At 35.9% G+C, this 458,020-nt stretch overlaps 24 protein-coding genes across 30 annotated transcripts in view; 10 read left to right on the forward strand and 14 right to left on the reverse strand.

The window, feature by feature from the left end:
- The window catches only part of LOC127164723 (gastrula zinc finger protein XlCGF8.2DB), a 12,310-nt gene extending 7,626 nt beyond the window's left edge, over window positions 1-4,684 (reverse strand). The window contains exons 1-2 of one of the 2 annotated variants that reach the window (XM_051108759.1): window positions 4,422-4,684; window positions 278-2,637 (exon numbers count right to left, since the gene is read on the reverse strand). In XM_051108759.1, the coding sequence (XP_050964716.1) occupies window positions 1,010-2,637; window positions 4,422-4,521 (1,728 nt within the window). In that variant the 5' untranslated portion in view covers window positions 4,522-4,684 and the 3' untranslated portion in view covers window positions 278-1,009. Of the gene's footprint in view, window positions 1-277; window positions 2,638-4,421 lie in introns of those variants that run through there. The other variant, XM_051108774.1, reaches the window with a different exon arrangement.
- A 274-nt stretch (window positions 4,685-4,958) lies between these two features.
- On the reverse strand, window positions 4,959-9,083 carry LOC127164746 (gastrula zinc finger protein XlCGF7.1-like). Its single transcript, XM_051108793.1, has 2 exons — window positions 8,818-9,083; window positions 4,959-8,352 (listed from the first exon to the last, which is right to left on the reverse strand). Exons 1-2 carry the CDS (start codon window positions 8,966-8,968, stop codon window positions 7,529-7,531), a joined length of 975 nt encoding a protein of 324 aa, XP_050964750.1. The 5' UTR covers window positions 8,969-9,083; the 3' UTR covers window positions 4,959-7,528.
- Window positions 9,084-24,960: 15,877 nt separating this feature from the next.
- wu:fj19g03 (uncharacterized) lies at window positions 24,961-30,356 on the forward strand. Its single transcript, XM_051116287.1, has 7 exons — window positions 24,961-25,051; window positions 25,132-25,236; window positions 27,920-28,092; window positions 28,579-29,067; window positions 29,147-29,216; window positions 29,296-29,334; window positions 29,414-30,356. The coding sequence occupies exons 2-7, from the start codon at window positions 25,208-25,210 to the stop codon at window positions 29,481-29,483; spliced, it is 870 nt and encodes a 289-aa protein (XP_050972244.1). The 5' UTR covers window positions 24,961-25,051; window positions 25,132-25,207; the 3' UTR covers window positions 29,484-30,356.
- Window positions 30,357-53,991: 23,635 nt separating this feature from the next.
- Window positions 53,992-69,819, reverse strand: LOC127167866 (somatostatin receptor type 5). Of its 3 annotated transcripts, none has more exons than XM_051114207.1 (3): window positions 69,506-69,819; window positions 66,531-67,656; window positions 53,992-59,293 (listed from the first exon to the last, which is right to left on the reverse strand). In XM_051114207.1, the coding sequence occupies exons 1-3, from the start codon at window positions 69,649-69,651 to the stop codon at window positions 59,210-59,212; spliced, it is 1,356 nt and encodes a 451-aa protein (XP_050970164.1). In that variant the 5' UTR covers window positions 69,652-69,819; the 3' UTR covers window positions 53,992-59,209. The 3 variants fall into 3 exon arrangements, with proteins under 3 accessions (XP_050970164.1, XP_050970181.1, XP_050970174.1); XM_051114224.1 differs by having other exon boundaries at window positions 69,466-69,646; XM_051114217.1 differs by lacking the exon at window positions 53,992-59,293 and adding an exon at window positions 59,315-59,831.
- Window positions 69,820-82,213: 12,394 nt separating this feature from the next.
- Window positions 82,214-182,451, forward strand: pkd1a (polycystic kidney disease 1a). The gene is made up of 48 exons (XM_051117977.1): window positions 82,214-82,890; window positions 103,408-103,479; window positions 105,345-105,413; window positions 105,954-106,025; window positions 109,901-110,064; window positions 111,857-112,137; window positions 113,833-114,226; window positions 115,937-116,114; window positions 122,145-122,359; window positions 124,750-124,871; window positions 127,236-127,383; window positions 131,465-131,742; window positions 134,577-135,341; window positions 136,347-136,478; window positions 136,569-136,744; window positions 138,936-139,051; window positions 139,144-142,793; window positions 143,983-144,135; window positions 145,262-145,402; window positions 148,447-148,735; window positions 148,811-149,027; window positions 149,111-149,270; window positions 151,905-152,063; window positions 152,196-152,340; window positions 153,447-154,157; window positions 155,916-156,078; window positions 156,442-156,703; window positions 158,298-158,493; window positions 158,868-159,038; window positions 159,135-159,278; window positions 161,159-161,366; window positions 161,458-161,584; window positions 161,667-161,783; window positions 164,373-164,422; window positions 165,867-166,060; window positions 166,192-166,264; window positions 166,802-166,917; window positions 166,999-167,201; window positions 168,584-168,778; window positions 169,176-169,315; window positions 171,664-171,794; window positions 173,517-173,637; window positions 174,073-174,198; window positions 175,629-175,803; window positions 175,907-176,194; window positions 176,592-176,726; window positions 177,748-178,068; window positions 178,744-182,451. Exons 1-48 carry the CDS (start codon window positions 82,622-82,624, stop codon window positions 179,884-179,886), a joined length of 13,875 nt encoding a protein of 4,624 aa, XP_050973934.1. The 5' UTR covers window positions 82,214-82,621; the 3' UTR covers window positions 179,887-182,451.
- A 1,252-nt stretch (window positions 182,452-183,703) lies between these two features.
- On the reverse strand, window positions 183,704-231,996 carry tsc2 (TSC complex subunit 2). The gene is given in 43 exon segments (XM_051117991.1): window positions 183,704-184,487; window positions 184,590-184,688; window positions 186,778-186,869; window positions 186,976-187,054; window positions 187,142-187,281; window positions 187,712-187,898; window positions 187,977-188,063; window positions 188,840-188,918; window positions 194,882-195,435; window positions 196,664-196,806; window positions 197,728-197,796; window positions 199,804-200,004; window positions 203,217-203,471; window positions 204,822-204,934; window positions 205,020-205,178; window positions 206,990-207,151; window positions 216,204-216,332; window positions 219,949-220,043; window positions 220,125-220,227; window positions 220,546-220,639; window positions 220,779-220,968; window positions 222,455-222,589; window positions 222,679-222,801; window positions 222,989-223,142; window positions 224,223-224,329; window positions 224,499-224,621; window positions 224,701-224,811; window positions 225,073-225,228; window positions 225,315-225,396; window positions 225,484-225,587; window positions 226,653-226,790; window positions 226,878-227,021; window positions 227,107-227,202; window positions 227,204-227,234; window positions 227,589-227,662; window positions 227,773-227,898; window positions 227,982-228,030; window positions 229,316-229,433; window positions 229,543-229,690; window positions 229,773-229,883; window positions 229,961-230,047; window positions 230,138-230,280; window positions 231,854-231,996. Coding segments are annotated over 42 exon segments (5,553 nt in total). The 5' UTR covers window positions 230,273-230,280; window positions 231,854-231,996; the 3' UTR covers window positions 183,704-184,316.
- A 283-nt stretch (window positions 231,997-232,279) lies between these two features.
- nthl1 (nth-like DNA glycosylase 1) lies at window positions 232,280-236,676 on the forward strand. Of its 2 annotated transcripts, XM_051108864.1 has the most exons (7): window positions 232,280-232,408; window positions 232,510-232,698; window positions 232,864-233,141; window positions 233,213-233,383; window positions 233,469-233,628; window positions 235,739-235,844; window positions 235,949-236,676. In XM_051108864.1, the coding sequence occupies exons 1-7, from the start codon at window positions 232,390-232,392 to the stop codon at window positions 236,325-236,327; spliced, it is 1,302 nt and encodes a 433-aa protein (XP_050964821.1). In that variant the 5' UTR covers window positions 232,280-232,389; the 3' UTR covers window positions 236,328-236,676. The 2 variants fall into 2 exon arrangements, with proteins under 2 accessions (XP_050964821.1, XP_050964746.1); XM_051108789.1 differs by having other exon boundaries at window positions 232,293-232,698; window positions 235,949-236,675.
- A 1,967-nt stretch (window positions 236,677-238,643) lies between these two features.
- Window positions 238,644-254,996, forward strand: LOC127167883 (Na(+)/H(+) exchange regulatory cofactor NHE-RF2; the record flags this gene model as incomplete). The annotated part of the gene is made up of 7 exons (XM_051114248.1): window positions 238,644-238,895; window positions 240,415-240,645; window positions 243,868-244,104; window positions 247,266-247,460; window positions 250,659-250,812; window positions 251,094-251,326; window positions 252,638-254,996. Coding segments are annotated over 7 exons (1,518 nt in total), but the record flags the coding sequence as incomplete, so codon positions are not given.
- Window positions 254,997-260,572: 5,576 nt separating this feature from the next.
- On the reverse strand, window positions 260,573-272,106 carry LOC127167418 (transportin-2). The gene is made up of 24 exons (XM_051113451.1): window positions 271,888-272,106; window positions 270,629-270,733; window positions 268,983-269,058; window positions 268,737-268,886; window positions 268,473-268,579; window positions 267,012-267,145; window positions 266,846-266,927; window positions 266,607-266,729; window positions 266,404-266,522; window positions 266,192-266,252; window positions 264,580-264,751; window positions 264,345-264,497; window positions 264,047-264,272; window positions 263,793-263,964; window positions 262,904-262,990; window positions 262,695-262,802; window positions 262,449-262,607; window positions 261,762-261,849; window positions 261,577-261,675; window positions 261,338-261,433; window positions 261,176-261,251; window positions 260,937-261,036; window positions 260,772-260,846; window positions 260,573-260,689 (listed from the first exon to the last, which is right to left on the reverse strand). Exons 2-24 carry the CDS (start codon window positions 270,725-270,727, stop codon window positions 260,582-260,584), a joined length of 2,670 nt encoding a protein of 889 aa, XP_050969408.1. The 5' UTR covers window positions 270,728-270,733; window positions 271,888-272,106; the 3' UTR covers window positions 260,573-260,581.
- Window positions 272,107-273,776: 1,670 nt separating this feature from the next.
- rln3b (relaxin 3b) lies at window positions 273,777-276,613 on the reverse strand. The gene is made up of 2 exons (XM_051116163.1): window positions 276,385-276,613; window positions 273,777-274,325 (listed from the first exon to the last, which is right to left on the reverse strand). Exons 1-2 carry the CDS (start codon window positions 276,554-276,556, stop codon window positions 274,027-274,029), a joined length of 471 nt encoding a protein of 156 aa, XP_050972120.1. The 5' UTR covers window positions 276,557-276,613; the 3' UTR covers window positions 273,777-274,026.
- Window positions 276,614-277,979: 1,366 nt separating this feature from the next.
- Window positions 277,980-293,645, forward strand: rfx1b (regulatory factor X, 1b (influences HLA class II expression)). 3 transcript variants are annotated; one of them, XM_051118129.1, is made up of 18 exons: window positions 277,980-278,134; window positions 281,261-281,622; window positions 284,174-284,271; window positions 284,803-284,874; window positions 284,970-285,037; window positions 285,132-285,483; window positions 286,400-286,581; window positions 287,157-287,276; window positions 287,352-287,473; window positions 287,559-287,677; window positions 287,751-287,860; window positions 287,940-288,091; window positions 289,830-289,927; window positions 290,011-290,160; window positions 290,233-290,441; window positions 290,630-290,783; window positions 292,292-292,337; window positions 292,448-293,645. In XM_051118129.1, exons 2-18 carry the CDS (start codon window positions 281,283-281,285, stop codon window positions 292,591-292,593), a joined length of 2,538 nt encoding a protein of 845 aa, XP_050974086.1. In that variant the 5' UTR covers window positions 277,980-278,134; window positions 281,261-281,282; the 3' UTR covers window positions 292,594-293,645. The 3 variants fall into 3 exon arrangements, with proteins under 3 accessions (XP_050974086.1, XP_050974094.1, XP_050974102.1); XM_051118137.1 differs by having other exon boundaries at window positions 284,806-284,874; XM_051118145.1 differs by lacking the exons at window positions 277,980-278,134; window positions 281,261-281,622 and adding an exon at window positions 283,533-283,618.
- A 916-nt stretch (window positions 293,646-294,561) lies between these two features.
- On the reverse strand, window positions 294,562-302,794 carry dcaf15 (DDB1 and CUL4 associated factor 15). The gene is made up of 13 exons (XM_051116137.1): window positions 302,677-302,794; window positions 301,997-302,094; window positions 301,779-301,917; window positions 300,309-300,415; window positions 300,078-300,223; window positions 299,833-299,991; window positions 298,811-299,395; window positions 297,564-297,655; window positions 297,359-297,481; window positions 296,976-297,058; window positions 296,788-296,892; window positions 296,598-296,713; window positions 294,562-295,238 (listed from the first exon to the last, which is right to left on the reverse strand). Exons 1-13 carry the CDS (start codon window positions 302,770-302,772, stop codon window positions 295,183-295,185), a joined length of 1,905 nt encoding a protein of 634 aa, XP_050972094.1. The 5' UTR covers window positions 302,773-302,794; the 3' UTR covers window positions 294,562-295,182.
- A 775-nt stretch (window positions 302,795-303,569) lies between these two features.
- smdt1b (single-pass membrane protein with aspartate-rich tail 1b) lies at window positions 303,570-304,591 on the forward strand. The gene is made up of 3 exons (XM_051116151.1): window positions 303,570-303,751; window positions 304,120-304,263; window positions 304,349-304,591. The coding sequence occupies exons 1-2, from the start codon at window positions 303,590-303,592 to the stop codon at window positions 304,255-304,257; spliced, it is 300 nt and encodes a 99-aa protein (XP_050972108.1). The 5' UTR covers window positions 303,570-303,589; the 3' UTR covers window positions 304,258-304,263; window positions 304,349-304,591.
- On the reverse strand, window positions 304,406-324,537 carry triobpa (TRIO and F-actin binding protein a). The gene is made up of 17 exons (XM_051105833.1): window positions 324,151-324,537; window positions 323,739-323,861; window positions 322,166-322,409; window positions 319,757-321,137; window positions 318,003-318,168; window positions 315,579-315,656; window positions 314,816-314,848; window positions 314,459-314,527; window positions 314,173-314,262; window positions 313,974-314,080; window positions 312,082-312,505; window positions 311,760-311,979; window positions 309,927-310,023; window positions 308,892-309,051; window positions 307,019-307,132; window positions 305,690-305,776; window positions 304,406-305,059 (listed from the first exon to the last, which is right to left on the reverse strand). The coding sequence occupies exons 3-17, from the start codon at window positions 322,302-322,304 to the stop codon at window positions 304,898-304,900; spliced, it is 3,327 nt and encodes a 1,108-aa protein (XP_050961790.1). The 5' UTR covers window positions 322,305-322,409; window positions 323,739-323,861; window positions 324,151-324,537; the 3' UTR covers window positions 304,406-304,897.
- Window positions 324,538-327,654: 3,117 nt separating this feature from the next.
- dla (deltaA) lies at window positions 327,655-333,141 on the reverse strand. Its single transcript, XM_051119747.1, has 11 exons — window positions 332,695-333,141; window positions 332,312-332,611; window positions 332,168-332,228; window positions 331,831-332,088; window positions 331,062-331,122; window positions 330,838-330,968; window positions 330,461-330,630; window positions 330,150-330,366; window positions 329,230-330,064; window positions 328,900-329,134; window positions 327,655-328,799 (listed from the first exon to the last, which is right to left on the reverse strand). Exons 1-11 carry the CDS (start codon window positions 332,746-332,748, stop codon window positions 328,794-328,796), a joined length of 2,328 nt encoding a protein of 775 aa, XP_050975704.1. The 5' UTR covers window positions 332,749-333,141; the 3' UTR covers window positions 327,655-328,793.
- Window positions 333,142-349,880: 16,739 nt separating this feature from the next.
- si:ch211-133l11.10 (rho-related GTP-binding protein RhoU) lies at window positions 349,881-353,173 on the forward strand. Its single transcript, XM_051116094.1, has 3 exons — window positions 349,881-350,237; window positions 350,457-350,515; window positions 352,078-353,173. Exons 1-3 carry the CDS (start codon window positions 350,006-350,008, stop codon window positions 352,552-352,554), a joined length of 768 nt encoding a protein of 255 aa, XP_050972051.1. The 5' UTR covers window positions 349,881-350,005; the 3' UTR covers window positions 352,555-353,173.
- A 5,688-nt stretch (window positions 353,174-358,861) lies between these two features.
- Window positions 358,862-364,251, reverse strand: ccsapa (centriole, cilia and spindle-associated protein a). Its single transcript, XM_051099628.1, has 4 exons — window positions 364,073-364,251; window positions 363,159-363,544; window positions 362,776-363,080; window positions 358,862-360,220 (listed from the first exon to the last, which is right to left on the reverse strand). The coding sequence occupies exons 2-4, from the start codon at window positions 363,520-363,522 to the stop codon at window positions 360,041-360,043; spliced, it is 849 nt and encodes a 282-aa protein (XP_050955585.1). The 5' UTR covers window positions 363,523-363,544; window positions 364,073-364,251; the 3' UTR covers window positions 358,862-360,040.
- Window positions 364,252-365,845: 1,594 nt separating this feature from the next.
- On the reverse strand, window positions 365,846-369,953 carry acta1a (actin alpha 1, skeletal muscle a). The gene is made up of 7 exons (XM_051099511.1): window positions 369,799-369,953; window positions 368,285-368,424; window positions 367,878-368,202; window positions 366,993-367,154; window positions 366,711-366,902; window positions 366,439-366,620; window positions 365,846-366,350 (listed from the first exon to the last, which is right to left on the reverse strand). Exons 2-7 carry the CDS (start codon window positions 368,411-368,413, stop codon window positions 366,207-366,209), a joined length of 1,134 nt encoding a protein of 377 aa, XP_050955468.1. The 5' UTR covers window positions 368,414-368,424; window positions 369,799-369,953; the 3' UTR covers window positions 365,846-366,206.
- Window positions 369,954-373,124: 3,171 nt separating this feature from the next.
- nup133 (nucleoporin 133) lies at window positions 373,125-384,790 on the reverse strand. Its single transcript, XM_051099391.1, has 26 exons — window positions 384,465-384,790; window positions 383,901-384,016; window positions 383,519-383,622; window positions 383,333-383,437; window positions 383,123-383,254; window positions 382,869-383,039; window positions 382,639-382,794; window positions 380,620-380,690; window positions 380,357-380,504; window positions 380,117-380,267; window positions 379,878-380,032; window positions 378,686-378,777; window positions 378,419-378,576; window positions 378,244-378,338; window positions 377,931-378,155; window positions 377,727-377,846; window positions 376,772-376,871; window positions 376,434-376,685; window positions 376,206-376,339; window positions 375,512-375,670; window positions 374,384-374,519; window positions 374,033-374,151; window positions 373,862-373,942; window positions 373,701-373,774; window positions 373,509-373,597; window positions 373,125-373,385 (listed from the first exon to the last, which is right to left on the reverse strand). Exons 1-26 carry the CDS (start codon window positions 384,590-384,592, stop codon window positions 373,249-373,251), a joined length of 3,408 nt encoding a protein of 1,135 aa, XP_050955348.1. The 5' UTR covers window positions 384,593-384,790; the 3' UTR covers window positions 373,125-373,248.
- A 1,534-nt stretch (window positions 384,791-386,324) lies between these two features.
- On the forward strand, window positions 386,325-395,511 carry taf5l (TAF5-like RNA polymerase II, p300/CBP-associated factor (PCAF)-associated factor). The gene is made up of 7 exons (XM_051114681.1): window positions 386,325-386,472; window positions 388,560-388,701; window positions 388,795-388,899; window positions 388,985-389,178; window positions 390,458-390,604; window positions 390,749-391,177; window positions 392,516-395,511. Exons 2-7 carry the CDS (start codon window positions 388,563-388,565, stop codon window positions 393,311-393,313), a joined length of 1,812 nt encoding a protein of 603 aa, XP_050970638.1. The 5' UTR covers window positions 386,325-386,472; window positions 388,560-388,562; the 3' UTR covers window positions 393,314-395,511.
- Window positions 395,512-395,673: 162 nt separating this feature from the next.
- Window positions 395,674-408,609, forward strand: capn9 (calpain 9). Its single transcript, XM_051114668.1, has 20 exons — window positions 395,674-396,010; window positions 397,093-397,162; window positions 399,883-400,001; window positions 400,081-400,214; window positions 400,324-400,492; window positions 400,568-400,651; window positions 400,730-400,815; window positions 400,918-400,995; window positions 401,115-401,275; window positions 402,299-402,456; window positions 402,552-402,760; window positions 403,026-403,062; window positions 404,770-404,850; window positions 405,769-405,826; window positions 405,909-405,973; window positions 406,118-406,186; window positions 406,277-406,355; window positions 406,451-406,567; window positions 406,730-406,788; window positions 408,196-408,609. The coding sequence occupies exons 1-20, from the start codon at window positions 395,804-395,806 to the stop codon at window positions 408,220-408,222; spliced, it is 2,067 nt and encodes a 688-aa protein (XP_050970625.1). The 5' UTR covers window positions 395,674-395,803; the 3' UTR covers window positions 408,223-408,609.
- Window positions 408,610-409,876: 1,267 nt separating this feature from the next.
- On the forward strand, window positions 409,877-418,331 carry ltv1 (LTV1 ribosome biogenesis factor). The gene is made up of 11 exons (XM_051113188.1): window positions 409,877-410,157; window positions 410,530-410,661; window positions 410,762-410,956; window positions 412,358-412,451; window positions 414,083-414,212; window positions 414,363-414,588; window positions 415,044-415,171; window positions 415,252-415,394; window positions 415,725-415,777; window positions 416,389-416,589; window positions 417,857-418,331. The coding sequence occupies exons 1-11, from the start codon at window positions 410,155-410,157 to the stop codon at window positions 417,968-417,970; spliced, it is 1,419 nt and encodes a 472-aa protein (XP_050969145.1). The 5' UTR covers window positions 409,877-410,154; the 3' UTR covers window positions 417,971-418,331.
- Window positions 418,332-419,966: 1,635 nt separating this feature from the next.
- ifngr1 (interferon gamma receptor 1) lies at window positions 419,967-427,149 on the reverse strand. Its single transcript, XM_051105844.1, is given in 12 exon segments — window positions 419,967-421,119; window positions 421,122-421,404; window positions 421,469-421,472; window positions 423,991-423,993; window positions 424,080-424,227; window positions 424,637-424,804; window positions 425,894-426,037; window positions 426,142-426,291; window positions 426,294-426,322; window positions 426,484-426,524; window positions 426,526-426,614; window positions 426,991-427,149. Coding segments are annotated over 12 exon segments (1,176 nt in total). The 5' UTR covers window positions 427,067-427,149; the 3' UTR covers window positions 419,967-421,078.
- A 19,075-nt stretch (window positions 427,150-446,224) lies between these two features.
- Window positions 446,225-448,510, reverse strand: LOC127170402 (lysozyme C, milk isozyme). The gene is made up of 5 exons (XM_051118294.1): window positions 448,294-448,510; window positions 447,834-448,097; window positions 447,279-447,339; window positions 446,738-446,785; window positions 446,225-446,590 (listed from the first exon to the last, which is right to left on the reverse strand). Exons 1-5 carry the CDS (start codon window positions 448,430-448,432, stop codon window positions 446,524-446,526), a joined length of 579 nt encoding a protein of 192 aa, XP_050974251.1. The 5' UTR covers window positions 448,433-448,510; the 3' UTR covers window positions 446,225-446,523.
- Between the last annotated feature and the right edge of the window lie 9,510 nt (window positions 448,511-458,020).

Here is a 458,020-nt window from a genome sequence, read left to right on the forward strand (position 1 = left end):
CATGCTAGTCATTGCTAACCCCCCATGCATCTTTCTGTCGATTGATAATCTGACCAATTCTATCTATCTATCTATCTATCTATCTATCTATCTATCTGACAGACTACATTCAAACTTTCAAACTTCTAAATATTTCAGACTGAAAACCATCCAAACTTAAAACTTCTTAAACTATTTAAACTTTTCAAACTTTTCAAACTTTCAAACTTTTCAAACTTTTCAAACTTTTCAAACTTTTTCAAACTTTTTCAACTTTTTCAAACTTTCTGGTCTTTGACATTCAAAATTATTCAAATGTATTGTCAAGTTAACTCTTCTGTAGCAGGAGAAGAGCATGAGCCAGGAAATAAAGTGATTAGAAATGAGCAATTTATTGAATAACCATAGATATGTGTTGGTCAAAGCTCTGACTGTATGTAAACAGAAACATATACATGTTCTTATAACAAGAATGTTCTGCTTTACAGTGTATGTGGTCATAAAAACACTTCTTATCTTGAGCATGCAGAAATGAATGAAGTTATTCTTTCTATCTGATACAGTTCCGCTATTATTCAAATGTAAAGGGATAGTTCACCCAAAAATTAAAATTTGCCGTTTGCCCAGGCTGTGGATTAAAGGTAATAATGTTGGAAAAAATGTTCATTTTCTTGCACAGACCAATCATTTCACTTCATAAGACCTCAGTGTATCATAAGGAGCCACGGGATTTGATGCTCAAATACTGGCAGCCATAGACATGCAGTATATGAATCGCCAAGGGCAATGGAAAAACAGTCAGCTACATCTTGCATGGCTTGAGGGTGAGTAAATTAACAGCAAAATTTCATTTTTGGGTGAGCTACCCCTTTAAATGTTATTGTTTGTACATTAAATTATACATGATTAGAAAAACATTATTATTGTTAACAAATAAGGTATAAAGATCATACAAAATATGTGGAATAACTGTGCAAATATACAAATAAGGGTATACACCACAGCTCATTATTACGAACAATAGAAACACTTACTCATTAAGAGTAGGAGTGTTAACATGGCATCCTAACCAAATTGTCCCATTGACTACATCAGTCTCCTCCGATAGCTGGTGGGTGTCTTGGTACGCTATGACTGCCATCACTTCATCTGGATTGATGCTGTACACGGGTGACAGCAGAGGAGATTCCCCAACTCTGTCGAAATGCATCTCTCCAGCATGAATTCTCATGTGACGTTTAAGGTGTACGTGTTGCGTGAAGCTCCTTCCGCACTGAGGGCAGGTGAAAGGTTTCTCACCAGTGTGAATTCTCATGTGATTCTCAAGGTTTTGTCTCACTGTGAAACTCTTTCCACACTCGGAACAGGTGAAAGCCGTCGCTTCATTGTGAAGTTTCATGTGACTCTCAAGACTTTGTTTCACAGTGAAACTTTTTCCACATTCACAGCAGATGAAGGGCTTCAGCCCAGTGTGAACTCTCATGTGACTCTCAAGATTTTGCTTTATTCTAAAACTCTTTCCACACACAAAGCAGGTGAAAGGCTTCTCTTCAGTGTGAATTTTCATGTGTCTCTCAAGGTTGGTTTTCATCGTGAAACTGTTCCCACATAGAGGGCAGATGTAAAGCTTCTCTTCAGTGTGAATCTTCATGTGCCTCTCAAGCTTTTGCTTCATTGTGAAACTCTTTCCACACTCGGAGCAGGTGAAAGGTTTTTCTCCAGTGTGAGTGGTCATGTGGCTCTCGAGGCTTTGTTTGACTGTGAATCTCTTTCCACACTGAGGGCAGGAGAAAGGCTTCACTCCAGTGTGAACTCTCATGTGACTCTCAAGGTTCTGTTTTACAGTGCAACTCTTTCCACACTCAGAGCAGGTGTAAGGTCTCTCTCCGGTGTGAATTCTCATGTGACTCTCAAGGCTTTGCCTCACTGTAAAGCTCTTTCCACATTCAGGGCAAATGAAAGGCTTCTCTCCAGTGTGAGTCCACATGTGACGTTTAAGACTTTGTTGTTGTGTGAAGCTCATCCCACAGATAGAGCATGTGAAAGGTTTCTCTCCAATATGAATGCTCATGTGACTTTTAAGACACTGTTTTGCTGTGAAACCCTTTCCACACTGAGGACAGATGAACGGTGTCTCACCAGTGTGAACTCTCATGTGACTCTCAAGGCTTGCTTTGACTTTGTAACTCTTTCCACATTGAGGGCAGGTGAAAGGCTTCTCGCCAGTGTGAGTTTTTATGTGACGTTTAAGGTATCCTTGTTGCGTGAAGCTCACTCCACACTGAGGACAGGTAAAAGGTTTCTCTCCAGTGTGAATTCTCATGTGACTTTTAAGGCTTTGTTTTGACGTGAAACTCTTATCGCATTGAGGGCAGATAAAAGGTTTCTCTCCAGTGTGACTTCTCATGTGAATGTTAAGCTGACCTTGTTGCGTGAAACTCTTTCCACACTGAGGGCAGGTGAAAGGTTTCTCTCCAGTGTGAATTCTTAAATGAGCCTCAAACTTTTGTTTCACTGTAAAACTCTTTCCACATTGAGGGCAAATGAAAAGTTTCTCTTCAGTGTGAATGCTCATGTGCTCCTCAAGACTTGCTTGCTCAAAGAAAAGCATCCCACATTCATGGCAAGTGACAGAATCTTCTTTCAGTTCATTCTGATCTAAAATAAACATTAAAATACCAATGTCAAAATCAGTTCAAGCCTATGTAAGTTGAAAAGCAGAATGCAACAGAGATCTTCATACTAAAGGTTAAATCTGTCATTCTCACGTTCTTGCCAATAGCATTTTCTGCTATAAGATACTGTTAGGTCCTATTTATACCCAGTACCCAAATCCAACTTACTTCTCTTTGTCAAAATAGGTGTAAACAGGATGCAAAATTCAAATCACATTCATGGGTTGTCAGGAATGCAAGTGGTCACATTAGCTACGTTTACACGGTCGGGGCAAAAGCGAGTGTAATGGAAGCATGAGCTGTGTGGGTAAAACCTCACTCCCCTGATCTCAAGAGGTTCCTTAGTGACTGACGCTAGAAGCTGTGGTCTTAAGCACCCACCTCCCATGCTGGAAACGCTGGTTCAAATCCCGCTCAGAGAGAGAGTGAGGGGAGTAGAACCCAAAGAGGCTGAATTGGTGCCATGACCCGGATGGGAGTGAGGTTAAGGGGATGAGTGTAACGGAGGCAAGCTGGCAAGTTCTGTCCTGGAAAACCTCACTCCCCTGATCTCAAGAGGTGCACTAGTGACTGACGCTAGAGGCTGTGGTCTTAAGGGCCCACCACCCACCACACACCACCCACCACACACCACCCACCACACATGCTGGAAACGCTAGTTCAAATCCCCAAAAGGGTTTCATTGGTGTCGTGACCCAGATGGGAGTAAGCTGGTAAGTGCTGTGCGGGTAAACCTCATTCCTCTGATCTCAAGAGGCGCATTAGCGACTAGATGCTAGAGGCACTAGAGGCTGTGGTCTTTAGCATCCTCGTTAGCATGCTGCTTGAACATGTTTAAAGACTGTTTGAAAAACATATATGATTATAATTGAGTATTTTTTTGGCTTCCCATCTCTTTGTTTATATCGAACTTATGTATTCGCACATGTCATAAATTACATACACTCTGGTTAATTTTCATAACTTTTTCTGTCCATGAGCTACCTCTGTTGTTCTGGCTGAAACAGTAAAGTGAGACGAGGTCGCTTAAACATGCTCAGATCGGATAACTGCATGGAAAATTAATATAAAAATATAAATAACAAGAAGACTAACAATATGCAGTACATGTGCTCTATAAACCAGTCTGTTTCATAATTCAGACAATACATTAAAATAATATGGCAAGAGACACCAATTTGCAATATCAAGCAGCAAAATCAGCTGTTTTGTACAGCTAAAAATAGCTGGACGTGGATGAAACTGGAAGCAAGACACATTTGCAGTGGAAAGAGCATGTACATGTATTTTTTTTAAAAAGACTTATTCAAAAGCAGTAAATAAAATGACTACTATATCCATTTTACCATTCAAATGGAATGCTTTTTTAAACAATTATGTTAAGTTACTTTACTTTGTGTTATAGTCATTAAATTAATCACTGATTTATAAGCTGATTGTGCAGTCATGTAAAATATATATAATGAACATTTTCCAGCTTGCAAAATGTTTTGTTCTGGAAGGCTGTCAATGAAGAAATATACTTTTGTTATTTGTTTTTGTAGTGTAGTTATGTCTTTTCATTTTATTAAAAAGAACGAATGGCCATTTATTAAAAAAATAGTTGCTTCTACCAATCTGCAACTGTTGCTGTCATTTGAACATCTGGAATAACCACCTTTCTAAGCTTTTAAATCATTTGACACGTGCCTTTATTGGTCACCATCAGCAATTAACAGATTCATTTAAAATATCTGATTCTATGTAATTGACAAATAACCAACTTACACTCTCTTTCATTCGTCTGCTCTTGTCTAGGTGACGACTGGCAGGTTTTTGTCTTCACATCTGGTGCCTGTGTGGTCTGGTTGCTTTCATGCTGCTCCATCTTTATCGACCAAGTTTATTTCGCAGAATATCCGTTAGTCAGTTTTAATTCATTCTATTTTCTAATAGACGTTCTACAACCGGAACCGGTTTGGTTTCAAATACAAGCAGCATTAATGCAGCGATGGGCGCTTTCAAAACACTGGTTCATGAAGATCCGAAACGTCAATGATTCTTTTGTTTCGAATCAGTGGTTCGGAGCACGTATCAAACTAGCCAGGTCACGTGATATCAGCAACCGAGGCTTCGTTACGTCATAAGTTGAACATTTTAATGTTTCTCCACTAGGAGCCGGTGAGCACAGTGTTATCTGGTGAACTCCGTGTTATTTAATGTAATGTTAAGTCAGGCTTTGTAAGTCATAAAGAGAATAAAATAACCAAGAAATTTGATAGAATTTATATATTTGCAGTTAAATATTTTAAATTGTAGTAGCAATTGTTTATTTCTCGTTGTTCTAAAAGATAAAAGAATGTATTAAAAACAGAAATACATGAAACAAAATACACAACACAGACAACAAAGTTGACATTTTATCACTTCACTTTATGAACAAATCAATTCCAACACAGAATATTTAGCGGAAATACCTTATTTTAAAAAAGGGGGCAAATGACAAAGTTCCCCTGCATCAAAAATGGTAAGTGACAGAACATAAGTTATTTTGATTTATTATTATATTATTTTATGACATGTGAATATATCTAGTTTTAAACTGCTTAAAGTTACTGACAAAACCTTTAGAGAATGATTTCAGTGCTCAATACTTTCTTGAAAGTTGTAAAGAATAAAAAGTTTGATGTTTGCATGGGCGGACTAACCACTTACATTTTAGACGCTTTTTAATTAGTCACAACCAACAATTACCATATTCTAACTTATTTCTTTGTAAGTGACAAACACATCATACACTTTCTTTGTAAAATTAGGTATATATAATATATATTTCTTTTATTCTCCCACACTTCACCAGGTGACGACAGGCAGGTTTGCATCTGCACATCTGGTGTCTCTGTGGTCTGTTTTTATGCTGCTCCATCTTTATCACCAGGAAATGTTCGATCCCATTTCTTTCACAGATCAGTCATTTTGCCCACTCTATCCACTAACAAAGATTATGCAACCAAAAATGATATTTGAAAAAAGCTATTTAAAAACACACAGAAGGTTAACAAATCTTTGCTTTAAATCAGTGGTTCGGAGCGCGAATCAACCTGGCCAAGACAAGTCACGTGACTTCAGCAAACGAGGCTTCGCTACGTCATAGACGGGTTCGAATCTTTTAGAAATTTCGACGATTCACCGCTAGGGGGAGTTGATCTGTTTAATTACATGATCCAGTATCTAATATGGTTGTAACCAATTTTGGTTCAGTTTTAATGTGCAAAATAACAATACATTTGTTGTTTTGTGCAAAATAACAATGTATTTACGGGGGAGTATGTATGTATTTTTCTCTGTGTAGAACTCTAGTCTCATTCAGAGGGAGTTTTCTCTCATTGAAGAACATAAAATGACAGTTGATGCTTCAATTTAATTATGAAAATTAATCTGAAAAAGTTTAATTTTGCCCCTTTATGTTCAAAGTTGTTATATTATTTAGGGACATTAGTAAATGTATTTGTGAAACAGGTTAATTTAGACTTAAACACAGTGCCTTTCTGTTTTGCAGTAGTTTAGTAAAAGGAAAATCTGATGAAAATTTCACTTCTTTCTCATTTCTGGTAGCAGACTCTGGTTATTTTTGTAGCGGTTTTGTAGTTGTCTAGTCACCTCTTATGTCAAGCGGAAAATGCAGGGGCAGAAAAAGAGGCAGGAAATGAGGTGATATGAAATGAACAGTTCAAGAAAGTTTCTAGAATAACCTCAGATATACATCTAAGAGCTCTAAATGTGTTTCATTGCACAACGTAGGAATACACATCATTAGAAAAACACAGCGAAATAAATATTAAGGAACGCTATATACAATGTATAGGGATATATAAAATGTATATATAAGTGAAGAAATATACAAATAATAGGGCAAAAAAAAAAACAACACTGCTATTTAACTGACTGTTTCTGTTAGGGCTATACAAGTTTTTAAATGAAACATCAAGATTATGACTGCAGTTGCTGCAAGTAAACTAACTGTAAAAACTCTCAGTTCCATTTAGTCTTAAAGAGCAGGTCATATGGTATTTTAAAGTGTCCTAATACTGTGCTGGAGTCCCCTACAACATGTTTAAAAGCATCTAAGGTCAGAAAACATTGTAATTTTCTCACAGTAGAGTCATTTCTCAATTATTCTGAGCTCAAGGTCTGTAAACTCCTCCCTTCCATAAGCCCACTCAGCTCTGACTGGTCAGCTGGCCAAGTCTGTTGTGGTTGGTCTTTCCGTATACAATGCGTGTTGGAAATGAAACGTCCATTACCATAATTAATGTTTTGCTCCAGGTTTTTTTAAAAATTATTCACTCGAGCCCGAGTCCGAGGATGATACAGACGCAATCGCTCAACTGGAAACTCAAGCGCAAGCACAACTTGATCAGGACGTTGCTCTGCGATAAGTTTAAACTTTGTATGTGGTACAAATTGTATTGCTGTGGTATTGTGGAAAAAATTAATTTTAACCACTGATTCTTCACATTATCATCTTTCGGCAATGAAAACAAAGCAAACTTACTTTCACAGCGCAGAACACTGTCTTCTTGACATGATGTAAACACACTAACTAGCGGAAGTTTGTGAACAGCTCAGACTGTGCGAATTTTGTTCGAATGATGCGTATCATAACAGGCAGAAGATCTGAAAATATGTTGACTCGTTCTGAGTCAGCTCTTTCTTTTGAGAGTTTGAGAGACAATATCTTTATTTATCATGCACTTTCTGATTAGCAACTTTGCAGAATGTTTACACTGAAGGATAGCTATGTTATAAACTGCAAAGAAGATACTTTTCGAAAACCCATATGACCTGCTCTTTAATGTGTCAAATGGCCTAATCAGTTAAACAGATTGGCTATATCACACTCCCTCAATAGCTGGTGGGTTTTCTGGTCTGTGGAAAGGTCTCCTTCCAGTGTGAATTCTCATGTGTCTCGTAAGGCGCTCTTTCATGGTGAAACTCTTTTCACACTCGGAGCAGGTGTAAGGCTTCTCTCCAGTGTGAATTCTTATGTGTCTCTCAAGGTTTTGTCTCATTCTGCAACTCTTTCCACACTGAGGGCAAATGAACGGCTTTTCTCCAGTGTGAATTGTCATGTGACGCTGAAGGTTTTGTCTCAGTCTGCAGCTCTTTCCACACTCAGGGCAGACATACGGCCTTTCATCAGTGTGAATTTTCATGTGAACGTTAAGATTTTGTTTGTCTCCGAAACTGTTTCCACACTCAGGGCAGACGTAGGGTTTCTCTCCAGTGTGAGTTCTCATGTGTTTCTCAAGGGTTTGTTTAAAAGCAAAACTCCTTCCACACTCAGAGCAGTCGAAAAGTTTCTCTCCAGTGTGAACTTTCATGTGTTGTTGAAGACTCTTGTTCACAGTGAAACTCTTTCCACAATCAGAACAGGTAAAGGGTTTTTCTCCAGTGTGATTTCTCATATGATATTTAAGGTTTTTTTTCACTGCAAAACCTTTTCCACACTCGGAGCAGGTGAAAGGTTTCTCTCCGGTGTGAATTCTCATGTGCTGTGTAAGGATCTTTCTCAGTTTAAAACTCTTTCCACATTCAGAACAGGTGAAAGCTTTCTCTTCAGACTGACTTCTCACGTGCTGCTTATGGTTTGCTTCTGGAATGAAAGGCATCCCATAATGATGGCGAATGACAGAATCTTCTTTCAGTTCATTCTGATCTAAAATAAACATTAAAAGATCTCAATAATGAATTTAAGGGCAATAAAATAGTATTACGGTAATGTTGTTCTTCTTGATGCTAGTTTGATTTTTATTTTATTTTAGTTGATTATTTTTTTAAATAATTAGCAGGACAATGTTAGTTGATCTGGGGCGAATCTTAAATCACCCTAAAGATGATTTAGCAATTTTTGTGTTTTTCTGTTGTTACACACTGCAGAAAAATTAACAAGCTCAGAAACAGACTCTGGAGACACTATTATTATCATTATTATACACTCATGCAATGATATATTCAGAAACATGTGCTCCCGTTATAATCATGTTTATGTTTTGACAAATCATCTGAAGTAACCGCTTCTACATCATTTGACATAAGTGATTTTTCCGTAACGTTAGTCACGACCAACAAATAGCCTAACCGAATTAACAGATACTTTGTAAGCCGCAAATAACCAACTTACCCTGTCTTTTATTCTCCCGCCTTTGTCTAGGTGAGGACTGGCAGGTTTTCGTTTGCACATCTGGCATGGTATGGCTGTTTTCATGCTGTTCTATCTTTATAACCAGGGAATTCTCCATTCCGGTTATTTCGAAGATCGCTCCATCAGCCATGTTTGATTCACTGTTTCCGTATTAGAGACTCAACACCTAAATCTTGATTTAAAACAGGGAAATCTATAATGTAATAGTGGGCAAATTCACATCGCTTCTTCATGAAGCTTCGAAGCTATGAATCTTTTGTTTTGAATCAGGGGTTCGGAGCGTGTAGCAAACCGGCCAATCACGTGGTGTCAGCAAACGAGGCTTCGTTACGTCATACTATGCTTCGAATCTTTTTGGAATTCAAATTGTTCGCCGCAAGAGGGCAATGCATAAATAAACAAGGTTTAAATGATCTGGGTTCAGTTTTAGAACCCAGAGTTTTAGGTTCGTGTGTGTATAATGGACAAATGGAGAATAATAATTGTCCCCAAAACTCACACAAAAAAGCACTACAAAACTAATAAAAGAATAAAAATAAACATGCACTTAACGATGAATGCTATGGGTTTTGTAGACTGCATTTAATAGATCACACTGACATTTGGAATTGATTTGTAGAAGTGTCATTTAACACACGTTTGGTCTTCTTTGCATTTACATGATTTGGCCAGCAGATGTCGCAAGTGTAAGGCGTTTCGAGCGGTTCAAAAGGATTTATTAGAAGAGTCTAAGCTTTGTTTAGCTCCGCACTAATTTAATGGATAACAGCTTTCTCTATTCAAATTTACTGTGACCAGTTACAATCTGCAAAGTAATGGGAGAGTATATTATGGTATCTTAAGTGCTTGAAAGCTAGTTTGTGGAGAACATAGACCTACTATATAGTTGCAAAGAAAATGTGTGCATTGTCACAATGCTAATGAACCCTGGTGAAAAAAACAGCATATGCTGGTAGGTATGTTTTGATGCTGGGATGCTGGTTAGGTATGTTTTGGTGCTGGTTCGAGCTGGTCCTTTGCTGGTTTATGCTGGTCCTTGACCAGCAACATGACCAGCTTAAACCAGCATCAAAACATACCTACCAGCATATGCTGTTTTTTTCACCAGGGAATCAGGCTTATACATGTCAATAGTTTACAACAAAGCGTAACCAAGCATCTTTACGTTTTTATTTTTGTCTATACGTTTCTATGAAAGGATGAGTGTCTATGTAAATAATAAAAAAAGACAGAACAATCTTATAGCAGATGAAATCTGCTACTATATCTGTACAATTAATCCTGAGCTTTAGCTGTAGCACATATGGGGATGAAAACACACACCTATAGCTCTTTGTGCTCTTTTCTTTTTTTTTAATTGCTCTTGAATGAGAATGAAATGAAATGAGATCTGGAGAAGATGAAAGCATGCTGATGCTGAAATTCATCTTATCTTGAAGGACCCTAGTATAGTAAGAAAGAGTGGAGCAGGAGCAAAAGCACAAAGACTATATTGTTTTGGAGTATGTGTGTGGGCTGAGGTTATATCCTCTATTTCTTTGTTTTACAAACACAGACATACACCCATTTCACATTTATTGTTTATATAAATACGATAACAACAGACTATCTCCAACTCTGAAATAAATTCTTGGAATTATTTGAAATGAATTTCGGCATCATTTTTTAGTATTTACTTAAATCACATTGGGGCCATGTCTAGAATGTGGTTTATTCTTAATGATTTTTCTTCTTAGGCCATTTTTGAAAATTTAATTCCCATTGGGATAATAAAACATACTCACACAAACACTGAGTTAATTGTCAGTGTAAGGTATTAGCTAAATGTTGCTCAGCTCATGTTCATTTACTCACTGTGTGACTCAGCACTGTTGTCAAAAATGACAATCACTTGCTGCACAACAAATAACAGCAAGAACTCTAATGTGCCAACCTACATGCAGAGCTGTTAAATATTTTAATTTCCTTTCACAAATACGTGCTTGATCATTAACTTCAGTTAATGCGGCATCTTATGTCAACTAGATTTTTACAGTTTCTGTGAGTGGTAACAGCACAGCTTTTCTCATCACACTGTGCAATTTCTGAGAAGGATATAATTGCAGCCTGGAGATCTCCAAAAGGGGGCGTGGTTTCCTCCCATTGACAGACACGCATACGCAAAATTTCCCCCCAATCCACTTCACAGTTTCTGGTATGTTAGTGTTTTGGGGGTTACCGCTGTGATGAAGTGTAGAGCATGTGGTTGGGTTAAGGACCTGCTAACCCTGCTAACATGAGTTAGAACTGTTTTTTTTAAATAAAATATCTATTGGGCATGCAATGGGTGTAATAAAGCTGTTTTATGGCTAATGCCTAATAAGTTGGTTAAAGCCTAAAGTTAAGCAAATCCAAGGTATCATTTTTTGAGTATGGAAGTATTTCTCCCTAGTTATTTGTTCTCCAGTTAAATGTTTAGTTTGAGTTCAACAAGCATAAAATAATCACTTCATAAATGTATCAAATTCATTTAAACTATATTTGATCAAATTACATTTTATTGCATGATCTTGTTTTTTATGAGCTGGGGTTACACACATTTATTGGATTTATTTGAGTTATTTTATAGCTTTATTTTATCTCGAGATAAAACATCAACATTATGACTTTAAAAGGAGATTGTAGCTGCGACTGACATAAAAGGTCATTATTATAAGATTTTAAAAAATGACTTTTTAGTATGTCATAATTTTGATATTTTATCTAATAATTATGACTAAATATGGCATAATTTTGACCTGAAAGATCTCCTGTTTCCACAGAGATCTGCACTGCTTACACTGGATTTAATCTGCTTAAAGGACTAAGTATGGTGTCCTTGGTAATTAGCGTCAATGCAATCACTGATTATCTCATTAACAAGCTTGTAAAGCAGCAGCAGATTATATAATTACAGCTTAAACACTTTCAAAACCTTTTTCATAGAATCAGCAGGGTTACATGTATATACATCTATGTATATGAGACATGCATGAAACAGCACATTCTGTCTGTGACTATGCTGAGTCTTTCAGCCCAGGAATCACGGGGACTGCATGATCCTGATTGGTCAGTTCAACATGTGTGTATGAATTATTCATTTTTGATGAGCTTGGTTGTAAGTGCAGAATAGAATGTGCAGTGAGAAACGAAGGAGTGTGAGAGAGATAAAAAAGAGGCATGGTGAGTGGGTGGATGGATGAATGGAGCTCTGAAGGTTATGTTGAGCTTAGTACGGATCCCTCTGTTCTCTGTTTGATGCAGTCACAGAAAAGTTTTCTATCTATCTATCTGACTTTTTGAGTGCAGAAATCTCACCTTTCTTACCCGTTTCATTTATGTATGACTGACAAATATACGTTTATTTTAAAACAGTATAATTCAAATGGAAATTTTTAAATGCAATTCAAATGCCTAAATCTTAAATTTGCTTATTATGAAGAAAGTTACACACGTTTGCACACAGACTTTCCTCTTTCTTTAAACACAGTTTTTGGACTTTTCTATGTTCCTTCCCTTAAGAGCCTCCAAGTGGATGTTTATTCTGATTGACAAGATGGTCCGATGCTTCATACAGACTTTCTCATCAAAGTCAATACTGTGACTGCTGGGGTCTCAGTGACACACGAGGCCTCTGTGTGTGTGTGTGTGTGTGTGTGTGTGTGTGTTTTCTAGACTGCTCACTTCACTTCAAAACCTCTCATTCTGGCCTCTTTTCCCCCTCTCGACTTCAAAGCCATCATTCATATTTCTGTCTGGCTTTATTTCTGTTACCGCCAGGTTAGGAAATATCTGCAGTGTATAGAATGTATGCTCTGCACCATATGCAAAATTAATGTATGCATGGAATACCCAGGAAACCCCCTGCTTTTGAAAAATTGTGCATTGACTAATTTAATTTTTATAATAACAGCTGTGATTTTAATGCGGTTTGATTGGCCTTCCAAGAGTTAAACTATTCTTTGGCAAGAAATGCAAAACAACTGGCAGTTTTTTGAATGTCTGCAAGTTATTTTCCTTATCATAAGCATCATTCACAAAATAAAGCCTTATCATAAACCCCTGAGATAAGAAATCAAATTTCACAGGGATGTAGACCGGAAAGATTTAACACAACACTGCCATCTTACACACAAACACACACGTGTGTGTGTTTATTGTCATATCATGGTCACTTTAATATTGAGTATTATATTACATTAATATAGCTCTCAAACAAACAAACCTACTTTTCATTAAAATGTTTTTTATGCTTGTTATATTTTACCCCACTGTTAAAATATGTTATATCATGGTTGGCATTTTCCTTTCCTTTCATTTGTTTATATAGTAAGCTAATAATATTTTATATGAAACCCAATCCTTACGCAAACATGTCTGCATTTTACATGTTCATTCATTCGGTCGTTTTTATTTAGTCTCCCAGCTCAGCTGTGAGGTGTGGCTGGGGGATTTGAGACCACCTGCTGTAAAACAGGTTTGGATCAAAAGGTGTCTGAGGAAAATCACTAAACACAAGGACACATATTCATAAACACTCACTCAGAAGAACAATACAACAGACAGACACACACAGATGACAGACGTATTGACTGAGGGCCACAGAAAGCTTTGGAGGACGATGCAGATTCACACGCATATGTAAGAAGTGTCACAGCCTTCATAAAACACTGCATTTTACTAAACACGAAACATCATGAAATAACATTGATGATAATTATTTGACAGTAACTACATACCAATGATAAACAATTTGGTAGGAAAAACTGTAAATAAGAGAAAAGACAAAATAATGTATTTTGAGGAACACTGTGATCCAAACAACACTGGACCCTACTTCTTTTGTGTTTCAGAGAATAAGGAAATTGTACAGGTTTGGAGCAACATGAGGGTAAGTGTTGGCAGAAGTGTATATGGGTGAATAATCCCTTTTAATGAACTAAATAAAATATATACAAAACAAATAAGATTTCTTCAGCAAGATAAAACATGTGTCTATTTTTCATATAGAAATAAATATATGGTATATAAAACATTTTAAAACACCAATGTGTCTTTCATTGGGACGGCAAACAAACCGAACATTTAGGATGGATTATTAGTTCTGCTTTAATTTATTTTTTGATTGTGTTTGTTCAGTTCAATTTTCCCTCTGTTTATCATAGATGATTGTTTTCCTTGTCTTATTACCTGTTCAAATTTAGTTTTATTTTACAAGGAATTCCACTTCTATGTTTTACAGGATAAGTTAAATATGTGACTACATAAGACTAAGCGAAAAGTTGACTACTTGAACCGCTAGTCGGCGCTATCGGCATTCTTCGACGAGTTGAGAGTGAATTAAACATAAACACAGCTTACAACGGCGATCATAAACAATCATACTCGCTGTAAGTACACTGTTTTTCATGTTTCCCGAGCCTGGACCCTGTTTACGCTGTAGATGACTGCGATTATACCGACCGGAAACAACAGCCGTTGCAGCCATGTTGTCTGTTTTAATTTAAACCAGTTAGGACTGACGTGTGTAAACGTTTCACTAATATTCACACGATCGCTTGAAGCTTATACTCTAATACTGAGGCTTAATTAATGCGAATATAACTCCACAGAACGAGTTTTTGCATTCCAATGAGACCCTTTCCAATGGTCTTTATGTAAACATGCGCTAGAACCGTTGTTTTCGTTCGTTGCGGTACGTTCGCGCGTAGCATTTCTCAACCTAAAAAACCGCGTTTTTTGGTGAATGGCGTTTTTCTTTTGCGATAATGAAATGCAAATATGCCATTCAATAAGTGTTTATGACTATGCGGGGAACCCTAATAGTTGAAGACACTGTGCTAGTCATTAAACCTCAACAGTGTACAAGATCACAATGCGCAATTTTTGGTCAATCCAGGTTCAGAGGTCAGTGATCAGTTTTCTGTTGTATTTTATTCTGTTGTATCGTTATTTAAAAATTTTCTGGAAATATTGACTGAAACATTTCCACATGTGACCCTGGATCACAAATAGGGCTGTAACGATAATCGCACGATGTCGTGAGGCGCGTTTAGTCAATGAAGCCGGTACTTTGATTAGTAGTAAAGCTCCATCACGTGCGTTCAGCTGGAGCGGCAAGTAATACACAGAGCCGTACATCACTGACAAGCTACGCCAAAATCGCGATTCGATTTTGCGCGCGATTTTGGCGTAGCTTGTCAGTGATGTACGGCTCTGTGTATTACCGGCTTCATTGACTAAACGCGCCTCACGACATCGTGCGATTATCGTTACAGCCCTATCACATATGGTTTCACCCCATATGTAAAAGCACTTGACAAAATATCACTGGCCAGCAGTGGCGGCTACTGGTCTGTCAAATAGGGGAAGCTCATTTTCGGCCTACATCATAAAATTGTCTATTTATTTATTCACAAGAATGTGCCTTATTGTCATAAGTAAGTCACAATGCAAACAATCGTAAAAAAAAAAAGCTTTAGTTTTATTATGCAAAATATGATGTATTTTTTCTTTTAGTCAGATGCTACTATATAGTATAAATATTTTGCAATTTAAATAAGGTTATTATGGAGATTTATTTATTTATTTATTTATAAAGTATTTTAATAGAAATATAAGGTTTCATTATGTTATGTTAAAATTTTTCAAGATTACTATATATATATATATATATATATATATATATATATATATATATATATATATATATTTATTTATATTAATTTATAGTCATCCTCCATGTTAATATTTAATGTAGTAATCTATATATATATATTGATTACTACATTAAATATTAACATGAATGAATGATCTAAAAAAAAATATTAAACTCTGTAAAAGTGAAACAAGGAATGTGGTGTATAATTGTGTGAAATGTATGATGAAAATCAAGCAATTTCGCCAAGCAAATATAAAGAAATAGGTTGCAGCAGTTTTTATTTCGACTGAACTTGAGAAATCCGCGATGGGACTGAGCGCGAATAGCTTCAGCGATTCCGTATAGTACAAAATCGCTGTCAGTCAAAAGGAGATGCAATCTTTCGACAGACCCTCCAATCATCACGCAGAAGCTCGGAGTCCAGGCCAGCCCACTCCTCATTTGCTCCTCATTCACCCCCAGAGACGCTGAGCGTCCGTGGGCGGGACATAATCGCAGCGTTTATCCAATGACCGTCTAGTTTCAAAGCACTGAAAAAAAACGTTCAAAGCAGCCGCATTGAAGTCAATGGACGCTGGGCTTCAACGGGGAAATGCACTGTGACGCTACGGGAATGTATGAGAAGAAAATCAAGTCAGCCGACCTGCTATATCTAACTGATTCTGAACGAACTCGTCTTTGAGATGAACGTTTTCTAACGCATTTTTAGTCAATAAAATGTTAATACAATAGTACATAATTTGACCATTAATTTTGTGACATTATAGGGGAAGCTGAGCTTCCCTTGCAGTCTTAAAGAAATCGCCACTGCTGGCCAGAGACCTCCAAAGCTAGCAGAACAAATTCAGCACAGTCCAGTGAGCATGTCATAAACATGCGATCATGAGAACCATTAGCTGTGTGACACATGTGCTTCTGCATGTCATAAATCCATCCTCACTTCTGATAATGCCGTGGACTGATAGTAGTAGTGAATGACTGTGATTTGTATTGTAGACACACAAATAAACAGTTTGCCCTGCTGTTGTAAACAGCATATGAATGTTATCAGTGCCCCTCTGAGAGTCGCTCTGTTTGCCTTGAAACGTGTGAATACATTCTAACTGGTTCACTATTTTGTTTTTCTTCAGTGCTAAAAATAATCGTGACCTGTCATGTACTGTCTCATGACCTCGCCGTGGGTTTCCATGCTCTCGGAGGTGTAATGGATTAACTGGATTCCCCAATGATGGGCTTCATGGCATTTGCCGGAACCAGAGCTACTGAAACATGGGAATGACGCGCGCAACGATAGTATGAGTGTTAAGGGGCATGTAGGAAGAGATTGTGGGAAGACATGAGTGGTTACAGAATAATAAAAATCAGTATAATTCCCAGCAGTCAGAATCTGTGAAAGTACAAGACATGGAAAAGGTGTTTGGATCACATGCTAACAACTAGGCTAAGGCACTGACTTTTTGACTTAAAGAACACCAAATTAAAAGCTAAAAATTTCTAAAGTATATTAGATTGTATGTCTTTTCATTTTGAACAGTGACATTATATCCTGTTCATCGTAGCAAAACACTGTTAACATGTTGGTATTGAAGTCAGAAGAAAATGAAAGTCGTATCATTCCACGACGGGGTAAACACATCCTCCCCTTTGTTGCCATCTCAACGACCATCAAAATCATCTTTTCGCTCTGCTGAAAATTTCATCACTATTTCTCATTCCGTGTCACTCCAGAAGCTCTGTCAGAACTGAAGCGTATCCTCCATCTCTGCCAAGAAAGAGAGAGGCAGAGGGAGATCATACCCTTCTGACCATCTTATCTGAGGTACCTGCTGGCTGACACTCACTCCTCTTTTCCATTATTTTCTTTTCCAATTCTACACCCTTTTTCACGGTAGTTGGTACGCTACAGGCCTCTGGCAGCAGATGTTAATGTTGGGCAGATAGCAGGGTCACTTTTCTATGGGAAATGACAGATGCAGTAAAAGAAAAGCCATCAACATCTTTCTTTAGTGCACCTTTGAGTGATATGTATTAAAATACATAGACAGACATGTCAAGAAAAAAGTGTTTGTACATAAATTGTACCAAATCAGTGCTCTTTCATCAATAAATGTGGAGTGTTTTAGATTGTCAGTGAAGGTCAGTGCCAGTGAATCAGTGTGGATGACAATGCAACATGTCTATAGACATACTGTGATGCATTGTGGATGTGTCCACAAAAAAATCAGGCCTATATATTGACTTCTCAGCTACTCCCAGGCTGAGTTGCGTAAAACACAAAGAATGGCCAGTTTTTAAAAAAAGAACATTTATTTTTCTAGTCTGTTTCACTTCATTTAGTACAAGCGTCCACGCCGCAGTGTTTATGAGGGACTTGGTGAAACCGCAGCTCTGTCGTAATTTTACAAATAGTAGACACATAGTTTAACTCTCAGAAGAGATCTTGATGAAGTCTGTCTGACTGGAATGTACACGAGTGTCATTCTCTATTATAATCAATCTTTACCTTTTTTGGGTCTGCAGAAAGTCTTACGCAGCACAGACGGACCGTAAGTGACACAGCTGCGTTTCTGCTTTCCTGTGTTCCAGAGAACTGGTAATATTTAGTTTTGAATCTAATTGAGCTTTATGTGGTGATGTTGGAAATGTCGGAAAACAGTGCCCTCTCTCACACACATGTGCCTGTTTAACATCCTTATTGGGACTTCCTATTTGTATCTAAATGAGTTTTGGTTATCATAGATGACCCAAATTCTAAAATATGCCTCAAATTAATAATTTACTACTATTTATCATTTAATCAATCTTGAGTCTTTGTTTCCTGTGTGTAATGCCCCCACAAAATGTTTGTCTGGGGATGTTTCAGAACTTGAATCCCCACAAAGATATAAAAAACTGCTCCTCCACATAGATTCACACGAATTAAATAAATGTGCAGTTTTTGTAGCAATCAGAATAAGTGGAGTTTTTTGTGGAACGGAAGCCCATTAAAAACATTTATTATTATTATTATTATTATTTTGCATATCAAAGCAAAGCAGTTGATTTAAGCTACAGTTCAATATTGCATGACAGAATTCTGAATTTTTTTTATAGTTACATGTTGAATCTTGTGGATTTGTTTCTGTTTAGACCTCATTTTTGTAATTAGTAGGAATGTCTAAATTGCATGCTTTTTAAAAGGAAAACATGCACTTGGCCTAAAAATATGCAATCAAAAGAAGAAAGCTAATAAACTGCTTTGAGACATCCATGCAACATTTTAGCCACCGTGTTCATTCAGTTAAAGCACGACTCTAGCTGCTGCATCAAAGTGGTTGTAGGAATACAAACTGTTTGGACAGGAACTTCTGTGACGTACAGCCCTGTAGGAACAAACCCCAGCAGATTTCAACATCATCTTTAAAAAAAGTCATGGAAATAAGTCATAAGTCATCTATGATGTAAAAATTAACTGCCATTCAAAAGTTTGGGATCTGTAAGATTTTTTTAATGTGTTAGAAAGTCATTTACTGTATATGGTAAAAAAAAAAAAAAAAAAAAAAAAAAAAAAAAAATACAGTAAAACCAGAAATGTGTGAAATTGTATTACAAAACTGTGTTCTGTTTGAATATATTTTAAAAAGTAATTTATTCCTGTGATCAAAGCTGAATATTTTACTACAGGCTTCAGTGTCACATGATCCTTCAGAAATCATTCTATTATGCTGAAGAAACGTTTCTGATTATAAGAATTATGAGAATTTTTTGTAACATTATGAATGTCTTTACTTTCACTTTTGATCAATTTAATGGATCTTTGTTAGATAAAAGTTAAGAATAAACTTAGAATTTCTTCTTTCTCTATAATTTTACTGCCATTATTGATAAGTGTGATGACATCTTTGTGTAATATGATTTGTTCAGAGTGCTGAATGTCCATCTGATCCTCTCTTCACAGTGATTCTTCTCATCCTCTTCTCCCCTCTTCAACACACTTTCCTTCATCTTCAAAACCTTTTCATTTCCTCTTTTGTCTTTCATTCCCTCCTACCACAATTTCTGCTCATTTGCGCTTTCTCTCCCTCTTCCTATAAAGCGGTCAATCAGTTTGCGTTTTATCCCAATTTCTCTGTATTCTCGCAGCCTCATTAATATGGAAATGAGTTTGATTGTAGTGCGCTAAACACAAGCTGACTTGTAACCTTATTGATTTACATTTCAATAAGAGAGAAGGAGAGAGAGTTACACAGGTAAGAAATCAGAGATATTCCCTTTTTTAAACAATTGTTCTCGTTGTACCACTGTTCTCGATCATTATGTGCTTGTCATGAAATGTTCTTCTTTTCTTCTTTGTTCTTTTTGAACCTTGACATGCAAATCAAAGTAGGATTAGTTCCACTTCCTCTGGCATAAAACATCCGCAATTAAGCAGCATTTGGTTATTTTGAATGCGAATTTCCGGCAGAAGACTCGCATTAATAGAAAGATCATAAATTGACACACTGGGGATTTTTTGAACGGGGATTTGCTTTCAAATTTGAAAATAATTACAATTTGAAAACTTAATAATTTGGCTAACCATAATAGATAACTTTAAACATTTAAAAATTGTTATAAACGTAAAATAATCTACTGACACAGAGGAACGATATAGTTGGAATGACTTTGTTTTTCCAGCTGATGAACGACAACACAGCAACAGCCAATCAGAATCCACTCGACTGGAAAGAGCGCGAGTATTTAAAGCAGTGCCGTTATCGAACGTTATCGTCCGTTGGTGTGGACGCTAATATTGTTATCTTTATAGTTATTGTTATGCCAGGGCATTGAATTATAGCTTAAATAACGATGTTTTTGTTACTTTACCAACCTTATGATTTTCACCTGCTGAACCATAAAACGGGTAAGAAAGAAAGATTTACAGATTTACATTGAAGGAGTGATCCGAGCCATATCTAGAGACCAGAAGATCGCAGAGACTTGAGAGCAAAGTAAATAACCACCTAGAAACCAATGTAAACACCCAAGAAAAACACTTTAGCACTGAATTGCTAGCTTTTGCGTGAACAAACACTACTCATATGTTCTTTATAATCCCTTTATGTTTCAAAAGAAGAACAAAGTTTTCTAAAAATTCAGGGGGGAAAAACATTAAACATTAAAATGCAGTTCATACACCTCATTTATGCTGAGCATGTTATTCAGTTCTGTTTTAAAATTCATTTTGATGAATAACGTCAAACATGTCATTAAAAGATGAATGTGCGTGTTTGAATCAGAGCCAAACTCTTTCATCACACAGCCACATACTGTAGATTGTGTTAATCATGATTGTGTAACCAAGTGTTTCTCCTGCACTTAAATGACTAAAAAGATGTGCAACAATCTCAGAAACTAGGACATTTTGTTCATTTTGGAGCTTGATACATGATGTACATGTTCATGAACATTTATAAACTTTTTTTTTTACAGGACAAAAATGGCCTGAATCTACATACTATTTTTGGGTGAACCACCCCTTAAACTGTAATGAAGGTGAGAGACAGGCAATAAGGGTCGATTACTCAGTGTTCCTGCTGTGGAGGGACGCAGGAGTTCAAGGTGTTTGAAAGAGGTGCGTCAGCTCCTCAGGGAGTATCGCTGTCATGGCCTTCTCAGCCCACGCCATCAAAATAATCACACATTACATAAGAGCATCTTCATTATTAAAGATTTCAGTCACAGGACATTAAAATCACAGCGCTTTAGCTAACCTTCAAACCACAGGGTCACCCAGACAAGGCCTCCAGAGAATGTCACTTACAAAATGAAAGAACCAGCTGCACCAAAATAAACAAGTGCTGTCAAAGCAAAGTATAAATCATGTACATAACACAGTATATATGAATGTCATTGCATTAGATAACAAATTAAGGCGAGTGTCGTTTATTAAAATATAGAGGCCGAGTGTGTGTATAAACTTCCAGTTCAACTGAAGAAGAGGGATATTTTTAGAGTTGTTCATTTGAGTTTTGGACATGCAGACTAGAAATCAATGCAAACAGCTCATAAAGCACACTGACACAAGACAAACAGAAGCTGTTCTTGAGATTGTTACCAGTGATAAACACAGACAACAGAAGATGATTTGCAGCATGTGTTTGCTTTCCTCTGTGAATGTAATGCAGCCAAGATGATGAGAAGGAAACAAGCAGAGAAACAAAGCAACAAGCCACGAGAAGTTGTATTTTTTTACTATATTCTGACTAATATTATATAATATTTTTTCCAGTGCAGGAATATATATGCTCATACTCAAATTCAAAATAAATTGATATTGTATCAATTAAATATCTTTTACCAACCTCATTATAGACAAAATCGGATCCATGCAAAAATCTCAAGAAGCCAGGGGAAAGTGTTTGAGAGTGTGGCCCTGTGCATTGCTCCTACAGCAAGGCTGTTTATTAACCGTACAAGCATTTAAGAAGAACAGAGAGAAACGAGGGTAAGAAAGAGGAAGAGAGGCCAAGAGATAAAACTGAATAGGTGAGTAATCCTCTTGGTTAAAAATGTCAAGTGTTCTTTTGTGCTTCTCTGTGTGTGGGATTAACATTGCTCCATGTCGACCTGACTGAAATGCAATTACAAAAACCTTTACACACACAGGCTCCACCGAAGAGCCATAAATTATCAAGAAATCAAACCCTGAACTTACAGACACATTTATTGAAAAAAAGCCCACTTAGGAGTAAAGCTGTATTCACTCAAATGCTGTAAACTTGTTTGCTGTTTATTAACACCTCTGACAAGTCTTCATCTTTTAGTCTTAACTGGACTTTCTGTTTTAGTTATATAAATTTTGTAATTTATTTTTTAAAAAAAAGCTTGTAACATTGGTCTGACATTGGTTTTGAAAACATGTTGACCAACCAAAATCTAATGGACAGCTATGGCATTTTGCACTCTGAATATATTTGCATATTGATCTTTGTTATTGTGATTGTCTTGTCTCTCTTGCATTCATCAGGTTCACAGAAAACAAGGCATCGGTGTTGGAAAGCGTCTCTGAAGCTGTACGTTTTAGCTACAAAAAAGTCTGCATACAAGTGCTATCAGTTGTGAATTATACATCTATAATTCAATCAGAACAATATTTACAGCATGGAAACAGTTAAATTAGGGTGATAGCATTAAACTTAAACAGATAAATTTACATTAAATATAATTAATTCAACTATAAAGCACTAATAGATGCATCACGTTTTGTTGCAAAAACAAGCCACAAAATGCCATTCGATCACTTCTTTGCTCTGAAATTGTTAATTTAAATTAACTGTCAAATGAAGCAATTTACTAAAATTAACTGGTCTTCTCAATGTTTCTTTCGAGTGAGAAAATGAGAGAGAGATTGTATTAAACAAGAGTATTTGGCCGTAAAGCAGTGTGTGCAATATAATATGAAAGCATAGTGTTTAGTCACACTACACTGCAACTCATTAAAAATTAACTTCTTATTGGAAAAGCTACACCTTTTTGAAAATAGCTGAGCTGCTGGATTGCTGATGAAAGATATAAAGTGAGTAAAGCTGCAGTTTTAGTCACTCTTACCGCAATATTTTATTTACTCAGAATAAAAAAAAAAACTAAACTGACCTGAAACTTTCTTTTGCTCTCTTGTAAGCACTGATTTTTTCTTTCTGATCTATTTTAGTTCTCTTTGTCCACTGCAAGAATCAACACAGGCTTTCTGTTCTTCACAAGACCACTCTGAACACAAGTTGCAATTGGCTAATGATAAAATCAGTTTTTAATGAAAGATGTGTGCGGACAGCAGCAGCCTTCACTCAGAAAACAGATGTAATCTGTCACCTGAATGGCCCAGCCTGCTCATCTTAAAAACACTCAAAATGCAAGCAACACCTGCCTCCTACAACACTGAACAGGCCAGAGTTTAAAAGCAAAATGTATGTCCAAATTATCTCTCTGGTCAGCTTAGAACACTCCAGCTGAGGTCTCGTTCACTCAAGCATGCATGTGACAGATGAAGGTTGTTAAATTTGACATTTTATTATGAAGTCTGTATGCGTCAAACCTGCGTCTGTGAGCGTCTAACCGTAGTTCATCTTGATAGAAGCTCTCTGTGCTAAAAATAAGTAAAGATGTGTTGCACCACACTCTTAAAAATAATGGCTTTAAAAGGTGGCTTTCACATGTTTCCCAAAAAACCCTTCAGTGAGCAGTTCTTAAAGGGATAGCTCACCTAAAAATTCAAATTCTGTCATCATTTACACACTCTCTCAAGTTGTTCCGAACCAGTGACTTTATTTCAGCTGTTGGACAAAAAAGAAGATATTTTGAAGAGTGTCAGCAATCAAACAGTTGGCGCCATTGATTTACATAGTATTTTTTTTTTCCATGCTATGGAAGTCAATGGCTACCGTCAACTCATTGGTTACCAACTTATATTCTTTTGTCCATAAAACAAATGGACAAAATGGGACACACCTGATCAGTTATTCAGTAATTTCAGTAAATGGTTGGATGTGTGGGATTAACATTGCTCCATGTCGACCTGACTGAAATGCAATTACAAAAACCTTTACACACACAGGCTCCACCGAAGAGCCATGAATTATCAAGAAATCAAACCCTGAACATATAGTCACGTTTATTGAAAAAAGCCCACTTAGGAGTAAAGCTATATTCACTCAAATGCTGTAAACTTGTTTGTTGTTCATTAACACCTCTGACAAGGCTTTTTAAAATAATCAGTCTTCATCTTTTAGTCTTAACTGGACTTTCTTTTTTAGTTGTATAAATTTTGTAATTTATTTTTTTTTTTTTTTAAAAACTTGTAACATTGGTCTGACATTGGTTTTGAAAACATGTTGACCAACCAAAATCTAACGGACAGCTATGGCATTTTGCACTCTGAATATATTTGTATATTGATCTTTGTTATTGTGATTGGTCTTTTCTCTCTTGCATTCATCAGGTTCACAGAAAACAAGGCCTGATGCCCGATGCATTGACTTACATAGTATTTTTTTTTCCATACTATGGAAGTCAATGGCTACCGTCAACTCATTGGTTACAAACTTATATTCTTTTGTCCATAAAACAAATGGACAAAATGGGACACACCTGATCAGTTATTCAGTAATTTCAGTAAATGGTTCAAAAACATTCCAGAGCCAAGAATGTAGATAACATCTTTATAAAAGCCTTTACTGTTGTCATAAGGAGGGATTTTGTAAACGTTAGAGGCAATAAAACCAAAAGTATAACACTTCAGCTTTGCAGTGGTTTGCATGTTGTATCAAAACATTAAAGGAAAACATCCAACCATTACTTATACGTTTAGTTATGCAGTTTGATTCAAACAATGTATGTGTTTTGTGTGATATACTGTACCGGTGTGATTATTGACACTTTGCATTAGAGGTTCTCTGTGTATTTAAATAACCCACCTCGCTGTGTGACTAAAAGCCGCTCTTATCAGATGACAACAGGGGTTTAAAATGTGGAGTATTTAAACACCCTAAAAGTACACTGTACATTGAAGGAAAAAAGGTAAAACAACAGTGAAAGAATGATGCTTTTGTCACAGAAGTTGACCTGCCTGTCCTAAATATTGGTCTTGGTGTGACCAGCGTACAGTGCTGATGTGATTACAGGTCATGGGTTCGTATATAAGAACGACCAGCGAACCTCTGAGAAATCTCCAGCATGCAAGCATCCTTTCAACAGAACCTCTGGTAAGGATAAGCAGCTGCACTTTTCATATTTGAACATTTGATATTTCATAAAAACATTATTTATTCACTCTTGACAGGCACTGAGTGTCCTCAAATAGCACTTTATGACATTTCGTTTGTTTTGAGTAGCGGTGGTTTATATAACATGTACTTTATGTAGCTTTTTCAAAACGGTCTCTGAATCTTAAAAAGATTCGGAGCGCTAATGTGTCAGTTGGAGCTCGTTTTAAGTGTTTTTTTCTCCACAAAGTGACTTAATTTGAGGCTGAAACAGAGGAAAACATCACCCGCGTGTCTCTCTGACAGGGGCTGATAGAGTGAAGCAGTTGTCGAGCTTTTTTCTCTCCTTATAAATGTGTCTCACGTCTGTTATCTGCGCATAAACATCTGCCCACTTACACTACTTAAGCTCAGCGTGGCTTTCCTTTTATCTCCTCTCCAATACACACCCCGGGACAACCGTAGCCATTTCTGGACCTGATTTGGCTGAGAACAAAAAAAAATGAAAAAGAGAGTAAACAGAAAATCGTGATGCATTGGGTTGTCTTTGTTAGAGCCAATTTTTGAGACATCTTTATCCATTTTTTTATGCAATTCAATTATTTTGCAGAATCTGACTTATTACTGAGAAAAAATGTGGGACGTGAATTTATCCATCAGAAATAAGGCTCGTTCATACGAAGAACAATAACGATTCTAACGGTAACTCTATAGGCAGTTTTGTCATCAGCAGCCGCTTTAAATGCTCCACCGCATATAATTAGAACGATTACAGAAACTTTATAGTTGTCGCGATTTAGCTCAAAGGGAAATGTATATAAATAATTACAATTAATTAAGATTAATTACAATTATTTATATCAGCTGCCAGTAGTAACTGTAGCAGAATTAATTTTCCATCAACTAATCTGTTCGCCCAGCGAACATTCAGTATAATTTTTTTATCAACTCTAAGAAATGATGTTTTCTTGGCCACAGAAAATAACTTTCTTAAAGTACCATTGCATTAGAGCATGTAGCTCGAATCGGAATCGTAAAGGGTCATTAATTTGCAAGGCAGAACCAGAATCAACACACATGTAATTTGTGCACGAGAGTTTTATTAACGAAGGACTAACACATAACTAATCTAAACAAACAAACATAAAATCACTCATACATGGGGGAATGGTCAGTGAGAAGCAGTTAGAGAGAGACAAGGAAATGAAGCTATGAAAAGAGTTAGTTAACCACCTGAGTGAAACCATCAGTGCTGTCTACAGCTTATACTAAACCTCTGTTTTGTTTAGTTAAATGTACGATACTTGCATTGCCTTGGTCGTTGAACAAGTGTCCAAGTGCAGTCTCAGGTGAAAGTCTTGATGGTTTGGAGCAGTGGTGGTTTTGGAATTGCAATCACGTTCTTCCGGGTCTGAAGAGTGATGAATTCCAGAGATGTTCTGACTCGATGGTGACTGGGAGTTTCTTCCCATGTGAAAAGTGAAGAAGAACCAAGAGCTGAGAGGGACCCGGCTGAAGTCCTGTGATCTTTGGGGAATGGAAAGACAAGGCCGCAAGGCCTGGCGTGTGCTTAAGGAAGTCCTGAAGAGTTCTAGCTCATCTTCTTAGGTTCTAAAAGAACCACTGACCGACTGAGGCGAGTCATGAAGATAAATTCCAGGGTTGAGTGGAAATGTCTGGCTCTTTGTGGTCGAGAGCCACAGCTCTGAATGTTGGGGCCTGTCGGGCCCGCCGGGCACACCCTGTGCCGGCTCAGGCTCCCCGTGGGTTCCTCCACACGGGCAGCAATCGGAAGATGTTGCAGACAAGTGAAGAGAGAGAGGCGATCAATCGTTTGATGCCTTTAAGCTCTCTGGAGGTCTACGAACCAATGGTAACTTTCACCTTTGGAGGGAAAGTTTACGACTCTTTGTCTGTGAGCCTGGTATTTTGCATATGTAATTCGATTGGGTGTTGATGCAAAACTACTAAGGTTTCTTAAAACACTAACATGTTGCAAAGGTATCAACATATAATATACACCATCATTTAGACGATCAAAATACAAATTCAAAGAGACCAAACATGGCATATGTGGGTTATACGGCTAGTCATCTATCATAACACATGTATAAACAGTAGAAAGACAAATACAAATACAACAGACAAAATTAAAATACAATGCAGTAATACTGTACACAATGACCCGGGGCTATGTGTGATAGGAAGGTCAAAGAAAGGTTTGTCTGTGAATGAATAGGAAAGAGTCTATTTCTATAGGCATTGTGTCTTTTCTATGGGCAAATGTAGCGTGGGCAAATGTGCATTCCTCTGGGCAATTATCAGATCGTCATCCTGGCAACTGAGCCCTTTTGGGGTGTTAGTTGCTTTGGGGGGGGTTGTCTCCAGAGCTCCAGCATATAGCTGGCTTGTTGGGTTTAAAGACTATTTGTTAAATGTAACAATTAATGTATGTCTGATTGTTCCAGATGCTACATAGTATTGTTATAGTTATCTTCCTTGCTGTAAATGGGCCTTTATGTTATAAAATGAGGCCAGTTTGTTAAGATAGTTTTCTACAATAGCTATTTGGTTGTTAGTCAGCTAGCATTATAGCTACAATAGCCTGCACGGACCATCGGGACATTACGTAAACTTTAACATGAATTTCTGTATATTCTGTTTTTATTTGTGTTTGACCCAGCGTTCTCTCAGTGAAGATGTTGCTGGCGTTGGCTCTGGTTTTGTTGGTGTTGAATGCGACAGAGGGACGAATACTGAGTAAATGTGAACTGAAGGAGCAACTGGAGGCGGCTCAGATTCAGGTGATTAGAGCCACAGGAGACAAAACGACCGTGGATAAACTCATCGCTAGACGTGAGTAACTCTTTCTGCTCTAAAAATGACCAAATATCACAACACAATCTCATAGCAATATTTTACAGTCAAATTCGTAGAGTTTTATTTGTACGTTTTCATACAAACTTGCTCACGCTTTACTGACGGTTAAGTTTAGGGGCGGACCTTCGCGCCTTTTTTTTAAAAAAAAATCATATCATATGCTTACTTACAATTCATATCATACAAATTTATACTACATTGCGCCCTCATAAAATAGTTTCATTTTCCTGTAAAATCAGGATGAAAATCGCTTAAAGAAGTCTGTACCTGAAATTTCAAGTCTTGTGTAGTCATATAAAATTTCAGTGTGAGGAAAGGGCCCAAATTTCCAGGCCAGCCAACTAGCTGTTTTGTTTTTTAGCAGGGTTATGTCATTATTCACTGAAAATCCTGTAACTCTCAAATACCCTTCATATTTTTACATCAAGTGTCCTCAAATGATTTGTTTTTCTTTCTTTTTAGTCGTTTGTAATGTGAAAAACACTTCAGGCTTCAACACCAGCCTCGTCACCAGCTTCCAAATCAACCAAGATGACGTTAGACCTCCGTTACAAATTCCTCCCAAACCAGAGGAGGAAAACCCACAAGCTAAGGAAGAAGATGATGAGAAACTGGAAGATGAACACATAATTCCTGTCAAACCGCCAAGTCCTCCCAAGGGAAGGCGTGCAAGATCTGTCCCTGAGGGCAAGACTGTTGAGATACAAGGAGCCAAGCAACTTCTCTGGACGTGGCACCACGGTCTGTTTCCGGAAAAAAACCCCATGGACTCGTACGGAAGCGGTTCGAAGGCAATATCCGAGAAAGAAAGCTCTGGAGACAGCTCGGAGGAAGAGGAGCGTGATGACATCTTCACCTGGAAGCTGTTGGGAATCTTCCAGCTGAGCGACGGCGTGGCTTGCGATCCCGGATCGAGCGGATCGCTCAATCTTTGTGATCTGAAGTGCAGTGGTGAGTGGAGAACAAAACACTCCCTTATATATATTTAAGCTCATTTTCATGTCTTCATGTCTTTATTTTATCTTAAAAGCTCTCATTGATGATGACATCACTGATGACATCGCTTGCTTTAAGATTTTGGCGGGAAACAGCAATAAGTTGTAAGTGCACGCGTGCAAACACAAGTGTTCAAATGCACATGTGATCACTTGCAAATTTATTTCAATATCTTGTTTCCAGCAGTGGCTTTGGTCCCAAGAAGAGGTTCCTCGCTAAGATGTGAGTATGAACACTGTGATTGTTCCCGCAATTGGCCTCCAGCTCTGAGCTCTAGTACATATATATTTATGTGCTTCAGGTTGGGAATGCTGCCAGTGAAGGAGTGTCGCTCTGTCCTACCTTCTAAGTACTTCGCTGAGTGTTCCTAGAACATCCAGGCAGATGAAACTTCTCCATCTGAAGGCGGAAGCATCTTCACCACTTGACAGTGGAGCCGTTTTTCAATCACAAGCTGGAGACTCAAATTGGACCTTTTCTTAATATATGTCAGCTTTGACATCATATATATGCTAATGTACTCCAAAACACTGACAAAATGAACATTTATGCATTTGAAATCTTCATGAAGTAAATATGAAGTCCTGAAGCCATGAAGTTTTGTCCAATAAAATGCTATAAAAATATACCTCCTAAAATATACATAAAAGGAATGCTTATGACAAGAAATAGCTTTTAGCAAAACATGATTCATGACTGTAACATAAACTCAAAACTATTTGCAAAGAAACAAGCCAGTAATTTGGGTCTTTTAAGTTTTTATCTTCTCAAGGTTAGATGAGTTCACTTTGAGTGGTTAAAATATTTTTCTTAAGGCACGATTGCATTCTTGATGCAGTCCTGGCATTATAAGATTTAATCTAGGTACTTTTTAAAACAAAATCATATCTAGCTTTATGATCTAAATCAAATCTGTTTTTGTTCACGTTGCAGATCTCTCCTTGTTCCCAACTTACTAAAAGTTTTGTAAAATGTTGTGGCCTTTTTTAATACTTTTATTAAGCAAGACGCATTAAATTAATCAAAAGTGACAGTGAAGACATTTATAATTTCACAAAAATGCTATTTCAAATAAATGCTGTTCCTTTGAACTTTATATGTTTATTCAAGAATTCTGGAAAAAAAAAAAGCTTTCATGGTTTCCACAAAGAATATGAAGCAGCACAAGTTTTCAACATTGATATTAATAATTAAAGTTGTCTTGAGCAGCAAATCATCATATTAGAATTATTTCTGAAGGATCAAATGACACTGGAGTAATAATCCTGAAAAATCAGCTTTGATCACAGGAATAAATTTCACAGTATTCCTGTTTTGATCATAGAAATGCTGTTTTGGTGTGCAAAAGAGACAAAAAAAAAAAAAAACCTCAAACTTCTGAACAGTACATTATTGTGCTACTGCAAATACCAGGATTTTATCCATCTGACCTGCCATAATACTGCAGATGTGTACGACCGTTGGTCAGCGCCACAATTACATGATCACTTTAAAAATTCAACAGTGTGATCAGTATGATGGTTTCCATGACAACTGTGTTAAACTCATTAAATAGTAATGAGGTCATTATGATGGTGTTGGGACTCCAGATGAAGGACGTGTTCTGCAGTTTAGTTGGCATGTTTTTGACTGTAAACCATCACCATCGCTTTTAGTTAACAGTACGCATCTGTCTTTCATTTACTGTCACTAAAAATAACATCACAACAAACCTCAGAACTCAAGTTGTTTCTGTTTTTTTTTTTTTTTTTTAAATCTTGGATATTACAACATTTTTAACAAAGCCAGATTTTTTGGGTTTGTGCGTGAAGAAATGAAAGCAAAAGGCAGAGTTTGTCGTCTGTGTGCGACAGATCAATAACCCTCGGAAACAGATCTGCCATGACAGAATCCTCCGCTTTGACATGATCTATTGAGATAGACTTCAATCATTTGAGACACAATACCTTCAGTCCATTTCATTCTCCATGAGCACCGAGCGATCTTCAGAGGGCCGTAATGACCCCACAATTTTCTCTGTGGTTTTCAAGTGGCCCGTGGATGGCCTGCAGCTGACCGCTCAATCCTGGGTCACTCCACCAAGGTATTGGGCCGTAATGAAAAGGAGGGCTAGAAATGAAAAACCTTTAAACCATGAGGAATAAATTGAAAAGCAGTCGACTGAGAAATACAAAATGGAAGGTTAATAATTTAGGATTGTTTCTTGGAGCCTATTTTGCTTCTATGCGCCTATGCACAGGTTGCAGGTGAAAGCAGAATCCAATTTATAAATTAATCAATAGTGTATTTCATATATTTTCATATTAGGTTTTTTTCTTCTTTTTTTAAAAGGTATTTCAACCTTAGTTAATATTTCAAACAAGTCATTTGGGAAATAAGCAATGCCTCCAGAAAGAAAAGCGATATCCAAATTTTTAATTTTGTGTGCAAGTGCACCCACTTTTGAGCTCATGTGGTTAAATTTATTATTTTTTTAATGCAAAAATAACTTTGAGTGTTTTAACGTGATACATGCAACTCCTAAACCAATTCCTTAAGAAAAAAAGTCAGGAAACTTGATTTGGCTGGAAGAGTGCCAGGTATTAACAGAGACACAAGCTTAAAAGGTTTGACATTTGAGAAACGGTGGGGGTGAGCTGTCATCATCACACCCCTGCCAGCTAAACAATCCGCACCACAATAAAGACTCAGATAAATTCAGTAAAAAAACATACTAAAAACAGACTTCACAGCAGTCGCTGAAACCGAACAACACTTTGTGAGAAGAAACACAAATGCTTTTATTCTTACCCTGAAGCGTGAACATTACAGAAACAGAGTCCAAACAAAGGTTGGGTAAAATTACATAAATGTTGCTCTGATTTGTTTTTTAATCATTTATTGTGAAAACGTTTCGACTAAACATGCAAGAAATAATACAGCAGATCCAAATTTGACAGGACTGTAATTATCCTGAGGGACTTTTTTCAGTAAAAAATAAAATAAAAAAAATATTGGATTTTTGTCCTATAACAGGGTTGAAATGTTGACATTGCATTTATACTTGGTCATTTAGAAGCACTTATATTTAAAGCAACTTATATCAAGTACTTTATTTTACAAGTTATAACAAGTTTCAATAACAAGAAATAGAGAAACGTATATAGAGAGTGTCTTTGTCTGCTAAATGTCTAAATGTAAATGATGAAATGCGAAGGCATGCAATGTATCAGAAACTGCATGAAGAAAACCAAGGTTAAAAAAGTTAAGATATAAGATATTAACATTTTAACTAGATGAGTAAAGTTTGCAGATGAACTTTGAAGTTGGCTTGAGAAAGCGTTTTCTAAAAGTTTTAAATAACTTTGAAATGCTTTGAATTTAAAGTTTGAATTTAATCATGTAAATTGAAGTTTGGGACAGAATGGGAACACACATTTCTAGCATGAATCAGCATGTTGCTACCATGATTAAGGATGGTTTAGCCATGCTGCTAGCATGATTTAGCATGGTTTAGCCATGTTGCTAGCATTATTTAGCATTAATTAACATGTCGCTAGAACAATTTAACATGAATTAGTATGTCTATAGCATGATTCTAGCATGATTAACAAGCATGTTAATAGCATGACTAGCGTGTTACTAGCATGTTGCCTACATGTTTCTAGTATGTTTAGCATGTTACTAGCATGTTGTTAGCATGTTAACAAGTTACTTGCATGATTCTAGCATGATTAGAATGTTACTGGCATGTTGTTAGCATGATTAGCATGTTATTAACATGTTGTTAGCATGATTAACAAGTTACTAGCACGATTCTAACATGATTAGCAAGGTACTAGCATGTTCTTGACATGTTTCTAGCATGATTAACATGATTATCATGTTACTAGCATGTTGTTAGCATGTTTCTAGCATGATTAACATGTTATTAACATGTTGTTAGCATGATTAGCAAGTTACTAGGATTCTAACATGATTAGCAAGTTACTAACATGATTCTAGCCTGATTACAAGAACCTAGCATGTTGTTAACGTGTTTCTAGCATGATTAACATGTTACTAGAATGTTACTGGCAAGATTTTCAAGTTACTAACATGATTATAGCATGATTAGCATGTTACTAGCACGTTGTTGACATACTTAGCAAGTTACTAGCATGTTGTTAGCATGTTTCTCGCATGATTAACATGTTGTTAGCATGAGTAGCAAGTTACTAGCATGATTCTAACATGATTAACAAGTTGCTGGCATGTTAACAAGTTTCTAGCATGATTAACGTTGTTAGCATGATTAGCAAGTTACTAGCATGATTCTAACATGATTAGCAAGTTACTAGCATGATTCTAGCATGATTACAAGTTACTAGCATGTTGTTACCATGTTTCTAGCATGATTAACATGTTAGCATGAGTAGCAAGTTACTAGCATGATTCTAACATGATTAGCAAGTTAGTAGCATGATTCTAGCATGATTACAAGTTACTAGCATGTTGTTAATGTGTTTCTAGCATGATTAACATGTTACTAGAATGTCATTGGCAAGATTATCAAGTTACTAGCATGATTATAGCATGATTAGCATGTTACTAGCACGTTGTTAACATAATTAGCAAGTTACTAGCATGTTGTTACCATGTTTCTAGCATGATTATAGCATGATTAGCATGTTACTAGCACATTGTTGACATAATTAGCAAGTTACTAGCATGTTGTTACCATGTTTCTAGCATGATTAACATGTTAGCATGAGTAGCAAGTTACTAGCATGATTCTAACATGATTAACAAGTTACTAGCATGTCATTAACATGTTTCTAGCATGATTAGCATGTTACGAGAATGTTGTTAGCAAGATTAGCAAGTTACTACCATGTTGTTAGCGTGTTTATAGCATGATTAACATGTTGACATGATTGGCATGTTGTTAGCAAGCTTCTAGCATGATTAGCATGTTTCTAGCATGATTAGGAAGTTACTAGCATGTTTCTAGCATCTTTGTTTCCAATTTTGCCACCTGGACCTGCTGTCCCTTCAGGCCTCTCACCTTTACATTCAAGCGTACTGAAGATTATTTGTTGCACATTTGTGTGCAACATCCTAATTGGGAACACTTCATCTGCTAAAGAAGAGGGTCTCAATCACATATGTCCCACCCAGAGCGTGTCACACACAATAAAATCATCATCCAATGTGTGATGAGACCGATTATCATCCACCGTATGATTGAAATGAAAAGAGATTGACTTAACTGCATTCGCTCAAAGACATTAACGCCTGACGGGTTTCTTTACCTCATTGAGCAGTGAGTCTTAACACCTTATAATTTAAGGTGAGAAACAATGAAAGTCCCTCTGTGAACCTTCACATCTAATTACAGTTTGATTATAGTTGTGTTTCTTCTCATTTTTGTTGCAGTAATTTAGACTAGGCATGTTGCATTATGTTTAAAGCCTGGTGTATTCACATTATAACATTTAGTTGCATATTTAGTCCTACTGTTGTATCCAAGATGTGTGAAGCATTGGCATTGTATTTTTAATGGAAAACTGGTTGCCAAAGTTGTGAAGTTAAAAAATGTCCAGCGTGTGACTTTTCTCAGTCAGTATCTAATTTTGTGTCTTCATTAAGTCTAATAAAAGAACAAAATAACTACAGGGCTTTCACTCTGCCATCCAATTAGTCCATAGGGAAATCCAAGAATACGAGGACTAAATATGATAAACACGGGACGTGTGAGTAAAAATTGGATAACACAGGTTGTTAAGCTTGTTAAATATGTGCATTTGTGTGTGTCCACACCGTTCAGATGTTTCAGTGAATTATAAAACGAAAATAGAAGCCAGACAGTCATTAGTGGAACACAAACTGTGGCCACATTAAAGCAGTAAATTAGACTCATGGGAAAGGATTGTAGAATGCATGAAAAAAGTGCAAAAGGAAAAACACAAATTTGGGACAGAGCATTTTTGAATGCCAATCTAATTAACCACAAGCGCTGACGAAAACTACACAGGAATGGCTCGACAAAAGGGTGTAATTCAATCAGAGCTCAATCAGACTTGAATCCACTTGAAAATCTGTGGAATGATCAGAAAATTGCTGGCCACCAGTTGTAGCATATTTGCATCTGAAAATGAAGAATGGCAAATAATTTTGATGTACATGGTTCATTCATACATATCAAAGCAGACTCAAGGCTTTAAACACTGCCAGAGAACTATGAGTGGGCGAGTATTTTCGTAAATGAGAAATGTTTTACAGTGGTAAAATGTTCTTGAATAATCAGAATAGTTTGAAATATGATGAAAAACAGTCAAATGTAGGGTTACTTTGTGAGCCTGTCTAAACGTAATGCATTCAGTGCCTGCTACATTAAACTTGACAGCAAACCTCCAACATTTTGCATACGAAAACATTAGCCAATCTTAACTGAACTCATTTACATAGAAAACATGGGGTACAGGGAGAAAACATAAAGAGATTTCAGGTTTGCCAATGACAAGGTCATTTTTTAATACAAAAATACCCACTGAAGTATTACAAATGAATGCTACAAAATAAATTACAATGATTTTCGTTTAAAAAAAAACCTTGACTAGCGTAATATGTAGTCTTTTGGTAGGAAACATCTATATAAGTGTAGAATATAGATACTTTGGGCCTGAATCATACCCTTGGCCGCTGCATTTGACCTGTTATACTGCATCAGTGCTCAAGGGGGCGATCGACTTGCCTTCAAATGTCTGTGCCAGATGTGTTATTATCCACCTTTTTCTTAATGTAAGAGTGGGTGTGGCCATTCGTAAATTTTATGGGTCTGGCTTTCGGTCTCATCCGCGTCCAGCTATTTTTAGCTGGAAAAACAGCTTGTTTTGCTGCTTGGTATTGCAAATTGGTGTGTCTTACCATATTATTTAGTGCAAACAGTTTTCCGTTTACTGTGCGTTGTTATTCTTCTCATTATTTATTATAATGAACCGGAAGTCTCACCTTTACTTCTGTGTTGAGAAAAAAGGTGAATAATACTTTAACTAATTTGATCCATGCAAGTAAGCTCGCACTGGATGAAGATGTTGGCTCCTAAAATTAAGCACTGTAACAGAATACAATGCAAAAACAATTAGGGCATGAATACTTTTGCAACTCACCGTGTCAAAGGCGCTCACAGCATAAACATTCACCCAGCGTACAATATTTACCAGAAAATGTCAATGTGATTAAAGCGGGAACTGCCGGCACAGCCACAGTTATTGTGACTGGAGGGATCCAGTGACACGGGCCGTTTTGGCTTTATCAGATATGCGCAGATAATTAAGGACAGAGGAAGTCATAAGTTGATATTTGGAGTATCCCTTCATCATAATGGACAGATTTTAAAAAGTGGAGAGCATTTGAATAAACATCCTCCTGTCTGTGGTCTGTTAATGCGGGAAGGGCTGAAGAAATAACATCTTAATTAGAGCGAAACCTGAGGACGCTGAGCTCATAATGAAGAGGATGAGAGACAAAACTGTGGCACAGACACACACTCACCAGTGTTAAACAGCACTAATCAAGGTTAAGACTGCAGGTGCAGACAGAGACAGAGGCATATAAGCGTGTTTCTTTATGACTGCATTTGTAAAATATCATTAAACTCTTATTGATTTGAAGTTCATCCACAACACACTGACTTTTCATCATAGGTTTCATGATGTCACATCATGACAGGACATATAGCAACAGCAGTGTCTGCAATCAGTGATGTCAAAACTGGAGCAGCATGTCCAGAGATACAATTCCATTATAAGATCCAACAGTCAGGCTCCAGAATTAAAAATGGCATTCATTTTCTCCATAGGGAAATTGATTTTTAACGATAACTTATAAAGCTTTCGAGACAGACTGTGAGCTCTGAAGTTGTTAATCAGTTGTATATGCTTTTGTTAAAGCCATCAGCTCACATTATTGTAACTTCTTGGCGAAAAACTACATTATCCATGATGTTGTAAAAATAATTCCACCAATCACAGGGAGCAAGGTGCTCCAAATGAGCTCTGTGCTCCTCCCACTTCTACAAAGCACCACAAATCAAGTCGGTCTCCCCACACAAAATCACTTAAATATGAAAATATTATATGTGCATATTTTTCAATAAAATTAATATATATTGTTTCTATACATACAGTCAACAACTTTAAATGGATAGTTTTATATTTATCTATTGTTTTTAATGTAATTATGTCTTTCACATTGCCTCATATAGTTCTTTTCCTCATTGAAGCTGTTAAGTACACAGTCTTGTACCATTTTCAAATATTTTTTTAGGTTCAAATATGAGTTTGTAACATTGTGATTCACCTTGTAGCTGGTTAGAGAAACAAATTTTTAACAATAACTTATAACACTTTAAAGACAGATGTGCCGTGGGCTCCGATGTTGTTAACTGATGGCATATGCTTTTGTCAAAGCCATTACACTGTAAAAAAAATAAAAAAAACACAATTTGTTGAGTCAGCTTAAAATAATTTGTTACCCTGCTGCCTTAAAATTTTAAGTTCAGTCAACTAAAATAAGTTTATTCAACTTGAAATGTTAAGTTGTACTAAGTAACAGATGGGTAAGTAACCCAGCTGCCTTAAAATTTTAAGTTAATCACTGTCAGAAAAAATGTGCAAAATTTGTACCTTCAGGGGTACAATGGCTTGTCACTGGGGCAGTACCCTCAAGGGTACACCTGTTGTACCCTTTCACATGGGTACATATCTGTACCCTTGCAGTATGTACCTTTCAAAGGCAAATATGTACCTCCTGCTGACTAAATTGTACCTTATAGTGCTATGGTACCATAGTGTACCTTTAAAAAAGGTGCAAATGTGTCCTTTTTAGGGTACTGCCCCAGTGACAAGCATTTTGTACCTTGTGATGGCAAATCTGTACTCCATACAACACATTAAAAAGGCCAAAATGCTATTCATGACATTTATTGAACATTCAAAACTATTACATTCTCACATTTTTCACAGGATGAATGTTTTAATCTCTATCACAATGTGGCAAAAGGATGCATAGTGAACAATTTTTTATACTCTTTTTAACCATGTAAAACCTTTTATAAAAATTGTAAACAGCAAAAATATCAAGCTTAACATTATAAACTTTTTTCCAAAATCTGTATTTCCATTTCATTAACTTTTTTTAAAACTGTATTAAAACATGTAACATTAAGAATAGTAATTTCACTTTTTTAAAACAGCACTAGATCTCATGTTAAGTACTGTAAATTTTTCTACTACATTCTAAATTTTCTAAAACGAGTTTTGAACATCATCAAGAATCACAAAGCAATCTTTTGTACACAGTACATATTAATTGTAACTTTATACCTTTATACTTAAAACATTTGATCATAAACACAGTACTACACATTTAATTTGAATGTTTTAAACATTCTTGAGTATCACAAACAATTTATCATCAGCAGAGTACGTATCAAGGGCCTGAAAGTCCATCTCTTGCCCTGGTTTTATTACACTCCATTCAAAGTCAACTTTAACTGTGTACGCATGAAAGTGTGAATCATACGACACTGGTATTAAAAACTTGCCGCACAGAAACCATACAGTGTTGACATTTAAAATGTATTTAATTTGAAAAAATAGAGGAATTTCCTCTGCGTGGACATAGTCAACTATGAATACATCTTTTAAAGCATACTTCATACTGTCAACGGTCACATTTGAAACACGCTCAATGTTGAAAAAAAAAAAAATTGATGTCATTCACTATTTCCTGCTGGACAGTCTGTGGAATGTGATTTTTTTCTCTACATTTTAGAATAAAACTGAAGAGATTTTCTTCAAAATTTGTCAAAAGCTCATTCCTACTAGGTGGATGCATTTCGTCTGCCCTAGGCTGTAGCTCATTAGTATTCTCCAGATCATTGTGACAGTCCATGTTTTCAAAATCATCGTCATTGTCCATGTTTTCAGTAGCATCCATATCATCAGGAGGTAGAACAAGCTTCCTATGCTTTCGATAGACAGATAGATATTGTAAAAGATGACTTGCAGTTATTCAGTCCACAGGTGATGCTGAAATTGGGTTCGTGGTTGTGAACCAGACCAACATGTTGAACTAGTTTCATTAAGGTGAAGGTTTTTCTTCTACACCTTGTGCATCGATATGGTTGTGGCATTTTTAGCACAGTATATTAAGTACTCGGGTGACAGTTATTGGAAGGGGCTTGCCACCCACCTCAGTAATCTTTGCTATGGCATGCTGCAGGAAGGTCATTGTATTCTTCATGTAGGGTGGATAAGCGAAGTTGAAAACATAGTAAGCACTGAAGGCTGCAAGTATCCCTTCTTCAACTCCTATTCCCCTGCACACCCCCACACCATCTGCTTTGACAAGGACTTGAACCCTCTTGGAGAAAGCCATTTTCCAGTCAGTTTCTACCAACTGTATGGTTGGGTATGGATTATCAGCATCAGACTGTGAGAAGAAAAGAAAATGTTAAACATCTATTAGTAAAACAATGCAACATCTGTCACAACTACATAACCAGACCTGTATCAGATTATTACAAAGTGAGAGTTTAACAAATAGTTCCATACCTCTCCCAATGTGTTTAAGCTCTCAGCTTTCTCTTTAAAGATGTGGGGCAGCAGAATCAGTGCTGTACGAAAGTCAGAATCTATTGTAAAAATAAATAAAGTACTTTTCAATAATTTAATATTATAAATGGCCTGTTTTCTTATTCATTTATTTAAATTTTAAAATAATTAGGCTCAGTAAGGTCCATAAACTGCTGATCAGAGTAGGAGTGTGCAATAAACAAAATTTGGACTATTGTCTCCACTGCTATACACTTGCATGTTACAGTGTGGTGTCTAAAATTAAATCTGATCATCATATAAAGCCATCAAGTGTTTTCAGAAAATTTGGACTGAACGGTTTCTTATTGATTAGTTTATGATCGCTTTATGAACTTTTTAAAGCAACAAAGTTGTAGTTGAATGGAAAAGAAACCTCTTTTTAAAATATCTTAACTTGTGTTTCAAAAATGTATAACAGTAATAGGGTTTTGAACAATGTGATCAATTGATGACATTTTTTTTGTGAACTAACGCTTTAAAGCAACTGCAGCCTAATAATCTACAGCAATCACACCTAAAAACGTTTATTACATTTAATTTGTTCCATTTATTTTTAATTTATTTTATTCTATTCTATCTATCCAATTTATTTTTCTGTTGTAATTTTTTTGTCTTATAGCTTGTAATTACATATTTAGTTATTTTATTATTTTCTACTTTAGGTTTGAAAATGTTTTACTCTACATTAGACTAGTATTTTTTATAGACACTTTTTTTAAAGTAGAAGTTCACTTCTAGAACTAAAATTATACAGATGATGTACTCGCCCCCTTGTCATCCAAGATGTTCATGTCTTTCTTCAGTCTTAAAGAAATTAAGTTTTTGAGGACAAGCAAAAATAAATAAGCAAACCTTCTTTCTAGGCTGGAATCATTTAGAGTCCTTTGAAGCTGCATTTAAACTGCATTTTAGAAGTTCAAACGTGCATAAATTTCTTTATGACTGAAGAAGGAAAGACATGAACATCTTGGATGACAAGGGGGTGAGTATGTTATCTGTAAATGTTTGTTCTGGAAGTTAACTTCTTTAATTAAACTTATTTCCTGTGAAAATAACTATATTGTGATGTATTATTATCATAAAATACAATTACTCGTATCGTGATACAAGATGTTGGTCATATCACCCACTGCTAGATGACAGTTTCTCATGGAGATACTGTATGAACACTAAGCACAAATTTTCAACAAATATATTTGCTGAGCACCTATAATTTTAATTTACAAAACTATCAGCTCTAAAAAAAAAAAAAAAAAGCTCAAACACATCATCACAAAATGTTTTGTCAATACCTGGTAGATCTTCAGCAAGAATCTCTTCTCTTGCTTCTTTGTAGATTTTGGCCAATGGAGTATTTCTTTGAAGCTCAAGCACTTTTGGCACAATACTGGTAAAGCCTTCCTTGAAGCGCTGCCTTAAACTGACAGCTGATGAATGCATCCGGTCAACTTCATCACACAACTGAAAATTGACAAAAAGAGAAATATAATTATTCACATTAACTATAGTTCACTAACAAGCTACGCAATAATGCATGCATTATCAGAGGCGATACATCTCTGATAATGCACGCAATATTGCATAGCTTGTTAGTGAACATCAGCTCTGTGTAGTAAATGCCACTTTGTGAATGAGATTTACAACTAATCACAGAACCGGCATTACTTACAAGATGCACATGATAATCGCATCTGAAAGCCCTACCTACATTTAATAGTTCAATTCACATTTATTTGTATAGCGCATTTCACAATACATATTGTTTTAAAGCAGCTTTACAGAGAATGCAGGTCAACATTTCAATTTAGAGTAATCTGTTACGGAGTAAATAGTTGTCAAATAAATTACTAGACAGAACTGTTGAAGGAAAAGTTCACTACCAGAACAAAAATGTACAAATTATTTACTCACCCCTTTGTCATCCAAGATGTTCATGTCTTTCTTTCTTCAATCGTAAAGAAATTATGTTTCTTGAGGAAAACATTTCAGGAATTATATCCATACAGTGGACTTCAATACTGCCCCCAAGTCTGAACTTCCAAAATGCAGTTTTAATGCAGCTCCAAAGGGCTCTAAATGATTCCAGCTGAGGAAGAAGGGTCTTATCTAGCAAAACAATCACTCATTTTCTAAACAAATTGACAATTTATATACTTTTTAACCTCAAATGCTGGTTGTGTCTTGTCTCTGCGATAAGCATGTGTAGTCTGTGTAATCGGGGTCAATACAGTTAGGGTATGTCGAAAAACTTTATGTCTTTGCATGTTCACTTTGTAAACATCGGCTAGGTTCTTCTACAGCGATGTAGGGTGATTTTGGAGTTGGGAGTTTTTTGACATACCCTAGCTGTCTTAAAGTAGACAAGATGAGTGTTTAATGGTTAAAAAGTATATAAATTGACCTATCGTTTTGCTAGATAAGACTTTCCTCGGCTGGAAACATTTAGAGCCATTTGAAGCTGCATTTAAACTGCATTTTGGAGTTCAAACTATAAGACCACTATAAGGAGATCATTCCTGAAATGGTTTCCTCAAGAAACAGAATTTCTTATCGACTGAAGACAGACATGAACATCTTGGATGACAATAGGGTAAGTATATTATGTGTACATTTTTGACCTGGAAGTGAATTTCTCCTTTAAATGAACAAAGCAGATGATAAACAAAAAAAATAATTGTGTTTGCTTTGTTCACTTTAATATTAGAAAGGCAAACACTATATTTTTTCATCAACTACTAGATTTGGGAAAATACTATAATAGGATTAGGGAATCAAGAAGTTAAAATGTATAAGTTACAATGTTTAAAATCTGTTAATTTTACAGATTTTTTACAGGTGTATTTTTTTTTATAATTCAAAAAAAAAAAAAAAAATCACAGTATATTAAATAATATAAAAAAAATCCACATTTTGAATGTTTAGCACAGCATGTTAACTGAGTTTCTTTGCATCTGCTACTTGGAAGCTGCTTTCTAAGATATCGGCATCAGGCATAAAAATAAAAATCTATATCAGTCGACCACTAAACATAGGACAAATATAATACATAATACATAATGTTATACTTACATTTCTGTAGTCAAAGTTTGTTGATAGGATTCTGCTGGCACTGGTTCTAGTGTTATTGTAACCACCTCCTTCAGCTCGTGTATCCAAAAAAAAAAAAAAGAATGATCAGTGTCAGCTTGAGGTTAACAGCAACAATAAAATCAATGTCTTTTTCAATGAACATTTAATCCACAATAAAAGAAAAATACACAATAACTTTGTACGTATACACCAGGGGTCCTCAACTCTGGCCTGCAAGATCCATTTTCCTGCAAAATGTTCAGCTCCAGTCCTAATCAGACACACCTGAACAAGTTACTTAAGGTCTTTAGGATCACTAGAAAGTTCCAGGCAGGTGAGCTTGATCAAGGTTGGAGCTAAACTCTGCAGGAAAATGCATCTCGCCAGCCACAGTTGAGAACCTCTGGCATAAGGTTACACTCTCAGAAAAAGGTACAAAACTGTCACTTGGGTAGTACCCTAAGGTGCAAAAGCTAAAAGGTACCAATATGTACACTTAACGTACTAACAGAGAAATGCATTTTTTTTCTGAGAGTGAATGATTAGAAGCAAAATTATTTAAATTAGCAGCTCAAAGAACTTATTTCACGATTTTACCAGTTTTGATAAATAACGGTAATGTTAAACACATTTCACTTGTTGTCCTTGGAAGGGCTCAATGCCGACGTAACGTTACTCGTCGATGTGACGGGACAAATGACTCTTATGTTTAGAACGTATACCAAATAAAACTGATGTTAATCAACACGGATTATATTCGTAAATTATAGAATTTCAGACTGATTAGGAGAGACGTTAAAATAAAACCGGACAGGCTCGCGTCCGGAGTGAACACGGCTAACGTTAACGTTAGAGTAGTAAGAAAATTCTGGGAAACTGAATATTAGATCTGCCGATTCACAGAAAACAGGATGATTTTGAATTGTTTCTGTGGCCTGTTCAGCGTCTTGAGCATTGTCTCGCGGTAGAGTATAAGTTATGCGAAAATGTACATCTTAGTTTCTGTCTACATAATAAAAACAACTGTAATAATAACAACAAGCTTAAATGTAATAATGCGTTGGTTTTGTCAGGTCAGTATTTTCGAAGAAAGTTTTCCTTCACGCGTCAGGTAACGCTAGGCCTAGCTACAGACGCAATGTCATTGTCAAGTGAACTTGAATCAACGGATTTTCACAGTACTTAAAACAAAACTTACCTCTGAATTTCTTTGCTTCGTCTTCAGTGACGTTTATTCCAGCTTCTTTTAATCTTTGAAGAAGATCCTCCGTCGACAGCATCAGCAGTCAGTCAGCCATTATGTCGAATAACCGTCGTGCACAATCTTAACTTCTTCGCGCGCATAAAATGCACCGCGCGGGGTACAACCCCATTGGACGACAAGAATTTAAAGAAGAGTGGCTGCGAAAATGCGTACTTGAACTTTGAGGCAAAGTAGTTCACCATGCAATGTTAAATAAACGTTAAATACATTGTGACTTTGCTAAGAAAGATTAGTACATGTATTTGTTTAACTCTAAATTAAAAGCAAAGCTTAAAACAGCTCTTATATCAGTTTAAAATTACAATTAAAAATACAGCCTCCTTTAATGCATGTGCTTTGTTTAAAAGTTATTATCTTGATGATCTGCATAATCAAAATGTCATGTGCTTGTGTACTGTTCAGAACTACTCTGTGAAGATGTGGGCTGTTAAATATATTTGGTTATTTTATGCATCTCTTCCAAATTACCAACAACTCATGAAAATGATTATATTCTCTGTTTAATCTATGTGGGGTGACTGTTTCATACACTTTGGCCTACTCCTTTTGTCACACAAGTGATTGTACCTTTGTTTGGGGATTAAATGGTCCAATAATGGACCCTCTGACAGTTGGAAACATATTTGTACCCTTTTCACCCCTAAATGGTACATATGAGTACCCTAAGGTGCGACTATGACCCATTGAGGGTACAACTTCACAATTTGTACCCTAAGTGTCACAAACGGACCCCAACCGTACCCTTTTTTCTGACAGTGTAGATGCATAATTTGCAATAAACTTAAAACACATAGTTTCTATACATACAACCAACAACTTTAAATGGATAGTTTTATAATTATCAATTGTTTTTAATTTGATTATATATTTTGCAGTGGTTCATGGGATTGTAGTTTTCCTTCAATAAAGTCAACATATTCTTGTACCTTTCTTTATTCATCCAGTTGTCAAATGATTTTTTTTGGTTCAAATAAAAGTTTGTAATGTTGTGATCCACTTTGTAACTGGTTCGCTGACGCTTTTTTCAAAATCCCTGTGAAAAATGAATGGAAAAATACTTCCGGAAACCAGCACCACTGATAAAGTGGATGGTCACTAATGCACTCTATTGAATACTACCACAAATAGAAGCAAAAAACCTTCCAAACACCTTTGTTACAGGTTTATTTCTGGCTTTAATGGAACAGTGCTGTTTTTTAATTGAATACAAGCACAAATGATAGCTGTCAACTGTAAGTTTGACATAATTGGCTGTCACACAACTAAATACAGTGTACAGACCTGAGGGTGAGTAAGTGGTGTCAAAATACTTATTTCTAGATGAACAAATTCTTCCATTGTCAGGGTCAGAAAGAGGATGGGAATTGTTGTTAAAAAGCTAAATTACAACTGTTTTCAGTAATAAAAGAAAACTTTACAGAAAAGGCTACAAAAGCATAGTATACGGCTGCTCTAAACCTCTGCTGCTATTACAGTGATTTTCATCATCGTCACCCTGTCATGATATGTTTTTCTCTCATGGGCAAACGTCTATCTAGATGTTCAGGGAATGGAGGCATGTTTTTTCTTTTTTTCCTTCCCCTTTTTCTCTCATAGGAGTGCCCTTATTTTACTCTGCCTCTCTATATGTTATTCTCCTTTCACTATGTCTGCCTTTATTCATGCATCATCTATTCAGCTGCTGTCAGTATGTGTTCCAGTGTCTTACAAACAACAGAATGTGAGAGGTGTAGAAACATGGGGTTTGAGAAACTTGAGTACACCTCACTCAGCTTTGCCCTTAAGTGTGTTCGAGCTATTGTGTTACCTTCATGTGAATTTGTTCAAGCACTAATTGAGTTTTAATGAAGCAGCACACAGACGCACTCACCTTTTTCAAAGACAGAGCAGTCGCGTTAAGGTAAGAACTATTTTTAGTATGTAATATCTACAATACCTACGTCAATCCTGGTTTATTGATGCGAAAGAAAATGAAAAATAACCCCAGGATCATCTTAAGTTTAAGAGGACCATGCTGTGCTAAACATACGCTTTAAAGGAACAGCTCATGCATTCTGATACAATTCTGAATCTGCACTTTCAAGGAATATCCAGGGCACTGCACTCAAAAAAATGAAAGTGCATGTGGACTGGAGCTGTCAAACACCATGAAAGTTTTGTAAATTTAGTCCATATGGTTTTATTTGTGGAATAAATCGAATGATGAAATAAAAGTGATTAATTAAATAGGAAATGCCGTGCAAGAAATACAATACAGGCAAAGATAAAGTACGCAGCTGCGGTAGCTTGCGTGAGTGCATGTTTTGCATTCAAATGTTTGTTTAACCGATGGCATCGCTAATTTCCATCCATTACCCAGAAGTCCAAGCATTTAGGAAGGGCTCCTGCTGTGTCTGCTTCTAATCTACCTCAGTAAATCCAATCCAAATGCTGTAATGTCTTTACCGATGAGAAGAGACAGAAAAATGAGGGAAAACCTGGTGAGAGCCTGAAGGATGAGGAACGGTCCTAACTGCATTTCCTCTGTCAATAGTCTTTCTAGAAAAACAAAACCTTAAACTTTTCGAAAGAAATCAATGTAAATAAACTATAGCTTATATATGAGGCCATTTAACTATGAGGGACTGTAATATGATTCATTATTAGGGTACAAAAGTCAGATCACTTTTATTTCTATAGTCAGAGTTTGTTTCAAAGCAGCTTCACAATGACAGAAAGGAAAATAACAGAATCAGTTATGGAAACTGAATCACGGAAACAATTCATATTTTGTAAAGCAGCTGTAAAATAACAACAGTGTCATTATTTATTTCAAGTCAGTTTAATGTTGATTCAGTTCAGTTCAATAACAAATGGTACTAATTATAACAACATTTTTATGGCCTGCGTGTGGCCTCTGAACATCATCAGGTCATTTTGGACTTTCGTACAATATCTATAGAACAATTAGGTGTTTGCAAACAGTGATGATGTTTTTGTGGGCGGAGCCTATCTGGTAGCAGAAAATGACAGTTTTCAAGTAGCAGTCTATGGAAGCCATGGAATAAAAGAATAAAAAATTGTAATTTTGCATTTATATGTAAAAATTCTGGCTTTATTCTCACATTTCCAAGATTATATCTCACAATTCTGATAAGAAAAATCAACTCGGCTCAGAATCAGAGTTTATTAACCACACTTCTGGTTATTTCCCCTTTAGAATTGACAAACTCACTATTGTGAGTTATAAAGTCCGTACTAGGAGATGTATTTGTGAAAAAAAAGGTCAGAATTGTTAGATAAAATAGGCAAATATTATGTAAAACGCTATAGGTTTAAATAGTATTTCATGCTGTAAGTACACTGTAAAAAAAACAATTTGTTGAGTCAACCTAAAATAATTTGTAACCTGGCTGCCTTAAAATGTTAAGTTCAGTCAACTCAAAAAAAAGTTTATTCAATTTGAAATGTTAAATTATACTAAGTGACAACTTAGATATTTGTTTTGAATCAACTTAAAATTTTAAGGCAGCTGGGTTACTTACCCATCTGTTAAGTTTAGCAAACACAAATATCTAAGTTGTTACTTAGTACAACTTAACATTTCAAGTTGACTAAACTTATTTTAGTTGACTGAACTTAACATTTTAAGGCAGCAGGATAACAAATTATTTTAAGCTGACTTAACAAACTGTGTTTTTACAGTGTAACTGTAGGGCTAATACAATATGTCCCCTATGAACTGCATATGTGAATATTATGTAGACCTATTGTTTAAATCAAATTTCTGCTTTGAAAGAGAGTAATCATAGCAGGTTTCATTCATAGTCTGTCAGTTTAAACGTTGACATGATCATCCGCTTTTGTTGTAAGCTTGGATATTCTTCCTAATATCTCCTTTTGTGTTTTTCTAAAGAAAGAAGGATGTTTTGAACAAGGCATAGATTAAAATTTAAATGAACTATTTCTTTAATGATCTGTAAATGTGACCGAAGAGCTGTGAGCACCATTTATTCCCCCTGATGAACCTGTTAAACTCAAATTAGCATTCTGTTCAAGAACACCAAACATCAAAAGATGAAATGCTCAGAACTGCTCGTTCTGTTTCCTACTTTGGCTCAATGTGATACCAGAGTCGCACTGACCCTGCTTGAGAAAGAATCGTAGGTCATGTGGAGGAGACGAAGGATGTGCACTGAGGAGATGTAAGTCAAAATGACATTGTAAAAAGAACAAAAAGTAGCCTACTTACAGCACAAGGTCGGTCGTATTTGTAGGTAAAGTATCAGTTGTATATTTTCGCGTTTTAGAAAGCTGTTCATGTTAATATTGTACAGATGCATCAGCCTCGCACACAGCCCTGGTGAAAAATCCAGCATATGCTGGTAGGTAGGTTTTGATGCTGGTTTATGCTGGTCCTTTGCTGGTTTTTGCTGGTCATGTTGCTGGTCAAGGACCAGCATGAACCAGCAAAGGACCACTTAAACCAGCATCAAAACCTACCTAACCAGCATATGCTGGATTTTTCACCAGGGAGTGCGGCGGTCGCGGTGCGCAATCTGTGCATGCGTCCAGCCGAGCTTAACGGTCAAAAAGTGTACTTTTAAAAGCTTTCGCGCTCAGCTATGCGCAAAACGGCGCGGAACGTAGACCACGAAATTGATATGTATAAAAACAGCACGGAGAGACTGTCAAATAGCGGACCAACAATTACATTTTCTCTCGCTACATCCCACTCATTCTGTCCGCCTAATATAATTACAATCAATTTAGCATCTGTGGGCGGGTGACTCGGGAGAGATGTGAATTCTACTTTAGCCTGCACCTTTTAAAATATCAGAGAATTATTAAAGATCACGGTGTGAGACAGGTGCAGACACCCACATAAACAAATATATACACTGGTTTCTTTTTGTGTGTTTACATGTCTGGTCTGAAGAGCGTGTAATGAATCTCCCGCGGCTCTAGTCGGCCACTTCCGCCGAGCGTCCCAGAATTCAATCTGACAGGGTCCCCTGAAGCGCTGTCCTAAACGAGAGTCCTGTGTTGTTTCAGATCAGGTGTAATTTTCCTAATGGTGGTTTAGGTCAGCACTTGGTTTTGGATGCTGGTCCTGGATCAGAGGAAAGGAGGCCCGCATTCCTGTGGTGCCCTGAAAAGGTCACACAGTTAGGGCTGAACGGCTGCTTTCGTCATCGTCAGGGTGATTTATTTATATATTTATTATTGATATATATTCTAAAAATTATGTTTATATTTATAACTTAATTGTTATGCTTTCTCTGGTACAGATTGTTTATTCATAGTGCCTATATTTGTCGATGTTTATCACTGAGTTTTGAATGATAGGCAATGAAAAACACGTTTTGTGAGAAAACAGAAGCACCCTAAGTGCGCACCTTTTTCTGGTTCTGTACCTCTCAGAGATCTGCATCATTTACAAAACCCACAATAAGACTGCAATTTATAATGATTTAGTGTTTGGAGACATAGGCCACAGTTAGTACTGTTTTTCCAGCTCTACACTCATCCATGGACAAAACCCCATCCAAAATCAAATGCAGCCTCCCGTGTCTCCATGTTTTCCAAGTTTCTTTTGGCAACGGCGCATATTTGTTGCTGAATGTTAGTTTTAGAAAAACACAGACTCTTCTGGGGCCCAGCGTTACGTGTGAATGTGTGTCTGTTTGGGTTAGCTTTAATTAAACAGTGTCTTGTGTAAATTTGAGTCCCAATTGTTTAAAATAATATTTCCGCTGCTCCTTGTATTACTGCAAATTTAGTTTTTGCTACTGCGAGGGACAAACTGTAGTGTTGATGTCAAAAAACAAAACATAATTTCAAAAGTTAGAGTGAGTGTTTGCACAATTAAGGGCTTGCAGCTATTGAGTATAAATATGACAGTGTTTCCATCCAACAAATCTTCAGTTCAGTAAACATTAAAACCTCAACTCAGTCATCAGTAATCCTCCAGCATCAAACGATGCATTGGCAGAAAGAGTCTGTCGACAGTGTGCAGAATGACTAGCAATCAAATCAGCTTCAGGCTCTAGTAGACAGGAAACTCTGCATTAGAAAGGAGGAGCGGTAGCTTTTTAATGAGGTTTCCAAGGTTGCTCTTGTTGGGTTTCCAGCTTGGCAGCTTCATAAATTCTCAAATTCCCCAACGTCGGTTCCAGTGAGTCTGGATTCCGGTGTCTTGACCTTCAGAATGGCCACAATGTGAAAGGTGTAAAAAAAGATCTTGCAGAAGTACTTCAGGTGCATCAATGGTGATTTGTTCAGTTGGCAGTAGTTCCAGTTTCTCATGCAGGAGGACATTCATCAAAAGCAAAAGACGAGGCATTATCTGTCAGTGCTGTTGGTAGGATGAGGAATCTATCAGAGCAGGGACTCATTAGACCAGGAGCTTCCGTGAGAACGGCCTTCATTTATTCAAAAGATTGCTAGATATCAGTAAGCTTATCTCAAATACTGGGAGTCCTTACTCTTTGTAGCCTCCCCTGAAATTTGTGTGCAAAGCAGTTGTGTAAATTCACTGAGATTTTCAGTCAAGTCTCCAAAAACATCTAGCAGAAAGATCTCATAGTTGTAAATCATGTCAAAACAGAGATTTCTGAATTATGTCCACTGGTACAAAGAACATCCCACCGTCATTAATGCATTACCTCAGTTCTCATCACCTCTAGGTTCTCCGGGGTGTTGCAGTCCTCCTCCTTGTGCCAGAAGTTGAAGTATCTCACCCAACACCACTGAATATTCCTCCTCAGAGCAGCAATGAAATGTTCAGATATTGCTCAAGACCTAAGTGTTTGGAGAATGTCTCAAAGTGCTGCCAGACATCTGTAGAAATCATTTTAAGTCTGTATATCTGTCGTAGCTATCTATCTTGATTCAACATAATTTTTGTACCTTTACATTTCATTCAGATCTGCATATAAATATGAGTTTTTTCTACTTTACAACAGCCTTCTTATATTTGCATAAAATGGCATGTAAAAGACATAAAAGAAATTATACTTTATGATACTGGCAGTTTTTGCTTTTGTCTGCCTGTTTTATTTATACTGTTGACAAGTTCAGCTGTTGCCAGGTTTAGGAGTTATTTTCTACTCAGAGTGTTTGTGCTTAAAAAATAGCCATTAATTGGCATTTTTAGTACCAAGTGTTGAGGTCTGTGAGTGTAGGAGCACATATTGTTCACTTAAATAGGTTAAGCTATTTTAAATGTCACTGCATCACATGGTTTTAATGGGGAGGTGTTCACTTTGTTCAGTAATGTGTTGGAAATTTAAGTAGAGTTTACTTCTGTTTATTCATAACCACCGTAGGCACTTCTTGTCTTGCTTCTTGTATTAGCTATTTAGTCCCTTTGAGATTAGAAAGTGTTTGACATGTCATTATAGATTTTTCAGATCAGTGTGTTGGTATCTGAGTTCTTTAAATCAGATAGTACAGATGGTTTTCTGAAGAGCTACAGAATAAAATGTTCTTTGTGGAAAACTTTCCCATGATACCAGGCTAGAAAACACTTATTTTAAACAGAAATCCACAAGTGCCCTTTTAAAATACTTTTATGATATTGTTTGCTGTTACTGAGATACACTGGAAACGTAATCCTGTTTGTCGTGATGCTATACCATTTGTCTTTTTCTAATTCCATGCCCTGAATCGCATCTGCTTTATTAGTTTTTGGGGGCTTGCTTTCCTGTGTTATTGCCTGTCGGATCTAAACCTAAGATTTGTTGCCGTCAAGCGAGAAAATGGTAAGACTGTCTCGGTGAGAAGGATGCTTTATTACTTTGCATCTTTGTTTTCCTCTACAATATTCATGATTTGAAGTCTGTGGCAATCCTGGAGCATTTGCAGCCTCTGCTATTTGACACAAAATGACTTTTCAGATAAGTGTATACTGTTGCAGAAAGAGTTCATCTGAAGGCACTTGAGATATGGAACAACAGCGAAAGCCTGAGATGACAATGTGAAAGTGGAGTGAAAACGAAGACACAAAGAGTCTTTTTATCCTCCCCAGGCGGCTGAATGCAGAATGAGGGAATGTAAAACGGGGATTGATTTCGGAACAGAAAAAACAGAGACAGGAGGGAGAGAGCGTAATGGAATCACAGGTTGAAAACCAGATTGAGGTGGAACAGAGGAGCAAATGGAGGCAGATTAAGAAAAGATGGGAAACTGAAGTCTGAGGATGAGACTTGATCTGAACCAAAAGCAGTTTAAACACAAGGACTCAACCAATAACACAAATAACACTGGGAGACAGTTTTTATTTAAAACAATGTACTGGTTTAATTACCCCATTATGCTGTGATGTTTCCCTCTGGTAGTATGACTAAATTTGGCTTGATGCAACAAAAAGCAACCGTGATTTACTAGATTCACACATAAACATTAGAACTACATGCTATTATTATTATTTGCATTACAATACATTCATATATATATATATATATATTGTTACTTTTATTTTTCATATAGGACAGTGGAGAGACGTCAGGAAAGTATTAGGTAGAGAGAGGAGCTGGGCCAGCAAAGGACCTCAAGACAGGAATCAAACTCAGGTTGCCATGAGCACAGTTGCATTGTATATGTCACCACACTAACCACAAGGCTATCGGCGCCGACTTCATCCCATCCTTTGCTTCATATTTATATGAAGTGGCTATTTACACGGAGAGCAAAACGTCAGCAACGTTGTAGAGACGTTTTTCAATAATTCCGCCCACTATTGCTCAGCTATTTCACATGTAGTGTAGAAATTAGCATTTTACTTAAATTCACACTGTAATTTTCAACACTATTTGCACTAAGTGGAAACGTTATGCTTGTTGTCTGCTATAAAGCATGTACCACCATTATAAGAAGAGTTTAGATGCAAAAGCCTCGTAAGTACGTCTGACGTTTTTCTTTAAAATTAGCATTTTTTTCTGGCTACTATGCATAGGTTTCTATGTAAGTAGTGGTACTTATGAATGGGTTGAAGCTGGGATTTAGTGCATTTAAAGTGAAGAACATATACTGTGTGGAGAGCATTCACTCAGTATCGTTATCTTACTTTTGACCAAGCCACTTTCAGAGGCTTTTGCAATTGAACTCTTCATATATCTACCTTTTTTAAGTGTGAATGGCATCTAACCTTAAATTTATTAAATAAAATCAAGATGCAAGACAAACGTTTTGTGAAATTCCTATAGAAATGGTGACACTGAACTTTAATGAATACATACCTTGAGACCGTGAGTTGGCTGAGACTGTAAAACACAAAATTACAGTTTTACATTTTAATTTGTTCATCATTGTAAACTGCAAGGATATATAGGCCCTGAATTAATTTTGCACTGACCTTTGAATTGATTCAAATTCTAATCATTTATTGAATATGTTTATGGTCTTACCAGCTAATAATTAAAATCAGTGAGAACCACACTCTTCATCAAGAGTTAAAGACCCAGTAATAATCAACATAAATTCAAAGACTGATCATATGATTCACATTTTGTTTGGTCTTGCAACAGATGTGTGTGCACTATCACACATGAAGGTTTAGGATTGTATATTGTTTTGAACTGTGTATTGACTAGTCACATGACTCTCAGAAGGTTATGTCAACTTGGGCAATATGGAAGATTTTAAATTGTGTGCTTCGAGGTGGTCTTGCGCAAGCCAAACAATTGTCACTGAGATGAATGTAAAATGCTGACAAACTAACTCGATCCAGATATTACAGACCTCCTTCAGTGGAGTGCCATTCAAATCTGGTCTGGTCTGTTTTGATAAAATAGGCTACATGAGTATCAGAAACATTGCCTGACAAAACATAATCTGCAGCGATACCTTCACATGCATGCAGCAGATGAATATACAACTCAAATTTCAGAGGGTTAAAACCACTGACATGAAGAGAATGAAAGAAAACCCAGAGCAGATGACTAATGAATACACTGTTTTATTTAGACAAAAACATAGTATATGTACAACTTAAATATTTGATTCTCACTCAATGAGGTCTGGTGATTGATTTCATAAGTAATAATGGCATCAGCTATGTGTGCTGTTTAAGCACACTCCTAATGTCAGCAATATGCCATCAATATAGATTTCTGATATTGAGTTTTAACATTTAAGTCTTTTCAGAAAAAAAGTTATATATATATAGTTATATAGATATATATTATACAATGTTTCTGCAATTAAAACTTTTTTCTAAACATTTTCTTACACAAATGTCACTGTTTCCTTATATGGACCCCAGAAACAAATGAATAATAAAAAATGAGTAATCGATAAAAAGACATATTAATGCCAACATTGCAGAACATGACATTTGCTCAGCATCTCTTTAGCACAGAGTGATTCGTTAATGCGTCATTCACAGTTTGAAGGCGTCGACACGTGCCTAAAACAAGTCTAGAATCAGACAAGTGTTTGGGTTTAATAAAAGAAGCTGAAGTATTGATCGTAAAGCTTGCTGGCTGACATGAACAGGCCTAAAATATGCCTGCTGAATTATGAGTGTCATCAAAGTTTATATCAGAGGCACATTTAGCATTAACAAAGCAATGCACATTCTTGATAGCTTTTATGAACAGCTGAATACACGTGCCGACACGCAAAACACACAAACATGGCCGCTGTCACAAAAGGAAGATCTTTGTAACTGAGGCGTCAAAGCCGTTTCTAGAAGGAGGGATGTAAAGGCCATCCCAGACCATTTTTATCTTTTTTGTGTTTTCTGCAAATAAGACCATTTGTACATCAAACGTCAATAGAAATGACTTAAGAAATACAATGTTTGTTGACATGGTTTCCATTACACTGGCAGTAACTTTACAATATCATTAAATATTGACATTATGTCAAAAAGTGGTCTTAGATATAAACCATTTGAATACTTATAAACATTTAACAATGACGCAAATAAACGGAAATAACCCCCACCAGTAAACGACACGGAAAAGCAGCTAAACAACAAAGAAAGCAAACAACAGGTTCTGTCTCTAAGGCCTCCACCAAGGCCTCGCATTTTCAAATGTCTGATAGTTTGATCTGGGACAAGAAAAGGCACTTTGCTACATTTGGCAGAGAGCAGAGGACCGTTTAAATACGTCAATACGGATCAGGAAACGCTATCTTGACCCTTATACTCCACAACCATTGAACACCACACCCTAAAGTACTTTAAAATCCCAGTTTACACAGATTCCCAGCCCCTCGGACATGTGAACGCTGAAAAGTTCCATCATCGGCCAGGATCCTGACGTCCAGAAGCAATCTTTCACATCTCATTCTACCTGTCATTGCAAGTCCCCAGATGGGAAAAGGGAAGTTTCTGCCCAGAGATGAGGCGCTCTCAGTGTGTCGAGGGTCAACGGCTGCTTTCCATCTAATCACTCGATAAGTTCAACCATAATGGTGTTGAGCTGCTGACCCACGGAATAAGATATTTTTAAAAAACAACATGTTTGCCTTGCAGATGTTCAGCTGTCAATTAAACTCGACCTACATGCTGCAACCAGATTGTGTAAAAAAAAAAAAAAAAAAAAAAAAAAATGTTCTGCAGTGCTAGGTGTATGATTATCAAGAGTTCAACAGAGAGAATAATTTACCATATCTCTCTGTAGATATTAAACCATAAACATTTAATATTACTGATATACTATTATAGTTTTTTGGTAAAATTTCGAATTGGATTTTAATTTTAGTTTAAAGGAACATGCCACTATTTTTGAAAATAGACTCATTTTTCAACTCCCCTAGAGTTAAACAGTTGAGTTTTACCGTTTTCGAATCCATTCGAATCCATGCACTTTTAGCATAGCTTAGCATAGATCATTGAATCTGATTAGACCGTTAGCATCTCACTCAAAAATGACCAATAAGTTTCGATATGTTTCCTATTTGTAACTTGACTCTTCTGTAGTTACATCGTGTACGAAGACCGATGGAAAATGAAAAGTTGTGATTTTCTACACCAATATGGCTAGGAACTATACTCTCATGCTGGCGTAATAATGAAGGAACACAGGGAGACTATTTTCAGGAGACTATTTTGGAGGGAGATGCTAGGGGTCTAATCAGATTCAATGATCTATGCTAAGCTATGCTAAAAGTGCTACCACCAGACCCGGAGATCGGCTGAATGGATTCGAAAATAGTAAAATTCAACTGTTTAATTCTAGGGGAGTTGGAAAATTAGTCTATTTTTAAAAAATAGTGGCTTGTTCCTTTAAAGTTTTAGTAATTTTGTTTGTTTTTTTTTTTGTCCTTATTTTATGTATAATGGACCTCACTCATGAAACACAAGCAGAGTGTAAATTGTTCATAAAGCCGCTCTGACGTAAATTCATGAAATTATTTGTATTTTTAGTTGGTACAAAAGAAATGTACACCTAATCCCTACCACGTGTAAATGGTGCGTGAAACGCTCTGTGTTCTTTTTGGCAAACTGATGACACTGAATTTTTATGTATTACCATAAAATTTCACAAGTTTTTTTTTTTTTGTAACTGTACAACTTTGGGTAAAACGCAGTGCTCATCACTGTCACTTTTTACCCAGCTGTCCAATCAATAGAGCAGAGGCGGGACAAATACTACATGACTAATCATCCCTCTTGTACAACGACTGAACAACAATGAATAGGTTAATTTTTATATTCAGTAATATTTTTCAAAATGAGATACCAGTAATACATTACTTTCGTGAATCATAGCAACCAAAGCCTCTCAATTAAAAAAAAAAAGCTGTGCAAACAAAACGTTCTCAAGCGCCACCAGCTGGCCGTTTTCAGAAGAGCACCTGGCATTTTTTTCAGCTGGCTAAAAACGTTTTGTTGGACACACGTTAACTGAATATTTATTGTTAGGCATATGGCCTATTAGTCAAACCTTAGAAGTCTAAAAAAAACCCTGCAAAAATCAGCCAACCAGCTTAGGGTGGTTTTGGTCATCCAGCCTGGTCTTAGCTGGTCAGGCTGGGAGACCAGTTTGAACAACCAGCTAAAACCAGCTTGACCAGCCTAGCCATGCTGGGAGACCAGCTAAAACCAGCTACTTCCATCTTAAACCAGCTGGTTTTAGCTTTTTTTTTTTTTTTTTTCAGCAGGGAGTAGATTCCACAGGACATGTAGTTAAAGTAGTTCTAATTTATAGGTGGGGATTATGCTAATTATGAATGAACGTGCATTTGCATCATATTTACGAAAGATTGGAATTCATACACGTTTCTGAATCGAGAGGAGACTTTTGGGGAAGGTCTGTTTTACCAGCAAATGACTCATATATTTACACGTTTCATGAATGAGGCCCAATATGTCTATACAATTAAGTTATTAGGTTTAATTTTATTTCCTTTTAATTAAGTTAATTTAGCACTTCAACAATTTTGCCATGGTAATAACATTTTTTTAAAAGGGAATATTAATGATAACTGGATACCAATTGTAAAGTTAATAATACTAGAATGAGTTTCCAATATAGATGGTTTGCACTTACATTACGGTTTGGTCAGTTACCCGGATGCATGGCCATATTGGAGATACACATGTAAAGAACACAATGGATTGCACAGTTAATGTACTGCTAATTTCTGCTGTCTAAACCATGGAAAAAATGTGTGGAAGCCGCTAAATCATACAGAGAAGGACTTAGTATGCAGGAAAGGGTGCAATATTTTAAATACAAGCAGTATTAATTAGATATTAGCCTAATATTTCTCCTGCCTGACCAGAAATGATAAGAACAAACACCTCTTTTCTTTGATTTGTTATAACTTTTGCCAGTCTATAGTACTCCAAAATGTTTTTTCCTGGTCTGACACAGCCCAAAATCATGACAAATCATGACACTGACCTTTTTTTAGCAGCAATAATCAGCAAAATATGCTAGTTTCAATCGGTTCAGTGACATTGTTTACATTCAGTTCCACCAATATGGCCAACTGATGACGTGTCGTGAAAACCCTCGATTTTATCAAACTTCTTGGAGTTCGATTGCACTTTTCCAAATTTAGACTGTTAAAGTTGAAAAGAACACAGCATATTAGTCTTTGTTTTTGAAGGACACTGGGACACACCAAGTTTTTTCGTAATCAGCTGTAGCAGGTACATATAATACATTTTCTGTGTGTGTGTGTGTTTGTTTTTTGTTCACTTCACATCCATCACTTGATCGTAGAGGAGAAAGAGAAAAGGTTATTTTGTGTTTAATGCAGAAAAATTGACCGAATGTTTCTGTTTTAGATGTGTGTGTGTGTGTGTGTGTGTGTGTGTGTGTGTGTGTGTGTGTGAAAAGCAATATACCAACATTCATCATCTCGAAATCCCCTTCACTTGCATCTGAAGTCCCGTCTCTCTTCTAAATCCCTCTTCTGTTACTTTTTCATCCTTTCTTAAAACTGTTTAAAAGCTGGGCCTGAAAGTCTGAGACCAATTTCAATTCTTGGATGTAATTTAAACCAACAGAAGGTGTTTGGATTTTGAAAATTTTAAAAACAAATAAATGTGAAATGAAATAAAACAGGGAATATTTCAGACTCTGCACTATTCCTTTTTAGGTCATGCTGGAAAAAGTCAGGCTTTGCATTTAATTCATTAAAGCGTCCAAGAGTCCAAAAATACAATTTTCATTATTTCATGATTTTCATTAATGGTCTCAGACTCATGCTTCTAAACAAATTTGCAAATAGTAATTCTTAGCTGATTAAATATTTTAAAGCTTTTAAATTCAAAACAGAATTTTCCAGGCCGTTTTAAAATTCCTGATATTTCCAGGTTTCCATGAGCATGAAGACCCCGGTGTTCCCAGCACACACTGTGCACCCTCCACCCAAAACAAAGTATCCTGGCATTGTTCGGATGGCCTCTCATGACCCGCCGGGGTCACAGGTCACGGCTGGAGCTGGGCGTGGCGACAACGGGCACCGGGTGGAGGCTTAGCTCTGCTGCGCGGGAAGGCGGAGTCACCGGCACATTCAGGGGCGTGGCTTGAGGCTCAGGCCACACCTTCCACAAAAAGCCAGAAGCAGAGACAGGCGAACAGACAGACAGACGGACAAATCGAAGGGATGAACGGAGAGACGATAAGACAAGAGAGCACAGGAAAGGAGACGAAATAAAGATGAAAACGACAGACAGAGAGAGAAACAGCGTTTAGAGTGTGGACTGGCCAATGATCTGGGGTCTTGCAGGCTGAGGCTTCTCAGATGTGCTCATGCAAGACTGTAACTGCAGATCCTGCAGAAACACAGAACAGGACAGACAGTGGCACCGCTGCACTGTTGTGTGTGTGTCCATGATGTTGTTTTGCACTTTAGAAAATCAGGAATTCATGACGCAATAATGAAAATCCGTTAGGTATTTCAAACACAAAACTTCTTTTTAGCATTTGTGTTCTAAGATAATGGAGCATTGTGGTGAGTAACATAATGACAGAATGACACTTTTAAGTGAACTATCCCTTTAAATTGCACGTATAAAAATAGAAGACTAACAAGCACAACATTCTGCCCATCCTTCTCCCCAACATTCTCAGCCATTTTTATGTCTTTTTTCCTTCTTCCTGTTTCACATTCTGTAGAATAACATGTTCTTTCTGGTGCACAATGTGGTTCTAATTCAGCCTCTGAGATTCCCTGCTGGTACTCCTCAAAACTCAGAGAGCGAGAGAGAGAGAGAGAGATAGAGAAAAATAACCCTTTTTCACTGGAATGACACCGGAGATGGTGTTCGGCTGTGGGATCTGTGGACCTCAATTAGAACTGGCCTGGACTTTCTTCAGAGAGAAAATATAAAAAATATAACAAATGGAATTCATTTTCAAACAGGATATATTTAAATTAGAAATTATGTAATATTTTTGTATGTTATACACTGTCATTCAAAACTTTGGGATCGGCAAAATGCTTAAAATGTTTTTAAATAAGTCTTTTCCTCTCATCAAGGCTGCACTTATTTGATTAAAAATACAGAAATAACAGTAATATTATTATTAAATATTATTGCGATTTAAAATAGTGGTTTTCTATTTTAATATACTTTAAAATAGAATTTATTCCTGTGATGCAAAGCTGAATTTTCAGCATCGTTATTCCAGTCTTTAGTGTCAAATGATCATCATTATTATCAATGCTGGAAACAGTTTTGCTGCTTAATATTTTTTTAATATTTTTTCAACATTCTTTGATGAATAAAAAGTTAAAATGAACCGCATTTATTTAAAATAGAATCTTTTGTAACACTATAAACTACCATTTAAAAGTTTGTGCTTAGTACATTTATATTCTTTTCTTTTTTAATATTAAAGAAATTAATACTTTTATTCACCAAGGATGTGTTAAATTGATAAACAGTGATAGCAAAGACTTATATTGTTGCCGTATAATTGAATATTTGTGACCCTGGACCACAAAACCAAGTCATAAGGGTCAATTTTCCACATCTGAAAGCTGAATAAATAAGCTTTCCATTGATGAATGGTTTGTTAGAATAGGACAAACTTCGGCCGAGATACAACTATTTGAATAAATGGAATCGAAGGGTGCAAAAAAATCTAAATATTGAAAAAATCGCCTTTAAAGTTGTCCAAATTAAGTTCTTAACAATGCATGTTACTAATCAAAAATTACATTTTTATATATTTACAGTAGGAAATTTACAAAATATCTTCATGGAACATGGTCTTTACTTAATATCCTAATGATATTGGCATAAAATAAAAATCAATAATTTTGACCCACACAATGTATTTTTGGCTATTGCTACAAATATGCCCCAGTGACTTAAGACTGGTTTTGTGGTCCAGGGTCACATATTGTTAAAAAAAACTGTCTATAAAAAACATTATAAATTGTACTGAACAGAACTTTTGAATGGCACTGTTATTATTTATATTATTTGTATATTAGCATATTTTATTAATTAATGTATTAATTTAATTATAAATTCAATTAAATTTTATTTTAATTAAATGTATAGGTATATTTAACTAAATTAATTTATTTAAATAAAATGGGACCCTGGACCACAAAACCAGTCATAAGGGTAAATTTTTTTAAATTGAGATTTATACATAATCTGAAAGCTGAATAAATAAGCTTTCCATTGATGTATGGTTTGTTAGGATAGGACTGATTTGAAAATCTTGCATCTGAAGGTGCAAAAAAAAATCAAAACACTGAGAAAATCGCCTTCAGAGTTGTCCAAATTAAGTTCTTAGCAATGCATATTACTAATTAAAAATTAAGTTTTGATATATTTACAGTAGGAAATTTACAAAATATCTTCATGGGACATGATTCAATATCCTAATGATTTTTGGCATAAAAGAAAAACCAATAATTTTGACCCATACAATGTATTATTGGCTATTGCTACAGATATACCCATGCTACTTATGACTGGTTTTGTGGTCACAAATATTAAATATAATATATTACATTTATAGATGTGTTTAAATAAAACAATTTTATTCCAAGCAGACATGAAAAACAAAGTGGCTAGTGTAGCTGTGTAGTGTTACAAAAATAGCCAACAATTTGTCCATCGGCTGTAATGCTTCCAGTGCATACAGCTTTGTTTTTCATAATGGGAGCGGTCTACTTTTTGTTTTGTGCCAAAGTGATTTGTTGTTCTGAAAACTTCAAGTGGCAATGATTGGTTCTCAGTTCAAGACCAGCAGGTTTAAAGAGCCATTGGCAGGCCATTTTTTTGCTTTGTAAACATGCAGAATGGGGCCAAATTGGCCTCAGGCTCCAGCAGCGCTACACTGCCGATGAAAAAGGGCTAAAAGAGTGAGAGTGAATGTGTGTCTAGTGTCGCCAGCAATCAGACTGAGTATCAGCCAAAGCAGGGAAAGCCAGTCTGCCACAGAAAGACATTAGAGCTGATATCAGCTCTGTGGATGCAGTAATGACTTAAAGGGACTGGCTTTTTCACATTGATCCTACGTTAGATGCTGTGATGTCCATCAAAGGCAAGGAATTCTTCAGTCATACAGATCTGATTCAGGCTCCAAAGCCGTATAGCTCTGATTTCCCCGCTGAATGAACTATGGGATCGTCTGATCTCACTCCCAGAAGGACACTTTTGTAATACACTCACATTTCTACACACATACACATATTTGTTCTCCCTTATGGTCCACTTGGACAAGATGAACCATAACACAGTGAAATACTAACATTTCATCATCGCTTCTACTGGGGCTGAGCAATATGATAAAATATAGCTGGTAAAAACGGGTGTGTGTACAACTTCAAATGTGTTTCCAATTACAAATTAAAGACATAAATATAATTTTTTAACATATCTAAATAAAAAAAATACTTTGTGTATTGTACATAGACTATTTATTGTCAATTATTCATCATGTCTTATTCTCGGGCTGAGAAATATGATAAAATATAGATGGTGAAAATGTGTGTGTATCATTACCTATTTCAACTGTTTCAACCATTTGAAGTGGGGTTCATCCAATCACAAAGTTTTACGGTTTTGAGTTTTTTCAAATTTATTAACTTAGATGTATATATTTTAAACATTTTTTGAAGAATTATCTATTCGTTCCAAATTTTCAAATTAAATGAATTTTAATATCTAAAAATATAGTTAATGATAAATAACTACACTACCAGTCAAAAGTTTTTTAATGTTTTTTTTTAAAAAAGTCTCTTCTGCTCACCAAGCCTGATTTTCTTTGATAAAAAATCTACTGCAAAAGCAGTAATATTCTGAAATATTTTTACTATTTTAAGTAACTGCTTTCTATTTGAATATATTTTAAAATGTAATTTATTCCTGTGATCAAAGCTAGATTTTTAGCACCATTACTTCAGTGTCACATGATTTTTCAGAAATCATTCTAATATGCTGATTTGCTGTTCAAAAATGTTTATAATTATCTACATTTAAAATAGTTGAGTAAAATTTTTACAGGATTCTTTGATGAATAGACATATTCAAAGATCAGCATTTATCTGAAATAAATAGCTTTTGTAACATTATGCACTATAATTAATACTCTTATTCAGCAAGGATGCTTTAAATTGATCAAAAGTGATAATAAAGACATTTACAATGTTACAAAAGGTTTCTATTTCAGATAAATGCTTTTCTTCTGAAATCAGAATATTAGAATGATTTCTAAAGGATTGTGTAACTGGAGCAATGATGCTAAAAATTCAGCCTTGAAATCACAGGAATAAATTACATTTTAAAATATATTCAAATAGAAAACGGTTATTTTACATAGTAAAAATGTTTCAGAATGTTATTGTTTTTGCTGTACTTCAAATAAATGCAGTTTGGTGAGCAGCAGAGACTTCTTTAAAAACATTAAAAATCGTACTGTTCAAAAACTTTTGACTGGTAGTGTATATGGTAATATTTTTCACATGGTTGTTTAGTAAATAATTTACTTGTTATTTTACAAATTAGAATGGCATCACAATGACTGTATGTAATGACAAAAACTCTTGTATTGTTGTGATTTATAAAATTACTGTGATATAAAATGAATCACTGATGTTGCGTACTGCCGTACTTTCTTTCTTCTTTTACTCACAAACACACACAGATGCTAATATACATGGACATTGGGAATGTTTATTGGGAACATATGAGTAGTGTTGTCCCTAAGGGCACTAAGGGGGTTAGGACTGATGGACAGGAAGACACACACACACACACACACACACACACACACACACAATCTCTCTCTCTCTCTCTCTCTCTCTCTCTCTTTCTCTCTCTCTCTATCCTCTCTCTTGCTCCATTTGCTGCTCACTAAATCAATTTCACTGAGATTGTCTCTTCGGGGAGGGAGGAAGGAGCAACATGTTGGCAGCTGTATCGAATGTAAAATTCTCAGCATGTTTGAAATCTACAGAGAATTCATGATTCACACCAGCAAAGGGCTAAAAACCAACTGCCCCTAACTGTACCCTCTGTTTTTCTTCATCTAGAAAACAGTTTAAAGGAATAGTTAACCAAAGAGTAACAATTCTGTTGTCATTAACCAGCTTCATGTTGATCTAAATCCTTCACGAAACGTCATAATATTTAAAATGTTAAGACTTATGCATGCTATCAAGTAGATCATATGACTTCTATAAGTCTTCTGAATCCTTTTATGGTTGTGCTTTTTGTTCGTATACATTCATTGTTAAAAAAGAGCATGCATAAATGCTTACAGGATTTGGGTTAACTATGCCTAAAACAACTAACTTTTGGTAACACTTTACAATAAGGTCCCATTAGTTAGCATTACTTAATGCATTAACTAACAATGAGCAATACATTTGTTACAGTAATCTTTGTTAACATTAGCTGATAAAAAATACCACTGTTTATTGTTAGTTCGTGTTAGCATAGACATTGTATAGTATTAATGGATACAATTTTTGATTTTAATAATTAATGTTGAAATTAACAATTAACTAATACTAATAAATGCTTTAAAAGTTTTTCATAGCTAGCTCATGTAGGAAATGGAGTCTTATTGTAAAATGTTTTCGAAATTTTACGATCTAAATAGGGTTGCAAAGAGGTGGAAAATTCCAGAAACATTCCAAAAGTTCCAAAAAACCACTGAAAGTTTCCAAAAATTCTAAAAAGTTTCAAGAAATGTTCCGCCCCTTTGCAATCTTAAATCTAAAACATTTAACACATCAGACAATGAAAACAACAGAATGAATGTCTAATGGGTGGTTCAGGCTACACAATTTTTTGTCACTTGCAAGTGTCAGATTGAGCGATTTTGACTCCTAAAATCTCGCTGTGTTGTTAACAAGAAACAGACTACACGTTTTGACTTGGCCATTCATTGCTTCCTATCTTTAATGTCTTTGGCTGTCTTTGGCAGAACTAGACAGAAGGTGCCATGAGTGTTAACAAACAATGGCTACCAAACAGTGTGTTATGCTTTGTCTTGTCTTTAGAAAAGCCCAAAAAAAGGGACAGTAGACATAAATCTGGATTGCATGAAAAAGACAGTATAGACTGTCAAAAAGTACTGTGGTAAAGTAGGGTTTTTTTTGTCCTTTTTTCACTCTGTTGCAGTATGCTCTCGAGTAAACATCATAAATTGCAGTAGAATTGTTGCCATAGCTCTACGCACATTTCCTCCATTGGAAAATTCCTCCTAGCAGGACCGATACCATTGTCTGTCTTTAATTTCGGTGTGTTTGTGAACATGTACAAAGGTACACGAGATGAAACGATTGACTCTTGAATCCTGACGGGCAATGTCACTTACGAATTCCCACAACACCCTACTGTATGTCAAGTAAATCGTGCCAAAATTACGCTACAATCGTGTAGTCTGAACCAGGCTTAAGGGTATGTTTACACGACAACAATGTATTAAAAAAGGAAAAGTTTTTCCTTCAAATTTTTTAAATGTTTCACGTACGACCATCAACTGTGTCAAAATGAACCACAAAACAACTTTTTGTAGTAGTTGACGGTCAATTTGTAAATAAACACTACGCGTCTACACATGTATTCTTCCACAGAGCAGTGAATACAAACTATGTTTTGCTTGTCAAGTACTCATGCATACCTATAGACTGAACATGTAATAAGCATGTGCATGACATCACCATTTTCACAAATTAACATTTTTATAGTTTACACAAAAAAAAAAAATGTGTAGAAACCTGTATTCAAAAGTTTACATTTTCACTGTAAAAAAAACCTGTTGTCGTGTAAATGAACAACCAAAACACATAAAATGTTTTCTATTTAGTTCTATGGCCAGATTTACCAAACAGGGAAAATTAGCATTAGAGCTTAATTTTATAAAGCGCTGATGGAAGGCGAAAATTCTGTGGGTGAATTAATGACGAGCAGTGATTGGTATTACAGACGTCTGTATACTTTTTTAAATCATCAACATTTTAAAGACATCTAATAGACGTCTATTTGACATCTGATAGGAAACACCCTATAGACGTATTGCAGATGAGCAAACACTAAAAAATATGTCTTCCAGATGCTGACGAGGTGTACATTAAAGAACACAGATGCAACATCTCATTTCCATAAGGACCAGTGCAATCTACCAAGAGTAGCGCAAATTACCACCTGCTTTAAGACATGCTTTTTTTGGGCGTTAAATAATTTTACAAGCGCAAACGTTAGTAAATGGCATTGCGTGATTAACTTTAATACTCTCAGGCGCAAAAATAACTGTCCATGCCTTTTCAGTGCAAATTCTTCACTGCGCATCTTTAGTAAATCCTGACATTTTTAACAGCAAGATGGTTTGCGTTGGTGCAAGCTGTTAGTAAATCTGGCTCCTAGTTTGTGTGAGTTGATGATTAATAAATGGTATGTCTAATTTTGCGTTAAATGTGCGATTAATCGCACAAAATGGGTGCGATTAATCACGATGAATCTTTTTAATCAATTGACAGCCCCAAACATTCAACACATGTAAAATATGTTATATGTGCTATTAGAGTGACTGTACCTGGCTGCCCTGTACATGTCCATTAAAGTCGTTGTTCCGAGGCATCAGGACCGAGTCGTGGGTCGTTGTTTTTTCCGTCCGCGGCACACTGGGATCGCCATCTTCCACACCATTTGCCTTGCGCACACACAGCACCTTCCGGAAACTCTGCTTGAAGTTGTCAGACAGGAACCCGTAGAGCAGCGGATTAGCGCAGCTGTTGGCGTACGACAGGATGACGGCGAAAAAATACACCCCTGCCATCACGCTGTTCTCCGGGAGTATGAACACCAGGTTTACGATGTTGATGATGTAGAACGGCAGCCAGCAGAGGACGAACACCACCACGATCACCACCACCATGCGGGTCACCTTCCGCTCGGAGCGTCTGCGCTTTGTAAATCCCGCCCGGGCTCCGGACGACTTCACCTTGACTACGATGAGCAGGTAACACATGCAGATGACCAGCAGAGGGCCGAAGAATCCGAGTGTTGCGGTGTAAAGTATGAACGCCGTTGACCAAACGTCTCGCGGCTCCGGCCAACTCATGTTGCATGAGTTAAACATGTCCTGGACGTCGGAGAATATCACCACGGGAAGGACAACGATGAACGAAAATGCCCACACCGCTGCGCTAACCGCTTTAGCTACTCGTGGTCGGCGCCACCTAGTGGAGCGGATAGGATGCACTACAGCTAAATAGCGATCAATACTCATCACTGTCAAACAGAAGATGCTTGTGAATTGATTTAGTGAGTCTGCCGTCATGACTACACGACACAGGAACGAGCCGAACGGCCAGTAGGAAAGTACATTTTGTGTCGTAAGGAAGGGGAGGCCCAAAATATACAGCTCATCAGCCACAGCCAAATTTAAAATGTAGATGTTTGTGACTGTTTTCATCTTAGCGTAGCGCAAAACCACGTAGATAGCCAGAGTGTTGCCAGTGAGTCCAACAATGAACACGGTGAATGATATGACCGCGGTAACCATCGTGCTGTTCGCTTGAAACGGCATGCTTTGATCTGATACATTGCCAGTGTAATTCCCAACTGGAGTTCCTGAAAATCCCAGTCCATATGATGAGTTATAATCCCCTGGGATTGGCCCTGCCCACCCGGATTGGTTTAATGACTCCATTCTGGATCTGGAATGGACAGAAAGATAGTAAAGGGTTAGAAACGAGCATAGAGGTGGGAAAATGATAAGTGACCGAGAGAGAGTATAAAGCAGCAATGAATGCATAACAGCTCAGAGGAAAGCTACATAGTTTCCCTTTATGTGTGTATATGTTTGTCAGAGGGAGAGAATACGGCTTGTGTTTATTTAATGCGCTTGAGTCTGCTTGTTTTACAGTAAGAGATCAGAGAGACTGAATCAGTGCAGATGATCACACCTCAGCTATAAAGATCAGAGCCAAAACAGCAACCCACACAAGGAGACTGTAATGACACAACGCATACATGCATTTCTTTCGCTCATGTTTTATGTCTCTTCTCAGCATTGCGTAGTGGCAGAGGATGCTAATGCATAATTAAAAGCATGGTTTAGAAAAACATTATACCTGATATCTAACCAAATAAGCATTTTCAAGGAATGGCCTAACAGAGGCAAAACACAGTTAACTATTACAACATGTGAAAATGCCTTAAGGTGTTTTGATTGGATTTTGATTTATTCTCCATTAGTCCAGACACAATTTTCACAGTCTGTTTTCTCTAAATTTGAGCCAAAACCATCTGCCAGCACAGACCATAATCTAAGAGAGCCGATCTGATGTCAGCCAACCTAAAACTAAATTTTATGTGGAGCCGTTTTCCCTTCCATGTATAGTCTAGTTATCACATCTCAGTAGCTGTTTTGAGTCAATAGTCCAGTTACACAAATTGTCTAGCAAAACATCTTGTTCAATACTATTACATCATCTCTGTAAATTTGCATCTACAAACCATATAATTGTCAACACAATAAAAACACCATGACACGCATTTAGACTAGAGGCAACTAAAGTATGTGTTAAGTAAAGTTTTGAACTGTGCTCTCAAAACAAGAGGCAAAGCTGGGGCAACTTGTCACATGTCTTAAATGTATCCATTTATACAGTTTATTGTTTACAATATTTGTTTGCCATAATAATGGGTTGATATTTGTGTACGTTATATACCCTTTAAATTTGGCTGTTGCAATCATTGGTTTGCATTTCATAATTGTTGTACTGCAAAACAATGCTAAAAACGGCTGACAATACCGTGACGACATGCCTCAACTATTGTCAAGCTGTCAAAAACTTGCGTGTATACAGGAACTGACTAGAAAATCAGAAATGTTTTACAAAAATATTGGCCTGTATATAAATTTATATTGAAATATGTAGGACTATTTTAAATTGGTTAGACTTTGCTGCTGGTCTATTCAGCTCACAATATTTACCCGCAGAACAAACGACAAGAAAAAACGCACTAACGCTGAAGATGTGTTGAAGGTCTCGACTGATCTGTATTATTACAATACATTTTCTTTCAAACTATCTGCTCTCATCTTGATGAAATCAGCTTGAAGTCGTCAAAGACAGTGAGAGGAACGCTGTGTGCCGGATCTTCTTGCTTGGTTGCATTCTTTAGAGACATTACTTAGGATTTTTGTTTAGAAATAACACTTAAACTGCGTAAACTGAAGATGCGTAACTGCGTAAAAGCTAAAATTCATATTTTATGTCATTACTCTGTGGTGAGACTAAGAATTAGGCGTTTAAACAAAACAGCAAGGTTTTAAAAGTAATATACTGAGCGGTTCTAAAGGAAAAAAAAGGTTTGAAGTGTCTTATTTTGCAATCAGTGTATTACCGAAAACAGTCCTGCGGTAAGTTAAGAATATCGTTACAATTATTTAATAACTTACATGGTTTGTTAAATAAAATAATTTAAAACCTCAGTCCTGAACAGTAAACTGTGCTTACCTGAGCATGTATCAGTAAAACGCAGGACGGTGTGAAATACCTCTCTGAGGAGACGAGAAGAGTTGATAAATGTAAAAAACACCGGAAAACATCGTGCAGTTTGAATCTATCAGCAGCAGTATCTGTTGAATTGACCACAGGACAGCTTCTCGCATCAGTGTGCAGCCTTGCGACAGGTGATGGCATCTGCTGCCCGATTCACTCTGTGATCGAGCTAAACCTGAAGAGAGAGAGAGAGAGTGAGAGAGAGAGAAGAGAGAACGCGGGCGATCGCAGTTCAGTCGCAATCCTGCAGTCAATCCATGCGCGTTCTCCAGTCACAACTGATCACCTCACATAATTCGTTAACTGGAACATTTTGCATACTGAAAAATATCTGCATGCTGCCAATTATATGGAGCTTGAAGGGAGGCGAGTTTTAATTATTGTTTCTGCATATTCAAATTCCACATGAAATGAGGGCCAATGAAGTTTATGCGCGGTTTCAACTCCTCCCTTTTCACCTTATATGGCTTTGAGCGCTTCACCTTTGACGAACACAAAGTTCGCGGGTAAACGTAGTTTAAACTGGCAAAGCTTAACGGACGATTTTATGCGAGTAAACGTTAAAATGTTGTCCTGTTTCTCGTATAAGCTAATGAGACAACTTGTAGTAGGGAGTATGAAGCGTATGGACCACTTTTATAGTGCTTTTGAAATCCTCTTTGACAACAGTGGTGTATCTGCAACTGCTGTAGTGTTTACTTGAACATCAAAACGATGTTTACATTTTCTGAAGGAAATGTAAGTATAGCTAGTTGCTTTGAAAACGTCTCTCAGCGTTATACTGTTGTTGCCAGACCGTAACGGTAAAATTGGGTAATTTATTTAAACCAAAATCAGCTTTATGAAGTGTGTTAGACTACCGGTTTATAAGCAGTAAATGGTAAAACTGTTTGCACTACGATCCATTGTATTCATAATTTAGATTATAAATTTAAATAATATGGTAAGACACACCGGTTTGCAATATCAAGTACCAAAACGAACTGTTTTGTACAAGTGGATGAGACTGGAAGCCAGGCAGATTAAATTGACAAATGGCCACACCCGCTCTTACTTAAATAAAAAGGTGGAAAGTTTGTTGAAAATCATAATTTGCTGAGACCACCAATTTGGGACTGTAAACACAAAATTACACTTGCGTTCAAACATGGATAAATTGGTCTTACTTTTGTGACAATTTAGTTTTTGGTATTGTGACATAATTTTGACAGCAATTAGTCACATTTTCTTTCCAAATGTTCATTACTGTAATGTGCTGAGACTTTTACTGTGACTTTTCCATTACTTTCAGTGATTCTCATTATGATGAAGAATAATGTCAAAATGTAGGAAATCCTAAAAATAGCTAAACAGAATTTCGTATTTCTCATTTGTGACCTTTCGTTGACAGGTCTTGTGAAATTGACCCCTTTATCCATCTCTCAAGAGTGCCAACAACATAGCACCTCCAGTATGGACTATAGCAGCTTTATCCAATAAAATGAGTGGTGCGTTCCACGTGGAGACCTGAGAAAGTTTTGATTCCTGACATGACCTGGAGGTAGATGTGCCTTTAACAAGCTTAAAGTAACTTTTAAGAAGAAGGTGTGAGACAAAGTTGAGGCCTACGGCTCCCAGGTGTCTCCATTCGCACATGACATCTGTACTGAGGTGGTTCGACGGCGACACTTCATTTCTGAGTTCCTATACTCATATCTCACCTGCAGCTGGTTGATTTGGTCATAATTATGCAGTGAACAGATACAGCAAAAGAGCTTTGAGGTGCGTTGAGGTACACAGAGCACACCATTGTAGGTGTTAATCATGCAGAAACAGATGGTGTCTTTCATCCCTGCATCACTGGGGAAAATTAATTTTTTTAAGTACCTAATATAAAATATTTAGGCTACCTGACAGATGTCAGTGAAATAAGACATTTTGTAAGAAGTGTCTCTTTGCGGCCCCTGCTGTTCTAACCATTTTTAAAACACTTTATGTCTGTCATTCATTTTGCACATTAAAGATTTATAACATTTTTTATAACAGTGTTTTCCAAAGAATTTGCATAGTTTCCTTTTATATAAGCTGAAGTCAGAAGTTTACAAACATAACATGCATTTTGTATGATCCCTTTTATTTTGGTAAAATAATTAACATTTTGCAGATTCTGCAAGGTGTATGTAAACTTTTGACTTCAGCTGTAGTAGGCAGAAAGTCAGTCAGATGAGTAGCGTGTGGTATGCATGATTTTACAGTTTTCAATAAACAGCAATTCAGGAATTTGTGAAGTACACAAACATAGCTGAAAAAGATATTTTCTCTTTTGTCATTAGTACATCAAAGGACGAACAATGCCAAGATGGTGGATGCAGTATGTTTGAGAATATTTTTAAGCCACAAACATACATACATAATAATGGACATATTTTGTGCATAAAACTTGCCTATCTTTAACAAGTGCGTAAAAGCATGGTCTCACAGTTATATTCGAACAAAATATCACAATGAATCTGATTTTAAAGTGACTCATAAACAGTAACATGCTTTCAGGTAGTAGTGCTCCTGTTGGATAGCATAAAAAATTTCACAAAATTCAATTTCTGTCAGCCAACACGCAGTCCATGTTAAGACAGTAGGGGTGTTTGCTGCTGAGAAAATCCCAAAACTCCAGAAAACACACACACACACACACACACACCAGAGATCAATTGAAGTTGAGTTCATTCGTGTGTGAGGCAGCTTTGAACTTGACAAGTACACAGTGGGATAATTACAGATATTGATTAACTGGAATCCACATGTGTTCCTGTAAATCTTCAGCTTCTCTCTGATTCATCAGTGTTTCCTAGACAGCTCTGACAGGCCACATTCTGCTTCAATAATCACCATATCACAGGGTATTTTTAGGCTACAAATCTCTAAAGGAGGTCACACTGAGTAATATAAAACACATAATAATGCACTATAGAAATGTAAATGAATTCATCCTCTCAGTGTTCAGACTAGAGGATGACCAATGAGTTTTGCAATGACTATATATGTATAATATATATATATGTGTGTGTGTGTGTAATTTTTTATATATATATATATACAGACACACACACAGTAATATTGTGAAATATTATTGGAATTTAAAATAATGGTTTTCTATTTTAATTTACTTTAAAATATAATTGATTTCTGTGATGCAAAATGTGAATTTTCAGCATCATTACTCCAGTTTTCAGTGTCACATGATCCTTCAGAAATCATTCTGATATGCTGATTTATTATCAATGTTGAAAACAGTTGTAATGCTTCTCTTTTTTGTAAACCTGAGCTACTTTTTTCTTTCTTTTTTTCTTTTTTTTTTTTGAAAAATAAATAGTTTAAAACGTACAGCATTTTTTTAAAAATAGAAGGTAAATATGAAATCCATATACAATATAAGTAAAAAACTTTTATATATCATACATTATATTTACTAATTATATATTAATTTTATTTATTCATTTAAAAATATATATAAATATAACACAAAATGATAAATACTATTCTATATTTCATTTAAATTATTATTTTATTTATTGTTGCATTTGAGTCATTGTTTAAATATACTATTATAAATATAACGTTAATGTGAAATGTATATACAATATATTACATTAATTGTTAATTATATATTATTTATTTATTAATTTTTTGTCAAACATTTTTAGCGTCTTTTTTTTTCTTCTAAAGTCATTTAGACAATATTGATCAGCATTCAAGTACAACTAGTAGAAAACATCACAAATACCCTTAAGGCTCTTTTCAACTGCTGATAGCCTCCCCTACTGGCCAAAGGCCATACTAAATCTATTATTATTTGGATCAGGTTCTTCTTGTTTCCAAGGCTGTTATGTTCAATACACTAAATTATACATTATTTTACAGCATAAATGTGTAACTGATTAAGTAATTTTCTGAAACACTGATTAAAGTCACGGCAGAAGATGGCAGGTGAAGGGTTAATGTGGACGTCTGTGTGGATCGCAGGTGTTTCTGCTGCTGTAAATCACGTTTAGCAGTGACCTTTAAGAAGAGCATAATACAGACATATATTGGGTTTGTGAGTGTGTTAAGTGTATGTTGAGACAGGTGGTGGTATCTTCCACAAAATTAGTGTTGATCTCTCTCCGCCAGTCTAATTCACTTACATAGCAGTTAGCGTGGAAAATTTCCTCAGCTGTACACATAAAAACAGGCCGAAGTGAGGTTATATCATAGTCACAATTGAATTCATATATATAAAAAAAACAACTTTCAGAAAATTATTTCTGCAACATTACTTTAACATTGAAGTATTACGCTTTGGAAGTCATAACTGTAACTTATAAGATGTCTGTGTGACATTGTATTTTGTGCTTGCTTACTGTCACTGGGGATAATTTATTTACATCATGCTGTTATAGAGGGTTAATATAGTTTACTTGCATTTGCACAGAGAGGAAAGAGATTCAATACAGCTTATTATGATTCCCAGTCTGCATTTTAAAGCCATTTGCTCTTCAACTGGCAACAAAAGGTCCAGCTCTTGTACAACAGATAGAATATAACCAAACTCGTTGCATTGGCACTGTTTCCTACCAATATTGTATGGTTTCACCTCAATTTATGCAGTGAAATTACATTTTATATTGCTGCTTTGAGGTTTGATGTTAAGACATTTGTTCTGTAATGTTCTCGAGCGCAAATATATGCAATTAGAGGACACAGTGGTATGATCAGACAAGAACATAAATGAAAAAGTAAATTGATACAGACAGCTTGGGTCGCTCTAGGTATGATATTTACAAATGAAATATTTCAGAGTCAGAAAATCCAATCTAATCTGTGCTGAAATATGTTTAATATAACTTTGACCCAGCTGCAGATTGAATTCTACTGAATCATTTATTTGTAGATGCCACTTAAAATCTTGGAAAAAATGTAATGTGCAACTGTCCTTTTAGCATAGAAATAGGCAAATTAATCTGACCACTAAGAAAATGCATTAGCAGACAGCAAACAGAGAACATGTCGCACACACAGGTCAGAAAACACTCTGATTTGTTTCAGCCGGTCTAAACTTTTAGCTTTGTGTGTAGTGTATAGCTAAAACAAATTATTATATTATCTTTATTTCTTTGATTTTGGTTATTATATTAATGTGCTTTCTATTAATTAAGACATTTTTTTAATTTATTAATGGCAATGGTAATTTTGTAATCGTACTGTTGCATTATTTTACTTTTTATAAAATTAATTTATTTGTTTATTTATTTATGTCACATGGCAATGGTCATTTTTCACCCTTGTATGCAGTCACTAGGTGAAATGTCACCTGTCACAAATAATTTTATAATACTTTAATATATAACATATACATTATATTATTTTTATTTATATTATTTTGTTATTGCATTATGTTACGTTTTATAAAATTAATAAATTAGTTTCTTTATTTGTCTATCTATCTATCTATCTATCTATCTATCTATCTATCTATCTATTTATTTTTTTTATTTTTTTATGTCACATGGCAATGGTCTTTTTGTCACCCTTGTATTGTATGCAGTCACTAGGTGAAATGGAACCTTTCATTAGTGTTATAATAGTTTAATATATAATATATAAAGTATATTATTTTTATTTATATTATTTTGTTATTGCATTATTTTACTTTTTATGAAATTAATAAATTTATTTATTTATGTCACATGGCAATGATCATTTTGTCACCCTTGTATTGTATGAAGTCCCTAGGTGAAATGGCACCTGTCACAAATAATTTTATAATAATTTAATATAAAATATATAAATGATACTATTTTCATTTATATTATTTTGTTATTGCATTATTTTATTTTTTTTAATAAAATGAATTATTTATTTATTTATTTATGTCACACGGCAATGATCATAGTTGTATTTTACTAATAATTTTATAAATTATTAAATGCAATATATTTATTTATCTAAAAACCATAAAACATTATTTCTTTACTTGAAATTAAATGAACATTACATTTTAAAAAATGTAAAAAGTAAAATTTTATTTCAGCAAGTTGCCAAGGCAACATTTCTCATTTTCCTTTTGTTTGAAGTAGCTGAAGTACTAAAATAACTAAAACTAAAAAATAAAACATATTTTTAAAAATCGAATTCAAAACTATAAAAGTATATAAATGATACTAAAATAGCACCAATACCTTTGATTACATTTTTAAGTGATGTAAAGTTGTTTCGTGGCACTCACTGATCTCAGAGATCATCGTAATGCAACTTACATCAGAAAAAAAAAAAAAAAAAGATTTTATTAATCTATTATGTTGCAGTTTCTGATAATGTTCCAGTCTAATAGCAAGTAACTGCCTTATTCGCTCACCAGTGCAATTTTAATCACATTTGGAGCTTGGCGAGCAGTAATTTAGGTGCCTGAGTGCAAAAATAAAGAAGCGTTACATTCTATTTCGAAGCGTTCTGTCAGATCTAACATGAGCTTTCTGAAAAAACTTTTTTTTTGAAATTTCAAATGAAAGACAGTGCTTTCAAAGAGAACAGCAAGCTGTGCCAATTTGATGTGAATTTTCTCCTGGTGAGAATATGGACCACTGCAGCTCTTACATGCATCTCAGTCCATTTTCCCTCCTACAATGATAACCCACTCCTCTGCAACTCTTATGTCACTTTACTGAGTTCACCTGACCCGAGGTCAGTGACGGGCTCATCCCACTGATCCCAAATGAGTGAACTGTAAAGATGAGCACTAATGCAGACAATCTTCTCACTCAAGGCAGAAATGAATAGGCTGGTGTTTAGGGTTTAAGAGGGTCTGATGACTCCCACCTCACAACAGGCACATAATGACAGATTACATGGAAAAGTAGCATGCGCTTGGACTCATTCGTGATTGCAGTGTATACCTTGGACTTGCATGTAAACGCTGTGGTATATGAATCATACGGCAATCAGAGACTGCAATTTTTTCAATCATAGTCAGGCTAGCATTGGCAGTTACTCAGCACATGCTCAGCAGAGTCTGCCTGATATGTGTGACAATGAGATACTGCATTACTTTTTTTTTACTATGTTTTGATGCCTCTGAATTTACCCTGTTTATTTTATATTTGTAGGTTGCTAGTTAAAAATTGATGAACGATAGATGCATTTGATCATAAAGGTGAAGTCGGGTGCTACTTGATGATAAAATACAACTCTTGTGACTGAGAGATTGAATCTTTAAAATGCATAAAGAACATTATTTCATCAAAAAAAAAAAAAAATCATCAGGTCTTTAATTTAATATACCACTTTCAAAAGGTACAGGGGACAGTACTCTTTGTAGAAGGTCTTTGTATCTTATCAACTAAGATGTAGTACAGTGTTGTATTTGAGAAATGGTGGTTTAATATGTTTTATTTCTCCATAAGAGGGAGTTGTTCAAAGTTCGGGAAGATTTTCTTCTGCTCACCAAAGCTGCATTTATTTAATCAAAAATACAGTACAACAGTAACGTTGTGAAATATTATTACTGTTTTCTATTGTAATATATTTCTGTGATCAAAACTAAATTTTCAGCATCATTACTCCAGTCTTCAGTGTCACATGATCCTTCAGAAATCATTCTAATATGCTGGTTTGCTGCTTAAGAAACATTAATGTCAGATATGTATGTATGTATGTATGTATGTACCAGGAGCACCTTAAAAAACCACAACAAATTCCTCGTGTGTTTGCGCACACTTGGTAAATAAATCTAATTCTGATTTCTGATTATTTTAAATGTTAAAAACAGTTGTGCTGCTTCATATTTTGGTAAAAACAGATATGCTTATTTTGTCAGGATGCTTTGATGAATAGGATGTTCAAAAGAACGGTTTTCTTTGTGCCGCTGATTTGTGTGGCTCCTGCAAACATGGCACAAAAAAAAAACACTTTCTGTTCAACGACACAAACGGGTACAAAACACCAATATCCATATAAACACAAATAACCCACCTCAAGATTCACCTGCCACTGACGTGGAGACTGGCAGAGCACATGGCTCAAAATAGACAGAGCAACGTAATAAAGAAAGGTTAACTTAATAAACAAAGCAGGTGGGTGAAAAGATGAACAGACGAATGGAAACGTCCTGTATCCAATCAAAGAACTCCCCAGGTTGGGCTTGAAATCTCTTTATAATTGTCCCAGGATGATGAGACAAACTAATCTGCAGAGCAGCTCAGGGTGAATGAGGCAGCCTGACACCTCAAATTATTGCCGCATGTGACTTTAATTCAGAAATTAAACGCTTTAATTCAGAAATTAAAATCATGCTGCTTAAAGGTCACCTATTATGCCCCTTTTTACAAGATCTGTTTTACAAGTCTGTTTTCGTGCATGTCTCTTTAAATGAATTTTTTGTGCATGTCTCTTTAAATGCAAATGAGCTGCTGCTATAAGTTTAAATGCTATTTAAACTTATAGTTATTATTTTTCATCGACAGAATGTTCAAATGAGCCAAGGCTATTCAAATTCCAATGGTCAAAACTCCTCGAATCTCTTGAGACTCAGTCAAGCTTCCCTTCGATGTTCTATCAATATGCTAATCATGTTAAAATCACATTAGCAGCATGCTAATAACATGCTGATCATGGTAGAAACATGCTAATCATGCTAAAATGTGTTAACTACACGTTAATCATGCTAACAACATGCTAATCCTGTCAGCAACATGCTATTAACATGCTAATCATGTTAGAAACATGTTAACAACATGCTAGCAACATGCTAATCATGCTAGCAAAACGTTAATAACATGCAAATCATGTTAGTAACTTGCTAATCATGCTAGAAACATGGTAGCAACATGGTAATCATACTAACAACATCTTGATAACATGCTAATAATACTAGAAACATGTTACCAATATGCCAATAACTTGCTAATTATGCTAGACATATGCTAGCAACATGCTAATCGTGGTATAAACATGTTAACAACATGTTAACACACTTATCATTCTAACAACATGTTAACAACATGCTAATCATGCTATCAACGTGTTAGTAACATGCTAATAATGTTAGAAACATGCTAATAACTTGCTAATCATGCTAGAAACATGCCAGCAACATGCTATGTATGCTAGAAACATGCTATCAACATGCTAATTATGATATAAACATGTTAGCAACATGCTAGAAACATGTTAACAACATGCTCATCATGATATAAACATGCTAGCAACATGCTAATCATGGTATAAACATGTTAGCAACATGTTAACACACTTATCCTTCTAACAACATGCTAACAACATGTTAATCATGCTATCAACGTGTTAGCAACATGTAAACATTCTAAACATGTAACAACATGCTAGTCATGCTAAACGTGTTAGTAAACATGAAACATGCTAATAACTTGCTAATCATGCTAGAAACATGCCAGCAACATGCTATGTATGCTAGAAACATGCCAGCAACATGCTAATCATGATATAAACATGTTAGCAACATGCTAGAAACATGTTAACAATGTCTATAATGCTAACAACATGCTCATCATGATATAAACATGAAAACAACATGCTATCTACCTATCTGACACTGTATTGCCTTCAAAACATTCAAGCTTTAAGCTTTAAAACGTCTTTAAACGTCAATCTATTTCAGACTTAAAAAGAATTGTCACTTTTGAACTTTTGAAATCTTTTCACACTTTTTGGAGGTTGTTGGACTGAACAACTTCTGTAGCTGTAATAAGAAGACATTTCTTACTTGCATGCTGTTTTTAAATGCTCTAAACATGGCAGATTGTGTTTGGCTCACTCAGGGCTGTGTGTCTGCTAATACGGAAGTGTCCGTCTACAGTCGTGGGCGGGGCCTGTGAAATGTGATGTCACCTTTTACGAATTCTGCGAACGGCTTGTTCTGCTTATGATTTATGGGAATTAAAAAAGGAGCGGGTGGATTTGTATCATTATAGGGTGGTCGTGTACACACACTGCCAACACATTTATGTTCAAACAACATGTAAAAGTGAATTTTGCATAATAGGCGCCCTTTAACAATTTATAAGGAAAACCTCAAATATAACAGCACAGGTGAGTCTGGATCAGCTAAACCTGTGTGTGTAATCTGTGTCTTCTGTGTGCTTTTCTAAAATGAACAGCACTCTAGTTACAGGTAGCTGCTGTCTCTCGCTGTGTTCTTCTCTTTGGCTCTCTTTTCTCCTATCACTTTTCACGTTTTCTCTTCCTACTTTCATCACACCTCTCTGTTCTAAGCAAAAGAGCCACGATAGCTCTGTCTCTCAGTTTGTCTTGTTCTTTTATCTTGCGGGTGGATCACAGACGTCTGTGGTGTTTTAATGACATCCACTGGGATGACTGACTCGCAGTTGGCGCTAACAGGCACGTTAACTCTTAAAACGCAGTGCATGCTGGGGGACAAAAACTCTGAGAGGACAGACAAGTTGGGCGGTAAAACTTACTTTGGTTGAGATTTTTATCCCTCTCATGTCCTCAGATGACTTTCTTTCTTCAAGTTTGATGTAGAAAAGCACAGATTTGACACCAATCAGGGGTGTAACAACCAGATACGGATGTGACTAATCCTATGTACACACACACAGTTAAACAAAACAAACAAATAAAGAAAAGGTAGTAACAACCACATTTACAAAAATTCTACACAAACTGAACAACTAGTTGTAGTGCTGGGTAGTAACTGATTACATCTAATCTGGATTACAAAATCAGATTCCAAATATTTAGAACGAGATTACATTGTGTTTTAAAATGCACATAATCAAATTAAAGTTACTTTTTATGGATTACATGAATACAAGTTATTCACACAATGGCCGTAAATAATTCATAATTTATTGATTCTCCCTGTTTCTGCATTTTTCTCCTTTTTTTCTTTCTAAGAAATTCTGCCATGTGTCATTTACAGTGAGTATTTACGACAGAGAATGGACAAATAAATGTTTGTGTGATGCAGCGATACCCAAATTCGCCCAACTCAACAATTCTTTGTTCGCTGTAATATTACTTTGGTCAAAAATAGTGGCAAATATCATTGCTATGGTTACACCGGTCGATGTCATTCATTGCGGTTTCGAGTGAGTTCTGTTGCGTACACACTCAAAACATCATTTAGGACATAATTTAGCTCCTGAAACTTTACAGTGTGTAAGTTTTGTGTGGCCATGTGTGTTTTTTATTGACTTGTATATTTAGTCTTATCAAGTCTTGGTTATTAGTTGCATCCTTGGGTTCTGTTCCAGTCCACACAGGACTAATACAGATGATCTGAAGATCTCAGACTTCTTCTACGGCTCCCCCTAGAGTTTAAACACACAACACACCCAGTCAAGACCTGAATAATTCATGGACATTCTGCCAGAGATCAAATTTCTTCTGGATAGTGCAAAACAATGTGCATGAATGATGAATTAGCCATATCTAATAGATTTTTCTTTGGAAGAGATAAGAAAGAACGCCTATAGTTTATTCATGTATGCAGAGTTATTTCAGGATAATTTCTGCACTACCTTCTGAACCTTCTTTAAAAATAAATATGCTTGTGTTGTAATTTTAAAGAGTTTTCCTATAAAAGGGAATATCAGACTCTCAGAAATGCTCTGGTCAAGTTCAACTTTATTAATTATGACTTGATTATTTATACAGCGGCAGGAAAAATAACAATGGAAATATGAAGATAAAATTAGAATTGGTCAAAGAGGACGTCATCTTTGTTTTTGTATTTATTAACAGTCTTTTTGAAATGTTGATATTATCGTACTGATTTCTGTAATTTAATCAGACAGAATGTTTTAGGGTGAGGTTTTGAAACTTTTGATGCTAAATATAAAAGCAGTTGTACATCTTTATGTGTGCAAATCCATTTATACTATAAGGAAAATATTAAATGTGTTAAAATATCTTAAAATATAAACTTAAGACAACTAAATTAAATAGCTGTTTCCAAAATATAACAACTGGCTTTTACATAGTCACTATACACTAAACAAAATCTGTAAAGTTATTATCTGGAAAATATTTTTATTTTTTAATTAAATTGACTTAAATATTTTAAGCACTTAAATATATATTTTTTGTATAAATCTTTAAATCTTAAAAAAGACAAAGAACCAATAATAATAATAATAAAAGATATAAAATAACCGGAATTAATGTCTTGATTTTTAACCGGTCTTTATAAAGCAGAACAAAATGATTAATGTGAGAGTAAAGAAATATGTTAAACATACTTGGTGTACACATTAACACTGGCTGTTCTAAACTTACATTTTGTAAATATAAAATGATAAACTGATGTTTATGCTGTTGATTTCTCACCAAAATGGTTTCACTTCTCGGACAATGATGTCTTTAAGGAATTGCCTTTATTGCAAAGAATAAAATATTACTAATGAACAGTGCTATTAAAGACATCACCAGTTGAAAATAATATTGCTTACAAATGCTTTATTTCAAATATTCCAACACTAGAAAATGGGAAAAGCAGCTGTAACATTTTTAAAACAAATGACCAGGTTTTTATGTTGTTCATGTTGTAAAGTTCAGCACATGGTGAACAGTATTTGGATGATGTTTCTTTTTCATGCCACTTGCCTTCATACCATCCAGTGCATTTATGTAGGGTAAATTGTGTGGTCACGGCATATGACAGGGACAGAAAAATGGGCCTCATAGTAGAAAAGTTGTGCCATGATTAAATAAAGTAAATAAAAACCGTCTAAAACATAAAGCTATGGCAATATATTGGGGTTGTTTTAATCAGTAGCTTGTGTTTTGTAAGACGAAGCCTCATCCAGTGGAGAGCAGCGGCACTGCAGGATGGGAGAACGAGAGGAAGTTCTTCAGGAACTTCTGGCAGAGCAGAATCCAGAGTTTTTTTCCCCTCCTCTGGAGAAGAAGTGAATCTAGTTCCGTTAACGGAGGAATAGAGGGGGGACGTCATCGAACTTGGGGGAAAACGCGATTTCAGACGCTTTCTTGCTTTCTACGCCGTTTCTCTTATGGAAAAACTGGGAAAAGAGTGAACTTTCCTCCCCGCGTCCCGAGGAAAACTTCACCAACAGAAGGGGCGATGAGATGCGAGTGAGCTATGCCTTGTAGAAATGGACAGATTGTGTTTAAGCGAAAACATGGCGTCTGTCTCCCAAAGTTTGGATTATTTTCCAGTCTGCTCTTTGCACTCTGCTGCCTCGAGGCGCACTCGGGCGTCACAGCAGACGGGAGAGTGTGCAGCCCGTGTCCGTGTAACTGCTCGTGCACGGCGGTGGTACCGCAAAATTCGTGCGTGGTTAATTGTTCCAACATCGGACTGGATCAGGCCCCAGCGGCGTCCGACCTTCCGACCGACACGCACACTCTGTAAGTGACCATCCGGCCGCAACTCGCGGAAAAGCCCCGGGCGGGTTTGTGGGTGATGATGCGGGTGTTTGTTGTGATCTGATGGCTGGAAAATGTTGCCTGATGGCTGGTGTAATACTTCAGACTGCCACTGTTTATGTGTCAATCAATCATAACAGAGGATGTCTGGAATGGTGGGGGGAAGAGGAATCTTTTGAAAGTCTGATCTTAGTGCCAAGATCTTAGAAAAGTAGTTTTTGTTTGTTTATCACACACACATTGTTATTTTGTATTTTACAAACTTTCAGCTGCAGTGACTCTAAATGTCAACTGGTGTAATCATCTACTAAAAAATTGCCTGAGCATTATGATATTTTAGTCATGATGAGGGTTGTGTGACATGAAAACCATCTATTTTGTGATTTTGTCACATGACAACAAAATGGCTTCCTGCATATGGGTAATGCTACACTAACTTTGTTTTGGCGACCAAAAGTTTGTCTAATTTTAAATCATTTTATATTTTAAAAAACATTTTTAGTTGTAAAACAGTTTTTGCAGACTATGTAGTCTTTTCATGAGATTTTTCTCCCTCTTTTTTATTTATAGCTACACATGCAAAAAAAAAAAACAATCAATTCTTATTACTATAACTCATTTTCCAACTGAACTTATATCGTGCTGTTTTCATCTCAGTCTGTAAAAAGTGTCAAAAAGTGGTACTTCAGCTTTCTCCAAGTGGAGAAAAACATCTCAACCCAGGAAAAAGTCCAAATAGCTGCATAAGTTTAAGCCTGCACTTGATTTAACACATGCACACATCTTGTGCACCAGTAGATGCATGAAAACATTGTGCAGGTAGACTCGCGATGAGTTCTTGCGTCAAGAACACTGTGTTCTTTACTCTCGCTTCTGTGGCGCTCGATCTCCAGCATGTGTTATCCATTCACATAGGCTGCAGATGTATGTGCAGAAAGATGGGATACTTTGAACTCTCCCCTTTTTTTAGGGCATAAAGTTGTAAGAGCGAAATCTTTCATCAGGCGACTCTTGCAAAATTGGCAATAATTATAATACTATAGGTCACATTTACAGGGCGCTTTATGAGGAGGCTTGTTGTTGCGTGGTTTTCTCCAGGCTGTTTAATCCTGGAAGTCAATTTCTAGAAACAAAGCATACAATCTTGGCTAAAAAAAGTTATTTGTTTTTCCACTGAATGATTAGTTTTTCATTGAACACACACTGAATGAACAGAAGGGCCAAATATGGTGATACTGAAATGATGATATTGAAACAAGCATTTGTGCAACTGACTTGAAATCTTTCTACCCCCTTATTAACTTTAATAACCAGTGCTTTATGATTGCAAGAAGTAATGCTAATGCAGCAATATTTTATTTATAAAATTGTAAGAACATCTTTTATGGCATTGTTGTCTATTATACACTTTTAAAACTGAAATTTAGGCTGTTTCCTCTGCCTATCCACCTTTTTCTTGAGTGGGTGCGGCCATTTGAAAAATTTTATGGGTTTGGCTTCCGGTCTCATCTATTTTTAGCTGTACAAAACAGTTTGTTTTGCTGCTTGTTGCAAAGTGTTGTGTCTTACCATATTATTTTAATGTATTATCTTAATTATGTTTGTAGTGCAAACAGTTTTACCGCTTACTGCACGTTGTTATTCTTCCCTATTGGCCTTATTTAGCCCCGCCCCTTTTTAGCACTGTTTGCTGTCTTCTGCCTTCTGGTTGTATATCCAGTGACTTGACGGATTTATGAATGAACTGCTCCTTTTAAAATCATCCTGGTCTAATGACATTTAAGACACTTGCTTTAAACATTACAATGCTCATGTCAACTTTTGTTAACTCGACAATACATAGCCCTGGTGGAAAAAAACAGCATATGCTGGTAGGCATGTTTTAGTGCTGCGATGCTGGTTATGTATGTTTTGGTGCTGGTTTAAGATGGTCCTTTGCTGGTTTATGCTGGTCTTTGACCAGCAACATGACCAGCAAAAGCCAGCAAAGGACCAGCATAAACCAGCTAAGGACCAGCTTAAACCAGTATCAAAACATACCTACCAGCATATGCTGTTTTTTTTTCACCAGGGAGATCCACTTTACCAGCTAAATTGCTCTTAGACAGTGAATGCTATAGAAATATACAGAGCTACCGCACAAACTGAAGTTCAAAGACAATATGCTAAAGATGGTGGCTGTATCCGAGATCACCCTCTACACCCTCATTCACTATTCCCTACATTAGGTCACTTATTCAGTTCACTTGAAGGAGTGAATGAAAACGAGTGAGTGAATTCGGACACTAAGTGCACCGGAAGGACTGCCGCTTTGCATAGTTTGTGCTTGCTGTTTTATAATAATCATTTTAAACTGGCAAACGGGCAGCTCCAGTAGTAAGATTTAAGGATTTATCTTGTCATGCAAACTCTGTCATGCAAATTATGTATAAACAATAGCTAAACAATTTATTAATCAATTAACAATGAATTTATGCCTGTGTTATATTACGCTGTACGCCGTAGGTGAGCGCTTTTAAAAATTAATGGATGGATGATTCAGCTGCGGGCGCCACCTTCCGGCGAGACGCGGGAATTCATTCGGCGTGCGGCTCTCTAGCCGTTAAGTGTACATCGGTTGTACACTCGTTTTTGCATTGCATTGTGGGATTAAATGAGTGCACTCAAGAACGTCCACGGTTTCGGACGCAACTAAAAATGGCTGTCCACTCAAATAGTGCCGTATTAGAGGGTATGGGGGCGATTTCGGATACAGCCGGTGACTCGCTTATTTCTCTGCGGCTAATGAACCGGAAGTCTCACCCATAAGCTTACTTACGCGTTGCAGAAAAAGGTATTTAAGTGGTTCCTAAATGAAAGGCAATTATGTGAAAAGGTGTTTTTAAAGTGGATATTTTAAGATACGGACAGGAAGATTGAAATGAAATAAAAACGATTTTAAAATTAAAGTTTCATCTAATAACATAAAGCAGCTGAACTTTTACAAACATACTGGAGCTTGTCTGGTGCTTTACTGTCTAGAGATGGTAAAAGAGGTATGAAGTTAGTAAGTCTTGGGATTCTGAGCTGCTGATCAGACTGATCTCTAGAGACAGTCGCCGTAGGTCACGGAGACGACCACAGACGCAGACTTTGTTGTCAAAATGGAAGGGTGTCTGGTTAAAAGTAGTTAAATTTAAAAGCCTATCGTCATGGCAGCCGCACCGCGCTGACGCGTGCGCACACGCAGCGCAGGATATTTAGCTGGAGCGCGATCTGGCAGCGCGCCGCGTCTCTCAAGTTCACAGCTGCTGTGCGCAGGATAGCCGCTTTCCCCCTTCCATCCGCTCCTTCGTTCCACCCTTCCAGAAAAAAAAAACACACATATCCAACTCCCTTTCTCATTCCTAGGAAGTTTCTTCACTCTTTTTCCTTCTCAAGTCGTGTCATTCTCACCAAATTCACTAACACGCACTAAAATCTCGATGAGTGTGATGTGCAAATCGAAGCTGGCTTGCTCTCCAAACTTTCAGAGTAGAATCTTTCATAAGAAGTTGTGTGATTGCGTATTGGAAATCCATTTTAATCTGTACGTGTCTGCCGTTTGACGTACGAGATGCAGTGAGCGGTTTACAGTCAATGTGTTGTTTACAGTAAACTGGCAGACGGGTTGGAGCTGCTACACTTTCTCTTTTGTTTCTGCTCATGCAGTGATTCACTGATTCGCTTGTGTTTAATAGGAACCATGATTGACTCAGCAGTGATGTAATTGTGCTTAAGTAGCTTCATCTGTGGGAAGAGAGGAGCAGTGTGACAACAAAACCAGAGACTTTAAGTCTTCCTGAGCTGCAATGATGTTTCTTGGTCTGTTATAGGTCTGTTGTGATCTTCACTAGCTTTTGCTGGTCTGCTGTGGTCCTTCTTTTTATTTATTAAGAACATTTTATATGTATATCACAATTAAAGTTTTATATATATATATATATATATATATATATATATATATATATATATACTAAAATACTAACTAAAATAAAGTAACTAAACTAACTAAAACTAAAATAAAGAGTGTTTTTTTTTTAGTAGTCTACACTTTTTTTACTTGTCTATTCTGTTTTTTTAATGTGGATTTTTATGTAGTATTTTTATTTTATTTATTTTTTCTATTTCTATTTAGCTTTAGTGTTATTTTATTTTTAGTAATTGTAGTGCTTTAACTTGAACTTGTTTTATTTTAGTTAGTGATTATGTCAGCTTTTAAAATTAAGTTTAAGTGGATTTTTATCTAGTATTTCTAATTTATTATTATTTTTATTATTTAGTTTTTTTATATTTCTATTCAACTTTATTTTTATGTTATAATTAGTAACTGTAGTGCTATTATGATTATTAGGTTTTTATATTTCTGTTTAACTCTGTTTTTTATTCTTTTTATGCATGGTTTAACTGGTCTGTGCTGGTCTACAGAAGTCTGTAGTCTGTAGTCTTTTTATTTGCTTGCTTGCTCATCTGTCTAAACTCGAAAATGGAGATATTACTTTGTGGAAAGGAGACAGTAGGCCGAGAAGAAGGGCTGAATTCCTGCTGTCTGTTTTTCTCTCTCTCTCTTTCTCTCTCTTCCTCAGAATGGTTTAATCACGCCAAGCAGTCGTGAGTTTGTGTCTGTGTACGTGTGTTTCACAGGCTGGGCTGGAACTCGCTGACCGTTTGCTCTGGGAGGTTTATTTTGTTGCCATGACAGTCTCACATCATGACATCACCATACACAGAAGCACAGACAGACACACACAGTAACACAGACGGAGCGGAGAGCAGCGTTTAACGCCAGCAGCATGTCTCTGCTGTTTCACACTGGTTTACATCTTTATTAGATAAAAATAAAGTGCTTGAAAAGTTAAAGACTGGCTTTCAGCCAGCAGTTTGATAATTAGGGGTGGTGGGAGTCTGAGCAACAGTGATGATTGACTTCGAAAAAACACTCAATTGAACCTTTTAGCACAGTTTTTCAGATTACAGTCAGGTGGCATGTTTTTATTTGTTTTATATGTACCTTAAATTTATTTTATTTCAGTTAGTTGCCAAACAGCTTTCCTTATTTCAAAGTTTTTGATGTTTTTAAATCTAATATTTGTAATTAATTTTATTTTGGCTATATTTCGGCAGAGTAAAAAAGATTTTGAATAGTTTTAGATTCAGTGAATGATAACAACACTGGAAGCAATCAATGATTGTAGACTCTGTTGAACTTCTGAACATGGCTTAAATCTTTAATATCTAAAAACGTGCTGAAGTAGTTAAAAATCGACATGCAGCCTGAATTTTGTATACTTAGGGGTTTTGAGAGTATGAGCAATAGCGATGATAACTAAACCTTTTGTTATACATTTTCATATTACAATCATGTGGCATATGTGTTATTTTTATTATTTTTTTTATTAATGTTTTTTATTTATTTCTATTTAGCTTTAATTTATTTAATTTCTGTTGTAATTTTAATTAATTTATTGAATTTATTAGTATTATTTATTTATTGTAATTTATTTTAGTTAGTTGTCGAGGCAACTTTTTAAAATTAAATTTAAGTGGAATTTTATCTAGTATTTCTCATTTATTTTATTTATTTAGTTTTTTTATATTTACAATTAGCTTTATTTTTATTTAATTTTAATTTAATTTAATTTTTTTCTATTTCTATTTAACTTTATTTTTGTTTTATATTTATTAATTGTAGTGCTTTAACCTGAACTAATTTTATTTCAGTTAGTTATTAAGTCAGCTTTTTAAATTAAGTTCGTATGTAATTTTATCTAGTAATTTTAATTTATTATTATAACTATTATTATTATTTCATTTTATAGTTCTATTTAACTTTATTTTTTAATTTATTCTTATATAATATAATATTTTTCTAATTTATTATTGTTATTATTTACTTTTTTATATTTCTATTGAACTTTATTTTTATTTTATATTTAGCAATTGTATTACAGTTAGTTATTAAGTCAACTTTTAAAATTAAGTAGATTTTTATCTAGTTTTTTTAATGTATTATTAGTAGTAGTAGTAGTATTTAGATTTTTTTCTATTTAACTTTATTTTTCTTTTATTTTTAGTAACTGTAGTGCTTCAACTTTAACTTATTTTATAGGCAACATTTCTAATTTGTACTTTTTTCAGTTACCAAAAATTATTTGTAATAATTTTAGATTTAGTTAACGATAGCAACATGGCTAAAGACTCTCATGAAGTGCTCATGAAGTTAAAGATTGATATTCACCCCAAAGTTTTGAGAGTATGAGCAATGATGGTTGACCTTAAAACTCCACTCAGAATCATTAAAAACTTTTATTCAACATTTGTTGCATAACAATCAGGTGGCACTTTCTCTGTTTCACTTGAAAAGCACTGATCTAAACCTGACCTCGAGTTAGTCTTCTGCACAACCAGGGTCATGTGGTTTAGACAGCTTAGTTTTGACGAAAATGCACAGGAATGTTTGTTCCAGACACAGCTGGTTATGTAAGTCATTTGTAGCAGGGCTGTGCTTCATTTAGAGGAACACTGATTCATCATTAACTTGCTAGTGCTAGTGTGTGTGTGCTTACGTTTGGGAATGTTTTTGTTCATCTCAATGTGCTTTGCCTTCCCCTCCTCTTTCACTCCTGTATTTATCTCTCTGTTCATTCCCATGCAAGTAAAAATAACCACTATCATGCTTTCCCCCGTTCTCTCACATCTCTTTCCGCCGGCACTGAGAGCCCGAGGCGGTAAAGCGTCAAACCCTAAAGCGAAAAACAGCAAGACGACTTTGCTTGAGTTACTGCACAACAGCCAAATGGAAGAATAATAACACGCTGTGAAGGCTTCGATAACCCTGAGAGCCTGTGTTTTCTGCACATGTATTTATGTCCTTGATAAATTTGTCCCTGACTCACATGTCTGTGTTTTTCCACTGATTCAGGAGCAGCTGTAAGCATCTTTGCCAAAAGACCCCATGAAATCAAAACTAGAACTTTGTGGCCCTTGGTCCATGTCTGTTAACCCCATTTCAGCTCAACTTATGTTGAGGTCTTTTTGATGAATTTTTTTTTTGTTTTTGTGGACACAAAGTACTAAAATACTGACCATAAATAATGTGGAGTGCTGCGATTATTTGTAAGATTTATTAAAAGAAACAGTAAAACATTAAACATGACATTAATTGCTGTTGATAGAGCTTTAACAGAGACAGAATATAGATCAGCCAGACAAGAAACTGGAAACCAACCAGAAATATATAATTTTTATCACTATTTGAGGGTAAGAAACATTTATGATAACATTTATGTCAGGTTTTGGATCTGTTTTGAAATGTGTTCCTGAAACTTGAGTTTGCAAGGGCATTTTTGAAATGTTGGGAATTTTAGTATCATTTTCAGTACAGAGTGTTTATTAATGGGTAATTTTTTTTTTTCATTTCAGTTTAGTTGAAGTGCGACCAGGGTTGCAAAGTAGTGAAAAATTCCCCCATTCCCAAATTCCCGAAAGTTTCTGAAAATTCCTAAACTTTTCTGGAAACCTTTGACTAGTAGATAATAGTTAATAGTAAGAATTTGTCCTGAATCTGAAGTGCAACTAGGGTTTCAAAATAGCAAAAGACTTCTGGTTAAATTTCCAGAAATTTCCCAAAAGTTTCTGAAAATTCCTATGATTTTCTAGAAATCTTTAGCTTGTAGTTAATAATTAATTGATAGTAAATATTGGTCCTGAAACTGAAGTGTGACTATGGTTTCAAAGTAGTGAAAGATTTCCGGTAAGTTTACAGAAAATTCCCAAAAGTTTCTTAAAAATCCTAAAATTTTCTGGAAACCTTTAACTTGTAGTTAATATATAGTTAATGGTAAGATCTGATCCTGAAACTGAAGTGTGTGTAGCTAGTAATTAATAGTTAGTTAATAGTAAGAATTGGTCCCAAAACTGAAGTGTGACCAGGGTTGAAAGGTGGTGAAAGATTTCCGGTAAATTTCCAGAAAATTCCCAAAAGTCTCTGAAAATTTTCCGGAAACTTTTAGCGCGTAGTTAATAGTTAGTTAATGGTAAGTATTGGTCCCAAAACTGAAGTGTGACTAGGGTTTCAAAGTGGTAAAAGATTTCCAACAAATTTCCAGAAAATTCCCAAAAGTTTCTTAAAATTCCTAACATTTTCTAGAAATTTTTAGCTAGAAGTTAATAATTAGTTGCTTGTAAGAATTGGTCCCGAAAGTGAAGTGCAACCAAAGTTGCAAAGTGGCTCCAAATTTCCAAAACATTTTCTGAAAGTTTCCAAGAAATCGTGGAAAGTTTACAAAATACCATACTGTGAGTGTGAATAATATTTATATTTTCTTTCAGCTTTATTTAAATGACGAAACGAATAAAACACTTGAAAATGAAAGGCTGTGGACTTGGTTGAACTTTAACATACATATGTACGTCATTGCCACAGCAGAACGTTCACTAACAGCTCACAGCAGATGTAAACATCCATATACGAGCGCTTCACATGTATAAACACACTCGTTCTTTGTATTAAGCTGGCTTTCTCAATCTCGCTCTGCCTGTAGCCAATGACTTCCTCTCTGCTCCAGATCCGTGAGCCTCTATTTCCTGCGTCTGGAGCGTTTTCTCTGTCTCTCTCTTCTGATGTTTTCCTCTCTGTTCTCCAGACAGCTGGGCTTCTCCTACTGAGAGTATTTAAAGGGGTCGTATAGGAGCAGATAACACGTTATGCAATAGAACCGTATAAATAAAGTTGGAGCTGAAATATTTGTGCCTACTGCGTCAGGACAGTTGGCTGTGATTACAGTTTGGTCACATCTTACATTGGTTCTTGAGGTTCATGACCGTTTTCCACCCTCCACTAAGCAGGGTGTTTTTTGTATGTAACTGTATCTTTAAGACTACTGTATATTGATGACCTCTGTAATGATTGGCTAACCTGTGTGTCATTGAATAAGTGTTGAGGTAAATGTGGGCGGCCTTATGTTAATGAGCTCAGCTGTGATGTCATGATGACTTCTGAATGAGTTGTTTTTGCTGTTTAGTTTCAGTAAAAGGTCTGGATGGACTTTGTATTTATTCAGTATTTATTTATTTATTTTAATGTTTTTGTATAGAGTAAAGTACTAAAATTACTAATTTTTTTTTTTATTTCAATTAAATGCGCTACAGGCAAGAAATTACGTATAAATATATTACAATTTAAATAATAGATATTTCTCTCATTACACTAATATGATTTAGATTCATTAGAATCATCAAGTAGATTTTTTTTAAGGTAAATGAGAGTTTGAAATAAAATATGCTTAAGTGCACACGTCACAAAATTCATGTGGAATTCATCCGGTAAGGAGGTAGTATTCACTAATATATGGTGTCACTTTTGGAAATAAACAGACTTCTGAGGTGCCTTTGTGGTGGTTCGGCCTCATTGATTCAGAGTCATTTGGCTGTACAAACAGTGAGTCAGCGACTCATACAGCAAATGATTCTCTGGCTCGGTGAGTCAATCTATCAGTCCACAAATGATTCACTGAGTCATTGTGCAGCTGCTCTGCGGTCGACTCCTGCCGTCACTGTACAGAGTGTGTGTGTTGTTTTGATAGGTGTGATATTATGTGTGATATCCATTAGATCTCACACACACTGCTAAGTGCATGCACAAAACACTTGTTACTCTTAAAGGACTAGTTATGTGTTAGCAATTACAATTTTAAGAAGCAGTTGTTGTCAAGCGTGTGTGTGTGTGTGTTCCTGTTTAGTGTGTCAGTCTGTTACAGGCATTTGAAACATCTTGAGATCAGATGACGTTTGATGTTGTTTGACTGTGACTCGGTTTGTTTACATGCGTGTCTTATATCTGTAGGTTTGTGGTTGTGTGCGAGAGCCAGCTGGGATCCAGACAGCTCATGCAGCGGCAGAGTAAAAACGGATACGGACAAAGCAGAGAGCTTTTTACTGTGAAGGACTGGCAGTTATTACAAACAAATGTCTGTATAATCTTCCATCAAAGTGTAAGAACTTAATACAGCTCCTAAAATAGGCCTACAAGACAGAATCGCAGATGTCCTTCATTGAGAATGCAATCTCATTGCGACAAGATCCATTTAAAGGGGTCATCGGATGCAAAGTTCACTTTTACATGTTGTTTGAACATTAATGTGTGTTGGCAGTGTATGTACAAATCTACCCTACAATGATAAAAATCCAATCTGTGGTTTTGATTTAATCTGTAAAAATAATATCCCCTTTTTCAAATCGAGCCATTCTCAGATGCCTGTCGGTGTGACGTCACACCCACAGAGGCCGCTCCCACGATAGTTGATTGAGATGAGCGTCTTACCTCAGACCCCTAAATCAGCTGTAACAGTCTGACCTCAATTATTTCGATGCTGGAGCAGGGATGCAAGTTAGACAAGAATATCTCAGATTGAGAGATTGAGGTGTTGTGTTGCTGGATGTAATAATGAACATAGTGGTCGTCATTTACTCTCGACATCTGAGCCGCTGAAGATGCAGTAGATTACGTTTGTTTGTGAAGGGAATGCGCCTCCCGATCTACATATATCCGTCTGTGTTCGCGCAAATCATTCGTGATCCAGCTTCACTTACAGCAGAAGTGAGTATAAGCGTTTTTTTATGAATCTCTGCAATCACCTTTCCTAATAACGTGCTAGTTAGCAAGTTTTGCGGCTAAAGTAAACAGGCTCGTCACTCCACAGAGAGAAGAGAGGAGCGGGGCGAGCAGAGCTCATTTGCATTTAAAGGAGCAATCCCTCAGAATGGGATGATTTTTGCAGAGCTGATTTTGACAAGATAAAATGGTGTTGTTTTACACTACCATTGAGAATTTTTAACCAAAGTATATTATAGACTTTTCAATAAGACCCTAAAGAATAATATCAAAATGGAAAATGGGCATCCGATGACCCCTTTAAGATGGTGGGATAAGAGAAATGCCACTTATAAATATACTTTTAATTAGAGATGCACCGATACGAAATCTCTCAGCTGATGCTGATAGATGATTATTCAGGATGATATCTGCTAGGGATATAACAATATAAAAATTCCATGATATGAATCCATGATATGATATTTATTGCAATATTTTTAATAATTGGAAAAAAATTAAAGTTTTGTACATTTTAAAGTTAAACTATTCTATCTAATGCACTTTGAGAGTTCAAAATGCAGAGCTCCAACCCTTAACTAAGAAAACTTCTTGTTTTTACAGCATCTCACACCATTAGCATTACATTAAAGGATTAGTTGACTTCCAGAACAAAAATGTACAGATAATGTACTCACCCCCTTGTCATCCAAGATGTTCATGTCTTTCTTTCTTCAGTCGTAAAGAAATTATGTTTTTTGAGGAAAACATTTCAGCATTCTTCTTCATATAATGGGCTTCTATGGTGCCCCCGAGTTTGCACTTCCAAAATGCAGTTTAAATGCAGCTTGAAAGGGCTTTAAGCGATCCCAGCTGAGGAAAGAAGAAGGGCCTTATCTAAAAACGATTGGCTGTTTTCTTAAATTAATATTTCTACACTTTTTAACCACAAATGCTCGTCTTGTTTAGCTCTGCGATGCGCATGTGTAAGTTTAAACTTCTTTGCATGTTCACCTTGTAAACACTGGGCCGGTACTTCTGCAGCAATGTAGGATGATTTTGAAATTGGAGGACAAAAATGAGATGGGAGCTTTTCGACATTCCCTAACTGTCATGAACCGAATGCATGCGCATTGCAGAGCTAGACAAGACAAGCATTTGTGGTTGAAAAGTGTAGAAATATTAATTTTTTATTAAAAAAACGACTGATCGTTTCGATAGATAAGACGCTTCTTCCTCGGCTGGGATCGTTTAGAGCCCTCTGAAGCTGCATTTTGGAAGATCAAACTCACGGGCACCATTGAAGTCCACTATATGGAGGAAAATCCTGGAATGTTTTCCTCAAAAAACATAATTTCTTTACTACCAAAGAAAGAAAGTCATAAACGTCTTCGCTGACAACGGGGTGAGTAAATGATACATTTTTGTTCTGCAAGTGAATTAATCCTTTAAGGCTTTGCATCAAATTTAATAATAGTAAAAACACGTCTCGACTACATTATAATTCGTTCATTGTGAACGCCCCCCAGAAGGCAGCTGCCTATGTAGGTAAGTAGGCAGCATTGCTGTTTGCTAGCATGAGGAACGGAGCGTCTTTCTCCTCCTCCCTTCTTTTCCCGGCAATTGAAAAGTACCCTGTTAATCATCCTCTGGGGACGGACTTCCAGGAGGAGAGAGGGGCCGCTCTGCCACATGTGAGCCCATAACGAGGCGCCCTGCCCGGGTCGGACAGATCCAGAGAGCCCAGCTGAGAAATAAAGCCAGATCCGAGCAGCTCACAGTGGGCGATTGTTCACCGAATGCCCTGGAGGTGCTATGGTACCACTCTGGTACTTATCAGGACCAAATACACACACACGCACACATAAACACACTCACTCAGACTTAATATTTACACAAACACACGTACGTTTTGGCTCTTATTTATACACACACTCACTTAAATAAATGAGATACACGATCACACACACACAGAGACACACACACAAGCGCTGGCCTGAATTGCTGGCCCCCTCCTCCTGAAATTTCGAACATAAACAAAACGGAGCGCGCCATAAAATTCTTTCCTTTTTCTTCCCTCTTTCCCCTCCTCCTCCTCCTACCCTTACGCTTTTTTCCGACTCGGCCACAACAGACAGACTGCTGTTTAGTGGGTTAGTGTGTAACCGTGGTTACAGCCAATTGTGGTTTGGCTGTGTTGCCGTGGCGATTACGCCTCTCCTCTGCCTAATGCTCATAGTGATGGTCAGTGTTGTCAGTCTCATCACCCGACTCCGCAGCTGTAGCCCTTTCATCTCACATTATGGCTGTGTTCACAATCGCATACTACCACTACACTAGTTCAGCATGGCACAGTGAGCAAAATAAGCTACTACATTTGCAAAGCACAATATATAATGCAATGCGCTAAACCTGACCTTCTGTTATCAGTGTGACGCATGAATCAGAATTGTGTTTCTCCTGACATTTTGGTTGTTTCTCTCAGTTGTATTTGCAAAAGTTAAGACATTTTACACAAAATTGGATTAAATATATTGAGCAGTTTTAAAGGGCACCTATTATGCTCCTTTTTACAAGATGTAAAGCTCTTGGGTGTTCCCAGAATGTGTCAGTGAAGTTGAAGCTCAAAATACCTCACAGATCATTTTATTTTAACATCTGGAAAATGTCATTTTTGGGGCGTGTCTAAAAAAGAGCTGTTTTGGTGTGTATCACTTTAAATGCAAATGAGCTGCATATTCTCGCCCCATCTTTAGAAGAGGGCATAGCGTATACCTCTCTGCTTTGCATACCTGCAATAAACAGTCGGTAGAAGCAACATGACTGAGTGCGAGAGTTTCAGTGTTCAGCCATACAAATGGGAAGTCAAACACACACTGAAAGTCGGACTCAACGGGCGTAATTATTTTCATAAACATAATTTGAGGGCACATTACCTTGGAAAATAAAAGTAATCCACTGCGTCCTCAGTGGCTCAGATGTTGGGTTTATTTTAATATTGTAGGCATTTCAATGTTCAGTTTTAAAAAATAAAACATTATTTTGAAAAGTGCATATCTGGAGCGAAAAACAAAGTAAATTCATGTGAAGTGACACCTGCTGTCAGAGAGTGAATTTGCCTTTGCCTTCAGCCAGTCTGCTGCTTTTGTTGCCATCAGTGTTTGATGTAAAATAAGAACATTTTAGATAATAAGGTATCTGGAAGTATATGACTGTTTTTTTCATAGATTAAGTATTTCAAATTGTAATGTTTTTCAATGTCTTCTGAGGGTTTCTTACTTTTAGAGTAGCTGACTAATCAGTTACGAAATTTCCATTTAAATTACAGTGAAATTAGTTGTAGCGCACATCCTAAATTACCATAAGTTCTAACATTTTGGTGTTATGAACAATGACAACTAGATGAAAATTTGTAGAATTTTGCAATATTTTTTTGAAATTATAATTTGATAATGCTCTGATAAAAACAATTCAGTTGGTGAGCAAAATGTAGCATATTACAATTGAAAAGTTTACCATTAACACATTTTTTACAAAAAAATTGCATACTGAGATCGGGCCCCATAGAAAATGCCATCGTCCATTGCCGATGGCTAACAGACATCACAATATTGAGCCAGCATCGTGATTCCACAAATATATATCGCTGGATAATTATATTGTGTATAAACTGTGGACATCAGGGAGCCGCTGTTAATTTGCGGGGCATTGAAATTGCTTTTGTATTCGCATTCGCTTTTTACTTTCACTTTCAAGATTCGCAATCACACATACTCTGTGCTTCGTACGTTTAGATTTTTGTCAGTGGTGCTCAGGAACTGCAAATCATTTGCCATCGTGCTATCAGTAATCTCTCCTTACTCTGTTAATGTGATAAGTAAAATTTAAGGATGTGTTCACACTTGTCATGTTTGGTTTAATTAAAACGAACTCTGGTGCAATTGCTCTGTTAGTGCAGTTCATTTGAGTAAGTGTAAATGCTGCCATCTGAACCCTGGTGTGCACCAAATAAGTGGACCGAGACCACTAAGTGTGTGTACACTTGTATTTTTGGTTTGTTTGGTTCAGTTGGTCTAGACCAAAAATAAAATTTATACATTTGGTCCTGGTCCGCTGAGTGTTCACACTGGCATTTTTGACAGCGAACCTAAAGATACTGAACCTAAAGGCATAGTCATGCATTCACAATGTGATTGGTTGGGTTGAATGATGTATATATTGTGATGGAACTCACCAAACACTCCAAACAATAGGAAAAGGTATGTTCGACTTAAAGCGACTTATGTCAAATACAAATGCCGTCTGCTGGACTATGCACGCTCATTGTTGCGTGTTTTATTTTCACCACCTGCAAACTCACAAGGAGCTCATAAAAGGCACTTTGCCTCCTTGTTGCTCCATGTTTGCCCTCTGCTTATTTTGTTTTGGATACACCGCTGGTTCCCTTTGTGAATCATGTCGCATAGTGTTGCATCTTGTCATTATTTCCTGTTTTTGATTCGTTGGGAAGTATTTGGTCCTTGTTGATCATATTTCATTTGAACCGCACCAAAGTTTGTTTAGAAGCGGACCGAGACCCATCATTTTAGCAGTCTCGGTCTGCTTGTTTGGTGCACACCAGGGTTCGAATGGCAGCGTTCACACTTACTCAAATTAACCGCACTAACAGAGCAATTGCCCCAGAGTTCATTTTAATTGAACCAAACATGACAAGTGTGAACACACCCTAAAAAGATGGGTCTCGCTCTGCTTTCAAACAAACTCTGGTGCGGTTCAAATGAAATATGAAAGCAACAAGGACCAGATACTTCTAAACAAACCAAAAACAGGAAATAATGACAGAATGCGACGTGATTTCACAAAAGTCAAATGCACCTTTTCCTTTTGTTTGGAGTGTTGGGTGAGTTCCATCACTAAAATTAAATAATTCAACCCGACCAGTCAGGTTGTGAACATATCACCTGGCCTTTAGGTTCGATGTCAAAAAAGCCAGTGTGAACGCTAAGCGGAGCAGGACCGAATGTATCATTTTCCTTTTTGGTCCAGACCAAATGAACCAAACGAACCAAACCACAAGTGTGAACACACCCTTAGTGTACTGTAGTAATGTGACAGGCTAACGCTAGCAAGCGGCTTACCATGTCCCTTTAGAATACGCATTCACGCTTTGGGCACAACCCTAAAACCTCCCTTCCAACCCTTCACCCCTCGATATGATCGTCCATTCCGATGTTTTACTGTAGATATAGTCTGATGCCAATTTGGTAGACATCGCTCAACCCTAATACTGAATATACTAGTATTTCATTCTGAATGTAATTAATCTAGCTTAGACTGAGAAATGTAATGCAACAAAACTGGAACATTCTATAGTCAACGGACAATGTCTGTACAGTGTAGACGAAGTTTTACAGAAAGAATGTTAGGGAAACACTGACATGACTTTGACTTCTTCTGTCATATTCCCTTTGTTTTCGTCTTTCTACAAGCTAGAGAGGCTGATATGAATCTCTCCAGCCGCGGAACGAAACACACTCTCTGGGCTGTTTTGCCATCTTTCTTTCTGTCCGTTTCACTCTCTCTCTCCTACTGGAAGTGGCACCAGACGGCCCTTCGGCCCTTATAAGGTGAAATCAGCACGCCTGGTAGAATAAAACAGAACCATATGTCGCTCGCTGACTCCCTCACGCAGCTCCGCCAAGGGGCTCGGGCTCTGGCTCAGAGCTGCGCACGGGAGCCTGACTTCTGCTAATATAAACCGAAGAGGTCACATTTATATGGTCATGTTCAGGCCGCACACTGGTGCTTTATGTTACAGAGAGGGAGGAAACTGTGTTGTGTATTCATACGCTGCAGTGACTTTATTTTGGCTCTAAAATGAATAGCTCATGTTATTGTGAATATGGATTTGTCATAAAATGCTCATGCCAGCTGTGAATCAGGATGTTTTCTGATCTCACGCTTGAGGATCTTCTCTATGATATCATTAGAAAGCTCTTTTTAGAAGCATGATGTCATAGTTGGATCTTCCAGTGACTCATGGGATTGGTCACGCAGAAACGCTTTAACACAGAAAGGAATGTTTGATTTAAAGCATAGTGGTGAAAATACAGTAAATTATTTAGAGTGTTTTGCCTAAAGCAAATCAAGCCTGCTAAGACGTTTTGCCATGTGACATTTATTGTCAGTCTTCCTTATCCTTTTTTTCTTTTGATTTTGTGGTGAAATGTAACTTGAATATGCACTTTGATACATGGCATGGAGTGATTAAAAGAATGGTTCAAACAAAAATGAAAATTTGTTGACAGTTTACCCAACGCTAAAGGCTATCCAAGATGTAGATGAGTTTGTTTGTTCGTGGGTACAGATTTGGAGAATCATAGCATTACAGCGCTTGCTCATCAGTGCATCTTCTGCAGTGAATGGGTGCCGTCAGAATGAGAGTCCAAACATCTGATAAAAACGTCACAATAATCCACACCACTCCAGTCCATCAGTTAATGCCTTGAGAAGCCAAAAGCTTTTTGTTTGTAAGAAACAAATCCATCATTAAGACGATTTTGACCATCACTTCTGTCCAAAATCCATAATAAGGTTTCCTCCAATGGAAAAGTCCACCCCCTGCTGTCCTCTCACATCAAAATCCACCCACATGTTTGTTTATAACTGTTTTGGCTTGTAAGCACTGCTGGATCTGTGCATATTTCTCTCCTGATTTAACTTTTTCATTGGAGAAAGCAATATTTTGGATACATCACTCATGTTTTAGCTGGAAGCAATGACTTGAAGATAAAAACATCTTAACGATGGATTTGTTTCTTACAAACATGCAGCTTTTCTCTTCTCAAGACATTAATTGATGGACTGGAGTGGTGTGGATTACTTATGGATTATTGTGATGTTTTTATCAGCTGTTTGGACTCTCATTCTGACGGCACCCATTCACTGCAAAGTAACCACTGATGAAGAAGTAATGTAATGCTACATGGCTCCAAATATGATTGGGGAAAAAAAAACGAATCTACGTTTTGGATGATCTATTTATGTAACGTATTTATGGACCGTAGTATATATGTAGTTTACGATATACGTCCTAATAAACATACCATGATACTTTTTGGTGGCCTTTGGTTAGTGGTTGCTTGTGAGCTTTGCTTCCAGCTGTAGTTATGAAGTAAGTGTGCAGTCAGACAGTCCAGCGCTCACAGCAGAAAAACAGCAGAACCACAATCCGCTCTTGTCTGTTGAAGTGAATCTGGACGCTGCATCAAGTCTTTTCAAATGCGGCATGGAAAATCTGAGCCACACGTGAGAGCTACTTCATATTCGAGTCGGGCCGTCCTGTCGTTCGTTTTTCCAGCAATCAGGCGCAGAAACACTGAAGCCTGTGTGGAAATCATCAGCTTCAGATCTTCCCTCTGCAATCAATAAACCAAAATAAATATATGAAGAAATGACACACAAATGAAGAGAGAACTCTCCACAGCAAAGATTTCAAGATTAATCCTGGGTGTTCTTGTTTTCCATATTTATGAGTTTAATACGTGACCTTTTTCTTAACTGCCTGTCCATCCAGCATTTTATAGTTTCTGTCAATGTAAGTGCATCAATGTTTAAGGAGGGAAGCATTGTTTAGTTTATGATTGGCTGTCTTTTGCGAAGTAAAGAAGTGCTATAAATTCAAATGTGAAACTTTACTTAACCCAATATTAAAAATGGTCTTAGCTTGAAGTTTAAAGATGTTAATTTATCATTAAGCATAGTGTAAAAACACATAAAAATAAGCTAAATAAACAGCTTGTGCAAAAATGATTTTGCATCTTAGCGGTTGCATTATAATTCATTTTGCATGCAATAAAAAAAAATTCAAAGCAATAATTATATACACAATCTATTTTAATGTATTTATTATAAAAATATATATAATGATTTGATATATTCCATTTTTTATGTGCATTTGACAGACACTTCATTTTAAATTAAATCAATTATTTATTTTAAATCAGAAATTGAACCAAAGATCATGTTCTACAACGGTATTTTATTATTTTTATTATTTATTTGTTTATAGATGTTTATGCCGTCATAAACGGACCTACAACATGCTTTGACAAATTAAGCATCCTGATGAATGATTTTATAAAAAGTAATTATTAATATATTTATTGTAAAGATTTTATTTTGTTGTTTTTGTATACATTTGACAGCCACTTTTATCCAAAGCAACTGGAATCCAAGGTTTTGTTTTTTCTTTTCTTTTCTTTTCTTTTCTTTTCTTTTCTTTTCTTTTCTTTTCTTTTCTTTTCTTTTCTTTTCTTTTCTTTTCTTTTCTTTTCTTTTATTTATGACCTTGGTGTTCTAGTGTTTGGTGTACATAAATGTATTTGTTTATTTATTTATTGTATTTATTTATTTATTTATTTATTTTTGCTGTCAGAAACAGGACTATGACAGCACACATACACAATCCACTTTGCATCCTGATGAAAATAAATCCCTTCATTTAAATGAATTATTTTGTAGTATTATTAATATATTTATTGTAAATAATTTATTTTGTTGTTTTTGTATGCATTTGACAACCACTTTTATCCAAAGCAACTTGAATCCGAGGTTTATTTAATTTAATTTTATTTATTTTTTGCTGTCAGAAACAGGACTATGACAGCACACATACACAATCAACTTTGCATCCTGATGATTAATACGAATAAATCCCTTCATTTAATGAATGATTTTATACAGAGTATTATTAATATATTTATTGTAGATATTTTATTTTGTTGTTTTTGCATGCATGTGACAGCCACTTTTATCGAAAGTAACTTGAATCCAAGCTTTATTTTTATAAATTTTATTTTATGTATGACCTTGGTGTTCTAGTGTTTGGTATTTATTTATTTATTTGTTTATTTTTTCTGGACAGCCACTTTTATCCAAAGTAACTTAAATCCCTTATATCCAAAGCAACTTATTTTATTTTATTTTATTTTATTTTATGACCTTGGTGTTATAGTGTTATGTAGTGTTATGCAATATAATTTATTTATATATTTTTGCTGTTGGGAACAGGACTATGAAAGCACACATACACAATCAACTTTGCAACCTGACCAGGAGAAACAAACTGAAATAACTTTACAGCATAAGCTTTTCTCAGATTTCTCAGCTGTTACCTGTGTGACATCTCATGACTGTGAGCTGAAGATATTCTTTTCCATCCCAATTGCTTGAATAAACTTTCCTAGACCCTTGCACAACACAATATAAATCTGATTGTGCTGAAAATACACTCGGTCCCTCAGTGACTGACACACATGCCAGAAGAGCACAGAGCTCTGCTTTCATTCACTTTGCGCTGATAACATTCAGATTTGTTGCCATAGTTGTGCACACACACAAGCCGTGTTATGTAACGTGATGATGTGTAAGAACGCCTCCTATTAGTGAGGGACTGACACAATAATGACTTTAGCAGAGGCTTTTCAACAGCATCCACGGTCAGTTTGTGTAAAACTCCTCCTCCTCTCTTACACAGTCTGTCTGGAATGGACAGATGTTTCCTTCTGGGAGCAGAGTTCACACACACACACACACACACACACACACATGTGCTGCTGTACGGATTGCATTATTGCTTTAATTGATTGTGTGTTAATGGGAAAGATCCATTGATTCTGTTTGCATATTCACTTTCACTGTATGGAAAAGAGCAGCAGGAGCATTCGGCTAAACATCTCCTTCAGTGCTCCACAGAAGAAAGAAAGTCATAGGGGGTTGAAACGGCTGACTTGATCTCAATCTTCCCTCATGAACAGGTTTCTGCAGCTGTTAGCTGGAGTTTGAGTGTGTGTGAATCTCTAAGCGTCTCTTTCTGGCTTCTGTTGCAGAGATCTGTCCAGAAACCACATTCCCTCAGTGGATTCGAGCCTCTTTGATCACCTCACCGCCCTCAAGAAGCTGTAAGTGCCACGTCTCTCATGCGTGAGCGTGTGTTTGTTTGTACGTGTGCTTGAGACGCAGTCGTTCACGTACGTCTGTGATGGGTGGTCTGCTGCTTTTATAATAGGTGGTCTGGTGTAAACATGAGTGTGTTTCTTTGTGCTAAAGCAAAAGGCATACTCGTTTTCTAATCTGTTACTTCCACCTTTTTTGGTGTAGATTAATTATATTTTCCACAATAAAAATAAAGCCTCCTTTTAGAACCTCCTTTTTATGATTTCTTGAAATTATTTTCAGCCCTTTTTCTCTCCAGATGCAATGCAGTTAAGTAGTACCATCATGTATAATTACAGTTATGATTTGCAATTTAAATCATATATTATGACATCTTTTATTGCAGTAGACTGTTTTAATTATTTAAATGACTGGAAAATATTTAAATGAAGGTTCAGTTAATATTTAAATATGATTATATTAAAATACTCAGTAGATGTGTTATTTTCATGACTTCGGTGAATGAGATGTTCATATTGAATAAGTTAAATGAAATGAAATATTAAATAATATATCATGACATCTTTTATTGCAATATACAATTTTATTGTAATTATTTTAATGTCAGGAAAATATTTAAATTAAGGTTCAGTTAGTATTTAAATTTTATTATATTAAAATAATCTTAATTAAAATGCTAAAAGACAAAATCTACATGTGAAATAAGTTTGTTTATTATTTTATTTTATTATTATTATTATTATTATTATTAATAAAAAATATTTTATTATGAATAACTGAAGAAATAAGTAATATTTAATATATCAGTACATCTTTTATACCAGTAGACATTTTATTTTCATGACTTGAATAAATTAAATAATATGTTATGGCATTTTTGTTTGCCGTAGGCTATTTTATTGTCTTTTTTTTAATGACTGGAAAATATTTAAATTCAATTCAATTAATATTTAAATTTGATTATATTAAAATAATTTTAATTAAAATGCTAAAATGCGACGTCTAGCGTTTTATTATTATTTTTATTTATCATTATTATTAATAATACATATATTTTATTGTGAGTAACTGAATAAATAAATAATATTTAAATTAAGTTCAATTAATATTTAAATGTGATCATATTAAAATAATCTTAATTAAAATGCAAGACAAAATCTAGATGTGAGATAAATCTATGTAATTATTAATTACTATCATTGTTGTTAATAATAAAAACATTTTAGGAGTAACTGAATAAATAAATAATATTTAATATATCATGACATATTTTATATCAGTAGACATTTACTTTAACTTTAATGGTTTAAAGTTTAAATCACCTTAATGGTTGGTAAATATTTAAATTGTTATATTTAAATTAAGTTAAATAAACTTAATAAAAATGCCAAAAAACACAATCAAGTTGTTTTGTATTATTTATTTCTTATTATTTAACTAAATAATTAAATAATATTACATTGTATATTGTGACATCTTTCATTGCAGTAGACATTTTTGTTTTAATGACAGAAAAATATTAAAATTAAAAAATTAAAATGCAAAAAATGGTGTAATCAAATAATTATTAGTATTATTGTTATATTATTATTATTGTTATTATTATTGTTAAACATCTGTTGCAGTAGACATTTAATTTTCATTTATTTTAATGTCTGGATTTTTTTATTAAGTTATATTAATATTTTCTTAATTTAAATGCTACAAAACATATTTTTTTTGTTATGATAAGTATTATTATTATTAATAATATTAATAACATGTTTTTTTGTTTTTTGTTTTTTTTCATTTGTGGGGAACTGAATATGATTCAACCAGACTCACACCAGTCTTTCAGTTCGACCAACTTCCCGTTTGCTCTTTTTCTCAGGTATCTTCAGAGCAATCGTCTGGTCACTCTTCCTCACGGGATCTTCAACTGTGGGCCGTTAGCTGTGCTGTAAGTGTGCGTGTGGGCGGCAGTATGGTCTAGTTCCCAGACGTTTTTGAGCTCATATGGTGAGAATGTGTAGGCGGATCTTTCTGGAGTCTCTCCCGAACCGCAGAGTCAAACGCTGAAGAAACTGAACGTGAATCAGCCGGACACACTCGACTCTTTCAGCTCAAACAAAAGCAAAATAAATAGAAAGTGAATCAGTCAGGATCCAGATGTTTATCTTCACTGTGTGAACAGCAACACACATGCACAGCGTTTCTTATTCACACACAAACACACTGTACGTTCAATCACATGCCCATTACAACCAATTAAACGTCATTGCTTCAGGCTTTGACTGCACCATTTCCTGCTCCATTTCAGCACACACACACACACACACAACGTCTGGTACACCAAAATCACTCCAGAACTTTTCCATATGCTGCTCCAACGACTGAACAAGGGAACGATTATATTGAGAGGAAAAGAAAGAAGGGACTTAGAAAGGAGAAAAAACGACCAAAGCTGAGCAATAATAAACGTTTCACTTTTGTCTTGCAGAGATTTGAGCAACAACCAGATCACCACCATCGATGAACAAATGTGTGATAATTTATTTAATTTAACTACAATGTGAGTATAAGCATGCACACGTTTCAGGTGAATTGTCAAAACGTAAAAAGAAGTTGAATGACCTGAATCTAAACTGAATTAATACTGATGCGCAAGTTTAACTCAAGCATTAAGCTGTGTGACGGTTCTGGCTTATGTAATGGATTTCTCAGCCGAAGAAAGCAGAAGATCTGTTTTGGCATCATTATGTCAGATCCAGTAACAGACACACCCAGAGCTCTGAGTCCAGCATCCGGATGTTTCACTGACAGCTCAATCTGTGTGTGCGTGAGGGATTCATTTCTGTCTTAATTGTGTTTGTTATTAAAAGAGACGTCCTTTATATAGAAGCCTGTTTCCACCACTGAATTAAAAATAAAAACTTTTTATCCCACAACTGACCCTTCGCAAAGACCCGCCTCGCTTAGTTACTGTTGCTATGTCAGACAAACAATGCAGCGCATCACACTACACATCATGTTCTCACGCAGTGAAAAATACATCACGGACCAAAGAGGAAACTTTTCCGACAGACAAGACAGAGCAGATTACTTCTGGTATAAAACAAGGTCTCAGCTTTCAAATTTTGGCATTTTTTAAGAAATGCAAATAATAAGTACCAGTTTTGTGGCTCTTTAATGTGTCGTTACAGATCAGTGTATTGCCTTATTAGATCAACGACACGTGAAGAGATCGTCTTTTTATATTTACTTAAAGCACAAAATAAACATGAATGAACATCAGAACGTATTTTCACTACACATCATTTTGCAAGTTTAAGTTCACTGAAGTTAATCTACTCTCTACTCTCTGTCTGATTTGTTTGTTGGACAGAATAGCAGATTCTGCATTATGATTGGTCAGATCACCTGCCAATCAAACTCTTTGCAAAGGGGTCAATTCTGACTTTTCTCTCAGAATTATACAATTCTGACTTTTTTCTTGGAAATGCGAGTTTACATCTTGAAATTTTGACTTTTGTCTCAGAATGACATGATATAAATTCGCAAATGCGAGTTACGAAGTCAGAATTGTGAAATATAAACTCTTATATAAATGTTTTCTTGCAGTTCTGATGACTTTTCTCAGAGTTGTGAAATATGAACTCACAGTTGTCAACTCTCAGTCCAAATCTGCAAAAAAAACAATTTTCTTACAGTTGAAACTTTATTTCATTGCAATAACTCGCAATTGCCTGTTTATAGCTCAGTCTCAAAAAAGTCATAACTGAAAGTTTGAATTACACAATTCTGGGAAAAAAGTTAGAAATGCAGGATGCAAACATGCAATTTTAAGTTATTAAGCGCATTACTTTATGCTGTTATTTTTCCCCCTCAAAATTGGACTTTATAATTTGCAATTCTGAGCTTATTTCTCACAATTGTGAGAAAAAAATTCAAAATTGCAAGATATAAACTTGCAATTGTGAGAAAAAGAATTGTGAGATACAAACTCACATTTGCAGGGGAAAAAAGGTCAGAATTGTGAGTTTTTATTGTGCAGTTCTGACTTTGTAACACGCAGTTGCGAGTTAAGTCAGAACTGTGAGATATAAATTCTGAGAACATATCAGTCCTTTTTCCCCCTCAAAATTGCACTTTATAAAGTGCAGTTACAAGTTATAAAGTCAGAATTGCGAGATAAAAACTTGCAATCCTAACCTTTTTTCTTATAAATGAGTTTCTATCTCACAATTCTGACATTCTTCTCAGAACTGCGTGATATAAACTTAAAATTTTGAGTTGTAAAATCAGAATTTTGAAAAATAAACTCACAATTGCGAGTTATAAAGTCAGAATGGCAAAAAATTAGAAATTCTAGCTTTTTTCTCACAAATGTGAGTTTATATCTCACAATTCTAAGGAAAAAAAGTCAGAAATGTGGGATGTAAACTTGCAATTGTGAAAGTTTATATCTTGCATTTCTGACTTTATAACACGCAATTGCGAGTTATTAAGTCAGAATCATGAGATATAAATTCTGAGAAGATATCAGTCCTTCTCCCCCTCAAAATTACACTTTATAACTTGCAATTGTGAGTTTATTTCTCACAGTTCCAAGAAAAAGGTCAGAATTGTGAGATAAAAAAAACTTGCAATTGCGAGAAAAAAGAGAGTTTTTATCTTGCCATTTTGACTTTATAACTCGAAACTGTTAGTTTATTTTTCACAATTCTGACTTTACAGCTCGCAATTTAAAGTTTATATCACGCAGTTCTGAGAAGAAAGTCAGAATTGTGAGATACAAACTCATTTGTGAGAAAAAAGGTCAGAACTGCAAGTTTTTATCTCGCAATTTTGATTTTATAACTTGTAATTGCGAGTTTATATTGTGCAATTCTAAGAAAAAAAATCAAAATTGTTAGTTTATATCTTGCAATTCTGAGGCAAAAAAAAAATCAAAATTGTGAAATAAAACGTTTTTTTATTTATTTTTTATTCAGTGGCGGGAACAGGCTTCCATAGAAATCAACCCACACACAAATACAAAATGCTGTTTTTAAAAAACATGCATTTATGTTTTTGCATGTTAAAAGGATAGTTCACCAAAAAATTAAAATTCTGTAATTAATTACTCACTCTCATGTCATTCCAAACCCATAAGACGGCCCTTCTTTAAAATGCTTTTAATGCTTTAAAAGAGATTATATAAATGGGTGAATCTCACAAAGAACGGGGTCACATTAATCAAATTAATTATATTTTCCACAATGCTGGTGATGGAGCCTCTTTTTAGGACCATTAAGATTTCTTGACATTATTTTCAGCATTAATTGTTTCTCCAGACTCTCATTACTATAATAAATTAATGAAAGTATGTCTGGAGTTTTTTTTTTTTTTTATAAAATGTTGCATACATTTACATAATGGATTGAGTATAAATGTACAATGACGATGGTTACTTTTGTACAATTGCATTTTAAAGCATACAGCATCATTTTTTATAGCAGTAGATTTTATTTTATGTTTTATTTATGAGAAATGGAATGAATTAAGTAATATTATTGTATCTTGGCATCCTTTAGAGCAGCAGAGCAACATTTTTTTTTATTATTTATGAGGAAATTAATAAATTAAATAATACATCATGTCATCTTTAACTTGAGTAGAGGTTTTATTTCATTTTATTTTAAATGAAATGCAAATCAACCAAATGTTTGTCAGATGAAAGCAAAACAAATACAGAGGTTAACTGGTTAAGTAGGTTGTTCTCCAATAAAAGATGATATATTATTGATATATTATTTATGGTGCAAAATACAATTATAAGTCTACTTGGTGGTAGTATTTGTATTGAATTTAATTTAAAAGCACTCTGTTCAGACAGTAATGAGAATCTGAAGAGAAAATGCTCTTAATTGTAATGAAAATATTGTTAGGAAATCCTAATGGTCCTAAACAGTCTTTTGCAGTAACTTTTTGCCAAATCATAGTGATTGTAGTTAAAGGAAACATTAGGATTCTTTTCCCTTTGTGATTTAATATATTCACATATCAAGTGGTTAAATGGTCTTATCTGAATTCTATTTGCGTTTAATTTTCTAAAGCTTAATTTTCTAGTATAGCATTCCCTCTGAGACTTTTCAAGTACTGCTTTCATACGCTGATTAAAAATTCCTCAGTGAACGTCTTTCAGTTCCACAATAATTATAGATTAGAGTGTGTGCTGTGTTTCCTGGACTGATAAAATAGTGGGTCTGCGGTGACCGATTGCACTGCCGCTGTTGTACCACCATCATTGTGTACGTCAAATAAAACAAGGCTTAGACTAAACCCCAGGTCTCCGCATCATCTTTAAATTACTATCCTTATCGCACTTTTGCCGTTTGAATGAGAACCATATAATGTTTTCAGCCTGTGCGGGTTTATAAAATATTCCCTCTGTCTTTTTCGCAGAGATCTGAGCTTTAACCCGTTCGTCTGCGACTGTAAGCTCGTGCGGTTGGTGAGCTGGCTGCAGGACCGGGGCGTTCAAGTGAAGCGGCCCAACTCTATGCTATGTGACCGGCCACCCGAGGTGAAAAACCAACCGCTGCTCAACGTCAGCGTGCACACCTGTGGTGAGTGACAGGGACCCGCTGTGTTTAAAGGGGTCATCGGATGCCCATTTTCCACAAGTTAATATGATTCTTTAGGGTGTTAATGAGAAGTCAATAACATGCTTTGGTTAAAATTTCTCAGTTGTAGTGTAAATAACACCCTTTTATACCTTGCTCTGCAAAAATCATGCTGTTCTGGTCGAGGTTGCTTTAAATGTTAATGAGCTCTGCTCGCCCCTCCCCTCTCTTCTCTTTGTGGAGTGACGAGCCCATTTACTTTAGTCGCATTTAGCTGCTAAACATGCTAACTAGCACATTATTAGGAAAGATTCATAAAAAAACCCTTATACTCCCTTCTGCTGTAAGAAAAGCTGGATTGTGAATTATTCGCGCGAACATAGACGGATATATATAACTTAGATCGGGAGGCGCATTCCCTTCACAAACAAACGTAATCCACTGCATCTTTAGCGGCTCAGATTTGGGGAGTAAATGACGACCACTATGTTCATTATTACATCCAGCAACACAACACCTCAATCAGAGATATTCTTGTCTAACTTACATCCCTGCTCCAGCATCAAAACAGTTGAGGTCGGACTGTTACAGCTGATTTAAGGCGGGTCTGAGGTAAGACGCTCATGTCAATCAACTATTGTGGGAGCGGCTTATGCGTGTCTGGGCTCATTTTGGGCACAGCATGCATACTGCATACTACAGAAACAACAACAGTACAAAAATAAAACATAAAAAATAAAAGAATTTTGCACCTTTAAAAATGACACAAACAAGGCTTATGCATGTCTGGGCTGTTTTCACTGAAATAAACTTGCACTGCCATATCTTAAAATGTATTAGAGCCTTTGTTTTGTCTCAAGATGCACACTAGTAATGGGCATTTTTATAAAAGATACTTAAATGTCCTAATTGAACAATGCCCTAATCCTGGCTTAACCTAAGGCCTAGCCTTGATGTACTAAAATAACTAAAACTGGAATTTTTTTTTTCCAGTTTTACATATTTAAAAAAATAAAAACTAATAAAAATGAAAAAAACTTTTAAATGAAAACAGGAAATATAAAAAAATAAAAACTAATGCAAAATATTCATAAAAGCTATGTACCTTACTGATACTAAAATAACGAGTCGTTACAAAAATAACGAGGCGTTACCAAAAATGATACTATTTTGGATGTTTAAAATTGACATTTTAGAAAAAGAAATGCACAATGACTAGTTGCCATTTGCACAGTTAAACATGTACTTAATGAAATCATGTGACAGCATGTATCATACTACAGTTCAGAAATGTTTTTGGCCACTTTCTTAGCTGGTCAGGCTGGGAGACCAACCGGAGCAACCAGCTAAAACCAGCTTGACCAGCCTAGCCAGGCTGGGAGACCAGCTAAAACCAGCTACTTCCAGTTTAAACCAGCCAACCAGCTTAGGTGTTAGGCCTGGTTTTATTTTCCAGCAGGGAACCACATATTTTTCAAAAACAAAACAATTGAATAGAAACATAATTATTTCTTTAAAAAACTCCCTTAAGTGCAATTTAAATGTTTGTATATAAATCAGTTGTTCATTTTAATCTTTAATATATCCAAACGAACTGATATCAAATCAAATTGAATCGGATCGGAAGCTGGTGAGTTATGAAATGTGTGTCAATACTCAGCCCTAATTGTTACTTTACCTAGTTACCTTTATTTGTTTATTAGCTCAAAACAAATATGACATTTCTAGAAACTAGGACATAGATTTTCATTTCGTTCAGAGCTTTTAATCACCTGTTGCTGTCTCTCTCTCTTAGGCCTGACATACGCGGGCTGTCTGCATGATGAGGAGCATGCGGCAGGTGTGGAGCTGGTCATCTTCTCCTCCTCCACTCCCGGCCCGTTCTCGCGTGAGGAGTGCAACTCCAAATGCTTCCATGAGAACCAGCGCTACGGCGGTCTGGGTCAGCAGAGAGAGTGTCTGTGTAGCACCAACTCCGAGCCCAATCACATCAGCGAGTCCCAGTGTTCCGCCGCGTGTTCAGACCCGCTGGTCATGAAGGAGTGCCGTTGGACTGTGGCGCAGGATGTGTTTCAGGTTCAGATTGTTAACTTCCTTTACGGTTGATTAAACTTGTGATCGATGACATTAAAGGAGAAGTCCACTTCCAGAACAAAAATTTACAGATAATTTACTCACTTCCATGTCATCCAAGATGTTCATGTCTTTCTTTCTTCAGTCGTTTTTTTTTCTCCATGTAGTGGACTCCTATGGTGCCCGCGAGTTTGAACTTCCTAAATGCAGTTTAAATGCAGCTTTAAAGGGCTCTGAATGATCCCAGCTGAGGAATAAGGGTCTTATCTAGCAAAATGATTGCTTATTTTTTTTAAAAATTGACAATTTATATGCTTTTTACCCTTAAATGCTCATCTTGTCTAGCTCTGGGTGAACTCTGTGTAATCAGGGTCAATACAGTTAGGGTACGTCAGAAAACTCCCATCTCATTTTCAACGCTGCAGAGGTACCAACCCAATGTTTACAAAGTAAACACGCAAAGAAGGTCAAACACCCTTTACAAAAAAAAGGTAAAACAGCGATGTAGGATGATTTTGAACTTGGAGAAGAAAATGAGATTTGTTAGAAAATAACTGATCGTTTCGCTAGATAAGACCCTTCTTCCTCGGCTGGGATCATTTAGAGCCCTTTGAAGCTGCATCGAAACTGCATTTTGGAAGTTCAAACTTGCGGGCACCATTGAAATCCACTATATGGAGAAAAATCCTGAATTTTTTTTCTCAAAAAAATATAATTTCTTTATGATTGAAGCAAGAAAGACATGAACATCTTGGATGACAAGGAGGTGAGTCAGTTATCTGTAAATTGTTGTTCTGGAAGTTCTCCTTTAAGATGTGAAGTCATACACACTCACATACGGACTAAATCCAAATTCAAGTAGCATTCACTTTATAGTTTTCCTCATTAGAATTAATGCATTTTAATCGAGGTGCACTTTAAATAGTGCACCAAAAACAATGGTGTTCTATTCCTGGTGGATTTGTTTTAAAGTATGTATCCATGAAGGCTTTTTGGGTGTAATAATACCCATAATGCATTGCGCTATAAGGTGTGTTTTCAGAAGCTTTTTTGAAGCTTTTTACTTTATAGCTTACGTCATAGTAAAAAGTATGTACTTTACCATCGCCAGTGCCAGGTTTAGAAATTGGTAACTGGTTCTGATTTAAAACTGGTTTCATTTTCTGAAATACTAGATGATGTTCTCAAGGACTGCATACGCAATGGCAAGACTGCTGTAGTATGATTCTCAAGCTAATGACTCTTGACTGATTAATTAAAATGAACTGACTCATAAAGACAAAATTCAGTCTGTTTGGGGTCAGAAGATTTAATTTAGTATTTTTTTAAAAGGAAAGTAATACTTTTATTCAACAAGGATACATTGAAATGATCAAACATGACAGTGAAGACATTTAAAAATTAAATTTTTTAAATAAATGCTGCTTTGTTAGACTTTCTGTTCATCAGATATGAAAAAGCAACTGTTTTCAATATTGACAATAATCAGAAATGTTTCTTAAAGCAGTGAGTAATGATGCTGAAAATTCAGATTTGCATTATAGAAATAAATTAAATTTTACAGTATATTTACATAGAAAAGAGTTACATTAAATAGTAATAATTGTTCACAATTTTACTGTATTTTTCGTCAAATAAATACAGCCTTGGTAAGCAGAAGAGACTTTAAAAACAATTAATTATGCTCTCTGCCCACAGGTGAATTTCTCCGCCTCTCTGCCTTCCCGCCGTGTGTCCGTTCATTCCGAGGCTGTCCTGTCTGTCGCCTCGTCCGTCTTCCCCGCCTCTTTCTCATGGGACTTCGGTGACCTTTCACCCCGGGTCAACAGCTCTACGCCCAACACCACAGCGAGACATAAGTACGGTGTACCGGGTCGCTACCAGGCTCAAGTTAGTCTCTCAGCGGGTCACCAGGAGATTGTGGCGCAGGGGAACGTAAGCGTGGAACTTCCTCCTCGACTCGAGCTTCACTGCCCTGAGCTCATAGTAGCCAATCAGAGCCTGGAGGAAGCGGTTTCTCTTATCAACTGGGGCGGAGTTGGCGTAACCGTGGACTGGAGGATCAGGAAGGATGGGAGAGAGATAGCAAGAGGTACGAGACAAAAACATACGCTCTGTTCTAAGACAAAATATGCTGAAAATTCAGCTTTGGTCACTGGAATAAATTACATTTTAAAATATATTCAAATAGAAACGTATGTGTATTCTTCCACATAATGATTTGAAACAGACCTTTATGTGCCTTGAAATGCTCACTAGCTTTTGAGCTCCACTGTACTTCCATTCGCATACAAACTGGCACATCTTGAAGACACAATCTCAGAGGTACGGTTATGTCAGGACAGCTCAGATATAACACGCTCTGAAACGGCCATGGGACTCTCTCTTAAAATATCCTGCTTTTCATGATCTATCAAGCCATAAATGCCCCATCTCTTACACAAAGCGTGACTGTCTCTGTCGCACGATGGCATGTGAAGATTCTCTAGTTTGTTTAGCAGCCCTGCAGAGATCTGGTCGTCATTGTTTGCTTTGAGAGAACAGATAAGAGCGCACGCCGCTGATCCCAAGAGGAGGATCGAGAAGAAAATGGGTTGCAGCAGCAGGGCTGAGCAGAGGAAATCTTTACTGATTTACTTATGGCTAGGAAAAAACAATGCAACTTACCATAGACAATAAACAGGCTTATCAGCTTTTGAAAGGTTTTGTTGTTGACATCCGATTACATTCATCTGTAGAAGCTGATGAAATTAGATGTCAGCTTGAAAATGTTGTATGAAATCATCAAAAACCATGAACGAAACTACGTGAGATGAACAAAATATGAATATAGACTAATGACCTAGAAAAATTATTCATATGCATAAAAATTAATCATAAATAAACAGTGTTTTGTACAGTGAATTATTGGCTATTTTTGTTGTTGCACTGAAATCTCAGTGTTATATTGATGTACATTTTGTGGTCATGTTTTCTATTTTTTTTTTTTTTTTTCAGCATTTTCAGCAGTTGTTGTTTTGCATTAATAAAATAGTTAAAATCAGCATATGAAAATTATGTCTGAAGGATCATGTTACACTAAAGATGTTAAAATAAATTATTTGTTAATTAATAGTTAAAAATAGGAAACCAGTTTTAGTCATCATTTTAAATTAGAAGATTACAGTTTTTACTGTATTTTTATTCCAATAAATGCTAAATGCTTTGAACATTTTTATGTGATTCTTTTAAAAACTTTTATTATATACACTGCCATTCAAAAGTTTGGGATCAGTAAGATTTTTAATGTTTTTTAAGAAGTCTCTTATTCTCATCAAAAATATAGAAAAAAAAGGTAATATTATGAAATAACAGAATATATATACAATAACAGTTTTCTGTTTTAATATATTTTAAAATAGAATTTATTTCTGAATTGCAAAGCTGAATTTTCATCAGCTTTCATCAGAATTTTCATTATGTGACACTGGAGTAATGATGCTGAAAATTCAGCTTTGCATCACAGGAATGAATTCTATTTTAAAGTATAATAAAAAAGAAAACTACTATTTTAAATTGCAATAGTATTTCACAATATTACTGTTTTTTCTGTATTTTTAATCAAATAAACACAGCCTTGATGAGCAGAAAAGTCTTCTTTAAAAAACATGAAAAATCTTTTACTGATCCCAAACTTTTGAACAGCAGCATGTGTTCAAAAACATACATTCATATATTACAGTATATAATATTATAATATCATTTAGAATAAGAATTATGGTTATACATGATATTTATAAAGTCAAACTTTCTCACCCTTTAGCGGAGCCGCTGTGTTTGCCAGATGCGATTCATCATGCTGACTCATCCCGCTGTTTCCTGTTGGTGTCGGAAGAAGTCAGCTGGTCAGACGCTCGTCGGAATTGTTCAGCACGTGGTGGGGAGCTCGCCGTGGTACATTCCCAAACCGTACGGGACCTTCTGGCCCCTCGAATCACACAGTGAGTCAGAAACTGTACAACTGCTAGAAGTGCTTTTTCAACTGTTGTTCCAAAATCTGTATTCTAAATTCCAAATTTCAAAATTTAAAACTTCAAAATTCCAAATCTAGCTTGATTATCTTGTGACTTTGTATCGGAGGATTCCATCTAGATAGGTTATTAAGTTACTTCTACTGCCAATGCAGCATTTTCCATTGAGACCTGTGCCGCTTTTTAAACTCTGCTCGCTTTTTATTCACTCTTGTCGAGTCCTCTAGAATTTGATTCTGAAACGGCAGCAGAGCACCATGGGAAATGCCTTTTAAAGTCACTCTCAGTGCTGCCCAGTTCACGACCTTCAGCAAAATGAACTGAAAATGTGTGAGTTCCTCACAGGAACAGACAGAAACGCCAGAACATTCAGAACCAAAGACCAGACGCAAACTTGATGAAAGTTCACAAGGACACCAAAAAATGTGTCTTATAATGTCTTATTAGAATATTGAATTTGTGAAACCATTACACACATACAGCAAACAAAAAAATATTCCAAAAACCAAAAAATTGAAATTAAATGAGTTTTTGCTTAAAAAAAAAAATGCCAACAAAGAAAAAGAAGCTTATTTCCGAAGCTTATTTAAATTAAGTTTCTATTTTTTCTACTTCTGAAGGAACAATTCATCCAAAAATGTGTTAAAGATGTATTCACACTCAGGTCATCCAAGATGTAGATGAGTTTGTTTCTTCATCAGAACAGATGTGGAGAGATGTAGCAATACATCACTTGCTCACCAGTGGATCCTCTGCAGCGAATGGGTGCCGTCGTGAGAGTCCAAACAGCTGATAAAAACATCACAATACTCCTCAAGTAATCCACACCACGCCAGTCCATCAATTAACATATCGTGAAGTGAAAAAAAGCGTGTTTGTAAGAAACGAATCCATCATTTCATTACGCTTTATTCAGTGAAAAAGTCCATTCCCTGTTTTCTCACATCAAATCCACACACATATTTGTTTAAAATGTTTTGGAGTGTGTTTGCTTGTAAACGATGTTTGATCTGTGCGTATTTCTCTCCTGATTCATACAGGTGACTTTTTCACTGGAGAAAGCAATATCATGAACAGATGACTCAAATTTTAGCCATAAATAGCAGTTTGGTAAATTAGTTTCGCACAAACACATAGCTTTTTTACTTCGCAAGATGTTAACTGATGGACTGGAGTGGTGTGGATTACTTGTGGATTATTGTGATGTTTTAAGCAGCTGTTTGGACTCCTACGGCACCCATTCAATGCAGTGGTGAGAAAGTGATGCAATGCTATTTTTCCAAATCTGTTCTGATGAAAAAACGAAGCAAAATGTTCTGACATTTCCATTAGAAAGACAAACATGTTTTTTTTTGCAATGTACAGCCTTAGATTCAGCGTGTAATGTAATTCATGCACATAATGAAAACTTCAGCTTTTGTCTGTTTCATCTTGTTTGTTGTTTTCATCTTTTCTCTCTCTTGTTGTTTGGTCGTACATTGAGCACCTTGTCTCTGTGCACCGGGAGCAAAGAGATCCATTAATAGCTTATTTTGTTTTCTATAATGAAGCCGCATGTTTGCGTTCGGAGATGGAGCTGATGTTCACCCTTGGTCTGTGTGTGCTCATCATCTCCCAGAGCCGAAAATCAACTTTTTATGACTCTGCCGAGCATGTCAACTGTAAATCCTGGTTTGTTTTCAGAGTTCATGTCCATGAAATAATCTGTATTTATTACTTTTGCTTGGACAGAAACTCTGACCACCAAGTCTTGCGTTTCTTAAGTCAAATCACATAAAATACAATACGGATTGTTTTAAAGCAGCACTAATGTTGCAAAATGAATCAGTTATGAAATTATTGTATTTTCTGAGCGCCGCTATGTCGAATGAGTTACAGTTTCATATCATGGTTAATGATTTCAAATGGACCGGCTCGTAAACGTCATGTTAAAAAATAGCTCGTTTAGACATTATTGGACTAAATGGGAAGTCCTGTCTGAAGATTGTTATCGTTATTATTCATCAGCAGTGCACAAAATGTGTAGAACCTAAATTGCACAGTTGATACTTACAATTACAACTTAATTATGACCGATTTGCTTCCCCCTGATTGTTTAATTGACTTTTCCAGCTCATGGAATCATTACCCACTGATAATAATGACATTGTGGAGGTGTTCATGTGTGCTAATCTTGTAAAAACGATCATCCCGGCGTGTCCTGAAGGCAGCATTAGCTCTGATGTGGACCTGATATTATGCTGATAGTCAAACACAAACAGATGAATTAACTCTGGCGGTGCTTCTTCCTTTTCCATCATACTTTAGTCTGAAAATAATCATTCTCATATTTACTAATATATTGTTTATAAATAAACATTTACACTACCAGTCAAAAGTTTCTGAACAGTAAGATTTTTAATGTTTTTAAAGAAGTGTCTTCTGCTCACCAAGCCTGCTTTTTTTTATTCAAAGTACAGCAAAAACTGTAAAATTCTGAAATATTTTTGCTATTTAAAATAACTGCTTTCTATTTGAATATATTTTAAAATGTAATTTATTCCAGTGATTTCAAAGCTGACTTTTTAGCAGTTCTCCAGTCACATGATCCTTCAGAAATCATTCTAATATTCTGATTTATTATTATTATAATGTTGAAAACAACTGAGTATTAATTAATTAATTATTTCAGGTTTGTTTGATGAATAGAATAGTCTTTATTGTCACTTTTGATTAATTTAAAGCATCCTTGCTAAATAAAAAAAATGATTTAATCAAAAAATCATTTCTTTCCCACAATAAATAAATAAAATTATACTCCAAAATTTTAAATGGTATAGTGTATAATGTTGCAAAAGCTTTTCATTTCAAATAAATGACAATCTATATTCATCAAAGATTTTTGAAGGATCATGTAGCTTTGAACACAGGAATAAATTACATTTTACAATATATCGAAACAGAAAGCAGTTGCTTTAAATAGTAAAAATATTTCAAAATGAAATTTCAATAAATGCAGGCTTGGTGAGCAGAAGAGACTTCTTTAAGAAAACTTCACTAGTAGTGTAATCTTGATATATACTCACTGTTATGTTTTTTTATGATTTGGCAGAATATTTATTTGTTATTTATTTATATGTTTTCATGTGTTTTTAATCATTAAACATGATTAAGAATGATCTTTATTTATCCATTTATTTAAAAGTAAAAAAAATGATAGTTTGCATCAATATTTATGTATTTAATAATGACTTTTTAAAAAAAAAAAACTTATTTATTTATTTACATTTTTAAATGAGTAATCTAAAAGGAAGAGCATGTTCCTTCCACAGTAGTTTTTAAAAGCATCTTGGGAGCTTCTTGGGAGAAGCACTTCATATTGGAATCTAGACAAAGAAGAAGCTCAAATATAAAAGAGCCTTTATTTGTTTTGCTCAACACATTATTACCATGTATTCATGCAGTGTTTTCACGACTTTAATTAGAAAATGTGAAAACTAGAAACATAATTAGTGTCCAAACTCTAGACTCTTTTTGCGATGGAAAGTTTACAGGTGTGAATACACACACACAAACGCACACACACAGTGGTGTTACACATCTGCTGAAACACAGCTGTGGAAATACGTTACACTCCAGGAGGGAGGAGACGCCAGTTCTATGTGTTTATGTGTGTTTATCTATGCGAGTGTGTGTGTGTGTGTGTGTGTGTGTGTGTGTGTGTGTGTGTTTCCTGTCTTCTGTTCCACACCCATCATTAATTTGAGGGCAGAGCTTCCACTGACCAGAGCAAGCGAGAATGAGAGAGAGAGACCGAACGAGTGTTGGAGGAAGTGTGTTTTCTCTCTCTTAACCTGCTCCAGATGGACCACATACCCCAAACACACACACACACACACAAATGGTCTTATGTAAGAACACACAAGTGAACAGACTTTTCATCATACACTTTTTATTGTTTTTTTTTCTGGCGCAAAGAGTCGCGTTTTTTGTCCCTCTCTTTCCCTCCTCATTTTTTCTCTTTCGTTTGTAGTTTTCACAGATGTGAGCTGTTATATCCGTGTGTGTGTGTGTGTGTGTGAGTAATAGGCCTGTCAAAGGCTGTGGTGTTATTACCGGTGGTCCGTGTGGGACCTGTGATGACCAGACCCTCCCTCTTCATCCGTGAATGCAAAAATCATACAGTTGGATAATTACAATAACAGAGAAAAAGTTTGACAGTCGAACAGAATGATCTACATGGTATTTATTGCCTTTTGTGAGATTATCCATACATAAATTATATGGAAATGAGTTTATTAAGATGAACGTCTTAATGTAAAACAGCGGGTTGGATTCACAAAATAATCTTAAGAATTAAATTCCTTTTAGCTGCCAGTTTCTTCTTGTTTTTTAACTTCAGAAAAAAGGATATGTTTATTCACAAAAATACTTAATGTTTTTAAAAAATTTAAAGTCAAAACAGAAAAGGAATTCAAATAAAATTTAAAATAAATAAATAATTTCTTAAAGTTAGATAAACGCCAATTAGTTTTAAATCCCTGAAGGTAAAGCCTGTCATTTTATTTCCAAAAAAAAAAATAAAAAAATATATATATATATATATATATATATAAAATATTTGAGAAATTTTTAAGAACTTTTCAAGTATCTGAACATTCGTAGGAATATCTTACAAAATGATCTGAAGATTTTTATGAGTCTGGTGTTATTTTGTATTGTTTTTTTTTTTTTTTTTTTTTTTTCTCAATTTTCATTTTTCACATTTACATTTTTTGTGTATTTTTGATTTATTTTTATTTATTTCCAGTTAGTAATTTTAGTGTTTCAACTTATTTATTTTTCCGGTTAGTTGACAGCGCGAAGTTTTTCATTTTTGTTTAGTTTATGTTTTTCATCTAATATTTATATTTTTGTATTAAGTCAGCTTTATTTCAATAAATAAATTTGTTAAAAATTTTGGTAATGCTTTGCAATAAGGTGTCATTTGTTAACATATGAACTAACATGAACGAGCAATCAGCAATACATTTATTGCACTATTTATTCATCTTTGTTAATGTTAGTTAATAGAAATATAGTTTTTATTGTTAATTCACAGCGTATTAACTAATGTTAACAAACACAACTTGTGATTTTAGTAATGCATTAGTAAATGCTGAAATTAACATTAACTAAGATTAATAAATGCTGTAGTGAATGTTGTTCATTCTTAGTTCATGTTAACTAAACTAGTTAACTAATAAACCTTCTTGTAAATTGTTAAAGTGTTACCAAACTTTTAAGTTAAGTATAATAACCCTAAATCTAAAATGCATTATAATATCAAGGACCACAATGGAAATAAGTCTTGCTACTGTATTGCCACTTTTTATGCCTAATAAAACTCAATTCTAAAACTTACACTAATTTCAAATGATATATCAAATTATTCAGTACATTTTTGCAGGAATTCTTGGAAGATATTATTGAACCGCTGTCATATGCATGACTTTATTCTGTTATTTTTGCACTGGGGCTATTTGGTCCCGGTTTCCATCACGGTTTTCATGTTTCGTTTGCAGGCAAATGAAACTTCAAAATGATCAGCGTCCCGTCGGGTTCAATAACACGTCGTTAAGGAGCACATTCCCCTTTCGGCTGCAGCTTTATTAGGGTTATTGAAGCTCTGAACACACTATGCATAAAACATTGAGAATGCATTCGCCTTGCATTAACATCCTGTGTGTGTTTGATTCAGACGGAAAAGTCATAGGAAAGAAACCACAGACGACATTGCTTTAAAATCTCAGTCATTGCTCCAGGATGTGCTAATGAGATTAAATGGAGAGCAAAAGCAGTAGTTGGGCCGCGAGTGATAATTCTGTCATCATTTATTTATGTCATTTCGATTCTTTGGAAAACAAAACAATATATATATTTTTTGTTTCCTGTTTTTTAAATTAGCTATTTCTTTGAGGCCCAGAAACAGCTCTGGGGTCTCATTTGTGACGATGCTGTTTGTGTTTGTGTGCGTTGCAGGGAGCGCGGCGTGTGGTTGGGTTTGAGTGATCAGTATTCTCCACGTGTCCTGCAATGGGTGGACGGTTCGGAGGTCCGGACGGGCGAGGAGGGCACGAGGGACCGGGCCACGCTGCAGCCTGGAAAAGTGTGCGTGTCACTGGACAGCACTGGGCAGCCCAGCTCACACCCCTGTACCGCCAAACGAGCGTTTGCCTGCCAGTTCACACGCCAAGGTAAACATCATCATACACACCTCAGATCCCATCATTAGAACTAGTGCATCCTAAATTAAAAAAAAGCTTGCATGTATTTGCACCGATTTGAGTGATTTCACAGATTTTTTTTTTTTTTTGCCCATCCATGCATGCATTTTTTTTTTTTTAATCGCAACTTCTTGCAAAATGAAGAAGAATGACATTTGCACTAATTCTTAATCTTTTTCTTTTTGTGCAATAATGGTAACTTGTACATTTTTTTTACGTCATAATCATAAATGCAGACTCATGCATTCACTCAAGCACACACACCTCTAGATCTCAAAAAGTCTACAGTTGCATCCTAGTTTGCATACTATATAGTATGCATCATTAGAAGTGGTGTATCCTAAATTAAAAAAAGCTTGCATGTACACTAATTTCAGTGGATTTTATGTCCATCCATGCATGCATTTTTTTTTTATTGCCCACAACTTCTTGCAAAATGGAAGAATGACATTAACAGTAGTTCTTTATCTTTTTTTGTGCAATAATGGTGACAAGTGGTACATTTTTTAAAGGCGTAATCATAAATGAATACTCATGCATTAAGTGCCCACCTCTAGATCTCAAAAAGTCAGTCGCGTCTCAGTTTGCATCTCAGACTGGTGCATCCCAAATGTTTTCAGTGGATTTTGTGTGGATCTGTGCGTGCTTTTTGAGCTAATATTGCCAACAAGCCCAATGCAATATGAATGAAGAGTGACATTTGCCCTAGTTCTTCATCACATTTTTGTTCACATTATTTTTGTACAAAAATGACAACAAAGGTACCACTGTTTTTAAAGGTAATAATAATAAATGTAAACACACGCCTCCGGATCTCATATATTTGATAACAATAAATAAATAAATAAATATATATAGAGAGAGAGAGAGAGAGAGCACAAAATAGTGGCAAAAGTCCAAGTTTTTTAATAAAAGGTAATATTTGTAAGCTCATGCATTGAGTTAAATGCAAATGCAAACTAACTTTGATATTTTTATATTTATAAATAAAAAAGAAATGTATTTTATAATACATTTTTATAATACATTTAATAATATATTAATATTATATAAATAAAATGACATTATTACAAAAGTTTATTTATGTAATTTTAATATATTAATATTAATGCTATATATATTAGATTATATTATTATTATTATTATTAATATTATTACAATACATATATTTTAATAATGTCATTTTATTTATATAATATTATTAATATTATTAAAATCAATATAGTTTATTAATTCAAAAAAATTATTGTGCTTTTTTATTAAAAGCACTTTTCAAAAGTATTGTTTATTCATATAGCATTTATACAGTATAGATTATTTCGAAGCAGCTTCAGAATAATAAAGATAAAGTGTTAATGTTGCAAAATTAGTTAATTATAAAACTAATTCAGTTGTAAATACTGCAAAACTCATACATTATAAAGTTAATTAAGCTGTAAAGCAGCTCTACAGAAAACTATAGTTTCATTTAGCTCAGTTTAAGTCAGTGTTGATTTAGTTTAGCTCAATAACAGTGTGTTGCAAAGTTCTTCAGTTATGAAACAGACTTTAGCAATGAAGCAGCTCTACAGAAGGCAATAGGGTCATTATCCAGTTTTGTTTAAATAATAAAAATGAGTTAATGCACCTTTTAAACTAAATATGACTCAGGCACTCTTTAGCGTGTGTGCAATGGGATGCGACGTGCATGTCTGATTATCACTAAGTAAGTTAAAATAATCTGTAAAACCAATATTCATGCTGCAGTCTGATGGGTCAGGGGAGCTGACCTGCTCCAATCATGTCAGTCAAAGCTCATGAGCAAAGTTCAAATTGACTCAGAATGATGTAAATCATATTGCATTTGAATTTCCATTAGAAATGACCTTACAGTGGCCGTAGCAAATTCAGCGGATGAGATGAAATTCAAATATTAAATTCCCAAAACACAGTCACTAAAAATAAAGTGCACTTCTGATTTGAAACGGTGCGAATATTATGTCACGGCACGTCGTTATTCCCTTTGCACCCCGGTTGAGCTTAATTCCCTTATTATTCTCTCCCTGATGTGATAGTTCAGCTTTTTTCTTTTCATTATTCAAAGTAGGGCGTATTGAACACCTCAGAACGCTGATGCATAGAAAGATCAAAACATGCACAGCAGCTCAAACAGCAGTCAAACTGCTCAAGCTGATTCGATCAGTAACGCTGCTGGTGTGTGTTTGTGTGCTCAGCTTTACATATTGAGAAAACTGAATTATGTGATAACGAGTGCTGATAGGACAGACGTGTTTGGAGTCTGAATGCACACAGGACACTCTTTCAGTTGCGTTAGGACGCCTGATAAGCAGCAGGAGATGAACATCTGTGTTTGTCTGCAGTGCGTGTTCCTGATGCCGGTGTGTATACGGTGGGCAGCGCTGTGTTTCATACCCACAGTCCTCTGAGCAGCCCCACAGCGACACACGCCTCTGTGCTCAACACACCCGCCAGGAGCGTTGAGGTAAACACACACACACACAAACAACTCCTCCAGAACTAGTGTAGATCTGGAAAGAGATTTTTAAGTTAACTTGTATTTTCACCAGGAAAAATTCTAAGAATTCAGTCCAGTGTTTTTCATTATAATGTTGTAAGAAGCCTGGTTTAGCTTAGAAGTATTTATTTATTTATTTCTAAAAATTCTAGGCAGTTAATAAAATTAAAATGCAATAAATAAAAAAAAATATATAAATAAATTCATTAATGCCAGGCAAAACATTTATCGCAATTAATAACATCCAAAATAAAAGGTTGTTTTGTTTGTATATTTATTATGTATATATAAATACACACACATGCATGGATATATTTAATACAAATGTTATGTTTATATTTTTAATATATTTTATATATATATATATATAATATTAATTATTTGAATGAAAATATATACATGTAAATAAATGTAAATATTTTCACAGTACTCACACATATATTATGTACACAAAAACATTTATTTTGGATGTGATTAATCACGATTAATCTTTTGCCCAAGGCTAAAATTAATATATACATACATACATACATACATATGTATTTATTTATTTATATCTAAAATTGTTTATATTTTCATCCAGACAAATTACAGGTGGTTAATCAAATTTAAAATGCAATAAATAAATAAATATGATAAATTAATACATGCATGCATACATACATGCATATGTACGTACGTATTTATTTATTTCTAAAATTCTGTTTATATTTTCATCCAGACAAATTCTAGGTAGTTAATCAAATTTAAAATGCAATAAATAAATAGAAAATGATATATAAATGAATATGTACATACATACATATGTATGTATGTATTTATTTTTAAAATTAACTTTATTTATATTTTCATCCAGAAAATTCTAGGAATTTAATCAAATGTAATGATCTTAAATACTTTGTAGTGTAATGTACAAAATAAAATAAAATACAAAATAAGTGTAAAAAAGTGTAGAACACAATACGTAAATAATTATTAATAACTTTTATATTTTTGTATTTGTATTTTCACCAGGACGAATTTTAAGACTCTAAATTGAAAGCTCATGTATTGTTAGCAAGAAATCTTGTAAGAGGCCTATTAGTGCATTGGTTTTGTTGAGTATTGTTATCTTTTGTTGTAAAATGCAATAAATATTCTAGTAAATTATTATAAATGTGTCCCTGGATCACAAAACCAGTTATAAGGGTCAATTTTTGAAACTGAGACTAATACATCATCTGAAAGCTGAATAAATAAGCTTTCCATTGTTTAGGACAGGACAATATTTGGCCGAGATGCAATTATTTGGAATCTTAGAGTGCAAAAGAATAAAAATATTGAGAAAATTGCCTTTAAAGTTGTCCAAATTAATTTCTTAGCAGTGCATATTACTATTAAAATTTACAAAATATCTTAATGGAACATGATCTTTACTTAATATCCTAATGATTTTTGCCATTTAAAAAAACGATAATTTTGACCCACACAAATTATTTTTGCCAATTGCTGCAAATATACCTCTGCTACTTAAGACTGATTTTGTGGTCCAGGGTCACAAATAATTCTGAATAGTGGAACGTGTTCCCTAGTAGTGAAAAGCATCTTTGTCAAACTCAATTAATGAAAGCCATGGCATTGTGTTAAAACATACAAAACAGCAGTAGCTTCAGTATCTCAAAATACTCAAGATGCTGCCTCATATTACTCAGATGACCATTGTAGATGTCATTTTGTTTTAGCCAAAGTAACCTGGCTTGTCCTTATTCTTGGACATTTTACAAGAGATTATGGAGGTGGAAATAGAATGAATTTAGCGATTTCACATCCATCAATAATACTGCACATCCAATTATTGTAGGTGCTTTTAGCTATTATTAACAAACCTTATCTGAGTCTGAAGCCGTGTGCTTTGACTCTGAGCGGTTATCTCGTGACTTCAGTAATCCCGCAGCTTAGTGTGATTCATGTGCAGACACAGTAACACTGCAGTATGTGTGAACAGTGAGCTATAAATGTACCACAGTGACTTTTTGTAGTAAATTGTACCTGGTGTGACTCATAAATCCATCCAGTATTGAGTGAAAATACAAACAGAATTCTGTTGACTTGTCAATCAATGTGCACATTATAACTGCAGTTAGTTTTGGCTCTTTTTGCACTTTAAAATGGAATTATTTTTGTTATAGGATATACATATTGCTTATATACCTGTTTTTGTTTTCTTTCGCTTCTATACAGAAATGTACACCAGCTTGGACAGACATTGTTGTGATTAATGTATGATCTGCGCTAAGCTTTGGTTTAGTGATGTTGTCTTGTTTACCTGTATGTGTGTGTGTGTGTGTGCAGCTGCTGCTGTTCCCAGGACTGAGTTTTCTGAGCGCAGGACGTCTGTCGTCTCTGGAGCTGATCACACAGTCTCTGAGCGCAAACACTCAGCTGCGCTTTCAGGTGTACCGACCGCACTGCCAGAGATTCACACACAAGCTGCTGCCAGGTACAACACACACTTAATCTAAATGAGGACATAGTGTACACTAGCGTTCAAAAGTTTGCTGTCTGTAGGATGTTATAATGTTAAAGTCTTTTCTGCTCTGCATCTATTTGTTTAAAAAATACAGTAAAAACAGTAAACATGTGAAATATTATTCTAATTTTAAATAAGTATTTTCTGAGTGAGTATATTGTAAACTGCAATTTATTCTTGTGATGCAAAGCTGAATTTTCAGCATCATTACTCGACTTCAGTGTCATCGTGATTTTTATCAGAAATCATTCTAATATGCTGATTTGCTGCTCATGAAATATTTCTGATTATTATCAGTGCTGAAAAGTCCACTCAAATAGACACTAGATTTATTTTCATAAACCAAAAGCCTGAATGCGTTCCAGAAACATCTGTAGAGTATATGGATGAGAAACGAAAAGGAATTGTAGTTGCTGGGACAGATAGTGGCTGTTCTGTTAGCTATGACTGATAACAGCACAGAGTCATCAAGGTCACTTTATACTGCAAAGACACCTTCTCGTCTGAGCCGTTACCCAAAAGCCTGTGCTGCTTCCTCCTGATCAATACGACATGAGCAGAGACAGAAGAATGACAAACATCAATCGATCCAACACAAAGAGATAAGCGACGCTGGCGCTGCAAGAAAAGAGCAAGCTTTAGGGGAACAAGAGACATTATTATTATTTATATTTATTTATTTATTGTGTCTATATATACTGTTACTAATACTTTAGTCAATTTCAAAACTGTGCAAACTTGAAATGTTTAGTTCACGTCCAGAATAAACATTTCCTGATAATTTGCACACACCAATGTCATCCAAGATGTTCATGTCCTTCTTTCTTCAGTCGAAAAGAAATGAAGGTTTTTAAGAAAAACATTCCAGGGTTTTTCTCTATATAGCGGGCTTCAATGGATATCAACGGGTTGAAGGTCCAAATTGCAGTTTCAATGCAGCTTCAAAAGGCTCTACACGATCCCAGCTGACGAATAAAGGTCTTATCTAGCAAAACGATTGGCCATTTTTAGGGATGTACCCATATCAAAATCTCACAATACAATAATATCTCGATCTGAAGTCCACAATATAATTTTTATTGCGTTTTTTTTTTTTTTTTTTAAGACGAATGAAGACTTGGAAAAAAAATTGTTTTGTACATTTTAAAGTTAAATTGTTCTATCTAATGCACTTATCTAACTAAGAAAACTTAAGTGAAAAAGTCAGTGAATTGACTTGTACCTGAACTTTAAAGGGGACTCAACCCTCTTTTTTATTTGTGATATACTAAATTACATTCACACTGGTGTTTTAGGAAGCCAAACAAATTAGAATATAATAATAATAACAACATTTTTATATTATTTGTATTATTAATTCTATGACAGTAATAGCCATATGTGACCCTGGACCACAAAACCAGTCATAAGGGTTTTTCAAAATCGAGATTTATACCATATACCATATACCATCATCTGAAAGCTAAATAAATAAGCTTTCCATTAATGTATGGTGTGTTAAGATAGGACAATATTTGGCCGAGATACAACGAATTGAAAATCTATAATTTGAAGGTGCAAAAATATCTAAATATTGAGTAAATTTGTCCAAATTAAGTTCTTAATTATGCATATTACTAATCAAAAATTAAGTTTTAATATATTTACAGTAGGAATTTTACAAAATATCTTCATGGAACGTGATCTTTACTTAACGTCCTAATCATTCTTGGTATAAAAGAAAAATCAATCATTTTGACCCATACAATGTATTTTTGGCTATTGTTACAAATATATCCCAGCGACTTAAGCGGTTTTGTGGTCCAGGGTCACATATATTGTAAAACAACTGCACTGTAAAATAAATAAATGATAATTCATAGATACATTTATAAATTATAATTACTCCTTTTTTAATTTCTCCACTTAAAAAAAGAGATTTTGTGAGTTTGGACTGCTGTAACGTTACCCATTTAAACCTATTTTTTAAGTTTTTATTTTATAAACTCCAGCTTCAGTAAAAACAGGCTTATAAAAACACACTGTGATCATCTGCCACAAAAATAAAGCATAACTGGTGGCCGTTGTGATCCCAAACGCAGGCTAAACTGACAGCACATGCAATCAGTGTGAATGGAGCCGTTTTGAGGTGCAGAAAACACCGGATCACGAGCTGACCACCTGAATAAAGTGTGTGCTTCACTTTGACTTGATGAAGGGATTAAGCCACAATTTGCTTTCACTTTTAGTTTGTTTGACAGATACTGTCAAAACATAATGAACCAAAACACAACTTTAAAGACCTTTTATGTTAGAATAAGAAGTTTAAATATATTTTAAAAACAACACTTTTTGCCCAGAAGACCTATCGTTTCAAATAGTCATGTGACTACGATAATATCAAGACAGTTTTGCTATTGCGATACCACAATATTGATAATAAAAAAATTTTTTTTTGTTTACCAGTTTCAACTTAAAAACTTAAGTTTAGCAGCTGCCTTAAAATTTTAAGTTAAATCAACTTAAAAGTACAAGTTATTTCAACTCATAACTTAAATCAACTTAAAAGTGTTTTATTGTAGTGAGTTAAAATGACTTGTACTTTTAAGTTGATTTAACTTCAAAAGGCAGCTGTTGAACTTAAGTTTTTAAGTTGAAACGAGAAAATTTTTACAGTTTAGACATTCGTATTTTAAGAAAATATACATATATACTTTTTAACCGCAAATGCTTGTCTTGCACTACCTCGACCTCACGCATTACGTAGTCATGCTGGAAAGATCACATGTGACGTAGGCAGAAGTACTGACCCAGTGTTTATAAAGCGAACGTGCAAAGAAAGTCAAACGGCCTTTACGAAACAAGGTAAAACAACGATGTCGGAAGATGTTATAGGAGAAAATGTGATGGAGTTTTTCTCCCTACCCTACCTTTTTGTACTGAAGTAGACTGAGTAGTTTTGATGTGTGACATTTCTAACGTGATTATCCAAGAGTTAGTGCGAGACAAGCATTTGTGGTTAAAAAAAAAATATATACTTTATTTATTTTAAGAAAATGACATAATTTCACTAGATAGTGCCTTTATTCGTCAGCTGGGATTGTGTAGAGCCTTTGGAAGCTGCATTGAAACTGCAATTTGGACCTTCAACCTGTTGCTCCCCATTGAAGTCCACTATATTGAGAAAAATCCTGGCATGTTTTGATTTCTTTACCACTGAGAAAAGAAAGACATGAACATCTTGGATGACATGGGGTGAGTAAACTATCAGGAAATTTTTACTTCTCCTCTAAAGAAATGGGTCAGTGTATACATTTAGCTCTTTTCCTCACTCGCAGCTGTCATATGAACTTTCGTCACGGCCATTAATGCGCCGGTACATTAACCTTATCTCCGGACGGCCATCGTCATGGTAACAGGCTTGTTTGATGACTTGGCCGTTTGCCGTGTAAGAACAGACTGGCAGACGGAGCTCAGAGATAAACAAACAAACACATGCATAAGCAGCTCTGCAAGCGATTAGTACACGAAAGTAGTTCATAATTTTACTTTTAAATGAAATCAGATGCGGAGATTATTCTCGGCGGACCGGAGTCCGTTTTCTCCTGCCAGTCAGGCTCATTTCTTCGTTTCGGTTGTGTTTGCAAACCGAGCAAACTAATAAACAACCTCCAGACACATATCGACTTGAAGATCAACTCTTGATCCGTCCATTCAGGCTGCTGAGAGAAATAGTCAAGTGAGCAGTGATTTGTTGTTCAAAGAACATGTGTCTTCAGGGTTTAATAATTTAATGATCAAATATAAGATACGTTCACTATATTTTTATATTTATAGATTTAAAGTTTGTTTGCTCGCTTAGCTAAAAAGAAATCTAGAAGTTTAAATAAAGCATTAATATATTCATTTCAATATGTAATTTATATTAACATATTTTTTTAAACATATTATAATAACAAAACGATTTTAGAGATGTCTTGTTAGTTCACAGATTATTTTGAAAGAACATAGTTTGTGGATGTTATATGTATTATGTTTTATGATAAATTGATTTGTATGGACTCTGCTCCAGGTTGCGGTGACCTTTGCGCCCCCATCACTGTCTGTCAGGCCCCGGATGAGTGGATCAACGACACGTCCGTCCCACCAGCGGACACACCGTGTCCAGCGGGACGCCAGTACTGTCCGTATGCTGAGCGCTGTCTGCCCTTGGCCAGCCCTTGTCATCCCGGGACTTGTGTTAACTGTTCTGGGGTCAGTCCTTTGCCTGCGGGCACACAGTACCCTGATTACAGACTCGTCGGAGAGGTCCTGATCTCCCTACCAGCTGGACCGCCATCCAACATCCTGGTGAGTTTGACTGAATACTTAATCTACTTTATTTTGTACTCACAAAAATGGTCAAAAATTATTTTAATTTGTGTAAAGCAAAGATTTTTTTCATTGTATCTTTATTTTTGACAATTAAAACCATTTTTCCTGAAAACTCACGCTATCAAAATACAAAAACATTTACTCATCTCTGTTGTTATTATAAAGTATAAAAAACTGTTTTTGTTCATTGTTATAAATCTGAAACAAAATATAAATATTAAATTAAAAAACTTACAAAAAGTAAAAGTATACATTTTCGGAAACTATAAAACATTGCCTTGACAAATAACTAAAATAGGTTTACATAGTAAAATAACTTTAAAAAAAAAAAAAAAAAAAATAAAAAAGCTTAGAAATATTGAAAAAAAAATAAATAACAGAATATTTAAGCAGAATTTGACCTGCACCTTATCAAAACCAGACTGGATTCCATGTGAAACTTAGCAATGAAGAAATTAAAAATTTTTTACCGATAAAAATCAAAGGAAAAATATATTACATTTTGTTTTGTGTAAAGTAAAGATTTTTTTAAAAACCTGTTTTTCTCAAAAATTCATATTATCATAATACAAAAAAAATGTTATTTTTCACTGTTGTTTTTTTGTTTATTGAACTTAATCTGAAACTAAATATAAATATTAGATGAAAACCATATTAGATGATAAAAATAGTAATTTTACATAAATAAATATTAGATGAATACTTAAACTTAAATTAGAAATGTTGCCTTTCTAATGAACTAAAATAAAATAAGTTTAAATAGTAAAATAACGTAGCTAAATAAAAATATTTAAACAAAATATATAACAAAATATTTAAACAAAAATATAAAACACTACATTTCTGCAAATTAAGCCAAAATTAAAATAAAAACTAAAAATATAAAAATAAAGCCAATTCAAATATTATATGACAATATATTAAACATCATTATAATGTGAAAATTATATATAATTTAAATATATATAATTTAAACATTTATACAACTATTGTATAGATACATCCTGAAAATGTCCCTATATATATACATATGCATATATTAGTGTGAAATATGGATGGATCTTGACAGGTTTCATTAGATTCACCCACTGAATGTCATAGTTTTCATCTGATATCTGTCGTCTAGATAGACCTTATGTCCAGCACGAGTGAGCTCCAGGATAAAATGCGAGAGCATTTAAGCTTTTAATGAGAGGTTGAGTGTGTGTGTGGGCCTGCGGGTCGTCTGCTTCACCCTCCTTCAGTGTGCTCTTCCTAAACGAAGCGTTTGAAGAGTAAATGCGGGGCGGCTCAAAATGTCCTGGAGTGTTGTTCAGATCACAGTTAATTATTTCCACTCCCTCTCTGCTGCTGAAAGCCAGTCCTAATAATGACCCTCAGTCTATCTAATGAAAAGGCACATTACAGTGAGACAAGCTTCTCTTCACAGCTTTCTTTTGGGGCTGTTTTTGTGTACTTTCTGTGGTATTTGTGGTCTGTTTCGGGCATGGAGTAATTCCAGAGGTCGGGACCTTATTAAGGGTAATCACTGTCCCCTTCGCTTTCACCGCAGTGTTGCCATTTGGTCTGGTTTTTGCTCTCAGATCAATCCTTTTTATAAACGATAGGGTGTTACCGCAAGCAGTGTTTGGAAATGGGAGATGATGAAGAGAAAAATAAATTAATGAAGCTGGTGTGTTTCTTCAGAATAGGAAATAAAGGCCTAAAAGGACATTTTCTGATATATATCTCCTCTTTTAGTTGCCGGTTGTTCAGCAAAATGCCTGTGTTCAGACAGATTCACAAAACTAATTTAAAAATGCACAAAGATTCAATGTTATAAATTTGATTTGATGAATCAAAAATTTGATTGGTGAATCATTTATTTACACTATTGTTCATAAATTTAGGATTTTTTTTTTTTTTAAGTCTGTTCTGATCACCAAGGCTGCATTTATTTAATCAAAAATACAGTAAAAACAGAAATATTGTGAAATATTTGAACAATTTAAAAGACCTGTTTTCTATGTGAATAAATTGTAAAATGTAATTTGTTTGTGTGATCATTACTCCAGTCTTCAGTGTCACATGATCTTTCAGAAATCATTCTAATATGCTGATTTGCTGCTTAAGAAACATTATAATTAAGCATTTGTAATATTATCAGTTAACAACAAATAGTTTTGGAAATATGTGATACATTTTTTTGATAAAAAAAACTATTTGAAATCTTTTGCAATATTATGAATTTCTTTACCGTCACATTTGATCAATTTAATGCATGCTTTAAATAAATCTCTAAATAAAACTAACTTAAAATTTGTAAACGGTAGTGTATATGAACCATGCAAATGAATCAATTTAAAATAAAGCGATTAATGGCCCATGTTTAAATACTGTTTAAAATAATTAAAAAATAAAACACTTAAAATAATTTAAAATTAATCATTTTTAATGCTAGACGTTAAAGCATTGCAATGTTATAATGTACAATATAATAAAATAAATACATGCTATATGTAAGTGTTATTAATATATTTTTTTTGTTTAATTAGCATTAGATGACTTTTTGCATAACGGATACTGTACCTATATATTGTGCCTTTTTAATTGTCCTAGCTAGTGAGTGCAATAAAATGTGACCAAATAAGCTTTTGTCTGGAAAAAGTAGCTTTTTAGTAAAAAAAATATTTTGAGTGCACACATTTGGGTATTCATTATGCCACACTTTTGTGAGGGTATGAAAATGAAAAACCTTAATGGACAGCTCTGTAATTTGATACAATAGGACAGATTTAATTGCCTCTTACTTTCTGCCTGTTCTCACTCAGGTCCAGGAGGACATAGAGGACCTGTTAGTTTCCCCTGGCGACTTCATCGCCCTGCAGCACGACGCTGGGCCGTCAGGCCTCCTCCAGTGCTCCTCCGACCCCTCGTCGCCATGGAAACAGAGCGTGCTCATCCAGAACCGCTCCTACTGGTGGGATGTAAACGAGACGCTGCAGGCGGATGCAGAGGGCGGCTGGGAAGAGGGTGTGGTGTGCCAGGTGAGGGTGCTGTACGTGGGGGAGAACAGCACTGCGCTCCAGGGTCCCTTTCTTCGCTCTGGGCTCCCTCAGCCTGGCGACTACAGTTTGGAAGTGACGTCCAGCGATGAGGATTTTCCCGTCACCGCATCCTGTCCCATCCATGTCATTCCACCTCTGGGCCCAACCGTGATCTATCCCACCAATCACAACGGGACGGTGTACTTCCTCCCCAATCAGACGTGGATTCTCATCACGGTCCGCTCGCAGCATGACGCTGTGATTGGATGGCAAGGCAGCAACACGACTGTTCCCTTTCACGCTGTGTGTCCCGAGAACCTTATGGCAAAAGTGGCCGAATGCAGACAGCCCAACCCAAACAACGACACCATGTTTGCGTGGTTCGACCTCCAGCTCGGGTCCACTCCGGGACAGACCAGCATGCTGCTTCTTGTCCAGAGCAACGTTACCAAAGCATCGCTACAAATTCAGACGAGGGTGCAAGAACCTCTCTGGGGGCTCGTCATCAAACCACATCCTGCTCACAGAGTCCTCATGGAGTCCGTAGTGGTGAGTGACATCCTCACTGCTGGTTTCCCAGCATCTGAAACCATCAAAATGGACCACATTAGGCTGGTTTAAACCATTTTCCCATCTATTATGTTTATTCAAAATGGACCTTTTAAACATTAGGCTGGTTTAAACCATTTTCTGAACCTACTAAGGGTTTCAAGGATTATGTTTATTGTTAATATTGTAAAAACCATTTAAACCAAGATTATGTTTAAAATGGTTTTGTTTCCCAGCCTTAATATCTTGTCAAAATGGAAAACCATTTAAACCAAGAGATTTGTTAATTTTAAAAAACTGGTTTTAAACTGGTTTTAACTGGTTTCCCAGCGCGGCAAGTGCCAAAAACCCATCGAAAACCATCAAAACAGACCACATTAGGCTGGTTTAAACCATTTTTCCAGCGTGACTTTACCTTCTAAATATCTACTATCCAAAGATAGTGTATTTGTTGTTATTATCAGGTGGTTCACTGTTTTTTGTGCTGGTTTAAACAGGTTTCCCAACTTGACAAGTAAGCAAAACCCATCCAAAACCATCAAAACAGACCAAATTAGGTTATAGTTTCATCCTTCTAAACAACTACTGTCCAAGGATTATGTATTTATTGCTAATATATTGTAACCATTTAAACCAAGTGGTTTTGAAACCATTAAAGAAGACCAACCTAACCACCTTAAGCTGGTTTAAACTATTTTTTAGCATGCCTTTAACTTGTAAACATCTGTCCAAGGATAGTGTACTTCTATTTTAAAATATATCATGCTATTTTTTTTAAACTGGTTTGCTAGTTTAAGGCTAGTTTAACCTGTTTTCTGAACATCTGCTGTCCAAGGATAGGCTATTTATTGTTGATATTTTATGTTTTTGTCCATAAAAGATGTCTGTGAGACAGAATGTTTCACGCTATTCATTGTCCACCATTATGTCACCTTTGTTATGGCTCTGACCTTCATGGTCAATGGTCTTATTATTTGCTTAGCTCCTCTCTCTCTTGTATTTCAGAGTTATGTGGCCTCTGTGGAGGGAGGTACGGACCCGTCGTTCAAGTGGACAGTTGATGATAAACCATACTTCACATATTATAACAGCATGTTAAATATCATCTACCAGAACGCAGCAGTGTACAAACTCACGGTGACTGGTTTTCTTTGAACTCAGCCCAGTTTATGTAAAGGCCACACCGATTCCATCAGCTTGGCAACTGACCCGTCTCTCATTTCCTAGGTAACGGCTATGAACCAGGTTAGCGTGCTGACAGAACACTTCAACGTCACGGTGGACCGCATGAATCAGATGACTGACCCGACCGTCCACGGAGTCCCCAAAATCGTGCAGCAGGGTTTGCCCCTGAACCTCTCTGCATCGGTGCAGATCGACGTGGCGGTGGACGTCACCTTCTGGTACGTTCTGACGGTGAAACTGTGATTGGTCAAATTAAAAATTGAGGTGTAAAGATTCATCATAATTATTAAAAGCTTTTATCAGGTTCATGATTCATAGGTCAATATGAGGGACATTTTTATATGAAAAAATAGTAATTTAAATTAGTGTTGCGCTGATTTTAAAAATCTATTTTCATGTCATTGATTTTTAAAATTCTATACTATTTTGTCAGCATAAATTTAAAAAACTCTACCGTTCAAAAATGTAGGCTCTGTAAGATTTTCTTTATTTTCTTATTTGGTCAAAAATACAGTAAATACAGAAATGTCAAATATTGTAAAATAAATGTTTCCTATTTTAATAAATTTTAATATATTTTCCTATATTTTATCAGGATGTTTTGATGAATAGATAAAGCTGAAAAAAAAAATGTTTGCAAAAAGTTTTTTAACCTTATAAATGTCTTTTATTGTCACTTTTGATCTTTGAAAAAAAGACATAACAAAATAAAAAAGAGAAAAGCTTGAACTTACCTAACCTTTTGAACACTAGTGTATTTCTAAATAAATAGTTTTTGATGCTACAGATACTGTACATTTTGGAATTACAATTTTTATTTGAATTAATATTTAATACATTAGCAATTTATATTTATTAATTAATGTAATATTACTTAATATTCAATTAATTTTGAGTTTAAGTGAACATTAAATGAAGGCAAATGTAATGTAAAGGTAGAAACAGGATGAAATGAGCATGCACAATTAAATATACACTCTCAGTTAACATTTGCAAGAGCAAATCTCTAATATCAGCCAATAGTATTGTATTTATTCCTATTTCAGCCTTTTTAAAATTGAATGCAGTTTAATGCAGCGTTAATGCGGTAATTTAATGCCTGTGACTGTACAGCAATAATAGCAAAAAATGACTGATTTGAAGAAGTCGTTGTAGAATTGGGATGTATCGAGATGAAACACCCAATTACAATCGAATAAGTTCCTGATGGGTAAAATCAGGTTCTTTCATGCATTTTTTCTCATTTATCACATAAAATGGGTTGTGAATCCTCTCTTTAAATAGCTGTCTTCTTGGAGAGTTAGACAGCTTTCTACGTTCATGTCTCGTGTCTGTTTAATGTGCAGTCTGCACACAAACTTTTTCTCTTCAGCTTCCACCACCTCACACACTCACACTCCCAGCCTGCTCCCCTTTAATGGCACTTTTCTCTAGATTTACAGTCTGTGGTTAGCGCAAAATGCTGACAAGAATTTTCCCTTCAATGCCGAGCATAGAAAGATTCCCAAAGTTTCCATTCCATCCCCCAGAAGCCTGCTGCGTGCCACTGCAGATGTCTGCTTTATTTATTTATTTCTTAGATTTCTCTATTTATTGTCAAAAAAAGTCTGTCAAACAAGTACTGTAGGGCGATTTTCTTCCCTGCGCTTTCATCTAGTCTGCTCAGTATCTCTGGAGTTCAGCCCTGCCGCTTGTTGAGTCAATCGTGATACCTGATTCTCCTTTGGGTTCCACTTCCATAGAGAAAATGGGGATAAGATGGAGCGAGAGATGAAGGTGTATCGCTGGGAGCCGGGGCGATGATTCAACAGCAGCTCCGCCTCTCCCTCCCGCAGCGATGAGTCAGACAGCGAGATTTGCAAGAGAGGGCTTTTATTCCCTCCAGCTAAAAATATCTTCAAAACAGACCTGCCACCTTGCTTTTACAAATTCCCGAGGAGCCAAAAGAGACTCAGAGTTGTCTTTCCCCCCATCCTTTAGTCCCCTCTTTTATACTACAATAAGCTTGTCTCTAAAGCCACTCTAGTGAAACTAGAGTTTACTTAATACTTAACTTAATGTTCCTGTGCACAGTGTATAATTATTCAAAAGGAAAAAATCAGCAATTTTTTAACACCTCCCCAACCACAGTTCAATCAAATCCCTACTGATGAAATAAAATATAGTCTGACCGTCCTTTTAATGTCACATTGCATGATGGTTTGCCATTCATGTTAACTTAATTAAGATTGCCTGAAAATGTTTTCGGTAAGGTCACGCTTTAACATTCCCATTGACTTGTTCAATTAAAAACATGATGCAGTACTTTCCAAGACTTTGTCTACACTGTGAGAAACCAGTTGTGAAATAATGCATGTAATTAGGCATGCAATGTGTGTGCTTGTGGGTTGATGGTTTTATGTTTCACAGGTGGTTGTTTGGAGATGGAGGAAACCGTACACGTCAGTTTAAGCCCCCTTATGACAACCCCTCTAGAAATCAGGTGGTGATTCATGATGATGTGGAATACGTTTATGCACAGCCAGGTAAAAAAAAACAAGATTTTACATCCATATTTCTTCTCACATTGATTACATTTTATATCTATATTGATTTTTATAAATCATATTTTTTGCAGGGGAGTACACCCTATTGTTATCAGCTTCCAACCGCTATGAGAACAAGACATGCAAGGTCGATGTTTACGTCTTTAGCATTCTGACAAGTGTGCGGATCGAGATCGACCCGCCCCTGCTACATGCCGAAAAACCAGCTGACTTTGAGGCCCACCCCCTTCCGTCTCCCTACGGCATCATCTACACCTGGAACTTTGGTGATAATTCATCCATACAGCAGGGGCGTGAACGTAGAGTTCCTCACGCTTACGCTCACAGCGGTTTCTACAATATCTGTGTAAATGTGAACAACACCATTAGCTCAACAGACACCTGCTTAGACGTTATCGTCTATGAGGACGTTAAGGGCTTGGAGGTGATGTCATCTGCTCCCACGGAACGCAACACGCCTACCACTGTCACGGCAAGTCTGGAAGCAGGGAACAATGTAACTTGGTGCTTTGACATGGGTGATGGAATGGTGCAAACGGGTATGGAACCCAAAGTTGAGTATACTTACAGGAAAGATGGAAACTATACGGTCAATGTCACCGCGACAAACGCTGTGAGCTCTCAGTGGGTGACGATACCTGTTGAGGTGTTTGTGCTACAAGTGTTATCGCTAGAACCTTCCGGTTGCATCCAAGAAAACAGAGAGGCACGCTTCTATGCATTTGTGTCAGGGAATGCTTCGGGACATCAGTACGTGTGGAGTTTTGGCGACGGAAGCCCTAACGAAACTCAATACGGAACACCGATGATAACGCACTTGTACGTTAAAAGTGGCGAGTACCATCTCTCGCTACTTATATCGAGTGAAGCCAACAAAGCAAATTTTTATACGAGGATCTGCGTCCAACCTGAACTCACAACAGTGTCTTTGTTCCCTCTAAGAAAACACATCAAACTTGGTGAGGAGAGCAGATTTACAGTAGCTGCCTTCCCGGAATTTAACTACACCTACGTGTGGGATTTTGGAGGGCTTGACTCGAGAGGTCCTGTTCGAGGTGGCAAGGAGATGGTGTTTACATTCAGGAGTCCTGGAGAATATCTAGTCACGGTTACTGCGCTCAACAACATCTCCCGTATCAACAACTCTGTTTCAGTCGTGGTGCAACAGTCTGTTGGGTTTTTGCTGATCAGCCATAATGGAGATAAAGAGAACAATCTTTCTTTACACCAAGAATATGCTTTCAAGGCATCTTCAGACTCTGAAAATGCTGTCTACATCTGGGATTTTGGAGATGGGACTAGACTTAATGGGACAAGCGTATCACACGCTTACAATTCCTCGGGCAGGTTTAACATCAGTGTTACAGGCAAGAATGAAGTGAGTGAGACCAAAAATGAGATTTTTGTTGTGGTCCTGGCCCCAATCACAGGACTGTCTGTAAATGCCAGCCTTGTCAATGTCCCTTTGAACGCTTCCGTCCACTTTGAGGCACACCTCGACCAAGGAGATGCTGTTAGGTACTCCTGGATTCTTTGTGACCGGTGCACGTCTATCCAAGGCACTCACACCATGTTCTATACGTTTCGCTCCGTTGGGACTTTCAATGTCATCGTTATTGCAGAGAACGACATCGGCACCGTTCAGGCAAGCATTTCCATTTTTGTGCAACGTGAGTTGGAGGGCTTGCAGATAGTGGCTGATGAGCTTATTAAAGGATGCTGTTTTGCAACCAACCGTGTCCTTCACTTACAAGCCTCTTTGAAAGAGGGCACCAACATGACCTTCAGCTGGAACCTTCTGAGGGAACATGAGAACCATGACTCTAACCTTACAGGCAAGACCATAGACCTGAATTTTTCCACTCCAGGTCCTTGTGATGTGCTCCTCAAGGCAACCAACTTGCTTGGCCAGCTGGCTGTGAACAAAACTATTGAGTTTCTGGATCCTGTGAGGGAGCTTGTCCTTGGGATTTCACCAAACCCTGCTGCAGTAAATTCCATGATAAACATGACAGTATCTGCAAGTTTTGGGACAGACCTCCATTACAGATGGTGGGCAGATGGTGAACTGTTAACATCTGACATGTCCTCTGTCACACACCGTTTCGGAAGCGCAAGTTTGAAACTAGTTAAAGTGGAGGTTTCCAACAAGGTCAGTTCGGAAACAGTCTCAAAGTTGATCAGCATTCAAGAACCAATCACAGGATTGACTTTCGTCGCCACAAATGCTACAGAGTACTTTGTAGCCTCAGGGGACAATGTTACCCTGCGTGGAGAAACACAGATAGGATCCAATATTTCGTGGATGTGGCTACTGCCAGATAACACTAAATCAAACCAACGCACCACCTCCTACATCTTCACTAAACCGGGAATGTTCACTGTCACTTTGAATGCTACTAATGACATCAGCAGAGACACATACTCACGTGACTTTACCGTTCAAGACCGTATCCAGGGCCTGGAGCTCAAGGCCAGCAAACAGATTGCTGCAGTTGGTGAAAACGTTGAGTTTACCATCTCAGTCTTGTCTGGAACTTCTGTTAATTTCATCCTGAGCATTAGTGGTGATGCAACTGTCGTTCTGAACAATCAAACCTACATCCACCAGTTCACTAGTGTGGCGAAGTACTATGTCAACCTTACTGCTCACAACCAAGTGAGTTCAGAACGAAGGACTCTGCACATTGAAGTCATGGAGCCTGTGACCAAGTTGACTATACAGGACTGCTGTGATGCCGCTATACCCGTCGGCGTACCTAGGACTTACATAGCATCCACGCCGACACGTGAGCCGTTGACCATTCTGTGGACCTTTGACCTTCATCATGGCCTGAAGATTTCTCGAGTTGGCAAGTCAGTGACATATGCACCAGAACAGCCAGGCAATCTCACCATATTCCTTAGAGCATTCAATTCTCTGAATGGATTGAATGTGACCAAGGTTATACGAGTTCAGAACAGTATCAGGTCAGCTACCTTGAATGCTGATCCAAGCAACACTTTCATCAACAAGACGGTCAGCTTCCATGTGGCAATCACTCCTATTTCCACCCCAGCAACATATCAGTGGGACTTTGGAGATGGCACTTCTGCAGCTGTCACAACTACACCTTCTCTTAGTCATATCTATACCCTTCCTAATCAATATGTGGTGCGAGTTAATGTCAGTAACCTGGTGAGCTGGGTCACAGCACAGGTTTATGTGAACATTTCGGTCCTAAGGTGCGACGAACCAGAAGTTCAGATCATCCAAGCTCCACGACTCGTCATCTGGCGTTACCAGCCAGCCTTGGTAGAGGCCAACGTGAACTTGAAAGGCTGTGGCCTCTATGGAGTAGGTTATCTTTGGGAGATCCTCACCTCCCCTCGCTGTCAGTATGATGACAAGAAAGGTCCACCACCGTCTAAGGTCCGTCTCCCTTCAGGGGTCAAAGTCCAGAAGCTCCAACTTTCAGTGCCCAAGATGTCGATTTCTGCTGGGAACTATACGCTAGTTTTTTCTCTGTCCTATAAGGGGGTGCCGTTACGGAAGGCAGCCTGTATTCAACTTTCAGTCATGTCCAAAAAGCTGGTGCCCATCATTGAGGGTGGTACATACCGTGTGTGGTCCAAAACTCAAGATTTGCATTTGAACGGAGAGAAATCCTACGACCCGAACCTGGACCCGGACAACCAGTCCCTGCTCAACTACCACTGGGAATGTGTGAGCACCTCAAAGGTAATCATGACTAAAATTTCACAGATATATAAAAATAAATGATTTTTAATGTCTTGAACTTACAATTAAGGCTGGCGTGTCCAGTCCTGCTTTGCGAGGGCCACCTTCCTCGCTTTAGCTTCAACACTCCTGCCTGGAAGTTTCTATTGATCCTGGAGCTAAACTCTGCTGGAAATTGGCTCTCCAGGAGCAGGACTGGACATCCCTGATCTAAGCTGTAAAACAGCAACATATTTCAGAACTAATGTTGGTGATTAGATGCTTCTAATATGTGAAGGACTTTGTTGTTGATGACTGTTCATTCAGTGCTAAAGTTTTTTAATTTGAACAACCCAATTTGAGAGGGTTTTTCTTCTGGAAATGATCAGTGGACTAAAAAGTAAAATAAACATTGTGTTTGAGAGAGGGTTGGACAGTTTGAGTAATTGCCATTTAAAGCAATGAACAATCAAGTGCTGTTGTGCACTGAGCTCGTTGAGAGCTGAGAACTCTTAACACGTATGTTAAGGTGTGAATTTGAGAGAGAAGTTCTGGTATTAGAGGCTTAAATTTGCGCACAGCCAGTCGGAAAGATCAAATATGTCAAGTATGAGCTACAAACATGGATGTTTGGGTGGTGTATACTTGAGATCAGTTACATAACTAGCAGCGGATAAACTCGGCATTCCTTCGAGTTCTCCCAGCCTATCAGAATCAGTGCCGGAGGGGAGCTAGAGATTCCTGCTTTTTATTAAAACATTTTATCACTGACAGAAATTCAAAGGAACATTGTATTAGGTATAATGAAATATTTCAAGCTCCACTGGCACCAAAAAATAACACATTAAAAATGTATGAATGCCACTGCATTAGATATTAAAATGAAAAAGCAAGTGGCATTTATTTTAAAGGAAGGACCCTTTGAGCAAATGTGTCTCAAAACAACATTTTTAGATACTAAATGGTAAAGCAGTAGATTTATTGTCCAAACTGAAGACCAAAAGTACACTTTGTGGGTGTCAAAAATGTATAGTGCATTTAGTCAATGATTAAAATGCTATTAGAAAAACTCATTAGGTAAAGTCATTAAACAACAAAGTTACCCAAACTTGTTTGATGATTATGCTCTTATCTTGCATATCCTGAGGCAGGTAAATGAGTTGATTAATTACCATCTGTTGTGATTCTCTCTTTCAACTTCACCCTGCAGGGCCCGGCTCACTGCTCCACTTTGCATTTCGGGTTGGGTCCGAGCGACCCGGTTCTGGGAATCTCTGGTTCAGAACTGGAAGTAGATGTTGAGTATACCTTTCGCCTGACCGTCAGCAAAGAAGGCATGACCCCAGAGTCCACAAACCAAACGGTGAGTGCTCTAATATAGATTACTGCAAGTGTTTCATTCTTGTCTTATATTATGAAAAGCATCTCATCACATTTTAATTCTTTGTATTGTAATCTTTCAAGCTATTTTTAGCTTTTTTGTGCTTAAACTACCTTCCGTTCAAGCATGCACCGAGTAGAGCTCAGTCATATTTTAATAAAGTCATTCTCATTCTTTTCAGTGCAAACACACCTCTTCTACGTAAACTAGGCTCATGAAAGAATACTAATTATCCCCAATCAAAAACTCAGGCCATTTTGAATGGCGCAATTAACGCCACGCTGTTGCCATCCCACGGAAAGCTGGCCAGATTTTAATTTAAAAGAAACACTTGTTTACATTTTCTAGCGATCATGATCACAGGAAATCATCAAATGATGAACAAAAGCACAACCTCCACCATCTCATTACTCAAAACCGGCCTGCAAGATGTGGAATTGTGTGTTTTAAGGGGGTGTATTTGTGCTTTTAACTGATATGCATACTTTCAATAGTGAAGCGTGAGAGAAAACAATGCGGTGCATGCGAATGAGCAAAGTTATGAGGGGTTGCTATTCATTGTTAGCGCTTCCCACCTTTTTGTTTTGTTCTACAGCATTCAAATTAGTCCCTATCATCATTACAGAGTATTCATACTTGTTTAGCATACTCTATGTATAGCTATAATTAACTGACCTGAACGAAGGTTCATTACGTAATTCAAAGCATAATTTACCTTCTGACCTTCAAAATTGTAAGCCACATGTGAAAGCCTGATATGATATGAGTCTTGAATGAGAACGTGTGTGTATTAAAATCATTTCACTCACTGAACTGAATGGTTTGACGGACGCTGAAGGGAATATTTCATGAGATTTAACTTTGAAGGTCTGATTGCTTTGGGAACATGATGAAACCAATTCACCATGTCGTTAGAGTCACCAGAAACTTCACTGACCCCTACAATCCTTTTATTCTTCATAAGTTCATTATTCTTGTGTCACGTTCAGTCTCAGCACTAACGTTGTTAATAGTTGATGGTCAGTAGAAAATGGTCAATAGGATGGCGAATAGAGAACATAATTGCGTAACTTAAAGTTTGTTTTCCTCTCTGTTCTTCTGGTCATAGGTGTGGGTGCAAAGCGGTCTCATCCCGATGGTGTCGCTGGAGTGTGTGTCGTGCAAAGCTCAGTCTCGCTACGAGATCAGTCAGAGCTCTTATGTGTACCTGGCTGGCACCTGCATTAACTGTCAGAGCTCACACAGAGGGGTGAGAACAAACCTTACATGCACAGCCCACTCATGACACTTCATCATCAATCACAGGGTTGCTATTAAACCACTGTTGCGTATGGGAAAGTGCGGAATGCAAAAATAATTACTTTTAAAGCAGGTTTTCACAACTACTCCCTGCTGTTCAAGGCTCTACGCTTACTTTTCTCTTTAGGAGCACTTGTGCTCCTAACTTACGAAAATGTAGGAACACATTTAGGAATCAAAATTTCAGGAGCACCTTTTAATCAATAATCAAAAAATCTGATTTAAAAAAAGCCTTCCCATTACATGGTGATATTTGGCTCCTTAAAGTGATTTTACAGGGGAATTTTGTTTTTACCTTTGTAATGGCATTTTTCTAACTTTATTAAAAGTATGTCAATTCTTTTATGTCATTTTTTTTAAATATATTTTTTAAGCTTTTTAAAATTTCTAATTAAAACAACAGAATAAGAACAAGTAGAATTACAAGAAGAAGTTACCAATCAAATGAAATCAGCATGAACAAAATTAATTTGTACTACAGAGGTGGCACAGAAGAACACAAAAGTGCCTTGTAGGTGTATGTTCATGTTTAATGAGGCTCAGAGGTGGCATGACTGCAATCAAATTCATAAATTCATGTTTAGATTAATAATTTAAATATAACATTTTGAATATAGAAATATGAAATGATTTAAACAACTGAAAAGATTTTAAAAATTAAACAAAAACTCGCAGTACGTGGCGGCAAGTCACTGATTTAATTACTCAATCATTCATTCATTTGATTCGTTCGAACGGCTGATTCATTCAGGAATAAAGCAAGTGACTCTCTTTATGAATAGGAAATTGAACTCACTAGATTAATTTTAAAACGCACGTTCATTCATAAACTAAACAACGCTGTGTTTGAATGGAGATGCACAGCAGCTCAGTTGTGAAAATCAGGCAATAGTGTTATAGTCAGACAATATAAGTCACTTAATATCAACTTCTTGTTCATCTGACTGTTGTATTAAATCAAAATCTCATTTACAAACTCCCTTAAAAATCATTTAAAGCTGTCACTCATCTTAGTACATCGCGATCTCACAAAGTTCCATTACAATCAATGAAGCTCTCTACACTGCACAATCAATCTCTTATTTACACTCTCTCTACACTTTGATGAAAGGATTGGTCAGATATGTCTGTGATACATTACTTAACATTGCAAAAACACACTCCCCTCAGCACAAACACAAATATGCTGATCGGGTCACTCGCACATGGTGCTCCTAAATATTTTTCCGTAGTCGCACGCAGTTGTTTTCCATCGCAAATGCGTCTAAAATGGTCGCACTGTAGAGCCCTGCTGTTTTGGGCAGGTCAGGATGCTCAAATAGATTACTTAAGGACATCATGGAATCAAAATTGGACTTTCCATGTCTATTCATTTTTTGGCCAGGCACAGCATTTTAATTTCTTTATCTTTTAGCTTTCCAAAAAGCATGGAAAGCATGATATAATTTGTCTTTAGGATTAGCACCGTCCTCATCGAAGCTGAATGTTGGGAATGACATATTTGGATTTTGTGAGTCACTCATGCCTTATTTATTAGAGGAAATATGCCGTCATAATTTATTGAAGAGCTGTACATGGAGAGATAGCGGCATGATGTCATGCTCTTTTTTTTTCCACAGGCATTCCTCTTGCTTTTTTCCTGATCTGCTTTCTCTTAATGTTTAGACTGAGACTCGAGTGATGTTATGGTTATGGGAACCAAAGGGAGGGGAAACCTGAGTGGGCGTACGGGGTGATGTCATCATCATGATGCGATGTGTTCCACTGCATTAGCCGTTAACGGCATGCCAAGCCTCGTTAAACACGCTCAGACATTTGCTTGGTGACCGAGCGGTCAAACACTGATCCCCTTGGTCTGGTCCCTGTGAGCCAAAGACAGTAAATATTATGGTACAACTCACAGACGCTTATCTAGTGGTTCAAACACTCAGTCTGAGATGAGTGCTGATGCGGATCGATGGTGAAGGAGGTCACTGCAAGGTTACTGAAAAACCTGTTCAGAGCTAATTAAAAATGTAAAAAAAATTATGTTATTTATATAATTGTTGTATTACGTTTTTGTAAGTTTAAAATGTAATTGTACATCTATTACAGGTTTTAATACAATCATTTATTAAATTATATAACTAATATTATTTAGATTTATTAATACATTTTAATGATCTGTTCTATTAAAATGCATGAAAATAAATACATGGCAAATGGCATGGAAATACAGTACCATTCCTAAAGCTGTTAATATTTTTTGTAACTACATAAAAGTTTATATGCATTTTAAATAAGTTTTTAAATGCTTTGAGTGTTTTTGCTTTATTAATAATGTAAATATTAATATCATTTTTAATATGTTATACATATAAAAAAGAATTTTAGAACTAAATGCAATGCTTTCAATTAATTGATGTGATCATTTTGTATCTACATAATTAAATTATATAATAAATTTAAAACCGTTTCAATTGTAATGTATTTTAATGATCTGTTAATTTAAATAAATACAGAAATATATATAAATGACATGGAAATGCAATGACTTTCTTACGTAGGCTTTTAGTGTCAATTATTAATGTCATTTTTCATCTGAAAATGTGACAGTGCATTTAATTTTAATTTAATAATGTAATTGCATTCCATAATATTTCTATTTTTAATAGAGAATTATTGATAATAATTTACATTAATTTAATAAATTCACCTTAATAATAAAATGTATAAAAAACTTGCTTATTTTAAATTGATATTTAAATTAGTGCTGTCAAATGAGTAATTGCGATTAATCGCATTCAAAATAAAAGTTTTGTTTGGACAATATATGTATGTGTACTGTGTATACTTACATATATATAAAAACACATACATAATCGCGATTAATCATTTGACAGCACTAATTTCAATATTTAATTAAGTCAACATTAGTATGAAAATGACATGGAAATACCACTGACTTCAGTCCCCAGTCCTCTATCCTCTGTCCTCTGTGTCTATTGTTGTTAGCGGTGGACGGCGATGACCGGAGGGAACGAGACGCTGGTGCTGGATCTGAACACCACCACCACGGGCAGCGACAGCATGAACCTGGTCCTAAGACAGGGCATCCTTCGTGACGGAAACTCCTACATATTCAGCCTTCATGTGACCGATGACAGCATGGACCGTGAAGGCGTGGCCTACATCGAGCTCCACCCCAACCTGCCGCCAGCCGGTGGGACGTGTTCTCTGTGGGCGGATGGGGATGGGCCTCAGGTGCGCACGCTGCTGGAGAGAGTGCACTTCAACTGCTCAGGTGAGACTAAAGAAGAAGGACTTCATGTAGGATATTGAGAAAGAGCAGTGCTGAACAATCAGGTTTCATTTTCAGGTTACACTGATATGGACGAGACAGAGTCTCCGCTGGTTTATAGTTTGCTGGCGCTGCGATGCTCCGGGCTGTACTGTGAGGAATTTTGTGTCTATAAAGGCACAAGTCCAGAACATGCAGCCTTCCTGCCCCCCGGCTTCAGCTCGGCCCAGTACCAGGTGAATGCGATTGTCATGGTGGAGGACCACCAGGGGGCGACAGTCATGGCCCGCAACAAGTAAGACACGGTTTGGCCTAAAGACCTCAAGTGTACCCTTCTTAGCTACCAGTGTTGTGAATGGTTTGTTATGCGTGTGTCAGGACAATGGAGGTGGTGCTGCCGGCGGTTCCTAACGGATTCAGCTCTCTCCCTCACTGGCTCAGCAATCTAACCAACTCCATCCTGAGAGAGCTGCTACTTCAGGAAGATTCACAGAGAGTACGGGAGCTCTCGCTCGCTCTCATCACCGTCCTCAATGAGGTGAAACCTCATCTATCTATCTGTCTGTCTGTCTGTCTGTCCATCCACCTCTATTCATCCGTCTCTATTCATCCGTCTCAATCCATCCATCTGTCTGCCTTTTAGTCTGATTATATATAACAGACTATATAGTCAACATATACCAGAATACATAACAGACTATATACTGAGCTATATACAAGATAATATAGCAGACTATATAATAAGCTATATACCAGACAATATAATAGACTATATACTTAACTATATACAATACTATCTAATAGACTATATAACTGTATATACTCACCTGTATACTAGACTACATACTGAACTGTATGCCAGACTATTTTACAGAATATATACTCAACTAGACTACAAAACAGACTATATACTGTACTATATAACAGGGTATATACTGAACTACATACCAGACTACATAACGGACTATATACTGAATTATATAGCGGACTATATGCAAAACTGTATAACAAACTATATAACAGGCTATATACAGTACTGAACTATATACCAGGCACATAACATACTATTACTGTACTATATAGCAGACTACATAACAGAATATATACTGAACTATATAGCAGACTATATAACAGACTATATACAAAACTATATTACAGGCTATATACAGTACTGAACTATATAGCAGACTACATAACAGACTATATACTGAACTATATAGCAGACTATATAACAGACTATACAAAACTATATTACAGGCTATATACAGTACTGAACTATAGCAGACTACATAACAAACTATATGCTGAACTATATAGCAGACTATATAACAGACTATATGCTGAACTATATAGCAGACTGTATAACAGACTATATACAAAACTATATTACAGGCTATATACAGTACTGAACTATAGCAGACTACATAACAAACTATATGCTGAACTATATAGCAGACTATATAACAGACTATATGCTGAACTATATAGCAGACTATATAACAGACTATATACAAAACTATATTACAGGCTATATACAGTACTGAACTATATAGCAGACTACATAACAGACTATTTACTGAACTATATAGCAGACTACATAACAGACTATATACAAAACTATATTACAGGCTATATACAGTACTGAACTATATAGCAGACTACATAACAGACTTTATGCTGAACTATATAGCAGACTACATAACAGACTATATGCTGAACTATATAGCAGACTATATAACAGACTATATACAAAACTATATTACAGGCTATATACAGTACTGAACTATATAGCAGACTACATAACAGACTATTTACTGAACTATATAGCAGACTACATAACAGACTATATACAAAACTATATTACAGGCTTTATACAGTACTGAACTATATAGCAGACTACATAACAGACTATATGCTGAACTATATAGCAGACTACATAACAGACTATATACAAAACTATATTACAGGCTATATACAGTACTGAACTATATAGCAGACTACATAACAGACTATATGCTGAACTATATAGCAGACTACATAACAGACTATATACTGAACTATGTAGCAGACTATATAACAGACTATATACAAAACTATATAACAGGCTATATACAGTACTGAACTATATACCAGACTACATAACAGACTATATACTAAGATATATAGCAAACTATATGAATAGTTTGCAAAACTATATAGTTTTGTATATACAGTAGTCTGTTATATAGCTCAATTAAATTCAAGTTTATTTGCATAGCGTTTTTCAATGATTTGTATTGTGAAAAGCACTATAGAAATAAACTTGAATTGAATTTAACTATATAACAGTCTACTGTATATACAAAACTATATACTGAACTATATACACGATTATATAACAGACTATATAATAAACTATATACCAAACAATTAAAACAAACTAAATACTCAACTATGTATAAGACTATATAAAATACTACATAACAGATTATATACTTAACTAAATACTAGACTACATACCAGACTACATACTGAACTGTATGGCAGGCTTTATAACAGACTATATACTAAAATATACTGAACTATATACAAGACCATGTAACAGACTATATACTAGACTACATAACATAGTATATACTGAACTGTTTACCAAACTATATAACAGACTATATACTCCACTATATACCGGACTATATACTGGAATATATGTTGGACTATATAACAGACTATATACTGAATTATATACTAGACTATATAACACTACATACTGAACTACATGCCAGACTATATAACAGAATGTATATTGAAATATTCTGAACTATATACAAGACTGCAACAGACTACATAACAGACTGAATTCTCAGCTATATACTAGAATACATAACAGAAGACTACATGCTAACATTTATAGCAGATTATATAACAGAATATGTACTGAGCTGTATACCAGGCTATATAACAGACTATTTACAAAACTATATGACAGACTACATAACAGGCTAGATACTGTACTATACACCAGACTATATACTGAACTATCTATCCGTCATTGTCTGTCTATCTATCTATCTATCTATCTATTGCTCTGTCTGTCTGTCTGTCTAGCTTTCAGTTATCCATCTTTTATCTCTCCATCCATCCGTTATGTCTTTCTCCATGTGATCATCATTTTGTGCATTTCTGTGTGTTCCAGTATGAGCAGGGTTTTTCCCGCAGACGTGAGCGTGTGTCTAAGGCAGAGCGTCAGTATCGAGTGAGCGTCAGAGGTAACATCACCAGAGCGCTGACGTCGCTGGACCTCAACACCGTCAGCGACATCCAGCAGACGTCAGCGGCGCTCGCACAGTGCACGGTGAGACGAGATGCCCTTACATGCCTTCAGTGATGAAGTCTAAATCATGAATCACTTCAAAGACATGTGACACATGACCAGTCACAGTGTGAAAGTTAATAAAATCTGCCTTGTGTCTTTGTTTGTTTGCAGGCTGTGAGTCGAGAGTTTGTGTGTGAAGAGTGTCAGAACAGCACTCTGGACAAACTGGAGTCGATGTTAAAGATCCTGAAGAACGACACTAAACAGGGCACAGTCACCCCGACCGAGATAGCAGACAACATCCTCAATATCATGGGTAACATGCACACAAACACACACATATTCAGACTCCAGTGAGACAGCAAACAGAATTATCTGTTTCATGGCTATGTTATACAAACACAGTCACAAACAAACAAACAACCCCAGAGGCAACAAGCTGTTATGATTCACTTGTTTACATGTTTTCATTTTTCTTTTATCTGACTAAATCTTACCTAAACTGAATACAAGTATAAAATTGCTGTCAAAAAATTGTTTAATTAATTTTAAAGAAAATGCAATAAAATATTTAATTGAAATGTCCCTTACCTCTATTTAATTATTAATAATTGAAATTAAATTTTTTAAAGTATTCTATTCTATGTATTACAAGATCTGTTTCTCAAGATTATTTTTTTAATCATAGAAAGAATATTACATTATGTTTACTGATTTATTCATCTGCCATAAAATTGTCTTTAATTTATCTTCATTTTGAGGCTTTTGTTTGTAAAAAGTATTTAAAATTACATTACTGTTTAAAATATTTGTATATTTTTATTTTAATGAAATCTTATTCAATATAAATTTTTATTTTAATTAATGCAAATAAATATTATTATATTAAATTAAATTAAATTATATTTTTATTTTATATAATATTATGTTTACTTATTTACTCATCTGCCATAAAATTTTATATTAATATTTCTTTATTATTTTTTTATATTTATTTTTTTTTTTTATAATTTTTATATTATTTTATATTTTAACATATTTGTTTAAAATATTATTATATTTTTATTTTAATTAAATCTTGTTCAATATTATTTTCTATTTTAATTGATACAGAAATTTATATTATATTTTATTATATTATTCCACAAAAGCTTTTTTTATCTTCATGTGATTTATCTTCATGTTGTTTTTTCTGAGCAGTGTGATTAATTAATTCAGTTGATTTATCAACATGCAACTGATTTTTTAAATATATATATGTATTTTAATTGATAGCCACATTAAATCAAACTCTAATTAGTCTCATTGCACTTATATCACTCCTGTTTTTGGTCTTTCATGGAGGCTTTTATCCTGTTCCTACTGCTTTTTAATGTTCGTCTAGTCAGTATATCAGACCTAAACTGTGTTTTCATTCTTCAGGTGACCTGATCCACCAGGTGAGCCAGGCTGCCTCCTCTCCACCTCCGGAGGCTGAGGAGGGCGGCGGCCTCTCCCAGCAGCCTCCGCTTGTCTTAGAGGAGCAGCAGCATCACCCGCTGCGTGTGGCCGCTAAAGCCTACACCCTGTCCTCCGTCCTCATGAGAATCCTCATGCTGGGCCGCGTCCTCAACGAGGAGCCCCTGATCCTCCGCGGGGCCGAGATCGCAGCCGCTGGTAAACGCGCCGACCCGCAGAGCCTGCTCTGCTACGGTGAGAGCGACACGCCCGAGTGCCAGCGCTTCTCTATCCCTCGAGCATTCAACAGCAGTCTGGGACGGGCAGCGGGAGGCGCTCTGGCACCCAACAGCGAAGACGGCATCGTGCAGCTGCTGTTTCAAGTGGAGCCCAATCCGTTTCCATTTAACTACATCGCCAATTACACCGTCTCGACGGAGGTGGCGTCCATGGAGTTTCGCACCGTAAACGGCACGCAGATTCCCATCTCGGATCTGGACGACAGCCATGCCATAACAGTTGCCGTTAATAACGGGAGTGTGGCTGGGCTGGACGCTAACAGATTGGAGGCCATCCTGCCGCCGGCGGGAGCCGAAAACATCAGCCACTGCGGTTCAATCATTGTGAGGGTGAGCACGAGGAACAGCAACAGACAAGCGGGGATCTACGTCCAGCTCAACTTCACCGTACTAGACGGTAAGATGCCTAACACAAGGGGGAGCCACTAAAAATAAAGCAATTATACAAATTAATACTTTTATTTAGTAAGGATGCTTAAAATTGTTCAAAAGTGATGAAAAAGATTTCTATTTCAGATAAATGCTGTTTTTCTGTACTTTCTATTCATCAAAGAAACCTAAAAAAAAAAATCTACTCTGCTGTTTCCAACATAATAATAATACTAATAATAAACTTTTTTTGAGCAGGAAATCAGAATATTAAAATGATTTCTGAAGGATCATGTGACTGGAGTAATGATGCTAAAAATTCAGCTTTGAAATCACAGGAATAAATTACATTTTAAAATATTTTTAAATAGAAAACAGTTATTTTAAATAGTAAAAATATTTCAAAATTTTACGTTTTTTGCTGTATTTTGGATCAAATAAATGCAGACTTGATAAGCAGAAGCGACTTCTTTAAAAAAACATCAAAAATTTCTGACTGGTAGTGTGTTACATTGTAAATAATAAATATGTACAATTAGAAAAGTATATATGTAAAAAATAAAAATAAAAAATCTAATTTTAATATTATTCAATTATAAGATTATGTATCTGCGATAAGTGCTTCTATGATCATTTTTTTCCCACAAAATTTCCCACATTTATTTTTTCTGTTAAAAACTCGTGCTATGATAAAATGATATCCGATATCTGAACAGTATTTAGAAATCTGAATGAGAAAATATAATGAAATGTCCAAAAATAAAGAAACAGAAACAAATGTATTTCATGATAGTTGATTAATACAAGATTATATTAGCTTGTAATTATTTATTTAATTATGGTTTTAGTAATTTTGTTATATGCTTTTGCCATTTTTATAAGTGTTCAGTTTTTTTGTTTTGTTTTTTGAAGTAGCTTTATTTATTTATTTATTTATTTATTTTTATTATAGGTTACATTTTAGTAAATTTGTAATATGCTTTTGTCAATTTTATTAGTGCCTAATTTTTTTTTTTTTTTTTTTTTTTTTTTTGTATTTTGAATTAGCTTTATTTATTTATTTATTTTTATTTTAATTATAGGTTACGTTTTAGTAAATTTGTAATATGCTTTTGTCAATTTTATTAGTGCCTGATTTTTTTAAAATAGTTCTGTTAACTTGAATTTAATTTTTAAATGAAATTAATTCTTGTTTTAAGTTTTCATATAAGCTTTATATCAATTACTCCCTCCAGGTTAATTTTATTTAATTTTGGCCAAACTGACATGCAAGTCAACTAATTGGAGCAATTACTAATTAGTACATCACATGGTAGTGCTGTCAAACGATTAATCGTTTTTGTTTATATACTGTGAACATTTATTATGTGTGTATATATAAGAGCACACACATGCATGTAAATATTTAAGAAAAATATGCTGTGTTTTTATTTTAAAAATATTTTTTATAACATCAATGCAAATGCATGTAAATATTTTCAAAATGTATACCGTATGTGTGTATATTTCTGTATACACGTAATAAATATACACAGTACACACACATGTATGTAAACAAAAACTTTTATTTTGGATGTGATTAATCGTTTGACAGCACTAAAGTATAATGCATATATATATATATATAAAGTATAAATATATATATAGAAATGTACTGTAAAAGTCAGCTTTATTTCTTCTCATCAAAGGTGAAATAGCATTTTCAGGAAAAATCATCCTCTATTTGAGTGTCTTTTGTTTTCATTTATCTCTTAACACCTATTTCTTTTCGTCACTTTGTCCTCAGATGCTCCAGAAAAGTGGGAATTGGATCCAGTCATCACAGCCTATCTGCACACCTCCGAATGGCCCAATGAATACAACAGCACTGACAGGAAACGCATCGCACTCAATATGACACGGGGGCGGGATCTGGACCACCGACTCTACACTTTCTTCCTGTCTCCGAAGTAAGAGGCATCGTAAATAAAGCCTTTGCTAATGTTTTGATGTTCCTCTCTGTTTTGTATGGCTGAATAATATCAGAAGCGCTTGTTGATGGAAGGCCACTCATGTATAATAAATGATGCGTTTGGAAGCGGGCGGCTCTTTTGTTTGTTAAAATCAACTTCAGCCGCCACAGGAGAACCTGCTGAGTGACTCATTCATTAATATCATCAGTGAAGATGAGTGTTTCACAAAACACACAGAGAGTGGCTCATCCTGAGAGATGTAAAACTCTAAATAATTCATTTTGTAAATTACATTTTTGATCTTCAGCCAATAAAATAAAAGCATTTGTGATTTTATTTTTAATTTCCATTCTCCGTCAGGTCCTATGACACCACGCGTGATCACTTCATAAACGTGTCCACTGGCTGCGGCGCCGACGATCCGGATCTGATCCGGCTGGAGGTGGCCGTCTTCACGTCGCTGTGTCAGTATTTCAGCGAGAGCGCCAAACAGTGGAGGACGGACGGCATGGATCCGCTTCCCGAGACCAGCGTGGGGCGAGCCGTGTGCCGCACACATCATCTCACGGCTTTCGCCGCCAGCCTGTTCGTTCCTCCCGACGCCGTCTCCTTCATCATTCCTGTAAGCGTTACAACTGAACTGAGAGGCCATTTTGTTTTGTTTTTTTACAATTTTTTTTTTTTTTTTTACAATAAATTGAACCTTCCTTCTGTGCAGACATAGTAATGGTTCTTTAAAATAGTTTACAATATTTAAAAAATATTTAATCATTTAATTATTTTTTTATATTTGAATTTTAAATGAATATTATATTATATTATATGTGACCCAGGACCACAAAACCAGTCATAAGGGTCAATTTTGTGAAATTTAGATTTTTATATAATCTGAAAGCTGCCTAAATAAGCTTTCCATTGATGTATATTAGGACAATTTTTGGTCAAGATACAACTATTTGAAAATCTGGAATCTGAGGGTGCAAAAAAATCAAAATATTGAGAAAACTGCCTTTAAAGTTGTACAAATGAAGTTCTTAGCAATGCATATTACTAATCGAAAATTAAGTAAAACAAGAAATTTACAAAGTATCTTCATGGAACATGATCTTACTCTATATCCTAATGATTTTTGGTGTAAAAGAAAAATCAATCATTTTGACTCATGCAGTGTGTTGTTGGCTATTGCTACAAATATACCCGTTCTATTTTTCTGAAGTTTAATATATACAAAATATTATTTTTAAATAAATTTTTATTTGTTTCATAGAGTTTATTTGTTTTATGTTTTATCTTTATTATATTATACTTAAAAATAAGAATAAAATAAGAATAAAAATTAGTTTTTTTTTTTTGTTTTTTTTTTTAATTTTTAATTCAGTCTTTCTTTTGTCCAGGCATATCTCGGATGAATACGTAATATATTTTAAAGTAGTTTTAAATACATTAAATATATTTTAATATATTATTAATTTAAATTAATTAATTTTAAATTTACTACTACATGTATTGTAAATACTACTACATATATTGTAAAAACGTTAATTTTGTGTAAAGTTGCTTTGCAACGATATGTATCGTGAAAAGTTTGAATTGAGTTGAATTTGAGTTTGAATTAAATATTAATTTCTATTGTATTATACTAGTATAATGTTCAATATTCTAGTATAATAAAACAATATTCTATTGTATTATACTTGTATAATAGTAATGATTATTTTATATATATATATATAATTTTTTTTTTTTTCTATTTTTCTGATGTTTAATATATACATTTTTTTATACATTTATATTTTTGTAGCTATAGTATATATTATATTGTTATATATGTTTTTTATAAAACTTTTAAAATCACCCTTCCTTCTATCCAGATATATAAAAAATATTAAGTGGAGTATTCATAGTAAATTATTGATTTTTTTTTTTTTTTTTTTTTTTTTTTTTTTTTTATAATTTTAATTTTCAAAACTTTTAACATTTAACTTATAACATTAACATTATAACATAAATGTATAGATACATTTCTAACATATATATATATATATATATATATATATATATATATAATCTTTCCAGACAAGATATGTATGTATTTATATATATGTTATATATTATATTATATAATATTATATTATATTATATTGTGAATTTTATTGTCTGATGGGTGGAAGGGCTAGTAAGTAATAATTCAGTGTCATCTATCTCATCCATGTCAGGAGCTTCCAGTGACTCGTAGTCTGGTGGTTGTGTTGGTGTGTGTGGTCGGACTGCTGTGTTACGCCGTGGCCGGCGCTATAATGCGCAAGCTGGATCAGATGGACCTGAGACGGGCTTCTGTGGTGCCGCTGTGCGGAAAGGACGGTCTGTACAAGTACGAGATCCAGGTCAAGACCGGCTGGGCCTATGGAGCAGGTGAGATCCGGATGTTTCACAGATCATCAGTAGGTTAGGAAAGTCTGAACGTCCACTTACACCGTCCATACTATATCTAAGGTGACCAGCCTCTGATTAGTTCTGCCTTACTTTATCAAGGTATCTGTTAAGGCTGTGAGATTTTAAAGCCTTAGTTTTTAGATTAAATTTTTTTGCTTTCAGTTTTAGTTAACTATAATAACCCTGGCTGGTTTGTTTACGTCAGATCATTTACCAACAGACTGTCAGTCTCCATGAATGAACTGTTTTATGGATTAGAGCAACGAATATTTCCTGTAATTGTGTTCCCTCACTGAACAATTGTTTGAGCCGCAGTCTGAGGTTTCACACAAACGTCTTTATTCCCGCTCCAGGAACCACGGCTCACGTTGGCATCAGTCTCCACGGCAGTGAGAGCCGCAGCGGACACAGACACCTGGACAGCGTTGGCGCGTTCGCTCGCAACAGCCTGGACATCTTCCACATCGCCTCCGACACCAGCCTGGGCAGCGTGCTGAAGATTCGCGTGTGGCACGACAACAAAGGTACCCGAACGGATCTGCCATAAACAACACTACCGACGTGAAACGGGGCAGATCAGTAAAGACAAACCCGTCTCTGTCTGTCTGTGTGTCTGTCAGGTCTGTCTCCTGCGTGGCTGCTTCAGTACGTCCTGGTGAAGGACTTACAGACGGGCAGCAATTATTTCTTCCTGGTTGAGGAATGGCTCTCGGTCGACAACGAGAAAACAGACGGCAGAGTTGAGATAGAGGTGGAAGCCTCAGGTAAAGCTCCGCCTCCTCTGATAAAAAAAAACTGTTGGGATTGGTTGGTTCTGGAATGAGATGCGTAAGATCATGAATATTCAGAAACAAGACAACGTCTGTCCTGTTATTTATTTAGTTTTAATATATTTATTTTTCATATAATATAAATATAGAAAATATAAAATAAATATATTGTTAAATATAATATTTTACAATTTATTTTAGAGTACAGTAAAGTTCAATTAAATAATGATTACATATGAGATTTAGGATATATATAATCTTTTTATATTATTTTTTTATTTATATATTTTCATTCATTTCTATTATAATTCACAAACACAGACACACACACACACACACAAATAATATAAAAAAATTGTTATAAATTGTTGTACCTTATGTAAATTATGTATAAATAATATAAAATAAAAAATAAATATAATATTAAATGTTATAATTTTAATATTAAATAATAGGGTACAAAAATAGGGAGAAATATATATATAAAGCTTTGTATTTGTAATTCATAAAAAAATGTTTTTTTTACTTATTTTATTTGGAAAAACTAACTTGGATATTATGGTGTTAAAAAAAGTTATAAAAGTTAAAAAATACTACTTTTTAATCATATAATCTCATTTATTTGTGAGCTTTGTTTGTATTAGTCCCAGTAAAATAGGAGTCAGAAAGGGCTGTTGGTTAGTTAGCTAGTTAGATAGCTAGTTAGTACTGCTGTTAACAGCCTAATTAAGTAATTAATTTAATTTTAAAATGTCATTTAATTATTTTTTTTTTATTTTTATACATAATTTTATATTTTTATTTTATTAGTTTATTTATTTTAGAATTATTCTTTTTATTTTTTTATTTCATAAATTAATTACTTATTTTATATAAAATATTTTTTATATTTGTACATTTCTTAATTAGTATTTAGTTTTATTATTAATATTTATACAAATGAATATATGAATGAATATTCATGAATTATTATAAAAACAAATGTAAATATCTACATATAACAATAATTAAATCAATTGTTATAAATTGTCATATCTAAACTATATATAAATAATATAAGTAATAAATATAATATTCTATATGTTATAACAATAACATATAGAAAAAAAGATTACATAGTTTTTTATAATATTGTTAAAATAATATTATTAAAATATTTTATATATTTGATAAATAATATTTATTTATATAATTGTAAATTATTACATTAATTACATTAATTTAATTTAATAAAAATAAATATTTCTTATTTAGAATTAATTAAAAATTATTACATTTTTATTTTAGAATTTTATTTTAGAATGTATATTCTGTATATTCATGAATTATTATAAAAACATCCAAATATAAAAATAATATAAATAAATTGTTAAAAATTGTTATACCATATCTAAACTAGTTTAATAAAGAAATAAATATAATATTAATATTATAATATATAAATATGTTATATATGTTAAATTTGTTATAATAATTTTAATATTGAATAATAGGGTACAAAAATGGAAAAAGAACATATAGCTTTGTATTTGTAATCCGTAAAAGAAAAAATGATTAAATAGTGTTTTTTGTTGTTGTTGGGAAAAACTAACTCGGATGTTATTGTGTAAATTTAAAAATGTTACTTTAAAAAATACTACTTTTTAATCATATAATCTAATTTATTTGTGAGCTTTGTTTGTGTTAGTCCCAACAGAATGGGAGTTAGTACAGAAAATATTCACTTGCATAGTGTTTCATGAACTCATCATTTACTGTGTCCAAATGAGTGAAAACCCAGCACATGCCAGTGTGAACTGATCACCTGTGCTGAAAAGATGGCTGTGCGTTTGCACAACTTCCTGTTCCCTGACCGCCATGTTTCCTGTGTGCAGAGGAGGCGGAGCTTCGTGACCGGCCGCGGATGCTGTCCTGGGAGCTGCAGAGGGCCGTGTGCGAGAGCCACGTGTGGCTGTCGCTATGGGAACGACCTCCGCGGAGCCCGTTCACGCGGTTACAGCGGCTCACCTGCTGCTCGCTGCTCATGCACCTCTGCATGCTGGCCAACGCCGTGTGGTACGGCACCGTCGCCTACGGCAACAGGTGAAAGCCGATGGCACTCATGGTGCTTTGTGAAGTTTACTGAGCAATTAAAAAGTCTGATTATGAGTAACTGTGTGAATGTGTGTTGTAGCTCCACGCCGGTGTCTGCTCTGGTGTCTGTGAATGCGGAGACGCTGTGGGCGGGGCTTGTGAGCTGTCTGCTGGTCTATCCTGTCTACCTGCTCGTCTTCTGTCTGTTCAGACTCAGCCGCAGTAAGGTGAGACACACTCACACATATAATCATCCCCTTACAAAATCACAGCAGATGTGTAAAATTAATAAGTTGTTTCTCTGTTCAGGTTTCTGTGGAGCAGCTTCCTCCTCAGGTGGACCAGGAGTCTCTAGAGATCGATGACTTCCTGGATAACTCGATGACAGGAAGCTCTTTTCTGATGTTGAATGGAATTCCTGGAGAGGTATGTTGGAGTTCGGATGGAGATGTACGTAACTAATTTCCACTGATCCACAAACAGACACCAATATTCACTAACCACTAACAAACAGTTGTACTTCTTTATTTATTTATTTATTTATTTAAATTTTTATATTAATTATTCATTTACTAATAGAAAAAATCATTTTAATTTTTGTATTTATTTTTATAAATCATTTTCTATTTTTATTTCATTGGCTTATTTGTTTTATAATAATCATTTTTTATTTCTTTCTTTTATTAATTAATAACCATTTTTTATATTTGTACATTTATTAATTGATGTTTATTTTTATTTTTAAAAAAGCTTTGTTTTTGTTTGTATGTCTTATTTTTGTTTGTGTTTTATTTGACACGTTTTTATGTTCGTTCATTATTTTTTGTTAATTATTTATGTTCACTTGTTTATTTACTTTTTGTTTATAAGTAATGGTTTTACATTTGTTAATGTGATTATTTATTTCATTTTTTATTTATTACCTTTTAAATGTAATATTTGTATTTGTTTTTTTAAAACATTTTTATATTTTTATGCATTTAATTTATTTATTTAATTTTTAAGAATTATTATTTTATTTGTTCTAGTTGCTAATTAACTAATTACATAATTAAATAATTACACACACACACACATACACATATATATATATATATATATATATATATATAATTTCATTTATTAATAGAATAATTAATTTAATATTTGTATTTATTTTTATAAATCATTTTGTATTTTTATTTCATTGGTTAATTTATTTTATAAGAATTATTTTAATTTTTAGCTTTTATTAATTAATAATTATTTTCTTTATTTTATATCAATTTTTTTCTTTATTTTATATATTTGTACATTTGTGATAAATTACATTTAATTGAATGAATTTATATTTATTTATTTTATTTGTAATTTTTTGTTTGTAGTTTTTTGTTTGTGTTTTTAATACAATCGTTCAATAATATTTTGTTAATTATTTAGTTAGTCTCAAAAATAGTTTACTTGTTTATTTACATATTTGTTTTGTTTGTAAGCAATGTTTTTACATTTGTTAATTTGTGATTATTTATTTTAAATTATTTTTATTTGTTAACCTTTAATGTGATATTTGTATTTATTTTTTAAAACATTTTTATATTTTGTATATATTTAAAATAGGTTTGTTTGTTTATCTATTTAATTTTTAAGAATAATTTTTATATTTGTTCTAGTTGTTAATTAAATAATTAGTACATTTAATTTTACTTCTAACCTTTTCTCTATTTTACATTGTTAATTTGTATTTTTTATTTTTATATTATTATATTTTAATTTATTTTAATATTTGTATTTGTTTTTTTTACATTTTGATGTTTTTTTTATTGTATTTATTTATTTCATAAGAATTATTTTTATTTTAATTATTGTTATTTTATTTAAAAAGGCTTCTTTTATCCCTTTATTTATCTAGTCTGTCATTGTGAATTACCATGAGTATATTGTTAATGTACGTTTCTTAGCATTAAACCATTTGCTATAAATGAATGAATAAATGTGTATGTAAATGCATATATATTAATTGCTGAAATTTGAAAATTCTATTATAAATATTGTTTATATATATATTATATTGGTCACAGTAGAAATACTATACTGTACATCACTATACTATGTACTATATAGTGTACTATATGGATCACAGAGTAGAAAACAAACATGGAGTTTGGATCACTGAAGATTAAAACACTCGCTCTTTCATTAGACTCTTGTAGTAATTCGATTCTGTCTTCACACATTGATTTTGTTAATTAAAAGCAGCCCTATAACTACTACAAATGATACATACCTTAAGATTGATGATTCTGATGATAATTTTGTTCTCTATGAGGTTCATCTTGAGCATTGCGGTACCTATCAGCTGAGCTGATCCCTCTGTCACCGAACAGCGTTTCTGCTAGAGGGAATTTGAATATCTTTTATCCAAAGGGAGAAAACAATATATGTATTTTTATTTATTCTGACAGAGACCCAGATGTGCTTTCATGAGGTGCGAATTGAAATGCGTTTGTGTATACTTTGTTTGCGTGTTCCCATTGATGCTCACAAACACGAAGGCAGAGAGAAACCTTCACCAAGACCTTTCTCTCATTATGTTTCTCAAAGTCATAGATGATTTGTTTCCATTTCTCTGCAGTGAGGTGTGGGGACAAACTAAATGAAATTCTTTGAAAATGAGTGTCTGAGTCTTGAAAGGTGCTTTTGTCCTCTTCATAACATTTAAATGTGCTGCAGTTGAGTCTGTCACAGCCGCCACCGAATGTCACATTTCCAGACCGTTTTTATTAAAATGCAAAACGTGATGAACAGACTGACAGTCTAAAGAAGTACGAGGTACAAAACTGAGACAAGAAGCTCTATTTAGATTCTAGCCGTGAGCTGTGTGAGGGGAGCAAATGTGAAGCATATCAGCATGAGCTGATATATATATATATCTATATATACGACAACAAACATATCCTGAGGTGAACTGAATGCATTGTGTTCCTGCAGCAGAATAAACTCACAGTGTGCTGTTTTTCTCTCTCTTTCTCGCTGCAGACATACTCAGAGGAGACCAACATTGACCTGCCCACGCCGTCCACTAAGAGGTAAACATGAGGTCACGACACGCTAAAACACAGCTCATTAAAGAGAGACCTGCAGGATGGAAAACATCCTCTACATCCAACACACAACAGATGTATACAACTAAATGCAAGAGTGAATAATTAGACTGAGTGAGAATGAACAAATGACTAAATAAGTCGATCAGTGTTTTTAACTAGACTACGAAAGCTGAAATAAAATAAAACAATATTAAGTTATAAAAAACTAAAATTAGAAATGTTGCCTTTGCATCTAATTGAATTGAAATAAGTTGCAATACTAAAACTAACAAAACTAAAAATTAAATAAAAATGCTGAATAAAATAATACAAATGATAAAAACACTTCTCAAAATCAATAGTAAAAAAATAATAATAAAAAGCTACTCCAAAATATGAATGGATACAATAATAGTATATAAATCATACTAAAATAACACAGGAGTGAATAAATGGTATTGAGTAATGTATGTGTTGGGTTTGCTTTTTATTTTTATTGATTTATTTTTAACAGTGTAGAATAATCCATACATAGTAGGTTAAACAGATCAAATAAACTGTGAAAAAATAACTGAGTGAAAATTAATGCATGGTTGAATACGTTAATTTAATAAATGAGTCAAAGAGTCAGTGAATCAGACTGAATCAGTGAGTATGAAAGAATCAGACTGCATGAGTTTGTCAGTAAATGACTGATTAAATAAGAGAATGATTCAGAAATTGAATGAATTAAGTGAGTCAAGGAGTTTGTGAGTGACTGAATCAGTGAGTATGAATCAGACTGTATGAGTTTGTGAGTAAATGACTGAATAAGTAAATTACTCAAAATGTGGATAAATGAAGTGAATGTGAGTGCATCAGAGTATGTGAGTCACTGAATCAGTGAGTATGAATGAATCAGACTGAATGAGTCTGTGAGTGAATGACTAAATGATTCAAAATGTAAATGCATTAAGTGAGTGTAAGTGAATCAAAGAGTCAGTGAATGACTCAAAGAGTAAGTGTGAAACAGTGAATGAGTTAGTGAGTGAAGGACTGAATGATTCAAAAAGTGAATAAATTGTGAGCAAGACTGAATGAGTGAGTATGAAAGATTCACAGTCAGTGACTGACTGAATGACTCAATAAGTGAAATAATTGAGTGAGAGTGAATCAGTCAGTGAATGACTGAACTAGTGAGTATTAATTAGTCAATGAATTAGTGAGCAAATGACTGAATGAAAGTATTACTCAGAAAGTGAATGAACTGAGCATAAGTGAATCAAACAATCAGTGATTGACTGATCAATTGAGTATGAATGAATCATAGTCAGTAAGTTACTGAGTGAGTGACTGAATGAATGTAAAAGTGAATTAAGTGAGCATAAGTGAATTGAATCAGAGAGAATGTGTGAGTGAATCAGTAAGCGAATCAGACTGAATCTCTGAGCTTGTCCTTTCGCTGTAGTCTTCAGAGGTGGAGCATTCCTGACTGTGATTGGCCGGATGTGTTGACCGACCAATCTGTGGAGATGGGCCCCGTGTTCCCGCCTCGGCTCAAGAGAGGTCAGGGCAGCAGACATCTGGGTGTGGACATTCCCTTCAGTCCCGATGAGGAGGACACCATCTGTGACAACAGGAACAAATACTTCTCCTCTTCAGGTGACACACTGATCACTTCCTCACTTGTACATGCATTTATTTTTTGCATACTTTGTACTAAAGTACATATTTAGTGCATATTTCAGATAAATAGAGATGGTTGTTGATTGGATGCTGGTTTTGCTCGACAGATGAGGATCTAATCAAGCGCATTCTGGCTGATGGGCAGCTGCTGTCTCAGACGGACAGTGACATGGGTGATCTGTAAGTCACACTGCAGTTTCTTATCTGCACTTCAGTTTGTCTATAGATCCCTAAATATATTAAAATGTCTCAAAATTACTGTTTTGAAAATGTAAGACCGCAAAATCTTATGGAAGATTATAGAAAAAGTTTTGAATTCTGTCCACAGAAGTCTTAAATTTGTTTTCAGGAAAACAAGAAATGTTTCATTCAGTCCATAAAATAAAATATTTAAATATAAAATTGATAAATAATATAAAAGTAAAATACAATGCACAAAACAGATTATACTGTGTAGATTTAGCACAGCATGCATGTCAATGAAACATGCATTGATGAACTTTCAAGTGCATGAATGCTTCATTAAAAAGTCTGTTTAAACACTTTTTATACCATATGCACTATTGTTCAAAAGGTTTTTTTTGTTTGTTTTTGAAGTCTCTGACTGATCAAATATATAGTAAAACCACAGTAAAATAGAAATATTTTAATAAATTATAATGTCATTTTTTTATCAATTTAATGCATTCATGCTGAATAAAAATTGTATGTGTTTAGCTCCAGTATATTCGGGGATAAGACAGAGGTGATTCTGCTACAAAAGATGAATGAACCTGTTCCATGTGCAACATTTAGACGAGACCCTCCCAAAACTGCCTTTACATCACGCACAGGTAAAAACACACACATTCTCCTAAACCACTTTTACCTCAGAAACAGACACAAACAGCTGAACGTCTCTCTCTGTATCTCAGTGGTGGCGGATGTGTGTAAGCCCAGGCCGTTTCCTCCTCTATGCGGATTGGCTGCTCTGTGGGCCAGCTGGGTGGGGCTTATCCTGTCCAGCAGCCTATCAATGTGGTTGGGGCGGAGCTTCAGTGAGGGCGTGGCTCTGATGTGGCTCATCTCCTGCATTGTCAGTTTCCTGTCATCATTCCTCATTCTCGAACCTCTGAAGGTACAACACGCACAACAGCAGTTTAGACACCTGTGTATACATAAATGTCACCTTTAAAATCTTGGAACTCCGTGGATTTGAGTTTATTTGACATTGAGTTTCATGCGTTTGTTGTTGTGAAAGCTGTGTAGGCTGGTTTACTTACTTTTTTCAGCCATGAGAAAAATCTATCGATATATGTTATGTCAATCTCTTTAATAATATTATTGCTCATCTTTGTTGGAGTTGCCTTCCAAGTTTCAGTATATGTGTTAAAGGAGAAGTCCACTTCCAGAACAACAATTAACAGTAAATGTACTCACCCCCTTGTCATCCAAGATGTTCATGTCTTTCTGTCTTCAGTCGTAAAGAAATTATGGTTTTTGAGGAAAGCATTTCAGGATTTTTCTTCATATAATGGACTTCAACTGTGCCCCCCGATTTTGAACTTCCAAAATGTAAATTAAATGCAGCTTCAAAAGGCTCTAAATGAACACAGCCGAGGAAGAAGGGTCTTATCTAGCGAAACCATCTGTCATTTTTTTCAAAAAATACAAATTTGTATACTTTTTAAGCACAAAAGCTCATGTAGCACAGGCTCTGGAATCCGCGTTCTTGAATGATTCGTTCATTTTGAACGAATCTTTAATGCGACTCGGGAAGAACGAATCGTTTCAGGGAGTGATTCGTTCAGTCGCGCATGCGCAACATCCTATTAGGTTCTGTACTGGAATTAGTTCACCTGTTTCGAGTCTTTGGGTTTTTTTTCCGAGTCGTTCGTTCATCTTATGAGGCTGTCACGTGATGAACGAACGACTCAAACCTGAAAACTTGTCAGATAAGAGGCGAGGTGGGCTAGTCATAGACTGAAGACCCAGGTAAACAAAGAATTAATATTTTCTGTTTATTATAGCATTACAGTTTTGTCTTGTTTGTAGTGTGATAAATGTTTGTGTAAGCAGTAGATGTGTTAGGGAAGTAGCACATAACATTTGAATTATATTTTGTTAAAATGAACAAAATTACTCAAAAAAAAGGGAGCCTTTAGAGCCTTTTGAAGCTGCATTTAAACTACATGTTGGAAGTTCAAAATCGGGGGGCACAATTGAAGTCCATTATACGAAGAAAAATCCTGAAATGTTTTCCTCAGAAACCATAATTTCTTTACGACTGAAGACAGAAAGACATGAACATGTTGGATGACAAGGGGGTGAGTAAATTATTTGTAAATTGTTGTTCTGGAAGTGGACTTCTCCTTTAAGTTTTAGTAGTTCACTCATTTTGATGACACAAACATTGAAATGATGATTTAATGTGAAGTTGTCCTGAAAATGTGAAGATGAAGATCAAAATATTTTAAATGCTGTGTTGGCTGATTCTGCTCTGTTTGTTTGTGTGTTCAGGTGTTGTTGGAGGGCGTGTATTTCTCTCTGATCGTGGGCCGTCTGAGAGCTGAAGAGCAGGACGTGCTGGTGGACTGTCCGCGTGTGGAGAGAGTGGTTCAGCGAATCCCGCGAGTGAGGCCGCCGCAGGGATTCGCCCTCTCACAGGCCCGAGAAGAGGCGCGCAAAGTCCGCCTGCTGCACACCATGCTGAAGGTACGGCAGTGACACAGTAGAGTCTAATTCATTTTAGTCAACAGTAAATGAAGGCTCCGTTTCAAAGTTTATCAGACGTCAAAGCTCATAAGTTTTCCTAGAAGCACTTGCTAGCTTCGACACCACCATCATAAAGCCACTAAAGACATCTTTGTCATGGCTGACAGCTGCCATACTGGGCTCCATTAACGTCACTGTGATTGCCAGGTTATGTTTTAGAAGTCTTGGAAACTAAGACTTCGAAGAAAATTGATTGGCTGTTGGACAGGAACTGGCTTCTCCTCATTAGACTCTCTGAGTTGTGATTGACGTGTTTGTAGCCGCAGTGGCAGAACCGCTCGTGAATGTGAACGAGTGGGTGTCTGAATAATAGATGTGTTTTGTGTCGGATTGACAGGGTTTCCTGCTCTACATGCTGTTCCTGCTGGTGGTTTTACTGCTCAACTACTCAGACTCAGCCAAAGACGCCCATCGCCTACGACTTCACACTCAACTGCAGGATCACTTTCTCACTGAACACTTCAATAACATCAGCAGGTACGAAACACACGTACACGCATGCAGAGATGTAGCTGGTTTTGAATTATGCAACTTTGGTTAAGCAACAAACAAATACAGGGTCATGTAGAGTAGAGATTAAAGACTGATTTTATTTTGTCTGATTGTAAGGCAACATTTTAAAGGGTTTAACAAGTGTAAACGTTTTAGACATCTTCAAAAAATGTATCTTGACCAGCTTCCCTTTTCTAGTAAATGTTATGTAATTTCTAATTAATATTCATTTCTAAGTTGATGTTAATAAATAATATAAATGTAACTTTTTATATTATTATGTAAATTAACATATTTCTTCATTGTAATTAATTGTAATGTATAATTAATTATTTGGTTTTCATCTATGTATAATAGACAAATTGATAGATGATTTAAAAGTGTTATTAAAAAAGGTTAAACTTTACAATCAGGTGTCATTTGTTAACATTTGTTAATGTATTAACTAACATAAACAAGCAATGAATAATGCCTTCATTACAGTATTTACTGTATCAATCTTTGTTAACATTAGTTAACAAAAATAGTCGTTCATGTTAGATCACAGTGCATTAACTAATGTTAACAAACACAGTAAATGTTCAAAATTAATATTAACTAAGATTAATAAATGCTGTAGAAGTATTGTTTATTTTTAGTTCATATTCACTGAAGCAATGAAACCTTATTGTAAAGTGTTACCAAAAAAACTTGTAATTGTAATGTAATTTAGAAAGCTTAAAAATAAAATTGCATTTTATTATTTATAATAATATTTTAAATTTGTTAAACTTTTTAGACAAGGCTTTAGCAGGACAACATTTTAATATAATTTGATATTATTTAGTAATTATATTTTAACAATTTTAATTAGTTATATTTATTAATTATAATTTATAATTAGTGAATTAATGGTATTGATATGAATTATTGTCACTGTTGTTGGTACTATAAATTATGAACACTGATAATATTAATAGCTGTATTGATATTAGTGCGAATATGAATAAATATGAATATTTAATTATGTTGATTTTAATATTTATTAATGGGAATATTTATAAATATAAGCATTTAAAAATATTATTAAACAAAAACCTTATTAAACAAGACCCAGAAAAAAAAATTAGGAAAAATGTAGTATTTTTTCATGTCATTATATTGTTTAGAGCATAAGGGGAAAAATGTTATTATTTTTTATTTTTATTTGTTTATTTATTTTTTTAAAAAGAGTTTCATTCATGTGTTATGCTATGTCCTCGTTAGAGGACACAGGGGCTCAATTAAAAAATAAATAAATAAATAAAAAGACATGAATGAACATGCATAGGCGAAAACAATTGATTTTTTAAAATCTCAACTATGTTGTAACAGAATGATTTGATATACAATTTTTCTTTATGCAAAATGTATGTAAAATGTAAAATGTTTTTTTCCATTATATACAATGTATCTAGAAACTGTATCAAATTTGCATATTAATGTGTTTTTGGGACAACATGTAATGAAAAAAGAAATGTAATAATGGGAGGAGTAATTGACAGGATTTTCATTATAATATATTATAGGAATATTGAAATATATTTTTTTTCCCTATTCATTTGTTGTGTCTTCCAAAATACATAATGAACATGCTTTTAGTCCCTTTGTCCTCAGCTGAGCACATGAAATCAACAACCTGTTTTGTAACAGAAACTGTTTTGAAACCCCATAACATTTTCCTGAGATGTTGATTTATGACAAACAGTTTAAAAATGACTCAGATTTAAATGATAATTACAAAATATTATAATGTTTCCATGCTTACATTTGATCACTAAATTAATGTCAGCCATTTTTGAAGACCAAGGAGAAGGAGTGGTCCTCCTTTTGAAACATCCAAACATTTTGTATCTCTGAAAAGCCCTAAATGTGCTCTTTACAGGACATCCAGACTTAAAACTGTGGCATGAATAGTCTCAGAGGACACAGGGTCTCAGGAGGTTAATATTAAAATAACATTTTTTTGCACACAAGCTGTCTTGTTACATCAGCACAAAAGTTTTTGCAGAGACGGAAACTTATTTTTTCTTTAGGATATTGCGCACTGCTGAATCCTGCGTAACAGTCTTTCACAGTCTTTCAAAGTTGTCTAGTTTCTCTTCTTCACCCATCTGTCGGGTCAGACTCCAGGCATGTCGGCCTGACAGAAGTGAGTACATGTGTGTTGATGTATCAGACCGAGGGAGGTGAGCTGACAGTATGTTGATGTAGTGTTTTCGACAGGTGGATGCTGTTTCACACCACAAGTGTCACAGTAGATCGTTCACACACACTCACACAAATCTCTAACTTGTCTGATCTTCCGTCTGCAGACGTGAGGATGTGTGGGCGTGGCTCTCAGACTCCCTGTTACCACGGTTACTGGATGGACCCAACCTGATGGAGAAGACGGGCAGCCTGCTGATAGGCCGACCCCGCCTCAGACAGATGAGAGCTCAGCCAGGTGTTTAAACGCAACATAAACACACACACACACTTGCTTATTCGTGCTTATTCATTGTTAATGGAGGGGGGAGCATTTCTGGAAAGCATTATGTACATAAAACATCTTTTTATGCTTTTATTGCCTTTGTTGGTCCTACGCTCTCCGATTTACATAAGGCTGTATAAAGAGCGTGTGTGTGATTTCATTCCTGTCATTGAGAGGTCAGCACTTGCAGATGGATGAAATGTTCTTTCATTTTCCCGAGAACAATAAGAGCGACAGAGAGTGTTCAAGCAGCGATGATGTCAGACTGAGATATAGAGTGTTTCATTCTGACTGAAATTGATTTTTCTTCAAAGACTCGCACAGTCATATAACAGGTTCAGAATGCACTTCAGTGACTAACAAATTTTGCTAGAATCGATTCTTAGGAAACAAATAATAAAAAGACGAATCACTCATGACTAGTGTTGGGTAACGAGAACCGGCTCCATTTTTTTTCCAAGAACCTAGTATTCTATAACCGTGTATTTCGATTCCGCTTAACGATTCCTGCATTTAAAATTTTACAATCAAACGATTTAAGTGCAGGATGGAAAAGTAGTTGTGCACCATTTGTAGTGAAAAGCGGTTCCCGGCCGTGTCCGTTCTTGATCGGTTCAGTGCATTTCCACTGCAGAAAAGGACATTCCGGGCCAGATCTGTCTTCTCTTCGAATTTTTTTTACAATTTTTTATTAATATTATGCAATTATATACGTTATTACAAATATATACATCTCACAACAGTAACAGGAGAAATTGGTATACAGAGGAAGGAAAAAACTAAACAAAAACAAGTGCATGTACATGGGTAACAGAAAGATCTATGCCAGGAAAAAAAAGAATTACAACATTTAATTAACCAAATTAAAACGACATAGTGCTTCATAGGTCTTTTTAGCTTTTACTGTTTCTGCAATGTACAACCATATTGTTTGATTTCTTTAATAATGTCCATTTCTTTACATGAATGTTAATTTTTTTTTTTCGAAGTAAAATAATTAATTGCGTAAAAAAAGAAATTGTACTTTTAGAATCAATGGTATTTTGTACAAAGTAAAATATACTTCTCTTTAACATTTACCGCCCAATATGCACAAAAATACGTCTGTATATAATTAGAAACAGCCATTTTTTGAAAGTGAAAGTAAACACATGAGAAAGAAAACACATGTGATCCACGTGCTGCCTGTCATTAATGTTAATTCAAGAACAAAAAAATCATTCACTAATCTTGACTAAATATCTTTTGTAACTTTAATTAGGATTCATTTAAATTATATTAATGAAATGAAAACTATGCAGTGTTTTTAAACTTTTGATTTGCACTTTGTTCAGTTGTATTTATTTATGCTATTGCTAATTTATTTGCTTGTTCCTATTTTATTACTGACTGTTTACTTGTCTTTAACAATTTAATGTTTGAAATTCATATTAGTCTAGTTGTTTTTGCTGTGGTATTTTTTGTTAAAACCATAGGCAGATGTTCCTCTTAGGCCTGAGTGTTCTGTAGGCTGCTGATTTTTGCTCATGTTATTCAGCTGCAACAGAAAGCTTTGTAAAAATACAGAATTAGAATGTTTGACTTATTTTTTTATTGACTTCGAAACTAGGAATTAAGAATCGGAATCGATTAAATTCAAATGATATCCAACCCTACTCATGACTTTTGACCCCCATCTTATTTGCTGTTTTCCAGATTGCCCCATCACTGGCTATTTCCCAGCAGCCTCGTGGTTTGGGTGTGCCCCGCCCAAGTGGGCGGAGTCAGCTTCAGGATTGGTGCAGAACTGGAGTATCAGTACAGCTGAGAGCAGCGGGTAAGAGTCACATGATGCATTTGTCTTCTTTTTGGCCAAACTGAAAATTCAGTTGCACGAGAGAGTGAAATGTCAATTGTGAGTTGAATCTCCAGTGCAAACCACAGGATGATTGTTCAATGGGTGAATCTCAATTGGCAAGGCAATTTAATCTAAAAGATTAAAGAAGCTTTTTTCTTACATGACACCACTTGTAAAACTGTTGTCATCCGAATTTGGCATTTGATCTCGTTTTTTTTTTTTGTTTGTTTGTTTCTACTGGAATACAAGGGTCAGTGTCCGTTCAGTCTATACAGATCTTTAGATGAATAAATCATGACCCGGCTAATCCTGGATCAAGTTTTTTGGGTTAGAGACTGCCTTTGTTTTATCCTTTGCTCTGGAGCCTCGTCCGCATGTCAGTGAGATTCTCATGCAGGTTTGATGTGTGTGTAGTGTGTGGCACTGGGGGCAGGTGTCTGTCTATGGCAGCGCTGGATTCGTGCAGGATCTCAGCAGGACCGTGCAGGACTCCAGAGCTCTGATCAAACAGCTCCACACACACCAGTGGCTCGACCCGCTGTGAGTATAAAATCACACACAGACCCTGATGTATACAGCCAATACATACTGATCAGTTAGGAAGGAGATGCTCAGCAAAAGACAGAAGAAGAAGGAATTTGTTTTATAATAATTATTGTACACTCATTTGCATCACACAAATGTCCTTTAGGAAATTCAGCAAATCAGTTTCATCAATCATATTTTGCTTCTCAAAACTGAGCTAAAAAATCATTACCAGTTATCAATCATGTCATAATTGCACAATGAAAATAACTTTTTTTTTTAAATATAATTTCTAGATTATCAATGATTTAATATTGTTTAGTAACATATTTGTTTTTATTAATTAAATGTGTTTGATTACCAAGTTGATAAGCAAAAAAATACGATTTTGAAATTATGATTTGTATTAGAATTTAATTAGATTCTTTTTTTGAAGCAATTACATTTTCTGATAGCTAAATTTCTTTACATTATATTATGTTATATTATAATGTCATAATTCATTGCTTTTATGAAGGAATATCAAATAATTTTTGATAGCTAAATTACTTTTTCCAACATATTTTTTTCTTGTTTAGTCATGTCATAATTTATTACTTTTAGTGATTTCTTTTACATTTGTGTTATTTGTAAAAATAAATAAATAAAATAATAAAATAATAATACTAATAATGTAATTATTTACTTTTATGAAGCAATCAAATAATTTTTGATAGCTAAATTTTTGTTTAGTGATTTCCTTTACATTTCTATTATTTGTAAAGAAAAAAATAATAGTAATAAAAAAAAGTTAAATTCTAATAGCTAAATTCCTTTTTAAAACATTATATTATATTAGTTATATTGGATTATAATTTTTCTTTGTTTAGGCATGTCATAATTAATTGCTTTTAGTGATTTCTTTTATATTTTAATTATTTGTGATAATAATTCAATTGTTTTTATTTGTAATAATATTCAATTATTAAAATTAAACCATTTTTGATTGATAAATTTATTTTTCAAACATATATTACATTATATTATATTATATTATTATATATTATACTTTTTTTTTTTTTTTTTTTTTTTTTTTTACATTTTAATCTTTTGTTTACATTTTTGTTCTTTTATGACGCAATCAAGTAATTTTTGATGGCTAAATTTAATTTTCAACCATGTTATATTATCATTTTTCCTTGTTTAGGCATGTCACAATTCATTGCTTTATTCAATCCTTTTACATTTTTAAGAAGGAATGAAATAACTTTGATTGGTAAATTACTTTTTCAAACATGTTATCATGTTATATTATATTAAGACGTCATAATTGATAGTCTTCTTTTTTGACTTCTCATATGATTATCGCATGGCACAAACATTACAATATTTTATTTTCCAGTAGTCTAGTTAACTGGAGTAAATGATACAGACCGTTCTCTGATGTTTTGTGTGTTTGTGTTCAGGACGAGGGCTCTATTCGTGGAGTTTCCCCTCTATAACATCAACACAGACCTACTGGCCGTTTTCACGTTCCTGCTGGAGTTCCCTGTATCTGAGCGTGCTCAGTTGAGTCTGGACCTCAAAACCTGCAGCCTCCACACGCTCAGTCATGGCATGGACCTGCCGCTGTTCCTCACGGTAACCGTCAGCCAATCACAAAACACTCAGCTGATCTCATTATTAAATTTTTTGCTGTCTAAAAAAAGGCAGAGATTCATTAAGTGCTCTCTTTCTTTCACAGCTCGTCCTCCTGGTCTTCGTGATCTATTTCGCTGTTCGTGAGGGCGCGGTAGTTTGTAAACAGGGGCGTGGCTACTTCCTGCGTTTGTGGAATGCAGCAAGTGTTTGCAGTCTGCTGTTGGCGATTTGTGTCGCCTCTCTACACCTGAGTCGCACCGTGCTGGCCGTCCACCAATGGGGGTCATTTTTACAACAACGGGATGCTTTTACGGACTTCTTTCCTCTGGCTCAGCAGAATCAGGTTCTGACCCAACTCAGCGCGACGCTGCTCTTCCTGCTGGTCCTCAAGGTGAGCAAATCGGAAACAAACATATGACTTCATCATTGGTAGAGAGCTACAGAATGCCTTAATAAATAGTGTAGCCATATAATGTATAAAATTATCCAAAGCTTATAAATATGGAGTAGTGTGACAAGGTGTACTAGCTGGAGTTCAGACCTGATAACTAGAAGAACGAACCATTGTGCCCTTGAGCAAGTCTCTTAACCTCAGGTTATTCCGATGAGAGTGCTATCCTGCTATTAATTTTGTACGGGACAACTAAAATGAATGCAACTTTATGCAAGCACACATCTGCAAAGTTATAAATACCAACCTCATGCTCTCCTCCTGTACTTCTGCAATAACTCATGTTATGAGATTACAAACTGTTGAGATATTACCCACTTCATTTCTCTGTTTTTAGGCATCACACCAGCTGCGCTTCATGAGAGAATGGGGGGTTTTCGGGAGAACTCTGAGAAGGTCTTTCTGGGAACTGCTGACAGTTGCTGTCACTCTACTCGTGTTCCTCTTGGCATACGCGCACACTGGACACCTGGTAAGGATGCACACACACAGATGCACAGCATCTGCAATATGACTTAAACTACATGCACTTATGGTTTCTTAGTAAACATGAACCTGCCAGTGTTTTTTTCTGGAAAATGAATAATGCATTTCGTCATGATTACACCGGTGACCTAAGTGCATCAACAAATTTCCTACTAATGCAGAGGAAACAAGTATAATTAAAGACATTCACTAGACGCATGAAGGACATGAGTTCATAAAAACAGCACATATCCTTGACGTCAGTCTATGATTTATCAGAACTGAATGTTCGAGTCTTTTAACTGTGTACATAGCTGAGTGTACGAGGACCTTGATTCTAACTGAATTTTTTTACAGAAGGAGGTAGAACTTGGTATGCTGCAGTGACCTTCTGTATACCCAGCTGCATAAACTGGCTATTGTTATTAGTTGTTTGTTAAGCCATGCATCACCAGTGCTGTTACTCACACAAAGACAGAAAAACGAATGTATTAAACATCAGGGCGTAACTATTTGTGCTCAAATCATGTGGCTTAAGGAGAGTGGTGCTTTTAATTTTTAAAACAGGTGCAAAATCTCATAGACCACTTGTTAAGCAACCATCACTTTAACAACCACATAACAGTGCCCTCGCAGCCTCTTAACAATCCCTGGCAACAATTGTGGATTCAGTTGTCTATGCCAGTGTGCACATTTGTATATGCATGTTTGCGTTTGGATATGAACACAGCACCCTTTCCTTCCTCCTGAATTATTAAATCCAAATTCCAAGAAGTTCCAGTCTGTTTATGTAAAGTAAATGCAAAAAACGTTGACACAATGGTGAAGTGGATGTAAGAGACTGTTAAATTATCTCCCTCACTCACCTAGAACATTTAATGGATCAATTATGAGCCATTAGTGAACATTTATGTCTGCTAAAAGCAGCCTTTTCTGATCAATAGCGCTGATACGTCTTTTCTGGATTTAGTCCACAACAATGTTTATAAGAAATCTTAAAACAAGCACTGTCTTTTTTCCCCCTCTAGCTTTTCAGCTCTGTCATGGAGGGCTATGGAACTGTTAGCTCTACTTGCTTGAAGTTACTAGGCTCTTATGGGCGTGGATTGTTGTCGTGGCGACCGGACAGTGGCTTCTCGCCGTGTTCTGCTTCCTGTTTCATCTTCCACATTAGCTTCACCCTCCTCCGACTTGTTTTACTGTGGCTTTTGATCTCGGCGTTGCTAAGGAACTATCGCCGGGCAAGGGCGGAACTGTACCGTCCAGCCGTTGACCTGCAGGACTATGAGATGGTGGAGTTGTTCCTGCGACGCCTAAAAATGTGGATGGGACTCAGCCGTGCTAAAGAGGTGCGTGCACTTCCATGATACCTTCGGGCATTAAGACTAGTATGCCTTGATATAACGTAAATGATGTCTCTTACTAAAATATGTAGTGAAAAACCCATTAAATATTTCTTTTAAAAATATTCACATCGGGGACTATGGGGAGCACCATTATGACATGAAATGGTTGCACTCGGTGAGCCACTGTGCTACCTGTTGTTATTTTTTACCGCGACACAACTCGGAAAATAAAATACTGATACAATGACCACAGCTACTGAAAGAGCTTACAGGTGGCAGTGGATATAAGCATAGGTTTAACCAAATGCTGTACAAGTGTCTAGTAAGTTGCTTTGGATAAATGACTATTGGCTTCTTACTGACACTCTAGTACAGGGCTAGGCAACTTCTGTCCTAAAGGGCCAATATTCTGCAGAGGTTAGCTCCAACCCTAATCAAACACACCTGAACAAGCTATTCAAGGTCCTTAGGATCACTAGAAAGCTACAGGCAGGTGTGTTTGATTCGGGTTGGAGCTAAACTCTCCAGGACAGTGGCCCTTCAGGACCGAAGTTGCCCAGTCCTGCTCCAGTATATTGAGTCACCAGTCCTTAAGATTGAACTTTTATCCCATACCTTTGCTATTTAAATAACCAACATCCACTTGTCTTGACCCTGTATCCCTTTCTTCCCTAACAGTTCCGGCACAAGGTGCGATTTGAGGGTATGGAGCTCCCTCCTTCACGTTCCTCTTCAACTAGTGACTGCAAGTCCTTGTGTCTTCCTCCTCTGGACACTCCCGAGGCTCCCCCAACTCCCGACAGTGTCGACGGAGGATCTGAGGCCTCCTGGCGTCCCACATCCAGCAGCCCTTGCAGTTTGGCTGAAGCCCCAGGTCTGGGACTAGGCCTCACCTTAGGCCTTGGGGTGATAGTTGGAGGCCAAGGCTGGAAAGACAGAGCCGAGACAGAGGCGACACTCCGCAGAATCCTACCAGCTTTCGATGCTTTGCTTCTGCAGCTGGACCGGGTCACCTACGCCACAGAGGAACTGTATCGAACAGAGTGCCGCCTAGAGAGGCTGCTGAGGAAGAGTCGAGGAGGGGGCAGAGGGGTACGCCGCCACAGAAGTCTGGAGTCTGCAGGACAGAAGAGACATAGATACAAGGGGACAGACAGGAGCACACAAGTGTCTGAGAGTAGCAAATATCCCTCGAGAACTGAAATAAGTGCATCTGAGAGAAATCTTCACAAGAGAGATCGAAGATCAAGGAAATCAGACAAGTTTTCACAAATCACAAGTGCTCTTCCCACAAGCACCAATAAGGTGGACTCGAGTCCCCACAGGACTGATAGTCTCCAAAAGATTCAAGAAACCCCTAGTAGTGTGGTAGCAGATGTCGGCATGACTGAGAAAGACCCTCGCAAGGTGGATTCAGGTCCCCTCAAAGCAAGTGCACCTGAGGGGGACAGTAGTCCACCCAGAGGCCAGAAGGCTGACAAAGCTTCTCATAAAGTGAAAGGAACCTTCAACAAGGTGGACCCAAATTTCCAAAGGGATTCTGAGGTTGCTGGCTGTGCCAGCCGACCTGTCCCTACCTCTGTTCCCGCTCCAGCCTCCGCTTCCTCAACTGCTCCTGTTTCTGCCATAACTACACCCGTACCGATCCCTCGCACCCATGAGTGGATTCCTTCCACCGAGAACCTTCCCTCCAGCGTATTCCGGCACCCTGCACACACCACTACGAATCCCATCCGCAAGCGCAAGCACAAACCTCCCCCACTTAAGAACAAGGTGCACCCCAACACAGACAGACCTATCTCAGGACACCCCAAACCTTGAAGTCCCAAGGTTCCAACAAATAAAGGCAGGAATTAGGAATTGAGTCGTAAGGCTTAGGAACTCAAGGAACGTTGAAAGGGTTACAGCTTTTCATGAAGGAAGGAGGACCTGGCGACAGCAGGTTTTGTAACCAGGCCCTCAAGAGGAGCAAAAGCAATACTAGTTGCTTAAAACCAAATAATGCACCATAGCCTTAAGTTCCAACCTACAAGTCTTACTAGAAGTCTCAAGATGGAAACTGGGTGCAGGTCACCATGGTTTCTACAATCCTCAAGAAGTTTCATTTGATGATGCAAGTTGCCCTTTTCCGTCCCCTCTCGCAGTGACCTCAAGTCCAACCTCTTGACCCTGGTGGTCAAATGGGTTGAAACCGACAAGAGCACACCTTGTGCTGTCACAGTACAAAACAAACTCTTGAAAGAGACAGTGAAGGACTACAACAGCACGCCTGTTGATGCAGGATGGCTAAAGCTTGATGGTATTTGTTGTACAATGTTTTTAGTTATGTTTGATGAATCATGTTCTTTTTTTTGTTGTTGTTATTGTTGAAGGAAGCTATATTAAGGTCATGGGTGTATGTATTGCCCATCGATGCAGAATAGGCACAGCTTATTCAAAAAGGCTCACACTGACAAACCCGCACACATACAGACATAAAAAAAACCACACCTAGATTTGCAGGTACATATTTGATGCCATTACATAAATATTGAGCTATGCTTTGAGGTACTTATGCATAATTCATGCTTCTTAATATAATGGCATGTTGCGAAAAATAGACAGAAACATATCAGAAAATATATGGACTTGTATGATTTAGCCACCTACACTTATACACTCACACTAACATACTTCTGAAGAGGCCATCAGGGTGCTAAACAACTAGTAATCCTCAGGATTTCAAATGTATTTCTCTGACATAATTGCATGTCAGCTCCATTCAGAGGTTTCTCAGAGCGAAACGGACCAGAGGGCGAGTGAGAGAAGATTAAATTAGAAGGAAAACTGAGAGAAGGAGAAGCGTGCCAGAAAGTGTGAATTTAAAGGGAGACAAAAAATTGAGGATAAGTTAATAGTAGGACATGAAACGTTAGATGAAGTAAGGAAAATGTTAAGAGATTACTGAGACAAAGGTATGTCCCTCATTCAAGCACAACTCCCAGAATTCTCTGTATGGGGATTTGTAGTTCCAGCAGGTAAAAATGATGTTCCATAAAGCATTATTATTATTGAAAAACCAGCGTAGGATAAATGGAAGTATGTTTGTTGCTGCCTTCTATGATGTTTTGAATCTAATTTAAAAAGCACTTTGTACTGATGTTATAATATGAATGATTGTGATGGCACCGGTGTGATTTAGTTTGAATGTGTTATGGAAAATGTTTTGCAGAAATAATAAAATAAGCTTGGTACGAACATAAGAGATAGTTACGACAGCATTACTCTCCATATAATTTGCCAAAGCTTGCTACTCAAGTAACGAGATTAACTTAAGTTTCTTTTGAACTTAGCACTTTATTTCAATGTCAAGCTTTAGTGCTTTGCCATATTTAAACTAGTATGTAATATTTCTTCACGTACAGCTTTTCCAGAACTATTCTCTTCGAGTATTATACATGAGCTGCATCAGGATATTAATTACCATTAATTTTCATGTATTTGTGTTGATTTTATGTCTCTTGTGAAGTACTAAAATATTGTTTACCGCGATGATGCTCAGGGACCCTCTTTTTAAAAACCCAAACCAGGATTTTTTTTTTGGTTCGTTGTTGTTTTTCCGCTTTAATCAATACATGTAAGGTCTCCATATAATGGAATTAGAGTAGTTGAGAGTGATCTGATGATTAGGTTATGCTTAAGCACTCAAGAATATCCACTACAGGGAGTTTTGATTCTGTCAAAGGTCACTTCCACTACAGTAACGTCCTTATTCAGGCCATTCCAGATGAGGTTTTGAAAGGTCATGTTTATCTGTACATATTGGCGTGCCCTGATGTAAATATTGTATTAAAGTTTGATTGCATTGTTGTAATCTCGTTTGCCTTCACCGCACTGAGAAGAAATTTCTGTTTTGTTTTCAATGCATAAAATGGATGGCCATATGCACACTCATTTCACACAGATGCTTTGCTGCGTATTTCATTTCTCCCTGGCGCTGGCCAAAGGAAAAAAAATAACCCAAAAAAAGTATGAAAGCATTGCTGTTTTTTGTAACATTTTCAACAGAACTACACACAGCACAAGCAGTCATTTTAAAATATAATGGCTTTTTGGTAGTTCTTTGCAGGATAGTACTGCCGCTGAAATATTTCATACTTTTAGAAAGTGTCAGAAAAAAAAAAATCACATCTGCCATTTCAAACCAGCCACAAGTGCCAAAACATATGTGCATGCAATATGGTAAAGTTTATTTTTTTTTTTTTGTATTAAATGCTGAAGGTAATGTTTTGATTGCAGGTTTGCCATTTTGTGTTGTATTGTGCTGTTGTACTTGTAACGTTGTAGCACTTCGCTTTACATGCTTTTGCACTTGACAAAGTCAAATAAAGAGTCTGACAGCTGAGAGTCTGTGCTTCCTGTGGGGCTTTAATTCAAGATATTGATTCACCATTCTCTTATCTTTCAAATCACGACTGAAAACTCATATCCACACACTACTTTTTGGCTCCTAATGTTTAGGTTAGCAGTCATTTAATTACATTTACTTTGAAAAGTAAAAAGGGATTACGCTTAATTTTATTAGTAACTTATGATGTAATTGCATTAAATATAAAGTATTTAATACAATTGTGGATTTAAAATCAGAAATTAATATTTAATGTTAAAATGTAGGTATTTAATGTAAACTCCTTTTAAATACTTCGGTCAGTTCAAGAATAATTCATGCAATGTTTTTAATTTTATTTAAAAAATTTGAAAGAGCAGTTTAGTAATGCAGTAGTTTTTAAAGAGAGCAATTAGTTCAGTAATCTAATTACACTGTTTAAGATGTAATAGAGACACTGGTAACAGTGAAGCTGTTTTTCACCCTGCTAAACCACGCTTTCAAATCCGGATTAAGGAACATTTCACATTTATAATTCAGATTTTTCAATATTTCACATACGTCACACACAAATACAATAAAGTCCCCCGGTGCTAAATTGCGAAACCCAACAGGAAGTCTGTTATTTTGAATTTTCTCGACAAGTTTTGTGCCCTTTTTAGTCTTTGTATTTAAAACTCCTCCTAGAGATTTAAATAGATCAACACCAAATTTGGTCAGTCATTTCATTTCATTATAATTCAGGCATACAATGTCTGAGCTGCTCCAAAATTCACACGTTTGATAACAGTCCTGTCCTAAACACATGCCCATAAACATTCAATTATAGCCATATACACTCTAATGAACTTATCATAAAGGGCGTGTCTGTGGTGGCCTGACAAAGTTTGATGTTTTGCCATGAGAATAGAAGGTGTTGTAACTCAGCCATACAGTGTCCAATCTGCCCTAAACTTCACGTTTGATAAGAGTCCTGGCCTGAACACATTTAAAGGCCAATACGGTGTTATAATCATAGCGCCACCTGCTGGCAACAGGAAATTATTTGTTTTACACTAACTTAAACATGCAATGTCCAATCAGCACCAAACTTCACATGTTTGGTAAGAGTCCTGGCCTGAAGACATCTAAAGGCCAATATTCAGTTATAATCATAGCGCCACCTGTTGGCAACAGGATATGTCAAGGATACACAAGATTTACACAGTAAATGCTGACAGAAGTACATGGAGGTTTTACTCAAATGCAAAAGCAGACTCTGAACAAGAGGAGTATTTGCACATTTCAGTGTTTTATTTGGTAGCGAAGCGCACACATGCACACACGTCTGATGCGGTTTACTGTACGAGCTGTTGTTCTGTGAATCTGTTGTTCTATTAGAAACTTATCTGATACGCATTAACCATCACACACAAAGAAACCAGCAGAAAACAAGCAAAAACAGTTGGACGATTAATATCATAGACCATTTTCATATATTCAGAGAAAAACAACAAAAGAAAGTGAGTGTGAACAAGTTTGCTCTAAGAAAGAAACGTGTGGGTGAAGATGGGCAGAGACACGAAAGCGCGTTAACCGTGTGCGTGTGCAATTTTGTCGTACTGCTAAAAACGGCATGTGACAATGCCAGTGCGTGTTTACATCCATCTTTCAGCAGACGCAGCAGCGCTTTGTGAAATTCGTTCATACAGTCACAGCATTGAGTGAAGCTGCGTCCCGGCTGAACTCTTACTTCCTGTGGCATGGTGGGTTGTTTTAAAGGTGATCAAATCATACAAACACCAAACTTCACTGCCCTCTGCCTTCAGGAATGGATTCATTTGTCAGGACTGATGGGAACGCAGCACCTCTTAGTCTCAGTTAAAAACACGTCACGGGACTCTCGCTAGACAAAGTCTGTGAAATCGTCGACGGTGGACACCAGCCTCTTCCTCTGGCCGGCGTCCGGGTTCGAAGCAGAGCCGGAAGGCTGGTGGGTGGGTTTATTCTGCATGGGGGCGTGGCCTTGGGTCAGAGAGATTCCATGAGTAGGGCGCGACTGAATTTCCTCCTGAGCCTGTTGATGGGGAAAACAGAGATTTATAGTTGGCATTTAAAAATTACATATAGATATAGAAAAACAGAAAGATAGAAATAAAATATGTATGAGCTCTCATACCCGTGTCCTGATCCTCTTGATATGTCTCAATCTTGCCAGCCATTTTGAAGCGTAGGCATCTGATGGGTTCGCTCTACACTGATGCACCAGCGAAGCCATCTTTACAAGACAAGAGAACAGATAAAACACTTTTTGAAAAGACTCAAATGCAACTGTTCATTTTCTAATATCAAAGATATGCATGTGCATATGCATGTCATCATTAAAAGCATACAATTGGACTTGGTTTTATCTGTCAGATTGGATTGTGAAAGGTGGGTGCTGTATACTGGTATATAGTTTGCAAAGTATACTTTATAATTTAGGATAGTAACATGGTGCCAGAATCGAAAACATGAATTCCCAAACTAAAGTACTTTCTGTCTCTTAAACTTCCGTGGTTACCATAGAAACAAGAAGTTAATAATCCCTCCCCAAAATAGTCCATGTCCCGGGTGAAACCCGAGTTCTGCGTTTATCCTCCCCTGACCTGCCGGCCATTTTGAGGCATGTGTTGCTAATTGGAGCCAGAGGCAGTGGGCTGCGCTCTCCTTGAGCCGGCAGAGGGTCTCAGAGGAAAGCGTGGGTGTGTGACTCACACCAAACAGCCTTATTACATAGTCTTCACTTATCACAGTAGGTGGGAAGAGAACCACCCCAGAAAAAAAAGCATATTTATGCTAAATAGACTGCGTTGGTGAGAGCAACGGGGACTGAGATCGGTATGCGACAAATGTTTTTCTGTCTTACAGAAATGCTCTGTGCTTTTTGTTAAGGCAAACTTTGCTATTAATGCACTCGCTTTGCATCTTTTCCACATAAATAATACCTCCGATTATGACATACGATTTGCACCTGAGGAGAAAATATCATTAAATAAAATCCCAAAACCAGGGATGCAGAAAGTACTCAAAAAAACCTTAGAATTCTGTTTAAAACAAACAAAAAAAAAAAGTGTAAACTGACAATTCCTATAAAAAATTTTTAGAAGTGGAAGATGTAAACTCAGAATTCCACGGAAAAAAAAGTGAGTCACAAAGACAAACTCAGAATTCCAAAAAAAGATCAAAGTTAGAATTGTGAGATGTGAGCTGAGAATTCCAAAAAAAAATTCAAAATTGCAAGATGTAAACTCAGAATTCCAAGGATAAAATGTGTCACAAAGACAAAAACTCAGAATTCTGAGAAAAAAAGGCAGAATTGCAAAATGTAAACTCAGAATTCTGAGAACAAAGTTAGAATTTTGAATGTGAACTGAGAATTCCAAGAAAAGTTAGAATTGCAAGATGTAAACTCAGAATTCCAAGAAAAGTCAAAGTTGCAAGATGTAAAACTTAGAATTCCAAGAAAAAAAGTCAGAATTGTGAAATGTAAACTTGGAATTCCAAGAAAAGAAAGTTAATAAAGACATAAACGCAAAATTCCAAGAAAAAAAAGTCAGAATTGCAAGATGTAAACTCGGAATTCCAAGGGGAAAAAAGTAAGTCTCAAAGCTGTAAACTCAGAATTTCAAGAAAAAAAAGTCAGAATTGCAAGATGTAAACTCGGAATTCCAAGGGGAAGAAAGTAAGTCTCAAAGCTGTAAACTCAGAATTCCCAGGAAAAAAAGTCAGAATTGCAAGATGTAAACTCAGAATTCCAAGATCAAAGTTAGAATTGCAAGATGTGAACTGAGAATTCCAAGGGAAAAAGTAAGTCTCAAAGCTTTAAACTGAGAATTCCCAGAAAGAAAAGTCAGAATTGCAAGATGTAAACTCAGAATTCCAAGAAAAAAAGAATTGTGAAATGTAAACTCAGAATTACATTTAAAAAAAAAAAGAAAAAAAGAAACAGAACTGCGAAATTCTGAATTCTATATTAAAATATATCTATATTCTGACTTTGCTGCAACATGGAACTTTTGCATTATTGACACACTAATGTCGTATTTAATGCTGTAAAGTTGCTTTGACACAACCTGTGTTGTTAAAAAGCGCTGTATAAATAAACATGATTGATTGATTAAAATTGCAAGATGTAAACTTGGATTTTAAGAAAAAAAATGTTAAAAAAACAAATCGCAAGATGTAAACTTGAAACTGCGAGATATTAACATAATTATGTGAATTCTGTATGTTTTTTTACCCTGTATGGTGAAAATAAGCTTGCATATGAAATAAAGAGACAAAAGGAAAAAAGCACTGAAACAAAAGAAGCTGACGGGTCTTACATTTGCATGCAGTGCCATCTGTCTCACAAGCAGTGGTAGATTGCGGTCAGAAACGATCTTTGCCACACTGGTGTCGACCAAACCCTCCAGATCTGAGAGAGAACGAGGAGTTACAGTGTTACTGAGCACACTCATACACACAAGCAGTAGAGTCTCCTTCAATACAACACACGTCTGAATGAACGTGACTTATTTCACCTTTCCGGCACTGCAGCGTGACCAGGTTGCTCTCGTAGTCAAGAGGCTTTATCAGCACCTCCACGAAATTGAACTGACCCTAAATGCATAAACAAACACAATATCACATTTTAAAAACAGTTCAGAATGAAACAAAAACAAAATGTAAACAGACTCTCTCACACACCTTGATGGTGCCGAGTTTGTACTCCTCTCCAGAGTCATTGTAAACCACCACCACAAAGTCGTTCCCAATGTGGCGTTTCTTATTGCAGCAGCCCTTGTCGCTTTCACGGTTCGGCATGAGAGTGGCTATATGGAAAATGGCTGCAGGAAAACAAAAAAAAACTACTGCATTAGTCAGACGCGACGGCTTCACCTTGTGCTCCAGACACTCTTTATGAACACTTAAGAATCTTCAGACGCAGAACTGAGCATCACATAATAATGGATCTCATGCTCAAACACTCAAAGCAGACACTGACTGAAGGGCCTAAAGAAATTATATTTCCCATATGTGAGATTTTCACAGGTTTGCTTTTATTTTATTGCTTTTATAAGTGGTAGGGTTTTTTCTTGGAACTTTCTTAAATAGTTATTAATAGTGAATATTAAATGTACTACTATTATGAATATTAATGCTAAAAATAACAGCTATGAGTAGTAGTAGTAGTAGTAGTAGTAGTAGTAAGAAATAGTAATTATAAAAATTATATATAATATGCTATTATACTATAATATACTAATGAACCCTGACCTTGCATGATGTCATCGTGCCAGCAATAGGTGAATTCGCCGTCGTCTCCGTACTGATCCAGTCCACCCAGGAAGATCTGGTCTGGGTCACAGTCCTTCAGGTGTATGAGTTTTCCCAGGCCCGTGAGGAACTGAGCGTAGCGGTTGGAGCCGTACTCGTTGGAGAGGATCGACACCTCGTTATTCGCCTGATAATAAACAACCATCAATCACAGACTTCCTACAACATCTGCAACAGAAAAATGCTGAGAGGAACATAACTCTACCTGTCCAGCTCCAACAAACACCACACCAATCTTATGAGTGTCGTACGGAGGCATCTGATCCAAGACTTTGACGGCACGATCTATCAGCTGTGAACAAGAGAAAACACCACATTAATAAGAAACTCTGCAGCCATAAAATGAAAGAAGAGGCCTATGAGAAGTGATTGGGTGCATCTTAAAGACATTTCTTGGTCATATTTAATCTAAATTTAAATATATACAAACTATGTCATATAAATTCTATTTATAGAGAAATGCATTACAGAAATAATCTCATTCGCATGACTGCAATTCAGTAATGAAAGTCATCCTATTCAGTGTTATTTTAGTATCATTGATATACTATATTTTTTGTTCATTTTTTAAAAAAATATATTTTATTTTTAAACTTCCATTTAAAAAAAAAAAAAAAATATATATATATATATATATATATATATATATATATACACACACAAAAAAACACATTAATTAATTTAAAATATTAAATATAAAAATAAAAATAATATAAAAACACATTAATTCGTAATAAATAAATATAAAAATACAAAATAATATATAAACATTTTCAAATAATTGTTTCAAATAACAGATAACTCAGTTTTTAACAATTTTCAAAAATCACATTTTTTCATTACGCATTCAAATTAATCTCAATCAAACTGCAGTTGGGTTATTTTGATTAAATAAAAATAACAAAATACAGCTAACTAACACAAAAACATAACAAAAAATACATGATTTTTGAAAATGTAAAAAAAAAAAGAAGGAGCTTTTACAAATAATCTCTTAATTTCTTTCCTTGATGTTTTCATGAGATTTGCCCAATTATAACAGCCATAAGAGAGATACTGTCTCCTCACCTGAGATTTGGGCAGCAGGAGGGGTTTGTTGGCTTCATTGCCAAAGAACGGCGAGTGATAGAGCTGCAGGAAGACGAAGCTGCCGACAGAAAGAAGAGGAGCAAAGGTCAGACTGAGCTCTGATCTGCTGAACCTCCACTCCAGCACAAATGCACACTACATTTAATGCCTTTCAATTCCCGCACAGCTTTCATCTGCCTACCCGCAATTCACCTCATCACACGGGAAAATATCAAAGCTAAAGGTGAAGAAGTTAGGAGAGGATAAGTGTCCCGAAATGCTCTCCAGACCTCATGAGACCCATTAAATCCAGCCCAGCACAACTTTGCAAATGTGGATATAAGCCTAGACTTAAAATAAATCTTGCCTTGACAGTGGCAATGGAAAACATGTGCTGCACAGCACTGCTAACAATATGAGAAGACATATTTAGGATGGTTACGATAAGCAGAAGTGCTGAACTCACTTCAATACTGACGCCTGATAGATTGATTTAATATTCATGATTATTAAAGAATAAATCAAGTCTCTTCTGCTCACCAAGCCTGCATTTATTTGATGCAAAGTACAGCAAAAGCAGTACAACTTTGAAATATTTTTACTAATCAAAATAACTGTTTTCTATTTGAGTACATTGTAAAATGTAATTTATTCCTGTGATTTCAAAGCTGAATGTTTATCATCATTACTCCAGTCACTTGATCCTTTAGAAATCATTCTAATATGCTGGTTTGCAGCTCAAAAAAACCTTTATTATTATTGTTGAAAACAGCTGAGTAAAATTTAAAGTTCAGAAGAACAGCATTTATCTGAAACAGAAATCTTTGTACCATTATTGTCTTTATCATCACTTTTGATCAATTTAAAGCATCCTTGCCAAATAAAAGTATACATTTCTTTCATTTCTCAACCCCATTTTAAAAATTAAAATAATAATAAAATAATTATACTGACATTATACACTATATAGTGTATAATGTTACAAAAGCTTTTTATTTCAGATAAATGCTGATCTTCGGATCTTTCTATTCATCAAAGAATCCTGAAAACATTTTACTCAACTGTTTTTGATAATAATAATAATAATAATAATAATAATAAATGTTTTTTTTGAAAAGCAAATCAACATATTAGAATGATTTCTGAAGGATCATGTGACTGAAGTAATGATGCTGAAAATTAAGCTTTGATCACAGAAATAAATCACATTTTACAATATATTCAAACGGAAAACAGTTATTTTAAATAGTAAAAATATTTAACAATTTTACTGCTTTTGCTGTACTTTGGATCAAATAAATGCAGGCTTGGTGAGCAGAAGAGATTTCTATAAAAAAAAACATGAAAAATCTTACTGTTCAAAAACTTTTGACTAGTAGTGTAGACTGCACAAGTTGTAGGAAACACTTTTATGACAGTTTTACTGTGCTTTTTGACAGCTCCCATCCACACCACCTTTATTGTGTGAACATCAGAAGCCAGGACATTTATAACTCTTAGAAATGACACTTTTTAGGCCTCTATTCATACAGCAAGTGTTCTTGAGTGACTGGGCTCTTCAGTCCTTAGTAGGATGTAATTGTGGCTTTATCCAAAAAGATGTGCTTTATACAGAACAACAATCTGCACACAACAGTGTGAAAGGCTCTGTAAACGTTTTTTAAGAAAAATAAGTGCCTGACTGAACCCCATTAAACGAGACACACGCGGCCCCGTGACGGAGGAAAACGCTCTTACGGGAAACTCGCTAGGCTTTCCTGGGCTTCTCTCTATAAATAGCGAGTCTATCGATCGCGCGACTCTAGCGGCACCGAACCTCACAAAGACGGATGGCAGTAATTTACAAGTAATTCCAATTCAAGGCAACAACTTGAAAGCGCTCGACTTAGAAAGAGCCACACTTCACAAAACAAGAGGAGCGAGCGAAGCAGGCAGGATGATTTAATGTCAACAGGGCGACAGATGATGACAGTAATGAAAAAAATGAGGCATTTCAGCCATATCATTACTCTACATATAATGCTTTGCTTTTCCTAGAAAATGGAGCACTTGGTGCGGTGGGATCAAATGGATGCTGTTCAAAGACATTACAGGTGCGTTAACGTTAGCTGAACATCACAACCACACTTTCCGCCATCCATTACACGACTGAGTCACCGTTCGCCGTCATGGATTGAGGGCTGGGAGATAAACACTATCATATTGTGTCGCGATAAAATTAATGTCGATAAACTCTAGACATTTTTACTTGATATGGATTAATGTAACAGTGGAAATAATTGCAACAACATCCAGTCAGCGCTTGACGTTAATAGGCTCGCTTGGCGTGACATGACCCTTGTGGTGATTTCAGCGTCTGTGACTCAATATCTGAGGACATGGAAACATACATACAAAACTTACCCTCAAGAGCAGCTCTGAGCGTCAATTTACAAGTTAAAACGTTTCATTTGAGAAAAAAAACTACCGTCAAATACACACCGAAAGTGAAAATAAAAAACTGAAGGACTTTTATGACAACCCGTCAAAATAAAAGGTTTAACTTAAAGAAATTATGACAGAAACATATTACTATTGTATACTAAAATGTAATTCTCCAGTAATAATAATAATAATAATAATAGTAGTAGTATTTTTAAGGAATATCATACAACTACAGTATTTTAATTAATGTATACAGTTATACATTGCTGTTATGTGGCCTCTTATTTGACAAAATAATAATAATAATAATAATAATAATAATTTTTCTTTAAATTAATTGTTTTCCTGTCATTACATTTAAAAAAAAACATTTTAAAATTGTTTAGGTTTTAATTAGACACCATTTTTGTTGAATCATAAAACACAGAATCCAGAAACAATAAAATGGAAAACAGAATTTAGGGGAAAATAAAATATGACGCCCTAAATTAAGACGTTTAATTGCGAACAAACAAATTATCTGGACATTCATTCTCAAGGCCTGGAAAATATTTCCTTCCTGATTAATGGTAAATGAATAATTAGGGATGCACAAAATGAAAATTCTGGGCTGAAACCAAAACCAGAAATTCTGGATGCACTTGTCCAAAAACCAAAACTGAAAATGGTTTGTAATAATTATTTACTATTTCATTAATTACAATAAATAAAGTATTTTCGTAAGAATTGTTAATTTAAGTAAACAATTAAAATACTTAAAAAAACAAAACAAAAAAGTCAATAAAATAACCACAATTTTACTGAAAATAAACCAATAAAATTGGACAGAAAATAGCCTATAATAATATTAAATACCAATATATTATTTTTATTTAGTTCTATGCAACACAATCAGATACAACTTTTTAAAACTAATTATCCAAATAATGTATAACAAAGCTATTATTATCATCCGAGCATAGCGGGAGCAGATCAGTGGAGGATGATGGAAATTATATATATATATATATATATATATATATTTCTGGCTCATATTTCTGGCCGTTTGTTTCTTTCGGCTGAAAATGGCATTTTTGGTTTTCGGCCAAAAATTTGGTGCATCCCTAATAAAAATCTATATTATGTGTCATCGAAAATAGTAGGGCTGCCCCCTAAAAGAAGTTTCCCTTTCATTGATTTATTTGTGGCAGCCCGCCATTATATCAAAACTGAATAAATACAAGCACTGTTGAATAAACATGAGCACTGCATGTTTCAAAATCAAAACGTGGTGCTTGTTTTTTATATTAGTGTATATCTGAAGGAAACCGACTGTCTTCAGGAAATTTTCGATCTCGTTCCATTTCATCATGCCTGTAATGCCTGATAAAGCAGCATTTGTGAGCAAAGTGCTGCTGTGTGTACAGCCGTTACTGGGGAAACAGCTATTTCTACCGCTCCAAAAGCAGAACCTAGTGGCAAAGAAAGAATTTGCATTTTCATTTAGACCAATGCGAAAAAAGACTAATGGTTTTACACAGCAAACCCGCAGAGCTGTAAATGTGAACCGGTATATATATCCCATGGGGGAAGCAATGCCACACATAGAGTGTAAGTCTGTGGGAAACACTGAAGAGGCTTGGTTGACCAAAAATTTATAATAAAAATGTATAATTCCACAGGAAATGGTGAAGCCAGGCAGTCCGTGATGGACAGATCATTAACGGCTGGTCTATGTGGTAAGGACATCCAAACGCTCACCTATCATTCATAGACCTCAAATAAGCCTTTTCATCTGAAAGATGTATGTAGTAGCAAATTTACATGGCTGCTCAATCTAATGTTAACCTAGAAAAATGTGTGCTATTAGTGTGTGTGGAAGCTGAATAGTAGCGCACTCCCTGCATGACGGATGGAGGCGCCGGTGCGCTCACTTGCTCTGAAAATACTCCGTCATTTTTTCTCATACAGACAAAAGTAATACATCCTTTGAATCTGTAACGACTCTATGTTTATTAGTTTGAGCTCAGAATAACAACGAAACGTTGCACTTTTGTAAAATAATGAAAGCAAACAGGATGTGCTTTCTGCCGTCTTGGTCTCTGTGAACTTGAGCGCAAAACTTCGAAACTCTGTGTATACTTGCCTTACAGACATGAAAAATATATAATATATCTATAGCAAGTGAAATGTCTACTTTCAAATGAAGCAATTCAAATAGAAAACAAATATTCTCAGATTATGTATCTGTATGAAACATTCATACAGGAGCATTACTACTGTGGAGATGATGAGTCAGTGTTGCTGACTTCATCTCTTAAGTCTCCTTGCTGTATTTTCTTCGTTGTGGAAAGCTTTTTTTGCATCCACTTGAGCTCTTATTAGGCTGTGTAGGCAATTTAAGGCTCATTATTATGATTTATATGGTTTATTAATAAACGTGTGACTAATAGTCAACTAATGCTTAAAATAAAAAAATCTTTGAGGGCAGCCCTAAATTTTAGCCATATTGCCCAGCCCTAATAGACTGTTGATAGTAAAAGTTGTGATAAGAATTGCTCCCTGTAAGTATACACAGTGCACATCATCTGCTAAAAATGAGACACAACCAATAGACATGTTTCCAAAAGGTCTTGATGCAATGGCAAATGCTAAACACCACATCATCTATGCTAAACTGTGTTTCTAGGGATTTTATAATGTGTGAGTAATAAATAATCAGTGTTGAAGGTTGGTTATGAAAATGTGGTTCTCATATTATGTTTATAGTGTTATTAATGAGGTTTAGCTAGTTAAAAATAACTGAATTACTGTCCTGTGATTTAAAGGGGTAGATAAAAATAGCCTGTTTACTGACTTTATTATGTTATTTTCCCAGGGTGAATTTCAGTAAATGGTTATTGCTAGGATGGTTTTAAAAGGAGAAGAGTTAAACAAGAATTTAGAAATTTCCTGCATAAACGCTACTTCTAGATGATAACTAATAAAACATTAAATGTTCACATGTATTAAAATCAAATAAATACACAATAAATTAATTTTTTTTGATTGTTTTTAAAAGAAGACTTTTCTGCTCACCTAGACAGCATTTATTTGATTAAAAATACTGTAAAAACAGGAATATTGTGAAATATTATTGCAATTTAAAATAACTGTTTTCTGTGTGAATATATTGTAAAATATAATTTACTTCTGTAATGCAACCTTGAATTTTCAGCACCATTACACAAATCTTCAGTGTCACATGATCCTTCAGAAATCAGTCTAATATGCTGATTTGCTGCTCAAGAAACACGTTCAGTGTTAAAAACAGTTGAGCTGCTTCATATTTTTGTTTATCAAAGTATAATGTACTTTGATAAACAGAAAATTCAAAAAAAAGCAACATTTATCGGAAATAGAAATGTTTTGTAACTTTCTAAATGTCGTTATGGTCACTTTTGATCAATTTAATTAATCTTTGCAGAATAAAATTAATTTATGACTGACCTAACTATTGAACACTAGCATATTTATAACTGATACCGTATGAATATATCTTGCATCCCCAATTTTCTAATTAATTTAAGGTGCTTTTGCATGCTTTTTAAAGTGAAACAATGAAAAGCAAGACAGAACAGAGTTTGGGCTTCATATTACCTGGGACTGAGTCCTGAGCTCTTCTCAGCATTGGATGGACCTCCTCGATTGTGGTACGAGTCTCTGTCCATCTTCCTCTCCCCTCTGCGGGACGACGGCGCGGACACCGAGATAGTGTGTCCGCGGGGCCTGTGTCCGGTGGGAGACAGGGCTCCCGGCTGGGCCGTGGGAAACTCCAGCCTCATCCTGGAAGTGGAGGAAGATGAGACGGAGATGCTAGCGCTGGAGCTGGATGGGCCAGCTGATACGACGCTCTCTCCCGGCCACGTGCTTTCACCTGGGGCATCTCTCTCAGCCTGCACCATCTGGATCTTGGAGCTGAGCAAGTCCTCCCCAGAGCCGCTCTGGGCCGCAGCCTTGGTGAAGGCCTCTGGGAGAGTTTGGAGCTCCGGGGAGGAACTCGATTTATTTAACGTAGCATGTGAGAAGGTGAGGTCAGTGTCTTGCAGCCCCGGGGTGGAGAGGGATGGTGGAGGCTGATCGATGGGGATACCGCCTTCACTCACTTCCTCCAGGGTCGACTTCTCATCATCCTGACTAGATGTTGAGGAGGACTTGAGGAGAGAAGACATAAAAGAAATGACATGAATCAGTCTGTGGTTTATAAGTGCCAATAAAATAAAAACAAATAAATAAATAAACGTAAATGTATATTTTATTTATTACATACACACATTTATTACGTGTGTGTGTGTGTGTATGTGTAATAATTCACTTGTAATAATGAATAATTATTTTTTTAAACATAAATTTCCATTTTTTATTTTTCTTATATAAAATTCAATGATGATGATAATACATTGTTCTTAATATATAATTAACTATATATATATATATATATATATATATATAGTTAATATATATATATATAGTCATTTTTTTAAATATATACACATATGCACATAAATATATATATTATTTAGATGTTATTATTTAAATTCAGATAGACCTCGTTAATAGTTTATTACATGTATATTAATAGTTCAATTACTATATAATTAACAAGTTATTCTGAATATTTCTACTAATATTTAATTACATCTAATAAGTCTTACTATAAAAATAGAAACAACTGTTATATCATAACTATCTATTAGATTACAATAATAATTTGTATTTTTATTTTATTTATAACTTGTATTATTTCCATTTTAGTTATTTTGATTAAATTTCGCCATAAAAAGCGACAATAATTACAATAACATTCATTTGAAAACACTAATTTATGCTAAACAATGATTAACTGTTCATTGTTAATTAAATTATTTTTTTTAAATAAGAATAATACATTACTCTTGCTATTAATATTAATAATAAAATAATTTTATTACTGTATTCTAATAATGTATATAATAGTAAGACATCATATTGCATGACAAAAAAATATTACTATTAATTTTATAATAACTATATTTTACATGACAATAATAATTTGTTTTTTTTATTTTATGCATAAACTGTATTTTGTTTTCATTTTTTATTTTATTTGTCCTTAAAAAGCAATAATAATAATTACAATAACACGTTAATTTGAAAGCCCTACTTTAAACTGAAACAATGATGAACTGTTCATTTTTAGAACTTTAAATATATATATTTTATTATTATTAATAATAATATAATTATTATAATGCATTACTCTTATTAATAATAATAATAATAATAATAATCAAATAGTTTTATTACTGTATTCTAATCACGTTTTAATGACATATTAGTAAAAATAAATTATATTCCATGTCAAAATGATTACAGTATTATTGTATGTGTTGATTCACTCACTCTGCTCAGCATGCCAGCTGGTGTTGTAGCAGTGCTCATGAAAATAGGTTCAGATGGTATGGCCTCAAACTCCTCCAGCTCTTTGGACTCAGCTGCTGATACAGTCGCTCTGCTCCGTCCACCTTCTTCCAACACAACCGAATCTGTTAGACGGCAGCAAGAAAACAATAATCAAGATGTCATCACAACACACTATATCAGATCCACAAGCAGAGGAGCCTCGAGCATCCACTATGTCTGTGATTAGTCTAGAAACTCTCCTACAGACACTCTAATACATGCAGAGCCATCCGAAGATCAAACCTGCACAAACACAGTCCGATCACAAACACACACAAGCTGATCGTGTCAGAACACACAAAGCAGGTTCAATACAGGATTTGACACTGAAAGGCTTTACAAAACATGCTTGTAGAGACCCGATGACATGGTTGATCCATGTGTGTTAAATTTGAGGTCTGTATGCTAGTGAAACTGAAGCAGACATACACAATAAAAAGCTTGTGCCAAAACAATGATGACATTATATTGCACTCATTGGTGTGTCTACTCAAAATATTGGTCCAATAATATGCTTATCTTTAAATTTAAAAAAAATTTTTTACATCTGTCTAATAATAGTAAGTATGGCTATATCATTATTATACAGTATGACTGAGACATGGTCAAAACCTTTTTTTATCCACATCGTCCAGCTCTGAGAGGAATACTTTTATGTGGGTCAAACTGAAATCACACATATAAAGGGAATACATTACAGAGAAAGACGCCTTTCATGTCAAATTCATGGACGCAAGAAAAAGAGCAAAGAGAAGTTTAAAGAGTTCTCGGAAAAGCAGCAGGAGAAAAAAAAAAAAAAAAAAAAAATCAAATCAAAGCAAAATCCTGAATCAGGAATCAATCCCATCGCTGGTTCTGTGTGGCGATTGGTTGAGTTCACCGCTGATTAGTTGGTTTGTTCTGGATTGTTGAGTGTTAATGAAGAGAGGAAGCTACAGAATCACTCGAGAGCGGAGCGTTTACGTGCTCGAGGCCTCATAAACACACGCGTCAGACATATCTACCTGCCCACGATATACTCCTGTGTAACCTGCCCGGCGTATCGGCGGAGCAGAGAGAGCCCAGAGCGCCCACTGCAGCGACAAACCCAGACAAAAACCAACACAGGCCAAGCCATCAACACCGCATGGACCCAGAGGAAACACACATAGAGAGTCAAAGAGATTCTGGCTGAAAGGAGGACAGATATTGAGCGGCCCACTTAGAGAAGGCCTACAAAGAGCTTCATTATTATTACTCGAAATGTGTGCAGGTGCTTAAACACACAAAAATATTTCCATCTAAGCTGCGGTGCGCTATAATCACATGAAGATGTAGTATTTGACCGCTCAGATTTATTTAATCTTTTTTTAATGTGTTCATTCATTCACTATGGCGTTTGGGGAGAGCTGAGACGGCCATTAGGAGGAATAAATCACTGAAACACTTGAGATTCATCTAAATTGAGTGTGAATGATGATGTTTTCAGGAGGCATGTTCAGATAACACAGCAGGAGTCTGACAAATAGATTAAAAAATAAAAGTTTTCAGCAGGCCAACGACAGAACGATAGAACGATAGAACGATAGATAGATAGATAGATAGATAGATAGATAGATAGATAGATAGATAGATGGATGGACAGAAATAATGACGGAAGGATAGATGGATATAACGAAGGAGGGATAGATAGAACGATAGACAGAACAATAAATAGACAGAACAACTGATAGAACGATAGAATGACAGAACGATAGATAGACAGATAGACAGATAGATAGATAGACAGACAGAAATAATGAGGGAAGGATAGATAGATACAACGACAGAGGGATAGATAGATATCACAGAAGGATAGATAGAACGATAGATAGAACAATAGACAGAACAGATAGACAGAACGATAGAACGATAGATAGAACGATAGATAGACAGAACGATAGATGGATAGATAGATAGAAATAATGACGGAAGGATAGATAGATACAATGACAGAGGGATAGATGGATATCACAGAAGGATAGATAGAATGATAGATAGAACGACAGATAGAAGGACAGATAGAACGATAGAACGATAGATAGATAGGTAGATAGGTAGATAGATAAAAATAATGACAGAAGGATAGATAGATATAATGACGGAGGGAAAGATAGATATAACAACAGAGCGACAGATAGACAGATAGATAGATAGACAGATAGATAGACAGAGATAGACAGAGACAGACAGAGAGACAGACAGAGAGACAGACAGAAAGATAGATAGATGGAAATAATGACGGAAGGATAGAGAGATACAACGACAGAGGAATAGATAGATATAACAGAAGGATAGATAGAATAGATAGACAGATAGATAGATAGACAGATAGATAGACAGATAGATAGATAGAAATAATGACGGAAGGATAGATAGATATAATGACGGAGGGAAAGATAGATATAACAACAGAGTGATAGATAGACAGATAGATAGACAGATAGACAGAGAGACAGACAGAGAGACAGACAGAGAGATAGACAGAGAGATAGATAGACAGATAGAGAGATAGATAGACAGATAGATAGAAATAACAACAGAGGGACAGACAGATATAACAACAGAACAACAGAACGATAGAACGATAGAACGATAGAACGATAGATAGATAGATAGATAGATAGATAGATAGATAGATAGAATAAATGAAGGTCCCAATGTGTGATGTCATTTCATTCCCAAAAAGGAAATGTTTAGCTCTTTGTAATAAAACAGAATACTAGCATACTGCTTACTGCATGCTGCACACTAGATACTGTATACTTCCCACCCTTTCCCCACATAGTTTTACATACTGTTTATAAAAAATTTCAGGCACCATACAGTATCTATACTAGACAGTACAAAATTTATAGTTAAATAAACTGAAACAGTAGCACAGTATACAAAAACACAAACAGTGCATAGCAGTAGAGCACAGCAGTATGCTAGCATGCTATTCTCAGACTCAAACGTCTGCTTTCTTTAAACACTGCAACACTTGATATCTACTCTATAAACTCCATTTCAGCTCCATAAATGTGCTAAAACAGCCATTGTTTTGAAAGACTGGAGCTCACCGGTGTTGGAGCGCTGGATGGGGCAGGGCCTCCCCTGTGGCTGGGGTGCCTCGCCCTGGGCAACAGGGGCCTCGCTCTGGGGTTCCTTCACCCCGTCCATGGCCATCAACACAGTGGACAGCTCCTGCAGCGGGACGTTCCCCAGCTCGGATGAGAACGGGCTCGGCGGGTTCTCCAGACACATCAGCCAGCTTGTGTTACCTGAGACCGGACACAAATCACAGCAGAACCGGATTAACAGTGCCAAACTGTAAAGAACTGCAAAGTGCGTGGTTTAAATCACAATACAAAAACGAGAGTCTGACTCAAACTTTTCAAATTAAAGAAACACAAATGGTCTATTGGAGAAAATCACCCTGTAGTAACTGTTAGGTCAATGGAATATGTACTTTAAGAAACTATTTCTGTAGTTGTTGTATCTTCAGAACATCACATGGTAATACATAAATGCTATTATAGTCATTTGGATGACTCAAACACATTTATTTCTATGAAAATACTGTTTCATGGAAAGCAAAAAAGTATTACGCACACAAACACATACATATGTAACAGGGCAGGATGTTGTCATTAGGACCTCCAGCTGTCCGTTCACACTTACAGCTATATGTCCACGTAGCCATTTAACCAACATCTGCATTAGCATCTGCATGCCCCGCACGACACATTCGGCAAACTCAATTACACTGACACGCTAATGAAAGTCTGCCGAGTTGATGCCTCCAGGCACCAGAGACATTTTGAATCTCAGCTTACATAAAGAGACATTTTGAATAAATAAATTTACATTTATAAACCTATATAAATAAATACACTTCACTTTAGGTGCAATATTTATATATATTGTTTAATATATATACATTATATGTGTGTGTGTATATATATATATATATATATATATTAGACCATTTATTATTAGATCTAACATTACTTCATTTGCACCATTTTTTGTTTTTATTTGACTTTTAGAAAGGATGCACACATTTAAAGGTCAGCATAAAATCTGATAAAAAAATTTGATGAGGTCACTACATATATAAGAAAAGATCACAGTGATATGCCATTCAGTTTCTAGAGAAAGCAGCATACTGTGACAATTTTCAGACATAAATTCCTAGTTTAGCAGAAATAAGTTGAAGCTGAATGTGAAAAATAGGGTGTACAAAAGTTTGGGCAACCTTTCAATAGTGCTGATTTGAATGCCTGTAAGTCACTTAATGGTGATTCATTGCAACACAAAGCTGATTTGATTTGCTCAATGAACCTTAACACTTAACACTAACATGGGAACCTGAAAAAAACTCCTTAAGCAGTGTTGCCAAGTCCGCAGATTTCCCACTTGGGCCGCAGGTTGAAGCGACCCCAAAAACGTTATATTTAGCTCCTGGAATGCAAACTGTACCAGAGGAACCTGCCAAAAAAACGTGTATTTTATCCCCCAGTACGAGGTTTTTACTGGGGGACCCCCCTCGAAACTTGATTGGGCTAGTTTTGGGCTAGATTTGAGTATCAATTGGGCGGGTTTTGTTGTGAAAACCTGGCAACCCTGTCCTTGAGACTTAAAAAGCAGGATAATACAATCAATATGAATCTGGAAAGGACACAAAAAATGATCACAAGAGACATTTTGCATGGAAGAATGGTTCAGAACAGAACAGCAGGCAGTTTAACTGTTCAGGACAAACAAGGGACTCATTAACAACTATCACTAAACAAAAAAACAGCTGTGGAACATTGAGGTAACAACACAGTAATAAGAATCAAGGGGATGTAAACTTTTGAACAAGGTTTTTGAACATCATTTTCTCTTATGGACTATATGTAAACATTTGTGTGAAATATCTTATTCAGGTCAGTACTAAAAAAAATAACATGCATTTTGAATGATCTGTCTTATTTTGGTCAAATAATGAACATTTTGCAGATTCTGCAAGGTGTATGTAATTTTTTGACCTTAACTTTATGTATACTTTAACATTAAATATATATTTTAATGTTTAAATGGAGTCCCTTATGCTCATCAAGGCTGTATTTATTTGATCAAAAATACAGAAATTCAAAATACAAAAAAACAAAATTTCCTATTTTAATATACTTTAACATGTAACTTATTTCTGTGACGCAGCACTGAATTTTCAGCATCATTACTTCAGTCTTCAGTGTCACATGATCCTTCAGAAATCATTCTAATATGCTGGTTTATTATCAGCGTTGAAACCGGTGTGATACGTTTTTTTGTTTTTTTTCGGAACCTGTGATACTTTTTGTCTTTGATTATTTGATGTATAAAAAAAATGTTAAAAAAATTATATGCATATATTGCAACGAAAATTGTATTATTATTTTATTATGAATTTTTTAATGAAATTATTTTATGATTTTTTTTATTATTGTTGATTATTAATTTTATATGCTGTTCTGTATACATAAATAAATAGTTTCAACATTATTTATAAGTCATCATATTAGAATGATTTCTGAAGGATCATGTGACACTGAAGACTGGAGTAATGATGATGCTGAAAGTTTTGATCACAGGAACTAATTACATTTTAAAATATATAAAAATAGAAAACTGGTATTTTAAACTGCAATAATATTTCACAAAATTATATTTTTGTCTGTATTTTTGATGCAGCCTTGATGAGCATATGAAACTTCTCTAAAAAACATCAAAAATCTTACAGATCCCAATCTTTTGAACAGCACTGTATTGATTTTATTTTACACTATTAATTAACATGACTACTTGTTTATTTGCACTTTATTTGACTTTGACTTTTGACATAAACCAAACTACTGAAGTGAACTCAGAGAGAAAGATCACAAATAAGAACAGAAAAAAATAAAACACAAAAAAAGCTGTTCAGAGTGAAGCAAGAGCCCTATTTAACTGACTCATGAAAGATAGACACAAAAAGTGACAAGACCACAATAGCCTCTATCTGAAATCCTCAGGAATTGCAATGAAAAAGCATCTCATCATGTGTTTTTCTTCAGGAAGTGAAGCACTCAAGGACACATCTCAATTAATGCAAAAAAAAAAAAAAAAAAAAAAAACATTTGTGCAATGCTCCCAAGCTATTCTTCATTTAGAGGCAGACGGAGGAGAAAAGCTGAGGAAAATCGGGCCCGTGGGCACGGCAGGTGTGAGTCAAACTATTATGAAACTTTCAAAATGGCATAGCAACCCCTGCGGGCCGAATGTGCGCTCATGCGCCTCTTGAACGCCCTTGGAATGGAGTTATTATGATTAAATTTTAGTGTCGTGCACAAATGTGTCATAATTGAGAGCGAGTGGGCGATAATTATGGCCTGAGCCAAGGTTACAAGGTAAAAAAAAAAAAAAACAAAGCATGCGCCCATTACCGCGCCCCGAGATATTTTTGCCATGTTAAGTGCGCGTGTTGTACCTGAGGGACGGCGGATGAAGATTTCAGCCCAGCCCTGTGTCAGCATGGGCACAAACTCAGCCAGGCTGGACTTGTCTTTAAATGGCGGGGAGGACTGGGAGGCGGAGGGTGCCGGATGCTCTTCCACTCCCCTCTGGGACCCCAGGACTTCCAGTGGGGGGCCCGGTGGAGGCAGCGGGCCGCTGTATTCGCCCTCAGGAGACGCCACCAGAGGACTGAGACTCTGAGCCGGACCGGCTCGCAGAGCGTGACCACCTGAGGAGAGAAATCAAAGCATATTACTTTATAATAATATTATTTTATAATATAAATATAAAATGTTATATAACATTTTGTCATAGTTTCAGTTTTGCTTTTTTTTTTTTTTAAATGATTTTTATTTAGTTTTAAGTATTACATATTATTAATATCTTGAATTGGTTCTTATTTTTATAATTTCCTATGTAACTTTTGTAATGTTGTGTTTTTGTCATTAATTAGAGTTTTGGGGTTTTGTGAATGTCTAAATGACTATAAAGTTTTTTATTAATTTATATTTCATTTTTAGATTTAGTTATTTTAGCACTTTAAGTTAAAATAATAAAAAGAGGGTCCCATAATGGCAAACTAGATTTTACCATCTTCCAGTGTTATTTTGTTATAATATATAATTTATTTTATAATATAAATCAAAATTTATATATCACATTTTGTCATGGTTTGCTTTATTTTTATGATTCTTATTAGTATTATATACTAATAATATCTTGAATTAGTTCTTATTTTTATAATTTCCCATTTTTTTTGTAATTTTGTTATGTTTTTGTCATTAATTTGTGTTTTTTTTCTTTCTTTCTTTTTTTTTTTTTTAGAATGTTTAAATGTCTATAAAGTTTCTTTTATTAATTTATATTTTGGTTTTAGATTTAGTTATTTTAGCACTTTAAGTTAATAAAAAATAAAAAAGAGGGTCCAAAAATGGCAAACTAGAATTTATCATTTTCCAGTGTTATTATAAAATAATATAACAGTATTATAATATAAAAGAGATTATAGAATATAAATCAAAAAATGTATATAGTTAGTTATATAGTTTCAGTTTTACTTTTCATGATTTTTATTTAGTTTTAGTATTATATATTATTAATATCTTGAATTAGTTCATTAATTATTATTTATTTATTTATTTATTTATTTATTTTTTAATGTCTAAATGACTACAAAGGTTTTTATTCATTTATATTACATTTATATTTCAATTACTTTTGGAGCTACAATATCTTCATTTTTGATCCATAGATAAAAATTATACAATATTGGAATGACACAAGGGTGAGTAAATGAGGACAGAATTAATACTCTAAATGAACTCTTTAAGATTTTAATTTCATGTATGACTGCTCAGATATTTACACATCCGCTTTAAGTATTCAGCAGCTTAGCTGAGGAACTGGTTTCATATGGAAGGCTAGACAATAATTAAAGTAGTCATTTACATATAGAAGTCTTACAGGTCACAGTAGCAGACAGAAATGACTCATTCTAAGAGACAGAATATGAAAATTGTCCAAAACCTTTAAGAGCAAGAAAACCTCAGGGAAAGAACAAAAGTGTAAAAGTAGTCACCTGATATGGAGCGGACGCGTGTGCGAGTGTTGGTGCTGATCTGCTGGCCCGACTGGGACTCGAGTTTAGCAGGAGCCTCTTTCGTCTGTCGGGTGTGTAATGACGGGTCGGACCTGCAGAAGAGTCATGTTGACCTATAGTAACACCATGATTGCTTGAGGACATAAACAAGGCCATCAATGTTGAAATGTTTGTAACCTGGTCATTTCTCCTCCTCCTCCGGGTCTCTCGGCCATATCCAGGCCCAGAAGGGCTTGGGTTCGCGACCCGCCGCTGGTGGTTATGGTCACTAACTTATTCCCAACCAGCCAAGTCATACTGGGGCCACCAGATAACAGGAACTCAGCGATGGGAGACCTGAGGGAGAGAGAGGAAGGCAGTATATAAAGCCCATTAATCATTTTTATCTAGAGTCACAGGACACTGGAGATGCTACTGTGAGAAAACACATCCATCTCTGACAGGAGTTGGACGCTCGTACTGTTCTCACGCTAAAAGCAGATGCTACACTTTCCAAAACTACTGGCCGAATAAGGATATCGGTTATGATGTGCCTATTTACACAGAGTGACCGAAAAAGAAGTTTACTCCGGTACAAAAGGTGAATCGATGCAGCGCTCAGCGGCCTGCATTTGTCATAAACAGCAGAGATGAAAGCCAAGCACTATTTAAAGGTTTGCGCAGACACACACCGAACAAAAGGATGAAGGTCAAGCAATTACAGCTCTAGCTAAAAGTGTGTAAACCAGCTTAAAATGAAAGAAAGAGAAAAGCAGAGACAAAAGCAGCTCTGCACACATCTTCAAGGCATTTATTCATTTAGCAGACACTTATTTCAAAGTGACTGATAAATTACTATCTCTTTAAAGTCAGATTGTAAAACAGCTTTTGATGCATTGATGAACCTAAAAGATTGGTCAGTGAGTTTTTGCAAGCAAAAAAAAAAAAAAAAAAAAATGACTTACATAACGAAAAAAAATACTGTTTTAGTACTGTTTGTACTATTTTTAAAAACATGATAAAAAAAGTACACAATTATTCATTGTTTCAGTTTTAAAGTAGGCCTATTATTATGATTATTTTAATTCTTATTAATATAATAATAATAATAATTATTATTATTATTAATTTTAAATTAATTAAAATAAACAACAAAAATAAAATGACATTGTTTTAGATTAAAGAAGACAATTATCATTATTATTATTAATAAAATAATTTTAATTAGGCTATTCATATTAATTTTTAATTAATTTTAAAACATCAATTACTGTTTCAATTTAAAATAAGGAAACCATTATTCGTTTTATTTTATTATTATTGTTATTATTAATTTAATTTTAAATTATTTTAAATAAAAAAATATGACTGTTTCAGATTAAAGTAGACAATTATTATTATTATTATTATTATTATTATTATTATTATTATTATATTATTATTATTATTATTATAATTATTATCATTAAATTAATTTTAATTAAAAAAAAAAAACAAAAATAAAACAACCTGTAGTTTCAGGCTAAAGTAGGCAATTATTATTAATAATAATAATCATAATAATAATAATAATAAATTAGTATTATTACTATTATCATCAATTTAATTTTAATTTAATTTTAATTTATATTTATAAAACTTAAAATATAAAACATCAATTACTGTTTTAATTTATAATAAGGCAACTATTATTATTATTATTAATTAATGTAAAAATACTAATACCAATTATTAATTGCTTTAGCTTAACTTGAGAAAATGATCAATTTACTGTATCACTTTAGTCCAATTACTATTATTTTATTACATTTTATTTTAATTATTAATTATTGTTCATCAAATATTGATATTCAATTTCAAATGCTGAAGTGTTTAATTGAACTGAACTGTTAAATCTGCAAATCATACAATTAATTTAATTAAATTAGGGCTGTAAATTTACATTTACATTTATTTTCCAGACACTTTTATACAAAAGCAACTTACAGTTGAGGAAAACAACCGATTCATCACCAGATGGCAATAAACACAAGAAGTGCCTGTTTAAACGTTTAAAGTTTTCAGTCCTCATTCAAAACAATAAAAGCTAGGACAGGGAAAATAAGAGCAAGTGAAAGAAATGGTACAGTGTAGTTTGTAGTGATCAGCATCACACGGATCCCACGCACCTCTTGGGCAGGGCAGAGAAGTTGGAGAAGACGTATCGCGCCATCATGTCCAGGCAGGTCTCGGTCAGCTCCAGATGGACCGTCTTCAGTGCGTCGTCCGCCTGCATCACCGCGTTCTCGTCAGCCGAACCCAGGCTGCAGGTGGTGCTGGACGTCTGCATCCTGCACAGGACGGGGTCAGGGGTCACACACAGGCATCAGGTTACAGCCGGTACAGGAGAGGTCACGGGGTCAAAGAGTGCACCACAAGGCTTTTACTCAAACATGGAGGTCAGATTCACAACCAGCTCAAACTGGTACTAGTTAAGTCAGAGATCTCAGCTAGTCTTTGACATGGTGTCCTAACCAGAATTTCGAACCACTGGCTGATTCAGATTCAGAGTCATCTGATTCTGATTCATTTCACTGTGGGCTGAGCTACACAGTCTTTATTGTATTTATGTCATGATTGCAAATGGTTAGCGTATCTATTTTTTCACTTGTCATGGCTGGTTAGGACACAGTGTGAAGCTTGAGATGAGAGTGCGTGAGTGTGTTTGGGAAGATGTTAAGATGCCAGAGTGTCAGCAGGTAATAAATCAGATTCAGATGAAGCTTAAGTGACCCTGTGAAAACACACACCTACACACACACACACACAGCTATAACACAGACTTTTATATTTATATGAGTCCATCTTTGCTTGAAGGAATAGTTCACCCAAAACTACTCACTCTCTAGTGTTTTTAGTTACCTAAAACTAAAATGAAAGGTTTTTTGTTTTTGCTGAAATAAAAAAAAATTTGCAACTGAAATAAGTTGAAGTACTAAAATTAGGCTGAATAAAACTAAAACTAAGATAAAATCTAAATTAAATCTAAGCCTAAACATAGATGATGAATGAAAAAAACATGACAACATCTAATTTAAAATTTAAAATCTAAATTTTAAACTAAACTTAAAATGAAATTAATAAAAATTAAAAAAATATAAAAAAGTATTAAAAAAAAAAAGAATAAATACTAGTACATAAATATTAACATAACACTCACTCATATCATTCTAAAACCACATGACTTTGTTTATTGATTAAAGCACAAAATTAGCTCTAAAAATGTCAAGTTAACATTTTCTAAAAGTATTTCATATGATTTAAGTCTATAGACGTAATATATATATAATAAAAGTCCAATAAAAGTCATATTTGTTAGCTGAAATAAAGCTAAATATATTACATATTATATTGTATTATATTATATTATATTATATTATATTATATTACATAAAAATTGTGGGGGAAAAAATAGAAACAGAAGAAACCGAAGCTCCAAAATTACCAAATGGAAATAAATAAAAACTAAAACTGAAATAAAAATCAAATAAACTTCATTTAATATAATCTAATAAAAATAACTATAGCATATAAAATTAGTAAAACTTAACAAACAAACAAAAATATAAAAATAAGAGCTAACTTACAATATTACTACAAATGACAAATATATAAATACTACTTTTAAATAAGTATTCACTGTAAAGTTCATTAAAGGAGAAGTTTACTTCCAGAACAAAAATGTACAGATAATTTACTCACCCCTTGTTATCCAATATGTTCATGTCCTTCTTTATTCAGTTGTTAAGAAATTATGTTTTTTGAGGAAAACATTTCAGGATTTCTCTTCATATAATGGACTTCTATGGTGCCCATGAGTTTGAACTTCCAAAATGCAGTTTAATTGCAGCTTCAAAGCTCTAAACGATCCCACCTGAGGAAGAAGGGTCTTATCTAGCAAAACGATTTTGAAGTTGGAGAAAATGAGATGGGAGTTTTTCAACATACCCTAACTGTATTGACCCGGATTACACAGAGTTCACGCAGAGCTAGACAAGACGGGCATTTGAGGTTAAAAAGTATTTAAATGGTCTATTTCTTATGAAAATGACCATTCGTTTCGTTAGACAAGCCCCTTCTTCCTTAGCTGGGATCGTTTAGAGCTCTTTGAAGCTGCATTTAAACTGCATTTTGGACGTTTGGATGCATAGAAGTCCATTATATAGAGAAAAATCCTGAAATGTTTTCCTCAAAAAACTATTTCCTCATGACTGAAGAAAGAAAGGCATAAACATTTTGGATGACAACGGGGTGAGTGCATTATCTGTAGATTTTTGTTCTCGAAGTGAACTTCTCCTTTAATGCTTTCGCTCTCTCAAAAGACGTTGTGTTCCGTTAGTTGGAATATGAATGAATATGAATTCATTTTTGACAATTTTCATTTTTGAGCGAACCATTCCTTTATTTCTTTAGCTTAGTAGAAGCTCTTTCGGTTTTTCTTTTAGCGACACAAATCTGGGACTGTAATACTCACAAACCTTGAGCAGGAGTTAGAGAGAGCATAGCTATTTAACACACACACAAAGAAAAGTTCAGCTGCCAGCTTGAGATCCACACACACACACCTGTGGAGAGCTGTGTGATTATCCAGGTGATGGCATTAATCTAAGACAGCCATCAGCATCCTGCCCTTCTGTAACCAAGGCAACCGCATCCCCGGGGAAATCAGCAGAGCCCACATCATCTCCATACACTAAGAGGACACACACGGCAACCTGCGCAAACACACACCGCTGCCAACGCCGCTGAGCTAAAGTGCTTCTGACTGCTACATCGACTCGCTGACCCTGACAAACAGGCACAGGTGAACAACTCATTAACAAGACACACACAAGAAACGGTACAGTCCTTGAACACACAGACACGTGTGTGTGTGTGTGTGTGTGTGTGTGTGCCAAACAGTGCTGGCAATAAGTAAATGGAAGCAATTCATCACAAACCAAGCCTTAACTTGAAGATCCCGCACCAGATTGTGCTGTAGACATCAGCAATTGCTCAAACCACGTGTCTGCTTGGGCAGACGTGTGCGTTTACTTTACTAAGTGATCAGATGCAACCACCACCTGGAGGCTTTAGGAAAACCAGGCCAGGACTCTTATTGAACATGTGAAGTTTGGGGCAGATTGGACATTGTATGGCTGAGCTACAACACCTTCTATTCCCATGGCGAAACATTGAAATTTGTCAGGGCGCCACAGACACGCCCTTTAACGAAAACTCAAGATCTTTAGAACTTAACATCGCAAAGGCCTTTAGAGTAAACCAACCAAATATAATGTTAATGCCATTAAATCTCTATGAGGAGTTTTTTAGAGTGTAAAACATGTCACTTCCTGCTGCCAGGGTTCAGGACAGGACTCTTATCAAACGTGAATTTTGGTGTAGATCGGACATGAATTATAACAACTTTTTTTTTGTTAATGGTGAAACACCACAGACACGGCCTTCAGATAAAAAGATCTTCAAGATCTTTGCAATTTAATTTAGATTGGACTGAACAAATTAGGTGTTAATCTGTTTAAATCTCTAGGAGCAGTTTGTTTAAATACTATGCCTGAAATAGCAAAAATGGCACAAAACTGTAACAGACTTCCGGTTAGGTTTCGAACGTTTTTGTAAGTATTAGTGTGTTACATGTGTCTACTGAATTTTGTACATGTATGTGAAACATAGCTCGAGGGGCACTTGGTTGAAATTTTAAAGGTAGCTCTAACAAGCCATTTTGCCACACCCATATCCCATACATATTATCTTTGGAGACTCCCATATAATTATTGTTTCTGACTTTCAGTTTCATTTTTTAGCGCACACTAAAAACCATCCAGATTACTTTAGCGCACACTAAAAACCAACCGGATTACTTTAGCGCACACTAAAAACTATCCAGATTATTTTAACGCACAATAAAAACCAACCAGATTACCAAAAACCAAACCAACCTTGGTGCATTAAAAACCATCTGGTTTACCACAGCACACTAAAAACTATTTAGATTACTTTAACCCACACTAAAACCCACCTAAAGTACTTAGTGTGCACTAAAAACCAATACCTTAGCACACTAAAACCCATCTATACTATTTTAGCACGCACTAAAACTGATGCAGATTACTTTAGTGCACACTAACATCATCCAGATTACCTCAGCGCACTGAAAACCATCCGGATTACCTCATGTGCTAAAAACCATCAAGATTACTTTAGCGCACACTAAAAACCATCTAGATTACCTCATGCACTAAAAACAATCAAGATTACTTTAGCGCACACTAAAAACCATCCAGATTACCTTAGTGCACAGTAAAAACTATTACCTTAGCAAACTAAAAATCAATTTATATTACCTTAGGATACTAAAAACCACCCAGAACCTACAAAGACCTCAGCAACTCTGAATCATGACAGTTACACGTCTGGCACTGCATTTCTACATGTGAGGTATGAAAAAGCCAAACTGAGCTACGCATGAGCTTGTAATCAACAAAAGGCCATTTTCATTTCATCTCAATGGGGCACAAGAAATGAATGTGGAGGATATGAGCGCATGTGGGTGTCAGAGAGGACCAACACGTAGACAAAAGACAGAAACAACTACTCCAGAGAGTCAGCGTGACCCGCATCATCTGATGCTTTATAAACCAACACAACATCTATCACAATGAAAACTACAGTCTTCTTTCATAACGAAAAAACACATCATCTTGAGTGTACACTGTGTTTTGGGAACATAAGGTCGAGTCTGGCTTCTTTTTTCCCTGTACTTTCCTGTCACTCCACTATTAATTAAAGGGGAAAATACCAGAAACATTACAGGTGGGTGATAAACCGGTAGACACGATTAACCAGTAGAAATTTGTAAACCGGTAGAGATTTTGGAATATGGTCTCTATCGTGGTTACACGCTCAAAAATGTGTTACTGTAAACACAACCTGACTGAAGGGTCAAAGTTATTTTCTGTAGTAATTGACAAATGCTGTCGATAGAGATTAGCTGAATCTGGAACATTCCTTCAGCTGCTTCGCTCAAGGGCACGATTGACTTTTTCCTCACCAGGATCGATCCAACAACCTTCCGGTTAGCAGCCCTGGGCTGTAACCAGCACACCAAACCAAAACACTCAAGTGTCCATCAACAGGGTCATTTAGCACAAAAACACACACAACCCACTCACACAGACAGGAAAGTCCCAGTTTGTGTCTTTGCATGTGATCGTTCAGCAATTCTTCAGATGTAGTGGACGCCTCAACCTCAATGCTTTAATGAATTCTGGGCGTCCAGTACAGCTGATCATAACACCAAACCCTTTTATGAATATTATGATATGCGCTAAGCCAGTTGATATTTTTCAAAAGGCACAATTTTCAACATAAACATCCTTCTGCTGCTGTCACACAGAGAAAACGTTTCACTGTTTGCCAGCTCTTCACATGCACATCAAGCCCTCAATCATCTCTATTAGCTGCAGTCGGATGATTGTCGATGCCTGTGGAATAAATGATGTGGTTTGTCAATGAAATTTTACTCTATTGATGCATTAAGCAACAACAGAGCTGAATACAAATGCGTGGAATAGTGACTGCAGGATGGCAATTGAGTAATTAATATTAGAATTTTTTTTTAGAGGGGAAAATGAAAAGACGTTTTACTTTTTATGAGCTCATACCATTCTAAGACACTGAAAAGATCAAACTGAAGCCATACATTTTCATTTAACACAGAAAGAGGTAAACTGCTTGTGATTTAGATCAAGTTCGGCATAATCAGCTCGCCAAGAATGCCATTACATCATAACGAGCAACCTTGAAATTGCCCAAACAAAAGCCCTTGGCACAGAAATACTTTAGGCAATTAGTAAACCCGAAGGCAGAGCAATTTGCAGAGATACTAGATAATAAAACAAATATGCTGTATGAAGTCCCTGTGCTTGCTAATAGCGGATGCTCTATTCATTAGCATCCTGTAACTTGGAGGCACTGAACTGATTAATAGGTTTTATGGTAATTAGATGCACTGGGTTAATAAAGCACAGACGTTGGAGGGCAAATATTACTCAAAATGTCTCTCCGTTTGCCAGGATGCAGCTGTAAATTGTCTGATGCTATGCTGCCCCCTGCTGGATCTGTGTGGTGCTGCAATATGTTAATGAGTTCAGAAATGGCTGAATGTTTGAAATGACATCAGGTAAGTATATGAAAACAGAAAACAGCATTTGAAGAGGGCGTCAGTGAAACATTTTCAGCGCGTTTGCAGCGTATTATTATGCAACTTTTTGCTCATGGTTCAAAATGCAGTATGATAAAACATGAATGGATACTGTACCTGGAACATGTGTAAAGAGTGTGTGCATATGATGTGAATAAGTGAAGGTTAAAACAGGCTCAGACAGGCAGCAGGTTGAGCAAGTGGAGTACGCCCCCTAGTGTTTGGGAGCTAAATTAATGCCATCCATCTCATTCAACAAACAGCAAAGACAGAAAAGCTAGTCACTCGATTGTGTAATCACCTATGTTCATTTACACATGCGTCCTGTGTGCGGCACAAAGCCCCTAAAGTGGCATGGACATGGGAAAAAAAAAGTATAGGGAAAAAAGCATATTTCAATGCATGTGCTTTTGTTTGCAAATGCAAATTTGCACAATTTTTTTTTTAGAGGAAAGCAAAAGTTTTGTAAGAGAATGCCAGAGCAAAAACAACACAAAGTGTTTCTGAAACCTTGTGAAAAACCTTGTGTTAGCTTGCAAAAGCATTGAAGTTATCTTCCTCCCACCTCATATTATTTCCATCATAAATGTTTGACAATTGAACGCAAATTTTCTCAGTGGAACGCAAATGTTTTGAGAGATAGGGCAAACGTTTTTTTACAAGAGAACGGAAAAGTTTTGCAAGAGAATCGTTTCTTGGAGAACGCAAATTTTTTCAGACTGTAACTGGTTAGCCTAAAGTTTCTTGGGGGACAGCAAAATAACACAAAAGTACTGAAATTTAGTTAAAAACAAAGTTAAATGCAGGGAAACACAAAAATTTGCAGGAAACCGCAAAAGTTTGCAAGAGAATGCAAAGTTTCTTTCGCAAAAGTATTGTGTTCTCCCAAGAAACTTTGTGTTCACTCATAAAACCATTGAAATATCGCTTTTCCTCCCAGCTCAAATTATCTCTATCACAAACGTTTTATTAGAGAATGCAAATTTTCTCAGTGGAATGCAAAAGTTTTAAGAGTTTTTACAAGAGAATGGAAAAGTCTTGCAAGAGAATCTAACATTTCTTGGAGAACGCAAAATTTTAAATGTAAAAGTTTTTCGAAAGAATGCAGAAGTACTGAAATATAATACAATGTTTTTTGGGGGAAAATTAGAAGTTCTGCAAGAGAGAATGCACTGAAATATAATGCAATGTTTCTTAGGTGAATGCAAAAGTTTTGCAAGAGATCACAGAAGTTTCGTAAGCAAACCCATGCAAAATGCAAAGTTCCTTACACAAAAATGTCATGATCTCTCTAAAAACGTTCTGTTCAACTGCAAAAGCATTGAAATGTCCCTTTTTTTCCTCCCACCTCATATTATCTCTATCACAAACGTTTTACAAGCGACTGCAAAGTTTCTAAGTGGAACGCCAACATTTTGAGAGATAACGCAAACGTTTTTTTTACAAGAGAACAGAAAAGTCTTGCAAGAGAATCCAATGTTTCTTGGAGAATATACAATTTTTCTGAATGTAAACGTTTTGCGAGAAAATGCACAAGTTTCTTGGTGAAAGCAAAAGAATGCAAAAGTATTGAAATTTAACGCAAAGTTTTTGAGGGAAACCAAAAATTCTGAAAAAGAGAATGCAAAACCACTGAAATGTAATGCAATGTTTTTTGGGTAAAAGCAAAAGTTTTGCAAGAGATTTTAAAAGTTTTGCAAGTGAACACAAAGTTTCTCAGAGGACTGCAAAAGTCTTTCAATTCAACGTAAAGTTTCTCTCGCAAAAGTATTGTGTGCCCCCTAAAAACCTTGTGTCGCTCGCAAAATTGACTGGAATATTGCTTTTCCTCCCACCTCAAATGATCTCCATCACAAACATTTTTGGAGCGATCACAAAACACAAAATTTTTTTTTTTTTTTTTTTTTTTTTTTTTTTTTTTTTACAAGAGAACAGAAAAGTCTTGCAAGAGAATCCAATGTTTCTTGTAAAAGGTAATATTTTTGTGAATGCAAACGTTTTGCGAGAAAATGCACACGTTTCTTGGGCGAAAGCAAAAAAACGCAAAAGTACTGAAGTTTTTGGGGGTCTTGCAAGAGAATACAAAGCTTTATGGAGAATGCAAAATTTTTTGCATTTGGGAATGTAAACATTTTGCAAGAAACGCAAAGTTTCCTGGGTGGAACGCAAAAGTTTCACAGAAGAACGCAAAAATATAAAAACTTTGCGTCATATTTCAACAAAAGTTCTGCAAGAGAGAATGCATAATGCACTGTTTCTTGGGTAAATGCAAAATTTTGCAAGAGGTCGTAAAAGTTCACAAAGTTTCTCTGGGGACCACAAAAGTTTGCAACTAAATGCAAAGTTTCTGTCGCAAAAGTATTGTGTTCCCCCACAAAACTTGCTTGCAAAATCATTGAAATATCGCTTTTCCTCCCACCCAAATATTATCTCAGTCATAAAATGTTTTACAAGTGAACGCAAATTTTCTCTGTGGAATGTAACGTTTTTAAGGAAATGGAAAAGTTTGGGATTTTCAAGGAACGCAAAATTGTTGTTAACGTAAAAGTTCTACGAGAATGCAAAATCACTAAAATACAATGTAGTGTTTTTTGGGTTAAAGTTTCTCAAAAGAGTTTTTGAGAGTAAAGTAACAGTTTCTAAAGTGTGTAAAGAGCGCATACGTTTTGCAAGAGGATGCAAAAACATTGAAATATTTTTCATCCTGTGTCAGCTTTTTCCCATCACCATGTCCCTTTAGGGGCTCCGTAGTACAGCCATTTGTTTGCAAAAAATAAATAAATAAACAAATCAAAGGAACACCATCACAAACAGCACAAAAAGCATGGTAAAAGCTAATACAAAAAGGGGGTTAGGTTAAAATCAAAACAGATGCTCGCCAGTCAGTCATTCGCAAGGCTCAGCGCATGCAGTCAACATTACCACCAATGAAACGAAAGAAAATGACAAAACCCTCCTCCAGCATGCACTCTTCCCTGCCCAATCAGAATTATCCCAAACCAGATGTCCACGCCCACCCCGCATCGCCAAGACAACGCCCCGCCCCGAATGCCCAAGCCCCACCCACCGTCCCTGCATACAGAAAAGGAAAAGCAGGGATATAAATCGGTTGAGTTTTGATGTTACCAAAAATGCTCTACCTGCGCACCGCATGCTCGGACACACTGATGCTTCGGGAGCGGAAGGCGTCCATGGCCGACAGATCTTTCAGGTCTTTAACGGGAGAGTTTGCGCTGGGGCCCTGCTTCGCCACTTTGGTCGTCCGCAAACTGCCCCGAGGGCAAACGAGGTCAGGTGTGCGTCAGCATAACGTCGTGACCAGGGAGGGTTGGGGGAATTTGGGGCATTTTAACCACGTCGGCATGGGTGGATGGGGGAGTGCGATTGGTTGTGGAGTGTCACGAAAGCGGCCAGCGACCAATCACAGGTGACGGATCCGAGGTGTCGGCGCACCCCCCCACAAACCACACCCGCCACGCATGGCCCAATCAGAGGAGGGGGGAGGGGTCAAATAAGGAAGTGAAAGGAAAACAAAGTAACTTGGTCAGCAGTGCACACTGAGAACCAGAAAACAGGGACGACACTTAAAAACAACAAAACAAAGGAGGAAACAGAAAACTGGAAGGAGAAACAGCATAAAAAAGATCAACAGACACATAACAAGGCATAAAGTAAGCAATATACTGTCAGCATTCTACAGAAAGAATGAAAGAGGAGAAAATAAATGAAAAACTCATCAGAGAGCACAAACATACTGGTACAGGGAAGAAACAAAGCATTCAGACACTGCTATGATCATTATACTGGAAATTAATAGCAGTAGGAAACAGTGATATGATCATGTACATGTGTGTGATTTAATACAGCAAATAAAACACAAATGAATGACTGGATGAGGTGAAACTAGAAACTGGAACAGAGAATGTAAGGCCTGGCAAACTTGAAAGATCATAGAAAACAAATAATACAAACCATCATTTTAGAAGGTTGATTTTCTGGTGAAGCCCTTAATATAAACTGAACATTTACTTTTCTACAACCGTGATCTATTTTGCCAGCCTTTGACCTAAAATAATTCTTTTATATTTATTAATTTAACAGCACATTTGCATTTTCTGATGTTGGTTAGTGGTCACATGACATATAGATACATATATTTTTCAGTAAGTGTTTTATGCTTGTTTTATTAAAAAAAAAAAAATGATTCCAATTATTAGTTTTTAAATCAACCCATACTTATGTAATCAACATATTCAGATACAGAATTTATAAAATTTTGTATAGCAATTTTTTGACTCTTGATGCTTATTCATGTTATCATCAGATTGTAGGTAATCAGAGTCTAAATTTGATTTGTATGACTACATTTTCATAAATATCTGAATATTCTTGTGCATGTAAATGTGCTGATCTTTCTCTTTTTCAGGCTTTTCATTCAAAGTTTCAGCCTCGATGACAGGACAGATCACAAGACTTACAAAAAGAAAAACAAACAACACTGATGGTTACCACATAAAATTAACCTGTAATGAATCAGGACAATGAGATGAGATGATTTTGTGGCTCTGGACATAGTTGATCATGGACGTTATTAGTGATATGCCTGGAAAAACATCCTTCTTGTTACTGTACCATGAAGATTTTCTGTTAAACTAAAAAGGTTTATGGGACAGTGATTGTTTTCACACCCAATACAAAAAGTTAATTCTAAAAAAGGGGAGAAGGGAAAATGATTGAAAGTAGAAAAGAGTTCTTACTGTAAGAAACAAAGAGGAAATAATAAGAAATAGAAAAGATTCTTTGCTTCAGTTCATGTCCAGATGTTAGTGGTCCCTATCATAGACATCAGACTAGTTATTTTGACTAGAGTATTTTAGGATGGGACACTGGCTAATTATTAAACATCAACACAAGTTTTAGAGATGTGTGTACTTGTTTGAACATGGGCATTTCTCAAACTATGGGCATTTGTAGTCCTTTTAGAAATTAAATTTCATTAACACACTTTTTAAACTCATTTATTCACTAATTCATTTGTTCACTAATAATTATAACGTCTAACAGTGTATAAACTGTTACAAATATTTTAATCACAGCATCATTTGCATCACATCTCAAATCATAAGTATCATCATTCTGTGGTAGATGTTTTATATATTTTTTTGGAATAAAATGACCAAAAACCAGAGCAACCAGATGCATTCTCAATATTTTCACACTGTCAAAACTGAAGTTTAATTGCCCACAAAACATATAAAAATATATATAGAATATATTTATAAAAAATACTGCGTTTTGCAAAATGCACAACTCCTCAAAAAAAATTGGACAGTCACAAATTTTATATTATATATATAAAATCTGCAAAAGGGGAAATTGGTCATTAATTGTTCTAATATTTATTTTGTCTAGACAAAACAAATATGTAATACTTTTTTTCTTAAGCTGAGTTTACTGATTTCAAGGCATCTGAACAGCTTTGAATCACAGTGAAGTCTTGCTAAAAATTTTAATGTGATCTTCATGTAATAAATGGTGAGAAGTTTAACTATAATGGGGTCATTCCATGTCAACACAACCAAAGCCAAATTATAGGGGGGTAAAAACATCTAGCAAAGATGGCAGCATCATAATGTTATTTTTACACAGAGATCAGTAGGTCTGCTAGTAAAATCTGTTGACTTTATCCATCTTTGTTGCATTATGTGCCAATGGTGACCATTCAAAAATGGAGAAACAGCACTTTTTTTCAGCACGTTTGCATGCCTGTAACTCAAGAAGTATTAAAGATATCTTACTGCCCTTTTAGATACTGGGTCTACACAATCTTTCCTTTTGGCATTTTCATTTTTAATGCCCTATGAGATTCGGTTCCTGAGATTTCAATATGGGTCCAGGATTCATTCGTTAAAATGCACACATTTGCAATGGTCAAAAACCAAATGTGGGTCGGTTTGCAAGTTTAGACAACAACCTTAAAAATAAAGATGCCAAAAGGAATGATGGTTAAGACCCAAAATCTAAAAGGACATTAAGATATCTTTAATACTTCTTGAGTTACAGGCATGCAAACTTTGGAGGAAAACTTTGGAGGAAAAAAGTGCCATTTCCCCATTTTTGAATGATCACCATTGGCACACAATGCAACGAAGACTGCTAAAGTCAACAGATTTTACTAGTAGAACTACCAATGTCTGTGTACAAATAACATTATGATGCTGCCATCTTTCTGAAATCAGATTTACCCCCCTGTAACTTGACTGAATCTCAGGTGAAAATTGCCATTTTGACCTTCGTCTACAAAGTACTCAATAAATATTCATCCATGACGTTTAATATTTTGGCTTTCATCACTATACATGTCTATCTCTCCCCATTTGAGCTGGGGAAGTTTTTGAAATTTGGTTGATTTGACACGGAATGACATTACAGTCTGAATGAAAATCAATCCGGGACACAAAGTGGCCGTAGTTAAAGAAACAGCCTTTGATAAATGAACGTGTTAATGGTTTTGATGTGATAGTCTGCCTGTGAGAAACAGTCACCACTGAGACAGATGATAAGAGAAAGAGACAAACACAGAGAAAGAAATGAGACCGATAAGAAAAGACAGAAAGACGAGGAAAGCAAGAGACGTCCCACAGTCAAACTAGCATCCGTGAGTGGATGTGAAAACTCAGCTGATGTTCTGACGTAAATCAGACACATAAAGCCAGAAATCACGACAGTACCATCAAAACAATGAACCAATGAGGCGCCTGAATGACAATCATGCTTTGAGTCCTTCCCACGGCAAAACCTGACATGAGACAAACCATGATCCGGCCCTGAGTGAGTGTGTGTGTGTGTGTGTTTGTGTGTGTGATAGTGTGTGTGTTTGTGTACCTCTTGGGCCTCTCGTTCAGGCTGGTGCTGCGCGCTCTGAAGCTGCTCTGCTCATGACTATCATCGAACGGCAGAAGAGCGTTCGAACGGAGACCCTAATCACACAAAAACACACTTCAAGTCAAGACAAACAGATCAATCTGTAAAAACATGAGCCCAACAATCCCATCACCCACCTTGGTGATGTACTGAACGAAGTCTTTCCTGAAAGGAAGCCTGCAGCGTATGAACCACATGGCGATCACATGATGGGCGAGAGACACTATGTACTGATTGAACCTACAAAGAATGGAAGAAAAACAAGAAAATACATTACCTAACATATCCTGCCTTTGAAAAACAAGTCTCTTACGCTCCTTGAGGCTGCATTCATTTGATAAAAAAGGGTAAAATATGGTAAAAACTGAAATATTTCAATTTGTTTCTATTTAAATATATATAGTAAAACGTAATTTATTCCTGTGAGTCAAAGCTGTATTTTTAGCATCATTACTCCACACGTGTCACATGATCATTCAGAAATCATTCTAATATGCTGATTTGCTGTTCAAGAAACATTTCTGATTATTATCAACTTGTGTGTGTTAGTATACTCACTTTGAGGGGTTGGTGTACGGCAATGATATGGCGAACACGCTAACATACTGCTCAGCTACGAAGTTAGCATATAGATGTGGGAGCCGCACTAATGCTAAGAGAGAGACAAGACAAAAGGCATTAGTGCTTGCATTGCTTTTCTGTGGTTGTATTCTAAATGTAGAATGTATACTGCATTCTGATTGGCCAGGAGGTTAAAATGGGTGGGGCTAAATAAAAAGGCTTGTACTCACTGGACAGGAACTCCAGCATGGGTGATGCCATGGTGACAGTTGCAGAGATGTGCGTGAGCTTGACGATGAGGGCGGGAAGGAGTTTGATCATGATGTCGGGCATCTCAACGGTGCACATGGTCAGAGCCACCACACACTGCTTAGCACAGCGGTAAATCAGGCCCTTCTCCAAACACTGAACCAGCTCCCTCTGAGACAGCAACATCATATGGTAAGAAAACAGGTGAAAAAACTGTGATATAAACACATTTAACAAATAAATTTCTATATGCACATCTGATGATTGGCTACTATCACCTCCTGAACTGAGATCAGACACCTGTTCCCGAACAAAAAAAAAAAAATAATAAAAATTATATTTTATGGTAAAATATAATGTGAGATTAAATTTTTCAATAAAATTATAATTAATAACTATATATAAATAAGTTAATAAATAAATTTACATTTAGGTATGAATTTAGGTAAATATATTCTTACATCAAATTTAATAATACACTTTACATTTTATTTAACTAACATGTAATAATATACAGTATTTAATTTACATTTAATAACAAGTTTAAATAAACACATTTAATTTTAATGTAAAATTTTAATTCAATAACAAATTTAAATGTATAATAATACATGTAAAGAAATGTATATTTAACTGAAATTGAATAAAAAGTTATAATTTAAATGTTTTATTTTATTTAAATTGAATTAATTTCAATTAAACTTATTTAATTAAAATATTTTTTTAAAATGTCACATTTATGTTTAATTTAAATTGAATACATTTACATCATTTCATATTTATTATAAATATAATGACACATTTTAATACATTTGTTTAAGTGTAATACATTTAAACAATTGTACACTACCAGTCAAAAGTTTTTGAATAGTAAGATTTTTAAGTCTCTTTTGCTCACCAAGCCTGCATTTATTTGCTATAAAGTAGAGCAAAAACAGTAAAGTTTTGAAATATTTTTACTATTTAAAATAACTGTTTCCCATTTGAATATATTTTAATATGTAATTTATTTATAGTCTGCAAATATGTATTAGTATAAATGTATTATTATTTGTAGATTGATAGAAATTAAAAATTAATACTTTTATGCAGCAAGGATGCCTTAAATTGATTGTTTTTAACATAATAATACTATTAATTAACATTTTTTAACAGCAAATCAGCATATTAGAATGATTTCTGAAGGATCAAGTGATTGGAGTAATGAAGCTGAAAATTCAGCTTTAAAATCACAGGAATAAATGACATTTTAAAATATATTCAAATAAAAAAAATCATTTTAAATAGTAAAAATATTTCACAATTATACTGTTTTTGCTGTACTTTGGATCAAATAAAGGCAGGCTTGGTGAGCAGAAGAGTCTTCTTTTAAAAACATTAAAAATCGTACTGTTCAAAAACGTTTGCCTTGTAGAGTATATTCATTTTAAATGTAATGTAGTAATACACCTAAATAAATTTATATTTAATTTAACTTAAGGTAAGTTACAAGGTAACAATTGTGCATATACTGCTGTTTGGATCACTATGGTTTAGAACACAGCCGCAGCTAATATTGAAAATTAAAATACAAATTTGACAAAAACCTTTATCCTCACAAGTAAAAATAGCAGATGTTAATAGTATGTTCTCAGTTAGATAGCAATGTATGTGTCACCTGTCGGGACTGCTCTAGGTAGCTGTGGTAGGAGGTGAGGGCAGTGAGAACAGGAACCACAGCGAGCTGAACATCAGTGAGGGAGAATCCATCAGGAGTTTTCTTCAAACGCTCTGATATCAGACGGTCCGTCACCTGCACACAAACACACTCTCACAAATTAACTTGCTTCCATACAGTTCAATCCACGGAGTTACCGTTTTATAAGTGTGTAAGTATGTTACCATAGAGCAGAGAGTCGAACACAGATGATCGATGTTGCACGGTGATGCCAGAATCAAAACTTTGTACTGGATTGTGCAGGACATCTTATCCAGAACCAGCTTCAGAACTTTCCAGTCAGTTTCCTGCAAACCAAACAAAGAGCTGATGTTTTACCTTTCACACCGTGGTAGTTATATTTGCACGCACTGAGTGTGTTGTAATTGTATTGGAACTATTTTCATGGAATACTATAATATGGTACATGAATGCAGTACCGCGATATCGTCAAAGTATTTTAAAGAGAACAGCTGTGTGTATGTGTTTTTGTACCATCTTCAGGCACTGTAGTAAAACGTTGAAGGCCAGGCTGTAGGGCAGATAGGCAGTGCGAATGGAGGAGGGCGGAGCTGCAGGGGTGGGACTTCCTGTCGGTGGCGACACAGTTCCTGTTGGCTTCTTATCGGTCACTCTCTTCTCAGACTCCCTGAAATCCAGACATTTGAGATTTAGTCAATCTGAATGTTCTCCTTAATAATTTACACTTTAATTTAATTTTGATAATAAATGTAAAATATTTACATTTAATAATAGGCGTTAATTTAAATTAAAAAAATATATATATTTAAATATATTTATACTTTCTTTAAATTTTATAAGAAATATAGTAAATCTGAATATCCTTCTTAATTTAAACGTACTTTATTTTTAATAATAAATTGAATTACATATGTACTTCATTTAAACTTAATAATACATTTGAATTTCATTTTAAAAAAATAAAAGTGCAGAAAAAAGAATAATCACCATTAATCACATCCAAAATAAAAGTGTTTGTTTACATAACGTGTGTGTAGTGTGTATATTTATTATGTATATATAAAAATACATACATACATTATGTATTATGTATTTACATGTATATATTTATATTTCACAACATTAATATTATATATAAATATATTTAATATATAAACAACATGTTTTTCTTACATATATCCATGCATGTGTGTTTATTTATATATGCATAACAAATATACACAGCACACACACATATATTATGTAAACAAACTTATTTTGGATGCGATTAATCTTGATTAATCGTTATAGTAAATCTAAAAATCCTCCTAAATTTATACTTACTTAATAATTATTGTAATAATAAATGTAATTGAAAATATACTTCATTTAAATTTTAATTTAATTAAAAAACTACAATTAAATACATTTATTTTTAATTAATAACAATATATTCTCCTTAATAATTTATACTTTTAACTTTTAATTTTATTAATTTTAATAATACATTTGTTTACTTCATTTAATTATAATGATAATTTAATAATACATTTATATCATGTGAATATCCTCTTAAACAAATTTCTAATTAAACAACCTCTAATAAATTCTAAAATAATCATTTAGAAATTAATATTGATAATAAATGTAAAAAAAAAAAAAAAAAAAAAAACACTTTATTTAAATATAATAAAGTTATTAAATTTATATTAAATTCCTTAAATGTGGGTGAGAAAACAGCACCAAACACTGATGCTTGTGTTCTTACCCAACGTCACAGTGACAGTATGGGCTGAATCTCAGGACTCCATCTTTATTGGGGACACCCAGGCGATGAAGAGAGTCAGCCCTCATCATCAGTAAGAAATCAAAAACCTAACACACAAACAAAGGGAAAAGACACCGTTACCTTTTCTGATGTTGATGTGATTTGAGAAGGTTACTAATGTATTCAGAGTAGTTGTCAGAATGTTGCTATGCGGTTGCTAGGGTGTTCTGAATGTTTAATACGGTTATGCCGACTAACTAGCGTCAAAAGTCTGACCTTGAGCCGTATGGAGCTCCCAATGGCACTGTAGTATTTGTTCTTGTAGTGAAGCTGCAGATGAGAAATCAGTAGCTCGTACACTCGACTGGCGTGACTGGCGGGCAGACTGTACAGTTTACTCTGGAAACAGATACACCATCACTGGAGCTGCTATAGAGAGTAATCACGATTATACCGATCAGAAGAAGTGTTGTAGTACCTGTAGTATGTCTAGCAAACCCAGTATAGCGGTCCGGACGTCCTCCATGGGCGACTCCACAGACAGCTCTCTCTCACCCTCCATAGAGCATGTTAACGGACGACTAGCAACCTACAGGAGCACAGAAGAGTTTACTCACACACATATATATATATATATATATTTTAGTTATCAGTACCTTCATGGCTTAAACTATGTCATTGTCAACCGCAGGACTATTTAAATCACCTGCAGAAATGGTGAAAATCTAGATGTATACTTTCCCTTATGCATGTAAACATTCTATTTTTTGAATTTTGAGTTTTGAATTTAAACAGTCAAAAAACGGAATGTCTGCGTTCCGTTAGTGATATCATCAGTGAGCAGCGTTACCTTCTCGATGATGTCGAGCAAGCTGCTGAAGTGATGTGTGTTGCAGCCCTCAGCGAGATCCACCAGCAGCTGCGTGGCTTGTTTCCTGACGGACAGATCTCGATCTTCGGCAATCTGACCCAGCTGAGGAATCACCACCACCTCGATCAGCTCCTCCTAGTCACAGAGAACACACATAATCAAAAAAAAAACAGCAGCGATCTCATGAACGCAAGGAGATGCATGTGTGGTTTAGGACTGACTTCATAGAGCTGCCGGTTTGTGCTGAGTACGAAGGACAGGATGTGCAGAACCTTAATTCTGATCATAGTACGGCTCTCATTCCTGACACACACACATACAGAGAGAGATGTTATTTCCAGGGATTTGTTTATAATGCGACTTTCGAGATCTTTAGTGAAGCTTCCAGACCTGAAGAACTTCTCCATGAGTTTCAGCAGGTTCTGCAGCCATCCGTCTTTGGCTGGCTGGATGGATTGAGCTCTGTAGGAAATCAACGTCAACACGGACGCATCCTACCGGACAGATTCAACAACAACCAGTCAAACCAAAATAATACAATTCACTTAAATTCATTTATACTTCTGATACATTTAACAATAAATTGACTCAATATAGATATTCTTCTTCATTTATACTTAATTAATTTAGAGCATACATTTAAATAAATGCATACTTTATATAAATACAATAATATATTTTAATTTAATTCAAATTTTAAAATAAATTTAAATACATTTACACTTTTTATTCCGTCTGAATATCCTTATCTTAATTTATACTTAATTTTAATTATACATTTAAATAAAGGTATGCTTCATTTAAAATTTAAAACATTTTAATTTAATTTTATTTAATTTAAAAGTAATAATAACTTTAAATGCATTTATGCTTTTTTTAAATTTATAAATACATTTACTCATTTACTATATTTATCTGAATACTTAATTAAATTTTAATTATAAATTTAAATAAATGTATACTTCATTTAAATGCAATAAATTTTAATTTATTGAAAACTGAATAACGAATGTAAATATATTTATATTTTCTTTAAATAACAATAATCAATTTAGTCAATTTATATAAATGTATTTTTCCTTTAAATGTAATACACAGATATACATTAGATATACATTTAGATATACATTTACACTTACTTTATATTTAATAATAAATTTAGTCAAGCTGAATATCCTTCTTAATTTATACTAATAAATATATTTAATAAAATATCAAACACTTAATATTTAAAAATATATATAAATAAAAGTACACTCTATTTAAATGTATAATACATTTAAATTGAATTTAAGTATAATAATAAATTAAAATACATTACTTGTACTTTTCTTAAATAATAAAATTCATAATAAATCTGAATATACCATCTCATTTTTATTTAATTAATATATTTTGTAATAAATAATAAATAAACAAATCTAAATTTAATTTGAAATTGAATTTTAATTTAATTATAAAAAAAATCAAAGAAATGAATATTCATAGGTCTATTTAACAACAGTCAATCAAACCAGATGGCTTCAGAAGAGGACAGACAGACAGAGAGCAAAACTCACGGGACGTTTATCTGCACACTTCTCCACCAGGCTAAAGAATCTCTGCGAGGATCCGTGGAAGTCATTCTGCTCGTACAGCTCCTCGACGGTGCTCAGTAACTCATAAACGATCACCTTCAGATCAGGACTGCCCATCGTCTGCACACACACACAACATGTATGAAGACTGTCAGGAAATACACACGCATAAAACATCTCAATGTGTGTGCATTTGCATGCATGTACCTGTATCTGCTGCAGGAGTCTCTCTATAATGGACAGCAGGATGTCCCACGTGACAACGTGCAGCTCTCGGCCGTACTTCTTGATGAGTCGCGTGATCGACAGCACAATCTCATAGGAAACCACCTCATTAGCGCAGCTCATGGCCTGGGCACAGAGGTCAGAGGTCAAACACTAGCAGGTTTCATGATATATATATAAAAAAACAAACCGATTACAAATTTATGGGCACCTTGTAAAAGGAAGGGAGGACGAGAGTGGGCGTGTTTTTGAGGGCAGGAAGTCTGTGAGCTCCCCACAGTGCCATACCAACGAAAAACACAGCCCCCCCTGAGAAGAGCGGCATCCTCACTGTACACCCTACACCAGACACAAAAACAGCATGGAAAAACAGCAAACTCAAAACACTCAATATTTATTAACACACATTATTTATTAGACTACTGCCACTTACAACAGTCTTCATTTAAGGTCAGTGAAAAGCTGAATGACATCAGTTGTCTGTGACTGTTGTTACTTTTTTTTAAATAAATAAATGAATAAAAAAATGAATAAAATTTAGAAAGTGCAAATACTGTATGCATAGCTTACTGATTCTCTGACCAATCATAAATCTGTCTTTGTATTCTTCTGGAGACTACTGCAATGTTCAAAACAGCTACAGACCAAAACCGACTTATGTCGACTTGGTATTGAAGTAAACGTTATCCCTACCTCTCCTCCATGATACGGCACATGGTGTATATGGCACTGTGACCCAGGTGAGTTCCCAACACTTTACGCATCAGCTACAGACAACAGAGAAGTCAAAGCATGTATATGGGTTGCACTATAATTACTTGACGTTATATATTAAACTCAGCTGAATATATCAGATGAACCGGTTTTCTCTGTGCACCTTCCAGCAGGATTCACAGAACTCCTTCACGTTAACTGTTCGGCACAGTGTGATGATGAACACTGTCAGAGAGTCGGAGGGCAGGCAGTTATAACACACCACAGCGTCCAACACCTGCAGTGCAACCTACACACAAACACATGAACATATTCAGCTATCATTGCTTTTATGGTAATCCTGAAAGACTGAGTCAAACACTGCTTTTTTACCTCAATATCCGTGGAGGAAGTCGTCCGGTTACACAGAAGGCAGATTTTCCTGTGAGAAACAAGTCAGTGATGTTAGAGTGTGTGAGAAAAATCCCTTATATGTGTATTTCCTTCACTTTTATGACCAAATGTGACCCTGGACCACAGCACGGGTATATTTGTAGCAGTAGCCAAAAATACACAGTATGGGTCAAAATGATACATTTTTCTTTTATGCCAAAAATCATTAGGATATTAAGCAAACATCATGTTTCATGAAGACATTTTGTACATTTCCTACAATAAATATATCAAAACATAATTTTTGATTAGTAATTTGCATTGCTAAGAACTTAATTTGGACAACTTTAAAAATGATTTTCTCAATATTTTAATTTTTTGCACCCTCGGATTCCAGATTTTCAAATAGTTGTATCTCCTAACAAACCATATGTCAATTTCAGAAAATTGACCCTTATGATTGGTTTTGTGGTCCAGGGTCACAAATAAACTTTTTTTCATGAATGAAAGTTGAATAAATATGCTTTCCATTGATGTATGATTTGTTAGGATACAACTATTTGAAAATCTGGAATCTTAGTGTGCAAAAAAAAAAAAAAAAAAAAAAAAAAAAAAAATCAAAATATTAAGAAAATTGCCTTTAAATTTGTCCAAATGAAGTTCTTAGCAATGCATATTATTACTTATATGTTGTATTACCCATACAGTGCATTTTGGCTATTGCTATATATATACCCGTGCTACTTAAGACTGGTTTTGTGGTCCAGGGTCACAGACAGTCAAACGCACACTAACGGTCAGTAGTTTTGATCAGTAAGATTTTTTAAATCTTTTTTTAAAGAAGTCCTTTGAGCTCACCAAGGTTGCATTTATTTGATTAAAAGCACAGCAAAACAGTAATATTGTGAAATATTATTGCAATTTAAAATAACTGTTTTCTATTTGATTATATTTTAAAAAGTAATATATTTCTGTAACGCAAAGCTGAATTTTCAGCATCATCACTCCAGTCTTCACTGTCACATGAACCTTAAGAAATCAGTCTAATATGCTGATTTGCTGTTCAAGAAACATTTATTATCAATACTGAAAACAGTTGTGCTGTTTCATTTTTATGGAAACTGATACATTTTTTCAGAATTTTTGGATGAATAGAAAGTTGAAAAGAACTGCATTTGTCACTTTTGATCAATTTAATGAGTTCTTGCTGAATAAAATATTTAATTAACCAAATTAACCGAAGTGTGTATCTGTCTAAAGTCAAAGTTCAAGCATTTCCGCAAAAGTTTTCAAAAGTTAATGAAACTTAAGTTCGTTTGCATGTCTTTTCTTACTGGACCATGAGGGAGACGTTCTCATCCAGGTAGCAGGAGTTGAATTTGACCAAGTTCACAAGGACGTGCAGGAAATCCGATGACAGACCGATGTCCATCCACAGCAGGACGAACCGAGCTGGGAGAAAACAAAAATCTTGAAGGTGAGTACATCACAGTATTTTAATTTTTGGGTAAACTGTTCCTTAAAGAACACCAGGATGAGTCAAAGCATGTGTAAACCATACCGATCTCCTCCTCGAGGTAGGTGATATCTTTCCCGTTCTCCGTGAGTGCCTTGAACACCTCCAGTCTCTCAGCCAGATCTTCATTTGAGGGCTGATAGTCCAAAATGATCTTGAAAAAGTACGCTCTGAGTGGACCCAACCTCTCACCCTACACAGAAATATCGAGGAAAACATGAGTGATGTTTGCCGCCACTCTATACCATGGTTTATAAGGTGTTTAAAATGTGCACCTGTCCCTGTATAATGGCTCTTAGTAGCACCAGCACTGCATGACGGGCTTCAGGCGGCTGTTCAGGCTGCATCATATCCTCCACGGCCTTCCATACAGCCTCCACCGCATGCTGAAACACACACAACACACTTTAGAGCCACTCATTTGCACATATAGAAGAAAGCAGATACACCTCTATGCTCTCACCTCCTCAAACTTCTTAGATTTGGCAAGATCGCACACGTGGTTGATGACTCTGATCCGGTGGTGGAGGCTGTACTCTGAAGTGAGTTCCTGAATGTCAGGAAGGAAAAGATTATTTGAGAAACACAAGCTCATGGAGAAAAACAGATGCTGTGAATGATTTATTGGAGCGTTTCTGACCATCAGGATGTCCAGCGTGATGATAAACTCTGACGGTTTGCTCTCGGTCTGTTTGCTGTGGGGCCGAGGCGGACCGAGGCCAAAAATCCCCTTAACCCGGTCCCGCAGAGACTCTTTACTGGGCTGTTTATTCATCTTCAAGCCTGTAAGAGACACTGAATGAGAGAATGAAAGATACTTCAAACCTCCTGGAGCCGGAGATACAAAAAAGCACAGAAGAGGGAGTGCAGACTGATATATAAACTAAACAAAAAATATTTATTTATTTACTTAAGATACAAAGGGGGGGAGAGGTGTTGCTGCAGACATATTTTATATATAAACAATAAAATAAAATAAAATTTATTTAATTTTTTTTACATTTATAGTTTTACTTTATACATCTACTTATATATATATAATATATATATATATATATATATATATATATATATATATATATATATATATATATTATTAGATTGTACAAATTAGATTAAACTATTTAAAAAATTATATCCATAATTAAAATAATATTTATATATAATAATTATATACAAAATAATTAGTGATGGGCATTCAAAAATAAAAGTTTCTGTACATAATATATATGTGTGTGTTCTGTGTATATTTATTATGTATATATAGATATATATACATAACACACACACATGCATGCACGTATTTAAGAAAACTATGTTATGTTTATATATTAAATACATTTTATATACATTATATGAATATAAATACAAATATGTAAATACATGTAAATATCTTCTATGTACATAACATAGATGTGTCTTTATATGTACATAATAAATATACACAGTACACACATGTATATTATATTTAAAAAAAAAATTGATCACGTGTTTGATCACGATTAATCATTTGAACAGTACTAAAAAAAATGTGTATAAAAATTATTTTAAAAATAATTGTTTAAAAAATTCTGCTTACTATATATATATATATATATATATATATATATATTTATATTCTGTTCGCTATCATTATTATTTTTGTTATTATTATTTTAAGGTTTCTTTTTCTTTTATTCCCTACCCCTGCTTTTTTGTTTTTTGTTTGTCTTTTTTGTTTCTGTAATGCATCTTGCAATGACAAATAAATTATAAATGTTGTATTTATTTAAATAATGTATATTTCTATTATTATTATTATTATTATTACTATTATTATTATTATAGTGACAGCCTAAGAGAATATGCATTAGCCTAATGTTTTAATATTTCTCACGTTACTAAAGAAAGACCACACATACATTGAGGGGCCCTAGGCCCCTAATAATAGTGTCATTTCTAGCACATTAGACCTGAAGAGACCTGCACATACACGTAAGGTTTTTTAACTCCTCCAGACCTCAAAACACTCAAACTAAATCATAACTCATTTAGCAGAAATAACAATCCATTTCACTAACATATCGCCTCTTTTGGCATGAAAACTTGGCAGGAAAACAATGCACAGAAGTCAAACGTCTGACACCTCGTGACAGTTCAGTTCAGTTCAGCCCATGCACAAAAAAAAACATGAATTTAAAAGTGGATCAATTTACTATGACAGAGAACAATACCCGAAAACATACAAGCCTAATAAACGGATTAAAAACACGCAAATCCCCAGTGTACTCAAATAAACAAGGCAAAATAAATAAATAATCCAGTATCAAGCCATAAACAACAAACCAATGCAACAAACAACCACACTGTTATTTACCGTCTGCGGATGGTGGAGGTGGGATGATATCGAGAACATAAAACTAAAAGATAGAACTGAATCGCTCCCGATTTATGCATTTATTTGTCACGCAGTGTCTCAGCCAACAGAACTGCCCCAGCTCTCACCAGCCCCCTTTACTGCCCCCCGGAAGTCATGCTTAATTCACGGACATGCACTTCCTACAAAAACACGTCACGTGACAGCTGACAGCAGGGAATTGTAGTTTCGAGGGCCGCGAGCGCGCGTTTACTTTTCAAGCTTTTCGAGTGTTGAGAAACTACAAATGATTATCGCTTATAAAACTGAAGAGTTCGACTCACGAATCGGTTCTTTTAAATGGAACCGTTTAAACAATCGATTCAGTGATTCATCATTTTGTAAATACCGCACGGATCCATTCACTGCGATTCAGTCAGTTCATTGAAAAGATCCGGCTCAATAGAACGATTCGTTAAGGAGTCAGACATCGGTGTCGACAGCATGGATAGGGATGTTGTGTTCAGACGGTGTGTTTTTAGCAAAACTGAGGTTGTATGTGTGACATGAAGTCAGGTAATGTCATCTAATGTTGGCGCCAGTCCGGAATTTATGTGTTTGTATGTTCAACCGTTTGAGTGTAAGAATGAACTCTCCGTATTTCAACGATTCAATAGCTGTAAAAGACACTTCTGCAACTGAAACTATGGGGAAAAGTACTGTAAATAAAGGAGGAATTCGCAGATTGAGATCCAGAATGGCTCAAGGGCTCAAATCAGAAGATGATTCTCCAAAAGTGAAAGTAGAGGTTCAGGAGCAAAGTATTTCAGATGCTCCACTGCATAAACATGCAGAAACTGATGCAGGTAAGAAGAACTGCACGAGTGGAACTAAAAACTATTTTAAAAACAATATTTTTACAAATAGTTTATATCATTTATAATCATTTAATTTATGAATAAAATTATTTATGTTTATAACACTTCTGCATGTATTTTAATATTGTTTAATACTATTTTATTTTTGTACAGAGACTGTGTCAGGTTTCAATAACACAACCACAAAAGTGAAAGAAGCAGCAGTGCATGATCAAGCCCCTTTGACCTCACCTAGAAAACCAAGGCGGGGGCGTGTGAAGGTGGAGTATGAGGACGAGGAAGGGGCGGGGCTACAGCTAAAGAGGGAGCGCTGGGAGCCGCGTGATTGGAGAACCCAGCTGTCATTCATCAGGGAGATGAGGAGCAAACGGGACGCTCCCGTGGACCAAATGGGAGCGGAGAAATGCTACGACACCGAGGCCCCGCCTGAGGTGAGTGAGAACCAATTGCAGATCACCTCATGTGACCAACAGCCAATCAGAATTCTCTGTTCTTTTCTCAGGTGCGTCGTTACCAGGTGCTGATCTCCTTAATGCTGTCCAGTCAAACCAAAGATCACGTGACGGCTGGTGCTATGCAGAGATTACGCGAGCGTGAGCTCAGTGTGGACGCCGTACTCAAGATGGACGATGAGACGTTGGGGAAACTCATCTACCCAGTAGGCTTCTGGAGGGTAAATGACACATATGTGTTTAAATACATGTATATGATCAAAGCAACAGATTTCAACAATCAAAAACTCACAAACTTCTTCTCAGACAAAGGTGAAGTACATCAAACAGGCCACAGCTCTGATACAGCAGGAGTTCGGCGGAGACATTCCTGACACACTGGAGGGTCTGATGCGTCTGCCGGGCGTCGGCCCAAAGATGGCCCACCTGGCCATGGACATTGCCTGGAATCGGGTGTCAGGCATTGGTAGGCTATTCTTGGCTTTACATTAAAGGGATAGTTCACCCAAAAATGAACATTGGCTGTTCATTTTCTCACCCTCAGGCCATCCAAGATATAGGTGACTCATGGTTCTTGTGATTCATTAAATGCAAGGCAGCGGCTGCTGTCACCTATATTATATACCTATATTATCTGTAATCCAGAGCATCACTCAAACAGGGAAGTCTGATTCTTTTTTCGCAAACTGGTTCTTTTGGGCAGTTTGCTTCTGGTTCAAATAACTGATTGGCTTATGTAATCACACAATGATGTAATATATACATAACTATATTATTAAAGCACCCAGTAAGCATATAAAGTTAAAAAAAAAGAACGTCTTCATCAGCTCACCTATTTACATAAACAATGAGAAACCAAAAAACAGTCTTCCAGGAACTGGAACGCTGAATGAGCTGCAAAAAACAGCATCATAAGATCATATACGCAGGTATTTTGTCTCATTTTGAGTCAAAGTGACTGTTGGACGTCCATATGTTCTGCTGTTTTAGATGGTTCAGTCTGATTTAGTGAACTGATTCATTCAGTTCACTAAAAAAAAAACCTTCAAATGAATGAGAACCGGACATCATTCTGGACTGTTTGCGTGAGGCTCTGGATTACAGGTAATAATGTTGTAAATAATATTCAGTTTCTTGCACTAGCTGATTGTTTCGCTTCATAAGACCCATGACATTATGACCACTGACAGGTGAAGTGAATAACATTGATTATCTCTTCATCACGACACCTGTTAGCGGGTGGATATGTTAGGCAGCAATTGAACATTTTGTCTTCAAATTAATGTGTTAGAAGCAGGAAAAATGGGTAAGTGTAACAACTTGAGTGAGTTTGACAAGAACCCAATTGTGATGGCTAGATGACTGGGTCAGAGCATTTCTAAAACTGCAGCTCTGCAGTGGTCAGTATCTGTTAAAAGTGGTTCAAGGAAGGAATAGTGGTGAATCGGCAAACAGGGTCATTGATGCACATGGGAAGTGAGGGTGGCCCGTGTGATACGAACCAACAGACGAGCTACTGCAGCTGAAATAGCTCAAGAAGTTAATGCTGGTTCTGATGGAAAGGTGTCAGAATACACAGTGCATCGCATAGCCGCAGACCAGTCAGGGTGCCCATCCTGACCCCGTAAACTGCCAAAAGCAACCTTAATACTGATTCTTAATACTGTGTTGTTACCTGAATGATCCACATCTGTGTTTTTTTGTTTAGTGATAGTTGTTCATTAGTCCCTTGTTTGTCCTGAACAGTTAAACTGCCTGCCGTTCTTCAGAAAAATCCTTCAGATCCCACAAATTATTTGGTTTTTCAGCAATTTTGTGTATTTGAACCCTTTCCAGCAATGACTGTGTGATTTTTAGATCCATCTTTTCCCACTGAAGACATCTGAGGGACTCATATGCAACTATTACAGAAGGTTCAAACACTCACTGATGCTCCAGAAGGAAAAATGATGCCTTAAGAGCCAGGGGTGTAAACTTTTGAACAGAATGAAGATGTGTACATTTATTAGTTTGCCTAAATATCATATTTTTTTAATTTAGTACTGCCCTTCAGCTACAGAAGATACTCACATATTTCCCAGAAGACAAAATAAGTTAAATTTAACCTGATCTTCAAATTCAGGGTTTCTTCACAGCTGTGGATCATTCAGGTAACAACACAGTATTAAGAATTAAGTGTATGTAAACTTTTGAACAGGGTCATTTTATAAACTCAAATATTATTTTCTCTGTGGACTATATGTAAACATCTTTTATATTAAATATCTTATTCAGGTCAGTACTAAATAAAAAATTACATGCATTGTGTATGATTTTGGTAACGTTTTACAGATTCTGCAAGGTGTATGTAAACTTTTGACCTTAACTGTATGCTTTGTTTTATTCTCCAAAACATGCAGCCAGTCAGTTGCATTTTTGTATTTTATAATTCACAAAGGACCACAGTTTCAGCTAAAAATATTCTTCACCATTCTACTAAAGAAAAAAAATGTCATTTTGGAAGGTGAATAAATAAACAGCAAATTTTTCATTTTGGGGTGAACTATCACTTTAAGTGTTATTGTGTGTGTGTGTAGGTGTGGACACCCACGTTCACCGAATCTCAAACAGACTCGGATGGACCAAAAAGGAGACCAAGACGCCCGAGGAGACACGTAGAGCTCTCGAGGAGTGGTTGCCACGGTAACCTCTATTTTCGGTCCCGCTGTTGCTAGTATTCATCTCTACAGAATAACATCACAACAATCTCATTGAAGTACCATTTTTTTTAATCTCTCCTCTCACAGAAATCTATGGAGTGAGATCAACTGGTTGCTGGTTGGTTTCGGCCAGCAGGTGTGTTTACCTGTTGCTCCGCTCTGCTCCATGTGTCTGAATCAGCACACCTGTCCCTCCGCCCACCGATCGTCTCCCAACAAGAAGCTCAAATCCAGCCCAGCAAAACCCACCAGTAACAGTCCGGATCACAAACTAACATCTCCAACAACACAGATCAAAAAAGAGCCGGCAGACACTTCCCTGTCTCAGAGGAGGAAGAACACAGTTAAACAGGAAGTCCAGCTGACATCAGAAGAAGACACTCCATCTCTCCTCAAAAAGAGAAACAGCAGGAAAGGGAGAGCAGGAGCACAACAGGACACACCTTTGTCTTCACACAGGACATAAAAGGACAGCAGAGACTTAAATTCAGTTTGAACTAAGTACAGTGTATAAATGCAAAACAAATATCACATTCATTTATTTTGTAGGTTTTCTATCAAATACATTTCTAAAAAGGAAGATATAAAAGTGTTAGTGTTTTGTAGTAGTTTTACATTAAATGCTCTAATTTCTAGAGGTCAGAAGTTTACATACATCTTGTAGAATCTGTAAAATGTTAATCATTTTACCAAAATAAGAGGGATCATACAAAATGCATGCTATTTTTTTTAGTACTGACCTGAATAAGAAAAAGAAAATAATAGTTTAAATTTAAAAAAATGACCTCGTTCAAAAAGTTTACATACACTCGATTCTTAATACTGTTGTTACCTGAATGATCCACAGCTGTTTTTTTTTCTTTTTGTTTAGTAATAGTTGTTCAGGAGTCCCTTGTTTGTCCTGAACAGTTAAACTGCCTGCTGTTCTTCAGAAAAATCCTTTAGGTCCCACAAATTCTTTGGTTTTCCAGCATTTTTGAGTATTTTAACCCTTTCCAGCAATGACCGTATGATTTCGAGATTCATCTTTTCACGCTGAGGACAACTGAGGGATTCTTATACACTAAGAGCCGGGGGTGAAAACTTTTGAACATAATGAAGATGTGTAGATTCTTCTTATTTTGCCTAAACATCATATTTATTCACATTTTGTACTGCCCTTCAGAAGCTACGGAGGATACTTACATGTTTCCCAGAAGACAAAATAAGTTAAATTTACCCTGATCTTCAAATTCAAAAAGTTTTCACCCCTGACTCTTAACGCATGCATTTTCCTTCTGGAGCATCAGTGAGCATTTGAACCTTCTGTAATAGTTGCATATGAGTCCCTCAGTTGTCCTCAGTGTGAAATGACGTATCTCTAAATCATAAAGTCATTGCTGGAAAGCGTTAAAATACACAAAAACGCTAAATTTGTGGGACCTGAAGGATTTTTCAGAAGAACAGCCGGCAGTTTAACTGTTCAGGACAAATAAGGGACTCATAAACAACTATCACTAAACAAAAAGAAATTATGCCTACCAAGGCTAAAATATGTGATTTATTACATGATCCTTCAGAAATCATTCTAATAAGCTGATTTGCTGCTCGAGGAACATTACTAATTATTATAAACAGTTTTTGCTGCTTAATATTTTTGGGGATTAATATAATTTCTAAGCAGTATTTTCTATAGACGGTTTCATGTTGAAAACAGCCTTGACTTAATTCAAGCCTGAACTGTTTTTGTCAACACTAGAGGGCAGAACAGCCAAAAAAAATGTACTTATTTCCCACGTAAAATCCTTTACATGCGCACACATAATTGCAATTGTAAATAAGAGAAAAGCACTATATATCACCAAGTCTCTGATTAGATTACAGTACATTTAGCGTTTTATGCATTAATAGTACTAATTGTATCTTCACTGTTTTCTAGCTGAATGGTTTATTCGTCTTGTTTTAGTGCCTGGTAGATTTGCAGTTGAACGTGTGGGCGATTGATCTGTTTTAAATGCAGTGGGTGATACATATGGTCCTTAAACAGTAGTCGGTCAACACTGCTCCAGGTCAGTTTTGCGTCTTTGTTAATGAATCAATGTGGGCCAGATAAGCTGATCCCAGATCTGTCCATATAACAGACGTGAAGAGGAAGAGTTCCGTATGGATATCTGTGACTTATCCAACATCTGATCTCTCCAATCCTCCTCTCTCACTCACACACGCACACACGCACACTCTTTACAGTTCCTTCAGTTGTCTGTCTCATCCTCTTCCACCTGTTCCGTTCTCACACTCGTGCACTGATGCGTTCCGAGCTCAGATATTGACCTCAGAGACACCTTTTGATTATGATTGTTTGATCGAGCATTTCGGAACAAGAACACGCATGTTTTTCAGTGAGAACGCTTGTGGGATGCGCGACTGACGGAAGCTGGGCTGGAGGAACGGCTACTAAACTTACTGGACTGTTAGTGGGATGAAGAGAGTCATTTTGTGGAAGACACACTCGAGTAAAGATCTGTTTTTAAACGCGGTTTTACGCGTGTAACGCGTTCAGCGCTCAAGGTTGCGTTCGGATTAAAGCGTTTAATTCAGTTTTAATTAGCTTGTTTGTTTTATTTATTCATTGTAAAAATAATTTAATTTCGCATCTTTTGGATATTATATTACGTTTATTCTCTTACTATATAATGACTAAGAAACAACGCCTGCAGACTCAGTATGTGGAATAATGCATCCTTAAAAACTTTACTAAAACTTTTAATATTATAGACCTGGCTGTATTTATGTTGTGATTTAACACGACTGCAATTGGATATGGCGAACACCTTGGGAGAGAGAGATTCTGGAGCGGGAGCTGCGTCCACGGCTCTGTTATCTGACTAAAGGAGACCGCGGGTACGGATTTCATCTGCACGGTGAACGCAACCGAGGATCGCAATACATCCGCAAGATCGAGCCGGGATCCCCCGCGGACCTGTCCGGTCTCAAGTCCGGCGACCGAGTGGTGGAGGTGAACGGAGAGAACGTGGAGGGAGAGACGCATCAGCAGGTAATGAGAGGAAAACCTGTTGGACCACTTCATCTGGGACACAGACAGGGATGTGTCTCACAGCCTAGTGAGGTGCCTACCTAGACAGCATTTCGTGGGAATCATATTGATTCATCTGAACGTTCCAAATGCGCCCGAAAGTTCTAAAAACGCGAATGATATATTATCCACAGTGCTGACTATATAGGGATATCACTGTGTTTTGAGACACAGCCAGTGTGCTATATTCCACACTGAGGTGACAGCGTTAATGTGTATTTGTTTAAGATTGTATCATTGTGTGTTGATGTTAAGAAAACACTGCAGTCTCTGTGAAACCTACGAAACTTTACCCTCCACCCTTACAAACACTTACCGTGGAAACCACAGTTTACCATATTTATTTTAGAAGCACAAACAATGGATACGGGTCCTCTTAAAACGGTGCAGTACGTATATGGTATATGGAGTCCCTAAACAGAAAAAATAGACATGGTGAAGGTATAAAAAGAGAGAGTCATGCCAGGAAAAAATAATCTTTTTGTGTTTCCCAGATACACTTAGCATTCAGTTTCAAAACTTTTGTATTTGCTCGCAAAATTTTTGTCAAAACGTTTGCTTTCCTCCAAAAAACTCACATGCAAACTTTTGCATTCCCCGAAATTTGTTTATATGCAAAACTTTTTTATTTTCCCCGATAAACTTTGCGTTCATGTGGAAAACTTTTACATTCCCCCAATAAACTTTGTGTTGACATGCAGAACTTTTGGTTCCCCGATAAACTTTGTTTACATGCAAAACGTTTTTATTTCCCCGATAAATTTTGCATTCATGTGCAAAACTTTTGCGTTTTCCTCATAAACTTTGCCTGCAAATACAAAATTTTTGTATTCCCCTGATAACCTTTGCATGCAAATGTAACATTTTTGTATTTCACCGTTAAACTTTGCATGCAAATACAAAATTTTCATGCATTCATGTGCAAAACTTTTGCTATTTTCTATTTTTCTATTTTCCAGATAAACTTTGCGTTCAAGTGCAAAATTTTTCTATTTCCCCGATAAACTTTGCATACATGCACAAAACTTTTGCATTTCCCTTTGTGCAAACTTTGTGTATACACCGAAAACTTTTGTGTCCCCCTGATAAACTTTGTTTTTCATTCACAAATCTTTGGCATTTGCTTGCAAAACTTCTGTGCTTTCCTGCTTGCAAAACATTTGCATTCCCCTGAGAAACTTTGCATTATACTTTTGGATGGAAATAATATGAGGAAAAATTATATTTCAGTAATTTTTCAAACACAAAGTTTCTTTGGTGAATGCAGCTGTTTTGCAAACAAATGCAAAAGCATTGTAATGTAATTTTCCCTCCAATCTTATATTTTTCCCATCATCATGTCCTTTTGGGGTCCCTAAAATATGAAACTCCAAGGTACCTCAAAGCATAAACTAATATGATTATATTGTACCATGTTCCAAGATTACCATACATTTGGTAATACCATGGTACTTTGAGTTACGTTCTGCCTGTCTCTCAGGTTGTTCAGAGGATCCTGGAGGTGGAGCACCGCACCAGGCTGCTGGTGGTGGACCGGGTCACCGATGAGTTCCTGAAGTTTCACAATCTGCCATGTACGGAGGATAGGGCGATTGAGATGGGCTCTCTGTCCTCTCGCTCCTCAGCGGCGTCCTCCCCCCGCGCCTCCCCACGAGACTCCGCCACTCCTCCCTACAGCAGACAGAGTTCAGAGGGCATTTTCATTAATAAGGTGAGAAGACCTCTTATGTGAGTGCTTGCATCTGTGTAAGTGAAACATCCCATTGCCATCAGATTGTGTCATTGTTTTTTCTGGAAAATATGACACGACATGGCAGGTAGTGACCATACTTTATCTCTGTATAAATACTTCCCTCATACTGGAGACTCCATGAGAGGAAATCTAGGAGGAAATCCAGCCCACAAAGGAGCAGTGTGCTATATTTAGACCACACTGTACAAAGAATAGGTTTGGGATTTGGGAATTCAATACAGTTACATTTTTTTAAAATACCATATCCAAGTGATTTTAATGACATTCATTGTGTTAGTGGTTGTTCAATGACTGGATTCTTCTGCTCAAATGGTATAAATGCAAAATAATACTAAGATAATAATTAAACAAGACATCTTTTTAGCATGTGAAAACAAACATACAGTGCATTATAATAAATTGCAATTCAAATATTGCAAACATTCAGGGTGCTCTGTTTTGTTAAAGTAAAGTTTAATCTGCTTAAATGTATTCTGCTTACTAAGCTCCAGAAGAGCTTGTATTGTGCATGTGCTTTTCACAGAAACACCAGGGTTTAATAAATTAAAGTCTGCATAAGGTCCAGTCAATGGAAATGTGTCACTTGATAGAAGCTAGTCAAATTAGGCATGTGAACATGGACAGGTTGTGTGACTTTTTTTGAAAACCAAAACTATGCAAAGCAGGAAAATTAAAATAAACGTTAACCGAAATAAAATATAAATTAAAAAACTTTACTTATTTTATTTCAACCAGTTGACATGGCATTGTATTAATTAAAAAAAAAAAATTATATTGTATTTAATGTGTCTATGTTTGTGAATTGTGTTTTGTCTGTTTGTAAAGAGTGTGCAACAAACATACTGTTATGCAAGAAAATTTTAGACAATAAAGTTATATCATCATCATCATCACTTCAAGTCGAAGTACCAAAATAGCTCAAAACTAAAAAAAAAAACCTAAAATTAAAATTTAAAACTATATGTAATACAAAAAATAATTACAAAAAGACAATAAAATTACTAAAACTTTAAAGTTAAAATAAAAACAAAATATAACAAAAATTAAATTTAAAATATTAACAAAGTACATTAACTAAAACAACATTAATTCAGAGCAAAAACATGATCCAGACTAAATGCAGCTTCACACACAAGCAAAACCTGACCGCGGTGTGTTTCATGAGTAAATTATTAGCATAAAAGACAAACACTCAAACTATAAAAATATCATAGTTAATAATTATGCAATAGTTAGGCAAGTTAAACATTTCAATATGTGCTTTTGAAGACAGTCAGATCTTTGATTTACTCTGCTTTGAAATCAGCTTTGGCCAAGATTACAGTATGTGTGTGCTAAAACATGAGGGATAAATTTAATCCATGCACACACACACACACACACACACACACATACCTGTCTTCCATCAGGAGCTTCATTCTGGCTTCATCTCTAGGTGCTTGACTGCGGCTGTCTAAGCTCTTTACAGATCTCGATGTGTCCAGGTCAGGTGAGGTGTGTTGACACCTGCCCAGGTAGCAGGCGGCTGGCAGATCAGCACACAGCAAGAGTCCTGTACACAACATAATCCAGCGCTGCTCAGCTTGCAGTCATGTAATTGTTTGTTTTATTATTAGCTGCAGTGGGATTCAAACCAACAACCATCTAACCGTATTGGAAAGCAAGCAAAAGTGTGGCTTTTCCAGCTTCAGAGTGTTTTCTATTTTTATTGAGGCTGGAAAATACTGCATGATCTTTGGCCTGAGTTTCAGTATGGATGAGCCAGCACTCGAGTCGACAGATTGCACAGAAAACCATGTAGTGCATTAAGGGTACAGATTTAAATTTTTTTTTAGCTTCCAACTTTGGTTCCATTGAGCCAAAGGATATTAAAGGATTAGTTCTCTTCTTAATTAAAATCTCCTGATGATCCAAGATGTTGTTGTCTTTATTTCTTCAGTCGAAAAGAAATGAAGGTTTTCACTAGATAAGACCCTTGTTCTTCAGCTGGGATCGTGTAGAGCCCTTTGAATCTTTGAACTGCAATTTGAACCTTCAACCCGTTGATCCCCATTGAAGTCCACTAAATCAGCGTTTCCCAGCTCCAGTCCTCACACTCCCCAGCTCTGCATATTTTGTATGTATCTCTTATCACGTACGCTGTTTGTTCTATTCAACCGTAAGTGCCCTGCGAAGTGGACATCACCGGATATTCCGCCCTGATTCCAGCTTGAAACGAGTGTATATGTTCCATTCAAAGGGCATTAAAGTGTGCGAGACGTGAATTTAAATTGTATTTATTTACAGAGGTATAGGATGTCACATTTCACATTTTTCTAGTAAGTTTTGTCTGTGTGAAGATGAACTAATCTTTTAAACATGTTTGATATTTTGAGCAAATTTTGAAACGTTTTTTGTTTTTTCGATCACCTTAGCTCCACCCCCCCAAAATTCACAAACATGCTATGCAACTGGCAACAGACCGTCCTTCCTCAGCTGGGATCGTTTAGAGATCCTGAAATGTTTTCCTCAAAAAACATAATTTCTTTACGACTGAAGAAAGAAAATACATGAACATTTTGAATGACAAGGTGGTGAATACATTATCTGTAAATTTTTGTTCTGAAAGTGAACTACTCCTTTAAGCTTTGGTCTGGGAACATTTCAGTTACATTGCTCTCTATGGAGGGTCAGAAAGGTCTCGGGTTTCATCAAAAATGTCTTAATTTGTGTGTCAAAGATGAATGAAGGTCTGATGGGTTTAGAACGACATGAGGGTGAGTAATTAATGACAGAATTTTATATTTGGGGTGAACTATCGCTTTAAGGGTGGTAAAATCACTGTAACAGATTGAACCACCTCTTGTGGTTTATTGCTTTAATATGATTTTATAGTTTTATTTAGATCTTTATGATTATTGCAACAGTGTATTGAATGAAAACTTCTACCGAAGCCAAACAGAAGGCTAGTTTGACTGTGGTTTTACTCATTTAAATTATGAGTAGTTTGTATCTTGCCAAACAACAGTTTCAAAGCAGCTTCCCCAAACGCTGGCATCTGACTGCAAACACGACACAAACAATACTGACATTCACACGCTGAACCACTGAAACAGTCGCTTGAACAGAAGCACAGACCACAGGTTCAGGTCCATCATGGAGGATAACATTTTTAGCTGAATGTCTACTGTCTTCTCGTAGAGTCCCAGCAGCGCTGGAGGAGTGATGAACGGCTCTCCGCTCTACAGGGCTCATGCCCGTCTGGCGTCACCCGTGTTTCTGCCTCTGCCGTCACCCGGTGAACACAAGACTGAACCGGAAGCCGAACCCTTCACCAAACTCCCTGTCGAATCCAGCGTCACCCCCAAGCCTGAACATGAGACTGAAACCGTGTGTGACCTCAGCACTGACCTCAGTGGATCACAGACCAGCACACAGGTGAGTTTAAACCACAGGGTCTTTAAGTCAATCATTTAGGGCTAGTATTGGTAGACATTTGTATTTAAAAGTGCAATTAGTTTGAATAGACACTGATATGTACAGTACAAAGTAAATGTTTAGACATTTTAAAATATGCTTTCACATATCTTTGGGTTTAAAGATCGTATTCTTTGTATACAAATGAGTATGAATACTAATGTGATCATGTGAAGAGGTCAGCCAATCATAACAGAGATTTGCCTTAAAGGTACAGTACTACAGTAAGATTTTGTAATGTTTTTGAAACACCAAATCTGCATTAATCTGATCATATATATGATTTTTTTTTTTTGTTGTTATTGTTATTATTAATTTTTAAACAAACAAAAAAAATCTTACTGACCCCAAACTTTTGAGCAGTAGTGTATAATATTAGGTTAAGCATGGGAGCCTTAAAGGTCAATCTGTTTATCATAATTTGTGTGGTGTTTCCTGTGCAAGAAAACTTACATCATATTCAGTAAAACATGTGACCCTGGACCACAAAACCAGCCATAAATCGCACTGGTATATTTGTAGCAATAGCCAACAATACATTGTATGGGTCAAAATGTTAAAAAAAAACATTATGCCAAAAATCATTAGGATATTAAGTAAGGATCATGTTCCATGAAGAGATTTTGTAAATTTCCTACCATAAATATATGAAAACTTAATTTTTGATTAGTAATATGCATTGCTAAGAACTTAATTTGGACAACTTTAAAAGCAATTTTCTCAATATTTAGATTTTTTTGCACCCTCAGATTCCAAATTTTCAAACAGTTGTATCTCAACCAAATATTATACATCAATGGGAAGTTTATTTACGCAGCTTTCAGATGGTGTATAAATCTCAATTTCAAATAATTGACCCTTATGACTGGTTTTGTGGTCCAGGGTCACATATGTGCTTTATAACATGTAAATGACGTAGAAATGGCTTTTTAAAGCACTTTTTGCAGTGCAGGTGGACGTCAGAAAACAAAAAAATAGATCTGACCCCTTTAAGTGAAACTACATTTGCATCTTTCTCTTTCTCACTTCTTTCATTCGCTGTCCTCATCCTCTCCCTTTCTCTCTGTGTATGACCTTAATTCTCATTTACCTGCTTTGTGTTCCCACTCTCTGGGCCTGGGTGTCTGATTTCTGGGTATTTTCCCAGAATTCAGTGAGAGTGTTGTTTGTGTGAGCGTGCGGGATTAGATTAAGCGGCGTCTCAGCCTCAGGAGTCGAAGCACATGTGTGTGTAAGGCGAGGTTCTTCAGTCACTCTACCCCATGGGACACAAACAGACACCACCCTTGTATTGTCTTGAAACAGGAAGTGACATGGTGTCTCACAGAATGTCCCTTATTCCTGCTGGGCGTGTTTCACTTCTTGAAGGAAATGAGCCAATGGTCACACACACATGCTCGCACGTCCTCGTGCACGGCCCAGGGTCGCGCGTATATCATATTGTACCGCGCATGACATCAGAAACTGCGCAAATGCGGATGTTAACGCCTGATAAAGGTGCTGCAAGAATGCAGTCTTGTTGTACGTGTATTTTTGTTGGCGACAACGAACATATGTACTCAAGTGGGCGATAGTTTTCTTCAGATGTCTGTGTTATTAAATGAGAAAACCAACTGTTTAGATTGATGTCTCAATATGGCGCCCCTTGTGGCAACACTAAGAATCGAACCTCAACATATTAACATAAATATTTATAATAGGGTGACCATACGTGCCTTCTTTACGGGAAACGTCCTGGCAGGGATTTCTATATTGCATAAAATATCCAGGACTTGGCTATTTGCACTACGGAGACCGATTGTTGTATGACATCCATCAAAGCTATAGAGAAAAGACGGCTCTTTGTTCTTTCGAATCACAGTACTTTGGTGTCATAAAACAATCAGTCTGCGCAGCATGCTTCAAGTCGAATGAACGAACAAATACATCTAATATGTACACCAGGGTTGCCAGGTTTTCACAACAAAATCCGCCCAGTTGCTACTCAAAACTAGCCCAATCACATTTCAAGGGGGGGTCCCCCATTAAAAAATGCGTTCCGGTGGAAAAAATACACGTTTTTTGTTTTTTGTTCCTCTGGTAAATTTGTGTTTCTCAATTAGATAAACATGTAGGAAGTACTTTGTACTTGTAAAAATGAATTATTAAAAATAACGTCAACTCTTTGACAGATGAAGTGTTTGTAATTGCATTAACTTAGTACTTGAACAACTGTACAAAGTAAATACATTAATAATATTAATGGTGCAGTCACCTCTTTGAACTGTCATACAGAAAAAAACAAACAAACAGGGAAATTGAGAAAATGTCTTTAAAGACTTCTGTCTGTCTGAAGTAATAAATCCAAATTATTTCACACATAACTGAGTAAATATGTGACCCTGGACCACAAAACCAGTATATTTATAGCAATAGCCAACAATACATTTATGTCAAAATTATCTTTTTTTTATGCCAAAAATCATCAGGATAATAAGTAAAGATCATGTTCCATGAAGATATTTTGTAAATTTCGTACTGTAAATATATCAAAACTTAATTTTTGATCAGTAATATGCATTGCTAAGAATTTCATTTGAACAACTACTAAACAACTAAAGGAAATCTTCTCAATATATATATATATATATATATATATATGTATTTTTTACAGCAATGGAAAGCTTATTTATTCAGCTTTCAGATGATGTATAAATCTCAATTTTGAAAACTTGACCCTTAGGACCGGTTTCGTGGTCCAGGGTCACATATACAGAATATATGCAGAACATGGTGCACATCTAGACAAAGCCTGTCGTAAATTAAATGGATAGTTCATCTAAAAATGGTTTGGTAACCAAACATTTGATGGTAGCCATTCACTTCTATAGCATGGAAAAAATTCTGTGGAAGTCAGTGGCTGCCATCAACAGTTTGATCACCAGCATTCTTCAATGAAACACGTACAGGTTTCGTACAAATTTAGGGTGAGTAAATGATAACAGAATTTAATTTGGCTGAACTGTCCCTTTAAATATGCTCATTATCTAACGCTGAAGCTACAACAGTCAGTTTTCCTGTTTTGTTGACCTAAACTTCCTCTCAAGTTCATTGCTGTTCTTGCGTTCTTTTTCTCTCTCCAGGAGGAGACGCTGTCAGAGGCGGACGTGGTAACGAAGGACCTGCGTCCGCGCTTGTGTCACATGACCATAAGTGAGCAGGGCTACGGCTTCAACCTGCACTGCAAAAAGTCGCGTGCGGGTCAGTACATCCGCTCGGTGGACCCCGACTCTCCAGCTGAGTACGCGGGACTGAAGCCCAGAGACCGGCTCATCGAGGTGATCGGACAGGATTACACAAGACTCGATTAGCCCAGATTAGCAGCACTGGATCAGATTAGATTAAATTTAAGGAGAGAGGCAGATTATGCAAATGAAGAGAAGAGCCTGATTGGTTCGCCCGCTTTGTAAGGGGAGGATCCCGTTTTAGAGCAGAGAGTTTGTTTGCTTGTGTGTGTGTGTGTGTGTGTGTGTGTGTGTGTGACGATGTGATCGTCAGAGAAAGCAAATCCATCCTAATGGATTTAATTTGTGCCTGTTTTCAGTCATTTTCACAGACAGATCAGTAATTATGACTGACAAACAGCATTTAATTCACTTAGCAGTGTTTGTCTCTAAATGCATTTGAATATCATTAGCAAAACACTTATTTATAGTCAATTATCAACTTCATGAAGTAATATTGGCAAGGTCTTTAATAGCTTGAAGCACCCAAATCATTTTGAATGGCAACTTTTCAACAAAATTTTTATTTTTTTGATTATTAATCACATTTGAGCTCCAAAAGTAATGGAACAAAAAGAATAATAATTTATTAATGATATATTAGCTATTAATTAAAGTAAATAATAATAATAATAATGCAATAAAAAATATCTGTGATAATATTGTATTTTCTCACAATATTGTATTTTATTATGTAATATAAAATAGTATTAAATACATTAATAGTATTAATGTATTTAGTACATTAAAATATAAATACATTTACGGAATAATGTAATAAATAATTTAGTTCAAAATAATTTTATATTTATTATATTATGGTATAATTTAATATTATAATATATTATGTGTTTTTTATTTAACTAGAATTTTATTATATATTTTATGTAATATCAAAAAAAGATTGTATTTAGTACATTATAATATAATAAATAAATGTAAGTAATAATGTAATAAATTTTATTTCTGTCTAATAATATAATATTATATTTATTATATAATTGTATAATTTAATATTAAAATATATTATGTGTTTTTTATTTAACTAGAATTTTATTATATATTTTATGTAATATCAAAACAATGTAGTATTTAGTACATTATAATATAATAAATAAATGTAAGTAATAATATATATTTATATATATATATATATTTATATATAATTATATTTAGTTCAGTATAATAATATTATATTATATTTATTATATAATGGTATAATTTAATATTATAATATATTATGGGGTTTTTTTTATGTTAAAATCAGCCATACAAAGTCCGAATCTCACAACATGGTACTTTGTGAATAAGATTCCTCAGAAGTGTGATGATGACATGGTTCAGATCCTTTTTATTAGAAAGTCATTGACAAACCTTTATTATTTTACATAAAAACACCCTTCCTCCTGTATGAATGCCAGGAAGCCTTGCAGATTTTCACATGCGTTACATCAGTTTCTGTGTTTGACCGGCTACAGGAACCCACACACCCCAAACTCTATTATCAGACAGAGACAACTGGAGAAACTGAGAGAAAAAAAAAAAGTCAGATGAAAGTTTGTTATGTAAGGCTTCTTCAAAGAGAGGAAGAGGAAGAGGAAGTTCCACAGAAAGTGGAAGTAATGTGGCCTCACACGCCACCTGCTGGACAAATACTGACAAACAATTACCTTAAAGTATTGAGAGAAATTATATATAACATTCTGTGTTATATATTAAATTATTGTATTTATTATTATAATATAGTACATTAATATAATTCACACTATAATTAATAGTGCAGTATATTAATATTTTAATATATTACTATGTAAAATATAAAATAATACAATAAACAAATAATTATAAATGTAATAAATAATACAGTTACGTTTAACAAGTGTACATTTTGTGTACATAATACTTGAGTTAGTTCAACCTCTCTTCCATTTGTCTTTGTTTTAAAGTATTGAGACAAATGATATCTATTCTATATATATATTCTATATATTATAATGATATATTATATTATATTTTATTATGTATTTTGTATTAGAATAATATTCTACATTATTATGTACTACAAAATAATATTGTATTTAGTACATTATAATATAATAAATAAATCTAAGTAATAAAATAATAAATAATTTAGTTCCATATAATAATATTCTATTATATTTATTATATTATGGTATAATTTAACATTATAATGTATTATATTATGTGTTTTTTATTTAATTAAATGTTGTTATATATTTTATGTAATATCAAAATAATATTGTATTCAGTATATTACAACATAAATAAATATAAGTAATAATATGATGAATAATATAGTTCAGTATAATGTTATATTACTATGTAATATCAAAACAATATTGTATTTATTTAGTATATTATAATATAATGTAATTAATAATATAATAAATAACATCATTTTGTATATTGTAATTAAATAAATAAATAAATATAATTATATTACTAAGTAATATAACATTGTATTTATTATATAATAATATAATGAATAAACATAATAATACAATAAAAATCCTAAATAGAATAAAAATATTTAATCAAAAGTGTATTTAAGTATAATATTGTTATATATTGTTATGCAACACTGAAATTTTTAATTGAAAAATATTCCACTAAATATAATTCATATTATAATAAATACTATTAAATATAATACATTAATACATTATGTAATATAAAAATATTGATAATATAAATATATTCATATAAGAGATAAACAATGCTAATATAATAAATAAAAAATAACAGTATTATATTACTATGTAATATAAATAATATTGTATTATATATTAATGTAATAAACAATTAATATAATATTGTTTTATATTATGTAATATTGAAAATCATCTCAATTCCATTTTGAATATTGTAATATAATAAATAAATATTATAATAATACAATACATTTATAATAAATAATAAATACATTAATAAATATAATAATATTATTACATTATTATGTAATATAAAAACAGTATATTCATATGATATAACAAATAAACATAAATAATAATAATATAATACATAAAAATAGAGTTGAGTATAGTTGTGTATGTTGTGCTGTTCTATCTAAATATGTATCGGTTCAGTCTCTCTCGTTTTTAATTTGTAGCTTGAGTTAGATGCACTGGGGTTCACATAAGGCTTGATCTTGCAAACTATATAGTACAGAAAGTATGTGAGTTAGTATACAGTCAAAGTCAGCTCTCTGTTCTGTGTATTCCATACGTGCAGGTGAACGACACAAGTATCGAGGGTCTGCGTCACGCGGAGGTGGTGGCATTGATCAAAGCGGGCGGCAGTGAAACCCGACTGCTGGTGGTTGATCCCGAGACTGATGAGCTCTTCAACCGACTGGGCATCGTGCCCACATCTATTCATCTAAAAGGTACAGTACGTGTTTTTGCAACAGTAACAGAATACACATACATCTGTCTGGAGAGTTCTGGGAAAGTCCACAGAAGAAAACTAAATGGGAAAGACGATATTTAAATACTTCGTATTTACTTTATCTCACCTGACTGTTACTGTGTTCACTATTAGGAAAGTCTATGCAAAGCACGGCTGATGCTTTACGCAAACATTAGTAATGTTCAGAGCACCTAGAAACTAGTTCATGACTTGGTGACGTGCCAGTGATTGTCTTTAAAATTAATCTCTTTCAAACAGAGGACTGTGTGGACGGGCCGATCATAGAAAGTCTTGAAACGACACACAGCCCTGTTTCTGCTTCACCGGTCCCAGACGCCCGCAAGATCTCTCCACCAATCATCAACATCACACTGACTGACCCACCAATCACCAATGGCCCCCCGAGATACGAGAGTCACAGAAGCTCGTCCTCTCGATCCACATTATCAGAGACGAGCATTGAAATCAGCAGCTTTGACACCAGCAACAAGGTCTGTGCCAGGAAAATCACTGAGTGGCTTAAAAAAATTATGGTTGTTATTGTTGATGATCTTAATAATAATAAGCATGTATTTATATATTATTCATTAAATACTAATAATTCTTATTATTGTTGCTGGCAAGAATAAGAATCTTTTTATTTATTTATTTTTATTAACAACAATATATAAACCAGAATAACAACATGATATCACATAAATCACAATCATTTTAAATATGGCGTATTATTCATTTATTTCATAATAATAAAAATGTGTTACTGTTGTTGGTAACAATAATAATACTGTAACAATATAAAGTATTGTATATTTTGTACATATAGTGTTGATATCAATAATAATAATTTGTTGATATTATATATTATTATTTAATAATTTAATAATAATTATTATTTTGTTGTTAGTAACAAAGTATAATAATAGAAATTATATATTACAATAATATTTATATAAAATACTAAGAATAATAATTTCTTAATTTGGTGTTAATTTTATGTAATTATAATTCTTTATAGTTGCTGGTAATAATAATTATTAATTAATATGCCATTATCAATGACTGAAATAATAATAATAATAATATATTAATAATATTACAGTGTTAATGATAGTATTGTTGTTTGTAACAGTAATGCTGAAATTTTAATATAATCATAATTAGTAGTAGTAGTATATTATTAATTAATGTAATAATAAATTATTATTGGTGTTGTAACAATAATAATTTAATGTGATATATTATTAATTAAGTTATTATGATTATTATTATTATTAATAGTATTTTATTATTGCATATTATTAATTAATGTAATAAATTATTATTGTTGGTGGTAACAATAATAATAATTTAATAATATGATATATTATTAATTAATTATTTCATTATTATTATTATTAATAGTATTTTAATATGGTATATTATTAATTAATGTAATAATAAATTATTATTAGTGTTGTTGTAACAATAATAATTTAATGATATATTAGTTAATGCATTCAATATTATTATTATTAATGTTATTTTTAATATGGTATATTATTAATTAATGTAATAAATTATCATTACTGTTGTTGTTAACAATAATAATAATAAGATAATTTGATATATTATTAATTATTTCATTATTATTATTATTATTTTTTATGTGCTTTCCTATAGCTCAAACAGTACTATATGGCACTTAGGTTATGGGCTAAATTCACATCAGTGCATTATTCCTTGAATGCAGTGATCATTAATTTGATAGCATACTTTGCATACTATAATGCATGCAAACTAAACCTTGTGTTGTGTTTTCACAGCTCACAGATTCTGACCATCACTCCAGCGACGACGGCCGTAAACCAAACCGAGATGTGAAATCTGAGGTGCGGCCGCTAGATCCGTTCTCGGAGAGCGGTCTGAATCTGAGTCTGACCGCAGCGGAGGCCAAGCAGAAAGCCCAGGCCAAACGGCCCAACAAGAGAGCGCCCCCTATGGACTGGAGCAAGAAACAGGAAATCTTCAGCAACTTCTGAGCAGCACACACATCGGAAAACTCACCTCAGTTCTAGATGCCACCAACACATAAACCAAAGACATACAGCTTAGACCAGATTAGATCAACCTCCCAAAATGAGTGCGATTCAATCTTTTAAGAAGGGACGAGAGAGAAGGTTTGAGTTTGGATTTATGCAGATCTGAAAGTATGTTTTGGACAAAAATGCAACTGGTTTGCTCTTGATGGACTTCATGTTATGGGTTCAACTAAGCTTAGTTTGGCATTTTGTTACTAACAAGTGTTTCACATTCAGCCCGTTAGTTGTTTCACCCAATAATGCACAAGTTCGCTTCTTGAAGTCACTTTCCTGTTACCGCAATTTTCAGAGATAACTAATGCAACAGCAGTTTCTACAAACCAGAAAATAAGAAAGAAATGAATAGAAAGTAAGAAAACGTCAAAACAGCAGAAACAGTAAGAAGGACATAGTGAAGGAAAGGTGAAGAGAAAGTGCAACACTGAGAAGCCAAAAGTTGTAGGTTCAAACCCCTGAAGAAAGAAGTCGTGATCTTGCACCATTAAAGAAAATGTACAGAAAGTTGTGTCGGTTGAGAATGAATGATGATCAGAAGAAATGACAGTGGAAGAGAAAGTTCAGTCAGAGATCTTTACACAGTAAACGCATGTGACCAGATGAGGATCTGATTTGAGTTAATCTATATGCAAATATACTCTTAAATCGTCACAGCATTCACTATTAGCAGACCTAGCTACACTTAAACTGTACAGTCTTTCTCTTCCAGGAAAACAGATCAAAAATATTGATGACATCATCCTGCACTACAGATTTTCATCCAATTAGACACTCTCTAGAATTAGCATATTAACTAATGGCTGTTTATTTTAAAGGGACGATCTTCTCAATATGTCAGACGCTAAAAGAATATTTATGTATTTATTTTCTTGCCATTGTCTCATAAATGCTGGTTTAATATTTCTAAACATTACTGATGGTTTATTACACTACCAGTCAAAAGTTTTTGAACAGTAGGAATTTCTTTTTTTTTTTTTTTAAGTCTCTTCTGCTCACCAAGCCTGCATTTATTTGATTTTAAAGTACAGCAAAAACAGTAAAATTTTGGAATATTTTTACTATTTCAAATAACGGTTTTCTGTTTGAATATATTTTAAAATGTAATTTATTCCTGTGATCAAAGCTAAGTTTTCAGCATCATTACTCCAGTCTTCAGTGTCACATGATCCTTCAGAAATCATTCTAATATGCTGATTTACTGTTCAAGAAACCTTTATTATTATTATTATTATCAATATTTGAAACAGTTGAGTACATTTTTTTTTCAGGATTATTTGATGAATAGAAAGATCCAAAGATCTGCATTTATCTGAAATAAAAAGCTTTTGTAACATTATACCATTCAAAAGCTTTTATATTATAGAAATTAATACTTTTATTTAGCAAGGATGCTTTCAATTGATCAAAAGTGATGATAAAGACATTTATAATGGAACAAAAGATTTCTATTTCAGATAAATGCTGTTCTTCAGAACTTTCTTTTCATCAAAGAAACCTGAAAAAATTCTATTTAGCTGTTTTCAACATAATAATAATAAATGTTTTGGAGCAGCAAATCAGAATATTAAAATGACTTCTGGAGGATCATGTGACTGGAGTGACTTCTTTAAAAAACATTAAAAATCTCACTGTTCAAAAACTTTTTTCTGGTAGTTTTCTGGAGTATTTACAGACATTATAGTTCAACAGACTGTCACTATCGTATTATTCTAGATCAATATTAACCAGTCTGTTTGAGCAGAACCTCAACTGTTTTTGACCTCAGTTTTTATGTGGATTTCAAAATCAAAAGTGAAAACTGTTTTTAACAGTACTAACACATGTACAGAGACCTAGATATATGCATTAAAATTAATAACGTAATATAATTATGTATTCTGAAAACGTAAAGTAATACAACAATGTATCTAATTACAGCAACCCCTAATATATTTACATTTGAGGCATGTATTATGATTGTCAATTTTATTTCGTTAATGTATATACATTGTTCTTGTCGCCCTCATCTAATGTATGTCCGTTTTCTCATGAACCGGGCTCGCCCTCACACCCGTATAAACCGAAATAAAGAGTATTTTAGACAGAAGTTGTCATAAAGTGTCGTCTGATATACTGACACGGTGCAACTTGTCGGTCTCTCTGACCGTCGCAGTTCCTCTGTCGGCCGCTAGAGACACACAGCCACTGCACTGCGTTTCACTAACGGTACATGACAGAGGGGATCAGTGCCACCAAATGAACCAACAACTCATCTGATCCACTTCTATAACCCGTCAGAGCATTTAGGACGCATATTTTGTGTGTTATAAATGCAGACAGATAGATATTTCTTAATAGTCATGGGTTTATTGTGTTTTAGATCAATAAAAAAACGGCTTTCTCTGAAAATCTCAGTAAAGTGAGTATTGGATTGTTTCCCGTCGTGATTTCTCACCTTTTATGATCTCTTCATCCTCCTGTTCTCTTCCACGTCCAATTTAAAAGAGTTTTACAGGATTGCAACAGGTGTGAATCGAGGAAAACGAACTGTTGTTAGAGCGGGAAACTTCCGAACAGATCCCGCTTCCTTAAATTCTCCTCAGCTGTTGAAAGTCAGTACTGAACAGGTCAACCCATTCAGTATTTAATTAATCATAATTAATTTAAGCTAAATACAACACTTACCACAATTTAGTGCAAAAACAGAGAGATAAAACCAGGTGGTGATGTCCGATTAGCGAACGAGTCGTTATTTGAACTGATTCAGGTGAACCGATTCGTGACGTTGGAATTCAGTCGAACGTCAGTAATGAATATGGGTTGGAGTTAAACTGTAAGATCAATATTATGAATGATTAATAATAATAATTTCGGGAATAATAGTTAATTTTATTAAAAATTAGGAATAGTACCACACCCATATACTTTCGAGTGATGATTCACTCCGATTCGATTGAAAATGAATTTCCCAAAGCTAAATCTGCTTATTTTTTGGCGCTAATCATTACCTGAGTTCATCAAACAACACCAAAAAACGAAATATCACTTAATTGAGTTATTAATTGTTCCATTAAAACAATACAATGGCTATTAAAATCTTGATGAAATTGTATTAAACAAAAAATACACATTTCATATGTGCAATACCGTCTAATTACATTAAATATAAGGTAGATTAGGTGAATATAAGGTAAGTGAACTATTTTTTTTTTTTTGTTTAAAGTTTAACCAAGTGTTTTGTGTATGAAGGTACACACATACACACACACAACTGTTCCTGATGGCTCTGGTGTTTCTCTCGCATGTTTCTTCCTCTTTTCAGTTGGTTTAGTTCCAACCCTCCTGTGTTTCACTTTATTAACGCCTAGTCACACCACACACACTTAAACATCTCACCCTCTGTCACTGTACACACATTGATATCAGCTCTCAGGTCTTGTCACAAAACATACTTTCCACCAAAACAAACTCTTGAGTTAAAGTTCACACCAGGCCACTAAGAGTCTGACGCATGTTGTGCTTAAGTTTGTGCTACATTAAACCTCAACTTGCAATGCACATTTACATGTAAACCTATGATGAAACATGATTTCAGTGTCAGAACATCCAAAGACAGGTTTTAAACACAAATACACTAGGAACTCAGTGTATAATTCCTGATACTGTTTGAGTATCTTGTTAGTCATGCGTGATTGCACAGTAAATACGATAGATGCGTTGAACCAAAACTTCCTGTCGTTGCTTGTCTGTTTCCTGTATGTGGGTTTGAAGCATTTGAGGTTATGCAGTGAGACAGTTGAAGCTTCTAAACACACACACACACACACACACACAAAGCAGGGTCATCATCTCAGAGACTATTAAAACACATACACACGTCTGTGCGTGAACAGCACCGTTACACTTCAGTAGCATGAATCGGATCAATTCTGGATTGCATTTTAAAAGGTGAGTCTTCTGTAAATGATCTCTTTTATTACAGATTATTTACCTGATCGAGTGACTGATTTCCTGTTAAGATCATGTCATGTTTCTACAGAAAGACAGCTGGACTACTAGAGACATTGGAGTACATCCTCAAACCTACAAGAACTTCCTGCTACAATCTGCATTTTATAAGTGAAGCTGCACAAACAATATTCATCAAGATGAAAAGAGAAGCACTTGATTCTGATTAACACAGACAACCTGGATCTATTTCAATGCTTCCAGGCAGACGCATGTCTTCTGAATCACTGGAGCTTGCTGGAAATCATTATGACTTGGGGATTTTTAAATCCTGAGGTCAAATCCAAAATTTCCTGGCACAGGGCTTCAGCCTGTTTTGATGGGTGTTGCTTATGGTTTTCTCGTAACTCAACATCCCAAAGTTTTCCATTGAAAAATGTCTTGGCTTTATGCATAGTAAGCTATTGAAGCTACAGCCACATCGATCCAACTAAATACTTGACATGGACACCACACAAGTCTGATCAACCATCAGTTTATAAATATAAATAAAAAAAAAAAAAAATAAAAAAAAAAAAAAAAAAAAAATCAACACACAAAAGATTTCTTTAGCTTGGTAAAAAATCATTTTATTTTTCCTGGCAAGGTAAAGAGAGAAAGGTGTGATTGTTTGTCTTTCAGAGTCTCAGTGCAGATTTCCACACGCAGCAATCGTTCTCCGCCTCGCCATCCTTCCAACTGTCACTTCCTGTCTTTGCTTTCAGCTCGCTCTTATTTCAAATCGCCCAACCAACAAATATTGTCACAAGAAAAAACAAGACGCATGATGAATCCAACAGTTTTATCAGTAAATTTACCAGCAAATTCCTTACAAAAAAAATCATAAAAATAGCAAAACAAAAAGTGCATGACAAGCGATAATCCAAATTTAAATTACGCATTTTGCTCCGATAGAATTTAAATGGTGTGAATTCGGTTCTAAATAACCAAAATTAGCAATAGCAGCAAAACTTAAAAAGAAAAAAACAAAACAAAAAAATCAAAAAATACCCTTATTGTTGTAAAACTATATTTGATATAGTTGTAGTTCGTTGGATAAGCTGATTAAATCACTAAATACCAAATATCAATATGGCATCAATATTTATCGGTACAAATAGATTCATACACACACACACACACACACACACACACACACACTCACAGGCGCGCACACATCGTTGGTCACAGTTTACAGGTCAATAGGGGTCCAGGAGTCAAGTGTAAGGTACCTTAAAACAATTAACAACCTATTAACGCAGAATACACATACGAAATGTGAATTACGAAAAAAATAATACATGGCAATGACACTAACAAAACACACTTAAAAGCTCCCAACACAGCTACCGTTACACAAGTCGCACACACGTACACAACCGAACACGTACAAAACGCAAATCATGATCGTTATACTGTGGAGTTTCCGTTCCAGCTCCTTCGCGACGAGACCGAATCTCTCGAAATCACGACAAGATTAAACTACGGTGTGATTGAAATCTGTAAACTACGATGAGTTTTAACAGCGAACACTGACCAAGCCCAGGAAAAAACTACAAGCCAACTACGCAAAGAAGTGAGAAGAACCGTCGGAAAATAAACGATACGGCATAAGAGACGCAAGCAGAGAATTGTGACGACAATCGGACAGAACGACGACGACGACAAAGCTGATGATGATGATGATGATGAAAACTGTGAATTCATAGATGCTCCCTTACTAACGATCAAAAACACAAATTTGCGATAGCGCGCTAACCATCTTTTTTTTGTAAGCCGAGATTGTTCTCGTTTCATCAATAGTAATTATTAAAAAAGAAAAACGACGCTAGTCTTTCCTAGATAGTCTCAGTGTTAAAGTCCGATTATGCTATTGCTACGGCAGCGCTGGCGCCGCAGGCCGCTCGTAGTTATTGCAACTTTATGTGCAAGTGTTTCTATGGTCAGTCTGCGTGTGAATGCGTTTGATTCTTATGCCTGGGATTAACTTGAGATTTAAAAAAAAAAAGTCGTATAACAGTTGCTGTCTAGCTTCCCTCCCTAATCTTAATCTTTTTAGCGATTATTCCCAGCGATTATTAACTGTCTATACCTCCCTCCCGTTTTAACCTACGACCTCCCTCCCGCTCTCTTAAGTTTGCTTTTCGCTCTCCCTCGGTTACGCTATCTCTCGTCTTCCCTACGTTTTTAGGTTTATTCCCCGTGATTGGGTGCATTCTGCAGTTAACTAGAGGAGTCCCCTCCCCCCTCCCACCCACCCACCCACCCTCATGGACACACAAAGGGCGTGGGATCTGTCCGTCAGGCGGAGCGGCCAATCGCGTCCCTCTCCCCCACGATCAGGGCAGTGCAATACACAGATGGATGAGTTCCCCCCTCCTAAAGGTTCAACTGAAAGAAAAAGAGAGACACACATAAGAGCCAAATAAATGAGCATTTTTCTTTGATTATCGTTCAACCGATATTTTTCTTGTTACACATAATTAGCAATACCTAATCTTTTATACGTTCTTCAATATACCATAAGTGACTGTGGGAATATAAAGGCCAAATAAGCAGCAAACGTTGATGATGAAACAGACAAAAGAGTCATTTGTTTGACCAACATTTTTTTAACCGATATTCACATTTAGTTAATCTGTTATCAGTTTGACTGATAATTTTCTTTTAACACTTTTATACTCAAGTTATTTTATATCGCTCCAGTGACTGGGGGTAAATAACTCAACAACTGTCAATTATGCAGCAGACCAGTAATCTGTTTGACCGATAAGTACATTTTCTAACCGATATTCACATTTAGTTAATCTGTTATTACTTTATAAAAAATACAAATGCAAATATCCTATGAGTGACTGTGGACAAATAAAGGCAACAGATAGATATTCGACAGACCAGTAAACTGTTTAACCGATAACTTTCATTTTTACCGATATTTACATTTACTTAATCTGTTATTGGTTTGACTGATAATTTCTTTTAATACAAACACTTTTATACTTCAGTTCTTTGATATTGCTCAAGTGCCTGCCAACAAATAAGGCAACAACTGTCAATTATGCGACAGACTAGTAATCCATCTGGCCGATAATTAAATTTTTACCGGTATTCAAACTTTTGATTTTGTAACATTTTAATAATTCAATTTTAGATGCAATATTAGGTGATATAATCAGTGTCTGATAGTGACATAACAGACTGATAGCTAAAAATATTATTGGTTCTTTAATAGAACATTTACCAATAAATAACCATTTGGTTCTTTAAAAAAAAAAAAAAAAAAAAAAAAAAAGAAAGTGCATTTTGAAACAATTTAGATGTGCAAATATAATGGCATGCGTAGTGCTGTTTCTAAAATATATTTAGAATAAATATAAATTACTTGTTACTTTAGTATTATTATACAAGGGAGTATTGTTTTACAATAGTATTTATAATATTTACATTTTAATATAGCATTTATATATTTTTTTATATTATAATATTAGTATTTACAATTTATAAATAAAATGTCAAAAATTGGCTATCAGACAGTTATTTGTTTTAAAAAGTCAATCTCTGCGGCAGGTTGATCAGACCAGAGTAGAAACACCTACCAGCTACAACAACCTAACACAGTGTTTGTTTGTGGCAGCACATTATGGCATCAGTAGCAGTGGTCACTAACCTGACAGCATGTGCTGTGTGTGAAGCGGAGGGGCGGGGCTACACGCCATAGCATGCAGAGAGGCGTTCCTTCAGGATGGGCGGGAACTGCTCTGAGAACTGCTGCCAGTTCTCCTCTCCGACCTGGTCCTTAAAACCATGTAAGATCTGCACAGAGACACAACCTCATTTAACACTGCATCGCTATAAAGGCATAACGTGATTTAAAGCAACTCCACACGCGTCTAACCTTGTAGAACATGTCCCTCAGGTCATCTTTAGGATTGACCCAGGAGGCCACTGCATCACAGAAGAAGATGAAGTCCTGAAGGAGAGACAGGTGAAAGGAAATGAGTGATGGAGGAAAGACTAACATCATGGTCAATCACAACAGAGTCAGAATATCAGAACTGACCTGGACCACACCGCCAGGATTCACACCAATCATCACGCAGATGCCTCTGAAGGCCGAGTCCTTTTCCTCATTGTCTCTGATATTTCGTAATGATGTGCACCTGCGAAAAGAAAAATCATTAACATTCCTGTGACGCAAATCTGAATTTTCAGCATCATAACTCCAGTCTTAAGCTTCACATGATTCTTTAAAAAACATTTTAATATGCTGATTTGAAATCTCCAGATATGTTGACTCACCAGGGTCTGATAAACTGTTGCAACATGGGAGCCACTTCCTGTGGACAGACGTAACCCAGGCGACCAATCGTGATGGCTGTAAGGAGAAGTGGGAGGAGTTAGGGTTTGATTATTTATCAGCTGTGTGGAAGGTAAGTAAACATGCGTGGTCAGAGGTCGTACCTGTGTTCTCCAGCAAGGTTTTGGGAGTGTTGGGTCTGTTAATGATCTCCACCAGATGAGGAAGAACCAGAGCCACATACGGCTGCATCTCCACACCTACCACGACACAGTCAGATTAGTGACGTCTCAAATGACCAACAACAATCAGCTGTCAATCAAACAACTATCACATTCTATGGTTCTAAATCGATGACATCATTCTAAATCCTAATCTGTGCAGAAACAGTGCTGATCCTCACCCATCTGCATGCAGATCTCTCCGATGGCCCAGGTTGCATTATTACACACAGAGATGAACTCAGGGTTCAGATTCGTCCCCAGGATCGGCATGAACTCAGCTAAACACACATACAGTTTCATAGATTAACACTTATGTATAAGCTGTAGAGTGAATTATGCAAGTCAAACGAACAAGTCGTCTTACCGATGCAAGGTTTGACATGTGGAAAACAGGCCTTGGTCAGATCACCCAGCAAAGCAAACGAGCTCTGTCTCACCTCAGGCATAGTGTCCTGCACACAAGAGAGTATCACTTTAAATTTGCATTCATATCAATTAATCAGCCTAATGTCTTATTATTTAACAATAGATGATTAATTAGTTAAAATAGGTTATTAAAAATTAAAATGATAACAAAAATAATAAGCACATATTGGTATAATATAGTAAACATTTTTAACAAAATATTTAAAAAAAAAGCTTATAATTATAAAAAAAAAATATTAAAAAGAATTATAAAGAATTAATTATAATAATTAACATTAGTTAATTCAAATAATATATAAACTATTAACAATTACACCAACAATATAAAACAAATGAATGTATAATTTGAATACGTAATTAATATAAAATCTAACTAATATTAAAATAATTGTATTTTATAAATAACAGTAATAGTAACTTTATAATTTTATAATAGTTGATGCAAAAAATAAAAACTACAAAAAAAAAACTATTAAAATAATATTAACATAACACCAACAACAACAAAAAAAATGAATTCAAAGTATATTAAATTAAATATTACATTAATTATAAGAAATGAAATATTAATATTTCTTATAAAACATTAATATCAACAAATTAGAAACCCTCTCACACACTGTACCTGCATACACTGGAACAGAAGGGTCATGATGTTGCTACGGGCAACCAGCTGGTCCACATGACCCCCGAGACCTTCAGCCAGACCGCTCAGCAGATCCAGAGCAACTATCATGAAGTCCTTGTCTGGAGCCTCATACTGGTCCGGCTGCTGGCTGTACATCTACACGCACACACGCACAGGTGGGTTAATAACTGTGCGGTTCATTCATGTATGTGTAGATGATTATGCGTAAATGTGTGTTCTCACCATGGCTTGTGCGAGTGTTTTCTGCACCAGAGTAACACAGCGCTGATAGACGGGCTCACAGTACGGGAGGAAACCGCTTTGTAATGCTGTAGCCACAGACGACAAACACTACACACACAAAGAGTGGACGAGAGTCATTTATTTGTCCATTTTCACTTTAGCAAAACAAACAAAAGTTAAACTGTGAAAGGCTTTCATTCTGTTCTCACCTCCAGCAGAGGAAACAGGTCTTTATCCTCGTCTTTCAATTCATTCCACTTCTGAATCAGTGGAGGCATCAGTTTCTGGATGTATTCCTGTTCACAAACACCAAAAAACACAAGATCAGACCACTGATTTCTATGGCAACAAATGTGTACTAGTGACATAGCTTTTCAAAACAAGTTGACAAGTCCAAAGATGAGTAGAGGTGGATCTAACAAAAAGTATCACTTATTGTCATAAATAAAAAATAAATAAATAAATAAATAAATAAATAAATATAATATATATATATATATATATATATATATATATATATATATATATATATATATATACACACACACACACACACACACACATACATATATACATACATACATACATACGTGTGTGTGTATACATATACATACATATATATATATATATATATATATATATATATATATATATATATATATATATATATATACAATCCTTCAGAAATAATTCTAATATGCTTGATAAATGTTCAAGAAACATTTATAATTATTATTAATATTTAAAACAGTTAAGCACATATTTTTTAGGATTCTGTTCTTTTTTTGAGCAGCAAACCAGAATATTAGAATTATTTCTGAAGGATTGTGTAACTGGAGTAATAATGCTAAAAAAATTAGCTTTGAAACCACAGGAATAAATTACATTTTATAATATAATCAAATAGAAAGCAGTTATTTTAAATAGTAAAAATATTTCAAAATGTTACTGTTTTTACTGTACTTCAGATCAAATAAATGCAGGCTTTGTGAGCAGAAGAGACTTCTTAAACTTTAACTACAGTTCAAAAACTTTTGACTGGTTGTGTATTAAAAAAAAAAGATATATATATATGCAGCATCTAATTAATCTAATTACCGGTTGGTTCAGATGATGTCCAACAGAGTCTGCCAAGGTGCCAATAGCATCATATAGGATGAGCAGGTTCTTGTGCTGATATTTCCCAAACGCAAACACCAGAGTGTCCAAAATGAAACTGAGGTACGGAACCAGCTCCGTACATGCTTCCTCCTCCAGAGTCGCAAACGCACTGAGAACACAGAGTTACTTTGTACTCTAACATAATTCATCAATAAATATTTAATACGTGAAGTACTCTCTTAAACACATACCTGCAGGCAGCTTCCTGCACCCTCTTGTTGCCGTCCAGGATGCGTTTGAGCAGTTCTGTCATGAGCGGTTTGAGGTGGGCGTCCGGCGGCTGGCTCACCACCCAGTGTGCGTAGCGGCTGAGCGTCCAGCAGGCGATAGAACGAACCAGAGCCTTCTTATCACACAGACACTGGATGAGGTGAGGGATGAGCTCAGGCAGGTATGGAACCATACCCTGCATACAACCTGATGGAAACAAAGAGGATATTTGAACACCTAGTAAACGGTGTATTCAATGTGTGTGTTTGAGATACACACCTTCAGCGATGGCTCCCAGCACAAGTATCCCGGACTCTTTGATGACCCAGTCCGGGTGAAACAGCAAACCCTTCAGCAGCGGGAGCAAGTGCGGCAACAGCTCGTCCCGAAAGACATTAGCCAACACGTCCAGTGCCGCCGCAGAGCACTTCCCTATAAACACAAAAATATATACACATCATGCACAAGAAAGAACATATACAGAAAGCACGCTCTGATTGGTCGGTTTACTCACGTAGGTTCCAGTCAGACAGGGTGTCGTCGTCATCATCCTCGTCTTCATCGATGTCCTCTCCTTCCTCCCCCTCTCCTCCCTCGTGCTGCAGCGTGACGGTACGTGACTTGTGGAAGCGAGGCTTGATGTCTTGCTCGCTGTCAGGAACGGTGTCGTCCTCCTCCACGTCTCCCTGAAACACACAGACAGAGAGATTGCAGCTGCCTTCACATTCACACGGCCCCTACACAGCACTCACTGCTCCATCAGTTAGTCTGGGTTTTTCTGAAATTTCCTGCTCCACATTTAATAAACAAAAAAGCTATTTTGTAGATCTAGAAATGTCTTTCTAATGAGATATCTTTGCAGGCTGCATGCAAAAACAAACAAACAGTGCAGTCCGATTTATAAACAAATGACTCTATTAAATGACTCTTTTGACAAACTCTTTAAACGAATACTTAGAAAATGAGTTACTGATTAGTATCAGTCTGAAACATTTCCCCATATAATTTACAGCATTAGTAAAGAGAATTTGTCTATATGCAAGAATCATCTGAATCAGTGTCAATTAAAACTAAAGCTATTAAAAAAAAAAAAAAATCAGTGATTTAAATAAAGCTAAAATTAAAAGACAAATACTTAAAAATAAATAAATAAATAAATAAACACTAAAATCTGTACAATTAATAGGAACGGTAATACAAGTTAAATAAAAATGAGAAACACACTAAATTATTAAAACTTAAATTAAAATGATAACTTATGAAATAATTTTGGGAATTGAAATAAAGCAGAAATAAAAAAATATATAAAAAATTAGATGAAAATTTTAATCTTAAATCTTGCCTTGGGAGCTAATTGAAATAAGTTGAATATAAGCTGATGCACTAAAATTAGTAAAACTAAACTGAAATAAAACAAAACAGAATAAAAATGAAAAAGTGCATGACAAAATTACTTAAAATAACTTAACTGAAAATATAATTTAAAAAAAAAAAACAATTAACAATATTAACAAATACTATAATGGTTAAAAATAAAATAAAATAAATAATATGTGACCCTGGACCACAAAATCAGTGATAAGGTTGAGATTTACACATTTGCTGAATAAATAAGCTTTCCATTGGTGAATGTTTTTTTTTAGGATAGGACAATATTTGAAAAATATAACTATTTGAAAATCTCCAATCTGAGAGCGCAAAAAAAAAAAATATTGAGAAAATCGCTTTTAAAGTTGTCCAAATGAAGTTCTTAGCAATGCATACTAATCAAAAATGAAGTTTTGATATATTAACAGTAGGAAATTTACTAAATATTTTCATGTAACATGATCTTTATTTAATATCCTAGTGATTTTTGGAATAAAAGAAAAGTCTATAATTTTGACCCATACAGTGTATTTTTGACTATTGCTACAAATATACCCGTGCTACTTAAGACTGGTTTTGTGGTCCAGGGTCACATGGTAAAAAAATTAGAAAACGCTGATTAAAACTAAAACACTCAATTCTAAAGTGAATGCTTGTGAATCATAATCAAATATTTTGTGGCTGCACATTTAACTAATGCAATAAACATCTGATTCCAAGGAATTTCCCAGACCCGTTTCTCATATATGGTGACTCACCTTCAATAAAATGATGTCAATCTCTGAATACTTCATTCCGTTCACCAGGATGGGGATGAGTCTGTGGAAAAACACATTAACATTGGATTGCAAAATGTGAATTCAGCTCAGATCTCTCAGACAGAAATAAACATAGGCCAGAGGCTTGATCTGTTTGTTCAGTTCATGCTGATGCTCAGATGTGTGTGATGCTGATGGCCTGCAGTACTCACTGGACCAGGTGTCCTGACAGAGCCTCTTTACAGATGGGCTGCTCCGCCAGTGTAAGCCAGAACTCACACGCCTCCAGCGCCACATTCTCATCCGCGTCCTGTGTGCGCTGCAGCATGTACTGCAGAGAGACACACAGACCAGATTTAAATCTCCTACAACAACTTTCAACAAGTTACACGTCAGATGTTTGCGTTGGCCTTACCTGTATGATACTGTGCATGTGCGGTATCAGCCGGTCGATCCGGACCTCCAAAAGCATGACCAAAGCTCTGCACACATTCTTCCTCACCTCGCAGTCTTCATCACCCGCCAACGCAAAGAGAGACTGAAAACAAAGCACACAGTACAGATGAGTTGAGCCCAAACCACTGAAATAACTACAAATACATGGGTCACTATGAGATAATGAAATAACTTCTGTTTGGTGGATGGTCAGCTCACCTCTATGAATGTGTCGATGTTGTCCATGAGAGCTTGAGCCCTGCCAATAATGAACTGATTCACACAGGCTATGGCATGAGACCTGCAAAAAAGAGTGTGAATCAAAATGATGTTACTAATTATCAAACACAGTGAGTTTAAGTGAGAGAGAAATGTGGTTCTTTACCTGATCTTGGGGCTGCAGTGTTTGAAGAACTGCAGGAATTTGGGGATCATGATGTTGAGGGGTCGATTTAGAGCGTCACTGTCCAGCAGTTCAGACGAGTCCTCACAGATCTTCTGCAGCGCACCGAAAGAACCCTGTAAACGAGGAATATTTGTATAACTGTTAGGCTCCATTTTAATCTTGTAAAATGAGTGGTAAATAATGCTGCTTCATAGTACACAGAGAGTATGTGTGATCGCGGATCACGAAAGTGATAGTAAAAAGTGAGCATGCATTCAAAAGCGATTTCAATGCACCACATATTAATGGTGGATCGCAGATGCCCGCAATTTACGTACAGCATAAATACCCAGTGACATAATTGCAAGAGAAGGTAATGAATTTTTTTTCCCCTCCCATCTCGTATTTATTCCCTTTAGGGATTCTGTACCACATCATTTCCTTTCTGAACATGGCATTCGCATTCAGGCACATCCCTATTCTTTAGTATGATATGTTGCATATGATAAATTTATAACATGAATTTATCCAAAAAAAATTATAGGTTTTCAGATATTATGGGCTATCTGGCCAAGCCCATAATTTAAAATGAACATTTAACAGCCATCTAAATACTTAAGTTTAACTTTTGTTTTTTGATAATTACTGATCTAGTTAGTGCAGAGACTACTTCACCTGTTTGGCTGAAGTTGACCAAAAAAACCTAAGACTAGTTCACAGACATAGTTTAAGTATATCTCAAATATTTACTGCACACTTTTTCTTTTAAACAATATATGCAAACATCAAAATTAAAAAAAAAAAAAAAGTAAAACAATAAAATTGGACAGAGAAAATAATAATATTAAATATTGGTGCCACACAGATATTTTCGACATTTTTCGCTTTCACCCAAAACCGAAAATGCAATTTTTGGCCGATAATTTTCGGCAGCTTAAATTTCAGTGCATCCCTAGTAAACAATTCACATCACTTTTTAATGTTGTAGTCTGATTATCATTTATTCATGTAATATGTAACCCTGGACCACAAAACCAGCCATAAGTAGCACAGGTATATTTGTAGCAATAGCCAACAATACATATTGTATTTTATGCCAAAAAATCATTAGGACATTAAGTAAAGATCATGTTCCATGAAGATATTTTGTAAATTTCCTACTGTAAATATATCCAGACTTAATTTTTGATTAGTAATATGTATTGCTAAGAACTTCATCTGGACAAGGCGATGTTCTCGATTTTTTTTTATTCATTTATTTTTTTGCACTTTTAGATTCCAAATTTTCAAATAGCTGTATCTCGGCCAAATATTGTCCTATCCTAACAAACCATACATCAACGGAAAGGTTATTTACTCAGCTGATTTTGTTTGGATGACATAAATCTCAATTTCAAAAAATTGAATTTGCATGGCAACAAGGGGTGTTAAAACATACTCAGAGTAGCGTGTGTGTTTTACCTCGCAGGTGTTGTAATCCTCTGAGTTGAGGAGGTTGCAGAGTTGAGGCAGCAGTTCAGGCCATGTCTGCAGCTCACCTTTAGACGCGATAGTAGTGATGAGAATACCTGCGGACACACACAGACACAACTTTAACTATAACGCAAAGCTGAATAAATCACTTTGAGACAATGAATACTTCTCTAAAAGGGAAAAAAAATGACAACTAATCAAATAAAATCAAATGAAACCAGCTCCACATCTATTACGCTGGTTCAGACTGACCGATAGTGGCGCGGATGAGCGGGGACGGGTCTCCGATGTTGTTGAGACACTCTCTCTTGATGAAGTCGGCCACGGCCGGAGGGAAGTTCTGGTAGTGAGCCTTCACGTTGTTCTTAAGAATCAGACCGCTTAGAGAACGGGTGGGTTCATCTGCAGAGACACAGAAATGCTCCTTTAGATAAGTGACAGGAGAGTGTGTGTATGTGAGACACTGAAGTGGGTGATGCATGATGGGATATTACAGACCTTCAGATTTGAGGCTGGTGAGGACAAAGATGAGATAGTTGTTGAAGTCGGGATACTGATTCAGCTGCTCCAGTTTCTAATGAAAGAGTCATGAAAAATCAAGGATTAAAAGGATTAATTCAGCAGACAGCAAAGAAAGAAGAAATCTGATTATCAGTGGCATTTATTCAGATGTAAACAACAAAAATCATAGTAACACTTTACAATAAAGTGTCATTTGATAGCATTAGCTAATGTATGAACTAACATGAACGAACAATGAACAATACATTTATTGTGCTATTTATTAATTTTTGTTAATGTTAGTAGTTCATTGTTTGTTTAGTCAGTTCACAGTGCATTAACTAATGGTAACAAATACAACTTGTGATTTTAATAAAGCATTAATACATGCTAAAATTAACATTAAGATTAATAAAGTATAATAACAATAAAGTGTTGCCTAGAACAAGATGATATATCTTAACCAGTATTCACACAGATTTTTTTTTTTTTTTTTTTTTCACACTGATATTTAATAAATATATAAAAAAAAAAACATCATGAATATGGTAACAATTTTAATACACTTTAAAATCAGACTACTATGTTGCATAAAAACTACAAGTAGATTAGATATTGGGAGTAGATGGGGAAAATGGGAGTCTGATTCATTTGTTATGAATGAGTCATTCACCAACAATTAAATCAATAAATCACTTCCAAGACTCTGATTTTTAATTTTCAATCCTCTGCATTTTAGGTTTTTAAATATGGAGGTAAATATTGCTGTTTGTTACAATATTTTTTATGTCTTTATAATAGTATAGTAGAAGTGTCTTATCCTCACCAAGGCTGCATTTATTTGATCAAAATAGAAATATAAAAAAATATATTACTACAATTTAATGTAACTTTTCTATGTGGAAATATTGTAAAATGTAACTTAGTCCTGTGATCAAAGATGAATTTTCAGTATCATTACTCCAGTGTCACACAATCCTTCAGAAATCATTCTAATATGCTGATTTGCTGTTCAATAAACATGTTGTATTACCATTATCAACATTTAAAACAGTTGAGTACATTCTTTCAGGATTCTTTGATGAATAGAAAGATCCAAAGTTCAGCATTTACCTGAAAATAAAACGTTTTGGTGACATTATACACTATACCATTCAAAAGCTTGGAGTCAGTATAATTTTTTGGGGGAGAATTATAGTAATTAATACTTTTATTTTCTAATACTTTCTATTAAAAGAAACCTGAAATAATAATTCTCAGCTGTTTTCAACATAATAATAATAATAATAATAATTGTTTTTTGAGCAGCAAATCAGAATATTAGAATGATTTCTGAAGGATCATGTGACTGGAGTAATGATGCTACAAATTCAGTTTTGAAATCACAGAAATAAATTACATTTTATTGTCGTGTTTTGGCTGTACTTTGGATCAAATAAATGCAGGCTTGGTGAGCAGAAGAGACTTCTTATAAAACAATAAAAATCTTTTGACTGGTAGTGTATTTTGGCTAAATAAGCTTTAAAAACATATAACTGATCATAATGATAGTGTAATATGTATAAGCGGCTCCCTGATGCCACTTATTATTTTATTCCCTCTTATTATAATAGTGTAATAATAGTGTAATGATGTGCACACACCTCTTGAACGGCTCTCTGCGTGGCCGTATCTGGAGACTGTGAGTCCTTCAACAACTGCAGCACCTGCTGTAAACCCTGTTCATCCGGCTGCCACTCCATCCTGAGCTACACACACACAAACAGACAGGAAACAGAGGACAAATGAGTGCACTACATTAATTCACACCCCCTCCTGGCCATCACTGCTTTCTTGGTACAGTTTTAGGAATACAGAATCAAAGTGAGAAAACGACACACTAATTATTAGACGCACGGACCAAATACCCTTTTAAATTTTGAAGCCAGGCTAATCCACCGCGAGCACCTGGACGGCAGGTTTACACATCAGCTTTATCATCTTATCTGGTTTAGTGGGATCGAGGCAGACGAGAGTGTGAACGTGTGAGGAAGCTGTGATGTGTGAGTGTCTGACTTGCGTGTGGGCCGCGTGTGAATCTGTGAGGGTCTGCAAACACTCAAGAAAATGAGTTTTGCATTTCTCTCATTAAACATCAACTGTTTCATTGCATACGGTTTTATCTGCACAAGTGTGAAGAGAATGTCAACAGCAACCAATCCGGAAAATGTCCAGCATGATCGAATCTGTTTTAATGGAAGAACATTTAACTGTTTGCACTAAGTGTCACGTGATAAATGAATATGCAGAATATTCAATAATCTTTCATTTTATGTCATTAAATTGCGTTGCTTTGTTTTTTTTCAAAGTCTTGATTTCCAAGTTCCAATGTGCATTTGCGTACTTATTTAAGTACATACGTGTATGTTTGTATAAATGTCCAAATATGTGAGACTATACAGGCTATACTGCGAGTTTATCCACCTATCTACATAAATACATACATAATATACAGTTATTTATACATACATATATATACATACAAGAATGCATACATGTATACGTACAATATATTATACATAAACATATGACTGAGAAGTGTGTATTTGTGTGGATATGTTTGAGTACAGTGTGAGCATGTGTGTATGACACACGTGTATGTGTGGTGTTTGTGTATACACTCTAGTGTGTAGTTTATATGTATAATCTCTGTGTGTGTAGGCCGTGTGTGTGTGTGTGTTTACGCAGCCCGGTTTAACCCAATTCCCCAGCTCACATCAGACGCGTTAACCGATCACACATGAAATAAAACGTATTAAACCCGTTATATACGCGTGATGAGTGTGTATAATGATGGGATATAAACACACACAGACGCTAATTTAGCCGTTAGCCGCTGTGCTAACCCGCCAAACGCTCTCACCTTCAGTCAGTGTATCTCTGTCTCTCTCTCTGTGTGTGTCTGGGTGTATCTCTCTCCGCCGCTGCACAAAACTGATGGCCGTCGGGTCGCGGTAACGGATGGCTCGCCGCGGGTTTCTGCGTGATTTCGTCGGGATTTAATCGGCGTGTTTGCTGTTACTCTTCTTTCACCGGCGGCGCCTGATGCATGGCGGACGCGTTAATCGCGCTGTGTGGATCTGAGCGGCTTCCGTACCCTGACGCTGACGTCATGTGTCATTAACATAAAACGAAATTAAACTCTCATAGTTACCATTAGGCTTTTATTAAAATAGAAAAAGCTAAATATCTTGACTAACACGTAATAACTGCGATCTGTATTTCGTGAATGAACGTTTGCGTAGGGTATAACTTAATTTTAGAGGTCTGTGATTCATCCTGTGACATGTAGATGGAGACAAAGATAAAATAATTACGGGTCATTCAGGTTCATTAGCCCCTTTGTGAATTATCATGGTCTCACATGGTACTTTGAAATAATATGTGACCCTGGACCACAAAACCAGTCATAAGGGTTATTTTTTATGAATTTGACATTTAACGTTATACGTCACCGAAAGCTGATTAAATAAGCTTTCCATTGATGTATGGTTTGTTAGGATAGGACAAAATTTGGTCAAGATACAACTATTTGGGGAAAAAAAAGACAAAATCGCCTTTAAAGTTGTCAAAATGAAGTTATCAGCAATGCATTTGGCTTTTTAATGTATATATATGGTAAGACATTTACAAAATGCTTTTGTGGAACAAGAACTTTAGTTAATATCCTAATTATTTTTGGCATAAAAGAAAAAAATATATAATTTTGTCCCATACAATATATTGCTGACTATTGCTAAAAATATACACATGCTACTTAAGACTGGTTTTTTGGTCCAGGGTCACATATAATAATGTGTGATCATTACCATATTCATAAGTATTTCCATTGTGCTCAAAGAATAGCATAGTATTATAATTATGGTAGCGTCCAAAACTACATACTGCTTACTGTATACTGCAATAAATGCTACCTACTATTAAAAATAATCACATGGGTCGCATAAGGTTGGCATTTTAAAAGTTATAATTTTGTGAATAAACTGTTATTTTGCATTTTAAATAAAATGTGATGTAAAATGTCAAATCTTTTAATCATTTCTAGTATTATAAATAAGAGCAATATCTCTTAGAGCACCGCATTGTGGGATACAGTGTACATTGTGGTGTGTTTTGTTGTGTTTTGGACATTTTGTTAAACTTAGTAGGTTATCTGTGCATTACATACAGATTTATTTGAAGTTTCTTCTGCTCACCAAGCCTGCATTTATTTGATCCAAAGTACAGCAAAAACAATATATTTTGAAATATTTTTACTATGTAAAATAACTGTTTTCTATTTTAATATAATTAAAAATATAATTTATTCCTGTGATTCCAAAGCTGAATTTTCAGCATCATTACTCCAGTCACATGATCCTTTAGAAATCATTCTAATATGCTGACTTGCTGCTAAAAAACATTTATTATTACATTATTTATTATTAAATTAAATTTTAAAATATATTCACATAGAAGGCAGTTATTTTAAACTGTAAAATTTTATTCTTGCTTTTACTGTACGTTGAATCAAATAAATGCAGGCTTGGTGAGCAAAAGAGACTTCTTTAAAAAAAATATTAAAAAACTTACTGTTCAAAAGCTTTTGACTGGTTGTAGACCTATATATACTGCAGAAAGTAGTACGCTAATACTACTTTTAGCTGAGCTATCTGTTAGCATTTCTAATCTTTTTTATTTTACAGTTTTTAAATAAAGTGTGCTCTCTGTAAAGTTGATCTCAGAAACCACAAAACACCAAGCTCTATCGCAATCAAAACTTTATTCCAGTTATTAAATCAATGACCATACATCACAAGGACAGAGATAAAGAGTAGTTTTTGAATAGGGTAACAAACAGGCTATTCACTTTGGCTAAAATCTGCTATTCCTATACCTTTGACACACATATATTTTCAGTATTTCATAGGAACAAGCTTTAACAACCACTCCACCTTCATTCTTCACATATAGGAAGGTTGTAAGTAAGTAGAAGGGTGGAGAAATGGGATCACGCAGTCCTTTAACATAACGAGCTGATCTCACTCTTACTGCAGCCCCATTTACAGCAGGCGTTGGACAGCCCGACGACCACGTCCCGCCCCTTCCTGTCTGACGTGCGCAAGGCCTCCAGGACTTCCTCTGAGATGAGCGAGCGGGCGGGGCGGCTGAACACGGGGCTCTCCTGGCCCTCTCCTGCCCAGGCAGGGGCATCTGCATCAGGACGGGGTCTGTATGAAAGGCCAGGGATGATGGGGTTGGCGGCCCAGCTGTCAGAGGCCTCATCGTCATGAGCGGAGAGCAGGTCACTGGAGAGGTCACCTGATCAGAGAACAACACAACAAAAATATATCACTGTTATTGTTACTCATAGTTACCGTTTAGTTACACAAACTTTTAAACCTTAGTCTTAAACTTCAGCATGTAACTCGTCATGTAGAGCTTCATGTGTAATGTGCTCTAGACATGAAACGTTCCTCAAATCATTTGACATTTTGAGGAGAGGTGTGCTGTCTGTCACTAAGTGATCAGACTATTAATTTTTCACCTGGTAGATAATAAAATGGGTGACAAAAAAAAAACTTAATAGAGACCAGAATATCACAAAAACTTAACACAACCACCTAGCAACGACCCCAAACACCCCAGCAACTGCACAGCAACACCCTACCAATTGCCCACAACATCCCAGCATCATGGCAGGTCATTTTGCAAATTTTAATTAATTATTATTATTTCTTTATATTATTAATAAAAAAAGTGTATTTACAGTACATACATTTGTAATAAAATGCATTAAAATAAAATAAATTAACAATTTCACGAATAATAATTTAATTACTTAATAACATTAATAATTATTATTATTAAATAAATAATGTCATGGTCATCATGTCAGGTTATTGTGCACAATTTGATTAATTATTATTATTGATTTAAATTATTAATTTAATAATAACGTGTGTGTGTATGTGTATACATACACAGTACATACATTAATAATGAAATACATAAAAAAAAAAAAATTAACAATTTCATTAATAGTAATTTAATTACTTAATAACATCAATACTTATTATTATTTCATAAATAATGTATGTTTTTATTGTTGTAATTAGTTATTTGGTTATTATTTTTTATTCTTTTTAAGAAGGTTAAAATAACTTACATTAAAAAAAATTGGATTTGTGGATTGCCCTCTGTGTGTGTATCATCAATAATAATAATAATAATAATAATAATTATTATTATTATTATTATATTAAATTACATGTAATTTAATTTGCCCTCAAAATGTATGTGTATTACCAATAGTAATAATAACAACAACAATAATAATAATAATAACTATTATTATTATTAATAATAAACAATAATAATATATGTTTTTATTGTTGTAGCCTAATAGTCATTTTGTTATTATTATGTCAAAACAGTACTCAAAACTACATAGAAATACAACGGTACACTTTACAATAAGGTTCATTATTAGTTAACATTAGTTAACTACTTTAGTTAACATGAACTAAGAATGAACAATACTTTTACATCATTTACTAATAGATCAATTTAATTTCAACATTTATGACCCTGGACCACAAAACCAGTCATAAGGGTCAGTGTTTCAAAACTGAGATTTATACATCATCTGAAAGCTTTCCATTGATGTATAGTTTGTTACGATAACAAAAAATATTTGGCCAATATTTGGCCAAGATACAACTATTTGAAAATCTGTTTGGAAAAAAAAACCAAAATATTGAGAAAATCGCCTTTAAAGTTGTCCAAATGAAGTTCTTAGTAATGCATATTACTAATCAAAAATTAAGTTTTAATATATATATGGTAGGAAATTTACAAAATATCTTAATGTAACATGACCTTAATATCCTAATGATTTTTGGCATGAAAGCAAAATCGATCATTTTGACCCATACAATGTATTCTTGGCTACTGCTAGAAATATACCCGTGCTACTTAAGTTTTGTGGTCCAGGGTCACATTTACTACTGCATTATTAAAATCAAATTTGTGTTTGTTAACATTAGTTAATGCACTGTGAATTAACAATAAACGACTATATTTCTATTAACTAACATTAACAAAGATGAATAAATACTGTAATAAATGTACTGTTCATAGTTTATTCATGTTAGTTAATACATTAATTAACATTAACTAATGGATCCTTATTGTAAAGTGTTACCAATACGACTAAATAAATGTTAGGCCTATATATAAATGTATTAAAGTCGTCATCTGTGAAAGGAAAATTAGGTTCCTTTAAATGTGTGTATTATATTTGAATTAACAAGTGAACAATAACCAAACAAATCTAGATTTTTTCCCTTCACATCTTTCACAAACACCTTTGTCATACCTGAAACATCCAGAGATCTCCTCCATCGCGAGCCTCCACAGGTGAAGATGACCGCCCGGATGAACTCTCTGCCGCACAGCTTCACCCCATAGATCGGGTGTCCGTCTGTGGCCTGAGCGCCGCCCAGCAGCGCCACCAGCAGGGCGAGTGTGAGAATTGCAGCTTTGCACATGACGATGATGGTAGTGAAAGTTAAAGGTGTTGGAAATGTTTCTCAGTGATCCTTCTTGGTTTGAAAGATGGTCTAACCTCTCATCGGCCTGGTGTGTCTTTTATAGGGGTTCATAGACCCTGCACTGCTGGCGCGTTAGTCAGATGGAGTGTGATAGCGGGACAGAGACCTTTAGGAAGACAAAGGCCCGGCCCGGCCCAGCGCCTCTATAATGAACCTGTGCACCTCTATAGAGGTGATGTCCAACAAAGCGACCTAATCTCATCACTCCTGACCTTTGTGTCGTCATACACACAGTCTAATCGCACAAATTGGGGAATGAATAATGAAGTTGCACGCTCACACTCACACAAGCACCGCACTTTCAATCAGATGCATGTAAAAACTCACATTATGAGTCTATAGGACTCAGACTGTAGTGTCACTGAATGTAAATGCTTTTTTAAATATATTTCACCTCAATATTGTGGGTTCATGAGAAAAAAACATAAAAACATGCGGTGCAGGCCGGGTTAGCTGACCTCTCGTGACACGAGGTGACATTTCAAAGAGATAAAAAGAAGAGAACTGAGTGATTGTTATGTGTGTGAGGTTATTAAGAGTCCCAGCACCTCAGAAAGCAGCTTATAAGCATATCAGCAAAAGCCTGTTTCTTCATAATCATTCAGTCGTGAGATAACAAAGTCTGGAGAATATGATTCACACGCTGGCATTCACAGAGATAACAGCACATGGATGAGCCTTCAGCATATGGGCTAATTGGTTGCTTGTCTGACCTCAGTGATTATAGTATAATGATTAATATGCTAATGGTGTCACACTTCACAGCTATAATTAAAGATTTCGAAATTAAAAATAAAATGATTCATTTGCAGAATTGCAACCTATGCTATTTTTATCCATTTATTTAGAGTACATCCTTCAGACAATTTCTTGGGTAGCCTATATTTATCCTGTTTTTTTTTTTTTTTTTTAATAGAAAAACATCCCGACACTTGCCATTTGACGAACAAGAAGTATGAGTAATATAATAACGTTTTGTAAGGAAATGATTATACATTTGATTTGGCTCTATTTGTTCAAAATAAAACACCATTTTGATACATTTATTTCATTATATATATATATAAATAATAAACGAGTTATTAACGTTTACTGTTTCTTTTCTCTTTAATTGACGTCGAAACTGAGTCAGAGGAGTTGAACGTGACGTTTGATTGACAGAAATGCGGTCCAATGAATGAGCGTAAAGGGGGCGTGTACTTCTTGCGTAATAGTGTAACTCGACTGACAGCAGCTGTCAGCGAATGACAGCGTAAGATTGTTATAGACACCCGCGTTGTCCAGTAATGATTAGAGAAGACGGTTTTCCTTGGTGACACGCAGCCAATCGCTGCTAAGCAAGAGGGCGGTGCTTAGACGGGTGGGTAGCAACAGTTGCCCCGGTGAGGACGAGGCGCCATAGTCACGGTAGTCGTGGCGACAAGAACCCAGCAACGAGAATCAACAACAACAATTTGAACCATTAAGAAAATAAAACTCCGCGCCAAACTAAGATCATCCGGCGAGAAGCGAAAGGTGAAAGCAACAACTTTATTTCACGCATCCTGCTCTTGTTTTCTGCTGCAAGTGCTGAAGTGTGCTAGACACGATTTCCTCAGTTATCGCGCTTTAACTCGACCCCGCGCCTCGGTTGTTATGACGATGTCAAATGTGCCCGAGCACTACAAAATGGCGGGTGTTGTAACGTGAGAGTGTGTGACTTTTACTTGTTGTTGTTTGTTTGTGGTGTTATGGTGAGCATGACGTCAGGAGTGTGTTTAACTGACTTGGTGACTGAAACGGACGAGTAGTTTGGGATCAAATGTCAAAGAGCGACTTTTGACAGTCAAACGAGATTTGACTGGGATCTTTTTTCGGTCGTCCGGTTTGCTGGAGTTTGTTTAACGCCAGTGGCGATGGAATGCAGGCTTTGCGGTGCCTCAAACTCCCGGGTATTGCATTTCCAGGGGGTTAAAAACTTTATAAAGGGAGTCGTCGAACAGCCATATGTGTGCCAGATCAGCTCCAGTGCGGAGGGAGTGGAGGGAGGGGGCGTGTTCTGAAAAGGGGCGTGGTCTGGGAAGTTAAAAGGGCGTGAATGACACATGTTCTGTAGTTGTACATACTTCGTTCTCTGCCAGCAATAAACAAAACATAAATATTAAAACACACATATATATGTGACCCTGAACCACAAAACTGTTCCATAGCTGAATAAATAAGCTTTCAATTGATGTATGGTTTGTTAGGATAGGACAATATTTAGCTGCAAAAAAATCTAAATATTGAGGAAATCACCTTTAAAGTTGTCCGAATGAAGTTCTTAGCAATGCATATTACTAATCAAAAATTAACTTCTGATATATTTATGGTAGGAACTTTACAAGATATGTTCATGGAACATGATCTTTACATAATATCACAATTATTTTTGGCATTAAAGAAAAATCAATAATTTTGACCCATGCAGTGTATTTTTGGCTATTGCTACTTACAACTGGTTTTGTGGTCCACATATAAGAAATGTTATATATGTATAATATAAACTTAGAAATCATTGACTATTTACTTTACAATATTTTATTACACAACATAATGTTTAGTGAGAGTTATGGTCTATGACATCAAGTGACATCTATGACATTTTACACCTAAATTTGGCAGAATATTTGAAAATAATCTATGAATATATGATGCTCCTGGTGAATTTTTTGCAAAAAAGTATTTTATTTTAGTTTTGAAGTATGCAGCATTGTGCCTTCAGTTGCGCTCGGTTTTATTTTCATGGAGTGATTTGAATTTTAATAATGTGTGTATGTGTATTGCAATAAGCAAAACATAAATGTTTAAATAAACATACTTAAGAAATGTTATATCCACCTTATTCTTCAACACAGAAGTAACCCTATAGGGAAATAACAAGAAGAGGAAAGGTTAAACTGTTTGCACTACAAACCAGTATGTTCATAATTAAGATAATACATTAAAATAATATGTTAAGACACACCAACTTGCAATATCAAGCAGCAAAACAAGCTGTTTTGTACAGCTAAATATAACTGGATGTGGTTGAGACCGGAAACAAATGTACAAATAGCCATGGCCAGTCTTACGGGAAAAATAAGGTGGACAGAATATAAACTTAAAATAGATGGTATACTATTGAGGAAAAATCATGCATGAATATACTATTTTGGTATTAAAGTCATAACATTGACTATGTACTCTACATATGTACTATAGAGAGAAAAGTAATATAATATTATACAACTTAATGTTTAGTTATATTTATGCAGTTACAAGACAAGATTCATTATGACATCCAGTGTTCAACGAGACATTTTGCATGTTATTTATCAGCATTATTGAAAATAAGCTATGAATATATAATACTTCTTCAGGTAAATTGTTGAAATATGTATTTTATTTTAGTAGTATTGTGTTTTCAAGTGCTTTCAATTTTATTTTTATAGGATGTTCGTTTAAGGATGTTTAACAATAATTCTGATAAGAAGTAAATTTCATTGAGAGTTTTTCCCTTTCTCAGAGTAACTTTATATGAGCTAGCACATACTGTCATCACAAGACAGGGCACGCAATACCGCCCGTTCCCTCTAATTTAGGGAAAAATGAGAGTACTGTTAAACAAGTTCAGCCAGCTCAAGGATTTATGTGCGCCTGATAGGGAAAATGTGTTTTACATAAGTTTACATTCAGCCTCAAAGTGAGCTACTGGAATGTGTGCATAAGTGAGACAAAATGCTTGACATTTTTTAGCTAAATTGTTTTTGTTTTGAGCGATAATAATGACGTTTCTAAATGCATGTTCTTATTCTGTATTTAAATAATAAGCCTATTTAGTTATTCAATTAAACCAGCAGAAAAATGGTAGTGAATTTGGTTAATAAAATGTTTTAATGAAAATGTGAGTCATTATTTTAAAGCACTATTGCTTTTTTACAATAATTTTTTAAGGCAAGACAATACAGGTGAATAGAGTAAAATTTCACAGTTAACTAATCAAATTAAGATTTGTTTTCTGGTGCAAATTTTATGTTCAAATATGCAAATATCTAATTATTTACTTACATTTCCAGAACAGAAATTAGTACATTGGATAAAACCCAAACCATTTTGTTGACGTATTAGAGTTAAAGCTTTTTACTCTAAGGAATTTTTAATATCTCTTTTTATCCCTGTTTAATTTAGAAAAACCTATCAACAGCCAAAAATTAATATGTAGAACTTTTAAGGAATAAAGTGTTTAATGAACAAACCCTTCAGTAAAAACCTTCAGAATTTAGACAGGAATAAATCTGTAAATTTTGATTTGTCTAAGTTCCGCTGACGTGGAGAAAAAACTAATTTTTCTTTAAAGATATGTGTTGTAATTGAAACCTACAGACACAAATGGATAAAGTATAATAAAATAAACACTTAAAGATGTATTTTGAATATTTTCTTTCCTCTAGTCTAAAACAAAGACATGTTATGAAAGCAAAATAGCCCAAAATCTCAAATCCGACTAGTGCATGGAAAATGTAATGTAAGTGTAATTGTGCGATAATCTTTATCTATCATTAAAACAAGTAGAGAAGTCTAAATCTATTTGCTTTCAACTTCCTGCAGTGCTTAATCCGCACTTTTAATTTCTGTTTGCAGAGGGATTTGGGCTGTTGTCGTCATGGCAACTTCAGGCTACACTGCTGAGGAGCTTCCGCCCTCCCAATCGCAAGGGGGTAACGTCACGACGGCCTCGTCGACCCAGCAAAAAGCCACTTCCACCACCACATCCCAGTTCCTTTCCGACATCCAGAGCTCGCCGGGATCCGCTCCCGCACAGACGGCCTCGATCATAAGAGCGCAGGCCACGCCCCCCGTCACTCAAAAGAAAGCAGTTTTGGCCACGCCTCCTCAAGGAGCCGTGGCGGCAGCGCAGTATGTGGCAGGAGAGATACAAAGCTCCGCCTCCCAGGCAGGAAACGGCCAGAGCACCCAGCAGTACATAGTGGTGACCGTCACCGGTGAGCACTTGCTCTTTACTAGATACATGAAGACTTAACTTTCTCCTAGTTAGGACTGCATTTGCAGAGCTGTTACGGCAACACTGGTTTGTAAGCATTGCGTGTATGAAAGTGTGTGTAATGTGATCTAACAGACACCTGACACTTTCTAGGTCTCTCCCTGAATAGAAGGACCTCGAAATAAACGCGCAACAGCAGCAGTGTGTATCGCCACCCGACACACACATTCCCTTCTGCTTGTGCTTTTTATTTAACACACTCACTCACTCACACACACATACACACGTTTTTTCTGATGACTGAACATTGCAACGCTCTAATTGGCAGCCGTTATGACAGCACTGCCTACTCAGCGTCCTCAGTGTGTGTGGATGAACTTCTTACCGCAGCAGCTTTATTAAATACCGCAAAGTTTACACAGGAGTGAAGGACAATACTGTGAGTCCTGATGGACTACATAGAGTAACCACAAAAAAATAGCGTATTTAAACCTGGATTTTAAATAACAGTACAAAAATAAAAATATTTAAATAAATATCAGAAGAAAACGTATGTGAATATATAAACTAGCATTGAAAGGTTTTTTAAAAAAAATAAATTAATGCTTTTTCTTTTTTCCAAAAAGAATGTGTTATTAAAGTAAATGTTTTTTTTATTTTTAAACTAGTATAATGGTTTCCAAGTTTGCACTAATAGTGTTTTCAACGTTGATAATAATCAGAAATGTTTCTTGAGCCACAAATCAGCATATTAGAATGATTTCTGAAGGATCATCTGACAGAAGACAGGAGTAATGATGCTGAAAATTCAACTTTGCATCAAATAAATAAATTACATTTTACAATATATTACTGTAGAAAGTGGTTATTTTAAATTGTTGTAATATTTCACAATTTTACTGTATTTTTGATCAAACAAATGCAGCCTCTGTGAGCATAAGAGACTTCTTTCAAAAACATTACTAAAATCATATTGACCCCAAATTTTGTAACATTATAAATGTCTATAATGTTACAAAAGTTTTTTTATTTCAGATAAATGCTGATCTTCTGAACTTTCTATTCATCAAAGAAACCTATAAAAATTCTACTCAGTGGTTTTAAATATTGATAATAATAAAAAATGTTTCTTGAACTGCAAATCAGCATATTAGAATGATTTCTGAAGGATCATGTGACACTAAAGACTGAAGCAATAATGATGCTGAAAATTTAGCTTTGAAATCACAGGAATAAATTACATTTTAAAATAAACTTAGATAGACGGCAGTTATTTTAAATAGTAAAAATATTTCACAATATTACGCCTGTTATGCTGTATTTTGGATTAAAGAAATGCTGGTTTGGTGAGCAGAAGAGACTTCTTTAAAAAACATTAAAAATCTTACTGTTCAAAAACTTTTGACTCAACATTAAATATACATATATTTATTTAAATTACATATAAATTAAAATGTCAGCATAACATAAATTAGATATATTTTTATATAAAATTAATGCTGACAGATTAAAAAAGTATACATTTAAACTTATAGATTAAAATGAACTGTTTTTATGTAAGTACATCATTTTATAAAAATATAGCAGATAAACACATAAATCTGCTGTTGTATTAAACCAAAAAAAAAAAAAAAAAACAGCAAAACACCTGTACTACCGGCTTTAGATTAAAGCTGATCACAGGGATGGCAATATCAAAGAATAATTTAATTGAGTATGGAAATAAACTGTAGGTTGCAGGAAAATACAGAATGAAAATCTAAGTAAAGCGCACAGGTAAATTAAATGTCCTCATCATTTCTTATACAGCTTAATTTCTCCTCTCTCAATTTGATACCCATGTTTACCTGAACGAGAGCTTTCTCGGCCCATCTGTGGAGATTAATTGTTCAAGGCCGGCCCGTTTTAACCTGATATAAAGAGAAATGGCTGGATTTGTGTCTGTGTTCAGATCATGTTCTACAGTAGCTGTCTGTACAGTCTGGATGTGGTGTACCGTAAGTGTGAGCTCTTGCTAAGAGCTGGTTTTGACATTTGCTTGTTAGTTGTTTTGGTATTTATTTGATTTTGATTTCCTCCTGGTCTTGTACTGAGCAAAATGTGTCTTCCCCTTTGCACAGTCATCATTTCCTCTTTTCTGTGAGCGGTTTTGTCACGTGTTTCCTTTTCATTTCTGTTTTCTGTCTTTGTTTTCCTCTTCAGTGTGTCTTCCTCTTATTGTGTGTGTCTTTCTTGTACACAGACACAAGACCTGCAGTGGGAGATTCAGTAGTCAAAGTGGCCACATTCTACACTTCTGCTGCATTCTTGTTTTTAATCATTTTTTGAACCCAAAATGTTCCTCTAAACTAAACCAGTTGTTTTGGCTCATGCACTTGAGTTCTTACAGTTACAGTATATTTTCATAGTTAAAGCCAAAGGTGAATCCTAAAACATTATGAGCAATCATGTATCAATTATGTGCATCCATCTTCCTGTCTGAGAATATGAGCATGTTATAGAGTAGTTTGATGTTTATGTGTCTTGTTTTTGGTCTGTTTGTCTGTTTGTAGAGGGCTCTCTTCACTCAAATGACTCTGAATCAAGTTCTCCTCCTGCGGGACAGACTGGTGTACCCACACAGGTAGTGCAGCAGGTGCAGACGGCACAGGTAACGCACACTTCTGTAAATATATGGTTGTATACACTACCAGTCAAAAGTTTTTGAACAGTAAGATTTGTGATGTTTTTAAACAAGTCTTTTCTGCTCACCAAGCCTGCATTTATTTGATCTAAAGTACAGCAAAAGTAGTACAATTCTGAAATATTTTTACTATTTAAAATAACTGTTTTCTATTTGAATATATTTTAAAGTGTAATATATTTCTGTGATTTCAAAGCTGAATTTTAGGCATCATTACTTCAGTCACATGATCATTAAGAAATCATTCTAATATTCTGATTTGCTGCTCAAAAAAACATTATAAATGTCTTTATCATTACTTTTAATCAATTTAAATGGAGTAATGATGCTGAAAATTTAAGGAATAAATTACATTTTAACGTATATTCAAATAGAATATGATTATTTCAAACAGTAAAAATATTTTACTATTTAACATTAAAATCTTTTGACTGGTAGTGTACATCTCATAGCTGTCAAGATCAAATGAATTTCTAAACTGTGGTGATTTGTGTCCAGCAGAGGTCTGTGGTTCAGGCCACAACCAAGAGTGGACAACTGGGGGTCAGTAATCTACACATCACACCTGAGGTACAAACGCATTGTTTAGACATGCTTTGTGACGTTCACTCTCATATCTGATTAAGTGGACTTGATGTGAAACTGCTGTTTGTTTGTGTGTGCAGGTCCCTGTACAGCATGTTTACCCAAGCCAGTTTGTGGAGGGAGACGCCAACTACAACAACACTGCAATGTGAGCATCAACACACACAGAGTGCTTGTGGTGTATATTTAGCTTCTCTTTACTTACCTTTCTCTATATTTGTACTTCTTTCTCTCGTTTTCAGTCGTTCAAGTAGTTACCAGTTCACAGACCCCTCCCTCTACTCTCAGGCCACGCCCTCTGTCACGTACTATGAGACATCGCCCACCACTGGCTCACTGGTCACGTCCCCTGCCAGTAGTCAGCCTGTGGCTGTGACGTCCGGGGCGGGCACAGGGGTGGTCTCCATGTTCCCAGAAGGCAGTTCGGGGATCACCGTGGTGGCTGGCGGGTCTTCGTCAGGAGTGGGTGGGGCCGGGGGCGTGGTGACCAGCGGAGGGGCGGGGAGTTATGTGATTCAGGGCGGTTACATGCTTGGTGGAGCCGGTGGGGGGAACCAGAATTTCTCACACAACACAAGGGCGTCGCCTGCTACTGTGAGTGGATTTGTTTTTGCTGGTGGTACGAACTTGAATGATGCCTCAGATTTTCACCCATAGAGATTTTCACCCAGTGTTGTTGTTCTTAACTAAAACCAATTTTAGTAATTGAAATAAAATCAAATAAAATAAAAATATTTTAATTGCCTTGCCATGCCTGAAATTCAAATAAAGCTAACTATAAATATACATTACGGTTGAGGTCAAAAGTTTACATACACCTTGCAGAATCTGCTAAATGTTAAATATTTTGCCAAAATGCATGTTATTTTTTATTTGGTACTGAAGTGAATAAGGTATTTCACTTAAAAGATGTTTACATGTCGTCCACAAGAGAAAATAATAGTTGAACTATAAAAATGGCCCTGTTTAAAAGTTTACTTGCGCTTGATTCTTAATACTGTGGTGTTACCTGAATGATCCACAGCTGTTTTCTTTTTCTTTAGTGATAATTTTTCATGACTCCCTTGTTTGTCTCAAGCAGTAAAACAGTAAAAACTTGGCCTAAATATCATATTTTTTCATTTATTACTGCCCATCAGAAGCTACAGAAGATACTTACATGTTTCCCAGAAGACAAAATAAGTTAAATTACCCTCATCTTCAAATTCAAAAAGTTTTTACCCCCCGGCACTTAATGCATTGTGTTTTCTTTCTGGAGCATCAGTGAGCTTAATAAAATAATAATAATAATAATAAAATATTTTATAATATTTTAATTTTTTTTAAAAAAGCAAATAAACTAAAATTAAAATGAAAACTGAAAATATATTTTTAAAAAAGGCTAATAAAAATATTAATAAATACTACTATATCTATATATAATAGTATCACCAATAAAACAGGTAAAAATAGGAGTTCTTGATTGTGTGAGTCAGATAATTAACACCTGCTGTCTGTTGTCTGTGTTCAGGTGCAGTGGCTGATGGATAACTATGAGACGGCTGAAGGTGTAAGTCTTCCTCGCTGTACTCTCTACTGTCATTATCTCCTGCATTGCCAGCAGACCAAGCTAGAACCTGTGAACGCCGCCTCCTTCGGTAAACTCATCCGTTCCGTGTTCATGGGCCTCAGGACCAGACGTCTCGGCACCAGGTACAATCACATTGTCCAGACCAGGTGTGACAAAATAAGGCTTCAAACCATGACAGGCAATATTAAACATTTTGCTTTGTTTGTATATTCATTATACTGGGTAGCTCCACCCACAGTGAAATCTCATTGGTCCAGAATTTGCTTCACATGAAACATTATATGTGCATTAAACCTTAAATGTCCTCTTGAATAGATTAAATTGAAACTAAACGAATTATTTTTGCGATTTATTTATTTTTGCTTAAACGCTACCTGAAATAAAATAAAATATATATAAAAAACTTAAACTTATTGTTTTCGTGAATTTATTTTTGAAGTCCTAAAATATCTAAAATTAATAAATGAAAAAAAAAAAGTAAAAACCATATAGACATATATAAAACAAACAAACAAAAAAATGAATAAAAATGACAAAAACACAAAATAAAATTACTAAAAGCAACTAAAATGTAAGTGAAAATATAAAATATATAATCTAATTCAAAATATTAACAAAAACTAAATAGAATACTAAATGAACACTGGGTAGAACAGGCTAATATTAAAACACCTGTGTGTGTATTTGTGTGTTTTAGAGGGAACTCTAAGTACCATTACTATGGCCTACGAATCAAGAGCAACTCTCCCCTGCACAGACTGGTGGAGGACCAGCAACACCTGGCCATGAGACAACAGCCGTACTCACAGAAACAAAGGTGTGTTTTCAGTTTGTGTTTTGATGATCACTTGCTGTTGTTAGTTTGATTGACAGCCCTCATCTCTTCTTAAAGGATAAAGCCTGTGCAGAAGGTGGAGGGACTGACCAATGGAATGGGCCTGGGGGCGGGGCATCAACAAGGGGCGGGGCTATCCGACATCAGTGCCCAGGTTCACCAGTATCAGCAGTTTTTGGGTAAGGCAAACACAAACATAGGCAGCTCTCTCTTTTGGATATGTAACCTTATTCTACATGAACATTTTGAATGTGTGCATCTCAGATGCGTCTCGCAGTCTGCCGGAGTTCCCTGACCTCAAAGATGAGGGTAAACCTGAGCCGGATGGACTCCTTCCTCAACATGTACACACATATCAGCTTATCTACAGAGAGCACTGTGAGGTGAGTGTGCTACATGTCAGATGTGTGGTTATTTTAGTGTTTTGGTGAATAATGTGTGTGTGTTTGTTTGCAGGCGATTCTGGACGTGATGGTGAACCTGCAGTTCCCTCTCGTGGAGACGCTTTGGAAGAGTTTCTGGAGGTTCAGTGAAGGACAAAGCAGTGACACTGATGCACTCGACCTGTGAGACACATTGACTTTACGTAGAGTCACAAGTGTTGTGATGTTATGATGTGTCTCACCGATGTCTCTGTCTCTACAGTCATGACGACTCAGAGAAGCGTCTGCCCAAGTCAGTTCTGGTTCTGTTGTGTAAATATGAGCCTGTCCTCCACTGGACCCGCGAATGCGACAACCTACTCTACCAAAGCCTAGTGGAGATCCTTATCCCCGATGTCCTGAGACCTATCCCCAGTGAGTTACACAACTCTACACAAACTCTATGTAAACTCTATATAGTAGCTATATAAACACCATCCCAGTGAGCTACACAACTCTGCTCAAACTCTACATAAACTCTATAAGGTAACTATATAAACTCCATTCTAGTAAATTCAACAACTCTACACAAACTCTATACTAACACTATACGTAACTATATAAACTTCATCCCAGTGAGTTACTCAACTCTACACAAACTATATATCTCTATGCAGTAACTATATAAACTCCATCCCAGTGAGGTACACAACTCTACACAAACTCAATATAAACCCCATCCCAGTGAGTTACACAACTCTACACAAGCTCTATATAACTCTATGCAGAAATTATATAAACTCCATCCCAGTGAGTTACCCAACTCTACACAAACTCTATATAAACTCTGTATCAGTAACTCAACTCTACACAAACTCTATGTAACTCTATACAGTAACTATATAAACTCCATTCCAGTTACAACTCTTCACCACTCTGTTATACAACACTATACAAACTTAATTAACTGCAAAATTCTACATACAAACTTTATATAAACAATATCCTCAATAAGTTACAACACTACACAAACTCTGTATGCACTCCATTCCCTTGTGTTACAACTCTATACAAACTCTATCAACTTCATCCACAGTTACACAGTTCTATAAAATACAATCCTATAAACGCTTGCACAAATTCTCACAACTCCATGTAAACAGCATCCCACAAGTTACACAACTACAAACTCTATATAAACTCCATTTCAGTTAGTTATAAAACACTACATAATTCAATGCAAACTGCCTATAATCACTATCTGCAGTGAATTACGAACTCTACATTCCAGTTAGTTAAACTCTACATTACTCTATGCAAACTATACATAATATCCATCCACAGCACGTTACACTACTCTACACAAACTATTTAAACATTTTGATTGGTTACAGACCTTTTCATAACTCTGTACAAATTATATATAATCACCATCCTCAGTGAGGTACACAGTCCTACACAATGTAATACAAACTCTTTATAAACTTCCACAGTTTATGAATTGTACAATTTTACACAGCTCTATACATGAATTATACAATTTTACACAGCTCTATACAAACTTTATATAAATTCCTTCCCAGAGAATTTCACAATCATACACAAACTCTGTACAGACTATAAATAAACATCACCCCAGTTACTCATTGTGGAAAGAGTTTATGTAGAGTTGTACCTCTATACAAACTCTACATCAAGTATATCCCCAAAAATATCCCCATTGAGTTACACAACACTGTACAAACTCTATACAAATTCTATATTAAGTTTATTCCCACTGAGTTACAAAAGCAACGCATTTATACAAGCACAACCATGAGCTACACAACTATATACAGTTTTGCACTCTCTATACAGCTTGATATAAACCTGTAAACTTGTGAGTTGGTGAAGTGCACAATTCCGAAAAAGTAACAGTTGCTTAACTCTATGCAGCCATACAAAGATAGTGTAAACTCTTTCAACTCTTTCAACTTTCAAAATTTCAACTCTATGCACTTCTGTAGAACTCAGTACAGTACAAGATTCTTAACACTTTCTTAATATTTAAGTAGTTTTGTTGCAGCAAATGACCATAAATGTAAATAAAAAAACATTTTTAGATGCGCAATTTGAAATTAAGATTTGTTGTCTTTATTTTGACTATTTTGATTCTGTCTCTCTCTTTCTGCAGGTGCCTTAACTCAAGCTATCCGTAACTTTGCTAAGAGTCTGGAGAACTGGCTGACCAATGCCATGATCAACATCCCAGAGGAGATGGTCCGCATCAAGGTCTGAAACACACACAGATCTATTCTGACTCCCCTCTGTCTTCAGTATGTTTATGCTAACACAGTGTTTGTTGTGTTATGTAGGTGGTGTGTGCGGGAGCGTTCGCTCAGACTCTGCGGCGGTACACCTCTCTTAATCATCTGGCCCAGGCGGCCCGCGCCGTCTTGCAGAACACGGCTCAGATCACACAGATGCTCAGCGACCTCAACCGTGTTGACTTCAGCAATGTACAGGTAACACGGCTCGCTCTGTTCACGTCCTGTCATCCTCTTCAGTTTTTAATTTACATGCGTGTGTGAGTTTAGGAGCAGGCCTCGTGGGTGTGTGGCTGTGAAGATGGTGTTGTCCAGCGGCTGGAGCAGGACTTTAAACTCACCCTGCAGCAGCAGAACTCTCTGGAGCAGTGGGCTGCATGGCTGGACGGGGTCGTCACGCAGGTCCTGAAACCATACACCGGCAGCCCGGCCTTCCCCAAAGCCGCCAAACTCTTCCTGCTCAAATGGAGCTTTTACAGGTGAGAGCCCTGGATACTCTCTTCTCCAGAGTACACTGCATATTAAATTTAAAAACAGTATGCGAAACAATGCACAAAGTGCAATAGAAACATTTTAAACATGCTACATGTTGTACTCATTATGAATTTTTAAATATAATTCTGTGTATAAAATCACTTTTGACTCACTGTATGTGTGTGTTTTGTAGTTCTGTGGTAATCAGGGATCTGACCCTGCGCAGTGCTGCCAGTTTCGGCTCGTTTCATCTGATCAGACTGCTGTATGACGAGTACATGTATTACCTGATCGAACACAGAGTCGCACAGGCCAAAGGAGAGACGCCCATCTCTGTCATGGGAGAGGTACACATACAAATAAACACACACACAGGCCTGTCATGATTCTTTGATTCAATTCAAGTACTCGATTTAAAAAAAAAAAAAAACCTTGATCGCATTTTGCCCGTGTTGAGTAACCGGCAAAATACCGTTAGTGGCAAATTCTGCGGACGAGAATCCATGGAACGCATTATTAGACCGTTTTCCAACTCTACACAAATTCAATATAAACTCCATCTCAGTGAGTTATACAACTCCACACAAACTCTATGTAACTCTATACAGTAACTATATAAACTCCATACCAGTGAGTTACCCAGCTCTGCACAAACTCTATATAGCTCTATACAGTAACTATATAAACTCCATCCCAGTGTTACACAACTCTACACAAACTCTATGCAACTCTATATCGTAACTATTATAAACTCCATCCCAGTGAGTTGCCCAACTTTACACAAACTCAATATAAACTCCATCCCAGTGAGTTACCTAGCTCTACACAAACTCTATATAGCTCTATACAGTAACTATATAAACTCCATCCAAGTGTTACACAACTCTACACAAACTCTATGTAACTCTTTACAGTAACTATTATAAACTCCATCCCAGTGAGTCACCCAACTTTACACAAACTCAATATAAACTACATCTCAGTGAGTTACACAACTCTACACAAACTCTATGTAACTTTATACAGAAATTATATAAACTCCCTTCCAGTGTGATACACAACTCTACACAAACTCTATAAACTCCATCCCAGTGAGTTACACAACTGTACACAAAATCTATGTAACTCTATACAGTAACTAAATAAACTCCATCCCAGTAAGTTACACAACTCTACACAAACTCTATATAACTCTGTACAGTAACTAAATAAACTTCATCCCAGTGAGTTACACAACTCTATATAAACTCCATCCCAGTGTTACACAACTCTGCACAAGCTCTATATAACTCTATACAGTAACTAAATAAACTCCATCCCAGTGTTACCCAACTCTACACAAACTCTATATAACTCTATACAGTAATTAAATAAACTTCATCCCAGTGGTTATACAACTCTATATAAACTCCATCCCAGTGTTACACAACTCTACACAAACTCTATGTAACTCTATACAGTAGCTATTATAAACGTCATCCCAGTGAGTTACACAACTCTACACAAACATAGAACTATACAGATCATGCACTAGTGTAAAAACAATTGTCAGGCCATTGGCACCATCTGCAGGCATTTGTTCTAATGCATAATGTACATTTGCGCTATTATTTATAATATATTATGCATTTTAACAGTTTTGTTCAATAAAACCATATGATTACTTGCTTTTGATACTTTATTTGAACTAATGCTTAGGTCTATTTTTATTAACACATAATTTGTTATAATTATGCGATTACTCGATTAATCATCAGAATAATCGACCAATTACCAAAATCATAATTAGTGACAGCCCTACACACACAAATTCGAACATTCATGCAGTGATTTAACTTTGTGTTTGTTGTTTCAGTTTGCCTGTCTGAACAGAAGTCAAAGGTCAATGGATCCTGATAAAGGTAGGTACATAAAAGCACACAGACACCTGTCTGATAAATCAGAACAAAAATACATCCAAACACTGTAGCATCAGGAAATGTCATTCATCATGGTGTGTGAATGTGTGTAGATGAGGAGGATGAGGAGGAAGACGATGAGACCGATGAGGATCAGGACATGGCCGTTCCTGTGGTTGTGGGGGAGGAGTCACTGGAGCCGCCCACCAAACTCGCCAGAACAGAGCTCTTCAACAACAACAGCAACACACCAAACTAACTTCATCAGTTTAGACTGCAGTACATTCACACTGACATTCTCAGTCTGTGGAAACAAGGACTGTATATGCTGAACTCGTTTTGCAGAGAGCCAGTTTTGGATCAAAATACAATCTTCAGTTTTGCTAATTATTAGAGGATGTTCAGTTTCAGATCACTTTCTGTAAACACAGAGACACTGAGTGATCATTTGAGTTTCCTGAGGTGAATCGGCCCTCAGAGCTGCTGTATGATCTAATGAAGCTTTTCTAGAGAACGGTGACATTCATATGCCTTAATTAAGCACACACACATACGCGCACACATTTTCATTGCCTTCCCTTTCTCAGAGCTGCCATGTGTGTCATGTGTCTCGAGTCTTAAAGGAACAGTACACCAAAAGTGAAAGCATTCACCCTCAAGTAATTCCAAAGTCATCTGTCTCCAGAAAAAGTGTGTTCAATAGTTTTATAATGACAGGCGGGTGAATAAATGAAGATAAAAGTGAACTGTCCCTTTAAGAGTCCTGTTTTGGTAAACATCCACCTGCTCCATGCTGCCATAGAACTCATTCTTTGCCAAAGCCAATCATATGTTACCTAGACCTGTTTCTCATAAATATTCATGAGTCTGGTCATTTAAGGTGTCACTGAAAACCACAGCAGCAGATTTTGCCTTTCACAGCTGTAACACCACATGTCCTTCCATGCTTTTGACATTTTCTTTTTTTTTTTTAATAATAATGAATTATATATATACAATTGTTGTGCTTTAATCAGCTGTTTAACTTTGATGCTTTGTGATTTAAATCTGATGCTAATGGATCAAACGTGCCTTCAGAGGATTATTCAATCTAAAGATCCATAAATAAATTTTAAAAACAATCATGAGAATGCTTTATTTTTTGCAAATCAGGCCTCATTTGTTAAACATGAGCTGAATCAATTCACTGTGTAAATTATGTTACCATTTTCACAGAATTATCAAGTTCACTGGATATTATTTAATCGCTGACTTCACTGCATTAAATGAAACTTAATCATGTGTTCATAAAGAGATTCATGTCATCTGTCATTTTTTCCTCATTTCAAAAGAATCATTCATTGTGGATGCACACAAATGTAGCTGAGCATAAATGATTCGTTTCTAACAAACACACTGAACATTTATTAGTGAAGATTACTGAGATGTTTCGTGATTAGACACTCTGGTACAGGTCATGAATATTCCATGTCTAATTATGCTGGTTTTGATAGCCAATCAGCAGCTAGTGTGTAAAAGTCTCCAATGGTAATAGAGTCAAACTGAATGATCGAAATAATTCCACAGCAGTTTTAATGAAAAAATGCTATGCTAGTGATGATTATGAATATTAATATAACAGAGTTTAGCACAGGTTTATATCGTTTTTAAATATAAATATATATCAGTGTTTCTTTAATTGTACTATAAGAGTTGCTGCAAACGGTATGATTTTAGTTGTGTGAAATTATTCCTGTGTATGATTATGCTAATGTATGATATGGTTTTATGATCTTGTACTGTTGAAACCATAATGGCCTTATTTGAAGTGTACCTGTAGCAGAAATCCATGTAAAAATCTGTATTATTGTGCCTCAAAGTTCAGTGTCCCTTTAAAAAAAAGCTTTTAAGGAAACTCATGCATTCTGATCTTTTGCTTGTTACACACTCATGCAGTTCACTTATTTTCAGTCTTATTTTTGACTAGAGCTATTAAAATGTTTTTTTGTTAACTGAAAAAAACCTGAAAAATTTTTTTAAAAATTAATGTGAAAATGAAAAATGTTGCCTTGGCAATGAACTGAAATAAAATTATTTAAACTAGTGAAATAAAAAAAGCAAACTAAATAAAAATATTTCATTAAAATTACAAATTATAATAAAAATGTATTATTGTATATAAATAATATTAAAATAACACTGCTCACTGATGCAATGAAAAGTCATAAAACAAGTGAAGTACCGAAGGAATATTTAATTTTATCAAAAATAAAGTAAAACAACGTTGCATAAAAACAATATTCTCATCCAGTCCAGCTGTGAGGCCACGACTAGTATTAAAAAAAAAAAAAAAAACAAACAGGAGGGGTCGACAGCTTCTGATTGGCTGATGACTCAGTCTAAACGATGTAAACAACTGCATTCTAAAACAAACAAAAACAAAGCAGACAAACACAAATGAGACCCTAAGCCACATCCCATTTCTGTCCACGAAAACATCCAATTTTAGGGCATTTCAAACAAAAATAACTACTTCGATTACACTAACATCAAAACGTGTGTAAAAGTGTGCAAGTTTAACGGAGACAAATCTTCAGTTCTGGTTTGCATTGGGATGGTGATCGTTGACGTGTTTCATAAATGATCCCAGAGTGTCCCGCGCTGTCGGCGTACAGGTGGGACTGAGCAGCGTGGATTTGCTCGGCCCAAATGTGTCTTTATCCGGCCGCAGGTCCCTGAATAACCCGCTCCCACACAATCACACATATACATGACAGAAACACTGAGAGCAGCTGCATTTGGACTGACGTCGTACGTCCCACAGCAGAGCAGCACTGAAAAGTGTAAGTGTGTGTGTGTGTCGTCTCTCTCACAGGACGATCCATGTGCCTCTGTCATTATCAGCCAACACCTGAAGAGAAGAACCTGCAAGGAGCAGAAAAAAAAGTACTGTAGGTGACGTTACAATTAAAGGTCCACTAAAGTGCTTTGTAACATGCAGCGTTATTCTATGTGTTGACGTAAAACAGGATGACAGGGCGGGACATATCAAGCCAATAGCGCTTGTATATATCACAGCTGTATATCACAGCTAACGTCTGATACGTTTTTTGGTCCACGCCAACTCACACATATGATCCACTCTGTGCTTGACAGCGTGAAACCAGGCTTATTTCATATTTACACTGTCCAAATTGTTCCCTATCCCCTATAACGTGCCATTCACCGTACAAAAAATACTAATTCTGTGAACAAGTGACCGATTTCAGTCACAGCTTCAGCATCTATTTATTGTGTGGGGGCGGGACGCTTCAGATTCTAGAGAGCATTTGATCAGACAGAAAGTTTGATGTGAAGATGAAGTGCAGGGTGATGTCATCAAAATCGCTGATCCATATTGGTGGAAGTTATAGACTAAGTTTTGAACGGTTATATCTTGTGAATGCGAATTGTTTTGGAGCACATTAGCTTATGGATAACCTTAACGCTAACATATTCATACTAAAAGACAAAAAAATCTTTATGGAAATAATTATATATTTTTTATTATGAATTAATTAAAGTTAAGAGCTTATTAATTAGTTTTATTTATTCAAGATATTTTTATGGGAAAATATGCACAAATGTGCATAAATACCTCATAGAAAAATCAATCAATCATTTGCAATAATGTAATTTTAAATATGAAAGCCCATTTCTTTAATTAGTTTTTTTCTATAATCTCCTAATTTGACTTTATTTCTTGTTTTAAACATAACTGCTTTTATTTATTTATTTTTATTTATTTATTTATTTATTTTATGAGGTCATTAAATTGATCAAAAGTGACATCTGAGACATTAATAAAGTTACGAAAGTGTCAATTAAATTCTGTTCTTTTGGACTTTCTATTAATCAAAGAATCCTAAATTTACAGTTCCCACAAAAACATGAATCAGCACATCTATTTTTAACATTGAAAACAATAATAAATGCTTCTTGAGCAGCAAATCAACATATTAGAATGATTTCTGACGGATCATGTGATACTAAAGATTGGAGTAATGATGCTGAAAGTTCAGCTTTGATCACAGGAATAAATTACATGTTAAAATATATTCAAATAGAAAACAGTTATTTTAAATAGTAAAAGCATTTCACGATATTACCATTTTTACTGTAATTTTGAGCAAACAAATACAGCCTTGGTGAGCAGAAGAGACTTTTTTTAAAAACATTTAAAAAATCTTTTGCACAGTTGGATGGATGTATTTATTTTTGTCTAATTGAGCATCTAAATCACACCTTTATGCAGAGCCTCGTTGGTCATGCGGTTGATGTAGCGTGAGCTGCTTTCTGGAACGAGCCAGCGCATTACGGTGTTCACACATGACTTCCTGTAGGAGCTCCACACGCTTCCACTGCGACAGAAACAACACATGAGAACGAGGGCAAACAGATGGACAGCATAGGTTGTGCATCTGAAGGTCATTACCTGGTCTGACCTTTGACCTCAGTGAGGTCACCGACACCGACTGTACGACACGCTCCGGTGTTCAAATCCCAACTGACCTGCAGACTGGAGTGGTACGACTTTGGTCTATGCACAAAGACAGAATATAAAGCTTTAATGAGGATTTCATCATATATATGTGTGTGTTTGTATAGTGTGTTTGTGTGTACCTGCAGTGCTCATCTTCACAGTTAGAGAACGCCAGCAGCAGCAGCCCGATGTTTATCACCACTATATTGGTCTCCGGGCAAACCTGTTGCCATAGAAACAGCAGAACACATGCAAATTAGAACATTGCACCAATAGAGCGCAACAGTTTAGCTCCGGAAGTGAACATTCCATTCCTTTTTTTTCTTTGTCTGATTTTCAAATACTTTTCTACTATTCAAATCAATAGCTGGTTGGTTTGCTTCCCGGCTTTTAAAGCTTTAACAAAACCTCTATTTAAAAAATGCTTCCAGAATTAATCAAACAGAAAAAAACGCACAACGTTATACTAAAGATGAAATGCATAACAAAACAGCTCCTCCTGAAAAAAATCACATCACCTCACCTCAAGGATGACGACATCGTAGTCGCTGAAGGAGCAGAACTGGGAGCCCCATTCAGCATCATTCCTGATGACCTCGTTGATGAGATACTCGAAGTCCAGTGTCAGCTGCTCGATACACACGCACTGAGACACACACAAGAGTTCAAACACAGTCCTGCAGGATCACACGTGTACGGTTTGAGATTAAAATCTCATATACACTCACCTGACCGCTGAACTGTCCTGTCACCAGCTGCAAGTTTCGTCCCTTTAGATCCGTCACAGTGAAAGGAAGCAGGACTTTATCATCCTCATCTCCTAAAGACAAGAGACAGACACATTGCAGATTATATACCACTTCAGATGAGCTGCAGACAGAAAGAAATGAGGAAAATTTAATAAACTCTTCATACTTTATTACAATTATGAAATCAAAGCTGCATGTTTTGGTGATTAGGTGAATTATAAACATACAGCACAACCAGTGTAGTCTGCTTTACAGTCGAAGGACTGCACTTACGAATCAGTTCTAATCAGTGAATCAAAAATGCACAGACTGACTGGCGTAGTCTGATACACAAACAAATGGCTCTTATGGATCAGTTCTTATCAGTGAATCAAAAAAGCACAACATGACCGCTGTAGTCTGATTTATGAACAAATGGTTCTATGAATCAGTTCTTTTTAGTGAATTAAAACCATACAGCACAACTGGTGTAGTCTGACTCATGTAAAAATTGCTCTTATGAATCAGTTCTTATCAGTGAATCAAAAACATACAGCGCGACTGGTGTAGTCCGATTTACGAATAAATCACTCTGATTCATGAACAAATGGTTCTTATGAATCAGTTTTTTTGTGAATCAAAAACATACAGCATAATTGACATAATTTGATTCTTGTAAAAATCACTCTTATGAATCAGTTCATATCAGTAAACCAAAACGCACAGCGTGACCAGCATTGTCTGATTCATGAAAAAATGGCTCTTATGAATCAGTTCTTTGTAGTGAATCAAAAACATACAGCGCGACTGGTGTAGTCCGATTTATGAATAAATCACTCTTATGAATCAGTTCTTTTTAGTGAATCATAAAAGTAAATTTGACCAGTATAGTATGATTCACAAACAAATTACTTTTAGAAATTGAATCTTTCTAGTGAATCAAAAACATACAGCACAACTGGTGTAGTCTGTTTCATGAACAAATGGCTTTTATGAGCTGGTTCTTTTTAGTGAATCACAAAACAGCATGACTGGTAAAGTTTAATTCATAAACAAATAACTCTGGTTCTTGTAATTAACAGTTCTAAAAGACAAGCTACTGGTATGAATCAGTTTCAGTTAGATTCATCACTGATGAACCCATCACTGAACCTAATTGATCAGATCTGACTCCAAGTTGTATGTGTGTGTACACTCAATGACAAAGCAAGCAAGTTTATCACAAAAACAGATGAGAAATGTCATACCACTCGGCTGCTCTGACGCTCTAGCCTGCGGCAGTCTGTATCTGAGAGTGGTGTAGTTGACATAAGCAGGCTCTGAGGAGGAGGAGGAGGATGAAGGCTCATGAGCATGTGGAGACAGAGAGGAGACGGAGGAAGTGGATCCAGGAGACATGACTGTGTTACACCCAGTACTGTCCTCTGCCTCTGTGGGCCGCAATGAACTTTGGTTCTGTGCTAAGGAGGAAGATGAGGGTCCTGGGACCTCTGCGTCTCGTTCCTGTTTTTCTCTCGTTCGCTCCTCCTCGTTGTGGAATCGCTGAGTGTCAGTCTCTTCTTTCTCTTTGGTTTTTCTGTCGTGTTCCCTCGTTCCAGCCTGAGCTCGGCGGAAAATGTCAGCGGCAAACTCTCTGGCCCGCACGGCCGCCTGTGATTGGCCCGAGGAGAGCGGGGTGAAATGGGGCTTTAACTGTCTGAGGTCAGGTGACTCCTGAGACGAGGTTGATGAGGATGAGGAAGGCGATGTAGGTCCAGCAGGAGGAGAATAGGAGGAAGCATCTCTCTTACGGTAGAGAATCTGATTGCTTTGACCATCCTGCTGCCCGTCTCCTACAAAGAGAGGGATTCACGCATCAAAATAAAAAGAGATCAATAAATAACAATTATAATTTTGAACTAAAATTAAACTAATAAAATAAATAATTTATATTAATAAACTGAAATATTTAAATAAATGTTTGAAATATATATTTTTAATGTTTTTGAAAAAAAAAGCCTCTTCTGCTCACCAAGGCTGCATATGTTTAATTTAAAAATACAGTTAAAACAGTAATATTGTGAAATATTATTAAAATTTAAAACATCTGCTAATTATTTGAATATATGCTAAAATGTAATTTATTCCGGTGATATCAAAGCTGAATTTTCAGCATCATTACTCCAGTCTTCATTGTCACATGATCCTTCAGAAATCATTCTAATATGCTGATTAGCTGCTCAACAGACATTTCTGATTATTATCAATGTTGAAAAAACTGGCTTTGTACCTGAGCAGAGAGAGATGGCGCAGGCCACCAGAGAGTAGCTGGTGTTGAGCAGAATCACCTGGTCCTTCTTCAGCTGTAGAGCCGGCTGGAAAGTCGGGAACGGATAAACAACCTGATAGCGAGCATTCAGCACATAACCATGCTGCAGACACTCGCCACCTGCACACATGTGAACAGAGAAACGCATTTGTTTGGTAGCGAGTGCAAATTAGCAATTAGTCCATGTTAATAATATACTAATGAACCTGTGCGTATGGTGGACACGGAGGACGTGGGGCAGCACTGTTTGCATGGTTGTGCGGGAGGCATTGAGGTGATGGTGATGTAGATGTCCCTGTTGTTCTCATCACTCATCATCATGTTCATCAGGGCTGAACTGGAGCTGCGTGTGCTGACAGATCACAGAAAGCACATGTTTAGATAACCATAATAACCCAGACACTGGCTCAATACAGACAGAGGAGGAATACTCTTACTTAAAGCCGAAGACAACAAGCTTGGAATAATCATTGTGCCACTCGCAAACAGTCAGATAGAGATCGCTGTAGATATCCTCACCTGCAAACAAACGCACATGATGCACCTGCAGAGAGAGAGTTGATGTTATTTCATGGGGTAACTCATAGATGTCTGTTTAGTCTGTTATTTACAACAGATTACATACATTTACAGTTGAAGTCAAAAGTTTACATACACCTTGCAGAATCTGCGAAATTTTTTTTTTTTTTTTTTTTTACCAAAATAAGAGAGATTATACAAAATGCGTGTTATTATTATTATTTTTTTTTAGTACTGACCTGAATAAGATATTTCACATAAAAGACATTTACATATAGTCCACAAGAGAAAATCATAGCTGAATTTATAAAAATTACCCTGTTCAAAAGTTTACATACGCTTGGTTTTAATTTTTTTTTTTTTTGTGATAGTTGTTCATGAGTCCCTTGTTTGTCCTGAACAGTTAAACTGCCTGCTGTTCTTCAGAAAAATCCTACAGGTCCCACAAATTCTTTGGTTTTTCAGCATTTCTGTGTATTTGAACCCTTTCCAACAATGACTGTATGATTTTGAAATCCATCTTTTCACACTGAGGACAACTGAGGGACTCATATGTAACTATTACAGAAGGTTCAAACTCTCACTGATGCTTCAGAAGGAGAAATGATGCATTAAGAGCCGGGGGTGAAACCTTTTTGAATTCAAAGATCAGGGCAAATTTAACTTATTTTGTCTTTTAGGAAACATGCAAGTATCTTCTGTAGCTTCTGAAGGGCAGTACTAAATAAAAAGATATGACATGTAAGCAAAATAAGAAAAATGCACTCATCTTCATTCTGTTCAAAAGTTTACACCCCCCCAGCTTTTAATGCATTGTTTTTACTTCTGAAGCATCAGTGAGTGTTTGAACCTTCTGTAATAGTTGCATATGAGTCCCTCAGTTGTCCTCAGTGTGAAAAGATGGATCTCAAACTCATACAGTCATTGCTGGAAAGGGTTCAAATACACAAAAATGCTGAAAAACTAAAAAAAATTGTGGGACCTGGAGGATTTTTCTGAAGAACAGCAGGCAGTTTAACCGTTCAGGACAAACAAGGGACTCTTGAACAACTATCACTAAAATAAAAAAAAAATAAAATAAAAACATTTGTGGATCATTCAGGTAACAACACAGTATTACGAACTGAGCGAATGTAAACTTTTGAACGGGGTCTTTTTTATAAATTCAACTATTATTTTCTCTTGTGGACTATATGTAAATGTATTGTATTATATGTGAAATATCTTATTCAAGTCAGTACTAAATAAATAACATGCATTTTGTATAATCCCTCCTATTTTGGTAAAATAGTTAACATTTTCAAGATTCTGCAAGGTGTATGTAAACGTTTGACTTCAACTGTATCAGGGTTCAAAGCTCTAATAGGCTGAGTGTTCAACTGTTTTACCTGTTTGAGGCGGCTGTGCAGGTTAAACTCCCACCAGTACAGGTGGTATGTGTAGAAGGAGAAGTCATCATCCTCTCCGCAGTCACTGGTGTAGGACAACACGTACCGGCCGCATTTAGTAAAGCCCAGGAAGATGTGCCTGTGACAGCAGGGAGTCAGACACAGCATTCACATCCCTCTGAGATAAAAGGACAAGACAGACTGCATGTTCTTCTCACCCTGCTCTGAGGAACTCCTCGCTCACGATGGTCTTCAGCGGGACGCAGACCCGTGGAGGAAGTTTCCGGAAGAGCCGCTGAGAGAGCTGCCCATTCATCTGACAGACAGACAGACAGAAAGATATTAATACGGTTAATACATATAGTGCATGACTACAGATAAATTAGCTTTTAGATTAAGTCTCTAGACAAAGCTGCTTAATCAAGGGTGTTTTATTAAATATCAAGTTCATGATAGTTATGATGATTATGCTTGCACTTAACACTACCTGAGGCATTTCTACCTTTCATTCATGTTATGCACTGACCTATTTTCATTAATGACATAGAGTATAAAACGGAGAGTATTTATTCAATGTAAATGATAGATGTCAGTCCTGTAATGTACTTTTGACCATTGATGGACATATCAATAAAGACAGATTCATAATCATGAAAATATTTTTGCTATCGTTGGCCCAAAGAATCACACACTCCAAATAAAAAACGTATCTATAGGTGTGTGCATTAAAAGGTTCACATATAAATAATCTCTAACTCTAACAGGCACATAAAGACGTTTAATGAGGCTACAGCTAAAGATGCTAATAACACACACATTATGTACGTTACGCTTTGAGAAAAACTACATTTCACGCCATAAACGCGACTTTTGGCCCAAATTCCCCATTTCTGCCTACCCGCCCACGTGTGAGGAGCTTGACGATGTGATCTTTGTGTTTTTTCTGTTGTTTTTGTTTGTTGTCATCTTTGTCAGATTTCGAGCTGGGCGCCATTTTTGATTTTTGTCAGCTCTTTGGATTTGCCCTCAGTCCAGCCCGACCGGCTCGCTGATTGGCTCTGCGTTCTCGGGCGAGGGCTTTGATTGGTCATGACCGTTGTCAATCGAGGGCGGGTGTTCTGCTACGGTCTGATATTGCTCTGAATAATATTCACCCAATCAACCACTCTCATTTTTGTTTACAGTTAGTGCATATTCAGGATGTAAATATAATATAATGTAAATTAGTTCATATTTTATGAGGTTTCTGATTAGTCTGTTAATCTAATACATAATGTCAACAACGTCTCAAACTACGCATACTGCAGAAATTATAATGTATTTTATATTCTACTTAATTTTATCTTTACATTATCACTTTAAAACAATGAATGATAATGTTTAAATAAATAAATGCTCTCAGTAGTTTTTTTTTTGTTTGGATGGTTTTGTAAAAGTCACTATTCTACATGCTACAGTTGTGATACACTGTCATGGTATTGTAGATATTTATCATACCTGCATACAATGGAATGAAGGACATTGACCTATGCTCTGAAGGTGTGTCTCTATTGAAATAGTTAATGCAATCCCTCCCTCTCTTTTATGTGAGATGGGAGGTCGGTATGTTCTGGGATTGAACAAATGTGTACACATTTATTCATCTAAATGTATACATTTAATATACAACATTTGTATAATTAAATAATATTACATAATAAATACAGCTTCTTCTGTAAATACTGGAAGCGCACATTTACTCCGCCCCCTAATTATAAACCCAAATGGGGCGGGTCCACTGGGCGTGTCCCTAAAGCGCACAGGCAGGAAACATGGCGTCGTTGGCAGGTCGTCTCTCTCGGGCTTTTTTCCTTAGAAATACACCAACATTGAGCCTCAACACTGGCCCAAAATCAGTAAATGCGACAGGACCGACTCTCAGCCGAACCGCCGTGTCAAGCACATCGGGGGCTATCCTTCCTAAACCAATTAAGGTGCGTTTATATATGTCTAAACATTGCCGATGGATACTCCCGAAGGGACGCAGTAACCGGGGTTGGGTTTTGGCCTAGCCAATGAAAATTAAGAATGGCTTGACTGACATGGCTAGTAACCAATCAAATTGTTGGAGCGGCACATATTTATAAAAATGAGGAAGCGCTTCGTGTACAGTTTTTTTTCTAAAAATCCATTATTTAAAGATATGTCAGTGTAACGACTGCGTTTACTGTTTATAATTTTTTTTAAACGCTATTGTTAAAGTTTTCGAACAGCACACATTCATTGTTATTATTATTATTATTATTATTATTGTTGTTGTTGTTGTTGTATAGTTTGATCTATTTCTGTGATACTTCTGCAGGTCCCGTTCGGTCTGACCCGTATGGTTATAGTGGTGATTCCGTTCCTCTATGTCGGTAATCTGATCAGTAAAAATTTTGCTGCTCTTCTGGAGGAACATGAGATCTTCGTCCCAGATGATGATGATGATGATGACTGAGTTCAGGTACAAGCAGTATATCAATTAAATCACAAGATATCATAGATAAATAACAAATCATAGATATTCATGTTATTATTTTTTGTTTCAGTTTGTTTCACTTCAGCAGTCTGAAGATCTAAACGATTCCCGATGCAGCTGAACAGGATATATTTATGCAATAATGAAGATTGTCAACACATTTTTGTGTTTACATTCCTGCATTACACTAACCATGTTCATAAACCAAAGTTTAAAGCTGTTTTTATGTTTCCAAATATTGTCAAAGACAATATGACATGAGGCTGCCCTCATCAGTCGCCTCTCTTCTATTTAATAAATTGCTTGAATGTTAGTTGCTGGTTGCGTTTTTGTCACATATGTATGCGTGTTTTATCTTGCAATCGTATTACAGTTAAATTCACACAGTCAATCTTTCACACAAGTCCAACAGATTAATGTTTTTTTATTGTGTTTAACTTAAAATATATCTTGTTTTAAGAGCATGGAATGTTTATTCACTTTCAGCACCACTGTTGTTTCCAACCAATACGATTTTTAAAAAAGAGCTGCACATAACACAATATCCTGTATGTACATGACCAAACAGGGATGGCGAAATCAATGCATCCCATCCATCATTTAACTCCTTGCTGTGTTTTCATTGGTCAGTGCTGTTGCCTAGGAGACGCCCCTCCTCCAGTGCAGCATTAGTGAGTTTGAGGTGTTCTTTAAGTGCATTAATGTCTCGCTCACTGCGGCCCCGTAATTCAGTCAGCTCAACATACACCTGCTTGTAGCGCTCGCTCAATACTTCATTCTCCTGCAGGCACAGAAGAGCATTTGTTACTATCCATATTATTATAAACATCACTCAGTTTTCATGTTTTCATGTCATATATTAATACTGAAGAACAGCGATAAACACAGTTTAATTCATTAATGTACACCACTGTTCAAACACTTGGGGTTGTCATTATTTTTTTTTAATGAAGTCACTTCTGTTCACCAAGAATGCATTCGTTTGATCAAAATGCAAAATGCAGGTGGGAAAAAAAAGTGAAATATTACAGTTTAAAGTGACTGTTTTCTATGTGAATATATTGTAAAATGTAATTCATTCCTGTGGTGCAAAGCTTAAATTTCGGCATCATTACTCCAGTCTTTAGTGTCACATGATCTTTCAGAAATCATTAATATGCTGATTTGCTGCAGAAAACAAACATTTTTTTGTGGAAGCTAGTAACTTTAGTAACGTTATGAATGTCTTTCACTTTTGATCAATTTAATGTATCCTTGCTGAACAAAAGTATTCATTTCTTAAAAAATCTTACCGACCCCAAACATTTGAAGGATTTATTACATTACATTTTTTGTAATATGACTAGGAGCATGTATGAAGAAAGTGACTAGTATTAGATTTCTTGCTGACTTTCACACACAAACGTTGTACCTTAGTAAGAGTTTGGACCTCTTTCCTGAGACAGCTGATCTCCTTGTGTAGAAACTCCACTTCGCTCTCCTTCACCTTTAGTAACATCTACAATTGGACATGGATATGTCAGTAAAACAATACTCTATTTAAAACCAACTGAAACAACATTTTGACATATATTAATTAGCAAACTATATCAAGTATTTGTTTTTGTAAAAACTCATTTGTCATTCCACTGGGCTGTTTAAATGATGTGCAAAAAAGCTAAAGGATGATTCAGATGGGTAAAAAAATGAAACGGTGATCACTCACAGCATCTAAAATATACACTTTCCCTCATAAATAGAGAAAACAATGTCAACGCCTACACAAGTGTCTTCATAAATAATGTACAAACCACCCACACAAATGGACAAAGACAACAAATAACAGTTAATCTGGCAGGACAATGGAGAGTAACATGGATCACTAAATATCTATTACTGTAAAACACAGATCTCTCCAAAATAACAATCTGTATATTTACTGGTACTTGCTCAAGAAGGTTTACAGTGAGTTCACTATGATCAGTAGATGTCAGTGTTTGTCTACAGAAACACCGATCACTCACATCACATGCCCCGCCCCCCAAACAACATCATTCACCTTTACACGTCTCTAAACTCCAATACAAGCCACATTATTTTCACAGTATGCATTATATGTGATGTGTACAGTGTGCACATTCTCTATATGTACAAATTACCATTTGCATTTCAAAATCTGACAATTTGTCAAGTTTTGGCTGGCTCATGGACCAATTAGCCCCTGCTGGTTGATGTTGTAATTACACCATCTGGGCTCCAAAAGCATCTTCATTCCCACTCCTCAACCATAAAAGCTTACTTCACAGTGAACAATAACCCTAAATTCTATGTGCAGTCCACTCTTTGTGCTGGACAGTGTGACAGCAATCTATTTCCCCTCTAATAGACAACATGGTAATGTAATTTCATCTATGATCTGGGATTTATAATTATCTTTGTGGATTATTTTTGTACACAAAACGGACTATAGGACAAGGAAACAAATAATTTGGTGAGATCAATCTTTGCTTTTTCGTCCTATTTTTGCATCTCGATTGAATTGGCTTTTTAATTTATTATTATTTGTGTAGAGCATTAAATATCTGACAGATCCAGTGTTGAGAATCTAATAACAGCGTCCGAGCTTTAGCTACTTTTGATAGATCATCAAATTATTTATCGACTCTGTGTTATTTCATTACACACCCATTCAAAAGTTTGGGGTTGGTAAGATTTTTTAATGTTTTTGAAACATTCTACAGATCAAAGGTCAGAGCCTCACCTCTAATTCGGAGGTGCTCCTTTCATAGCTGCCGAAGGGAACAACTCCTGACCTCTGGCCTGTGATGAAAGATCGCATGAGACTTATCTCCTCCGTCAGACGTGCCTGCAGTTCCTGTGTGAACAGGAAGAGGAAATGTGATTTTAACACATTTAAACTAAAAACGACACATGAAGTCTTGCTTATTCACACACTGACAAAAAGACAATCATTTGTGACCCTGGACCACAAAACCAGTCTTAAGTAGTACAGGTATATTTGTAGCAATAGCTGTTGATGTATTAATCTCAATTTAAAAAAAACTGACCATTATGACTGGTTTTGTGGTCCATTTTCTAGCATTTGTATAATGGCAATAACCCTGATTAGTATTAGTAATCCAGTCCGGGATCAGTAAACAAAGCTCACACTGACCCAGACGGTCACTCCTCTGAGAACAATGAAACAGGATGCTGTCTGTTGAGACATATTACAGATCCTGAAATCACTATCCGTTTCCCTTCTGACTAATTGATATGTGTGTTGTCATTTAAAAGGTGCTGTGAGTTAGATTTCAATATCTGAAATAATGGATGAAATGTGATGTCTGAATGATTCCATTGATGAAATTAGAGCACATGAACGTCACCAGAATTACTAGTGGGAAAAGCTTCTTTTCAGCAAGGATGCATTAAATTGATCAAAGTGACAGTAAAGACTTTTATAATATCACAAAAGATTTCTATTTCAAATGTTGAACGTTCATTGATCGAAGAATCCTGAAAATATGTATATTTACACAAAAGCATAAAACAGCTGTTTTCAACACTGATAATAATCATAAATGTTTCTTGAGCAGCAAATCAGCATATTAGAATGATTTCTGGAGGATCACGTGACACTGAAGACTGGAGTAATGATGCTGAAAATTCAGCTTTGATCACAGGAATAAATTACAATTCACAATATATTCACATAGAAAAGAGTTATTTTAAATTGTAAACATTTTTCACAATTTTACTATTTTTATTGTATTTTTAATCAAATAAATGCAGCCTTGATGAGCAGAAGAGGCCTGAAAATCTTACAAACCCCACATTTTTGAACAGACATTTCCCAAAAATCTTTGTGGCTGCATATGATTGATAACACGTCAGTTTTACATCTAATGAATGTCTCTTTATGTCATACTAGAATTAAAAAAAGAAGGCCGTTTCTGCCACTGAATTAAAAAATGAAAAAAGGTAATTGTGACTTTGTGCGATACAATCGTGATACAAACTTGCAATGCTGACTTTTTTTCTCAGAATTGTGAGATACAAACTCCCAATTGCGAGTTATAAGATCCAATTTTGAGGTAAAAAAGACTGATATGTTCTCAGAATTACGACATTATATCTCACAATTCTGACATAAGTCTCAAATTCACAATTGCGAGTTTATATCACGCAATTCTAAGAGAAAAGTCAGAATTGCGAGTTTGTATTATGCAGTTCACACTTGCAAGTGTCAAGTCACAATTCAAAAGTCACAACTGCGAGATATAAACTCGCAATTCTGAGAAAACTATAACTCGTAATTGTGAGTTTATAACACGCAATTCTGAAAAAAAAAGTCAAATTGTGGGTTCATATCTCACAATTCTGAAGTTGCAACTGCGAGTTTATATCTCACAATTCTAAGAAAAAGGTCAGAAATGCAAGTTTGTATCATGCAATTCAGAGAAAAAAAAGTCAAAACTGCAAGATGTAAAATTGCAATTGTGCGAAAAAAAGTTGCAATCACCTTTTTTTTTTTAATTCAGTGGTGGAAACGGGCTTCCATAATTTTAGCCTTTTTTTTAAACTCTGGTGATTGTGTATCTTCCAGTCTTCTCATCCCACTTCCTGTCTACCTGATTCTCTTGGCGGAGCTGCTCCATCTCTCTCTCCTTCTGTCGGATCTCTCCGTTTCGCTCTTCTGTGCTGTTCTGTACGCGGTTGAGCTCCACGCACTGCTGGGAATAACGCTCCGACAGACCGTCCAACTCCTGCTGCAGAGAGAGCGACTCCCGCCTGATACACACACAAAGCAGTGCATTGATTAACTGGATTACTGATGTAATGATTGACTGATGAGTGATCAGTTGATTCTCTCAGTGGGACTCTGGTCAATTACAAACTGTCAATCAAACATCTGCTACTTTTCAGAGTAAATGACGCTCTTGTGTTCTGATTCTCTGAGCCGTGAGAAAAGAATTACAGCACAGCTGAGCGGGACAGATGAGAGTTTATGTACAGTACTGATTACTGCCACTGGACTCCCATGAGAGTTTGAACAAGATTTCTGGCATGCAATATATTCTCAGATTTTTAGAAAACTAAAAGTCATTTCAAACTCGTCAAAGATGCCTGTAATGAATCTAACACACAGCAAACATCCAGAATTTCATATATCTACTATAAATTATAAAATTGTCATCAGAAGAACCCAAACTCCAAAGTATAGCCATATACAGCTTAACTCTATACAGCCTACAGCATCATATTTGACACACAAAGGCCTCTAATTGATCAGCATGATCAAATGTTTGCTGAAAAGCCTTTTGTACACAATCTACTACATGCCTTCTGTCATCTGATTTAAAGATTATACTTTTATAGCAAGTAAAAGGCCATTTAGTGTCATTGTACAAGCATCCACCTTCAGGTTGTGGTTCACATGTATTTTTGACCAACTTAGGTTTACCTGATTATCCATAGACATTGGATATCCTATATTGGTCAGGATAAAATTACATTTTCAACATGTTTCTACTGATTTTATTAAGCTACACAACACAAAAATGTGTATAAAACAGTTTAGGTTGTGTTTCCTTGTGAGACTGTTTATGTTTTGCACATTTGATTGAGTGCTGTGCTATGTGTAAATTGTATTAATGTGGACGTACAGCTGTTGTCTGATGGAGGGGTTTGTCGTCTCTCCTCCTCCATAAGCCTTCAGCTTCTCAATCTCCTCCTGATGAGCTTTCCTCAGAGCCTCCATTGCTGCATGATTGAAGATAAAAAAGTATAATGAGAAGCTTAGTATTTAAAACGACGGATAAAAATCACCGAATTCTGATCTAATCATATATATCGAAATGTGTTATTTTAGTATCATTGATATACTATTATAGTTTTTAGTTATTTTGAATTAGATATGATTTCAACATTTTTTGTTTTCACTTGGATTTTAGTTAAAGAAATAGTAATTTTGTTTGTTTTGTAATATTATTTGCATCATATTATAATTTTTATTTATTAGTTTTAGTTCATATTGGTATACTTCCAGTTAAACTAAACAAAAAATGAGAAATGTAGCCTTTTATATTTTATTTCATGTTATCTGATTTATACTTCAAGTAATGAAAATGTGTTTTTAAATGATTTTACTTTCACGTTACATATATACTGTTGAAGTGTTTGGGCCTGTAAGAATTATTATTATTATTATTTTTTCAAAGAAGTCTCTTATGTTCACCAAGGCTGTATTTATTTAATCAGATATACAGTAAAAACATGAATATTGTGAAATATTATTATATAATTTATTCCTGTGATCAAATCAGAATTTTTAGCATCATTACTCCAGTCTTCAGTGTCACATGATCCTTCAGAAATCATTCTAACATGCTGATTTGCCGTTCAAGAAACATTTCTGATTATAATCATAGTTCAAAACAATTGTGCTGCTTCATATTTTTGTGGAAATACATTTTTTCTAGATTCTTTGATGGACAAAAAGCTCAAAAGAACAGCATTTATTTGAAACAGAAATCTTTCGTAATATTATAAATGACTTTACTCTCAGTAAAGCAATTAATGTCTTTAAAAAAACTTAAATATGAAAAAAAGTTTGTCATATTAATTTGTATTGTGCTGTCGTGCATTATTAAATATTGCATATTACATGAATTTCCATTTTGATTGTTCTTGAATGACATAACTATCTTTATATCTCATTCAGACCAAATATCACAGCAAATTTGTGAATTTTATATTTCTTATATGTGGCTCTGGATCACAAACCCAGGCTTAAGTAGCACGGGTATATTTGTAGCAATAACCAACAATTTATTGTATGGGTCAAAATGATCAATTTTTCTTTTATGCTAAAAATCATTAGGATATTAAGTAAAGATCATGTTCCATGAAGATATTTTGTAAATTTCCTACCATAAATATATATAAATGTAATTTTTAGGTAGTAATATGCATTGCCAAGAACTTTACTTGGACACCTTTAAAGGTGATTTTCTCAATATTTTGATTTTTTCGTTTTTAAATAGCTGTATCTTGGCCAAATATTTTCCTATCCTAACATGGAAAGCTTATTCATTCAGCGTGACACCTGAAGGTATGCAAACTAAACTACACATAAAAATTATTTCATAAAGCTAAATATACTGTGCATCACCGGTCAAAATTTTTGGGTTGGTCATTTTTTCTTATGTTTTTATGTTTTATTTCTCTTATGTTCACCAAGGCTGCATTTATTTGATCACAAATACAGTAAAAAAGTAATATGGTGAATATACTGTGAATTCTATGTGAATATATTATAAAATGTAATTTATTCCTGTGATCAAAGCCGAAATTTCAGCATCATTACTCCAGTCTTCAGTATCACATGATCCTTCAGAAATCATTCTAATATGCTGATTAGCTATTATTTCTTTAAAAATCACATCACTTTTATTGTGTGACTCTTGTGTGATCTGTGTTCTGTGGTCCACACTGACCTTGGACTGCATTCTTGGCTTCCTCCTGCAGCAGTCTCTGTTTGTCTCTCTCCATCTCTCTGCGTTCTCTCTCATGCTCATCGTGTATCTTCTGCAGTCTCTCTCTGTGCTCCTTCTCCATCTGATCCAGTTTGAGAGCACAGGGCGCATCAGGACCGCAGATACTGGCCGCCTTGCGGACCTGACGAAGAGCCTCGATCTGCTGCCTCAGAGACACCACCTGACCAAAGCAATGCATCCAGATCACACACACACACAGATACACATTAAATGGTCCCAGGACCAACACAGATGTCATGCTTGTCTAAATCCAAAATCACACCTCTCGCTGAAGCACCTCATTTGTTGTTTGCGGATTTTGGAAATCAGCCGGCGAATGCTGCTCTCCAATTGGAAGCTGCTCAAAGTCTGCCCACTTCCTCTCGATGTCCGGCCCTGGCTGAGCGTCAGCAACCTGCGGCCGGGTCAAAGTGACTGAAGTCGTAGTGCCCTTCTTCAGTTCTACCTTATCCCAGGGGTCTTCGCCCTCCCTGTCAGAAATTCCCTCCTGGAACCACTTGGTTCGGTCTTCCAGGCGTCTTTCAAGCTCACGGTCGCGGCCCTCGCCTGCCTCCCGCCGATTGGATAATGGTGAGGACGTCATGTTGGGTTCATTCTGATACAGACCGTCGACATCTGACCTTGGGTCACGGGGTGCAGGAGAGGATGCATTCTGGGAACTGGAGTTCTCTCTGTCACTGATGTCACTGTTGAAAACAGGCAGAGATCTCAACTTCCTACTTGCATGAAAACAGGAACCTGAGTCAAACCTCAAACTTGCATCAGTTAATCTTAGTAACGATTATTTCTATTTAAAAGACTTCAGATGACCATAATCAATATAGTAATGATTTAGCAATATTTGATATATTTTAATATAAATAATGTATAGGTGAATATATTAAAACGTCATGTTTCAACCTAAAGTAAAAATCAAAACAAAATGCATCTAGCACAAAGATTACGCTTTGTTATATTATTATATTTTGCATATAGACAGCAAAAATAAGGCCCAATTTTATTTTATTTATTTATTTTTTTTTTTTTTGCATTGCATTGCAACATTATTTTTATGACAATTTTCCCCTACATTCTCATCACTGTAATCCAGCTTGTTTATTTTTTTTCTATTTTATTTTTTAAGTTAGGTTGTAATTCTCATTATTTTTTATCAACAATGATTCTCATCAGATGCTCATTATTATAATGCTATATAGCTGCATTATAGCAAATGCTACTATTGTATATTATACAATACATATTTTATTTTTATACACTATCATTATATACACTACCAGTCAAATTTTTGTAATAGTAAGAACTCTCTTCTGATCACTAAACCTGCATTTATCCAAAGTACAGCAAAAACAATAAAATGTTGGAATACTTTTACTATTTAAAAAATAACTTTTTAAATGTAATTTATTTAATTTTCAGCATCATTACTAAAGTCTTCAGTGTCAAATGATCATTCAGAAATCATTAATATGCTATTTTTTTTATTTTTATTATTTTTTATCAATACTTAAAACCGTTTTGTCAGGATTCTTTGATGAATAGAAAGATCTAAAGATCAGCATTTATCTGGGGGAATTATAGAAATTAACACTTTTATTATGTATGTATATATATATATATATATATATATAATATATTTCTCCTTTTAGACATGTTCATCTTTCATGTAACCATAATCAATATAGCAATCAATGTTTTTATTGTGGAAATTTAATATTTTATTAATATATATAAACTGAATACCATGAAATCATCTTATAATTTAATTTAAAAAAATTATAACATTTAAAAATTGTACTTAGCACAAAGATTTAGAAAATATTTACTATAGTATAATTTTATGAACATCAAAATATTTTTGCATTATTTTAATTATCATCACTGAGGATTTTCATTATATGCACATTATTATAATTTTATACACTGTGGCTGTCAAGTTTGGCATTACAACAAATACCACCACTGTATATTATAACATATGCTTATATCACGAAAAAAAACAAAAAAAAAAAACATAAATGGTCCTAAAAACAAGTTTCACTGTCATATCTCAAAATACATACATATATATATATATTTTCCCCTCATGTGCCTGACCGTTTCCATGAAATTCACCCCGACTGATCCTCTGCACTTATTCTTTCAGTTCTATCATACCAAATCCTCTCAGTCGAATCCCTGGATGTGATTCTCCTCAGTGTGTCGATCCAGTTCCTCCTGATTCTGGAGGTCATCGCTGACAGGGTCACCAGTCCATCACGCATCTGCAGATCAATCACAAAGGTATAACCACATTAGGAATATTCTTAATTTTTCCTAATGAGTTGCCCTCTTAACTTTTCTGACAACTTCTTACATGCAATTGAAGTCCATAGTTTTTATCGGCATCAAATTCCTCCACTCGCAAACAGTGACGTAAATAAATCTCACCATCCGCCTCATCTCTCTATCAGAGTGAAAAACACAGAATTCAAGTTGTTATTGCTAAATCTGATCGTGCTTTCAGTTTCTATTACAAGTGTAGTACTCTCAGCTCCATTTTACAAATGCTACCATGTTTAAATTCCATGATTCATTCCCTGATTTCCTCATTCCTATAACAATAATTTATTTGCATGGCATTTTCAGCAATTCTCACTCACCTCTTCAGCTGCAGAATCTCTGTAGTATCTCAGTCCCGAATCAGAGATCACAAACCAGTGCTTTCTCCACTGCAAATAAATGCAAGAACTTTACAGTCTGTACCTATATGCATTATCACAGACAAAGCAACAGATGAATATTACATGATAATGCTCTTTGAATTTTTTCAAAATCAAGCTAACGAAAAAGAGTCTATCTTTCTGCAAGTGCTCACCATTTCAATTTATGCTTTTTATTTTTAAATCAAGTATAGCAATTAATGTTATGCCAACTTCCCTATAACAGCCATAGACAGTCGCTGGTCATGCAATGTCATGCATCAGATCTAGTTCAACAGAAGCACTCCGCATCCTTACCTCTTCATCTTCATCCAGCATATACATCCATCCCTTTTTACAGTGCGGAAGGTCAAGCTTATAAGAAACAGAATCACAAACAGTTGTGAATGCATAAGGAATTCATTATACAGTACAAATCTTCCCAGTGCAACAAAATGACATTCCAGAGCACAGTAATCCAGAACACGAGACATTCCAGTCCAGAACTCACACAACGACTCATTTACTCAAGTATTTCAACAAACACACATTTTTAACGACTTACCGACATGGGTATCCGGATGTAGGCATGAAAGAGGAAAGAAACTGGTTTAGTTGCTCAATTCTCGCTAGTACGTAGTGTCATACAACAGTGTATTCGCACGATGATATGGTCGTGAATTAAATAAATACAAATTCGCGCTCATTTAAGCAATCCCCGCACTTATATACTGCTTCTAAAATAAATTCAAGTACAAAAACGTTAAATTATCCCTTCGTGACTAGGCAAGCATCTCTAACAGTTGGTCATGTGACGTGAAGCTTCCGTGAAGCAGCTCGCGGTTTGACACATTAACGCTGTCAGTCCTGAAATGTTGAACTTCTCTCAGCGTTATATACGCTTTAAATCCTCTCATAGCCTAGCTAAAACAGCTATAACTAGCGCTAAATATAATGTACTTTCTATCTAGGAGCTCAAAAGTGCGTTTTCGTCCATTCTGTGAACACAGAGAACTGCTTCTGAACTAGTAACCGGATACCTCAGCGTTGGTAAACTAGTCGTGAGTGCAGGTGACTTTACCTGCATCTGAGGGGGGTCTTCTGAACCTTTGTGTTTTCCGTTTACCATCCTAATGCTTTCTCCATTTTTGCTGGACCTCTGAGAACATATTCAGAGAGATACTAAGTATATTACTAAGTATATGCTAATATACTAAGTATATTATTTTTTTAAATGGTGGCTGAAGAAAACACTGCCAGCTATGAGGTTTCTAAGGTGTTGCTATAGTTGGTTACACACCGGCCCACATCAGAATAATAACTAGATAAAAAAGTTTGTCAAGACAAACTTTAAGTTGGCTTGAGAAAGCTGGAACAGAAAGTTTTAAAAAGTTTGAAAGTTTAAGAAGTTTTAAAAAGTTCTAAGTTTGATGGTTTTCAGTCTGAAATAGTTTGAATCCTAAAGTAGTTTTAAAAGGTTAACGTTTGGATGTTTTGAAGGCAATTCAGTCTGTCAGAGATAGATAGATAGAATGTTGTTAGCATGTTATTAACATGATTAACATGTGACTAGCAATGATCTTATAATGATTAGCAAGGTACTAGCATGTTGTTAGCATGCTTGTAGGATTATTAGCAAGTTACTAGCATGTAGTTAACATGATTAGCAAGTTGCTAGCATGTTTCTAGCAATATTAGCAAGTTAGTAGCATGTTGCTAGCACGATTGTAGCATGATTAGCATGTCGTTAGCATGATTAGCAAGTTACTAGCATGTTACTAGCATGTTACTAGCATGATTGGCAAGTTACTAGCATGTTTGTAGCATGACTAGCAAGTTACTAGCATGTTGTTAGCATGATTAACAAGTTACTAGCATTTTACTAGCATGGTGCTAACATAAGCATGTTGTTACATGATTAGCATGTTGTTAGCATGATTAGCAAGTTACTAGCATGTTTCTAGCATTATTAGCAAGTTGCTACCATGTTTCTAGCAAGATTAGAAAGTTAGTAGCATGTTGCTAGCATGACTGTAGAATGATTAGCATGTCATTAACATGTTACTAGCATGATTAGCAAGTAACTAGCATGTTGCTAGCATGTTTCTAGCATGACTAGCAATTTACTAGCATGTTGTTAGCATGATTAGCAAGTTACTAGCGTGTTGCTTGCATGATTAGCAAGTTACTAGTATGTTACTAGCATGATTAGCAAGTTACTAGCATGTTTCTAGCATGATTAGCAAGTTACTAGCATGTTGTTAGCATGATTAACAAGTTACTAGCATTTTACTAGCATGGTGCTAACATAATTAGCAAGTTACTAGCATGGTGTTAACATGATTAGCAAGTTACTAACATGATTAGCAAGTTGCTACCATGTTTCTAGCATGATTAGCAAGTTGCTAGCATGTTTATAGCAAGATTAGCAAGTTGCTAACATGTTGCTAGCATGATTGTAGCATGATTAGCATGTCGTTACCATGATTAGCAAGTTACTAGCATGTTTGTAGCATGACTAGCAAGTTACTAGCATGTTGTTAGCATGATTAACAAGTTACTAGCATTTTACTAGCATAGTGCTAACATAAGTAGCAAGCTACTAACATGTTGTTAGCATGATTAACAAGTTGCTAGCATGTTTCTAGCATGATTAGCAAGTTGCTACCATGTTTCTAGCAAGATTAGAAAGTTAGTAGCATGTTGCTAGCATGATTGTTGAATGATTAGCATGTCGTTAGCATGTTACTAGCATGATTAGCAAGTAACTAGCATGTTGCTAGCATGTTTGTAGCATGACTAACAATTTACTAGCATGTTGTTAGCATGATTAGCAAGTTACTAACGTGTTGCTAGCATGATTAGCAAGTTACTAGCATTTTGCTAGCATGATTAGCAAGTTACTAGCATGATTCTGGTTGCTAGGCATAGATAGAGTTTGAATGAGTTTAAATGGATTAGAAGTACAGTACATAGAAGGGAAGTTTGACTGAGTCTCAAAGGATTCTGGGAGTTTTGACAGTTGGAATTTGAAAAGTGTTGGCTCATTTGAACATTCCGTCAATGTAAATCTATGAGATTTTTCCCAATTTAAATCTGCATTTTTAGGAAAACCGTAAGTCCGATCAGTTAGAAAAGACATAGCACACTCGGTCGGATCAGTGTGAAGATCTGGGCTGAGTTTGGAGTTTGTAGAGTTAAAGCTCTAGGACGAGTTAGTGTCGACAGATTTAGTCTCGGAAGAAAATAGCATATCAGTAAATTGGCTTTCTCAAGACAACGTAATAATCTATAATCTATAATCTAATAGTCTCAAAATATGTCTCAGATGCTTCTTTCAGTGTAAGTATATTGGATTTTACATTTTGCCATTTCATCATCTGTCCAAATATGTCTCATGCTATTTTTATTTATTTTTGGCTCTGCAGATTCAGCAGAATAGATGAGAGGTGAGATGACATCAGTGAGAAAGGGAAGTAATGTGTGAAACTGTAAACTCAAGCACCTGTGAATGGCCTGACGTAGTGCTGTTGGTTTTTGACGACCCTCCCATCTCTTTGTCTAGACGTCTCCGCTCTTTCTCTCTGCGGTCTCTTCCTCTCTCTCTTTCTCTTCCTCTGCCTCGCTCTTCTGAAACCTCATGCTCATAGTCATATCTCCCATCCCCATAGCTTTAACCACAGAAAGGAGAAGTAGAATTTACTAACAGAGTTTCCTCTCTCTCACACTCAGTTTGCCACTGAAATAGTGCTGGTGCATTGATGGGGATCTGTGAACTTTTCTCAGAAACAGTCCAAATTTTGACTTGGGAGCTTTGACTTTTGACTGTTGGATGAAGTATGTCCACTGAAAATATTTTGAGATATGGATGCCAAAACTGACTTTTTAACATTTATTGATTGATTTTTAATTAAGTGTGTTTGACACAAAAAGTTGTGTTGTATTTATTGAATTAAAATCATGAGATTAATCACATTTTTTAGAGCTGGAAATAAATGATTTGGTATAACTTGTAATGGGATGTCAATCACTTTTAATAAGGTGTTCAAGCGCGTAGCCCCCTGATGGGGGCGCAACAGCGATCAAAAGTACAAAATTGCTATTAACTCCTAAACGGTTCGTTGCAGGCTCAAGTGTCGAAATTTTCAGGTATTTTGCATTTTTTGAAAAATCTACTATTACGAAGTAGTCCTAGGGTTTTTGCATGATCGGACCTAGTGCTGTAACAGGATTTTAATCTGAGGTCACATGAAAAAAGTCATGGAGCTTGGCCACTTGGTGGCGCTATAAGAGGGAAAGAACATAAAAATGGCCATAACTATGCACCCGTACGTTCTATCAACATTAAAATTGGTAAGCACAGTCTTGGTCCAAAGTGCCACAAGTGGCTATATGGATATATGCATATCTCAAAAACATGGCCACCATAGGCTGACAAACTTTGAGCACATATTAGATGAGGCTAACAAAAGTCTATCGGAATGAAACTCGGTGGGCCTGTTTGACTCATGGCCCTAAAGGCCTGTGAGAAATTGGAAAGAAATCGGCCACAGGGGGGCAATATTGCATTTTTCAAGAGTGTAATGATTGTATATTGTGCGTTTTTTCACGTATACGCCCATTAGTATCATTTGATAGACCTTCTAATTACGAACAACTTAGCCTCTAGAACCACTGCTGATCTAGATGATGTCAATGATTGAGAATATGTGAAAAAAAAAAAACCCTACTTTTGCGAGCTAGTCCTAGGTTGCAGTGTAATGCAATTCTCTGGACTCTCTAAATTTACCCTTGGATTTACCATTACCTGGATTTACCCTTTGGGAAGCTATAACAGGGTTGTTTAGAAAGGGAGCCTGTCCAAATATACCCAAAACCTTATAAAGCCAAAACCAAAACTCAAAACTTCACGAAACCTGGTGAGCCCATGCAACAAGTGATTCTAAATAAGCATGCCAAGTTTTAGGGAGATCGGACCACAGCTTGTGCTGTAACAGTCATAGACATTGAAAAACATCATATTTCTATGGTAAATGATCTTTAAATCATTGATTTGGGTGGTTACAGGCTTGCTAAATAATATGCAATGTCTTTTTTCATATGTGTTTAAATGCCTTAAAGCACTTAAACCTCAGTAATGGCTGCTCGCAGCTGTATTTTTCATTGGAAATGCTCAGATTAGGCATCTGCTCTTGCATCAGCACCAGCACCATGTCGGTGGAAAAGTGTCATCACTCTCCCTCTTTTCAAATATCTAACCTTTGCTGATTGTCTCTGCGTGGGCTTCGGCTCTGCGGTCTCCTCCTTACTATAATTGCTTCTTCTTCCTCAGGGTACAGCTTCGATCTGGGAATATCTGCAATGATCACATAGTCCTCAATGGTCATCTCTGGCACTGCTGGTTGGCTGGAAGACCTGGTGTTCTCTGAAAGAATTAGCGCCTCCAAGCCCCGCCTGATGTTGCTTCTGCTCCGATCATTGACCAGCTTGTCTGTCTCTGTAATTAAGGCTTGGGATTTAGACAAATCAGGGGACGGAATCTGATTCCGGCTTCTCCTTGATTGGGAGATGTTTGGTGTCGATGCAGGTGAGGCGGGACTTAGAGGGGAGTGGGTGGGGCTTAGCGATTGGCGGGAATCAGATCTGGATTGTTTATCCGAGGTGTCTGAGTATCCACCGTTCCTGCGGCTTTTGTTTTTCGAAGTACCGTTTTTTAGTGTAGCATGTTTATCGTAACCTTGATAAGGCGTTGAGGCGCCAGGGCTGTTAGAACCACTGTTGCGACTGTTGTAACCACTATTTCGACTGACGCGGCTTGTTTTGTCATCACAGTAGCCTCCTGTTGGAGAGAAATCCCGGCTGTTGTAGCCAGTATTGCGGCCACCACTTTTACGACTGCTGCGACCGCTGTTACGACCACTGTGGTTGCGTTCATTGTAATCTCTGTCGATTTCCACATCAGGATGTCTTGACCATCCGTTCCTTTCTTCAGATGCGTCTGACTCTGCTGAACTTGCGATCGATTTGAGATTCTTATACAGCTTTTCAGAATCCAAGCTGTGACCGTAAGAGCTCTGGGAGGGACTTCTTTTGTGGGCGGGGCTAAAGGAATCATATTTATTCGTACCCGAGCTTCGCGAGGGAGACGTGGTGCGCGTAACCACCGAATCTCGTCTTCGTGATGGAGTGCATTTCCCAGAAGGCTGCTGAGAGGAAGTGTGGGATGTCCGGTGTGCAGTGGAACCTCGGCGATGAGACGAACTGCGCGATTCCCCTCGTCTTTGCGGCGAGACGTTAGTAGATCTTGGGCTGCCAGAGCGAGGGCTTGCACGGGATTGGCTGTCTCCGCGTCTAAAATTCGAATAGGACATGTGTCGCTGGGGGGAGAGGCCGCTCATTGCCTCGTTGCTGAGATAGTCGGAGCGCCTCCTATAGGACGGGAGACCCAGGTCCGGGTTTCGGAAGGGGATGGTGGCTTTGCGCTCAGGACTGTGGTTGGCTGGAAGAGGGTGGCCTCTCTCGAAGTGGCGTACAGGAGAGGAAGTACTGCCATCTTCCTGTTCCCTGTCCCGTGAAAGGAAGCGATTGGCTCGTTTAAAAATGGCGCGGCTGCTGCTTTGTTCTGTTTCTCTTCTAGTCTCTGTTTAAGGAAGACAGGGGATTGATACTGTACTTAGGCATACAAATTATTTACACAGATGAATAAATTTAAAGAATTATTGAATATACAGGACAAAATATACTAATATACTCTCACTGCTGCAGTCTTAACCTATCAACCTTTTTCTTCTCATAAAGTCGTCTGGATAAAGCCTAGTGAGTCATATTTTATAGGCACATTTCTAATTATCAACACTGGTTGCACACAACCTACTACATGCCTTTTGTCATCTGATTGATAATTTATCATTTTCAAATCTTTCATGATTTTTGTAAAGTAAACATTAAAATTATTGTTTTTATTATTATATTGTTAGGAGTATTTGAAGAACTGAAGAAACGTATGTTTACTTGATCTACTATCCATACATCATTGTTTAGAAAAATCATGTTCAAATGTAAATATCAAATATGATTCATGAGACTTTTGAGGAATGTTTATTTGTTCATCTCTCAATCATCATTGTATTGCATTGATTTGATTTCATTCATTTTATTTTTTTTTTTTTTGGCAGATATAAAGTGATAACTGAAATCTGATTGATTTACATTACAAGCTATTAGATTTTCTTACTTTTTGGCCATAAAAATATCAGTCCTGCACCAAATTGCGTATTTTTTTTGTTGAGTTTTGTCCCACTGAATAATATGAACTTGATCTTCTACTATAATCATGCTCAGGGTTGCCAGGTTTTCACAACAAAACCCACCCAGTTGCGTTTCAGAGGGGTCTGCCAGTAAATGTAGCACTCCAGGTGGTAAAATCCAGACATTTATTATCACGCTATGGTTCGCTTCAACCCGTGGCGATTAAAAACAACCCGCAACTACAGTGTAAAAGTGTCCCTATTTGGCGGAAAAATGCAGACTTGGCAACTTTGATTATGCTATATTAGCCATAAAACCCTATAATGTATCAAATATGACACTCAGCAAAAAAACAAAGATTGCTCCATCTAAAAAAAAGATATTTCTGATTATCTTAGCCTATACAGGATTAAATCTCACCTGTGTGTTGGCTAACACTTCCTCTTCTGCTCATGCTGATGCTTCCTCTTCTGCTCGTGTTAGTGCTCCCTCTCCTACTCTGCATTTCTATTGCAGAGCGACTTTCTGAGCGCTGAAGTGCCGGTTCCAGTCGAGTCATGCTTTAGGTCTCTTAGTTCAGTAATGGTTGTTCCTTGAGACTGCAGATGAGTTCTTCAGGTCCACTCTCAGAGCTCACGCTTTGTTTTAGAGCTGTTGTTTGTGTCTGCACATAAAAGATCATCAGATTTTTATTTTTGTTCATTTTGCTTAGCACACATTAATTTTTTGTAGGATATCCTGTGGAGTCATGCAGCGTGGAATTCAATATAATATGCAGTGCTCTTATCAATTTGCCTACATTTCTCAACTTGTTTACAATATTATAAAAATTGACGTTCTTTGCTGCTTGTCCCTGGTTTGCAGAGAAGTTGATCAGTAGTAGATTAAAGCAGATGGTGCAACACTCTTTAATGAGTCTTCGTCTTCGTCCATTATCTGAATTAGACACGGTCAGATAACACATTGACGTATTTTCAATAGTGCTCAGCTCCACCTGCAGCTCGAAGAGAATGATACTGATCTTAAGAAACAGATGTGTGCCAAAATGTAAGGTCATGTAAATGGTGTTCTCACTGTATTCTTTTATCAAGGAGTGATCGTTTACCATTTAAACCAGAGATGCCTAAACCAACTGGCCACTGATGACCTTTGATTTGGCCTGCCATGACATATAACATGAAGGAAGTGGAAATAAGGGGGAGAAAACTTTCTAAATCATTTTATGTTTTTCATTGTGTTTGTTCTATTATTTGTATTAAATTGTAGACATTATAAATTAATTTGATTTTTTTTTAAATGTCAATTTTAAAATAGCAAAATATTTTTAAATATTCATAGCAGTGTTACTTTAGTATCATTAAGATAATGTTTTTTTGTATTTTCCATTTTCAGTTTAATTTCAGTTTAATTTAATTTTTTAGTTGATGTCTTTTAATTATTATTTTATAATATATTTTTCATTATATATTTTATTCATACTTTTTCAATATATACACCAATGAAAAATGTTGCTAAAATAAAATTCAGTTAAATGTTTCTTAATATTTAATATTATTTTAGCTCACATTTATTTTATTTTTAAATAACAAAAAATGTTTTTTTTATAGTTTTAGTTTTAGTTAACTATAATAACCCTGCATCACAACTCTGCACACATCTGGTTTAAGCAAAACCCAAATGACACACCTTGATTTTTGCCCATTAGTTTGATTTTGCTTTGCATCTAAATCGTATCTTTTTTCTTTGCACAAGTATTGATGTCTAAAAAGGAGAAAACTGTGTTGCAACGTCCATTTACTGATTCGCATGTAAACTATGAAATGCATTTTTATAAAAATCAGATTTTTTCATTTTGTTGTAGATCATCTGGTTACTCTGATATCTCTTCAAATCAACAATACACACACTGGATTGACGCAGACGGTCATGTCAAGAGACAAAGTAGTGAAGAACAAATTGACATCACAGCGGCTGCTTGTTCAGGACACATCACCTTAATTTCCCTGATTGGCAGATTGTGACGGATTCCAAGTGTTCTTGAATAATTTACATCGCTGAGGTGAAGGTAGAGACTTTTCACTCCTAAATACAGCGATAAGTGCAATCTTAGCAGGATCTGTACCAGAAACAGGATATTTTAATGTAGCTCGTGGGTTAAACAAGTTCCTTGAGGCATCAAGGTTAGATGGTTTTTCTGCCAGAACTCATGCAGCCAATCAAGTGATGTTACATTTTATAATAACTCAGTTTAACTTCTACATACATGCACAGGCGTTAGGTTATCACACAAGGTTAGCAAGACATGCACCTTTTAACCTAAGCCGAAAGTAACCAGCAACGATGGAATATAATAGCACATGAATCAATCCAAAAGCAGAGCTAAACATATGAAACTCTCCACAAACCTTCTCAATGCTGCTGAGACTTCACTAGTGCCCTTGCCAGCGTCTTGTATCTCTCCTTCTTCTCCCCATCTCTGTGTTGTTCCTCCTCTGGCTCTTTCCTTCATTACTTTAGGAGCGGCAGGTGTAACTCAAGCTAGACTCTGCCTCTCCTCATGACTATTTCATCACACCTGCTCTGTCCCTATTGCACCTGAGTCCGCTTCCTTGTTCTCCTGTTCCCAGTTCACATGTTCTTCTCCTCGTCCTCTGTGTTCCTCTGTTTTTTCCAGCACTGGCTCTTGTTCTTCTCCGGGTTAGTTTTCCACCATGCTTGTCCTTCACCCGGTGGTAACGGTGCATAAGTAACTAGCGTTGGTGGACGTGAGCCGAGCTCTCGCAGCTCAGTTAGACGTGACTGATGACTTTGCGATTCGAGTACGCTGCTGTTTCGTATTTTATCGTCCACGTCGTGCTGGAATATAGTGTTACCGTCTGATCCCTGAGGACTCTACATGATCGGCTCATTAAAATGCAACGGGATCACAGAGCAAACCTCTTATTCCCTTCTTTGTTTTCCATGAAGTCACACTGATGGCAGCTCAAGCTCTAGTGCTAATTGAAGTGCAGAACACTTAGTCGGTTTGATCTTGGATTGCACTTGGCAGAGGCCTTCTGATGAAAGCAATGTTAAGATTAAGATTACTGTAATTTTAATTTAAAAAGACATGCCCATTTTTACTGTTCAGGCACGTTTTCTAAAGTAAATGTAAGTGGTGTTTGTCCATGCGAAACACACCACCATGATGCTGAAATGTTTTGGGTGGTTTCCGGGGTGTTGCTATGATGTTGCTAGGGTGTTCTAAGTGGTTGCCAGGGTGTTGTTGTGAAGGTGTTCAGAATGGTTGCCAGGGTGTTGTCTGAGTGGTTGCCAGGCTAATGCTATGAAGTTGTTAGGGTGTTCTGAGTGGTTGTCAGGGTGTTGTTATGAGGTTGCTAGAGTGTTCTGAGTGGTTGCCAGGGAGGTGCTACAAAAGTGTTCTAAATGGTTACCAGGGTGTTGCTACAAAGGTGTTCTGAGTGGTTGCCTTGATGTTGATACTATGTTGCTAGGGGGTTTTGAGAGGTTACCAGGGCATTGTTACTAGGTTGTTCTGAGTGGTCGCCAGGGCGTTGCTATAAAGGTTTTTGAGTGGTTGCCTTAATGTTGATATGATGTTGCTAGGGTTTTCTGAGTGGTTGCCAGGGAGTTGGTACAAGAGTTCTAGGGTTTCTGAGTGGTTGCCAGGGTGTTGATATGAAGGTTGTTCTAAATGTTTGCCAGGGTGTTGCTATGATGTTGTTATGGTGTTCTGGGTGGTTGCCAGTGCGTTGCTATGAAGGTGTTCTGAGTGGTTGCCTGGATGTTGATACAGTGTTGTTAAGGTGTTCTAAGTGGTTGCCAGGGTTTTTCTATAAAGATTGCTAGGGTGTTCTGAGTGGTTGCTAGGGAGTTGCTATGAATGTGTTCTAAGTGGTTGCCAGGGTGTTGCTATGACATTATTAGGGTTTTCTGAGTGGTTGCCAGGGCGTTGCTAAGCAAGTTTTCTAAGTGGTTGCCAGGGTGCTGCTAAGGTGGTTTTCTAAGTGGTTGCTAGGGTGTTGCTATAAAGATTGCTAGGGTGTTCTGAGTGGTTGCTAGGGAGTTGCTATGAATGTGTTCTAAGTGGTTGCCAGGGTGCTGCTATAAGGGTTGCTAGGGTGTTCTGAGTAGTTGCCAGGGCATTGAAACCATGGTGTTTTGAGTGGTGGCTAGGGTGTTGGTATAAAGATTGATAGGGTGTTCTGAGTGGTTGCTAGGAAGTTGCTATGAATGTGTTCTAAGTGGTTGCCAGGTTGCTGCTATAAGGGTTGCTATGATGTTCTGAGGGCTTGCCAGGGTGTTGCTATGAATGTGTTCTAAGTGTTGCCGGGGTGTTGCTATGACATTTCTAGGGTGTTCTGAGTGGTTGCCAGGGTGTTGCTTTGAATGTGTTCTAAGTGATTGCCATAGTGCTGTTATAAGGTGTCCTAGAGTGTTCTGAGTGGTTGCTAGGGCTTTACTACAAAGGTGTTCTAAGTGGTTTCCAGGGTGTTGATATAAGGGTTGCTAGGGTGTTCTGAGTGGTTGCCGGGGTGTTTCTAGTGAGTTGCTATGTTGTTGTGGGATGTTGCTTTGAGATTTGCTGAGTGTCAGGGGTTTTGAAAAATCTATAATTTCAGATACAAGCAGCAATAATAATGAGGCTGCTCTTTGCGTAAAGAAACTGTCTACAATAAAACTTTTACTGATTGATCAAAATCAAGTACTTTACCACAGTGCAATGTGAAGTAGTTTAAAGTTACGTTGCGAACTATCAGAGAAGACCAGGAGACGTGAGCTGAAGGGTCTCCATTGTGTCTCTCCTCCATGGCCATGTGGGGTCTAGCTGGTGTTTTCTGCCTGCAGGACGCTTTGACTCAGGAGGACAGACAACATCTGTCGTTCCTTGCCCCCTCCCTTCCCTCCATTCATAGGCACACACTGCCTCTCCCAAATGGTGCCCTTTTGTATCGGCTATTGTCCGCCGCTACATTGTGTGACTCTGCCTGTTCCCCAGAGCTCCATTGATGAGTGTTGTAAGAGACCTCAGCCAGAACTCCTCTGAACTTCTCCTCCAGCTTAATGTTTAGCTATAAAAGCTCAACAAAAGACATTTTGTTCTCTAACTACATCAATGTTAGGATACAAAATCTTGCACAAAGTTTCTCTTAACAGAAAGTGCAAGAGAACATCATTAAGAAAAGATTTTCTTTGATTTTGGTCGTTGTTTTGGTGACGTGTGTTTGAAATCAAGAAAGGCTTTCCCGCCAAAACACCTGCCAAATAGTTTCATCCAGTTAGGAAATGTGCCAACTAGTTCAGGGTTTTTTCCCCCCTTCCCAAAGCCTTAAATTTCTCCCTCTAGTCTGGTTGGAAAACTTGTAAACATCCTGCAGCTATTTGACGGCGTTTCTCAAAGGCCCTTCTCTTGAGCGATGCACCCGCGGCAGGCAGAATGTGGGGTAAAGCCATGAATAGCCCAGTATGGGGTGACCGAGAGGCCAGAGCAGATGTTAATGATTAGCTTCGTTCTCATCCCTATAAAGAACCCGCATCCCAATCTATTCCCCATTTTCTAAAGAACCATTTCCAACCCTTACAGAGTGGCACACATAAAAGTCATAAATCCAGCACCCAGAAAAGACTCGATAGAAAATGCGAACCACCACAAAGGACGCTTACAAGAAAAGAGGCTCCAATTTAGCAGCGTCTCACAACACTTAAAAGTTTTGCAGTTTGTTTTTGGTGGTTCATGTGGTTTATCAGCATTCAAATATGAATGTAAAAATGCTCTTATTTTAACATTTAAGCTAAGTGTATGCAAATAAAACAATGAAATACTTTCGATAGTTCATAATCTTTATTTGGAAAAATAATTTAAGCTAAAACTTCATTCAGAGAAAGAAAATCAAACAAAGACCTGTTAATGGAAACAATAGCATTAATAACATTTTTTACAATCCTTCTTTAAATAACTTTTTCTCAAAACATCCCAGCAACCCGAAGTGCCTTTGCAAGTAACAGGAACAACTTAGGAAAAACGCAAACTTAAATAATCTTAAAAACATTACAAATATTTAGAAATACAACTTAAATAAAAATAAATTAACTTAAATCATACAACTCTTGTTATAAAAAGGAAAACAAAAAACATACAAACAAGGATATTATTCATCATCAACAACACAAACTTATTCTTTTACGTCAAAAAACAAATTACATACATTTTCTAAACCATAATGCAAAAAAGCGGAGGCTTGGAAGACTTTGAGATTTTTCTTTTGAGCACTTACACATAGATTCCACTGGTCATGTGACAGGATATGACATCATGTGACATTTTAACCCAGTGCAAGACAGGCCAGTATGGCTGAACATCCACCGTTTTGATGTAGTCCCTTGTACACTGACTTGTGGGGCCAGCAAATGTTGCCAAAATATTGCTAAAATGTTACCACAACTTCGCCACGGCGTCACGGAGACAGTCAATGGCAATTTGCGACACATTTGTTTTAAACTACTTCCTTAACATCCTTAATGTTTGGTGCAGTCTCTGGGCACAGTAAAAGCCTGTGGGAATTATTGGCGGAAAAACCAGCAAATGTTGCCAAAATATTGCTAAAACGTTGCCACAATGCTGACACATTATTGGACATCACATGGCAAAACACTGCGATACTTTTCTTGTATTCTCTTTCATATCCTTCCTAATGCCATTCTCGTGTGATGAACCCACGTTAAAAAACATTTAAAAATGGACACACATTGTCCAACACCTTTAAAATGGCTTTACAGGTAAATTTTACAACTACATTTGAAATTTTAATGACACTCCTGCCATCATTATCATTTCCACAAGCTTCCAAGCCTACAGGCCACCACTGCCTGTGCCTCTTTCAGTACAGAGAACCAGCTCATCCTGAATATCAGTTAATCAGTCTTAGTTTCTCAGCAGCAGTAGTCATGAGGTGGGACATTTCCACCAGGTTTCGAGCAGCAGCATTTTCTTAGGGAGTTCAAAATGTCTCCCATAGGACACAATGAGCATCGGCTTCCTGCAGGCCCATTACACCTGAGATGGGAAAAGACAACAAAGCGCCTGTTAGTTCTCAGAATCAAAGTGAGAATGCTAAATGGACATACATTCAAAGTCAGCTACATGCGACACTCACCTCAGTTGCAATTACACATTCATCTTTTTCCTCCGACATCACCATGACGGATTTGTATTTGGTGTCGACACAAGCCGACGTGGATGCCGATGCACATGCTGACGCACATGCTGACTCGGAATACAGTGAATCGGAATACTTTGATTCTGAATACTTCGATTCTGAGTACTTTGATTCAGAATACTTTGATTCAGAATACCTCGACTCTGAATATTTTGACTTTTCTGATGCATCACTGCAAGGAAAAAGGAGAGTAGCATGTTAGCGATGTGTACATTTGAGAGGAAATTAATCAAAGGAAGAAATCGTTGTCTTGGACAACGATTTTACCTTTTCAGACGTTTCCTGCGCTTCTCCTCAAACTCAGAAGAGTCCTGCAGAGATTGGCACTTTACATCCTCGCAGCTATCGGACAATTCCTTCGCCGCCATCTCCTTCCCAGCATGCTCCAGTTTCACTTCGTGCTTCACCTCGTATTTTACTTCATGCACCAGGTTGTAGTCTGCAGGTGCATGTCGTGTCTTATAGCTCCTCTTCTCCTTCTCCGTTGTCATGCTCAGGTCATCATGATCACTGTGAAAATCGATCTTCTTGTTGATGTTCTTTAAAGGTGCCGCCCCGACGACACTTACAGCCAGGTCTTTGTCACGGTGACAGTTGTTTGTGAGATTGTTGATCGTTTCGTTTTCCCCATTGGCGACCTCCTCTTCTCTATCCCGTCTGCGCTGCTGAACCTTCGAGCGAACGCAAACCACCACCACGGCGCATGCGACTACCAACAACAGCACCAGCAGGACACCCGATCCCACGGCAGTCCAGGGAACGTCTCCCGCAATTTGGGACGCTCTGTCCGGAAGCAAGAACTGGCAGTTGCGTCCTCCGTATCCCGGTACGCAAGCGCACACGTAACGGTTGTTCCTCTCGTGGCAGGTGGCGCCATTATGGCACGGGTTGTGTTGGCAGCGGCTCACAGGTGAGCTGCAGTTCCGTCCGGTGTATCCAGGCGGGCATGTGCAGATGTAACCGGTGGTCCCTTCCTGACAAGTCCCGCCATTTTGGCAGGGGTACAGCGAGCACTCGTCCCCGGCACGATCGCAGTTCATTCCCGTGAACCCTTCGGGACACTGGCAGAGGTACGAGTTCACCAGGTCGACACAGCGTGCACCTGTGGATCAGAAAGGGAAGAGAATTAGATTCTGGACCAGTTTTGATCACAAACATTCAAGTTCAAATCCAAAAGTGCATCTTACCATTAGAGCATGGACTGGAGGAGCAATGGTCGATCTTCTTCTCGCAGTTGAACCCTGCATATCCTGTGGGACACTGGCAGAAGTAACCACCATCGGGGTTGTCGGCACAGCGTCCGCCGTTAAAGCAAGGACCGTCCGCACACGTCATGGCGCTAAGCTCGCAGTTGTTGCCATAAAAGCCAGGTGGACAGGTACAGCTGTAGGTGTTCTCCATGTCCTGTAAACGCAAAAGGAACGGGATGCTTAGCTCAAGAACAGGTGTTTTAATGCAAAAGCATTAAATTATTGGTTTGGCAAACGTTTACACTTACAGTGCAGCTTCCACCATTGCGGCAGGGGTTTCCTGTGCATTCATTGACCTCGATCTCACAGCTGGCTCCCGTGAATCCTGGCCGACAGGAACAGGTGTAGCTACCCTGACCGGTGTTACTACAAGTGGCTCCATTCAGGCAGGGCTTATGATGTGTGCAGTAGTTCAGATCTGTAACAGAGGCGGACATATGTTGAGCACATGTGGATTAATCTGACCCAAAGCAGCGACACATGGCTGGACCGCAGCTGGACAGCTGCCGTGCACTCTCATATCTCGCTTTCAGCCAAACATCCTTGTGTCGCCTAGTCTTTCAAGGCCATTCTAAATGCTTTTCTTTGATCTTTTGTGTGTCTTTCGCTCTGCTCGCTTTCTTACCTTGGTTGCAGAAGAGGCCACCCCAGCCTTCCTGGCAGTTGCATTGCCATGGCTGCTGGCAGGTTCCATGAAGGCATCCTGGATAGCGTATGCACTCATCACAGTAGCGGCCTTTAAAGCCCACTCTGCACCTGATGCACAAAATAAACAAACTCTCTGGTTAGAAAACCAATCCTGAAGGCGATCTTAACAGCTAACGACGTAAACTTTTGAGATTAACCTACTTGCACTCTCCAGGTTTTTCGCAGAAGCCGTGCTCCTCGTCGCATCCCGGAAGGCAAATTGCTGTAAGGAGGACAAAACACCTGCATTAGGATCTTGGAGGGACATCTTAAATCCTAAGTAGGACATTTTATGTCAAATGAAGAGAGAGGTGGGGTCACCTAAACCTATTAGTGTTCTCTCTTGCTAAAAAAATACTCGAATCTGCTAATCACCACTGAAGAATTTCTGCTTAACACATGACAACAATAGGGCGCTCACAAACAAGGGGACCCTTCTTTCCTCCCTCTCTTCACTGTGGGTCAAAACTTTTTTTCTCTCTCCCTCCTGTGCTCTCAATGTCTCCGGGTAGGGAAGATAAGAGTGGACAGCTGGTGTATGCGCGGCCAGCGGGCGACAGCTGCTCCATTGTCTGCGCACTCCCGGCAGCTGCCCACTTCAAACAATACCTCCCCTACGCCAGCCAATCAGCAGCCGGCCCACTCTGGGAGCAGCCAATAGGAGGCCAGCATGTAAATTTATGGCACGCGTGAGATTATTCCTAAAAACTTTCCTCCTCCCGACTGGAATAAATCAAGTGGTGTGTTGTGAGAGTGGGCTGAAAGGGGGAGTGTGAGTGTGGGGGGCGGGGGTATTAGTTACAAGTTGTTCGTAACCGTTAACTTTGTTTTTTCCCTTCCCTCTTTTTTCTAACCTGGGTTGAGTTTTTCAAACCAACAACATTACATTTATGGAATGTTTACTGTATTAAAAAACAATGTTTTTACTCACGTTCTGTGCAGTACTGGCCCTTCCACCCGGCGTCGCAGATTATTTCTCCACGTTCTCCGCAGGTGAAGTGACCGAATGCATCATCTCGGGGCCGGCAGAACACAGAGCATCCCTCGCCGTAGTAGTGCTCGTCGCACACAAAGCGGTATGAGTACTTGAGCTCGGTTCGACCCACGCTGTGCAGATCCTGAGACCAGTCCTCGCCCACAGTCAAGTGCCGCTGTGTGGTCATGGTACTGATGATGCGCTCTGGGTTTTCTACACAGAAAATGATTTTCAGTCATGCCGTTTAAAAATGTTTATATTAACATTGTTTTTCTGGTGGGAGGCCACATACCTGTTGTCAGATCCTCTTTGGAATCAGCATGCACTGCTTCAATGATAAGAGAAAAGGTTCCCTGCGATAGCAAAAATAAATTTGTGCATCAGAAAATGAGCTGAACATTACTTCTGAATTACTTCTTAATGCATCAGTACTCACCGGCCATGTGAAACCGAAATTCATCCTGATGGGATTGGTGAAAGAGCCATCCGGTAAGGTATCTGGCACTTGGAAAGAGTTGGACCCCAGCACAGGGGTGACGGTGCCTCCGTAGGTGCAGGGCGGCTCTGGAGATGCATTGGGCTGATAATGTTTTAAGCAGATGCGGAAAAAAGTCTTGCACTCGCACTGCTGGTACGGCGTGGTCATTCCAGCTTTACAGCAGTTCTTGTTGCCTTGCACACCCTTCTTGTTCAAAAACTCCTGCAACTTCAGCTCGAAGACGCCTGAGGAAGACGCCTGGAGAAGAAGCAGCGTTTGAATGTTAGCTCTAAATTAACACATTGCTTTAGATTCAGATATGAGTGAGGAGTCAGTCTTACCTGGCAGAGCAGCATGTACAGGATGGAGAAGAGCAACAGTAAGTAGCGTCCCATGATGAATAAATAATAAATAAATAGGTTTTTGAAAGTCTTTGAGCAACTTGGCTGCTCCCAGATCAGTCAGGGGGATCCCTCGTATTAAAAGGCTTTTCTTTTCGCCGACTGATTCATTGGAAGAGGCTTGCTTTCAAAAGACGCTGAGCGTGAACGCAGTTCCCTTTCATGTCAAGTGCGCACAAAGCAACAGTTCTTGCCCGAAAATAAGTGTCCAAAAATAATCAGAAAATAAACAGACTTGTTGGATTCCGTCGGAGTGATATAATCCTCAAAAGTCGGAGAAGAAAAGTTGAAAAGATGCTCGTGTGTATTCTTATAGTTCCTTCTTCGTCTGATTATAAACCAGGGTTCGTCACTGGTCCAACATCCCTCCTCACGTCCTTCTCCCACGGACACTGTGCGTTTGTATCTGGAGCGAGGCCGCCTGCCGCCAGTTTTATACGGGGTGCCACATGCCGGGGTAATAATATGCTAATGAACCACTACCCCCAATCTGTCCCACGCTTTACAATGCAACCAGCCCCTACCAACCAAGCTCTCCCAAACACATCAGCGCTGCTGTGTGTGCGTAAAAGTGACGGTAATTTACAACTTGAAGTTTTAGACGTTCGATTATTTATTGTAGATATATTATTTGCATTAGAATATACATACAATGCGACGCAATTGATAGTTTTGTGTTTGTGCATTCGCTCAGGGAGTTATAAAACGCGTGTTTATTTGGCTTAATTAAACTAATCTTAAAAGTTAACTTGAGGAAGGCAATCTCAGTTTTCAACAAATGCCCACTTCCCTTTGCGTTTCCTGCTTCGGGGAGTCTCCTGATTTGTGTCTAAAAAACATTCCTCAGGCTAACAGTGTGTGTGCGTCAGGCAAACTCACAAAAGAATACGCATCATTTGTATGGAGGCCAAATTCTCCACTTGCTTTCCTTTTTCCGCTGTGTGTGTGTGTGTGTGTGTGTGCGTGCGTGTGTGTATTAAACGCGTGCAGTGAAAGAGTCCGAAGCGCGCGCGTGTGCGTGAGTGTGTGTTAGCTTGTGTGTGTGTGTATGTGTGTGTGTGTTGCTCGCGTGGCCATCCCCGGGGCGCTCCGCTATTGTGTGCAGGCGGAATAAGTTTGCTCTCAGCTGTATGGTAATTCAGGCAGCACCTGCGCTACCGTTCTCATAATCGGGCGATCCGCGGAGCCCCACAAAAACAAGCAAATCGCCTCCTTATCGTTCCATTCTCAGCAGCCCATTTAAATAAATATATGTTTGTTTTTCCTGGTCTTTTGAACGTCTTCGATGCCCGACTCTGTTGTCTTACATTAGAACCGGCTACGATTTTTTTCCAAGCCAGTATTCGTTGTTTGAAAAAAAAGTGTGTGCAAAAGAAAAAAAGAGGCAGATTTGCGCGTGTGTAGTGGGGGTGCTGGAGGGGGGTGTTAATTTGGTCGTTCATTTAAGTGCGATTTTCTTAAGCACAAAAGCTTTTCGCCTGAGGTCCATAGTAACCAAACACAAGTGAGACAAATTACATCACTGTGTTAAGATATGCTTTGAGCTCTTTCTGTATTTCCAATCCACCAACCTTTAAATGAGCCAAATTTTCTGACATCATAGAGTGGAAAAAAATGGATTCCTAGTAAAAAAATTGGCTGGTCGCGGGGGGCAGGGGTGGGATGTTGGGAATGAGCTGGAGAAAGATGGCATTCCTTGTTTTCTGTATTTACGTCTTGTGCGCGATTTCAGTTTAGCGCTTCTGCTTCTGTACAGTTTCCTTACTATTTTTCCCCATCACATTTCTACACGGTTAAATCTTATTATTAAAAAAACTGGCACCTGTCAATCTTTACTGTAAAAAAAACGCACATGTACTGCATATTTTACTATTGCATATGCTATTAATTTATATAATGTAATACCAAGCCAATCTTCTATATTTACCTTTTTTTTTTTTTTGCATTCATTTGTAAACCTTTCTGATGACAACACAGGTGGTTGTCACCTGATGACTCACCAGATCACCAAATTTCTGTGCCATAATATGTTGATTGTAGCAAAGTTTTATATACAAAAATGTAGATTTCTTAAAGTTTCAGATTATAGTAAAATGATTTAAGAATTTTATTTCAATCCATAAAACAATTAAACGAATGCCTTAAATTAAAAATGCCTTAAAGTGACTTAAAACTCTCTAAATTTATGTCAACATTCATAGATTGACCAGACCCTCTGAAAATTTTAATTTGTCTCATAATTTGCTTTTAGTGTTATTTTTAATGTTTATTTTATTATTTTGTTTATTATGATGCTTGGGTTTATTGTTAATGCGTTTAACAGTGGAAAGTTGACAATGCCTGTTGAAGGTTATTTCTTTAACGCGCAAGTCTGTGGGCGAGACTTCCGGTTCATTAGCCGCTATTGGGAAATTAGAGAAGAATAACAATGTGCCATAAACGGTAAAACTGTTTGCACCACAAACCAGCGTGTTCATAATTAAGATAATACATTAAAATAACATGGTAAGACACCAATTTAACATATCAAGCTGCTTGTACAGCTAAAAATAGCCAGATGCGGGAAGCTTAACCCATAAAATGTATAAATGGCCACGCCCACTCTTAAAGAAAAAAATAAAGTGGATAGCCTATTGCAATGCAGTAAACATTGATTAAGCAACCAATAATGCGACACAAAACACACCAATGCAGATAACAACAGGAAGAATCTAACTTTTTAAATAAATTACGTATTTATTTATTATCTTATGATATTTAATGATGCATATGATTTTGTGATACTTTTGTAACCTAAAGTTAACCAATTTACTGTAGTATGTTTACATTATTTTAAATCTTTAAAACTTAAAAAAAAATGTGTAGTAGGGAAAAATGAGTTCTTGAGCCACAACTTCGGTCCGTTTGTTTTGCTGGTCGATTCCCCCTGTGGAATGAACTAACAGTGAAGGGAGTAACAGTCGAAGTGTCGGAGCCTGTAGTAACTCAAGCCCCTCAGCTATCACGTCAGTGGGACTCGCTCGCTTCTTGTTCTTGCCTTTCTTTGCGCTTTCGTTTTTCATTGATTGTGAAGCCCCTCGGGGGACAGTCACTGAAGGGGGTCTACGGTACGCCTTCAGACGCGACCAGACCCTTACACACCATCTGCCACTGACTAAACGCCTGTCTCCTCCCTCCCTCTGCCCGTGTGTGTGCGTGTGTGTGTGTGCTTACTGCCCTGCGTCTAAATTGAACTAGAAGCATGTTAAAGAACCTGTAACGGTATGGGCCGGCAGGGGCCAGATGGCGCAGGCGAAGCCAGAAGTGTTGCAGTCCCAGCGGAGTTAGACAGCACATGGGCGGCCGTGGGAACCTAAGCTGGGCTCGCATCACACGGGATCGATCATATGAAGTCGTGTGGGGATCACAATTAGGGGCTATAATGTTGTTTGCGACCTATCGATCGGCGAAGGGGTTGGAGAATCTGATTTGATACGCCACGGTGTACCTTACAAAAACGTGGCGCTAGATTGAAGAAGGTAACGTGGATGATAGAACAGGGAGAGAGAGTGAGAGAGAGAGGAAGATGCGCGCGCATTCAGTGTACATCACTTTTGAGGAGGGCGTTGATTATATTTTATACTTATCTCAACTGTGAAACGTGTATAAAAAGTCGCAACGAAATTTGACGCTGCTAGCACAGACTAACAGTCAATTATCAAAAACGCTGTAAGTAAAGTTCTGGTAAGGTTAATGTTGTCAAACTTTATCGACGTACTGCCAAACTCATCCCGCGTCAGCATCATTGTTGTTATGATTACCCTTAAAGTAAGCACGACTAATCCTTCTGGTAGTTCGTTTTAAACGTTTATTATTACCAAAACCCCTATTAAACATATACTTGTAACTTAAAATTTTACATCTCCAACTTTTGTTTTGACTTTGTTGAAGCCATAATTAACAGGGTTATTCGCAATGTGTTTAACAATGGAAAACTGACAATGCCTGTTTGTTATTTAAAGGTTTAATAAAGTGATTTTGAAAAAAAAAAAAACACACACACACAGCACTATCCACCTTTTTCTTCATGGCACAAGCCTATGGGCGAGACTTCCGGTTCATTAGCTATTGGCTTGTTGAGTGATGACCTAATGCGTCCAACCAATGCACCAACTAATTATGTTTCTGGGTCCAAGCCTCAACTTTTTTCACTTAAGAATCTCAGCAGCCGTTTATGAGCAGTGTTTATTCATATTAAACATTTAAGCTAAACTTTTCAAAATTACGGTGTACACTACAGTCTCCATGTTCACAGCGTCCAAAACACAATTTTTATATTTATTAGTAATTTATATTTTCATTGTCTGGCTATCTGGGATTTTGGTATTGAGTTTTTAGAATTATAATTTTTTTTTTTTTTTTTTGGTAGTATTATATCACATTGTGAGTGTATATTAGCACATCAAACCAGTGTGTTCATAATTAAGATAATACATTAAAATGACATGGTACGACACCAATTTAAAATATCAAGCAGCAAAACGAGCTGTTTGTGCAGCTAATAGCAGGACACGATGAGACCGGATGCTTAACCCATAAATGTACAAATGGCCACGCCCACTCTTACAGAAAAATAAGGATATGGTAATGCAGAAAACATTGGTTAAACAACTAATACTGCAACAAAATAACAGGAAGAAGCTAACTTTTTAAATAAAGCTTAACAAACGTGATAGTTTACTTATTTTTCCCTTTAAGTTGGCTATTTATTTTTTTGTAGTCGTAAACTAAAAGGTAGTTCTGTACTCTTTTTAAAATGTTTTACAGAAATAGATGTATTTATTACCTTATGATACGTCATTAATACAGTAATTCGCACCCTCGAATAAAAAACAAGTTTCAGCCGCATATATGGTTCTGAAAGCGCGTACGTAGACGCGCGTTCATCAGGCTACCTGTGGTCCGAGCATTGTTTCAGATCGTATTACTTTGACCAGCTGCCCGCGGGCACGCAGAACAATCCACGCGCGCCCCGGCTCTGACCACGAGGCTCATTATCATGCGCCGTTGCCATGGACATGGTGGTCGTGGCTTCATTGAGCTTCTCTCGGGGGCCTCCCGAGGGGATACAATCATTCAATAATTACGCAGGGATCCTCTTATTTGCGCCCGTGTGCGTCTGTTTGTGGGTGTGTGCGAGCGTAAGGAAACAGGCGTGGACGTTTGGGAGCTGACGCTTGTCGCGTGCCTGCGCGTATCAAAACACATCTGCTTCGAGGGCTCCAGGGACTGATGCGCGCGTCCGGCCACCACAACATATCGACCTCTGTCTCTCTCTCAACATATTGATTTGACAAGTCATAGGCATTTTTGACACTGCGCTCCCCACGCTAAAGATGTCGATGCAGTGCGCTTGCATCCCACGTGATGATTAGGGTTTTTACTAAAAGTCAAAGGTTTGGACTCACGTTTTACTATATGTTTATAATGATCTAAACTAAGTTAAATGCTTACAATTAATTATGTGGACAAATACAGTGGTCCCAAAAGTATTTAGAAACTTAAGTCACATTTAAAATGTCTAAATCTCATTGCAGTAGATAAGAACATCAAACCAAGTGGTATTTATTTTTAAGAAACACATGCACACTTTAAAATAGCATAGTAGTCCAATTAATGGCGAATATTGCACCATACACTTTTTTTTAAATTTTCATCTTATTCATTTTAATTCATTAAGTTTCATTTTTTAGGGGTTCAGACGTGTAGCACTGAAACCCTATTTTAATTGTTAGAACGGCCAAGGATCAGCAATCTTCACATAAAACTGATCAGGCAAACCAAACCGCAGGTCGTAGAGACTTGAAATTTGGAGGGATGGTACTCAAACCATCTACAACATCACCAAGGCTCTCCCCAATTGGCCTGACGATGACTTTACTTTTTTTAAACCTACTACAGCTATAACTTCACAACCGTTTGTCCCATCAACATGAAAATTGGTACACACAGTCTTGGTCCAAAGTGCCACAAGCGTCTGTAAGGACATTTGTGTATCTTAAAAAACATGGCCGGTATTGGCCGTTGAATTATAAGCACCTATTAGACAAGGTTAACAGAGGTTGATCGGATCAAAACTTGGTGGGCTTGTTTGGCTCACAGCCCTAAAGGTCTGTGAGGAATTTAAAAGAAACTGGCCACTGGGGGGCAATTTCACATTTTTCAAGGGTGTAAATGACTGTATTTTGCATGGTTTTTCACACATACATGCAACATTCATATCAGCTTTGCCTCTAGAACCACTGCTGTCAGTCAAATCATTTGTTAGACAATTGAGATGTAAAAAACCTACTTGTCCTAGGTTCTGGAAAAAAAATACTGCAGTAAAATGGACTCTCCAGGTCAATAATTATCAAAAACAAATGTTGAAATTTACTTTTTGGGAAGCTATAAGGGGATTGTTTAGAAAAGGGGCCTGTCCAAATACCCAAAAGCCTATTAAACCTAAATGAAAACTCAAAACTTCACAAAAAATTGCAAAATTTTTTGGGGGAATAAATACAGCCGGCGCTGTAACAGTCAGAAATGTTAAAAAACATTTTTTTATGGAAAATGACCTGGATTTGGCAAAAAATATTTTTTAAATCCTTGATTTAGGTGGTTACACGCTTGCTAAATAATATGTAATGATTTTTTTCATCTGTGCTTAAATGCCTTAAAGCACTTGAACCTCGGTAATCACTTCTTGCAGCTAAAATTTTACATTCTATTTTATTAATGTTAAAATAGATTAAAAAAAAAAAACAACAATATAGCATGTCATACTAATTCATTTGTACATTTTTGGCCAAAATGAGACCATGCATATATATATAAAAATTAAATATAATATACTTGTCAAAACACTGCTCAACAAGATTTTTAAACTATAAAATAGTATCAATCTAGGTTATTTAAACTGTATTAAATCTTGACCCTATTTTACTTTGATTATTAATATGATGAATTCCACCTTTTCTGCTTGAACACCTTTGTGAACTTGAGGAGAACTGACTTCACACATCCACTAGAAATCACTAAAACACCAGCTTATTCAAAGCATTAAGCAAAAAAAAAAAAAATAAGAAAAGTGAATGCTAGCAAAAAGAAAAGATCTTTTACAGACACTTGCTCTAACATTTCTTATTCTCTAATGTAGTAAAAATCAGGCTAAAATGTAACTTAAGTGTCCAAATACATTTTGGGGTCACATGTGCATGAATTTAATTTAATTGAAATGGATAGAGAAGGAAAAACACCATTAATGCTCATGTTTCTCATTCACTCATAACAGTAAAGGTTTTTTGGGGGGAATTAATGGTTCCATGAAGAACCTTTAAAATCCATGGAATCTTTCTATTCCACAAAAGTTTCCTTATAATGGAAGAAGGTTCTTCAGATCATTAAACTGTTCTTCACACTAGGAAAAACATGGTTCTTGTAAGAACGTTTCAGGTTCTGAAAGGTTCTTTGAGGAACCAAAAATAGTCCTTCTATGGCATCGCTGCAAAACCCCCTTTTTTTGGAACTTTTATTTTTAAGAGTGTGGAATCTTTGCATTCCATAAAAGGTTTCATTTTAGGTTTTTAGAATGTTCTGCACATTTTCTGTTGCACAAAAGGTTCTATAGAGGAAAAGGTGTTCTTTAGATTCTAAAACTAAGGAAAAAATGGTTCTTTTGTTCAGTGAAAGGTGATGGTTCTTCTGTGAAACCCCCCTTTTGAAACCTTTATTTTTAAGGGTGTTCAGTAGTGTTTAAAAAACATCTCAGGATGCACCTCATGAAGGTGCATGTCTGATGAATGTCCAGAATGAGCAGGGCTCGAGTTTATATTTGTTTGTGTTTGTTATCTAATTCCATATGTTTCTCCCATAGTTGTGATTGCTTTTCTATTACTCCAAGTGTGAAAAGCGTAATAATGAAGAATGAGTAGGTGTGTCCAAACTTTTGACTTGAAGTACTTCAGGCTTTTGTTTTGAAAATGAAGCCCATCAAAGTTTCTCTGTCTCTTTCTCTGTCTCTCTCTGTAGCAGCATCTGCCCTGAGGATGAACAGATGTAGGCACCTGTGTTTAGGGCTCACACATCCCCCATCCTCCTTTTCTTCTCCCTCTCCTCCCTTTTAACCTCCTCAATCCTCCTCAGAAGGGCCCACAAAGGGGTAAAAGAGGAGGAGGGGGCAGTAACTATACCCCCTGCTCTATACTTCTTCCATCACCCCCTCACACACACACACACGTTCCCTGAGGACACAAGCTCTCTATGAGCCTTTGTCATGAGCACTATCTTCCAGACAGGCCCAAACAATCTGTTGCAAGATGATTGCTCATTTCCAAACAACGCTGACAACACAGGTGTGTGTGTGTGTGTTTGGGGCACATTGTAGTTCATTTATATGGGACGCCAAAGCTCTCAAGTGTCACATTGGATGAAACACACGCTGCGTGCTGGGACACACAGGGCGTGATTGTAGGTTACAAGAGCCGCAGGTACAGTAATCACGCTCTCCAACACACTTCTGTAACAAAATCGAGTGTTGAATGTCAGAGTCACACCCTCCAAAAGTGACCCGCCCTCAACAAAGCCACAAAAACACAGAATAACTAAGATCAGCTTTTAAGACAAAGCTGGTGGCAGGTGTTGAGTGTGTCGGTGGTAAGATGAAGCTCGTGGGAAGAGCTTCATCACAAAAGGACTTGTTTTCCATGCACGCACTGATCCGGAGTCAGCGGTCGAAGGCTGTCCTCTGACATCTCATCCATCACTGCTCAACATCAGATATGACTCTGGATCAGTGACGTGGACACGCACACCATGATGCTCATGTTTATATTCACCTTTAAACTAACAACTCAATAACTGTCGAAAATGAGCCCCTGTGTTTCTTACGATTGTTTAGTGAGGATTAGGGATGATAGATTGATCAGGCCAATCAATCTGTCAGATTTTTGCCAATATAATTAAGTTTTTAAATATCTAAAAATTAATAGTACACACATATATATATATATATATATATATGTGTGTGTGTGTGTGTGTGTGTGTGTAATTCTAATGTATAGTTTATCATTTATATTATATTTTAAAAAATATAAAAAATAATAGTATATATACATTTATAAGTAAATATGTATATGATATAGTGTACACGTATTTTAAAATTAATTGATTATAAATAAAATACAATTATTATAATGTATAATTATTATGTATAATAATTGTATTATGTATTAATAATAATAATTGTATTAATATAATAATATAATAATTAATAGGAAATTTTAAAATCTATCAATCCATATATTTTTAAATATATATATATATATATAAATGTAATGTTATATATAATGCTATTTTTATTATATTTTAAAAACAGAAAAATTAATGGTTTGTATAGTTTATAGTAGACTTGCATTTAAAAAAAATCAAATTAAGTTATTCTAATGTGTAAATATAAAAAAAATTATAATAAACAGTATTATAATTTAGTATATATATTAATTAGAAAATGTATATGTATATTTATCTATATGTAATGTTAATGTTATTATATTTGTTTATTTTAAAAATTAATAGAAAAATTTATCAAATTAAAATTTACACTGTTTAAGTGTATATATAATGTATATTTTATTGTAAAAAAAAACTAAAAAAATTAATAGTAGTAATAACAATAATAAATATGGTGTAATAAAAAAAATACAATTAAATTCATCATTAATATAATTTTTAATTAACATTGTAAATAATTATATTAATGTTGATATTTTTTAAATAAAAAAAACTATAATTTTTTTATACTATATATACTTTTATTTCTATTCTTTTATTTTATACTATATATACTATTTATTTCTATAACTATTTGTTTTTTAAATGCATATATGCATAAAAGCTTGGGATTAGTAAGATTTTTAATGTTTTTTAAAAAGTCACTTTTGCTCATCACGGTTGCATTTATTGGATATAGAAAAAATAGTAAAATTAGGAAATATTATTGCAATTTAAAATAACGTTTTTCTATTTTAATATACTTTAAAATATAATTTATACCTGTGATGAAAAGCTGAATTTTCAGCATCATTACTCCAGTCTTCAGTGTCACATGATCCTTCAGAAATCATTCTAGTATACTGATTTGCCATCAGTTTTGGAAATGTAAATGTTTCATATTAAATATTTGATGGTACCTGTCGACAGCAGGTCTGGAGTCAGTTCTTTTAAGTAACACTAAACTTAAATGTGTCTTTTGTTTGTCTTCCTGTTGCGCTCTCACTCTTTCTCTTTCTGTTTTTCTCTTTTTTTTCAGCGTTTCTCCACTGTGCACCTGTTGTGATCTCTTCAGGAATTCTCTCTTACACGTCGGTCGCTCGGGGACAAACGGGGTCCTGAAGGTGAGGGGGTGAAGCGCTCTTTCTTTCTCAGCACTCAGCCTTCTCTTCCTCCACTGTTTTTCTCCGGCCTTCCTGCATTCTGTCGCTCTTGTGCTCTCTCTGTAGAGGTCTTAGACCCCTGCCCCGTGAGTCTTGCCCCAGGGGAGAGGGGCTTTTGTGTGCCGATGCCCCTGCAAGCTGGACAGACAGCTGCTGTGGAGTGGTCATCTCCACACACACACACACACACACACTCTCTATCTATTACCCGCGGCCTATTCAGCTCACAGGCAGAAATGCAAAGGCATGGTTTCGCGAAACTTTAATGAAGATAAAGTCCAGCACGCAATGGAGGCCGTGGCTCTGGAGTGACCTGTACTCACACACTTTACACTCCGCAAGCATTTACGAGATAATAAGAGAAGCTCCAGAGCGACTGTGTCATTTATTCAACTTTATAGAGAATGAAGACTTATTTAATGCACGAGGGAGGCGTTTAGTGACTTTAATGCTTTTTTGATGCTGAAATCTCTATATGCTGCTCAAATATTACTTTTTATTGAGCCTTATTGAAACAAATTGTTCAAAAATGATTGTTTAAGGAGCGTGCAGAGACAGATTAATTTTGCTTCTCAATTTTACCACCTTTTCTAGTATTTTTTGTAATCTTTTCTCATGCAACCTAGAAATTTAAACGTTTACCTGTTTTTACCTTCATTTATACATAAAATTATATTTGAATTATATTATATTTGTATATTAATATTGTAATACTGTTATAAATGTATGTGTCTGTGCAATTCTCCTTTACATAATTGAAAAAAATAATACAAATAAAGTATCATTGCCATAGTGCAAAAAATACAATAATTATGATTACCATAATGCAATAAGTAAATAAATAAATATCATTACCATAATGCAATAAATAAAATACTTATCATTACCATAATGCAATAAATATATAAATAAATAAAATGATTATCATTACCATAATGCAATAAATATATAAATAAAATAATAATCATTACCATAATGCAATAAATAAATAAATACATATAATTACCATAATGCAATTAATAAAATAATTATCATTACCGTAATGCAATAAATAAATGAATAAAATAATTATCATTACCATAATGCTATAAGTAAATAAATAAATAAATTGTATATATATATTTGTATATTATGTGTCTCTGTGTGTGTAAGACATTTTATATTAAATTTAACGTCAATGATGTTCATATAAATCATATTTATAATTATATTTGTAACTAATCATTATGTATAGAAATTTTAATGTTAAATTAATGGTAATTTTAAAGTGTGAAATGTTATTGTAAAGTGATACTTCATTTTAATTTATTTATTTTAATGTTTATTTTTTATGAACAAATATATAGTATTTCCTGCAAAGTTCAGAAAAATATTTTATCGACTTATAAAATAGACTTATAAAATTAAATAATTATTAGTGTATTTATATTTTATATGTATACATAAATACATTTTAACATTAGCCTTCAACAGATTTGAATAAAGGTAAACATGTAAACTTTTTTTGGCTTGCTAGTTTGCATGTTCTTCCAAAAGGGGAAGAAAAAATAAATATTTAGCTGTAAAATAAATATATTTTTATATAAAATTTCAAATCATTCATTCAAACCATGCATGAAAAGCTTAAGAATAACATGTTGCATGTGTATAAACCTACATGAGGATGATGGCCTCCATCCACATACACACACACACACACACAAACACGCATGTGTCCGTGTGTCTGTTGTCCTGTTGCAGAAGCAGATCTGTGTGATAATGCCATTGTGTGTACGAATCTAATGACGCCTGTTGGTGTGTTATTAAGGCAGCACAGGGGTCATTAGGAGTGTGTGTGTGTGTGTGTACGTGTGCGCGTGATATAATAAAAGCAGCACGCGGGTCATTAGGAGTGTGTGTTCAGTTGGTTCCCATGCTCTGAAGCAAAGCTGGACAGCAGGGCTGTGCTTTCACACACACATCATGGCACACGCCTGTTGACTGAGGCACAAAAAAAGTGTGTGACATCGCCGTGCCCCGGCGCCCCTCAGCATCCCCTATGTCTTTCTCATCCCTCCCCTCCCACCCTCATTCTTCCTTTCTTTCTTTTGGGAATCTCTCTATCCGTCCGTCCCTCCCCAGCTTAGAGTCCTGTGTTCCAGCGAGACCCTTCCTCTTCTAATCATTTTTACCCATCAGATGATCCAGCCCCTTATTTCACACTGAGACTATTAAGATAGAGTCCTCCCCCACTACACACACACACACACATATGCAGGTCCTGAGGGACAGCGTTGGAAGCATTGTGTGTGTAGAGACACATCTGCGTCAACACACATGTACACATTCAGACACAGTGACTCTCATATGGCCATGTCATATTTCACCACAAAATATAAAGGAACTTTGATTATTATTTTATGTAATATGTTTTACGTAATATTTTGAATAAACTAAGAATATGGTTTTAGGACCATTCTGATTTTTTGCTTTGCAACATTATTTTTATGACATTAAGGCAATTCTCGTCTCCATAATTAATTCCTTAATTAAAATAATAAAACATAAAACAATTATCATTACCATACTGCCAAAAATAAAATAATGATCATTACAATAATGCAATAAGTAAATAAATAAACAAAATAATTATCATTACCATCATGCAAAAAATAAAATAATTACCATTACCGTAATGAAAAAATAGAATAACTGTCATTACCATAATGCAATAAGTAAATAAATAATAATTAAAATAATAATTATCATTATCATAATGCAGTAAGTAAATAAATATACATCATTACCATAATGCAGTAAACTAAATAATTCTCATTACCATCATGCAATAAGTAAATAAATAAATAAACATCATTAACATAATGCAAAATATAAAATAATTCTCATTACCATAATGCAATAAGTAAATAAATAAATAAACATAATTAACATAATGCAATAAATAAAATAATTCTCATTACCATAAATTAAATAAATAATGATCATTTCCATAATGCAATTAATAAATAAATAAATAAATAAATATCATTGCCATAATGCAATAAATAAAATCATCAAAATTACCATAAATAAATATAAAATAATTCTCATTCCCGCAATGAAAAAATAAAGTAATTCTCATTACTATAATGCAATAAGTAAGCAAATAATTCTCATTACCATAACACAAAAATGATCATTACCACAATGCAAAATAAAATAATTCTTATAATCATAATGCATTTTTCTCATTCTTATTACTGTGATGCAATATGTTAAAATGTTCATAATGTTGTTTTAATATATTTATATTTATATTATATAATTACAGTGTATATAAAAGTAATATAATTGTAGTTTATTTTATGCTGTTATTTGTCATTTTTATTGATTAAAACTACTAGTTAAGCTCATTTTGACCCAAATACTCATATTGTTAATTTTATTATTTATTTATTATTATATTTTCTTACATATTTTTACGCATGTAATATATACTTATTACATTTTAACTATTTATTATACAATTTGACATTTTATTTCATTATGAATTCATTATGGTGATTTCTCATTAAATCCTCTTAACTATAATACAGTATATGTATTATAGTATATAACTATAATACCATTTTATGGTCATATTATGTAACAAAAACATTACTGAAAGATAAATTAAAAACAGAACAACCAACACTGCCATGATGTATAAATATTTTAATTTTTAAATTAATTTTATTAATATATTATTTTTGTTTTTACATAATAATTGTTTCATGGTCATGACCGTGGTTCATTTTTTTTTTAATGCAAAATAATTTAATCATTTTAAAATAGAAATAATATATATATACATTTTTATGGTTTTAGGGTGAAATATGATTTGGACATTTTCTAACAGGTTTCATGAGATTCAGCCACATAGATGTGTAAATGTGCACATGCATGCACATCCACGCTTGTGTGAACGTACACTGACACAAATACACACCTATAAGCTTGAGTGTGTGTGTTGGTATCAGCTCTTATCTGATCATGATCTGACGGGTGTTTGATGGACTTGTACTCAGCAAATGTGTTTTCAGCCAATCTGTGTGTGTGTGTGCGTGGATGAGGGGCGTGAGGTGGCTTTGATGGTGTGATATACGCGCGTGTGTGCGTGTGTGTTTGTGTGTGAGGGCGGCTGCCAGGGTCAGCTCTGTCCTGGGAAAGTTGAGCTCTCCATTTACATCAGCACATGTTGAGGCCTTCTGGTGGCTGCATGAGCGCACGGGTGGACAGATGGCACCAGCTCATAGCTGCAGATTCACTGAGGAGGAGCTACACGAGCCTGATAAATGGAGGAGAAGAAAAGACGGGATCAGCTTGCTATTTTTCATCATAATCACTGAAAGTGTTGCGATTGTTAGTAGATTTGGAGTCAAAATAGTCTTGTTTAAAGGGAAAAATTAATATCAAATCAATAGTTTTGATAGCTCCAGTAACAGTTTTTACACTTTTTGAGAGAATCAACCTGCACGTCTTTTACTTATTTATTCAATACAGTTTGGACCAAGACCAAGTCTTGGTTGCTCATAGTGACGGCTTGTCACATGTTGCCACATCCTTGACCTTTCACATCGTTTATCACTTGACCTCATATTTTATTCAGGAGATATTTTTGCTTTTGGTACACCTATCTATCTATCTATCTATCTATCTATCTATCTATCTATCTGTCTGTCTATCTATCTATCTATCTATCCACCCATCTATCTATCTGTCCATCCATCTATCCATCCATCCGTCCGTTCATCCGTCCATCCATCTATCTATCCATCCATCTATCCCACTGTCCCTCCTCTATCCACCCATCTATCTATCTATCATCCATCTATCCATCATCCATCAATCCATCCGTCCGTTCATCCGTCCATCCATCTATCTATCCATCCATCTATCCAACCAACCATCCATCTATCTATCTATCATCATCCATCCATCCATCCATCCGTCCGTTCATCCGTCTATCCATCCATCCATCCATCCATCTATCCAACCAACCATCCATCTATCTATCATCCATCCATTCATCCATCCATCCATCTATCCATCTGTTCCTCCATCTATCCACCCATCTATTTATCCATCCATCCATTCATCCATCCAACAACCATCTATCTATCCATCCATCCATCCATCCATCCAACATCCATCTATCTATCCATTTACCCATCCATCCAACCATCTATCTATCCATCCATTCATCCGTCCATCCATCTGTCTATCAGGGTTGGGGCCATTCATGAATTGAATTGAGAATGAATGGTAAATTCCAATTCACTTCCTGGAATGGAATTGGAATTGGAATTGCATGCAGCTGACAGGAAATGGAATTGGAATTGAGTTGGAATGTCAGGAAACAGAATTGAAATCAAATAAATTCCACTAAATTCCACTTGAGATATTTAGGCCTGAGAGATGCAGTCTTAGCGATGCCAAATTTCAGGAAATGATGATAATTTGATGCAATAAAAAGTGAACGAAATACATGAATGAACATGACTCATTTTTTTGTGAGTTGAGACATATATTATGTGGTAATCATATATTGAATGTATAGTACATCCAGAAACTTATCACCACTGTCATTCAATTATTAATTCATAATGTACAGTTCTCATTTTTATTTACTTGCATTTGATCAACTCTATTTCATACATTACTTGGTATTTGTAAAGCATCATAAATAAAGTTCAAATGTATGTCTCTAAATGCAATCACAAATAAATGCTCAGAAACAGCAATAAACAGAATTCAGTGGAATTTCCCTGAATTGAATTCCACTTCCTGTAATTCCAATTCAATTCCAACTGTTTCCTGTAATTGTTGTTGAATTCCAATTCCATTTCCTTCTTTGAATTGGAATTGTTGAGTTCATTCCTGAATTGACCCCAACCCTGCTATCTATCTATCCATCCATCTATCCATCCATTCATCCATCCATCATCCATCCATCCGTATGTCCCTCCATCTATCCACCCATCTATTTATCCATCCATCCATTCATCCATCCATTCATCCATCCAACAACCATCTATCTATCCATCCATCCATCCAACCATCCATCTATCCATTTACCCATCCATCCAACCATCTATCTATCCGTCCATCCATCCGTCTACCCATCTATCATCCGTCTATCCATCCATCCAACCATCTATCTATCTATCTATCTATCTATCTATCTATCTATCCAGCCCCCCACCCATCTATCTATCCAACTAACAATCTATCCATCCATCCATCTGTCCGTCCATCCATCCATCCATCCATCCATCCAACCAACCATCTATCTATCCATCCATCCATCTACCCATCCTTCCATCCGTCCATCCAACTATCTATCTGTATGGTACTTTTTCGTTTGTTTTTAGTGTATTACTTTTAAAAATCGAATTATCTTATTTGAAAGGAGTCAAAGTATTAATTTTTAAATCAGAAAATACCTCTCTATTGTTTTCTTCAACTCTTCAGCGCTTTCCTCCAGCTCTGGGTGGAGACGTGAGGGTCAGTGAAACGCAACACTGCGCGCATGTGTCGTGTATTAATCCTCTTACTGCAGCAGATGCTCGTCTGTCAATCAACCTGACGCGGGTGCGCGCGCTCGAACTTGACTTGAGAGCGCGAGAGAAAGAACACAGCAGGTGCGCGAGGGATTCCGCGCCGTCACTTAGCGATGCAGGAATGGTTAATAAAGCAGTTTCTTGAACTTATCATGTCTTGACAGCGGCCACAGGCTTGTTTTGGACCACTAGCGTTGCATTTGTTTACCAAAAAACGCAATGCCGTCGCAGGACGAGGCTGAGGCGGTAAATGAAGACGACAGTCCGCCTCCGGTTCCACCGCGAGCGGCTCCTCAGCAGAACTCACCGGCGTCCGCCGCCGTACCTGAGCGCCGGGTAAAGTGTGTGCTGGTCGGGGATGGAGCGGTGGGTAAAACGAGTCTGATCATCAGCTACACCACTAACGGATATCCAGCAGAACACATTCCCACCGCCTATGACAACTTCACAGGTAAAGCCAAATATCCATACTGTAAGTGTGCACTCAAGTACGCACGTAGTACTCGTTTTTTATTTTATGTTTTATTTATATGTTAGCATGGACTTTTGACATCTTATACGTGGGATATTTAATTGAAAATAATTATTTAATACATTTACCTCAGCTTTATGGTTGATTGAATGTTAATTAATACAAACTGATTAATATTTAAGTGTTTCACTATCTCAGCTAGGGTTGTGGTGGATGGAAGACCAGTTCAACTTCAACTGTGTGATATGGCAGGACAGGTGATCTATCTATCTATCTATCTATCTATCTATCTATCTATCTATCTATCTATCTATCTATCTATCTATCTGTCTATCTATCTATCTGTCTATCTATCTATCCTTGTGTCATTCTGTCTATCTATCTATCTATCTATCTATCTATCTATCTATCTATCCTTGTGTCATTCTATCTATCTATCTATCTATCTATCTATCTATCTATCTATCTATCTATCTATCTGTGTCATTCTGTCTATCTATCTATCTATCTATCTATCTATCTATCTATCCTTCTATCATTCTATCTATCTATCTATCTATCTATCTATCTATCTATCTATCTATCATTCTATCTATCTATCTATCTATCTATCTATCTATCTATCTATCTATCTATCTATCTATCCTTGTGTCATTCTATCTATCTATCTATCTATCTGTGTCATTCTATCTATCTATCTATCTATCCTTGTGTCATTCTATCTATCTGTCTATCTGTCTATCTGTCTATCTATCTATCTATCTATCTGTGTCATTCTATCTATCTATCTATCTATCCTTGTGTCATTCTATCTATCTATCTATCTATCTGTGTCATTCTATCTATCTATCTATCTATCTATCTATCTATCTATCTATCTATCTTTGTGTCATTCTATCTATCTATCTATCTATCTATCTATCTATCCTTCTATCATTCTATCTATCTATCTATCTATCTATCTATCTATCTATCTATCTATACTTGTGTCATTCTATCTATCTATCTATCTATCTATCTATCTATCTATCTATCTATCTATCTATCTATCCTTGTGTCATTCTATCTATCTATCTATCTATCTATCTATCTATCTATCTATCTATCCTTGTGTCATTCTATCTATCTATCGATCTATCTATCTATCTATACTTGTGTCATTCTATCTATCTATCATCTATCTATCTATCATTCTATCTATCTATCTATCTATCTATCCTTGTGTCATTCTATCTATCTATCTATCTATCTTTCTATCATTCTATCTATCTATCTATCTATCTATCTATCTATCTATCTATCTATCTATCTTTGTGTCATTCTATCTATCTATCTATCTATCTATCTATCTATCTATCTATCTATCTATCTATCTATCTATTACCAGTTTGTCTTGATGGATGGATGAACTTTTTCTCTCTGTGCTTTGAATGGCAGAGATGGGGGGCAGCGGATCAGCCTCTATATGTAAGCAACAGGATATGACTGAAGAGCGCCACCTAGTGTTAGAATCAGATCTGTATTCTCTTAGTACTGAGTTCTGTAGATTTTTGTGTGATTGTCACATAGATCGACTCTGTGACCTGTTCAGCACACAGTAATAGAACATACTCATCCGACTGATGAAATATCACTGCTATAATTCATTTGCCATACTTAGTTGCATATCTTGTGTTATAAATAGAAAAGCACATGCAACTTAGAACGGTGAAAAAAGTTAGTAGTTCTGCTCTTCTTTGCAATGTATGGTATATATTTATAAATGAAAATCAGTATTTAAATTGTTAGGTAAAATGATGCAACTGTTTCCTGTTTTCAGGACGAGTTTGAGCGCCTCCGTCCACTCTGCTACCGTGACGCTGACGTCTTCCTGCTCTGCTACAGCGTGGTCCTTCCATCCTCCTTTAGGAGCGTGACAGACCGCTGGGCCCCTGAGGTTCATCGCCTGTGTCCAGGCGTTCCCATCATCCTCGTGGGCACCCAGTGCGACTTGCGGGAGGACGTCCAGGTGCTGATCCGACTCGCAGACAGCCAGGAGAAACCAGTGAGCGGAGACGATGCCCGTCTGTGCGCCCGGAGCATCGGCGCCGTGACGTTTGCTGAATGCTCAGCGCTGACGCAAAAGAACCTGAAGGAAGTGTTCGACGGCGCCATCTTGGCCAGCATGCAGCACGCCGAGGAGGCGGCGTGGCCGAGGAGGCATACGCTCAGAGAAAAAACTCCAGATAAAATCAAACAGCTCTCAGAAACATGGTGGAGGAAACTGAGCTGCATCCAGAGCTTTGACCTTCAGTGATGGAGAATTTCAGACACTCACAATATAAACAAACCTCCTTAAAACCAAGTCCAGATGAAATGGGATTTATAGACACATTTTGACGCGATGCATTTCTAAATTAAACAGTATATCCAACAAGCGACAGTTTAGGACAGTAGCTATTTTTATTATAGAATAATACAAATTGAAGAGAATATTTATAGTTTTTAGAGATAAAGAAGTTAATTTCTGAAAGATTATGTGACACTGCTAAAAAATCAGTTTTGCATCACAGAGGAATTTGCATTTTAAAATATATTCAAATAGAAAACATTTATTGTAAAATGCAAATGTATTTTAAAAATTATATATGTATTTATAATATTTTTGTTTAATTGGGACTGAGCTTGAGGACCTTATTAAGCATCACCTTTTATGTGTTGTGTATACCTGTGACCCAGAAGTGTTTGTGTTTGTCATTTGGCACAGTGTCCTGCATTCATAGCAGTGGATTAGCTGATCCTTTGAACAGACTGAAGAGGTCGGATTTGATGTCTGCGTTACACCTGTTGTACTCCCATATAATCTGATGTTTTGTTTACAACTTCATTTCAACTGTTTACTACATTTTATACTTAAGATAAGTCTTATAAAATTTGCGATGACATTAAAGTGTTACCACGTTTTCGTCTCGTACATTTAAATTAGTCTAGAAGTAGATTTGCGTCAGTGAAAATGAACTGAGGCCCGCGGGTCCTGTTCACACAGCCCTGTCAAAGGTCTGAAAAAAAAACCTTTAAAGCCTTTAATCAGATCTGATTCATTTACCTCATTGTGTTACGCTTTTCCCTCGGCTCTTACAGCAGACGTAATTACCTCCATCACAGAATGACAATTACCTGCACAATGACACTTACTGCAGGCTTCAGGCTCTGAGTGGATCTGAATGGAGTCAATCTGACAACTGAAATAACACAAAACCCTTTTAATAGCAGCGTTTACAGCCTCTAATATGTGACTCACAGGTGCTGATGCTTGTACAGTAATGAGACTCATATGTGGAAATGCACGTAAAACATTAAAAACGTTTAGTAAGGTTTAAACTGCTTAGAATGCAACAAAATATTAAAGCTTAAGAACTTGTCACTGAAAAATTAAGTAATAGACCACTAAAATGAATTTCAGTGTCTATGAAAGCAAAATATGTTTTGCATTTTTACTGAATTTACTGCAGCAAGGCAGGCAGATCGGCTCCCGTGCCACAGCTGATCCTGTAATGGGTCAAGACAGAAGCCACCTGTGGGAATTAGGCGGGCAGATGGTGACTGGTTTTCCCCTCACAGGATCTCTTGACCCCAACCTCCACCTGCTGCGGAAATCATGTAGGAATAACATCAGTACAACAGGCTTTGAGATTGCTGAAAATCCACCCCACTGAACCAGGTGATTTTCTCAATATGACTCACTTAAATGTAGTGTGTACATAGCTGATGTTCTGGGGTGATGACTATCATAAAGAGTGTGAGTTGCATATTTATGGTTTCAAAAATCCATAACTGGATACAGTACTTTTTATACTCAGAGTATTTTAATACACAGAGTAGTTAGTGTTAAATCTAAGGCTTCAATTGTCTAACAGTGCTGGAAGCAGAGCATTTATGGAGCTTCACCTGTAGAGGACACTGTTGAGTTACATCCTGAAAAATCAGGTGAGCCCAGGAGGTCAGGGTCATTCAAACTGAAGAATCTGTGTGACTGCTGCTGCTGCTGGAATAGTATTAATGCTTTTAGATATTTTAAGTCACAATAAAAGTCTGAATGTCATTGAAATTAATAAAATATCAAATTATTCAGCTCGTATTTTGGTTTTTAGTGGATGTCAGTTACACACAAAGTGGAACAATACTGGCCATTATTAATTTCAATTATCTATTTTGCCATTTCAAACATAAATTAGAAATGAATTTTAAAATAGTTTTTTTTCTATTTCGCCCTAATATTTTATTTTATATTTATTTTATTAGGTCTCTTCCACGTCCAGCTATTTTTAGCTGTACAAAACAGCTCGTTTCGCTGTTTAAAATTGCAAATTGGTGTGTCTTACCATATTATTTTAATGTATTATGTTAAATATGAACACACTGGCTTGTAGTGCAAACAGTTTTACAGTTTACAGCACGTTGTTATTCTTCTTGTTATTTCCCTATTGCGGAAAATGAACCGGAAGTCTCACCCATGGGCTTATGTCCGCGTTGAAGAAAAAGGTAGGTAAAGTTATTTTTAATAGTTTCAGTTTAGGTTACAGTTTTTCTCAGTCGCTTTGGTGCATTTCTCACAACACTATTTACATTTGCACAACAGTTAATGCATTTCTCAAAACAATTAGTACAAACTGCAAAACCTAGTTGATAACCTGCAAAAGCGTGTCACTTGCTCAAAATGGATAGCTCATTCCTCAAAAGCAAGTATTCATGTCAATGAAAGTGTCAGTGTCATCAAGATGAAAAGTCCTGACACCATTGTTTATGAACAAGATAGTCAAATGGCTTTGTCATGTTTTCATTATGACAGTTTACTCTGTAACTTTTTCCTATGCAAAAAAGTCAGATTTTGGTGACACTTCCTGAAAATGCTCAAGACAGCACTATATACTATTTGCACAGCCATTTGAAAACTACAGTAAAGCTAGACATTACTGTATTTAGTGAGGTATCTGAGTACAAGACACTGAATATGTATGTTTCACATTTTTACTTCATATGCTCTTTGCAATTCTAATTTATTCAAAGCATTGTGCAAACGAATAAATACACCCTTATTTACAACAAACATAAACTCCCTTTGGGTAGAGCTGTGCACAATTGTAAACAATATTGCAGTACATATTGGAACTGAACCTACAACATATAGGTATGTAAATCATTCATGCACATTTGCAGAAATTGTTCAATTTAGAAGACATTTTCAGGAAAAAAAAGATTTAAAATTTTTTATAAAATTTGCTTGACAGATTTTGACAACTAGTTCAACATTTTTGTATGAAATGAGGACTATTAGTTTTATATGGAATGACTATTCAGCATTCACAAGTTTAGTTAATTTTGACTGACATGACATAAGCAAATGATAATGTTATAAAACAGCAGAGAGTTGTATGAAAGCAATTGATGCATGTCCAAAAGCATTTGCAATTTGTTGGAAGGAATGAGAAACTGCTACTATGATGTGCACAAATGACTAAATGTTGTGGAGGTTGAAGTAAATGTTGTGCAAATGTAAATAGTGTTGTGAGAAATGCACCAAAGCGACTGAGAAAAACTGTAACTATAACAACACTGATCTTAATGTTTTTTTTTTTGTTTTTTTTTTTTAACTTCAGAACTTGATGATTCCATATCGACATGATGTCAGAAATGACACGTGGCAGCTGTGACTGATGTGTCACTGCGTGCTGATGTCCTCCGGTGCTCGACAGGTGCGGCAGCACTAATACACGCGGCTCCATTTAGGCTGCAGTGGTTCAGATCTGGACAGACAGCGGCGGACACATGTTCGGCACATGTGGAATAATCCTACAGCACGACAGCTGCTGCTCTCACCCTGATCTCGGGATTTCTCCATTTGCTCTTTCTTCCTTCAGAGAAATTCTTCATTTGAATCCATTTATTCATTTCCATTCACTCCAAGGCAGTAATCAAACATTTTTCTAGAAAGTGCCTTTTTTCAAGTTCAGATCAAATCGGTCAGATAGCTTATTAACAAAACGATTCCAAACGACAACTCACAGATTCATTTGAATCATAATCATTTAAATCATTTAGGTAAATTCAAATGTAAGAGCGAGCCATTTGTAAATTGTATGGGTCTGGCTTCTGGACTCATCAGCATCCAGCTAATTTTAGTTGTACAAAACAGCTTGTTTTGCTGATTTATATTGCAAAGTGGTTTGTCTTACCATATTATTTTAATGTATTATTTTAATTATGAACACACTGGTTTGTATTGCAAACAGTTTTACGATTTACTGTACGTTGTTTTTCTTCTCATTATGGTCATTGGCATCTAATGAACCGGAAATCGCGCCCATAGGCGCTTACTTCCGCGTTGAAAAGTCTTCTGAAGCAGTTTAAAGGTGACAGATACTGTCCAAAATAATTCTGTTCCATTTATTCTAAAACCTAAAATAGAATTAACGAGAATTTTCTATTTATAAACGATAGCCAATCAGAATACACCCGACTTTGATGAGCGCGAAAATTTGAATCACAGATGACGTAACAGCAGTGCACGCTTGTTATTATAATAAACAGAACGTTATGGTCCGTTGGTTTTGACAAGTCGTTATAGTTATTTATAGTCATCGTTCTTTGTGTGAACGGGTCTTAAAATATGTGGTAACTGTTATCTCACGTTCAATAGACATTTAAGTTTGTTTTATTTAGCATAAACGATAAATTTCGAAGCCGGTGCTTGCTGACGGTAACTAAGAACTGGCTGCTTAACGGTTGTTCGGTTCGTCAGACAGGTAAACTCAATTGCTAGTTAGTTGTTGTCTTTAGCACACTTTAACTTGTTAACAACATCGTCTCGTTCTATGTTGTTTATAGTATTATATTAACTACATTTTCATCTGAAATATATGAGATAAATGTTTTAAGGCTTGTCAGATGTTAAATAGATCCTCACAATCTGCTCTCTTATAAATTTCCTTGTCCAGTGGTCAACTGGAGCTTCTGCGGGGTGCTGAAGATCAATGTGGACAGGTGTGGTATGAAAACAGCTGCCCTTCTGCTTAATGGTCTTCATCAGCGTCTCCCAGGGTCTGCTGAGTAACGGGAAGGAGCTGAAGGAGGTGCGCAAGTGTAACACGAGTGTCTAAAGTTTCATACCTCTTGAGTGCTCAGAGCCTTTACCAAACGCAGCCGGCACAGATTAACCAGCTTCTGAGGTGAAAACGACCAACAAATGTTTGTTTAGACACATAATACCAGTAAAGCAGAACTCTTCTCTGGAGACGAACACTTTCTGGCACATACTCTCACACGCATTTGTTTTCTGTCCTCTGTATCTCACAGGCATGCAGCTGTCAGTGAGATTAGACTTTTAGCAGGTGTCTATTTATAATGCCGGTTAAACAGATCACTATGGCACGTCAGCACTTCTGATCATGCTGTTTAACAGCCAATTGAAAACAAAGACATACATTACATCGTGACATGATTCAGACCTCTGAGCCGTCTGCTGTCCATCAGCAGGTCCAGACTAAACCTCAGCTGGTCTCAGAGGTGGCGAGGTGATTTGGATAGTGCTGCAGATGCCTGACGGTTTGTGACATATGTGTAAATAGCTGCATGGGTGAAGAAACTTTTAGAAGCGCCATTAGAAAACCAGTTGGAGTGTTAACATAGTTAACATTAGATACACAGTGGGGTCCAAAAGACAACAACAAAATGCACATACACTACTATTCAAAAGTTTTTGAACAGTAAGATTTTCAGTGTTTTTCAGAAGTCTTTTCTGCTCACCAAGCCTGCGTGTATTTGAGTACAGCAAAAACAGTAAAATTTTGAAATATTTTACTATTTAAAATAACTGTTTTCTATTTTAATATATTGTAAAATGTAATTTATTCCTGTGATTTCAAAGCAGTCACGTGATCCTTCAGAATTCATTCTAATATTCTGATTTGCTGGTCAAAAACATGTATTATTGTAGATTGTGTATTTTTTCAGGTTTCTTTGATGAATAGAAACAGCATTTATCTAAAATAGAAATCTTTTGTAGCATTATAAATGAGTTTGTCATCACTTTTTATCAATTTAAAGACAATCTTTTGCTAAAAAAAACATTTCTATAACCCCCCCCAACTCAGCTGTTTTAATTATTGATAATAATATTAATAATAATAATAAAAATGTTTCTTGAACAACAATCAGCATATTAGAATGATTTCTGAAGAATCATGTGAGACTGACGACTGAAGTAATGATGCTGACAATTTTGCTTTGATCACAGGAATAAATTACATTTTAAAATATATTCATATAGAAAACAGTTATTTTAAATAGTAGAATTCTTTCAAAAGTTTACTGTTTTTGCTGCACTTTGGATCAAATAAATGCAGGCTTGGTGAGCAGAAGAGAATTCTATAAAAAACAAAAAAAATCTTACTGTTCAAAAACTTTTGACTGGTTGTGAAAATGTCATTAAAATAACACAGTATGTCTCTGAACTAGAACAAAACAACCTAAAATGTTTATTCATACCAAATTATACTGATGTTTAATCAGTATAATGTTTGTGTGGTATGATATTATGATTTATTAACAATATTGAGGGGACATGATGTTACTCAAACATAGTTTATTCACTGCAATGCATTAGGAGTATTTCTGTTCTGCAGATGAAAATATATCTACCTGTGCATGTACAAATACAGTGGTCAAAATGTAAACATTGCTGAAGAAAATCAATATAAGTTAGCATATTTCATACACTTCATTCAAGAATGTCAGTGTTGGTAGCCTTAAACAAGATGAGTTTCCTTATATGAAGTCATAAGCAAGTGAATAACTGAATAAATACGTTCAGATAACAGGCAACCAGTTATTAAGATAAAGAGCAGAGGAAATGTCTCCTGGCAAACCATGAAGGTTTCACAGAAAAGCAAATTATACATGTAAGCAAATATGTATTTTAATATCAAATCTGTGCTCTAATAAATAACTCAGTGCATAATAAATGATCACATTCACAAGAATCAAATGATGGCCTTCAACTAGCCCTCAATTATTTTTTTCAATCTAAAAATATTAATTACTTCACATCTTTGTGCAAAAAGTGGATTAAAATGATGATTGTTGGTGATCGGTGGGGAAAATACACTTTCGTAGAAAACATTTCACGACAGCACTGCACTTCTGATACGGCCTCTCAAACACAAATTCATTGACCATGTGATCAATTAAAACAAACCAAACATCAGTCAATCACATTCAAAAGAACAATACATTTTACAGCTGACATATTAATGACAGGCAGGCTGGAGAGTCTAGAACAACATTCTGGAAAGATCAGAATAAACAATCATCTGAGTCAGAAACAAACTTTTTTAACAATAAATGTTTGGTCCGCTCAGAAATTAATTTTGATCATTAAATCCCTGCAGCCCATGTTAAAAGTCAGAAGATCTGAAACTGTCTAATAACAACCAAACAATTAAATTAACATTAAATTCCAACAAATAGTGATTAAAGTATTTGTCATATCAAATATGTTTTGGTAGTTAAATGTTTGGTCCTTATATGCATTTATGAGAAAGTGATTGTAGCCAGCATCAAAAAATAAGAGTAATTTTTACATTTTATGAATAACTGCATCTCATATTGAATTTAAAGGAATGCGTATAACTTTTTCTTCAGTTTTTGACGTCACTTGTCCAGTGCCTTCTGTACCGGTCCTGTAATGCTGGTTTGGGATCTTTTTCCATCAAATCCACTAACACAAACTGATCCTGGATCAGCCTCTACCTCAGTCGTGCAGAGAAGCAGCGCATGTACTCCGTCATCCAGCGCTCGTCCGCCACACTCAGTGCTGATCTCCGGGACTTCTCCAGGTCAGCTGACCTCGCCCTCCGGTGGTCTGAAGCTCGTCCACTTTTTTTGGCCTCTCTTCGTGTCTGGACGCCGACGTCGGCCCGATGAATCTGAAAATGATTGAGATTTATTCAGTTTCATGATGCTCTGACTGGAATTAATTTGATGAAATCCAGCTCTGTTTAACCTACTAAACTTTTGTATACCAGATAAGGTAATCTCACGGTAGCTTCAGGATATCACTGCTCTAAGCTGAATAATTCACCACTTCCACATGCAGCGTCAGATGTCACGCAGTGCTTCATTCCACTGATTAGTACACGGCTGTTCAGTCACTTCAAAATTCCCCTCTTTGTTTGTATCATTTATTTAAATCTGTTAAAAACACACTCATGTTCACTTCTGCTAAGGGACACCCATGCAGGAAAAATATACAGTGGAGTTTTTTAAAATAGTATTTAATTATTTTTAATATTTAAATATATATGTGGAGTAAAAATGTAAACATACTGTAATATTTACACTACCATTCAAAACTATATTTATTTGATCCAAAACACAGCAAAAACTGTACAATTTAAAATAACTGTTTTCAGTGTGAATGTATTGTAAAAGGTTATTGCTTATGTAATATAAAATGTTATTTATATTCTTATAGATCACTCTAATATGCTGATTTGCTTTTTTTTCAGGATTCTTTGATGAATAGAAATATCCAAAGATCAGCATTTATCTGAAATAAAAAGCTTATATAAACATTATACACTATAGCATTTAAAAGCTTGGAGTCAGTATAATTTTTATTTTTTATTTTTTGGAAATTATAGAAATTAATACTTTTATTTAGCAAGGATGCTGTAAATTGATTAAAAGTAATGATAGAAGACATTTACAAAAGGTATCTGTTTCAGATAAATGCTGTTCTTCTGAACTTTCTATTCATCAAAGAAAAATGAAGAAATTCTACACAGCTGTTTTCAACATAATATTAATAATAAATGTTTTTGAGCAGCAAATCAGAATATTTCTGAATATTAGAATGATTGAAGGATCATGTGACTAATGTAATGTAGTAATGATGCTAAAAATTCAGTTTTGAAATCACAGGAATAAATTACATTTTAAAATATATTCAAATAGAAATCAGTCATTTTAAAAAGTAAAAATAATTCAGAATTGTACTGTTTCTGCTGTGCTTTGAATCAAATAAATGCAGGCTTGGTGAGCCTTTAAAAAACATTATAAATCTTACTGTTCAAAAACTTTTGACTGGTAGTGTAAATGTATTTATAAAAATAAAATAAAAATATTCATAAAATTAAAAATAATATAAATATATTTGTCCACATAATATAAGAAAACATATTCAAACACATCATATATATATATATATATACATATATACACTACCATTCAAAAGTTTGGGGTCAGTACATTTTTATTGTTTCTTTTTTTTTTTTTAAGAAATTAATACTTTTATTCACCAAGGATGTATTAAGTTAATAATTAAAAGTTTATTAAAAGTTAATAATAAATAATTTACATTGTTATAAAATATTTATATTTTGAATAAACACTGTACTTTTTAAACTTGTTATTCATGAAAGAATCCTGAAAAAAAAAAAATCACAGGTTCCAAAAAATATTTGGCAGCACAACTGTTGATATTATCCAACATTGATCATTCTAATAATAAATCCGCATATTAGAATGATTTCTGAAGGATCATGTGACACTTAGGACTGGAGTAACAGCTGATAAAAATTCAGCTTTTCATCACAGGAATAAATTCTATTTTAAAGTATGTTAAAATAAAAAACATTATTTTATATTGTAAAAACATTTTGCAATATTACTGTTTTTTTTTCTATATTTTTAATCAAATAAATGCAGCCTTGATGAGCATAAGAGACTTCTTTAAAGACTATTACAAGTCTTACTGACCCCAAACTTTTGAACGGTAGTGTATATACATACATATATATATATATATATATATATATATATTAATAAAAATTATTAGCAATTCATTTCTGCTAATGGGTACACATACAGCAAAAAAACAGTTCAATTAAAAAAGAATTCTAGCCAAAATATATGCTATTTATATAAACTGAAGCTTTTAATTTTCTTTAAATGTATTTTCTTTAATATATGACCAAATAATACAGCAATATAATGAAAATAAAACATTTAAAATAATTTAAAATATCAAATATTTTTCACAATTATATAAATGTATTTTATTACCTATATTAACAACATATTTCTTTAAATATAGAATTTTACATTTTTTATATATATATTATAATAAAACATATAAACATACTTTTAAAATATGTTTACAAAAATATCTGAACACATTTTTTATGGGTAAACAAAATTCCCATGGCAAATTTCTACAGATAATGATCTGGGCTCAGTGTTGCCAAGTCTGTGGATTTTGGGTTGAAGCGACCCCAGTAACGTGATATTTATCCCCTGGAATGTAAATTTTACTAGGGGAAGCCCACCAAAAAGTGTGTAATTTTAACCCACCTCAAAATGCAAGTGGGCTAGTTTTGAGTAGCAATATGGTGGGTTTTGTTGTGAAAACCTGGCAACGCTGTTTTTTTCATCTGGACTGAAAATTAGACTAGTTTCTGCAGTTAGTATCAGGCCTTACCTCTCCAGCGGACATAGACGCTCTCATATTTGGTGTCTTTCTGTCCCTAGTCTCAATGTGCCTTTCCGCCCAGTCATAACGGATAAAAGACCGTCTGTTCTCACGGTTGGATGCCCGCTCCTTGGTGTTGCCCGGTGGTTGGCTCTTGGCCCTGGATGGTTTTCTTGATACGGATATTTGAGATTCATCAGTATCCAGCTCTTTATTAGGATAGCACGGCTCAGAACGGGGCGCCCGGTGTCGCTGTCGCCGTTTTGGATTCAATTCTGACGGTCCGTTAGGAGTCGCATCTTTGTAACCATTTTCTGTGATAAAAGCAAAATGAGTAGAAATAGTTCACTCAAAAATTTAAATATAAATCAGGTTTCAAGACATGAACCTACCCATGGGAAGTGAGCTTTCCACTGTTGCACTAGTATCCGTGTGAACTTCTCCATTCACCTGCGGCTTCCAGGAGTTCAGAACCTCTGCATTCTCATTCCTAGATTCTGATGAGGATATGTATTGTTTGCCATTTGAGACGTTCACTTCCTGCAGTTTGGGACTGGACCTTCCGCTCGAGTCGGACCCGCTGTCCCATCCGTCCCCGAATAACGGTCTGTGCGTCTGCTCCATCAGCCTCCGCGTCAGTCTGTATTTCACAGAGTCCTCGTAGGATTTCGAGAACGTCTCCCACTTGGGATCTCTGAACTTCTTCATGTACTCCGTCCGGATCTTCTTGGACATGATGTTGTTATTAGTAGACATTTTGCCCTGCTGAAACAATCACCTATGGAATGAACATAATAATGTCACGTCTGGGCGACTCACTCACCATCTGTTCTTAGTAGTCCACAGTGTGGACTGCGATGATTTTAGTATTGCAATCAGCCTTAGTGTGCACGGAGGAGTGTATTTTGTTATTCCAGTTCTCCGGTAGAGTAGGTTACAGCCCAGTGCCCACATTATTTATTTATATTCTTTACATAATACATAAGCCGATGTCACATTTCGAAAGGGACATTTCTTACGTTCTTGGGACGTTTTTAATACACGTATGATTAATAAATCGCGACCATCGAGCATGTTCATGCATGCTTAATTATAATCTGTCACAACACACTACATTAAATTAAGATGCAATCATATTTATCGTAATCATAAAAAACTGGTATAAATGGTTGAAATATTAGTCGCTAATGTATTAGTTTAAAAAAAAACGTCTGATGGAGGCAGCGCACAATGTTTACAGGTCTTCACCTGCGTTGAGTATGTAGGTAAACATTGACTTGGATAAACGTAAGCGCTTTAAACTCACCCACTCCGTTTTTTTCCGTTCCTTATGCGTTAACGTTAGATAAAGACGTGCATTTTTATTCTTACATCTTTATAAATTACAAATATATCAGTCCATCATCGTTGAGCGCCTGCTGCGTACTAGAAAAACAAGCCTCACTGATATTACAGCTTTGGTGATTTACAGTGCGCATGCGCACAACATCATTATTGAACTGCCTGAGGACTTGATGCGCAAATACGCACCCACAATCCAATCTACCGTTTAATTAATCCTAATTTGATTATAATCGTCTGCTTGGTTCCAGTGGATGAAGTAGTTAATTATTTGTAGACTTAGTTTGTCCTTAAACACGTTTCTGATATTTTTGTAATGGGACAGGAGAATATCGATTGTAACAGGTGACGGTCATAATAATACTACAGTGATGACAGTTTCTCAGCGTATGCGCAGCAGAGTTCTTTATTTTGACAGGAAAATATTGGAACTGATGAGAGAATGTAAACAAAAAAAATGAGGTGCGAAAAATATTTCTGCCGTTGAACTGAATCTCATATTGATTTTTTTCTCTATTCTGTTCGTTAAAAGTTAACATCAATGACTGACGAACTTAGCTTGTACTCATAACCCACAAAACATTTTATCACGGCTGCTCTTAAAGGGATAGTTCACTCAAAAATGAAAATTCAGTCATTAATTTCTCACCTTCATGTCGTTCCAAACCTGTAAGACCTTCATTCATCTTCGGAACACTAATTAATATACTTTTGATGAATTTCGAGAGCTTTCTGACCCTTCTACCTTCGCGTGCGTTGTGGTAATGTCGGCGGACTGTCCCAGGTGAGAAGAAATTGTTGAATAAAGTCATTATATTAGTTTTCTTTGCACACAAAAAGTATTCTTGTACCTTCATAAAATTACGGTTGAACCACTGATGTCACATGGACTATTTTGTCAATTTTCTTGGTACCTTTCTGAGCCTTGAACGTGGTAGGACCCTTGCTGTCCTTGGAGGGTCAGAAAGCTCTCAGATTTTATTGAAAATATCTTAATTTGGTTACATTTTGTTGTGACGTCGGATAACCAAAAATCAATGTCAATTCAAAGTCTAATGTCAATGTTAATAGCTGATGTGGGTATTTGTTGTTTCTAGGTTGTGTAACCAAAATCCAAATCATACTGACGTCAACCTGATTTTTATTCTCAACCAAAATGCAACGTCATGTCCGACATTATGTCCAACATCAACCTGGCGTAATATTAATGTCCTGTGGCTGCTGGGACACAAGTGAGTACTTAATAACAGAATTTTAATTTTTAGGTGAGATATCCCTTAAAAACATACTGTGGTGGTACCATTGTTGGTATCACAGAGTAATACCATAGTACTTTGGTTTAAAAAAATATTTTTGTTACAGCTGACAAAAGCTGAAAATTACTCAATTCAGTATTAAATCACTACTATTAGGTTTATAAGTAATCAAGCTATGATATAAAGCATAAGCTAATAAAGATTATGATTCCTTTATACAAACTAGAAACTGTAAGACTGCCAGTGCTACTGTAATGCTTCTGTGATCGATTAATTGTCCCATACGCATTCATCTTCCATTACAGCCCACTTAAACAGCCCAGATGGTTTATAGTTGTCAGATTACAGACATAACAAGACTTCACATAGTGTTAATCATCTGTAAACCATCTCAGAGGCTGGATAAGTATTGTTTAGTCTGTCTCACTGTGGATACTGTGAATATAAGAATACTGAAATGACATTCATTGACGAGTACCATGTTTAAAAATAGATTTTCAGTTTTATTTGTCTGTTAAAGTGTGATTTGTGTTGGTCATCAACTGGACAGGGTGTACAGTGGAACGTATGTCAGAGTCACTGGAATCTAAGGGAGCTGGGTCCTTCCATTTTAAACAGCATTTGCTGAAATACCAAGCCATGGAAGTCAGTAATAAATACATTTGTGTGCAATGAGAGCGCTTGGTATTTCTCCCTCCCTTGATGTTAGTGTCCATTTCTCAGTTTATGCTTTTGCTGCTTGCTCCTATGTGAAGGACGACTGTAGAAAAGCTGTCCACAGGAGCAATGCACCGTCGCTTGATTTCCGAGCAGAAAGCAACGATAGGATGGTGAGCCGGGTGCTTAGAAGCACTTGCGGTGGACGATGCTGGGACCAGCCTCGTCGTATTCCTGCTTGGTGATCCACATCTGCTGGAAGGTGGACAGAGAAGCCAGGATGGACCCGCCGATCCAGACAGAGTACTTGCGCTCAGGGGGAGCAATGATCTACAGAGAAGGAGGAGATAAAATATTACTCAGAAAACCGTCTGCAGTTTTAAAGTCAACTGAGTTTTATTGTTCTAGACCCTATTACCTTGATCTTCATTGTGCTGGGAGCCAGGGCTGTGATCTCCTTCTGCATACGGTCAGCAATACCAGGGTACATTGTGGTACCACCAGACAGGACGTTGTTGGCGTACAGGTCCTTCCTGATGTCAATGTCACACTTCATGATGCTGTTGTAAGCGGTCTCGTGAATGCCAGCAGACTCCATACCTGTGCACATGTTTTAAGAAGAGCATATAAATGGTTGGAAGACTAAAAAGCAAGACAAGAAATTATAATGTCTGATGTGTTCAAACATACCAATGAAGGAAGGCTGGAACAGTGTCTCGGGGCAACGGAAACGCTCATTACCGATGGTGATGACCTGACCGTCGGGAAGCTCGTAGCTCTTCTCAAGAGAGGAAGAGGAGGCGGCGGTGGCCATCTCGTTCTCAAAGTCCAGGGCGACGTAGCAGAGCTTCTCCTTGATGTCACGGACAATCTCACGCTCAGCTGTGGTAGATGACAAATCAAGAGTTGTTTATTTGGTCTGTTTCAAAACACATGCTAGAAATATCCCTGTAAAAACGACCAGGTACACACCGGTTGTGACAAAAGAGTAGCCACGCTCGGTCAGGATCTTCATCAGGTAGTCTGTCAGATCGCGACCAGCCAAGTCCAAACGCATGATGGCGTGGGGAAGAGCATAACCCTCATAGATGGGCACATTGTGGGTAACACCATCACCAGAGTCCAGCACGATACCTAACAGTCGGGAACAATATATCAGTCAGCCAGAGCTAAAAGTATGTATAAATGCATAATTAGTCACAAATATACAGTTGAAGTTAAAAGTTTACATACACCTATGTTAATTATTTTACCAAAATAAGAGGGATCATGCAAAATGCATGTTATATTTTATTTAGTACTGACCTAACCCTGTTCAGCCCTAATCCTGAACAGTTTAACTGCTCGCTGTTCTTCAGAAAAATCGTTCAGGTCCCCCAAATTCTTTGGTTTTTCAGCATTTTTGTGTATTTGAACCCTTTCCAACAATGACTGTATGAAATATTTGAAATCCATCTTTTCACACTGAGGACAGCTGAGGGACTCATATGCAACTATTACAGGAGGTTCAAACACTCACTGATGCTTCAGAAGGAAAAACGATGCATTAAGAGCCAGGGGTGAAAACCTTTGGTTTCAGGTAACAACACAGTATTAAGAATCAAGTGTATGTAAACTTTTAAATGGGGTCATTTTTATAAATTCAGCTATTATTTTCTGTTGGGGACTGTAAGTAAACATCATTTATGTGGCATATCAGGTCAGTTCTAAATAAAAAATAACATGCATTTTGTATGATCTCTCCTATTTTTGTCAAATAATTAACATTTTGCAGATTCTGCTAGGTGTATGTAAACTTTTAACTTAAACTGTAATGCCATAATTGTTGCTATTTCATTTACAGCACAGTTGTCTTACCGGTGGTACGGCCAGAAGCGTACAGGGAGAGGACGGCCTGGATGGCCACATACATGGCGGGGACATTGAAGGTCTCAAACATGATCTGGGTCATCTTCTCACGGTTAGCCTTGGGGTTCAAAGGGGCCTCGGTGAGCAGGGTTGGGTGCTCCTCGGGGGCCACGCGGAGCTCGTTGTAGAAGGTGTGGTGCCAGATCTTCTCCATGTCGTCCCAGTTGGTGATGATGCCGTGCTCAATTGGGTACTTCAGGGTGAGGATACCTCTCTTGCTCTGAGCCTCGTCTCCAACGTAGGAGTCTTTCTGACCCATACCGACCATCACACCCTGGAGCAAGGAGTACAGTCAGAATAGTCAGAGGAAAACCCATGCAATTATTCTGTTGCGTCTTAAGGGTTTCTGTATGTACCTGGTGACGGGGGCGACCGACGATGGAAGGGAAGACAGCCCTGGGGGCATCATCACCGGCGAAACCAGCCTTGACCAGGCCAGAGCCATTGTCGCACACCAGAGCGGTAGTCTCATCGTCGTCACACATCTTGATGGGTTCTACAATGAAAAAAAAGCCACAGAGAAGTTGAAGAGGACACTACAACTCTGACAAAATCATTTTCACTCAAACTGATAAACAAATTTGTTGAGAACTGGCTGCATTATCCTAACCAATCGTCTGACAAATGTTTAGTTTACGTTGAGAATCTGCATTAATTAATAATAATCCTAAATTTATTCTGTTAAGCGCTTCTTAATTATAGCGGATAGTGGATTCTGAATGAAAAGATGACAGAGTAATTTTGTAAATGTCAAATACAATGTGTATTTCCATTTGCACCAGTATGATCAAATAATCATTACTGCAGTTAAATCATGCTAACCACAAATTAACCACGGTTTTGGTACACTTACCATAGTTTAACCACGGTACTTGTAGTAAAACTGTGGTTATACAAATGTGTCGCTGGGCCACAAAACCAGTCATAAGTAGCACAGGAATATTTGTAGCAATAGCCAATAATACATTGTATGGGTCAAAATGATTGATTTTTCTTTTATGCCAGAAATCATTAGAATATTAAGTAAAGATCATGTTCCATGAAGATATTTTGTACATTTCCTACCATAAATATATTAAAATTTAATTTTTGATTAGTAATATGCATTGCTAAGAACTATATTTGGACAACTTTAAAGGCAATTTTCTCAAAAATTAGATTTTTTTTGAACCCTCAGATTCCAGATTTTCAAACAGTTGTTATGTCAGCCAAATATTGTCATATCCTAACAAACCATTCAGCAATGTTAATCTTATTTATTCAGGTTTCAGATTATGTATAAATCAATAATTTTAAAACAAAAAATTGACCCTTATTAGTGGTATTGTAGTCCAGGGTCACAAATGCTAGTGCAGTAACATGGTTACTGCAGTAAAACCATGGTTCATTTTCAAGGGATCTTAAACATACACTAAATTAATTGCATACTGCATACTAACGCAATTACAAATTCGTGTTTATCTTATTTATTAAAAAATAGCTAAATAAAAATGCACTTTGATTATTTTTATTGTTAAAGATCACTTTGTTTTTCTACATTAAATTTACAGAAAAGTTTCTATGATATCAGTAAAATGAAGTAACTGAAAAAGCGAAAAAGCGTTGTAAAAAGATCAGCGTCAAGTCCATTCATTCACATCGTACATTTCCCCAATTCTGAATCGCTATCCTTATTAATCTAGCCTTCATCCCAATGTGCATACTATCCATCCTAAATTCTATGTGATGATATCAATTTTAAATACTATTTAGGGCAGACCAGGGTGGATAGTATGCACGTTGGGACGCAAGGCTAGTTTCCGAAATCGTGAAATAGCAAGTCCGCTGCTCAATCGTACGGGTGTCCGTTCTTGTGCCGGAGCGCACTTACCTGTGGCTGCTCGTACTCAGAGTCGCAAAGTCCAACTGAAGCGCCGCTGGCTCCTGCTACACAATGACCCACACACGTACCATCTTATATATACCCGTCCTCGGCTTTTCCTGCTCTTCGGACAACCATTAAGGAATGTCCATGCATTCAAATGGAATTCTTCCCGATCCTCGTCCATATTTGGGTGTCAGTGGGTCGAGCGGAGGGGCTTCGCGTCTGTGAGCTGCACAGCGCCGCGCTCCGGGCGAGCGGGACGCTCCATATATGGCGCTCCAGACCCCAAACCACAGCGGGCGGGCGGAGGGCCGTGTAAGGCGAGTCCAGGGCCACCATACGAGTGGACTCAGAGGCCAGCACTGGGCGTTTGTGGGCTGTATCTCAATATAAGGGCATGGCATGGCAGTGGGTTATGATTGTTTATCATTACATTTTATCAATGCTCAACAGAAAATGTCAATTAACTCAAGACATACATTGGTTGTAATACAAGTTGCTTTGGATAAGTGTTTAAAAATGTATAAATAGCTTATTTTTCTGTGATGGAACATTGATTTGCATTTAGATATCATAGACTATTTTAAAGGCTGACAGAAAAAACAGGAATTATTAAAAATGTAAATTTTTGCAGTGTATTACATAGAGCGAAATCAGGTCAGTTGAGCCACTGCAATGGCAAAAAGTGCCTTAGTTTGCATGAACTGACCAAAATAAACCCTATAAGCAAGGCATTTCTGAAATATATGTCAAATAGTCAGCCTGTGGTACTGGGGTAACTGTTCATTTCAACTTCTTCCTTTCCCAAAGAAAGCCACAGAAGCAGAAACTGGATGAAGGGGAGGAGAATCTTGGAAAAAACATTTTGGAAAATCTCCTACTTGAGTCTGATGTTTAAGTAAAGAATGCAGTCACAATATTAAGCCCTTAAAATTTACTGTCACCATCAAAAGAAGGATGGTGATGTGTTTTCTTCAGCTTCATTAGCTGGGAATGGCATTCTGTAATAATTGTAAAGAATTGCTGTAAAATCATGACAAAAAGTGTCACCAATGAGCAATATTATCAAAATAGACCTTCTGGGTAGTTTTAACTCAGCTATTCCTTAAAAATTATAATATAAAGTGAACCCTTGAAGTGTTTTTGCTGGAAACAGACATTTATTAATATGTTCAATAAATGAACATTTATTAATAAGTTGAATAAATAATAATTAAATAATAAACAAATACTTTTTTAAAATTGCTTATTAATAAATGTTCATCCGCACAATTATCGCTGATACCTCTAGCAATTATTTGTCTGATTTTAATTTACACCTTATTTTGGTTTCATTTTTAAGCCAGACATATAGTCATTTGTAAACAATAGTTAAATAAAACTACTCAGAAGGTTGGGTTAAACATTAAACCCAACTACTGGGTCATAACAACCCAGTCACTGAGTTTGTCCATATTTGACCCAGCATTTGTCAGAGTGAAGCCACTCAAGAACCCTCTCTGACTTTCTGAGAACAGGAACAGGATATTATAATGATGTTTTACCTTTTACTCGAAGATGGTTATTAAGTTAGACAGTCATTAGGCGATCATTAGAGAAGCATGACCTTGTGGGCATCTCAGTGATGTTTGATGCCATGCCTAACGCCACGTCATAAACAAGTGAGTGTCATATTTCCTCCTCTAGCTCCAGACAGTTTATCTAGTGTCTTAAGGGATCCCAGAGGCTCCCACCCCATATAGGATGTCAGAGAACCCCTGTAAAGTGCTGCTTATTTACTGCGGATGCCACTAATTTTACCCTCTCTTCCCTATTTTTAGGAGCTCAGGGAGACATTTGCTTCTCCATCAGTTCAGCTGCTCTTTTCACACCAGCTGCTGGAGGACGGAGAGGAGGAAAACAGAGTGGGAGCGACAGATGAGTGCAAGGAGTTAAAGAAAACAAAGACGTTCTCAAAGCCTTGCACACACAGTGGGTCCAAAGGTTTTGGAAAGTCACTAGTGTCTTTATGAATGCATTAGATATCTATCCAAGTCGAATCAGCAGCCAGAACTTTTCTGAACCATTTGTGCATGATTTTAAATTTTATAAAGTAGTGTTGGTGATGCATAAAGTCAGTTAAACATTCCATGAGTGACAAACACAAATGAGCTTCATTTTTGAATGCGACAGTTTTTTTTTTCCTATTTAAATATTTTGCTCTGAAAGTGTGCATATGCTTCTATAAAATGGTCAATTACACTACCAGTAAAGTTTTTGAACAGTAAGATTTTTAATGTTTTTAAAAAAGTCTCTTCTGCTCACCAAGCCTGCATTTAGTTGATACAAAATACAACAAAAAAAAAACCCAGTAAAAATGTAAATGAATTTGAAATATTTTTACTATTTAAAATAACTGTTTTCTATTTGTATATTTTAAAATGTAATGTATTCCTGTGATTTTAAAGCTGAATGTTTAGCATCATTACTCCAGTCACATGATCCTTCAGAATTCATTCTAATATTCTACAATTTCAACCAAAAAAAAAAAAAAAAAAAAAAAAAAAAAAGTATACTGACTCCAAGCTTTTGAATGGTATAGTGAATAATGTTACAAAAGCTTTTTATTTAAAATAAATTCTGATCTTTGGATCTTTCTATTCATCAAAGAATCCTAAAAAAAATGCACTTTAAATATTGATGATAATAAAAAAAAAATCCTTAACAGCAATTCAGCATATTAGAATGATTTCTGAAGGATCATTTGATGCTAAAGACAGGAGTTATGATGCTGAAAATTTTGCTTTGAGCACAGGAATAAATTACATTTAAAAATATATTCAAATAGAAAGCTGTTATTTTATTTTAAATTTTAAAAATATTTCATACAATATTACTGCTTTGCTGTATTTTGGATTAAGTAATTGCAGACTTGGTGAGCAGAAGAGAATTCTTTAAAAAAAAAATAAAATCTTACTATTTAAAAACTTTTGACTGGTAGTGTAAATGTATTATACAATATTGCATAAAATCCAGACTTAATTTTGCCTGCTCTGATCCTCCTCAGCCCTTAGTATAAAAGCATAGAGCTGTAACTACTGTATAAATGCATTTATGCCACCTCTTAAATGCCATTTCAGAACCAATTCAGAACTGTGCCACAAATTTTATCATCTAATGCACTGATGTTTAGACACCTTTAAGTGTGGCCTAAGACGCCAAACACTTTTGATCTCACTGTATGTTTAAGAAAACCCAAGCTAACATCACCATTTGGTTAGCACCAATTTGTCTTTGTTATTCCTTCTATCTTTGTCTTGCAGCAGAAGAAACCCATCGAGAAAGATCTGCCGTCAGTTACAGAAATAGTTTATTCAGAAAATTCAAGTGTTGGATCATGTAATTATTATTTTATGAAACAGTACAAAAAAGTTGGAATATTAACAAGAAAACAGCAAGCAGAAACAGGAAGTAATGTCATATCTGAGCTTTCAGGTAGTGCTCATAATTGGCTCGCAGGAGGAACTCAAAGTACGGCTTCGATTTGAGACTCTCCAGCTCTTCTTCCTGCAGAAGATCCTTCACGTCAGGCAGGTACGACTGCAGAGAAACACCTGTGCGCAAACACAAGACTCACTCCAGACACTATAATATACTTGACTAAAATGCTAAAATCAAGTATCAAATAAGCCCACTTTGAAACATCAATACAAACTTATACACAAGAGTCGCCGTACCTTCTTGAATGAGTTTCTGTAAGATCTTGACAAAAGTGCTGTCTCTGGCTGCTTCTAGAGGATCGTCATTATCATCAGATGATGACCAACTGCAATCAATCAATCGGTTAGTCAATAAAAGACCATTATAGTAAAGTAACATGAAATAACCATCCACACTAATCTCATTTGAGTGAGTTTTGTGACGCTCACCTCTCTTTCCAGTCTTTCTTCAAGGCTTTACTGAAGATCTCGCGTTTTAGGGAATCAATATTAACTGCATCCTCCTACAAGTGATGAATACATATCAGAAACATATGTGCTTGAAAAAGTAACTTTTTGTTGTTTTAATGTAATCTGTTATTTACAGATACCTCCTCCAAGTACTCCAGCAGATCAAGAGCTTTTTTAAAGTCGTACTCGTTGGCTCCACGGTTCTCATGGCAGATGTACAGCTGGAGATGAGAAAAGAGACAGTAAGAAAAATGAGGATGAAGACATCTGAATGAATTAAAAATGCAGCAGTATTTTTATGGTTTACTCACATCAATGAGGTTACGAGGACTCAGTAAAGGCATGCTGTCTGGGTTCAGCTGCTTCTCATCCAGCAGCTGTTTAGGAAGAGTCTCCTGATGAAGTAGAAATCTCTCCTGCTCCACTATATCTACTCCAACACACACCGGACAACAAGAGGAAGCGAGGGAAATGCAGGTCAGAATTGAAACCATGTCGCCTGCATGAGCACAAAAGCTCAATGTGCTAATCACTAGGCCTAAAAAGCTGAGCATAAATTCCCATTATTCTGTCTACAAAAGATTAAAATACATAAAAGCATCCATCATTTGCTCCTCATTCTGTTTATGTACTAACACTAAAAATGCTCGAACGTGACTGACCATTGAGCTGTCTGCGGTGCACGGCTTCAGGCATGTCTGATGCGAGAGCTGTGAGTTTGCTGAGGGCCAGCAGGGTTTTCTTCTTGCTGAAGTACCGAGTTTCCATGTTGGCTTGACTGTAGAGGGTACGATGGGCCTGTCATGAAGAGAAACAAAACATCTTTAACACTACAAGTGTCAGTAAACTCATGGTTGTGCACATAAGTGTGTGTATATATATAAAAACTAGGGATGCACAATATTATCGGACTGATATCAGAATCAGGCTGATAATGGCTTTAAATGTAAATGTCTGCATTGGGCCGATATGAAAATTATGCCGATATGTCTTGCCCATAAGAGGAATAACATGCTCAGGGTGTGCTAGTAATTAGAGCACTGAATGATGATTAGATTCACTGTTTTGGATCACTGTATTTAATCTGTGAATGCACATACAGAATGACACATTTGGTATGTGAGATTCGGTATGTAATAGCATGTGTAGTGGCAGCAGCGGCAGCCTCCTCCAGGTCCTAATGCGCGTTCGGTAAGGAATTTTAATTCCGTAGGGGGCGCTGCTGGCCTACTTCTAATAAAATGAAAGTGAAATACACAAATAACATTTAGACTGTTTCTCTGATTAAATATAGTAGTAACTGATGTCATAAAATCATGCATATGTTCTGATTTAAGGTCAGAAACTACAGCTTACATCAATAAAACAAAAACATGACACTTGTAAATTAAATAATTTCTACTGATCTCTACTGATTTATTAATATATTAATATATATTATATTAATGTGCAATGTTATATATTTTTTTAAACAAATTTTAAGCTGAATTTTTTTTTTGAATTTTTACAAATGTTAAATCTTAAAATAAAATGTTAAGGTTACCATTGCATTTTTCTGAAAAAAAAAAGTGATTTTCAAAGCTTCAATGTGCTGTCATCATAAAAGAACTTCATTATTGTTTGTTTAATTCTAACAAATAAGTTCTTGTTAAAAGCTAACCAAAATTAAAAATAATTTGCTTATAATTTCCACACAGGAGACTTGGTGTTGTTTCCAAACAAAAGGAAATAAGCAAAATGATTATGCATATCGTGCATCCCTAATATAAACAAAATTTTGTCTCTCTTACTCTCTGATAGTCCTGCACATGTATGTCATGCAGCCAGCTGAGGTGATCATGAGCCTGCAGGAAACTGGACAGTTGCTGGTGCGTTGCTACTGGTTGAGACAGCAGCTTCCCTCTCTTGCCTTTCTCCATGTACCAGCGGAACAGGAAGTCAGAGAAGTTCTACAGGAAACAGAGAGGGCTGTGAGTAAATGCATTCGGCACAAGCACCATAACCCAACTGGTATATTTTCCTAGAACTGTATTGCAAGAACTTCACAGTGTCTGTCTGCAATACTGTTTACTTTAACAAAAAAAAAATCTAGAAAATCTACTAACCAAATGCTACTTCAAACTACACTATCCAGAAGCATCAACTGATAACATAGTAGTGGTTAAATGTTTGTGAAAGAGGTCTCTTATGCTCAATATGACTACATTTACGTGATCAAAACAAACAAAAAACATTTAAAACTGTGAAATATTATTACAATTCAAAATAACTGTTTTCTATTTGAATATATTTTAACAAAGCTGAATTTTCAGCATCATTACTCCAGTCTTCAGTGTCACATGATCCTTCAGAAATCATACTAATATGCTGATTTGCTGCTTAAGAAGCATTTATGATTATTAACAGTGTTGAAAACAGTTGTGTTGCTCAATACTTTTGTGGAAACTGATACATCTCTGATGAATATAAAGGTGAGTTTGTTACCTGATCAGCGAATTTGACCATGTACTGCTGTAGTCGACTCTGGTTATCCGTCCTCTCGCACAACTGCACCAATATGTCAAAGTCACAGTATTTCTCCGCAAGCGCCGCGACCCACTGATGCTGACCCAACTCCACTGCCACAATCACAGACAACACAAATCTATTAAGCACATGATCCAGTCCGCTTTTCAGCTTATTCAGGGCACACATCTGACAATGTAAACTCACAGAGAGGTGCGAGCAGCTCTGAGCGTTTTTGCGTGTACTCGTTCTCCAACGTGACGTAGCGCTCCTGTTGTCCGGCACGCCGGAGAGACGTCAGCTGAGCCACGTAACCGCTCAACAGAGAGTCCAACAGCACCACCAGCTGCTCACTCAGCACGCCACGCAGCTCCGCGTCTGCGTGAGGATACGCCGCGCGCAGGATCAGCTCGTGCTGCCGCGTGATGACGGTCCGGACTCCGCCCACTCCTCCTGAGGCTGAGAGGAAGAAACTATGACACTCATTCTGGAGAGCTGCTTTTATGTTCAGAAAAAGAAAAAGAAGTTCTTTCAGGTGTGATTACCTGTCCATGGGATGTACTCAGGCTCAGGGCCACAATTCTCTGGCGCTCTATACAGAGATGCTTTGGTCTCGCGGTACTGTGCTGCTGCTTGAAGCATATCCTGTCACGCAAAACAAAATGATTATCTTATATTTATCTTATATTTTTAAACAATTAATTATCTTAAATAAATTATTTTAAATAAATAATTATCTTATATTAAGTTTTATATTAAATATTAAATTATCAGAGTTGAAAACACTGTGTTGCTTAATATTTTTGTGGAAAATGTGATTTTTTTTGTCTATAACACTTTACAATAAGGTTCCATTAGTTAATAGTAGTTAATGTATTAACTAACATGAATGAACAATGAGCAATGCATTTATTACAGTATTTATTTATCTTTGTTAATGAAAATAGTCATTCATTGTTAATTCACAGTGCATCAACTAATGTTGACAAGCACAACTTTTGATTTTAATTATGCATTAATAATTGTCGAAATTAACTAAGATTAATAAATGCTGTAGAAGTATTCATTTTAGTTCATGTTAACTAATGAACCTTATTGTAAGAGTTACCTAAATGTCTTTTTAACAATAATATCTGAAGATTCACGTGACACTATAGAATGGAGTAATGATGCTAAAAATTCAGCTTTGCATCAACAAAATAAATTACAATTTTAAACATATTACAATTTCAAATAACTGATTTCCATTTGAATACTTTTTCATAATATGACTATTTTTTATGTATTTTTGAGTACATATATGCAGCCTTGGTGAGCAGAAGAATCTTCTTTCAGAAAAATCATAATGTTTCTACTTTTGACAAGTACTGTGTGTTCTACAAAAACTCTCTGTTTATGGGATAAAAATAACAAGTACTTAGATACGTTCAACCTGACCCACTGATTCAAGATTATCTGAATGCAGGAATTAATGAACAAATAAGAAAAACTGTTGGACACCTTGACAATGTCATTGACGTTGAGCACCACCTCGGCCCACCTGGCGGCATCCGAATGCTCTTTTAAAACTTTTTCCTCCTCATCCAACAAACACTCAAAGATAGAGGAGATCTGAGACACCTGGAGACACAAAAATGATCAAGCAGAGAGAAATACATATATTCTACATTACAGCTTGACGAACAGGGCACTGAAGTCTCGCACCTCTCTGAAGAACACATCCGCGGGTGTGAGGTTGGCTGGTATGTCGGTGCTGTTCTTCTTCAGCGCTGACAATATGGCCGTATTCACCAGATCTTGATGCTTGGCATGATGGTTCTTCAGCACGATGGCAGCCGAGAGCTTCTCAGCATGTTCGCATAACAAGAGTCGCGTGGCAATCGGGGACTTGCGCACCGTTGTGGAAGTGAGGCGGTCTAGAAGACCTGTCTGTAGAGTGGACAGAAAGAAAGGGCATTGGTAAACACTGTGAGGAGGATAAAAGCATGTCGCATAGCCTGTGTGTCTGTTGAAGAACCTGAAGCAGGAAGTCCATGAGGCAGTGGTGAGCTTTCATCTTATCCTCCAACTGGTGCAGCAGGATCAGAGACGTCAGTGTAAATCCAGCGCCCTCTACAGGACAAACCACAAACATGTGTCCAAAATGAACACATTTTTGGGGCAAAACACATGGTTTTCTTCTCATCTCTCACCTTCAGGAACAGACTCGGCCCAGCGTGGGTCACATGCAGGGTAGTCATCCACCAGATCCAGGTCAATCTGGGTCACGACAGCATCCAGCTCTGCACCTCCCTCTCCGTCACTGGGGAAGAGCTCATCCACCATGCTCTGAGCTCCAACCACATCACGACTGCAGACGAAAGCACAGAAGTGCATCTGTGAGTGTCAGTCACTGATTCAACAATATTACAAAAACAAACGGCCCCTCAGATCACGTCCATGAAGTAAAAGAAACTCACCGGCAGAACTGTAGGAACGCTTGCTTCAGCAGTTTAGTTCTGTCCTCCTGGGCCACCAGATCTATTTTAGGTGGCGTCTCTAATGGAGTGCCCTGAAAAGATGGAAAATATTTCCTGATTTCTATTTATTTAAATAAATCAAAACATTATACAGTTATACATAAACATAAAATACATATTTTTACCATAGACTAGTTTATTAATACACAAAAACTGCCAAATGTTTTTAAAATATAATAATATTTTACATTTGTTATTATTTAAAGTGGAGTTCCTTGAAAAGAAAAACATATTTCCAGAATTCTAGTTCTTTCTAGTTTATATCTATTATATCTAGAAATATATATATGTAATTCATAAAATATTTTAAATACTTTAAATATAAAAAAATGACATATACAATAAATAATAATTTTTTGCCATATAAATGAACGTTATCTTTTTTAAATATAATTTTATTTTTACATTTATGTTTTAAATAAAAAACGAAATAATTGATAGAATACCTTAAATATAATATGTTTGCATTTATAAGATTTTAATTTATACTGGAGTGCCATAATTTCTAGTTATAGCAATATAGTTGTGGAAATTGTATATATTTTTACCAGACTTGCTCATGAATACACAAAAAAAACTAAAATAATGAATAAAATAATTTAAATATAATACTTTTTTTTACATTTACAATATTTTAATTTATTATGGAGTGGCCTGAAAAAAACCTTGATTCATAGAATTAAAGCATTTTAAATGTCTACATACATATAAATTAATACATACATATTTTTGCCAAATAAATCAAGTTCTTTTAAAAATATAATTATACTTTTTTTCATTTATAATGTTTTAAATGAAAAAACACTGAAAAATAATTAATAAAATACAAAAAAATTCCTGATTTCTGGTCCCTTCAATAAATTAAAACATTGTAAATTTGTATGCATATAAATTAAATATTTTTGCCAAACAAATCAAAATGATCTTTTTAAATAGAATAATAGTTTTTAATTTATAATGTTTTAAATAATAATGCAGTGGCCTGAAAAAATGAAAAATATTTCCCAATTTCTAGCTACTTGAATAAACATTATAAATTGTAAATATATACAATTATCTATCTATCTATCTATCTATCTATATATATATATATATATATTTTATGCCTCCTATAAGTAAACTGGGTCCACACCTCAGGTCCAGGTCCGGCCACTGAGGTGCAGAGTGAGTCCTCCATGGTCTCAGGTAAGAGGGAAGCGCTTTCTTTCGGTAAAACAACAACCAGCCCGCAGTTCTGAGTGAAAAACACCGGCACACCAGTGCACACCCCTCCGCCTCGGATACGGTCTGCAGAACAGACAAAAACACTTGAGATAACCTACAGGAGAAAGACCAGCTACTTAATTTGATTACACAGTCAGAGAGCTGTACCTGGAGAGCTGAAGGAGATCTTCTCCTCCGTGAGACCTCCGCGTCCAGCTACAGTGCTGCAGGTGAACACCAGCTCCTCATTATAGAGGTACGCAGCAGGACTCGACGGATCAGGCAACACCAAACGTGTCTTCTGCAGCTCCTCCTCACTCTGACGGAAAAAACCAGAGCTGAATTCATTCGGTTCTGAAATCTCACAGCCTAAAATTCAGATAATTTAACTGTGGCTAAACAATGTACCTGGAAGGGTGGGTTGTATTTGGTGACCTCCACAGTGAGCAGATCTGGGGACGGCGCTGTGCTTTCTGCAAGAGTGACCAGGCAGAAATATGCCACACATGGAGTGTCGCCTGGATACCACGCCGCTGCCAACACCACCAGCCCCACTCTGAAGAAATAAAAGGACATTAATCACCGCCTAATAATGTGAATCCCACATGTACAGTCTGTGTATTACAAATGAATTTGAACATGATATTCAGTATCATATTCAAAAGACTCACTTGCTGTACTGCATGTCCAGATAAGAGACATTCACTCCTTTCTTAATCTCTGAGTAGTTACTTTCTGAGTCCTATGAGACAAATAAAAGAAACACGACTGTTTTCAATATTGATGATACGAATAATCAGAAATGTTTCTTGAACAGTAAATCAGCATATTAAAATAATTTCTGAATAATCATGTGACACTGAAGACTGGAGTAATGATGCTTAAAATTCAGCTTTGATCACTGGAATAAATAATATTTTACACTATATTATTATTGAAAAGAGTAATTTAAAATTGTAAAAATATTTCAGAATATTACTGCATTTTTTATCAAATAAATTTAGCCTGGATGAGCAGAAGAGAAATTCTTTCAAAAACAATAACAAAAAAATTAATTATTCCAATCTTTTGACTGGTACTGCATCATATTGCAATAATATATAATATTATTATAATATTAGTAAGCTTTTTGTGGTAAAATCATGGACTTTTTTTTTTTTATCTGTTTTCTGACTTTTTGCTGCTCTGCTCCAATACTTACTGCATTTTGCTGCTCTGCCCCCTATTTGCATGTAAAATGAGCAATACAGCTTTTACATGTCTTTTTTCATATCTAATATTCACTAGGCCTGCATTTTTTTGATCAACAATACAGTAAAAACAGTAATATTCTCAAATATATTTACAGATTTGAATATCGATTATATACCTCTAAAACTATTAACTCTTTTCAACTATAATTTAGTGTGACATTTATTCTGACATTTATTCTTTTATTCATTTATTTCTGTGATCAAAACTGAATTTTCAGCATCATTACTCCAGTCTTCAGAGTCACATGATCATTCAGAAATCATTCTGATATGTGCTGCTTAAGAAACATTTTTGATTATCATCATTAAGAACAGTTCAGATGCTTCTTATCTTTGCAGACAGAAAATGCAGCTGAAGTCAAAAGTTTACATACACCTTGCAGAATCTGCAAAATGGTAAATATTTTACCAAAATAAGAGGGATCACACAAAATGCATGTTATTTTTATTTAGTACTGACCTGAATAAGATTGTTCACATAAAAAACATTTACATATAGTCCACAAGAGAAAATAAATGACCCCGTTCAAAAGATTACATACACTTGATATGTAATACTTTGTCGTTACCTGAATGATCCACAGCTGTGTTTTTTGTTCAGTGATAGTTGTTCATGAGTCCCTTGTTTGTCCTAAACAGTTAAATAAAAATCCTTCAGGTCCCACAAATTCTGTGTTTTTTCTGCATTTTTGTGTATTTCAATCCTTTCCAACAATGGCTGTATGATTTTGAGATCCATCTTTTCACACTGAGGACAACTGAGGGACTCAAATGCAACTATTACAGAAGTTTCAAACACTCACTGATGCTCCAGAAGGAATCACAATCCATTAAGAGCCGGGGGTGAAAACTTTTGAACAGAACTATCATATATATATTTTTTTCATTTAGTAATGTCCTTTAGAAGATACAGAAGGTACTTACATGTTCCCCAGAAGATAAAATAAGTTAAATTTACCCTGATCTTCAAATTCAAAAAGTTTTCACCCCCGGGTCTTAATGTATTGTGTTTACTTCTGGAGCATCAGTGAGCATTTGAACCTGTATTATTTGCCTGTGAGCCCCTCAGTTGTCCTCAGTGTGAAAAGATGGATCTCAAAATCATACACTCATTGTTGGAAAGGGTACAAATACACAAAAATGCAATTCTAAAATTGTGAGACCTGAAAGATTTTTCTGAAGAACAGCAGGCAGTTTAACTGTTCAGGACAAACAAAGGACTCATGAACAACTATAACTAAACAGCTGTGGATCATTCAGGTAACAACATGGTATGAAGAGTCAAGCGTATGTAAACGTTTCAACAGGCTCATTTTTATAAATTCAACTATTATTTTCTTATTTAGGTCAGTACTACATAAAATATAACAAGCATTTTGCATGATTCCTCTTCATAATTCTAGGTGCTTCCAAAGGAAAAAAAAAAAAGGTTCTGACCCAGATGGCGTCAGTGATGCTGTCTGTGATGATCTGATTGGTGCTCCAGCTCAACACCTGCGTCTCACTGTTTTCATCCACCTCCCATTTACTGAGACCACACGAGCTGAGAGAGTACAGACAGCCGGTCTCCTTCACCCACAACACACTGAACACCTGAGGAGACAAACGTCCTGTCACTGTTTGAACACATGATCTGCTTCGACCTCTAAAGAACAAACAGTACTAACTGTGAGGTCGGCCGGTTGACCACGGATGCCGAACAGACTGGAAACCCTACGTCCGATGCCTGACAGCATCCCCTGACCCTGCTGAACGGGTCTCTGGTACAGTTTACCAGAGGAATCTGGAGTGAGACGGAGAAGGTGACCACGGTATGATGACACGATGAAACTCCCACCCTAAAACAGCAAGAGAAAACAGCTTATGGAAGAAGAGATATGGAAATAAACTTCTGTACTTCTCATTCTGCCTGACTGCACACCTTAACAGCTGCAACGTAGTTGCACACGTGTCCATTCAGATCCAGAGACGTCTCAGTGTAAGTCCCGTCATGAGTCAGGCTAGGCCAAAACCGAGCCGTACCGTCTGGAGACACGGCCAGTGCACTAATGGACTGTGAAAAACAGTTTGCATTCATGTTTGCGTCATGAAATCTCCTGTTAAGTTAGTGTTCAAAGATGCATGACCTCACCTGTATGGGTGCAGAATCGAGTGGATTGGAGGAAGTGATGGAGATGAGATCAGCACTGTATGCAAACTCACTGGAGGGCAGCTGGAGGTCTTTACACACTGACAGCTGCAATGAAAGCAAGACCACATGTTTGTAAGGTGAAGTTTAGCAGCAGATTCAGCACTTCGTAATTGTAACCTTTCTGACCTTTGCCACAGACGTATGAGACACTTTCCAGATGATCAGCCGTTCGCCGCAAACCATCCACGCCCAACCGGACGCCTCCACCTTCACAGAAATCTGATCATCCACTGCAACAGACACAACATCATACACTGAGACGCCTTTACACATCAGTATATCCAAAGACTAAAAGAGACTAAGTACCAGCCTAACTTTTTATCTACAAATTGGTCCACAGAGTGGGAATCACTTGGAATTGAATGATTCACAAAGGATTCAAAGCTTCGTGAAGCAGTGTTTTAAATGCGCCAGACACTAGTTTGAAAGCCTACAAATATCACCTAAGTAGGCAGCTCACTAGGTTGAGACACAGACGATATGTAAGGTTAAAGACCCCAATCTTTACCGTCAGCCATGGTAAGTGCCTCCATGACTTTGACAGGCAGAGATGATCCGTAAGTCTGAACGTCAAAATGATACGACTCGACGGCTGCATGACTCTGAACTCGGGTAGGAGTGGATCTGGAGAAAGAAGAGAGATACACAAATCAATGACAAAAAAAAAAAGGCAAACTGAAAGTGGTCATTTGGACATACAGTGGACATACTTAATTTATTCTGCCAATTTTTCTACTATTTTTTAAGACAAAAAGCCTTAATATTTGTTTTAAAGATACAATTTCAGAATTACTGTACATTTACAAAACATTTAAAAGAAATTCAGATGCAATACGAAAATTAAATATATCTTAATTATTTTATGAGTAAAATATATTAAATATAGACATAACAAATGTATTAAATGTTGTTAAATAATTGATTTTATTAAAAAACTTTACAAAAATACTCTGAAGGAAAACAGTACTGAAGGATTATCATATTTATGTATATTACCGTGGTGTATGTCCAAAAACATGGTAGTAGCATGGTAAATTTAGCATCCCCTGCCTGTGTGTTTACTGTGTTTTACCTGGCTGTGAAAGCGGAGCGGCGTGGAGAGAAAGGCAGCCCGGGTTGAACGGCACTCACACTCTTCCGACCGCCGGTCCGGGGCGTCTGTCTGCGGCCTGAGCTCGGTGTGCCGCGGGGAGTATACATACTGGACCGGCTGGCTGCTTACAAGGTCCAGAAACTCATTCAGAACCGACGAGACGCGATAGAAACTTTGGAAACCTTTTACCGCGCGTTCACTACCGTCATGCGCACACTATCTGCGTCATTCGAATGCGCATGTGCTGATTGCGCTCATGCTGCTGATCCTGAAACAGCTTTCAGACTCTTACTACACCGAATGAAGAAAGTGTTGAGACTTAAAACTGATTCTGGTTCAGTGTTACGGAAGAGCGTTTGAAAACCATACATCGGTTAGGATTGGTGGCTGTTTCTGACAGTAGTATATTGGGAAATGTAGTTTCACAAACTGTTTTTACTGTATTTACATTGAAATATGTTAAATAGTAAAATTTTGCATATTATAATAACTCAAGTGTGTCAGCGCGGAAATGTATTTATCTCATGGAAATAACGGGAAAATATATTAATGGAAAAACATCTCTCCTTTATCAATCTCCACTGACTTTAAATATAAAAAAAATATTAAGTTTACTACTACTACTACTACTACTAATAATAATCTATCTTATAATATACAAATAAATGTATATATTTTAATGGAAAAATATATATTTTAATGGAAAAACATATATTTCCTTTATCAATCTCCACTGACTTTAAATATAAAAAATATTAAGTTTAAAACTACTACTACTACAACTACTACTACTACCAATATTCTATCTTGTAATATAAAAATAATGGTATTCATCTCAACATTGTATTAACTATCATTTGGAAAATTGAAAAATGTATGAAAATATATTAATGGAAAAATATATCTTTCCTTTAGCAGTCTCCACTGACGTTAAATATAAAAATATAAAAATGTAAAAATATAAAAATGACGTTAAATATAATAATATTAAATATAAAAATATTAAGTTTAATAATAATAACTTATATATATATATATAATATATTATATATATAATATATATATATATATATATATATATAATATATATATATATATATATATATATATATATATATATATATATATATCTTTTACCAATTTTCACTGAATTTAAATATGTTATTATTATTATTATTCTTATTATTATTATTATTATTATTATTATTATCAATCAATTTCAACATTATATTAAATATAATTTCTCCTGGAAACAATGAGAAATATATTAATGGAAATGTTTTTGTTTATTTTATATGTGTATTTTATTAACTGGCAGAATATGAATTTAAAAGTGCTGGTAAATCGATTAATCCTGATTAATTGCATCTGAAATAAAAGTTAGTGTTTACATAATAAATGTGCTGTATATATATAGTTTAGATTGTATATAAATGTTTTATATATAAATATACCCATATTTTTTTAAAATATATACATGGATGTGTGTGTATGTATATATACATAATACATATACACAGTACACACATATTATGTAAACACCAACTTTTATTTTGGATGAGATTAAGTGTGATTAATCGATTTGAAAGCACCAGAACTTACACATTACAAGGCAAATGTACATTAAATATCTCAATACATACAAGACGTACACTGTTTGAATATATTATGATTATGTTGAACTATAATTAATCGATTGAGTGTAACTTAATATGCCTCTACGTTTTAAAAATTCATACTTAAATATATGTATAAGACGAAACGAATAAATAAAAATGTCGATTTCAAAAATGCTTTTAGTACTGTAATGTTGCGCTAGATGGCGCAGTGCAGCGCGTGTGATCTCAGCGCGCTCTCGGTGGAGGCGCAGAAGAAGAGAGCGCGGGTCCAATGGAGTAGCTGTGGGGAGCAGCACTCTTCTCCTGAACTCCTCTTCCATGGCTTAAAGCAGCACTTTTCTCTAGGACTGTCGTATACGGATTATGCAGTAGGTGTTTAACAGCTTAAACTTTTACTAAACTGTAAAACGGCTCTAAAGCGCTGTGAGCTGAGTGTATTTGAGATCAGAGTGTGATGATGAGCTCAGTGATTGAGGCCGCGCGTATATTTGACCTGCAGGGTTCTGAGCAGTCTTGATTTATTTAATGAATTTATTTCATTAATCTTATCTGAAGATAACTAATGAATTGATGTGTCGCTGCATGACACAGAGTTTAACTTGCTTTTCATGTTTGTGTTTCAAATCATAAGTTACCAACCTAGGCAGCAATATTGGGGAATTATAGGCACATTTAAATTGAACGTCCGAGTTGAAACGACTGATCGAATATGACCATGATGCTCAGATGCTGAATCGAATGTTTGAACGCGCCGCGCAAATTGATAGAATGTTCGAACGCTTTTATGACGCTCAAAAATGAATCGAACGTTCAAATCGATTTTGAACGTTCGAATTGAATCACATATTCGTGCTTGCACGTGATTCACCTAAATCTATTCAGATATTCGAAAATCATATATGCAAGCATTCTCATGATTCCGTAAAAACAGATAAAATATTCGAGTATGTTTTCGATTCCCTAAATTCGAGTGAAATATTTGATCATGCTTTTGGTGTCCTAAACTTGAATCACGTGTTCAAATATTATTGTGATGCTCTAAAAACAAATCAAAAATTTGAATATGCTTATGACAACTTGAAAACTTTCTTACAGAGTTTAGCTCCAACCTTGATCGAACTGACCTGCCTGTACTTTCTAGTGATCCTGAATACCTTGATTAGCTTGTTCAGGTGTGTCGGAGGAGGGTTGGAGCTCATCTCTGCAAGAAAGTGGACCTCAAGGGCCAGACTTGAGAACCCCAGCTCTAAAATCGAATCAAATATCCAAGCACTTCAGTGATTCTGTAAAATCAAATCAAATTTTTGAGCACTCCTATGATTTCCTGAAATCAAATAAAAAATGTAATATGATTATGATGCCCTGAAGTCAAATCAAATATTCAGGCACTCTAATGATTTCCTGAAATCAAATAATTTGAGTACTGTTATGCTTCTGTGAAATCAAATTAAATATTTGAGTACACTAATGATTCCCTGAAAATGAATAAATTATTTTGAGCACACTTGTGATTCGCTGAAATCGAGTGCTCATATGATTCTCTAAAATTGAATAAAATATTCAAGTTCTCATGTTTCTCTAAGATTAAATCCAGTATTTGATTATGCTTATGATGACCTAAAATCAGATATTTGAGCATGCTTATGATTCTCTAAAATTGAATCAAATATTCAAACACTTTTATGATTCTCTTAAATCAAATTGAAATATTCAAGCGCTCATATGATTCTTTAAAATTGAATAAAATATTCAAGTGCTTTTATAATTCTCTAAAATTGAATCAAATATTCAAGCACTCATTAGATTCTATAAAACTGAATAAGAAATTCAAGCACTTTATGATTCTCTTAAAACAAATTAAAATATTCAAGCGCTCATGATTCTCTAAAATTGAATCAAATATTCAAGTTCTCATGTTTCTCTAAGATTGAATCCAATATTTGTTTATGCTTATGATGACCTAAAATCAGATATTTGAGCATGCTTATGATTTCCTAAAATTGAATCAAATATTGAAGCGCTCATTTGATTCTCTAAAATTGAATCAAATATTCAAACACTTTTATGATTCTCTTAAATCAAATTAAAATATTCAAGCGCTCATATGATTCTTTAAAATTGAATCAAATATTCAAGCGCTCTAATGATTCTTTAAAATTGAATCAAATATTCAAGGTCTCATGATTCTCTAAGATTGAATCAAATATTTGATTATGCTTATGATGACCTAAAATCAAATCATATATTTGTGCATGCTTAAGATTTCCTAAAAGTTAATCAAATGTTTGAGCACTCTTATGACTTTCTAAAATTGAATTAGATATTCAAATTGATATGATTCCCACTGATGTGGGAATCAGGAGACTTAGCCAGTGAATGTTGTGAATCCATGCCATTAATGGCTGCTGTCAACAGAGGTGTATGACACTGTGTGTGTGTTATGTGACTCCATCAGGAGATGAAGCGTGTACGGACGGAGCAGATCCAGTATGCGGTGACCCAGTACCTGAAGAGGAGGCAGTACATAGACACAGATGGGTCTCTAAAGGGGGCCAAACTTTCCCAGTCAGCTGAGGAGATGGCAGCCAGTCTGACAGGTGACTGCACTTCAAATGAACACATTTCCTTAACTTTAAATAATAGCAATAGCGATGCTCACCTTCACTTGTCTTTCTGCCTGCCATGAGCAGTTCAGACAGAGTCCAGCTGTGCGAATGTGGTGTCCGCAGCCCCGTGTCAGTCAGACCCGCAGCAGTACGAGACCCAGTTCTCCAGACTGCGCTCCTTCTTGCAAGGTGAGGAATGAACCCTTCACAAACACACTTTTTCAATGCTTTAATTCATATGAGTACCTGGTTTAACGGCCGTTTTCTTTCTCAGATGCAGAAGCGCCGTTAGTGAAGGAGGTGAGCGGCGTTTTGTTTCCGCTCTTCCTCTACCTGCACCTGGACATGGCGCGGTGTGGCCTGAAGGGGGCGGTAGACTCATTTTACAGTCGCTTCCACTCGTTCTTCCAGCAGGACCCTGAGCAGAAAGCAATTGTAGACCTTTTACGAGGAGCCGTCACGCCTCAGGTCAGTTACTTTACTCTTATGATGCATGTTTACTGTTTATGATGATCAATGACTGATCAAACTTAATTTTCTATCACTCTTTGTGCCATTGATTTAGGTACATCAAAGTATCAGTTACCCACCAAATGCACATTTTGTTCTAAATTGGTAAATTAGCACTGAAGCTGCTTCCTGTGTGTTAGAAACTATGAAAGAAAGCCGATGTTAAGAATGAAATATTAGTTTACTACTTTCTGAGTACTTTGTAGTGCACACTGTGTACTGTCTGTTTTTTAAAATAATTAGCAATCGTGTGCTACTTTGTCACTGAAAATAACTAATTGATAACTGAAAAAATAGAAGGCCAGATTTAATTAAATTTATTAAATGCAAAATGTCCAGTTTGTTTGAAAATAACTAATTGATAACTGAAAAAATAGAAGGCCAGATTTAATTAAATTTATTAAATGTAAAATGTTGTTATATATATATATATATATATATATGTATATATATATGTATGTATGTATGTATATATATATGTATATATATATATATATATATATATATATATATGCATATATGCATATGTGTGTGTGTATATATTTATTATTAAATATTTTTAAACTATATTTTTATATAATTTTATATATTTTATATATTTTTATGTGTGTGTGTGTATATGTGTGTATATATATATATATATATATATATATATATATACACACACACAACATTACACATACAAATCAAAAACAGTATTTTTTTACTGACAAAAACAAATTTTAATTGTTTATTATTTATTATAATTGCTTGTTTATTTCATTATGCTTTCTTTATACTCAGCCATTCTATTTATATTATACATATTACTATAATAAATGTGTATTTAATATATTATATATATTTTGTATTACATATTTTAATATTTTTTTCATTTTAAATATTTTTTATATACTTTGTCTCAAAAGTAAATTAAATTTTAAATTGTTTATTTTACTGACTTTTGTTATTTATACTCATTCTAGTTTATAGCCATCCTGTAAATATTATTATAATGCACATTTTTATATAAGTGCAAAAAACATGTATATTTATTATATATTTTGCATTACATATTTTTATATATTATATTAAAATAAAAGAAATTATTTTAAAGAAATTATGGCTGACTTCAATTCACGTTTATTTGTCACAGTGAATAGTAGGCAAATTGCATTGTGGGATCCAGTATTTCACACCAGCAGTGAAGATGCTTCTAGCATGCTTTTTTTTTTTTTTTTTTTTTTTAATCTTTCAGGATGTGACCTCAAACCCTAAACTCTGCTCGCTCCTGGATCACAAGTATGTGGTGCACCTGACGGATCAAGCGTACAGCTACCTGCTGCGTTACCTACAGAGTGACGACAACAGTGCCATTTGCTGGGTGCTCAGCACACACGTGCAGGTATGAGCCTCCTTAAAATAACTGAAACTGAATTCAACGAGGAAGCACTCAAAGAAAACCAGTTGACCTACATCAGAGTCTTTGTTTTCTTTCTAATTAGTTTCATTCCTCTCACCTTTTTTTTTTTTTTTTTTTTTTTTTTAGGTGGAGGTGACAGCAGCACACCGAACTGACTACCAGCTGTACGGCGCAGGCATAGGAGCGGGAAACACTACCTCCACTTCCTCTTCCTCCACTACATGGACTGCGGTGGACGGGTCAGAGGGGGCGGAGCGTGTGGAGGTCACGGCGGGGTTACCTCAGAACGAGGCGGCGCTGGAGGCGTTGCAGGACTGCATAAAGCGCGTACGTGAAGGTCCACCTTCGCTCACCACCGTCTGCTTCTACGCCTTCCAGCACACGGATCAGCTGTTGAACACGGCCGAGGTGTCGGCGGATAGTCGCTTGCTGGCGGCCGGCTTCGATAACTCTGCCGTGAAGCTGTGGAGTCTGCGGGCCAGGAAGCTGAAGGCGGGACCTCACAGGGCCGACGTGTCTAAAATAAGACTCGCCTGTGATGTTCTGGAGGAGGAGGTGAGTTAAAGACAGCTGTCAATCTGTCTATTTTTGGGCAGATGATGGTGTTATTTATTAATATTAGCTGTATTTGTGCACAGCTAAAGATACCTGATAGGGCTAGGAGCATAAAGATACATTATGTATCTAGATTTTTGTATATTTTAACTTTTAAAGTAGAAGTAAAAAGACATTTTACATCTGTATTTATGTATTTATTTATTTGCTTACTTTTGCATAACTAAGCCATTTAGCACCATTACAATTTTCTGCCTTAATAATAATAATAATAATAATAATAATAATAATATTTATTTATTTACATTATTTTTATGACAAACTCTTATCACTTTATCATGGTAGTATTTGTTTACTGCTTTTAATGTTAAATACCAAATCAAACAATAATAAAAATAAGTGCACAGACCCCCATTACTTTATTTGTGCCTGGATGTTTTTTATTTTATTATTTTCAAGTAAAATAAAACCTCATTTTAACCAGTCTTTGTTTAGTAGATTTAAAATGTTTAAGTAAAATACCATAAAATTTACAATTTTTTTTAACTAAATGAACAATGATATTTTATAATTTATCAATAACATTTTTTACCAAATCAATCAATAACAATAATTAAGTGCACAGACCCCCATTACTTAAATGTGCCTGAATTTTTATTTTATTTTATTTTATATAGTTTTATATCCAGTAGACTGTAAAATAAATGTTCAAGTAACATACCACATAATTTACGATTATTATAATACCATTTTAAACAATGGTATTTATAATTTTATTTACCAAATCAATTTAATAATAAAAATAATTAAGTGTTAACCTTGATGTTGTTTTATTTTTATTTTATTTTCAAGTAAAATAAACCCTTATTTTAACCAAAGTCTTTGTCCAGTGGGATTTTTATTTTATTTTACTTTTAATTAAATTATTTTTTTTAATTTTTCAAGTAAAATAAACCCTCATTTTAACCAAAGTCTTTGTCCAGTAGATTTAAAATGTTTAAGTAAAATATCACATTTAACAAATTCAAATTTTTTTTTTTTTTTTTACTTTTTTAACTTTATAAAATGCCAGTAAATAGCAAAATTTACATACATAAATATAGAAAGATGTTAAACCTTTTATAATGCCTCTGAGATTTCTATGTACATTTTTGAGTAAAGCCAGTATTTGAAATAGTTTTTAATGTTTACTTAATTTATTATATCATCTACATAATGTCAGGCATATTGTAAATACATTGCATTACATGTTATTGGTCCAAAATCACACTCCAGATTAATCATACGACAAGAAACATGAATAACATGTTACTCACATTTATTCTTGTTTCTAATCAGGCAGATGATGAGGACGCCTCAGGCAGTGAAATAAAGACCCTGCGTGCTCACAGCGGCCCTGTTTACCGCACAGCGTTCCTAACAGACGGCTCCGGTTTGCTGTCCTGTTCGGAGGACTCCACCGTTCGCTTCTGGGATCTAAACAGCTTCACAAACACCGTCCTGTACCGCGGCCACGCGTACCCCGTCTGGGATGTGGACGTCAGTCCCTGCAGCCTGTACTTCTCCACGGCGTCCCACGACCGCACAGCTCGCCTCTGGAGCTTCGCACGCACGTATCCGCTCCGCCTCTACGCCGGCCACTTATCTGACGTCGACTGTGTCAAATTCCACCCCAACTCCAACTACGTGGCGACGGGCTCCACGGATAAAACCGTACGCCTGTGGAGCACCCAACAGGGGGCGTCCGTGAGGCTGTTCACCGGGCACCGTGGTCCCGTTCTGTCACTCGCCTTCTCGCCCAACGGCAAGTACTTGGCGTCGGCAGGAGAGGATCAGAGACTGAAGCTGTGGGACCTGGCGTCCGGCAGCTTGTTCAAAGACCTGCGGGGTCACACCGACAGCATCACCAGTCTCTCCTTCAGCCAGGACAGCAGTCTGGTGGCCTCGGCCTCTATGGACAACTCTGTGCGAGTGTGGGACATACGCAGCGCTCACGGCACAGCTCCCAATGACGGCTCCAGCAGCGAGCTGATTGGACAGTACACAGGCAGCACTAGCAACATCCTCAATGTGCAGTTCATGGCCTGTAACCTGCTGCTGGTGACGGGCACTGCGCTGGAGAAACAGGAACAGTGAGAGTGTATGGGTCAATCTCACAAAAAACACACCTAGGTTATATTTCACCCCAAAATCTGACGAAATAAGTAGGGTTAGTTCAGGTTAATTGGGCCGTCTCAATGGCAAAATGCATCTCAGTTTACCTGAATTCATCATATAAGTAAAATTAAGCCATTTAGCACAATTACATTATTATTTTTTGGCCATTGTAACATTATTTTTATGACAAACCTATAATTAAGTTATAGTGCTGTCAAACGATTAATCGCATCCAAAATAAAAGTTTGTTTACATACTATAAGTGTGTGTACTGTGTGTATTTATTATGTATATATAAATACACACATACATGTGTATATATTAAGGAGAAATATTTTAGATTTATATATAATAAAGTATAAGTATAAATTAATGCTGGGAAACGATTAATCGTGATTAATCACACCCAAAATAAAAGTTTTTGTTTACTTTGTGTGTGTATTGTGTATATGTATTATGTATTTAAAAATATACACGCATACATATTTTAGATTTATATATAAAATATTTAAATTTATATATAATCTAAATTACATACAAGTTGCCGGGCAAACATTAATTGCGATTAATCGCATCCAAAATAAGTTTTTGTTTATATAATGTTTGTATATTGTATATATTTATGTATATATTAAGACACACACATACAGTATATATTTTAAAAATACTTGCATGTATATATTTATATTCATATAATTTATATTATATATTTAATATATAAACATATTTTTCTTAAATATATATATGTGTGTTTCTTTATATATACACATAGTAAATATACACAGTATATTATGTACACAAGCACTTTTATTTTGGATGCACTAGTATAAATATATATGTGTGTGTGTGTGTGCGCGTGTATAATATATATATATATACACGCGCACACACACACACACACACACGTATTTGTGTGTATTTATGTATACTTAAAAATATACACCGTAAACATTTTTTTTGGATGCAGTTATTCGTGATTAATCGTCTGACAGCCCTACTAAGTTATTATTACTGTAATGCAAAAAAAAAAAAGTAAAAAAAGAGGATACTGTTTGAATGGTAAGATATTTATTAGGGTGGTATTTGTTGTATTGCTGTTAATTTACATTGGTTTAACTAAATAAGCACATAACTGACTTTTCTTTAATGCGTCTATGTGTTTTGCAATAATTATTTGTCAGTAGGTTCAGTGGTAATGTTAATGAATTAATTCTGCATAAGCGAAAAAGTCATTTACAGTATTTTTATTTTATCAAAGAAAGTACAACATACTACCTTGATTTCATTATTATTATTATTATTGCCATAATAAGAATTTGGATGATAATTGTCATAAAAATAATGTAACAATACAATTTTATTAGGCTTCATTTTGTTTGTGCTATTCAGTGTATATGTATTTACAGTATATATATATATTTTTTTTAATTGTCAGATTTTTAAATGTCAGTTGACTTTAATAGGCTTAATTTTTTTCTTGTGAAATACGGCCCAGACGGGTTTTTGTGAGATTGACCCATTGTGTTTTGTAAAGAGAGAGTGTTGGCGACGATTTGGTTCATTTTTGTTATGATGTGTATTGATGCCTCTGAAAGTCAGAGGTGCAGCCTGCTGTTTTCATGGAGATGTAAATATTATACATATTTTTTTTTTCTGGAAAAAGTTAGGTCATTATTTCCATGTCTGTATTTTTCATTCAACCAATTTCTGTTGTAACATTGCTGTGGTTTTGTTAAAGGCCTACGTTTATAAAGATAAGCACATCCAGCACTGTGCACAGTGACAGTGACAGTGAATCCAGATCAGCTGGATTCATCCTACCTTAGGTGGGAAAAACAGTCCTGATGAAGCAAAATCAATGCCTTTATCCTCGTTTTTATTCCTCCAATCACTAGGAACTGAGTTTAGTTTTACAACAAAGCAACAAAGAAATAATTTGGATGCTTGAGTTTGTCTGCTGTAACCTGTTGAACAATGTAACAAATGGATGGACTGAATGTGAGTTTCCTTAAATCTGATTTAGCAACCCTGCACTTAGTTTTGTACAAAGAAAGCAAATCAACGTTCTCAGTTTGATGTTTCCTTTTTTTGTTACTGGTGGTCAACAATCAAGGGGATGTTTGACTTTTGTATTGTTTGGTTCATTCTGATACTTGTAAATATATTTTTGGAACATCTCGTGGTTGTCCGGATCTCATTTGTGATGTTGCAAATCTGATTTACTACAGTAATGCCATAGTAAAGGTTTCAAGCAGGATTCGATCCACCTCCTCACACACAGGTGTGGCGGCTTTCACCCAAACCAGTTTCTGCTCTTGATGGGTGTGACGCCAACCTGAAGAGCCTGTCCGTCGGCCAGAGTGGCTGAATTTATCTGTCACACGCTCAAAACACAAGCTTACTGCTCTAGACGAGCGTCACGAGTGTCTTGTCTGTGGTTTTGGAGCTTGGCTTACAGCCGGTTTGAAGATGCCCTACAGTGCGACTCTGCCGAGCGGCTCCGGGCAGGCGGCCCTAGTGGAGAGCACACAGGCGGACGGGAAGACATTTCAACAGCTCCGCCAGGAGTGTTTGCAAAAGGGGAAGCTGTTTGAGGATCCAGACTTCCCAGCCGTGGACGACTCACTCTTCTACAGCCAGAAGGTCCCGATTAACTTCGAATGGAAGAGACCAGGGGTAAGTGAGCCGCAGTATGAATGATGCTGCAAGATAACAATCTGGGACACAAGTTGACCCATCGAATCTATTTGATTTGCATTTCCTTCTTTGTGATGCTCCACTTGTTCATGTATGGATGGATGTTAGATGAATGAATGGAAGTGGTTTCATTACACACATTCCAAAAATGTTAACGTAATTTTTGACCTTTATGACACACAACTTCTAATTTTGTGTGCAATTAGCATATTTTACAATACGATTACAGCACTTTAAAACCCGTCACGCAGTTTGCAGTATAATTCCAGGCCTTGAATCAACCAGACTGGTCACCTTATGAACACATCAGTGCTCTATTCACTGACATTTCACGTTCCAACAACTGAGTTCATATTTATGAAGTCATGAAGCCATTGGAGACTGTTGCCATGCAGTAGGTTAGGAATGCAGATGGAATTTTGGCATGCACTGAATGCACGTTGTTTATTTAGTCTTGAGCGACTGAGTGGAAAGTGGATGTTGGTTTTATTTTGTTTGAAAGAAATAGACTACTGGGTTGAGTTTTGAGAACTGGTGCAACAGTGGTTGTGACAAGCAACATAAGATGATCCACACCCATCCTTCATGCTTGTAAATTTTTAAGGACTTTTGAATGAAACTACAACTGCATTTCATTCCAGGGCGTTCCTGCAGGGCCACCTTAGATATGCGGTGCGTAAAAAGTGTGGGCTCCGTTAAGAATGCGAACACACCTCACAAAGGCATCATGGGCGTTTACACGTCTCTAATCAAACGCTTCATTGGATCTAGAGTGACGGCAGATCATGTGATGTGTTGTTATTCTGGAAATGTCTGTAAAAAAAAATTCAAATTTTAAATACTGTTGTCTAAATACCCTACAGCAACCAACTCTTCTGTCATTTTCACATTCAGAACATAGAAGAAATAGATGGATGGATGGATAGATAGCATGACAGATTTGATTTTTTTTTTTGTCTGATCTTTTCAAATTCAGCAAATCTGCAAGATGGATGATAGATGCATGATGTTATGGTACTTGATTTGATTGACTGATATTTCCCTGATCTGTTCAAATTCAGGAAATCTGCAAAGACCCAAAATTCATCACAGGAGGAGCCACCAGAACAGACATCTGTCAGGGGCAACTGGGTATGTTTTCCTCTCGTTTCAGGTTACTTAAGTGGTTTCTGGCAAAATGAGACCCTAATCTAAGCAAAACACTTCCAATGACCAAAGAATGAAACGATCATTGATTAAACATAAACATTGATGCATGAACATGGATGCATTACAATACTGCATTACTCCATGAAAAAACAACTAATTGAGTTATGAGTTACTTTTTATAGAAAATAACACATTACTCTTGCATTACTTTTTGTCACCTGGGCTAGGCTTGCTTGTTTGTTTTTAATAACAAAAAAGGGAGAGGAGAAAAATATGTAAGTTAATTTCCAGTATAAAAATTTCCTGACAATTTACTCACCCCCGTATCATCCAAGATGTTCATGTCTGTCTTTCTTCAGTCTAAACAAAAGAAGAAAAACAAAGGGTGTTTTGATGAAAACATTCCAGGATTTTTCTCCATATAGTGGACTTCAGTGGTGGCCAATGGTTTTAAGGTCCAAACTACAGTTTCAGTGCAGCTTCAATGGGCTCCACACGATCCCAGCCAAGGAACAATTCTCTTATCTAGTATAATGACTGGTCATATTCTAAGAAAGATACAAATTTATATACTTTTTAAAGGGTTAGTTCACCCAAAAATGAAAATTAGCCCACGATTTACTCATGCTCAAGAATGTATGTGACATTCTTCTTTCAGTTAAATCCAATCAGAGTTATATTAAAAATTGTCCTAGCTCTTCCAAACTTTATAATGGCAGTTGGACGGGTGTTTCTGTTAAACAGTCCAAAAGAAGTCCAATAAAGTGCAACCATTCATAATAAAAAGTGCTCCACACGGCTCTGGGGGGTTGAATAAAGGCCCTCTGTAGCGAATCAGTGTGTTTTTGTAAGAAAAATATCCATATTTAAGACATAGTAATCACTTTTCTTTAGTTTGCGGCAGCTGTCGTACACGGAAGTCGTTCCAGGTGGATGACGTAGGATGTCAGGGTTGCCAGGTTTTCTCAACAAAACCAGCCCAATTGGTACTCAAAACTAGCCCAATCACGTTTCGCAGGGGGATCCTCCAGTAAAAAAAACGCGTTCTGGGGTAAAATACACATTTTATGGATGGGTTACCCTGGTAAAATTCACATTCCATGAGCTACATATCAGGTTTTTAGGGTCACTTCAACCCATGGACATGAAAAACAACCCGCGTTAACAGTGTTAAAAAAAGCCCAATTCTGTGGGAAAATAGCGGACTTGGCAGCACTGTAGGACGTATGCGTTGGAAAGGAGAGAGCAAAACAAAACACCGGCAATGAATTAGAAGTACAAAATGAGGATTTGTAAAGAAAAATGTTGGAGGATTTCAATATAAGCCAAGAGGAGACTGTTTTTTCTTTGCTAAAGTAAGGAAGCGTTGCTTCCTTTGCTCCTGTAAACAAACGTTGGTTTTTGTGAGATCAACAGTGCATGCGCAACACATATGTCCTATGTATGACAGTTGCTGCAAACTAGAGAAAAGTGATTATTACATTTTAGATATGGATTTTTTTTTTTTTTACAAAAACACATTGATTCGCTTTAGGAAGTCTTTATTCACCCTCCCCGGAGCCGTGTGGAGCACTTTTTATTATGGATGGATGCACTTTATTGGACTTCTTTTGGACTGTTGAACACCCACCCACTGCTATTATAAAGCTTGGAAGAGCTAGGACAATTTTGAATATAACTGCAATTGGATTCGACTGAAAGAAGAAAGTCACCTAGAATATACACCTAGAATGCCTTGGGGGTGAGTAAATTGTGGGCTAATTTTCATTTTTGGGTGAACTTAACATTTAATCACAAATGCTCGTCTTGCACTAACTCGACTTCACACCTTACGTAATCATGCACGTGTGACGTACACTGTAAAAAACAATTTGTTGAGTCAACTTAAAATAATTTGTAACCTGGTTACCTTAAAATTTTAAGTCCAGTCAACTCAAAAAAGGTTTAGTCAACTTGAAATGTCAAATTATACTAAGTGACAACTTAGATATTTGAGTTGAATCAACTTAAAATTTTAAGGCAGCTAAGTTACCCATCTGTTAAGTTTTGCAAACAAATATCTAAGTTGTTACTTACTGAAGTACACAGACTAAGAACTAACCGCATGTGACTTTTCCAGTGTGATTATGTAATGTGTTAAGTCACAGATGCACACGCAGAGCTAGTGCAAGATGAGCATTTGTGGTTAAAAAAGTATATTCATTTTTATTTTTTTAAGAAAACGGCCAATCCTTTCACTAGATAAGAGCCTTATTCCTTGGCTGGGATCGTGATTTGAAGCTGCACTGAAACTGCAATTTGGACCTTCAAAAATCCTGAAACGTTTTCCTCAAAAAACGTAATTTCTTTGCAACTGAAGAAAGAAAGACATGAACATCTTGGATGACATGGGAGTGATCAAATTATCAGGAAATTTTCATTCTGGAAGTGAACGTCTCCTTCAAGGGCCCTTAAAGTTCACCAAAAGTGAAATTAACAAGCCGATTTCACTCAACATGATTACAGGAGAGATGTCAGTCAATAAACAGGAAAAAGTAACTCAGATGTTTTGTTGTAAATGTAACAGTAATGCATTACTTCACTAGTTACTTGAAAAAGAAATCTTGTGTTACTTGTAATGCGTTACTTTCAACACTGTGGTGCATCAATACTGATCATATTATGATCTCCATCCATATTGCCCTTCATGTATGGCCATACAGGAGACTGCTGGTTGTTGGCAGCGATTGCCTCCCTGACCCTCCATGATGAATCACTGAAGAGGGTCGTCCCACACGACCAGAGCTTTGATCGTGGCTACGCCGGAATCTTCCATTTCCAGGTAAGTCCCACTCTCTGAAATCTCTCTCTACAGTTTCCCAATGGCCTCGAACCCTAACCAAACTCACCTTGTTGTGCAGTTCTGGCAGCACAATAAATGGCTGGATGTGGTGGTGGACGACCGACTCCCATGTGTGAGGAACAACCTGGTGTTCGTCCACTCGGCTGACAACACTGAGTTCTGGAGTGCACTTCTGGAGAAGGCCTATGCCAAGTATGCACTTGAGTTTACAAAACAAGATACACCTGGATGTCTTGTCATATTTCGTTGAGATGTCAAACCTGTTTGTGTTTGTGTAAGTCAATCATTGTGCGTCTCTCAGGCTGAACGGCAGCTATGAATCCCTGAAAGGAGGAAGCACCATGGAGGCCATGGAGGACTTCACGGGTGGCGTGGGTGAGATGTATGAGACGAAGAATGGCCCCAGCAACCTCTTCGTCATCCTGAAGAAAGCCGTGGAGAGAGGATCAATGCTCGGCTGCTCCATTGATGTAAGCAAAGCTTTCTTGAGCAAATTCTAGAGCAAATTCTGCCGTTCCCAAATTCATGTTCGTGTTTTCTACTAGATCACAAGTTCTGCTGAATCCGAAGCCCAAACCACTACTGGTCTGGTTAAAGGCCACGCTTATTCCATCACAGGAGTGGAGGAGGTAACCACATCTTCATCTCTTATTTTGCACAGTTTCACTTTTTATTTTCTCTTTATGGTTTTCGTCTTGTTTTCTCAGGTCAACTACAGAGGATCAAAGGTTCAGCTGATTCGTGTCCGTAACCCCTGGGGTCAGGTGGAGTGGAACGGACCCTGGAGCGACAAGTAAGCATCCACTGATGGTGACAAACAGAACCACAGGCTTCCACGGTGGCAGCAACTTTTTATTATTTCATTACTGATCTTTCTTTAAATATTGTCCTTTAGCTCCAGGGAATGGAACACCATTGACAGTTCAGAGAAGAAGCGATTGCTGCACAATTCCCTGGATGACGGAGAGTTCTGGTACGTATGACCCATCAGATATAGAGTCCAGTTTGAATCAGATTGATTCCTCTTAAAGAATCACATGAGAATCAGGATGATCTGCTCATTCAGAGCTAACATGATTTGTTGTGTTGCAGGATGGAGTTTGGGGACTTCAAAGCAAACTACAATAAGGTTGAGATCTGTAACCTGACGGCAGATTCTCTGTCGGATGACGTTCGGAAGAAGTGGGAAGTGAATCTGTTTGAGGGCAACTGGATCAGGGGCTCCACTGCTGGTGGCTGCAGGAACTTCATCGGTCAGTATTATGTAGCAAACTTCACATAGATTTCATCATAAAAGTCTGCATGCTAATCCATGCTATCGCTTATACAGTTTAAGTCAAAAGTTTACATATACCTTGCTGGCTGCCCGCTGTTCATCAGAAAAATCATTCAGGTCCCACTAATTCTTTGTTTTTTTTTGTTTTTTGTTTTTAGCATTTTTATGTATTTGAACCCTTTCCAACAATGACTGTATGATTTTGAGATCCATCTTTTCACACTGAGGACAACTGAGGGACTCATAGGCAACTATTACAGAAGGTTCAAACGCCCACTGATGCTTCAGAAGGAAACATGATGCATTAAGATGCGGGTGTGAAAACTTTTAAACGGAATGAGGATGTGTACATTTTTCTTATTTTTGCCTAAATATCATGTTTTTTTCATTCAGTACTGCCCTTCAGAAACTACAGAAGATACTCACATGTTCCCCAGAGGACAAAATAAGTTAAATTTACCCTAATCATCAAATTCAAAAAGTTTTCACCCCCGGCTCTTAATGCATTGTGTTTCCTTCTGAAGCACCAGTGAGTGTTTAAACCTTATGTAATAGTTGCATATGAGTTTCTCAGTTGTCCTCAGTGTATAAAAAAGATGGATCTCAAAATCATACAGCTGTTATAAAGAGTTCAACTACACAAAAATAAAAATAATTTGTGGGAACTGAAGGACAGCGGGCGGTTTAACTGTTCAGGACAAACAAGGGACTCATGAACAACTATCACTAAACACAAAAAAACAGTTGTGGATCATTCAGGTGACAACACAGTATTAAGAATCAAGTGTATATAAACTTTTGAACGGGGTCATATTTATAAATTCAGCTATTATTTTCTCTTGTGGACTATATGTAAACGTCTTTTATGTGAGATATCTAATTCAGGTCAGTACTAAATAAACAGTAACAAGCATTTTGTATGATCCCTCTTATCTTGGTAAAATAATTAACATTTTCTAGATTCTGTACATGAGATTCAATCTCGGTTTTCCCTTCTCAGACACGTTCTGGACCAATCCGCAGTTTAAGCTTCGCTTGGACCATCCAGATGATGGTGACAAGCTGTGCAGCGTCATCGTGGCCCTGATGCAGAAGAACCGTCGTCGGCTCAGGAAAGAGGGGCTTGACCTGGAGACCATTGGCTTCGCCATTTACGAGGTGAGAGAGATGTAATACTGTATTGGCAGATGGGTTTGAAGAACTTTATGTAATGCCTCTTGCTCCACTGACCTGCTCACTTGCCGTACCCATAGGCTCCTAATGATCAAGACCACCAAGCGAAGGACTTCTTCCGCTACAACCCCTCTAAAGCGCGGAGTCGTACTTACATCAACATGAGGGAGGTGTCCGAGCGCTTCAGGCTGCCACCAGGAAACTACCTGCTGGTGCCCACCACCTTCCAGCCACACCATGAGGCTGATTTCTTAATCCGGATCTTCTCAGAGAACAAAGCTAAAGCCATGTATGTCCATTAAAATACTGTTCAGTGTTTACAGCCAAAGTTTAAAGCAAAATTTCATCCAAAAATCAAAGTTCTGTCATTATTTAAACTCATGCCGTTCGACACTCGAAAGCTGTTGAGGATATTTTTTTTTTGTAAAGAATCTTCATACAGGTTTTCGCTTAAGTGCATTTTGGAAACATTTCCATAAATATATATAATTATATTCCACAGATGTATTTTTACACCAAATAACTCTATAATGTAATGTGTTTTGTGTTTGCAGTGAGATGGGAAACACCATTCAAGCAGATCTGCCAGAAGTGAGTCAGTTCATTAAGTTGGCTTGAGAAAGCCAACCTACTGATATTCTATTTTCTTCTGAGATTAAATCTGTCGACACTAACTCGTCCTAGAGCTTTAACTCTACAAACTCCAAACTCAGCCCAGATCTTCAGACTGATCCGACCGAGTGTGCTATGTCTTTTCTAACTGATCGGACTTACGGTTTTCCTAAAAATGACGATGAAATTTGGGAAAAATCCCATAGATTTACATTGACGGAATGTTCAAATGAGGCAACACTTTTCAAATTCCAACTGTCAAAACTCCCAGAATCCTTTGAGACTCATTAAAAGTTCCCTTCTATGTACTGTATTTCTAATCCATTTAAACTTATTCAAACTCATCTATCTATCTATCTATGCAACCAGAATCATGCCAGAATCATGCTAGTAACTTGCTAGTCATGCTAGTAACATGCTAGCAACATGCTATTAACTTGCTAATCTTGCTAGAAACCTGCTAGCAACTTGGTAATCATGCTAGAAACATGTTAGCAACTTGCTTATCATGCTAGTAACTTGCTAATCATGCTAACAACATGCTAGTAGCTTGCTAATTATGTTAGCACCATGCTAGTAAAATGCTAGTAACTTGGTAATCATGCTAACAACATGCTAGTAACTTGTTAGTCATGTTAGAAACATGTTAGTAACATACTAGTAACTTGCTAATCATGCTAATAACATGCCAACAACATGCTAATCATGCTAGTAACATGCTAGCAACTTGCTAATCATGCTAGTAACATGGTAGCAACATGCTATTAACTTGCTAATCATGGTAACAACATGCTAGTAGCTTGCTAATTATGTTCGCACCATGCTAGTAAAATGCTAGTAACTTGCTAATCATGCTAACAACATGCTAGTAACTTGTTAGTCATGTTAGAAACATGTTAGTAACATGCTAGTAACTTGCTAATCATGCTAATAACATGCTAATCATGCTAGAAACATGCTAGCAACTTGCTAATCATGCTAACAACATGATAGTAGCTTGCTAATTATGTTAGCACCATGCTAGTAAAATGCTAGTAAGTTGGTAATCATTCTAACAACAAGCTAGTAACTTGCCAGTCATGTTAGAAACATGTTAGTAACATGCTAGCAACTTGCTAATCATGCAAGTAACTTGCTAATCATGCTAACAACATGCTAGTAACTTGCTAATTATGTTAGCACCATGCTAGTAAAAGGCTAGTAACTTGCTAATAATCCTATAAGCATGCTAACAACATGCTAGTACCTTGCTAATCATTATAACATCATGCTAGTCACATTAATCATGTTAATAACATGCTAACAACATTCTATCTATCTATCTATCTATCTATCTATCTATCTATCTTTGACAGACTGTATTGCCTTCAAAACATCCAAACCTTAACCTTTTAAAACTACTTTAGAATTCAAACTATTTCAGACCGAAAACCATCAAACTTAAAACTTTTTAAAAGTTCTTATACTTTTTAAACTTTGTAAACTTTTCAAACTTTCTAAAACTTTCTGTTCCGGCTTTCTCAAGCCAACTTAAAGTTTGTCTTGACAAACTTTTTTGTCTAGTTGTTCATGTATAGTCTCTCTGTGAGCAGCGAAAGGCTCGTTAAATGGACTTAAATAGCTAGACAAACACTGTTGTTGTATGATAAAAGTGTGTGTGTATGTGTTTCTGTCTGATCTGCGAAGCCACCGAAGCCAAACCCACCTGAGGAGGAGACAGATGAGGAGAAGGGCCTGAGGAGACTCTTTGAACAGATCGCCGGATCGGTAAGAAACCGAAAACTAACTCCAGTCAACCAGTTAACCACAGGGTTTCCCAAAGGGAGCTGCAGGGTGTTCGTAAGTTGATGAAAAACTAATTATTAGTTCGTAAAAATGTTGAAATAAACAATTAATTTAAAAATTAAAACAATCAAAATATAAAGAGCTTAATACAAATATTTTGTTTGTTTACCTGCACGTCATGTGACCGTTAACCGACATCAAGAGAGCAAATGCGATCACGCGAGTGTTATTAAATTATTAAAATATTAACTTAAAATCTTAAGGGGGCACTTTAAGTAAATATTTAGGTCAAATGATTTAAATAAACAATTAAAAAATAAAAGCAATTTAAAAAGCGTATTTAAAAGATTTTGTTTCATTTCCTACATGTCGTATGACCATTAACCGACGTAAGAGAGCAAATTGTGTTATTAAATTATTGAAATATTAATTTAAAATCTTAGGGGGCATTTTAAGTAAATATTTTAGTTCAAACGACTAAAATAAGCAATTTAAAAAACGTATTAAAAATTTAGTTTGTTTACCTGCACGATCATGTGACCATTAGCCGACATAAGAGCAAATTCGCGATCATGCGAGTGTGTTATTATTGAAATATAAATTTAAAATCTCAGGGAGCACTTTAAGTAAATGTTTTAGGTCAAATAAAAAAAAAAAAAAAAACATTTACAAATAAAACTAATTTAAAAAGCGTATTAAAAAGATTTTGTTTTTTACCTGCACGTCATGTGATCATTAACCGACGTCAGAGAGCCATGAACATGGAATGTGTTATTAAATTATAGAAATATTAACAAAAGAGTTAAGCTGGTACTGATTAATAATAGACCGAGAGCGCCCTCGTCTGGTGCAGTTGTGAATTACAGTATGTTTTACACTATTCCCTATGTCTCTATGTAGGACAAAGCCATCAGCGCCAGAGAACTGCAGCATGTGCTGAACAACGTTCTGAGCAGAAGTGAGTCTGTCACCATTTTCAAGCATTTCAATGTAAAATCAGTGATACCATATAAAGCCAACACGCAAGTGTCTCTCTGCAGGAAAAGAGGTGAAGTTTGATGGTCTGAGCCTCAATACCTGCCACAGCATCATAAACCTGATGGATGTATCCTCTCAATGGCTGTCCAAGTGTTATTAGTCTGAACTAACCCACTTCTGCCTTAAGTTTAATGACAAAGTCTAACATACAAGCTCTGTAATGTGAGTTTTACATCTTTTGAGCCATTGAGTTTTCCTGAGCCAAGCGCAGGTGGACAGCACCGGATTGATGGAATTCGAGGAGTTCAAAGTCTTCTGGGATAAGCTGAAGAAATGGATTGTACGTTACAGATTCATACTTGTACATGTTAGCTTGTCATTATAAAATTTCCAAATACAAACTGTGAAGTTGTGTCATGTGCTGTTGTAGATGCTGTTCCTGTCTCACGATACGGATCGTTCTGGACGCATGTCATCCTACGAGCTCCGCAGTGCTCTTAATGCTGCAGGTAAACACCGAGGACAGTCCCATAATGAAGTATTACAGTGGAGTATAAACAGAATTATTTCAGAACCTGACCTTGTTTGTGTTTTCTTCATTCAGGCATACAGTTGAACAATAAGATTTTGCAGCTGCTGGGTCTGCGGTTTGCAGATGAAAATTATGACATTGATTTTGATGACTACCTGACATGCATCGTGCGTCTGGAGAACATGTTCCGTACGTTAAGACGAGGCATTAACTAATAGTCTTAGACTTATCTCTACTATGTCTAATGCCGGAATTTTCTTCTTTCTTTCTATTAATATTTATTATGTTCCAAAACATGTGGGGTGTAAATAAAACCAGGCATTTAAATCTAGATTTTGACATATGTTACAGGAATTTTCCAGGCCTTAGATCAGCAAAAGAAAGGAAAGATCAGTCTGAACATTATGCAGGTAATATGCTTTATTTAAATTAGTAAATGCATTACAGTATTTTATTTATTATTATTATTTTCTGCAGTAGAGTTGCAAGGCTTGCAGTTGAAGGCAAAAGTTTACATACACCTTGCAGAATCTGCAAAATATGAATTATTTTATCAAAATAAGAGGATTATACAAAATGCATGTTATTGTTTATTTAGTACTGACCTGAATAAGACATTTCACATAAAAGACGTTTACATATAGTCCACAAGAGAAATTAAGTTGAATTTATAATAATGACTCTGTTCAAAAGTTTACATACACTTGATTTTTAATACTGTCTTATTACCTGAATGATCCACAGCTATTTTTTTATTTGTTTGTTTGTTTGTCTAGTGATAGTCTTGTTTGTCCTGAACAGTTAAACTGCCTGCTGTTCTTCAGAAAAATTCTTCAGGTCCCACAAATTTGTTTTTTTAAGCATTTTTTTTGTATTTGAACCCTTTCCAACAATGACTGTATGATTTTGAGATCCATCTTTTCACACTGAGGACAACTGAGGGACTCATATGCAACTATTACAGAAGGTTCAAATACTCACTGATGTTTCAGAAGGAGAAATGATGCATTAAGAGCCGTGGGTGAAAACTTTTTTAATTTGAAGTTCAGGGTAAATGTAACTTTAATTTGTCTTCTGGGAAACATGTAAGTATCTTTTGTAGCTTCTGAAGGGCAGTACTAAATGATAAAAATATGATATTTAGGCAAAAATAAGACAAATGTACAGTTTTCTTAATGCATTGCTTTTCCTTCTGGAGCATCAGTGAGCGTTTGGACCTTCTGTAATAGTTGCATATGAGTACCTCAGCTGTCCTCAGCGTGAAAAGATGGATCTCAAAATCATACAGTCATTGTTGGAAAGAGTTCAAATATACAAAAATGCTGAGCAACCAAAGGATTTGTGGGACCTGAAGGATTTTTCTGAAGAGCAACTGTTCAGGACAAACAAGGGACTCAAACAACTATCACTAAACACAAAACCGCATCTGTGGATCATTCATGTGACAACACGGTATTAAGAATTAAGTGTATGTAAATTTTTAAACAGGGTCATTTTTATAAATTCAACTATTATTTTCTCTTGTGGACTATATGTAAATGTCTTTTATGTGAAATATCTTATTCAGGTCAGTACTAAATAAAAAATAACATGTATTTTGTATGATCCCTCTTATTTCGGTAAAATAAATAACATTTTGCAAATTCTGCAAGGTTTATGTAAACTTTTGATTTTAACTGTATATTACTTTTAAAATTCATGTTTCATGCATTTTGAGCTGCTTTCATATATATATATTAGTAAGTAATGTTACTACTTTTATTAATTTTAACATGCAGTGAGGTCAAAGTTGTAAACAAATCTTCATTTCTCCACAGTTCCTGATGTTGTCCATGAACATCTGAGGATTCAACAAAGTCCAGCAAGACCAAATGTGATGGATGGAGTGAGCTGTGCCACTGTGGATTTTCGCTGTTACGCTGAACAGTTTTTACACTTTTTTGTTTGTTTTTGGGGTCTAGCCCAATGCCACTGACTACGGATTTATGTGAAAGTTTTACCATGATTATTTTGTAAGCAAATTTTCCAATGTTGTGTTCTTAATGGCACGTGTACTGTTATGTTCTTGTAATTTGAGGCATATTCACCCTTTATGGATGCTGCAAGAATTTGTAATAATTGCAAGATGTATTATTCACAGAGCTGCTAACCTGCAAAGTTTTCATCTCAAAAGGTGCATGCATAAATGAACAAAATCAGGAATATAAATGAATAAACATAATAATGCATTACTATCTGGCTGTCATTATTGGGAAGCTGTGATAGATAGAGCATCCGATAACTGAAATTCTTTGGTTAATATTAAACAAGGTCCAGGCATTCTGTCAGTGAATCACCAGAAAAAAAAATGAATGGATAACATTTCCTGGTAAGTGAAATTAAACATTTCCAACAAATCTAGCAAGAAAATGAATAAATCAAGAAAAATGAAGGAACACACCAGTCAAGGAGATTGATCCAAAATACAGCAAAAGCGGTAATTTGTAAAATATTTTTACTATTTCAAATAACAGTTTATTATTTGAATATATTGCAAAATGTACTTTATTCCTGTGATCAAAGCAGAATTTTCAGTGTCACATGATCTTTCTAATATCCGATTTATTATTATTAATATTTAAAACAGTTGAGTGCATTTTTTTTTTTTCAGGATTCTTTGATGAATAGAAAGATTCAAAGATCAGCATTTATCTGAAATAAAAAGCTTTTGTATACACTATACCATTCAAAAGCTTGGAGTCAGTATATATATATATTGGAAAGAAATTATAGAAATTAATACTTTTATTTAGCAAGGATGTTTTAAATTGATCAAAAGTGACGATAAAGACATTTATAATGTTACAGAAGAATTCTATTTCAGATAAATGCTGTTCTTCTGAACTTTCTCTTCATCAAAGAAACCTGAAAAAAAAAACTACTCAGCTGTTTTCAACATAATAATAACAATAAATGTTTTTGAGAAAGTTTTTTTGAGAAAGATTTCTGAAGAATCATGCGACTGCAGTACTTATGTTAAAATCCAGCTTTGAAATCACAGGAATAAATTACATTTTAAAATATATTATAATAGAAAACAGTTATTTTAAAAGTTTTTTAAAAATCTAGATTTTACAGTTTTTTTGTTCTTTGGATCAAATAAATGCATGAATAAATGACTTCTTTAAAAAACATAAAAAATCTTACTGTTCAAAAACTTAACTGGTAGTGTATAAAGGGGTACAATTTTATATAAAAACCGAAGACAACAAAGTGAACACATTCTACAGCCATAAGAAATATAAAGAAACATATAGGAAAAAATACTTAATTAAAAAAAAAAAAAAAAAAAAAAAAGCCAATGTAATGTGTGTTGGAATATAAATAATTTCTCAAAAATGCTGAGCGTTCAACGTCGTCATCAGCACGTCACGTCCCTCGTTTAGACTAAACCAAAAGTGCTTTAGGGGTGTTTCTGAACTACGACAACATTCCTGTTGGCGATGCCATTTATCCACTAGCTTCAACATGTAGTTTTAAACCATATAAATAAATAGCATTATATATAAATAATAATTTGTTGCCAATAACAGATTTGTAAGGTAGGACTATCGCTGCTCCTTCGGTCAATCGGGATGGTAGAGTCTAAAAAAATGGCCGCTGTTGTCCATGTGTTTCGAGCTGACAGAAGGATTTCTATGATTTAATTCCTCATTGTTTACTTTTCATAACGTTGATATTATTAAAGTCGCTTCATACTTAAACCACAAACGCGCGGATAATACAGTAGCGTAAGAATGGTGAGTAACCTTTATTTTGTTTACATATTTAGCTCTCAGGCTAGTGAATCCAGTAAGTGTGTAAATCACATGTCACACTGTTAGTTATTAAATATCTTTAATTTAGAAATACAAAATACATTGTCTACATACACTAAATACATTGCCTGAGTTCTAAGATAGACCTGTTTCAAGATTTATTCTTAGTTTTTGTGTTGTGTTATAATAAGTCGGCTAGCTAATAGCAGTCATATTATAAAAATACATGTTTATTGTAAAACAGTTGGGCCAAACACACAATGAATCAATAAAATTAACCCAAAAGTGACTTATAGCAGAATATGACAGATTTGTGTGTTGACTATGTTATAGTTGTGATCTGTCTGTCTCCAGCCTCACAGAAAGAAGAAAGCCTTCATCAATAAGAAGAACGCTGTGTCCTTCCACCTGGTGCACAGAAGTCAGAAAGATCCGCTCGCAGCGGATGAGACGGCACCTCAACATGTCCTTCTGCCCACTGGCAAGGTAAAACAAACACACGGAACAGGTTTTGTAGTGTTACGCAGTCATAATATACAAATATCGCCCCTGACCGTGTCGTTAAAGTTGGCATTTGTTCCTGCAGGTGGAGGTGGAGAAGAGGAAGGAGGAACAGCGCAAGTTCGGAGTGTTTTTTGATGATGACTATAATTACCTGCAGCACCTGAGAGAGGCGTCCCAGCCCGCAGAGCTGGTCTCTGCTCCCCGCTCCCGCAGAGATTCACAAACAAAACCTGCAGAGGATGAAGAGGACATGGAGGAAGAGGACGTCAGCGTCCCTGTAAGGCCATTAGGCAGCAGCTTCTCCATGCAGCCAGTAGATCTCCATGTCTGACAATATATTCTGCACATGTGACACTGACTGTGTCATTTTTAAAATATATACTGCACTTATGGATAGTCCAACTAAAAATGAGAACATGACCCTGGGCCACAAAACCATTCTTTAGTAGCACGGGTATATTTTTAGCAATGGCCAACAATACATTGTATGGGTTAAAATGATCGATTTTTCATTTATGCCAAAAATTATGTAAAGATCATGTTCCATGAAGATATTTTGTACATTTCCTACTGTAAATATATCAAAACTTAATTTTTGATTTGTAATATGCATTGCTAAAAACTTCATTTGGACAACTTTAAAGGTTATTTTCTCAATATTTGAATTTTTTTGCACCCTCAGATTTTCAAATAGTTGTATCTCAGCCAAATATTGTCCTATCCTAACAAAAAAATGACCCTTATGAATGGTTTTGTGGTCCAGGGTTTACAAATACTCATTTTACAAATACTCATTCTAAACCTGTAAGACTTTAGTTTTTTTCAGTGAAATATATAAATAGACATTGATCATTTTTGGAAAAAAAAGAGAGAGAAAGAGAAATTTTGAGGGGATTTTTTTTACCCACCTTGTTGCACACAAAAATGACCAGCTAACAAAAATGTTTGTATTATTACCAAATATTGGATTCAGTCTTTTTATCAACTTATTTTCTTTCAGTTACTCAAGAATTGATTGATCATAGCCCTCATTTATCTGAGCTTATGGGCCTTATGCACAGTTTTTGAGTTGATGTAGCCATAATTATCAAAAAAATAAATAAATTTCACACAAAAACGGATGTGCATAAACTCATTTTAATGAGCCCTATGATCAGCCAGTTTCAAAAAGAAATGCAAAACCTGTGCTAATTGGAAAAAAAAAAAAGTTGAATCCAGGATTTGGTAATAATATAGCATAATAACAGTTTTATAAGCTGTTTTTGACTGGAAACACCAAATTAGGTAATAGATTTTCAGCGCAGCGTGGGGGTGAATTATTTTGTGTTGAAATTGAGCAAGCTCATATAATAGTAACCATCAGCTTTTAGTTCACATCACAACTTTGTATCAGGTTCCTATTTCTAATTAAAAGTAGACGACGTTAGAGAACAAAACTGTGTACACATTCCTGATTTTATCAATATTTCAGTCCATTTTCCATGAAGAGAAGGATTTGAAATGTTTAACTTGTTTTTAAATAGCTCTGTGTTTGTTTTTACTAAAAATATGCGTGCAGCTGGAGTGAGGGTGACAACGAACAACGTTATGGTCCGGTTGCGTCTCCTGCAGTTGATGAGCATCTTTATGCTTATGTTTTGATGACATGATGAAATTTTTATGTTGATGTTTGTCATAGATCCAGACAGCCTCCATCAAACTGCCCTCATCTGTGTTTGCGTCTGAGTTCGAAGAGGAAGTGGGTTTATTAAACAAAGCAGCTCCTGTTTCAGGTGAGATCAGAATCAGTCCTGCTTACATTCACAAAACCTGCAGAACAAACATTTACTTTATTTAATCATACCTCATTGGCTGTCTTGATTAAATTAAATTTAATTCAAAATTATTTGTATAGCGCCTTTCACGATACATATCGTTGCAAAGCAACTTTACAGCACATTGAAGTTTTTACAGTATATTTAGTAGTAGCTTACTAGTGGCAACTATATCAAGTTGATGTACATATGGTAGAGATGTATGGTAAAGATCAATTAATGTTGGAATCGAACAAAAAACACTATAAATTAGTAGCAAAATTCGGAAGTGCTGTATGTTGTTTCAGGGTTGGCATCATCTGAAGTCCTCTGAGGGGTTGGCTTCATCTCTTCTTCATTGGTTGATTCATGAAGAAAACCAAATTAAAGGGACAGTTCACCCAAAAATGAAAATTGTGTCATTAGTTACTCTCCCTTATGTCATTTCAAACCTGTAAGACAAATGAAGATATTTTTGATAAAATCCGAGAGCTTTCTGCCTCTGCACAGACAGCAAGGGTCGTCACATGGACTATTTTTTTGATGTTCTTGGCACCTTTCTGAACCTTGAACATTGCGTTGCTGTCTATGGAGGGTCAGAGAGCTCTCAGATTTCATCAAAAATTTCTTGATTTTTGTTCTAAAGATGAACGAAGGTCTTAAGGGTGCGGAACGACATGAGGGTGAGTAATTAATGACAGAATTTTCATTTTTGGGTGAACTGTGCCTTTAAGCCCTCAGATAGGAATGGGTCATGATGGACGACTAGTCCATTTTATTATTAATATCCTTTAAATACAGTGCCGTTCAAAAGTTTGGGGTCAGTAGGTTTTATAGTGTTTTTTTGTTGTTGTTTTTAAAGAAATTTCTATTTCTATTCAGCAAAGATGCATTAAATAAATTAAAAAGGTCCATTTAAAATTTTTGTTTAAGAAATAAATCTGTTCTTTTGAACTTTCCATTCATCAAAGAATCTTGAAAAAAACAGCACAACTGTTTGCAACATTGCTTATAATCAGAAATGTTTCTTAAACATCAAATCAGCATATTAGAATGATTTCTGAACGATCATGTGACACTGGAGTAATGATGCTGAAAATTCAGCTTTACATTACAGGAATAAAGTTAATTTTACAATATATTAAAATAGAAAACAGTTATTTTAAATTGTAATAATATTTCGCAGTTTTTTTGTTTTTTCAAATAAATGCAGCCTTGGTAAACCGAAGAGACTTTAATTTTTGCAGCACTGGATTAAATGACATTTTACTATATATTGATAATTGGAAAAACCAACTAGTCGGTGCCAATAGCCTCACGGTTAGTGCGCCGACATACAGCACAGTTATGCTCATGGTGGCCCGAGTTCGAATCCCAGCTCGTGGTCGTTTGCCAATCCCACTCCCCTCTTTCTTCACCCAATGCTTTCCTGTCTACTCTACACTGTCCTGTCCAAATTAAGGCACAAAAAAGCCCCAAAAAAGAAAAACCAAATGATGGTAATATGACCTTGATTCGCAAAAAAAAGAAATATATTTTCATAAAATACGATGTGCCTGTAGTGAAAGAAACTGCCAAATGCAAATTTGGTTTTGCGTCTTGCTTTCCAGGGCCCCGTCTGGACATGGATCCTGACATTGTCGCTGCACTGGATGAGGACTTTGATTTTGAAGACCCAGAGAACATCCTCGAGGATGACTTTGTCATCAAAGCCAATGACATCATGGGCGACGGCATGGGGTAAAACTGACAAATGACAAAAGTTTAGCATGAGCCTGTTAGTTTGTTGATAATTGGATGTAAATTATGCGAGGTAGCCAATGGGCTGACTGCTTGAATCTGCATAACATCAGATACCATTACTAGTTTCCGTTTTGTTTTTGACCTCAGTGGTGATGATGATGATGAATGGGAGGACACTGATGAGGAAGAAGATGAAGATGAGGAGCAAGATTACGATTCAGAAGGTGGTCTGTCGGAGGATGAGGAAGGCGGCCGGAGAGAGTTCATGTTTGCAGACTGCGAGACGAAAAGTCGTTTCACAGAGTATTCACTCACGTCCTCCATCATGAGGAGGAATGAGCAGCTCACACTCCTGGACGACCACTTCGAAAAGGTCAGTCAGCAGATCTTCCACACACATAATGATAAACATAAGGGCCTGTTCACATTGAGTACAAATTTTGACACTGTTTTTAATTCAAGCACACACTACAAACTAGCATTTTTTCTTTTCACCTTCTGAAATTTGCCACATTTACAGTGCCACAGCCATGCACATTTTAAAAATTAAAAACAAGCGAGAACTAAAACCGTGAATCTAGTTTATTTTAAATGTACAAATGATTCTGAAGGATCATGTGACAGTGAAGACTGGAGTAATGATGCTGAAAATTAGCTTTGATCACAGGAATTAATTGCATTTTAAAATATATTCACACAGAAAACAGTTATTTTAAATTGTAATAATATTTCACAGTATTACTGTATTTGTATCAAATAAATGCAGCCTTGGTGAGCAGAAGAGACTTCAGTAGTCGGTAAATGTCTGTTTGTTGTGCTGTTGAATAGTTTTACGAGCAGTTTGACGATGACGAGATCGGCGCGCTGGATAACGCGGAGCTGGAGGGCTACATCGAACCGGACAGCAAGCGACTGGAGGAGGTCATCAAAGACTACTTCATACAGAAAGAGAAAGAGTGAGTGTGTGCGACTGTCACAGATCTGTGTGTTTATGAGAGATCACATCAGAAGAGCTCATCACTTTATGTGTGTGTAGATGTCAGAAACTAGATAAGCTGGGTCATGCAGAGCTGCCCTCTGTGAGAGAGGAAGAGGAGGAAGAGGAGGATGAAGACGACAAAGAGGTGGAAATGGTCGTTGAGCCGCCTACAGAGCGCTGGGACTGTGAGACCATCATCAGTAAGTCATGTGACGCTGAAGAGTGGAATAATGATGTTGAAAATTCAGATAAGATCACAGGAATAAATTTACATTTTCGAACTTATTCAAATAGAAAGCAGTTATTTTAAATTGTAATAATATTTCACAATTTTACTGTATTTTTCTGTATTTTTAATCAAATAAATGCAGCCTTGGTGAGCAGAGACGTATATTTGCATCAAATTATCTTATGTATTTCTACATATTAAAAGGACTTCAGTTTGTTTTGAAGACTAAGTAGTAAAATAATAATGTTTTGAGGACGCCCTGGTTGTTCTTATCATAATCAGGTTTGTCTTTCTCTCTCAGGCACATACTCCAACCTCTACAACCGGCCCAAACTCATCCAGGACCCTCCAAAGGTGAACAACCTTGCCTTACAGGTTTCATAATTAATAAACTGTTCCGTCATTACACAGATAAAGAAGGAAAGGGACAGATCAGATTCACAGCGAGTTAAATTTCCAATTCAAATCCACATCCATTTTGCATGTGAACCAAATTTCAGATGTGGTTTGAGTTGCATGTCTTATGGCTTTCACCTGTACCACAAGCAAACATAATACATGTATAACAGTAAGGCTGTAACATCAGTTAGTAAACTAATGGTTGTATTCATGTTAATCTTAACAAGTAATACCTACCATTGGAGTGACATGTTAATGCTATTTTAATGCATTGATTCATTGAGCTGTCACTAAGAAAGCACAGAGATCTATTTTGTTTACTTGCTCTTTAGAAGAGTTTACATGCAATGTCGTGACAAAAACACATTTTAAAGGTCATTAGAGAAGAGCATGTTTGTTCATAGGCATGGCTGGAGGTTTAATAGAGCTTAAAAACAAACATACAGAGATGTGGTGCATAATGCAAATAATAGAGCATGGTTCTGGCAATGCCAGAATTTGATTCCTGCATGAACATATTATGTATATCTTGAAAGCAAAATGCATAAATATAAATGTGTTTGCAGCCCAAGCAGATCAGAGTGTCCAGTAAAACAGGGATTCCTCTGGACGTCCTGCCGAAACGAGGCCTGACGGCCAAACAGGTGGAGAGGATGGAGAGGATCAACGACTCGGACCTGCCCCGAGTCTCCACACAGCCCCGCTCACGGGAAGAAAGCGCAGAGGAGAGGAAAGCCAGGAAACAGGCCATCAAGATGGAGAGAAAGGTGCGTACAGTGGCACCGCCTCCAGATGGCAGCGTTTTGTTTGTCTAATCTAATGCGTCATGCTAGAAAGAATATTAAATATTAATCTCACCCAGTTTACTAGATCTATTTCTTATCTCAGCTTTAAGTCCTGTCAGACATTATTAGGTTGTTGAGAAATGAGTGTGCTGGCACTTCAGGTTGTCAGACTGATGTTTATAACAAAATGAGTGGGGAAATCCCACATAGCACAGTTGAGGTCATATAGTCCACAAAACAAAATAATGGTCATTTTTTGAGCAGTTAAACTGCCCGCTGTTCTTCAGAAAAATCTTTCGGATCCCACAAATTCTTTGGTTTTTCAGCGTCTTTGTGTATTTGTACCCTTTCCAACAATGACTGTATGATTTTGAGATCCATCTTTTCACACTGAGGACAACTGAGGGACTCATATGCAACTATTACAGAAGGTTCAAATACTCACTGATGCTTCAGAAGGAGAAATGATGCATTAAGAGCCAGGGGGTGAAAACTTTTTGAATTTGAAGATCGGGGTAAATTTCACTTATTTTGTCTTCTGGGAAACATGTAAGTGTCTTCTGTAGCTTCTGAAGGGCAGTACTAAATGGAAAAAAAATGTTATTTAGGCAAAATAAGAAAAAGTTAAATATATCTATTCTGTTCAAAAGTTTTCAGCCGGCTCTGAGTGCATCGTGTTTCCTTCTGAAGCATCAGTGAGTGTTTGAACCTTCTGTAATAGTTACATATGAGTCCCTCAGTTGTCCTCAGTGTAAAAAGATGGATCTCAAAATCATACGGTTACTGTTGGAAAGGGTTCAAATACACAAAAATGCTGGAAAACCAAAGAATTTGTGGAACCTGAAGGATTTTTCTGAAGAACAGCAGGTAGTTTAACTGTTCAGGACAAACAAGGGACTCATGGACAACTATCACTAAATGAAAAAACAGCTGTGGATCATTCAGGTAACAACACAGTATTAAGATTCAAGGGCATGTAAACTTTTGAACGCAGTCATTTTTATGTATTCAGCTATTATTTTCTTTTGTGGACTATATGTAAACAGCTTTTATGCGTAATATCTTATTCAGGTCAGTACTAAATAAACAATAACATGCATTTTATATGATCCCTCTTATTCTGCTAAAATAATTAACATTTTGCAGATTCTGAAAGGGGGATGTAAAGCTTTGACCTTAACTGTATATTAGCAGTATATCTACCTAAAAAGCACCACAGCAAACCTCTATTTCTTCATTGTTGTTTTAGGAGAGGAGGTCGGAGAAGAAAGCAAACAAACTGGCATTCAAACAGGAGAAACAGATGCAGGAGAAGCAGATGGTTAATTTAAGAGCCAACGTTCAGGGCCTCAAGCTCTCATAGGACGGCAGAGACAGTGACATCTACAGGGGCTTACTAAAGATCAAAGGTTATACTGTTGCAGTACATGATGACATCATTATCCTTATTAGAACTGCCAGATTGACTCATACAGTGAATATGCAGTTCTGAATGATGTTTTTGAATAGTGTTGCCATGGAGACATCATAACAAACGGAATTGTTAGAAACTGTTCTATTTATGTTTGATTGTTTGAAGGTATACAATCAAAAGGAGTTCATTTCTTAATGACTCGGGAGCTTTTCTTTTGTACAAAAAATGTAATTAAACATATTCATCATATTCAAAGCAGCTTTATAAAAAAACACAAGTACAGTTTTTCCATAATATCCCAATGTGGTTTTAAAAAAAAAAAAAAAAAACCATACAGTCGCAGTTTTTACAGTGGCACAGTATTGAAGTATCGAAGGTAATGCAAACTGTCAGCTTCCTGTAAGCTAGACAGGATGGCTTTATAAAGTGGCTTGTTAGTTCATCATGATGAAAATCTCATCTCTCCCGTCACTGTTATGCAAAGTGCATAGATGTCATTCACATGATTTGAACAATAAACAACTCTGACCTCAAAAGTTCCTGTTTTTATCATGAACTGAGCTGGTTTAAGATCTGAATTATGAGTTTCTGAGTCAGCAAGCCCTGATATCATATAAAACAACTAAAATGACAGTGTCTTTAAAGGTTAGAAGTTGTTTAGTAGCAATTTAGATGCACACTACTGTTCAAAGGTTTGAGATCAGTGAGGTGTTTTTGAGAAAAGACACTTATTCTCACCAAGGCTGCATTTATTTGTTAAAAATACATTAAAAACAGTAAAATTATGAAATATTATTACAATTTAAAATAACTGTTTTCATTATGAATATACAGTAAAATGTAATTTATTCCTTTAAGTCAAAGCTGAATTTTCAGCATTATTACTCCAGTCTTCTGTGTCACATGATCCTTCAGAAATTATCTTAACATGCTGATTTGCTGCTCAAGATACATTTCTGATTATTATGAGTGTTGAAAACAATTGTGCTGCTTCATATTTGTATGGAAATTATGATACTGTACTTTTTAGTGAATAAAAGGTCAAGAGATTTAAGTAACATTATATTGTCTTCACAGTTACTTTTGATGAATGCATCCTTGCTGAATAAAAAGTATTCATTTCTTTAAAAAGAATGACACTGACCACAACATGACACTGAACAGAAGTGTACATTTCTGTACAACATTTCATATTTACAAAAAAACAAAAAATAAATATAGCTGCAAGCAGCAATTACTGGAGTTCGAGCATATAAGGCCTTTAAGGTTCTATTCAAAGTTGTTCAGAATAAGGGAATATATCCTACAATATGAAGATCTAGTGTTTGTGTGAATAGATGAGCATTTTTTAACAATTTGAGGCCATTTACCATAGATATCTTGTGTTTTTAAAGCCTTTTTAACTGTTATAGCGCCACTTATGCTCCGATCTCCATGAAACTTTGCATGCTTGTTAAGAGTCATCTGCCATATGTTCTCACCAATTTTCAAAATGTTTTGAGTGTTTGTTTAGGTTTTATAGGCTTTTGGGTATATGTGGCCATGCCCCTTTTCTAAATGACCCGGTTATAGCTAACGGAAGGAAAAATATTAATCTAGAGAGTCCAGAGAATATTACTATAGTGGTTTGATCGAGATTGAGCAAAAAACCTATGACTAGTTCGCAAAAGTAGGTTTTTCACATATTTGAATTTTTAATAAACGATGTGATTGACAACAATGGTTCTTGAGGCAAAGTTGCTCAGCATGAGGAGATCTATCAAATGATATGCATTCTGTGTGGATGTGTGAAACACCACATGATTACAGAGGCAAAAAAAACTCGTTAACGCCAACTAGTGGCTGATTTGTTTCAAAATTCTTACAGACCTTTACAGCTGAGTCGAACATGCCCAGTGAGTTTCGTTCCGATCGGCTTCCGTTAACCTTGTCTAATAGGTGCTCAAACTTCATTGGCTAATGGCGACCATGTTTTTTGAGATACGCCAATGTCCTTATAGACACTTGTGACACTTCGGGCAAAGAGACTGCATACCAATTTTCAAGTCGATCGTACGATTGCATAGTTATAGTCATTTTTATGTTTTTTCTATCTTATAGCGGCACCAAGTGGCAGAGCTGTGCAATTTTTTTATTTGACCAAAGATTAAGCTTATACACATGTGTACCGAGTTTGCTGAAGATATCTCATTCCGTTCAAGAGTTATAGCTACATGTAGCAATTGGCTAACGTTAGCATATAACGTTTTGTCGTTCCTATGCGACTGTGAGTCAAAATGTAAACTTTTTTTTATAATTATTGATATTCATTGTCAAGGCAATATTTCAGCATTGGTTTGATTCCAATCTGGCAAAAAACCTAGGACTAGTTCGCAAAAGTTGGTTTTGGATAAAATGCCGTTTTGCGGAAAAACCGGACTTCGTACGAAAAATCTGCTTTTGTTCGTCTTGACTCAAGAATCGCAACGATTTTTGAGTCTGTGACAAAAATTGTATGAGCTACGGCCAAAAATGTAACAAAAAATTATTTTTTTGCGCTGTAGTAGTATTTCTTAACAAAGCCAGGCAAAGATCTGTTTGGTGTTTGGTGTTGAGGTTTCCAACAGAAGCACATAAAATACAGTAATTGTTTTATAATGCCAGTAAATGCGCAAAAACGCAAATCCAAAGACCCGACTTACATGACCTGAGCAGCAGTTGTAAAAGACATTGTAAAACTTTGTTCAAAGGCCACAAGATAAGGCTGTCCGAATAGAAGATAAAACTACAGTATATAGTAATATATAAGTAGTTATGAACCAGATAAGAAGGAGAATAAAAATAATCCCCTGAGCTAGTGTATGAGGAGTTTCGGTTCAAATAAAAGGAGTGCCGTGATGAAGACAAATGCCAAACACGTTCTTCCACTGTGCCACGAACCGGAAAACCTGGGGGAATTCCATTTCATGATGTCATGTGAGGGCTTGTATTTGTACAACAGTCCCATCCCCCATCGTGTTCCCAAAACACATCCAGGCGACAGGTCTCAGGACTTTTCCTGTCTTTATGGTACTTTCCTTAACCTTCTAGAGCTCTAAAAAGCAGTTTAGGTCCATAGCATCTACCATATCTCCAGAACTCATCTCCTGTCTGGGAGCATGTGGACAGTCGTAACCCTCTGACAGGTTGTACGGCTCATCATCAACAAGGTCATTAGCCCCGTAGTTTTTAAATTCTGAGTTTCCGCTTCCTATATCCTTGGTATCAGAGTACGCCGTTGCATTGTCGGTTATCTCATAGACCTTTTGTTCTTCAGGGGAAATCATTGGCTCCATATACACATTGCTGTCCATTTTTTCCCGGTCTGGAGGCAACAGGGGCGGTGGATTGATATTCGGCCAAACCTAAAAAGACACAATTTACAGTCACCTATCCCTGTGTAGGAATGCTGCTGGGTAACGTTCACACCAATCTGACAGAGCGTAACCAGCAAAAACATATGAGTTCCATCACAAAAGAAGATATTTGGAATAATTTTTTTCTAATCTCTGTTCAACTTTTAGTCATGTTAGTTTTCAAGACAACATTTCTAATCCCCCCAGTTTTAGTAACTTTAGTGCTTAATTTGTTAATTCCAAGACAGCATGTTTAGTTTAAGATTTTCATTTAATATTTAGATTTTATTTCAGCATTATGTAAACTATTTTTAATAGTCTTGGTTTACAAAATCAACACTGATGGTGACAGGTTATTTGCTTAGAATTGTCTGGAGTATTAAATGGATAGTACGCAAATTTACAGTTATCCCTTATCAAATTTTCACTAAATGTACAAATTGTACAGTCAACATTCTCTAGCACTTTTATAGTTTCTGACTTTTGTTTAAAGGGGTCATCGGATGCCCATTTTCCACAAGTTGATATGATTCTTTAAGGTCTTAATCAAAAGTCTCTAATATACTTAATTTAAAAATTCTCAGTGGTTTTGTAAAACAGCACCCTTTTTACCTTGTCAAAATGAGCTCAGCAAAAATCATCTCATTCTAAGGGGTTGTTCCTTTAAATGCAAATGAGCTCTGCTCGCCCCGCCCCTCTCTTGTCGCTGTGGAATGACAATGTTGTTTACTTGAGCCGCATTTAGCCGCTAAACTTCCTAATTACCACGTTATAAGGAAAGGCGATCGCAAAGATTCATAAAAAAACGCTTATACACACTTCTGCTGTAAGTGAAGCTGGATAATAAATGATTCGCGCAAACACAGACGGATATATGTAGATCGGGAGGCGCATTCCCTTCACAAACAAATGTACCTTAATCTACTGCATGTTCAGCGGCTCAGATGTCGGGAGTAAATGACGACCACTATGTTCATTATTACATCCAGCAACACAACACCTCAATCGCTCAATCGGAGATATTCTTGTCTAACTTACATCCCTGCTTCGGCATGAAACAAGGAAAGTTACTGGACTGTTACAGCTGGTCTGAGTTAAAACGCTCATGTCAATCAACTATCGTGGGAGCGGCCTCTGTTGGTGTGACGCAACAACGACAGGCATCTGAGAATGGCTCCATTTGAAAAAGGGGATATTATTTTTACAGATTAATTAAAAACCACTGCATGGATTTTTATCATTATAAGGTAGATTTGTACATACACTGCCAACACACATTAATGTTCAAACAACATGAAAAAGTGAACTTAGCATCCGATGACCCCTTTAATTGATGTGTACAAAAAGCAGAAAGTTTGAGCTCAAACAAACTAGTAATTAGGGCGATAACGATAATATCGCGCAATATGAATTTCCTCCATAAATGCTAACAAGAGTTCGATACATTGTTTATGCAGCAAAGGCGAACAAAAAAGCGCTAATCAAAGCACGCCACTCGGACCGTTTATCCGCTCGGATCAAAGTTCAAACGGCGGCACAGCGCGAACTTACAAAAAAGAGCTTATTAGAACAGAGGAGAGGTCATCGCTGATGAGTCTGGGTCACTAAACAGAGCCAGTGTGAAGTGCCTGAAATCAGCGAAGAACATAAATGACTTGGTTTAAAGCTAGATGAAACGGCGCTGACAAACAGAATAAACACTGTGCGCAACGATACCGCCATAAGGCTTTTAAATCTACAAATCGCCATCATTTACCAGATTTACTGTAGTAGCACTAACTGCACACTGGTATTGTGTCAGAAATGTGGGTATATTTTGTCAAATTTTATTATATTATTAATGCAGACATGTATTAAATGTATTGAAGGAGGAGTAATGGAATATAATTACAGTATGTTTTGTGATTAAGCTATAGCGTTTATGCATTTTATACTCATTATATCATGTATTTAGACTGCTGTTTTTCATACAAATACCTAGGAACCATATTACATTTTTACCATGGTATTGAGGTGCTGATGTGGTTTTAACTGTTATTATCATGATCTATGGATGATACTATGGAAGAGCAATGGTTAATCAAAAAAAAAAAAAAGAAAACTCAAACAGTCAGAATAATTATATTTAACCATTTAAAAATGAGGTTGCTACAGTCTTTACAGATATTACTGATTTTGATAATGAACCAAAATCTACATCTGTATCATAACTCAAGCTACTATCAAATGTGTATTTCCAATAGACAAAAAAAAATATATATATATTATTATTAATATTATCAGGTAACACAAACCTGTTTCTTGGTTTGAAACAATATTATTCATTAAAACATGCAGAACTAAAAAAAAAAAAATGTTCTCTCTTAAGATATTTATTTTGTTAAGAAAAATGAGAAAAAGAAGAATTTAAAAAATATCATAAAAGTGTTTTTTGGCCATATCACCCAGCCCTACTAGAAATGATTGGGATATTGTAGTGTTATTCATTTTGTAAATACCTATGTTCATTTTAGTGTGTCTTGCATAAACAGGATTGTGCGACAGTGATGTAAATACACAGTTCTAGTTAAAAAGGAATTGATTTTATGCAAATACTTCCTACACAAATTGTTAAAATCAATTTAATTTATATCAGAATGTCTTACTAAAAAAATGTACACACAAATATTGAGAATGTGTCTTACCAAAAACCCATAGCTTCCATCATATCGGAAACTTGCTTCTTAATTGTTGCCTTGTCCTTTGTCACTAGCAGCATAATGATGGCGGTTATGAACAGCAGCGTTAAAACGACACCCAGCACTGGATACAAATACACTGTGATTGATGGATCTGGATGGACGAACGAAAAAAACATCAGTGAATTACTTCATATGAGAATGTGCATGTATTTATTGTCAGGTGTATCAATTAATATCCCTTTAGATTGCTTGGTTTTTGTTTTAGCATATGTATCATATGTAAAAAACAACAAAACAACAACAACAACAACAAAAAATATACATATATATAATTTGCCTTGAGTATTTATGTATTGTAATGGCAGGATTCAGGGAAACTATGCTTTAGTTCTAATTTCCAATTTGTTAAAAAAGTCAAAAGTCTGCATATACCTACAAATTTTCCATTTAGGACTAGTTGCTATAGATTTTGAAACAGTAGTAAGTCATGGATGCTGCGTTTCCACTATTATCTGCCTTGTGAAGTGAATAAAAGTCTGTTTGGTTGAAATCGCACTTACAGCTTCTTATGTCTCCTGTGAAACAGCTGCTTTTTTCATTGAATTTCCTCTGTCCAGCTGTTCCAGTCAGACTGATGCAGTATTCACCTCTGTGCCCAGAAAACACAATGGACTTCTCACATATTTTTTGCGTTATGTCACACCTTCCACAGGTTTCATTCTCCTCCTGTGGAGAAAAAAAACATTACAACTATTTAAAAGAACAGTTCACACAAATGAGCATTTTGTCATTATTTATGCACTCTGTTTGACTTGAGATAAACACTATACTGTTCAAAGATTTGGCATCAATAAGATTTGTTTCTTAAATAAATCAATACTTCTATTCAGGAAGCATGCATTAAATTGATCAAACATGAGAGAAAGATGTGGTTTCCACAAAAAGAGAACAACTATGTGATAATTGGTAATATAACTGGTAATAATAAATGTTTCTTAAGCAGCAAATCAGCATATGATAATGATTTCTGAAGGATCATGTGACACTGAAGACTGGAGTAATGATGCTGAAAATTCAGCTTTGATCACAGGAATAAATTACATTTTACTATATATTCAGAAAACAGTTATTTTGAATTTGAAAGCTTTTACTGGATTTTTGATCAAATAAATGCTGCCTTTCAAAAATATGTAGAAATTCAGGAATTATTTAATTTGAAGATATGTGACCCAGGACCACAAAACCAGTCATAATGGTCAATTTTCTGAAATTGAGATTAATACATCATCTGAAAGCTAAGTAATAATAATAAATAAGCTTTCCATTGATGTATGGTTTGATAGGATAGGACAATATTTAGCCGATATGCAACTATTTGAAAATCTGGAATCTGACGGCGCAAAAAAAAAATCAAAACATTGAGAAAATTGCCTTTAAAGTTATCCAAATTAAGTTCTTAGCAATGCATATTATTAATCAAAAATTATGTTTAGATATATTTACAGTAGGAAATTTAATACATTTCTTCATGGAACATGATCCTTACTTAATATCCTAATGATTTTTGGCATAAAAGAAAAATCGATCATTTTGACCCATGCAATGTATTTTTGGCTATTGCTACAAATATACCCGTGCTACTTAAGACTGGTTTTGTGATCCAGGGTCACATATATAATTACTTAAATTTCCTCACTCAAAGTAATCATCAATTACTTTTATGGTTCTTGGAGCTATAAATTATTAAAGCTGCTAAAAAGTTTTTTTTGTATTTGGTTGAACTACTACTGCAAGTAAACATGAAAGTGAACGTTACCCCTCTGTTTCAATGCAGTATTTCAGATTATCGTTGAGGTTGCGCAGAGCCGGCGAGTTTCTGTACAGCTGAAGAGGGTTGGCGAACTGGACGTGAAGTTTGCCATCTTTGGGAGAAAGTTCAACCTCTGGAAAATCCAAATAACCTGAACACACAAGATTACAGTTAGATTATACTGCTGGCATTTACTATGATAGGTGATATTTCTACTAAAAACATACACAACATACACACATACGCTAAACATACACTTAATTTCGTTGGCAGAATTTTCATTATAGCTGAAGATCTTTGATGTGGTCGGCTTTGACTTCTCTCCTCCTCGCACGGCCATCACAGTGACATAGTAGCGGTTGAACTGTGCATTGAACATCATACTGGATATGTTTAAATGCAGATTTTTGTACGCTTTTGTGTAATATTAGAGTTCCTGGAACAAAAATAATAGTAAGCTCAGAAAGCTCATTATGGCAATCATATGGTTTGACTGGTATTTTAAAAGACTCACCAAAAGATAAAATGAACATTTAGAGACTATAAAAGGCTCTTAGTAGCTTGGAAAGATTAGGTTTTTTTATTCAGATGATTTACTTTTTGAGTTCATCGTTCACCTCCACCTGGAATTGTATGTCCTTGACTGAGATCAGGATATTTCCATCGAACTTCAGCTCCATAGCTGTCACACTGAATAGACACGTTAGCAGGAGACGGGAGACTCACAGCTACAAGAGAGACCAAATCATGTTAGTGTTTGATCAGTGTTTGTATTAGTCTGACCACATGATCTCCACATATATTACATTTCTTATTATGCTAAGTAAATCATAGCTCATAATTCCCATTCAAAGTACTATAAAAAGACCAAATCTGTTAAGACATATGTGGGCTAAATTTCAAAACATAAATAATTAAATAAGATGATAAAAGTTGCTTCTATGTGAAAACTAAAGCCCTTTAATACTGTGCCATCCAGCTTCATATCGGTTGGGCCCAACATAAACGTTGCTCATTAATTTTTAACATTTATGAAATATTTAGTGACATTAAACAATGTTTGAATAAACCTTAAAATGTTTAAATGTATTCAATTCATCTTACCCTCTGAGGCGGATTTTTGCATCAGGATCAAGACAGTGACACTGATATAGACCTGTATCTGCATTATTGCCAGCATGTTTTCTCGTCCAGTAAAAAATGTTAAGCCTGGCGAAGTTACTGTTGTCCAAGTGTAGTGAAAGACTTTTCCGTTCAGATAACAGTGGCTGAAACCATTACAGTTCTGAAAGTTACAGTAATTAATCATTACACTCGCGTTTCATTTAATGCGGGTACAGCAGGATTTCAGCTCTCGATTTAAAATATTATAGTGACATCTGATGTTATATCACGGTGTTACTTTACAGGTCAGATATACTGTACCGTACATAGAAATTATTAAACAGTCATACAGTGAGATCTATCTATCTATCTGGGTCATTCTATAATTAGGGGTACATTTAGTTTTCCTTTTCCCCAAAACCCCAAACATGGCCTGCTTTGAAACCATCTGTATTTTTTACAGTGCTATATAGGTGATCTGTAGGAATATGTGTATAAATACCATCTATGTGTGCTGCTGTCCACCATGTTACCTTTACTGGGTAACACAGTTGACAGCTAACTTAGTTGACATTTTTAGTGTTTTGAGCCTATACTCAACATGGAAGCCTAGAACTACTGAGCATATGGTATGTTTAGAAATATATTTTCATAAACAAAACATAAGTTTTAGTTAAATTGTCTTGCAAAAATTTGCAGCAATAATACTTGTGTAACACTGTTGACAGTTAATTAATCCACTCTTGACAAAGGTTTGCTAGTTAACCAATGTTAGGGGAAAGAGAGAGAACATAATTTCTAGTGTTTCATCCTTGTGCTTCTAGAGGAAATATCATCATACTGTGCAAATTATGCAAGAATGGGACAAACCATTCCTTTTTGAGGGGGGTTTTCTAGTGGGTAACTTGACAATGGTTTTTCGGAGACAAATAAAAAAAAAGGGTTATGTCACAATAAACACTTCTTATTTTTGAAGTGCAAATGTCTTGATAAACTAATCTAACTGAAGGCAAAACTATGAAATTAATTTATATTTGAGGTAATTTTCATGCTTAAATGCAGATTAGAATGAGCAACTTTACAAAATGGGACAGCTGAATACCAGGGGCTTTATATTAATGAAAATATATTAAAAATATACTTCACAAACGCGAGCTGTACCCACTATCTATCTATCTATCTATCTATCTATCTATGTAGTCCTTGATTCTCGAATAATATGCAGTGGCGTTGATATATATTTGGACACAAGTCACAGTTAAAACTGCATCTAAGTGTTCCAATTGTATGCATTTTATTGTAAATGCTCTTGCAAAATATTGAATATTATTCTGAAATGGTGTGGATCAGGACATGATGTCATCCTTCCTCATAAAAGCATCACAGCTCAGTATGTCAGAACATGTGCTCTAAATGCAAGGGCAAGGCTCTTCGTTCAAACTCGTTCAGACCAAATATAATATATGGTCTGGCATCCATGAGAGCTGTAGATCAGACGGAGAGAGAGATTACTCTAGAGCGACTGACCCTTCACCTCTGGATTTGAAGTTTTCTGCATCACTTATATAACACACCAGAGCTGGATCTGTCTGGAACAGGCTAAAACTGAGCAGAAAACCAATTGAAGGTGATTTCGTATGCATGTGGGGGTGGTTGTTGAATATTTTTACTTGGTTAGTTAGCAGCATGTATTTGGCACAATGAGGATCTCAGTTACAGTGTTGGCATTAAATTGAACACATGCACATATACTAAATACAACTAGATAATGAGAAAACACAATAATGTCAAATTCATAATGCATAGCAAGTTTGGACCAAATACTTTAAATGCTTCTAAAAAGAAAACAGGCAACTGACCAAACGAGCTGATTCACTAAAATGCACTTCACTTGAAAGTCAGTCACCAAGGCTGCATTTATTTATTTAAAGTTGGAAGAAAAAATTTGAGTCTTTCAACCTACCCTAACTGTACTGAACCAGAATACACAGAGAGTATGCATGTGCATGGCAGAGCTAGACAAGATGAGTATTTGGGGTTAAAACGTATATAAAATTTAAATTTTTTAAAAATGGCTGATCGTTTCGCTAAATAAGAACCTTGTTCCTCGGCTCGTTTAGAGCCGATCGAAGCTGCATTTAAGCTGCATTTTGGACCAAACTCACAGGCTCCATTAAAATCCTCTATATAGTACGGTGGCCGGGAAGTGCAAAACAACATTACAAAGTGTGAAACACTTTTACAAAGCTCGAGACAAATTTACATTTTGGAAAACATTTTTACCTATCATAAAACACAATTACATGGGAAAAACGATTTTACCAAGGACGAAACAAATTTACATTTTAGAAAAAAAATTAACAAGACGCAAAACACTTTTACCAGTCCCGAAACAAATTTACAATGACAGATTCTTTACGGAAAGGGAATGTACCACACACCGGAAGTGACGCTGTGAAATGTGTTGTGTTGTTGTTGGTGGTGAGCGCGGTAAATTCGTGTTGTGGAGTAAATGGCGTAAATAAAGTTTATGGTGACCGAACATGGACTGCGGCAGAGGGATGTTTTGCCCGTTTTGTGGCAAACACATGAGCAGCTTAACGTGGTTTTGCTTTACGTGTGGTCGGTGTTTGGAGTTTCTAAAGCACGCGGACCAGACGGAAACACCAGACATACTGCATCAATGTGTTCAATATTTTAACGAGAGCCACTCACCTCCGTGAAGTTGGCACCCCATAAAAAGAAATAATGACCAAAACTATGCCATTCGTTTGTGCTGATTTGTGCCGCAAATTGAACGTTTGTGCTGGTTTGGTGTCTAAGATATTAAACATTATTTTTTTGACCGTGTGAAGTCATTTTACACCCCATGTTGCCCATATCGCTCCAAACCGGCGCAGTTCGTTTGTGCTCGATTTGTGCTCGTTTGTGCCGTTAAAATAAACACTGTATCTGTTTTCCTTCCCTAGATTTTTTTTTTTTTTTTTTTTTTTTTTTTTTTATTCAAACAGATGAAAATATACAGTCACCTTCTCCTTCCCTAGATATAACAAAAATATTTTCGGGGCTGTGACGTCACTCTCCACCCCAGTTCGTCTAAATCACACAAAACTGGTGTCATTCGTTTGTGCTCGATTTGTTCTGGTTTGTGCCGTTGAAATGAACGTCAAATATATTTCCCCTTCTTAGAAATAACAAAAACAATTTGAGGCAGTGACGTCACTCTCCACCCCATGCCTTCCAAATCTCTCTAAACCGGTGCCGTTCCTTTGTGCTCGATTTGTGCCGCTAAAAGAAACCATGTAACCATGACCTCTTTTTAAATATAACGAAAATTTCACTGTCAACTTCATTTAGCGCCACTGCAGAGTTTTAAAAAAAAGTTAGTGTTCTTGCTGCGTTAAAATTTTAAATGTACTCTTTTCATTTAGTCTTTTCAAGTTAGTTTTTACTAACTTCATATTTAAATTTGACTAAATTAAACATCGATTCTTAACGAACATTCGCTAATATTAATAAATTGTATAGCCTATATATAATTATATAGCCTAATTCAAATCGCTCCCCACACAAAATGGCGTGTTTATTTGTGCTCGATTTGTGCCAGAAATCCTGGTTGTGACTAAAATTCGTCTTAAAATGGATATTTAAAGGGAGAAAATTTAAGCACTTAATATACCATTATCTATAGGAAACATGTAGCCTAAATGTAATTGCATGGCATGCTGCATTTTAATAGCTAATATGGTAAAGTTTTTCTGTCCCCCTTATAAACGATTATTTACCGCACTGCTTAAGAAAACGAAAAAGGGGCTCGTAGATAAAATAGGCTCAAGCTATAGACTACTGAATGTGTGCATGGCAGGAAAAATTACCGGTCATTGGAAAAAGACTACAAGAAATTGATAGATACTACTGTAGCTAATCACAATCGCTAATCAACGAGGTAAATCTATATTTGTACATATTTGTATATATTTTAATGCATGTTAAAAAAAAATCTAAATTTAATGAAAACGAATGTTTTGTTGATGTTGTGAGTGCACACAAATCAAAGTAGACTCTATGCAGTTTCGAATAATGTATTACTCTTACCTTTAGCAAAAATGATGGCGTATAGATATTAATTAAAAAAATCGCAAGCGATATTGCCGGCGCCTCCATGTCTGCGTGCTGTAGTTTCCACACTCCTCATGGAGTAAAATGCACCTAAAAGCGCACATTTATATGTGGAATGTTTAAATTAATATTGTGAAATGCATTAATTGTTTTATATCTATAAATTTTATTTTAGGCAAGTGTTGATTTTGAGAAGGCTGTCAGCTCACTGTCTGCTGCTGGCGGCTTGGTCGGCAAAGAAAAAAAAGAATTTAACAAACATAAAATGTTCCAAACATATTTCTAAAATAACTTAAAGAAACGAAAATAAATACTAACGAATATTCGTGGGGAATCTATGTTTAATATTCTAATGGCACAAATCGAACACAACCGAATTATAACGATTTTTTGTTGAAGTTAGTGTTCTGCCTTTAAATTTAAATTTAGTCAATTTGAAATATAAAGTTACTGCAAACTTGGAGCTGACAAAATGTAAAATTATAAGGCAGCATGAACACTAACTTTTTTTAAACTCTGCAGTGGCGCTAAATGGGGTGGAGAGTGAAATTTTCGTTATATTTAAAGAGAGGTTTGGAAGGCATGGGGTGGAGAGTGACCTCACTGGCCCATATTGTATTTGTTTTTTTCTAACGAAGGGAATTAGGTACAATGTTTATTTTAGCGGCACAAACCGGCACAAATCGAGCACAAAGGAACGGCACCGGTTTGGAGAGATTTGGACTACATGGGGTGGAGAGTGACGTCACTGCCTCAAATTGTTTTTGTTATTTCTAAGAAGGGGAAATATATTTGACGTTCATTTCAACGGCACAAACCGGCACAAATCGAGCACAAACGAATGGCACCTTTTGGAGCGATTTCGACGATATGGGGTGGAGAGTTACGTAACAGTCCCAAACAAATATTTTACCCATTATATTTAAGAAGGGCTCGGAGATACCAGGTTTCTTTTAACGGCACAAACGGGCACAAATCGAGCACAAACGAACGGCACCGGTTTGGAGAGATTTGGAGGACATGGGGTGGAGAGTGACGTCACTGCCTCAAATTGTTTTTGTTATTTCTAAGAAGGAGAAATATATTCGACGTTCATTTCAAGGGCACAAACCGGCACAAATCGAGCACAAACGAATGACACCAGTTTTGTGTGATTTAGAAGGACTGGGGTGGAGAGTGACGTCACAGCCCCGAAAATATTTTTGTTATATCTAGGGAAGGAAAACAGATACAGTATTTATTTTAACGGCACAAACGGGCACAAACGAACTGCGCCGGTTTGGAGCGATTTGAGCAACATGGGGTGGAAAGTGACGTCACACGGTCAAAAAAATAATGTTTAATATCATAAACACCAAACCAGCACAAACGTTCGTTTTTGCGGCACAAATCAGCACAAAGGTAGCACAAACGAATGGCACAGTTTTGGTCATTATTTCTTTTTATGGGGTGCCAACTTCACGGAGGTGAGTGGCTCTCGTTAAAATATTGAACACATTGATGCAGTATGTCTGGTGTTTCCGTCTGGTCCGCGTGCTTTAGAAACTCCAAACACCGACCACACGTAAAGCAAAACCACGTTAAGCTGCTCATGTGTTTGCCACAAAACGGGCAAAACATCCCTCTGCCGCAGTCCATGTTCGGTCACCATAAACTTTATTTACGCCATTTACTCCACAACACGAATTTACCGCGCTCACCACCAACAACAACAACACAACACATTTCACTGCGTCACTTCCGGTGGGTGGTACATTCCCTTTCCGTAAAGAATCTGTCATTGTAAATTTGTTTCGGGACTGGTAAAAGTGTTTTGCGTCTTGTTAATTTTTTTTCTAAAATGTAAATTTGTTTCGTCCTTGGTAAAATCGTTTTTCCCATGTAATTGTGTTTTATGATAGGTAAAAATGTTTTCCAAAATGTAAATTTGTCTTGAGCTTCGTAAAAGTGTTTCACACTTTGTAATGTTGTTTTGCACTTCCCGGCCACCGTAATATAGAGATAATTCCTGAAATGTTTTCCTCAAAAAATATAATTTCCTTACGACTAAGAAAAGAAAGGCATGAACATTTTGGATGACAACGGGGTGAGTACATTATCTGTAGATTTTTGTTCTGGAAGTGAACTACTCCTTTAACAGTCAGGTATTAAAATGAAACCCTGAAGTGGCGGTAAAACGAACACAGACATAAACACAAGAAAAAGAAAGCGGTGAGTTAAGCCTCTTAAAGCATTACAGCTGCTGTGCTCTGTGGAAACAGACGTGGAGTGAATGTGATCACTGAACAAACAAGGTGACTGGTGCACCGGCGCAAAAAGATGCACATGTGGCTGGATGTTCATCAGTTTCTCTGCCACTGTGTCACTAAAAGGTGGTGTTTAAAAAGCAGGCACCTGCTTTTAATAGGCAACTTCATCTTATGTGAGTGCACATGATTTCAAACACTTTTTTAAAAAAGTATTATTAAAGGAATATTATAAAACGGATAGTTCCAGTCATTGATTTCTGATTGGCTGAGCCACCTTTGAAGCTGTTGTATATTACTCTATAAACACCTTTGTTTACGTTTGTTGCTCAGAAACCACTTTATTGCAACCACAACCATTTATGAGGAACTACATAATAATAATAATAATGAATAATAATGTTTTATTAATATCATTAGACTTTATTTGCTGTTTTATTTTTTGAAACCATACTATGTATATGGAATAACTGTTTTATAAAAGCAGTAACCCCCGTGAAGCTGTGGTTTGAAGTGAATGTATAACAGCTAACGCTCTGCGTCATGCCTAACAATGCCCCTTAGCTGTTATAAATTCGCTGTAAACCACGGCTTCAAATGGCTTATTGCTTTTATAAAACAGTTATTCCATATACGCTTTGTGTTGTGCCTAATAACGCCCCTTAGCTGTTATAAATTCACTGTAAACCACGGCTTCTTAGGGCTTATTGCTTTGTTATAAAACGGATAGTTCCAGTCCTTGATTCTGATTGGTTGAGCCGCGTTCTAAGCTGTTGTAAATTACTCTACAAACATACATCTTTGTTTACGTTTGTGTGTTGCTCGGCAACTACTTTGTTGCAACCGCAACTGTTTCTGAGGAACTACATTGTTAGGTGGAAGAATAATGTTTTTATTAACATCATTACATTTTATTTGCTCTGTTTTATTTTGTTAAACCTTACTACTAATATGGAATAACCATTTTATAAAAGCAATAAATCCCATGAAGCTGTGGTTTACAGTGAATTTGTAACAGCTAAGAGGGTTTTAGGCACTCCGCTTCATGTCGTGCCCAACAACACCTCCTAGCTGTTATGAATTCACTGTAAACCAGTTGGGGTTTATTGCTTTAGTTCACCCAAAAATTAAAATTTGCTCAAAAAATGTATTCATCCTCAGACCATCCGAGATACAGATGAGTTTCTTTATCATAACAGATTTGGAGAAATGTAGCATTACGTCACTTGCTCATCAATGGATCCTCTGCAGTGAATGGGTGCCATCAGAATGAGAGTCCAAACAGCTGATAAAAACATAATAATCCACAAGTAATCCACACCACTCCAGTCCATCAGTTGACATATTGTAAAGCAAAAAGCTGCAAATCTGTAAGAAATAAATTGAAACTTCAAACCATTGCTTCCATCTAAAATATGCATCCTCTATCCATAATATTGTTTTTTAAATAAGGACAAAAAGTAACATAAACAGAGTTTTTATTTATTTGCACTTGCCTACATTGAAACACAAAATAAATAATTCCCTTTTTTCTCTAATAAATAAAACACACACACTCTGCCCCGTTTATGTTAATTCCCTTTCCACAGTAAAGCTGTGATCTTCAAATAGCTGCAATATGTTGAGAGCTCAGCGGTTGGTCTGACCTCCAGCAAAGCACAGGTCAAGGGCACACAAACACAAACACTCAACCATCAAATCCCTGGCAAATGTCTCCACCCTCCTTTAATTCTCCTCATATAATCATCATCACGCATGCATTCACATGCAGTAGCTGGTGAGCTGATATAAAGATGAGTTTCAAATCTTCTAAATTAACTTTGTTTTTCATTTCCAGGACGTGCTGCTGCTGGGAGTAATGAGTGCAAACAGGCGGAAAGAATCAACATGATAGCGTTTCATTCACAGAGACTCACAGAGCACTAATTACAGTGTGTTTCCCGAGAGAAACTCTCCGTTATCATCCCAGATCCCTCACAACTAGGCAACCAGCATCACAACCGTGTGCCCTTGCATCAACTTCATGAACGGCACGACACCAGCTGAACCTCACTGTGTCTCTCAAACAGTCCACATGAAAATGTAATGAAAAAAACATTCAGACATCTGCTAAATTCAGTTTGAGTGCTGCTTGCTCATGCAAAACTCATCATAACTGATCAGATTGGAACACACATTGGAACAATGTGTATTGTGACTATAAAACTAAATCTGACTTGACTTATTTATCTGGAGACCAGTGTATCAGAGACATGGAGACAGGGAAACTTTTTATTAATTTGTGCCAGAACAACAACAAATACAAATACAACATTGTTTGTGTTGAGGTTTGCATGGAATATGCAAAAAACAAAACAAAACTGAAAATGTAAATATTTTCCTGTCTTTATCACTTTATTTCCTATTCACTTTTCCCTGCACTGCTTAAATTAATCATAAACCTTGTGGAAAAATTACGAAATCGTTCTGGAACACAGTGAAATGCTGAGGCGTGTCAGTGTGGACTGTCCTGTGTGCGGCTCAGATGGTCAGTCCACTTTGACTGACACGTGACAGTATAATTACAGCGGTTCTGCTCCATGCGTCTTAGATTAAATCCCAAACACACACTCAACACACACATATGCCTCACAGAACTGCCATCGCTGACTGCCATGTCTTCAAACACACAGCACACGGGTCACACAAACGTATATGCGCTGAAGGGTAAACAGCAAGAGATTTTATATGAACAAATAAGGATTTTTAATAAACAGTTTAAGTCAAAATAAATTAATAAAGCAAGGTTTTCTTCTGTTTACTCCATAAACTCCACCTATGAATATAACTAGATAAACACACACACACATAAATGTTGTTGAGACAGATGTCCAGTCTGACAGCTGTTTTGTGAATGTTTATCCTGACTGAAAGAGAGAAAATAAAGCTCTACTAAAATTTAATTAACCGAGAGAAATGACATGAAATTAAGCAAGTGAGAGGGAGATCTGATTATTTTAAATCCTCTACTACAGGTCAAATACTTTTTAACTGTAGTAAACACTCATAATTGATACTTATTTAAGGGATTAGTTCACTTCTAGAATAAAAATTTCCTAAAAAAATTTACTTTCCGCCATGTCATCCAAGATGTTGATGTCTTTCTTTCTTCAGCTGAAAGGAATTTAAGGTTTTTGAGGAAAACATTCCAGGATTTCTCTCCATATAGTGGATTAATGGGGATCAATGTGTTGAAGGTCCACATTGCAGTTTCAATGCAGATTCAAAGGACTCTACATGATCCCAGCCGAGGAATAAGGGTTTTATCTAGTGAAACGATTGGCCATTTTCTTAAAACATTTAAGAATTTAATAATAAAAATGTATAAACTTTTTAACCACAAATGCTCGTCTTGCACTAGCTCAACTTCACACATTACGTAGTCACGTTGGAAAGGTCATGCGTGACATAGGCGGAAATACCAACCTAGTTGTATGTTTACAAAGCAAGTCTGCAAAGAAACTCAAACGCCCTTTACAAAAACAAGTAAAACAACGATTTTTTTGAAGTTGGAGGTAAAAATAAGATGCCATTTTTCACCCGACCCTACCTTTTTAAACCGAAGTACAAACGTAGTTCCAACGGGATTGTCCAGAGCTAGTGCAAGACAAGCATTTGTGGTTAAAAAGTAATTAATTAATTTAAACTAACTTTCTTTTATCTATCATGTCGCTAGGTAAGACCCATATTCCTCAGCTGGGATTGTGTAGAGCACTTTGAAGATGCACTGAAACTGCAATTTTAACCCTTCACTGATGTCCACTATGTGGAGAAAAATCCTGGAATGTTTTCCTTAAAGGGGTCATCGGATGCTAAATTCACTTTTTCATGTTGTTTGAACATTAATGTGTGTTGGCAGTGTATGTACAAATCTACCATATAATGATAAAAATCCATGCAGCGTTTTTTAATTTATCTGTAAAAATAATATCCCCTTTTTCAAATCGAGCCGTTCTCAGATGACTGTCGTTGTGGCGTCACACCAACAGAGGCCGCTCCCACGATAGTTGATTGACATGAGCGTCTTACCTCAAATCAGCTGTAACAGTCCAACCTCAATGTTTTGATGCCAGAGCAGGGATGTAAGTTAAACAAGAATTGAGCGATTGAGGTGTTGTGTTGCTGGATGTAATAATGACCACAGTGGTCGTCATTTGCACCCGACATCTGAGCCGCTGAAGATGCAGTAGATTACATTTGTTTGTGAAGGGAACGCACCTCCCGATCTACATATATCCATCTATGTTCACACAAATCATTCGTGATCCAGCTTCACTTACAGCAGAAGTGAGTATAAGGGGGTTTTTATGAATCTTCGCCTTTCCTAATAATGTGCTAGTTAGCAAGTTTAGCGGCTAAACGCGGCTAAAGTAAACAGGCTCGTCTCTCCACAGAGAGAAAAGAGGGGCGGGGCGAGCAGAGCTCATTTGCATTTAAAGCATTCTCGACCAGAATGGGATGATTTTTGCAGAGCTAATTTTGACAAGGTAAAAGGGTGTTGTTTTACACAACCATTAAGAATTTAATGGTTGTGTAAACCATTAAAAAAAAATTCATTTCTTTTTAACTGAAGAAAGAAAGACACAAACATCTTGGATGTTTGTTTGGGGGTGAGTAAATTATCAGGAAATTTTTATTCTGGAAGTAAACTAATCCTTTATCTATTATAATAAAACTGTTATATATTATAACTGAATTATTCTACTCCATCTAGTTATGTTAAATTTATATATATATATATATATATATATATATATATATATATATATATATATATATAAACCTCTCTTTTTCTCAGTTTTCTGGCACAACTGAAAACAGCTTGAACAAGATCCAGATAAATGAACCTGAGGTCATTTGCATGCAGAGACAGATATTATTGTAGAATTAAGGACAGTGTGTGTAAATCTTCAGTCAATGTGGTTGCGTAACAGAACGGAGTACTTATAGCAATAAGGCCGGCAGAGTAAAAAAAAACACAAATGAAGGGACTTTATATTACAGCTTAAAAACTGAGATGAGGGCAAAACGGCATCACTGAACTCATTAAACAGATCCTGTCTTTATTTGAATTTGACTTTTGAAAAAAAAAGTAATAATATAAAGAATTCATTGTGAAATGCTGACTGTTCACATTAAAATGTTTCACTGACAGCATAAAATGACAGTGCTGTCATGCTAGGAGATTTTCTGTGACATTTTATTAGCAGATTGGGTCATATCCTGTCTGAATGTGGTGTAAAAGATGATCAGTGTGCCCTCCTCTCTCTTACCACACCCGGGTGTCCTCAGTTTCAGACTCTGGTCTGGGTCAGTGCTGGTCTGGCCTGGTCTGCGCTGGAGTGGGGAGGAAAGCGGTGACCCTGATTTGTGTCTGACATGGCAGAGCCTCATACCATGTGTGTGTGTGTGATTAAGTGTGTGTGACGGGCTAACGTGTCGGGTTAGGATTAGCACTAAACATGAAGCTGGGTGACATATGAAACATAAGTTTGAAGGCACTGCAGTTCAGGATTATATATATATATATATATATATATATATATATATATATATACATATATACATACATACAGTAGTCAACATTTGACGTGGATCAAAACCTTTCATCAAAGTTGTCCTAAAACTAAAACAATACCCATTCTTGTCTTAGGACAACTTTGTTGTACTTTTTTGATCCACTTCAAATGTTGACTACTACATATATATATATATATTTGTTTGACATTTTAATGTTGTTTTTCTGTCCATTTTTAATGTAGTTTTTTCAGTGTAGTTTTAAATTTTCAGTATATATTTTTAACAATCTATTATTTTATAATATTGTTTATATTTTTTAATAAGTCTTTTCTGCTTTCAGTTTAGCTTTAGATTTTCAGTTTATTTCTATTATTTAATAATATTTTGTATATTATTATTTTTATTAATATTTTTATTTTTAGTATCAATTATTTGTAATTAAATTAATGTGTGGCCATTTTTATTTATTTTATTTTATTACATTTTTTGTTCAGGTTCAGTTTTTCTGAATTATTTTAATAGTATGTGTTTATGTGTAAGATCATCTGTGTTTTAAAATGATAGTGGGGTTCACAGTGTGCTGCCAGTAGCCCGCAGAGTTGTTTTGTCTGGTCATGTGATTAAAGTGTTAAACCTCTTTTTGCATGATTGCTTTATCCACAGGACGTCTGGCAAACTCTGATTACCAACAGTCAGAGAAATTCTTTGGAAAACCTTCACGTGTGCGTCAGAGATTTCCACTGAATTACCCAGAAATGTCCATATCTCTAATTAAAAACATGGCCGCTGCTAAACCTGAAATGTTCAATCTCAGCCGTCCCCTACAAACCCAGATATTAGGATTGTTCTGCTCCTAAAAGTCATCTGTCCAAACAGCAGCTTGTCATTTCTCATGCATATGAAATTTCAGTGCTTATTTTGTGTTTTCTGAAGGTAAAGTTCAGTAAATAATCACATTTTATCACCCTCATGTCATTGCAAATACACAAGACTTTGTTTCCCATGGTTTGCATTAAGCTCAGCCACCATTCATAGATCCATTTACTTTCACTGTGTGAAAAATGTGCTTCATTTGGAAGAAACACCGGCAAAAGTACATTTTTATCGTCAGATAAGATAGAAAGAACTGCACTTTATAATATTGCTATAGGTTAATGGATAAAGTACATAGTACAAAGTCAATTTTTACATTTTAGAGCCAACAGTAAAAAAAAACAAATGCTGGTGTTTACGTGAAAATTTCAAAATCAGAACAAGTGCTTATTTAGTTGTTTTGGAGCCGGACCTCAGACATTAATAAACCAAATGTACTGACAGTGATCCACGGCATATCAGTAATGAGCTTTAGTCCTAATGAGACTATCGCTGTGATGCCGCTTTGGCTTGAGCAGAGTTTTTTCACTGATTGACTGTAGCTCAGCTCAAATGCCCCGCCAATCATTTCACATCTCTAACCAACCAGACTAATGAAGACTTTAAAATCTGCATGTTTCTGTTGAGTTTCCTCTGCTTTTACTATACAGCCTATACTTTATCACATCTAATATATAGGCCATTCTACAGAATTGAAAGTCAGAGGAAACATCTTACTTTTTTTTGTCTTTTTCCACAAATGGAAAATCTATGCAATTTGCATAATATTTAAGATACACATTTCTAGTAATTGTGCAGTTAATTCTCATATTGTATTTTCAGAAAGTTTTGGAATATTTTATATTTTATATTAACCTATTAAGATTTTGCTTATATCTTCCTTGTTAATATATTTTTTATGGAAAAACACCCAACCCACCTCCGCTGAAGATGTCACTGAAACTCCACCAAATGTTTTGGTCCTGACTGTTACAGTAATGACTATTTTATGGGATGACACCCAAAAAAACAAAAAACAAAGATGTCACTACTGAAACTCCACCAAATATTTTGGTCTTGATTGTTTTGGTAGTGACAATTTTATGGGATAACACCCAAAAAAACAAAGATGTCACTAGAAAAACTCCACCAAATGTTTTGGTCATGACTGTTACGGTAATGTGACAATGTTATGGGATAACAGCCAAAAAAACAAAGATGTTTCTACAGAAAGTCCACCAAATGTTTCAGTCTTGATTGTTTTGGTAGTGACAATTTTATGGGATGACACCAAAAAAACCCAAAGATGTCATTACCAAAACTCCACCAAATGTTTCAGTCTTGATTGTTTTGGTAGTGACAATTTTATTGGAAGACACCAAAAAAACAAGGTGTTTTGGTTATAACTGTTACGGTAGTGACAATTTTATGGGATAACAGCCAAAAAACAAAGATGTTACTACTGAAACTCCACCAAATGTGTCAGTTGTGACTGTTACGGTAATCTGACAATTTTATGGGATAACACCCAAAAAAACAAAGATGTCACTACCGAAAGTCCACCAAATGTTTTGGTCATGACTGTTACAGTAATGTGACAATTTTATGGGATAACACCCAAAAAAAAACAAAGATGTCACTACCGAAAGTCCACCAAATGTTTTGGTCATGACTGTTACAGTAATGTGACAATTTTATGGGATAACAGCCAAAAAAACAGAGAGGTTACTACTGAAACTCCACCAAATGTGTCAGTTGTGACTATTACGGTAATGTGACAATTTTATGCTATAACACCCAAAAAAAACAAAGATGTTTCTACAGAAAGTCCACCAAATGTTTCAGTCTTGATTGTTTTGGTAGTGACAATTTTATGGGAAGACACCCAAAAAAACAAAGATGTTTCTACAGAAAGTCCACCAAATGTTTCAGTCTTGATTGTTTTGGTAGTGACAATTTTATGGGAAGACACCCAAAAAAACAAAGATGTCATTACCGAAACTTCACCAAATGGTTCGGTCGTGACTGTTACGGTAGTGGCAATTTTATGGGAAAACACTCAAAAAACAAAGATGTCACTACAGAAACTCCACCAAATGTTAAGGTCTTGACTGTTACTGTAGTATTTCTAAGGGATCAAAATTATCAACACACTAAAAAAAGTGTATTTTAAAGCATGGAACCATTCCTAGATGTTCATCTAAACACACATCTCACAGATGCCCCACATGCCACTCTGAATGCGGTGTAAAAGCCCCGCCTATTCCTGCCACCATAGCAAACCGCAGCAGCACTTAAACTCGTTTGACTGACAGCTCCATGCTCTCTATCCCTCGCCACTGTTTATTAAATATAGGCCAGCTGTGCGCATCACAAATCCCTAAATGATTGCCTTTCGGGTCTTCTTTCGCCTCGCGCCATTGGCTGACCGCTGGCCTGATTTCCACTGATCTGCATGTGCGAGCATGTGAGACAGTACTTAACACGCAAACTCCGGCTCTCACACGCACGTTCGGATAGACACAAGATGCAGCTGTTATCCCGCTGCGCTCTTTAGACTAGCTCATCCTTCATCAGCCGGACGCTCTTCTGTCAGCGGCAGCATGCGACGATTGCTGGACAGCTGGATAAAGTTTGGACCTGCTGGAAGAGATGACTGGGTGTCTGGATCCCCATCGCCGCCACCTGCAGAACAACGGCTACAGGTTAAGGATCGATCCCATTTAAGATGAAAGTCATTATGATCCAAGATGAGGGACAGAAGATTAGAGCTTAGACCACTACAGTTTCTTACACTATTAAAAATGTCATAGAAGAACCATCCTGAGAACCTTTCAGTGAAACATTCTTAAAAGAACCATGTTTTTCTAAGTTTGAAATACATTTCATATTTTTTTGTGCAGTGGAAAGATTCCACGGATGCTAAAGGTTCTTCATGGATTTTTTTTTTTTAGGATATTTTGTCTTTAGTCATTAACTATATTTTGGTGTTGTGATGATCTGACGTTCCAGCTGTGATCTCCACAGGGGTTTATTTGAGGTGACACGGCAGTTCGGCATAAAAAGGGGTTTAAAGGACCAAAATATCTAATCTAGCTGAAAAGCAGCATTATGTGATTAGTGTTTGTAAAACGGCTGGAGAAGTACTTGATTTTGGGACGCAGTCCAGTTGGGGTGGATGAATCAGTTTTGGATTAGAAAGCAGCTGTATTTATTAAAGAATGTCTGATTTTCATCAGTGCAAGTTGCACTTGTGTTTTTAACTAAAGAAACTTTTACTGATACACTGCAGTCTTGATATGGCTCTTTTAAGACTTTAAATGCTGTTTTATAGGTTTTTCAAACCATTCTTTTTGTTCTTGCTTCTTTAAGGCCCCAGCATATGGGTTACTCATTAACTAGAGGATAAAAAGTTTGCTTTGAAAAAGTTTTATATGATATTTGTGAAAATTTGGAATTTCATCATATTTCAGATTCATCATATTTCACTGTCTCTCTACTAAAAGCAGTTGGTTAATGTAGCCTGGTCTGATCTGGTTTTAAAGGGTTTTTGGGCAATTTTCAGTTGGTCAGGCTGTGAAACCAGCTGGCCATCCAGTAAAACCAAGTAAATACCAAGATCTATTACTAAACCTAAACATCAATGTGGAGTAAGCAGATCACACAAATTCATATGAATTAGCGACCAATTTAACAAAACATAAAACAGTTATAAATCGCCATGAGAGTTTGTTAAAACAAGTTGTTACCTTTGAAGAGCTATTTCTATCTAATTTAACCCATAAAAATTTTGTCTGGGTAAATTAATTTAGGTTGAGATATTCTGTGACTCTGGACCACAAAAGCAGTCTTAAGTAGCACTTAAGAGACTTACATTTTAGACAGCATATTGCCTGTTTTTGCTCTATTTCGCCAACAAATAACTATTCCAAACACAGCCACAGCATTGTTTTGCATCTTTGAGCAACATGACGGCATTTCCTTCTTGAATGAATCACCCATTAAATGATTCAGTTCAATCGCAATGACTCACTTACTTAACAGTAACTTGCTTCTCTTGTATATTTAGCATTGCTCTTTAACTAAAATAATCGATAGCTACAGCCCTAGGTCAAAGTTATGAGGATATTAGGATATTAAGTAAACATTATGTTCCATGTAAATTTTCTACCGAAAATATATAAAAACTTAATTTTCTGATTTTTTGCACCCTCAGATTCCAGATTTTCAAATAGTTGTATCACAGCCAAATGTTGTCCTATCCTAACAAACCATACATCAATGGAAAGCTTATTTTTTCAGCTTATTCGGATGAAAAGACTGACCCTTATGACTGGTTTTGTGGTCCAGGATCACAAATATGTACAAATGAGACTGTACAAATTCATACGAACCACCAATTCACCAAAACATATAATAGTTAAATCGTTATTAGGGTTTGTTGGTAAATCTATTTTTACCCTTGAAGAGCTATTTCTATCTGATTTAACCCATAAAACTTTGTCTGGGTAAATTAATTCAGGTTGAGACATTATCCTACCATTTTTCAGTGTGACCATTTGACCAGCTTAGACCAGACAAGACCAGCAGGCCAGCTTTTTTGGACTAAGCAGGCCTTTAAATACATTAAACAAATATGTATAGGTCAAGTAACCGATGATATCTTTTACGTCCCTATAGGGTTACCACTGGAATGAGCTTTCGACCGAAAATGACGGGAAATGGGAGCTCGTCCTGTACGTCGTTCTCCCGCTTGTGACGCTCCTCGTGTTCGGGGTCGCGTTTGTCCTTCTTTACCGAAGGTTCAGGCAGAACAAACTCGGACTTGCCAACATCATCGCACTGGACCTGCAGGACCCGGAACGCAAAGCCGAGATTCTGTCGTCACTCACCGGGAACGCGGAGCGGCTGAACAGCACGAGTTCGGACATGTCTGACGGGGTTTTCCTCATGGTTTACCTCCCGCCGCCCTACGAGGACACGCTGACGAAGATCACGCGCGCAGCCAGTCTCAGCAGCGGGAAAGACGTCGAGTCCATCAAGATCGAAGACCTAGAAGCCAAACTCTGTCCTGAGCTTAAATCAAGCGGGGATTTCGTCTGAAAGAAGTACTGAAGAATCACCGGGGCTAGTTGTCACACACTGAAAATGACAGAAGGGCTATCTCAAATGCTAATTTTCTCAACCCTGGTGAAAAAAACAGCATATGCTGGTAGGTAGGTTTTGATGCTGGTTTATGCTGGTCCTTGACCAGCAAAGGACCAGCATAGGACCAGCATAAACCAGCTAAGGACCAGCTTAAACCAGCATCAAAACCTACCTAACCAGCATATGCTGTTTTTTTCACCAGGGAAGAACTCGTCTGTTGGTTGAATTCTAATCTGCAAACTAAAACAACAGAGGAAAAACTTTAATTTATGTGCCTGACCTTCTAAAATTAACCTTAAGTGAGAAATATTCACTTGAGTAAAAAGTGTGACAACTAACCCTGGTTCCCGTATTATGAAGACATCTGATTCTAATCTAAATTTTGCAGGGATTTTTATATTGTAAAAAAGCATACACAAAATAAGACATCTTGATATTCGTACTAGTTTTGAATTAAAACAATATATATCAACATGAGAGTAAATCTTTGTGCTTGTATTTACAGTAGGCTGAGTAATCACCATGTGTTTTACTTTGAAATACTGTCTAGTTAGATGCAATTAATAGAGACAACAACAGTATGATGTCACTTTTTATATCTGCAAGACTGCATCAGTCCTCATTTGCATTTAAACATAGCGCACAATCCTGACAGGTTTTGCAATATCATTAGCCATCATCTGAATTACTTCTAATAAAGACCATATTAAAGACTGCAAAGTGTCACTGAAATTTTTACCCACATGCAGATTGCATGCGCTATCCACCTTCGAACGCGGTAGTAAGCCTATGGGTGAGACTTCCGGTTCATTATCTGCTATAATAACGAGAAGAACAACAACGTGCAGTAAACAGTAAAACTATTTGCACTACAAACCAGTGTGTTCATGATTAAGATAATGCATTAAAATAACATGCTAAGACGCACAAATTTGCAATACGAGCTGTTTTGTACAGCTAAAAATAGCTGGATGCGGATTACACTGGAAGCCAGACCCGTAAAATTGACAAAAGTGTACCCATTGTACTGCTGCCCAAGTGACAGCTTTTTTGTACATTTTTCTGAGAGTGTGCAAAAAGTTTTATAGATTATATAAAGTTTTATGTTACCTAATTTTAATTGCTTGAGATTTTTAGGTAATTTTCCCAATTTTTTTTGTAGCTAGAAACGCCAGAAAAACAAAACGCCTATGCATTACCAGTAGACCTAGTCAATAATCAAATGTGCCATTTACTTTGGCGCCACAATCCGTTTGTTAACAAGCACGCCATCTATTGGACATTCTATGTTCTTAGTATAAATAGTGCAAAAATATCTTAGCTTGCTTATCTTTACGTCTTTGCATTCCATGCGATTTGGATTGTCCTTGGCAATAAAATGAACATAAACATTCAACATGAAATGTTCAATGTCAGACATGGGCCTTAATGACATTCATGAGCACAACACTGCTTTTCAAACGTTTTAATGACTCATTTAGTACAAGACACACAAGCTACCTGTGCTAGGATTTTGTTGTCCGGCAAGAAAGCTACGAATATAAATGCAAAAGTAAAGCAGGGGGGTCTACAAGAGGTCAGGAGTCGAGAAGTCTTGAATTCAGGGTTTTTAGCAGTCGGCAAAATATGAAGTGGCCTTCACCATGTTACACTCTGGCTGGTAGATCAACGAGATCCTGACAAAGGAAAATTGCAAACATTAAAATATGGTTTAAACAGTGACGTTAGCTATTGGAACCTATCAATTTTAATGTATGCAAACACAGTCAATGCATTCATGTTTTCCATTAACTGGTGTAATTGGTTCTTTTTCATTCACTTACATTTCCCTGATGTGTTTGACAATATTGGGGTCAGGAATCTGCGCGGTTCTGTTATAGACAGATGAACACAATATCAGAACTTGCACTCACCTACTTTATGAGGATTCGCTACTAATATGATTTTTACATGGAATAAATATTAATACTACAGTCTGCAAAATGAATACATCTACAAACAGCCCTGGTGAAAAAAACAGCATATGCTGGTAGGTATGTTTTGATGCTGGTTTAAGCTGGTCCTTTGCTGGTTTATGCTGGTCATGTTGCTGGTCAAGGACCAGCATGAACCAGCAAAGGACCAGCATAAACCAGCTAAGGACCAGCATAAACCAGCAAAGGACCAGCTTAAACCAGCATCAAAACCTACCTAACCAGCATTCCAGCATCAAAACATACCTACCAGCATATGCTGTTTTTTTCACCAGGAAGGATTAATGTATAATGTCATAGCACAGTAATTAAATCATACTACACTGGATAAAACCTTGATAATATAATATAATCAGACATTTGTATGTACTATTAAATCAATTTAACTCACACTGCATTTATAAGGGTTTGGACACAGTTTATGTCATCACTGATGTTATCGTCAATCAGCTCTGAAAAAGAGAATAAATACATTTAATTTCATTTGAAAGAATATTTATGCCATAAATAGTCTCTTCTGCTCACCATGGCTGCATTTATTTGATTAAATATACAGTAAAAACAGTAAAATTCTCAAATATTACAATTTAAAATAACAGTTTTCTAATTGAATATGTTGTGAAATGTAATTTATTCCTGTCATCAAAGCTGGATTTTCAGCATCATTACGGCAGTCTTCAGTGTCACATGATCCTTCAGAAATCATTCTAACATTATTATCATTGTTGAAAACAGTTGTGGAAACCGTGATACATTTTTTAAAGATTTTTTCATGAATAGAAAAAACTAGAAATCTTTTGTAACATATAAATGTCTTTACTATGACTTTTGATTACCCTTTCTGAATCAAAGTCTTCATTTCTTTCAAAAGAACTCCACACTGATCACACTGTCATGGGTTACTTTGTCGTATCTACCACTACTTCATCTTTTTCATATTACTCACTGGTGCACGTCAGCCCACAGAGGTTCAGCGCACGACTCTGGGTAGAGTTGCACACCACGTGGTCACTAAGCTGGAACAAGCCGTACAGGGTCCAGACCTCACTTTTGTTCTCGACACTTTCACTACTGGAGGGATGGCCTTTTTTTTTTCCTCCGGGAGACCTACGATGACGAGAACCGTGATTACCATGGGGCTCTTCTGGCTCAGGGATCGTCTTAATGGCGCTGGTATTGAAGCTAGAGCTGTTCTGGACATGACACACAACTGTAAAGAGAGGTTTTGTTATTCCATGCAACCTGAAATATCACCATCACTCTTTTCCATACATCTAAAAAATAAATTTCAAAAGTGGGTTTTCACTATATACTCACCTGGAAACTAATTAAACAGTATTAAACATATCATTCTACACAGAAGCAGTGATCAGTATCTAAAGCTCTGGATGTAAATAGAGACTTACTCTGTGCCAGCATGTCTGCGGAATTGGTAGATGGCAGACTAAGGCCCGTTTCAAGCTGCTGCTTCAGCTCACATTTGCTCAAAATCTTACTGTCACTTAAGCCAGCCACCAGGAATAAAACAACCACAACAGCCAACATCTTCACGTCTGGACGAATTCTCACAATCTCTGTGTTTCTCTTACAAGTCGAAGAAGAGCCGCCTGTGTAGATATAGACCCACCTGTTCCCCTGAGAGGGTCTGTCTATGCGTCGGTGGCTTTTGTGAAATATGAGTGTGAAAGGTTGTGTGTCAGTGGTAGGCGGTTTTATGGCACTTTATGTTCTGTATGAAATGTTTTGGTTTCAGTGTTTCTGGGTTGCAATGATTCAAGTTTTATAAATAGAGAAAACACAATGAAGTTTTGTGCATCTTTTCAGAGAGCCACATCTGAGTACTTGTCTTCGTCTCGGGGATCAGATATCGTGTGCGGGTTATGTGACGCCACTAGACAGCAGCAAGAAAGACCTGGACAGACTGACTGGTTAATGAGACAATGCCGGGTGGAGAACTGGGTTAGTCACGTAGGAAACACACATGGACACAGAAGTGATGGCAACCACATGATCATCTACATTACAGTGATGTTGACCTCTGAACTTTAATAAAAATAAACCCTTAATAAAAATAAAACAAATGTTAGGAGGAAAAGCATTTTGTTGTAATACAATGATGCAAGCATATGAATTTTGCTATGTTCTGGATCAAGTTCATTTGGCACCATGCAGGGTGGAAAGCATGCCAATGCATTTAAGGTCAGATAGTTTGGGATTACAACTAGTGCACATATTATAGAAACACTTATTAAACCTTACCGTAGGCAGGTATAATGTGAAATAATGATGTGACGTGTAGCCATGTACAGTGTTCTCTACTCAGAATTTGTGCTCTGCATTTAACCCTTCCAAGTGCACACTCGAACCCACAACCTTCGGCTGATTCTCTAACCATTAGGTCACAACCAGGGATGTTTCCTCCGAGGAGGAAGGATGCGAGAAAATTGGATGAGAAAAAAATTTGTGGTACATACACTACACATAAATTACCATGGGGCTCAAACAAAACAAAAAACATGGTTACTATAGTTAAACCATGGTAACCACAAAAAAAAAACAACAAAAAACTAACCATAGTTTAACCATGGTATTTGTAGTAAAACTGTGTTTTACAGAGAATAGTTCGGACTGCCGAGAGGATTATTGGTGCTCCCCTGCCCACCCTTCAAGAACTGTATTCATCCAGAGTGAGGAAAAGAGCTCAGAAAATCACTCTGGATCCCTCACATCCAAGTCATCATCTCTTTGAACTTTTACCATCTGGCCGGCGCTACAGAGCCCCAAACACCAGGACAACCAGGCACAAAATTTTTTTTTTTTCCCCAGGCAATTCTCCTTATGAACAGTTAAATGTTCCCCCAATTGTGCAATATAATGTGCAATAACTTTTTATTTATAAGTTACCACCCCCATCCTAGCACATCCCTGCATCTCTAACTCTTTCTATTCTATTCTATTCTATTCTATTCTATTCTATTCTATTCTGTCATCTATAGCACAATGTACATACCACTTATTTATTTCTCAATTTATTTTTCTAATTTTTGTCTATTTATATTTACATATGTGTATTTTATTCTCATCTTATTTTTCTAACTTTTGTCTATTTATATGTACATATGTGTATTTTTTTTTCTCATCTTATGTTTATTGTCTGTATGTTGTTGTTGTCTCTGTGTACTGGAAGCTAATGACACTAAAACAAATTCCTAGTATGCGCAAGCATACTTGGCAATAAAAGCTCTTTCTGATTCTGATTCTGATTTATGCAATACAAATCAATATGCCAAAAAGGGGATACCCTTTTTGTAAGGGACACCGTCTTTCTAATGTTAATGGATACAAATTATTCAGTTCTAATAATAATTACATGGATTTTAATAAGGGAGTGTGTGCACCTCTACGCTAGTAAAATGGGTAAACCATTTCAAAACGAACTTTCCGTTCAACCTTAGCGCACCTATTTTTCTCTCGCGCGCAGGCTTTTGACTGAGAGCATGTGCGGCAAGAGCTTCAAGTAAAGTAAGTGTGTCATTTTCAGTTTTCATATAGCCACACGCAATCGTGTTTGTCAAAGTGGCGTCCCTGTTGAAAAAAACCCGCATATGCTGGTTAGGTAGGTTTTGATGCTGGGATGTTGGTTTAAACTGGTTTATGCTGGTCCTTAGCTGGTCATGTGTTGGTCCAGGACCAGTTTAAACCAGCTAAGGACCAGCAAAGAGCCAGCAAAGGACCAGTATAAACCAGCAAAGGACCAGCATAAACCAGCTAAGGACCAGCTAAAACCAGCACCTTAGCATCAAAACCTAACTAACCAGCATATGCTGTTTTTTTTTCAACAGGGTTAACAAAGTACTTTGTCATCAGGAGTATGAAAAATAAGTGTAACATTATTTATGAGTCATAAATTCTGCATGAAAGTTTTCACACATAGAAATTACGTACAAATGCATGCCAATGCATTGACTGAGACCCATTGTCCTCTCGTATTTTGTGATTTAATTTTACTGTATTGTTATAATTTCTAAAGTTGCATATTTTAGGTTTATAGAAAAGGCAAGTGTCTTTAATTTTGCTCTGCTTTTATTGAAATGGAATGAAACAATCAGAAGATTTGAACATACTGTATAATTATGTCACAGAAGAAACCAACACTAAAAAAACACAAGCCAATTTACATTATAAGTGGATTTCAGGAAAAAAATAAATAGTGATATGAGCCCTTTAACCATTCATGAATTGCTATTGGTTTATTCTTTTCTCCAGCAGCTGAGATACAGTTGGAGACTGAGATGGATCTTTCAGTTGAGATTGTTCTGGGGCCTTAATCGTGGAAGACAGGGTAGGTCTTGTGGGGAGGTTCGTGAGAGGGTTTGTGGGAAGGCTTGTGGGGAGGCTTCTGACATGCTTTGGTGCAGTTTGTGCTGGGTTTTGTGGTTGAGATGCTGGTGGAGCTTGAGTTGGAGGTTGCGGTGGGGATTGTGGTCGAGGACAAGGTGGAGCTTGAGGTTGTGTTGGGGCTTGAGGTTTCAGTGGAGGTTGTGGCGAGGCTTGAAGTGGAGGTTGTAGTCTGGTTTGAGGTTGATGTTTTGGTGGAGGTTGTGTTGGGGCTCAAATTGGAGGTTGCCATTGGGCTTGAAGTTGATGTTTCACTGGAGGTTGTAATTGGGTTTGAGGTGGAGGTGGAGGTTGCAGCCGGGTTTAAGGTTGAGGCTGAAGTGGAGGTTGCAGTCAGGTTTGAGGCTGAGGTAAAGTTTGCAGTCAGGTTTGATGTTGAGGTGGAGGTTGCAGTCAGGTTTGAGGTGGAGTTTGGAGTCAGGTTTGAGGTTGAGGTGGAGGTTGCAGTCAGGTTTGATGTTGAGGTGGAGTTTGCAGTCAGGTTTGAGGTTGAGGTGGAGGTTGCAGTCGGGTTTGAAGTTGAGGTGGAGGTTGCAGTCGGGTTTGAGGTTGGGGTGGAGGTTGTAGTCTGGCTTATGGTGGAAGCTGAAGTTGCAGTAGAGGTTTCGGTGGAGGTTGGCCTTAAGGTTGTGGGTCCTGAGTCTGTCTTCAATGTGGAGTCTTTGATGAAGAATGGAGGTCTTGGATATGGCCTAAAATGTGGAATGTTATGATTGTCAGCCTCACAAATGCTGAACACCAGCAGAACCAGAGCCAACACCGACATCTTCACTGGAAAAGCACTCTTCATCTTTGATATCTGGAGATTAAACACAGGATATGTATGTGTTAAGTTTGTAACTGTTTTACAATCAAGATGCACATTTAACATTATGATGCAAAATTACTTTGTATATGTCTTGCAATAAAACCAAAAACAAATCACAATTTTAACACGTTGGCAAATCAATATATGAGAAATAGTAACATTATTTTAGGTATGATCTTGGAAACAAAGAAATATAATCATTATCTAAATTTCATTAAATAATATTTTATTATACTTATTATAAAAATGTCCATTAGAACAAAATGCATAAATTATTTTACAAATAACCACAAAACTCAACTGAGCTGAATGCAAACACATCTGATTTAGCAATAATATAAATGATAATATATATAAATCTCTTACCAGATGTTCTGTTGTTGAAGATACAGATGAATGAGAGTCTTCGAATGTTCTTCAGTCTTCACTGTCTTCTGTACTGTGCTCCATCAGACTTATATATGTTAGAGGTGCCTCCACCTGCAGCTGCACCTTTAATTTTGATTCATTGCTGAAATTTTGTTAATGTTTTCTTTAAACATGTGTTGACTAGAAGATGATGGGCTCTCCCTGAGTTTTGGTTCCTCCCAAGGTTTCTTACTCATCCTCCCTAACCAACAATCTTGGGGAGTTAAAATCCAGAATTTTCTATTTGTAGTGGGTTAATACCAAAATAAATTGAATCTTATATTGAATTTAGGGCTTGATATCCTAAAAAACTGTTTAGAACAACAAGTTTGCATAGCAGATTCACTGCAAAACCAAAAAGGCTGCAGCTACTGTGCACCAACTGGTAACTGTGCCATGTTGTTGGAGTTAGTGTTTGTAAAAGTTTCACATTAAATGCAGTCTTGCTAATATTTGCTAGTTCGTGCCATACCTAAAGAGCTGCTGATGTTCAGGTATTTTTATATTGAGGTACATTTATAAAACTGCATCTTACTGTTTATTCATGAGGTCAAAGTTTCATCTGTTAGCATGGGTCAATTAGCCACTAGCCAGGTCATCATTTTCCTGCCACTCCAGATTGTTAAATCCTGACTGTTTTTTCCTTTGGGAGTATCGGTATTCAGGGTGGACCAGCTTCTCTGTCGAACCAGTACAAAAGAATGCAATTCAGTGTTTTTCCTGATTACCTGATTATAAAAGTTTATATAATTCACAGTAATAACCAAAACCAGCTCTTGGACACAATTTTATTCTTCAGGACCAGAACGGGTTTTGCAACCTTAAGACGTCATATTGGCTAGAAACAATTATTTAGCTAATCCAGATTTTTTTTTTTTTAAAAGTAATAAGACAAAACAGGGCGTTGCCATCAAAACTAAACAAAAATACTTGATGCATGATTTTTTTTTTTTCTGAGATTGGAACCAAAAATAAGTGATAAAGTAATATTAATTTGATTTTTTGCTTTGTAATTTAGTAAGGAGAATTTAAAAGGTGAAGTTTATGATTAAATATAACATTATTATTATTCATTTATTTATTTGGTACCACTTTACAATAAGTTGTCATTTGTTAACATTAGTTAATTTATTAATTAACATGAACAAACAATGAACAATACATTTATTACACTATTTATTAATCTTTGTTAATGTTAGTTAATAAAAAAAACTGTCGTTGATTGTTCACAATGCATTAACTAATGTTAACAAACTCAATTCGCGATTTTAATAATGCATTAGTAAATGCTAAAATTAACATTAACTAAAAGTAATAAATGCTGTAAAAGTATTGTTCATTCTTAGTTTGTCAACTAATGTAGTTAACTAATGCTAACTAATGAACCTTATTGTAAAGTGTTACCATTTCTTTTAATTACTTACCAAATAGACTTTTATGCATGTAAACAGTTAGAATGTTTTGCACCACACTTTTTCACAATTAATAAAGATACTAAAATGCAGTTTTGGCTATATGTTGTGCAGTTTTAAAAATGGATGAGCTATATTTGTGTAGAATACTGAAAACCACTGCACTTCAGCACATAACTGGAAACTCTTTGACCATATGAAAATTAAAATGATTAATTACTAGATATATAAAATGAATTTTACAGAGACAATTATGCTATGTGACGCATAACCAGTATCTCTAATCTGGTTCAGATCTGTCTTTGTTGTAGTCTAGCGGTGTTACATAATCTGTACATGACACCCAATCCCCACTGAGACAAAGACGCCTCTTCTGATGTGTCCTCATATGTCATCATTATTGTATTTTATTCTGTTTATAGAACATGCTGTGTCACCCAGTTCCACAGAAACCAAACCACAATGTTTCATACTAAACACAAAGTGGAAAACAGGTGAGGCTACAATTTTAGAGTGACCAAACGCCCCCGTTTTTCTGGGTATATTGTCCAGGGCCTGTAGGGGAGACTGGGAATGGTTGTAACATTTTTGACATTTCAGTTCTTTTAAGCCACTGTGTTCAAAATGTGATTCAAACTAGTTACAAGTATCTGCTGTTAAATATCATAACTGTTATGTTTTCAGCACAAACAGAAAATGCATGGTTTAATTTCAAACACGAGGAGTGAAATGTTACAATTCACCACATAGTCTGGGTTAGTTGTAACATACCCTGGGGTGAGATGTAACATTATGATATCCACATAAGCATTATGACAAAAAAGCTTTTTATTCAACACCGACTTTTCATTACAATTGATGTGTGTTTGATTGTGTGTTACTAGCATCATAATAATAAAAATGAATAATGTGCATTTGTGTGACATACTGAAACACATATAAATAAAACAAACAAACAAAAAAATAGCTTTAAATAAGTTATAACATGTTTCATTGATGTTACAACTAACCCAGAGTGTTGTAGCCATGAACTAGCTCACCTTACAACTAACAGCCAAAACATTAGCACTAACGACTTGCATGAAAAATATCTACACAGACACACACTAGACATAATTTAACTTTGTTTGACTGCAAAGCAGGGACTGCCATCACAAATAAATGTATAAATGTATATAAAATTACTTTTTTTAAGTTAAATTAGTAAAATTTGTTTTTCTCATCTAAAATCTGCTGTGTCTGCCACAGGGCTCTACTTCTTCACATGTACAATAAGGAGTAAACTGAGAATTTGTTGAGTGAATTAAGTGAACTGTAACTGGTTCCTTATTTGAGAAACTGGAAGTGTTAGAACTGACCCATGTTACAATCATCCCTGGTCTCCCCTACCTGTGTGAAAATGTCCCATTTCTTTTTGAGTATAGGTTCAAAACAGAGGACAGAGCCCCAATTTGACAAGAGACAGAGCCCACAGGTTCTCTAGACCAACAGAGGGCGCTGTTTGCAATAGCTGCTTCAATTCATGTTATGGTTCGTTTTCCTCTACTAAAAATTTTTTATTAGAAGAAGAAACTTTTAGCAGAAAACTTGCTTTAAAGTGCATCTCGAGAGCCTGTGTTTTATTCCATTCGCTGCGCTCCGTCTGTTTTTAAACCGAAACCGTGTCCTGTATGTGCGTCACATGAGCTGTTGTGCGTGAATATTAGTGCTAATGAGTCTTATCTATTTTTCAAGTAAGCTAGCTTAAGTGTTTATGAATAAATAAACAATACACTTAGTAGGGGTTTCTTTATTCACAACATATTAATTGTAGCCAATAATATGTCGCGTAACATAATTAATATTCATGAGCAAAGCCTTCTTGTTTCTTACAAATGGCATCACTCAAACTTAAGTTATAAATGTGAGCTAGTTTATGCTCTTGATAATACTTTGGAATATTTTTGAAAACAATACAATATGAATGTTTACCCAATACAATATAATTTTTGCCCATTCTAAACGTCATGAATGTTTAATTACTAACATTTTATATTTATATTTAACGTTCATAAACTACTGACTGTAAAGTCAGCAAAACAATACAGTAGATAATCCATTACGCATAATAACAGTAACAATTAAATATTAAAACTTTACTAAAAATATGTGTTCTTAAAACAATCAAGTGAAGGTGGAGTCGTAATAAGGTAAACTGTTATGAACATTTTTTTGTAGGGTTAGGTTGTTGTTTAAAGGGGTCATGACATAAGAAACCAATTTTGCCTTGATCATTTGGCATATAAGAGTTCTTTGTACTATTAAAACATCCTTCAAGTGTCATAGCTTAAAACCTCCTCCTTATTATAAACCAAGCATTTATTTAATCAAGATCCTAAAAACAGCTCATTTGGATCTGAAGTGCCAGGATGACATCAACCGGCAACACTTAAACGAATAGTTTTCTCACCATAGGCCCCGCCCACTGGCATTTAGTTGCTTAAAGGTGCAGTGTGTAATATTTAAGAAGAGTTTACTGATAGGAATGCAATATAATATACACAACTATGTTTTCAGAGGTGTGTAAAGAACTTACATAATGATTATTATGTTATGTTATGTTATGTTATGTTATGTTTTTATTACCTTAGAATGAGCAGTTTGTATATACATGCACTGCAGGTCACCTAACAAGTAAATCGCTATTTAGTGCCGCCGTGTTTCTACAGCAGCCTTAAATGGACAAACTGCTCTTAGTTTTGCTCATAATTTTGAGCATGTTGTTAAAACATTCACATGCAATAATGAGGGGTGGGGCATTGATACTGTTTCCTATGCAGTGATGTTAGCCAATCATATCAGTGGCATTTACTAACAAGTTCATCAGTCATCAGGTCATGACCCCTTTAATGCTGTCTGTCGGGTTAACTGTAAGTGCACCAGTGAAGGTGTCTGATGTAATGTGTTATTTATTAAGTGTAAATATATCTTATATTTCCGTATTGACTGCTAAACTAGAATGTCCCCTGTTATAACTAAAAGTGCTGTTTAGAAAACAGTGAGACTGATGAATAGTCATGGATGATTTACTTGCATAATTTTTACCAGCATGCTCTTCACTTTATCATAATCACACTCAAAACACCTGCACACATTGATTCAAGGAACAGAGGTTGTTTTATTACAATTACAGCCAGAAATTCAAAATGCCACCAAACATCTACAGTATTGCAGCAATAATATATAGTTTATTAATGCACAAGCGCCCTCTATTCAAAGTTATTAAATGTTTTAAACTCGCACAGAACCCATCACCATCGTAATGACCTCATTACCATTCAAAGGCAGTTGCTGTGGAAACATCAGACTGTTTTTTAAAGTGACTGTATGCAGCTGATCTACTGGTATTGTTAGTTAGCTAGTCATAATTCTGTAGTTGGCTAGTACACATTAGTACAGTATTGCAGGTGTTTCAGTCATGTTCTTATTGTTGTTGTTGCACTTGCACACTCGGCAAAATACTGAGAGGGATCCACAGAGTGACACTCCTTTACCAAAATAGTGCTCAACCTGTAACACACAAAAAACAGTCACACTTTGAACATTCAGGTGTGAGTTTACTTCATTAATCTTTAATGCAGCTGCATTTGAGGTAAACGAGTATATTAATAAATGTGACCCTGGACTACTCGTAAGTAGCACAGGTATATTTGTAGCAATAGCCAACAATACATTGTATGGGTGAAAATTATTGATTTTTCTTTTATGCCAAAAATCATTTGGATATTAAGTAAAGATCATGTTCCATAAAGATATTTTGTAAAATTTCTATTGTAAATATATCAAAACTTCATTTTTGATTAGAAATATGCACTGCTAGGAACTTCATTTGGACAACTTTAAAGGCGATTCTCTCAATATTTGATTTTTTTTTTTTTTTTGCACCCTCAGATTCTAGATTTGCAAATAGTCCTATCGCAACCAAATATTGTCCTAACAAACCATACATCAATTGAAAGTTCACTTATTCAGCTTTCAAATCAAATCAATTTCCAAAAAATTACCCTTATGACTGGTTTTGTGAACCAGAGCTGACACAGAGAGAGCAGTTATCATGTTTGGGTATAA

The sequence above is a fragment of the Labeo rohita genome, chromosome 1 (assembly GCF_022985175.1).
Source record: "Labeo rohita strain BAU-BD-2019 chromosome 1, IGBB_LRoh.1.0, whole genome shotgun sequence".
Taxonomy (NCBI): Eukaryota; Metazoa; Chordata; class Actinopteri; order Cypriniformes; family Cyprinidae; genus Labeo; species Labeo rohita.

Coding starts and splice junctions, on each gene's coding strand:
- LOC127164746 (XM_051108793.1), bottom strand. CDS start 8,968: ATGGCTGATGGAGCGATCTTCGAAATAACCGGAATGGAGAATTCCCTG. Junction 8,353..8,817: donor GCGGGAGAATAAAAGACAGG/GTAAGTTGGTTA, acceptor TGTTTATTTTAG/ATCAGAATGAACTGAAAGAA.
- wu:fj19g03 (XM_051116287.1), top strand. CDS start 25,208: ATGCAAGCATCCTTTCAACAGAACCTCTG. Junction 25,237..27,919: donor TCCTTTCAACAGAACCTCTG/GTAAGGATAAGC, acceptor TGTTTGACCCAG/CGTTCTCTCAGTGAAGATGT. Junction 28,093..28,578: donor GGATAAACTCATCGCTAGAC/GTGAGTAACTCT, acceptor CTTTCTTTTTAG/TCGTTTGTAATGTGAAAAAC.
- LOC127167866 (XM_051114207.1), bottom strand. CDS start 69,651: ATGCCATCACCTGTCGCAAGGCTGCACACTGATGCGAGAAGCTGTCCT. Junction 67,657..69,505: donor CTTCTCGTCTCCTCAGAGAG/GTATTTCACACC, acceptor TGTCCATTCCAG/ATCCAGAATGGAGTCATTAA. Junction 59,294..66,530: donor GACATGTACAGGGCAGCCAG/GTACAGTCACTC, acceptor GTGTTTCTGCAG/GATCTGCAGTTACAGTCTTG.
- pkd1a (XM_051117977.1), top strand. CDS start 82,622: ATGCCTTGTAGAAATGGACAGATTGTGTTTAAGCGAAAACATGGCGTC. Junction 127,384..131,464: donor CACACACAAGCTGCTGCCAG/GTACAACACACA, acceptor ACTCTGCTCCAG/GTTGCGGTGACCTTTGCGCC. Junction 156,704..158,297: donor CCGTCTCCTTCATCATTCCT/GTAAGCGTTACA, acceptor CATCCATGTCAG/GAGCTTCCAGTGACTCGTAG.
- nthl1 (XM_051108789.1), top strand. CDS start 232,422: ATGTTGGCGCCAGTCCGGAATTTATGTGTTTGTATGTTCAACCGTTTG. Junction 232,699..232,863: donor ACATGCAGAAACTGATGCAG/GTAAGAAGAACT, acceptor ATTTTTGTACAG/AGACTGTGTCAGGTTTCAAT. Junction 233,384..233,468: donor ACCCAGTAGGCTTCTGGAGG/GTAAATGACACA, acceptor ACTTCTTCTCAG/ACAAAGGTGAAGTACATCAA.
- LOC127167418 (XM_051113451.1), bottom strand. CDS start 270,727: ATGGAGTGGCAGCCGGATGAACAGGGTTTACAGCAGGTGCTGCAGTTG. Junction 269,059..270,628: donor CGCAGAGAGCCGTTCAAGAG/GTGTGTGCACAT, acceptor CTCTTTCATTAG/AAACTGGAGCAGCTGAATCA. Junction 263,965..264,046: donor GTGCAGGAAGCTGCCTGCAG/GTATGTGTTTAA, acceptor CTGTGTTCTCAG/TGCGTTTGCGACTCTGGAGG.
- rln3b (XM_051116163.1), bottom strand. CDS start 276,556: ATGTGCAAAGCTGCAATTCTCACACTCGCCCTGCTGGTGGCGCTGCTG. Junction 274,326..276,384: donor GAGATCTCTGGATGTTTCAG/GTATGACAAAGG, acceptor TTCTCTGATCAG/GTGACCTCTCCAGTGACCTG.
- rfx1b (XM_051118129.1), top strand. CDS start 281,283: ATGGCAACTTCAGGCTACACTGCTGAGGAGCTTCCGCCCTCCCAATCG. Junction 287,474..287,558: donor CCAGTATCAGCAGTTTTTGG/GTAAGGCAAACA, acceptor TGTGCATCTCAG/ATGCGTCTCGCAGTCTGCCG. Junction 288,092..289,829: donor TGTCCTGAGACCTATCCCCA/GTGAGTTACACA, acceptor CTCTTTCTGCAG/GTGCCTTAACTCAAGCTATC.
- dcaf15 (XM_051116137.1), bottom strand. CDS start 302,772: ATGGCGCCCAGCTCGAAATCTGACAAAGATGACAACAAACAAAAACAA. Junction 297,482..297,563: donor CAGGACAGTTCAGCGGTCAG/GTGAGTGTATAT, acceptor TGTGTGTCTCAG/TGCGTGTGTATCGAGCAGCT. Junction 295,239..296,597: donor CAACGAGGCTCTGCATAAAG/GTGTGATTTAGA, acceptor TGCTCCTTGCAG/GTTCTTCTCTTCAGGTGTTG.
- smdt1b (XM_051116151.1), top strand. CDS start 303,590: ATGGCGTCGTTGGCAGGTCGTCTCTCTCGGGCTTTTTTCCTTAGAAAT. Junction 303,752..304,119: donor TCCTTCCTAAACCAATTAAG/GTGCGTTTATAT, acceptor ATACTTCTGCAG/GTCCCGTTCGGTCTGACCCG.
- triobpa (XM_051105833.1), bottom strand. CDS start 322,304: ATGACTCGACTGGAACCGGCACTTCAGCGCTCAGAAAGTCGCTCTGCA. Junction 318,169..319,756: donor CGCAGAGACAATCAGCAAAG/GTTAGATATTTG, acceptor CTGTGGTTAAAG/CTATGGGGATGGGAGATATG. Junction 314,528..314,815: donor TGCTGGATGAAGATGAAGAG/GTAAGGATGCGG, acceptor ATTTATTTGCAG/TGGAGAAAGCACTGGTTTGT.
- dla (XM_051119747.1), bottom strand. CDS start 332,748: ATGGGACGCTACTTACTGTTGCTCTTCTCCATCCTGTACATGCTGCTC. Junction 330,065..330,149: donor CTCCAGTCCATGCTCTAATG/GTAAGATGCACT, acceptor TCTGATCCACAG/GTGCACGCTGTGTCGACCTG. Junction 329,135..329,229: donor CGCAGGAAACGTCTGAAAAG/GTAAAATCGTTG, acceptor TTTTCCTTGCAG/TGATGCATCAGAAAAGTCAA.
- si:ch211-133l11.10 (XM_051116094.1), top strand. CDS start 350,006: ATGCCGTCGCAGGACGAGGCTGAGGCGGTAAATGAAGACGACAGTCCG. Junction 350,238..350,456: donor CGCCTATGACAACTTCACAG/GTAAAGCCAAAT, acceptor TCACTATCTCAG/CTAGGGTTGTGGTGGATGGA. Junction 350,516..352,077: donor TGTGTGATATGGCAGGACAG/GTGATCTATCTA, acceptor TCCTGTTTTCAG/GACGAGTTTGAGCGCCTCCG.
- ccsapa (XM_051099628.1), bottom strand. CDS start 363,522: ATGTCTACTAATAACAACATCATGTCCAAGAAGATCCGGACGGAGTAC. Junction 363,081..363,158: donor GGAAAGCTCACTTCCCATGG/GTAGGTTCATGT, acceptor CTTTTATCACAG/AAAATGGTTACAAAGATGCG. Junction 360,221..362,775: donor CGTCTATGTCCGCTGGAGAG/GTAAGGCCTGAT, acceptor AATCATTTTCAG/ATTCATCGGGCCGACGTCGG.
- acta1a (XM_051099511.1), bottom strand. CDS start 368,413: ATGTGTGACGACGATGAGACTACCGCTCTGGTGTGCGACAATGGCTCT. Junction 368,203..368,284: donor TCGGTCGCCCCCGTCACCAG/GTACATACAGAA, acceptor TCCTTGCTCCAG/GGTGTGATGGTCGGTATGGG. Junction 366,903..366,992: donor CTACTCTTTTGTCACAACCG/GTGTGTACCTGG, acceptor CATCTACCACAG/CTGAGCGTGAGATTGTCCGT.
- nup133 (XM_051099391.1), bottom strand. CDS start 384,592: ATGTATACTCCCCGCGGCACACCGAGCTCAGGCCGCAGACAGACGCCC. Junction 377,847..377,930: donor CGGATGTGTTCTTCAGAGAG/GTGCGAGACTTC, acceptor TTGTGTCTCCAG/GTGTCTCAGATCTCCTCTAT. Junction 374,152..374,383: donor GCACCGCAGACAGCTCAATG/GTCAGTCACGTT, acceptor GTGTTGGAGTAG/ATATAGTGGAGCAGGAGAGA.
- taf5l (XM_051114681.1), top strand. CDS start 388,563: ATGAAGCGTGTACGGACGGAGCAGATCCAGTATGCGGTGACCCAGTAC. Junction 388,702..388,794: donor GATGGCAGCCAGTCTGACAG/GTGACTGCACTT, acceptor TGCCATGAGCAG/TTCAGACAGAGTCCAGCTGT. Junction 389,179..390,457: donor GAGGAGCCGTCACGCCTCAG/GTCAGTTACTTT, acceptor TTAATCTTTCAG/GATGTGACCTCAAACCCTAA.
- capn9 (XM_051114668.1), top strand. CDS start 395,804: ATGCCCTACAGTGCGACTCTGCCGAGCGGCTCCGGGCAGGCGGCCCTA. Junction 405,827..405,908: donor GAACAACGTTCTGAGCAGAA/GTGAGTCTGTCA, acceptor GTCTCTCTGCAG/GAAAAGAGGTGAAGTTTGAT. Junction 405,974..406,117: donor GCATCATAAACCTGATGGAT/GTATCCTCTCAA, acceptor AGCCAAGCGCAG/GTGGACAGCACCGGATTGAT.
- ltv1 (XM_051113188.1), top strand. Junction 412,452..414,082: donor CAAAGCAGCTCCTGTTTCAG/GTGAGATCAGAA, acceptor CTTGCTTTCCAG/GGCCCCGTCTGGACATGGAT. Junction 415,778..416,388: donor TCATCCAGGACCCTCCAAAG/GTGAACAACCTT, acceptor ATGTGTTTGCAG/CCCAAGCAGATCAGAGTGTC.
- LOC127170402 (XM_051118294.1), bottom strand. CDS start 448,432: ATGTTGGCTGTTGTGGTTGTTTTATTCCTGGTGGCTGGCTTAAGTGAC. Junction 446,786..447,278: donor CAAACCCTTATAAATGCAGT/GTGAGTTAAATT, acceptor TGTCTATAACAG/AACCGCGCAGATTCCTGACC. Junction 446,591..446,737: donor GTCAAACACATCAGGGAAAT/GTAAGTGAATGA, acceptor TTCCTTTGTCAG/GATCTCGTTGATCTACCAGC.